At 45.7% G+C, this 576,716-nt stretch overlaps 8 protein-coding genes across 21 annotated transcripts; 4 read left to right on the top strand and 4 right to left on the bottom strand.

Annotated features, from left to right (window-relative positions):
* Window positions 1–28,687: 28,687 nt before the first annotated feature.
* On the top strand, window positions 28,688–31,346 carry LOC140901647 (uncharacterized). Its single transcript, XM_073320856.1, has one exon. The coding sequence runs from the start codon at window positions 28,688–28,690 to the stop codon at window positions 31,292–31,294; it is 2,607 nt and encodes an 868-aa protein (XP_073176957.1). The 3' UTR covers window positions 31,295–31,346.
* Window positions 31,347–260,298: 228,952 nt separating this feature from the next.
* B3GAT1 (beta-1,3-glucuronyltransferase 1) lies at window positions 260,299–340,311 on the top strand. 8 transcript variants are annotated; one of them, XR_012155944.1, is made up of 7 exons: window positions 316,725–317,057; window positions 320,193–320,315; window positions 320,451–320,597; window positions 323,961–324,469; window positions 330,134–330,430; window positions 331,806–335,290; window positions 337,377–337,460. XR_012155944.1 is itself a non-coding variant. In XM_073321100.1 (7 exons), the coding sequence occupies exons 1-6, from the start codon at window positions 317,033–317,035 to the stop codon at window positions 337,461–337,463; spliced, it is 1,188 nt and encodes a 395-aa protein (XP_073177201.1). In that variant the 5' UTR covers window positions 316,729–317,032; the 3' UTR covers window positions 337,464–337,492; window positions 338,064–338,151. The 8 variants fall into 8 exon arrangements, 7 of the variants coding, with proteins under 7 accessions (XP_073177196.1, XP_073177195.1, XP_073177200.1 ...); XM_073321100.1 differs by lacking the exon at window positions 331,806–335,290 and adding an exon at window positions 338,064–338,151 and having other exon boundaries at window positions 316,729–317,057; window positions 337,377–337,492; XM_073321095.1 differs by lacking the exons at window positions 316,725–317,057; window positions 331,806–335,290; window positions 337,377–337,460 and adding exons at window positions 260,299–260,372; window positions 338,064–340,311.
* Window positions 335,237–390,197, bottom strand: GLB1L2 (galactosidase beta 1 like 2). Of its 3 annotated transcripts, none has more exons than XM_073321090.1 (19): window positions 390,028–390,197; window positions 377,692–377,889; window positions 376,249–376,317; window positions 374,572–374,667; window positions 371,555–371,663; window positions 370,982–371,074; window positions 367,413–367,494; window positions 362,977–363,041; window positions 358,450–358,534; window positions 356,233–356,370; window positions 354,826–354,906; window positions 353,629–353,735; window positions 352,410–352,556; window positions 351,262–351,333; window positions 350,256–350,334; window positions 348,812–348,899; window positions 344,003–344,117; window positions 342,141–342,257; window positions 335,237–341,632 (listed from the first exon to the last, which is right to left on the bottom strand). In XM_073321090.1, exons 1-19 carry the CDS (start codon window positions 390,111–390,113, stop codon window positions 341,546–341,548), a joined length of 1,914 nt encoding a protein of 637 aa, XP_073177191.1. In that variant the 5' UTR covers window positions 390,114–390,197; the 3' UTR covers window positions 335,237–341,545. The 3 variants fall into 3 exon arrangements, with proteins under 3 accessions (XP_073177191.1, XP_073177192.1, XP_073177193.1); XM_073321091.1 differs by lacking the exon at window positions 390,028–390,197 and adding an exon at window positions 377,270–377,366 and having other exon boundaries at window positions 377,692–377,759; XM_073321092.1 differs by lacking the exons at window positions 335,237–341,632; window positions 342,141–342,257; window positions 344,003–344,117; window positions 350,256–350,334 and having other exon boundaries at window positions 348,823–348,899.
* A 2,382-nt stretch (window positions 390,198–392,579) lies between these two features.
* ACAD8 (acyl-CoA dehydrogenase family member 8) lies at window positions 392,580–404,236 on the bottom strand. The gene is made up of 11 exons (XM_073320855.1): window positions 404,042–404,236; window positions 402,180–402,280; window positions 401,561–401,730; window positions 399,637–399,746; window positions 398,774–398,850; window positions 397,904–398,041; window positions 396,812–396,947; window positions 396,598–396,695; window positions 395,745–395,897; window positions 394,668–394,770; window positions 392,580–393,576 (listed from the first exon to the last, which is right to left on the bottom strand). Exons 1-11 carry the CDS (start codon window positions 404,139–404,141, stop codon window positions 393,524–393,526), a joined length of 1,239 nt encoding a protein of 412 aa, XP_073176956.1. The 5' UTR covers window positions 404,142–404,236; the 3' UTR covers window positions 392,580–393,523.
* Window positions 404,237–404,384: 148 nt separating this feature from the next.
* THYN1 (thymocyte nuclear protein 1) lies at window positions 404,385–410,797 on the top strand. Of its 2 annotated transcripts, none has more exons than XM_073321173.1 (8): window positions 404,385–404,520; window positions 405,270–405,353; window positions 406,472–406,698; window positions 407,289–407,357; window positions 408,162–408,254; window positions 409,287–409,382; window positions 410,293–410,443; window positions 410,560–410,797. In XM_073321173.1, the coding sequence occupies exons 2-8, from the start codon at window positions 405,311–405,313 to the stop codon at window positions 410,601–410,603; spliced, it is 723 nt and encodes a 240-aa protein (XP_073177274.1). In that variant the 5' UTR covers window positions 404,385–404,520; window positions 405,270–405,310; the 3' UTR covers window positions 410,604–410,797. The 2 variants fall into 2 exon arrangements, with proteins under 2 accessions (XP_073177274.1, XP_073177276.1); XM_073321175.1 differs by having other exon boundaries at window positions 405,244–405,353.
* Window positions 410,798–411,403: 606 nt separating this feature from the next.
* Window positions 411,404–426,120, bottom strand: VPS26B (VPS26 retromer complex component B). The gene is made up of 6 exons (XM_073321172.1): window positions 424,741–426,120; window positions 419,761–419,917; window positions 417,457–417,621; window positions 415,910–416,085; window positions 415,019–415,161; window positions 411,404–414,463 (listed from the first exon to the last, which is right to left on the bottom strand). Exons 1-6 carry the CDS (start codon window positions 424,961–424,963, stop codon window positions 414,317–414,319), a joined length of 1,011 nt encoding a protein of 336 aa, XP_073177273.1. The 5' UTR covers window positions 424,964–426,120; the 3' UTR covers window positions 411,404–414,316.
* A 111-nt stretch (window positions 426,121–426,231) lies between these two features.
* NCAPD3 (non-SMC condensin II complex subunit D3) lies at window positions 426,232–473,969 on the top strand. Of its 4 annotated transcripts, none has more exons than XM_073321169.1 (35): window positions 426,232–426,392; window positions 434,224–434,378; window positions 434,994–435,156; window positions 435,946–436,130; window positions 437,076–437,246; window positions 437,333–437,394; window positions 437,666–437,753; window positions 438,985–439,118; window positions 440,124–440,196; window positions 440,966–441,091; window positions 441,286–441,538; window positions 442,057–442,119; window positions 442,308–442,391; window positions 447,851–447,924; window positions 448,795–448,929; window positions 449,681–449,901; window positions 451,603–451,794; window positions 452,149–452,246; window positions 452,371–452,486; window positions 453,878–453,985; window positions 455,869–455,983; window positions 456,076–456,183; window positions 457,236–457,474; window positions 458,207–458,286; window positions 464,405–464,542; window positions 464,901–465,034; window positions 465,204–465,403; window positions 466,064–466,174; window positions 467,147–467,314; window positions 468,313–468,479; window positions 468,808–468,941; window positions 469,098–469,175; window positions 472,820–472,894; window positions 472,999–473,059; window positions 473,156–473,969. In XM_073321169.1, the coding sequence occupies exons 1-35, from the start codon at window positions 426,329–426,331 to the stop codon at window positions 473,265–473,267; spliced, it is 4,485 nt and encodes a 1,494-aa protein (XP_073177270.1). In that variant the 5' UTR covers window positions 426,232–426,328; the 3' UTR covers window positions 473,268–473,969. The 4 variants fall into 4 exon arrangements, with proteins under 4 accessions (XP_073177270.1, XP_073177269.1, XP_073177272.1 ...); XM_073321168.1 differs by having other exon boundaries at window positions 468,310–468,479; XM_073321171.1 differs by having other exon boundaries at window positions 426,310–426,392; window positions 434,282–434,378; window positions 468,310–468,479.
* A 2,656-nt stretch (window positions 473,970–476,625) lies between these two features.
* Window positions 476,626–518,458, bottom strand: JAM3 (junctional adhesion molecule 3). Its single transcript, XM_073320833.1, has 9 exons — window positions 518,360–518,458; window positions 486,299–486,364; window positions 484,851–484,964; window positions 484,025–484,177; window positions 483,597–483,799; window positions 482,748–482,847; window positions 481,694–481,823; window positions 480,227–480,281; window positions 476,626–479,402 (listed from the first exon to the last, which is right to left on the bottom strand). Exons 1-9 carry the CDS (start codon window positions 518,409–518,411, stop codon window positions 479,367–479,369), a joined length of 909 nt encoding a protein of 302 aa, XP_073176934.1. The 5' UTR covers window positions 518,412–518,458; the 3' UTR covers window positions 476,626–479,366.
* Window positions 518,459–576,716: the final 58,258 nt, after the last annotated feature.

Genomic DNA, 576,716 nt, shown 5'->3' with positions numbered 1-576,716 from the left:
TCTAGTTATTTCCTGCTTCAGAGAGATCATAGTTCAACATCTCACAACATCTGTAGAGATTAAATGAAACAAATAATTGCCATAATTTGCAAACTGATTTGCACTATTGTTTCCTTGGGAACTGCCATGTGTACACCACCACATCCCAACATGGTAGGCACTGTTTGAACAGTAAGAAACACCCCCCTGCTGTAAAGATCTTACAGTCTAAGTAGACAAGACAAAGGGGAGAGGAAAGAGGCACAAGAGAAGCAGCAACTTGCTCGAGGCCGCACAGTTGGTCAATGGTAGAGCAGCATCATTTTAACTCAGGTCTCCTAGCTCCTACTCTAGAGCTTTAGCGAGTAGACCATGCTGCCTGCCAAGCCAGCTGCACAGTGATGTACCCAGTGTTCTGTTAGATGCCTTTAAACCTGTGTGGCTTGAGGGAATCACAAATTCTCAACACCCTCTTGAAGTCATAAATTGTATAGGAACCAACGGGGGGATAATTGCTCCAAGCCTTTGATTTAGCTTTCAGATGCTGAGCCATAAATAAATGGCTCAAGTCTTATTACTAACAAGGAACCAAACAATGTTCACAGTCAGATGCTGGGGAACAGCTTCAGAACAGCTGGGATTAAAGGAGTCAATCATAAGTGTTGACAGAATATGTTGCTTTCATTATTACTATTTAAAGGCTGTGAACATTTTTGTTACAAGTGCCTTACATACTTCCATTTCACTTATCTGCATGACATTCTCTCCTCTCCCCTTTCTTTTGCTGGCACATGGAACCCAATTAAATCACTTTCTAATTCATAATGTATTAAGATAATAATGGGAACTGAAGTTAATAGCGAGACTGGAATTTGCAGAAGGCATTTACGTGCTTGTTTAATTATGTACCTCAGGTTAGGATGCCTTTTCTCCAGCCCCCACGAGCAGTCATGAGAAGCATGCACTGAATCAGACTTGGATAGAAAGAGATACCCCCGGTGTGATCATTCAGAACCCTGTTACACACAGAGGTAGGCTGGATCTCTGAAAATATACATCAGAGGTATTTTTTTGCCTATTTGCCTCACTAATTAACTGCCAAAAGTTTCAAATCTGTCATAGAAAGCCAAGATCAAAAGTCTAATTGACATAAATGGGCTAGATCCTCAGCTGGCATAAACTGAAGTTAATTGGAATTACACTGATTCATACCAGTTGAGGATCTGGCCCATTCCATTTATTGGAAGTGTCCAAAAGGGAGAAAGAGAAAGAATGGAAGACTCGGTTATTGCAATGGGTGTTTCAGAGACACAGAGATAGAGATAAATGATAGAGCCACAGTATAGATAAAGTACTTCTAAAGGGCTACCATAGGTTACAATAATACTTTGAACTTCTATAATGCCTTGCTCCTGAGGGTCTCAAGATGCTTTCCAGGGGCTAAGGAATTATTCTGAGCCTCAGAACACCTCCGTGTGGAAGACCACTATTATTGTCCTCCCACTGGCCTCTTCAGAACATGATCTTTTAGGTGTAGTAGCTAAACAGGACAGATTAGTGGCCTAATCATGAAGGGTGAGATCCTGCGGTCCTTTCTCAAGCAGAACTTCCATTGTCTGAATAAGAACGTAGAATTAGGGCCTTGGCTTGGATTAGTTTGGAGGAGCTCTGTTAGACGGCACAAGTCTGTCAAGAGAAGTAGTGGAAGCAGCATTGATCCAGTGTTGAAACCTAAGCTGGGCAAAGCAGTGGTGAATGTATGGTGGGAAGAGCATTGTGAGTGCTCAAGGACAATATGGATGGACCTAAGAGGTTTTACAGTATCTCATTGCTACGAACACATGACATTATTTAAGTGCAAGAGCTCTCAGGATGGCTTTATACATGCTTATACATGGTCTTATCCACTGGAGCATGGAAAGCATTGGGAGCTCATTCACTGATCTGAAAGGAAGAGAATGAATTCCTCGCCAGGTGAATGTCTAGATAGTATTTCCCCCACTTTATGCCCACCAGCATAACTTTATAATTATATTGCAGAGCCTCTTGTAACAGCTCCTACATGGTGGAATTACAGCATATAACAAGTGTGTCAGCTTCCAAGTGAATGGCTTGCAGTGTTTTCTCTTTGCCAATTTCACCTTCTCCTTCTTTCCCCCCTTGCTCCTCCCTCTTATTTTAACGGAGTTATAGTAGATCCCCTGAACAAATGAGAAAACAGAACTTCTCTGCACAGTGTTACAGAGGCTTGGGGCAAACCTGTTTAGCATTTCCTGTATCACATTTTGTTATCCTTTATCATTAACCTGCACTAATCTCTGTAGACAGAGAGCCAAGGGGCAGAAGAGACACTAATACCCTTCCCATCTTGTCGATGCCAAAATAATTAAACTGGTCCCTCAGGGTTCTTAGTGCCTTCTTGTGCTCTTTTGCAAGGTTGTTCGCTTGGTGGTTGAGAGATTTTATTTGTTTTAATGGACTGACAATGTTACACAAGCCAAAGCTGCAGAATCTCTCCTTCTAGGTTACAAGATGCATCCACAAATAGCTCCTGATAAATTAATGCTAATTCTTTGTACTGCTATCGCTTCTCCCAAGGCAGGATTACAAGGACCTAAGAAAACAACAACTGGAAATATTCTCCTTTCATTTACCCAGGTGCAACCCCATTGACATTACTGAGGTTGCACCATTGTAAATGGAAGGAGAATTTGTCCGAGAGGAAAGAGCTATATTCTCAGAAACATTATGGATAAGTCCCACCTACACTATGACTGTGACTTTCAAAAGCACTCAGCTCTGATCAAACTTCTTCTATCAAAGTCAGTGGGAGTTTTACCTTTTACCTTTAATGGATGTGGAGTACGATCAACTCTGGCCCCTTTTGAAAATCTCCCCCGAAAACTACATTCAGGTCCCGAAAACTCTGAGCAAAATCGTTGTGCCCCAACCTGTGCATAGAGGATCTATCTGTGTCTCTGTAGCTAAATTTAAAGCCTGGGATGGAGACGGAGGTAAGTACTATTCTCCTCTGCACTTTACAGAAGGTTAATGAAGCACAGAGAGATTGATCTGTAACAGGACTGGGCACAGTACCCATATCTTCTGGGTACTCTGAGCCAAAGCCAGTGAGCTTTGGTTAAAGCCCCTGAATCCCAATCCCATGTCTCAAATGCAAGGGGCCTGATTCTCAGTTACACTCAGGCCACTTTGCCTGGACTTGTAAATATGAATCAGGCCCATGAATGTCCTTCCTTCCAGGGATTCTGCTGCTCCACCAAGAGAGGAAGTATCACTTCTCCGATCCCCAGGAATGAAACCTGGGACATTCCTTGTTCACACTGACCAAGGCACCCTTCAAACATCTCAGACACATCCTTTGGCTTGACAGCGCCTTTGGGGTGCAGAATTTTCCCAGCTATAAACCTTGATCACCTTGATCGACTGGCCCATCAGCCCCCACAGAGAGAGTGCTGATCACAACAGGTCAGTCATGTTGTTCTAGCCAGTCCTTCAGCCACATGCTGGCCAGGCCATCAGTGGCACCAACTATGCACAAGACAGGTTTCAGAGTAGCAGCCAGGACACTTTATTTTTGTTCACAGTTCACGACATGAAGAAATTCTTGAGAAGGGGAAGAGGAGAAAGACTCTCCTGAACCTTCTCTTTTAAAAGTTGCTCAAGCAGGCACCTGTCATTACTTCTGTTTTTTTACTTGTCAGGTGCATGATGCTGCATTCCAGCTATGGAAAACAGACCAGCAGTCTGAGGCCAAGGAATCCCATGGTTTGATTTCCTGCTGTTGTTCAGTAATAGAAATCAGCCAAGTCCAAACAGCCCCAGGCTTCAGGTTCCACCATAAGGCTGTTCTAAATTATGCTGAGGCTAACACAGTCCAAAGATGAACAAGGATCAAGGGAGCACAAAGATGGTTTAAAGTCACTGTGAAAACCTTCCTGTTCGGCACCCTCCTGGACTTCTATTAAGATGGAAGATCCTGGACCTAGGAGTCCAGTCTCCCAACCCCCTCAGATTTACCCAGCTATTATCCATGTTTGCATATGGGAACAGTACATATACATAAGTAATTTTAGAAAACAAGAGTACCAGATTGTTTCAAGTTCTACAAGGCTGTAATCTAATTAATGTGCCAAGATCACATTAACCCCTTCTCAAACATATCCCTCAACCCCTGACCTCCTCCCCTTGGCAGTCCTGAGACTTGAGAAACAGTTTGACTCAGACCCACGTCTAGTGAGCAGATTGATTATCCCTTAAGATGCTTCGGCTGGCTTCAACTTTCTCCGTTAGTTAACAAGTCACCGGTGAGCTTTTCATAGTGCCTAATAACTGTCCCTGTTGAACCGTTCCTCTCTGAACAGGGGCATTAAATGAAACTTTTCTACCAGAAATGTCTAGGTAGCAATAATGAAGGATCTTTTCTTTATTAATAAGCTAAATTTATCCCATCTCTATTATGCCTGTCATTGGATAACCCGTTTTCCTTCTATCACTCTTTCTTCCTAGCCACCTCTCCCCCACTCCTTTCTCCATCTTTTGTCCCCTGTGTAGTTGGTCCTAAAATAGGGTTAGTTAACAAATGCCAATTATTTTTCATGGGAAACTTTGGGGAAAAAATCTTTTTCCCTCCCCAAATTTCCTGCTATTTTTTTCATTGAAAATCAAACCCTCACCCCCTGAAAAATCTGTTTTTGAAAAGCAAAAAAAACAAAAATGTACTGAAAACTGAAAAACATTCATGCTTCTAAAACCATTTTTTTTTCAATTTTATTTTTGTCATTGAAAAACTGGTATAACTGGTATAACTCAACCAAAACAAAAAAAGTATTTTGCAAACTACTGTTTTGGTCAAAAAGCCATTTTTTAAATCAGAAATGTTTCCATGACAAAATTTTGACCAGCTCTATGTTTAACAAAAACTCTTGGGCCTATTCACCCCCACAGTATGATTCATTTAATTAGATGGGAATTGCTTGTATCCTGGATACAAACACCCCCACATGTTGCAATTTACAGAATGCATCAAGACAACGGACATTAGATTTCAGGAAGCCATACACCTTCCAAACAGACAATGAGAAACAGGATCTATCCAATCTTCTTCAGAAGAGAGGAGGGGAGGGTCAGGGGGCTGTGGAGGATCCGACGCAGGAATCTAAAAGTGGAAGAGGAGGTCCTCATCCTCCACCTGGTTTGGATAAGCAGTGCCCTCCTACCCCCGATCCCCATCCTCCTTCGTTGGTTCAGTGAAATCTCACTCTCCTGTCTTCATCCTACTTCACTCACAACCCACTGATCCCCTCTACAGCAGGTTCGTCCCTCCATGATGCATTTCTGGCCTTGCTCCCCATGACAACATGGAGGCTGTAGGGGCATTTGATAGTAACACATGTACAATATAGAACCATTTTTCACTGGCCAAAATGGAGTAGAGGACTTAATAGTTTTTTGCTCTTTAATTTCTATGTATATGTGTGTACACATATATTAGAAGGTAAATTGGCCGTCTACTCCATTATTTTGCCAGTGCAATCCATGCATGCACGCACACACACACACACACACGAGGGGGGGAAGGGAGTAACGATTTTATACACACAATAGTCTCTCTCTCTTTATATACATATATACCTACCAACCTTTACAAGATACTGAAGTCTTATTTAAACCACGAGCTATGCCTCCAATGTTCTATACTGTATGAAACCCATCACAGAATAACTGTGAATAAAGTAGCACACATATATCTCTGAGCTGGGTATCCTACTGTATAGTCAATATAATTGTCTCTGCATACAAGCATTTTGCATCTCAATGCCAAAGAATATGCTCATATGATACACCTTGAATTTAGAGTTCAGACCCAGGGAATATTGAATTTATAAACAGTTTTATGTCTGAAATCGTCTCTAAATGCCAGAGCATGAAGACTCAATTCTGTAATCAGCACATCACTGAGGAGATTTCACAATTCAATAACATGGGGTAGAAATGTGAATAGAAATTCAAGCCACAGCAATGCCGAGCAATCACATAGCTTTGCTGTGGAGTGAAACTGAAAGAGAATAAAACATGATTTGTTTGTGAATCTGTGGGAGTAGGGAGGAGGAGTTGCTCACTGGCAATCAGACTCTGATCTCCTTTACATCTGTGTAAATCTGGAGTAACTGACATCAGTGGAGATATTCCAGAGTTTCAACAGGCATAGGAGACAGCAGAATCTGTCCCTGGGTCTACTGCAGCATTTTACTGATCTGTGGGGATAAAAGAAGATAAGTATCTAACAGTATGCAATAATAATTATTGTATATTAAATTATTTGATGTATCTTATTATCTATTATTTGCTAACTACCATTTTTTCTTTATCTTGGGGTAGTGCCCAGAGGCTCCAGTCAGGACTGGGGCCTCATTCTGCTAAGCACTGTACAAACAGGAAGTAGACAAAGTCCCTTCCCAGAAGAGCTTACAATCTAAGACCCTCATCCTGCCATGAGCTGCACATGGGGAAATCTCTGTGGGGAGGTCATTGCCGGATCAGGGTCTAAGCAGGTAAAGAACTTATCAAGTTAGGAAGAAAATCAAATATATACATTTTGATAGATAGATAGATAGATAGATTAGATAGATAGATAGATAGATAATGGCATATGTAAATAAATATTGACTTTCCACAACTGCCCCTCAGCACAGCTATGTAAATGTCAGCTGATTTCTAATACGCATGACTGCAGAAATGGGTCTGGAAGGATGTGAAGTAAAAGAGGGGAGGGGCCTTGCAAATGAATTCAGGGAGGATGCTTAGTGCATAAGTAGTGGCATAGAAGAAAGCCTGAAGATATTTGTGAGAGAAGGGGATAGGCAAGCAGATGATGTTGACATAATCGGTGAAGCAGCTGGGATGAGGGGCAATGTGATGACAGATTAGAGCAGATAGGTGAGGGAGAGTAGAACTGTAAAAGGCTTTGGAGATTAGGACAAGAATCTTGTAACTGATAAAGTGGGAGATGGGGACTGAAAGATGGGAGTGATGTGCTCAGAGTGATGATCAAGGAAGAGCATCTCAGCAGCTGTGTTTTGCATGTGTTGGGTGGTGTCACTCTGCGTGTCAGGAAGCTGGAGGAGAACAGTTTGCAGTAATCAAGATGGGAGTTGATGAGGGCCTAGGTGAAGGTTTTGGCTGAGCGGACAGAGAGAAAAGATGGTGGAAGTATTTATGGAGGAAGGAGTGGCAAGATCTAATGACATCCCTGATATGTGACACACGGGAGAGGATCTCAGGCAAAGATGATTCCCAGGTTATGGAGCTGATCAACGGGAAGGATGCTGGTTTTGTCAAGAGTGTTAGACAAAAGGAGAGGTAAAGAGAGCTTGGAGAAAAGATCGGGAGTTCAGTCCTGGGCATGCTAAGTGTAAATTGATGGCAAGATGCTGTTGGTTATCATACACACTATACTCTTTCCTGTTTGTTCTTAGGATGCTAAATGAGCTACACATCTTTGTCTCCTATTCAGAGGGTAATAGAGAGCATTACACCATTAAAAATAAAATGATCAAGTCAGGTTATCCACAGATGTCCATGGAACTGAGCATCTTAAATCCTCTAGGTGACTTGAAAACCTCAGCCTAAAGTTTCAATAGCTCATTCATACCCAGCCACAGGTATTTCAGAGGCTGTGGTAAATGCAACATCCTGTGTTAAGCTAGAGACAGCAAAGAGGCAAAAATAGGAAGAAATACAAAATGTAATTTTTTGTGATATGTGTGAATCCTATACCCTTTTTTTATTCTCCTTGAATATTTTTCTGGAGAAGACACTCCATTAGCTTTATTGTTACCTTTGCCGCACAAAAATCTTAATTCTCTGCTTTTTATTTTATCTGAAATGTCCAATTAAAATCCTTCTTTTCACTGCATAATTCTTTATCGCTTGTCCTGAATGTACAATATTTCTAAGAAAGGGAGAGAAAGAGACTACATACTAGCAAATTGTCAGAATGAAACTGCAGAATTAAAGAAGAGATTCTTCTCTTTCATACGCTGGCTGATCCTCTGCCTTTTACTCCCCTGTTCCAAGTCTCAAAAGCAGAAGCAGGGAAAGAAAAGAGCTTTCAAATGCACTAAACTATTATGTATTTTAGAAGAGTGGTGTTCCAGATAAAACACTATGACAAGGACTCAATAGACAGGAAACACCTCTATGAGTAGGAGACCAGAAAACGTCAGCCCCAGTTCACTTCATCCAGCTACTCAGACAGGATACAAAAAATAAATGGAAGCAGTGTAAAGTTAAATGTTTGACAGTAACTTTCCTTCTTATGTAAATAATTTACAATATTTCTCATTTCCTCTTGGGCATCAGAATAGATGTGAAATCTAAAGGACCAATTCCCCCCACGGTAGTGCTAGGAACCAACCAAGAATGGAGCCCATTGTGCTGTACAAACACAGAGTAGTAGATAGTCCCAGGCCAGAAGATCTTTCAATCTAAAGACAAGACAGACACAGGTTAGGGGGAAGAGGGATAATGTACTAGCAAAGTGAGCTTGTGTGTATCTTACTTTGCAAGCAGCCATATTAGGTGAGATCCCATCTGACACTCCTGCACTACCTCCCCACTTCTCCATTGCAGATAATAGAGGGGATGGTAAATAGATACTTGGCACTCTTGGTCCCGGGAAGGAATAGATAGAGATGGCAGGGGGGAATAGATAGAGCCTAGTCTCCAGCCCTCCAACATACTAGCCTCCAACCACTGCTACTGGTAATCGTCAGTAGCAGATTTGTATTCCCTGGAAACAAGCAGGAGGCAGGGAAGGAATTATTTTTTTTGAGGCATGATGCCTTTCCTGGGATGCTCGTGGGGTGACACAGTCATGCACCATGCCTTGTGCACGGTAGGTTCTAAAAATACAACCTAACCCATGGAAATGAATGGGGCAGCTCACAGAGTCAGGTACTACTTTCCAGGAGTACAGGGCAGAATCTGACTCTAAAATATACTTGCTTATCCCTAGAATGTATATACTGTAGAAAGCTCTCCTGCACTGATGAGGGAAGGACTGGATGGGACATAATAGGACTTTTCCTTTTCTAATTACAATGATTCTGTTATGCTGAAATGTGATTTTTTTTTACAGATTTTTTTCTCTGAATGTTTTTTACTATCACTTTCAGAATTGCTTTTGATTTTTTCCCCCATTTACTGAGAACTGTTTTCACTGAGAACATGATTTTTAGTAAACAATCAAAAAACCTTAAATAACAATTATAGCAAATATTTCAGTTAAAACAACATGGACAATTTCACAACAATTTTGATAATGTTGACAAGTTTTTGCAAAAAGTTTCTTTTTTTGGAGAAAGACCATTTTTCAATTAATAAAATATTTAGTGCAAAAAAAATCCAAATCCAACAGAGAGTCCATCCCCCGCCCCCTCCCAAAGCTCAAGGATGTTCAGAACTAGCCCCAATTATAGAGACAAGGGACAAAAGCTAAGCTCATATCTGAATCCACATTTGAATCCCTCCAGGTTGCTTGGAACAGTATTATCATTAGGCGCACTGTCTGGGAATGTGGATCTTGGTCTGGATCAGAACTTTTCCAAACTGAGGGAAGTTCATCCCTATAGTTTCGATTCTGGCCCATTTCTGCTGAAGACAGATGGAAATTAGACACACAGTTACCTTTGGCAAAGCATCTCAACACAGATGGACACATGGTCACTGATATTAAATCACTTCAAGGCAGATGGGCACACAGTTGATGATACCCTTTTCACCCATTCTGTATTCTGTGCCACGAAGCATGGATGTGGGCAATAAAAAAAACAAAACTGGTCCTTTCTTTCTGGCCCTGGTAACTTTCCCTGATAAATTATTCTAAATTCAGAGGGAAAAGCATGTCTTGCTTCTCATGAGAGGTGTCAATTGAAAATAAATGTTTGCACAAAATTATAATGATTTGCAGCTGAGAGACATTTAGTGCCTGCCACATCCTAAAAATCGCATTTAAACTACCTTTTGCACCTTTTAAGCACTTCAAAAAATAACAAACACTACACCAAGACTAAAAAGCATGTTCTGCTTCCATCAAACCTTGTTACAATTGTTATTTCCTATAAAACATAAACCAATTAATAGTTATGGCAGCTGAGTGCAGTGGTATTCCTGAAAGTAATTTATGTCATACTCTTTCTCATCCGGTTTAAGACAGTAATTTTAGGAGTACATTCATTTGACACTGGCATTGCTGCTTCACCTAATGCCTTTTTGCTGTTGATGGTGTATGTGTGTTTTACATATTTACACAGTAATTGAAGATAAACACTGAGCAGGAAAATGCATTGAGAGGAACAGATAGATTGTTTCTAAGAATGCAGCGGGAGGAAGAGAGCTGACAGCAATGTGGGAGAATGTGATTTTTTTTTTGCTGTACATTTTTGGAAAAAAAGGAAAAGTTAGGTCAAAATTCCTGCAAAACAGCCCAGAGTGGAGGTTGGGAAGTGATGCTACCTCCACATTTTTGTACTAGTTTTGCAATGAGTGGAACAAAGGTCTTGTCGTTAAGGGTCCTGGACTAGGGTTTAGGAGATCTGGTTCAATTCCTGATTTTACCACTATTTGTCTGTGTGACCCTGGCAAATCACTTACGTCCAGATTTTCAAGTTTACTCAGCCCCCACCATAGGAATGGCATATTTTCAAAATCCAGTACTGGTATCTGTACCCAGCACTCTGGATACTACTGAGCTCTTGTGAATACCCAGCCATAGGTGTCACAGTTTAAGTAGGCTCCACTTAAGCCAAGCACTCACCAAACAATGGCAGGGGAGACAGGTTGAATCAGACCTCACCCAGTCAGTCTACCCTGCTAATATCTTAGGTTGTCCTTTATCCCTCATGAATGAAGTTCCTTGTTTAAAAGTTCCCACCAGGGTTCTCAGCTCCCCCCACCCCTTTGGAATCACTAGCCTGCCTCCAAACCAGAGTATGGTGAGGGTGAATTTACAAAAGAATCAACACCTATATTGGTCCACTATGCACTGGACCAGTCCCCAAGCACAGGAGATGCTGCCTATCTGAACCAAAATAAACATCTGAATGAGAACACATGCAAAATATTTTGAAACAAAATCTGACACTGCATAAATCTCACCTGGTTTTGTTACACACTTGAAACTCAGATTGTATTTATCAAAAGTTTTGAAGTGAACCCATGGACCTATTTTTGAGCTAAACCCTAGTTCAACATGAAAACCACAACGGTCGGTGGCTTCCCATAGCTTTGATGTGAAACCAGATGAAACTGAGGGTTTTTCACAGCATTTTGCTTTGAGATTTTGGGTTCATTCATACTCAGAATCTCAAAGCAAAACTCAAGGGAGCAAATGCCTCACAGATCAAACCCAGCAACAATGTTTGCAAGAAACCTTGTGAACCAACCTTGCTGAGTTTGACACAGCTCTACTCTGAAACATTTGAACTTTGCCCATCTATAGTAATTGACCATCATAAGACTTAAGGTGCACACAACTACACTGATCTCGCACAATGGAACTGTCCTTCTCAGGGTCAGGCTTGTCTGTGCAAGAGACAGAGCTTTCTCAGGGGTTGGTCCAAGACTGTGGAATGAACTCTCACAGGAACTAGGAAACATCACAATCCCCACCACTTTCCATTTCAAATGCTCTTTGATCTTTATTATTACCATTTTGCAGAGGAGCCCTACTCATTATTATTGCCATCAGTTATTTATATTGCAGTACGTTTATATTACAGTTGCTATTACAGCAGAAACTAGTAGCCTCAGCTGAGATCAGGTAACCATTGTGCTAGGTGCTGTACAAACACATAGTAAGAGACAGTCCTTGCTGCAATTTACGTAAACAATAGATAAAGTCTGGAGAAATATAAAATATAGTAACAGAAGCTTGGGAAATGAGACTTAGAAAGATAAAGTTAGTTGCCTATAGTGAGTCTGGTCTCCTGACTGCAACTCCACTGCTTTGATCACAATACCATCCTCCCCCAACATCACTAACTCAGCCCGCCCTCACCGACTTGGAGAATGGAAATCAGAAGAAGGCTTCCAGCTTTTCCCTCCTCTCTGGTGCCCTCATTCCAGCTGTGTTTCACAGCATTACTCATTCATATTCCCAAAATTCATTTAATCCATCAGGAGCTGCTGCCAAGATTGCTGATTCTGCATATTGATTTGGTATGAAAGGGGATGGGGGTAGGGAGGAAGCTGGTGAGTGTAACTCTCTCTGAAAATACAGCCTGGTTGAAACCTGTTAATCCTGTGCTCTGTTTATCTGTATATCAGCTTGTCCACACTACTCTGGAAATAGCAAATCTCACAGGCTTGTCTGGAGCTGTGACTGACTTCTTTGCCTGGAAAGCACTTCTATTCCAGGCCATCCTGGGGTTAGTGTGTTTATCTCAGGCACCTACAGGGTGCAGTCAGTCAGCGCAAATAGATAATTCAAACAGATTCAAACATTCAGGATGGGAGGCGCAGGATTCAGGGCTGGGCGAGAGGGGATCTGAAATTTCAGTAGTACAATGCTTCTTGGAGAGCAAATTCTTAAGGAAAGAAACAAGTGTGAAATGCTCATTTAGGCTGCAATTTAGCAAAGCACTTCGGTACATTCTTACAGTTAAACACATGCTTAAGTGCCCCTTGCTGGTTTGGGGTTTAAGGCCTAATTCTGCACAGTGCTGAGCCTGTCACTTAAACCAATTTTTTTCAAAATTTCCAGTGATTCTTGGTGTCCCCCAACTTGAGGCAATTAGTGTGGGCCTGATTATCACAGATAATGATTACCCGGAATTTCTATTAAAGTCCACTGGAGCTGCAGGCACTTAGCACCTATTAAAATGAGTCCCAGGAGGCCAGATTTTAAAGGTATTTAGGCACCTAAAGGTAAGGCAAACTGACTAAGCCCTTCAAGGTCCAATGAGCACATCAGCCAACTCCACTGAAAACTAAAGGTGTGCTAATGAGAGAGTGAGAGAAACTGGAACAGGAGGCTTTGTCCTGTCTATTATTAGCAATACTTCAGCAGAATGTAAAGAATGGAGGCTTGGGATGAGTGCACCTTTCTTCTAGGAAGCCGCTGTCCTGCTCACTGGACCATTAAATGCTGAGCAGAAGGAAGGACAGGTTTGTATGAATATTAATGAAGGCACAGCATCTGCAGATTTTCAGTTAGGTCTAGAACTACTTAAGGTCACTTGACCTAGCTAAAAAGAAGATCAGCATTTTCGTTCTTGTAAAATTGGGACAGGGCATGTTTCACGAGGCCCTTGGTGATGATAATTTTTGCTTTCACGGTGGCTAACAAACAGTTATTATTTAACAAATTCATTCATTCATTTTGATTCGCAAGTACCTATCTAAGGCTCTAGGTGCTTACACCATATACAAATTCTGTTGGATCTCCCCAAAATCACCTCCACCCAGGCAACTGCCTTTCATAAAACCTGCCATGTACCCCCTACCTTCAGCCAACTTACTGCAAAGAAAAATTCTTCCTCCTCAACCCAATTATGCCACTCTCAATCTACCACTCTAGGGAACGGCTGGGAGAGCAGATGAGCTTTGCCTTTTGCCATCCCAGCCAACAAATCTGGACTCCGTTGGACCAAGGAAAGGGACTAAATTCCTGAGTCATGGGCCCTCCACAGTGAATGTTTTATCGCCAGCTGTGCCACACTGTAAAGAAGGGCCTTGCTAGGTACTAGTACAGTTAAGAAGCCTTAGAACTAGAGGTGGGCTTGAGCCAGAACTCCAGCTCTGATCCTCCTCCCAGCCCCTTGAACTCAGGAGAGGTTCCGTTCTAGGCCTCTTTGTGGCTTGGGCATTGCCTACACTGTTTTGACTTCAACAGAGTCACTCCACATTTACACCAGTATAACTGAAAGCAGAATTTGCCCCAGCACATTAAGCCTCATGACAGCCTTGTGAAAGAAATAAGTATGATTGTCCACATTTTGCAGACAGATACGCTGAGGCATGGAGAAGTTAAGTGACTTGATACACAGGGCGTCTGTGGCAGAACTGGATTTTTGAACCCTTGACTCTCTGTCTCCCGATCTGACCATTGGACCTCATTAACTAGCACATCATATTGAACCTCAAATGGTCCAGTTGTTCAGATTAGACAATAACTAAGGCATTTGGCTGCTTTATCCAAAGGATCTGAACCACTTGAGTTCAGACTGTCGGACTGGAAAACTCATAAGAACAGATTTTCTTGTTAGATCTATGACTATCATGAATACTAATAATAAATATTTAGCACTTGTACGTATCACTCTGTGAACTGCTAAGTATATTATTTTTTGTCATTATTGTTAATTTCAACAAACATTAAATGGCTAATTAAGATTTCTGATGCTTCCACTCAGGCAATAACCAAGCCTTGAGATGGTGCCTTCCTGTGCTTTAGTACAACAGGACACTGCATACTAATTGATGCCTCTGGGCAGTACCTCAGTGCAAAATCATCATCATCCAGTGATGCCCTGATCCTGCAAATGCTTATGTGTGTGCTTAAAGTTATGCACCTATGTAAGTAGCTTGCTGAAGTAGCGTATAAGAGTCTGCTTCTCTTTTATCTTAAGGTCTTTTTAACCTACTCTGGCAATGCAAAGAGGTCTTAAAGTGGAGGCAAATATATTTAATTCCCACTTTAAGTCTCCTTTACTCTGCTACAGTGGTGTAAAGGGGCCTCAATGAAAATGAGAATCAGGCCATTGGCACAGAAGTATGACACAAGAATACAAGTAATGTTGATGAAAAGTTATCCACACATTTCTGAATCCTTGCAAAGCTTCAATTTCCAGTTTTGATTGAAGGATTGGAATGTTTATTTTCTCTGGCCCAGTTTCCCCATCTCTAGATAAGCTCCACATCAAATGGTCCCACAATAAGCATACCCACAGTAAGCATCTTCTGTACAACCTGCAGATAAAGAAACTCTCAACAGGTGGGGGCCGCTTTGCTCAGGCCCCTAATTGCATTCATTCCCACAAATGCTAATAGGATCTAGCCTTGCTAAGCAGAGAACCTTTTCTACCACCCTCGGGTGAGCCTGGCTCAAGAGCGTTAAAGTAACAAAAACCTTTCTCTTTTCAAACAAAAAAGCCCTAATTCTTTTCTTTTGTTGACCTTCCCCTGTCAGATGCAGCATGAAGATTAGTGCACAAATCTAAAGCTCCTGCATTGCTCACAGTAAAGTGCTACAGAATGCGTTATCTCCAGAGCAATGTACTTCAGAGGGCTTGAACCTGTAAATCAAGGATAATCAAACACTGGCTCTGGAGTGTGCTGTGGGCAAGACAAGTCCTCAGCAGAGAAAATGAGGCTGTGACGTGTGTAACTCTGCAGAGATAAAGATATTGGACCAGATTAATCCCTGGTGCAGATCTATTAGCTTTGGTGGAGTTACACTAGAAATGGATTTGACCCATAGCAAACAAGGAAGATGAGGCATGTGGGGTCTTGTAAGTGTAGGAGCTTATCTATAATGCCCCATGCAGTATCTTTTGAGGAGGTTAGCAAGCAAGGGAAAGCTGGCAACAGCTGGCCTCTCTGGGCATGGATGGCTTAGATCCTGGATAAGTCTTGTCATTGCTTTCACTGGCAGTTCCATTGTCACACCGTCAGTGCTTAGAGCTGGGTAAATGGTTTACAGAGAACAAATAATCTAACACCTTTTGTTCCATTGCCATTGTAATTTTATGAATTTGTCCACTATTCTGACTGATTCAACGAATATTTCGTATGCACCAATGCCAGCCTGTGAGCTGCTCACCAGCTGTGTTCAATACATTTATTACCTACTCTGTCATTGTTCGCTTTAGTCACATGTTACACCAGTGTAACCCATTGACTTCAATGGTGTTACTCCTGATTCACACCAGTGTCAGTCGGAAGAACCAGACCTTTTTGCTCAGGCTTCAATCATTACCCAAGTTCCATGGTGGTGGATATTTATGCCCATTTTCCTTTTCTTTATGAACTTTATGTAAAAAGAAAAGGATAGGCAATTGTTTTAAAAGTACAAACCACAGAATTAAATCTTGATGCCTAAACCCATTGCTGTTCTTGATGCCTAAACCCATGTGCGTTTTTAAGGATACACCTATACACTGCTGGCTGCTGCTTACTTCTTAATGTTGTTATGTTTAGAGACTGTTTACTCACTTGTAGCCTTAAGCAGAAATTAATTAAAAAACCCTCATGTGAACATCTCTTGTATGTGGCAGCAGCTTGTATTGCCTGATTTGACGGCGTGTTTTCACACATGGGTGTGATGTGATGTGGTTGACAGAGCAATGGCTGCAAGGAATACTCTTAGCTTTTAATAAGGCAGAATTAGCACATAAAGAAAATATCTGTGGGAGGCGGGCACATGTGTGCAGGTACACTGACATACGGAAGGCTCTGCTTGGAACAGAGAGGAGCAAAACTGCATGCAGTGGCTTATGGAAATTTGGTGGTCTCAACCTAGGTCCCTCTGGACTCTTGTTCACAGCACAAGACTGTCATCCTGGCTGGCAGTGATTGGTACTCTTGTCTCAGGGGAAAGGCCAAAGACTGAATGGACCTTGAATGACCCTCTCACGCTTTGAGCTTGTCTACACACAAAAGTTGCACTGGTTTAACTTAAATCTGTTTAAAAACCAAGTTAGTTAAACCAGCTCAACTGCTGTGTGGACACTCTTATGTCAGTTTCAAACTGGTTATATCAATGTATCTAGCAATTATACATTTACCAGTGCCAGCTAAACTGAAAAATTGCACAGGTTTAATTTGATTAGTTTAAAATCATACCAGTGTGGCTTTACATATAAACTAAACCCTAAAGGTTGTCCAGGCTGGTCCAATTGATGTGCGCACTATGGGAAGAACTAGTCCTGGCAATGCTTGTGCTGTACCTTACTTGTAGGTTAAGAGAAGATGTAGATCCTGATTGTCAGTTATGCTAAGGCTCCTTTACATCGTCCTGGCAGTGTAAAGGACCCTTTCGGTATATTTCTCCAGGGAGCTCCAGCTGGCCACCTCTCACCAGCTCTAAAGGCATATAGCATCTGATGCAGCACCCAATAAAGCCAATGGAAAGACTCCCAATGGACACCAGTGTGTGGTGGATGAAAATGAGAAATGAAAAAAGGAAAATAAGAAAAACGGCTTGGCTGAGCTTTTGCTTCTTTGTTGTTATATGTATTTTCAACCTATTGAAGTACTGAATGAAAGAGCATTTTAAGGGGAAAATTATTCTCATTTCAGCTTAAAAGGCATAAGTGAGCAATGGAAACTAAACGGAGTTGTTTGTTTACTTTTATTTTCACTGACAGTTACAGAAGTAAGGAAAGGGCTAATTTTCTAAAGCAGTGGGCACAACCAGGGTGTTTTGTTTTTGCTTTTGTGGTTGGTCATGCTTCAAGTTAATTAAAAAACCTACTATCCTCCCTGGCAGAGAGTCTATTTGGCCCATCTATAATTATGAAGTCTGAATTTGGCTGCAGCCTGAGCCCTAGCAATTACAGAAAAATTAGCCTGGCCTTCAAAATGGGTGCCCTAAATCTGCCATCAAAACCAGGATTCGTACAGAGGTAGCATCTGGATTGGCCCATGAACTCTTATAAGTTAAATGGCAAGGGCATCATTGATTTTCCTAGCACTGAGAGAAGATTTATCCATCCAATTCTTATTGATTAATGGGAGTCATGTGGCTAAAGCCCCACATAGCACTTAGGAAATATGGAAGTTAGTTTCACTGAGAGCAACTGTTTGTCTCTTCTCCAGCCCTCTAAATAATAAGGGCCTAATTCTACCCTGGTTTCACCCCGTGCGACTCATTACAGGTAAATTAAGTGGCATGGGCCTACGGCGGAACTGGAACCTACATTATCAAAGTGAATTACTTGGGGCGTCAAGAAAAGAAAGAAAAAGAAACAGAGGGAAAGAGAGAGAGAAGGTGAACAGTAAAATTGATCTCACAAGTTGCGGATGGAATGTTTATACAATCCAATTTATGAAGAACAGTAGGAAGGCAATTTGATGACACTGCTGTTGGCTGGGGGAGTGATTGGCTTGTTTAGGAAGCTGGTAGCTGGAGGAGATATTTCACCCTCGCCCCAAGACCATTGCAGGCATCAGCATTGTGCCAGCCTGATGCCAGAAACCCAATTCAGGTATTGGCTGCTCCAGCAGCAATAGATCTGGCAGCCCACTGTAAAGCAGGGCATAAATTCAGAGGGGGGAGGCAGCCATTCTGACAGAGTGGTGTGAGATGTGGCAGCTTGGCTTATTTATTTGTAAACAAAATCACCTCTTTGGACTTTGAAAGATTAACCTGAAATCATCCGGGATGCTCTTGGTTTGGTTTGGTTTTCCTCCCTAGTTATCTATAACTATATTTATAACTATAATCTATATACTACCAGCTATGGCAATGGCAGTTTACTGAGGATTATCTGCCCCTCCCAGGCTAAGGAAAGAGGGCACAGAGGCTGCTTCCAGAGGATACAGGAAGCATGGTAAAAGTCAGGAATGGCTGCAATGCAAGCTGCAATCTAACACTTCCTTGTGCATGGGAGACCTCACATTGATGCAGCAGGAAAAGGGGTTGGAGAGCATGGGGGAGTTGAGCCTCATCTCTGGAGGACAAGATGGGTGCAATACCCAAAAGAAATTCTCATTGCTCGTCTGGGGTGAGAGTCAAACAGTTCAGAATAGCAACGTCTGCACCAGCTCCCCAGGTATTCATATAGTCTATCCAGGGGCATGTCTATGTGGCAAATGGTAGACATATGGCGCAGATTGCTGCAAATCTCCAGGTATGCCCAATATATGTGTGGGACAGAGAGGAGCTTATGTGATAGATTCTCCCCTTGCATCTTCCAGGTTTCCGGGAGATACCAGTGGGGCTTGGAAGCACCACCCATTTCATCAGATGAGAATGGTTCCTGATTTGTCCAGTCCCATCAGTATCAAAGACCCAACACAGAGCCACTATTCCATACTACCCACTCCTATCTCCTCTGCAGCACAACACGCACAGGACTCAGAGAACCAACCCTGAATGGTCCGGCCATAGTAACCCTGCCCTTTCATCTTTTCCCCTGGGATTGTTTTGGGAACAAGGAGGTCTCCATGGCGGGGATCGTCTCTTTGTTATGTTTGTGTACGGTGCCTAGCACAATGGGGCCTGGATTCATGAGTGGGGCCCCTGGCACTATTGTGATGTTATTAATAATAGCAATAAACAGACCTGATTCCTCACTGCTTTGCACCTTGTGGAGACATGTAGTGAGATTAGAAGCATCCGGACTGTATTGTCAATTCTACTGTAGTGTTTGGCATGAATGTAGTAAGTACATCACTGCTGGGTCCTGTGTGTGTTTTTTAGCTTAATCCATATTAAAATGCTCTTTCTCTGGGATCCAGTTAAAGCCCTGAATTCCAGTGTCTCAGCAATTGCTAGCCAGAACCCTATCGACACGACTTACTGTTGGGGGCGCACAGCTGAAAGGTGGACCATACAGACTCCTTCTTGGATTCAGTGATTGCGACCTCATTCCATCACTTCCCCTGGCTGTGAGCCCACGGTGACCATGACAACTCAGATCAGAGATTAGCCAATGCACACTGCTTGTCTTGACCACTAACCCCCAGTAGTATGGCCGTCTCGGTGTCACAGAAGTTCGTAGCACAGCACCTGCAGGATGAGAGCAGAAACAACACAGCTGGCTGTGAAATCTGCACTAGAAATCACAGCAGGAAACTAGCACAGAGCCCAAAACACATGAGCGGCATTGCTGGGGACATGGAGGAGCAGAGTCCCCAGCAATTCTGTCAGGTTTCCAGGTGGCAGCTAGGCCAAGGATGTGACTTCCTATGACATACAAACAAGGTATCTTGCCCCCTTAGAGCAACTGCTGTTTCACTCCTCACCTTACATGTATCCTTATGGACATGATGCTTGATGCCAATTGCCTCTCCTAGGGCACACACCATTGGATAGTAGGCAATGGATTTGATTTGACTTTAGCTCATATGCTCAAGGACTTCAGGTTGAACACCCTGAACTTGGAAGGACTGGTGGGGAGGGGAAGCATTGAGAGAGAGAACTATTTTCTGATCTAATTCAGAGAATGGATGGGACGTGAAATGAGTTTCATGGAGGATAAAAGCCCCGGAGGTGCTTTACCATGTCACACTGTATCAGACTTCATTGAGCAGCCACTGCATTAACTCCATTGTACTGTGTGATTCATATTCCTGATACTTCCATTTCCAGTAACACTTAAAAGCAATCCACCACCAGCCCTGCCCCCACAAATATAGTGAAGGAAAAATCTACCGCTAAAATAAAAATAGCATTTGAGTCATATAAGGCTAAAAAAGCCCTTCCTGATGTATTAACTCAGAAAAGTAAATTATTCAAATGTCCCAGTAGCCTCAGTAAACTTTACTGCTAGAGAAGGAACACCCCATGGAAGAGATACAGTCCCATTTACAACTTCCTGCATGACTTTTGTCGTCTCAGGAGAGGGAAAAAGAAAAGGAGTACTTGTGGCACCTTAGAGACTAACCAATTTATTTGAGCATAAGCTTTTGTGAGCTACAGCTCAGTGAGTTGTAGCTCACAAAAGCTTATGCTCAAATAAATTGGTTAGTCTTTAAGGTGCCACAAGTACTCCTTTTCTTTTTGTGAATACAGACTAACACAGCTGTTACTCTGAAACCTGTCAGGAGAGGGAGTTTCCTCTATGTTCAGATCTTCTGGTAGAAGCCAGCATCCATTAAGGGGACAGAACCCCATCTTAATCTTATATTGGGCCTACACAGACCCAATCGCAGCCCATTCTGAGCTCTGTTGCATAAAGTAACAGCATCAGGGTATGGGTAGGATTACACACCCCAGTTGGTTGGACTTTCTATTGATGTAGTTATCCAGGTCTCCTTTCTCTTACCCCGATTTTATACTAATGCAATTCCATTGACTGCCATGGGGTCACACTTTCTGACTCTGGTGTAACTGAGAGGAGGTTCAAAACCTCTTTTGCTGGATTCCTATGGCAAAGTGGTGGGGTTTCTAGGATACTGCTACCAAGCATCACTGGAAATTTTTTGTTTTCATTTCAGCAGATACAACAATGCATATGAATAAACAAAATGCTTCCACTCCTCTCTCCCATGAAGTGGATCCCAAAAGCTTCTCACTCGATATGGGTCCTGCAAACTCCAAGCCGAAACTGAACATTCCCAAAATTTGTTGGATCAAGAGGGATAGTTAAATGGGGTCTGTGACTAGGAGAGCTAACCACCTCCTCCATCTTGAGACTCAAATCTATTGGGACTGACACTCCACTCCCCCACATCTTGTGTCGTCATTTAGACAAGCACAGAGTGGGTTTAAAGTGCTTCGAATAAGCATGGCAGCATTTTACACCCATTGAGTCCAGGTATAAATGATGCCACCAGGTGACAGGCAGCCTGAATGGAGCCCCATGAAGTATAGTTACAGTGTTGCATTGACAGTGCTGTTATCCATTCCTTGACAGGGAGTTCAGCAATATCGCACTCTGCCTTTTTCTCCCGCAGCCCTTCCATCTTCCTGCTTTCCTAGAAGACACTGTTTGCTGGCCTTTGGGGGTGATGAGAGAGGCATTAAGGAATGTTGTAGGATGTACAGGGACTGGTAACACAATTAGTGGCCTGGCTGGGTGTCAGAGCTGGCATCCAGCCATTAATATCATTCTAGCAGAGCACAAACTGCAGAATTACACTCCACAATCCTGTTAGCTTTGACCTCAGCATTGATTTCCGCAGCATGGTGACATCGAATTACACACACACCCTGCACCTTTCAGAGACAGAGAGACTAATGTGATCTGGAAGTACTTCAGCCCTGTGCAGCAGCGTGGTCTAGTTGACTTTGGTAGAAGACTAGGAGCCTGGTTCTCAGTTACACTAAGGTCTCTTTATGCCATTCTGGCACCCTTAAAGTGGATGGAAGCATCCTCAAGTGGCTGGGGTGGGTAGGGGTGGAAGCAGCAAGGTGCTCCCCAGCCAGTGTAGAGCTTGTGTAAGGCATCTATGCTGCCCCTGTGCCCAGCTCCTGGCAGAGGGACCTGACTGAGTTCAGTTGGTAGGAGCAGAGATGTGATCAAAGCACACTGCACTACAGTTATTCTCTGCATCCCATCAGGGACCCTGGGAAGAAGCGTGTAAGTCAGAGTGGCCTTGGGTGCTACTGTAACATACAGCAGGAGCTAGACAGAATATAGAAAGGGCAAAGGTGACTTAAAGCCACCATTTCCCCCACCCATTCCTGCCCCAAGCCCAGTAACAAAGGAACTGACAGTTGGGGCTAGAAGTCAGGACTTCCTGTATTCTAATCTCAACTTTGCTGCTGGTTCCCACTGCAGCTCTGGACCTCTGTGACTCAATTTCCCTATCTGTGTAATCAAGACCATGACACTGATCTCCCCCATGGGAGCAGCAGGGCTGTGAGGAGGAGTTAATTGCTGATAAATTGCTAAGAATTATTACTGTGTGTGTTATTCATCCCCCCCATCCCCCCTCCCCGCTGCCTCCCACAATGAATTCCAGCCTCATGAGAGCCAAGAATGTTGGCAAGGAGTGAGACCAAACCTGCGTCCTCTGTCTTGCCTATCACATGGAGAGCAACTGTGTCACGGCAGGCATTAAAAAGTAACTGCTTATTCTGAGCATTTGATCACAGGAATGTGAAATACAAATCAGTGTCATGGTTCTAATCCTGGCTGAAAAGAACCCAAGCACAGAGTCCTTCAGCAATTCATCTCTCACCAACCATGAGCCTCCAGCATGCCTAGGCCAGGCTTCCTTCTAAGAACAGGCCAGGACATGCCAGCCATTCCATCTGCAGCTTGGGACACTGCCCTGGGTACTGTGGGTTCATCAATCAACAGGGCTTGATTTTATCCAACTCCTGCTAAATAAACTGACCCACAGAAACCCAGCTGTGTTTTTCCTTGGGATTAATGACTGCTTGTGAGTCTTTGCTTTGGGCTGTTAACCCCAGCTAGTCATTAATGTTCCAGGAAATTCAGACTGATCTGAGCTTATTATAATGCGCAGCATTGTCTACTGTACAGGAAAGTACAGGAGGACTGGAAATCAGAACCCAAATCTGCCTCCCCCTGCAAGTAGCTCCTTGGGGAGAATTACACCCCTTCATCCTAATACCAAACTTGCAATAAAATGGCACCCTGCAGGTCACTGAGGGCCTGATATATTTAAGGTGCCTAAAGATGCAGATATGCACTTAGTGGGACACTGAAGAGCAAGTAGGTGTCTAACTCTTGTTGAAAGGAATGGGACTTAGGTACCAAGGTACTTTGGAAAATCCCACAGAGCGCTTATCTGTATCTTTAGGCACCTAAATACTTTTAAAAATCTGTCCCTTAGGCCAAACATTTCATAAGCACCCTAGCTTTTGGGTGTTCAATTTGAAGTGATTAGGGCCTGATTTTCAAAGGTGTTGAGCACCTCTAGCTTCTACTGACTTTAATCAGCTTTATTTCTGATTTACACCGGTGTATTCATCCAGGATGGGAGGTGATGTGCACCGATTCTTTAAAACCGTAGCAGGAAACTAGGCGGGAGTAGGGCTGGGGGAGAAGCTCTTCAGTGAAGCAGAGTCTGTATGTGTGAGAGAGAAGTTTTAAGAATAATAGTAGAGTTGGTCAAAACTCAAAATCAGGGGGTAGCCATGTTAACCTGCATCCACAAAAACAACAAGGAGTCTGATGGCACCTTTAAGACTAACAGATTGTCAGATCTGTTAATCTTTAAGGTGCCACTGGACTCCTTGTTGTTTCTGTCAAAACTCAAAATTTCCCTTCCACAGAATTCTGATTTTTGCTATTTTCTTTCCTCCCGGAATGAAAAGTAAAATTTTCAAAATTTCCTATGAAACAAAAACTCAAAAAACATTAATTTTGGAAACATCAAAAAGGAACTTATCAAAACACTTGATTTCAGTAAGATTGAAGCAATACATTTTGATGCTATTTTTTCAACTATTTATATTATATCATATTTACATTATAGTCTAAACAATATAAGTGAAACAAAGTGCTTCAACCTTATTGAAACAAAATATTTTCGATGAAATCAATATGTTACCGCAAAACATTTTGATTTTACTGAATAAGCATTTTCCTACAGGAAAACTGTCCCATCAGAATTTTTTTGACCAGCTCTAGATAATAACCTTTACTTAGTCCAAAAAAAGTCCTTGTTTGGTGTTAAAAGAAAGCTAACTCTCTATTCCATGACACAGGGGACCTCAGCCAAACTGGTGGATCAATTCCCCAGTGAACGGTTAAAGTGGAAGAAGAAATAGTCCAGTTTTTGTAGTGTCTCCTGCTATCAACAGCAGGCTTGGAAAGAGCCAATCTGTCCACTAGAGCTGGTCAATATTTTTTGTTGAAATATTTTTTACAAATAAATTAATTTTGGTCTCAATTTTCTTTCTTTCTTTCTTTTTCCCATTGAAAGCTGAGAACTAAAAATTAAAAATGTTTTTAGTAACATTTTTGGTTTTCAGGAAGTGTTTCTCTTACGTTACACATTTTCACATTACAAATACCAGATTTCAGTTTCAGACTGGGGGCAGGGGAGAGGGAGGAAAATATCAAGGAAAAAGAAAAACATTTAAAATTCCCCACAAAAATAACTGAGTTATTTTGGCCTTTTTTGGCCAGGTTTACATTCCACCCCACTGAGCGGAGGAGTTGGAGCTGTGCTTGAGGGGATGAGGGAAGCTAGAAAGGGGATAGAAGGGGTAAACTGGCATCTCCAGTATAGAAATGGTGGATGCAGTAGAGGATGGGGTGAGACATAAAATGCAAGATTCTGTGAAGGTTTTATGGATGCCATAGCATACTTTGCAATTGCAGGCTTCCCCCTGGACTGAGCTAAAATTTCTTCTCCTTTAATTGCCCTCCACTCTGCATACTATGCTAGTTAGCTGCCACCGTCCACCCCAGAACAGGCTGCATTTCATTGGTGGTGTAGGTATATATCTTGTAATAAAGCATTTTGGATTTATTCTAGGAGAAACCTGCTGTACATACATGAAATATCATTTGAATTCAAAGTGAGTAGTGACCCTAATTAAAGCTCATGTGCAGTTATCATACTGACACATACCATTGTAAACCTTTTCAACCAGCCATTTGCAAAGAGCCAGATGGCAATTCCTTTGTCTGTATTTATATTAATTTATTAGACTGACATCAACTTCTGATTACCAGCTAGTGAGAGAAGGAAATCATAATTCAAGGTTATGATGTAGTCAGAGTGACATATTTTACAACTATGATAATACAGTCATAAAAGAAAGTATTTTTAAAGTGTGAGAAAACTCTCAAATTACTTTATTTTCATATGGTATATCCCCATAGGACATACAAATTAACTACTACTAACTTATGATAACTATAATGATACTTTACCCTCAAACAGCAACTTTCAAACAACAATCTCAGGGTGCTTTACAAATATTCAAGACCTGATTTTCAAATATGCTCTGCACCCTGAGCTTGAAATGGAGTTTGGGGCATTCTAGAAATCAGGCACTAATTACCTAAGTCTTGCAATGTCCCTAAAAATAGCTAAATGTTATTATCCTCATCTGACAGTTGAGGAACTGAGGCAGAGAGAGGTTAAGTGACTTCCGCAGGTTCATACAGAAAGGAATAGGCAATATTGGGAAACAAACCCAGGTGACTTGATTCCCCATTCTTTACTCTAACAGCTATACCACATTTCTTCTCAGGGATTTCTTAGATTGCTGATTGGCTGAGTCACCTCTGAAGATTCCTACCACCCACTAATATCTTCCTTGAAATCCAGCTGCTCAGAGTAGAAAGAAAAGCAGAATTTTAAAAAGTTGTGATGGTGGACTTCAAACAAAACAGCATCTTAACAAATAAAATAAACATGCCAGAGGGCAGAAGGGTTTTAATAAAAACAAACATTTTTTGTGATGCACATACTTTTAAAACACAGGAAAGCTAAATAAGGCTGTAGATGCATCACAGTGGTCTGACAGTATCACAATACCCACGACCTTTACATTTATGGTTACCTGAACAACTGCTCCCTTTGAATGGGTGGGATATCCTGCCTGAGGGGCAATGGGGTTAGCCTTTGTGTTGGATCTTTTGGTTATAGTCTGCTATATACTTGGCTGACTGTTCCTTCAATCTGAGTTTACCGTTTCATCTTGATTGGCTGTACAATGCAGAGATGCCTCTGGAGTGGGGCCTTGTAAATATGTAAAGAAATAAATCTGTCTATGTGTGTGTGGAATAGGAATGTGCATTGAGGCTGAACTACTCCTATGGATAGATTTCCAAAAGATCTCAGTGCCCAACATCTAAGCACCTAAATAAGTACCTTCATTTTCAAGTGTTCAGCTCCCAAAAGCATCTCTTCTCAGGGGGATAGCTGGGTGCTGAGCAGTATTTTAAATCAGGCCATTTCTTTAGGTGTCTAAATGAGGAAGCTGATCTCTTATCATCTGGCTAGCAGGTTTGATCCATCCAACTCCAACAACCTCAACAGCCTCCAGTCTTTACCCAGTAAATAGCCATATTAGTGCGGGGCTTGCTCTATGCTGGTGTGTTCTAATCACCTGGACTCATTGGGACTTCAACCAGAAGACATCATGAGAATGATTCTCCCTTGCCATCTTGGGCCATCATTCACACTTGTGCAAGGTGAATGTAAAATGCTACCATATCAGATTGGCTCGATTTTAAAACTTACCTTCCAGAAAAGTGAATGACAACAAAAGGTGCAGTGCAGGAAAGGATCAAGCCCTGCTTATGGTAAATGAAACAATGGGGCTGAGAAAACAGTGATTAGGTGGAACTAAAGATTAGGGAAGTTGTGGGGAAGGAGTTTGGTGTGGCCACCAAGTCCTATTTAAGGGCAGCCTAGGTAGGTTGAGTTATTGATGTGTGAGCACAAGAAGCTTGAACTGCTTTAAACTATATTTTAGGTAGGTATGTATTTTTCTCCTAATGTATTAGAATTGAGGGTTATCCAAGTCTATGTTAAAATGGGACCAACTGGGTATTTTAATTTTCAGCTACTCTCTTGGGTATGGGCAAAGCATGAAGGTCCTTTGAAATAAGGGGAAGTATTTTAGTTAGGTTTCTCTTAGTAAGTGTGTATGTCTGTTTTGGGGGTTAGTGGAGTTAACTTATACTTGTTCTTCTTGATTTTTTGGGGGGGGAGGGGTTGTCCAGAATACACTCTTAAATTAGGGGACAGTCGGTTTAGCCATGATAGCAGCTAAACTACCCACTTCCATCTGGAGATGGGCTGAAAGTGTGTCTGGATGAAATAGTACCTGTACCGCTTTGATTTGAGAGTCAACTTTCTTCTGTTGATGCTATAAAGCTAATACTGCTATGGGAGTATTGACTGAATTCTCTTCTGTCTCCTGTGTTGTCAATAAGTGCTGTTTTATAGCTGCTTTGGGACAAACTTTCTGCTAGTATAAATGGATGAGAAATAGAATTATTCCTCAAGGTTCAATCCCTCTTACGCTGGCAGAGAACATGAGCATTTTTGCCAGCCTTTCTGAGAGAGAGAACTTAAGCTAGGGTGGTGGATGTCCACAGTTTTGTTTGTTTCTAGTACTATCTCTTGGATTGTTCTCCCTTAACTCAGTTCTCAATCCTGGAGCCTGTCGATTAATACTACATCTTGAATCCATTTTCTTACTCTATTAGCACTTTAAAAGGCTATAACTCATGAAGCCTCCCAGGGGGTTGCAGTAAATGGAGGCCATCCCTAAAGCTTGATTCTCTGCTGCCTTGTCTTTTGGCCATGATCACCTGTGTGAAGGAGTGTATGTTGCCACAGTGTGAGTAGAGCATGCCTGTCCTACTTGACTTGCAGTGTAAATGAATACATAAGGTGAAGGGCAGAAGAGAATAATGTTCTGAAGTCTTGTCTATATTAAACTTGTATCCCTGTAACTAAAATTGACTTAATTACATGCAGATACACCTGAAAGGGTCTAGCTCAGTGTAGTATGCTGGAAAAGAGCTGGATAACTACTTAGATGCAGGCATATGTGCTAGGACTCAAGCACTTGAGAAAGATCTATTGGCTTGTACATAATAGTAAAGTCTCAGACATGGTCCAAAATAATAGTTACCTGAGAACTTGGTTGCTGTACCTGTCCTTTAAACATAATGCAATAGGCACTAAAACTGGAAGAGACGCTTCCTGCCCTAAAGAGCTTAGATCCTTCAGATAAAAAGGGGAGAGAGAAGAGGGACAGGAACAGAAGCTCTCAGTAGAGAGACTGACCCTAGGGTTCCGCTGAGGCTGGCTGTCCCAGGAGAGAAGCTTATTGTACTAACTGGCTAGCATATGTGGGTGTTAATGAAAGTTTTTCTTATCTTGTAGGTGAGATGCTTGTCATTGGTTTCTAGGACACTTCAGACACATGACAGACGCTTGGAACTTTCTGTCTCCTTCCTAGCATCAAAGACCCTTTTGCCTCCACAGCTGGCACCTACAAAAGGGCGGGTTAGTCCTCTCCATCACACTGTGGTTGGTTCTTGTGGTTTACAGCAGAGTTGCCAACATGGGGAGCAGGCTTGGCAAAAGGAAGCGTCTTGGTGTGCCTGACAAATCTACAGACCAGAAGGCTGAGAGGGCAGCCATGGAGATGGAAGGGACCCCACAAGAGACACCTGAGACCCATCGTGCTGCAGAGACTGCACTAGATGCCACCCAAGTGATGGGCAAGGCTGACTGCTCTGAAGATCCTGCACCAAGGACCACAGAAGAGATTGCGAGTCAGACTGCCACAGAGCATGGTGAGGACCAGCCTAGTGCAGAGACCACTGAAGGGAATGAGTCACAGCCAGAAGCAAAGCTGCCACCAGCAGTCCCCCAAACCACTGAGACCCAGCTTGACACAGAGACCTCAGAGCACACTAGTGAGGCACAGCCTGTTGAGGGGAGCTCACTAGATCCCACAGATGAGACTGAAGCTGCCACAGAGCACTATGAGTCTTCTCCTATTGAAGAGACCACAGAGGTGACTGAAACACGACTTAATGTGCTACATGACCAAGGGACTGAGGCCCAGTTAGCTGGTGAGATTCAGCCCATCGATATTGGTGTATTGAAGACTGAGGATCAGCCTACTGCATGGAGCAGAGAAGAAACTGAGGTGCCAGTTGCAATGTCAACCAGGCAAGAGGCTCTCGGAGAGGCAGAGCCTGCTGCACAGATCCCCCAAATGATTGAGGCAGAGTCTATTGTAGAGACTACACTAGCCTCCACAGAATTGATAGCAGCTCAGCTTGCTGTGCAGGACACACAGCTAGGTGAGATGCAACTTGCTGAAATGGGTGAGTCCCAGAAAGTAACTGATCATGCTGAGAACTGTTCTACTGCAGAGCCAATGGAGGTGACTGAGGCACAACCTGCTTCCCCAAGTGCACACCAGATCCTCCAAGACACCAAGGGGTTCCAGCCTCTTGCAGAGAGGTCTCTAGAGCCCACCGAAGTGAGTGAGGTGCATAGTATTGCACAGACTACGGAGGAGACCAATGAGGGCCAGAAAATTGCACAGGCCACAGAGGCTGAAGTCTGCTCTATTGAAGAGACTTCTGAGAAGACCACAGAAATAATGATTGGGGCACACTCTGCTGCAGTGACCAAAGGAGAGTCTGGTGAGGCTCAACCCACTGAGCCTCCTAGCATTGCAGAAGTGACTGAGACACAGAACGCTGCTGAGAACAGTGAGGACCAACCTTGGTCAGAGACCACAGAGGTGACTAAAACCCAGCCTACCGCACTACACGCACAAAAGAGCAAAGCAGTGGCTGGTGAGGACCGGCCTGCCTTTGAGACCTTGGAGATAATGACGGACTCCCAGCCTAGAATGCTAGGCAAGCCAGACACTGAGGCCCACAAGACTGTACACAGCACAGAAGAAACTGGCAAGGGACAAACTGCTCTGCCAGCCATGCAAGGCATCCTGCAAGAGACACTGCCTACTGGTGAAGCCCAGCAAGCTGTAGAGATCCTAGAGAGCCTGCATGTGACTGGTGGAGCCCAACGTCTTGCAGAGACGGAGTCCCAGAATACCACAGAGAACGATGAGGCCTATCCTATTCCAGAGACTGAGGCAGCATCTGTCCCAAACCCGGAGACTCCTGAGGAGGCGGGTGTGTGGCCGACAGCAGAAGCAGCTAAGGGGAAATCTACTGAAGACATGGCACTAGACACTGCAAAAGTAAGTGAGGCTCTGCCTACTGGGGAAAACCAGGCCCATCCGAACACCGAGGTAAGAGAAGCGATGGTGGTACAGGCTGCTGGCACAGACACACAGAGTCCCCGAGAGACTGAGACCGTGAGGGAGACTGTGACCCAGTCTACTGAATGGAGCACGCCAGAGGGGGGTGGGACTCGGCCTACCATAGAAGCAGCTCAGGTGCAAACTGCTGCACCTATTGTACAAAAGTCTGAGCCTGCTACAGAGACTCCAGCAGGTAACAGTGAGTCCTGTCCTGTTGTGCAGGCCACAGAAGAGATGGCAGTGCCTCCTGTTGCAGAGACAGAGATACAAATTGCTGCCCCAGCCACACAAGAGCTACCCCGAGACTCGAGTGAGACAGTCTCTTGCACATGCAGCCCAATAGGCTGTGAGGTTCAGTCTGCTGCACAGACCGCTGAAGTGTACGCAACAGCACGAACCATTCTAAAGTTTATCCAAGAGACCAGTGAGGCTGCTGCTAAGACCACAGAAGAAACTGAAGCCTGTCCTATTCCAGGGACTGTGCTAGAGACCCCAAAAGAGGCTGAGTCTCTGCAATCATTGACAGAGACCACAGAACTAAAGTTTGAAAAGAGGGGTCAAGATCCTCAAATCCCAGCTAATATAACTGAAGACCAGGCAGGAGGGGAACATGCAGCAATAAGCAAGGAAGAAATTCTGAAAGCTTCTGAGCCCAAGATCTCTGTAGATGCTGAGTCAAAACTACAGCAGTACACTGAGCAAGAAGACCCAGTCGCTTCTCTTGGTGCCAGCTGTGAGCTCCCTCAGACACTGGAGCCCAGTAGTGAGACACATGCTTTCCAGCCCCTGGCATCCCTAGTGACTGCAGTAAATGAGAGAAGAGTCCAAGGGGAGCCTAAACCGATTGATTCAGCTTCTGAAACCCAAGGCACAAAGTGAAATGGCCCTTCATTCAGTCTATGGTCCTATTGGCAGTGAAGCTGTGCCTTCAAAGGAGATGTTTGCAAGAGAAGCACCTGACCTTATTCCTATGGTCTGAGAGCCTCTATCCCAAACAGAAGAGAAACTAGATCCCAGCAATGGTGCCAGCCTAAAACAAACTAACAGATTTCCTGTACCTGAGCTGTGCTGTATGTCTTGCCCAAAACATCCCATGAAACTGCAATTGTGTAGAATTCAGATATAGTAGAATGGGCATTCTGCCAATATTAGTCTCCGTTCTTACCATCTATAGAAAAGGAAAGTACAGCTCATCTGTGTCTAAACTGCTGTAAACATACTCTGCTACAGATAGCTGTCTACCTTTTTTAAGTAATGTGTATTAAGAATGCTTTGCAGAAGACAAAATAGACTTTTGAGATCAAGTTGGTATTTTGAACACCTTAATTACCATTCTCCCTATTTTCTACACCCTTTACAACACTGAACACTCAAGTTTTAATCCCTCACTATCTTGTTAACTAATATCTCACCTGAATTAGCCTACAGAGAGCTGTCAAGCTAATGCACATACCATTCACTTCTTATTAGCATTTGAGGGTCATTTTCTGACAGATACCTAAAGGCCACTTAGTATTGGAGAATAAGCTACTGAAATATGTAACTGTCTAACCATTGCAAATTAACATGCATCCATACTGCACCAAGTTGGGAAGAGGATACACTTGAGTTCAGAGATGAGAAAAGGAGACACGAGCCTGTGTATTGTACTGTCAAATGCTAGACTTGTTTTAATGTTTGTGTCAATAAACAGTATTTTATGCTCATCACTCAGTGTCTCTGCACATTGCTCATCTTGTCTGCCCTTCTGTTTTCTACATAACTATTGCCCTTTGCGTGAACAGGGAGGCTTTGCTGCATGTTAACCAGACTATTGAGAGTGCAACTTGTACTATTTCAGAATCCAAACTAGAAAGGGGCCTGGGTGCTCCTTGATAGCAAAGGCTGGGACTTTCAGAGCAGCCCAAGGGCATTGGACAGCCAGCTTCCATTAACAAATGCCCTCAGGCTACTCTGAAAATTCCTGCCTCAATCAAGACTGGAGTTTTGCCAGATGCTTCAGGGTTTATATTAAAAAACAAAGGTTGTACTGATTGATTATACCAGTGTAATTAAAAGTGTAATGGCCCACCTCTCCAGTGTGGTTGTGGTTATCCTAGTATAGCTTACACCTCCCTGGCAAGGACAAGGAGCTCTACTTGTAGAAAGCACACAATTGTTAGTAGTACAAAAACTGGAGAGCAGGCCTCCTTCATAGGGAGCTCAGTCAAAACAACTCTAACCTGTAGTGTCGGATTTACATTACTATTCTCCGCCTACAGCAACAATAATGTTGCTGCTGTAACTGAAGTAGCCCACTTAAGTACTTAAATTGACTAAGATGCTACTGAGTGTAGGGTTTGGTTTGGTGGGGGGGTTGGTTTTTGTTTTTTCTTTTTCCTGTGTCTATCGACTATTCAAGGCCCTAAAGAACCTTTCTGCCCAGAGGAGGCCGCTCCCATGCAGCTATGCCTGTCTGACCTAGGTCCAGTTTCTTGGACACTGAACTTCTGCCTCCTCATTCCTCTGGTAATTCTTTAAAATCCATCCTGTTATGTCTGTCTGACAAGTAGAACTAGGCAGGAAACCTTTCCTGGCCTGATCTGTGACAAACTGTTCTCCCCCTCCCCTGCTCTCAAAAGGGGAGGGAAGAGGCCTACCCTATCACAGCCAATACTCTGATGGGTAGGGCCCTCAGCAGGGATGTGGGAGCCTTATGTTCAAGTCCTAAAACAGGCACAGCAAGTATTTGAACCTGGGTTTCTCATATCCTAGCTAAGTGCTCTAATTATTGGGCTATTGGCTATCCTGGAATAGGAAAGTCTCTGGTTTTTACCAGGAAATGTCAGCTCGGAACTGGGAAACCTTTCTTCCCCAAAGCTTTTGTTGAAACTGGTCCTCTTCCAAATAAAGTGTCAGTGAAATGGCCTTTTTCAACCAACATGTTCTTGTCAAAATATTCCTGACCAGCTCTGCTCCCAAGCCCTTCTCTGCACCTTAGTAGTCAGCCCTGTAAGGTGATTTTACTCTCTAAATTGCTGTGGTAGGGTTGTTTTCCTGTTCTGCTAGTGCATACAACCTTTAATCTCCTATCTGGCTGTCTGCCTTTCTACAAAAACCTGAACAGATAGCATAAAGCATAGCATGGGGAAAATAACCTGAGGCAACGTACAAGTTCTCCACTTTACAGCTATGCACTACTAACAAACTTATAGGCATGATTATCTGGTCTGCTAACAATCCCAAGGAACCATCGGGGAGAAATCCAAAGAGAAGGTGTGGGGATGGTATAAGTTGCTTATCCTTCTGTCTGGATTTGTACAGACAACCCCTGTGCATCTGGACCTCCCATACCCAGCCACCCCTTCCAAGACTTTCTTGGTACATCCAGAACTAACCTCACACTCCATACCCAAACCCTACCCCACTGAACCTCAACCCCTGCATCTGGATCCCCCCTGCACCCAGACCCACTGCCTCTGGACCCCACCCCTGCACTCCAGACCACCCCCTCTGAGCTCCCAGCACTTAAACCCTGACCCTGACAAGCCCCACCCCTCTGAGCCCCCCACATCCAGACCACCGCCCCCTAATTAGCTGCACCCAGACCCACACTCCACCAAACCCCCCTCCCCAAGCACCCAGACCCCCCTGCCCCACACTTAGGCCCCTGTGCCCAGAGCCCTCCACTGAGCCCCAACCACCTTCACCTGGAAGCCCCTGCAGTGCCCTATTGCCCCTGCATGTGGAACCCATCCCCCTCCATAATGTGCCTCTGTGCATCCAAATCCCCCCACTGAGCTGCCTGCACCCAGACTGTCCTACACAGAATCCTCTCACCCCACACCTGGATCCCTCCACACTTGGATCCTGCCTGGATGAGCCTGCCTACCTGCCCTGCACCTGGCGCAGAGAGGCAGGGCCCCAGGGTGTTTCTGGGGCAGGCCCAGGTCTTGTGCTGAGTCAGGGTCAGAGTCCAGCTTCACCGCTGAGTCCTTGTCCTGGGGGTGGAGGGGCTGCCGGTTGATCTCCCACCTTTATGCAGCCAGTGGCCTGTACTCCCCACTGCCATGCTGGAGCCTCTGCCTTTATTGACAAAAAGTGCAGAATTTTAAAATGTTGTACACAGAATTTTTAATTTTTTGGTGCAGAATGCCCTCAGGAGTAATACATAGTGCCATCAAAAGCCCTTATAATTCTAGGCTGTATAGTCATGCTTATTTTATGTACTACGAAATTGGAGCCTAAAATGAGATGATCCTTACCATAGTCGGTATAGCAGAACTAAATGCTTTTAGCATCACGTGCAGAAGATAAAGAGGTAGTGTAAAGCCAGAGCATATAAAAATCTGGGGAACTGCCAGTTATGCATCTGTCCATTGTTAACAGTGTATTAACACAGGGGGCATGCTTATCTTGTGCTACCAAAAATCCCAGAGAAATCATTCTGTAACTGAATGTGGTCCAAAGGGAGGAGAAAAGGCTGGCAATGGGGTTTGGTGCTTGTCTATCGCTTCTCTCTGCAGGTGATAAATTGTATCCAAATAGAGGTAGACAGTATATAGTCTTTTCTCAGTTTAGCCAGTATTCATCAGCTTGTATTTATTTCCTAGAGCTTATTGAAATCACCAAATGTTGAGGGACTGACCTCCAATTCCCATTGTGGTACAATATTCATAAATGCAGCTAGGGAATAAAATAACTGAATCTAAGATTCCTGTGTTCTTAGCAATTGGGCTTACACCACGTTTGAGCTACCTCCATGTGACTGGTTCCTGCCTCTTCAAACATATGTTAGGGCAATCTTGATACATATTTGCAACTGCCCCTCCAGTGCATAGTTTCCCAAGTAATTAAGAACAGTCCTAGTCCTGCTAAATGACCATATGTGTGGTAAAATGTATGTAATCAAATCACTCATGCAGCACTTTACTGGGTGTCCAGATATTTAGTTCTAATGTGTATGTTTGTTGTGGCCCATATTCAGCACAAAAAAAAAAAGGTTATTTAAGAGCCTTAAGCAAATGCCAAGTCTCTCGCATTCAGCGTTCATTGTTCCGTGGCCGCAGGAGCAGTAATATATAAAATGAAGGTTACAGCCCATAAAAAAATAGGGTATCTCATCAGGAGTCACCTCATCTACTGAGCATCTCCCTCCCATATTTGTGACGATCAAATTCTTTCATTGCAAATAATGGTCAAAAGGGAAAGAGGGCAGGGGGGGTAGTCAGTTGTCGATTTCAGCTTGTAACCGACAGATCTCCTCTCTTCTCGTCAGTTTTAATTCTCTGTTCTTTACATTCTCCAGATGAATTGAAAAACACAAGAAATCCATAAAAGCCTTTGTGGGAGACTTGAAGAAGAAGCCTACTACCCTGTTGTGACTTAATATTAAAGGGGTCATTAAACTGCTGCTCATGAGCCACATGCAACTCTTTTACAGTTAAAGGGCAGCTTGCAGAGTCCCCCCTCTATCCCCCAATTCTCTGCCTACCAGACTGGGTGGGGAGCTAGGGGCTTCTGCCCTGTGATGGGGTGGTGGAGCTCGGAGCTTCTGCCCTGTGGGGCTGGGGATCTCCAGGTTTCAGTTGAAGCCCCACGCCCCTGAAGATGCTTCCTGTGGGGCTGAAGTCCCGAGACCCTCTTCCCTGCAGGGCAGAAGCGCTTAGCCCCACCACTCTGCTGCAGGGCTGAAGCCCCGAACCCCAGCAGGAACGCCCTACAGGACTGAAGCCCAGATCCCTGACAGGTGCTTCCAGCTCTCGAACTTCTGAAAATTATCATCTGTAGTTCGGAGGGTCAGTAAGTTTTGCCACCTCAGTAGTATTTAATGCAAGTGTAACATGCTTGCAAAAAGAATCAAGATATAGTATAACATCCTAGGATAGCTGCAAGCAAATGGAGTTATTGCATGAGCACACGAGGTAGATGTCTAGGCTTCGGTGCTGAAGAGCACCAATAAAGCTAATTCCCCAAATTCAAAAATCATGAGACTGTAAAAAGCCATAGGATTGGTTTAAAAACCACCATGAGATTTAAAAAAAATACATGCTGAGTTCTTTTTATTTGTCTTCTGGTTTCAGGGCTTTTCAGGTCAGGTGAACTTGGGGCATATTTTCCAAGTTTTTCTTCACAACCACATGGTGTACAAACACACACAAAATCTGACAATCTCATGTCATTATTTCACTTCAAGAGCTGGGACTTGAGAAAATTGGCAACACTGGGCTAGGATTCAAACCCTGCTGATGATCTGTGGTTGGGATTGTTACACAGGCACTAAAGGTACTGTAGGAGAGGATTAAGGTGCCTTCCCACACTAAAAATTGGGAATTGCCTTCATTTTAATGAAGACTAGCTGCTGCCTCTGAAAAGACGGCAGAGGCATGGCACAGGCAGATGAAGGCCAAAGCTGATCTAGATCAAATGATTATACAAGGAGGGTTGTAACGGAAATGTAAAGTCCCAAAGCCACTCATTTATTATGGGAATCACAAAATTTGGGAATCCCAAATCCGGAGAATAAAGATAGGGTGGAACAAACTGATCCATTTGATCCAACATGCGTTGGCCATTGGCTTTGGGACCTGATCAGAACCAGCCCTTCCACTCCTGCTTTTAGGTTCATTTGGAGGTTTTTGGTTCGGAGGAGGATTTCTCTTTGCACATTCCCGATATGTTCTCTTCCTTCTGTCTCACTGATCACCAATGAGTGATCTCAGCAAAAGTGCTGCAGCCACGGTGACTTTTGAGATGCCCAGTGGTGGATGATCTGCTAGTAACAGGGACATCTATTCGACTTGCAACCACAGTAAAACTTCTAGGCTGAGACATTTGCAGATGGCAGTGAGGAGAAATGAGAATGGGTTCTCACCCAAAACTTCTTTTTAAACAATAGTCCATGGTATTATCCAATAACAAACATCACCTTTAAGGCGCACATCTGCATGTGCCTAGCCTCCTGTACAAGAGTTTGACTGCACAGTACAATTTTAGACTCCAATCCTTCAAAGTACACAGTAGACCCATTGAGCAAAATGGAACTACTCATGTCCACTAAGTCATGCATATGCTTCAGTCTTTGCAAGTCTGGGGCCTTATTAAGTACACCTGAATCAATACTGTAAACTCAGATGCTGAGATATAAAATTATGTTGAAAGGGGCATGGAAATATATATGTGGCCATTCCTTATTTTTACTTTATTTTTTAACTCTGTAAAGCAAAATACAGCAAATCAAAACAAAGAGAGTTTGAGTAAAAAGATTTCAGCCACAGAATGTTTAAATAGCTGTATGTGCTATATTCAGTTCAGTTCTTCAGAGACTTAAATAAGCAATAGTAGTGTGAGGGGGGAATTAATTCAGTGGAACTCGTGTTCAGGGATTTGTGGGGAAGTAGTTCTGTGTGACCACCTAGCCCTATATAAGACCTATCTATTTGCTCAGAAGCTATCAGAGGGTGTGGTGGTACTGCCAGCTGCTAAGTTGTCTGAAGTGGATTTGAGTTTGGCTTGCAAGTAAGAGTTCCTCCCTGTTTTCTTGCTCTGTTAAAATGCTTTTCTGATCTTTTATTATGGGACTATATATAATAAGATTGTGTCTGTCTTGTCATTATCTTGGTTGCTACTGAAGTAAGATATGGTTTTGATGTAAACTGGATGATACTAATTCCTGGGAGGGGAATTGTGTGTATGTGGATCATACATCATTGATGGGTGGAGTTCTTAAAATCTATATATTTCCTGTACTAATTAATATGCAGACTTATACTATTGTAAACCTGTTGATTCAAACCAATGGTACTGTGCTCTGCTGTATGTCTAGTACTCACTTACTATAAATTGAACTGAATTGTTCATAACTCTCTTTCTTTAGCTAAACTAACTTTACCAGTCTCCTGATCACAGCCATGCCTTTTTTAACCAAAAAAACCTCCTGTTGCCACTGCATAGCCAATATATGGCTAGGCCACAAGAATTTTCTCATTGAGTCCTGATTGCCTGGCCTTTAGGAATTAGTCTGCTAAAAACTGTTCAGATACTGTGTTTAGTTAATATTATTGGCAAGGGAGTCCCCTCTCTGCTCTGTTTGTTTGTCTTTGGGTGCTATTTAAGTGGCTATATACCAAAACAGTGAAACTGTAAATTGACAAGGAGTTCTGGGAGGGGGAGAAACCAGAAAGGCATGTATTTCTTCTCCCTCTATTGTCCTTATTTGGAATGCTGTAATGCCATATACTGGGTGCCAACATTAACAGCCTTGTTATATTTCTTCTGAGCATTCAGCTCTTTGGCTGTCTTGTGTGTAATCCATGGCCTACCTCTTCTTGTCCTATGGTTAATGTTTCCATTATTTCCTGGTGGTGGAGCTTAAGGTAGTAATGTGAGATTGTAGCATGAGTCTCTTACGTTCCCCAGTGGACTGGGTAGGTTGGGTGTTTAGAGGAGTGTTCCTTCACTGCCAAGTGGTCATTGCAATGACCAAGTATCTAACACCTCCTACATCTCATTGCATCTTTTTCTTGCAGATCTTTCTCTGGTTGCTAACATTCCCTAGCATCAATTGTGCCCCTGCCCTGAAGTTACTGGTATTAGCAAGGCAAGTCCCTAACCGCTACTGTCTCAAGGCTGCTGCTGTACCCCTGCAAACATGGGAGGCAAACTGAGCAAGAAGGGGCTCAACATGGCTTATGAGAAACCAATAGCCCATGTGGTTGAAGCTACAGAGGCTGCTACAGGGAAACCAGAAGAGAGGGAGGAGGCCTGCCCTGCTGCAGAGTCAATGGGACCCACAACTGAGAAGAGGGACACAGATTCCCAGGTCCCTGCTGATGAGACAGAAGACCAGGAAGGAGGTGAAGTCCCTGCAGTGGGTGTGGAAGAGATCTGTAAACCTGAACCAAGGCAGCTAGATTTGGTGCCTAATGAAGAGCAGCTGGTGGCTCCTATCAGTGAGGAAACCACTAAATCTCCAGAGGCAGACCCTTCCCAGCTTCTGGAAGTCTCAACACCTGTAGATGGTGAGAGCAGACAGGAAGGGGATGGTGAATAGATAGAATCCCCCAGCATCTGAATACCAAATTTCCATTTCAAGACCCATCTCTACGAAGAGGCAACTTCTGCAGAATGAGCCTGGCAACGCTAATTCAACTCTCCGCTTCTCCAACCTCTGAGACTGTAGCTGTGGCAGAACACCTCCATCTTTCAGCGACTATCTGATCCCTGGCACCAGAGTGAAATGGACAGACTGAGTAATGCTAGTAAAATGACCTCTTTTGGGTGGTTCCATCAGCACTGGTGAGCTGTATCCCCAGCTCTTAGCCAAACTTTAGCCCTTTGTAGGGAAATAGGCAAGTAAGATGGCGTGCATCTGGTACAGGACTTGGTGCAACTGGTAGGGCACACTTCCTGTATCGTTAAGGCTGGACTGTCAGCCAGTCCAGCACATCTCAGTACCTGACCTGTCTCTCAAACTTCTGCTGTGCATAGCCATCTTTATCTGTTTAATGTAGATGCCTGAATGTAATTAAAACAGTATCTAAGGGTTTTAAGGTCTTGGTGTGATATCCCTTATATGCAATGAATGAGTGGCTCTTAAGAACAAACTTGATTCCCTGTTCTTATTGTTATGTTGCATGATGATGTGGCTATCAGTCCTGAATGCAGTGAAGATGTTGTGAGGTGTTGTCTAGCTCTACTGGAACATGTTAATTATAATTCCAGGTCCATTTTAAGGCCTCAGCTGCCACTTAAAAACCAGAAGAAACTAATCTAATTGTTCAGAAGAGAATAATTACTAAATTATAAAATAAGCAATCTATCCTGTATATGCAGTAACAGGACACTTGTGGTTTATGTAAGTCCTTGTATAGAATTACCTGCATTGACTGATCCGTTCAAATGTAGGATGTCAATAAATGTTTTATTCTTGCAACAAGCAAATATCTGAAATGTTTATGGCTGGTGTCTACCTTCACTGAACAAACTCTAATTATGGGCTGTGTGGGGAGCAGGGAGTTGCTACTAGATATGGGTATGAATAACTCACGTAATTAAAAGACCGTGTATCTTAACTTTCTCCACACTGTACAGCAGTGACCATTTTGAGGGAGTGTCTCTTCCCTCCACCCGCAGTGATTTAGTGCTTTTAAGAGTGGGTCTCAGTGAGTCTTACCCTTGAACACTAAGATACAAGGAAGCTCCGTCAGGGCTCAGTTCAGGACATGAATGTGGTGGAGACCTCCTAGGCTTGGCAGTTTGAGAGTCTTAAGCTTTGAGCCCACTTGAGTCGTATAGCTGTGACATTCCACAAGTTAATAATGGGCCTATGCTGGGTGGGGACCCAATGCACACAATCTTGCTTTATACTCATTCTATCTAGGTAAAGCTTTACCATAGTAACTTTCCCTATGTAAATAGTGAGCCCCCGCAGCTCTGCTGAAATAACTAGGCCTATAATCTACAGGATGTTAACAGCAGTGCTGTTAATGGTGCTTTTAGTAAAGAGTCCCTTCTCCAAATGTGAACCTCTAACTCTTAATGACAGCTCTGAGAAGGGCAGCTAGAAAGGAAAACAAAAGGGGGGTAATAGCGCCACATAACTTCTTGCTAGCTGTGTCAAAGGAGTGTTGACAAGCTCTCATCCCTTATCTCAAAATTTAATCCACTTACACACCCTTTCTCCTCTTCTTCCTCCTTAGCCTCAATCTCTGTTTTTGTTTTCCCCTCTGAAATCCTTGATCATGCTATCTGCTTTTCCCCCTTGCCTGGCTTTCACTCTGGGTGTGTGGTAAATGACAACCCCCTACCTCAGGACTAAGGTAAAAAGGTACATGCATCTTTCTATCTGACTTCAGGCTATTGACTTGCCTTCTCAATAAGACTTTCTCCTGGACTTCAACCAATAATTGCATTTTCAGGCTCTATAAAGAATATCAGCAGGATTCACTATTTTTCAGAGTTCGGTCATAGGTTCTCAGTGCTTTTGGAGGCATTCAGTGCAGCTCCAACTCTGAGGAAAAATCCTTACAAAGAGCATGCTTACTGGAATTACATTGAAGTAACTGAAAATATAGTAGAGGTATCCTTGTCTTCAGCTAGCCTTAAATTATCTACTACTATTCTGGCTACTTCTTCCCTTCCATTTTTATTTCATACATGTCTGAACTTCCTTGATTTTTTTTCCTGCTCAGTTCAAAGTCCTTCCTGGTATCTCTGCTTTCCTGTTTCCATCTCCACTGTCTAACTCCCTGACTTTGGTATGGTCTCTACATATTCTTCCTTGCTGGAGCTTCTTTCATTTCTTAAGGACATCTTTACTTCTGTCATCACTGATTAAATATGTGCTAATACTAAATTGTCAACTTCTTTTGCCATCCCTCCACTCTAAAATGTCTCAGCTGGATTTTGCCATTGAGCTGTAGCTGAGCTGGTAGGAAATGATTATAGAAAAAATCTGAACTTTTTTCCTTAACTCTTCAGTGGTGTTTTTGGTTTTTTTAAGTTGGTGCTTAGAGGAAACCCCAAATGCTTTGTGAAAGGGACCCTAGCTGCAAAAGTTTCCATTTGAACAACACCTCACTCATTTTTTCTTCCCAGTTTTGCTAAAGTTCTAAACAGCTCAGTTGTTGGTCTTGTCATGCATGGGGCTTGGAATGGCCACCTGCTTATATCCACCAAATTAAAGTTGCAGACTGACTAATATTCAACTTGTATAGATGGGGTAGGTGTACAAGCATATAGTAAATGACAGTCTCTGCCAGAAAAGAGATCATGATCTAAAAGAAAGACAGGGCAACAAAAATAAGTTAGTTTTGTTACTAGAGACTATGCTATGCATGATGTTTAGTAATCAATAGCTGTAATCGGAGTTGGTTACCTACCCTAAGCTGCTAGCTGAGAGTAGTTTCCAATCACCCTGTTTTCCAACTTTGGAATCCTTCCTACAGGGAGGTTTTTCAGATTTTTTTTTTTCTATAAGCATTTCCCTACCAGCTCAGCTACAGCTTAATGGCAGAATCCAGATGAGAGACACATTTTAGAGTGGAGGGATGGCAAAAGAAGTTTACAATTTAGTATGAGCACATACTCCATCAGTGATGATGGAGTAAGTAGAGATGTGTACTCTTTACATTATACTCTGCAGCAGAAATTTGAGTATGAGTGGTACAGGGATAGTATCTTCTGCAATCTATGCCAGGTGACAGATCCTGCTAGGGACATCCATCCAGTCAGCAGCTACAACAAAATCTCTACAAAGACAAGACACTTTCTGATAGCAGAGACGGAGAAATGTTGGTGGGTTTTCATATCACGCTGCTTGTTACTGGACAATGCAGGGGCAACTTGTTAAATAACATCAACCCTAAAACACATCTCTACTTCCACACTGTCAGCTTTGCAAGAGTTTGACTCTACAACACAAGTGTAGATCCTAATGGTGTACAGACATACACAGGTAGTTAATTTTACACCCTCTGAGTAACGTCATTAAAGGCAAGCTGCTCTGTGTCTGATGCCCTCCCTTGTTCCAAATGTAACAAGTTAACCCCACTGCTCACATCTTAATATTTTAACTAAAGAGACAAACTTGTGATCTGAAGAGTGGAAGTATTTGCCCCTGTCCACAAACCTTCCTTTTATAAGGCAACTAAACACAATCCACTTGTCACTGAAGGTATAACTCTAGCAGTGAGGCAACTTTCTGTCATTGAGTTCTGATTGCCTGGACTTTAGGAATTAGTTCTATTTTATCTAATCGGTCCAAACATCTTGCTGTTTACATCACCTGATGTTCAGTCAGTAATATTAGAAGCAAATAAAGTCCTCCCTTTACTATTTTGTCTTAATTGTCATCAGAATGGCAATAATGTGCAAGCTTATGGGGGGATGAACCTAAACTGACAGGGACTCATTGAAAGAAACAATTAGAGAAGTGCCTGTGGGCCTTCTAATTATTTGTTATCCGTTGAAAGGCTGTCATGTCTTAGTGGTTGCCAGTAATATCTGCCCTGCTGTGGGCAATCTTGGCATTCAGCTCATTGGCTGTCTCATGTGTAATCTATGGAACTTCTAATTCTTGTCCCATGGTGAATGTTTCAATCAGCTCCTGCAGGTGGAGAATAATATAGAAATACTCTGCTGGAGTGCTCTTCTAAGTTATACAGTCCTCTGAACACCCAATCCTTATTACTCAGTAGAGTTTCGCCTTTGCTACTAGATATTCACTTCCAATGATAAAATAGCTAAGGTATCACCTATCTCACTTCAGCTCTCTTACAGATATCTCACTGGTTACTAACCCGCAGCAAGATTCAAGTGTTCTCAGAAAGAGAAGCAAACCACTTACTGCACAGCAAACATGGGAGGCAAACTTGGCGAGAAAGGACTCAATGTGGCTCATGCGAAACCAACAGACCAGAGGACTGAAGAAGCTACAGAGGCGGCTACGGGGAAGCCAGCGGAGAGTGAGGAGGCCTGCCCTGATGCAGAGTCAACGGGAGCCACAAATGAGAAGAGGGACAAAGATTCCCATGTCTCTGCCGATGAGACGGAAGACAAGGAAGGAGGCAGAGTCCCTGCAGTGCACACAGAAGAGATCTGTAAACCTGAACTAAGGCAGCTAGATTTGGTGCCTAATGAAGAGTAGCTGGTGGCTGCTGCCAGTGAGGAAGCCACTAAATCTCCAAAGGCAGACCCCTCCCAGCTTCTGGAAGTCACAGCACCTACAGGTGTTGAGAGCAGACAGAAAGAGGATGCTTAAAATTTCTGTGCCCTGTAGGGGAATAGGCAAATAACATGTCATGAATCTATCTGTATGTATTCTACCAATTGCATGAAGTCCTGTATCTTTAGGATTGGACTGCCTGAATGTATGTAACACTTCAGGACTTGAACTAACCGAATTTCACTTCCCCAGTGCATAACCATGTTTCTCTGTTTAACATAGGCGATATTTCCTTTGGGTTTTTACATCCTTTTGCTTGATATCTTTTTATATATAAAAACAAATGGCTTTTTGAAGACCAGATTTGGTTTATTCCTCTTACCGTCCTAAGTTCTCAGGTGACCTCAAGTATTTGTCCTGCATATAGTCAAGATCTTGTGAGCTGATGCCTAGCTTTACTAGTGCCACGTCCTATCTGAGGCACCAACTGCCACTTCTCCAATTGAAGGATATGTAATGAAGTTAATATAATTGTTTGTAAATTAGTAGGCTCTTCATAATGAGTATCACAATTGGGTGACTGCTTTATTCTAATGTTTGCTGTCAATAAATGTTATTTTATAACTGTCAGTGTCTGAAACATATGGTGGTGTCTACCTTCAGTGAATGTACTTCAGCTGTGGACTGTCAAGTGAGGAAATGCTACTGGATGCAGCTATAAAAGCAAAACGCATTAAATATTGCATCTTAGCACTCAGTGCTGTACAGCAAGGATTAAGTCTACAGTAAAACTTTCAAAGTGACTACATCCTCTCTGAAAAACTGGGCCCAGGGCTCTATTGATACTCTTATCCCTCAGCTCTGAAGATATGTGAAAGCTACATTCAGATTCATTTCAGGAAATGGCCACAGGCCAAACACTCCTGTCCTCTGTGGGTGGAGAGCTGTATCTCAAGTTTTCTAAGTGCAATATAACACTGTAGGATTGAATAGTATAACTATTCTTCAAGGGGTCCCAGTTCACACAAAATTTGGTTTCTTTGGGCACATAGAACTTCTGATAAGAGTTTACTAGATACTCTCCATTTGTAAAGACAGGGCCCACACAGCTCTGCTGAAATTGATAGGCCTTTACTAAGTCTGCCATGACCAGATATTACTATAAGTTGTTGTACTAAGATGAAGAGAGGGCCCTTCTTCCATAAGTGAGTTTCTGGCTTCTACGCTGAGAATGGCAATTAAAAAGGAACACAAAGTGGGGTCGGGACATAACTTTTCAGACACGACCTTTTCACTTGCTATCTGTCTCGGATACTTCTGACTCAAGCTCTCTTGTCTTACTCTGAAACTTCATTTACTTACCAACCTGATTCCATCACGGAAATGCTTGACTGCACTGTCAATCTTCCTCTTCTCCAACCTGGCTTTCACTCTGTCTGTGCTGAAACTAACCATCCCTTAGATAATGTAAACAGCACTTGTCTCATTCTTTTTTAGTCTTATTGGATTTCAGTCCATTGATCAGTTTTCCCCCTTCTGTTACTGTTTTCTCCTGCACCTCAATCTGTAACTGCATCCTCCATGTCTCTATTAGTGAGAGAAGATGAGAAGGATACATTACTGTCCTGTGCTCTTGGTAGCTTGAGACGTGTTCTGATTGGTTACACTGCTCTGAAACAGAGAGGAATACACCCATAAAGTTAATGGATGCTTCCTGGAGTTACATGGGTGTAATTTGGAGTACAATGTGGGCTTCTCTGTCTTCAGGCAGACTCAGACTACCTGTGATTATTACAATGCCCCTCTGCCATGTACATTGGTCAAACTGGACAGTCTCTACATAAAAGAATAAATGGACACAAATCAGATGTCAAGAATTATAACATTCATAAACCAGTCGGAGAACACTTCAATCTCTCTGGTCACACGATTACAGACATGAAAGTTGCGATATTACAACAGAAAAACTTCAAAACCAGACTCCAGCGAGAGACTGCTGAATTGGAATTCATTTGCAAATTGGATACAATTAACTTAGGCTTGAATAGAGACTGAGAGTGGTTAAGTCATTATGCAAGGTAACCTATTTCCCCTTGTTTTTTTCTACCCCCTCTCCCGTTCCTCAGACGTTCTTGTTAAACCCTGGATTTGTGCTGGAAATGGCCCACCTTGATTATCACACACATTGTAAGGAGAGTGATCACTTTAGATAAGCTACTACCAACACGAGAGTGGGTTTGTTGGGGAGGGTGGGGAGAAAACCTGGATTTGTGCTGGAAATGGCCCACCTTGATTATCATACACATTGTAAGGAGAGTGATCACTTTAGATAAGCTATTACCAGCAGGAGAGTGGGGTGGGGGGAGAGAAAACCTTTTGTAGTGATAAACACCCATTTTTTCATGGTTTGTGTGTATAAAAAGATCTTCTGTATTTTCCACTTTATGCCTCCGATGAAGTGAGCTGTAGCTCACGAAAGCTTATGCTCAAATAAATTGGTTAGTCTCTAAGGTGCCACAAGTACTCCTTTTCTTTTTGCGAATACAGACTAACACGGCTGTTACTCTGAAACCTGTGATTATTCCAGCTCTTCAATTGCAATGCTCCCATTATCTGGATTTCCTACCTTGATTTTCTGCTGTCATTTCAAACTGTGTCCCCCAAACTGAACTTCCTCCTAATATCTCTCTGCTTCCTCACTTCCGTCAACACTATCTCTGCACTGTCCTCTGACTCCCTTGACTTCAGCATTGTCTTTGTCTGCTCAGTACTGCTCCTTCTTTCTCCAGCTTGTCTTGCATTTCTTAAATTCATTTCCCCTTTTTTACCTATCATCAGTTACAAATCTCCACTTCGGCATGCACCACTAAATTAATCTCTCTGTTTCTCTGAAGGGGTTACCAACTGTTGCCATTTGGCACTGCCTTTGAAAGCCATCACTGACTTCTTGTTTTCTCCTGTAGAAGAGTTAAGCCCTGCTGGTGAAATCCTGGGCCTTTTTAAGTTAGAAGCAAATCTCCAATTAACTTCAATGGGGCCAAGATTTGGCTTTGTGACCTTAAATTTATGGTCCTACAAAATAATCACACCCTCTTAACCTGATTTGGCAATTTTATCTCTGTAGTTCAGCTGGTAGGGAAATATTTGAGATTTTCTGGCAAACAGTGACATGTTTGGTGTTAATTTTACTTCAGTTTTTTTCAGATTTTCATCATAACAAAAATGTAGGTGTTTTGATGAAAATACAAAATTCTCTGTGAAGAAAAATTGTTGTAATAAATTTAGCCTTTAATAAAAGAAAATACATAAAGTCCCTTTTAAATTAAAACTTTGACAAGGTTTGAATCAGCTCCACCATCCGTATTTGGTTTTCTGTTTTCAGTCATGCTGACCTTTGTGCTTGAAGCAGCCATAGGCTTGTCCACCTGTTTATTCAGTAGCCAAGTGTAGTGTATACCAGCTAATCTACAACCACGGCTGAAGTAGGTACACAAACATCATAAATGGCCATCTCTGCCCCATGGGGATCATGGCCTAAAGCACAAGCTGCAACAAACAAGGGAGCATAACACAGTGGTGAGGACACCAAAAATAAGAGGGGATTCTAGCACAGACGAGGGCCATTTATAACTTTTAGCCCATCAGTAGCAGTAGTTGCAATTTGTCACTTACCCTAGCCATTATCAGACCGTAGTGTCCAAGCATCCTTTATTTTCCTACATAGAGATTCATCCTACACTGATGATTCCTCAGCCTCCTTTAAGCTCTTTGTTCTGTTGTGTTAAGTTTGAAGTTGTATTTATAAACCACTATGTACATTCATACTGCTATCTAAATGCTTAACCATCCTGACTTGTAGCTTCCAATTCACTTATTGGACCACAAGCCTAAAATTAGAGCATCCACTTAGCCACATATGCAAAATATGAATAGGTATACTCTAAGGCAAGAGCACAGAAAAACCATCTCACCCAACACAGCTATCAATTATATATCCGTATGTTCTTCACTGTACGTTAACATAGATGCCTCCTTATCTTGTTCTACAAAACATCCCAGGGAAACCACCTGCCAAATGAAAGTAGTCCAAAGGGAGGTAAAAAAAATAAACCTGGCAATGAGGTTGTTTGCTTGTCTGTACTCTCTGCATATGAAAAATGGTATCCAAGTTTAACTACATTTTATGCAGGAGTCTATTTTTGGACCAAGCAGTAGACCCAGTTTGCTATTCTCCTACAAAAAAATCACTAGACCACCAGATTTTGATGACTGCCATCCTCTTTCTACAGTGGTTAGATAGTTATAGTTGTAACCAGGAATGAAAGAACACCTCAAATGGATATTGCAGTTCCTTTACAGTCAGCAGTAAGATTTATACTCCCATAGATTAGGAACCCCCCAAGTAGGTAATGGTTCATATCACTGCAAATAGCCTTTCCATATGCTAGGACTATCTAGGTACATATGTGTAACTGTAAAAGTGGGGGCAAAAGACCTATCTGGCTTTAAGATTAAGCTCGATAAGTTTATGGAGGAGATGGTATGATGGGATAACATGATTTTCGCAATTAATTGATCTTTAAATATTCATGGTAAATAGGCCCAATGGCCTGTGATGGGATGTTAGTTGGGGTGGGATCTGAGTTACTACAGAGAAGTCTTTCTGGGTATCTGGCTGGTGAATATTGCTCATCTGCTCAGGGTTCAGCTGATCGCCATATTTGGGGTCAGGAAGGAATTTTCCTTCAGGGCAGATTGGAAGAGGCTCTGGAGGTTTTTTGCCTTCCTCTGTAGCATAGGGCACGGGTCACTTGCTGGAGGATTCTCTGCTTCTTGAAGTCTTTAAACCACAATTTGAGGACTTCAGTAGCTGAGACATAGGTGAGAGGTTTATCGCAGGAGTGGGTGAGTGAGATTCTGTGGCCTGCATTGTGCAGGAGGTCAAACTAGATGATCATAATGGTCCCTTCTGACCTTAAAATCTATAAATCTATGAAACTGTTCTCCAGAGGACAGATCCTCCTGCAATTATGTGACTATCCCAGCCCTGTTAAATGTGTAAACTATATACCATCTACTCACTTGTACATCACTGGGTCTCCATTTTGTGCATCCAATGTTTTGGTTTTGGCCCATATTCACTCCATCTGACTCTTCTAGAACCCCAGGTTAAATATCAACCCCTTGATAAATGCAATTCCATGATGTATTTGCAGTAACATATATGAAAGACAATCGCATTTCCACCATAATTCCCAAGGCCATTCCTTCCAGATTTACTAGTCACCTCACTCACACATTTTGACAAAAATCAACTTCTTTTATTGGAAAAAAGGATCAAAGGAGAAAGAGAGCACGGACCATTTTGTTGACAATTTCAGTTTTAAATTTCCAGCTCTATCTATTGGATGATTTTGGGTGTCTGCTGTTTATATTCTTTAAATGAACTCTCAGCTGTTCCTTTTGTAGTTTCATACTGGGCTCTAAAAATTAATAATAAAGTAAAAAATAAAAATCAGCGAGCCACACGTATATTCCCATGTCCCTTTGTATGTGACTTGACTTGGACTGTATTTTATGTGTTTTACATGGTTACAGTATTGGTATGTATATGTTAGCCATATATGCAAAATATGAACAGGTATCATTCTTATATGCAATTGGCACTGACGCATAGATCATTGCTTTTAGGTTCATGGGGAGGGGGCGGGGAGTAGCATTTCTCTTTCCATTTTGTAGATGTGCCCTCCCTACATTACACTGCCCACCAGAAATCTGAATATGAATGGTGCAGCAAGAGTCACTTCTGCAGTACTCCATAGCAGGTGCCCAGATCCTGCTATGGACATCCATCCAATCTGCAGTCACACTAAAACCTCTGCAAATCCAAGCCACTTTCAGATGGCAGAAAAGGAGAAATGGTGGTGGGTTTTCACATCAAACTGCTTGTTACTGGACAAAGCTAGTACAACTGGTTTAAATGACATCACCCCTAGGACACATCTCTCTGCTTGGACCTGGCCAGCTGTGCAAGAGTATGACTCAAGAAACATGCTTCATTTTGCACACTATGAGTAACCTCATTAAATTCAGTGGGACTATTCACAATGTATAAAGTTAAACAGGAGAGCAAGTCCTTGCAGGATTGGTTCCCCAGCCACCTCCAGTTTGTTTGAACAGACAAATACATAGCAACACGGTGAACTCAAAACCCAATCCAATTAAATTACATGGAAATGGAAATATATGTATGGGCCACTGATTTTAATTTTAATTTTATTATTAACTTTTAAAGCCCAGTACAATATTATAAACCATTAAAATGTGACTATAAAGACACAATCACATGATTCTAAAGATGTCAAAGGATCATCCACTTCTCTCCTTCATGCAATTTAGCAGGAATAATGGTGTCAGGGAACATTGGCTCAGTGGAACTAATGTTCAGGGACTTGTGGGGAAGTAGTTCTGTGTGACCACCTAGTGCTTTATAAGGCCAGCCTGCTGAGTAAGAAGAAACTGATAAGAACCTAATCAGCAGAACAGCTACAGTGACTTGGAGTTGGTAAGAGTGTTCCTTTTTTTGTTTGTTGTGTGCTAAAATAGTTCTTTGTTTTTTCTTTAAATGCAGGGAGATATGTTATGTTATTATTAGCTACCAATCTGGTAGTTTGGGGGATGTAGTTTTCTCACTATACCTTCTATGGATGAAGGTTCTGTGTACTTGGAGTAGAAGGGAATTCTTAGTAAGTTATGGCTTTAGAATATTTCTTTACTACTCCAGTGTATGGCACTGTAACCATTTGTAACTGACACACTGAGCTGAATCTTGTATTCCTCTTTAGTCTTTACTACAGAAGTAGCTTGAAGCTAAGTCACTGTGACTTTTTTTTGTTTTGATGTACTAGCTCATAATGTAGCTGTGATTAATGAACATACTTAGCTCCTTGGCTGTTTTATCTGTAATTCATGGGTCATCTTAGTCTCCTCCCATGATGAATAGTTTAATCATCTCTTGGTGGTGGTGGTGCTTCATATAACAATGCACTGTACAAGTTAAACCAATGCTCCCCCAGTCAACTGACTAACATTGGTTGGGTGTTCAGGGTAACCACTCCTTGACTATCTGGTAATCACTTGTAATGATTAAGTAACTTGGGTACCCTGTATCTCATTTTTTAGCTTTCTCTTCCAGATCTTTCACTGGTTGCTCAGTCCTCAGCCCAGATCTTGTCTCCTGAAGCAAGTCATTTACCACGCTTGGTTGGGCTACTACTGTAGCCCTTAAAACATGGGAGGCAAACTGAGTAAGAAGGGATTCAATGTGGCTTATGAGAAACCAACAGCCCAGAGTTCTGACGAAGAAGCTACAGAGGCGGCTACAGTGAAGCCAGAGGAAACCCATCCTGCGGCAGAGTCCGTGGGACTCACAACTGAGAAGAGGGACCAAGATTCCCAGGTCCCTGCTCATGAGACAGAAGACAAGGAAGGAAGTGGAGTCGCTGCAGTGGGTGTGGAAGAGATCTGTAAACCTGAACCAAAACAGCTAGATTTGGTGCCTAATGAAGAGCAGCAGGTGACTGCTATCAGTGAGGAAACCATTAAATCTCCAAAGGCAGACCCTTCCCAGCTTCTGGAAGTCACAGAACCTACAGGTGTTGAGAATAGACAGGAAGGGGATGGTGAATACATGGAATCCCCCAGCATCTGAATACCAAGTTTCCATTTCAAGACCCATCTCTACGAAGAGGCACCTTCTGCAGAGTGAGCCTGGCAACGCTAATTCAACTCTCCGCTTCTCCAACCTCTGAGACTGTAGCTGTGGCAGAACACCTCCATCTTTCAGCGACTATCTGATCCATGGCGCCAGAGTGAAATGGACAGACTGAGCAATGCTATTTAAACACCCTCTTTTGGGTGGTTCCATCAGCAGTGGTGAGCTGTATCCCCAGCTCTTAGCCAAATTTCTGTCCTCTGGAGAAGCATGGGGAATGAAGATGGCATGCATCTTTGATTTTTTTTTTCTACCAATTGCCCAAAGTCCTGTAACTTTATCTAGACTGTCTGAAAATACAGCACTCTCTCAAGACCTGAAGTGTCATAATTGCACTTTCCAGTGCATAGCCATCTTTATCTGTTTAATGCAGGTTCTGTTTGACTTAATATGCATGAAAATCACATTTATATGTGTGATGGGCAAGCAGCTTTAAGACCAAACTTGCTTCCTCTGTATTCCTTTTACTGTCTTAAGTTGCCTGACATGGGTTTGTGTCCTGTATGCTGTAAAGATCTTGTGATTTGACACCTAGCTTAATCAGTATCTGTTAACTATAATTCCAGCTCCGTTTGAGGACCAGCTGACCCTTTTCCAATAGAATAACATGCAATAGAAGAAAATTAATGTAGTGTCTTATTGTATAAACTAATAGTGGTTCTGAATTTACACTATTTCTTAGGTATAGTAATAGGACACTAAAAGCTTGTGAAAGTCTATATACAGTAGCCTGGTATAGTGACTGATGTATTCTAATATTTGCTAGTAATAAACTTCAATTTATAATTGCAGTATGCCAGTGTCTCTCATCTATGGCTTGTATCTACCTTAACTGAATGAACTTTTTGGCTATAAACTACCAGTTTGGGGTTTTTTAAACTCGAAACATGCATCAACATTCCATGTTACTCCTCTAGAAAGAGGTATGGAGTAAAAATGTAAAATACCCAGATAACTCAGTTGCTTTTGAAAACTGGGATTAAAGCAGTTAAGTCCCTCGGCTTTTTTGAGAGCTTTGCCCCTGAACTTGAAAGATACTTGAATTGGATGCAGCTTTCAATAGGCCCTCAACAACAACATCCTGAACTCTGGAGATTCTTACCTTTAGTTGCATGACTGAAGTGAGCTCAGAAAGATTAAACACAAATAATGAATACTCTCACTCTGCTTGCCACCACACAGAATATTTCTCTATACACATAGTATCTTGTTTTTTGAAAAAACAGCTCACTATAAAGTCAATGCCCACGCAGCTCTGCTTGAGTAATTGGGTACTTCAGGCTCCATAAATATAGGGGATATTTCCTGGACTCATGCTGGTTTAACTGAAAGTAGGTTGCCCACCTAGCTTCAGGAAACCTGCTACTACATAGTAGCTAGAATAGTTCTATCTCTAAGGGCTGTTCTCCACTTGCAGCTGCCCCTCCTAGCTCCTCTGTTGCCACTTCAGATTGCCTAGGGGTAAGGAACAACTCAGTTTTGTATGAAGTCGATCGTCACTTTGTCAGCTGACATCTGCACTGTCAGGAAGTATGCAGATAAAAGTAACAAGTCAGAGGACATCAATAGTCTTCCACTAGGGTTACTTAATTCCATCCCCCCTTCAGTCTCGGATCAGTGAGTCACTAATCCTATGGAAAAGGGTTTAAGTGTCTCACTATAAAGTTTTATCTTTCTTCGTGAAAAGAAAGAGAGCAACCATTTTTTGCCATTCTGCACCTCCTGGTCTGTAAGTCTAACATTTATTTCAATATGGGTAAGATGTTGTTGTTCCTTGTCATTAAGTCAGCTCCTACATTGGTGTGTGGTGGGAGTGAGGCAATGTGATTCTGCCCAGTTGAGCTATAAGAAAAATGGTTTGGGATTTTCCTGGAAGTAGAAACTTTTTTCTTTTAAAATTGTTCCAGTATTCACTTCCTTAAAAAAAAGCTTTGATGAAAACACAAAATTCTTTGACATGAATATTTTGGTCCAGAAATTTTCCTTTAACAAAAAGCCATTTTCCATCAAAACTTTGTGTGTGTGGTTTTTTGTTTTTTTTCAGGAGTTCCAGTGTCTTCCCTCCCCCTCACCTTCTTGTCATACTAACCTCCATTTTGGCAATTTATACTCTCAACAAGTGTGCTGTCCTGTGGCTAACCTTCAGATAGCATGACTGTGGTATGTGTAGACACGTATAGTAAATGTCAGTCCCTGGCCTGTGGAGATTATAGGTTAAAAAAAGTCAAGGCATGAAAACTGGAGTGGGGAGAAAAAGGACTGGGCAACAAAAATAAGAGGCTGTTTAGCAAAGACTAGCACTAGGCACAACTTTTAGCCAGTCTGTAGCAGTAACTGCAATTGCCTATGCCTTAATGGTTAGGCAATGGTAGTTTCCAACCACTTTGTATTTTCCTGTGTTAGCATCTTTCATAACTGATGTTTCCTTAGCTGCCTTATTTAAATACTCATCCCCACTGTTGGCTTTAAAGCTGTATATGAGAACCAACAAAATTGTTAAATTGCTACCTAAAAGCTTAATAGTTCTGGCCTATACCTTTACCTGCTCTTCATTCCACAATCTTAAAATTAGAGCATCCACTTAGTCACATATGCCAGATATGAACAGGTACTCTATGCTAAGGCAATGATATAGAAAGACCACTCATGCAACACGGTTGTCAATTCTACAATGGTGGGTGCTTGAGTGTATATTAATGTAGAAGTCTCCTTATCTTGTTCTACCAAATACCCCAGAGAAACTGCTGCCAATTAATAGTGTCCAGGGGTACGTGAAAATAAGGTTGGTTGTTCGTCTGAACGCTTTATGTGAGTTAAATGGTATCCAAGTTGAGTTACATGCAATGTCAGAGACTTCTTGAGCAACTAGTATCCTTTATTTTGCTTCACAAAACTCACTGGACCTACCAAACTTTGATAGACTGTCATCCACTTTCTACAGTAGTTTGATATAATTGTAGCTAGGGGAAAAAACAACCAAAAAGCCTTCACTGAATTGAGCAGTTCCTCTGTAGACAGCAGTAAGGTAATGATTCATATCACTACAAACAACATTCACTTTTGTTAGGACTATTGTGACACACATTTGCAATTGTTCTCCAAAGAACAGTCTTTCTAACAAATATGAGAACATTTCTGCTCTTCTAAATGATTAAACTATGTACCATCAGTTTCCTTGTATATTACTGGGTCTCCAAACATTTAGTGCATTAGAGATTATAGTTTTGGACTACATTAATCTCATCAGACTCTTCTAAGATCCTATGTTAAATGCCTACCCTTTGGTGCGTGCTTTCCCATGGTGTATTAGCAATGACATATAAAAGATAATTGCTTCTTCACCAGAAGTCCCAAGACCATTTCTTTCAAATTTACTGATCATCTTCTTTCAGTCAGAGTAGAAGCATGACAGGGGGATATTTTGTTAGAGCTTGCAATTAACAATTGAAACTGCAATCTATGACATAATTATAAGTGTCTGCTGCTTACACTGTTTAAATGAACTGAAACCCAGCAATAAAAACTTTAGCATATTTGCAGAAGAGAAGAGAACCTACACATCTGTGATAACTTTATATTTAGTGTGGGTTAATAGCCCTTGCAGGAGGTGATTTTGGAGATATGATCAAATTCTGTACAGATATTATAGGTTTATTTTCAATAAATCAAAGAATGTGTTAGATCAGAACATGAGACAGGCATATACCATATATTTTATACTGCCCATCAAGGTGTGTCTAAGTTTTGAAACCGTTGACTTTGCATTTAGTCTGGGATCAGCTGGTTCTGTAGGAGGGGGTGCTGGTGACATCAAGAGACTCCAGAATCAGTACAGATGTTAAACCTGAGTACGGCTTGGTTCTTCTTATGCAGAACGGTTGGGGAGATGCATGGAAGACAGACATAGGGCTAATGTGAAGACGAGGGCTAACACAGAATGGATGGATCAAATCGCAGGACTCCCAAGCCTGATTTCAAATGGCAGCCCTCAAGGTCCTCTTACCCTCTTTTCTGTTTATGTTATTGCATGTTCCCATGTTTTTAATTTCCACCTTTGTGATTATTGCGAACTTTAGCTCTCTAAGAATCCAATCTCTCTTATGCAGCTGTTTCTGAGGCTCCTCATAGATGTCCTGCCACCGTGAAGCTTAAGAATTTCTTATATACTTTCCTCCTGCTCACTTTCTTCTTTCTACCTTCCCTGTCATCCAGGGTGCAGAAATACTATGTTGGTGAGTATACCACAAATGCATTGGGTACCACTGAGAGACAAGGTGGGTGAGGTAATATTTTATTGGGCCATCTTCTGCTCATGAGAGAGACACACTTTCAAACTACACAGCACTTTTCTTCAGGTCTTGTCCCTTGTCTCTCTAATAGTCTGGGACTAACAGCTCTAACAACACTGCATACCACAGTGGATACTACTGACAGCTCTGTTAGTTCTGCAGCCTTGTAATCTCACTGGCATTGGGATTTTTTTTTTAAATCCCAATCTATTATGATAGTGTCTAGTAGGGCCCAAATTAAAATTCGGAACCATTGTACTGGGCACTGTAAAAACTGAATAAGGAACAGCTTCTGCCCTAAACAGTTTACAGTCTAAATAAAAATGACAAATACAAGAAAGGGACAGAAAATACAAGCAGAGTGAGCAATGCAATAGCGGCAAATGTCATGTTCATTCCACTCTTTTTTAATCCTTTCTGTAAGGTTAGGTTAACAGAGGACTAGCTAAGTGGAAAGGAGAGGAGTGAAGTAAACAACCAGTTAGCACAAGCAAGATAATATTTAGTGTGAAAAATTTCAGGGGGTCTGATGACATCATCAGTGGCCACTGGGCCTGGCTTCAGCTGCCAGATTCAGTCTCTGGCTGGCACCTCCCTGCAGTTCTTTTGCCCCACGTCCATATGGCTGGGGAGAGGAGGACTCCAGATGGCTCCCAGTGCCAGTAGTGGGGGGTGTCCCGCATGGAGAATTCTCGGTCCAGGAATGCTGTGGGAAATCATGTAGATCGGCTCTTTTCTTCTTGTACCTTCTGTTATGCTACCATCTACGCTGTGAACAGTCCCCACTTTTGTTATCTCCTCTCTCTACTTAAAAAGAATTAGTGTCCAGAGATACCATACTCAAGGATCTTTTTCTGATTAGCCAATATCCCCATGGTGAGCATTTCTCTTCCCAGGACTCATTGAAACCATACATTGGCAGGCAGGCCCCATACTTCTGCAGCACTGTACTAATTGATATTTATAGCTAATAAAACTAGTTTCACTCATATAGGTGCTATTTTACAGTCAGCAGGGAAGTTAACACTTCACCAATGGATTAAAAGACGGCTCCTAACTTCATACAACCGCACATGTCTTTCTTGAAGGAGCAACCAAGCTGCGGAACAATCTCATCATGTGTAAAATTGCCCTCCAGTGTACAAAAGCTCCCGCAGTCAGGTGTGTCTAGAGCAGTGGTTCTCAAACGCATTTGAGCAAGTCCCCCTTCTTTGTGTCCATAATCATTTACACCCCTTCCACACACAAGTACATATACCGCGACCCAGCTCTGAAGGCAGAGCGCAGCGCAGTGGCTGCTGGCCTGGCACCCAGCTCTGAAGGCAGAGCGCAGAGCAGTGACTGCTGGCCTGGCACCCAGCTCTGAAGGCAGAGCGCAGAGCAGTGACTGCTGGCCTGGCACCCAGCTCTGAAGGCAGCGCCACACTAGCTGCAGCGTAAGGGAGGCAATGGGAAAAGTGGTCTTTGTCAATATCACCTTTCACAACAGAGTTAGTGCCCCACTGACACCCTTACTTCTGCACTGCTTCTCCCACCCCGGGGCTGAGAGACGGAACCCCACTGCCTCCAGGTGAGGGATTTTGGGGGAGGGAGGAGAGCCCGAGCCTGGGCTGGCTTCTGGTGAGGGATTGGGGGGCCCAGGGGAAGGAGAGCTAAAGCCAAGGTGGCAGGGCTCTGGCTGTCAGCTATGGGGCAGCAGGGCTCTGGTTGCCTCCTTTATCCCCGCATCCTGGGTGTGCACTGCCCTTCTGAACGAGCCTCAGCCACCTCAGCTCTTAAAAAAAAAAGCACACAGCTTGCACCTCCCTTGTTACATTCCCGCGCCCACAGGTGCCAACTTTCCAATGTGCCAGGGGGTGCTCGACCCCCAGCTCTGCCCCAGACCTTGCCCCCACTCCACCCCTTCCCCCACGGCCCTGCCCCTACTCTGCCTCTTCCTACCCGATCCCATCCCTTCTTCCAAGCCCCTGCCCTGCCTTTTCCCACCCCATTCTGCCCCCCCGAGCATGCTGCCCCCTTGCTCCTCCCCCATTCCCCCCCAAAGCCTCCTGCATGCTGCGAAACAGCTGATCGCAGCAGGTAGGAGGCATGGGGAGCGAGAGGGAAGCAATGATCAGTGGGGCCTGCCGGCAGGCAGGAAGCACTGGGGGAAAGAGGGGAACTGATAGAGGGGTTGCCGGTGGGTGCTCTGCACCTACCACTTTTTCCCTATTGATGCTCTCGCCCCAGAGCACCCACGGCGTCGTTGCCTATGCCCGCACCTCCCTTAGGAGGCCCGCTCTGTAGTTTGAGAACCACTGGTTAGAGATACACCCATCCCCTGGTGGAGATATCCATGGCTTCACTTCTCAGGCTGCAGTAACAGTATCTTAGAGAGGGAAGTAAGCAAGATTTACTGGTGGTTTTTTGTTTGTTTGTTTGTTTGTTTGTCTGTTTCTCTTTTGATGTAGTGATAGATAGTGATTTTCTTTAAAGGTATGATCTGTGCCTGTCAGTTTTCCCTGCTGTTCAGGATGTAGGCTTATAATAAGGTGGAAGCCTAACAATCCTGTCATCAGGGAAACTGGATGTATTGAAACATGTGCTTAGCTTGCTGACCCAACAACACACTTTCATTTGTCTGCACTATAGAGGCAACTCTCTTATGGAAGACCCAGTTAGATTCCATCCCCTTGCCTGACAACATCCGATGAAGTGAGCTGTAGCTCACGAAAGCTTATGCTCAAATAAATTTGTTAGTCTCTAAGGTGCCACAAGTACTCCTGTTCTTTTTGCGGATACAGACTAACACGGCTGCTACTCTGAAACAAAAACTGACAATCTCTTGCTGCAGAATCTCCACTACCTAGTGTTCTGAAAGAGACAAATCCTAACTTGGTCTTCTGGCTGACTTTATAGTGCTGCCAGTAGCCATCAGCTTTATGAGTCATAAATCTAGCAAAGTCTCAGTGAGTCTGAGGGAGCATAAATAAGGAGCTTCATGATATTCTGAATTCCTTTTTCTTCCTATATCAGCATCGTAAAAGATTTACCACATGGAATCTGTGGGTGATCTGCTATAAATGAACTCAGTGAAACAACTGGTTCAGTGACTTGCGTAAAAGTAAATTCTATTTTATATTGACTAATGCAGTAGCAGAGAGGCAAGAGTATTGTTAGAGCACCAACACTTAAAACTGATATGTATGGGCACGTATCTGATGCATCCTTCCCCATGCACCAGGTAACTTCTTGCATTGATCAAGTGACTAAGGTGTGTGGGTGATAATAAAGTTTTCTCTCTATCTTTCAGGTCAGATGTTGCCAGCTGCCAGGATATTGATGATATACTTACCAGAAGCTCGGTGCTTTTCTCCTCCCCGCATTCCTTACCTCAACAAAGACCCTGTCTTGTAAGGCATTAATTGGTGAATCACAAAGCAAAGCAAAGCAAATGGCTCTCATTGGCCACTTCCCAGTAGGCTTCTATCCGCACAGAGCTCCAAACATGGGCAACAAACACAGCAAGAAGGAGAAGTTCACTGAAATGAATGAACTGACCTTGGCCACTACAAGCAAACTGTCTGAGAATCTGGCTTTTAAACATGTGATGGTCAAAAATTATATCAAACTTGGTGTGGGAACAGGGGAATTGAGTGGAATCTAGATAGCATGAACACCGTATGGAAACTTGGTCCCAATAGTTTGTTTATAAGATGGTGAAATCTGCAAGCCTCTTTGTATCTGAAATATTGCAACTGTACTAGCAAACACATAGCCACCTCTCCCTCTCAAACTAAACACCCAAACTCTCTAGGTGAGAGCTGTAACAGACTCGTGTCCTCTGTGGATCACATTCCGCAAAGGGGGACATGAGTAAGTTATATATGCACCTATCTTACTATGCAGCAGTCTGCCTGTTCACTAGTGGCTAAGTATTTCAGAGCCGCTAAGCATTTGCAGTGCTCATTGATTTCGCTGGGAGTTTTAGGAACTCATTACAACTGTAGATCAAGCCAAATATTTCCATGAACACATATAATACCATACAACATAGTATGCTGGAAACTCAGAAAGCTAGCCAGCCAAGAATACAGGAGAGGGCACAAGAATCTATATATGTATGGACTATCCATTTTTTAAGTTTGTTTTTATTAATTAATCAATTAATTAATTAATTAATTAAAAACAGAAGACAATAGGAATAAGCAAAAGAAGTCTGAAGTCTGTACATAAATGATACAACCCCACAAGTTTTAAAAAGTCATTCAGTGTAACAGACATCCTCATTCTTTAGATGATATAACAATGAACAATAGAGTAATGGAACAGAGATCTAGTGGAACTAACGTTCAGGGAATTGTGGGGAAGTATTCCTATGTGGCCACCTAGCTCTATATAAGGTTAGCCTTTTTATAAAGAGGACTATTCATGAGGACCTAGTGTAAGGCATACAGTTGCTGAAACTGGTGTTTTTGTAGTTGGTAAGAGATTTTTCTTTTTCTATTTATGTGTTTTAAATGTTTCCTGGCACTTTATTTAGTGTTGTGTTTAGTTTGATGGTATCTTAATACATACACACAAAATGCCCAATGGGACTGGACAGGGCTTTTGTTTTTGTTTTTTGTTAATAATCAGTATAATGGAAACAAAGCTTAAAAACAAAAATATAGTTTCTCCCTGAATGGTCTTGTAGATTAAAAGGAGAAGAAATTTAGATTACTGTAGGGTGTACTTTACAAAGATAAAATTTGGGTTAGTTTGTTTTTTCTAAGAATGTATGGCAAGTAGTTAGGATAAGGGGCTGAGTAATATATAATGACAGGATATGTTTCTATAACTCACATCTTTGGCTGTGATCAGTTGAGTAACTTTGTAATGTAACACATACTTTGTTTATGTGAACAAATCATTATTGTTTCTGGTGCCACAAGCTAAACTTTTCTATGGGAGAAAAGGCTAGATTCTCTCTATCTGCAGTCACAATATAATGCACAGTCCTTGACTTTAAAGCTCTCTCTCCTGTGACTAGTGAAATTATAAAACCTAGTTTGGTTTGTTGGTTGAGCTGTTGATGTCAACAACAGAGGGAAAACTACTTCTGAGTTAAAGTGGCTATGACTAAAAGTGCAACTCCATATTTGCCCTGTTAAAGGGCTAGAATGTGTGACACCTGTTGGTCAGTGGCAGTAAAGTTCTGTCTGCAATTTTAGTAACTTAAATGCTAACTGTAAAGATAATTAGCTGCTTCCTCTATCTGGTCCTGCTGAAATAAGGAAATGCAGAAGTAGCTGTCCAACCATCATTGGCAAGTGGGTTTCTATTAACTGGCCCAGTATAGTATTGGGTAATGTGTTTGCTTAGTCTCATATGGGTTACGTGGCTAAAATGCATGGCTGCTTATGTTGATCCTTCTGTCTTACAGCTGAGATACTTTTTGGTGATCGCTACAATATTCCTGAAACAGAAGCCAAGCAGCCTTTTCTGTACCTTTTGGCACTGCTGTGAAGAAGTGGAGCATTTTGTTCCTAACTATAGTGCTGCTCCAGCACCCCAACCATGGGAGGCAAACTTGGCAAGAAGGGGATCAGGGCAACTGAAGAGATGGCTGAAGATCGTAAGGATGAGGGAGAAGTTGCAGAAGTGACACCAAAAGATACAGGCGAGGCCCAGCCTGCAGCAGGGTTTACAGACCTAGAGAGTGGCAAAGAGTCTCAAATTGAAGACAAGGAAAGCAGGGGAGACTCTACAGAGTGCAAGGAATCGGAGGCAAGTATAGATGCAAAACCAGAGGTGCAGCAGCACACTGAAGAGGAACTGGTGGCTTCTGCTGCTTGCAGTGTGGCTGATCTACCCCTTCCTCAGGAAGTCACTTTTGCTAAAGTAGAGGAGAACAGAGATCAAATCAAGGCTGAAGAGAGAGCGACTTCTGAAGCCCAAGGAATCAAGTGTGGCGAGACTCCAGCTTCAGGCAAGATTTGTTAGAAATAACAGCTTTCCCCCCCACCCCCCATCACAGATCCTGTAACCAAAGTATTTGACTTCATTCCTGTAGCCTTGGGGCCTGCAATCCAGCAGAACTCGATCCATTTGAGAAACTTGCTGTAGCAGAACCAGAGTGAAATGCACAGCTGGAGTTCTAACACCAAAAAATCTGTTTGAGCTGTACTTTGTGCGTTCATAGTTTTGACCTCCAGCCACATGTCTTTCCACTGCACAGGACATTCTCCTTGGGGGGAAAGGCATTAAGGTAACTCATGGCATACAAGGCAGTCTGTTAACTGTATAAATGAAGTCCCAGCTTAACCTACAGCTTCCCTGGCGTCCAAGCTGCTGAGAATGTACTTCTGTTGTGATTGGGGGAAGGGGGGGTTGGAACAATGCACTTGAATCTACCCTTTGAGATGATCCCATTAATATTTATCAGAAGTCTGATGGGGATTGTAGCATTATGTTAAGACTAATGTAAACCAGTGGCTGACTGGGGAGGGGGTTTCTTTAGTGAACCTCACTTAAATAAGCTAAGGTTCCTTTTGTAAACCAACATCCTGCAAACTTTCTTTGCAGTGTTTCCATGAGTTAGCATGTAGCTGTGCTCGACTGAATCTACAGTCATTCTGTTAACAGGCCTGTTCATGACAATTTAGGCTCTAGTTTCTGGGACTTAAACGGTCTATCGCTGTGTCTAATGTACAATGGGTGTATTGAAGCTATGCAACTGTAAATAGTGCAACCAGACAACACTGTATTCCCTGCATGTGTGTGGAGTAATGGGGCATGGAATCATGTATTACAACCTGAAGTCATAAAATCTGATTACCTGTCTTAATTTAACTGCCAATAAAGACTGTTTTATGATTGCTGCAATGTATAAGGTCTCCAGATCTTCATAACACGTGTCTTCATCAAACAGACTTCATAGCCACATGGTGTGGGACATAGGGGCAGGAGCTGTTTCTAAACATAGATAGTAAGGGGGAACATGAGTAAGAGTTTTAGGCACCTAAAGAGACAATTGATTCAGGACCACATTTAGGCACCAGTCACGTTCTCAGAACAACTGCAAATGCTGAGCAGTGTATATATAAGTGCCTAGGTAGAAAAATAAGCAAAGACCCAAGTTCTGATGCCACCCCAAAGCTAACAAGCTGTAAGGAGCCATACGGCAAGCCAAATCCCTGGTGGCCTCCAAGTGGGATTCTCTAACTAGGTGTCTCCTTGCCATTGGGGCTTTAGTCTGTAGGTGCTCTAACAGCATTCCCCACAAGAGCCAGGATGCAAGAGGTTTCTGTACTGGAATATTCCAGTGCCCAGGACATTCTCCTGGGATGTGGGAGACCTGGTTTGACTCTTTAGTCTCCCTGATTTGGAGCACGGATGGAACATGAGTCTCCCTCTGGTCTAAGGAATACTTAAGTACTTCCACAAAGTAGAACAGCTCCAAGAGATTGCAAGTCCCACCCCAGAATACTCAATAGCCTTGCATTTAGAGCACTCCCTGGAGGGTGGGGATCTGGCCTCAAATCCCTGTTCGATATCTAGCAGATTAGGAATTCAAACCTGGGTGTCCCATATCCCAGCTGAGTGCTCTGGCTATGGGACAATCCAGGCTCTCTTTCCTTCAGGAAAATGGGCCAACCTGATTTATGTGCTTCCCTCCATGACAGAGTCCTGAGAGGAGGGAGGTGCCTATCTCTGACCTGTCTTTCTCGCACCTACGTGCCAAACTCCCATTGTTCTGGGCTCCGAGTCCTATCTTTTTCTGACTCTCATGGCTAGCTCATTTAGTTGCTTGGCTTGCTGGCTTCTTTCATGCCTGGGAGCCTAAATGGCACTGACTTTCACAAGGCAATGGGGTGTCCAGGGATTAGATACTTGAGTGTTGCAAAGTCTCTGTGAAACTGGCCCTAGGTAACCTAAGAGCACAAATCCAATTGGTCAGAAATAGGTCAAACATTCTATTCCTGATGAGTTTGGCTTTGGGGAATTCAATGTTTAGAATTCTGTGCCACCGTAGTACAACATCGTGTGCTTCACATCTCCTTGTACTTAAATTCAGAAGTAGGGAGGCTTCTTCTTACAGTTCATCTGTGCACAAACTGGCTTAATTTAGTGTCAACCAAACCCTTCCCTGCCATTGGCTGAATTGGCTCTGCAGAGCCAGTGCAAGAGGAAGCTGGACTATTCAGCTTCCTGCATCAGCAAAGCTGTCAGCTCACCTCAGCTGGGCAGTCTTTTATGTGGTGGTGTTAAAGGGGAAGGGAGCCCACCTTTTCGTTTAAGTTCCAATTGAGCAAATGATAGCTCAATGGTAGAGGAAAAACAATGTGCCCCTGTCTGTCACTCTTCATGCTACGTTAGCACTTCAAACCTTGATAACTGCTTCCCTGTTCTACCTGTATACTCCTTTGTTCCTGGGCTCAAGTTATGAGCCTTAGAAACAAGCCCAAGTGCTGTTCACCTTATAGTTTAAGTTCTTTCCTTCCCCGATAATTGTCATTTTAATGCCTACTGCCTAGACCTTCCTTTCTCAGGCAGTCCTGAGGGTCAATGTTGGCTCAAATTTTGCATGAGGACTATCACAAGGGTCCTGAATTCTAGTTCCAGCATTGCCACTGCCTACCTAGTTGGAAACAGGTCCTTATCTTCTCTCCAGCTAAAGATTTTTTTTTCCCCCTCTATCTGGGGAGAGGCTGTTCCGTAAGTCTTTTATACATTATGTTTCTCCAGTTTACTTTTCTTTGTGTCTTTTAGGTTGTGAACTCTCCCATGGAGAGACTCCCTGTACATCACTTACGATGATAGATTCCCCATTCCCAGTTGGGACCCTTTGCCTCATCTATAATTGATTATTACTATTTTGCAAATCACAATGTGTGCTTGATTAAACAATTTAGCTGTTTATACCAAACAATCTACAGCTGCCCTTGGAACTGTAGTTTGGGACAACAGATGAGGAGTTGCTTATACAGTTGTGCCCTGTTAATGGCACTTTAGTATGCTGATGGCCTGATCCTACCCTGCCAAAAATTCCAAAGAAATTCTCACTTGGGTGAGGGGTGCCTAAAGAGAGGAGACAAGTCTGGAAAGGAGATTAGTTGGTTATCTGTCTACTCTCTGCTTTTTGAGAATCTACCTCAAAGTCCCCACTGAATGAGTACAAGAATCCTTGTTCAGACTCCTAATACCTATCTCTGATCTATCACTTTTAATGTGTAAATCTCAGTGTGCTTTACAAAGGAGGGCACTATCATGATACCCATTTTACAGTTGGGGAAACTGAGGCACAGAGCAGTGAAGTGACTTGCCCACAGCCACCCAGCAGGCCAGTGGCAGAATGAGGACAAGAAACTAGGTCTCCTGAGTCCTAGTCTAGTGCTCTGGTTCATAGGCCACATTGCCAGAGGGTTTGCCAGTGACCTTTACTTTTTGGGGCCCTTTGATCTCTCAAAGGGATTGGCCAAAAAATTCTAATCGGTTGTACTTGTAGATGGTGCCAAAATGCCCACACGTAATGAGACTAAAGGTTCCATTGCAGGCAGTGGTGGGGTTATCACCACCTCCCCAGATTAAGAACTCCCTCAGCGAGAATGGCTTACCCAACTAGAGTGGAATACATTTTATGATACGCTTCTCATGTATTTACACTTGCTCTGCAGTGCACAGTTTCACATAAGTTATAGCCACTCCCAGCCCTGTTAAATGACCCTGCTGCTGTCAATGTAAAAGATGCACAGTGTAATCCCTTCGATTCATTACTCGCTTTACAGATAGTTTAGTAATGTATGTGTTTATCCCGGGTGTAGTTACACTCACTTCACTTACACTACCAGCTGAACTTGGCACCTACGTTTTGTGTCACATACTGACTTTGGTCATGCTCATGTAGGGTTACGCCTGTTTCCTGGTGCACAGAATCTCACCAATGGCTTAACTACAATGGTGCAGTCACATCCAGATCGAAGAAGTTATGGGTGCCCAACCAGAGAGACTAACAGGGAAGATCTGGTTCCAGGAGTTGGCAGCAAACCCACCCTGCGTTCATCCCACAGTGGTGGCTCTTGTGTCCCACGGGCCTGGGCACAGCTCCCTGCTCCAGACATTGTGTCCTGGCACACGGGGTCACATCACAGCTCAGGTTTGGCCCAGCTGCCCCTCCATCATGACAGAGTGCTAGTTGGGCCATATTTGAGTGAGTGGTGCTGTGACCCCTGGTCACAATGCCTGACTGAAGAGTGTCTGGGCCAAAATTTGAGTGGTATGGGGTGGGGGACACTGAATTCTTCTCTAGCATGGCAGATTGTCTTGAATGGCCTCTAGGAGCTAGGGTTGGGGGTGGGTGCGATGAATGAGGGTTGTTGGGGAACTGGAACAGGACTGGATTGGGAACTGCGGGGATCTAGACAGGAGTTGGGAGGTTGAAGGGTGCTGGACTGGAGCAGGGGGCAGATTTCAGAATTAGGAGGGGGTCCCTAATCTATTTTTGCACCAGGGCTTTCCGCGGCCTTGTTACGCCACTGCTCCTATCACATTGCCTGGGGGCAATCAGCACATCATATGGAAGGAGGTGAAATTTTGTTTCCTTCCTGAGTAAGTCCAAGTGAATTAAGGATCTCAGTGAAATATATGTGAAAAAGTGAAAGGCTTCTCTGTGAAGTAATGGGAGATGGGGTGCAGGGAATGGCCATTTCAGCTTTTCATTGCAGAGTGCATTCTGTGGTCAATTTCAATCATCTGCTGCTTACATTCTTTGCTTAAATTGAAGCCCAACAGCAAATACATAAAAGCATTTGAAGAAGAGTTATATAAAGGCTCTACAGAGCAACCTCTCTCCATTTAGTATGGGCATGTGATTTAGGTGAGCTCTTTAGAGACATCATAGATACTAGAGATAGGGAGGCTGATTTAGTACTTTCCTTGGCAGGCGTTAGATCTCATAGAAGGTGTGCAGATTAAAGCCAAATACCGGCTGAGCTGACTAAGAATGCAGAGTCCTAAACCTGATTTCATATTTTGGGGGGATAGAAATGGACAAGCCAGGCCTCATATCACATTGTGCATTTCTGGGATGAGGGGTAGTGGAGTCACAAAACTTGGAGGCTTTTTTGTGTTTGAAACTGTCAATAACTATTTTATGATCATTGCAATATATAATGTCTCTGGAAGTGCTTGCTTTATGAGCGGTTTAAAGAAGGGAGTGAAACAAACTTTAATGGTTCTGGTTGTCAATGGGCAGCAAAAAGACAGTGACCAACTTACAGAAACTTCTTCCTTACAAGCTGAATAGGCATATAGTTCAGTAGAACTTCGCCACTTCTGAATGCTGAGGACATTTTAAATTAAAGCGTAGATAGGAAGCTCTTAAAAGCCCCTATCTCATTGCTAAGCATGTTTATATTTCCAAGAAAAAAGTGTGTCCAAATGATAAACATGTGAGAGAGTCCATGCTGCACAATCAGATCTTAAAAGAGGGGAGGGGACACATCTCCAATATGCCACTTAGTAGTATCATGACAAATGGATCCCTACAGCATTTGTTCTCTGAAGTCTCCTACTTACACTACTTTGCTGTGGCAGGACTATTCCTTTGGGCTGCTGGGGTGTCATTCTACATCAAGAAACCTGTCTCAGTTCAAATGGCAGCATTTCCCTGAGCTCTAATAATGCTACCAAAATAGTAATTCTAACCTGTAGCTAAGCATTTGCTCTGCATATAGCCAAATTGAAGTCTAAAATTACAAAACATCCCTTAAAACAGTCTGTTAAGATACATTCACAAAATCAGAAGTAGTACCATGAAGGAGAGCTTAGAAACATCACATCAGAGGGCATACAAAATTTCAAAGATAAAGCATACACTGATAATAATACAACACTGGTAAGAAACTCTTGTCTTGCCAAAGAAACCACCCAGCAGCTGGAACTATTCCCAAGAGCAGTTTAAAAATGGATTTGACTACTTGGCCACATGTCTTGAGTCACCTGCTTTCATAAATAGTGCCCAGCCTTAGTGGAGTAACAGGAGTTACTTAAAGAGAGTTCTTTAAGCTAAATAGTATCCCCTAGGAGCTTGTTGTATTTGAAGCCTGAGACTTGATGAAATTGTAGAGTAATAGTCCTATCTTGCTGCTTTTTCATAACTAATAAACCAGTTCAGCTAGCTCAAGGGCTTCCTTTATCTGCTAGAATCTCAAATTAAGAATAGTTAGTTGAGATTCTTAAAAAGGACAGTGTGTGTCTCCCATCACTTCAACTTTCAGGGTCACAAAACATAAAGGTTTGTACAAAGTTGCCACATGTATAACATTGCCCTTTGGTACACAGAAAGGTAAATCTTCTGCTTGTGTAAATTTTCATTGCTCCATTGGAGTCAATGGAGCTCTTACAACTTACACCAGCTGATGATCTGCTTCAGTGCCCCCAGAAGGAGGAGACACTTCCACCCTGTTAAATGACCTCTGGGAGGTTAAATCACTCATAAAAAACTGGCTGGCCAAATGGCCTTGGGCTAGAGTTACATGGGGCTAAATGTGTCCCTGCTGTGTTTTTACTGAAGTTGAACGAGTTGGGGAATTATTCCTAGTTTTTGTTGAGTCCCATAGGAGGCTCATCTAAGGCTATGTGCAAGTGAAAGGCTTATTCCTTGGTGACAATATCCATTCTCCTACCACCCAGGCTTCTGTAAAAGTGCCCAACCTTATTCCTTTGTTCTGAAAATATAAATGGAGATTTTGGCACTGTATTTCTGGATAATCCAAGCCATTTTTGGCCTTCATCTAGCACCTACCTGCATGATAATACTAATTTTACCAGTGCAGTTGTATTGGAAAACATTAGCTAGCATGCACTTTGCATTTATCACATAATCAGCACAGTTACTAGAGACAGGAAAGCCTTCTGTTGTTGTTATTTGTATTATTGTGTAGATAGGTGCTAGATCTCTGCTGAAGGCAGGAAGTGAAAAGAGATGAAGGCCAAAAATGGCCTGAATATACCAAAAATACAGAGCCACTATCTTCTTTTATATTTTCAGGGCAAAAGAGTGAGGTTGGGAGCAGTAATACAAAAAGCTAAACCACTTTTTGGAATCAAAAAATTTGAGAGTCCAGTTAAAAATGTTGGGGTCCAGCTCAAGTGATCCATCTGATCATGCCTAAATGCACTACTGGGGCCAGGGCATGGTCAAGACCTGCCTTTGGGGTTCATTCATTTTTAGTGGGAATTTCCCTTTGTGTAATACACATGTGATCTGCTTATGTTTGACTTTCTGGTGGTGGACTGAGCGAGAGTGATGCTGCTCTCATGGCTCCTGTAATGTCTGATAGTGAATGGTCAGTTCCGGTTAGGGATATCAATGCATGTGCAATCTCAGTAAAACATCAAAGGCCATCAGCCTGCAAATACACATCTTAACTTTGAACACGTATGTTCGCTGGCGTCCAATGGGCCTGCTCACAAAATGTGCTTGAAGTAAGCACATGGGTAAAGCTTTGCAGGATCAGGGCCTAACTCTGCAAGACAGGACAATTGTAGACATCAGAAAACCTAACTGCTTGGTGCAGGATATTGTCACTGGCTTTTCCTTCAAAAATATCTTTTCTAAGTCATATCTCTGCATAGGACAATATTGCATGCAGGTGTCCTTGAATAGTTTTCAACCATCATTCAGTTTGTATGAATGTCAATACATGTTGCATTTTGTTCTTGCTTTATTTTTACCTTTTAAAGCTAAAAACAAAGTGACCAAAAATATTTAAGAACATAAGAACGGCCATAATGGGTCAGACAAATGGTCTATCTAGCCCAGTATCCTGTCTTCCTACAATTGCCAATGCCAGGTGCTTCAAAGGGAATGAACTGAACAGGTAATCATCAAGTGATCCATGTTTGTAGACTAGACATAGAGAAGCAGCCACACAAGGTTATAATATGTGACATTCATCTCCATTTTTAGACTATACACAAATAGGGACTGTGGAAGTATAACATTGTATAAGTATAGCATTGTACAAGGGGACATGCTGGATACATTGTATATGAGAGGGCATGCCAAAACATGTTACAAAGTATCTGAGGGAGCACATGTAGGGACAGTTAGCTTTTGAATGGAGAAGCAATTAAGATAGAGCCAGCATGTCGAAGAAGCAGGCATCAGAATGGAAGGTGTGAAGGGCAATTAGTTAAGTTAACTGGAAGCTGTTAAAGGAGATTGTTAAGGGTGGCAGGTAATTGAAGATACGTGACTGGTCTCAGGGATCTCGAAGGGTGGTGACTAAAATCTTTTTTCTTCTTTTGTCTGTAACTTCTCTGTAACTTGTTCTCCAAAAACTGTATAAATTAAGAGACACAAGCCCCACTCGTGGGGCTCACTTCTAAATGTATTAGCAGAGCAGCTTTGCTAATAAAACAGAGTGGTCTGATAAATTGTGAGTCTGAGTCAAACTTTGACAGGACCATAGTGTATGGGAACAGTCATTCAGAGGAACTAATGTTCAGGGAGCTGGGGGAAAGTGATTTTGGTGCCACACAGCCCTATTTAAGTCCAGTTTGAGGACAGAGAGGTAGGTGTTTAGGGATTATCTGAAACTGTAGTATTAGAGCCCATTGTTATTTTACAGGGGACTGGTAAGTGGGTATTTATGTGATTAATCAAATACTTATCTAGATCTTTCATTACAGTTTTAAAAAGGGGCAAGGTATATATTTTTGGATGTGGTTCTTCTCTTGTATGTTTCTGAAGCCTAATGGTCTATGTGTGGATATATGTGAAATTTTAGAGACCGTGAGGAAAGGATCTTGGTTGTGTGGCTGGTTCTCAGAAAAATGATTCCCCAAATATAATATTTGGGGGCATATGTATTTTCTGTAATGGGAGGGGTTGCAAAGCTAATTCCTACTCAGGTATATTCATGGTGCCCTACTTCTCTTGCCAAATGGTCAACTGATTTGTACAGGAGTTGTCTGAAGCACAACTTACTCCTGCTAGTGGAAGCTATTGAAAAGTTCCTCTTTTCCTGAACCAGTATTCAATTTCTCTGCCTCTCAGCTGGACTGACTTTGCAGAGGTGAAAAGCAATAACTTCCTTGTCACTAAAGTAAGCAGATAAGATTCTGAAAAAATACAGCTTTGTACATTTTAAATAAAAAGTTGCCTGCCTTAAACTTGCTTTGCTAGCCATAGTTGCCCTTACAGATGTCTTGAGCCTGAAAATGTTTTGCCTAATGTCAATGACATAGGCTTGCTCCTGTTTGAGATTAAGTAATGTATCCTATGCAATGACAGAACAACCCTGTATCTCAGTATGTCTGGCATTTGGGAAGTGGCCATGTGAAACAGTATCCCAACTTGCTTAATGCAAAACTACAATTGAGTTGGCTCTGCAGAGCCAATGCAGCTGTAGGAGAGTAACCTGAGTGCATCATAAGAGCTAATAACATAGGCTTTATTGTTTGTCTCGCTATGAGACAAGCCCAGGTTGGTCCTCAAGAAGAGTTGCATGTTTGAAGCTTAAACCTCTTAACATGTAAATCCATGAGACTATACCTAGATGCATTGTGGAGGGGCTATGCAGATTAATTTATTTTCAGGGGGGACTAAAGAGGTGAGGGAGGCAGTAAACACTCTTCTATTATATGTAATTGTCATGGTTGCAGGCCACAGTGCTTTAAACTCCTCTTAGGTCCTCTCAAGTACAGCCCTTTGGGGACAGGTTTTGCTACCTTCACCCCTCTCTGGGTGAAACTGATCCTACCCCTTTAGACTGGATCTCTGTGCTACAGCTCTAACCTACTAAACGTGTTAACCCAACAGTGATTGGCAGCTGTAAGCCCTTCCCCCGCTCCCATGATCGGGGACAATTAATGCTTTATTTTTGAAGAAGTTGTTTGAGTCACTTAATTTATTCACCCAAAGATACCTTCACCATGAGGTGCAACCAGATAAAACAAAAGGCCTAAATGAATATTTCTCCCTTGCCAAGACTTTAATCTTTCTTTGTAAGCCTAAGTAGCCAAGCTCCAGAGGTGTTAATGAATTTGTTACTGTCTTGCAGGTGGGATGTTTACTGGCTACTAGGATACTTCTGGCAGAGAAAGCAAGAGCCTTTCACAGCCTCCTTGATCCCGGGGAAAGCCCTGCTACCTGCACTGTACTGAGGGCATCAAGAAGAGTGAAGCCACTTCAGAATATTTCTAGCTGGGCTGCTGTTGTAGGCCTTCAGCATGGGGTGCAAACTCAGTAAGAAGAAGGGGTTCTGTAGGATTTGTAAGAAACATAAGGACCAGAAGGCTGAAGGAGCTGCTGAGATTAGTGAGACACATGCTATTGCACATACCTCGCAGGAGGATCCTGAAGGCACCAAGAGCCAGCCTCTCACAGGGACTAGGAAAGACACTGAGCAAGCCACTGTTGAAGCACAGCCTATGAGGTATCACAGAGTGCCTGCTGCACCCAGCTCACAAGAGACACCAGAAGACACTAAAGAAACCCTGTCTGTTCTGCAGACTGTACAAGGCTGTGAAGCCCAGACTACTGCACAGAGCACAGGAAAGCCCTCACAGGACACTGATGCCCAGCCTGCTACAGAGATGGAGCAAGAGATTGAAGAAGCTGAGCCTAATGCAAAGATAACACAGGACAGGCAGCCTGTTGCACAGACCCCAAAAGATAATGAGGCGTCCCAGCATGCTGCAGAGATACCAGAAGAGGATACAGAAGCAAGTAAAACTCTGCTGGATGCAGAGATCAAGCAAGATCCTGAGGTCCAAACTATTAAACAGGACTGGAAGCTGCTTTCAGGTATCACAAAAGACTACATAGAAGATGGGCCTGCACTTGAGGCAATGCAAGAAGCTGGTAAGATGGAGACTACCGTACAGACAACCGCAGAGATTGTTGAAGTCCAACCTACTGCAGAGAACATGCAAGAGACTCACCAATACACTGGTGAAACCCAGCCTATGCTACAGGCTGCTCAAGAAAGAAAGGTCCAGCCCATGTCTGAGACTGAGCAACAGGCTGCTGCCCAGATCACAGAGAGGGCACAGGCTGTAACACAGGATGCACTAAACATTGGTGAGGCTGAACCTACCACACAGAGCATGCAAGAGATTCCACAGCACCCTCCTGAAGCACAATCTGCTCTAAAAAGACTGCAAGGAGCAGAGATGCAGACTCCTGTACAGGCCATGGAAGACATTGGGGAGACCCAGCCTGCTTCAGAGACGGCGATATTACTACTTGTAGAGTCTGAACAAGAGACTGGTGAGACTGAGTCTAGGGCCCATTCTGTTACACAGGACAGAGAGCTTGCTGCCCAGTCCCTGCAAGGGATTGTTGCATCCCTGTCTGCTGCGTGCACCACAGAAGTGACTAAGCGGGCTGAACCTGCTTTGCAGACTGCACAAGTGGGGAAGTTCCAAACTACTGCATGTATGGCAAGAGAAAGTTGGACTGTACAAGGTGCAGCTGAGGCCTACCCTGCTGCAGAAATCAAAGAGGAGACTGGAGCCCAGCTTGTAGCACAAGGTCTACTTGAGACCCAGCCAAGTATACAGAGCATAGTACCCTGTGGAGCCTCTACTAAAAACATGCAGATTATGGAAGACCTGAGCATGGGCCCTGCAGAACCCAAGGCTTCTCAAGAGAGTCCACTGGAACCTGTGACAGTTCCTATTAAACTAACGATAGAAAAGACCCAGCGGACTGCACAGGTCACGCAAGAGATGGAGACTCTGCATCCTGCACAGACCACAGAATGGAAGGAGAACCTGGGTCAGCAGAATGACCTGGATTCCCAGTCCCCTAGTACTCATACAGGATGCAAGGAGAGATGGGGGAGCTCTGCAATTCCAAAGGAGAAAGATCAGGCCCCTGAACTAGAGGCCACTGAGGTAGCAAAACCAGAGCAGCAGCAGCAAGAACTGCCAGCTTCTGACATCCCTGAAAGTCAGGTAGAAAAGTGCCAGCGTTTAGACCGCTCACTGCTCCAAGCCTGCAAGAGCAAATGGGAAGAGGAGGCTGAAAATGCTGAGGCTCCCATGCCCTTGAAAACGCAAGGATCTGAGGATGAAATGGCCCTAGCATCCGACTCCACAGCTAACAGTGGAACTGCACCTGCTTCAGAGGAGCCCCGAGGAACAGAAGTAACTGACTCCATGTCTGAGCCCTACAGCCTATGCAGAAGGACCTGTTGCACCTGAAGCTCCAGCAACTAATTGTGCTTCAGCCGAATCACCGGAGTCGGAGTAAAATGGACAAATTGAACACTGATATTTAATGCCACATCTCAATTCAATTCCTGATCTTCAACCATAATTGCCCAAAATCACTGCCCCACCCAGTAAGGCTGGGAGGCCGCTACCAAGCAGGCCACAGGGGAAATGTCCATAATACAGTTTATCATAGTCCTGTAAATTACTACATGACTATCTGTATTTGCAGTGCATCTTCCTGTATTTTTCCACTTTTCTAACACGGGTTTGGGAGCCTGGTTTTCCATTTTGGGCTAAGCCAGTCAGATCCACATACACAACAGTGTTTGTTTTGTATTTTTTCTTTTTTAAATAGATCCACACTTTAGCATAGTCAAGGAATGTTTGTTTTTTGTTTTGGGGTTTTTTGTCCCCTGTTATTTCCCCCCCCCCATGCCATTCACTGTCTAATATCTAAATTAATCTGAACTCTGCTAACCAAGTTCTTGGGCTAAAACTCTGCATTTAACCCATTACTTACAGAAGGAGTCTCCTTTTCTCTTTATAGTTATCTTTTTATGGAAAGAATAAACTACCACTGTCAGATGCATTAAAATATTTAACTTTTTTAGATGGTACAAATGTATTGGGGTGTCAGCACCACTGCTATACGGTATTAGTGAATGGAGAAATCCTTTAGCAATCTGAAGTAACATTTTAATGTTTGACTCTCAATAAATGATGTCTTTACTGATCATTAATGCTTGTGCCTGGTTCTCGGTGTCACATTTAATGTCTCTTATCTCTTGTGACCTTTCTAATGTGATAGCTGGATATATAGAATTAACAAATACAAACATGTACTCCGTTACCAATAGAAGGGCCTTTTTTTACTCCTTTCTTTCTGGATTTTAGCTTCAGCTGCTAGCTCGTTTTTTGAGCAGAAAGTGAGGAATGGGGGGAGGAGGGTTGCTTTGCCACTGATCTCTCTGCAGTTGACAACATTCAACTCTGCCTCTACAAGGCATAGGTGTTCTCTACATTGTGGTTGCATGGAACACTGCTCAATGTATCTGGTTCCTAAGATGTATGAAACTACAAACCAAGTGTCCCACTCTGTCTCGGCTTCTATCAGGAATGGGGCCAGCATCACACCCAAACGCTTCATGTAGCTAGTGTTACTGAATTCTGAAGGCAACAAAAAGCATCTCTTATGGCTCACTGCTGCAAATTTCAGTGCCAGAATTGCTATTTTTTTAAGCAATTACTGTTTCATCAGTCTGATAGTAATGATTGGGGCTGGGGGAGAGAATTTCAATCCTTTGTGAAATTTGGACACTTCTTTTCTTCCTAAAGGGGATGAAAAGTCAAAATTCTTCCACAAACAAAATGTTCAGGAAACCTTGATTTGAGATGTTAAAATATTCTCTTCTCCCCCCATTTCCCCCAAACATCTGCATTCCTAAAGCAGAATGGTTTGTGTACAGATTAACATTAATCTCAAGGTTCCTCTGCCCTGCACTGCGAAGTACAAAGGTGTGAATTGCAGAGCACACCAAAATGTTGTGCGCAAATTGCCCCATGTCCACGTTGCTGGTGCAAATTAAGTACCTAGTTCACATTAACATCTTTTTTCTTTCAAAAGAGAACGAAGTTAATGCGAACTGGGTACATTTCACTTGGTGCTAGCAGTGTCCACATGGGGTAGTTGGAATGCACCATTTAACTGTACTCTCTAATTCACAAACCCGTGGGGCACAATATGTATGTAGCCTTAGTCTGTGGCTGACGCTGTCATAGTGCCTTGTGGAAACTGCATTTCCAGGTCCCTCATGCTTGCTCAATAGACCAGGCTTCTGAGGCAGACTACCTGGCCCAGAGAGAGTGGTGTCTCTCTCTCTTTTCCAGGAAATAGATCATTTACAATTTTTTTGAGCAACGCTACTTGTGACCCTGTCACCTTGTACTTCTAGGGCCCTACCAAATTCACCGCCATGAAAAATACATCACGGACCATGAAATCTGGTCTGCCCCCGTGACATCTGGTCTTTTGTGTGGTTTTACCCTACACTATACAGATTTCACAGGCATACCAATGTTTCGCAATGTATTCTGTCTATCTATAGTCAACCAATTAATTTAATCTAGCAGTTCTCAAACATTTTTACAGTGAGGACCAAATCTTAATAGAGTGTCTCATAAAAACAAGCTCTCATGGACAATGCTCCCCTCACTTTCACACTCTTCGGAAAGTATTTTGGCTTGGATCCCCAAAGGTATTTAGGCTCCTAACTACCACTGATTTTAGTAGAAGCTAGGATCCTAAATATCTTTGTGGATCTGGGCCTTAGTGATTTCTGACTGATCCATTGGTTTCTTTAGTCCTGAGGAGCATCTCCTGTTTCCACTTTTGTTGTTATTTAGCTGTGGCTAGTACTAGAGGCTGCGAAACTGGAGATTTTGCAACTTTTTTTTTACAGGTCTGTAGGCTTTCCTGAGAAGAGCATGCACTTCTGCAGTAGCAGCTGGAAAGAGGGAGGACATGCCAGAACCTTGCAATCAAACAGCTCTGTGCAGAGCACCAGTAAGTGCTGCTTGGGCCTGCAGTACACCAGAGACCACAGTTTGCAAACTGCTGATTTATTCCAGTTTCTGTGAATTCTCCACCAGTACCTTAGACTTAGCAAACTGTGAACTAACTTCAATTGTTAATTGCCAGATATTTTCCATATTAATCATCTGCTGTCTCTGTCCTTCTGTTACAGTGAAATCCAATTGCAAATATGCAAAAGCATTTGAGTAAGTGTCACAAATAATCTAGAAATCAGTGAGATTCTGAAAACAACCCTAGTCACAGATTAGAGTCAGGGTGACCTGTTTGCTCTTCTGCAAGATAGGTTCTAACCCACAATAGAAAGCAGGAAGTGTGTAGGGATGGATAAAGGCTAAAAATAGCTTGAAACCTGTTTCCAAAGCAAAGGATCATGAAAGGGAGTGATTGTGCAGGATCCTAAAATCAGTTTTGGCATCACACAATTTGGGAGCCTATTTGGGAAATGTTGGGAGCTAGATAATGTGATCCATTGGTCCCTGCCTAAACCCATCTCTGGTTTTAGTGGGGAGGGGGAGCAAGACTTGTCTTCCATTTTTCCATGTGTGGTTCGTTTGTTTTTTAATAAAGATTTGTCTTTGCATTTTTCACATATGATGTGCTTAATGCTTACATTTCATTTTCTACCAGTGAACAGAGTAAAGGCTTGTCTACACTTGAAAGCAAATGACATTAAGGTAGGATACATGTTTAAAGAATGATAGCTGTTCCTTAGCAACTTTCTGCATGGGGACACATACTCTGGAACAAGAGTGCCTTGTTCCTTTTCTGCTTAACCCATTTTCAGAGTGAATTAAGATATAAAAGCAATAAGAAGTCACTCTTGTTCCAGAATAAGAGTGTTCACACACGGAGTTGATCAGGATCAATGCTAGACAAGCCCTAAATTTGGTGCAATGTCTGTGATCCTGCCATATTCGATAGTGGGCAATCATCTGAGGCTGCGGATGTCAATCTATTCTACAACCACAGTAAAATATATAATTACATGACTCTGACGCTTTCAGACAGAAGAAAACAGGTGACAGGGTTTAATTTTCATACCTCACTCCTTAGGGTAGAATAAAACCATGGGCTATAGTTTCACAAACATCATCCCTTAATTATAAACCCACTTGCACATGGACTGTTGTACAGCTGCTAATCTGTTAATTTGCATCATGCATTGTTAAGTGATCATTGATTTGCATGGACAAATGTTGCACCAGGTTGCGTTTCAGTTTTTACTTTATTTGTAATATTTAAATACACAATGGCCATACACACAAATCTAAAATCTGAATTGAAGGGGATGAGCCACAGGATGTTTCAAAAGCCACAGAATTCTGCTCCTTCCCCATTTAGACAGGAAACATGGTGCAAAGGAATAGTAATTCAGTGGAACTAATGTTCATGGAGCTGGGGGAAGGGGTTCTGTGTGACTCCCCAACCCTATTTAAGACTAGTCTGACATTTTCAACACAGGTGTTGTGAAACTGGCATTGGCTGTAGTTTTAGAGCTATTACGATTGTGTGGAAGAAATTTCATATTCAGTTGGTAAGGAGATACTTGTTTATCTATATCATCTTTCCATTTAAGTTCTCATGCTTCTCTGGGTCACTTATTATAATTGGTCTTTTATATCCTCCTCAAGGTTTTGCAGAGCCAAACTTCGTCCTCAGGCAGTAGTAAGCTTATTGTTGTGATTTAATGGGAGTAAGTGTAACTTAATTGCAACTTAATAGCAATAATGGTATATGTCAGGAGAAACTTTCTTTACTTCTTGCAGTTTATGGACTATAATCACAAGGTTACTGCTTTTCACTTCTTAGTCCTGTAAAGCAATTAGGTGAGATCTTAGATGCAGCTGTTACTATTCTCAAATTAAAAGGGGTCTATCTTAAACATTAATGGGCCCATAGAAAGTATCCTACCTGAATACAAACTTCTCTGAATAACAAAGGTGCAAGGTAAATTTTTACAAGCTCCTAAGTATTACTGAAAATAATTGGATTTAAGGTATGAAGTCACTTAACTTAAATGTTCTTAAAATATTAGCCATCCTTAGAAACAAGAAAAGATCATTCCATAATGGCAGATTAGTGTTCTGTCTTAGTGTGGTATCGATTCCACAATGTAAACAATCTCCAAATTGCTTTATGAGCACCAAACTCTCTCTTCATTGTTGTCGCAGAGCCAATGCAATCATCTGAGAGTGAGTTAAATCCTATTTTGCCTCTTGACGGGTTGGATTTTTTGGGGGGTTTTGTTTGTTTGTGTGTTTTGTAGTGTCCTTTTTTTTTTCTTTTGAGGCAAGCTCTGATTAGAGAAAATATTAAAACTATAGCTTTGTGTTCAGTTTTATAGCTTTAAATAAACCATTTGACTTATTAATTAGGTAAATTATCAATGGATCATTGAAGACCAAGTGTTGCTAATTCACACAGTTATTTAAAGATGACCAAATAAGATGTACTGGTCACATTTAGAGCTGGTCAAATCAATATTTGCTACAAAAAACGTAATAAACTCTTTTTTTTTTTTTTTCAAACAAGAATGTTTGGCTTTAGATTTCATTCTTTCTATGTTTCAGGAGTGGGGGAACTAATGTTTAGGGGCTCCCCCTCACCTGGCTTTTTCCCATTACAAAGAGGAAGTAAAAATGAAAAAGATGCAACACCCTCACAAACAAAACTACACAACTTAATTTTCCCCAAAATCAAACAAAAATTCAAAATAAAATGTTTGGTTTGATTTTTTCCTGCTGAAAAGTTGTTTTTCACAAATTCTTTCAATCACCAAATTGCAACCAGCTCTGCTCATGTAATCTTTCAAATATTGTCAATATGGATGCAGTAGCAGTGTCCAAATCTCATAGTAACACTTACAAAAAGTAAAAAGGAGCTAGTGTCTGATGGGCTCTGGCCCACATACCAGGGAAGAGGTGTGGGTGTTCTAATGAATCTCCTACTATCTTGCAGGTGAGATGCTCATTGCTGATTACTTGGAAACTCCTGACACAAAGCAGAAATTCAGCTTCCTGCCCATCTGCCACTAACCCAAGACCTTGGATGTGCTATCCCTCAGTACAAAAGACTGAAGCTACTTGAGAGCGGTTCTAGCTCTGCTGCTGCTGTAGACTCTCAGCATGAGGAACCAACTGAGCAAGAAGAAGGGGTTCTGTGTGACTTGTGGGAAAGCGATGGACCAGAAGGCTAAGGAGGGAGCTGCTGTGACAAGGCAGCCACATCCTATTGTGTGGACCTTTGGCTCTCACCAGTCCAAGTTGAAGCATCGCGATTCTCCCATAGAGAACACCCAAGAGACTCTACACAACACTGGGGAGGTCCAGTCTGCTGCAGAGACTGGGCAAGACTCTGGGTGCTCCTCTTACACAGATGATGCTGGACAGAGAATCTGCTGCACAGACAACAGAAGAGAACTTAGGAGCCCAGCGTTCTCTGTGGAGTGTGCAAGAGACTGAGGCCCAGATGACGAGACAAACCCCACAGGCACTGCAAGACATGGGCGAGGCCCATCCTGATGCTAAGATGCCACAAGAGACTGAGACCAAGCCTAGTTCCCAGGTAACATGGGCCAAAGAGCTCGAGGCACAAACTGTGCATGAACAAGAAGCCCAACCTGCAGGAGAGTGCACAGAAGACACTGCTGAGGTTCAACCTGCTGTCCATCCAGCATATGGGGCTCAGGTGGAGGCGCAGGTCACACAAGAGATTTGTAAAGCTCCGCCTACTACTGTGCAGACAATGCAAGAGATTCTAGAGGGCCCCGCTGAAACCCAGCCTGCTCTGCATCATGTGCAAGAGGCTGAGACTCCGATGACTGAACAGAACCAAGAGGCCCGACCTGCTGTAGAGCCCACGAGTGTGGCTGGGGCTCTTCCTGCTCTCCAGGCTTATCAGGAGACTGAGGCCCCGGCTCTTGTAGGTAGTCCACGTGACGGAGATCGTGCTGCCCACACTGAGGCAATGCGAGATTGCTGATCCCCTTACCTGCTGCAGAAGTGACTGAGGAGGCTGAGCCTGCTTTTCAGACTGTACAAGAGATGACTGCTCAGATCACAGGAGAGATGCAGGCTGCACAAAGCAAAATGGAAGCCCAGCCTGCAGCAGAGACTGAGAGACAGTGGATTGCCCCTGCCACTCAAGGTGCTGCACCACGTATTCCTAAAACCCAGCCTGCTCTGCAGATGGTACGAGGAATTGTGGCCCATCACACTGGAGTGACAGACATCGGCTTTTGCTCAATCAGTTTACTACACAGACCACAGAGGAGGCTGATGCTTCTCTTCCTACACAGACTGTGCAAGAGACTCAACACTCCTCTGCTCAAGCTGAGCCTGCTCTGCAGATCTGTCAGGAGTTTGAGGCCCAGATGACTGTACTGGTCACTCAAGGCACAGGGGAGTCCCAGCCCATTACAGAGACCCCAGCAGAGAATACTAGAGAAACTGTGGGGAAAGTCTGATGCAGCAGCAATTGATCAAGGGATGAAGATGCAGCCCATGACACAGAGCAGTGACTTTTCTACCCTGATGCTGCAACAAGCCACCACCCAAAGGACTGGTGAGTGCCCTGGTGTTGCACATGCCATGGAAGAACCGGGGGAAGGTGATTCTGTTTTGCAGGCTGTACAGGAAACTGAGGCTGCACAAGAAACTAAGATGCAGCATTTTATACATACTGAACATGAGATCAAGACTCCGCCAACAGCAAGAGCCACAGAAGAAATGGAAGCTCAACTATCTCTACAGTTATCTCTTGAGGCCCATGCTGCCACCCAGGAATCTGAGGCTCCACCTGCAGTGTGGACCCTGCAAGAGACGCCCCCCCCCCAGGCCATTACAGGGTGCACATTGCATCAGCTGACTGTCCAAGACACTGATGTCCTCTCTGCAGTACCCAGGGCCTTCCAAGAGGATACAATGGAGGTTGTGATTCTCCCTAGTGAAGAGACCTAGCCTACTTTACAGGCTGCACAGGAGACAGAAACCCAATGTGTTGCAGAAACGCTAGAATTGAAGGCAAAGCAGGCTCGGCAGTGTCACCCAGATTCCCAGCCCCCTAGTGCCCTAGGTAGCAATGAGGCAGGAGAGCAAGACTTGGCAATTTCTCAGGATGCTCAGGCAGCTGAAAGGGAGGCTACTGCAGTAGCAAAGCCAGAGTCGCAGCAGCTAATGGAGCAACTGGCATCTGAACAACAAGAGGTGCTCACACTGGCTCCTGCTGCCACCAGTAGTGAGCCTCTGCCAGGCTGTGGAGTGTCAATGAAAATTCCCTGCCTCTAAAAGCCCCAGTGCATGAAGCAGCTGAGAGGAGAATACCAGGGGAGGCTGAAACTCCTGCAGCCCCTGAAACTTAAGGTAAAATGGCCCAAGTTTTAGACTCCAGACTGAAGTGTGAAGTACCATCTCCATCCAGGGACATGGCTGACTCTCTTCCTTTGGCAGTGGAGCACGCAGCTCCAGCAGAGGTACTCACTTTGTCTGATGTTCTAGTAAGTGGCTCTAATGCAAATATAGCAGAGCCAGAGTGAAATGGACAGACTGGGCTCTGCCACTCAAAAAGCAGCACGTCCCTCAGTTGACCAGATTCCTGATCTTCCATTGCATTTGTGCTCATGGCTGTTCCGTGAAGTAGGGATGTAATGCAGAGAGCATATCGGCTGAGTTGGGGAAATGCCTTCTACACTCAGTGTCCTGTTAACTATGGGCTTGGCTGAACGTGCATCTTTCTGCATCTGAAATTGCTGCAAATGTATCTACAGTGTAAAACATCCACATTTATAACATCTTTCTAGGGGTTTTTAGACTTGCTGGGAACTATTTTAATGCTATTGATTACTTTTCTACACAACTCACTGACCATTAAGCCCTTCACATCACTGGCCTAACCTGCAATTTTATTTCCTTCATCTTACTGAGTAACCAGCCTCATCTGACAAACCAGACCCGATGCAGGAAAGTTCTGTAACTTCTTAAAATTGTACAAGTGTCCTCACTCAACTGGAGTACAATAATGGTGAATGATATATTTGTGGGTATTGGGAGGAGTGGTAATGTGTGTTGCTGCCTGAATTGATCAACTGATCACTCTCAATAAATGATGTTTTCCATTCTTAAGCTGTTTGGCTATATCTGATCATTAGGGGGAGATTGACAAGGGGTGGGGGTGGAATACAACGTCACAGTGGCCTTTTCTGTTAAGTGGCAAATGCTACTAAGCATGTATGTAAATGCTGATCCAGGTGAAATCCTAGGCAACTGCTACAGCTCTTTTCTTAGCGTTGATGATGCTCTCTGAAAGGCTTAATCTTCTTCCTTAACCATCCACTTGCATCAAACTCAGGTCTAAAACAAAACTAAAATGTACATCTTCCCACAAACACTCGCATTAAATGCCCTTAACTATGTACCAGCTACGTAGGGGGGCGGAGGGGAGGGAAGCCTAGAACAGTCGATAGTAACTGCCCAAGGTACCAGTGCACCTGCATACCAATAAATAAGAGATGTCTTTCTGCCAAAGAAACCAGCCATCAGCTGAAATTATTCCAAAGACTCTGAATGGGTTGGCTGCTTGACCAGTTACTCAACAGTTGATAGCATCTATCCCCACCTCAACTGGGAAGCAGGAGTCACCCTGCAGTCTGAACGCAAGTATGAGGTTGTATACTGGTTTTTGGTGGGGTGGGATGGTGGGGTTTTGTTTGGTTTGGTTTCTTTTTGTATCCTGGCTCCATCAGGAACCACAAAGAAATTTGTCCCAGTTGGCCCCCTCTGCTGTAAAAAGAATTCATCTAGTTCTCATTTAGGCGTGGAAGGATTAGATTTGGATCAGTAAATGTTGATTTCAATGTAGGCGCCCATGCACACACAGATTGAAAAAAGATTTCTATCAATAGTTGACATAGATAAGCAGCATTTCTCTTACTTTGCCTAAGAAATTAGTTTTATTTAAGGATATCTTCTTTATATTGTGACATTGACATCTTATGTTTTAATGGTTATAAAGCTTGAACTCTTTCAACTGGTGTCTACTGTCATTAAATTTCCAGCAAGGAAAAATTTAAATCAATAAAAAATTGGCATCTGTTGCAATTACAAAAAATCAAATTCTAATAAACCTATTTTTATTTTATAATGTTAAAATAGTGATATCCTGGGCCTACTTTCCCATGAGGAGTGGGGTTAATATTAACTCAGTGGATTGTCACTTTTTCTCTTCGTCCCAATGACTGTTCCACTGTGGAGAATACTTAAATAATCACTGGCTGAGAGAGAGAGATGATGTTGTAATCCCAGTGATTAGGGACCCATTTGTAAGGTGGGAGACCCTGGGTCCAGGCCCCTACTCCAAGCACCTCTTCTATTATTTATTAAGAGTGCAATGGTTTGATCAGGAATGACTGAGGGGTTTCTCCCGCCCCCCCCCCCGCTCAATATCCCACAGCTCAGCAGTTAATGAACACTCCTGAGACATGGGAGAACCTTGTTTAAATCCTTTCTCCCCCTTTGGCAGGGCAGAGCAATTGATCCCACATCCGAGGTAAGTGCTCTAACCACTGAGCTAAAAGTTATAAGGGGAGCACCACCTCTTCTTCTTCTTCCAAGTGTTTTGTGTGGAGTGAGGCAGGTGTCTAATTCATTCCCTCAGAAAAGTAGCTTAGATGCCTAAGTCACCTGATTCCAGGCAACAGGTTTCCAGTGGTGGATCACTAAGCTGAGACAGTCACCACCCTAGAGCCCCCACCTAGGTGCCTACACCTAAAAGAGGGGTGGGGGCTTAGCACACACTCCTCTGTTCAGCATCTCCCAGTGGCTGGTTTTAGGCAGTGAGCTACCTCGCATGCTGGCTTTTGTGGATCATGTTCTTCGGTGCCATTCTCTCTCCATGTATTCTAGGCACCTATCTTGGTTTTGTGAACCTCACTGCTGTTCTAGTGATTTTTCTAGGTACCTAAAACTTAGACACCAGGATGCTCAGCGGTGCGATGCCTAAGTCCCTTGGTGATCCTACCCTCAGACATCACTAGAATTCAGAAAGACCTAGAGCAAAATGAAATAGACCATACTCGCTCCCATTTTAACTTCTTTGACTTCATTGAACTTCAACCACAGAAGAATGCTGCCCTCACCACGATTAGTGTCCCGAAATCAGCTCAAAGAATCTCATCTACCAGATGTCTACCTCAAATGCTATTATCCACATGCCTGTTAGCCTGGGTTCTGTAATAAAGCCTGGAGAAGGAGAGTGAAATGTGTTTTGTTTGAGATCCTGAGGTCACTCTCTCCAAGTTTTCTTAACGTTCTCAAATATGTGTTGTTCAGCTAACTCTTAATGAAACCTTCATGGGAGGAAATGGTCAAGGGAAAATCAGGGAATGGGAATTATTTTCATAACTTTTGATTTATTTAGAGGGTGACGTGTCATTTTAGGTAATATAGTGCCTAAATCTGTAGGAATTAGAGCCCATCACTAGTAAAGCATTTCAAATAGATATGAATAGGGAGAGCTACTATATTTAATTCCATTTCTGCTTGAAATGTCTGCACTGAACAAATGTGGGGGGAGCAGGGTTTGGCAGTAAACTCAGTCCTGCTCCACAGCTATTCTTCGAGTTGAGCTGGGAAACATGCTTAATAAGGGGTATTGGTCATGTCACAAGCTGGTGGCTTCTGTATAAAATAAATAAATAAAAATGCCAACATACATGGTCAAGTTTCTGACAAAATCAAAAACAGTGCTTGTTTTGGCTTGGTTTTCAAAACAAAAATTGTACTTTTCAGTTTTGGGGTTTTTTGTTATCCTTTTATTCCCCCCCCCACCCCGTCCTGGAAGAAGGGAGGGAGGGGAAAGATGGGTAGATGCAAAAATGCCTCCAAAAGCAAAACTAAGACAGAAAAAACTTTCTCTGAACATTTTCTGGTCAACTCTTTCGTGCAAATGCAATTTTCTTCGCCGTGAGAAAATTCTGAGCTGAAAAACTTTAGCCACCTCTAAGAGTGTCACGCCTGGCCTGTTGGTGTGTCTGCTGTAGCAGCTGTGTCCAAGTGGCACAGCTACGCTTCCAAGAGGATTGCTAGGAGCTAGGTTTCAGAGGAGCAGCCGTGTTAGTCTGTATTCGCAAAAAGAAAGGAGGACTTGTGGCCCCTTAGAGACTAATAGCCATTGGCCCATGCAAGCTAGCATTTTCTTGTAGGGTTGGAGTGTGGGTATTCCAATAAATCTCTTAATGTCTCACATGTGAGATGCTGGTTGCGGGGATACACCTGACAAAACAAAAATTCTTCTTCCTGAGCATTTCCCCCTCCACAAAGGCCTTGCTTGCTATCAGCACTGAGGTGATAGCAAATCCAAAAGAGTGAAGCCTTACAACCGTAGTTTCATCTCATGCCTACAGCGAGGCTCTAAACTACATTCTCTTCTTCCCAAAACAAACCTCATCCTTTCCCTTCTGCCCTCACTTGGTAATCCATCTTTAACTCAACTTAAATACTACATCCTCCATCCTTCTTTTCCACCCTTTTGTTTATCTACAGTGATGCAGATAAACTCATCTTTCTCTTCTGCTGTAACATCATCGCCCTTTCTCTGGCTTCCTTTCTCTTATGCCAAAGTCAAGCCCATGCCTTAAAACTTCTAAATAGTGTCTTCCTCACATTTTGTTTCTCCTCTTCTTTCCTTCTACCACTCCTGTATCATATTGCACTGCTATTGTGGTAGTAGCTTCCCTATTCATGTCTGCCTCCTTCAAATCCTTCCTTTAAGCAAAACAAATAAATGTTTCTGCATTAATGTCTTGAGCATTGATTTCTTCTACTTTCTGTGAACTGCTAGCCTATCTGCTGTATTATGTTTGGGAGAAGAACCATGCCTTATTCTGTCTTGTATGTCACCACAATGATGCTGCTATTTCAGGGCTTAACGCTTCTAGATGGTACCTTAAAAATTGGTCCTCACACAACAAAATTCAAACCTAAAACAAAGTTACAGAATATACCTTCATATGTTCCTTATCTTAATCAAAAGCACATAGCCACTTCTACAAAACATGGGCAAGTCTCATCAACCATCTGTTTTTCACCACATGTTTATAACCATCATGTGTCGTAGTCTTTCTAATGAATATCTAAAGGTATCATAAGAAATTACATTACAATGTTTGGAACGGACATTATACTTGGTGCTTCAGGTAGTAAGCCACTGTCTAACTATTAAAGACCAGGATGGGACCTAATGTGGGGCACAAATTATTACACGCTAGCTACTACAGTGTTCTCTGAAGCATTTGGTGCTGGCCACAGTTGGAGACAGGAACTGAACTAGAGGGATCATGGGTCTGATCCAGTATGGTAATTCCTTTGTGTTTTAATTCATCCTTGGTGTAACTTCATTGGTCTCAGTAGAATTAAATCAGGGATGGATTGAGCCCACAATCTTTCTTATTGGCCTTATTCACTGTAATCTGCATTAGCAAATACTGTGTCCAAATGAAATTTCAAACCCTTCACAGACATGCCATTCAGTGTCCAACTTCTCAAGATGGAGATGCAGTATCTGGTAAAGAGGCATAGAATGTTTTCTTCCCTGCATTCCTGAATCCATTCTTTCCAAGTCTGTTAAGTATTTCTGTCAAATATTTCTATGAAATGGAAAAGGATTCAATGGAAATAATAGTTAAAGGGGACACCGGGAATGGAAAGTGATGATGGGAAAATGTATCTGATGGCCAGTTATAATCATCTGTTGTCTGGACTCTTTAGTTAAATTGAAGCCCCTCTGCAAATACTTAAAAGCAATCGTGTGAGACTAGAAATCAGCAAACCAGTGGCCTCTTTAGCCTGGGCACCATGGGTCCTGCTGGAAGGGGCTTGGGTGACATCTCCAGAGGCTAGAATTCTCACAGATATTAAATATGGGGAAACTAGTTTGTTTATAGACAGGAAAGTAGCAGATTTTAATTCAGGGCAGGGTCTGAACAGAGCAATATTAAGGCCTGAGCAAGCCCAGATCAACAAAATATGTAGGCCCCCAAAAGCGGTATTTTTCAATATGCCTGAGATGGGTTTCCATTACCAAATTTGGGATTCTGTTTTGGGGTTGAATCTCCTGATCTCTTTTATCCTGTCTGACTCTGCCATTGGCTCGGGGGCATGATTGATACATCATACTTAGGGCCCTACCAAATTCACGGTCCATTGTGGTCAATTTCATGGTCATGGGATTTTATAATTGTAAATTTAATTATTTCAGCTATTTAAATCTGAAATTTCACAGTGTTGTAATTGTAGGGGTCCTGATCCAAAAAGGAGTTGAGGGGGAGGGGTTGCAAGGTTATTGTAGGGGGGGGTTGCGGTACTGCTACCCTTATTTCTGTGCTGCTGCTGGCGGCGGCTCTGCCTGCAGAGCTGGGCAGCGGGGGAGCGGCGGCTGCTGGCCAGGAGCCCAACGCTGACGGCAGAGCCACTGCCACCAGCAATGCAGAAGTAAGGATGACATGGTCTGGTGTTGCCACCCTTACTTCTGTGCTGCTGCTGGCAGGGGACTGCCTTCAGAGCTGGGCGCCCGGCCGACAACCACCGCTGTCCGGACGCCCAGCTCTGAAGGCAGTGCAGAAGTAAGGGTGGCAATACCCCGACCCCAAAAATAACTTGCTACCACCCTGCAGCTCCCTTTTGGGTCAGGACCCCCAATCTGAGAAACACTGGTATCCCCAGTGAAATCTGTATAGTATAGGGTAAAAACATACAAAAGACCAGATTTCGGGGGGGAAGGAAGGGGGAGACCAGATTTCATGGTCCGTGAGGCATTTTTTATGGCTGTGAATTTGGTAGGGCCCTAATCATACTGTGTCCCTGCTATTGGGGGTTCATTTGGAATTTGAGGGGGTCCTGCTTTCCACATTGCATATGCTCACCTCAGTGATGGACAGTGAGGCACAAGAATGGTACAGTAACAGCGTCTCTCGTGATGCCTCCTACTGGGTGACCAGCTCATGCTTTCAATGGGACTGTCAATAGGAGTTGGGTGCCTAAATACCACAGAGAATCTGTGCCTTTGTTTAACAGTCTTAGTACCACAGCTAACTTGGTAAGATGTGTGCCACTTGCAGGCAAGGAGAGTTTGGGATCAGGCTCCGTGCAGCTGTTTGTTAATGGATAATATCAGGAGCCATCATTTCAGAGCAATACCCCAGATGTTTGCATCTGCCTGAGCTGCTGTGCAATGTTTCCCTGGCACAATATCTTTGTAGCAGTCAGCAGCTTGTGTCAATAATGCATGTGTGTTGCATACTTGGAGGCTAATCCTGCAATGATTTACAGTATGTGAAACCTCCATGAGCAAATGCAGTGTGAACCTCAGAATCAGAACCAGCTAAAAGTGTATGGGGAGAGCATGGTGAAAGCCACCAAATATGTGTGGGTCTAGTGGATAGGTTGCTGCCCTGAAATATAGGAGAGCTGGGTTCTATTCCCAGCTCTAGCACTTATTTGCGCTATTACCTTGCGTAAATCACTTTGACCTATATCCACAAAGGTATTTAAACTCTTAACTTCCATTGAAATCAATGGTCATGGGATTTTATAATTGTAAATTTAATGATTGCAGTTATTTAAATCAATGCAAGATAGAAGTCTAAATACCTTCATTGGTCTTGTTCTGCACCTCTCTGGGCTTCTGTTTTCCCACCCATCATGCCTATTTTCATTGTAATCTCTTCAGGGTACAGATTATCTCTTTCCAGATATATATGCAGTGCCTAGCATAATGGAGCCCTGATCTCCGTAGGAAGCTATTGTAATGCAAATAATTTACTGTAACAGTGGCTCACTCTGTGTTGGAGATTACTAGTCCACTTAATGTAGCCATCATCTTCCCACATGTTTAGAAATATCTCAACAAATTGGAAAGCTTTGTAATCAATTAACCTCGTCACACAATTCAGTGCAGCTCAGCTACACAAATCAAGGGGCTGGGCCATCTAATTTAAGCCCAATGAGTCACATAGTATATGGAGCTATGAATATGTAATGGGGGTAGGGAACACTTATTAGGTGGAACTAATGTGCAGGAAGTTGGGGAAGAGTTAGAGGGTGGTCACCAAGCCCTATTTAAGAAGACCCTGGGTAGCATAAAGGTAGCTTGAGAAGGATTTGCACAAGTTGTTAAAGTATCTTTCCCTGTGGGCTGGTAAGAAAGTTATTTTCTTCTTCTCCTTCTCTTCCTCCTCTTAATTTATTAAAATTGGCGTTTCCTATTGCTTGAGCTTTATGTTACAATAGAGGTATTGGTTGTTTTAGTAAAAGTAAAGTTGCTTGAGGTGATTGTGTAGGGGTTAGGTGGGTCTCCATGGCTAAGTATTTTGTGCTTCCTATAGGAAGCAGTTGATACCTGCTATAAATAATGTCAGGGTGACTTTTCTCTTTGTTTGTCTAAATTCCTTGCTAGAGAGGAACAAAGCTAAGGGATGCTCTAGTTTTTGACTATTTCAAACTAAAATTGGAAGCTAGCTGGTTCTGGAACCAAGCTCACTAAAAATCTAAAACTTTTCAAGAGGCTCAGGTAAATGGTTCTTGTGGTAACTGAAAGCCAGCTAACTTGAGGTACTGTCTGTGTCTATAAAGGTTATGGTGGCCACTCTCCATACACTGGAACGAGGCTACAAACACTTTTCCCCCTCTATACTAGGCTTCCTTTACCCTAGGGCATTCCCACCTTTTATGTCTGGGGAGCCCCTACTGAGTTTATTACTTACTGTAAGTGGCTGTAACTCCAAACTGGGGGGGGTGGGAATCCATGTGACTTCTCCTGTCTCAGTCAAATATCACTTAATAAAACTGTCAGGTTAAAGGGTGATGGCCTGTTCAAATGTAGCCCAAAATATGTGAATAAATATATCTGGCTCTTCCAAAATAGATCAATGGAGGAGATGTCCATCAGAACTGTAAACAAATACCCTCCTGTCAATAGCAGTAGTAACCTATACCCAATCACAACTTATTGCTATTAGAGTATGTATTAAGAGATTATTAAACTTCTTAGGTGGCATATGAAGCCGTCAGCCAACATGTGCTGGAGTATTGGTTAACTACCTAATGATTCATGCCTTGTTATGGTATAGTGTTGTAACCCTTGCTGAACAAATGACTCTTAGTTGTATCTCTTGTGCTAATTACAAAACACATGTAGGAATAAATGCAGTCTCTCTCATATCCCTTGTTCTACTAACCCCTCTACTGTTTTGCTAGTTGTAAACTGTCCAGATCTGAGATGGCATCACCTAGAGACAACACACATCGCTGTTTGCAGAGATCTGTGCTTGAAAACAGCTGAAGCACGTGAACACTGCTTATACGGAGGGAGACTTTAACTTAGTATCTCAAAATCCTCATGCCATTTGAATGGCAACAGAGTTGTAGTCAAAGCTACTTTGACACTACAGTGGTTAACTGGACTTGCGTTAGTCCTACGGAATTTGGCTTTTTGCTGCACTAGAGAGCTGTACATTCCTTGGACAGGGAATGGAAGAAGACTGGAGTTCAATTCTAGCCTCTTCTGTCCAAGCTTGGCAGCAAGCTTAGCCAACATGTTACTCCAGAATGGGAAAGATGATTGTCTTGAAAAGCAAGTCATCCACTTTAAGATCCATGGATGACTTGCATGATAAGCTGGAATTATCTGAAGGAATATTGTAGCAATGACTAATGTTTCCTGGAAACATGATGCTTCAGGGTGATGGTTACGCTGAGGGATTACAGTGATGCCCATATCTTTCTCATTTGGTTAACTGTATGTTTGAATAGGAACTAATTTTAGTATTTCTTCTGTTTGCTAGCGTCATCTGACACTCACACCAGAAGCTTGGCACCCATACCTTGTCCCTCTTCTCTCCACCACACCAGACCCTGCTATCCAGATCCAAAGATGGGAGGCAAACTTGGCAAGAAGAAGGGATTCACTGTGGCTGATGATAAATCTGAAGACCACAAGACTGAAGAAGCAGCCACTGAGCTAGAAGATACTGCCAAAGAAAATGGGGAGCCTACGGCCGTGACCTCAGAAGTAAAGGTTGTGAAAAAGGACGAAAGTCTCCAGCTCCCTTCTGACGACCAGACAGGAGAGGGAGACTCTGCAGTAAGCCAGGGAGATGTCACAAAAGCTGAACCAGTGGTCAGCATGGGTGCGAAGGCAGAGCTGCCAGAAGGTCATGATGCTTTAGGGGTTTCACTACCGGCAGCTTCAAAGCCTGGAAGTGAAGCTCCAGCTTACCAGCCTCTGACATCCACAACTAAAGAAGATGCTGGGAAGGCAAGTGCTATAGCACCTGGTAACTAATGAGCCTGAAGCTGGAGCCAGTTTATAATCTAGCAGCAGTGAAGCTGCAACCTACACGGATATTTGTCAACACAACACTAATTCTATTAAGACCTCTGCCTCTGAACAACTGGAGTAGTTAACTGGATCAAACTAAAATACGAGTACCAGAGATTTAAAAAAAAAATGCATTATTTGAGGAATAAATGGCATCTTAATTGCAGTAACTCTTCTGGTCTAGAAAGGACAATATATTGGCCCAACAAAATGGGAATCCAGCTAGTATGTATACAATAGGGAAACACAGAAATGAACTGCTGTAAATGCTTTCAAGGACATTTCTTCATTAGCTGTACACTCTCCGTGCACAATCTCTCATTGTGTAAAGGGTCTGGGAGTAAAATATCTGGTTCTGCTCTCTGAACCCAATTGTTCTATGGGATATCTTATAGCCCTAACTTCAGACTTCTTATTCCAGTGGATGAAGTCTAACTTTTAGATAACCCTCTCCTGTCTACTTTCCTTCTCTAAAGATGGCTAGGGGAGTAAGCTAATAACAATCCTACCTAGACTTAAGTTACTGCATGTGTATGGTGCAACTTTGCATAGTTCACTCCATTGGTGAATAAAGTCTTTTGGGAACTGCTGCATTAGGTTGTACATTATAGTAAGTAATTGTATCATGAGAATTGTTAAATAGCTCACTGAAGCTGGTACTAGAAACTGAATGAATTCTGCAGGTCTCTATTGTAAGCTGATTGCATCAACTGTTTGGCATTTACACCTGTCAATAAACAACTTTTTATGACCACTGCAACATACCATTGTATTGATCTGCTTGACTCCTTGTAGAATTAAGGAAAATCCATATTTCAGGACTCCAGCCCTGTCTGGGGATTATTGAGGAGGTGGTGCTGTATACACAAACTTGAATTTCTCAAGCAAACTGAACACTTCTGTAAAAGAAATGCAGTTCATTACAGATTAAATTTAATTATTTGGAATAGTTATGGTCAGAAAAGTCTCTGGGGCTGGGGGAAATGGCCTAGACATTCAATCCTCTATCTGTTCGGAGTCATCCCTACTTCTCCTTTATATTAAGGTGGCTTTCTCTGCCACTAGTACTGTAGAGACAATACAGTATTGGGTGAGAGCTGGCTTCTGTTACGCCTCCAATGGGATCATCAAAACTCATGGAATTGAACTGCAGTATTTGTTACTGATGACCGCAAACAAAGCGGCCTAGACTAACTTAATGACTTAGAGTCAAGCAGTAACAATTGTTACAAAACAATCTCTTGTCCCTGAAACTTGATCAAACTCAGAATGAAAATAGGACCTAATCAAATCTTTCACTCTAGCCCTTGCACTAAAACCCCTGAGATTCTAGCTTAACACATACCACTTCCTGTAACACACATACAGCTATTGTATGCATGTAAAGGGGTGTGGTACTAAAGATATTTAGTGGTAATACTACTCATAAAACACAAACCAGCACCTGAGAGCCTCACCTAAACAGCAAGGGCATTGTCAATTACTATCCTATTAGCTGTATATAGCTTGTAACAGAGAAGCAGCCTTATCTAGTTCTGACCAAAAAACCCCAATGCAACCAGGCTATGCAGGGAGTAGGTTAGAAAAGCTATTGCTTGTTTGTAATAACTATGATCTGCAATGGCAGAATGGCACCGCTTCTGCCTATAAAATAGACAAGAGTCTAAAGAAAGCACTCTTTCCAAGGCTTGCTAAACTGATCAGGAACTAGCCTCCATAGTAGTAACTTCTGGGTTGCCAACTTTCACATTTCTCAAAACCAGACACTACAGGCCCCTTCCCCCCAACCCCTGTTGTTCACTTGCTCCTTCCTCCCCCAGGCATCACCTGCAGAGCTGGGTTGGGAGCTGATGCAGAGCCTGCCTGCCTAGAAGATCCTGGTAGGAGACAGCCCTAGCTGAGAGGGAGCTGAAGCAGGTTCAATACCTGGCAGCTTCTCCTTGCCCCCTGCTGTGGCCCCTCCTTGTCCCCATGCCCAGTGGAGTTATTCAGGCAGTGAATTCTGGAGCCTTTTCCCATGAATTATTTTCCCATTGTTTGGGATGGAAGTTCTAGATAGCTTTTGCACCTTTGACTTAAAGGTAGAGGAGTGTTGGAACTTTTTAAAATCCCTGAGCTCTTCAGTCCAGCTGACTTTATGATCTTAGTTGATGACAGGCCAATTTTCCAACTTGTCAAGGTAATTTTGAATTCTAATCATGTTCTCAAGAGCTTAAAACCTCTCATGGGTGTCATCTGCAAATTTTAACAGCATGTACTCTATTGCATTATCCAATTAATTAATGATAATATTGAATAGTGCAGAACCCCACTAGATATGGTCTCCCAGTTTGACAGCAAACAGAGTATGTGGTCTTTTGACCAGTTGTGTACTCATTTGTAGTAATTTTTATCTAAGTCAGTTGCCTACTTTGTTTGCATCAAAGTTTGTTCTAAAATTAAAATACATCTATAGCTCCCCACATTTCCCACCAATTGACTAAGCCAGTAACCCTGTCAAAGAAGGTTGGTGTGACATGATTTGTTCTTGACAAATCCATGCTGGTTATTCTTTATGCTATTATCCTCTAGGTGCTTACAAATAGTTTAATTTGTTCCAGTAGTAAATTTAGGCTGACTAGACTATCAGTTCCCAGGTACTTTGTTCCCCTCCTTAAAATAGGTTCTAGATTGGCCTTTCTCTGGTACTCCGGGATCTCACATATTCTCCAAAGTGAAAGCCTTTAGCAAATACCTTTGAAAACTCATGAATTGAAGCCTTAGCTGCCCCCTGAAAGTATCTGCAAAAGGAGAAAACTGCCAATTTCTTTCAAAAGACAGTGGGGTGTTTCCACCTACTCATCTCATAGGATCTTTCATCCAGACCTTTCTGGGATGGCCACTCCAAACCCAAATGGGAAAAGGGGTGAATCTCACCTCCCTTCATTTTTCCAGATGTTGTGGTATGCCATCATCCAGCCCCTTATTCCACCCAATTCTGGATGAATACAGTGAGAATGTATCAACATGCCATTCTATGGGCAACTTTTGATTACATCGTATATGGCAGTCAGAGTCTTTGCCCAGAATAAAGGATCTGTAAAAACAATACAATGACTTCATATCTACAGCTAAGTGTCTTCCTCTCCTCCTGCTACCCCTGCTAATGGCCAGTATATTTCCCCAGGGAGGCATGTGGGAATCGGGGCAGATGCAACTGTGATACACACAAACCAGAGTTCCCACCCCCACCCCACAGTGTGCATATGTACGTTGTTTGTGTTAACTCATCTTTGGATCAAGTGCTGCTTTTGCCTTCAGTCATTAATTGTTCTTTCTTTAGTGTAAGCATAAGTACTAGTTTAGACAAGCAAATCAGGGGCAGACTATTCTAGAAAAACTACACAAGGAGTTAAAGTAAAGACAGTGCCCCAACACGTGCATCTAGTCAAAGGAGATGAGGGGACAGTGCCTGAGTCATTTCCTGAAAAAATTCCTCTGCTCCGTTGGCAGCCAGGATGTTCTAGAACCAACATTGCATTACCAAGTGAACACATGAGATTACACACATTTTACCCCGGAGCTAACCCGAGAGTAGGAAAAATTATCCCCAGGGAGGTGTGCTGTCCTATATCAGGTACTGAAAGGGATTTTCTCTTCCAAGGTAGACCAAGTGATGGCAAAGGATAGTGGGTACCCTACTAGGAGCAATAGTGGTAGGTTTCAGATGTCCTATGTGTATGGGACATGCCAGACTCTGTGATGTAGAGGTACCTTTTGAATAATGGTAGGTATCAACATTGCCATGCTCATCAGTGGATATAGAGTTCAGTGTCTAAGGCAGTAGCAATGGGATGAAGCTCCCTCTCACGGGCACAAGTTCTCTGCTTCAGAAGTTCTAAGTGCTGGGCCCCATCAGCTTGAGAAGAGAGCCTCTATTCTCCTCTTCTCTTGTGGTTATGCCCCCTGCGGGCTCATATTTCAAGCAGAATGTGGGATGCTGGTATAATTTGCTGGTTTTAGCCCAGCAGAGACGTGCCTATCAGGTTTGCACAACCATTTCAATGATAGTAAAGAAGCCTAATTATGCTCTGTTATGAGCAGTGCAACTCTGCACACGTATACCACTTTATCTAAGGTTCCCTAAGAGTTTTTCTATTATTTATCTTATGGCGTGGCCTAGAAACGCCAATGGAGGTAGGGCCCGTTTGCTCTAAACACTGTAGAGACATAGTGAGAGGCAGTCCATGCCCTGAAGAGCTTCCCATATAAGTGGGAGATCTTCAGAAATGCATACAAAGATTTAGGAGCACAAGATTCACTAAAAGGTTCTGTTGAAAATGGCTCCCTAAACAAAAATAATACAGGAGATGGGAAACTGAGCCAACAGAGACTGCATGACTTGGTCACTGAGTGGGTCTGTTGCAGAATTGGGATTTGATCCCAGTTCTGATGAGTCTCAGTTCAGTATCTTAACTACACCACTAATTGTTTAAGCCTTACAGCCCCCTGGGAGGAGGAAAGTATTATCACCATTTAGAAATTGGGGGAGTGGAATCAAAGGCTTCCCCAAGATGTGACATGTTCTTGCACAACTAAGAAGGGAATCTAAATGTCCTGACTCCCAGGTCCCTGTAATAAACCCCCAGATAACACTTTCCCTGATATTTCCACCTCAGAGAGATTAGTAGTGACAGAAAATCCACAATGAGCAAAAGTACTTCTCAGAGAGATGGAACTAGCAATAAATCCTGACTGTCTGATCTCATGAGTGAGACAAATTTCATCTCCCATACCCACCCATTCAATTTATTATACTTCCAAATGCTTGGGTGTATTATGCTGTAGATCAGTTAAGTGCTGTCCTCTAGAACAGCGGTTCTCAAACTTTAGCAACCTGAGGACCCCCATTTTGATTTAAAATTTTTCATGGACCCCCAAACCCTCCACTGAGCCCCAAGCCCTGCCCCCACTCCATCCTTTCCCCCAAGAACCAACCCCCATCCCTCCTCTTCCCTGCCTCTTTCTGCCCCTTCCCCTGAGCACACCAGTCCTCGCTCCTCCCCACCCCCTCAGCCACTGAACAGCTGTTCCCCAGCATTCAGGAGGTGCTGGGAGGGAGTGGGAGGAGTTGATCAGTGGGGACCGTGGACCCCCTGGATTACCCTCGCTGACCCCAGTTTGCAAAATGTTGCTCTAGAAAAAAAAAGAGAATGTTCCCTGGAGAAATAGGCCTTCATTTCCCCCACAGAAGCACCTGGGTGTTATCAGCCCAAATTTACAGTGAAGGAAAAGGAGTTGATAAGGAAAATAGAAGCTGCAGATATGACTCTCACTTTGTATTTACCAGTTGTCTCAAGAAAATGTTCAAAAGTGCCCAAGACTCATTTTCAAAGGACTAAGGCTCCTCAGTTCCATTAACTTTCAAGAAGACTTAGGCACATAGGAGACTATAAGTAGCTTCTGAAAACAAGACTGCTGCTAGGTATCTATCTTTAAAAATCTAGCCCTTCAGAACCTAACTCTCATTTTCAGAAGTGACTTAGGCACTTAACTCCCATTGACTTCACTGGGAGTTTGGTGCCCAAAAATCTTTACAAAATCTGGCTCCAAGTTACTTGGGGTCTTTTGGGCTCCATCTGTCTGTCTAGCACTGGACTGCACTCCATCTCTTCACCCCACCCTCATTGTTGGTATAAGAATCTTCTCCCCCTGTATCTGGCACATCTGCCTCAAAGCCAAGACTTTCAAAAGCAGTCTCTTAAATCCGTATGCAGATTCCTAAGTAAGTGGCTTGACTTTTTAAAAATCCTGCACACCCACATCCTTGAACAAGAGCTGCTGGATACTTTAGTACTTTTGAAAGTCATGCTGCTAAATAAGTCACCTAATTTGAAGCTCCTATTTTTTAAAAATCTTGGCCCAAATCTCCTTTCCCATTTTTTCTCTCTCCCTCTGATTCATTGTTCAATTCTCTAATAGTATTTAACTCTTTCAGTCATTGTGTGGATACAACTTGTGTTGTGTAACATATATGACATGAGAGCACCCACAAGTCCTCTTGACTTTTATACACTAGAATCAATGAGCTTATTTGTGTGAGTAACTGCTCCCCAATCTGAGTAAAGCAGGGTGAGCTTGTTTCCCCCAGCCCACTTCTACCCATGATACACCTGATTTAGAGCCTCATCCTGCATGGTGCTGAGTACTGCTTGCTGGGAGCTAAGGGCTCTCACATCCCACTGAAGTGGATGGGAATGAAAAAAGAAAAGGAGTACTTGTGGCACCTTAGAGACTAACCAATTTATTTGAGCATGAGCTTTCGTGAGCTACAGCTCACTACTTTGTGAGATCAGGGCCTTGCACTGAAGTAACCCTATGCCCCTTCATGACTCCCAGCTCTTGCTCCAGGAAGCTGAATGCAGGGTTTTCTACTATGGAGCATAGCCAAAGGTCACCCTTACTCTCCTGCCCTGATCTGCAAGGAACCATGGTCACACACAGCACACTAGTGGAGTTAGCCCACTCCTCCCATATGGATTGGCAGTTGTCTCATTCCAGCACGGATCCTATTTCAAATTGGCTGCCTATTTATTCATTCCTGCTGAGCACTCCTGTGAGAAGTACAGCACTCCCTGACTTAAAAGAGAGAAACGGTTACCATCTGCTAATTAGCAGCATGTTCGTCAAATTTCCTTCTTCCTTTTCCCCTTTCTGCTAATAAATATGGAAGAGACAACCAGGGATGTGCCATGCTGATACTGAGAGGTAAGGGCAGGTCCATTACTCTATTCAATATAGGCAATGCAAAAATAACAGGAAAATAACTATTTTTCCCCCTCATCAGTTTAAGTTTACTCTACTCCCCACAGGAGCCACCTTAATTAAGTGTGCTGTGCTTTTGAATTGGATTTGATCTTATCGATGCTTCACTACCTCAATAAGTGTTGAAAGGTAAGTCCTTCATCTCATTCTATTCCCACCCTCTCTCACTCTTTCTAGTTCTGTTTTAAAAATTATCTTTCAAGTTCACTCAGAGCTGAGAAACATATTACGGAAAAGACCAAATCAATTTTTCTGTTGTGTTTTTGCAACTGTTTTCTTCCATCTTAAAAGGTTAATGTTTAAAATAAATAAGTGGGGGGTGGGGGAAGTGAAGACAGGGATAAAAAGTATTTTTTTCTTCTACTGTATGAATGCACTATCACCTCTCCCCTTTGTTACCACATTTTCAGCCTGAGAGTGGGAAAAGACCCATCCTGTCTAGGGGAAGCATGTTCCAAGCTAAGTTCAATCCTAGAGCATTGGGTTTGATTCCACTCTCTCTCTCACCTGCTGCCTCTGGATCACATGTGTCTGCTCTTGCTATCTCTAACACTTGCCATGCACTGCCAAATTAAGTCCCCAATGCAAACTAGAGCTGTGCAACCCACAGCAGTTTCACTCCCTAGGGATTCATGTAAATGTTTTATTTAGTTTTAATTCTTTTGTGTGATAAATAAATGTAACTAGAGCTGGTTGAAAAGAGCAGAAACTTCTGAAAAAAATTCATCCCTTTTTAAAAAAAGAAATTTAACATTTCAACCAATTTTGAAATTTTTTACTTGGCTTTAAATATAATACTTGAGCATTGAGAGGTGCATCTCAATCACTCAGAACTTCATGGCAGCAGCAGGAAAAGAACTCAGATGTTCCTGCTCCAAAAACTCAGTTCCTATCACTTGAGTTAAAGAAATTCTCAGCATTATAGGGGCTATGATACACAAATGAGCAGTTATTATTTCCTCCCAGTAGGGGGCAGTGATGACACACACATGTTAGTCAGTTCATTACAATGCAGAATGCATGCACTTCCAATATATCTGTGTTTGACAAAAATAATTCAGTTCTACTTCGAAAAAGCCAAGTGTATATAATAGAATGCATCCATATTGGAATATCCTATTGCTCCTCATTAAAATGAAACATGCTGGTTTGTAGAAAATACAGGTAGCAATTGTGAACTCCACTGGAGTCCTGAAAACAGTAAGAGACCTTGTGTTAGTGGAAAAAGTAGTAGAATACAATTCTTTGCAATATGGAAGAATGCAAAGAAATCTGCAAAATTGGTGGGGTGATATCACGGTTGATTTGGTCCAAGATTTCTCTGGACTTGAGATTTTGGGCCATACAATACACAATAATTAAGAGTTCATTGGGTTCTGACAGGACTGCTTAGGATGTGTCTCATTCTAACCAACTAATGAAAGAAGTGTCACAAAAGTAGAAGATTGTTAATACATCCTCTCTTAGAATGACCTAAAATCCAGTGAAGACGGCCAGAATTGATTTGATTTTAAGTGTATTTGTTCTTTGGGATGGTAGTCCATTAGAGAGTCCAGATGACTCGGACAAAAGAGGTTTATTGAGACCCTCTGTGATTAAAAGAAAATGATCCTTTTTCTCTGGAAAAGTAAGGGCTGTTCAATATAATTCATTTGTTTAATCTCCTTTGTAAGGTTGCAAAGTCTGAGTCACTCTTTTCATATTCATAGGGGTTCTTCTCTCTAAGTTTTACTTTGTCTTGGATTCAACACAAAAGCTTAAAATTAAGCTCATTCAGAACTACTGAGTTCCACTCTGGGAAGAACAAAAATCACAGGAGTATTTGAGGACTTCAGCTATTATGGGTTCTGTGTCCTATTAGTGAAACTCAAGGCAAAGATCTCTCAGAAATTCTTCTAGGAAGTGATGCTAAAGAGATTTAGGAGGTAGTGTGGTCTAGTGGATAGCAAACTGGACTGAGTGTCAGGAAATCTGGGTTCTACTTCACTATAACACTGAGCTACCATGTGATTTTTTTTTTTTAGCTTGGTTTCAGTTTATTAATAACTCAGCTCTGGGTTCATCTCATTGGTAGCTTTTTTTGCTATGAAACAAGATTTAGGGGCTAGCGCAGGCCCCGAGGCCTGACCCAGAAAGGGGGGTCACACTGAAGGCACCATGGGTTAACAGTCCGATTGAGCCGCAGCTACATCTTGGAGTACACGATGTCCTTGGAGCTCTTCTTCTCCATGGCAGCCTGAGCAGATTTCACTAGGTCCTCGGTCTGCAGCATGCTCATGTTCCAGGTGGCCATCTACCACAGGCCCTCAGGCACATAGTGGTCCCTGGAGTACAGTAGGTTGACCTTGGTGCCCTGCATGGCCACGGGGCTCTTGCCAGAGATTTTAGGCAGGTCACTTCACGTCTGTCGCTACTGACAAGCTTTGTCTCTCTAGTCTTGTCTATTTAGACTGTCAGCTCTTTGGGGCTGTCTCTCTCTGTTTGTCTATAGTGCTTGGCACAATGGAGGCCTGATACTAGTTGGGGGTTCTAGGCACTACTCTAATACCAACAATAAATCAAGCGAGGCTGTCAGACTACATCAGGTTTCAGAGTAGCAGCGGTGTTAGTCTGTATCCGCAAAAAGAACAAGAGTACTTGTGGCACCTTAGAGACTAACAAATTTATTAGAGCATAAGCTTTCGTGGGCTACAACCCACTTCATCGGATGCATAGAATGGAACATATAATAAGAAGATATATACATACATACAGAGAAGGTGGACGTTATCTTAATTAATTAGCCTCTTACAGTTTCTATGGCAACTTCCACCTTCTCTGTATGTATATATATATATCTATCTTCTTACTATATGTTCCATTCTATGCATCCAATGAAGTGGGCTATAGCCCATGAAAGCTTATGCTCTAATAAATTTGTTAGTCTCTAAGGTGCCACAAGTACTCCTGTTCTTTTTTCTGAGACTACATCCGCTTATAAAAGCACCATCAATAGTTATTGTATGTCATTGTGGGAAAGTAAACAGTAGAAAAAATTTACCTTTGTGGAAAGCATAGTTACATTGTACTTAGTTAAACATAATGTCATCAGGTCAGCTGTGATAAACTATCCACATCACTGGATAGTGTTTGCAAGGAAAATGCTAAGAATGCATTAAACTCTGGCTCTATGTATATGTTATACATGTGCAAGTCAGCAAATCTGTATTAATGGTAACTTTCCAAGTAAAAAATCTGCTCATAACGTTACTGCACATGCTTGAGCAAATTACTGCCTAGGGTTGTTTTGTGTTTTTGTGGGGTTTTTTGTTTGTTTTTGCTTATTAGTACACAATTTGCTGCACTTCATGCTATTTTATGCCCTGGAGTATGGTCCAAGGAGCAAAGCAGAGGGGAGTTATAAGGAAGATTGATAGAGATGAGCATTGCCTCTACAAAAAACATGTTGGTGAAGAAAGCTGGAGATGAGAAGATGAAAGAAGGGGATTTAAAAAAATGAATGCCTTCTCCCACCCATCCTTACAGTAAATCTTAAGGGAAAATCCATTGCACAATCTATGCAATAATATACACAGACAGCATTAGCAATTAAGTGGGAGGTTGGACCTCTTCAGGCCTTAGTGCCAGAAGGTGTTTAGACACCTTGATGACAAGGAGTGTGGCATAAATACCTAGACAGACAGCAAGGAAATCATCACTGATACTCCAGCCGTTTTCTTCCATTGACCAGAAAGCTGGTTGCTTATATGCTTGAAAGTTGGAAGGGGGGCATGGTGTGAGGAACTTCATGTGACTGCACTCAGCATATCACTTAGATCAGGGGTAGGCAACCTTTGGCACGTGTGCCAAAGGCGGCACGCGAGCTGATTTTCAGTGGCACTCACACTGCCCGGGTCCTGGCCACCAGTGCGGGGGGGCTCTGCATTTTAATTTAATTTTAAATGAAGCTTCTTAAACATTTTAAAAACCTTATTTACTTTACATACGACAATAGTTTAGTTATATATTATAGACTTATAAAAAGAGACCTTCTAAAAATGTTAAAATGTATTACTGGCACGCAAAACCTTAAATTAGAGTGAATAAATGAAGACTCAGCGGCACACCACTTCTGACAGGTTGTCGACCCCGACTTAGATAATTAGCAACTAATACACGCAACAGGGAAAAGCAGAGGGAATAGCAACCTGACAGATGTGGGGCAACACCACTCAAATACCGGAACAATTGGAGGGTATTTTTCTCAAATGCCCCCAAGTCTTGGCCCATCATGTGCTTTCCTCTTCCAGCTAACCAGTACCGTACTGGCTTCTATGTCAAACTAGGACCTAGAACCATGTCTGGTGCAACAATTGATGAAAAGGCAACATCCTTACCTCAGCCATCTGTTGAGAGTCCCTGTGCACCAAGAATCACCTTGTCTAGGCTCCTAGGGAAAGAAATAAAAACTTTAAGAATTGCTGTGATTGTTTTCATTGCAAATAAAGTTGTGAATGAATTTTCCCCCAGCAGAATAATCATAGCATTAAGATATGGAAAAAGACCTGATGGGCACCAGGGCAGCAGCAACAGAGACCCTTGATGAAGCCTGATCTGAAAACATTATTTTTAAGCTTGAAAGGGTTTGGTTAACTTTGTTTGTTTTAAATGTTCATTTCTCTGCATTAAACATCGTAGCCTTCATGAGAGGAGCAGAATAGAACTACTGATGTACAACAAGAAAAGACAGTAACCTCTTGAGGTAGGGGCCCACCTTGCTCCATGTCTGGGGCTCCCAGGTGCTACCTCAGCATAAATAAATATTAATAATGGCACTGAAACCTTGAGACCATGGTATTTATTTGACTGTTTTAAGCACCGAGACTACTAATTCATGCAAACATACTCATCTTAATGTTAATGATCCCCATTTGTCTGTTCCCTCATGCATCTTGCTATAAACTTTGACTCGGAGTTCTCTGTGGCATTTATTGTTTTTGTTTTACTTTGTTAGTACAACACCTACGAAAGGGCCCTGCTCCCTGACTGGTGTCCTAGCTGCTTGTGTAAGATAAATAATAATCCCGTCTTAACAATAAAGTACCATGGTGCTGTGTAAGTAATTCCTAACAATCACTAACACTGATTTTACTTTGCAGAATATAAAATTGAAACTGTGAGCAACATGAAAATCATAAGGTATAAGCACTGGACTTGCATGTGCTTTATAGAGCTTTTTGACTGAAAGGAGCTTTTCTCAGTCTGTACAGTGTGCTGTTATTCCTGTAAACCGTATGCATGTCAGTTTTTTGTGGTTAGTGGAATGCACTCCCTATAACCCATAAGTTGAAGCAGGACTATTAGGGCTTCTTGCAGTGAGTGGATAATAAGATGTTCGTTGGTTAACTGAAAGAAAGATGTGGGACAGAAGAGATTATAAGTGTGAGAAAAGCAAATGAGAGAGAACTTCATGACCAGGGGGAACTTTTTATGGCTTTCCAGCATCCAGGGCTCAGTTATCAGAGCCACAAACGATATTTATCTCTGACAGGGGAAAGCAGCTCTATTATAGGCCTTGGAAGGAGCAGGTTTTGATTATGAAGTTAAAGGAAAAGCAGAGCCTCCCAATTTGAAAGTAGCCTTTTCTGATCATGATGGCAGCATTGTGGCAGGTCAGGAGCAAATCAATAACGCAGCCATCTGAAAGGCTTCATTTATGAAAGGTTCTGTGAATTGAGGCTGGAGTGTTCCTGGCAAAGAATAATATTTCCTTAAGGGACTTGGCTCTCCAGAGATAAAGAGAGGTTGGAAGGAAGTCAAGGTGTATTTATACATCCACTCTGTGCTGCTGCACTTGTCACATTTAAAATGTGAAAGGGAAAGAGAAGTTTGGAGAAGGCAATTTTACAGCAGCCCCTCAGACACATACACCAGGCTTCTCCTAGAGCCAGACTGTGACCTGCCTGTGTTCAAGCGTGCAGTAGGGAAGGGTTCACAAGAAACACGTCTCCTACCTTTTGTGTGGCTCAGACAAGGGCAGAGCATGAGAGGACTGCCCAGCCTTTACTTCCTCTAAGGAGCAAATTAGCCAGAAAGTGGCAAGAAGGAGCTTGTGCCTTCCCCTGCCCACCAAGTAGATTTGTACCTCCTGATACTCTCCCTGACCTGGTACCCCCTCTCCAAGGCCATGTGGATCCAAACCACCTCTGCACAGGGCCATGGGCAAACTGTATAATCCAGTTCTTTCTCTTTCAAGTCAATGGGAGTTAGTGAATGAGGTGTAACGCAAAGAAAATCTCTAAAAGACTTGGATCCTGGGCCAGCAAATGCATCAGCATGTGAGTAACTCTCAGCACATGAGCAGTCCCTCTGAAGTCACTAGGCTTATGCTTTATGCTTATGCTTTAAGTTAAATATGTTTTAAGTGTTTTGTGGATCTGGTTCTTAAAAAGCAAGACTTCTCATTATCTGGCATCTTCTGGAGTGGCCTGGAAATGAATAAGAGACATGCAGCAGAGACAGGCTCTCTCAATAGGCCAAATGGCCAGCCATCTTTAAGGATTCTCCTTTTCATTTTTGTCTCCTGGGCTGTAAATCTTAGATGAGGTAAATCAAGCCCAGTTAATGTGTAGCATATTATTAAACTATCACCTGAGGGACCACTATCTCCATCTCCATAACTGCCTGCCTTTCAGGGCATTAATGATGAATTACCTGCCTTTGCCTCTCCCCTTGTGAGGTTGACGAAATGGTGAAATAGAGGTACATTTCAAAAAGCTCGTTAAAGGAACTAGAAGATTTTCCCCAGATGCTGACTTAATACACCTTTTCAGTTCATGGGCTAAAGGGAGTTTTCAAAGGCACAAGTTGTGAGTTCAGCACCCAAATCCTACTGATGTTCAGTAAGAGTTGAGCACATAATTGCCCTATGCCTCTGAAAATTTTCCCCACGCATTGTCTCCCTATGACATACTGGGGGATTTCAGCACACATCTGTGATGGAGGATGAACCTCTTTAGCTAATACTGTGCGTGTATGTGTGCCTATTTCCTACTAGTACATACGTTCCCTTCCTGGATATCCCGGTTTGCTTCTAATATACCCCAGCCTAAGTCAGAAAAATAATGCTGAAGATATACATCTATCAATCACATCTATGTAGTGCCTTTCATCTGATCTTCTCAAAGCACTTTACCCCTCACCCCAATAAGAAAGAAATCTACACTCAAGCATACATATATGGAACTAACAACATATAGGCCCATCATTACCGTGATCAAATACTTTCGTTCTGTGTTGTAAACCATTCATATGTTTTGTTTCTTTAGGCCTCAATTCTGCAAAGACTGAGACACTTGCAAAACTTTGAAGCCAACAAGTATGGCCTAAATCTTTGCAGGACTGTGGCCTTAGACTGTCAGCTCTTGGAGACATTGTGGCTTCCCATATACTTGCATAATGGTTAATATGGCACCCAGCACATTTACATAATAGCCTAAATAATAAGTGGTTAGAGATGGATGGATTTTTAAAATGATCTTTAAACTATTTTCCATAAAAATGTTTCCAAATCTTTCCTTTAAAATAAAAAAAACACAACTTTTCAACCTGTCACAGAGGCAGCTATTATTATCTCCATTTAACAAATGGACAAGCCAAATTACAGAGCTAGAATAATTGCATTACCCAAGGTCACAGAGGGAATAAGTAGCAGAGTTGGAAATGGAACCCAAGAATCCTGCCTTTCATTTCCCTGCTCTAATCATCAAAGCAAATGGGAGGGACAAAACCCTATCCCTCTGGAGTCTGGACAATCCACATAACTGGAAGTTTCTAATGTAAAAATGTCTCCACTTGCTAGTCCAGCAGGCAGGTTTAGAATTGCGATGAAATGGAAATGTTCTTGCCTTTGTTGAAACTAGTGTGGAAGATCCTGCCTTCTCCACATCAGATAAAGGATCCAGGAGCAAAGTGGCGTAAAACTTGAATATGTTTCCTTGACAAGGGGTCAAGACTCAAGATTGCTTGTTTGAAGATGCAGCTTTACCGTGTGCATTGCCCTTAGTCTTATGGCCTTTCCTTGTCATGACAGGGTATTGTTGTGGCTTTGCTGCACAGTTAGAATTAGAACAGAAATGTTTATGTGCTGCAGAACTTGGGACTCAAGTAGTTGTTTAGATGTCTCAATGGCGGTTCAGATCACCATCCAGAAAGGACCCTGGTGCATTGAGTTTTTGTCTTGAGCATGTTATCTCTGTGATGTGCCAGCTTGGTTGCCTAGATTGATATTTCAGCACACTAGCTACTGTGAAAACAATGTCGCCTGCAGCAGAAGATGAAAAATTACAACAATGTGTGTGCTGTGTGTATGTTAGTGCACAGGCTTTCATGGCTATATCATTTTTGTGTTAAGTGTGAATGCATGTGGGATTAAGTTTGTATAGGCGTGTTCTCAGGGAGTGCATGAGTCTATGGTGCGCATGCAAGCGTTTGTGTGTATATTTGTGCTCCCCTGAATGTGTTGTATGCATTCATGTGTGTGTCTGCTGCATAATCATGATTGTGTAAGCTATATCTACCAAGCGGTCCAACTCTTTCAGTGACTTTTGAGTGGAGAAAGGAGCAAAATTATGATCAAAATAGAAATGAAACTTGTTTGAAAGTACTAAATCTCACAGACACTTGCTCTAGATATATTTTTTTTTTTTTTTGCCGTATGGCTGTTGCTTGTAGGATTTTCTGATTGCGCCTTCACTGAATATTACAGCTGCTGGCTTGGCCGAGACCACACCATCACTCCCTTGGGTTCTCTCCTCCTCCTCCTTTCTTCACTGGGCTTGCACTTTCACTTTTCATTTTGTATTTCGTCATTCACAGCTGACTAGTGGTTCCACAGAGCTGGCAGCACTGTTAACCTCCTGAGGTGCTTTGTCCACTCAGTCTCTTCTCCTTAGCACACAGAATAGTAGTCCATATGGCTTGTGTGTTTTAGGAAAGTAGTTTTGTGGGTTTGGGAGCTATGCGTGAATCTGTATTTGGATGCAGAAGATCTGGACTCCACTCCTGTTCTGTTACAGACTCCCTTTGTGACCCCAGGCAAGTTACTTAGACCTGGATCCTCAAAGGTATTTACTGCCTAACACTCACTGAATTAGGTGCCTAGATACTTTTGAGGATCCAGGCCTTAATCTCTCTGTGTTTCAGCTCTCCATTTATAAAATTGAGTTAATGACATTTCCTTTCTCCTACAATAAGTTTGTTTAGTTGGCAAGCTCTTCAGGGCAAGGACTACCTCTTGTTTGTGTTTGTACAAGTGCCTGGTGCAAGGGGACCTACAGCATGGGTTCCAGCCTAATCTCGAACGTTTAAACAGCAATTAAAACACACAAGTCTGAGTCAGCTGATAGGGGCCAGCCACAGTTGTTTAACTGCAGTGTAGACGTACCTAATATGTTCCCATAACACAAATGATGATGATACATAGGAGCGTGTGCATGTTTATATGCACCCGTGCAGAAGTGTCCATATATATGTGAGTATATACATAAGAGTATGGGAGCACACGTAAGAGTATTTAGACCAAAGAAACTACTTTTCATGGTGAAATCATCGGCCATATTAATTGCCCAATTACATAACCTTAACCCAAAGTTAACCAGCATTTGTTTTAGTTTCCATGCTTGGGAGTTTGGATAAATGCAGTTTTGCTAGCTTTTATTTTTTCTTTATTTGTACTGTGCAATGGCACAATCCCTAATGTGATGCCAGCTGCTGAAAAGGAACAGGGTCTGGCAAGGAGGGTGGAGGACAATCTCATCAGGGTTCCAGTCTGATGTCTAGGCCACATCTGAATACATGGATCACACACCTGATTAATTTTGTACAACACTTTCACTTTCAACACCTTCCTGCCACGAGTACAGGGGACTGGACTAGATGACCTCTCGAGGTCCCTTCCAGTTCTATGATTCTATAAGATGTAGTATGCTACAGCACGTATGGGGAAGTGGTTGTTTGGTGGTCGTTGCTGCTATTACTGGCTTTAAGAGAGAATCCCTGCTCAGTGCTCTTAAGGAAAGCAAAAATCTTTCCACAAGTTCCCAGTTCTAGCCCCTGCCAATATGCACTGGGAGGAAATTCCTTCCTTAGTCCAGTGATCAATTTTACAATAAGTACCCGACCAATAATCACAGTCATTGAGCATCTAAATCCTATTTGTTAATTATTGTTACCCAAGTCATTGTCCTTGCTCAAGCAGCATTCTTATTGAAGCCAAAGGGAATTTTGCCAGAATAAGGACTTCAAGATTCAGCCCTTTATTTTTCAAAATAGAACAATGATCAGTGGTGCCATGTGAACAAAAATAAGGATGTAAAGAGTGAATGACACTTAGCGCCAGCCATTAAATTACATGGTAACCATAGAAACAGCCCATTATGAGTCTAGGTACCTGAAAACCCAGGTAATAGACTCTGCCTTCACATTTTTCTCCCTGAGAAGATGGGGGAGTTTAGCAATCAAAACAGCGTGACAGGTTCATTTACTGATACCTAGTGATTTGAGAATGGATGAATAATTAATGAGGCTTCCTGTGCCTTTAAAATGTCTCCGCTGGACTTGTTGCAGTCAGTGGGGTGGGGATGGAGGATGTATTGATCGATCATGCACTGGCCTGTCACCAAACTGTTCATTCCCATATTTGTTTGATATCAAGAAAGCAAGGCCCTGAAACTAACGGTCTAGCAAACTTATTTTATTTTATTTATTTTAACTTATTATTGGAAAAGAGAAAACTGAGAGGGGACGTGCTAACAGTTTTCAAGTACATAAAAGGTTGTTACAAGGAGGAAGGAGAAAAATTGTTCTTCTTAACCTCTGAGGATAGAACAAGAAGCAATGGGCTTAAATTGCAGCAAGGGAGGTTTAGATTGGACATTAGGAAAAACTTCCTAACTGTCAGGGTGGTTAAGCACTGGAATAAATTGCCCAGGGAGGTGGTGGAATCTCCATCATTGGAGATTTTTAAGAGCAGGTTACACAAACACCTGTCAGGGTTGTTCTAGATAATGCTTAGTCCTGCCATGAATGCAAAGGATTGTACTAGATGACCTCTCGAGGTCCCTTCCAGTCCTATGATTCTATGATTCCATAGAAAACGGGGCGAGGGAGAGCATGAGTCCAAGCACCCTTGTTTGGGTCTGGGAAGGCTGAGTTCTGGGGACCAGATTTTCTCCCCGGGTACCAGGCCTTTTGTGCTGCCTGAGCAGTACAAACGGACCAGAATATGGCTGCAGCCAGGTAATTCCCTCAGCAAGAAAGAACTCTTGGCTGGTATCCAGCTGGCAGAGCTAGTTCCTATGCCAGCCACTCCACTCCAGCATAGGTAACATGACAGCAATGTGGAGGGCAAGGGAGGAGCTGGGCACAGGGTCCCTTGGAGTACATTCACACAGCCTGCAGAAGCAAGCCCCCCAATCCAGGTCGACAGACTCGGGCTGGAATTTGGGCTGTAAAGCCAGAGCCACAACTTCAAAGCATGGTTGACAGGGCTATTTTTAGAGCGTTAGCGTGAGCCCTGCTGACCCAGGCCTGTCGACCTGGGCTGGAAGGCTTGCTTCCACCAGCTGTAGAGACATACAAAAGCTGTCTATGGTCCCTCCGGGTAAGTTAGAGTTGCCCTTAGGCTGTTCTAATTTAAGTTGAGACCAGAGCTGTTGCAGCTTAAGAATGAAGCTCTCCTCCTCATGTGCCAAATGGATCTTTGTGCAGAAAAGAAAGTGGCCTGATGTGCTCACCTTTCAGATAGTAAAGAATGGCAATTTCCCATAGATGCACAAAAAAACACTACGTGAGACATTTTCAAAAATAGCCTCTAAATTTGCACCTGCAGTTGTATGTGAGAGAAAACATATGGGTGCACAACAATCTAAGTATGGTGGTAGGTGTGCACACTATGCGTATTTAATTGCCCTGGATGATTGGGGAGATGGACTTATTAATAGAGTTGATTGGAAAACGTCAACTTTTCATCAAAAACCTGGAAAATGAGTATTTTTCACAGAATTCCATTTACAAATTACATTTTTTGGGTTTTCCAATGAGAAATTGAAAGATTTGAAAGGAAAGCAGGTTCTTTCTATGAACTTTTGTTTTATCTATTACCTCATTTTCCATCAAAAGAAAGTTTTGATGGAAATTTTTCTATGATCCCTACTTGCTAGGTCTATTCCATCTGCCTCGATCCCAGTTGGGAGGAGCCACTCCGCTGGCATTGTTGAGTGAGAAGAAACTTAGACCCTGGCAGTGAGGGTAGTCATTCTAGTTCCAATGTCCGGGTTAAGAGTAGAGAGGAAGGATTGTCCACTAGTTAGGGTGCTAGACTAGGATTTGGGAGCTTTGGGATCAGTTCTGCTCTACCACAGACTTCCTGTGTGACCCTGGGCAAGTCACTTAATCTCTCTGTGCCTGAGTTCCCTTATCTCTATAATGGAGATAATAGCACTTCCTCACAGGGGTGCTGAGAGAATGAATATATTTTTTAAAGGTGTGAATCACTCACACACTATGATAGTAAGGGCCATTTAGGAACCCTAGATAGATAGGAAAGTGCAAAAACTAACCAGAAAGCATGTGAAAAGTAAATTACAGTTGGCCATATATTATTATAAAATAATTGTAATTACAATGTAGTTTCCCAACAACTATAATACAATAGCCTACAGCAAAAACATAGTGCAATCTGAAATTACCACTAATTTACATAACCAAAAAGTTTACTAAAAGATGGAGAATAATTACAAAATAAATACAATTCAGTTTAAATACCTGGATTCTAATAGTGCATCTATTAAGAGTAACTTCAAAGGTGTCATAAATATAAAGGGAAGGGTAAACCCCTTTGAAATCCCTCCTGGCCAGGGGAAAGCTCCTCTCACCTGTAAAGGGTTAAGAAGCTAAAGGTAACCTCGCTGGCACCTGACCAAAATGACCAATGAGGAGACAAGATACTTTCAAAAGCTGGGAGGAGGGAGAGAAACAAGGGGTCTGTGTCTGTCTGTAGTCGTCTTGGCCGGGGACAGAACAGGAATGGAGTCTTAGAACTTTTAGTAAGTAATCTAGCTAGGTATGTGTTAGATTATGATTTCTTTAAATGGCTGAGAAAAGAATTGTGCTGAATAGAATAACTATTTCTGTCTGTGTATCTTTTTTGTAACTTAAGGTTTTGCCTAGAGGGGTTCTCTATGTTTTTGAATCTAATTACCCTGTAAGATATCTACCATCCTGATTTTACAGGGGGGATTTCTTTCTTTCTATTTACTTCTATTTTTTATTAAAAGTCTTCTTGTAAAACACGGAATGCTTTTTCATTGTTCTCAGATCCAAGGGTTTGGGTCTGTGGTCACCTATGCAAATTGGTGAGGCTTTTTATCCAACATTTCCCAGGAAAGGGGGGGTGCAAGTGTTGGGAGGATTGTTCATTGTTCTTAAGATCCAAGGGTCTGGGTCTGTAGTCACCTAGGCAAATTGGTGAGGCTTTTTACCAAACCTTGTCCAGGAAGTGGGGTGCAAGGTTTTGGGAAGTATTTTGGGGGGAAGGACGCGACCAAACAGCTCTTCCCCAGTAACCAGTATTAGTTTGGTGGTGGTAGCGGCCAGTCCAAGGATAACGGGGGTAATATATTGTACCTTGGGGAAGTTTTGACCTAAGCTGGTAAAGATAAGCTTAGGAGGTTTTTCATGCAGGTCCCCACATCTGTACCCTAGAGTTCAGAGTGGGGGAGGAACCTTGACATGGTGGCAGGGGTGGGATTAACCTGAAATCATTTTGAGATCCAGTTGAGATTTTTTGAACTAGAAATACAGATTTTAAAAAGGAATTTTTAGGAAGTCCAGAAAGCAGCTTTGAAACTGAAAGCAGCTTGGTTTCTCTCTGCTTTGTGGCCAAGCAGAGACAAAAGGGGATTATCTTGTGAATTGCAGGTTTTCTTTGCCTGGAGGCAGGGTACTTAACTCCTGCAGGGAAATTCACAGTCTTCCAACCCAGAGGTTTTTTTTTTCTTTTCTTCCTAAAAGTAAATAGGGGGGGTGTGCTCTACCCATTTGCCTGGAGACAAAAGTGGCAGGGTTTTTTTTAGGATTTTGATTTTTTTTTTGTTTTACAAGGAGCACAGGTTTGAAAAGAATTTTTTTTTTCTTTGGGCTGGGTAAGCAGGTTTCCAAGTAGTTGGAGGTTTTTTGCTTTAATTTGGGCCCAGAGCAGAGACAAGGGAATTGTCTTTTTCTGTAGGCTGACAATCACTATCAGAGAATAGGTATTCTATTCCAGCACAGCAAAATTTTACAGCCAAGTTTTGTTTGTTTATTTCTAAACCTCGGGTGTAAAGTTAGTTAAAAACAGAGAGGTTAGAATGGCCAAATCCTCGGCTCGACTACAGCTGGAATTAGCCAAATTTCAGGCTGAGGAAAAACAAAGGGAACATGAAAGACAGATAGAACTCATGCGGCTGGAGAAGGAGGTACAGGAGGCTGCCCACAAGAGGGAAATGGAGGCAAGGAAGCATGTGGAGGAGATGGAGAGGATAAAGGCCCAGCAGAATATACCAACAAACCCTAGCAATCCTTCTCCAGGTACCACTTCCCATCCCAGAAAGTTCCCCACCTACAAGGCAGGTGATGATACTGAGGCCTTCTTAGAAAACTTCGAAAGGGCCTGCCTTGGGTACAACATCTCTACTGACCAATACATGGTAGAGCTGAGGCCGCAGCTCAGTGGACCCTTAGCTGAGGTGGCAGCTGAAATGCCTAAAGAACATATGAACAAGTATGAACTGTTTAAATCCAAGGCGAGAGTCAGAATGGGGATCACACCCGAGCAGTCTCGTCGGAGGTTCCGAGCCCTAAGGTGGAAACCAGACATGTCATTTACCCGACATGCCTACCACATTGTGAAACATTGGGATGCCTGGATATCAGGAGCAAGTGTTGAATCTCCAGTAAATTTGCCCTTCCTAATGCAAATGGAACAATTCTTAGAGGGTGTTCCTGAGGAAATAGAAAGATACATCCTAGATGGGAAACCCAAAACTGTAATCGAGGCAGGAGAGATTGGAGCCAGATGGGTGGAGGTGGCAGAGAAGAAGAAAACTGGTCGCAGTTGGAGCGGAGACCAGAAGGGACCACCCCAGACCACACCCTATTACCGGGGGCCGCCCAAAGCCCCACCTACCTCCCAAAGAACCCTCCAGACCCCTTATCGTCCCACCACCCCGTTCTCCAGCAACCCACCTCGCCCCGGTGACCTGTCAGCTGGACGATGTTTTAAATGTAACGAGCTGGGGCATGTAAAGGCCAACTGCCCCAAGAACCCCAACAGATTACAGTTCATTGCACCGGAATCACACCAGAGGTCCACAGGCCCAGATACCTCCCAGATACCCTTGGAGCGGAGGGAAACTGTGAGTGTGGGCGGGAAGAAGGTCACCGCGTGGAGGGACACCGGAGCACAAGTGTCAGCTATCCATGCTTCCTTAGTGGACCCCAATTTAATCAACCCAGAGATCCAAGTGACGATTCAACCCTTCAAGTCCAACTCTTTCAATTTGCCTACAGCCAAGTTGCCTGTCCAGTACAAGGGCTGGTCAGGAATGTGGACTTTTGCAGTCTATGATGATTATCCCATCCCCATGCTGTTGGGGGAAGACTTGGCCAATCACGTGAAGCAGGCCAAGAGGGTGGGAACGGTCACCCGCAGCCAGGCTAAACAAGCCGTGGGGCCTAGCTCTGTTCCGGAAACTTCTATCAGGGCCCGGTCAGAGGTGATGGACCCGGACCCCAGGCCAATGTCTGCAACAGCAGTAGTGGATCCAGTCCCAGAGACCCAGACGGAACCAGTCCCAGAACCGGAACCAGCCAAACAACCAACACCAGACCCCGTGCCAGCACTGAATCCAGTACTTGCAACCTCAACACCAGAGGGCCCCACCGAACCTGAACTGGCAGCAGCCGATAACCCTACACAAGAGGCTCAGCCGGAGCCTGAATCCCAACATAGTGCACCAGCGGAGAGCGGTTCACAGTCAACAGAAACAGCTCCATCCCCTATATCGCTTCCAGAGGGACCAAGCCTATGTCCCCAATCCAATGAGGAACTGATGTCTCCAGCATCAAGGGAACAGTTCCAGACCGAACAGGAAGCAGATGAAAGCCTCCAGAGAGCGTGGACGGCGGCACGGAGCAACCCACCGCCTCTCAGCTCTTCTAATCGATCCAGGTTTGTTGTAGAAAGAGGACTTTTATACAAGGAAACTCTTTCTGGGGGACACCAGGAAGACTGGCATCCTCAGAGACAGTTGGTAGTTCCAACTAAATACCGGGCCAAGCTCTTGAGCTTAGCCCATGATCACCCTAGTGGCCATGCTGGGGTGAACAGGACCAAAGACCGTTGGGGGGGGGTCATTCCACTGGGAGGGAATGGGCAAGGATGTTTCTACCTATGTCCAGTCTTGTGAGGTGTGCCAAAGAGTGGGAAAACCCCAAGACCAGGTCAAAGCTCCTCTCCAGCCACTCCCCATCATTGAAGTTCCATTTCAGCGAGTAGCTGTGGATATTCTGGGTCCTTTTCCGAAAAAGACACCCAGAGGAAAGCAGTACATACTGACTTTCATGGATTTTGCCACCCGATGGCCGGAAGCAGTAGCTCTAAGCAACACCAGGGCTAAAAGTGTGTGCCAGGCACTAGCAGACATTTTTGCCAGGGTAGGTTGGCCCTCCGACATCCTCACAGATGCAGGGACTAATTTCCTGGCAGGAACTATGAAAAACCTTTGGGAAGCTCATGGGGTAAATCACTTGGTTGCCACTCCTTACCATCATCAAACAAATGGCATGGTGGAGAAGTTTAATGGAACTTTGGGGGCCATGATACATAAATTCGTAAATGAGCACTCCAATGATTGGGACCTAGTATTGCAGCAGTTGCTCTTTGCCTACAGAGCTGTACCACATCCCAGTTTAGGGTTTTCCCCATTTGAACTTGTATATGGTCGTGAGGTTAAGGGGCCATTGCAGTTGGTGAAGCAGCAATGGGAGGGATTTACACCTTCTCCAGGAACTAACATTCTGGACTTTGTAACCAACCTACAAAACACCCTCCGAACCTCTTTAGCCCTTGCTAGAGAAAACTTACAGGATGCTCAAAAAGAGCAAAAAGCCTGGTATGATAAACATGCCAGAGAGCGTTCCTTCAAAGTAGGAGACCAGGTCATGGTCTTAAAGGCGCTCCAGGCCCATAAAATGGAAGCATCGTGGGAAGGGCCATTCGTGGTCCAGGAGCGCCTGGGAGCTGTTAATTATCTCATAGCATTCCCCACCTCCAACCGAAAGCCTAAGGTGTATCATATTAATTCTCTAAAGCCCTTTTATTCCAGAGAATTAAAGGTTTGTCAGTTTACAGCCCAGGGAGGAGACGACGCTGAGTGGCCTGAAGGTGTCTATTACGAAGGGAAATGTGCTGGTGGTGTGGAAGAGGTGAACCTCTCCATGACCCTTGGGCGTATGCAGCGACAGCAGATCCAGGAGCTGTGCACTAGCTACGCACCAACGTTCTCAGCCACCCCAGGACTGACTGAACGGGCATACCACTCCATTGACACAGGTAATGCTCACCCAATTAGGGTCCACCCTTACCGGGTGTCTCCTCAAGCTAAAACTGCTATAGAACGGGAGATCCAGGATATGTTACAGATGGGTGTAATCCGCCCCTCTGAAAGTGCATGGGCATCTCCAGTGGTTCTAGTTCCCAAACCAGATGGGGAAATACGTTTTTGCGTGGACTACCGTAAGCTAAATGCTGTAACTCGCCCAGACAACTATCCAATGCCACGCACTGATGAACTATTAGAGAAACTGGGACGGGCCCAGTTCATCTCTACCTTGGACTTAACCAAGGGGTACTGGCAGGTACCGCTAGATGAATCTGCCAAGGAAAGGTCAGCCTTCATCACACATCTCGGGCTGTATGAATTTAATGTACTCCCTTTCGGGCTGCGAAATGCACCCGCCACTTTCCAAAGACTTGTAGATGGTCTCCTAGCGGGATTAGGAGAATATGCAGTTGCCTACCTTGACGATGTGGCCATATTTTCGGATTCCTGGGCAGACCACCTGGAACATCTACAAAAAGTCCTTGAGCGCATAAGGGAGGCAGGACTAACTGTTAAGGCTAAGAAGTGTCAAATAGGCCTAAACAGAGTGACTTACCTTGGACACCAGGTGGGTCAAGGAACTATCAGCCCCCTACAGGCCAAAGCGGAAGCTATCCAAAAGTGGCCTGTCCCAAAGTCAAAGAAACAGGTTCAATCCTTCTTAGGCTTGGCCGGTTATTACAGACGATTTGTACCGCACTACAGCCAAATTGCTGCCCCACTGACAGACCTAACCAAAAAGAAACAGCCAAATGCTGTTCAGTGGACAGGAAAGTGTCAGAAGGCCTTTAACAAGCTTAAAGCGACACTCATGTCTGACCCTGTACTAAGGGCCCCAGACTTTGACAAACCGTTCCTAGTAACCACAGATGCATCCGAGCGTGGTGTGGGAGCAGTTTTAATGCAGAAAGGACCTGATCAAGAATTCCACCCTGTAGTGTTTCTCAGCAAAAAACTGTCTGAGAGGGAAAGCAACTGGTCAGTCACTGAAAAAGAATGTTATGCCATTGTCTACGCTCTGGAAAAGCTACGCCCATATGTTTGGGGACGGCGTTTCCACCTGCAAACCGACCATGCTGCACTAAAGTGGCTTCACACTGTCAAAGAAACTAACAAAAAACTTCTTCGGTGGAGTTTAGCTCTCCAAGATTTTGATTTCGACATCCAACACATCTCAGGAGCTTCTAACAAAGTGGCTGATGCACTCTCCCGTGAAAGTTTCCCAGAATCAACTGGTTAAAATCGTCCTTGAGATGTGGAAAATATTGTTAGTCTTTATGTACTTGGTAGTATATTTAGAGATGCATGTGTCTTATTAACTCTGTTTTCCTAGAGCTCCAGGAAGGAATCCCAGCCAGTGTTTCACCCTAGCTGAGATTTGGGGGGTGTGTCATAAATATAAAGGGAAGGGTAAACCCCTTTGAAATCCCTCCTGGCCAGGGGAAAGCTCCTCTCACCTGTAAAGGGTTAAGAAGCTAAAGGGAACCTCGCTGGCACCTGACCAAAATGACCAATGAGGAGACAAGATACTTTCAAAAGCTGGGAGGAGGGAGAGAAACAAGGGGTCTGTGTCTGTCTGTAGTCGTCTTGGCCGGGGATAGACCAGGAATGGAGTCTTAGAACTTTTAGTAAGTAATCTAGCTAGGTATGTGTTAGATTATGATTTCTTTAAATGGCTGAGAAAAGAATTGTGCTGAATAGAATAACTATTTCTGTCTGTGTATCTTTTTTGTAACTTAAGGTTTTGCCTAGAGGGGTTCTCTATGTTTTTGAATCTAATTACCCTGTAAGATATCTACCATCCTGATTTTACAGGGGGGATTTCTTTCTTTCTATTTACTTCTATTTTTTATTAAAAGTCTTCTTGTAAAACACTGAATGCTTTTTCATTGTTCTCAGATCCAAGGGTTTGGGTCTGTGGTCACCTATGCAAATTGGTGAGGCTTTTTATCCAACATTTCCCAGGAAAGGGGGGGTGCAAGTGTTGGGAGGATTGTTCATTGTTCTTAAGATCCAAGGGTCTGGGTCTGTAGTCACCTAGGCAAATTGGTGAGGCTTTTTACCAAACCTTGTCCAGGAAGTGGGGTGCAAGGTTTTGGGAAGTATTTTGGGGGGAAGGACGCGTCCAAACAGCTCTTCCCCAGTAACCAGTATTAGTTTGGTGGTGGTAGCGGCCAGTCCAAGGATAACGGGGGTAATATAGTGTACCTTGGGGAAGTTTTGACCTAAGCTGGTAAAGATAAGCTTAGGAGGTTTTTCATGCAGGTCCCCACATCTGTACCCTAGAGTTCAGAGTGGGGGAGGAACCTTGACAAAAGGCATCTATATAATCATGAAGTTAACACTGAATTAGCATTAATTATGTGTTCAAAAACAAAACTAGTGTATAATTACACTCTAATTGCAAGGTAACTATAGTGTAATTAGTAATAGTGTTATAAAGAGTGATTGTTGATTTTTAAACCTCTTTCAATTTTAATAATCTAAAGATGAAATTTTTTTTAAATATATGGTAGAGCTTGTTGAAAAATAGGAATGTTTTTTGAGAAAATTGCCCTTTAACAAATTTTGATTTTTTTTCTGACCAGCTCTAATATATGGGTTTCATCCTGACAGAGCCCCTTGAAAATAAAACCAGAATCTCAACACTTTTAGTTTACTATAACTTGAATTTGTGAAGACGTGGTTCTTTTTAACAACCTATTCTCTTTTGAATGGTTTCTAATGAACAGAGATTTCTCAGCACTGACATTTTCCAGAGACAAATATCCCAAAGAACTGCACCAGGCACAACATTGTAGAAATAGTGATGAACTAACCACTGCACCTGAGGTAAACTAGCATGAGGGACATTATTTAGAACAGCTGCTGTTTGCAAACATTTCGGACTCTCATAGAGAGTAATTTGTGTTTGTCTGTTAGGTCCATTCAGCAAATGACTCCACACCTTATACTGCATATTAGATATTCACAAGCCAACACAGCTGGTGAAAACATCCAGATTTTGGTTTAAAGCTTGTTCATAGTGTTGATAGCTTTCCAATATGTAGGAGATAGTCAAGATTAAAATACAAATAATAGGGCAGATTAGCAGTAATATTAAGGCCCCTTTACACTGCTTTGGCATCACGCTCTGCCAGAGTAGTAGTGTAAAGGGGCCTTAGTGTAAATGAGAAACAGAGCTATAAATATATAGCTGTTGTTATATAGCTATAAATATATAGATGTTATCAGTAACCTAGGGATATATATATATATATCCCTAGGTTACTGATAACATCTTAGGTTTTCAAAACTAAAAAATGCATTGGGGTTCCAATGAAAATCCTAAATTAAAAGTTCACATCCATGCCCACAATTCAATTGTGGGTGCAAAATGTGTATTGTGCCTGCTAACTGAGCTTGAGCAAGGGAGGCCATACTTTTGCAAATTCACCCCGTTATATCCTGTTCCGTGACAAGTTTAGCATCAGTAGACTTATGCCAAGGATCCAGCCAACGTATTTTAATGAAGTCCATGGAAATATGTTAACTTACACCAGCTGAGGAACCAGCTCCAAATATCTTTACACTACATTTATATACAACATTGGCCAACAGCTACAACACCGTTATTTTCCATCCTAGATATAAGGAGACCCTCAAGTATCTCAGATACTTCTGTGTGATTATTGTTGGAAAAGAGTCTTTCCCACAACAGCTTGCTCTCTGGAAAATGTCAACATACTAAGGGTTAATATCGAAGGCACATAACCCCTTGCTCAGTAATGTTTAAATCCACTAAAATAAGCTCATATAAGAAACTTGTGAATGATTCTAGTTCTGTGATATTAGACTGACAAGGAGCCACCAACTCCTCTGAAGATACTGAAGCAGTAAGGCCCTTTCCAAAGTCAGGGCAAGATCCCTGCACTCTGCCCCATCCCTGCTACATTTTGCCCCTTGCAGCCGACCACAAAACAGCCAAAAGCAGTGTCACTTTCCAAGATCCTGTGTGAAATCCTGGCCCCATTAAAGTTAATGAAAGTTTTGCCACTGACTTCAGTAGTATCAGGATTTCACACACAGTGCTTCCTTCTACTCCCCTCCCTCCAGCTCCAAAAAAAAAAAAAAACTTGGTCAGCCAGAAGTTATCATTGTCTACGTGCTCAGGGGCAAATGAAGACAGCATACATGGTAGCCTATTAGCAAGGCACCTGTGTCTGATGGAACAGGAGATAACAAGCATCATTAGGGCAGCTGAGCTCAAACTGAAGAAGTAGCTGATGCAGGACCTTGTAATCACCGCCATGCTCTTCAACTCAATACAAAGGTGGTAATTCAATTTCAGAGTTCTGCCTCAGTGCATCTCTTATGATGTTAGCAGAAAATCTCTCAACTGAATTAAAGGATTATATCAATTGGGAGGCAGACGTTATTTATATATATATAAACATTATATATACATTATATATATATATAAAGAGAGAGACCGTTTGTGTGTGAATGCATGTGTCTGCACTATGTTCCAATCTAATTACTTATAATTGTAAGGTAGTGGGATGTGAAACGCTAATTGAAAATTTTTGGTGCTTACGTCTCAGTGTCTATGGAGAATTTGCGCGCCCATCTGGTTAATAGGAAAGGGATTGTATTTTCTAGATCATTGATTTATCATCATTAAGGGCCCAAATACAGACTTCTGTAAGTCAGCTTCAGGAATATGTTTTTTCCATTACGTTTACACTCTGTCTAAAATTGCCTCTAGCACTGTGAATGTTAAAATTGACTGGATTCAATTTAGTGTGATCACCTCCTTGCTCTGTCAGGGGTTATTCATCTCATTTAGCTTTTGTAATGGAAGATTTTTTTGAGAGAGAGACCCATGCAATTATTATTAAAAAACAAACCTGAAATGTATCGATTTGGAGTGATAAGAATGTCTTGATGGCAGCCCTTGTATAAAAATACTGAATCCCGCCAAGTGGAATCTCAGTAACAGGCAGAAAACAGTTTATTCCCTTACATATTGTATAGAGAAGGTTTCTTTATAGGTTCTTGAAAACTTTCTTTACCATCGTATGACAGGGTGCATGAGGTGCTACAGGGTACCCAGTGAAAAAGGGGTTAACTCCAGCACAGATTACCTTTCTCCATCCCCTTACCCAGGGGTTCATTGGAGGCCTGTACGAGTGACTGGTCATGAGACAAAACAGAGAGCATGCTTTGTGGAAAGTCAGGCTCCACAGATAGGGATTCTATGATCTGTGTGGACAACACAGATATCTGCTGGGAGAGCAATACAGCGGTGCACAGACAATCCAGGAAGTTTTTGGAAAGTGTAGGGGGTAATTTCCTGGTGCAAGTGCTAGAGGAACCAACTAGGGGCAGAGCTCTTCTTGACCTGCTGTTCACAGACCAGGAAGAATTAGTAGGGGGAAGCTAAAGTGGATGGGAACCTGGGAGGCAGTGACCATGAGATGGTCGAGTTCAAGATCCTGACTCAGGGAAGAAAGGAGAGCAGCAGAATACGGACCCTGGACATCAGAAAAGCAGACTTTGACTCCCTCCGGGAACTGATGGGCAGGATCCCCTGGGAGAATAACATGAGGGGGAAAGGAGTCCAGGAGAGCTGGCTGTATTTTAAAGAATTCTTATTGAGGTTACAGGGACAAACCATCTCGATGTGTAGAAAGAATAGTAAATATGACAGGCGACCAGCTTGGGTTCACAGTGAAATCCTTGTGGATCTTAAACACAAAAAAGAAGCTTACAAGAAGTGGAAGATTGGACAAATGACCAGGGAAGAGTATACAAATATTGCTCGGGCATGCAGCAGTGAAATCAGGAAGGCCAAATCACACCTGGAGTTGCAGCTAGCAAGAGATGTAAAGAGTAACAAGAAGGGTTTCTTCAGGTATGTTAGCAACAAGAAGAAAGTCAAGGAAAGTGGGGGCCCCTTACTGAATGAGGGAGGCAACCTAGTGACAGGGGATGTGGAAAAAGCTAATGTACTCAATGCTTTTTTTACCTCTGTCTTCACAAACAAGGTCAGCTCCCAGACTACTGCACTGGGCAGCACAGCGTGGGGAGGAGGTGACCAGCCCTCTGTGGAGAAGGAAGTGGTTCGGGACTATTTAGACAAGCTGGACGAGTACAAGTTCTTGGGGCCGGATGCACTGCATCCGAGAGTGCTAAAGGAGTTGGCGGATGTGATTGCAGAGCCATTGGCCATTATCTTTGAAAACTCATGGCGATCGGGGGAAGTCCCGGACGACTGGAAAAAGGCTAGTGTAGTGCCAATCTTTAAAAAAGGGAAGAAGGAGGATCCTGGGAACTACGGGCCAGTCAGCCTCACCTCAGTCCCTGGAAAAATCATGGAGCAGGTCCTCAAGGAATCAATTCTGAAGCACTTAGAGGAGAGGAAAGTGATCAGGAACAGCCAGCATGGATTCACCAACGGCAAGTCATGCCTGACTAATCTAATTGCTTTCTATGCCGAGATAACTGGCTCTTGGAGGAGGGGAAAGCAGTGGACGTGTTGTTCCTTGACGTTAGCAAAGCCTTTGACACGGTCTCCCACAGTATTCTTGCCAGCAAGTTAAAGAAGTATGGGCTGGATGAATGGATTATAAGGTGGATAGAAAGTTGGCTAGATTGTCGGGCTCAACAGGTAGTGATCAATGGCTCCATGTCTAGTTGGCAGCCGGTGTCAAGTGGAGTGCCCCAAGGGTCAGTCCTGGGGCCGGTTTTGTTCAATATCTTCATAAATGATCTGGAGGCTGGTGTGGATTGCACCCTCAGCAAGTCTGGAGATGACACTAAACTGGGAGGAGAGGTAGATATGCTGGAGGGTAGGGATAGGATACAGAGGGCCCTAGACAAATGAGAGGATTGGGCCAAAAGAAATCTGAAGAGGTGCAACAAGGACAAGTGCAGAGTCCTGCACTTAGGAAGGAAGAATCCCATGCATCGCTATAGACTAGGGACCGAATGGCTCGGCAGCAGTTCTGCGGAAAAGGATCTAGGGGTAACAGTGGACGAGAAGCTGGATATGAGTCAACAGTGTGCCTTTGTTGCCAAGAAGGCCAATGGCATTTTGGGATGTATACGTAGGGGCATTGCCAGCAGATCGAGGGATGTGATCGTTCCCCTCTATTCGACATTGGTGAGGCCTCATCTGGAGTACTGTGTCCAGTTTTGGGCCCCACACTACAAGAAGGATGTGGAAAAATTGGAAAGAGTCCAGTGGAGGGCAATAAAAATGATTAGGGGACTGGAACACATGACTTATGAGGAGAGGCTGAGGGAACTGGGATTGTTTAGTCTACAGAAGAGAAGAATGAGGGGGGATTTGATAGCGGCTTTCAATACCTGAAAGGGGGTTTCAAAGAGGATAGATCTAGACTGTTCTCAGTGGTAGTTGATGACAGAACAAGGAGTAATGGTCTGAAGTTGCAGTGGGGGAGATTTAGGTTGGATATTAGGAAAAACTTTTTCATTAGGAGGGTGGTGAAACACTGGAATGCATTGGCTAGGGAGGTGGTGGAATCTTCTTCCTTAGATATTTTTAAGGTCAGGCTTGACAAAGCCCTGGCTGGGATGATTTAGTTGGGGATTGGTCCTGCTTTGAGCAGGGGGTTGGACTAGATGACCTCCTGAGGTCCCTTCCAACCCTGATATTCTATGATTCTATGAACACTTCGGGGAGTGATTAACTTTTGGAGCCGGGAGAGGAGGGCTCATTTTCACTATTATACCCATTATTCCTTACAGGGGCAGCGAGTTATATGGGCCCAGGGTGCCAGGGCTCGAGCAATATTCAGGGCCCGGGGCCTGGCTCCACCAATGTTTGGGGTCGGGTCTCTCCCCCGACCCCGCCTGCCGCCCACGTGCGCCTCCCCTGAGTGTCTCCGAATCCCCACTTGCTGCTGCTTTGCGCCTCCCCAGGGCCCTGGAGCATCCCTGCCTCAAGCAGGTGGCTGCCCCTCTGATCTGGGGGCTCCCGGCATCAACTGCCGCCGCAGGGTCCTAGTCCCCCCCCCATCCGCTAGTGTCAGGCCAGGCTGACCCCGACCCTACCTTTCGCCTCGTACCCTTCCCTTTTCCAGCGAGACCCTCCCCCAGCACAGGGCCCCCACCCCACTCGCAGCCACCGCTCCTGCCCCATGCTGAGCAAGGGGCAGCCCCATCCCCCACTGCCAGTGAGGCTACAGTGAGGGGCAGCAGCAGGGGTGGAGGCGGACATGTGATGGCAGCCCCCCCACCCCCCGCCATCACCCACCACAAGGGAGGCGAGGGGGCTTCCTGGACCTGAGAGGGGCCCTAGGAGCACATGCAGTGACAGTGGGGCAAGGTCAGTGTGTGGCCGGGAGGGGAGAGGGGGGCCCAGGGGCAGCCTGCCTGCATCCCAAACTCCTCAGCCCCAGCCCTGCCCCACGCCAGAGCCCATACCCCCAGCCAGAGCCCTCACTCCCCTGCACCCCAACCCTCTGCCCTACCCCTGAGCCCCCCCCAAACCCCTCATCCCCAGCCCCAGACAGAACCGTCATCCCCCCACACCATAACCCTCTGCCCCAGCCCTGAGTCCCCTCCTGCATCGTGAACCCCTCATCACCAGCGCCACCTCAGAGCCCTCACATTTTTACATTATTTTACAAAACATATATCGGCTTACAAGGCTGGGAGAGGGGGGCTTGGACCTGGTCTGGGCACCACCACAAATTATACAAACCTGCTGCCCCTGATTCTTTAAGAAACAGACCTTTCTGACTGCTACTCCTTTTTTTTTTTTCTGCTGAGTCATCCTGCCTGCTTTCTCACCCACATACAAATAAATATTACAGTAACTGGTTAAAGGACTCTGACACCCTTGTGTAGTGCAGTGGTGTGGATCCGTGTTGGCGGAGCACTGAAATGATTTCTTCTTAACAGGGCACCTTTTCATCATCAGTAATTGCTGTGAAGCAAGATTTCCAAATGACCCTAAACACATGGAAATGTACTAAGACCTCACTTAATGAGCCTAAAGGCATAGTGAAATCCAATGGTTGGGAGCCAAAACTAGATAAACTCAGGCTAGAAATAAGATGTAAATTTTTAGCTGTGAGGTGAATTAACTATTGGAGCTACTTACTTAGGGATATGGTGGATTCTTCATAATTTGAAGACTTTAAATCAAAATGGGAATTTTTTTTAAAAAAGAGACCTTAGTTCCACCATAAGATATGGCCTGATGCAGGAGTTACTGGGTGAAATTCCATGAGCTGTGTTATGTACTCAGAGAGTACTTATGAATGGTTTCCTGCCAAACTGGAAGGGTGTATCTAATGGGGTCCTACAGGTTTCAGTCCTGGGTCCAATACGAGTCAACATGTTCATTAATGACTTGAATAATGGAGTGGAGAGTATGCTTATAAAATTTGCAGATGACACAATGCTGGGAGGGACTGCAGGCGCTTTGGAGGACAGGATTAGCATTCAAAAAAAACATGACAATCTTTCTAGTCTTAAAATCTATGAATAGTGTGAACATTTTTTTTTCTTCAGTTGGCTTGTACAAATTCTGTGCAGTTTGAGAGTTAGCAGTAGTTGTCACCATCTGATGGCTGATCATTGGCATGTACATAATGAGTTTGATGGGTCTCAGTCTCATTCTAAGTGGAGAGCTGTCCTCATCATTAAAAATATCACCACACTTAGCACTACTTGCCACCCTTGTCAGTACTCTTAGCAGAGCAGATAAGGTCTGAATGGGACATGGATCCCAGGACGTCAACTTCTCTCATTCCTAAAAATGCTCCCTTTGTGTCAGGTGTGATGCAGGGGAGCTTGCATTGCTGTTTCCTATGTTCTATCTGATCAGGGGATATAGAGAGGGATTCCCTCTTCAGCACTACAAGCCTAATCCAGAGCTCACTGAAGTTAGCGGAAGTGCTCTCACTGACTTCCCTGTGCTTTGAATTAGGGAACACATGCCCATGCGTGTACACAAATCCTTAGACAATGGCATTGATCTTTATCACATACCCATCAATTTCACTGCACGGGGACTCAAGTGAGAACTCCCTGCTTTGTACTGACAGCATGAAAAAGACTTTCATGAATCGTGGTTTTATCATTTTCAGGGCAACAGAGCAGCAAACCCACCAGATATAGAAGGGTAAGTGACCTTTGGATTTCTCTGATATCTGCTGAGGATGCTGTTGACAAATATTATGTATGGAAAGTGAAGGGACATCATATAGTGGGGGAGCAGAAAAGGAAGAAAGTCTATGTAACTCACATTGTCCCCAAAGAAATAAATGAATAATGTAGCAAGTAGAATATTAGTGTCAGAGATGTAGCTGAGGAAGAGAGAAGGGTGGTCTTGTGGTGAAGGCACTGGAGTGAGACTCCAAACACCTGGTAAATTCCTAGTTCTACCATTTCCAATAAGAAAAGGAGGACTTGTGGCACCTTAGAGATTAACCAATTTATTTGAGCATAAGCTTTCGTGAGCTACAGCTCAGCCACAAGTACCACAGATAAGGTGCCACAAGTACTCCTTTTCTTTTTGCGAATACAGACTAACACGGCTGTTACTCTGAAACCATTTCCAATGTAACTTTGGACAATTCATTTAGTCTCCTGCCTGAGTTCCACATCTATTTACTCTGTTTGTACTGCAACTAGCTCAACTGAGCCCCAGACCAGATGCCCTCTAGGTGCTGTCACAAAATAAAAGTAATTATTAATAATAATAATCTGTACAGTGAGGATAATACTTGCCTCCCTGACACGGGTGGTATGAGGATATCTAGTGTGGTACTCACATACTTTGGTATGGGGGAGCCATAAAAGCACCTACCTAGGTAGGTATGAAGATTTGAACCAAGTCAAACCTACTTTCTCTGAGATCTGAGAGACTCACTCTCAACACTTGTACTGAATTTTTCCCCAGACACTTGCCTGCACCCTTTTTGAGCATTGTTGTCTGTTTTATTAGTCACCTTGTGTATAGTTCACCTAGCATCTTCCCCTTTACAGTCTTTAAAACAGCAGAGATTATCAGCTCTTTGAGGGCACTAAACAAAATCATACCCATCTGAGTGCTGTCTAGTGGCCTAGGTTAAATGACCTAAATCCAGCTCAGACCTGGACAGGTGTCTACATCACACCTCAACGGCTTTCACTGATTGTCTCTTTTTTTCTGAGTCTCAAGAGAGAAGCCAAAGATGTAACAGGCACAGAGAAAGAATTTACTTCTCATCTGTTGATGTGGTTCCCCAACATCACGAGTTCTTAAATTGTAAACTAACAGAGGCCATTTTTTGTTGTTGTTCTGTGTTTGTACATGACCTAGAACAATGGGATCCTGGTCCATTACTGGGGCTCTTAGGTGCTACCCACAATACAAATAATAAGATTGAGGCACCTTGGTAGAGCCCCTCTGAAAGAAGCTCATCTTGTTAGTGCCAATGTTGTACCTGAGCAATAAATCAATAAAGGACTTTAGTCTCCAGTAGAGCTGATCAGGAACTGATTTTTCCCCCCGCACAAAAAAATCAAGTTTCTTTGGTTGAAATTTTTTGTCAACATTTCTGGGGGATTTGTTGAAAAAAATGAAGCTATTTTGGTTTTGACGTTTTCACTTTTCCAACAACAACAAAATCAATAAAAATAGAACTTTTGGGGGAACATTTGCATGCTGTCAAAAAAACAAACAAACCATTTTGACAGAACACTTTTGACCAGTTCTAGTCTCCTGTGCTGTTGCATCTTTCACTGGCATTAAATTCCTTTTTTTTTTTTTTTTTTTTACATAGAAGCATTCTAAGAGAGAATAAATAAACTCTCAGGTCACTGGGCATCTCCACCCTGCAGAAATGAAACCAGAATAAAAGGGATGAGTCTTAGTCCAAGGTAATGCATGCCTAGTGATAAGAGCACATCCCTCTGGTTTGGTATGAAAACTTCCATTTATTAATATTCCATCATCAGTTTGCAGGACTTGCAAAATTATTCTTAATTGAATAAATGCCTCTGGCCACATTCATGTTATGTTACTGGAAAATTCCCTACATCTATTAAACAAACCTCAAAAGAGTTTATGCATCATCCAGTCTTTGATAAGTGATCCCCTTGTATTGAGGACACTATCGGTCTTTGCACAGTCAAAGCTCCCACAGAAGTCAATGGAACTGTAGAAGCAGGTCTAACATGAGACAAGAAGTACAGGACTAGGTATGTGTGCTTTTGGTAAGATAGATTGTGGAATCCTCTCTGAGTAAGCACTTAAGCAATGCACCAGTATTGTGATGGGATTTCAGAAAGACAATGGAAAAGGTCCTGTTGATTTCTGTCGGGCCTTAGGGGGAGGCCACTGACCCCTATCTGTCAAATGAGGATAATGCTGCTGTGAGCTAGAGGCACGTCCTTTTTTTTAAAATATAAAAAATGGCTTTTCAACCAAAACAAATATTTTCAGTTTTCATTTTTTGGAGGGTTTTTTTTTTTTTTTGGTCTCTCCTTTTTTCCAGGTGGGGATAAGGGGAAGGGAGATAGGAGGAAAAAACTTCTATTGTAGTTGTTGTGTTTCATTGAAAAGCTGAAATTCAGTGAAAATTTTTAATTTTTGTGGTTAGAAATGATGTGCAGAAAATACCATTTTTTTAAATCAGCCCTACCCTTTCTCTCCTTCACTGGGTTGCTGAAAGGATATATCATTTAATGACTCCAAGGTCATACTTTGAGGTCAAGGGGAGTATTTCCAGTGACTTCAGTGGGCTAAAGGGCACCACCAGCCATCAAACAAAGGAAGCCCTGGCTTAGTCAAGATCAGTCAGAGGATAGGTCAGATTATTTTTCATGAGCTTTTACAGATGCACTGAGCCTCACAGCAATCCCTCCTGCTGACCCACACTCCCCAGTATCTCTTTCTCTTCTCACCTTCCCCTGGCACAATCAGCTACCTCCATACCTGCCCTTCCACCGCTGCAAACCTTGTATGAATTTCCCATGTGACTTCTTGCAGCAGGAGCCCTGTGGAGGAAGGAATGCCAGTATATAAACATTAGGCTGATAGGAATCAAATTTGCTGTTCAAGTTCTTGCAGAAAGCACCTTTTTCTGGAGCATTAGCTCTTGTACATCTTGGACTCCTCAACCGACCTGATAGTGCTGAATGCTGGTGATTGCTAAATACCTCTTGAAGAGTGCATGTTAGAAGTCAGACATTTACACTCATCCAAACAAATCTGTGGAAATCTAGTGACAAAACACTCTTACATTTACAGCAGAGCTATTAAATTTTCTCCCCCGTTGGCTGCAGCTAGCCTGCCCCAGGCGCATGTTCAGGCATTGACAGTGTTACAAGACAGAACAGAAGCTCAGAGAGGATGCTAAAATGTACTTGATTATTCCCACTCTGCAGCAGGCCCTCATGCTTTTGTGAGGCTTTTAAATTATTGTGTTTATTTAATTGGATTTATAACAGACTACCAATAAGAACCCATTCAAACTGTTCTAGGAGCCTTTACAATAACTAAAAACACAAGTATCAAAATAGCCCACATTTAATATCTATAATAACCCCCATCAGAACTCCATAAACAACGCCCAAGAATTACACAGAACCCCAAGACCATCCTTGGGGGTTGGTGGTTAAGGCAGTGGTCTGGGACTTGTCAGATCATAGTTCTTTTCCCAGCTCTGCTATAGACCTCTTTGTTGACCTTGGACAAGTCATTTCACCTCTCTGTGCCTCAATTCCCTCTTTCTAACATGAGGAAAACATCTACTTTAATGACGGGAAGCAGAGGGGGAAGAAAGTAAAGTTAAATCAACTGATGTTTGCGATGTACTCAAATGCTAAAGTAGCACATTGATAGGGAGATTACCTGCTCCATCCCCAAATGTCAGAAAAAACAATCGGCTATTACTAGTAATCCCCTATCATTTAAAATGGGAGGGCTTTACCCTGAGTGCTTCGGCTGATCTCTACTGTGGCAGTTATTGTAAGGAGACAGGCAGCTACTGTTTGGATTCTCTCCCAAATCCTTTAGGGCTTTCAAGATCCAAATGGATTTGATAGAGGCTTAATGCAAAGGCATACAGAATGTTTGCAGTTTTTATTGCTTTTCCCAGTGAGTTACAATTCTAATGGTCAATGCAGTTTGTATATTGACATGTGCTTAATCAATGCCTTACAAACTAAGAGCAAAAATTCCACTTCTCCTCCATAACTGCAAGGTTTTGTATGTATTTTGGCTGGCTCCAGCCTGGTGGCTCCAGCCTAGTGGCCGAACTGCCCGGCAAAAGACTTAGGGAAAGATTCTCTGCTATCTAGTTTCCAATGGGTGCAGCAGGAAGGAAGTGCTCCTAAGGAGCCAATTAAAGCTCACTGACTCTTTTTGGTCCCAGCCCCCGGCACAGCGCAGAGCAGCCTGGGGACTGATCTAAAATGTACCATGTGGGTGTGGCTCCATAGGGGCTATCTGCCTGCTGGGCGTTGCCGGAGTGCATTACTTTATGACAGGTACGCCTCTTGCCCAAACCGAAACACCTTCTGCACTTAGGGCTGCAGACAGGGAGGCCTTGGAGTTGGCTCCACATCCATTAGGGATTCCCCTACATCAGGGAATTTAGGGCAGGTTTCCATTCCCTTTGCGTGTCCTGAATGGCGCAAAGTGAGTGGAAGGAGGTTGTGAATCTGACCCTCTGGCTTGATGCTTGAACTCAGGCTCTTACTTCCCTGGCCGGCAGAGGCTCAGAGGGAGTGACTCATGTCAGCTGCGACCTATTCTCCATGGAGTTGAGTGGCCGGACATAATGTTCCCCATAACTGATGGCTGTTTCAGTGTCCATCCACAAATAGCACAGGCATGGAGGTGACTTGAAATAGAAGGGAAAGGGCAAGTTCACTGCTGGCAAAGACAGATGCAGCTCCAGTTAAGTCAGTGAACTGTAGCAAACACCTCTTCTGAGCTGAGCTGCCAAATGCTTGTATTGCGCTTGTCTCAGTTGGAGGCTGCTCTTTGCTTTTCATGTATGACCCTTCTGGGCCAATTATAATGCCCCTAGTTCCTGGGATATTTGAGAGACTGTCTTGTGGGGGAGGGCATGGAATACATAAAACGCACCAGAACATTTCCAGATGCCATTGGGGTGGGAGGATCCTGCAGCAGCAGCAGCCAGACAGCTACGATTTCTGCTGCCCACAGCTAGCAGTGGGAGGTGTGATAAATTGCACATATACATGACTTGTGGTAAAGGTGTCGCAGCAAATATAGCAACTGTAGTGGAGGAGTAGAAAATGCTACAGTGCAGCCTAATGAAGAGTGATGACAATGCGGACAGTTCTCTCTGTCCTGGAGGAAGCTAATTTCATGGTAATCAAACTATCATGAATTGAGGAGACAAAATACAAGTATTGTACAGCAGCAACAAACAGCACAGCCACTGCCCACCTTCCTGCAACCTGCAAACAACTTCCAGGCCAGTTCTCAGAGGCTGCCATAGTCCCGTTAGTTTCAGGAAAAGAGAGGGATGCTTCCCTTTTGTGTATGTGCATGTCTGTGTGAATGTATTTGAGTGCATGTCCATGTAAGTGTGTGAGGGTGTGCGCACATGCATGTCGATAGTCAGTGCATGGTTATATCAATGCATATGTTTATGCATAGGTGTGTATGTCTGCAGAATGTCAATGGGTGACGTCTGTCAGTTCATGTCTGGCAGGTATGTATGTTGGTCCATGGTATATCAGTGCTTCTCTGTATGGGCATGTGCGTGTGAATTTCTGTAGTATATCTTTGCTTATACTGTCTGTCAGTGTATGAGGGCATTGTGACACCCCATATTCTTCACAGAAATATTGTTATGATATGAATATGGCACAACTAAGATCTGTTTTATGCAAGATGGGTCATCTGAGGTATCATTGAAAAGGCTATGATCTACTCAATGTGTTTATCCAATTTCTATACATGTATCATTTCTGTATCTGAAGTTAGGAATATTGACTATGTAACAATTACAACTGCATATATACATGTCTGTCAGTGTGAGAGGTGAGGTGCCAGGCTTTCTCCCTTTTGAGATGGATGGTGAAGGGCTGCTGATGTAAGATATCTTTGAATTTAAAGTAATAAAACAATGGGTCTTCTTGATGATAAGCAGGAATGAGAGTTCTAATACCATTGCACCTGCATCTGGCAACAAGTGTATATCATCTCACCAAGGTCTACTGTACAGAGATTCCTGGTTGTGGTAATATCTGTGTAAGTTATATATTTTTAATAGTGAGGGTAATGAAACATTGGAGCAATTTACCAAGGGTTGTGGTGGATTCTCTATCACTGGCAACTTTTAAATCAATACTGGACATTTTTCTAAAAGATCTGCTCTCGTGATTATTTGGGGGAAGTTCTGTTGTATGTTTCATACAGGGGGCCAGACTACATGATCCCAATGGTCTATGAATCTGTAAATCTGGTAACATGATGTTCCTGCCATACAGACATGGTTTAGGATATATAACTCCATACGTTTAATATCAGAGACTGAATGTTCACAGGCAACGGCTACACAATGCAAAGCCACCAACAGGGCATGATGCAGTAAGATAGTATGGTACCACCTTAATTCAGGGTTTTTTTCCTTTTAATGGAATACAGCTACATGGCAGGGTGTTTGCAACTGGGGTAATGCTCATAGCCTGATGCAGTGTTAGTGTGATGCATTCATATTACTGTCTGGATTCACAGGAGCTGACCTAGGCTGTAGCCCTTCTCAATGCTACCATAGTGCAATTTACATCCAAATCCAGAAGGGCAGTTGTATTTTCAGAGGTACATTTAAGAGGTTCTGAGAAAAACCAAGCTCCTGACAGGAGTCAGGTAAATGGTGGATAATGCACAAACCCATTTGCTAAACACCACTTGAAAAATCACAGGCAGCATAATTGACTTTTGCAGCTCAGATAATGTAGGTCACTGATTTAGTGTACCAAGAAAATGAATGTACGTTGGAGTGAAAGACAGAAGGGAAGTAATTACGAAATATAGATTAAATAACCGTCAGATAACAAGCATAATAATAAGCATAAATACAGTGGAGATAGAGAAAAACAATTTGTTAAATGGATTGTAGCTGAGTTCTGAGAACCTGTCAGCCTCAGATAGTGTTTTTTCTCCATGAAGTTTGCAGTGAATAAAGTGTTCTCTGTCTTTTGGGGGATTTATATCCTATTTCTTGTGGTTTCAGCATAGAGCTTGTTCAGGCTAGAGAGTTATTAAGTTAGCATCTGGTTTCATAAGCAGGGATCTCTTTACTCTTCCAGAAATAGGAAGAAGCCAGGAACTTCCAGACAAATAAGAACAGTAATGCTCCCAACCTTGCACAGGGCTGAGTTCCTGCAAAGACTTAATGGGGCTTGAGATCAGGCCCAAAGAAGATTTTAAAAATCAAGGGACTTGGGGAGTTGGTAATGACACACCAAACCATTCACCTCCAGGTCATTGGTATCAGTACAGCCCAGATCAATAGTGCTCAAAAGTCATCACAATCACGTGGTTGTTCAGTGGCCTGTGTGAAATAAATATGGAGGGTTTTCTGTCCATTTCCTAGCAAACAGGAGTGGTCACATCACACAAAATCATTGTCACACCTAGCCACCTTGTTGGCAGTGAGTAGGGAGATCAAGTATCAAATGGGATGTGCAGACTGCCTTCAGTCCCCAATAGGAGGGTACCTTCAGGCCAGGGCTAGGTGACACCAGAGAGGATGGGTGGAGGAACTTTTGCAGCTGATGTCTGTGCTGAATCAGTTCTAGAGCTTTTATAACCCAGGGTTATCAAACCTGGTGTCTTTCACATAAAGCACTAAATCCCCTTTATTTATTTTTTTAAATGTGAAGTTAAAAAGAAAATATCACTACTAGTAATGAGATAGACAGAGCTGTGAATATGCATTGGAAGCCTTTTAAATGGAATCTCATGGAATTGCATTAATTGCGTCTCACATCTAGATTCACTGAGATTGCACCATAGTTTGTAGCACAGGGAAGAGCTGGACAAAATTTATCAGTGTCAATTTCTGATGGAATTTTTCATTGAAAAATCAAATTGCAACCAAAAAATTGTCATCAATGGTCTAAACACAGTTTTTGTACCAATAACTATGTCAAGGCTGAATCCCCACTCTGTCACTTTGAGTGCAGAAGGTGGGGGCCCTCAAGGATTCTAAAAATTAATACTTGCCACTTCAGGCTTGTATTAAACTCCCAAGGTTACAGCTTTTCTCTGACCTTGGCTTGGTAAACTCTGCCACCACCCAAATGCAAAATACCTTCTTGGCCCCAAGAAGGAGCACGTGGGAATTCCTTCCTGTGGGGTACCCTCAAGCCCTTTCACCCCCCATGTCATAAATATAAAGGGAAGGGTAAACCCCTTTGAAATCCCTCCTGGCCAGGGGAAAGCTCCTCTCACCTGTAAAGGGTTAAGAAGCTAAAGGGAACCTCGCTGGCACCTGACCAAAATGACCAATGAGGAGACAAGATACTTTCAAAAGCTGGGAGGAGGGAGAGAAACAAAGGGTCTGTGTCTGTCTGTAGTCGTCTTGGCCAGGGACAGACCAGGAATGGAGCCTTAGAACTTTTAGTAAGTAATCTAGCTAGGTATGTGTTAGATTATGATTTCTTTAAATGGCTGAGAAAAGAATTGTGCTGAATAGAATAACTATTTCTGTCTGTGTATCTTTTTTGTAACTTAAGGTTTTGCCTAGAGGGGTTCTCTATGTTTTTGAATCTAATTACCCTGTAAGATATCTACCATCCTGATTTTACAGGGGGGATTTCTTTCTTTCTATTTACTTCTATTTTTTATTAAAAGTCTTCTTGTAAAACACGGAATGCTTTTTCATTGTTCTCAGATCCAAGGGTTTGGGTCTGTGGTCACCTATGCAAATTGGTGAGGCTTTTTATCCAACATTTCCCAGGAAAGGGGGGGTGCAAGTGTTGGGAGGATTGTTCATTGTTCTTAAGATCCAAGGGTCTGGGTCTGTAGTCACCTAGGCAAATTGGTGAGGCTTTTTACCAAACCTTGTCCAGGAAGTGGGGTGCAAGGTTTTGGGAAGTATTTTGGGGGGAAGGATGCGTCCAAACAGCTCTTCCCCAGTAACCAGTATTAGTTTGGTGGTGGTAGTGGCCAGTCCAAGGATAACGGGTGTAATATTTTGTACCTTGGGGAAGTTTTGACCTAAGCTGGTAAAGATAAGCTTAGGAGGTTTTTCATGCAGGTCCCCACATCTGTACCCTAGAGTTCAGAGTGGGGGAGGAACCTTGACACCCCCTCTGGGGAAGAGCTGAGAAAGAAAACAAAAGAAATTAGCTGTTGTCACCAGCTAATCAAACAGCATATGCACAAACCTCTTAGGACACTAAAAATCTGATCCTGTTCTTAAAAAAGGTAAATTTTATTAAAAACAAAAAGGAAGAAAATACATGTGGAACTTAGGCTTTTGCTAGATTTTAAAAGAGCAATTCCAAAAAATTAAGCACCCAAAATAGCTTTCTTGGGGGTTCAGCTTAAAGGTTATAAGCAAACAAAAGCATCTGGGATTAGCACAGAGAAGTCCACAAGCCTTAAAAAATAAACAGAAATAAACCTAATAGTGTCTTTCAAAACATTCCTAATTTACTTACATATTTGGGTTGTTAAAAGTAGTTCTAGATATGATCTGATGATTTTCATATCTGGTTCAAACTTTACACAGCATTCCTGCTGCCCCGTCTCTTCAGCCCAGAGAAAACAACCACAGACAAACGGAAAGTTTCTTTCCCAATTTTAAAAATTCTAGCCTTCCCATTGGCTCTTTTGGTCAGGTGCCCACTTTCTTTTCTTTACCTGGGGGACTTTTTAACCCTTTACAGGTAAAGCAAGTAGAGAACAGCTACCAAGAGGGATTTTACAGCTAACTGGCTGGCTGAGTATCCATCAAAGGGAGCTACCCCCACACTCTTCATTTATCACAAACTATTTTTTATCCATATAATTATACCAGTAGAACGGCTATGGTAGACACAATATAACTTATTCACCTTCCCATACAGGAATAAACCAGCATAACTATATTAGTATAGTTAAAGCGGTACAACATTCTAATGTAGACAAAGTAGAAGAAAGTCATAGTGAGTTTAAGAAAATAGAGTGGAGTCTGAGTTACTGTAATTTACATGTTGAGGAGGTACAAATTCCATCAGTTTGCTCTCCCTTAGAGTCACCTCTGAATTTGGCTCTATGTGGTAAAATAGAATTTTACAAGGGGCATTCATTAAGAAGGAACCCCAGGAGAATCCTAGAAGTTGTGGGAATGCAGAATAAGGATATCACCAGCCTGCAATGCACTTACATGCCCCTTGAAAGCTCGTTACACACAATGATGTTGGAAGAGGCTGCCTACCCCGCTCTTTGGTTCACCACCAGGTGGGAATTGAGTGCAGCAATGGCACCTGGGGGTACACAGGATATTGGGTGAGGTGGTGCTGAGAGAATACGGAATCGGTCAACACTACGCTCGGCTGATGTAGCAACTCATGGTGTCGGATGCCATCAGATGGTTAAGGGACATCTACATAGAACACATCACTGGACATCGGCAATACCAGGAGTGATGAGCTGGAGTGCCAATGAGAAGCGCAATCAGGAAAGTGACTGAAATATTTTCCTCGTGGATTGTATTTTCTAAATGGACAACCTACCCTAATTCTCAATTACTGAGGGACAATCTCCACTCATTGATATATTTTGCTTTCCACAACCAAATCTCTGTCCAACTTTCCATGAATGGTGTACCTGAGTATTCGGACTCTAACATCTAAACTGTATTGTTAAATCTATACACCTAAATTTGGGGTATTGCTGATTATGTACTCTATGTATCATGACATTTCAAAACAAACTTTGTATTTGTGGATAATGTAAGCACTATACCTGGATGTACAGATACTCTTTTCTCAACCTATGGATCATATAATTTTTTTAACATTAGCTTTAACAAAATTTTTAAATCTATAAGCGGAGGCAAAGTTCAATCCATGCAGACACAACTTGTCCCACTGTTTAAAAGATGGCCAATATCATGCTTAAACCATGATCACGTGAGGTGCTAAGCATCTTCAGTGCCCATAAGAATTAAGGATATCTGAACACCTCTCAAGAACATTCCCTTAAGGGGATGGGAACTGTACTGCCGCTGGATTGATATCTTCCATTTTATCAGACAGAGGCAGCTAATCCACATGCACAACCCCCGGAGAGTCCAACAAACAGACCGTTATTGCCATTCATTCACAGCACATGTGGATGGAGTGAGAATGAAGCAGAATCCTGTCCTGGAAGAGCTCATTCTACCATATTGCTTTAACAAGGAAGGGCACTGACTCACTCCATGGTGCAGAACATAAGCTCTGACAGATGTCCTTCTTGAGCATCCCTCTCTCCACATGCAGCTCCTGGTTTATGGCTGGGATGGGATCATCCTTGTCCTTTGCTACTGCCTTCATTAACGAAAGCCTCCTTTGAATGACAATGAATTCAGAAGGGGCTCGGGCGAAGGGAATAGCAATTTGCTCACAGCTTGATAATTATGCACTTTTCAAAATAAATTAAAGCTGGGACTAATGGCACCACAGTGTTTTCAGGAGCCCTGGTTAAAGAGCCTTTGGAATTCATTTGCACACTGTTTCAAAGCAAGACCCAGACTGCTTACCAGACAGAATGTTTCACCTTAGCTCGAATATGGAGGGAGATGAAAGAAGAGATGAACAGTCTCTGCTAATTGGAAATGACATTTGGAAATGCCTGGTATATCCAGGCTTCCTTTCCTCAGAGAATAAAGATGTTTCAGAGGGAAATAGAAATCATTTTTGTTCGTTGTCCATTGCTTTGGGTTACCAAAAACAGGAAGTCTGCAAGACCAATTAAATGAACCAGGCATCTGCTGATCCATATACATGAATGGTTTCAGAAGAAGGATGGATATAAAAAAGAACCATCCAACTCGCTGTCTCGAAATTCTGGAGTTTAAATAAATAGGGGCCAGATCAGGACAATCCCCTAACCCCAGTCACTTTCCATAGTTCAAAGCACCCAATCATTTTAGAGAACTCAATGCCTCAGTCCCATCAGTCACCTGCAGTTGGAGAGGTGCCCAAACTTTAGAACATTGAAGTACATATTAGCAACTTGCCGCTTGATATAAGGAAAAAAGAACAGGAGTACTTGTGGCACTTTAGAGACTAACAAATTTATTAGCGCATAAGCTTTCATGGGTTACAGCCCACTTCATCGGATGCATAGAATGGAACATATAGTAAGAAGATATATATACATACAGATAAGTTGGAAATTAGATGAAGTGGGCTGTAGCTCACGAAAGCTTATGCTCTAATAAATTTGTTAGTCTCGAAGGTGCCACAAGTATTTCTGTTCTTTTTTGCGGATACAGACTAACACCGCTGCTACTCTGAAACTTGATATAAGGAGGGGAGAAGAGGGCACTTCACATATTTATGCCACTGAGGTCAGATTCCAAAGACCCTATCTTCTAAGGTGCTAACTTGCAATCAGACACTCTGTGTTACAATGAGACTACTGCAGTCTTTGGAATTGTTACTGTAGAATACTAGGTTTCAGCTAAGTGGGCTGTAGCTTATGCTCTAATAAATTTGTTAGTCTCTAAGGTGCCACAAGTACTCCTCTTCTTTTTATAGAATACTATAGCTTTTTACTGGGATCGTTAATCTCCCCTCTAGGACAAACATGATATTTCTATTATAATTCTACTGTTTTCACAGCTTGCATACATTTAAAAGGGCAGCTCTACATAATAAATTGCATTTGTGTAATCAAATATTTCAGTAGATCAGATTAGTTTTAATCTGTTTATTCCTGTGATTCCTTCCCCATCCTGCAAAAATCACATGAGAAGTAGTGTGAGTTTAAATAACTGGGGCTTTCCAGCTCTGCCGCTGACATGTGCAAGCAATTAATGCAGATAAGCGAAGATGGATTTCACAGGAGGATTGCAGCTCCCTGCATCCACTTTACAGTGTTTGCTTTTCCATGCACTGTGCAAAGAATGAGGTTGAAGGAGACAATTGCTGTTCTCTTCCTAACTGCTCAGAGTGGGGTACGGAGACTGCAGAGCAGAGCTAGAAATCCTGACTACTCAGATGCATTTAGATATATGATGCACTTAAACAGGGGGGAAATTGGCCACGCTGGTAAATCAGAAGCTCAGGTTTTATGTTGTAAATAATAAAGGATAGTCCAGCTCTACAGAGGGGGCTTCAGATCCTGATCTCATTTTGATGCTTCCCTGAGTTTGGGATGGTTCAGCTCTGGGGCTTTGTCTTGCCCCATTAGAGATGGGCAGGACCAGGGGCAATGTTCAGATATGTATTCCAATTCCCCCAAACTTCAAGTATGGTTCGATCTCGAGTTTGGTTCAGTCCCTGCTGTCTGTCTGTTTTATACTGCTGCCCATCACTGTAGTATGGGAGCACTTTCCATGTAAAAGCAATAGCAATAGCTAGGTCCCCTTCCCTTTATACAGCTTGGGGTTGAAATGAATGCAGCCTGCTCCAGTTGAAACAGTTTCCCTGGACAGGTTGAGAGGCATTTCTATGAATAATTCACGCAGGCCTCTGTGTTCCATGTTCAGAGGAGAGGGATAAGGATAGACTAGCTAGATAAACTGCCACTGCCTGGTCCATGCTTGTGGATTTCCAGGTGAGACATCATCATCATCATCATCATCAATTAAAAATAATAATAAATAATAAAAATCAAAGGCCAGGGGATCAACCAAAGAAAGAGCCAAACACTTAGAGTGAAAGTCAAGTGCACTGCCCCCACTGGCCTGCTTTCTCCTAAGGAGAGGAAGTAGAGAGTCGCTAAGGCAACATCTTGCAGTTGGCTGATGTAGGCATGGAGTTAGCTCATGCAGTTTCTAAGCAGGCTTCTGCACCAATCAGACGTGGCTACCTTGCCATTCTGCTCTGCTATGGGTGCTTTTACTGTATGTTCCATGCAAAAGAACTAGGGCCTCATCCAACAGGGATAGCAGAAGGTGAATTTCCAAGAGGTGTTCTCAAACTGTTAAGTCATTTGTAATTTTGCTAGTGCAAATTTTTAAACACACATTGCACAAACACAGCACTCACTATCAATATACTTTTCCATGTGCGGACCTTTACACACAGTGTTGCATACCACATACGAGAAATACATTTACACACACTCCCAGCCATACTGCATGGTGCACTCATGCTCACACACACACAACATACAAAGGCTCACGCACAAACAGTATGCACTTGTATCCAAACCACACGCATCACTCTGTGCAGAAGATCATTTTGCAGTTACACTCCCATCCAGGCATAATACACATATACACACACAAACCAGTGCATGTGTATACCGCTATGCACATATCAACCACATACCAGACACCATTAACATATTCTCTCACACATACTCTCTCTCTCACACACACACACACACACACACACACACCACAACAGGTTAAATCCTGGCCCCACTGAAATGTATGAGAGTTTTGCCAGTGACTTCAGTGGAGCCATGATTTCTCTCTCACACACACTAGTGCGTACATATAACAGTACATGCACATGCAAATACCATGAATGTTTTCACACATGTATATAATGCACATCTATAGCAGTACATAATGCACACCAAACACTATGAATATATTCACTCACACGCGCATTAGTGCACATATACAGCAATATGCAAACACATTTGAATCACCTTTCATAAATTCATCTGGTAACGAGGAGGGCTTTCTCAAGAGTGTTAGATCTGGCACTGTGTCCAGAAGCAGGGGACAAATCTGAAGGATCACGAAACTAAGCAGCCAGGGCCATAACAGACCTTGAACCCTTTTTTCAAGAATAGAAAAACAAAAAAATTTTCAAGGTAAAACACAAGATGCCCAAGAAGTGCTGAGAAAATCCAGCCAAGGTTTGATCATATGTTAGCTCAACCATGTGCTTTGCTGCATCTTAAAATCCAAAGCTGCATGGAGTAAATTGTCCCTCGGAGGCCATGGATAGTTGGACATGTGGTCACATTCCAAGATTTTTTTTGGTAAAGTTTCTCCTTTAGCCAGTTATGTTTGTTTTGTTATCATTTTTCAGGGATCGGCTGAGGACGCACAAACCATTCCTGCTTCTCTATTTTTCTCCGCTTGATATAGACAGTCTGTTTGAATTGGTATTCAGGGTGAGAGACGGTCTGTAGGGCACTCTATTCATTCCCAAATGAACCGGTTACAGTTGCGCTGAGGTGAACTGTTCAAGGACTCAGGGGAAGTTTTACTAGCTCTGCTGCTGGCTTGATATAGCAAAACATTTTAAGGGGACCTTGGGTTTGCAGAAGACAAGGCAAAGACCTGATTTTCCAAATCTTCCCTGCTAGACAAAATACCTTCATGAAACTTCTTAGCTGTGCCTGCTTGAGACTATAAATCTCCCGCTGCAGGGCACAAGCTCATCACCAAAGGAGTCGGGAAGGAATTTCTATCCTCTTTCTCTCCATCTACAATCCTGCACTTTCCAGGTACATTCCTTTTTGGAGGTGGGTTGGCTTTCTCTCAAGAATCTGGTATTGGCAACTGCAGGAGTAGTGGTATGTTCCAGTGATGGCATACCCTATGTTCCTCTGTATGTTTGAGTGTCTGTATGACTGCTGTCAAGATCTCTCACCCTTACATTGTTTGCATCTCTCCTTTTAAAGAAAATTACCACAATCAGGTCTAATACCATAGAGCCTCGTCTTGAAGTACTTACTCACAAGACATATAATCCTTTATGCAGGAAAAAACAATAAGGAGTAGGGAACTTTCCAAGTCTCTCTCCAGCTCATTCCATGTCTGGAAGAGGGGACTAGGTTTTCAACCCATGGAATGGGAAGGGAGTAAGACCCACCAAACCTGAGGCTGTGCTAATATCTGCAGATCTCAGTTCATATCTCATCTCAGTACCTCCATACTATTCCTTGGGTACTAACCTCCCCATTCTACATGACAGCACGGCTCCTGGATTTCATCTTTCAGGGCTGTCTACCTGGCAATTTTTACCAGAATAGTCTCTGAGAATATTTCAGCCCTTTAGGTTTGGGCTCCAGATGGGACCAAGAAGTGCAAGCTAGTAAGTACAGCTGCAGTCCTTGGGAGTTTATTGTAGATGTGAACTACTGCCAGTGCAAGGAAATTTCCTGTAAATCTCTTTAACAGTCAGCCCTTCCTTATCTCAACTTTTTCTCCTATATGACTAGAGAAGAGCCCAAGATGCAAAGTTCAGATCCCATCTCCCCCTCAGTGCAGGAGTGTCTGAATCAGGGCTATTGGTTCAGACCCGTCTATATTTGACCAAGTTCAAATAGCCTTTTCACAATCATACCTTCCGTTTTGATGACTAACTGACCTCAACAAGGACCCCTTTCGCAAGCATCTGTGTTCCAAAGACACTGATCTACCTTGTCCTGACCTTTATAAATAGCTAAGCTCCCTGCGTCCCTGCATCCTCATCTTTTTTACCCTCTTTTCCAACTCAATTCTATCCTTTTATAATAAGGTTACCAGACCTGCACATATTATTCCAAAGTTGCCCTCACTCCTAGTCTCTGGCATCGGGCTAGAATAATTTCCTCCTATTTATATTCAGTGTCTTTATTTATGCATCTCAGAATCTGGCTGCTTCTTTTACTGCTGTGCTGAAAGTTTCAAAATATTATAACAAGAAGACAAGGGAGCAGAAGGCAATTTTATTTTTATGGATCCAGGACAAAATCCAAGATCCAGACAGTCCTGACCTTTGGAGGAGTTTGGAATCTGATCCTGGATCAGAAGTTTTCACATGACACCTATCAAGTCACCCGAGGGAAGTAGAAGGAACCCCATGGCTTTGGACTCTTTAAATTAGGCGGGACAAAACCCTATTAAATGTTGGGTAAAATCCTGCACTGGCTTTAGGAAGTTGGTCTTAGTGCTCTCTAATAATAGGTCTTACATGGTGCCTTAGAATGGGCTGAACCAGAGTTCAAGCTCCAAACACCCCTGAACTTTGAGATGGTTCAGAATCTGGATCCCAGTGTTGCTGACTGGGCCCAGCTCTAATTTATGATTTTATAATGGACATTACAGCTCAAAAAGTCCTCTCTTTCTACACTAAAAGGATACAGGACAAGCAGGGAAAGAAAGCTTCTCCCACATCTGAAAGCAATTTCCCTGCGCTGTAGAGAGCACATCTATTGGTAAAAGGGCAGTTCAGTTCAGTCCTATCTTCATTCAGTTCTGGGCAGTATTGTCACCTGTCCTCTAGCAACTGGACCATTTTGCACAGATCATCTGATGTTCTACAGATTGTGTCTTTTTGGTTCCTACTAACATGAGACACATTTTTGTAGAGGTGAAAGGCCTTGTGTCTTGTTACCAAGCCTTGCAAGACATACAGTGTCCGTTCCAGACAAGGAATATAGTATACTCCTATGGGCTTCATTAGCAGCAGTTTGGGGCTATCCTGCCCAGGCTGGAGTTCCAGGAGTAATGCAGCCCCTGCACTATTCTTGAAGGAGATGCAGCATGTACCCCCAGACTTGCATAGATCGACATATATTTGCTAATGTGAGATAGGAGAATCCATGGCCATGTGCCTCCTCCCGCAACACACACCTCTTTTGAAGAGGAAGGTACCACTGTTGGGACTAGATGGAGAATTCCCTAAGTGCCATCCTGTTTGTGGGAATCATAAGGGAATGCAGGGGAAGGGGAGGTTCATAACACCCTCTCTCTGCCATGTGCACCTACACAAGGACTGGCCACAATCAGACCCTTTGGTTTCTGCCATGGCCCACTGGTGAGTTCAGGAGGGAGTGCCAGGCCTGAATGCTGAACTTCATGAGTTTTACCTGGTCATTCCCCCCATCAGTATTATTATTAGCATTGCTGTGAAGAGGATGCACACTCCAGTGGAATAGACACTCACCCAGAGAATAGGATACCCAGGTTCTATTCCGGACTCTGCCCCTGATCTGTTGTGTGACTGTGGGCAAATCACTTCCCCTCCCTGTGCCACCATTTCCTCTCCTACTTTTTGCCCATCTTGTCTAGACTGTAAGCTTTTTGCTTACATTGCATTCTACTGTGCGTATGTACAGCACTTAGTACAATGGGGCCCTGATCTCAGTTATACAAATAATTAATAATGATGCATTATTATGCTGTAAATTTTAAGTTGTTTTTTTATTGTTAATACTAAAACCTATACCAACTCTAAAAAGCACCTTCCTACCCATAGGATCTCCAAACTCTTTTAGAGTGCACACTAGAGGGATCAGTTCTGCTCTACGGAAATGAAGCCACCTCAGGGGTGGAAGAACGTGACAGCTCTTTAGCAGAAAGCAGCAATGTTAGACAACAGCTTGGGACAGGAAGCGAAGAGGGATGCTGTATCCAAATTGCAAACGCCTCTGTATAGCTAAAGTACTAGAAGCCGTGGGGCACAGAGTACCTCTATTGCTGGCCAGATCCAAAGCTTGTTGAAAACAACAGAATGATTCCTGTTAAATTCAGTGAATATTGCACCAAGCCTCTAAGTACATCCCCATCAAAAACCATTGATCATGTGAATTAATGCAGCTGCAGAGCAGTCCAGGAGCAAAGGGGTCAATGCATTTGAGCTGCTTCTCTGCAAACGGAATAAGAACTGCCAACTGATGTTTGTCCCTCAGCAGCTGGGATGGCTGCCCAGTCCAGTGTCAGAGAAGCACCCCAGAGAAGCACCCCCAGAGGCTTGCAGCTTTCTGTAAGACCTCTATGGTCCTCGCTTCGTTAACTCCTTTGGGCTGCTGCACTGCAGAGATAGGAAAGCCATCAATTATTTTTTTCTTTTTAAATAAGGGATCTGGGTGGGGGTGGGGAGGCAGCAGACAATTAGGGGCCTCTGAACTTCTCTTAAAAAAACCCAAATGAATAAAACAGTTCCCAATGACTCCCCTGCCTGCTGCAGACATGGTAATTGTGTCTAATTTCTTAATTTTCATGCCGTTGTTGCCTTTGCCTCCTGTTAATGCGATGTAAATATGTGTTGCCAGTTTGTGGATTTGTTTAATTACAGGGTAGCTAAACTGTGATTGGCCAGAAGGTTAGTTTTTAATTTATTTATTTAATACAGAGCAGGCATTGCAAAGTTTTGTATTAACCAGGCAGGATGGCAGAAGCATCTTCTTTTTATCTGATAGTCTCAGGGTTTTGTTGCAGGGAACCATCTTGGTTTGCAACTTGCTCTCTACTGGCCTTAAAAAATTCCTGTCACATTCCAAATGCAAGAGACCGATTTGACTAACTCCTGTTTGATTAAAGTCCCTGAGCTCAACCACTGGAGCTTAAGTAAGGTGAGCAATGCACTTGCAGGGTAAACTAGCAGCTTCTTATTCAACAGCTCTCTCTGGGCCAGATTGGGATCTTTTACTCCTACTGAATACATGCCTTACACCATGAGTGAAACCAATGGAGATACTTGTGGAGCAGGGTAATATTCAGTGGGAGTAAGGCTATCACAGTCTGGCCCTCTCCATGTGTAGCAAGAATGAGGAATACAGACTTTAAGGAACCAAAAAGTATTTTGTTTGAGTACTGTTTACTCCTGCTTCCCCTGCAGAGCCAATCCAGTTACAAGAGAGTGAGCAGGAGTCTACTGGATCTTAAGCAGTGTTAGAGTTGTTTACTAAGGCTTTGTCTACACTGCCATTTTAGAGTGCTGAAACTTTCTCACCCCGAGTGATGCAAGTTTCAGCACTCTAAAATGGCAGTGTAGGTAGTGCACCAGTGCTGGGAGCTACTCCTCTCATGGGGGTGGTTTTTTTACAGCGCTGGGAGAGACCAGCAAAGAGGTTACACAGGTTACTCTGAGGGTCTAATCTGAAGACAGTGGTGTTGCACAGGTGTAGCTAAAGGCCTCATTCATCCAGCAGAAACTTTATTATTGGGGATGAATGATGCACAATATGTAAAAGACCCCAGCTTGACTCTCAGATCCCAGGGTGATTTTTGCAGCACTGCCAGTTTATTTTTTTTCTTGTGAACATAAAACATGTGGTACAGAAGTAATTAACAAACACATTTCGGCTAAGAGTCAAAATTCAGAATAGAACCACACTTTAAAAGCAGAAGGACAAAGAGTTCAGCTTTGTTTCAGAAGTTGGAGGCCAACTCTTCTATTCAGCTTGTCCTCCACAGAGTTGAAACTTATCCCAATAAAAATCAAAGTACAGAAAGAGCCTTAAAAGTATAGCAGCCTAATAGTAGTGAAGTGTGAGAATGGCTAAATAAGTAAAAAGTATATGAATTTTCACAATTTTTTTTTTACATTTTGGCTTTAATCCATTTTATGGTACACAATGTAGATTTTACTAGTGTACATGTCTGTGTGCTTTTGAAGTGACTTAATGCAAAAAAACGTGTATTAGCTTGAGGTACAGTCCTTAGCACCATGAATCCTGATTCACTGCAAGTAGAGGCCCCACAGTATCCTTTAAAACAATTGAACTGAAATTTGAAATCTCAAAAATCCCTCCCACCCCCCCGCTCTCCTGCTGGTAATAGCTCATCTTAAGTGATCACTCTCCTTGCAGTGTGTATGATAACACCCATTTTCATGTTCTTTGTGTATATTAACCTCCTCACTGTATTTTCCACTGAATGCATCCGATGAAGTGAGCTGTAGCTCACGAAAGCTTATGCTCAAATAAATTGGTTAGTCTCTAAGGTGCCACTAGTCCTCCTTTTCTTTTTGAAAAATATAATAGTTTCCTCCTTTTTTTACACTGTGATTTCCTGTGGAAACATGTCCCAGCTACTTCACACTATCAGACTATTATTATTATAACGGTAGGATCTGGGAAGTCCCAGAGAGGATGAATGTGCAATAGAAGTATTTACATTTTAGGGGATTTGCATCTTATAGTCAACATTATGCATAGCCCTATGCTATATGTGAGACTTCCTTCAAACCATGAGGTGCTGATCACCAGAGAGAAATCTTACAGTTCATATATGATGAGTCTCTCTCTTGATGTGAATCATTTCTGCAAGTTTTGGAAGTAGGTGGTGGTGGGGAGGGTGATTTCGGCTCCATCCGCCTGTTATTTTGCCATAAACAGATAGATAAGAAAGTAATTGGTGTGTCCTAGGGCCAAGGGCAACACTTCTCTCGTCTGTTGTCACTAATGGCCAATAACACAACCCTACAAAGTAAAGGGAAGTGACAGCAGGGAAATAATTTAGCCTTTAACTGACAGATTATCCAGTTAAAAGCCATTTACCTTCTGCTGCTCGGTGTGTCATTGTTCATTTTAGTTTTGAAGTGACATCTCCCTGAGCGCCATTAACATGCCGTCACTGAAGGGGAATTTATAGAGAGTGCACCCTGGGAGAATTATAGCCTGGGTGACTATGGTAAAAGAAAGTGCTTTGTGGATTCTTTGTTCATCGTAACAGCCTCGGTCTTACCCGATTTTTGCATCTTGGCAGGGGGTTAGACGAGATGACTGTTCTTGTTCCTCCTAACGCTATACTTCTATGGTTCAGAGTTTCTAGGAGGAAAAGGATCAGCGACCTCTACCATAATCACCCTCTTCCTGTATAGCATGGTATGAATCAATAACGAATTACAGCAGTGATTTCATCCAGGGGAGCCCAAAGCCCTTTGCAAGAAACAGCCCTGGAGCTTTCAAATTCCACTTCCTGCAGGAAGGAAGGCTCTTTTCTAAATGCACCAGTAAAATGCAACCACCTCTGGGATAGGAGCATGGCAGCTGTTCAATAGCAAACACAGCAGTCCTGAGTAGGAAGTGAAGAACTGTAGTGTAAAACTCAGGGGAGTTTAATGCAATAGCGTGACCCAAAATTGAATTTGCCAGGACAAAAGCTCTGCTGTTGGGTATTCAATGACCATAAGCCTCTTGAGTGAAATCACCTAGCTTGCAGCTGCTTCTTCCCTTGGGCTACTTGAGATGGGAGAAGAGAAAGACGATACTACGGAACTGTCCACAGCAAAGGTAAAGCTTGTCTGTGCAGAAGGCAGAGTTTTCTCGTTTGCTGACCCAGGACTATAGAACAAACTCCCATAGGAACTAAGGATCATCACAAACATAGTCTTTCCTTCCAGATAAAAGGCATGCTTCTTCATTCTGCCTTTGCTAATACATTAACAATGTCCATATAACTTATAAAACATACACACTGCACAGTTCTACCTTAGGGAGAGGATCAGAGAGAATGAACCCCATGTGACAGATGTTAGCTATATTGCTTAATAAACTACTGGAAGGTGCTCAGATGCTTTTGTGACAAGAGTGGTATAAGAACCTGAAGTGGAAGTGAAGTGACATGAAGCTTAAAAAGTGGTGGATCTGGCCAACACGAGTCTCAACTTATATCAATGGGTCTACAAAAATGTGTATGTGGCAGCAACTTAAGAGAAAACCCCTCCCTTTATCACTACTTAGAGATGGCCACAGGCCGTGAAATTCTAGCTGTAGGTTGGGAAAGAAGAGGATTTTTAACACCATCTGTGTTATGATATGGGTAGGGTGAGGCCTGAACAAGGATTTTGCTGCAAAGGTAGTCGTATCCCTGCCCCATCCCTCTTACTAGCCAGTCTGAATTTCAAGCCACTGAACAAATCGTAATTCCACAAAAATACAGAATTAGGGTAGAGAGAAGCTGCCACTTATCACACACACAGAGAAGCTGTAGCAAGAACCTGGGTTGCCTTAGGGCTGGTCCGCACTGGGAACTCACCTCAGCATATCTACATCTCTCAGGACTGTGCAAAATCCACACCCCTCAAAGAAGTAGCTATGCTGCCCTTACCCTGCCCTGGTGTAGACAGTGCTAGGTCAACAGAAGAATTCTTCTGTGCACCTTATACAGATGTGTTTTCAGTTGCAGTCACCACCTCATATTTGATATGAAGCAGCAAATGGATACAGGTCTCCTCTCACGCCTGCAATAAGGCCACATGCAGCACTCGACCACACCCTGCCAAGAGATTCCCATATGGAGCTGCCTTATAGTCCTCATAGCTGGGAGAGGGGCAGATAGTTGGTTCATTGAATTCATAGTTGCCCTTTACCCAGGTCCATTCAAATGACAGAGGAATTTGCATTAGTTTAATGTGAATCACTGCGGATAATGGAAAACAATACCTGTGCTAATGAGGAAACAGAGCAAAAGCTTTCAAATTAGCCATTATTTGTTAACCAGCCCGGGTGTGGCTGATTAGAAATGGCATTCAGATTGATAGCTCCATCTATCTCCTAGAGCTCTTCCAGACCTAACACCTCTGGTTTGTCATCTAAATGGGAGCCCCTGAAGCTTTATTATCACTGAGCACTTTCTGAGCACTGCAAATGTACAATGGTACTTCAGGTAAAATGGGATAGAAAATACTCCATGCCCCAAAGAGATTGCAGTGAGGACATCAAGGATAGTTCAGGGGCAGCAGTTCAGGGAAGGGGTGTGTAGAGACAGCATTGGTGGTGTGAAGGGGCTTAGATACCATGGTGATGAGATGATATGAGGCAGGGGGTCTCAACCTTTTTCTTTCTGAGCCCCCGCCCCAACATGCTATAAAAACTCCACAGCCCACCTGTGCCACAATAACTGGTTTTCTGCATATAAAAGCCAGGGCCGGTGTTAGGGGGTAGCAAGCAGGGCTATTGCCTGGGACATCATGCCACAAGGGCCCCCATGAAATGACGATGCTCAGGCTTTGGATGGGTGATGGGACACAGGGCCCCGGGCTTCAGCACCATGCAGTGGGGCTTTGGCTTTCCGCCCTGGGCCCCAGCGAGTCTAACGCTGGCCATGCTTGGTGGGCTCCCTGTAACCTGCTGGCTGCCCCCCATGAGGCCCGGGACCCCTGCTTGAGAACCACTTGTATGATGGATGGAAGGATAGATAAGTGGGTAGATAAGTAGGGAGACAATAGACTGATGGGTAAGTACATGACAGATAGAAACATACCTGCCAGCATTGGAAACAAACAAAAACAAAACAAAAACAAAAACCCAGTAGTTATAACCAACATAAACGTACATAACTGTATGTTGATTTGCATAAATTGGTTGCCCCACTTACATCCACCCCATGCAATCAATACTTAAATTTCAGACCCAGTCATTCTCCAGCGACTACATCCAGGTGCTGCCTCTTTTCCCCCTAGCGCGCTCTGTGCCTGGGCCGTGATGTCCGGGTCTGAGGCAAAGCTCCCGGAACCTTCCACCCTCCCTGAGACAGTTGGGTGCTGCCGCCTCTGTGCCACGGCCCCCCCAGTTGTGCCACCTTTGCTTCCCAATTCCCTCTTTTATACCCGCCTCCATTTACTGCCCCAGGTGCTATTGCCCCCTGATTCATCCCCTCATATATTGCCTCTGGCCCCCATTTGCTACCTCCATCTTATTTACCCCTGCCCCCATTTGCTACCTCGTGTCCCCAGTGCACTCTGCCCTCCATGTGCCCCCATCTGCTGCCCCATCTCATTTACCCCACCCTCCTTGTCTCCCCTGTGCCCCCAAAGCACCTCCGCCCCATTTGCTGTCTCCTGCCCCACATAAGTTGCCCTCTCCTCAGAATGCTGCTGGCTTTCTCACCTCCACACCTAACCCCGAGCCCCAGCTCCCCCCTTACCACAAGGGTCTTTGTGCTTCTCCTGCTGCCTTCAGGGGAGCCCCCCTCACTTCCAGGCTATGGGTGGCCCCCAAGAGCGGCCACTGCCCCCCGTTCCCACAGAGAGCGCTGGGGTCTTCAGGAGAGGGAGGGGGACGCGTGCACTCAGCCCACCCCACAGACAGACTGAGCTCCACTGGCTTGCTCCCCTCCCCCCCCCCCACACCCCTGGGGAGGCTGTGGGGGGGTTGGGGGTTTCCTCCTTGAAGAACCCAGCACTCTCTGTGGGAATGGGAGGCAGTGACCTCTCTTGGGGGCACCCTGAAGACTGGCAGTGGGGGGCATTAAGGAGCACACAGACCCCTGTGGTAAGAGGAGAGCCTGCACCTGGGGTTAGGTATGGGGGTGAGAAAGAGCAGCGCTCTGAAGGTGGGGCATGGGGTAGCCGCACTACAGGGGAGGGGAGGGAGGCAGCACATGGATGGGCAGGAGCACATGAGGGGGGAAGAGAGGGGAGGCTAGGCAGCAGTAGGGTGACCAGATGTCCCAATTTTACAGGGACAGTCCCGATATTCAGGGCTTTGTCTTAAATAGGTGCCTATTACCCTGCCCCCCTTGTCCTGATTTTTCATACTTGCTATTTGGTCACCCAAGGCAGCAGCCACCTAAACAAGGGGAGACTGGGGATACCAGGGGTCTCCAGGCTCTCCCCTGGCCTGCGCCCCCTTGGCCAGAAGCAGAGCTGTGCAGAGTGGGAGAGACAGTGTCAGCATCTTCATAACCCCCCTTGGGAAAGGGGAAAGGAAGAGCCAGAGCAGGGGTGGGCAGGGCAGCTGTAGAGGGAGCGGAGGTATCGCAGGGCTTAAATTCAACCAGAGCAGAGCTCCAATAAACATTTTCAAACCTGCAGGACCCCCAGTGCCTCCTGTGGGGCTGAAAGCCCGAACCTCGGCATGCCCCACAGGGCTGAAGCCTTGAGCCCAGGTGTGCTCCACGGGGCTGAAGCCCCAAGTCCCGGTGCCCTCCCCCATTGGAGTAAAGCCCCAAGCCACAGTGGCCCCGCCCCAGGCCTAAAGCACCGAGACAGCCCCCCCACCATGCAGCTAGAGCCCAGTGTGGGGGAAGGGTCTGGGGGGCTCCGAGAAAAATCTCTGAGAATTTAAGCCTTTGGTTACATAACTGGGAGGCGAGGGGGGGGGGAGGTGGTCTGCCAGCTCTCTGGGCTGAGGGGTCAGGCTGGCCCTTATCCCAGGGAGCAGCTCTGAATGGCTGCTCTTCCCCATTTCCCTGCCTCCTAGGGAACACCAGTCAAACAGATGGGAATTTATTTCCTCATAGACCCTAGAAGGTCCTTAGTGTGGGCTGGCAGCAGGCAAGCAAGCAAGCCAGTGTCATATGGATTCACTGGGGAAATGGGGTTTGAGGAGGGATTCTAAAGAACAAGATGGTGGACAAGAAGCTGGAGTCACTTCCAGCATGAAAGGTGAGGAGCAGGAGAGGAGAGATACATGCACAACAAAAGGACCTTACCCTTCTCTCTTTCCACACATGGAAATCCATCAGTGCTGATGGGGGAGCATGTTGCAGACTGAGGGTAATAGTCGGACATTTGAAATAGCTCCCGCCAAAAAAACCCTGTCTCTCAAACTCAGCTCAAACCTTGCTGCTTTTTGGAGACTTTTTCCCCCTCTCTCATTATTTTTCTTTTTCATAAGCCTCTAACATATCTGTGTGATCCCCACTCTGCATCTCACTGCTGCTCTTGGAAAATATTACCAGCATCTTGGAGAGAAGGGAAAGGAATCCACCAGGCCAATGTGGTTTATACTATTCCAGGAAGAAAGTACAGTGCTCAACACAATGGGGTACTGGTCCATGACTAGAGCTCCTGCTTGCTGTGTTAATACAGATAATAATAATAATAAATTCCATAATTAACAATGCAATAAAAATAATAAACAACAATAATTAATAACGATGCTCAATAAGTAATAGAATATGAGTACCTCACAGTGGGTTGTTCTTTCTTTTCAGGGATAAAACTCTGGGGTCTGTAATATCCATGAAACAGTGAACTAGCTCTCAGAAGATCCAGGTAACATCTTTGAGTCTTTGGGGCAGTTTTAGTCAATGGGAATGTTTTGATAACGTAATGTTTCATCTTGTGTTTCTTTGGGCAAGTGTCTTGTCAGTCACTATCATGTGTGGGTGTTCTGGAAATATTATAATTAATTATATGATCACATATTACTATTGTTAACACATTCTTCTGGGCTCTGCCCAAATATATGGGAAGACACAGTCCCTGGCTTGAAGAACTTAACACAGAACACTTCTGCTTCAACTTGCTTATGCCATTTCCATTAAACATGTGGATTTAGCATTTAATAAAAATATTGTTATATTTCTCATTTGCTTACTAATTATGCTCTCAGTCCTACAGCCCTGGCTCATGTGAGAATTCCCATGGAATCCAAAGGGAGAGCTCATCTGAGCAAGGGCTTCTCAGGAGATTAACAAAAATTAGCCCTTGTTCAATGTAAACAAATGCAGTGATTGTCAAAACTGAGTGGGGTATTTTGATTATTAATTTTTAATTACCGGCAGCACATTAGGCGCATTGCAAGACAATAGAAACCCATAGTATCTGCACTGAAGAATCTAAATAGATAACACAAGAATATGCTGGGAGACTTGGGAATGGTGGGTGGGCATTCCAGGAATATGGGGAAGCATGGGAGAATCAGGAAGATAAGAGCGGCAGAGGGAAATAAAGGGTGTGGTGGGGTAGACTTAGTTACCAGGGTGTTTGGGGCATGATAAGAAACAAGAGCAGTGGTATAAGAGGAACTGTTCTAGTACTAAGGAGTGTGCTGCTCTGGCAGAGCCGTGAGAAGGCCTTGGAGCCAGCAGACCAATTACAGGAAAAAATTACAGTGTATGAACAAACCTTTGTTGGGTCCCAGGGCTGTAACAACCACATTGTTTCGGGACATGATTCAGAGACATGGGCATAGCTGTGTGGGGACTTGTAATATGTCATGCTTCTAATTTATCGTTGTACTGAATCAGGTGAAAGGACATTACCTCATTCCTGCCTGCACTAGCTTCAGAAACTTCTCTTAGTCCCTCATTTTCACCATCCCGAAAAAAGATTTCAGTTAATGATATTGTAAAGAGGGGGATATGGAAGAGAGGGTATGATTATTCCATCTGCTTGACTGATTGCACCCAGCACTCCATTTCCATCAGTATTAGCTCTGTTGTTATCACAAGTATTTACGTACTCTTGTATCAATATTCATCAAATTCAGCAGCACACAGACTCCAGAGCAGCACAACTCAGCATCTCCCAGAGGACCACTGCAGGCAGGATACCCCATTGTCTTAAGAACATAAAAACAGCCATCCTGGGTCAGACCAATGGTCCATCTAGCCCAGTAGCCTGTGTTCCAACAGTAACCAGTGCCAGGTGCTTCAGAGGGAGTGAACAGAAAAGGGCAGTTATCAAGTGATTCATTCCCATTCAGCCAGGTTCAGTATCTGGCATTCAGAGGTTTAGCGACACCCAGAGCCTAAGGTTGCATCCCTGACCATCTAGATTCATAGATATTTAGGTCAGAAGGGACCATTATGATCATCTAGTCTGACCTCCTGCACAATGCAGGCCACAGAATTTCACCCACCACTCCTAAAAAAGACCTCACACCTATATCTGTGCTATTGAAGTCCTCAAATTGTAGTTTGAAGACCTCAAGGAGCAGAGAATCCTCCAGCAAGTGACCCGTGCCCCATGCTACAGAGGAAGGCGAAAAACCTCCAGGGCCTTCCAATCTGCCCTGGAGGAAAATTCCCTCCCGACCCCAAATATGGCGATCAGCTAAACCCTGAGCATATGGGCAAGATTCATCAGCCAGATACTACAGAAAATTCTTTCCCGGGTAACTTGGATCTTACCCCATCTAAAAACCCATCACAGGCCATTAGGCCTATTTACCATGAATATTTAATTACCAAAACCATGTTATCCCATCATACCATCTCCTCCATAAACTTATCGAGTTTAATCTTAAAGCAAGATAGATCTTTTGCCCCCACTACTTCCCTCGGAAGGCTATTCCAAAACTTCACTCCTCTGATGGTTAGAAACCTTCGTCTAATTTCTAATCTAAATTTCCTAGTGGCCAGTTTATATCCATTTGTTCTTGTGTCCACATTGGTACTGAGTTTAAATAATTCCTCTCCCTCTCTGGTATTTATCCCTCTGATATATTTATAGAGAGCAATCATATCTCCCCTCAACCTTCTTTTAGTTAGGCTAAACAAGCCAAGCTCCCTGAGTCTCCTTTCATAAGACAAGTTTTCCATTCCTCGGATCATCCTAGTAGCCCTTCTCTGTACCTGTTCCAGTTTGAATTCATCCTTCTTAAACATGGGAGACCAGAACTGCACACAGTATTCCAGGTGAGGTCTCACCAGTGCCTTATATAACAGTACTAAAACCTCCTTATCCCTACTGGAAATACCTCTCCTGATGCATCCCAAGATGACATTAGCTTTTTTCACAGCCATATCACATTGGCAGCTCATAGTCATCCTATGATCGACCAATACTCCAAGGTCCTTTTCCTCCTCCGTTACTTCTAGTTGATGCGTCCCTAGCTTATAACTAAAATTCTTGTTATTAATCTTGTCTAACAGTCATTGATGGACCCACCCCCAATGAACTTATCTAATTCTTTTTTGAACCCAGTTATACTTTTGGCCTTCACAATATCCCCGGGCAATGGGTTCCACAGATTGACTGTGCATTGTGTGAAGAAGTACTTGAGTTTATTTTAAACCTGCTGCCCATTAATTTCATTGGGTGACCCCTGGTTCTTGTGTTATGTGATGGGGTAAATAACACTTTCCTATTCACTTTCTCCACACCGTTCATGATTTTATAGACCTCTATCATATCCCTCCCACTTAGTTGTCTCTTTTTTAAGCTGAAAAGTGCTAGTCTTTTAAATTTCTCCTCATATGGAAGCTGTTCCATATCCCCAATCATTTTTGTTGCCCTTCTCTGTACCTTTTCCAATTCTAATATATCTTTTTTTTTGAGATCAGATGACCACATCTGCATGCAGTATTCCAGGTGTGGGCACACCATGGATTTATCTAGTGGAATTGTAATATTTTCTGTCTAATTATCTATCCCTTTCCTAATAATTCCTAATATTCTGTTTGCTTTTTTGACTGCCACCCATACAGAGGGGATGTTTTCAGAGAACTATCAACAATGACTCCAAGATCTCTTTCTTGAGGGGTTACAGTTAATTTAGACTCCATCATTTTTATATGTATATTTGGGATTCCAATGTGTATTATTTTGCACTTATCAATGTTAAAATTTATCTATCATTTTGTTGCCCAGTCACTCAGTTTTGCAAAATCCCTTTGTAACTCTTTGCAGTCAGCTTTGGAATTAACTATCTTGAGTAATTTTGTACCATCTGCAGACTTTAGCACCTCACTGTTTACCCCTGTTTTCCAGATCATTTTTGAACATGTTGAAATGCACTGGTCCCAGTACAGATCCCTGAGGGACCCAGCTATTTACCTCTCTCCACTGTGAGAACTGACTATTTATTCCTACCCTTTGTTTCCTATCTTTTAACCAGTTACTGGTCCATGAGAGGACCTTCCCTCGGATCTGATTTTGAACCTTTGGTGTGGGACCTTGTCAAAGGCTTTATCAAAGTCCAAGTACACAGTATCAACTGGAAGAACCTTGTCCATATGCTTGTTGACAACCTCAACCAAGTCTAATAGATTGGTGAGGCAAGATTTCCCTTTACAAAAGCCATGTTGACTCTTCCCCAACATATCATGTTCGTCTATGTGTCTGATAATTCTGTTCTTTACTATAGTTTCAACCAATTTGCCTGGTACTGAAGGTAGGCTTACTAGCCTGTAATTGCCAGTATCGCCTCTGGAGCCTTTTTTAAAACTCACTGTCTCATTATCTACACTCCAGCATCTGATACAAAGGCTAATTTATTTGATAGTTTACACATCAGTTACTAGTTCTGGAATTTCATATTTGAGTGCCTTCAGAACTCTTGGGTGAATATTATCTGGTTCTGGTGACTTATTACTGTTTAATTTATCAGTTTGTTCCAAAACCAACTCTTTTGACACCTCGGTCTGGGACAGTTCCTCAGATTTGTCTCTTAAAAAGAATGGCTCGGGTGTGGAAATCTCCCTCATATCCTCTGCAGTGAAGATCAATGGAAAGCTTCTCCACAAGTCTTGTCTTCCTTGAGTGCTCCCTTTAGCATCTCGATCATCCAGTGGCCACACTAATTATTTGACAAGCTTCCTGCTTCTGGTGTACTTGAAAAAAAATTTGCTGTTCGTTTTTGTGTCTTTTGCTAGTTGCTCTTCAAATTCCTTTCTGGCCTGCCTAATTATATGTTTACACTTGACTTGTCAGAGTTTATGCTCCTTTTTATTTTCCTAAGTAGAGTTTTACTTCCAATTTTAAAAGACAGCTTTTTGCCTCTAACCTCCTCTTTTACTTTGTTGTTTAGCCATGGTGGCATTTTTTGTCCCTCTTACTTTATTTGGGGAGGAGGGGTATACATTTAGTTTGAGCCTCTATTATTGTGTTTTTAAATAGTTTCCACGCAGCTTGCAGGCATTTCACTCTAGTGACTGTTCCTTTTAATTTTCATGTAACTAGCTTCCTCATTTTTCTGTGATTCCCCTTTTTGAAGTTAAATGGTACTGTTGTGGGTTTCTCTGGTATTTTTCCCCCTCCAGGGATGTTAAATTTAATGACAATGTAGGTGGTATTACTGAATGACTCAGCTACATTCACCTCTTGGACCTCTTCCTGTGCTCCACTTAAGACTAAAACAAGAATTGCCTTTTCCCTTGTGGGTTCCAGGACTAGCTTCTCCAAGAAGCCGTCACCAGCGGTGTCTAGAAATTTTATCTTTACATCCGAGCCTGAGGTGACATGTACCCAGTCAATATGGAAATAATTGAAATCCCCATTATTACTGGGTTTTCTGTGTTTGTAACCTCTCTAATCTCCCTGAGCATTTCACAATCACCGTCACCATCCTGATCAGGTGGTCAGTAGTGTATTCCAACTTCTATAATCTTATTATTCAAACATGGAATTTCTATCCATAGTGATTGCATGGTACAAACATTGATTCATTTAAGATTTTTACTAAATTTGACTCTATGTTTTCTTTCACATATAGCGTCATCCCCCTTGCCCAAGTGCAACCTACTCTTTCATTCCTATATATTTTGTACATAGGATATTTTGTTTTAGGAGTCTCCATTGCCATTTCCTTAGGTGTTTAAATATCATCCCTGAGTGCTCCAAAAGCATCTGACCAACCCGAGGCTCATGGTGTTAAAGCAGCAGTCTCTTCCACGGCTAATTTTCATTCTGACAGGACAAACACCCAAGTGATTGAGCAGTCGAGAGGGCACTGAACTAAAGAATCTTCCCCACCAAGAGAGCATGACCTTGTTTCCATTAAGTGAACTGGCTTCCTCTTACCCAGGGCAGAACAGATCACTGCTCAGCAGGGGCACATGCTGCTGCTGGAAAAGTTTTTCTCATTTTATCCCTTTTCCTTTCTTTCAATAACGTGTCCTCTTGTGATCCATTATGCAGGGTTAGGCAGACACTTCATCATTAACAGAAGCAACCAGAGCAATTTTTCTAGCTGCCCCTGGGCCCTCCATGAACTTCCTGCCAGAGTAATGGAGTTAAACCGACAGAATGACTTTGTCATTGGTTTGTCATTGGTCTGCCTTACCTGAAGTGTTTTGGCAGGGGCAGTAGTTTGTGGGTGAACTTAGAGACCATGAAACTTATTTAATAGCATCTGGTTTAGTCTAGACAGGGAATGTACAAGCTCTGCGTATAAAGCTCTGCCAATGCACTGCAATCCATATGTGAAATACCAGCTGCTGCTCCAAGCCTGGGCCCCTACACAGCTGTGAAAACATTCTGCATTCCAGAACTACAGTGCTGTACACGTGCCAGCCCTGAATCTGCACAGAGCTCTGGCCAACGCAACACATTCCCAACTAGAAGTGGCAGCTGCATTTCTGAGCCCACTTGCCGCTCAGTTAATGCACCTCAGTCCTGACATGGTGCTCAACTCAGTGCAGCTGTGTCTGTGCATCTCAATCCTAACGTATAATACACCTAATATCCCAGTCCTGGGAGCCTGCATAGCCTTCCAGGTACACTTGAATTCTGATTTGCAGCATTTCTTGCTACTCTGCTAGGCCCACATCCTGCTCTGCCTACACACTGAAGTCAAAGGAAAGGGAATAACAGAGCAGTGGCAATGGGAAGATACAAAGCAGATGATGCAGGAGGGGTTACAAGAAGGGGGCCTTGGATATGGTGATGAGAAGACACAGAGTTTGAAAATGAAGCAGTTTACACTTGTGGCTTCCTTGCATTCAAATCCTGTTCCTGGCATTTTTTGTCAGAAGGATACAAGAAGTGCAGTTGGCTTTGCGGTATCTTTCTTGTCTCTGTAACATCCGCCACTTTTTTGCTCTTAGTGTATTAATGATTCACGAACATCCCTGGCAACTGTTGGTGTGTTTTGGACCCTGAAGTAGCAGAAAGGCCCACGGTGGTCAGAAGTGCAGTCTTACGTCACCTTTTGCAGCTTCAAGTCATTAAATCTAGAGACAGAGTAATGACAGGCTATGTGAGAATTAGCCTTGGCCTCCAAAGCCATCACACTGACAGAAACATGTTCCTTTAGAGCTTAATCAGACACTGCACATGACACAGAACCTTTCCCCCCAGTCCCGTAGGACACCCCTCACCCTTCTGTCTCCCAAGGATGAAGTTGTACTGCAGTGAAATTTGACACTAATGTGGATCTTCAAAGACTACAAAGGTCCCTTTGGGAAAACGTTAGGTGAGAGCTAGCTCTCTTGCATCTATCTCCATTTGCCTATCATGAAGACTGAAAGAAGTGCTATTGCTCTCTTTCCACATAGTCACCTATCTGGCTTTTTCTGTCTTACGTTACTATTATTTTGAAAGCATGGAGGAGGCAATAGGCATACGCTAGTGGTTAGAGAGCACAGTACTGCGTGTCAAAAATCTGGGTTCTGTGACTGACTTGCTGTGGGACCTTAGGCACGTCACTTAACTTCCCTGTGCCTTGGTAAAGCAAAACATTATTAGTGAGGGCTGGTGAAAGGCAAATTTCTCTCTCCTTTCTCCTCTGCTGAGCAATAATAGTCACTTTTGTGGAGCAGTTCCTATTCAAGGATCTGAAAACATTTTGCAACCATTTAATGAAACTTCCCAATCCTGCTATGAAACAGATAAATAATTATGGGGAAACTGAGCTACAAAGAGGTTAAATAACTTGCCCAAAGTCATGTAGTGGGGCATAGTTGGGAACTGAACCCAGAAGTCCTGATTCCCAGTCTTCCCTTGTTCAAGCCGCTCATCAACATTGCCTTTATTCAGCTCTCTTTTAAAATTTCACTGCAATGTTTAGCTGACCTCCTCTAATGGATCCTGAAATCCCCCATATCCCTCATGGAGAAGGCAATAGAAATCTGGGGAGTGGTGGAGTCATAGCACTGAAATCCATCTAGTTTTAAATAGCTGAAAGTCATCTCAGGAGGGAAGGACAACATTGGATTTCCGGAGACTTCATTCAATGAATTGTTGATTGGAAAAGTTCTTTCAGATCCCTGTGGAGGGGAGTCTGGAAGAAATGTGTTTTCCAAAAGGAGGACAGTGGGTAAGTTGTTAATGACTTCAACAAAGCAAGAGAAGGCACATTAGGAGGTTGGCCATAAGGGTAAAAATAGGAGACTGGTCTAGTGCTCATTAGTGGTTTGCTAAAATTAACTCCATTACCATGTTTGCTTTCATTACAAACCTTCCATTTAATTGCAATTATCACTGAACTGCAAAGAAGGGTTCCTGCTAGGTTCCACAGGTTGTAAGAATACCAAGAGAGTGCAATGCTGAGCTGTGTGAGTTACTAGTTTTAAGGATTGCCTAAATAGTTTAGTCTGTCGGAGCCTAGTGCTGGCTGAGATTTTGCTGTATACTTATCTCGGGAGGAGAGCATACACTTCCTGTTGTTTGCCTTCAGGGAGCTCACATGTAGAGTTCCACACAAGCAAATGCCTGTATAGATGAGGCAAGATGGATTCTGTGAAAGATGAGGGAAACAGAGAGGGCCTGATTCAGAGTTCATTGAAGTCAGACAGAGCTTTAGCATAGACTTCAGTGGGATTTGGATCAATCTCAGGAAAAGCAAGATTTTTTAAAAAAATCAAACCCCCTTCCAAATCTCTCTTGCCTTCCTTTTTATATTATATATATATACATATATGTGTGTGTGTGTGTGTATACATATAGCATTCTCTCCCTCGCTTTCTCTCCCCTTTCTACTTCATCCTTCATGTCCTGTATTTCTTTTGCTCCCTGGATAGCTTTCCATGGTGTGTGTAGTTTGGTGACTGAAAGCAGTGGATACCATTCTATTTTCTACATTTTTGTGCACTTTTAAAGGTAGAGGAGTCCTGTCTGTTCATTGTGGCGGTGGCTGCCATTTTGTGTTTCAGTTCAGACTCAGAATGTTACAAAGGGAGTCAAAGGACATGAAGCATTTTTTATCAAAATGAATGGCAAAGCATTTTGTACTCGACAGACACACCAGTGAAATGCAGCCAGCTAGCACCTAGCGTGACTATGGAGACAGGGACAATTATGCCAAGGACAGAATTACACTTACAGAAAGTCCCATGAGATTTTTAACGTCCTAGACGTTGCAGCTCTAGGCCTGATTTTCTCTTGTCTCAGTGAAGTCAAGGGAGGTTTCATGGTGTAAAGCAGCAGAGAGTCAGGCCCTTTCTTGTTAAGATCTTACCTGAAACCTCCCAGAAAGTTGACTACATCAAACTCATTGTAGTCCCTTAAGAAGAATGAAAGGCTAAATTGCACATGGCTGGATTGGAATCTGTTTCTGGTATGGAGTCATTAGAAATCTGATGCTTATAGCAATAAGCCAGTTGCTGTCGCTTCTGACTTTTCTTCCGTGCTCAGTCACAGATGATTATGAGTCCGAATGGCAACTGGTTTTGGGAAAAGAAGCATTTTGGACAGTAAAGATGTAAAAAAGAACGAATAAAAGAAAAGGGAACAGAAAAGGAGGAGATAAAATTCTTTTATGAAAGTAGGTCAGACTTGAGCTCTATGGACTGGCTGCTTGGACTTCTTAAGAACAGAAAAAGCTGCAGGTTGAGATGGAGATTGCACTGAGAAGTGAAAGCAGATGTTCTCTGAATGCAGTTAGCTACCAGCAATAAACTGCTAAATGTTTGGAAAATGCAGTAATCCAGTCCTCTGATTGCTCCTTCTGTACCTCCAACACTGACCCTGCAACAGCGCTGAGAAATAAGAGCAGCTTGATTTTAAAGAAAAGAAAAGAAAAGAAAAGAAAAGAAAAGAAAAGAAAAGAAAAGAAAAGAAAAGGGTAAATGGCTGTAAAGTTTTAAAGTGGCTAAACTCATTTTTATTCAAACTGCTGGGGAAAGAGTTGTCTCATTTTTGTAAATGATTCCCAAGCATTGCTTCCTGCTAAATCAGAGGTGGGCAAACTATGGCCCGCGGGCCACATCTGGCCTGCAGGACTGTCCTGCCCGGCCCCATAGCTCCCAGCTGTGGAGGCTCGCCCCCAGCCCCTCCCCCGCAGCTCAGGCGCTGCGCGGGCAGCGCTCTGGCCCACCGCTCCTACCGGGCAGCACAGGGAACGCAGCTGGCTCTGGCCGGGCGGCGCGCTCCTGCTGCTCTGAGCAGCATGGTAAGGGGGCGGGGGGTTCTGGGGGGCAGTCAGGAAGCAGAGGGTGGTTGGATGGGGTGGAGGTTCTGGGGAGGCAGTCAGGGGACGGGGAACAGGGAGGGTTGGGAGTGGGAGACCCGGGGGGCCTGTCAGGAGGCGGGGGTATGGATAGGGGTCGGGGCAATCAGGGGACAGGGAGCGGGGGGTTTGGATAAGGGGGTGGGATCCTGGGGGGCAGTTAGGGGTTGGGGGGCCCGGAAGAGGGCAATCAGGGGACGAGGAGCAGAGGGCAGTTGGATAGAGGGTGGGAGTCCTGGGGGGACTGTAAGGGCACAGGGGTGTGGCTAGGGGTTGGGTCAGTCCGGGGACAGGGAGCGGGGGGGGGTTGGATAGGGGGTGGGGTTCCAGGGGGCGGTTAGGGGCGGGGGTCCCAGGAGCGGACAGTCAGGGGACAAGGAGCAGGGGGGGTTGGATGGGTTGAGGATTTTGAGGGGGGCAATCATGTGGCCCTCGGGCCAAAAGGTTTGCCCATCCCTGTGCTAAATGCTGGTGTTTTGCTTCTGTGGATTGCATGTGAACGTAGCTAAGATGGGAGTGACATGAAAGTGACATCATCTTCTCTGTGGTAGTTTATCAGCAGAGCTGGCTGCTGGGACCTATGCTATTTTTGTCTTGGAGTAGCCCAGCCAATCTGTGGGACAGTCCTAAATATAATATGGGATTGTCGGTCTGTGGCTATCTGAGATTGTAGATAGGTGTTCAGATCCCTTGATGATGGGCAAAAAAGACATGGGAGAGCATTAGAAGTGTCTATGTAGGTAGGTACCACAGATTATGGAGGAAGGTAGATAAAGTGGAATAGCTTAGTAGGTAGAAAAGAATGGGTGGCAAATAGGGCCTCTGCTGTCTGCTTAGTCTTAGGCGGAGCTATCAGAGTGAAAAGCAGCTGCTCCCTGCTTGCCTGCTCTCTGTGAAGGAACCAGCCCTGCCAAACCTTAAACACTAAGCTAACGAAATTCCTCCAGGGAAGCCATTCTGATGTGACATATTGTCCCAACCACAGAATTTCAGCTGAAGGCAGGATGCATGGTCACTAGTGAAAAAGAAATGTCAGTGTGCAGATACTTCCCCAGACCTCTCAGCTCTGCCAGTCTCACAGTAACACGTTCTTCCCCTTCCTGCCCCAGCCAGAGCCAGGGGGCACAAAAGCTACCTCTAAAAAGAAAAACAATGGGCAGGAAAATTTTAGGGCCAAGGGTTGGGTCCATGCCACAGATGATAATTCAGATATGTTCTTTGACCCAATTTGTAAGTGCACCAAACCATAATGTATACAGCAGCAAAGAGAAATCTCAGCCCACGTGCATTCTTCACCTGAAAATAACTCCGCTACTCTGAGCTGGATGGATGCAGCTTCCAGAGCCCACCTAGGCTATGCACGTTATGTGGGAGGCACAGTTTGAGCTGCCATGCATGTGGGTCAAGCAGAGATCACATCAAAGTCCATATTCAAAGTTCTGAGGGAAGGGAGGCCAGGCCACAAGATTGGCATCATTTTGTGCCATTGGAGCCAACAAAGGCCAAGTGTAGGAAAAGAGACTACAAGGAATCCCACAGCTGATTTGTGGGACATGCAACCTTTGCTGGAGTAAGGGAGGGTGGTTTATTGGTTCGTACAGAAGTCTGGGAACCAGAATGCCTGGGTTCTATTCCCAGCTGAGCTGATGACTCCTTGGGTGACCTTGAACAAGTCACTTTGTTTTGCTAAAAGAAAAGGAGTACTTGTGGCACCTTAGAGACTAACCAATTTATTTGAGCATAAGCATTAAGCATTGTTTTGCTGTACCTCATTTTTCCCAGCTATAAAATCGGAATTATAACATTTAACTCCCAGGGGCAGTGTGATGGTTAATTAATTAATGTGTGTGTGTATGGAAGTGATGATATTCTGTGATCTGTTGCCTCAGAGCACTGAGATAGGCTCTGGCCTAAAAAAAGGAAATAAACAATATCTATCCCAATGAAAGGTTTCAGAGTAACAGCCGTGTTAGTCTGTATTCGCAAAAAGAAAAGGAGTACTTGTGGCACCTTAGAGACTAACCAATTTATTTGAGCATGAGCTTTCGTGAGCTACAGCTCACTTCATCGGATGCATACCATGGAAGCTGCAGAAGACATTATATACACACAGAGACCATGAAACAATACCTCCTCCCACCCCACTGTCCTGCTGGTAATAGCTTATCTAAAGTGATCATCAGGTTGGGCCATTTCCAGCACAAATCCAGGTTTTCTCACCCTCCATCCCCCCACACAAATTCGCTCTCCTGCTGGTGATAGCCCATCCAAAGTGACAACTCTTTACACAATGTGCATGATAATCAAGTTGGGCCATTTCCTGCACAAATCCAGGTTCTCTCACCCCCTAACCCCCCTCCCAAAAACCACACACACAAACTCACTATCCTGCTGGTAATAGCTCATCCAAAGTGACCATTCTCCCTACAATGTGCATGATAATCAAGATGGGCCATTTCCAGCACAAATCCAGGTTTTCTCACACACACCCCCCACCCCCATACACACACAAACTCACGCTCATGCTCAAATAAATTGGTTAGTCTCTAAGGTGCCACAAGTACTCCTTTTCTTTTTATCCCAATGAAGTTATCCCTGTGGTATCTCAGTGTGAGTATCATTATTAGTGCTGAAAGAAGGCTCCATTTTGTTGTGCTGTAGATTCAGATAACCTTTATTTTATTTTATTGTGCTTCCAGGGCAGCCTTTTGTAGCTCAGGAGAAGAAAGACTGGATCTGGTGACCTTTGCTAATTTCCCCTGTTGATCTCTGCACCTCCTCTGAGTGAATGGTGCATAATGGCAAGAAAAGCCCTGAGTAATTCTCTCAGCTGGCAAGGGATAAGTGAGGGGCACATGTATCAAGAGCATTATATTGCCTGAAAGATGCCATTGATTAGCTAAGACATTTGAGATCATTTTCAGCATCCGGGGGGAAAGTGGCAAGAAATCAGATGCTGAGTTTAAGCAGGGATCCAATGCAGCAAGCAAAACCTCAGGGCCCAGTGTGAAAAGCAAATAAATCAGTTAAGTCGTGTATTCAGTAAATAGAGGGGATGTTCAGTTTCCCCTGGAATAACTCGTGTGTGTGTGTGTGTGTGTGTGTGCGCGCACATGTGAGTGTGTGCACGCACACAAGTGCTTATTCACCTGGCTGAGGTATAAGTGAAAGGAGCTTGTGTGTGTATGTGGGGGAAGATTATAAACAGGAGTTAAGGGGCGTGTGTATGTGTGTTTGCAGGGATGGACAGGGAGGGAGGTGGGTGGATAGGATGTAGGTAGGAGATGTGTTCATGACAGGGGGCTAACTGGAGCCATGCCAGGCACAGTAAGCTTGAAGCCCAGCAAAAAGACTGCACATCTGCAAGGCCCATCCTGTGAAAGGCAGTGAAGGAGGACTGTAGGGCTTTGTTTATCATAAGCCTTTCTGCTGAGTGAGGTTGGCTAATCATTGGCCAGCAAGCCTAGCTGGTGGAGACTGCAGGATTGTTAGGGAAGGCCAGTAGTTTCTGGCCTGTTAATGGGGGGGACTCTGAGAGAAGAGAGAGGAGACATGAAGAGTTAGGAGAAGAGGGTCAGTTTGGGAAAAAGCCAAGGCTCTTCCAGCACTTAATTTGGAGCTCCCCACCTTCCCTGATCCGAAGGGAGATGGTGACATGACCTGCTTTAGGAAACAGATGTCACCATTAATGTCTGTAGGTGAAAAGGGTAGCAAATGCTGATCTAATGTACCCTAGTTCTTGCAACCCACATGAAACACTTGTCCCTCTCACTGCCAATTACCTGGGGGCTTCAGTGATCACAGCATTATCATCAGGAATAAAAGACTATGAGCCTGCAGTCCAGAGCGTAGAACACAAGGTAATACACTTCCAAAAAAGACATTATGCAATGGAGAGAGTAGAGAAATGAAGAGGAGAGAATAAGCCCCTGGCAAAGGGAATTAATCAGCTACCGGAATCAGGCTGGGCACCAGTGAGCTCTGAGCACAGTTTTATGTTGAGATGCAGATCGGGGGGTGGGGTGCTTGCAGATATGAAGGGGACAAGGTAACGAGGATGGGAGGGTACTGTACAGAGGGGGTTGAAGTGATTATGTGGATGCAGAGGATGGAGTGATATGAGAAGGGATGAATATGTAGGGTGAGGCAGAGACTAGTGATGTATGAGTGAACATACACAGGCATAATTTGTTAAGAGCTTCAGGATTAAGTAGGGCAGATACACTCATCTATATAGGTAATCCCGAAAGGGCAAGGTTGAGATAGAGGTGAGGTGAAGTGAAAAGATTCCATTGCTTTTATACTCAGTCTTGGCTAAAAGGAGGCTCCAAGCAACCCGTCTGGCACTTGAGATCTTCTTTTGTGGGGAAAAGCCCCCTTATGGAGGGTCTCTGAGGCTTGTTTGGGTGAGCCACCAGCTAGCTAGAAGGAACATGGTTCAGAGGAGAGGGAGAGGTGAGCTGTGCTGAAAGACAGTTGTCTCAACAGCAACAGAGGAGCTAGTCTAGCCCCTTTGGTACCAAGCAGCTTTGATGTGGTTCTGAAATCATGCCTCGCTGGGTCTCTCAAGCAAGTCATGGCATCAGCAATGCAAATTGCTGCTGCTCCCTGCAGAAAGATAATAAAGAGACTTTGGATTCCACCCTGTGTGTGACCTAACCAGCTAAATAGGTCACACTGAGTTTTGAAAAATGCTCCAGTTTTCATCTAATAGGCAATTTTTCTGCATAATTTGCAGAACAAGCAAAAAGCTATTATGTAAAATTTATCAGTCACAATTGGCTCTCATCGGAGATTGGGAGCAGACAGAATCCTCCTAGGAGAGGGGAAATTCTCTAAAATTTCATTCCCCAGCTTTGGTTGCCCAACGTTATACTGCATTCCTGTCCCAAGGGGATCCATAAACACTGCTCTCGTATCCCCCAAGTGCTGGTCTTGCAGTTAACATGGCAGTAGAAGTCCTTGCATGCCTAACAGTGAGTAACTGGTGGACCTGCCAACACATTGTCCAGGCTGAAGAAGATAGTTGCAAATTACATTATTATTACAGTTATTATGGAAAATGTGCAGTAAAGTTTGCTGCTTCTCTTAGGTAACAACCATAAAGCTCCAGTAGAGAGATATAGTTCAAGGGCATTGCAATGCGCCATGCAGAGCTTCTTCCATGGCCAGGAATCAGAACATTTGTATCTGTCTGTGCCTATACAGCATCTGCTAATTTCAGGGCCAGCAGTGCACTTTCCAGTTCCTAAATTGCCTGGCTAGGGGGACTGAGCCATGGGTTACCTCCCCTCTAAAGGTTTGAATATGTGCTGTGAGTTGTTTTACTCTTGAAGGAGAACATTTGGTAGCATAGTACCTGCCTGTCTAGTTTGAATGCCAGAAGGAAAGATCAAATTTGCCTGAGCTTTGATACTGTCTCACATGACCTTCTCATAAACAAATTAGGGAAATACAACCTAGATGGAGCTACTATAAGGTGGGTGCATAACTGGTTGGAAAATCGTTCCCAGAGAGTAGTTAACAGTGGTTCACAGTCATGCTGGAAGGGCACAACAAGTGGGGTCCCGCCGGGATCAGTACTGGGTCCGGTTCTGTTCAATATCTTCCTCAATGATTTAGATAATGGTATAGAGAGTACACTTATAAAGTTTGTGGACAATACCAAGCTGGGAGAGGTTGCAAGTGCTTTGGAAGATAGGATTAACATTCAAAATGATCTGGACAAACTGGAGAAATGGTCTGAAGTAAATAGGATGAAATTCAATAAGGACAAATGCAAAGTACTCCACTTAGGAAGGAACAATCAATTGCACACATATAAAATGGGAAATGACTGCCTAGCAAGGAGTACTGCGGAACGGGATCTGGGGGTCATAGTGGATCACAAGCTAAATATGAGTCAACAGTGTAACGCTGTTGCAAAAAAAGCAAACATCATTCTGGGATGTATTAGCAGGAGTGCTGTAAGCAAGACACGAGAAGTAATTCTTCCGCTCTACTCCGTGCTGATTAGGCCACAACTGGAGTATTGTGTTCAGTTCTGGGCACCACATTTCAGGAAAGATGTGGACAAACTGGAGAAAGTCCAGAGAAGAGCAAGAAAAATAATTAAAGGTCTAGAAAACATGACCTATGAGGGAAGATTGGGAAAAAATGGGTTTGTTTAGTCTGGAGAAGAGAAGATTGAGAGGGGACATGATAACAGTTTTCAAGTACATAAAAGGTTGTTACAAGGAGGAGGGGAAAAAATTGTTCTTCTTAACCTCTGAGGCTAGGACAAGAAGCAATGGGCTTAAATTGCAGCAAGAGCAGTTTAGGTTGGACATTAGGAAAAACTTCCTAACTGTCAGGGTGGTTACGCACTGGAATAAATTGCCTAGGGAGGTGGTGGAATCTCCATTATTGGGGATTTTTAAGAGCAGGTTAGACAAACACCTGTCAGGGATGGTCTAGATAATACTTAGTCCTGCCTTGAGTGCAGGGGACTAGACTAGACGACCTCTCAAAGTCCCTTCCAGTTCTATGATTCTATTAAAAGGCACAGGGCCCTTGGTTAGGGTTGGCCCTGACTGTGCCTGTAAGTTGCCTCCCGCACTGTATCAATTAATCATCAGGGACCTGTCCCATTCCCACTGAAACTCATGGCCATCTTTCCATTGGCTTTAATAGAAGCTGGGTGAGATTTCATCTGTTGGGCACATGAAGCCTTGAAGGAGCCCTGTCAGGATGAATCCTTCAAGTGCTTTTGTGTTGTCCATGCCAGAGAACAGATAGGACTCAACTGTGTTGAATATAATGGGGATTCTTCATTGAGGCTGCCAGATACAGGCAGACCCAACTGTCCTCCCTGGCTATCTAGCTCGGAGACTGACTGTGGCTATGCCTATACCATGAACTGTGGTAGCACGAGTGGCGGCAGCGGGTGGCATGGCTTAGCCATGCCAGGTACAAACCTGCCTGAAACTGGTGGCTAAGCCGTGCCTCCGCTGCCATGCTTCCGAGGCTACGCTGCTGTTTATGCTCACTGAGAGCTAGCTTGCGTACGTTGACATGAGAAGGGGGATCACACCCCGAGCTTGCAGTGCAGAGTACCATAATAAGTTGTGTTGCCTACTCTTACCACACAGGGTCTCCCTAAGTCCTGGCCTGGATGTAGCAGCCTTGGAAGAGACTGCTGACTACCTTACAGGTGCCGTATCCCAAAGAGACTAAAAACCACCCCATGATCTGAAATGATTCATGTTCTCTCTGGGCTACATAAGGGCCCAGGGCTGCAACTTAGGACAGCTGCAGCTAGTGGTGTGCAATAGGGAAGGTGTGCTGCAGTGTACTTTCCGATGGACAGTCAGTTCAAAAGGGTCTGTTGGGAAGCAGGAGTTATTACGGATGCTGAAATACTCCAGTGGGGATTTCTTTTTCCCTTTCTCTTCTCCTACAGCAAATGTTAATTATAGATGAAGGTTCACTACAGCAGAAGGGATTATAATTAATTTATATTTGAACTATAATAGATTTCACTACAGACTGCATTTCATTGCATCAAAGTGTATTATGACGGTTGTTTGCAGCCAATAATTTACATAAACAAGCCGCAAAGCATTGCACCCATTAATCCTGCAGTAAGGACAACAGACGGCAGATAAGAATATTAAAAAGGGTAAAAAAAAGAATAAAGGAAGTCTATTCAGCTGTAAACACTAAGGCCTCAGACGTGTGGTGGAGCAAGGTAACCGAACCTGAGAAATGCAGACTTGAAAGGGATGAGCTAAAATGGATTTGAGATCAGATGTAATGTCTAGATTGTGATCTATGTGTGAACTTTCCCAAGGTTCAAAAGTGTTTGATCTGGGTTTGCCCGCGGCTAACATTTAGGGAAAATATATAAGAACCAGCCTGAAAAATATCTGAATGATCTTTTGCTTTTTTCTTCAATCTGAAGTCTCCAAAGCACTGGAGTGGCAATAGGGTCTAATGAATAGGGTATTGATGCGAGAGCTAGGAAAACTGGGCTCTTTTCCTGATACTGGCCTGCTGTGTGGTCTCGGGCAAGTGATTAAACCTCTCTGTGCTTTCATTTCCCCTCCCACCCATAGTCTGTTTTGTTTATTTACATTGTAAGTTCTTCAATGCAAGGTCTGGTCTAGCACAATAGGGACCCAAATGCTTTGGGGGCAGTAGGAGTCATTGTAATACAAATAATATAGTCAAACAAAAATCTATGTTAAAGGATTAATCAGGTTGCAAAGTCAAGTACTCATAAATTAGAAAATGTTAGTATTAAGATTGCCCAGGCTTCCTTAACTCGGCCCTCTTGTGTGTATACATTATAATAGTCTTTAATCACATGATCACGTACTATTTTTTTCCAGAAGGCACCCTGCTTCACTCAGTGCATAGCACTCCTCGTCCCAGTGTACTACCTGCACGCCCCCAGACCTAGCTCTGCACCCCTCTGCATTTCAGTAAGGCTGCTTCCTCCTTCATGCTGCCTGAGCTCCTTCACAGGGAACATTGAAAGCACATGGGAGACCATCTCCGTGCTCTCAGCTCCTGTGTGTGGCACCACAGAGGCCCTGACTGCCAGGAACAACAGTTGCAGAGAAAGTCTAGCTCAGCCCTTGCCAGCCTGGGCTGGAGCATGCTCAGAGCAGTTGGAATCTTTAGCAAATTTAGTTGCCAAGTTCTAACAAATCTCTACTGAGTTTCTCCGTACTTTGATTTTTTTCAAAGGCCTATAACTTGGCCTTATTTGCATGAACTTTCATGGGGATGGTGAAAGGCCCTGACACCGGAGGGACCTGCCTGTCAAATTTCAAGCCCCTGCTCCAAAGCACATTTCAGATCAAATGGTTAAGGTTTGGCAAAGTTATAGGCAACTGAAAACAGGATCCTATAATGGGAAATGTTGGACAATCTAAAGTATAGGCATCACTACCACTCTGCCTATAATAATAATTAATAAACAACGTCGCAAACATTAATGAACTCAGCCACACGTCACCCTGGGTGGTGTATAATTCCTGCTACCTTTGTTTTACCAGTGGAAAAATTGAAGTGCAGAGAGATGAAGGTAAGTGACTTAGGTCCAGATTTTTACAAGTATTTCAATGGGAGTCAGGTCCCTAAATACCTTTAAAAATGTGTCCCTTAGGCTCATTAATCAATTTAAAAATATTATCCAAAGTGGCCATGTGCTCACTGTCACAAAAACTGTTTGTGGCAGCACTGGGAATAGAACACAGCAGTCCTGATTCCCAACCCTGCACAGGACAATTTTCCTCTTTCTCTGAAATCTCAAGCTAAACATTTTGTAGGTTTGGAAATGTTTTGTTTTCCTCTTCTAGTATCATTAACGTTCAGTGCAGCCTCTGAACTTTATTGCTTCACCAGGGATGAGGAGCAGAAGTGCCAAAAGAGCCACCAAAGAGGCAGGGTTTTTTTTAGCCTGACTAGAGATGCTGGGATTACTAGAAATCCCCCCCAAAAAAACTTTTCTGCTGAGATTTTCAGTTTATCCTACGTTCCCAAAATGCCCAGAGAAGTATAGGGACTTTGGGGTATTTATCTTGAACCAACTGAGTCTCCATCTATTTGAGGACTGTCAGATTCAGCTGTCTTCATGAGATTTTGATCAGAAGATTGGCCTCTAATTGATGTAACCCAGGACCAAAACTATAGGGGTGGTGTGGGTCTGGTGATTTGAACCCTAGCATATTCAACACCTGAAACTTGAAGGTACTTAGACACAGTTCCAGTTTTGTCTCCTCTCTGGCTTTGGGGCAGCTGTCACAAGCAGTAAGTCATTAATGTTCTACTCCCAGGTGAAGATGCAATGGGTGCTAACTCTCTTCTATCCCTTCTCTGTGATGTTGCCCCACAGAAAAAGCAAGAAAGCTGATGGTTTTGCTTTTCTTTAGTTCAAGGGACAGAGCCTTTTGTTTTTGGAACTAAAAGGACCCGGATTCTAGCTCCCTCTCTCCCCACCTCTGCTGTGGTGGGGGTGGATTTACCTGCTCATTGCTTGGATTCATCACCCAGGCAACGCCAGCAACTGATGAATCTTCACTGACGAACTTTCAGGAAAGTTCTGATGCTTCAGCTTCTGCCCTCCATTCCCACCCTGAACAAAGTACATCAGGCTTTTGGGCATAGCCAAGAACTCCATCCCCGCTGACCCCATCACAAATTGTGGAAAAGGGCAAAACCAGCTTGTCAAGGCCTTGAAAGAACAGCTCGACAACCGCTGTAAACAATGGAGACGAAAGGTCAGGCCCCACCCTCCTTTGCCAGTGATGACCATGCGTGTCCTGCATCGCAGAGCTTCTGCCAAGTAACATGATCTGGAGGAGATGGGACCGAGAGGAGAGAAGCGACAAGAATAGGCACCAGAAATAATCTGCTTTCCCAAAAGATGATTGTGAAACAGTGACCAAAGTTTCCAACAGGCTGAGGAAACTTCTTGAAAAAAAGAAAAAGCCTTTCCAAGCTAGTGATCAGTGGGCATTTAAATGGCTCATTAATTGTCCCTCTGCCATTTATCTTAAGATCTTTAATCATGATGAATCCATCAGGGATTTATTCCATTATCACAACCAGCCCCTCTGAGGGATTCACACTCCACTCCACGTGTGTTTGAGAGATGTTATGAAACAAGCATTGCTCAGAAAGCCCCCTGCCTAGGGAGCACTTTGCATGGAGTCTAGTTTCCTCCTACATCCTTGTGAGTGTGGCACTGGTTAGATAGCAAGCTGTCCCAAATATCCCTTGGTGAGAACTGCTGCCCCAGGCTGGGAGAGAGAAGAGGCAGCCCCAGAGATGCACGCTGGGAGGGAGAGCGGACATCTACCACTTAAGTCTGTTCTGACTCAGACTCAGAGCCAGGAGCCCATTCCAGAGTGAACCCAGGATAGAAATGTTTCAGCTTTGCAGTTTAGGTCTTGCTAATTTCCACTTGGCTGTCAGTAACAATGGCCCTATAAATAACACTTACAATGTTTGTACCACAAGCTGTGGCTAAGCTTGGGGCTGCCTCACTGGTTTGTGAGGGTCTTTATCCCTTTCAGTGACACTCTTCTTGCAGCTGAGGAGGTATTTCAAATGCAAAGCTGACAGCACAGCTGAGCTGGCTGGCCGCATGCAATGCTCCTCTCCCCTCAAAAAGTGGGGACTACAGCAAACTAAGCCATCCAGGGGGTTATTTTCGTTATTTACAATTTCGTTTAAAAAAGCAATAAGTCATGAGACCAAGCAAATCCGATAAAGAAGCCCCGGGGGGGAAGAACCAGGCTGCAAAGCCAGATGCAAATGCAGCCAACCAGAAACCAAAAAAAAAAAACCAACCCAAAACCCTGAGTAAAGCAGGCAATTAGTCTGTTATCACAGTCACAGGCTTTCAGTGCATACTGCTTCAGTACAGAGCAGCTTCCATTTTTGACCCTGTATGAGCTTGGGCTGGCTGTCTCAGGAGTCACTTATCTCCCTGCATGAAACCACACCAATTGCTATCCACTGAGTTTAAGTGATTAGACCCTGGTTTATACAGTAAAACTCTGGGACTTGGGCCGTGACTACATCAGCAATATTGCAAACCCCAAGCACGGCAAAATCATGAGTCATGCCCCCAAAATCATGAGATCAGCTTAAAAATAATGAGATTTATAAAAAAAAAATTTGGGAAGTCTTTTGATTTGCCTCCTGGTTTCTGGGTCACATCTTTCAAGTTTTTCTCTGCAAATACAAAGGCTAGAAACTTGTGGGGTTTTTTTATTAAAGCTGAGATTCTCTCACAGTCACATGACTGCAGGAGCCGGGGCTTAAAGAAAAACACCAAATATTGTGAGAGACTTGCAGTAAAATTGTTAGAGTTGGCAACATTGCATTAGAGAAATTTGTTCTGGCACAGCTATGTTGATGTAGGGATACAAACCCGCAATGTAGACGTGCTGCTTTAATGTAAAGCTCGACGTAAACTAGCATTGCTTGGTTATGTACTTTATTAGATTAAGCCACCCCAGTGCAAATCCCACGTTATGCTGGTACAATATCTGCATTAGGGGTCTGCACCCCTCCAAGGATGTTGTTACATCCCTGCAACTTTCCCTAATGTAGATAGTACCTTACTGTACTCCTTGAGGCCTGGGCTTACTAGCCCATAGGGCATTCTGCAAGGCCAGTCTGCCATCTCTGGCTTCTCTTGATGGCATGGGATTGACTGAGGTGCTTTCTTGCTGTATGGGGCGGGGGGACCTGGGAGAGTTTTGTGGCTATTGATCTGATGTATTTTTAATGGGTGTGTTTCTTTCATTAATAGCGTGCAGGTGCTTTAGCACAGGGGGCAGGGTTTTTAAATTAAATCTAAATTGTAATTCATTCATTCATTCACTAAAATGCTCTGAACTTTTCATGCTGTATCATTCTGACAACATGGTAGGTCACTAAAAGCAATCTGGAGTATGAGATAAGGACCAGTCCTGTCTCCCTTGCACACTTATATCTCCCAGTGGGCTGATGGGGGCATTCTGGGCACCCCAGGAATGTAGGATTCAGACTGTATTGAGGGTGCCACCCTCCAGAGTGCCAGCAAGAAATGGAACTTTGTTTCCTGGCCCCAGTCATATGACCTGGGTCAGGATCACTAGCTAGTGGCATACATTGTATCACCCCTGCATGATCCCTGCACACCAGCCGCAGCCACTACAGCCAGCCAAATGGAAGAAGGTAGGGAAAGGAGAGCTGTTCCTACCTGCTCCCCAGCAACTAGCCTGATCTCATGCACTGTGGCAGCCATTCAAGCCCCTCCTCCAGGTCTCATTCTCACCACTATGAGATATTGCAGGGCAGGGACTTACTGGCCCTTAGGGCATTCTGCAAGTCCAGTCTGCAATCTCTGGCTTCTCTTGATGGCATGGGATTGACTGAGGTGAACAACAAGGGTGAGCAACAATTGTGAGCAACAAAGGGTGATGTTGTGGTGGGAGTCTGCTATAGACCACCAGACCAGGGGAAAGAGGTGGATGAGGCTTTCTTCCGGCAACTCATGGAAGTTACTAGATCGTAGGCCCTGGTTCTCATGGGAGACTTCAGTCACCCTGATATCTGCTGGGAAAGCAATACAGCAGTGCACAGACAATCCAGGAAGTTTTTGGAAAGTGTAGGGGACAATTTCCTGGTGCAAGTGCTGGAGGAACCAACTAGGGGCAGAGCTCTTCTTGACCTGCTGCTCACAAACCGGGAAGAACTAGGAGGGGAAGCTAATGGATGGGAACCTGGGAGGCAGTGACCATGAGATGGTCGAGTTCAGGATCCTGACACAGGGAAGAAAGGAGAGCAGCAGAATACGGACCCTGGACGTCAGAAAAGCAGACTTTGACTCCCTCCGGGAACTGATGGGCAGGATCCCCTGGGAGAATAACATGAGGGGGAAAGGAGTCCAGGAGAGCTGGCTGTATTTTAAAGAATCCTTATTGAGGTTACAGGGACAAACCATCTTGATGCGTAGAAAGAATAGTAAACATGGCAGGCAACCAGCTTGGCTTCATAGTGAAATCCTTGCTGATCTTAAACACAAAAAAGAAGCTTATGAGAAGTGGAAGATTGGACAAATGACCAGGGAAGAGTATACAAATATTGCTCGGGCATGCAGGAGTGAAATCAGGAAGGCCAAATCACACCGGGAGTTGTAGCTAGCAAGAGATGTTAAGAGTAACAAGAAGGGTTTATTCAGGTATGTTAGCAACAAGAAGAAAGTCAAGGAAAGTGGGGGCCCCTTACTGAATGAGGGAGGCAACCTAGTGACAGAGGATTTGGAAAAAGCTAATGTACTCAATGCTTTTTTTGCCTCTGTCTTCACGAACAAGGTCAGCTCCCAGACTACTGCACTGGGCAGCACAGCATGGGGAGGAGGTGACCAGCCCTCTGTGAAGAAAGAAGTGGTTCGGGACTATTTAGAAAAGCTGGACGAGCACAAGTCCATGGGGCCAGATGCGTTGCATCCGAGAGTGCTAAAGGAGTTGGCGGATGTGATTGCAGAGTCATTGGCCATTATCTTTGAAAACTCATGGAGATCGGGGGAAGTCCCGGTGACGGGAAAAAGGCTAATGTAGTGCCCATCTTTAAAAAAGGGAAGAAGGAGGATCCTGGGAACTACAGGCCTGTCAGCCTCACCTCAGTCCCTGGAAAAATCGTGGAGCAGGTCCTCAAGGAATCAATTCTGAAGCACTTAGAGGAGAGGAAAGTGGTCAGGAACAGTCAGCATAGATTCACCAAGGGAAAATCATGCCTGACTAATCTAATTGCCTTCTATGACGAGATAACTGGCTCTGTGGATGAGGGGAAAGGGTTGGACGTGTTGTTCCTTGACTTTAGCAAAGCTTATGACACAGTCTCCCACAGTATTCTTGCCAGTAAGTTAAAGAAGTATGGGCTGGATGAATGGACTATAAGGTGGATAGAAAGTTGGCTAGATTGTCGGGCTCAACGGGTAGTGATCAATGGCTCCATGACTAGTTGGCAGCCGGTATCAAGTGGAGTGCCCCAAAGGTCAGTCCTGGGGCTGGTTTTGTTCAATATCTTCATAAATGATCTGGAGGATGGTGTGGATTGCTCAGCAAGTTTGCAGATGACACTAAACTGGGAGGAGAGGTAGATACCCTGGAGGGTAGGGATAGGATACAGAGGGCCCTAGACAAATGAGAGGATTGGGCCAAAAGAAATCTGATGGGGTTCAACAAGGACAAGTGCAGAGTCCTGCACTTAGAATGGAAGAATCCCATGCACCGCTACAGACTAGGGACCGAATGGCTCAACAGCAGTTCTGCAGAAAAGGACCTAGGGGTTACAGCGGACGAGAAGCTGGATATGAGTCAACAGTGTGCCCTTGTTGCCAAGAAGGCCAATGGCATTTTGGGATGTGTACGTAGGGGCATTGCCAGCAGATCGAGGGACGTGATCGTTCCCCTCTATTCGACATTGGTGAGGCCTCATCTGGAGTACTGTGTCCAGTTTTGGGCCCCACACTACAAGAAGAATGTGGAAAAATTGGAAAGAGTCCAGTGGAGGGCAACAAAAATCATTAGGGGAGTGGAACACGTGACTTATGAGGAAAGGCTGAGGGAACTGGGATTGTTTAGTCTGCGGAAGAGAAGAATGAGGGGGGATTTGATAGCTGCTTTCAACTACCTGAAAGGGGGTTCCAAAGAGGATGGAGCTAGACTGTTCTCAGTGGTAGCTGATGACAGAACAAGCAGTAATGGTCTGAAGTTGCAGTGGGGAAGGTTTAGGTTGGATATTAGGAAAAGCTTTTTCACAAGGAGGGTGGTGAAACACTGGAATGCGTTGCCTAGGGAGGTGGTGGAATCTCCTTCCTTAGATATTTTTAAGGTCAGGTTTGACAAAGCCCTGGCTGGGATGGTTTAGTTGGGGATTGGTCCTGCTTTGAGCAAGGGGTTGGACTAGACGACCTCCTGAGGTCCCTTCCAACCCTGATATTCTATGATTCTAGGGAGAAACTTACATCAGACACCCCAATATTTCCATTGCCCCCACTCTCCTGCCTGGTTCCGCTGCCCCTGACTAGGAGTCATGCTGTTGGAACGAACTGTTCCCCTGTCTGGGAGTCTGGGAAGAGAGGCCAAAACTGAGTAGATTATGGAGACCACTCCCATCTTTTCTATGCTTCTCTTCTTGGGTCTGCAAGTCTTGGGTCATCCTCATCACTGTGGTGTCTGAGTGTCTTCAAACAAAGAGTTGTATGATGTGATTAACATCTGACACATGTGATTCATTCTCCTTCTCTCTAGAAGAGGTTCTTTCATAATCCCAGACCCAACCATCCCTCCAACTTTGGTGGAGTTTTGAAATCTGAACCCAGATCCAGATTTGAATTTTACAAACGGCCCTATATGGGACCAAGCAAAACCCCAGATCTGAGCACTTGCAACCATTTGGGTGTCCAAATTCTGGCCCGACATCCAAATGTTAGGACTTGAGCCCATTCCTAGTATGAAGTGTGTTCTGTGTTCAGGGCACAGGAGGAGGACTGGTGCAGCAAATACACATATGCATACATTGAGAGAATGAACTCCTGCATCTTGAAGGCATCTATTAACCACATGTCCTGGATTCAATCCCCAGAAGATATTTTTATAGTGAACTTGTGCACTGTTCCTTATGCATTTCACATTCTTTTGCAATATTTCAGCTTGTAAGGAGCCACTCAATGTATTAATGATCAGAATATAATAATGTTCTCAACCTAGGGCCAAGCATCCTCCATCTCGCTGCCATCTGTAACAGCTGAGTGTTTAATGGATGTGTCTGAGATGGTCTTGCAAGAACCCTTGGGGGTGGGGGGAGAGTTTGCAGCCACACAGAGAACAGTCATCCAGCCTTTGCTGGAGTGTCTACGGGAGGTCATTGGTTTTGTTTTTGAAGAACCAGTTTGGTGAATGTGTTTAATTAAGTCATTCTCCAGTTACCTTGCAGCTGCTCCCTTGCCTTTTCCTCCTCCATCCTAAGGGCTGATTTCCCCATCTGCACAAAGACACACCTCACAGAGGTACCACTAACCTCACGATGCTGATCATAAGCAGCAGGGATCACAGATCACACAGTGCCATCCATGGTGTAGTGGAAGGCGGGAGAGCAGTATTAATCCTATTTTAAATCAAATACATATGGTGTTTACTCACTGCTGTAAATTGACACTGAGCTACAACTTTAAATGTGAATTTTGCTGGCTCACTCCCTGGTAGCCTTATCCTGCACTGCCTCTGTATCGCATTATCTGCGTTGCATATTGAAATACACACATAACATATGACATTGGAATACAGGCATCCCATCCCACCATGACAGAAATTCCACTCTGAGGAATACATCTCAGAATAGCCAGTCACCAAAAGTAGACCTGAAAACAACCTATTCCATCATCCAATTCATTCCTGGGTTTTTCAGATGTGCTTTAGTTCAAACACAAATTATTGGACTGGATGGAGACGTTACTGGATGAAATTCTCTGGCCTGTGTTATGCAGGAAATCAAGTTGAATGATCAGAATGGTCCCTGCTTGGCTCAACATCTATGCATGCAGGAGGCAGTGTCAGAGCTAAAAAGGACTTGGGTTCTTTTCCTAACTCTGCCACTGATGTGCTGTGTCCTTGGGCAAGTCACTTCACATTGCTCTGCCACAGCATCCCTCTCTATGTAATATTATTCACCTGCCTCTGAGGGCTGGTTAGTTGATGAATTAATGTGTGTCACTTTCTTTGAGATCCTTGGATGGAAGGTGCTATTTAAGTGCAAAGTATTATTGATTATCATCATGTGTTTGTAATATTCTTATTTATTATTTATTTCCTACTGCTTTAGATTTCTAGCATGTCCCTAATTAGGTACCTCAGGGGGAATGTTAATAAAACACTTTGTGTTTACGCAGTCAATAAAAGGAAATGATTTTCCTAATATATTCCCACCCACCCATTGCTCCAGAAAAAGCCATGAACCTGGCACCATACTCCAAGGAATTGATCCATGGGTCCCAATTCCTTATGGCACTCCAGGAGGTGCTTACCTTTCACTGCTGGAAGAAATAAAAATACCTGCTAATCTTGCCGTGGAGCTAACTACTTAGAGCCCCCCTTTTTTGTCTGGGCTTCCCCACAGTAGCATACTCATTCTCACAGATCCATTGAAACAAAGCCAATAAGCCTGCCTCTTGATGGCAGCTAAGAAATTTGGCGACATGTGACCTCCAGAAGAAGAAGGGGGAATGTCCATGTACCAGCAACGCAGATACAGGTAAGTAACCGTTTTCATGTTCTCTCCACAGGTACCATTGTGGGGAGTGGCCCAGATGATACGTCTGGGGGAAGGGAGCAGAAGGAGATGCACTGTCCTAAGGTTGGGGGTTTCACAACCACCACTCCCAAGAGAAGGAGGCGGGTGGTGGTGGTCGGGGACTCTCTCGTCAGGGGGACTGAGTCATCTATCTGCCGCCCTGACCGGGAAAACAGAGAAGTCTGCTGCTTGCCAGGGGCTAAGATTCATGATGTGACGGAGAGACTGCCGAGACTCATCAAGCCCTCGGACCACTACCCCTTCCTGCTTTTCCACGTGGGCACCAATGATACTGCCAAGAATGACCTTGAGCGGATCACTGCAGACTACGTGGCTCTGGGAAGGAGGATAAAGGAGTATGAGGCGCAAGTGGAGTTCTCGTCCATCCTCCCCGTGGAAGGAAAAGGCCGGGGTAGGGATCGTCAAATCGTGGAAGTCAATGAATGTCTACGCAGGTGGTGTCAGAGAGAAGGCTTTGGATTCTTTGACCATGGGATGGTGTTCCAAGAAGGAGGAGTGCTAGGCAGAGATGGGCTCCACCTAACGAAGAGAGGGAAGAGCATCTTCACGAGCAGGCTGGCTAACCTAGTGAGGAGGGCTTTAAACTAGGTTCACCAGGGGAAGGAGACCAAAGCCCTGAGTAGGTGGGGAAGCAGGAGGAAGCACGAGCAGGAGCGTGTGAGAGGGGAGGGCTCCTGCCTCATACTGAGAATGAGGGGCGATCAGCGGGTTATCTCAAGTGCCTATATACAAATGCACAAAGCCTGGGAAACAAGCAGAGAGAACTGGAGGTCCTGGCAAAGTCAAGGAATTATGATGTGATTGGAATAACAGAGACTTGGTGGGATAACTCGCATGACTGGAGTACTGTCATGGATGGGTATAAACTGTTCAGGAAGGACAGGGAGGCCAGAAAAGGTGGGGGAGTAGCACTGTATGTAAGGGAGCAGTATGACTGCTCAGAGCTCAAGTATGGAACTGCAGAAAAACCTGAGAGTCTCTGGGTTAAGTTTAGAAGCGTGAGCAACAAGGGTGATGTTGTGGTGGGAGTCTTCTATAGACCACCAGACCAGGGGGACGAGGTGGACGAGGCTTTATTCCGGCAACTCGCAGAAGCTACTAGATTGCACGCCCTGGTTCTCCTGGGCGACTTCAATCATCCTGATATCTGCTGGGAGAGCAATACAGCGGTGCACAGACAATCCAGGAAGTTTTTAGAAAGTGTAGGGGACAATTTCCTGGTGCAAGTGCTGGAGGAACCAACTAGGGGCAGAGCTCTTCTTGACCTGCTGCTCACAAATCGGGAAGAACTAGTAGGGGAAGCTAAAGTGGATGGGAACCTGGGAGGCAGTGACCATGAGATGGTCGAGTTCAGGATCCTGACACAGCGAAGAAAGGAAAGCAGCAGAATACGGACCCTGGACGTCAGAAAAGCAGACTTTGACTCCCTCCGGAAACTGATGGGCAGGATCCCCTGGGAGAATACATGAGGGGGAAAGGAGTCCAGGAGAGCTGGCTGTATTTTAAAGAACCCTTATCGAGGTTACAGGGACAAACCATCCCGATGCGTAGAAAGAATAGTAAATATGGCAGGCAACCAGCTTAGCTTAACAGTGAAATCCTTGCTGATCTTAAATACAAAAAAGAGGCTTACGAGAAGTGGAAGATTGGACAAATGACCAGGGAAGAGTATACAAATATTGCTCGGGCATGCAGGAGTGAAATCAGGAAGGCTAAATCACACCGGGAGTTGTAGTTAGCAAGAGACGTTAAGAGTAACAAGAAGGGTTTATTCAGGTATGTTAGCAACAAGAAGAAAGTCAAGGAAAGTGTGGGCCCCTTACTGAATGAGGGAGGCAACCTAGTGACAGAGGATGTGGAAAAAGCTAATGTACTCAATGCTTTTTTGGCCTCTGTCTTCACGAACACGGTCAGCTCCCAGACTACTGCACTGGGCAGCACAGCATGGGGAGGAGGTAACCAGCCCTCTGTGAAGAAAGAAGTGGTTCGGGACTATTTAGAAAAGCTGGACGAGCACAAGTCCTTGGGGACAGATGCACTGCATCCGACTAGGGACCGAATGGCTAGGCAGCAGTTCTGCAGAGAAGGACCTAGGGTTTACAGTGGACGAGAAGCTGGATATGAGTCAACAGTGTGCCCTTGTTGCCAAAAAGGCCAATGGCATTTTGGAATGTATAAGTAGGGGCACTGCCAGCGGATCGAGGGATGTGATCGTTCCCCTCTATTCGACACTGGTGAGGCCTCGTCTGGAGTACTGTGTCCAGTTTTGAGTCCCACACTACAAGAAGAATGTGGAAAAATTGGAGAGAGTCCAGCGAAGGGCAACAAAAATGATTAGGGGTCTGGAACACATGACTTATGAGGAGAGGCTGAGGGAACTGGGATTGTTTAGTCTACGGAAGAGAAGAATGAGGGGGATTTGATAGCTGCTTTCAACTACCTGAAAGGTGGATCTAAAGAGGATGGATCTAGACTATTGTCAGTGATAGCAGATGACAGGACAAGGAGTAATGGTCTGAAGTTGCAGCGGGGGAGATTTAGGTTGGATATTAGGAAAAACTTTTTCACTAGGAGGGTGGTGAAACACTGGAATGCGTTACCTAGGGAGGTGGTGGAATCCCCTTCCTTAGATATTTTTAAGGTCAGGCTTGACAAAGCCCTGGTTGGGATGATTTAGTTGGGGATTGGTCCTGCTCTGGGCAGGGGGTTGGACTAGATGACCTCCAGAGGTCCCTTCCAACTCTGATATTCTATGATTCTGTGGAAAGAGAGGGAGGACATCATTGTCATTTTTTAACTCAGTGGAGCAGCTTTAATACTACAGTGATGAGGGCCATATATGAACATAGGTAGATAGAAAATGGATGGTGGTGATAGCCCGATAAGATAGTGAGTAATATCAAGGGACTTAAATAGAGCTACTGGCTTGTTCAAAGTTAATCATGTGCTTTAATTTTTTGCTGGATCAGCACAAAAGTGCCTTGTCAAGTCTGATATTAAATGACCAGTGAGATGAGCCTTCCACTCACCATATACATGGAAGACCGTTCCACAGCCCAGCAGTGCCTTCAGCACTGGGTCATGTCTCCTGCTATTTTGCCTGCTGATTCTTTTGCTCAGTTTGATCCCCCTGCCTCCCAGTTCCTACCCCCTCTGGGTGTGAAGTTACCTGAGCTGGCAGGTCTCCCCTTCCCTTCCTGCTCCAGTGAGTCTCTGCACCCAAAATCCAGAGTGAAGCAGCAACAGCTGCAGTTTTGCCCATCTGCACTTGGGCTGTAAATACTGATTGTGATATACAAAGGCCTCATTAGACAACTTTTCTACCTTTCTGTTCCTAGAGAAGGAGAAGCATTCTCATTCATTATTAATCTCCCCTCCATGGATGCAAGCTGCCTCCAATGCCATATCAATTATTTAAAACTTGTTTAAATTTTTTCCTGGATTTGTTCTTGATTTTGATAATTTCTCCAGCTTTTGCATCTCCAAGCCTGTGAGTACAACACATACGCTGAATGCCAATTTGCTTAAACTTCACCCTGTCCAGGGGCAATCCAGGAATTTTATTTCTCTTTATAATTGCCAGGCCCTATCCATACTTTGAAGAAGCTCCAGCAAACCAGATGTTGACAAAGCACTGTAGGAACCTTTATTTCAGATTACGAGAGCAGAGGAACAAGCAAGAACAAGAGTAAAGCCTGCATAAGAGTGAGCACAGTGTGCATGACTCCTCTGTATCAGTCTTCACTTCTGTGTTGCACAAAACACTGCTGCTTGTCAGAGGGCAGCAGTTTCAAGTAATTTAAAGATGCTGTTTTAGTGGAATAAAATCATGTGACATGGCTGCATACACAAGAAAAGAGGAATAACAAAGAAACTGGTTTCGTTGCAATAAAAAATGAATTCCATGGAGATATTTCTATTGAACTCTAGTGGTTTGGGTGATTTTATAAAACTTAAGCATTGGGCTTAAAACAACCTAAGACTATTCCTTTAATCTTGAATTGCTAAAGGACATGACAATCCTGTCGCACATGGTCTTAGACCCCCTCTCTCTGCCATTGCAATTCCCCCAGGAAGCCTCTGGCAGAGGGTGATTCATAGCAAGGTTTGTTAAATAGCTTGAGTCCAAGAGGTGGTGGATGCAGTCACATGCAGAAATTTGGGGATTTCTTCGCTGTGTCAGGCATTTATGAGGATGATTCCTTCAGACAGTATGATTTTGTGATGGAGAAGCATCACTTTGGTGGTTAAGGGATACTTCTTCCATTGAGCGGCCTCCCTTTTGTGGGCACAGTTTATACCCACAAATTGGGTACTTGCCCCTGAGACTGCACAATTGTCAGCACTCCTGCTCGGTACAGGGGGAGAAGTGCAGACATGGTCCACTGCTCCCCCTCCTTCGTGGGGTTTGGGCCATGTGGATCTGTGTTCTGAGCAGTCCCGTTGTCTGTGCCCAGCTTGTGGACAGCTGCCTATTGCCTTACCCCCTTTTCCTACTTTGGGGTACAGCAGAGTCATGCATCATTGGTTTATCACTGCCTGGGTCCTCTGTACAATGGAAGTTCATCCTGTTCCTTCTTTAAGTTGTGCAAGACCCTAGAGCCACTGAAAGCATTTAAGGACTTGATGCAATGGGTCCTGTACAACCCCAGAGTAATGCCATTTTTATATCAGGGAATTTGCTTGGCCTAAGGTGCACAATCTCACATCTTACTGCTGCAGGTTTTAAGAACCTTGGAGAATATCTACAGTTCCCTGTGAATCTGAAGAAGCACGGTGCACCCTGGCCAGCCAAGGACAAACCGCTCACCTGATCCACCCTGAGAGTTAAAAGCAGGACTGCACCTGGAACTTAGAAATCACTACAAAAAAAAGGGGGGGGGAGTAATCAAAGAGCTTTAAGCATCAGAAAAGTAAACAGGACTATGAAATATACATGAAAACACACTAAAAACTCAGCCCCAGCATTATCTCTCTTCTGTGCAATCATTAATTCATGTTCTGTCTCTGCCATAGAAAGTAAATCACTGTAAACAAGTCCCTTCACCTGTCTTGTGATGCCTCCAACTGCTTCTTGCTTCTTTGCCACTGCTGGTGTACGGTCCTGCTTTTGGCAGATTTGTGGCATTGAGCGAACTCAGCACATGAGCTGTGGGAATCCCATATGCCTGCTGTCAGTGCACGAGGTCACAGAGCGGGAGGTCATTATGTTCAATCTTCACCACACCAAGCCCAGTTTGATTCCTTTGGGTAGGGGATGAACAGATCTTGTCTTAGTGGTAGGAGAATTTCAGATGGTTCAGAGGTTCACTGACTAAACACCCATAAGGTCAGAAACCTAATTAGCTGCTCTGGATTTTTGGGAGGGTCTGTAAATCTTGTGGAAACAGGCTTTTCAGACCCAAGAAGTTTGGATGAGCGTCTGAACTTTGCGGTGCTTATCTGAACTGAACCTCCAAACAAGAGATTTGGCCACTACTAAAGAATGTCCATCTATCCTCTCTAGGCAGTGAAAAAATAGACTTTGCAGGACTCGCTTTAAAAACAAAAGCTGCCAAGATAACAGCCCAGGAGAATGAAATCCTTGAAAGACCCATGGGATGCCACAGTGCAAACTTTCCCACCAGTATACGCATCTGCCCTGACCTGGAGACACTGTGTCAAGGCACGAGTGATAATCCTGGTGGAAGCTTTTGTGATGTGGACATTTGACCCACCAGGACCACTTAAACTGATCAATTCCATAGTGTCCACTGAGGAGCCATCAGATATGAAGAACTTTAAGCCACTATGAACCTGCACTAGCCTCATACTGGTAACATGAAGGTGAAATACTCCATAGCTCATTATCAATCCTCTGAGCAATCCACTCAGCATTTGTTATTTGTTCTACTTTACCTGTCAAATGTATTTGTCTTTGTTATGATATCTGGATTTTGGCCATGTAAGAGATAGAAAGAAATTAGCCAGGGCAGGAGCTGCAAAATTCATACCTGAATCCAAATCCAAACTTGCTCAAGGATTAAGTGTTTGGAAATTGGGTTTTAGTTGACCCCATTATTTTGGCTATAGGAGCCAGCTGCAAAGCATGGAAGCAGCTCTGAATCCAGATCCAAAGTCTGCAAAGTTTTAGATCCTGGAAGTTTTAGATCCTGGATTTTGGTTGAATTTCATCTCTAAAAGAAAATTACAGTAGATCAGAGCTGGAGCTTGGAATCTTTCTTTCTCAAGGCAGAATCAGATGGGAACTATACCTTATTCTGAGCTCCACTGAAAGTAATGCTGGGAGCAGCAAAGCAATCGGCAGGGTCAGAAGAGGGGAAAGAAGTGTCTCTCTTGTTATAAGAAAAGGAGTACTTGTGGCACCTTAGAGACTAACCAATTTATTTGAGCATGAGCTTTCGTGAGCTACAGCTCACTTCATCGGATGCATGCCGTGGAAACTGCAGCAGACTTTATTTATACACAGAGAATATGAAAAAATACCTCCTCCCACTCCACTGTCCTGCTGGTAATAGCTTATCTAAAGTGATCATCAGGTGGGCCATTTCCAGCACAAATCCAGGTTTTCTCACCCTCCACCCCCCCCACACAAATTCACTCTCTTGCTGGTGATAGCCCATCCAAAGTGACAACTCTTTACACAATGTGCATGATAATCAAGTTGGGCCATTTCCTGCACAAATCCAGGTTCTCTCACCCCCTCACCCCCCTCCCAAAAACCACACACACAAACTCACTATCCTGCTGGTAATAGCTCATCCAAAGTGACCATTCTGTGAATGAGCTATTACCAGCAGGAGAGTGAGTTTGTGTGTGTATGGGGGTGGGGGGGATGTGAGAAAACCTGGATTTGTGCTGGAAATGGCCCACCTTAATTATGCACATTGTAGGGAGAATGGTCACTTTGGATGAGCTATTACCAGCAGGATAGTGAGTTTGTGTGTGTGGTTTTTGGGAGGGGGGTGAGGGGGTGAGAGAACCTGGATTTGTGCAGGAAATGGCCCAACTTGATTATCATGCACATTGTGTAAAGAGTTGTCACTTTGGATGGGCTATCACCAGCAGGAGAGTGAATTTGTGTGTGGGGGGGTGGAGGGTGAGAAAACCTGGATTTGTGCTGGAAATGGCCCACCTGATGATCACTTTAGATAAGCTATTACCAGCAGGACAGTGGAGTGGGAGGAGGTATTTTTTCATATTCTCTGTGTATAAATAAAGTCTGCTGCAGTTTCCACGGCATGCATCCGATGAAGTGAGCTGTAGCTCACGAAAGCTCATGCTCAAATAAATTGGTTAGTCTCTAAGGTGCCACAAGTACTCCTTTTCTTTTTGCGAATACAGACTAACACGGCTGTTACTCTGAAACCTGTCTCTTGTTATAATCATCAGCTCTGAACCCAGCTCATCGCTCATCCCAAAATGAACATTCAGAAAGTCCACGCCAGCCCTAGGGGATTCCAGCAACTTACCTTCACCTCAGAGAACCAGTTCTGGAATCCTATTAAGCAAAGAGGCCCACACACTGGAGAAGTGAAGTGAACACACAGAGGTAGGTTTCTTTAATTACAAATTAAAGGAAAAAAATAAACAGTAAACTCATTCCCACCACAGATTCACTGCTAGGAGGAATCATACGGTCCATTATTTTTCTTTCCAACTGTTTCACGCTGCATGATAGACTTTATCAATCAGCCCCAGAAACCAATCTTCTCCCAGCCTCTAGCGCAGTCGTCATCAATCACATCTGTAAGCAATGGCACTGGAACCTCGTCGTAACCTTTTCCTTGCTAGTGAGCATCACAGCTGCGGGAGAGAGAAGGAAGGGGGTGCACATTCTGAATATCGATCATTCTCTCCTGCAGAGAAGAGAGAGGGAGAGAGACTGCAGTTAAATATGTTATTTTTCTTACCGATGTCTCAGGCTGGAAACAAGTAAGTTTCTGGAGCTGAGAGCAGGAAGAGGAAATGTCATGGCAGTGATGGGAGTAGTTCGAATAGAGGGAAACCCAAAAGGTCACATTGTCATTATTATTATTTATATTACAGTAATACCTAGAGGCTGTGTCTGAGATCAGGGCTTCATTGTGCAGGCCATTGAACAAGCACATAGTCAGAGGCTGTCCCTGCCCCAAAAGGCTTACAAACTAATTAGTCAAGAGAGACAAAACAGAGAAGGGGAAACTAAGACACAGAGTAGGAAAGTGATTTTCCCGAAGTCCCAAAGCAGGTCAACAGCCAGGAATAGAATCCAGGTCTCCTGAGCCCAAGTCCAGCACTCATCTCCTGGATCATACTGTCCATCTGTAGGTTGTGCTTGTATCAACTGTCATGTATATTTCCATATTTCCAGTTAGGGGACTTATGTTTTAGGCTTTCTCTGTGCATGAGAAAGGTGTACCAATTTAACTACTTCACTTTCTTTGATGGTTCAAATAAAACAGAAGCGAGATCTAATCCACTTCTGGGTTTTAGTTTTGCAAAACCCTGACACAGCCCATCTCTAGTTTTGTTATACCTTCTGGGTAAACTGAGTCACAAATAGGTTATATGATTTATCCAGAGTCAGCTGCTGAGTTGATAATCAAACCTGGCATTCCTCCTGACTCCTTAGCTCCCTGCTGTAAACACTAAATGTTGCTCTTTGGATTTCTGCCCTGTCATCAAAGCAGAAAAAATTTTCTCTGTAGCCAATGGAGAGCAGCAAGAAGAAAGCGGCCGGGAGGGGATGGATGGAGATGCAGCAGTAATTAAGTTGACAAAGAAAGTTATGTGAAATCAGATCACCTTAAGCCTCTGTGCTTTCCCAACCTCTTAACAAAAATGATTGCTCTGGGTGCCAGTCTGCACTATACCTCAGTCTAATTGGCTCTTCATTCTGGTGAACCAAGGAGAGATTGGACTCCATCCTCACTGCCTTTGTGTCCCTGCTTCCTGTTCTAACTTGGTTTAGTTTTCTGTGAAATTGTTTTCTCTGCAAAGGCAGAATTTTCCCATCTCTGGTAATTCCACTAGAATAATCCTTGGCGCTGTGTGAGAAAAGCTCTGAGTCTAGTCACCGGGGGGAACAGTGGTGAAGCTTAAGCATCCACACACACACACTCCTGTGACGGGGGAACTCAAACGAACTGGAAAACACAAAGGATTTGCAACTCTCCTTTTCTTTTCTTTCCTTTTCTTTTCTTAAGGATACACATGAGCCCTGCTGAAAAGACACAGAGGGGCTGGGAGTAGCCAGCACTTGGGGCATGCCTCCTAAGCAGCAACAATGGGGCACAGACACAGCATTCAGAGGGACAAATTTCCCTTACAGAACTTCACCACACATGGAATGGCAAGTGAACTCTAAGATCTGGAGCAACACACCATAGACACAGCCTGCTACTGAGAGGCGAAATTCCCTGCTAACATAACTCCATTGACTTAACTGGAGTTAAACCAGCAGAGACTTGGCCCAGAATGTCTAAAATCTAGGCCAGTACAGGCTACTGCCAACCCAAGCTATCGCCCTTGCTATCTGTGGTCACTCTCTCTGTCTGGCACACGGGCCAATGATCTACTTCAAATTAACTGATTACAATAATTGATGAGGCTCATTACATGAATGAGCCTCATCAAGTCCCCTGTTACTGAGGTGCTAACCTCATTTGATACAGAGAGAAACTGAGGCACGCACAGATTAAAACACGGTTAGAATAGAACCTAAAATTCCTAACTCAAAGTCTCAGACTCTAACCACTAGCAACAAACCAAAAGGTATTCTTGTTATTAAATTAATATAATTAAGGGCCAAAAGGGGCCACTATCATCTAGTCTGACATCCTGCATATCACAGGCCATAGAAATTCATACAGTAATTCCTACATTGGAGGCAACTCTTTTTTCCCCATTACATAAATACACATTATTGAGCCTAATAACTTCTGGTCAAACGAGAGAATATATCTTTTACAAAAACAACCATATTCAATCTACAGACTTCGTACTGAGTACCTGGAGCTATATTCTAGCCATATCATACCATAATCTTAGGAAAGGGGTTGTTGCTACTTGTAGATTGAATGGAATCCCCTTAAGAGACTAACGCCACCATATCATCATCATGTTTCTTGGCATCAGCCATTATCTAATTGACAGGAGTCAAGAAATTACTTATTTTGTGAACAAGTTATTCCATAATTCTCCCATTATGGGTTTTCTTGTAGCTTTCTTTGAACAATCTGATACTGGCCACTGTCAGCAGCAGGTTACTAAGCTAAATGGGACATGATCTGATCCTGTATGGCAATCCCTGTGTTCTGGATAAAGGGTTTCTGCTGGCACAACTGTGATGGACTTTAATGAAGCCTGGTAGATAAAGTTCGATCTAGTAAATAACTTGACAATTGTATAAGTCAGAATAGATCAGAAATCAATTTAAAGACATGGCTTTGATTTGGATTAGGACCGAAAGATACAGTGTAACAAACCAGAGGTAGATATGATTAGCAACTATCCTGCAATCATGCATTCTACCACTAGCTGTTTTACCATGCCCGGAGTCAGGCATCCTGTTCCAAACGACGAGAGAATATAATTTGCATCACAAGTGTGATAATTTCTCAAAGACTGTAGAGTCGTCACCATATATAGGCAATATAACTAATAAGACATGTTAGGTGAAGAATTAAACTTTTAGCCTTTGAAAATGCTTAATTGGGTTTAATACCCAGGTCTAAATGACCTTATGAAGAATGCAAAGCTTCAGGAAGCAATACTTAGAATAATATCACTGTTACACAGCAACTTTCATCCCATAGAATCTCAAAGCATTTTATCAAACATGCAGACAGGAGTTACTTACCCACAGTTGAAATATTACCCACTCTGGATGTCAGCTCATTTGATCCATGCTTGTTCGCTGGTCCAGTGGATTCAGTGCATGGGATTGGCTGATGTAGTGATTAACTCAGACTTATTTGTTAAGTGGCATTTGAGATACCAAGATGATAGGCATCTTAGACATACCCCTGACAGCTGGAGAGATGGACACAGACTGCAGATAGATAAGATTAAAAACTCCAATGGAAATCAAAGGGGCAAGGTTATTGGGGGAATTATGGCTATCAAGAAAAACTATTGACATTTCATGTGTACAATTTTTATTTTGCAAATACAAGGTCCAGAATTAAGTTAGTGGGAACTATACTATTCTGGTCCAGAAATCCAAGATATAATTTATCTGTTGATTTATCTGGTCTGTCTGTATCACACTCATCACCATGATATCTGATTAGCACACCTTGGTTACAGTGATGTGCCAGTGATGTTAGGGAAAGCCTTATTTACAACCCCCACTTTTTGACTCTTCTTGCAAATAACTCTTTGTTTCCAAGCAAGTGGAGTGTAGTGTATTTCATGTCCAGGAAAAAGGATCCAGTTGCTTGGAAGACTAAGCTCTCCAGATCCATTGAATAGAGTAATTCATTTTCTGTTCATCTTCTTCATAAAGATAGCTGTAAAGATCAGCCATAGTATATCATTTTATATGATCTCTTTTGCCTCAGAAATTGAGCCCTCCTTCCTCCTTTAGATAAAAGCCAATGATATTCAAATCCGAATTGCAGTCAACCAGGCCTGTGGGCATAAAGCTCCCTGACAATTTGCCTGTGCCCTGATCATGTATTTCTGCTACTTGAGTCAAGCAAGAGATGAGAAGGGGGTTGGGGATACAGTCTATAATTCCCTACAGCATGCAGCATCCTGGGGTTAACTCTATGCACATCATTGGAGTTATCCCAAGGAAAGGATCTGGCCCAGTGTATAGATCTTGGAGACACACCAACCCAGGAAATTCAATTCTGGATTTTTAACTAATCTCCATCCAGTGCTAGGGACGTTTTAGATTGTGGGGTGGATGTTAATCCCATGTTAAAATAGGGAGGCACTGTGAATTTGGGATTTGCATTTAGATCCCCCCAGTGTTCTGATTCTGAACTTACCTAAAATTCAGAGGGATTCAGAACTGGGTTTATAACTCAGGGCCAATTGAGCCTTACTTTAGTACCGAGAAAATGCATTGAAATAATAATAATAGAATGAAAATATATCTAGATAACCTTGATACGATTGGGACAAACCAGAACAGCTTCAGGAAAGATAAACCATGCCTCTCTAATCTATTAGCATTCCTTGAGCATATCAGCAAAATAGTGTGTAAAGGAGAACTCATTGAGATCAATTATTTGCACTTTCAAAAAGCCTTTGACAAATTCCCTCCCAAGAGGCAGTTAAGGACATGTGAAAATCATGAAGTCATGGATAAGAAACTAAGAGATAGAAAACAAAGAGTAGGAATAAGAGGTCAATTTTCAACCTGGTAAAAGGTTAACAGTAGCATGCAGCGAGATTTAGTACTAGGGCCCGAGTTTCTTAATCTATTTATCAATAATCTGGGCAAAGGAGTGCTCAAAACCAACAAAAAATTATTTAGGTGAGTCGAGACTAGAGACGACTGAGGACCTTCAGAGGAGCCTAACAAAATTAGATGTATGGACAGCACTGTGGCAGATTAACTTCGTTGTTGACAAATTCAAGGTAGCGCACACTAGAAGGAATAACTTGGACTATATATAAACTTTCATGGGTTCAAAATGAACTGTAACAACTCAGGGACAAGACCTGTCAACGGACAGCTCAGCAAAAACCTCTGTGCACACTGCAGGGGCAGTCAAAGAGCAAACAATGTTAAAGTGCGTAAGGAATGGGATAGAAACTGGTGCATAAGGAATAGGAACTGAGGAGAGGCTGAGGGAACTGGGATTATTTAGTCTGCAGAAGAGAAGAATGAGGGAGGATTTAATAGTTGCTTTCAACTACCTGAAAGGGGGTTCCAAAGAGGATGGATCTCGACTGTTCTCAGTGGTACCAGTTGACAGAACAAGGAGTAATGGTCTCAAGTTGCAGTGTGGGCGGGGCGTGGGGGGCGGGGGGCAGGGGGTGGGGGGTTCAGTTGGATATTAGGAAAAACTTTTTCACCAGGAGGGTGGTGAAGCATTGGAATGGGTTAACTAGGGAGGTGGTGGAATCTCCTTCCTTAGAGGTTTTTAAGATCAGGGTTGACAAAGCCCTGGCTGGGATGATTTAGTTGGGGATTAAGTCCTGCTTTGAGCAGGGGGTTGGACTAGATGACCTCCTGAGGTCCCTTCTAATCCGGATATTCTATGAAAATAATATTGACAATAATGTAATGACATTATATATATCAACTGAGTGCTCTCACATGAAATGCGCTGTTCAGTTCTGGACAAAAAGAAGATAGCAGAAATAGAGGGGGGGTCTGAATCCAAATTTTCCGACCGGTCAGAGAAGTTCAAAACCAAGTATTTGATCTGGGATCATCTCTCTTTTTGAGGCATTTTCTAACTTCTTCAGCTCTATGCTTGTTTTCTTCATTTTATTTGCATTCTATTTGTTCATAAAAGTCTTATGTACATATAAAAGTCAAGAAAAATACTTGATGTGTGTGTGTGCATGTGCAGTGTGTGTGTTTCTGTATATCCCTTCATCCACACGGGGGCTGTGGAAAGGGTTCCTAGTGAAACCCCAAACAGCATGAAATTTACCTTATTTGGATTTCATTCCAAATAAAATTGGTCCGTGTTTGAATAATTGAAGTTCACAAATTTTTCAGTTGAACCTGTGGCTGTTTTATTTATTTTTTAAATCGAAATCACATCAAATTTTCAGTTTCTCATAGCTTGGTCATGGGAACACTCAAAAAGCAGCAGTTTAGAGCCATTTGCACTTGAGTCAGGGTTTGTCTGAAACCAAAATTCGAAGATGGAGTCTGATAGGAGGGTTGCATAGGACAAGAAGAGATAGGAGAGTGACAACAAACCTATCTGTCTATCTAGGTACTTCTATGGCTCCCATGACTGTAACATCTGAGTCCCCTCTCCTGCATCTCTAACTGATTTTATCCTCACAACCCTCCTGTGAAGTAAAGAAACATAATCCCCATTTTACAGAAAAGGATCTGAGGCACAGAGATATTAAGGGTAAAATTTTCAAAAGCACCTACTGACTTAAGAGCCTAAATCCATTTTTTAAAAAGTGCCTAAGTCACTTTTGAAAGTGGGACATTGACTCCTAAATCTCCGAGGTTCTTTTGAAGATGTTGCCCTATGTGACTTGTCCAAGGTCACACAGGAAGTCTATGGTTTAGCTAGAAATCAAACCCAGCTCTCCTGAGTACCACACAGGGTCCCCTCCCCTGGGTCAGGCTTCCCACACAGGGTTAAAGGGGAAAAGAAGGCTAAATAAATCAGACTCATTTGACAAAAGTGGGTGAAAATTGAAAAAGAGAGAAAAAGAGCGAGCGAGGAAAGTGGCAAGTGAAAAATGAAAAACTACTATGATAAAAATGATACATTCTCCAGGCAGCACTGTCCCCAACCTTGAGAAACCTGTAAGTAGAACATTACTTGGCAAGGATGAAAACTGTTAGCTAAACTTGTTCACATCGATATATTTCCAGGTCAGAAAATTACTGTTCTCTCTTTTTTTTTGGCTCTCAAATGGGTTCCTGTGTAACTTCATATATCTGATTAGATTATATAAGATTAGATTAGATTAATTGGCAAAGAGATCCCTGAGTTTTATGTGTACAATACAATATCAGGTTTCAGAGTAACAGCCGAGTTAGTCTGTATTCCGAAAAAGAAAAGGAGTACTTGTGGCACCTTAGAGACTAACCAATTTATTTGAGCATAAGCTTTCATGAGCTACAGCTCACTTCATCGGATGCATACTGTGGAAAATACAGAAGATGTTTTTATACACACAGACCTTGAAAAAATGGGTTTTTATCACTACAAAAGGTTTTCTCTCCCTCCACCCCACTCTCCTGCTGGTAATAGCTTATCTAAAGTGATCACTCTCCTTACAATGTGTATGATAATCAAGGTGGGCCATTTCCAGCGCAAATCCAGGTTTTCTCCCCACCCCCCACCCCCACCCACAGTGAAAAAGCCCACAGAAATAAGCAGAAAGACCTCAGTCTGTTAAATGCTATGGGCCACGTTGTAGTTTTAAGCCACTGGCCATGCTGGAGAAGACATATTGCAGTAGAAGTGCCTGGAAAACTTCAGAGTGGCTCGGGCAGAACACTGCAGGGAAGGGGTTGTAGGCATAGTGCACTCTGGAGTGGGAACTCCATTCCCTTATGAAAGGGTCCAGCCAGTTCCTCTGTCCCCGGCCCTGCTCCGTTCTGCCACCAGCACTTGTATGGTGCCCTGTCTAACCCCACCATCCCACTCCGCTGCCACCATGCACAGGGGAAACCAACTGAGAGAGTATTCACCGCCTCTCCTCACTGTGCACTCATACACATGCATGTAAAGTGGCATGTTGAGATTCTCATTCAGGCAAAGCTCCTCAGTGAGAGGTTTTGGCCCATAGATACCACTCAGGAACACTTTGTGGGTTCAAGCCATTGAGACCACCAGCTGAGTTCCTAGAGGCCATTATTAGGCCATGAGATGGGAGCGACTTTCAGTCAATAACCCAACCTGGCTGAATTCAACCCAGTGACCTAGGTCTGGTCTGTACTAGGAGCCTTTGCAAGTATAGTATTATTGGTTAAGGATCTTCTTATTTTTTTACATTTTTATACCAACACAAGCCCTAGTGTAGACACAATTATACCATTATAAAAGTGCTTTTGCCAGTAAAGTTTATTTCATTCAGGGCTTGTCTACATTGCAAAGTTATCAACAAAACTTTTGTCTTTCATGGGTACTTAAAAAAGCCCCCCGCGAAAGATGAAAGTTTTGCCAACGCAAGTGGGAGTGTGAATGCGGCTTTGTTGGCAGGAGCACTCTCCTGCTGACAAAGCTAACGCTGCTTCAGGGCTGGAAGTATTTTGTCAGCAAAAGTGCTGACAAAGTACCGAAAAAGAGCGTTTACACACGCTGACTTTTAGCGACAAGTCTGTGTCAACACAGCCTTGTCGTTAAAAGCTGCATGGTGTAGACAAGCCCTCAGGGAACTGCTATAAACTATACCCTTTTGCCAGTATAAGCTACATTTACACTATGAGGATTTGCTGGTACAGTTAATCCGGTATAACTATACCAGGAAATCCTTTCTAGTGTAGACAAGTCTTACATGAAACAGGTTTTATGTCCTGACACCAATCCCCTGAGCCATCCTATCACCTCCCTGAAAAGTCGGTACGTTAGCCCCTAAGAGAACATTGTGCTGTCGGTTTCCACCATCCAACCCTTGCCCTGCCACAGTTCATGTCCCCAGGCCAAAGAGACATGGTAAATAATGGAGTGTCATGTTTGTCTAATGGATTTATCACTACTTACCAGTGCAGCTTCATCAACAAAAACAGGGGAAAATCAATGTAGAGACTGCTCAGTGAGCAGCACAACTCGGCATTTATTGATAGTCTTCATGTTTTTTATCTCCAGGAGAAGCTGGGAACTGAAATGTGCCTGGAGCACTGCTTTTGGACAGGTCTGCAGCCCGAGGTGAGGGGGTGAGGAAGCACAGACTCCCCTATTTCGGGCATTGTGTTCTTTCGTCATTGTTCATAGGCGTTATGAGCCTGAGCCATATTGAAATTATTGAAGACTCCCATTGATTTCAGCGGACTTGGGATCAGGCCCAAACAGGAAAAGCTTTCTTTGGGAGAGGAGAGTGTCTCTCTGCAATGGTGGGCCATTCTGGCCCCACAAGAACAAGAGAAGGGGCAGTTTGGGTCTGTTCCTGAGCACATTGCCACTGAAGTCAATGGGATCTGCATGTGCTCTAAGAATGAGACCCTATAAAAGGAGAGCATAGTGTTAGACTGTGAAATTGTCTACCTGAAGGATGTGATTGAAGCCCTCTTTCTTGAGTCATTTAAAACTAAACTGGGCAAAGAAATGGACAGTGTATGGAAGTGAAAAACTGTGCATTGCGAGAGGGACAAGAGGTGACCTAACAGATTTTTCTATTGCAAATAAGATTTCAACCTTGGGAAAAACTGACAAAACTGCCATCAAAGCAGCAATAGGAATCGCACCCACTTACACTAGGGCCAAATTTGGTCCTAGGATTGGTTATAAAATGTTTCCAAAAGTTCTTACAAATATCTTTTAAATAATTCATTTGACCCTTTGTTTATTTATTTATAGTTTTGATGACCTTATACAATAATAATCCTTCTATATCACCATCCATCCAAGGCTCTCAAAGGGCTTCTTTCAGCCTCACAACATGTCCCTGAGCTTTGATAGATATGGAAACTGAAGCACCATAGAGAAATGAAATAACTGTGTCCAAAGTTACACAGTGAGTCAGTGGCAGAACCAGAAATATACTGGTGATGGGCACATTAGAAATATGCTGAATGGACAGAACAGAACCCAGGAGTCCTGGCTTAAGCCACTGGATGAAGTTTCTTCTTATGAAGCTGTGACATATGCACACAGCAAAGCTGCACTGTGAATGTATGGCTGCACTTCCTAGATGATTTATAGGATTCCTTCCTAGATTCTTTCCCGGCTTTGACACTCTCTTCCTGGTCCATGTTGTGAATCTAACTTCTCAGCAGGAGAGGGGGTGCCCTCTAAGAAGCTTCTTCCCTAGCAGCACCAAAGTTCTAAGACTTTTCCAACCTCCCAGGATTCAAATGGTGGCAGTAGGAAGGGAGGATGTTTCAGATGATTGTTTGGCTTTGTTGTTCATGCAAAGATCTGTTCATGCAAAGAAGCATGCTGGCTAAAGGTTTATTTAGCAGGAGCCTCTGCATGATGAGATTTGTATCAGTTCATTAGGCACATGATAGGATTAACATCAACCCTTCCTAGGCAACCAGAGATCCTCTGCTTGTTATAGACACTTAGGAGCTCCTTCCTTATTTAGTTGGTATGTTCTCCACTCTGCTCCTCAGCCCTGATTTGCAGGGGAATAGCGAATCCATATTCTTCCAGGTGCTCCTCATACTCCTCCACCGATATACCTAGGCCAACCTTCTGCAGGGACTTGCCCATGGTGAGATTGAGAATTCAGATGGAGAGTTTCAAAACTGCTTAAGAGATGTGGATGCCCAAGGCAGCTTTGTATCGGGGGTAGCCGTGTTAGTCTGTATCCACAAAAACAACAAGGAGTCCGGTGGCACTTTAAAGACTAACAGATTATTTGGGCATAAGCTTTTGTGGGCTAGAACCCACTTCATCAGATCAAGGCAGCTTTGCAACTCTCAGCCTCCCTCCCTATATTCCTGTGCTCCTACAGTTCCCAAGACAATCCTCAACCCTGATCCTGGAGGAACTGCCCTCCTTCAGGGTGAGATGGGAATTAGTTTTAGGGCCAGATCATCAAATAGTGTCAATCATTCTAATTACACTGCAGTGAACATCCCTTCAGGTCAAGTGCTTCTTTTGTTTTCTCACATTGCTTGACCATTGGATCTTAATGCTGAGATAGTGATTACGGAGTCAGTCATGCCACCTGAATCTATGGGTCCATATCATCAGATTGGCACTGGAAGTGATGTAGTCCTGCTGTACCCTTACATGCCAAACAATCGTACACCTTGAAAGGTCCTTCTGTGCAACTGTGGCATCTAGATGGATTTGGGGCTGAGCATGGGCAGTGAATTCCCTGGCTGACCACCCTTCCCACCTCCTCCTGTCATGGGGGGTGTAGAATCTGCCAAAGCTAATGAAACTCTGCGGCTGCAGTAGCAGCTTCAGAAATGGACCTCAAGGGCTGGGGAGGAATTTGTACTGCCAACCAGCCTCACAGCCCGTTCACTCAAGCCATACATCTGGCCCAGTATCCAGTGGGAAATAATCATTCCCTAAGCCCAGGTTTGATGGTCAATGCAGCCCTGGCTCATGAGAATGAGAATCACCCTGATGCCTCCTGTAACCCCACGCATGCCCCCAGGATGCTCTCAGTGGCCAAGAAATCATCCATCAATGTCACATTTCCTCTTTGTCAGTCCTAGATCTTTCAGGCAACCAAGCTGAGAGTGGAAGGTCATTTTACCAGTCACCCCTATTTCTACCCCAGCAGGGCATGACAGCAGAATGGGGTCAACTGGAGCAGAGTAGGTCTGTTCAGGCTAATCCAAGAAGAAACAAGGCAGTTATATATTGTCGGCGCCATTGCCCAAAGACAGCTTGACAAAGCAACTGTGTTTTTTTCAGTCATTATCCCAGTAAAGATAGGAACAGACTTGTCCTCTTCTTGCATATTGAGAAATATTGTCTGTAGTTTGTCTTCATCACCATGCTTATCTTGAAGACCTCTTATAAAATGAATTACCAAGTAAACAAGCAGATGATGAATTAATGTAAATATGTATCTAGTTAATGTGGGATACAAGGAGGAAGCTATCAGGGAAATGGACGTATTGATTCGGAGAACACTGGGAACATCACAGAGGATGTGTAAAGTGGCTCTGGGAACCTCCCCCATCTCCTTAGCATCTGGAAAGGGTGGGAGGGTTGTATTTGTCATCTTGTACAGTGACTTCAAAGAGAGTTATGATGCTAGCCAGTTGTAAAGAAGCACATTGGACAGTTATAATGGCTAGGGATGGGTCTGTACCAGAGCCCCAGATCTGATCATTGATGGAGGATTCAGAATCCAAATAGCCCCAAGACTGCTTCTAAACACCCCTGAACTCTGGGATATTCAGAATCTGGACTCAGCTCCAAATTTGGCAGCATTGGCCCCTCTTTATTATTTGTCCTTGAAGGTGCCCCACTGACATATATGGGATGAGGTCGATGGTGATGGAAGCTCTACCCAAGCTTGACCCAGGGAGGGGGTTCAGAAACAGGAATGGTCCTAAACTTCAAAATTCAGGCCTGGAGGTTCAGGGGTATTTGGCTCTGGGGTTCTGGTTAGACTGATGACTGGGTAGAACTTCTGCAAATGCGTTTCACATCAGTTGACATTGGGACTTAATAAAGTAGTCTTCGGTCTCCTCTGCCTGTAATTCACCTTCTAATTAATTGCAAAACATGTGAATTCAATACCACCCTGACTTAGACACTGGTACAGTTTGGTGGTCCCACCTGTATTGAACTTGTGCTGCTAAGAAGGTTGTACCTCCAACAGCCATTAGACGCAGAAATCACCTAATCAAATTCTCTGGCCTGTGTTATCCAGGCGGTCAGACTGGATGGTCATAATGATCCTTCCTAGCCTGAAAAAATAGAAATCTAACAGGAACTTGCTTCTTCTTGCAGAGAGAACACTGTTTGTAACTGACAAAACTCTACCGAAATGAGAAAGTAAGTGATCTACACTCCTGCCATTTCATACCCAGATAATAATAATACTCTGATACAGTGTTTTTCATCAGTAGAGCTCAAAGTACTTTACAAAGGAATTTGCTATCAGTATCCCAGGTTTACTGATGGGGAAACTGAGGCATGTACAGATGAAGTGACTTGCCCAAGATCACCCAGCAGGCCAGTGTCACAGATCTAAGAACAGAACCCCGAAGTTCTCATTGCCAGTCCCATCAGTAAAATACAGAATCACTATTTTGTCACCATCTGATTTTCTTTATCTTGGTTGTGCATAGCTGAGGCTGGCTGGAATTGTCCCTGCCTGTACCAGTTCAAAACTGCAGCTTTGTGTCCTTGTCCTTCTGAGAGTTACTTGGCATCTCTTTGCCCAGTCTGGTATTATTATAGAGCAAACAAACAAAGAGACACAGGCACTGCTTACAATTCACTTTGGCTGCTTATTGAAGTCTGGCCATTCTCCATTATATCCCTCTTCATTATGGATACAGTTAACAGGCGATTGCAGGCCTAGTAGCTTTATCCTTAGGAGATAAAACTAATCTGTGTGCTTAGATCAGCAGCACTGTTTTTGCCTAATCAGACTTTGGAAGACACAGCTATTGCAGAATCAAAGAAATGAAGCAAAGAGGAGGGCGGGGGGGGGACCCACACTGAGCTGGGTTCCCTACTCCCAAGCTAGTACACCTGGTTCCCTGCAAGAGATTTCCAGACCACTGTTCATTCTATACCTTGCTTCAAAAGAAAGTGGTCTTTTTACAAGGTTGATTCAATTAAAATAAATAAATACATAAATAAATAAATAAATAATGCATATTTTATAACTAAGCTATAATCAAGGTCCTGGATTCAGGATAGAAGAGCCCTTCATGCCCAAATCTTGTCTGGGACAAGGGGGTATTTTGTGTAAAGTGTATTTCTTTTACACTTCTTTTCTTCTGTTTTCCCCAGGTTGCTCCATCTTTCAGTTTTTCCTCCCAGTAAGATGCAAACCTATGTGTACAGCACCAGGTGCAACAGAGACTCAGTCTCATCTGCAGCTGTTTGGCACTACCCTAACACAGATAATAAATACACTAAGGACAACAGTGTTCAAATTGGAGTCAAACTTCTAAACCCACCCTGTTGGAATGGGTTGAGAAGCATGCAAAAAGAGTTTGTGCATCCCCTACTTTCAGCTAGAGATAGGCTCAGACGAAACCCTCAAACTCAAATACACCTAAACTTGGTTGTATAAAGAGGAGGCTGAAGTCCAAATCCTGATCCAGATTTGAATTTCACAAACGTCTCCCTATTCTTAGAGTGGGATGACCTAAATCTAGTGATCCAGCCCCCTGCATTGATCTTTGTCTTGGTGTGGAATTGTCCCTAATATGAACCCTGCTCTAGATCCACATTTCGCCAATGGCTCCTATCTTTGTAACAGGGTAACCCAAACCCCCAGGGATCTGACCACCCCCAAATTCTAGGGTGAACAAAATCCAGATCTGACTGTCTTAGTAATCTTCCTCCGCTGCCTTTGGCTGAGGTTTATATCAATGCCTTTCCACACACAACCCGCCCCCCACCTCCTGCTCCTTCACCTCATGCCATTGCAGCCTCCTCTGAATCCAATCTGAGGCTGTAGAGTTATTTAAAAAAACAGCTTATAAATCTATGGCTTGACATTGATTTTGGACATCCAGTGAACTAAGATGAGCATTCTGCACTCAAGTCCCCAAAAGCTGCCATGTTCATCTCTCCTGTGGGCACTGCATAGTATTGATCCCCATGTTTGTGTCACATGAAGGATGAATTATCACATATCAAATCTTGCAGTATTCATTTAATGACCCTGAATAAAACATTACTCACAGATTAACTGAGCAGTTTTAAGTGAACAACCATTTTCATCTGTTTTAAATTTTCATGGGTACTTTTCTGGAGAACAAGTACATTGTTAATAATTGAAGGGAATAAGACCTTGCTAATCTCTTTGTATTTTAATAAGGTCCTACTGCACCCCAGTAATTTGTTTTTAAAATCTTGGCATTTACAAAAAATCACTAAATTTTCTTTCCCTCCCTTTGAAATTAATAATCCTGAGGTTATGTGAAAAGAAATAATTGTTTGTGAAACAGAAAACGGGGATTGCGTAGAATCCAAAGAGCTATAAATGTGGATCCATGATGCGCTGAAAGGGGTGGAGGAAGACGATCTTTCAGTGGGAGCAGACAGAGAAGTACTGGAATAGACTGTTTAGACACAGAGAAGGATGGAGAGATAAAAAAGGAGGCAAAGAGAGATGAGAATAGGGCAGCAATTTAGACAGAGGCAGATTGGGAGATAAAAACAGGACAGAAAGAGAAATAAATGGGAGAGAGAGATAGCCAGCTAGCTAGATGTGTGTGTGTATATATATATACACACACACAAACTCCTGTGTCTAAGCTAATCATATCCATCTTTTAATCTCATTCTGTCCTATTTTTATTCCTCCATTTTTTCTGTATCCCAGTATCCTATGCAATGGCTTCCCTAAAATATCTCTCTTTGTCTCCTGTTTCTCTCTCCATCCTTCTCTGTATCTCAATATGCTACTTAAGTCGTCTTCTCTCACTGTTGAGAGCGTCTCAAACTGTGACTCTACAAAATCCCAGTTCTCTGCTTCACAGACAATTATTTCTTTTCATACAACCTCAGGATTATTCATTTCAAAGGGAAAAACAATGTACATGATTTGTTTTATCAACATCAGCATATAAATGGCATAGGTGAAATACGACCTTAAAATACAAATACACAGATACATACATAACTGTACACACATACAGAGTCATACATACACTGACAAACACATTACACAAATATACACATACTTAGATACGCACATATACATGCTCATCCATACAGTGAGTTGGCAAATGTTGGCAAATGTTGACATTTTTAGGGTGAACTCTGTTTGCAAGTGTGTGCGTGTGCGCATGTGTATTTGCAGTGTGTGGTGTGTCACAGTGTCAGCATAACTGCACCTGTATTTCCCACTCAATGGTCCATTGAGGACACCCACTTCAAGGTTTCTGATCCACAGCTCACTCCCTTCTGCCCAGACGGTGTTTAGGCTGCATAGCTCTCTGCCTTACATTGTAATATCCCCAGCAAGCCAGTCTGCCAGTTAAGCCAGCCCCTCCGCTCTGTTTTTTTCTCCAAGGGCTCTGACAAGTGTAGTACCAGCAGTACTAGTTGCCACACAGCTCCTTCTAAACAAGCATATTTATTCTTAAGGTAAAACCATTACAGAGAAAGCATCTAATAACAATAAAAGAACCTACACACATGCTAAAAAGCTTTCCCGGGGTCACCCCCAGCTCCAGCATAGAGCTCTGGTAGGGGGTCAGTCCTTCAAAGCCCACAATGGGGGTTTTTCTGTGGTTACAGGTTCATATCAGTCTTAAAACTGGGAACCAGAATGAAGGCTGTGCAGATTAGTTGTTTCTTTATACAGCTTGGGCCTTTAATCTCCTGTCTCTGGGAACAGGTATTCACCAGTGAATGGCCTTCTTCTCTGGGTGTAGCTTCAAAAGGCTGGGTTGTTTTTTGTTTTGTTTTTTTTGCAAACCCAGAGTTGTAGCATTACCCACTCCCCAGAAATTCCCCAGGAAATCTATTTAACAAGTATTGTCCCAAAAATCCATGCTTGTCCAGCACATTTCTATATAGTCATTTGAAATCTTTCCCTGGGCTCACATCTATTACATAGTATCTAGTGGGCATGTTCGCTATTAACATTTGTATTTTTTTATTATTTATTTATAATAATAAATGCACCTGTTACTCTTCTCTCTCTCTTCTCTCACACACTCACACACACACACACAAAAGACCTGGGTGAAAACTTGGGCCTGGAAGGTTTGTCATTAACTTCAGTGGGGCCAGGATTTCATGCTTGTTGTCTCCCACAGTAAGCTTACAGACCAGTATGAACCAAATGAAAGCCAGCCCAACAGTTTGGAAGATCAAAGAGATGAGGAGAGATGAGTGGTGAACAGGAAATCTGCAATAGAAGATTTCTGGAAGACGTGGGCTTTAAAGAGAGATTTGAAAGAGGAGAGAGTGTCCAAGCACAGGCAGAAGCTGGGACAAGGAAGGGGACAGGGAAAACACAGGGCGCAAGAGCTGGAGAAGCAGGAATCTGAGCCAAGATGGAGAAGGGATGTCGTCACAGAGTCTGAAACAAAAATGATTAGAGGTCTGGAACACATGACTTATGAGGAGAGGCTGAGGGAACTGGGATTGTTTAGTCTATGGAAGAGAAGAATGAGGGGGGATTTGATAGCTGCTTTTAACTACCTGAAAGGTGGATCCAAAGAGGATGGATCTAGACTATTCTCAGTGATAGCAGATCAAAGGACAAGGAGTAATGGTCTGAAGTTGCAGTGGGGGAGATTTAGGTTGGATATTAGGAAAAACTTTTTCTCTAGGAGGTTGGTGAAACACTGGAATGCGTTACCTAGGGAGGTGGTGGAATCCTCTTTCTTAAAAGTTTTTAAGATCAGGCTTGACAAAGCCCTGGCTGGGATGATTTAGTTGGGATTGGTCCTGCTCTGGGCAGGGGGTTGGACTAGATGGCCTCCAGAGGTCCCTTCCAACTCTGTTATTCTGTGATTCTATGATTCTAAGTGTTCGAACAGACTCATGAGAGACAGAGAGATGCTCATGGACAGAGTGAGAGAGGGTTGGTTCCCTGGCCTCATTTTACAGCAGATTCTCCATTGAGTGACTGTTGCCACTTCTGGAGTCCCACTGTATTCGGCTACTCTCCTTTGTACTCCGGCTCTATCACTGTCAGTCCCATACTCACCAACTGCGACTTGGCTTGGATGGACTGTACTGAGTGGCTGGCAGCCAAACCCGAATGTCATAAACATGAATCTCTGCTCCTCCCAGGGACCCTCTTTGAAACAGGGTCTATTAAATGTTTGATGGTCATTGGACTGAGTGAGTGATTTCATGCAACAAGTTATGCAAACCTGCTGTGTGGGAGAGCTTAAAACAATTCCACACTAAAGTCTTACTCTAGTGGAAAAAATCAACTTTTTCTTATTTATAACCACAATGCTACTATTGACTGATTAGCTCACAACTGGGAGTAGGAAAAGGCAGAATGGGAACACAAACCAGATTTCTTACTTCTATATAGCTAAACTGAATTGCACTGGGTCAGTGTTTAGATTGGGCGCCTCGGAGAAAAACCCATTGTGTTGCTGGAAATGGTATTGGTGAGCCAGCACCTGAATGGGAGTGGAGTGTGCTTAACACCTCTTGTAATCAGGCACTCGGTAAGGGAGTACACCTGTTATGGGGCTCTATTGAAACAATACTTTGGCAGGGTGGTAAAAGGTGCTGTCTTTTGGATAAGATATCATATAGAGTACCTGACTATTTGTGGTCATTAGGGATCCCCAAAGTGCCAGGGTTGCCAAGTTCCAGTTTGGTTACTTACATTTTGCCAGCTATTGTCCCCCTGCATTTGAACCGGTTACAGCATCCTTCTTCACTTCCTGTCCCGAACTGTGGGTAGTGTTTCTGTTAAAGCACTGCCACATTCCATCCCAGAGGTGGCTGCATTTCAGTGGTGGGTGAAATGATGCCTGTTTTGATGTATAAAGAACACTGTGTATAAGCTGAGCCAGATTTTGGGCCCTGCTCCTGCAGCTTCATACTACTCCAGAGAGACACAGAAGCTGGAAAGCTAGATTAACCAGTTTGGAAAGCTAACCATCCTATTCATGGCTCCCAGGGACAAAAATTGTTCCTAGGGTGAAAGGAGCTGTGGCTGGGATGGCCCTGCATCTGTCCATCCCTGGCTGTCAGAATGGCCTTTAGGCTGCTCTAATTGATGCCCAGGACTGGTGCCCATTAGTGTTAATTATGACATTAAGTTTTGTGAAATGATCTGATTTTTATCTTGACTTGGGGCCAAATTCATCTCTGGTGTAAACTACACTGAAGTCAATGAAGTAACAGGGAAGAGTAATTCAATACTTGGTGAGTGGGATTTTCACAGGTGCTCATTGTTGGCCAACCTCTTCTCACATTGAAGTGAGCGCTAAAACTCCCATTGGCTGGAACAGTCAGGCATGTGCTGAGCACTTGTGAAAATCCTACCTGATATTTATATGCATTTATTCTTCTCATTATGTCTCCCCTTGAATGCCCTGGATCTGGCACCTATAGATAGCAGAGAACAAGGCTCTCCCACAAAGCGACGAGGAGCTGGCTTGTCCTCTTCCTGAAAGCAAGCTGGAGGCCTGCTTAGATCTCTCCATTATGCATTTGTTTAGAGTGGTTGCTTTTCTGCCAAATCACCAATCCCTCCCCACATACCTACTTGTCTCTAAAAGTTAGGGACTGCTGCTTTCCCAGAGTCCAGGCCCAGTTGACTGTGACTGATGGCTTTGCCTAGACCTTGAGAACTTCAATCCAGTGGCACATCTCAGAGGAAATAAGGATTTAGCTTTTTTTTAGAAAACAAATGACTAGTCTGGAACTTCTCTGCCTCTCTGGAATATAATGCAATCAGGGCTAACACAACCGCTACTCTTACTCCCTGTGACCACAGGAATAATTCAAGCCAGGGCTCAGCTGCAAACCCTTTGTGACTGCGTTACACAAGCTCATTTGGTTTGAACTGTAAAGTTTCAGTTGCTCTTCCCATTTGGAACCTAGACTTCTTGGAAATGTTATTTTTGTAACAGGCTTGTCCCAAATTGATCTTATTGTGCTGCTGCTCAGCAAATGCATCTATTGCAAACGCACACACTTGCACATGAGATCATAAGCACTCAAAGCCCTAATCACATATGCAAACACACACTTCCACTGTCTCTCACACACAATTTTATAATCACTCAAACACAATCACACATGCAGTCACAAGCACTTCCTCTCATCCACACATTCTCTCTCATATTTCCACAGTCACTCACGCAATCCCTCATACTAAGACTTACATATGCTCTCTCTCTCTCTCTCTCACACACACAACAACAACAACAACAACAACACCAACACATAGGTTCCAATTCAGCCCTGGGCTAATCAGATGCAACTCCATTGGAATCAGTGGATTTGTATGCCCTTATAACATCCTCTATGCATACCGAGTGAGACACACAGTTACACACAGAAGCCCCCTCCCACCACACACACTCTCTCAGTATGGAGAGCACATAAATGGGTTTATTTTATTTTTATTTTATTTAATCTGGACAAAAGTTATTAAGTGAACCTCACTCTGCGATCAATAAAGCAGCTCAGGGATGCTTAGAAACCATGTTACTTTCAGACCCTGTTAGTTTTTTAATATCCCCATTTCCCCAGGTGGATTTTCAGATATGATCTGTGGGTGAATGCCGCACCAGCTGTAACCCTGACAATAGTGACCCAGATGATAATCAACAAAATGAACTATTTGAATAACGTTGGGTTAGAAGCCAGCCCTTCGCAGAGCCCTGCTAGATCCTGCAGTAACTCAGCATTATTTAAAAACACCAAGTGAACATTGCATTCCCCATTCTGATCCCACGCCTGGGGATGCTAAGAGAGTCTTGGATGGGGACAGTGCAGACACTGTACTAGAGTGCTGGGGTCTAGGCTCAGAGGTGACAGGTGGGAAGGCTGAGCCATGTTGGAGTGCAGGCAGGGCTGGATCCAGCAGTGAGTGCAGGGGACTTGTTTTAGTGGAGAGTGGGGATAGCTGATCCCAGAGGCATATATAAGGAGGGCAGGTCCTAGTGGAGAGCGCAGAGAGCGGATCCCAGTGGTGAGTGTGGGGAGCAGCACCCAGCAGTGGGGAGCAGCACCCAGCAGTGGGTGTGCGGAGGGGCTGGGCTCAGTGGGGAAAGTGAGATGCTGTGAAGCTGCTAGACTAGTGCTTGGGCCTGTGCTTTCTTGAGCATTGAACAGGGCCCTCTGCAGTGCCAGGGCATCAGGGGAAGCAGAAGGGAAGGTTACTGGGAAAGGAGGAGAAGGCACCCATACTTTATGTCATTAATCTCTGGGACCTTCCCTGGCAGCACCAGCAAGGAGAGATGAACTCAGAAAGGAATAGTGAGCAATGGCTGGTGTTGTCACCAGACAGGAAAAGCTCCAGCTGGCTGATTTATGGGACGAGTGAATAATTCAGCCTGCCCCTGCGTCACTGTATTAATTCTGCCTCTGACACTGGGCTGAGATGTGTCAGGGCGGAGTGGCTCAGGACAGCTGCCTGACAAGTTCCTTCCCCTCGCATGCCCCAAGGGGATGTGAGCTGAGACCAGAGAAGTGGGTAGGGAAGGAACAGGCAGCTAAAGCAGCTGCCAGTGCTGATGAAAGGATTCTCAGACACAGAGATTTTGGGAGATGCAACCACATGGTGCCCCAACTCCAGTCATCCAGGTTGCCCCCATTCCAACCTTCGGTGCTAGGGAAGTGTTCACCACCCACATTCCAGTTCCACCATGTGTGGGAAACCATCACCAGGGAGTAATAATCTGAGCCACTGAGGAATCACTTTATGGGGCACGACTTTAACATCTCCCTTCTTCCTCTCCCATCTGCTTCTTATTGAACTGGAAAACCTCCCTTCTGTCCTTCCCTACGAAGTGAATCTTCCCCACTGTCACCAACCAGGAAGGGAGAGCAGGCTGGGGGAAGGAGGTTGGGCACTCTGTGCCTCATTCTTCATTGTCCTGCACCTCGTGTAGTCATTTACACCAGTGCAAGGCAGGTGTAGAACACCACTGTTCTCTTCTAGTAGCGCTTTGCACTCACTGTGCACTGATGTAAATGACTGCACATGGTGCAGGGCAATGTAGAAACAGGCCCTGAATCCTGGGCTCTGTAACTGGGGTCTTCACAGGCATCTTCAGCTTTGCTTGAGCTGGTGAATCAGAGGAAGCATTAGGATCAGTGGCATTTCAGTCTTGGCTCAATCTCGGCTGGCAGGCTCATGTACTGGTGCTGTACAAGTTGAGCCTTTAAAGCACAACTGTAGTTGAAAAAATGAAGCTGGAAGAAGAGCCCCATGGCATCTGTACTGATCCCCTCCCAGGATTTTCTGGATTGGATGAGCTCTGTTTACAAGTCAAAAGATTATTTGGTTTGTTGGTTTTGGTTTTTTCCCCTCTATCCTTCTGCCATGAGAACTCAGCCCTTGGGACAAGAAAACCCAGCTACTCTACTCACAGAGATCCTGCATTTAGGTTTTAGGTAGCAGTTTAGCTGATGATGGTGTATGAGGCAGAGCAGAAGGCTGCTTACTCTACCACAGCTGTGCCAGCTCTATGGGAGAAATGAGAGCAAAAGCTTGTTTTTATCAGGGAAGAAGGAATCATTATTACACGGGCATTTCTCTGACTGCCAAAACACTCTGTGAAGGTGAGGCTTCCTGTCGGTTACAGCAGAGGACTGAGTCAGGTCTCTGAGGTTCGACTCTGACACTGATTTACCTTGTGACCTTGGCCAAATCAATTCCCATCCCCCCCCCACACACACACACACACCCCTCAGATTTCCCCATCTGTACAGTGGGGACAATGTTCATTACCTATGGGATGGAAGGAGAAGAGTGTTATTATTCATTTACTTTCTTCTACAAGGTGATGCTGGCTTAAAATCAATTCTGACTTTTTTTTCCTATGCATTTTCTGCCTTCAGAAAATCCAGATGCTGTTCAGTGTGCCATAAAATTGGGGACCATTCCACATTTCATTACTCTATGCCCCTTGCTTGTCTCTTTATTTTTTTGACATCAGCTCACCACTAGTTGATTTTCAATTTGGGCAAAAGAAAATCCAAGCACCTTTTAGAGACGGAGCCAGTAGAGGTGTTGTAAGCTCTGGGTGGCTTTCACCATCCCATGCAAAGAATGGGTACTTGTCAGTATCTCACTTCACAGTTGCATCACTTCTGTCTGGCAGAGCAATAGGCCATTGGGCTATCCAGGATTTCAGGTTCTGCTGATCAGCGAGGAGGATCTAAAATTAGCTCAGCAGTATGAGTCAATTTGCAAACCAGGAAAATCCTTGCAGGGACTGATAATCATCCAGGAACCATAACTGAATAAACAAACAGCCCAGAGCAGTGCAAGGTAAATGCCAATGACAAGCCTAAGTCAGTTCAACCCTGAAGCATCCATCATTTCATCCATAATAATTCCCACAGATGCACAGCTTCAGCAGTGTCCCTTCCTGTTCAGTGACATAGACACTTGGAGTTTGAACCAAGGGACTGGTTAGCAGCTGAGACCTGAAGAGCTTGCAGTGTGGTTTGGGCCACAGGGCATGATTGTGAGCCACTGACAATGACAGGTTTCAGAGTAACAGCCGTGTTAGTCTGTATTTGCAAAAAGAAAAGGAGTACTTGTGGCACCTTAGAGAATAAATTGGTTAGTCTCTAAGGTGCCACAAGTCCTCCTTTTCTTTTCACTGAACAATGAGAGCACCCATCTTTCTAGTGCACTAGTTCTGTTAGCGCATTAGTCATAATTACCCCTTTTAGTGCACACACTTTGCTGGTGCAACAACAGTCCTTACCAGTCCTATTAGTGTGCAGGGATCTCACCAGTTTGAAAAGAAGTTTAGCTCAAAGCTGCATTCAAAGGTTCTTCTCCCAGTGTGTGTGTATGTGTGTGTGTGTGTGTGTGTGTGTGTGTGTGTGTGTGTGTATAGAAATGGGAGGGAGGTAATCTGGGTGGCATCTGACATTTCAAAAAACTGTAAAAAGCCAGAAAGTAAACAAGCTTCATTAACTCCAGCAAAGGGCAACACACGTAGCTGGCAGCTTCTCCTCTTTTCTCTAACTTGCTGCCTTTCCCCCTTATTGTCTAAGGGATTCATTATCATTAATGGCTTCACAAATTGCATCACAAGCAGAGCTCTGAAATATTCCAAGAATGGGTAATTGGTAACGCCCTCCCATTGGATGGACTGAGTCTTCCCCTCTTTCTTTCTTGTCCCCGGCTCCCCCTTTTCTTTGATCTGTGTATTCTCTCCCATGGCTTTCTTGCTTACTCTCTTCTTCTGCCTTCCCTTCTTCCTCCCTCATGTTCTCCCTCAGCTGCTCGCTCCGCCAGATGCCTCATCACTTCTACTGCCCACAGCATTTTGCACAGCTCTCCTGGCTGTTGGGATGTCAGAGATTTGGGGTGGAAAATTTAAATGAGGTGAACCATAAACCAGCTGTTTCCCATTTGCATCTGTTTCCTGCTGGCATGAGACGAATTAAAGGGACAAAATATCAATGCCATGCAGAACCCTCGATGGCACACAAGGCCCCTCATATGCTTCCTCCATGCACAACAAAGGGCTGCAGAATCTTAGCCCTGGGGCCCAGTTCAACCCAAGCTAAGCCCGTGCCCAGGGCATGGTCAGGGCAGGGCTGTCAGGAAGAATTATACAAACAGGGTGCCTTTCAGATGGAGTCCATCTCAGAGCAAAGCAGCTCATGAAGGCATCTGACAATGAAGGATATGAACAGCAGTGAAAGACATTATTTGCAAAGGTGCCAAAGAATTTCTCAGGGTATTTCAGAGCAGTACCATTGTAATGGTACAACATCCTGTCCTAATAACTAAATATTCCAAGGAGGACCTAGCTGGTACTGCAATTCCATAGGTAGCACTCATCCTCTGTTCTCAAGGCTGAGCCAATGGCCCAACATGGTGCTAGCAGGTGCTGTGCTGCTTGGCATGAGAAAAGAGCTGCACGCTCATACTCAAGCTGTGAATTATTTTCCAAAGTGAGGATTTACAGTTTAATGCTATCTATCAAATGGTCCTTTCTGTGTACTCTTGCCTACGAAGGTTCAGCCTCACCTGAAGAACTTGGAGACAATTCCTCAGACGGATCAGTTTCTGTCTCGCTACTAGATTCTGGGAAATTCAAAACTGATAAAGACAACACTTGTTCCTACAATGTGCAATTAAACTGTGGAACTCATTGCCACAAGAAACCACTGAAGCCAAGAACTTAATAGGTTTCCAAAAGGGATCAAATAATTATTGGGATATCAAGAATATTCAGTGTTATTGTAATTAGTGAGAACAGCAGTTTTGGAAGAGTTATTAAACCTTGTGCTTCAGGATTTAAGCCAATCTCTATTAGAGGCTAGGACGAGGCATAATGTGGGGGGCAGATTACCGCACATCAGCCTATTGTGGAGTTCTTGCCTCTGTAGCATCTGGCACTGGCCACCGTCACAGATGGGAAACTCGACTAGATGGACCTTAGGTCTGATCCAGTCAAGAAATTCTTATATTCCTGTTCTATGACTAATGGCGGCATAGAAACACCAAAACGGGGGCAAAGCATTGCCATTTTTATTTTATACCTACTTTGCGCAGATATAAGTAAGGTTCATGGCAGAGGGGACTCCTGCCCAAGAACTGAAGTTTTGTCATCTCCGCCTGCATAGACTTTCTGTTTCCCTCTACTCTATTCAGTGTCACTCTCGTGGTTGTGCCATCTATGGCCATGGTGCATGCGACACCCACAATCATGTCACCATGGCGAGCCCTGAGATTATGGAGGCCTGAGAAATTCTCCCATTGACCTAAAAAGAAAAGGAGTACTTGTGGCACCTTAGAGACTAACCAATTTATTTATCATCGGATGAAGTGAGCTGTAGCTCACGAAAGCTTATGCTCAAATAAATTGGTTAGTCTCTAAGGTGCCACAAGTCCTCCTTTTCTTTTTGTGAATACAGACTAACACGGCTGCTACTCTGAAACCTCCCATTGATCTGAGACTCAGTCCTAAAGATTGAGGTAATCGGGCCTCAGAACCTTTTGTGGTTCACCTGTCACTGCTTGACAAGTTCCCTGCTTCACAAGCTTCAGATGCACTCCCTTCCCCAGCCTCTTCAGGCCACTCTTCATGGTTAATAGCTTTGCTAACTTTATTGCCACTGGGATATTTCCCTCTGTGCTTGAGAATCACCATGGAGACCCCGATGTGTCTGTGTCCCCAGCACACCTCTTGGCCTGGTATTAAACCTTTTGCAATGTACCACAAAATCATCTTTAGCTTGGAGGACTGATTAAATAAATATGAAAACTGCTCCCAGAGGAGATAAATATTTGCCAGACATGCAGAAAGAAAAGCAATAATATACCATGTAAGCTACTGGCTTTTATTAGCTCTGCTCCTCTTTCTTCCCTTGAAAAGTATTGCTGCATTGTTATATTAATCTTTACTCCAAAGCAAATTAAAGCAGGGACAGTTGTCAGAGTATTATGAAGAACATCTGTTTAATTAGGGCTTCCTTTACATCAATTTGAGAGAGCAATGTAAGGACCCTGTTCATCCACTTTGCTTTCTCACTCCCCACTCCTGCCCCTCCCTCCCTAAACTATGTTAAATATGAGAGGAGGAATGTGTTGTGACTGCAGGTGCACCTGAAGCCTCTATCACTGCTTATTCCATTACAGCATCTCCTTTCACATATGATGTCAGCTCTTCCCATCAGTGCTAGTCCGAGGTGGGGGGAGGGTGGGTATAATGTGTATTGTGAGATTTTTTATGTTCTTCATCTCAAGAGCTCCTATCTCCTCCCTCCCTTCCCTCAGAAAAAAATCTTTAAAATTATAATGAACAACTATTAATTATCATTAGCAATTTGCCATTCCAGACGAGATTTACATCTGAGAATCTCTACTTGGTTTTACAAATGCTAATGAATCAAGTCTACCCTGTGAGGTAGAGTTAGACTCATTTTAAAGGGGTAAGTCCTTTAGCCATATGAGAAGGGCAGGGTGATTGCAGTCTTCTGACACCTGTTTGTGACCATCCATGGGGACGAAAAAGAAAAGCAAATTGAGAAATTAGGACCTCTCTCACACACACACACACATCTCTGCAGCATCTGAGTGCCTAGACACTATTCCCTCCGTATTTCTGTAGCCTCTTATCCAGGCAGACAGCAGTGAATTAATCATTATGTCTAGGATCTCCACTCCGAGAGATATTGACTCTGAGATTCCAAGCTTGTTTGTTACTTGATAAGACTAAACTTCATTGGGGCTGCCCAAGGTGTCACAACAAGCAGTTTAATGAACTAGCTTTCCAAGCTGTGAAGGCAGAGCTGAGATCTGCACCATCACAAGCAAAATGCAGCTTGTAGATTCGATTCAACCTAGTCAGTGGGCATCATGACCATCCTTAGGTCACACTACTCCCCAAAAGCACCGAGTGAGAAACAATTGTATGTTCTACTAGTGAGGTGTGAAACAATACTGAAAAAAGAAAAAGTCCTACTTCTTCTCAACTCTCCACCTGCCCCTGGACCGTCACCTGTCTTTGGAACCAAGCTTGAACCAAACCTTTCTGAGGGTCTGAAATGTTCAGATTACTCATTTTCCTCCTTGCACAGACTCTTCTAGGGTCAGATTTTTCAGTACACATCGGTGCTTTGTGCCTGTGCAGTCATGCAAAGCAGCTGCAAACCCAGGATATCTGGTCATTTAAGCAGGCTACACCAAGTCACCTGAGAGGTGCAAAGCAGTCAGAGCACACCAGTGAAGCTGGCCCTGTGAGTCCAGCCAGTGATTTCCAGACCAGTTTTGCAGACTCAGGTGGTTTTGATTATTTAGAAAACCTTCTGGATGTTTGGGATATTCTCATAAACTCAGACTCTGAGCCTTTGCCCTTTACCCATCATTAGAAGTATTTCCCTATAATTATATATTATCTATGTATTATTCATAAATGCCCAACCACATCATCACCATTTGCCATAGAAGGAACTCAAAGAATACCTTTGCCCTGAAAATTAAAGGGGCTAATTTCCAGTTACACAACAGCCCCTTTACATCACTTTACACCTTGAAGTTTAAGTAAATTACAGCTACACCAGTTCTCAAGTCCCTTCACACTGGTCTGGTCAGTGATCACTCGGAGTTCAAGGATGATTGTCTTCCATAAAACAATAGCCAGTTATTGCTGGTGGATCCGCAGATGGCTAATGAGACCGATCTGGGATCCACATATCTTGTCACAGTTGGGTCAGACATTTCCCAAGGAAAACAGTGGATCTAGATTGTTGAGTCAAGCTGCAGCACGTTCTTTCCTCCTTTCCCATTTCTCTGTTTCCTGTTGTCTCCATTGGATCTCAAAATACTGGGATCCTTGCCACAAAGTCCTTTTTGGTTGGTCAAACCCCTTCACACTGTCAGTGTGGTTAAAAGGGCACTTTAGTGTAAATGAGAATCAGGCCCAAAGTGGTGACAGGTGATCAGAAAACTCCATGGAAACTAGCACTCAGTGTCAAGTTTGAAATCTAGTCATCTGCCAGTTTGAGGCCCTGAGGTGCTCTCTGACATTTAATTACAGAGGAGTTACCTGTTCTGATACATCAGTCCCTTTATGATGGAAAGCCTCCGAACTGTGCTCACCAGCTGGCTCTCAGGTCCAATGTGCTTGGTGCTGTTCAGGAGCTGATCCTGTTGGACAGTTCCCCAGTAGCTGGACAAAGCCATAGGCAGACAGAAACATCGTCCCACGGTGGTGGTTTGATCATGTTATAGAACCACAACAGCACAAGCCGCAGGGCCTACTCACACATGCAGCATCAGCAGTCATCTGCCTCTCCCCCAGCCTATCCCAGTTTTTCATTCTGATTGAATCCCAACTCTCTAAGCTCAGATCAGCCTCAAAAATTCAGGGTCTTTCTTTTCTGCCCTTTCCCTGTCTCAGACTGCATGAAACAAAATGAAGCTCTGGGGGTGGATGTGATTTTTAAAGTGATAGGGCTACATTTTGCTTTGGTTCAACAGCTGTGTCAAGCTTTTCCTGGGGAGCTCAGTGGCATCTTGGTCATATCATCATAATCTGGGATTTTCAAAGAAATCCAAAGGAGCTAGGCACACACATCCCACTGAATTTCTTCTTTCCCTTGGTTTCCTTTGAAAATCCCAGGCATCAACACAATGGGGCCCCAATCAGGGTTAGGGCCTTGGAACACTTTGTTGATTATTATTGCTGTTGCTCCCAAAATGTGCTCAGGCCTGCACAGACAGTTAGGAAAAGATAGCTCCTGCTCCAAAGAGCTTCCAGTCAAAAAAGGACACACACACATACAAAACAGATAAAGGATAGGGGCATCCAAAGCAACACCCAAGAAGAACAATTGATGGGAAAATAGACCCATAGGTTGATGTTTCAAGTGATTTGGCTAAATATATACTATATGTATTAGATACAGGGCTGGTAGTGTTGCCTATTACTAACGTTCCCCAACACTTCCCATTGTAAGACCCTGTTTTCACTTGCTTATAACATCTCCTCACAGCTCCTACCTATGTCTGCAATGTGCATGTGCTGTCCCCACAGAGCGACTGAGTACGCTCCAGCTCAGGGCTACAGAGGCAAAGACAGACAGACTTTCCCTACAATTGCTGCTCTGGGCGGGGGTGGGGCCAGGCACGGAAACTGAGCGCAGGGAGCCTGGTTGAGCCAGGAGATTGGGACTGGGAGCCAGTGAGGGAAATGGTGTGGGGGACTGGGAACCAGTTTTTTTGCGGGGTACAGTGAGATTGGATTAGGAGCTGAAAGGTGCATTGAATGAGTCAGTGCCACTGTGGAAAATATAGCACTTGATCATGTAATAAAAGACTTTATCATAATGCTTACACACAAAGGGAGCTGAATTTAAGTTGCACAGGGAACCTTAATTCTGGCATCTTCTAACTTTTGAGTGCTTGATTTTGAAACCTTAATAATATTCCTTTAACCTAATTTTTGTGTGTGTAATATCTGTAATATGTATTATATCAACAAAATCTCCCAAGGAAATTAATGCATTTAAAAGCTAAAAGTTAGAGCTTTTCATTCTTTTCCTTCTCCTTCACACACACATTTCCAATCTTAGTCTCAGGGGATTTTTTGTGGACAAAAAAGCCCATTTCTAAAGTGCAGTCTGAACCCCAGGGTTCACTGAAAGAGCATTGGGCCCCTGTAGCCAGCTGAATCATAGCTCTGCAAAGAACAAAAGCGGACAACTGCTAGCAACAGCTGGCACACTCATGCCCTTCAGAATTGGGAAAAGCTTGAGTGTTTCAGAATTGGGAAAAGCTTGTGCCCCCACAAGCATTCCTCCTCCAGCTCCATGCATGATACAGCTTGCAGATCCCCCTCCACAGCATGTTACATTTCCTCTCACCTGCTGCTGAGCCTCTGGAGGGATTGCGTGGCACATGGTGTGGGTGGATCAATGAAATTTGCTGTCTCTTGGTTACCTGTAGAGAAAGCCTGAAAGTGAGGAACAAGTATCGCAGTAGATTACAATAACCACCGGCATCAGCCATCCACCACAGCAGCAGGCACTTGACTCTGTTTGCCTTGAATATGTTTTCCTGGAACAGCAACATATTTCCCATTCCTTGGAAGCTTAACACATCTCTCTCTCTTTCTCTTTCTCCCACACATTAACACACCAGTCTAGCCCCAAGCTTACATCACATTTATCCCCACAAGTCAAATCTAGAGTGAGATCTCAATGCACCAGCCTTCCTCTTGACCATTTGTTCCACATTTCTGAGCCATGCTTTCTATCAGGTCCCCGCGTGGGTGTTTGCTGGCTGCCAGAGAAGATTGCACTTACTGAGATGAGGTGCCTTCATACAATAATTTATTAATGGGGCTGTGCAGGTGGGGAAGAGCCAGGGAAATTCTCATCCTGCCCATTCTAAACTATCTCTTTTCTGTACTCCCACAGAAATTAGGTTGTATGTTTTATGACTGAAAAAACCTTTTGCACACACAACGATGTGGGAAATTGCGCCTATTGTGCCCATTTGTGTACATATAATACTTAGTCCTGCCACGAGTGCAGGGGACTGGACTAGATCACCTCTTGAGGTCCCTTCCAGTCCTCTGATTCTATGATGGTGATGATCCCATGGTGACTCACCCATTTGGTACGCCCAGTGAGTGTGTAATTGTGGGTATCTGTGAATGCATACATTTTTGCTGGCATACCCATTGTATGCATCTTCAAATGTTCAGTAACATTTGTTCAATGTTGCCGCATGTTCAATAACACCCTACCTAGGTAATGTATTTCCAACACCCCCCATCACTTCTCTGTCTTTTCATACACTCGCTATTCTTATTTGTTGATACTATTGTGATGTGCTATTTACCTCAGTCAGAAGGTTGAAGGCCTTCCCATACCTCCCCCCCCCTTTAAGAATTTAACAAATAAATCACTGCTTTGTAATGCAGTTCACTAGAGTTCACTGCTCTGGTAAATGGTTTGCTATAGCTCTAAGCGGAATGTAGTGGTAGGTTAAATGCTACAGTGCAGTGGTCTGAGGACAAAGTCACTGCCATTATATTGCTGAAGGGATGCTAATTGAGTAGCAATGAACAGAAGTGAGAGGTGCAGGAAACAGGGGCCCTGATTCATCAAAGTACTTAAGCATATTCCTGATGTTAAACATATGCGTAGCCTTGTTCAAATCAGATACTGCCTGCACGCTTAAAGTGATGTGCTTAAACACCTTGTTGAGCTAGAGCTTTGGCTGGAAGCAGGTGGGTGTTGTTGCTGAAGGGAGAATGTAAAATCTGAGCTGCTTAGTCAGAAATAATGACATGGTGAAGTATATTTTTCAGCACTGCTGCAGTCTTTGTTACACTGAGAGACACATTTTGCTGAAACAGTAGAATTCCACAGGCTCCTCAAACTAAATAGTTGACCCCTAGTTGCGCTTAATCCAGGATGCAGATTCCTCCTCAAAAGTTACGAATGAATGTTCTTGGGCCAGGAGAAGCCTGCCCTCTTTCCCATTAGGGAACAGTTTTATTTAGGTTGGAGGAACCTCCATTATTTTTAAAGGATTTTCCTTTATGTCCAGATAAACTCCAGTCATTCCTTCTGTGTGAGAAGTAGGGGCAGAGGAACTGGAGCGGATAAATTCCGAACCTGAGAGAACCTTTACCCAGAGCTCAAGCTGAACCAAACCTTCTTCAGAAAAATAATAATATGATCCTAAATCTAGTTAGATCCAGTTTTTCAGTTCAGCCTATTAGAAAAATAGGAGCAAGTTGCAAAATTCAGATTCAGATCTGAGTTCCCATTTTGAACACACTCTGAAAGTCTGGATCCGGAGTGTCAGTTCTGAACCAAGTTGTTTGCATTTTCTGGTGATCTCTGTGCATCCAGGTCATGGCTGGGACCAGAAGTGCCTAAATATCACCAGGGAGCTTGTTCTCATGAAGTCCAAAACCCAGGATCACCAATTTAAGATGATCATCTTGTTCTGATTCTTATCCAAAATGAACCTCCAGATCTTCTGAGTTTCCCCTGACCTCTAGCAAATAAATCACAGACAATGACCCAGGATGTATAGAGGAATCCCCCTAAACTGAGGGATCAGTAGGTGTTTCCTATCTCTGGAGTTGCCGCAAGGGGGCAGCTGCAAATCCACTTCAAGAGTCATACAAAGTATAAGGTGTTCCTGGCTGGTGGCAAGAAATAAAGTGTCTGTGAGTCCTGGCAAGTGGGTCTGTTATTATAATAATGCATTAAGTTGCTAGAGCTGCCTCTTTCCATTCAGTAATGAACAAGGAAAGATATGCTATGTGCTTACATAGCATTGAACCAACTGACAGGCTACGAGAACGGGAGATATGTGGCTTCTCATCCAATTTAGGAATATAATTTGGATAATGACTTTCTGTGGATGGGATCCAGATCTCATCTTGTTCCCCACTCATATGGCTTCATTCTCCTTATGGGAGAGACAACGGTTTCCAAGCAGGGGGGAAATGATGCAGCCACTGAATGGACACAGCATGAGCAAGCTCAGAGACTTGTCTGCTAGGATCAGGACTGAGAACTTTCAAACTCAATTCACACAAGCTATCTAACAGCTATCAGATGGTGGCACTTACCAGTGCTGTATTTGAACTGGTGACCTATGCACATGGACTGGAACAGTATGGGACTGATTCTTAATTTCTTCAAAGCGTTTTCCACCTTTTTTGCACAAGTGCAAATAACTACACAGGGCCTGATTCTCATTTAAATGAAGGCTTCTTTACACCTCTCTGGCAGTGTAAAGGGGCCTTAAAGTAGGGGTATGGTACACGTATGCCACATCAAGGCCCCTTTAAGATGCGGGAGTGGTGTAAAAGTGAAACTGAAAATTCAGGCTCCAGGCTGCAAGGCAGTGGTGAATCTGGGTTTGAGTCTAATCTCATTTACGCTGACTATAGCAGTGTAAATCCCATTGGCTCCTATAGAGCTAGGCTGGATTTACACAGATGTAAGAGAGATCAGAATCCGGCCATACTGCTTTTAGAAATAATGCAGACTAGGAGGGAGAATGGGATTTTCCAGCAATTTGTTTTAAAACATAAGTATAGGATATTGATTGTATTTAAATATGGGTGGAAGGTGCAGTATAAATATTAAGTATCATGAAATAGGCTATATCATTTGAGACCTCAAACAGTTTTTTAAATTGTTTCCATTAAAGCTTTGCAGTTCACCTTTCGGCCTTTTTATGGTAGGTTTTAAATTCTAATGTGCAGGGAGAGGAGTGGAGCAGGTAACTTAAAGCTGCTTTTGCATGGTGAAGTCTGGCTGCTGTTATGCAAAGAGTACTTTGTAGTAATTAGGTAGCCCTCTGGCGCATAAGGTTGTGAACCTGGTGTCATAAATGCAGCTGGGCTTCTGGTGTCAGGCTCATGAGGGATCTGTGCTGTGTTTACTTGTTCTATAGAGGTAAACTGTCTAAGGTTAGCATCACCCTGTTAACATAATTACTAGCATAAAATGCTTGCTGATTTGGCCAGGGATGTTCTGATTACAGCTGCTGTGACCACTATGATCCAGAAAACCGAATCCCAGAGCATGGGACACAACACAGACATCCCAACTTGGGCTGTTCAGAACTCAAGCCTGATTGGTGCTTAGGTGGGAGACTACAAGTTAAAACACAGGTGTTGCAGGAAGCTGTTAGTGTCTCTTTCCCTGGAATGAATGACCCAGAATAGTGCTAGATGAAACAGTGCTGCTAATGGGACCTTTATGACCAGGATCACAATCTCAAAGTTTAGGTTCCATCCATTCTTCCAAGGTCCTGATTTCTTGGGGTCATTAAAGATTTCATGGTACTTTTGGCAAGAGTAGCATGTGTTCTGATTTTATTCCACCTTAAATAACTTCCCCCCTTCTAGTTTCAAGTGGATGCAGGATTCTTCCCTCTGGTCTAAACTGTTTTCTAATGGCACTTTGTGATGTCAAACAGCACCTATGTGCCACCCCAGAAGTGGCTGCAATTTAGTGATGGGTTAAATGATACCTAGTTTTTAAAGCTCTTTCAAAAGCAGCTAACTTCAGCAGGAGACTGTCTCCTTCAGTTCCCTTCTCCTCATCCTTTCACACACTCTGGTCACTCAGGGCTGCTCCAGCACTGGAAGCATAAACGCTGCAGAAGGATTGTCAATCTGCCCCACAAATATGATAGCGGCACTGCTACTCTTACCCCATACCCGCTGGCCGTGTCCCCGTAATCTTACGGGACAGGAGTAACCCTAACTCCGTGCGGGTTTATTCCCCCATGCAATGTAAATCCTATTAAGGTGCCCAGATAATGGCAGAATCTTCCCCCCATACTTCTATGTCTGCCAATATTTTGATCGGCCCAATTATGTGCTGCTTAGCCGGTTATAAGCTTCCCTGACAGCTTTCCCAGGACCTTTGCCACAGACCCATTTCTCTTTTCCCTTCTCCTAAACTACTATGCTTTCTCTCTCCCCATCCCCTCCACTTCTTCTCCCTTTCTCCTTTCCGTCTTCTCCCTCGCTCCTCCTTCTCTGTCTCTATCCCACTCTTTCCCCATTCTCTCTCTTCTCCTGCTCCCATCTCCCACCTGCGCAGCATTGAAAGTCCAAGCTAAGTATAGTGTTTGCAATGCTCTAGCTATCTGGCATTTCTGCAAGGATCCCACCTCCCCACACTGAGCCAGCCCCTGGGCAGCATCCTTGGGAACTGTACCATTCATCACACCGCATCTCCTGACCATCGCAGCCCTGCGATGCAGGAGATTGCATTCTCCTGCTTAGCTCACAAATAGTGGATCACAGGCTGGGGAGTCAGGCAGTTCTGAGTCTCATATTATTACAGAATGAGATCCTATGGGACAGCAGCAAGTACTCAGCACCATCTGCCAATGTGCAAAGCTTTCTAGGGCTTTCAGTAGCTGGAGGAGATTTCTCTCCATTGCCACCTGTATGCCTCTTAAATTATGCATGTACCCCATCCCTTGCATCTTGATTTCCAAATGCACAGACAGAGATGAGGGGGCAGGAGCAGCAGCTACAGGAACATTGCCAACTTGCCTTTCTAAGCTGCTGTAAAATGCCTTGTACCCTTTTGGGCCAGACTGGGCTTGGTTCCTGCATGGGTGCTCAAGGGGGAGATAGTGCGTGCAGTCTTCCCTCCCACCCTCCCCATGCGCACCCCATTCCTAAACTCAGAGGCCAAGCACTATTGCAATCTCCCTGCCAACACCCATAACCCCTGCAGTGGCGTGCTGCAGCAGGTACATTCTCTGTGTGGTCAGGGAGCTCCTGGGGTTCGAGGCTTCCCTGAGACCAAAACCTCCTGGAGTGCCCTCTTAATGGGCCCTTTATCTAGGTGTGGAGAGGGCAAAGGAAGGGACATCTGCAGGCTCACCAAGGAACCCACAGGGCTCTAAGGGAGCACCTATCTCAGAGTTAGGATCCCTCAACACCATGCTTTGTGTCTTTGTTTAATCTGAGTGGTTTAGTCATGGAGACTGATCTCCTGTACAGCCTGGCCAGGAGCAGGGAGAGCTTCCCCCATCCAGCCTTACTCCTCTGTCTCCTCACTGATGTGCAAACAAAAGATCAGTTCATCCTCCATGGTCCTTGCCATCCTCTGCCAATTGTGAGATTCATCCACTAGGATCTGGGCTGAGGCCTCCAACCTCATCTCGTATAGTTATTATTGTGTGTTAAAGCAGTGCCTGGAGGTGCCATAGCGCCAGATGCTGTGCAAACACCTAATGAGAGACAGTCCCTGACCCAAAGAGCTCACAGTCTAAATCCACAAGACAGACAATGGGTATGTGGGAAAACAGAAGAAGGAAGTGACTCACCCAAGGTCACATAGCAGACAGTGGCAGAACAGGAAATAGAACGTGGATTTCTGGACTCCCAGCCCAGTGCCCTTTCCACTATAGAATGGTGCCTCTTAACCATATAAGCCAACACACCCAAATGAGGGGGATTTTCAGTTGCCATCAACATGGCCTAGATCAGAACCCATGAACGAGCCCATGGCTATACTGAACATGGCAATGAGCCTCACAGCATGGATAGACAGACTCACATTAGCATGGCTCAAGGTAGCACGCTAAAAATAGCACTGTAGATGTTGAAGCTCAGGCAGCTCATGCTCTCAAGCCCGTGGGTCCAAGCTCAGCTGGCTACTAGCCTGAGTCTCTGCCAGTACTGCAACATCCACACTGCTAATGTTAGCATGTTGGCTTGAGCCTGCTAACACAAGTCTGTCTACTCAGGTTGGGAGGCTCACCCTCAGCTGTAGTGTAGACATTCTCCAAGAGAGGAAGAGTCTCTGTGTCTCATTTTCAATCCCCAGAGCCATCCACTCCGCCAGCTCTTCTTCCCCACCCTTCCCTCCTGTTCTTTTTTCTTTTCTCAAAATCAGGGCATGGTACTGAGCACGGGAGCGCAAGTCCCAGGCAGATTATTAACACCAATAATAAAGAGCACAACTTTACAAGGACAAGGAGTTTGCTAAACTCATTAATTTTACTCATAATAGGGAATTAATGTGCAGAAAGGCAATACCGGGCCGGCAGTAATTGCTTTTTGGGTTTAGAACGCTAAGTGGGAAAGTTAAAAGTCATTTCCAGCCATTGCTTTCTTTCTCTTCTTTTGCTCTCTCTTGCTCGCTCTCTTATTTTTGCTTCACAAGAATTGATTTTTTGCCTATGCCTTTTTTTCATTACAAGTCATTATATTTCATCATTACAAGACTTTGGTCATATTTCACTGCTTTCTCATTATGTTTTTATAATTCTCTCTTCCCAATATTAACATACAAAGGCAGAGCCAGAGAGGAGAATTCAACAGGCTCGGGTCTATATTAATGATGTGACTCGTGCCAGAGTTAATTAGCAGCCATATTTCCAGCCACTTTTGACCTTTACGCAGACAGCAGCAATCTGTTTTCCCACTTCCTTCCCCGGATTGCACAGCCTCCTTCCAGTGTAACTCTTCAGGAGAACATCCCATGACTCAAGGTTAATGCCTTGTGAAAATGTAAGTCCCATTTCATGCCATCTTTGGACCGTGAATAGCTTTTTCTCCAATGGAATATCAGAACTGGGGAGCAGGCGGAATGGTTACTGAATAACAAGATGTGCTTTGATCTACACCAAAGCTGCATTAGCGTCAAGTGGCATAGTGGTGTTCTCCCCGTACTGGTTGGGAAATGGAGTCGATCGATGTAATGATGGGAAAGGATTTTCCAGTCAAGTTTGCTGCTGGTGTAACACTGCACTCCTGGGTGGGTCAGCTGGCACTAGAGATTGAATCTGTCAGCATTGGGCTAAACTCATGAGCCACTACTGCCCGAGTGAAGAGATTCCCCCTCTTTTAGTCAAGATTGTAACAGGCTCATCAGCTTCTGTGTATGGCTTTAGCCACCGCTAAAGAGGGACAGAGAGCCATGCTAAGTAGCAGTGGGTTACACTGGTACATTCAGTGGAGCAGCATGTCTAGGAGCACATTTTTCAAAAGTGATTAATTATTTTTCTGTGCCCCAGTTTTTTGGGGTGCCTAAACTGAGACTCTTAAAAGGGGCCTGATTTTGAGAAGGTGCCCAGTACACAACTTCTGAAAATCAGACTCTTCTAAGGAGTCTCAAGCCAGACATTGACAAAATAAAGCACCAAATATCACTAGTCACTTTGGAAACCTTGGGTTTATCTTTACAATAGGCTGAGTCAGAACACCATGGTTAAGCACGAGAATAAATTGCCTAAGGAGGTTGCGGAGCTCCATCACTGGAGATTTTTAAGAGCAGGTTAGACAAACACCGGTTGGGGATGGTCTAGACAATACTTATTCTTGCCATGAGTGCAGGGGACTGGACTAGATGACCTCTAGAGGTCCCTTCCAGTCTTATGATTCTATGTGGGAACAAGCCCCGGGATCTAATTCCAAATGCAAACCTCACTACTCATCTCATCTCTATCAACAACTATAAGACAATGCAGCTGTCGTCCTTTACCCCTCTCTCCCTCTGCTTCTCTGTTACATTTCCACTGCGTGTCTGGCTTGGTTTTAACTTCAGTAAAAGCAAAGAGTGTTTTAATTTGTACAGCATGATTGATTGTCATTTAGGCTTTAATTTACAAAAAAAATTAATTGGAAAAATATAAAGATCTAGCCCAGAAAGAACGGACTGGCATTGCAGATTGCTGTACACCAGCATCTGGGAGGAAGCTGCCTCCATTTCTGGAATTTGGCACTCACTGTACAGACCTGCACAGGGCAGGATTGCAGAAGGCTCTGTGGTAGAGTGAAGGCTGTAAACAGCATTCTCTCTCTTTCTCTCTCACACACACAGTAATTACAGAAGGCTGAGTTTCATATCTAGCACCTCCGCAAGTTCATCTGTGGGTTCCCTGATTCCCCACCTCTCCTGAAATCCTCACCTATTCCTGCTTCTCCTCTCACCTAGACTATTGCAACAACCTTGTCTATGGCTTCCCTCTAGTCCCATATATCCTAGGCTCTAGCATGGTTTGAATGCTACTCCTCACCTTTTCAGATATCTGAAGAAGTGTGACTGCATCACCCCTACCTCCTCTGGTTCCCCCATTCAATTCAAAATTGCCCATCTTGCCCTTAAAGCACTCAGTGGACTTGCTTTCTCCTTCTTCATGAATTATGTCTCTCTTTATTTCCCCACCTCACTCCCTTGAGGCATCTAGCACTGGCCTTATCTCTGCTTCTCTGCACAATCTGGCCCCCGCTGGTGCAAGAGCCTTCCCCTCTGCGTTTATAGGAAGGAAAAAACTTCTCTGTATTCGTCTACTGCATCACTTGACCTTTCCTTTGCAGATTGTACTGTTTACAGCTGGTCAACATATGTCCACAAAATGTTTTTGACAACAAATGGCCTTTGGCTAAACAAAACATTTTTTATAAAAAAAATTGTCAGTATTTTTCCATCTTCCACAAACTGTTTGCCAAAAAATTTATTGAAATCATTATCAAAATTTTTGCTTTCATGGAAAATTGAATTTTCTTACTGAGAACCAGGCAAGCAGAAAATATTTCAATATACATTTTGATAAAAAGTATCCCAGAAATTTTCACAAAAACGGGGTCCATTTTGAACTCTGCAAAACCAAAACAATTTCAAATACTGTGTGTTTAATCATTTTCCTGATTTTGATCAGCTCTTGTACTGCGTATTTGTCATAACTAAACCCACTCACATCTCAATACTGAGGAAAGCAGAGTCAAGTTTGTAGGAGAGTGACATTGGCTGGCCCTGACGCATCATGGGCCCTCTGTCCAAGGCTCTCTGGTCCAGTCTCCTCGTTCGATAGTCACTTCCTAACTAGTGCTGTCTGTTGGGGGTCAATCAGGTACCAGGGTTTCTCCCTCCCAGTTTCAGCCTGTCATAGTGCTGAGCAGCTAGGATCAGATGAGGAGTGATGGCTTAGACAAATTGGCAGTAATATATGTACAGACAGGACCTTAATTAATGAAATAAGGAACTTTACAGTCGTCCCCCCCGCACCCCCCCAGAGTGCACCTGTGGGCACCGCCAGTCTGATTTCTATCCCTACAACTAGACCAGGAACGTGTCTCATCTCCCTTGAGTTCCAACAGCTCTAGGCTACTGCTCAGACCTTTGCTAGGTAACCACACCCTGTAATTGTAGCTTCCTGGTAGCTGCAACTGATTGCCACCTGTGCTCCTTTCAGGTAGTTCCAGCTGGACTCGGTGTCTGTCTAATTGACCCAGCCAGCAGGAGGTGGCTGTCTGCTTTGTCCCCTCTGCAGCCCTTGGAGTGGGAGGAAGTTGCTGTCTCTTCCTCAGGCAAACCAGCTGCAGTCTTTTTAACATGAGGGGGAAAGAAACGGAGAAGGCCCCCAAATTCCTCCTGACCGAGCAGCACAGAGAACCCAGCCACTCAGAGAGCCCAAAGGGACCAAAAGAAAAAGACCGGGGGTCAATGGAAAGCAAAAGGCTGGGGTAAGGAATGGGGTCAAATGTGAGACAAAATAGTGTCACTGGGGAATCGCAGAGTGAACCAACTTGGGTCTGTGCTTGGAGAAGCAGCCCCCACCCAGGGAAAACTCAAGTAGAGAGGTAAGATGAAAAGGAAAACAGTGTCAAATGAGGGGACAACAGAAAAGCAGTGGGACAGTGCAGGGTCAAAGATGGAGCCTATGTTTCACCACGTCCAGCTACCATCTTCAAAGGTGCTAAAACCTGTCCTCAGAAGGTGCAAGCATGTTTTAAACCCCACTTTTCTCCCTGGTGTAGACAAGGCCTTGGAGACAGGAGGAAACTCCCCAGGTGCAGGTCAGCCAGCTGGCATCCTCTGCCATGTTCTGAGTCCACTCCTGAGGCAAAAGGGAGGTAAACCACATAAACTCTAGTCTCCCCTCTGCACTGGACTAAAGTGGGGACACCAGGACACTGCAGCCACTTGAGAGAGAGAAATTAAAGGAGAAGTGAGTCTGAGTCACAGTCACACTTCATCCTCATCACACTCCTACCCACAGGTTCTCAGAGCAACTGAGATGACCGTTTAAGTTAACCTCCCACTGGGCCTAGAGAAGGCGAAAGGATGGAGGCTTCACCTTATCCTTGCAGGAATTCCCTAATAACAGTGGGTCCCTGTTCTCAAAGTCCCCTGAGAGCCCTCCATCCTTCCAGGTCCCTGCGGAGAAAACGTGGGGAAATATAGATACACTTCCTCCCATCCTGACTGCATTTAAAATGTCCTCACCCACCTCTTGAAGACTGACTCAGGTCCCCCTCCAGGTGCAGCCCTTTCCCATTCTCCTTTTGCTTTCAGTCAATGATTACAGAGAGTGTAAGTGCTGCTCCTCAAGCGGAGGGGAGGGGAGCTTGTTGGTCTCTGTACATTTATTTTGAAATGTTAAACTTGGCTCTTTGTCACAGAGGATTTATCCCCACTATATTTTATAGCTGCCTTCGGAGAGCTCCCACACTCCCTTCTGCTGCCACCCCCCCCCTTAGATTGAACCACCATCCTTGGCTGGTGGCTGGCGAGCACTCTGGGGAAGTTTAATCTCTAATTGGATGCAAAGATCAAAGTCTCATCCAGATCTTAGACAGACGGTGGCTGTTTATATCCCATCATTAGGAGCTGTCTGCGTCTTTGCAGCTTGGCATCCAGCACAGAGGGATTCCCAAGCCCCTTTCCCAAGGAAGGGTAGGACTAAGTATCTGATCCTGTGAGCTGCCGACTACCCTCATCTCCCACACAGGGTGCTCACTGAGTCACAGGAGCCACTCAGCACCTGGCAGCATCAGATCCTGTTCCAAAGGACTGAAGTACAGTGTAGACAGGCACAGGTGCACTTCAGCTTCTTTTTCTTTCTGAGGAAAAGTGTTGGGTCAGCCAGTCACAATCTAAGGCCCTGCGATCTGCTGAGTGCAGGGACAGATCCCTCGGGCCTCCCAGGGCAACAAGCTACCCCTAAAGGAGTAAGAATAAGTTAAGGCTGTGGCCCCATGCTCTTCTGCCCAGGCCTGCTATGCTGTCTGCCAGTGAAGGGAGCACACCCTGCACATTTCTAAAGGGGTAGCCTAGCAGCCATGTTCCATCGGGGCTCCCAGGAGCTGCTGAGCACCACTGAAGCACAGTGCCGCTTGCACTGCCCACAACACGTGACTGTGTCTATTAGGTACAACCCACCTCTTAGAATTAAATTACCTCCTTGTTAATACTATGTAGCAACGAGGCTTGGTACTGAATGGGCATAATAACAAATAGGAGCATAAGAACTGCCTTAATGGATAAGATCAATGGGCCCCCATCTCATCTTTTACTCTATGTCTGCCAATGGCCAGTGCCAAGCACTCAGAGGAAGGTACAAGAATCCCCATAATGCACACTTATGGGATAGCCTGTCTTCTCACAGGAGAGATTCCTTTGTAACCAAGGTTGGCATGTGTCCTGATGCAGGAGGGTTTATTCCCCTAATGCATTTTTATCTTCTGAAATAACTGTATATGTTTTCATTATTCATGCCAGTCCTGTTTTGTAATTCTCTTGTTCTCAATTATATCTTGTGGCAGTGAGTTCCATAGGTTAATTATGCATTTAAAATCTATAATTTACTTATATTCATTTTAAATGTGTTTAATGTGTTGCCTTTCCAATTTCACCCAATGTCACCTTGTTTTAGTATTGTGATATAGACATACACACACATACTGAGGATTTATATTGTGCTTTATATATTTCAAGTGCTGTACAAAAGAGATTGAACTCCCCTTTCACCCAGTGAGAGCCCCTCTGGGTCAGAGTGACAGAGTGGTAGAGGATCCTGGCACTGCCACTGCTGTATGCATTCTGTAGATCAATAAGATTTTAGTCTCTGGGGCTCTCAGTCCAGATCGTTTCACCAGCTCTAAACTCACGTGAAGAAAAAATCGCTGAATTCATTGTCTAGCAAACTCCCCTGTTCTCTACAGGTTCCTATTCTTCGTCGTGTTCGACAACAATCTCCTTGGCACTTAAAACTTCCTCAGGTAAATGAGATAAACTAGTGGTGACAGGCTGAGCTGTCCCCCTCCTCCCTCCCTTTCTCTGCTGGGTCTATCTCCCAAGCCTGATGTGGGAGGAGATGAAGAATTTGGAATTCACTCTGCTCTCTGCCTGCCATCCAAGAAGGAGATTTTTCACCATTAAGTACAGTAGAGAGTCATAATGAACAGCCTTTGCTTAGCCAGGAAAAGTGTTATGTGAACACCAATGGGCAGCTGATGGATGCGTGCCAGAGTCCTAGGCAGGGTGCTGGAGGGAAACAGGGATTGCTTGGGAGAGGCAAGTTTGGAAAAACCTAACTGGCCCTGCAGTGACCTAATGAGAGATTTTCAGTGCACTCGGCCTCCGACATGGTGATCACCTCGGAGAATCTGTGGTTGCCCTGACAAATATGCTGGTTATTGTATGCTGGTTTGCAGTTAAATGGTACCTGAAACAGCAGCAAAGAACTGAAAGGTGTAGTCTTATGGCACTTAGTCTAGGAGGGTAACTCTTTGCACCATTGCTGCAGTGAGTAATCATGCAATGCTCAGAAGCCAGTTCTATACAGGGTCTTATCCTACCCTCATCACTGTGGTATCTGACAGGGTATGTCTACACTGCAGAAAAAGACCCACTGCAGTGAGTCTCAGAGCCTAGGTCAACTGGCTCTGGCTCACAGTACTCACACTATGGCACTAAAAGTAAGTGTAGACATTCGATCTCAGGCTGGAGCCCAGGCTCTGAAAGTGGTGAGGCAGTGGGTCTCAGAGTCCGAGCACCAGCCTGAGCCTGAACATTTACGCTGTCATTTTAACCCCATAGCATGAGTTCTGCGAGCCCTAGTCAGTTGACCCAGCCTCTGAGACTCACAACCGTGGGTCTTTTTTTGCACTGTAAACATACCTGGAATGTCTTCCAGTCGTACATTAAATGACATGACTAACATTTGTCATGTGTGGTGTGCGCTTTCACCCTCTCCCAGGGGGAAAGTTGTGGGGGGAGGAATGAAGGGGGTTTGTTTTGGTAGGGCTTTGGTTTGAGGTTGATTTTGGGTGGGGAGGGTGAAAGGTACATGCTGCTTTGTGCGTATGTTAGAGATGGTAGGTCAAAGAACTGTGCCTTGCACTTGGAGCAGAGGCGGTGAGATTTGGGATGCTCCTGAATTCCTGTGGGAGTTCATTCCACAGTCTTGGACTAGACCCTGAAAAAGCTCTGTTTCCTGCACGGACAAATGTTACCTAAGGTGATATGTTCAGTATTCACACTCCCAGCCTTGGAGAACTTTAGGGCCCGCCAAATAGCGCTTTATGAGCTGATGTGTGAATATTGGCAGTGATGCATTTTCCCTGGTGTTTGATGCTCCAGTCTGAGAGTCCTACAGTATTCAGATCCTGGGAGTGGGAATCTTTCAGTGAGTGTTCTCCAGCACCTATCGTGCTTCTGCACTGGGAGTACTCATCTTAGTCCTAGTGCCCTGATGTGTCTCCTGTTGCATTTAAATGCTCGTATTTATTTGTGTATGGAAGGAAGGAAGTGAAATGATAACCTGTATAAAAGGGTTGTAAAGTCTGGCTCCAGCTCTGGAATGTAATATCCTAGCGAATGGTAAAACCACCGTGCATTACACATGCTAGGGATTAGGTGATAAAACAGACATTTGGGTGGGCCTAAACTACTCCTTGAAATTAATTTTACATTGTGAGATGTAGCCACTAAAAAGCAGCCTGAAACTGAGTATGTTAATCCAAATAACAGATGGTACAGTCCTGGGAGATATAAAGCAAGGGGACTGATATCTTGTCAGTCGAGTATGTTTTCTGAGGAGAGATTCTGCTTCATAAAGAGCAGGTTTCCCTAATTCTGATTCCTCTCGGCTGTTTCTCTGTGATCTTTGGGCCCAGAAAGCCCTTAAATGCCACAGAAAACACAGACATTTGCAACAACTTTTGACATGCCTGAAATTTTCACCTTGTGTTGCAAATTAGAGATGAGTCTCATTTTTGTGACATTTCTTCACTCTAAAATGGACTCATCGTCAAATTAAAGTGGACTCGTTTTCTAGCAATATTGGCTTCACAGTGCAACGTGTCATATTTTGCCTCCAAATTCTCATAAAATTTCACAAAAATGTGAAATATCAGAGGCATGAAAATGGCAAAATGAAAATATGGAATTTTTTTCTTCACAAAATTAATGAAACATTGCCACCTATTTAATAAACCCTGTAGAGGATATGGGTGATATCTGCCATGTGTGTATTGTGTGTGAGAGAGAGAGAAAGAGAGCAAGTAGGGGTTTGTATGTATCTGATACATTGTTTGTGTGGATAAACAGCTCACAATCACACAGCAGAGCACCTTTTAGGCTGTGGTCTTGTGCAGTAAGTGTGGTCATGCTGGCTCAAGAAAATCTAGGTGCTTTTGACTCAGCAAGCAGACTCTTCCCTGAGTTAGCCCTGAAATGGCCCCCCAGTGTGCTTTTAGAGGAAGCTGCGCTGCTGAAAATGTGCTTTGCACAGAGATCATAAAACCAAGGTCTTAACAGTTTGTGTCCATTAGAGAGTCCACAGCACTATTTGCAGGAATACGGGTGTTAACCTTTAGGCCTGGGCTAAATTCTGGTTGCATTCATTCTACCCACTTTAAAATACCCCTGCAGTTTCAGATGGATGTGGTATGTTTCAGTGTCTCTCTTGAACTGTTGTGTAGTCTGGCTGTGTACTGTTTAAGGTGTTTAAGGCCTTCCACCCAGAGATGAAAAAAGAAAAGGAGTACTTGTGGCACCTTAGAGACTAATCAATTTATTTGAGCATGAGCTTTCGTGAGCTACAGCTCACTTCATCGGATGCATACCGTGGAAACTTTTGCTGTAGTTTCCACGGTATGCATCCGATGAAGTGAGCTGTAGCTCACGAAAGCTCATGCTCAAATAAATTGGTTAGTCTCTAAGGTGCCACAAGTCCTCCTTTTCTTTTTGCGAATACAGACTAACACGGCTGTTACTCTGCACCCAGAGATGGCTGCATTTAAAGTGACAGGTAGCTCTTTCCTGGCATACATAGTTTGTAATCAGCCTTTTATTTTTATTATTTTTTTTTTAAGTTTGCTGAGTCTTTTGGGATCTTTGGATGAAAGGAAAGATATCTAAATTAGTGAGGAGGGGACAGGAAGATGGGCATAAATACACCTGTCTGTGTGTGTACAGCCCTACACAGTGCACAGCACATACTATATCAAGTGTATGTGTACCTATATGTACACACCCACACCCCTGACAGAGTATGTGCCATGCACTGAGTATGACTGTTATTATTTATATACACATTTGGTGCATTTCTGGCTAATAGCTATGTAGTTTATTCTCCATATAGATTTCTGCCTTAACCAACCTTCCTTTCTTTCCACTGGATCGTTGTTTTAAGCTTTGCCTCTCTGTGTACCATGAAGGATGGGTAAATAGGGAGCTGGGGAATGGAGAGAGGCAGCTGAGAGATTATTAATACTGAAAATATCAGCATGGATCAGCCCTTTCATCACAAGGCATGTTTACAAAAAGGCCTATCCACCGCATGAGGATACTCACACATCCCGCCAGACTAGTTGGCATTCAGTGCATGCCTCAGCATTTGGTTCTATCTCCCACTCTGTGTCTGTCCTGAGAGAGATTGTAAAAGGAGCCGACAGGTAGATAAATAGAGAGAGAAAACTGGGCTATCGTCAGAGACAAATGCGGGTTTATGTAGATCCAGCTCGACAGGGGGCTGGGGAGGGATAAGTCACGTTTTCAGCCTATGTTCTTGGAAAGAGTTCTCATGCTGGCAGCTGACAGAGGGGTTGGCTCTATTATCTGAGCTCCTGAAGGATAAAAGCCCAGAGAGGGGCACTGGTTTGTTCTTCTCATTGCCAGGTCACTGTGTGCAGGTGCTCGTCTGGCAGGAACTGTGCCTTCCTGTGTGTTTGTACTGCTCTCAGCTCATTGGAGCTGTGGTGGTCATTGGCATCTCTGGTCATTACTGTAAAAGAAATAGTCCATGACCCATCCCCATACGAGAGCCTATTCTGAACCTCCACTGAAATAATATCTTAAGGGGAGAATTTGAATGATAGGAATTAGAGATGGAAAAAAGACCTGGCAGATCACAGCACCCTGTTCATTCTCCCCCGAAAGGGTCCAAGTACAGAATTGTTCCCTATCCAGTGTATTCTCCAGAGGATTGCCCAGTCCAGCCATAAATGCTGCAAGCAATAGGGCTTCCACTGAAAGCTTTGGGAGACTAACATAATAAAGCTGATGGCTCATTAGTGGGTACTGGCAACTCCTTGCAGTGTAGGGGATCAGGAATATCATTCCACAGTCTCATCGCCAGGAGGTTTTCTCTTGTCTTTCATTCTGTTGGGGGATTGAAAGCTCTTTGGGGCAGAAATTCTCTTTGTTACATGGATAAAGCACCAAGTACAATGGGATCCTTGACTGGGTCCTCTAAGCGCTACTGCAACACAAATAATTATTAATTATTATTTTATTTTATTAAAAGAAATCCACCTGCCCAGTTCCATCGCACATTGGCAGGCATTTTTAAGAGATGGCTGAGTAATGGAAAAATAGCCTTTGTGAACCTTTGTCCACATACAATACATATGTTCAGTTCAACCCTGTTGGCACCCCTTTTTAATCACTAACACTCAGAGGGGGGCTAGGTGGCATGTGTGATGCTCTCCGAGAGTACTCAGGGTTGGGAGAAACCTCACTACCACCTGTCCTTGGTGTGAGGGAGCCTTGTCTGTGCCTGCCGGGGGGTTAGCTCCTTGACTGCACCACTCACAGGCAACACAACCACAACCCTTTCAGCCCATTCAGGCTCTGCTGTCCCTCTGTAGGTAAGCAACAGACACACTCCAGCCCCCAAGAATCCCTCTGGAGTGCCCAGCCCCTGTTCTACTGGCTATTCACAAAAGTCAAAGATCCACTCCTCCCAAAGGAACTATAAACCTCTGTTTACCAGCTACACCTCAGGATCACCCTGTGCTCAACTCTCAGCACTTAGATATGTTTAGAATGAAAACACATATTAGTTTATTTAACAAATAATAGTGACTTGAGAAGAAGCAAATAGAAGGAATGGAAACAAATGGTTAAATAAAATCAGAACACACTTTCTAGGGCCTAAACAACTACCAAGGCATTTTCCTGTCTAATGAAGCTTAGCTTTCCTAAAGTCTCACTCCCAGCTTGGCTGTCACTTTCCGTTCATAAGGCAAGCACACTGACAGCCTGTCCACTAGGTGAAGGATATCTAGGTGTACCTCTGTACTCCCCAGATATAGTTCCAACAAACCACTGTTTTCACTTGTAAACAGGGTACCCTCTGCTGCTTGTTTTTGCCAGTAGAGAATCTCCTCTGGAGATTTTGCAATCTCTTGATTAGCATTTTACTCAGACTGTAAATAGGCATTCATTAGTGAAGAATATAATACTCAATCCACATATAGCCAGAGAAAAGTCTCCTGAATGAAAAAACCTTTTGGTGACCAGCCCCAACTCACTGACTTTAACCGTATAATTTTCAGAATATACACATAACTCCTTACATGTTATCTGAGAACTCATTTCACAATGATTAAGATAGTCAGTGTGACACAGGCTTTCGGCAGAGACCTTACATGAATCCTTTGATGAACTATTATGTAGGGATCAGACCCAGCAGATCCCTGTCACCCTATGCACCTCCGCCAGTTAGCACCAAGAGATCTCTGGGTCACAGCATGACAGAGGAAATGCTGTTCTTTGTGAATGGAATTCCGTCTGTGCAGAGGGGCCAGCCTAATGCATAATTTAGGTCCCACTTAAGCACTGCCTTGAAGGTTAAATGGAGAATTGCATGGTTTTAGGCCTTGTACAAGCACCCTGCACAGGGCTGCAAGTGGTTCCATTTACTTCAAAGGATAAGTGTTTGCAGCATTGGACTCTAAATCGGACACTTGCTGTGTCCCTTTAAATTATTCTGCTAAAGGTAAGATATTACCTTCTGTTAATGCACCCACCCATCAGACTAAAATTAAACTGTAAATGGAAATGAGAAATGAATAATTCCTGATGCCCCATGAGAAAATATCCTAAGGAGGAAAAATACTTTAGATTTCTTTCAAGATTTTTTTACAGACTGAAAGGAAAGAGAAAAATGACTGATTCACCTATCTCTAGACAGAGTATGCCTTCAGACCTCTCTTATCATGCACAGGAATAGGTTTCTATGTCTTTAGCTCATCTCTCTCTCTCACACACACACACACACGCACACACACACACAACACAGTTTTTGATAGATTTAGCTCCTATATCTCTCTCCCACAAAGATGAGCAGGTTCCTATTGCTTTAATTCTTGTATATATACAATCTCACGCACACAGTCACATAAGAGCAGTTTTCTATAGCTTTATCTCCTGTATCACATAGAAGCAGGTTTAATCCTGTAATCACAGTAAAGGAGCATTTTTATAGCTCTCCATTATTAAAAAATAAAAGGGTTCTAGGGCGCTCTTCCTGTGGCACACAAGAGTTTAGTCTCCCAAGCACCGAAATGCTTTAGTCTAACACAAGTTATTGAGCTCATTATAGGGGACTCTGGGTAAAAATTTAATGACCTGTGATATCCAGCAAGTTAGAATGGTCCCTTCTGGCCTTAAACTGTATGAAACTATTAAACTATTCTGAACAAATGGCCCACAGACCTGTAGTATCAGTGTAGAGTAGAGCTGGTTGACATTTTTTTGTCAAAACTTATTGTCAGTGAGAAATGGTTTTTCAAAGGAAGGGCAATTCTTCATGGGAAAATTTTGCTTCCTTTGAAATTTTATATTTGTTAATGAAAAAAACTGAAAAATGTTCTGTAGAAAGGTATGGATTTCAGTTTTCTAAAACTGAAAACTGTTTTTACTGAAATTGATAAATGTTCAGTTTTTGAAAAACTATTTTGTTTTTGTTTCAGTTTTACATTTAAAAAAAACTTTTCATAGAATATTTTTTAAGATTCTTTTTTCAAAATCTTTTATCTTTTTTTCAATATTCACCACTGAAACAAATTGGCATTTTTTACCGGTTCTAATAGAGAGTTTTGAGGCATTACTGTCTATTTATATATTTTTACCCTATTTTAATAAGAATCTAGAATAATGTTTAAACAATAACCTTCCATTGAACCCAGGACCTTCTGCACAATAGCACTGACCCATGTTAGCAGTAGTAGGCTGTTACCCACTAGTGAACCAGCCATTTGAGGGAAATGTGACACACATTTTCCAGAATCAAGGAAGGTGAGGTAATATCTTTGATTGAACCGACTTCTGTTGGTGAAAGAGACAAGCTTTCAAGCATATGTAGAGCTCTTTTTCAGGTCACTGCTCTGTGTAAGCTCAAAAACTTGTCTCTTTCACCAACAGAAGTTGGTCCAATCAAAGATATTACCTAACCCACCGTGTCTCTCTAATATCCTGGGACCAACACAGCTACAACAACATATTTTCCAGCATTACACTAGCAGTGACTCCTGCTGAGAGTGGATAGGCCTAAAGCAGCTGTGAACTCTCCGAAGGTGCATGTTACTCTCGTACCATCTATCCTTTCTTGGCAGTTGACTGGGAGCTGAGTAAGTGGTAATATTCCTACGTCAGTTGACAAATTATTAGCCACACTGTATATATAGTATATCAGTTCAAGGTCTGGATTACACACGTTATCATTACCACAAGATAAGGTACCATGAAATGATGTCTGTAGCTGTAAAGGGTATTTCTGTGTATCAAATTCTTTCATGCTATGAGGTTTTCAGATGGACTCTAATTAAATTAAACAGCTTTTTTTTAAATAACTACAGGCAGATCAAGACTATGTTGCAATTATGGGGAAAGATCTATATTTATAGTGTGAAAGGAATTTGTACAGAAGTGGCAGTCATCTTTCTGGCAGGCATGGCATCGACATTGCTTCCGAATGTTGTATAAGATCCTGGTAAGTAAAACAAGTATGTGACAACTACCAGGGTTGTAAAACTAAATCTATAGATCTGCCCCTCTTGTACTGCATGTAATACAGAAGCTGGAGCTAAAGAAAGAGCTTTGTACTGTGTAAATATTGGAGCTAAAGAAATAGCCACTCTATATAGTCAGGAGTTCAAAAGTCTTGAGTTGGCTCTTAAAATCATGAGATTGGCTTAAAATTCATGAGATTTTTGTAAAGAAAATACATTTTGGGCTTGTTTTATTTGTCTTCTAGTTTCTGAGCCTTTAGCTCACTTAGGTCACGGTCAAAAGCTTTTCTCCACAACCAGGAGGGATAGAAACTGAACACTGAGGTTGCCCCAAAGAACTGGCAATCAAAGTAGACAAGACAGAACAAGGGTGCACTGGCTCATTTAATATCTCTGCCGTGCAGCCTTCTGAGAAACAGACTTCTTGTGTGAAATCCTGTCCCCACTGAAGTCAATAGGAGTTTTGCAATTGACTTCAATGGAGCTAAAATTTCACTTCTGATGTACCGACTCTGATCCGTTGCAGCTAATGACAGTTGGGTCAGAAATGTATTTATTTGCCTCTGCTAATAAACAGGCAACCTCTGATTCCTGGACTCTTCTTTGTGATCAAGCCATTTGCAGACATGCTACAGAATTATTTACTAAACACAGTTTAACAGGCTCTTGGAATAAAAAACACCTAAAATGTCCAAGGGCTCATACTGGTGAGATGGCTCGCATGATCTGTTGTTCAGTAATGGATTATAATTCCAAACATGGCATTAGTTGTTCCACTGCGTGGCATCTAATTAACTATCAAAAACGCATGGTTGAGGGGATGGCAGATTATGCAGAGGAAGACATTACTTAAAATTCATTCCTATCTACCCATATATTGACCAGAGCTGAGTGACACTGACTACATGAAGAGTCCATTTCCTATTGGTTTCCACAGCCATGAGTGAGGGGAATCTCAACTACCTATCAATCACCTCCCCCCACACACACACAAATTAAAAGCCCATTAAACATCACCTTTTCTTCACTTGCACTAGTGGGGTAATTCTGTTTTTGTACATTTATACATTAGCATCATACGCTGAGGTTGTGGCACGTGCAAGTCAACTGGAGACATGGGTATGTTAAGAAGACAAGCTTCTCAACTCAGTTCTATTTTGGTTGTCCCAGATCTAACATTGCCATGTACCATTGTGCTGAGTATAGGAAGACCTACACTGGAGAAAACACTAATGTCCTTTGCCTGTTGCCTATCAAGTGTTATAGGTTCAGTTTAAAAAGAGATGTCAAATAGTTAGGCTCAATCAACTCTATTAATCAAAGATTATTAGCCAAAGATTAATACAGCATAATACAGAAAAGCCATTACATTGCCAACCCATCTGAAGGCAGCAGTGCAGCTGGTCAGCTGTTTTACAATCTGAGCTTCACTTTACCTCTTGATATACTAGGGTTGTTTACAACCATTTCATTGCATTATTTTAAACTTAACATATCATTCCTATCTATCTTCTTTGACATGTTTTTGGAATTTTCTTGGGAGGCTTGCAGAGACCCTGCAGTAAACAAAACAGAGATTGTAACTAGCTTGTTATCTTATTTTGATCAAGGCATTTTGAAAATCAGCAAAATTTTAGAGACATCCTGCATCAGCTATAGCTTGGTACAGGTAAGCATCAACAAAATTATTTGTCTTATCTCTGGAATGTCTCTATACCTACCACTGAGACTATAATACTTCACACCTCTGCTTGGTTAAACAGCTGTACCTAAGTGAAAAGCAATTTGAAAGCACTTAACATGAATAAAATTTATAGTTATGTAAAAATATACATGCTATTATATATAATATTGTATATGATACTGGCTAACACTAAACTGTACAGACCTTACCTCACCTGGCTCCACACAGATCTGCAAGATAGAAAGATCTGTAGTAGCCAAGCATAGCAGAATACCTAAAAGCTGGCAGGTTGAGTTATTTCCCAAGCCTTGTATTTTCCTGCAGTATACAGAGCAAGAGTCATGCAAAGGTTACAGCACCTAACTATAGTACAGTTTTAGAGTAATACAAATCAGCATGCATATAAAGCATTCTAAATATAACGTATTATACTTATTCCCCATAAGCTACTTTCTTATTTGGGTTACATAATAGCTCATTTTTTAATCACATTTACAGCTATGACAACAAACAAATCCCATGATTTGATTAATACATTTTACTTGTGAGCTGAATGCCATATATTTCCTGGTAGTTAGCTTTGATGCAATTTACCTTCCTGGTTAATAATTCTGTTTGTGAGAGTTGTTTTCCCAAGATATTTTGTTTACAAGAATCAGCTTCACAAACCCTTGACGAAGGCCATTCCTTATCCGACAACTGCCCCTACAGTATTTAGAAATGTAAAATCTGTGCAAACAGTGTTTATTCCAGTTTGCCTCTGGCCAGGCGGCAGAGCACCATGGGCCTTTGGCTTAATTTGGCCAACACAAGGTTCTACAGCAATCCACTGGCTCTTAAAGATGATCTCCTGGAGAACCCCCTTTCATGTGTTTATGTCTGGGCCTCATTTAGGAGATCTGCTCTTTGAACAGTAGATAGTAGGTTAATCCTCACACTGCAAAATGTAGCTTCCCTCTTAAGATGCATTTAATAAACCACACAGCAAAATCTGACTCTGAAATTCAGACCTCTTTGGACCCCTGTGACTTCACTTCCGGTTTCTGTCTGTGACTTGAAGCCAGGTGCCCCCAGCCTGGAAACATGAGACTAAAAGATCTATTAGACTGCTGATCATCCTTCAAAGCCATTGGAGTGGGAGTCAGCCAGCTGCCCTCATAAACTAGATGAAGGAGGACTGGCTGCCTGAAGAAACCAGAGAGGATAAGAAGTCAGAAGGACTTCCCCTTACCCTGTTCTGTTCCCTTCTCCCACCCAGGAGACCTGGAGCTTATTGTGGGAGAAGACAGCCTTATAGTCTACTGGAAAAGGGGGTTTACTGGGACCTGATGAGGGAAAGTGTAGGGGCCTCCAATATATGGACAAGCCCCATTTAGAGACTCAGGGCTCAATCCTGCCAGTCCTTCATGTGCAAGAATCATCCATGTGCAGAGAGCTTCCAGGTTCAGGCTTCTGCTATTGTCCCCAGCATACAGGGAAGCCATGGCAGAGGCTCCGGTACTGTCACTCATTACTTCTCTGCAGGAGTGGGGAGGCTGCTTGATTTGGGTTATTTATTTTTTTAAACACCTTCCCTGTAGTGAGAGCTTCCGTTTCCCAGCCAGCCAGCAATGGAAGAGCCTCCAGAGGGGGGCTGCTGGAAATGGGGCAGAGGACATCCATTCAACTCACACTGCCACTTATCGCCTGCTGGCTGAGGCCATACCATCTGCTGATCAGAAAGGAGCGCTCCTCTACAGCCAGTCACTAGCCTTCAGGTGTCAGTTGAAAGACAGCAGCAGTGAGTGTAACAGCATGTAATTAAGTGGCAGTGGATGCTCATGTGAACCTCGCAGAGAGGGGTGAACACAAGAAGCTGGCAGGAATCTTATCACCTCCTCCTGAACAGATGGCACCAGATTTGTCCATTTTAACCTTTTAAATAATGAATTTGCAACCTAGTTAAAATGACCTCAGCTGGAGCCTATACTCCCACTTGTTCCTAGGGCTCAGTTCAAACCACCCCACCATGGGATGAGGTGAGAGCTTGGGCACTCGCACACAAACCACACAGCTGGAAATGGAAGTGACATGGTTTCATCCCCCAGTGAATCTGGGATGAGAAACACTCCCTCCGAGCTGGAGCAGTCTGGTCTATAACTCGGAGGACATTCCACTGCTGGTGTGTTTAATGACAGGAGGACGCCTTCCATCACTCGCCTAAGGGGTATCCCGAAAATGGCCTGGGGGAGCATAACCACGTTCAGCTGATCCTACAAGATTTCAGGAGTGCTGGTGAACACTGAGGTGGGAGGAAGAGGCATTCAGAGTGATACAATAAAGTGTAAATCAGACCGATGGAATTAAATAAAGAAGAGGAGGTTTACGTTGATAGTCAGGAACTATATTCTATTAGACTGTGGAATAATCCCAAGAGAGGTGCTGGGATGTGGTGGAAGACATTTAAAACCAAATTGGAGAAAGCACTGGAGAACAATTCTGCACGCAGACTAGCCAGCCTAACCAGTCTTTTCCATCTCTAAATTCCTATGATTCTGTGATAGCCCAAATCATCCCTTTGGATCTCCCCTATAGCAAGTTCATGTTTGCCTAGGGTATATTCTTGCTAACCCACTCGCTGCTACTTACTAGTTCTAACTGCAGGATGTGCTGGATAACATACAAACACCTTATCATATAGTCTGACCAGACAGTGTTCCACAAAACAGACCTATTCTGCTATTCTTCTGTAGACATGGCGCATATGTCCCTACCCTAGAGTTTTTAATTAGAGTTGATTGACTGCCACTTAACTGGAGGTGGTTCACACATTAGTACATGGTAGCCTGACCACTCCACAAACATTTGTATTAGGACACACATTTGTGGTTTACCTTACGTCTCAGCAAACCAAAAATGTTTGTGTTCTGAAACAAACATTTATTGGTGTCCAAACCAATTAGTTAACCGGCAATCAGTTAACTATAGTTAAAAAAAACTGTGGTGAGATGTCACTTATTACCCCAAGAATCCATGGAGAGGGGGGACTATATGAAATGTACAGAGTTGCATGCAACCAAGGCTCTTAACCATCTGTTCCAGTGTCTGATTGAGTCAGCAGCAATTGGAGCCAAAGACTGTGCAATACAAAAAACATTTCAGCAAACAAAAGTCTTATCTGAACAGTTCATTTTTCACCTTTTTATGCCTGCATTTATCAAACAGTCTCTGAAATAAAGTTCACACTCACTTATATCCCATCATGAAAATGCAGTGTGTCACTGAAATGAAAGCAATTAATTGAGGTCTTTTACCGAGACCGGCATTAGTTTCTCTCATGCATCACTGAGTTAATTATTTAATGACATATAAATTCTAACGGTTCAAAAGGTCTGGGACTGTGTTGGAACCATCTAGCAAAGCTGCCTTTTGTTTATCTCTGCTCACAGAAAAGCAACTTTAACTTTCTTAAAAGAAGGAGCTTTTTCTTTGATATGATGTTGTGGCAGCCATCAAAAGAGGTGTGATATGAAATGTTTATTCACAACAGATCCTGGAAATTAAATGAATAAGAACATATGTGATTGTTTGTTTGTCTGTTAGTTCCCTGTTAAACCCTAAAGACATTTTCCTATCACTCTCTCTCTTATTAATATGTGTGTTTGATCCACTGTTCGTTAGCTTCATGAGAGACTATTTCTCAAACAGGAAATACAGCAAATTAATTAATTTGTATAAAGCACTGCATTTTGTTGTTAACAACACCACCACTTTGGATTTACTGTTATGTAAAAATTGCAAAGTGCTTTACAAAGATGAATTAATTAATGACTATTGCGGTGCCTTGTTCTCCCTCACCCCTGATTAGGGGCTTACAAATCTCTCATGGACCATGGCACTATTCCCTGCTCTGGGTGAGTCCTGTTTGGGCCCAGTCTTGCACTGTGCTGAGCACCCTCATCACTGAATTGAATGGGAGTTGAAGGCAGCTACCACCTCATGGGATTGGGTATCCAGTGTCTTGCTTCTTACCACAGCTGGGCTGACATTTGTTTTGCAGACTGTCTCATAGAACGTTTATGTCATGTCTTTCTGAGTTATTTCCCACGCCAGAAAATCTTTTTTGTGACTGGCCAGTCCACAGATAGGATAAGGGACCTATTCCCGCTGCCAGCTGAGGACCATCTCCTTTAGTTCAAGTGGTAGAAGACTGCTTCTGAAGTGGAAGGACGATCTAAATCCAGCTCCCTGTGGGTTTGGGTGTGTGATACACTGTAACACTAGGATGCATTGTATCACCCCTGCACTTTCGTTCCCAAAGCTGGTGGGCCAGTAATTCATTCCCCCATCCCAAGTACAAAAGGTTCTTCATCAACAGTTTGCTTCAGACCTGGAATGTACACATGACTGCTTTGTTACACTCAGCAGTGCTATAAAGACAAGAAGGCTACCAAGGGTAGGTCAGCTCAGGCACAGAAACTGATTTTCAGGATGACTTTCCTTCCAGTGACAAGGTGGACAAGGTAACATCTTTTATTGAACCAACTTCGGTTGGTGAGAGAGATAAGTTTTTGAGCCATTTTCCTTCCAGTAGCAGAAGAACATGATCCCATCTTGGGGCTGAATGTATCATATCATGTTGCCAAAAAAAAAAAGGGGGGGGGGAGGGCTAAAAATCACCATTGGCTGATCCAAACTGAATTAATTGTCTTCCATATGATCCTGGCTGCTTCTTAATTTGTGTGACACCTTCTGCTTCACGAAGAGAAATGGCTATTTCTCAAAGCCCTTGTCCACTAGATAGAAACAATTGTTCTTTACCCTAGGCTGGCTTTTCCAGTGTATTGACTGCTTTGCGCATTCATTGGCAATCAGTTGACTCAAGGCAACAACAAAAAAGTGTAGCATAGACATTCCCAGTGTAGCTGGGGAAATTTGGACTTATCTGTCTGTGGCTGAAACAATGGGCTGAGCAAAGCTGCTTGGAAAATGCTTGGCCACCATCTTGCTCTACAACTCTTCCTATGCCTGCATCTTCCAATGATGGGGTCAGTCAGGTACTGTAGTTGGGCATTTCTTTCACCCAGAAAGGTTTTATATAAGAAGAATGCCCTTTTTGATATGCTTGTGTGCAGAACAAATTGGTGATGGACAAACAGCCAAAACTTCAGTACGGAAAGTCATCCAGAAGTTCAGATGCTGCATAATCAAGCTGGAAGACTCACCAGAACAGGATTTCTTCCATTGCTTCCTGTTGATCCAGAAATATCTCAAGAGAAGTCTCTCTCATCACATTAGAGTTTCTGGTGTCCAGCTCAACCAGAAAATATAGTGTTTGCTAGGAAAGTGAAAAATACAATAATGGAAAGTTATCGGCACTTCTTTAAACCTAAATTCTGTTTGGGCAGAAACATCAATGGACAAAGGGGGCTTACTTTGTCTGAACTTTATTTTCCATTGCATGGTCAGGAGGAATGGGAACAGTGTGGTTAGGAGTCAGACAGCTTGGAGTTCCAATTACAGCTCTCCCACTGACATGCTGTCTGACCTTGAGTAAATCACATCACGTCTCTCTGTACTTTGGTTTCCCCATCTGTACAATGGGTATAACAATGCTCATCCATTTTTGCATAGCACTGGAATATTTATTGATAAACAGCACAAAAACAAATAAACAAACCAAAATAGGATTTTCATATGCATTCTTAGTGCCTCTCAAAAGCTACTTTATTTCCAATCAACGTTTTAAACATGGGTCAGGAGAAATGAAGTAGACAGTGTTGGAAAACATAGATTTATCCCACTAGCTGAGGCATAGAAATTTCATAACATGTGTCAGTTCTGTTTTGTGCTCCTGTGTAACGGTTCTTGCCTGTTCTTGTAGGAATAATAATCCATTATCCTACTACAGCTACTTTTGTCTAGGCTTACATTTAAAACTATATGTGTTTTCTTACTCTCTTTATCCCTGCCCCCACCTCGCTCCCATCTTTGGGTCAGTAACCTGAATGAACCACATCATCCGGCATCTTATCCACAGCTCATCTTGGGGAAGGGGTAGGATTTTTCCAGCAAGTCACATCTGTTACTCTAACATCTTAAACTATTGTCAAAATGATGTTCTTCCATCAGGGATAACACAGCTGAGACAAATGGGGCTTGAAAGAGGCTGGGCCTGATTCTCCTCTGACTCACACTGGTTTTTACGCTGGTGTAAGGCCATTGCTTTGAGCGGTGCTACTCCCGAGTGACACTTCTGCAACTAAGCAGGGAATCAAACCCACTGTTTCTATCGGAAGCGGTCTCCTCAGTTCACCAACATTAGTTCGGTGCCTTTTATTAAAGAACTGACACAGTCTAGGGGAAAACTTTGAAAAACATTCTATTTAGAGACCATTCTGTTTGTGTTTGTTGGCATTTCTGTTCTCTATTTCTTGCCATGCTGCTAACCTCTGCATGAGAATATGATCTCTATTCCTAGGGAGTTCATCCACTCCTGCTACTGCTGCCTCCCCGTCTGAAGATGGGGCTTCTGCAACTGCTGGTATCACAAGTGGCTTTTGTGGGAAGGCTCCATGGCAACAGAATGGGAGGGTCAGAGCTCACAGGTGGGCATGAGGCAGCAAGAGGCCAGAAAGAAATTTTAAGTTTGCTTCTATGTCAATTCTCCTGAGTAGGAAAGAGCCAAATCCTCTCCCACCCCATCCCAATACACACACACACACATATATGCACCAAGTCTTGAGTTGCAAGCATCCTCAGGCATTGCAGGATGAATACCCCTTCCCAAAATGCCACAGAATGGCTGAGCAGCCACTGTTGCTGGTGCAGCTCTTGTGGGCCATCAGAATCGTACAGTGCAGCTCCACTAACTTGCCCCCTGACTTCTTCCATCTCATCCCTGTCCCCCAAATCCATTGCAAAAGGAGCTCCTACAGTGTGCACAGGCCCGGGACTGCCTCCATGCCCCCCCGCCAGATCTTACTCCCCACAACTCCATACAATGGGGCCACACTACAGATAGGGTCCTCCAGAGCCACAGAAGAAGGAATAGGCTTTCCCCAAGCAGAGTAAATAAAACAGGAGTGGGAAATATAGATACTAGACAGTCGTTTCATGATGGTTACAAGGCCTGTTAGAGCATTACGCCCAGCTCCCTTCAGATCAGGACTTAGTCCCACAAATAGAGGGTCTAACTTACTATAAACTGAACTCTGCTCCTATTAACACTGATAGCAAATCTCCCATTGACTTCAACAAAAGAGGCATCATGCCTTTGATCCTAGCCCAAAAGACCAAGACATGCTACATCAGCAAGACTGATTCTAGAATGGAATGTTTTCCACCGAGTGGCTTTTAATAAAAATAATTGTCGATGGTCAGTGATGCCTGGTGGATCAAAGTTGAGCTGATAAAAACTAGCAAGAGAAATACATGTCAAAAAGAATCGAGGCAGAAATTGGCAGGGAGAAAGAGAATTGTTCCTAAGATATTTCATACACATAACGTAACAAGTGCTGAATGTTTTTAGCGATTGATTCCAGAGCTGTTTTAAGAAAATGCACATTTTCATCTACTTTCTCTCTGATCCCTTGTTTTAACCATGATTAATAGATTCTCCTTAGTTTTCCTACCTGAGGGAAGTGGATGTAACTGAAAGAAAGAAGACAGTGAATTAACCAGATCCACTTTCAAGGTGGGTGTTAGCTTCTGTAGTTACCCAAAGTCACATGAGACACACACACAATAAATGAAAAGGAGGACTTGTGACACCTTAGAGACTAACACATTTATTTATTTAAGGTGCCACAAGTCCTCCTTTTCTTTTTGCGGACACAGATTAACACGGCTGCTACTCTGAAACCACACAATAAATGGGAGCCCTTCATGCTGGTAGACGAGAAATGACTGATGACCCAAGCTGTGAGAACCACTCCCCATACATTTCAGTCACACTTTTTTAATTAAGTGTCTCAAATAAAGATTCAGTTTAGATTCCGTCAGACAGCTACTGGGTGCTAACGAGATGCCTGCTGATTATGAAAAACATATTTATGGTGACTCTGATATTGCTGGTGCCTCTTTAGAAAACTTTGGAAAACATCTTACTTAGAAATAAATTCTGCCTCATTCATTTTTCCCCTTAATTTTGTTTCTCTGTTTCTAAGACGATCACTTGAAAAGGAGGATCTGTCCGTCTTCAGCGTTTTTTCTGTCCCAACTTCCAAATCCTCTCTTTGAAGTTGGGAAAAACACACAATGGTCACTGGAGCAAGTCACATGAAACAAATCATGATCTCGAGTGAGGAAGATTAAGACTGTGGAAAATGTGTCATCTTTGCTTTACAGGTCATTATATAAATATTTACTTCACTTTTGATCCGTGGAGAAAGGCCAGCGCTTCATTTGAAGTTTCAGCAAGGGAATAGTTAAAAGCTGACATTGAGGATTAGATTTTCATAGAGATCCAAGACATGAGTTCCTTTTCGAAGCCTGTTTGTAGCAACTCTGGTGTGGGGAAAGCAGGCACATAAATGCATAAGTATATGTGAAAGGGGGGCTCACAGTGTAAAAATCTGGGCCAGGGAAATGTCATTATAATGTTTCAGAGTCACCATACAGTCAAGATGGCTCGGGCATCTCCTAGAGCTGCTGTTTTGTTCCTGTCTCTCTGCAGACTCAGAGGGAGTCTTTTCATGATCACAGCACCTCTTGCAAGCATCTGCATGCTGTACAGAATTAAATGCTGTACATATTTGAGGTCAATTCCTGAGGTCCTTGGTCAACTTTTACTCAATCCTTGGACATTTGGCTAAGTAAGATGAGGTAAAACCCAAGTAAGGACTTCATGATTTGGGCCATACCTAAGGAATACTTCACATGGCACCAAAAATTTAAGTGGGACATGGCAACTGTTAAGCTGCAGATAACAACACTGTAAAACAGGTTTAGGACAGGAAGCGTAGAAAAATCCTGTTGAAGTTTAAGCAATTTTAAATAGACAAAATACAACTCACCCAAATTGGAATTGGGCAAGGAAAGCTGGGCTAACAACTCTACTTTTTTAAAAAGTAGAGGAGATATTTAGTGAGCAGGGCTCTGGTTTGACTTTGCATTCAAAAGAGAGACCTCTCCATCAGGACAGCATCCTCTAACATCATATTGCATGCATTGGTCCAGTACTGATTCGAACTGAAATATACATCCAACTGAATCACTTTAACAAGTTGAAAAATACTTCCAGTGGCTTTTATTTAATACACAATAACAATAATACTAAACTTAAATTAATTGCGTAGTAATATATGAGTCACTTAATCTTAATTGTTATAAACTCAATTTCTAGAATTATAGCAGTAAAAAAACTTACTTCAGTTTCTAAGAAATGTGATTATAGAGTGTTTCTTTCTGCCTAGTAAATCTCTATCTGTAATAATAAAAGTAACAAAGTATGTGTCCTCCACCTCAGAATACTCCAAAGCACTTTACATACGATGTTCAGGCAACCACAACTGAAATGCAGCCACATATGGGGTGGAACATAGCAACTGTTTAAAACACACAGCAACACTACCCCATAACTCAGGCTAGCAATTGAAGAACATGTCCAGTAGCTAACCCTATGTGGCTTGTTATCCCTCTCTAGTGGCTAACTCACATAAACTGTTTTATGAGTCTACTGCTGCTGACAAGCTAATAGCTTGATTGCATGTTGGTCCTAGTAGCTCATACTTTTAGATTCAAATGCCTTGAGTTCAATCACAGCAGTTAACTATGTCTACACTACGAAATTAGGTTGAATTTATAGAAGTCGGTTTTGTAGAAAGCATTTTTATATAGTCGATTGTGTGTGTCCCCACACAAATATTCTAAGTGCATGTAGTCAGCAGAGTGTGTCCACAGTACCGAGGCAACCGTTGACTTCTGGAGCGTTGCACTGTGGGTAGCTATCCCACAGTTCCCGCAGTCTCCGCCGCCCATTTGAATTCTGGGTAGAAATCCCAATGCGTGATGGGGCTAAAACATTGTTGCAGGTGGTTCTGGGTACATATCGTCAGGCCCCCCTTCCCTCCCTCCTTCCGTGAAAGCAAGGGCAGACAATCGTTTTGTACCTTTTTTCTTGAGTTACCTGTGCAGACGCCATACCACGGCAAGCATGGAGCCCACTCAGCTAACCACCACCGAATGTCTCCTGGGTGCTGGCAGATGCGGTACTGCATTGCTACACAGCAGCAGTTTATTGCCTTTTGGCATCAGACAGTGCAGTATGACTGGTAGCCGTCGTCAACGTAGTCCTGGGTGCTCTTTTAACTGACCTCGATGAGGTCGGGGCGCCTGGGCAAACATGGGAGTGACTCAGCCAGGTCATTTCCCTTTTAAGTGTCGTCTCAGGGCGATTGAGTCCTACCGGCAGTGCACTGTCTTTTAATCAGCAGCCAGCAGAAGATGATGGCCAGCAGTCATACTGCACCGTCTTCTGCCGAGCACCCAGGAGATGACGATGGCTAGCGGTCGTACTGCACAGTCTGCTGCCAGCAAGATGTATAAAGATAGATGAAGTGGATCAAAACAAGAAATAGACCAGATTTGTTTTGTATTCATTTTCTCCTCCCTCCCTCCGTGAAATCAACGGCCTGCTAAACCCAGTTTTGAGTTCTATCCTTGAGGGGGCCATTCAGTTTCTCGCAAAGCCACCCCCTTTGTTGATTTTAATTCCCTGTAAGCCAACCCTGTAAGCCATGTCGTCAGTCGCCCCTCCCTCCGTCAGAGCAAAGGCAGACAATTGTTCCGCGCCTTTTTTCTGTGCAGACGCTATACCATGGCAAGAATGGAGCCCGCTCAGATCACTTTGGCAATTAGGAGCACATTAAACACCACACGCATTATCCAGCAGTATATGCAGCACCAGAACCTGGCAAAGCGAAACCAGGCAAATAGGCGATGTCAGCGCGGTGACGAGAGTGATGAGGACATGGACACAGACTTCTCTCAAAGCACGGATCCTGGCAATGTGGGCATCATGGTGCTAATGGGGCAGGTTCATGTGGTGGAATGCCAATTCTGGGCTCAGGAAACAAGCACAGACTGGTGGGACCGCATAGTGTTGCAGGTCTGGGACGATTCCCAGTGGCTGCAAAACTTTCACATGCGTAAGGGCACTTTCATGGAACTTTGTGACTTGCTTTCCCCTGCCCTGAGGCACAAGAATACCAAGATGAGAGCAGCCCTCACCGTTGAGAAGCGAGTGGCAATAGCCCTGTGGAAGCTTGCAACGCCAGACAGCTACTGGTCAGTCGGGAATCAATTTGGAGGGGCAAATCTACTGTGGGGGCTGCTGTGATGCAAGTAGCCAACGCAATCAAAGATCTGCTGATATCAGGGGTAGTGACCCTGGGAAATGTGCAGGTCATAGTGGATGGCTTTGCTGCAATGGGATTCCCTAACTGTGGTGGGGCCATAGACAGAACCTATATCCCTATCTTGGCACCGGAGCACCAAGCCGCCGAGTACATAAACCGCAAGGGGTACTTTTCAATAGTGCTGCAAGCTCTGGTGGATCACAAGGGACGTTTCACCAACATCAACGTGGGATGGCCGGGAAAGGTCCATGATGCTCGCATCTTCAGGAACTCTGGTCTGTTTCAAAAGCTGCAGGAAGGGACTTTATTCCCAGACCAGAAAATAACCATTGGGGATGTTGAAATGCCTATATGTATCCTTGGGGACCCAGCCTACCCCTTAATGCCATGGCTCATGAAGCCGTACACAGGCAGCCTGGACAGTAGTCAGGAGCTGTTCAACTACAGGCTGAGCAAGTGCAGAATGGTGGTAGAATGTGCATTTGGACGTTTAAAGGCGCGCTGGCGCAGTTTACTGACTCGGTTAGACCTCAGCGAAACCAATATTCCCACTGTTATTACTGTTTGCTGTGCGTGCCACAATATCTGTGAGAGTAAGGGGGAGACGTTTATGGCGGGGTGGGAGGTTGAGGCAAATCGCCTGGCTGCTGGTTACGCGCAGCCAGACACCAGGGCGGTTAGAAGAGCACAGGAGGGCGCGGTGCGCATCAGAGAAGCTTTGAAAACCAGTTTCATGACTGGCCAGGCTACGGTGTGAAAGTTCTGTTTGTTTCTCCTTGATTAAACCCCCCGCCCCTTGGTTCACTCTACTTCCCTGTAAGCTAACCACCCTCCCCTCCTCCCTTTGATCACCGCTTGCAGAAGCAATAAAGTCATTGTTGCTTCACATTCATGCATTCTTTATTCATTCATCACACAAATAGGGGGATAATTACCAAGGTAGCCCAGGAGGGGTGGTGGAGGAGAGAAGCACCAGGAGGGGTGGTGGAGGAGGGAAGGACAAGGCCACACAGCACTTTAAAAGTTTAAAACTTTAAAACTTATTGAATGCCAGCCTTCTGTTGCTTGGGCAATCCTCTGGAGTGGAGTGGCTGGGTGGCCGGAGGCCCCGCTACCACGTTCTTGGGCGTCTGGGTGAGGAGGCTATGGAACTTGGGGAGGAGGGCGGTTGGTTACACAGGGGCTGTAGCGGCGGTCTGTGCTCCTGCTGCCTTTCCTGCAGCTCAACCACACGCTGGAGCATATTAGTTTGATCCTCCAGCAGCCTCAGCATTGAATCCTGCCTCCTCTCATCACACTGCCGCCACCTTTCAGCTTCAGCCCTCTCTTCAGCCCGCCACCTCTCCTCCCGGTCATTTTGTGCTTTCCTGCACTCTGACATTGTCTGCCTCCACCCATTCATCTGTGCTCTGTCAGTGTGGGAGGACAGCATGAGCTCAGAGAACATTTCATCGCGAGTGCGTTTTTTTTGCCTTCTAATCTTCGCTAGCCTCTGGGAAGGAGAAGATCCTGTGATCCTTGAAAGACATGCAGCTGGTGGAGAAAAAAAAAGGGACAGTGGTATTTTAAAAGACACATTTTATAGAACAATGGGTACACTCTTTCATGGTAAACCTTGCTGTTAACATTACATACATAGGACATGTGCTTTTGTTCCAAGGTCGCATTTTGCCTCTCCCTAGCGCGTGGAAAGCCCCTCCACCCTTAAGAAAAGCACCCTATTTCAACCAGGTGACCATGAATGATGTCATTCTCCTGAGGATAACACAGAGAGATAAAGAACGGATGTTGTTTGAACACCAGCAAACATACACTGCAATGCTTTGTTCTACAATGATTCCCGAGTACGTGCTACTGGCCTGGAGTGGTAAAGTGTCCTACCATGGTGGATGGAATAAGGCTGCCCTCCCCAGAAACTTTTTGCAAAGGCTTTGGGAGTACATCCAGGAGAGCCGCGAATGCCAGGGCAAATTAATCATTAAACATGCTTGCTTTTAAACCATGTATAGTATTTTAAAAGGTACACTCACCAGAGGTCCCTTTTCTGCCTGGCGGGTCTGGGAGGCAGCCTTGGGTGGGTTCGGGGGGTACTGGCTCCAGGTCCAGGGTGAGAAACGGTTCCTAGCTGTCGGGAAAACTGGTTTCTCCGCTTGCTTGCTGTGCGCTATCTACAACCTCATCATCATCATCTTCCTCATCCCCAAAACCTGCTTCCGTGTTGCCTCCATCTCCACTGAAGGAGTCAAACAACATGGCTGGGGTAGTGGTGGCTGAACCCCTTAAAATGGCATGCAGCTCATCATAGAAGCAGCATGTTTTGGGCTCTGACACGGAGCGGCCATTCGCCTCTTTGGTTTTCTGGTAGGCTTGCCTCAGCTTCTTAAGTTTCACACAGCACTGCTTCGGGTCCCTGTTATGGCCTCTGTCCTTCATGCCCTGGGAGATTTTGACAAATGTTTTGGCATTTCAAAAACTGGAACGTAGTTCTGATAGCACGGATTCCTCTCCCCATGCAGCGATCAGATCCCGTACCTCCCATTCGGTCCATGCTGGAGCTCTTTTGCAATTCTGGGACTCCATCATGGTCACCTCTGCTGATGAGCTCTGCATGGTCACCTCTGCTGATGAGCTCTGCATGGTCACCTGCAGCTTGCCATGCTGGCCAAACAGGAAATTGAAATTCAAAAGTTCGCGGGCCTTTTCCTGTCTACCTGGCCAGTGCATCTGAGTTGAGAGTGCTATCCAGAGCGGTCACAATGTAGCACTCTGGGATAGCTCCTGGAGGCCAATATCGTTTAATTGTGTCCACAGTACCCCAACTTCGACCCAGCAAGGCCGATTTCAGCGCTAATCCTCTTGTCGGGGGTGGAGTAAGGAAATCGATTTTAAGAACCCTTTAAGTCGAAAAAAAGGGCTTCGTCGTGTGGACGGGTGCAGGATAAAATCGATTTAACGCTGCTAAATTCGACCTCAACTCCTAGTGTAGACCAAGCTAGTCTGGTTAGGTGTTTCGTTGGATCTGAATGAGATGTGACCTTTCCAGCAACAGAGCTTTGTAGATAGACTATGGCTACTCAGCACATGCAAATCCATAAGAGGGGAGTCCTGTGAGGCTATGACTTTAATTCTCGTATTCCCCATTTGTGTGGCAGTCTCTTTAATTACAAGTATGTAATGTTATTCAGCAGCTCTTACTTCTTGTTAAATAGTTTTGCTAATAGTGGATGTATTGATGGGCCCATCTACCAGAGCAGAGAAAGAACCAAAGCTCATAGATTAAAAATGAATGGAGTGTTTACCTGTACATCATTTTAATGGATGGTGAAATTCATTCTCATGATAGACCCATAAATGTCACTTTCTGTCTGCCACAGCAAAATACTTGTGTAATGGATGGCATGCTGCATTAATACCCAATGAGAGAACTTTCAGAGCAGCTTGGCTCACATCGCATATACTAATAATGACTCAATCTGGGATTTTTATTCATTTCATTGGTGGGGAGAGAAGTAGACACACAGCTGATATCCTTGTATGTCGGGGATGGAATGGGTGGAAGTATTGCAGCAGGATAGGTGGAGGATATGAAGACAAATAATGCAATGTGGCTTCCCGTCTGTAAGGAAATCCCCTTGTTGAGCTTGGGCATGTTCCATATGCTCTCCTGCAAACAGTAGAACTTCTGCTCCTCTAAATCTCCACAGTCTCCCCCTTACTTTTTCCACTTCCCACTGTCATTTGGCTCACCTGGCCAATGCTCAGAGAAGCCGATGGGCCTTGTAATTGTCTCATGTTCACCAGTGTAAATAGGGAGTAATTCCATTGATGTCCCACGGAGCTTAGAGACAATGAAGTTGAAGCCAATGATTATTACACTTGTGTGAGTGCACGGAGAATCTGGCCACTCATCTCTTCATGTCCTGAGCTGCTCCAGTCTCTAACTAACTGGGGGCAGGGGCTGTGTCTTTCTGCATGTCTTCAAAATGCTTTGCACACTCTAGGCACTATACACATGATAAATAACAAACCTCATTCCATCTCCCTGTCCAGTTTGTCCATTTCTGTCCACCCTGCTCATCTGACTCCATTGATTTGAGTACATGGAATTCTAGAACCAGGCAGACTAGAGAAACAGAAGCTCTAGAGCTTCAACCCCCACAATGCTCAGGGGCTGTATTTATTATTTATGTGGAGTGATATTTCTCTCTCTCTCACGTCCATCATTGTTGCATGTTACAGACAGGGACATAGTGATAATGCCAATGCCCTGATTAGACACTGTTACTCTCATGCTTTATCTAGGCCTTCAAAAATACTGCATCCCTCCCTAGTGAATAGCTTATTAACTAAGCCATCTATCCCTTCCTTATAGGTAAATCTTATAGACTTTATTAGAGAATAATGTCTCTTGCACATGCAGTGTTGTTGTAGCTGTGTCGGTCCCAGGATGTTAGAGGGACAAGGCAGATAAGGCAATAGGTGTCATTGGATCAGTTTCTGCTGGTGAGTGAGACAAGCTTTCGAGCTTACACAGAGCTGAAGAAGAGCCCCATGTAAGCTCGAAAGCTCGTCTCTCTCACCAGCAGAAGTTGGTCCAATAAAATATATTACCTCACCCTAATCTCTAGGGTCTCTCTAATCTCTAGTATGTAGAATTCTAGAGGTTGTCTTAAAATATATAGAGAAAGCTTCTCTATTCAATTTTACATGCACATCTGTTACCTTGGCATTTCTAATGCACCCATCATTGTGATTCTGTGTTACTAGTGATGGATATGTATCAGTGTCTCAAGATCATTAAACTGTTACTTTTAGCAAGGGAGTACCCTGTGCTCTGCATTAGGGGCTAGTCCTAGAGAAAGGAGCCATTTGGGACATTTCTTGAATCACCTCTTTATATCTGAAGTAAGTTTGGTTAAGGATGCCTGTGCAAAGTTGATAAACATACAGTTAACTTTCCATGCAGTCCTGTCTCCTCCGACAAGGCAGGTGGTAGGATGAAAATTTGGACGGAGTAAGAAAAGCCCCTAATTATAGGTGCTAAAACTAATCAAGGAGGAATGCTCATCGGTCACTCAATAAATAGCATTAGAGCCCTGAAGAGGTTTAACAAGACTGCAGTTATTAACCTGACTCATTTAACTAATTACAAAAAAAAAATTTCCCTCCCCATCAGTTTTCACCTTTATGTCCTATTTTCCTCACCTTGGCTGCTAAGTTTCGGCTGCACTTCAGTGAAATATTGAAAGGACAGGCTTTCACTATTAAAAACTGCCATGGCTTAGATTCCAGGACCCCATCAACTCTGCTAACCGATCTAAATGGTTAACGGAGCCCAGACAGACAGGTTGCTAATCAGACATTTCTGTGTTAGAGACATGCTCTTTTATCTACACCTTCCAACGTAAATGTCTTCTGGCTGCCAATGCTCAGAGTCACAGACTCTTTCATATGATGAAGCTGCTGGGGAGAAAGAGTGTGTAATGCAGAACTGTTCTCCACTGCTTGCCAATTCCAATGAATCAATGGCCATTTTCCTTAGCCTTGGCTACCTCTCAAATGGCCCCAAAGAATGCTCAAATGGCTCCAGTGCTGCTCAGCATTTGGATTGGCTTATAGCTTGGGCTTTCCAGCTGAAAGCTGAGAACATCTGTTGCTCTCAGGAGCAATGCAATTGGGTCAGAGCATATGGCAACTGACAGAGCCTCAATGGAGATACTATCTGAAGGGCTCATCTGTTGCTGCTATTTTCTTTCACTGCACTGTTGTGAGAATGTGTTAAAGGCAAATACCTCTGCTCCACTCTGATGGCCTCTCTACTTTTGGTATGGGGAGAGAGATAAATCTGTAGCACTATTTCAAGAAAGCTTGTTCTGTGTATTTAAACGGTTTGAGTCATGAAGGGAAATAGAAAAAAAATAATCTTCTTACATTATCATTAAAAGCATCAACTAATCCTGCTGCAAAGGGGTGCAATTTACTAATCGTCAGGAAAAAAATTCTGCTGCATGGATATACATAGCACCAGCTAATGAACGCTTCTTCTCCACCTCCTACATTAGTTAGCTGCGTCTGATAAGCTCTGCACCCCTGCTTGGTTAATTCAGCAGCCTTTCTTGGCAAATACCATATTCCTCTCTGTATAATACTTTATTTTCTCTTTTAATTGCTGTGTGAATTTGGTACATGAGAAAACACTGGAGCTGAAATGTGGCATGGCACAGGCAAGTTGCAGAGTGACCCAGCGATAAGGACTCTGGCTCACATCCTCAGAGGTACTAAGACACCGAACTCCTAAATAGGCCCCTAAATATCTTGGAAGATCTGTGCCTCTGTTCCTGGCTCTGTCACTGATTTCCTTTGCTACCTTGGGCAAGTTACTTCACTTCTTTCTGCCTCTGTTTTTCCCCATCTGTAAAATGAGCATCACAATACCCAATCCCCTTTGAAAAACACTTTGAGATCAATGGGTAAGAAGTGCTTCAAGATTATGGTTATGTGAAGGAGAATTTTATCTATCCTCCTGCCCCAGGCATGGTGGGAAAGGGTTAAATCCCTATCCCTGTGTTCAGGCAGGATTGCAGAGACATTCCACAACAGGTAGCTAATGAGTCTGGTACCAGCTGGGGCCAATACCCTAATCAGGAAGGAGAAGCTGCATGAGAAGGTTCAGGCTCTGAGACAGTGGAGTGTTGGGTAAAGGCTTCCTGAGACAACAGAGCCTTGGCTAGCTTTGGCCACAGACAGCTTCACTGGGGTTAGTTTTTATTTTATGTACACTCTCTGATGGCAAGAAGCCTTTTGTTTTGCGTTGGGCTATAGGCACAAACAGGCTAGAGTCCTCCTGCAGCAGCATAGTAATTGCAGGGTAATCGGTTACAGCTGCAGACCCAGGGCAAACTGGACACTCTGTATTAACAAACTATATCCCCTCACATGTTTTTCGCTGCTGTTTCCACACAGAACTCAAACATTCTCTTCTAGTTCTGGGCCCCTCTTGAGCAGGGACTGCTAATCTTTGGGGTGTATCAAAATGTCCCCTGGGTTTAGGTAAATGGAGAGCCTTTGTCCCCTGAGTCTCTGCTGTCAAACATTGTGATTTTTAGGTTCAAAGTAGCTCAGTTAATTTTGATCACTGCTTTGCATTTTCACATTCCGGGGGGTTCTGCTCAAAAGCAGAAGAGTCAAAATACTGCAAAGAGGGTTGTTCTGGCTGGTTGGAAATACCAGAAAACTTATGAGGGATAGCTACATTCTTCTTCACTTCCCAGCCTGGTTTTACAGACTGAAAAGGCAGAGAGCCCTTTGAAGCGAACACCACAGGCTGCCTGGCTTTTGGTTTTATTCTCGGTGGGGGCTGGGCTGCTAGTAGTTGCAATGGTTCCACAACTGCTGCAATTCTTAGAGAATTGCCAGCCCTATCATTTCTCTACCAAGCCAAACCCTGTGGGAACAGAGGAGCTAAAGCTTGGACTAGATTCTGAGGGAAGAGGAATGGTGGAGCCACAGGACTACTGCAGTGTTGAGGCTGGGAGTGGAGCTTCCATTTGGGAAGTCCATTTGGGGAGAGCTAGTGTCAAGAGCACAAACAACCAGGGGCCAGAGGATTTAACTACAGAAGAGGAAGTTCCAAGAACAAGCCACAGAGACAACGTTAGAAGCTAAAGGGGTAGGGGCAGTGGTCTCCCCTAGGAGGCTGGAGGGGAGTGTGGTAAGGTGGGGGGAAGTGTATGGCATTCAAGGGGCTGGGAAGGAGACTTAATTTTAGAGACCCCAAACAAAGAGAGATCTCCACTAGGGGATTGAACAGAATTTTCTCCCAACACAGGGCCTGCCCCCTTACCCTCAGTGTAGACATGACCAGTACCTATCATCACTGTTGGATGCATCCGGGTTTGGAGTCAGCTGGCAGCAAAGAGTAAGTATTTTCTTTTAACATTTATTTTGTGCTACTGTTTTCTAGTGCATTTAAGTAATTGCAACGCTGTTTTAAAAAATGACCAAAATGACGTTTGGGCTTCTCAGCTCTACTTATATATTTGTTTGATGAGATGCTTTTTGTTAATGAAATGCCCTGCTTCTTAAGAAAGAAAACAACACCCCCTGATTTGTCAATTGAATGTGAGAGGGTATAACGAATCCTAGGTTCTTGTGTAGCATATTGAAGTTCAGTGTAGGTGCAAGGATCCACCTCCTTGGATCTGATTGCAGGATTAGTACTGTAGGCTCTGATCTTGCCAATGCTTACTCATGAGTAACATTTCTTGAGTTCAGTGGGGCTACTTGTTTGTACATTAAGCACATGCATAAATGTTGGTGTGATGGCCTACGTCTTGGCTGATGCACCAAGGGACTGAACCAGGGAACTCCGCTGTTGAAACAATGAGCCTTGATAGCTTGAGCTAAATAACGACAAACTGTTACTAATATTGCAATAGCCCCAGATCCTCTGTGGATCAGTTCAGGGGGGAAATGTGTAATGCATACTGACAAGCGAGTTACATTTGCAAGGCTCACATTTTGGGGAAGGGAGATTGGAAAGATTGCATTTAAACAGAACTTTTGTTTCTTTAAAATATTTTAAAAATAAATTGTGGTCCCCCATCTGTTCCCTCCCCCCCCCCCCGAACATGAGTTACATGAAAAATATATAGCTATGGTGTTTTGTGAGGGGGGAACCTTTTAAATGCAAACGTTGCTTTCATGAAATGGATAAGTTGGTATATTTAAAAATCTTCTTTAAGGGTTAAAAAAAAGGGCACTGCCTTTTTGACAATTGCTGTGCTTTGCTTTGTGTTTGAATTGAGTTCTCCCTTTGGAAGGTGGAGCAGGTTCTTATCCTTGGATATTGTTGTTTGTTTGGAAAGATGAGGTGTTTTATCCGTCTCTTCCCGGCATGATAGGGTGAGTGGCAGGATGTACAGGAAAAGTGAGGCGCTCTTTTGGCTTTCGGATGAATGTTGACTTCATGAAAACCTGTGAAGAGCAGGGAGTCATTTGTGCATATTGTGATTGCTTCCTTCTATGTAGTGAGGGGAGAATGTTGCCTTTTATGGTGAGCTTCGGGGTCGGGGAGGAGTGGTGTCTGAAATGCCAGATCTCCCCGAGAAAACTTCAGGGTGCTCCTCTCCACATGAACCATGCTGGGCTCCCCTGTCCTTAGAGAATAGACTGTGACTTGGGTTCTGGTCCTGCAATGACCTCTGCATAAGCAGAGTCCTCAGATTCATGGACTTCTATTTTCAATGGGGGTATCCCACCAGAGGGATTGGGACCTAATATATGCGAAATAGGCCCAAGCTGTGATGTTTAGCTCCTGAATTGGAGTTGGATCCTGATATTCCCAAAGCCTGTGTAGTGCTCTTATTTCATATTTCCCCTTATTTGTGCATCTCTGCTTTGCTCTGTTTCTCTCCAGTGCCAGGGTGAACAGCCGCCTCTAGTACCAGCCCCCCTCCCCCAATTCCTCCATCTGGGCAGACTGGTTTTCAGAGAAAATAACTCTTGAACATCCCCTGCACTCTATGTGCCCCTTAGTAGGTTGTAGAAGCAGTCTGGAAATGGACAACTGGTCAAGATCCATTGCTAGCTTTGTAGTACAGCCCCCTTGCATGCAGGTCTGCCACTGAAGTACAGCCAAAGGCCAACGTCCTCCGTGATGCCACAAATCCATGTGCGGTGAGTGGCAGAAAGTGGGTGAGAGGGGCTGGGCGGCGTATAATTCCCTTCCCCTCCAACCTCACAAGAAATGAGGCAGAAAAGGGGGAACTAGTGCAGCCTAAAGCAGGATTGTTGCTTCCATAGTCCTTCCATTGTGCCACGCAATCTCCTGTTGAGCAGAGAGGCAGGTTCTGTCACAGATGTCACAGCGCAGTTTCATTTGAGCCATGTTGCCCTGGAGTTGGGGAAGCAAAGTCCCTGAGAGCCAGGGTAGAGTCAGGGGCTCTGCATGGATGTCCCTGTCCATGACGATAGGCTCTCGTGGTAGATCCTTATCCATTTTCCATGGTGGAGTCTTCCCTTCCCACCTTAATTAATTGGTCTTGTTAATTGTTACAGTTGGTATGGCAACACCCATTTTTTCATGTTCTCTCTGTGTGTATATGTGTGTGTGTGTGTATATATATATATTCCTACTGTATTTTCCTCTGCATGCATCCAATGAAGTGGGTTTTAGCCCACAAAAGCTTATGCCCAAATAAATTTGTTAGTCTCTAAGGTGCCACAAGTACTCCTTGTTTTTTTGGTTTTTTTTGTTTGTTTGTTTTTACTCCTCATGGAGTTTTCCACCATCTTCCACCAGAAGACCTGGCCTGGATCCTTCTAATTTAGCCTTATTAATCCCTGCTTTGCTGATGGCACAGATTGGTGAAGAGATACAGCAGGCCCATGGCAGAGCTCTAAACAGAGCTCAAGAGTCCTGACTCCTGGTCTTGTGGTTTAACCACAAATCCATCCTTCCAGGAAAAGACTCATCGCTTCCAAGCAGAAGCAGCCGCAGCTTGGTACGCCTGCCGGTATGCTTCCGTGAGAGCACTGGGAAGATAAACACGGTGTAATTCAGTTAAGAGGGAAGGGAAGGCAAACTCATCATAATAGTTTTAAAAAAAACAACAAATAACAGCTGCTTTTGCAGAAACAGCAATGGCCAATTTTATCTCTCATAAAAGAGAGCGATGATGTGTGTCTCTGAAAGAGCAAACTGCAGCTGTCACTGAGTGCAGCTTTAACCAAGTTTCTGGAACAATATGATAGATTGTATCTGCATAATCAAAAGAATGCAGAATCATAACTGAGCCTAACTACTAATGGGCCATAAAGCCAGGGCACTAACACGCACACCCCATAAAGCACCTAATCAATTACCTTTATATTTATACAAGTGCACAGTGCCTATGGATAAATTTTGGTTGAATGCGATGAATTTCTGTGATCTTGTAAATGAGAGGCTATGGCTACATTAGCACATTTGAGGGCAGGCATTTAGAACACTCTCCTCCTATTCCACCTTTGAAGCTTTGCTAGAATATCCCTGACAACCTCTGGTGTTCCAAGTCACTACTGCCCCATGTCCTTACCCTGACATGGCAAACCTTAATCTCAGTCCTGACGCACAATTCTGTTGCTGGAGACTGCTAGTCCTCCAGATGCACAACCATCCTATTCCACTGCTGGATTCCTTATGTAGCATGCTAATAGTTATCCTATTCCTACATAAGTATGTTGGCAACTCTTGTGATATCCTGCGTTTTCTTCTTAAAGCCCCGGCTCCTGGAGTCATGTTATGTCCTGAGAATCTCAGCTTGCTGTGTATTTGTCTAAATGACAGTTTCCAGTCCTCATGGCAGAGGAAAAAAGCTTAAAATTGTCACTCCCCACGCCCAAAGGGTCAAAGAAGGCAAATAAATATTCAAAAATATTATTTTTAATATCTCATGATTGTTATGCTAATCCTGTGACCTTTTTTCAGGGGGTGCTGAGTCATGATTTGTGCCTACCCCAAACAGACAATGTGTTAATGGCTATCACAGTGGTATCTATGCACCAGTAGTTCCGATCTGTGTGGTGTGGTGTGGTTCCATGTTCAGTGAGGACTAGCTGAACACCAGCTCAGACTCCCGTGTGACTGAAGACACATTTAAATTTGGGCTTTCAGAGGCAAAAGACCACTCTGCTAGCGCGTTACCCAGACCCCCCTTCTCTGCATGATAATGGCTTAGTATGTATTATACAGAGACACTGCCCAAGAGGTAGCCCTATACAAGACAGGAGAGTGACCTCAGAGGATATTACTTTTGTTCTCTTATTCATAAAAAGAAACTCATTTGCTTTATTGAGCAAAGGATGTAATAATAAAAAATTACTGTCCTATCTTGATATAACAAAGCGAACGTGTATCTGAGCTGAACCAGCACACTCTTAATGTCCCAATGAATTTTACATCTTTTAGAAAGTCACTTTCTAGCAGCCAGCCAGCTGCAACCACCATGTGACTGGGGTACTGGGCCAACAGAATGGGCTATGGCCATGACTACCCCAGCACAATCTGTACTGGCAGCATGCACCCATCCCATCAATACTTTGCATATGGGGCTATAGCAGCACAATAATCTGTCTCTCATCCTTCCTAAAAAGTCACTCCTAACTGCTTGCCTACAAGGAGCTCGGGAGGCAAAGTTCACATATGGTCACAAAGAAATACAGCCCCTGAATGTGCACATGCTGTAATGACTAGAGCAAACTGTGTGATATGGTCTATGCTTCCTCGACCCTAGCAAGTGTCGCCAACTCTCACAACTTTATCGGGAGGGTCTTGTGATTTTTGATTTCATACCTCCCGCCTTAAAGCTGCAGTACCTGGAGTCATGTGATTATGTTAGGATCTCAGCTTTCACTTCAAATAAAAAAGAAGTTCTAGCCCCCATGGTTGCAGAGACAAATTTGAAGCCATCAAGCAGAAACCCAAGGCAAAGAGAGAGAAATCAAATGTATTATTTTTTTAAAAAAATCTAAGAACATAAGAATGTTCATACTGGGTCAGACCAGTTGTCCATCTAGCCCAGCATCGTGTCTCCCAACAGTGGCTGGTGCCAGATACTTCACAAGTAATGAACAGAACAGGGCAATTATCGAGTGATCCATTCCCTATCATCCAGTGTCAGCATCTGGCAGTCAGAGAGTTAAGGACACCCAGAGCACGGGGTTGCATCCCTGACCATCTTGGCTAATAGCCATTCATGGACCTATTCTCTATAAACTTATCTAATTCTTTTTTTGAACCCAGTTATACTTTTGGCCTTCACAACATCCCCTGGCAATGAGTTCCACAAGTTGAGTGTGTATTGTTTGAAGAAGTACTTCCTTATATTTCTTTCAAACTTGCTGCCTATTAATTTCATTGGGTGACCTCTGATTCTTGTGTTATTGAAAGAGGTAAATAACACTTCCTTATTAACTTTCTCCGCATCATTCATGATTTCATAAACTCTATCATATCCCCCTTTAGTCATCTCTTTTCCAAGATACAGTCCCAGTCTTTTTAATCTCGTCTCATACGGAATCTGTTCCATATCCCTAATAATTTTTGTTACCCTTCTCTGAACCATTTCCAATTCTAATATATCTTTTTTGAGATGGGGTGACCAAGATTGCACACAGTATTCAAGGTGTGGCTGTACCATTGCTTTATATAGTGGCATTATGATATTTACTGTTTTATTATCTACCCCTTTCCTATCATTCTGTTAGCTTTTTTTTTGGTTATTATTACCACTGCACATTGAGCGGATGATTTCAAAGAACTATCCACAATTACTCCAAATTTTTTTTTGAGTGGTAACAGTTAATTAAAACCCCATCATTTTCTATGTATGGTTGGGATTTTGTTTTCCAGTGTGCATCACTTTGCATTTATCAACATTGATTTTCAGCTGCCATTTTGTTCCCCGATCACCCAGTTTTGTGAGGTCTTTTGTAACTCTTCACAGTTGGTTTTGGACTTAACTATCTTGAGTAATTTTGTATAATCTGCAAACTTTGCCAACTCACTGTTTACCCCTTTTTCCAGATCATTTATGAATATCTCATGATTTAAGATCTCATGACTGCTTTTCAGGCCTGCCTCATGATTTTTGGCTGCTTGAGACTGGAAATATGGCTTTCCCTACTTCACCCCCCTATTTGTCTATGACCCTCCCCTGTTGTGTTGTGTCTAGTTTATATTGGGAGCGTTTTCTGGGCTGGGGCTGCATCCGAACATGTTCCTGTGGGGTGCTTGGAACACTTGGGCAATCAAAAATAATAAATATTCATAATGTTGACAGAATAGTCATAAGATTCATATTTAATCCTCAAAATTGACAAGTAATTTTGAATGCCTCAATGTGGGGAGGCTTAACTTTTGAGACCTCAAAGGGGGCTGATGCTCAGAAAGTGCTGAGTACTTACCTTCTGGAAGTCAGGACCCTTTGAGATGTCTTAACTTAGGCCCCTTCTAAAAATCTAGTTGGTTGCCAACAGGACAATGCAGCACACCCAGTCTCTGGGATTAGAGCAAATCAACCTCATGTCTTGAGACCTGGACTTGAAGACCAATGAATCCTGGGGCACCTTATAGCTTTGGTGACCCCAGGCCCCATTTATTCAGCTGTATTGTTTCTCCTACATTCCTTAGTGCCTTCCCACATTCACTGGGAAGGACAGACAAGTTCTCCCACTGTTCACTGGGAAAGACTCATAGAGCAGCTCAATTTAGTTCATCAATACTCACCTTAATTGATCACTCTCATTATGCTCAAATAAATCTGTTAGTCTTTAAGGTGCCACAAGTACTCCTTTTCTTTTTATAAAGAACCATGCCTCCAGAATTCCTAGTGATGCACATGAGTGAGCGCACCAGAGAGGATCCAGTAACACAGGCCTGGCTTTGTAGTGTGACTGCGCACGCCCAGGGGAGGCTAACCCAGTTGCCAGTCACCCATGCTAATAGCTCAGTGAAGACGTACCCTCCCTGTAGAAGGCCACCAAATCACAGAAGGATATGCAGGCAGACAAAAGGAACCTTGTCTGGAGTATGAATCAGAGTGGACTCTGCTCCCCTCCCCCACTGGCCATGCAGCACATCGGGAATCATTGCTCTTCTCCACCAAGAGCTCTAATTTCTAATTTAGAAGGTAATTCTAGCTCAAATTAGTGCCTCTTGTGGATAGAATTAGAGTCTGTGTGATGATTTGGAAAATACAATCAATTTGCTCCAATTGTTCTTACATGTCAGATCTCTCCAATAATGAAGAATTTACTCCTCCAGTACAGATACAAACAATGAGCCATTAGTCATGGGAGACGAGACCGTCTGTCATAAGTAAACAGCCCAGGATGCTAAATGCTGCATTTAACGGCAATAAGAAAATGCCCTGGGGTGTTGGGTTGTGGTGTGCGGGGATCCTGCCATGTTTGGGCCCTGCTGTGTGGGCAATCCTGCTGTGTACTTGCAGTTTTGTTCAAAGCCCCAAGGATGGGGATCGTATGGTACTTGGAGGCTGGAAGTGAAAATCCTGCCACAAAGGCCCTTATACGCTTGAAGGCTGGGGGTTCGAATCCTTTCATGAATATTCTGTGGTGCGGAGCCTTTCTAATTTGCGGCTCAGGACCCTTCTTCTGGCCAATGCTGGGAATCTGAATCCTGCCACCAACCCAGAGGAAGGGCTGCTGTATTCTCTCTGCTCTTTAGCAGCGCTGCACCCACATGGGAAGCTGCCACCTTGCCCCCCCCTGCGGGCAGAGGGAATAGCCCTGCAGAGCATCCCTCACGGAAGGGAAGGGACAAAGCGGGGTGCTTTGAACAATCCATGGATTCTTTATTGAGGATCCTGGATGCAGACAGACCTGGCGGTTCTCTCTGGCTGATCAGCACAGACTGTGCTGCCTAGCATCCTCACTCAAGGTCTTCCCAAATCCTGGCCTGAATTGTTCAGGTACAGAAGGGGCTGCTGATTACACCACAATGGTAACATCGTTAACACTGCGGCTATGATTTGTTTTCAGTAGTGCCCATTATGGACAAGGGGGTTTCCAAACATGAAAAGAGATATGGGGACAGATCCTCAGCTTGTGTGAAGTGTCATTGACTTCAACAGAGCTATGCTGATTTACACCACTTGGGAATAAGTCCACTGCTCCCCGAGAGCTCTAAGAAGTGCGGAGATCTCACTGGACCCATCCTCTTTTTCTGTACTCGTCTGGGACGCATTAGAAGGGAAATTGAGAGTGACTGTTATTCTAAGCATTAATTTCTGGTCTTTTCATGGTCTGATTTAACCAGCTCTTTAGGAGGCAAACAATATACATATTTCATGAAATGCATTTCCATGTCTGTTTAATTGTGAGCGCACTCCGTGAGGCTCAGAGACGCTAACTGCTCCTTGTTAAGTCATTTGAGCTGACTTAACAGGGAGGCTGTGAGACTGATAATGAATTACCCAGCTTTAAGCCGCTGCCAGCCACCTCCCTGTCTTGCTCCCTGTCCCTTCAGGAGCTGGTTCTCACATCTGACACTGGAGAGGAACCCTGAACCCAAAGTGGCCCAGAGCACAGGCCAGGATGTGAAAGCTCCTCACTCCCCCATACCCAGAGTCGAGAAAGGGTGATCTTGTGGCTGAGGCCCAGGTCTGGGGAGTGAGGAGACCTGAATTCTGTTCCCAGCCCTACCACAGAATTGCTGTTTGACCTTGGATGAGTCACTAACCCTCTCTGTTCCATAGCTTCTCCACTACAGAATGAGGAGGAGGAGGATTACCCCCTTCCTGGCTTGATGTTGGATCCATCCATGTATGTAAAGCACGTTGATGTACGGTCCCTGCCACCAAAGGATAAAGGCTAAATATTGTAATGAATTGGCTAGTGTGTGTATATGCTGCTGGATGGAATCCAGATGATTCAGTTCTGGGTCATAGACCCTATATTTCACTAGTGGATGGAGATTCTCCATTAGCTCAAGTGGCAGGGACTTGTGTTTTTTGGAGTAGGAAGATCCCAAGTTCTAGCCCTGCTGTCTCCAGGGAGTTCCAAGTGGCCAGTGTGCGCAGCATAATAAAGGCTGTGAAGTCCTAGGTGTCTGTGGACTTTTTAACAGTGAAATTACTGTCGTTTTTGGGATGCACCTAGTTTTCTTTACCTTCAGAGAGCTTACCCATGCGGTAGAGAGGCTGCCCCACAGGAAGGAAATTGCATTGTGCTAACAATATCTGTTGTAGAGTGATGGAGAAGACCTCCCATCATTCACATGCTTGACCCTCCTGTCCCCATCCTAATGGAGATCGCCAGGGGAATACAGAAGAATTCTAACTTGAACCCAACAATCATGTATTAGTGGTTTGGCTCAGCTGATGGTATAATCCACTGGACAAGATGACCTGCTCTGAGAGAGGCCACTTCTGGCTTCTGAGGCAGGAGGCAAGGCTGTCAAGTTCACCTCTGTGCAAAATGCAGGTAATTGCTTCCTGCTGCCATAAATTACTTAGGCATTCAAATGTTTAAGCATATGTATCCTATCGCTGGGGCCAGCCTTAATGCTCTGGGATATATATGAGATGGTAAAACCTACATTATCTGGGATTTAGGATGTTTGCTTTGCAGAGCGAGGGATTAGAGAATAGAAAGCCTGAAAGGACCATCTGTCTGCAAAGAGGGATCCTGTGAACTAGTCATTTTTGTTTTCTAACCTCCTTGACTTTTTTTTATTTGGTATCTTCCATCATAGTTGATCCTCTCAGTGCCCCAGATGGTTCTATATCTTAATTGCCACAGCCTCTGGCTTTCTGCTTACTTAGCTGCCATTTACATTAAGATGTATCAGTAACTAAGAATTCACCTTTCTATCACTTGGAGTTTTCTATGACCATAATATCTAGACACTTTCAGCACCTTCCATCCCCTTTTGATCGCAAACTTAGCCACTCTTAATATGCATCCTGCTGTATGTGGCTTCTTAGTCTGCCGTTGAAATACAGCTGACCCTGGGGTGGAACAATGGTGACTATTGAACAGTAATGCTACACACTAGGGTTTAGGACAATCAGTGAATAATCTTACTCTACACCTACACAGCAGTATTGCCAACTCTTGCAACTTGATTGTGGGTGTCTGTCTGACTTAGTCTCAGCTCCTGAAGTCATGGGACTCTCTGCTTTTTCGTTTTGTTTTTAATAAAAGTTTCTAACCTTCATGGCTGCAGAGAAAAGTTTGAAAATGTGGCTCGTGTAACCTAAAGGTTCCCAAACCATAAAGCAAGTAAAAAGAACTGAAAACATATTTATTTTTAAATCTCATGATTTTTATATGGTTGGCGTTAGCAATACTGGGTATCTTTCATCTTAAGGGGTCCCTAACTGCTTCACAATTATAGACACGCAGCACAAATGGAATGACCCCACATCCTGGATGGAAGGCTCAGCACTGGGCTGGGGAATTTTTACGTAGGGCATTGGGACAAACTGTGCTCCTTATAAATAAAATATCAAAAGAGCATGTGAGCACCACAATGTTCAGAAAAACAGGCCCTTGATTCTTAGGAGTGCATCTGGAAGACCCACATAAAGTGAAATGCATGGCCTCAGCTTGTCTAACTTTGGAAGAGTGAGAGGCTTGTGTTTAAAGTCTTAATATGCCACCTGAAATGAGGGAAGGTGTTCTCCTCCCATCCACCCACCCACCCTTTTCAAACAGGAGCTCAATACTTTTCAATGGAATTAATTCTGCAGGATACTGATGCACACAGTCACTGGCATCCTCTGCAATGCAAAGAGGGTTCGATGAGTATTAATGGTACAGTACTGGCAAAATAGTTTGCATTTGCCCTAGTTAGCATCGGCTCTCAACAGACCTGTGCAAGCCCTAGAGAGCAGAAGTCCCTCGGCACATAAATAAGCAAACTAGATAAATATTCATAACCACACTGGAGATGGCTTTTGTTTTTAAACATCTCAGCACAAACAAACATTTCCATTTACCATTCCCTTGTTCACAGCAAGGTGAATTGTATTTACAGTGCTGGGGAATTTATCAGTGGCAGCATTCTGCTCATCAGCTGTCTCTCCTGTTTCAGAAAGCAATTAGCAAGCGGCAGGCAGAGCATGTGAATAAGAGAACACACTGGAAGGGGCTGCTCACCAAACTGTGCTGAGCGGCATCACTGCCTGTCAGGTGGTCCCCCATCTTCACTCGTCCCGATAACTCTATTATACCATGGTACAGCCCAAGCCCTGTGCGCAGGGACGCTATACAACAGGTTAGGTCAGGAAGGGAGTCAAAAATAACAGATCTACCTGGAACTGCTGCTGGAATTTAGGGAGGCTGAATGGAACCACTTTATTTTTTTGAAGGAAGTGCAATGGGGCCTCTATCAAACGCAGGGGCTGGAGCTTGGTTCTGGCCTCTCTCTTTCCATATGCCCTGCAGATCCTGTATGTGGGCGGTGAACAAGTTCTTGTTGTGAAACTGTTCCAGGGTGATGACCCTCCTGAACTGCTCTAACACTACGAAGGGGAAAAGGAATCTTGGAGAGCTCTGTCAGGGCATCAGGCAGGCTTCCTAGACTGGCAGGAGAAAAAAGCTGCAGTCTTGTGTGCCTAAGGTTTAGGATCTGTATCCGCAAAAAGAAAAGGAGGACTTGTGGCACCTTAGAGACTAACAAATTTATTTGAGCATAAGCTTTCATTAGCTTCATCGGATGCAGTGAGCTGTAGCTCACGAAAGCTTATGCTCAAATAAATTTGTTAGTCTTTAAGGTGCCACAAGTCCTCCTTTTCTTTATTCATGATACAGCCATCCTGGCTACTGAGTGTGCATGGGGGGGCAGGGGGGTGTGAAGAATAGAGGGTCCGTGTGAATGCATGCACATACTATACATCTGTCCTGCGTATGTCAATACTCTAATCCCTACCCTGTGTATAATCCTGGGGAGTGTGTGTGTGTGGGGGATAAATAAACAACCTTGACCCAAAGCTAAGAGTCTGGTTTGTTACACCAACATAAGCCAGGGCAATCTGGGAGAGGTGAGGTGAGTGATCAGGGATTTGTGTGGTGTGGGGACCGGGGCTGCGGGTGGGAGCCCTTGTCTCTGCACCAGGATACTGGTGTACGATGGACTTCTGTGGCACTGCTGTCTCTGCTCCCCGGAGCACCCAGGCCTCGGAGTCAGGGAAACCTCCAAGTGCATGGGCAACGAGGCTCCTCCACTTGACCGCTACACATGTGCAGACTCCACCTGTATCCTGAGGGCTCTCGACACACCGCCTGCAAACTCATCTGTTTCCTGAAAGCCCCACGTGTGCTCCCCCATATCCCCTCCAACCCAGCCTGCTACCTTTGGCTCACAAGAGTCTTTGTGAGGAACACAGCTGTAGAGGTAGTGTTGGAAAATCAAAGTTGGGGAGGGTTCAGAGCAGTTCCGTCAGCTATGCTTGGTATTGATCAAATCCATTATGCAAAATGAGGGGAATGACTCCCTGTGAGCTTCTCTGACTACTCCAAAAGCTGTGTGTGTAGTATGCAGTTTATGGGGATTGTTCTGTGGACGTTTTTAGCTAGAGGAGAGCCCAAAAAGACGACAAAAAACAGGACAACGCTACAGAAAGGATCGTTTTGAAATGTTTCTTCCGCAAAAAGTTAGTAACTATTTTACTTGTTATGTGGAAAGTGCAATTGTCCTTTGAGTTACTGTGTCAAGTTTGGAAGCCCAGTTCAATCAGTGAAGTGTGAAAGAGAGGGATTTTTAGTCCTGCTTTAAGCGCAAATGTCAGTGCAAAATTAAACATGGAGTTGCCAATGATGACTCCATTATTTATATATTAGATGTGTCTTGCTCTAAATATAGACTTGCATTCTGAAAGTTCAGCCACTGCATGAGGCTGGGAATGTGTGTCTCTCTTTTTTTAAAACAGGAGCTTGTTGAAATTCACCCTACAGGACAAGGTGGCATTCTAAAGCTGCAGGACTTTGTGTGTGTGTGTGCGCGCATTTATATCTGTGTATATGCTGCCTGTACGACTGTAAATATTACTCTGGAGAGTAGCTCACGAAAGCTCATGCTCAGATAAATTGGTTAGTCTCTAAGGTGCCACAAGTACTCCTGTTCTTTTTGCGGATACAGACTAACACGGCTGCTACTCTGAACTCTGGAGAGTGTTAGCTAATCGACAGTAGAGGACTGGAGACTTGGGTTCTATTACTTACTTGCTGTGAGAACTTGGGTAAATGATATATCCCCACTGTACCCAGTTTACAAATGCATCAAACATTGCTTTCCTGCTTTACACAGGGTGGTCTTGGGGCCTTAATTAATGTTTTGCAACTCATAACAGTTGCTTGGATGGGCTATTTTAAGGAATTATGAAACAAGCAACCTCCTCTTTTAGACTGTGGGCGCAGAAGAGAGAAAATGGGGTGGAGCCTGTTGCATTCCAACTCCCCAAGATCCTTCAAAATCATCTCCCTCCCTTTCTGGTTCATCATGGAGTCCTTCAAGAAGATACGCTGTCTGACAAGCAGCTTTTCAAGGTTCTGAATCGGGCCACCTTAATGTAAAATAATAAATCTACCATTTAGAAGAAACCCATCCTTACTGCCTGGGGGGAGATGCTCCCTTGAAAGCCAGCATTAAGCGTGTTTGCTCAGAGCAGAAACGTAGCTTGGAGAACAGAGCTGATTGCAAGTGACAGCTCTCATGCTAGATGAGTTCTGACAGACAACGGTTTCCCCATCAATAAGTGCCTGAGGGAATCCATCAGTCTTCCTAACTGAGGTAGTTGCTTGGAGGTGTGGGAAGGGTTAGTTGTCGGGATGGGTGAATATGGCTGAGTAATCTGGTAACAATCCATCTTGTGACCTGGAACTGTGTCGGGGGAGAGCCAGCTTCAGCATCAGAGGAGGGTGGGACCCACCACAGCACACTCAGCTATGCTGTAAAGTGGACTTTCTCCAAGGCTTACCCTGTGCGCAGCTAATCTGTGTAAATCTGTTTGTTCCATAAGATATTACAGCATATTGGCTCTAGTGATAACTCAGCTACAACATATGTATTAAAAATGACTTTCCAGAAGCCATGCTCCACTGATGTGATGCATTTGTTCCTCTCACCAGGATGAGAGCACCATGATTTCTTGAAGCTAGGAAAGAATTTCACTCCTGACCCCCCTCTCAGATGCAAGTAGGAAATATTCATTTGTGGAAGGGCTCATGAGGGCAGGTTCTAGTTTGCCTGAACAGACATGCCACTAACACGCCTCATAGAACTCATTCCCATCCTCGCATGATAGTTCCCTTCAATTCATGTGTTTGATTTGGGAAGCTCACTGTTTTATTGATTTGCATTTAGGGATAGAGCTAGAAGCCCCTTACTCGGGCATTAACTTTGAAGGGCGCTTAGGCAGCTTTAGGATTTGGATCATAGTAATTACCCAGATAATACTGACCAATAGGAGGGGTACATAAGGGAGCCCTTGTCATGGGCTATCTGTGTCTACTGATCTGGCTAACTTATATCCCTTGGACATTTTTAGTTTGTTAGTTACCAAAATCCACAACAAGAAACTAATTTAAGAACAATCAAAAAATTGCCATAGCTTATCAGACCACTAATCCCATCAAATCCTGCTTCCTGACATTTTAGAGGAGGGTGTAAACTCTCCCAGCCAATATCTTTTTGGCAAACGTATGTCTGTAGTTCCTTCTTTGCTTAACGTCTCTGGGATGCAGTGACTTCGCTACTGGCGATGTGGGAGTGAAATTACATCAGAGCACAGGATGCCCAGATGCCACCATGCAGCTTTCAGATGTTGCCAAATGTCTCTCCCTTACATTATTAAATGAACAGAAACTAAGTACATTACTCTGTATCAATAGCAATGCAGGGGAAATGTGTTTAGACCAAGCTGTGAAGCAAATGGCTAGAGAACAATACCTTGTTCATCTGGAGTGGAAAGACTTGGTATTTTATTGTTAGAATGGGATTGACAATGTGTTCAAAACACAAAAATGAAGACAGTCCCTGCCCCGATGAGTTTACAATCTGAGAGAGAAGAGCTAGGAGATAGGAAGCCATGGGAAATATAGAACATGGAATATCTTCAAGGTGGTGGTATAAAACATGTATTTTACTAAACTCCCTTCTTGGAAGAACTGTAGAAGAAGTGAGTTTATTTGGAATCTGAACCTGTGACTTGGATGTGAAATGACTGTGAACTTAATTTGGTTCCTATACAGCCTGATCCCATTTCACTGGAAGTGAATGAGAAATTTTACAATTAATTTCAGTCAGAGCAGTACTGAGCCTAGGCTAGACTCTCTCTTTGTCACAGCACTTCTCCTATCCGGTAAATCCTGGTTCTGCTGAAGTCTGTAGGACTAGGATATGCTGATATATACATATACGTGAAGGGCAGCGTGGCTCTGAGGAATATGAATGGGACTGGGACCCAGAAGGCCTGGGTTATACTTCCAACTTTGCAACCAACAGTCTGTGTGACCTTGGGCAAGCCACATAACCCCAGTTGCCATGTCTGTGAAACGGGAGATGATAATCTATCCCAGGGGGCTCTAAACTTTTTAAATCGCGCACCCCCAGGGCCAACTCTGGGGAAGCAACCAAAAAAAAAAGAGAGAGAGAGCTGCCACCGGGGTCCCGCCCAAGGCGGAGCGGGGGAGGGCCGGGGTGCCGCCCAAGACGGCGCGGGGAGATGGTCTTGTGCACCCCACTTTGGAGACTACTGATCTATCCCACAGGGGCACGCAGCAAGGATTAATTAGCTACCGCATGTTAATGTAGTATATTAACGTGCGTGTGTGTATGTCCAGTTGCCAAGAAATCTGTGTCCACAGTGCAAAACCACCCCAACAGCTTCCACTAAATCATCCCCTTGCTGGCAGTCTGAGCAGAAGCCTAATGCTGACTGGGCCATGCAGTCTGAACGCCTCTCCCATCCTCGGGGTGCTCCCTCCAGCCCAGATCTGAGCCATGTTGGTGAGGCGAGCTTGCCCTGCCGCTTGGCCAGGCTGTACCTGCTCAGCAGAGAAGCAAGACTTCAGCCTTCAGGATCCTCAGTCCCCCAGCACCAAAGCCATTATGTAAAAATGCTGATTTGCTGTCTGTGCTGGTTTTTCCCCCGCTCCACTCAGTCTGGAGGTCAGTGGGTTTTACTTTCTGGTTCTAGTCAGTTTTATGCCCTCTCTAATGTACACGCAGCAGGTGGCTGTGCTGGAGGTTCCCGCGCTGCACCGAGGACCAGACCTGTGCTCCATCTAGCTCAGCAGCCAGTGGAAGGTTCACTTACATATGCTTTCTCAGCTTACTCAACTCTGAGTTTTGACCCTTAAAACACTCGCAACTGTCTGCCTTTCGTTATGTGCCTGTGACTGTCAGTTCATGTTTTCTTCTCCCTGGGTCATTTCTGTGGGGTTGAGAAGCTTGGCCCTTAACAGCCCATTCCCGAATACTGCAATTGCCACCTATACTAGTGTCTGGCCGAGGACCCAGCTGAACGGTCAGTATGTGACAAATGCTGCCTTAGCTCCTGTTGAGTCCTAAGGGAGAATGACCCACTGAGAAAAGCAAAATAAATGTTCCTTTCTCATGTTTTCCCCGGGCTGAGCTGCTCTTCACCCTGCAAGATCTTCCCAGAGGAAGCAGCTCTTTGCCGCCAAAGAAATGCTGGGATGGCGTCAGTAGCAGGCAAATAATAACCTGTATGATTCCTGCTCCAACTCTGGGGGAGCTCACTACAGCTGGCTCTAGATGACAGCCCGTATGCAAACTCCTACCCACCGCAGGCAGGGAAGGGCAGAGGGAGAGAAGTCTGAGAGAATGCTACTTTTAGAACATTATCCCTGCACAGATCTAAAGGGCTTCACGAAGGTAGGTCAGTGTCGTCATCTCTCCATTGTACTGATGAGGGAAACCGAGACACATGGGGGTGAAGGCCTAAAGGGGAGGGTTTTCAAAGGCACGTTAAGAGCAGTTGGGTGCTTAACTGCCATTTGTGTCTTTGAACATCTTGCCCACAATGTTAAAGCCCGTTTTTGTTTTTTGTTTTTTTAGCGGGTGGGGGGGCTGTCTAAAGTTAAGCATAATTAGGCATCTGAACGTTGTTTGAGTTTTTTTTGTCTGGAGTGTGGAGCAACTGCACCTCCTAATGCCATCAGAGCAGTGGTGTACCTTCTGCTGGTCTGCATGTCACATGCAAGCTTTGGATCAATGCATACTCCAAGTAAGGTAGCCTGAAGTCAACGCACTACTGTGCTGCATGCCTAGAAAGCATCATGCTCACTCAGCTTTAGATCCAGGGCTGTAGTTGTTCTCCTTCTGGAATTATTTAGGCAGCTTTCCCCCCCCCCCCGCCCCCCCCCCCCCGAGGGCATGCACTTCAGCCACAGAGAGGTGCAGGGATTCCTCAAAGCTGACAAGGTCCAGAGGCTGGGAAGAGGAGGGGTCTTTGCCAAGACTCTGTGTTTGTGGGGTTTGAATCCAGACTGAGCCTGTGATCTTTGGCTTGACTGATAAGGTGAGGATGCTGGATGAGGAAAATCCCTAAAGTAGGCATAGGAGAGAGGAGGGGAAATAAATAAAACCCCAAGCAGGGCAGAACTGGATGGGGGCAGTTTATACAAGCTGCTCAGCCCAATAATTACTGCTTGATTTGTTTTGGTGGAGGTGTAGGGGATATGTTAGCTGATCCTGCCCGCCCGTTTAATGATTATACTTTGTCATATATTTGTCACACAACTCCTTCCAAAGGATTGCAAAGCAAACTTAAACAAGAATCACTTCGCTCATGCCACCCAGCCCTGGGATGTGCCAGCTGTGACGCTAGCCTTTGGAGGCAATGGGCACTGACCCCTGCGTGCCCCCACAGGAGTATATAGCAGATTTCCGATGCCTCTGGGCCTCAGCAGCTACAGAACAGCGCACAGCCGTGTTGTGTGACAGGATGGGACAGGAAGCGAAGCAGCACCCTGAATCCAGTTGCAACGACACAGGGGAAATTTAGAAGAGGCAGAATAAGATTGCTCACCAGGATATTAGAGCTAATTTCCCTTCTGTCGCGGGATCTCTAATTGCCAGTTGTGGTCAGGCTTTGGTTTTATGACTCATCTAAATGACAGCATGGCGGCTTCCTGCCCTAACTCTTATGACTTGGCCATTATATAGTCTCCCAATAGAAATGAGTATTGTAAAGATACTTCTATGTGGACTTTCAACTATGGATTCGATTTGGATTGTTTTTGCCTTTTTAATGGAATTAGCTAAAATAGCAACGTATTCTGCTGTTCTAAGAACTGACACTTCCTGCTGGGCTTATCCTTGTGCACTGCAGCTTGAACTTCTCATTCAATATTTTGCTCCCGTTATTCAAGTGAATGACATTTGGCCTCCTTTTATCATAATTCTTCTATTTCCCACGGCTCGCTGAGAAGAGGAAAGAGGAAAAAAAGGACTCGTTGACAAAGTAATAGGTCATTTACCAAGTTGTGAGGGTTCCAGAGTAAGGGCCCAGCCAGGTCACTTTTCCTCTGAGCGGGCGGCCCCACCGATGCCAACATGAGAGAAGCACGACAGGGCTTGTGGTCCCATCTGATGTGGGAAGCACGGAGTAATTGATTTTTTTAATCGTGCCTGTGATTCAGCAATAATGCTTTGGTGAGAAGTGCACAGAGAGAGAGAGAGAGAGTGGGAGGGATGTGATAGCAATTAAAGGAGAATAATAAAAGCAATTAAATGTGGAGGGATGAGATGCAGAATTGCTGGGCAGGGCAGCGGTGGTTGTGCTGCTGAGAGGACATGATTGTGGGGAAAGGTGATCGAGCCCACGATTGCTTTGTTTAAATTCCTTACCTAAATGCTTCTGTACCAGTCTGTTACACCAAAGCATCTCATTTAGAGCTGAGCCTCTAGAGAATTTAGTGCTAGGAGTCAGCCGGACTCCTACCGCATCTTCAAGAGAGCTCACAGACCCAGAACACGTGTCCAAATTCACCTCTTCTCTCCCTGGCATGTGGTTGGACTACACCCAGCAGTGTTCCGTGAACCGCAGCCCAAGCTTCCTCCTGGAACTTGTGATGCCCCTGCTAGGATCTCCTCTGTCCTAGCTCCCTGTAAGGACCTGCCCAGCCTCCCTTTTATATGAGGGCTGGAGTTAATGAGCTGCACCTGCCAAAATCATTGGTGGGTCTGTGGAAGCGTCTCCTTGTTATTTGGGAGACTGTAAGACTCCAGAAGCTGATTTCCTTTTCAGCTGCAGTAATCCAGGCTATATTAGTGTGCACACCTGCCCTGCCAATGGGACTCGGCTCTAGGACCGAGAGGTAACTTCGGTCTCCATGACTTGGTCACTCTTTGGCCATCCTGCTGAGGCTGCCCATTATGCAGCCTGTCCTGTCAATAGCAATAATAATTAGAGACTTCAAATGAGGTGCAAAGGTGAACAAAAGCCCAAACAAGCAGGATGCAACATTCAGACCTGAGGTTTGAGATCTATAGGGAATGGAGATAAGCCTGAGCAAAAACCTTGGATCCAGCACATGTACCCTGCAATGGTGCACTGTAATGGAGTATGGGTCTAGAATGGGTCAAACCGAAACCCAGAACCTGCCAAACTGAGATGGGAATCTCTATCCGGGGCTTTCTTGTGGTACGTCGGGCCTTTTGGGATGTCTGTAAACTGTAGTGTAATGGAGGAAGTTTTGAGCTTGTACGAAACTCAGTGGAGGCTTAGATCCCAGTCCTCATGCAGCCCAATTACAAACAGTCTCCCTAAGGCAGGGGTTTTCAAACTGGGGGTCGGGACCCCTCAGGGGGTTGTGAGGTTATGTGGGGGTCATGAGCTGTCAGCCTCCACCCCCAAACCCCGCTTCACCTCCCGCAGTTATAATAGTGTTAAATATCGTTTGAATTGATAAGGGGAGGGGGTCCCATAAAGAGGCTTGCTGTGTGAAAGGAATCACCAATTCAAAAGTTTGAGAACCACTGCTCTAAGGGTTCACGGTGTGTGAAGATGGGTGCACAGGGGAGATGTTTTTGTGCTTGTTTGCTGCAGTCTGGAGCCAGTAGCAAGAGACCAGGCCATCCCATGCGTTGTCAGGCAATAAAATGAGCAGCAAGGATGTAATTCCAGGCCTCTGTTTGAAACAGAAGTATCAGATGTTTTTTCTGAGGCTGGCAGACGAGAGGCTGCTGGAGTCTCAGGTGGTTCTGAGGGGAAGACTGTGTGTACAGAGTATTGTAACTGATGTGCAGCCGCATGCGCCAGACCCCTGCTGGGGAGCCTCTCTTCCAGGGGACAGCTAGCCATGGCTGCCTCAGATTGCCTTTCACAATCCTTAGTATGACCATACACGTCCCCTCTAAATTCCACGTCGAATTCTGCTGTTGCAATTCCTCCTTTCCTGGCTTAAATCCTGTGGGCTGGAAATATTCTTAACAGCGAAGGTTTTATCCGCCACTCTGCAGACGCACTCCTTCAGCTCTGCAAATGGAGTTGGTAGACAGTATTCTCAGCTGTGTGAAGGCTCTGTTACACTGCTAGAGCACAGCAGTGTGCCAGGTGCCTTAATGTTACTGAGAATTAGACCCCGTGCATGCAAAACCCTGAAGTGTTTGAACTGGAAGTGGGAATGCTTCCATCCAGGTATCCTCCATTTGTAAAGGGTTTTCTTTCTGCCTGGTTTGGGAGAGGACTTCTGGACCTTTAAAGGAAGTGGCATGTCTACATCTCTAGTAGTAACCCTGCTCTCATAATACCTTCATCAAAGGATCCCAAAGCACTGTACAAATACAGTGAATTTTGCCTCATTACTCTTCCTGAGGCAGGTAAATAGTATCCCTGTTCGACAGATGGGGAAAGTGAGGTACAGAGTAGTAAAGTGACTTGCCCAAGGTCATAGACATTCAGTGGCAGAGCTGGGAATAGAACCCAGGAATCCTGGTTCTCTCTTCTATGTGCTAATCACAAAACCAGACATGAACAGCTTTCTGATGGGCTACCACTAAGGCCCAGGCCTAGAAGGAAGTTCTGCCTCTCTGAACAGCTGGAGCGGAAGTGCAAAAGGGACTCTCCTAGCCCCACCCAAAGATGATAAAGCTCATCCAGCGGTACATCCAGGAATGCATCAGTTGCTCTGGCAGGTTTGGAGGGACTAGAGTTGAGCAATGCTCCCTAGCGTTAACCGCGAGTTGCTTTTGTTTATTCCTCCGATCCCATCAAATAGAGAGAGGCTCCTCTGTTTTGTTGAACAGTGACTTTGCCTTTGTTGTCAAAGCAGCAAGCCAGGCTGGTCTGAAGAGGAAAGTGTAATTAAAGTTTGCACAGACAAAGGCATTTGGTGGCGAGATACAGTGTTGCTGAATCCACAAGGGGCACAATTAACTGATAAGAGTAAACTAATTGTTATTCATATTAAATTAGGGCACGGGTGATTTGGAAAATCTATAGACACTCCCATATGCTTTGCAATTTTGAATTGCAGATTATGGTTTTATGGGGCCCTTCTGGGATTTGGATTATAGAACCAGAGTGTGGAGTTGTAGCTAAACTGAACGTTCCCTGCCCTGATTAACTACATGATAAAAACATAAATGTGCACATCAGAGGATTTATCTCCATGTTTGCATATTAATTTTTTCAGGTATTAGCACTGGAGGCTTTTATAGACCCGAATGACTCCAGTTAGCAGCAGTTGTGTGAATACAGTTGAGGCAACATGATTCCAGCGTTTGCCATATATGATGGGGCCATGTACCTATGTGTATGCTTGGGAGGGAGATAAGGCCTTGCATACACTAGGGACCCGGACATTGCTTGAGTGACATGGGGCCGTGCACACAAAGGGGGGGGCGGTGTGTGTGTGTGTGTGTGTGTGTGAGTGAGTGAGGTTGAGAGGTGTTTGCAGTCCTTTCTACTGTGCGCAAGGTGGATTGTGCTGTCTGTGGTTGTGGTGCAGTTGCGCCAAACTCAGCACTGGCTTCCAACCTGTGCAATCTCACTGCTGTCAACAGGATTGAGTAGGGACATAAATGAGAGTCAGGTTTGGCACCGTGGTGTGTGTTGTTTGCTGTGCAATAACAGCAGGCTGCTTGGGCTTTCACGGAGCTTCTCAATCACTAAGTTCCATTTCCACGTTATTGGTTTAAGATGGCCCTAAAACTTAGTATTTATAAATGAGACATGAAAGTCTTTCTCTAAATTGCACTTGGGACATGTGGAACATTATTTTGTGCCTGTGGTTTTTTTTGCTGTTCAACTTCACTGTTGCAGTCCCACAAGGTGGGAAGGATAATTGTCCTACCTTGTCACAAGCGTGTGCCTGCAGGAAGATTCTCCACTGGCCAAGCCCACAGGTGGCTGGGGAACAGCTGGAGAAGAGTGTGACCAATAATAGCACAGGGAGGGTATGTCAGCAAAGCAATTAAAGCACTTGTGCCGAGAGAGAAAAGTATGCAACTTTCTGGAACTTCCTCACAAGGTTTCTTGGCCATGAAATCGGGGAGAGGGGGAGGTTATGAACTTCAGGGGTGAATTTGGCCTGGGATGTCTCCTGGAGAGGCTAAGACTCCCAGAGTTAGCTTCAGCAGCATGCATGCTCTTTCTGTCTCCCTCCCTTAGGTTCTCAAACTGCACTATCCAAAGCAAAGGCAAGAGCAGCTGACCTGCCTGCTGCCTGTTCAGTGAGCTGTTGGTTTGGAAACATGGAGCTTAATTACAGAGCAAAGCACAGAGAGCTGGAACGCTGACTCTGTTTGTTTTTAGGTGGGGAGCTTTCCACTGAATTAAAATCCCACTGAGAACAGTTTAAAGGCTTGTGATTTAGCACCAAGCAGGTTGCACTAGTCTCTGAACAATCTCTGCCTTGGACTCTGGCCAAAGTAATGATCAGAGAATGGCTGTAGCAGGACAAAGAGTCCAGGGGTTATTGAATCACTCCTTCCAGCTCCCAGCGACTCACTAAACCATTTGCTTTTAGACATTTTCCTGATTTAACTCTACCCACAATGGATCTTTAGCCCAGCAGGGATAGAGACTAATAGCAACTGGTTTCCTGCAATCCTTGAAGAAGCACTGCTGTGAGATGGGAGCTGTGTGTGACTTATTCCATTGCTTTCCTTGCTACTGTGTTAATATAGACTGAGTCCTTCTCCCGGGGAAAGGCGACTTTCTTGCTGGCTCAGTGTGGAGGTTCTACCACTGGAAGAGAGAATCCAGTAGTGAAATGCCAGGCTAGGGCTTGCTGGGATTTCTTCCTCCATCTTCCATTGTTCATGCAAGGCGTACGGGGCTTAACTTTGTTGCTGACTCAAAGAGGAGTCTGATGTCCCAACTCCACTTCTTGCAGCAGCACCCTGGGTTTCCCTCGAAGGCCTCACATCCGCACCGTAATCCACCTGCTTGGCTTATGAGAGCCCCTGGGATGGCAGCCACCTGCAGACTTCTAGCAATGTTCAAATGCAGGTGTCCTTGTTAGCTGGGCTAGTTAGATGGACTCGTGAGGATTCTCTGCCCTTCCATGCTGGGAGTCTTTCCCTTCCCTCCCCTCAACCACCATTGATTCTCTCTCTCTCTCTCTCCTTGCTGGAAATGTCAGTGTCATTGCCCATCTTCCTAGGCACAGTAAAGGAGGGCCACAGCTAGCATTGAAGGCAATGGCACGTTATGAAGTACTGGCTAGTTCATATGCCCTCTGACAGCTGGTAGCTGAAGAAGCTTGCCCATTAGCTCAAGTGGAAGAGGTATTTTTAAGTGGAAACCTGGACTTTCTGTCCCCTGCACTACAGGATTTGTCTTTGTCTCCTCTGTTCCAGTCAATGTTGCTTCCAGAGTCATGGCAGTGAAAGGCTGGGTATTATGTAGGCAAGCCTGATAAATGCCACAAAAACCTGAGAGTAGATGGTTACAATGATGGGGCTACCCAGGACCCAAACAGGAGGAATGGCTGCTAATGAGGATGGAGGTGCATTGGCAGAGCTGTGGCTGGCATAGCAGGTGAGGTCTGCAAGTCAGGGAAGAGATGCATTGTCCAGGAGAAATATACGCAACTCTAGCTCCTTGCAGTACTCCTGCTTCTTTATAATTGTGCATGTGCACACACACAGCTGAAACATATCCCATTGTTTTCTAAATATTTGCCATCATTATCTCCCCCATTGCACCTCTGCTAATGAGGTTATTGTTTAGCAATGGAGAGAAGCATCTTCTCCTGTTTTTTGTCTCTAGCCACAGCCAAATTTTGAACAGAGATTCTCCTGACAATGCCAGATGGCGAGCTGTGTGCAATGGGGAAAGGGAGGAAAAGGAGTCAAGCTTCAGCTTTGCCCCCTCCTGGGGAAAAGCCAGTCAAGATTCAGTCTACTCTAGCCCTGCCTCAAGTGGGTATTGGGGCTGGGAGGTGACTATAAAGAGCACTGCAAAGGAATTCGGCCACCTGACCACTCTTGTGAGTAGGCAGTTTGTCAGGCTGGGAGCCTGATTACTCCAGCGATTGTGTTTAGTTGCGGGTTTCTTGTGCCTCCAGTCCTGTGGTAATAAACCTTATATAATCCTAGTCAGAAGTACAGCATTAATATTTTTAAAAATGACATTTAAGATATTGAATTTACATTGCATCCACCCAAAGTATATTTTTGGTGCATATTTTGTTGTGCGGCAATAAGAACAGGGTTTGGGAGGGGGGATGGAAATAATGCTGCTCAGTTTAAATACTCTGTTGTCAACTGCTACGCTGCCTGTTTTAGATTTGTGTCCAGTGTAGAATGCTCTCACTCCTCCTATAGGTAAACAATGTCTACTGCCCCTGCCACATTACACCATAGTCTCTTGGGAGGTTGTTTGAGTTCCTCTTCACGCCCATCTCCATCTTGCCCAGGCTTGCCCTGACCCTGGGAGGTGGCACCGGCGAATATATGGCATGCACAATACCATGCATGTGAACAAGTCAATGTGCAGCCAGCGCAAGGTTCACGGAGACACCCTTGCTGAATGGCTCAGCAGCAGCCCTGCGCCATTGTTGTGCTGCTTGATCATGGAACAAGCTCAAACTGTTTCTGAGTCTGTAATTTTCAGTTTTTCTTGTTCTCCCACACACACCCCACCTATTTTCTTTGCTGTTAGCAATAGGCTGGGGCTAGAATGCCATTTCCCAAGACCCTGCACTTTTATGGGGCTTCTGAGACTCCAGTTCAGAGCTGAGCCTGAATTTGCAGCTCCCTGCTATTTCTATTATGACCAGATCCAAGGAGCGTTGGAGTTTTGAGTGTTCAAAATATACAGCTGGATTTTGTGGCATGAGTCCATTTTTAATTTCCTTCCCCCATAGAAAGTCTAATCTCCCCCCACACACACACACACACCCACCCACACACCTACCTAAAGCCTGCACCATGCATAGTGTGGAATTTCCCCCAGATCCCTGTCTTAATAAGGGTGACCCCCTCCCCCACCAATTGCTTTTTAAACATGCCCCTGGCTCCCAGGGCAGCATCCGCCCTTTCGATGTAATTGGACATCATGAATTTTTAATAGATGTAGAGCTCAGCAAAACCCTTATTACTAGCTGAATTGGCACAAAATTGCCAAACGAGTAGAGTATTTGGAGCTGAGCTCTCCCTAGGTACCTTGCTGAAAATGATAACGCCCAGTGACAAAAGGGCCATGTTCTCTTCCCATACCGGAACTGGACCATTTGTAGGAAAACAGCAGGGCAAAGGCTGACCTGACTGGATTTTCTTTTGTGTGTAACACTTCAGAAGTCTCTCCAGCTCTGGTGAAAGATGCTGGATTGACAGCCCTGGAGACTGAAGTTGTCTTCTACTTACCCTTGGAGCAGGTACCGCATGTGGGGCAGCTACTGGGCAAAATTCCCTGACACACCACCCTCCTGCCATTATACTTCTACCAGATCTGGTGACATTGCCTCTACAGAGAAAGGACACATCACGCTTGGTGGTTTATTGAATCCAGGCTTCTTTGCTGAGACTGGCAACAAGGAGCCCTGATTTGTGACTGTGGTGGACACCAGTCCGCTGAAGACTGAATGGAGACCATCAATTCACCTCATGTAGCCCACAGAAGTGACTTTCAGCCACAACTGGGCTGGGTACAAGCTGAACCAGTGATCTAGATGTAGAATACTCTGTATTCCATTATCGAGTCCAGAACCATCTGGGTCCCCCATGTCTTGTCTGGAACGGAGTTTGCAATGCTCATGTCTGCCCTTCATTGGCACTTCAACATAGTCTCTGTTCTTCCCCAATACAAACACCCCAGAGGATTCAGGCAAGACTCACACTGACTTCCTTGAGAGTTTTGCCTCAGTAAGTGCCTCAGAATTTGGCCCACAGAGAGGAAGGTGAAAGCTAACATGTTTATTAATCTGCCTGAACTGTTAGCAGGCTGCTGAGTCCATGACACCTTCTTAGTTAGGGATCCAATTCATGGAGGTGTCAGAAACCTGCATCTGAACTCCAGAGAGATGAAAGGGGGGAAGAGAAGCAGAGGAAGGTGACTTGCCAAAAGTTCTAGTCTTGCTATAGTGCAGAGAGCTTGGAGATGTGTGCCTGTTACCTTTTCCTGTGCATGGGTCCTTGATATTTTGTAGAGAAGACCTAGAACTCTCTGAACTCCATTGGAAACAGGGTGGCTTACATATGAGTCTGAATACTGGGGCACTCATATTGCTGCCTTAAAGGCAAAGTCCTGAGAATGCAGCTGTCAGTGGGGCTGTGCAAATGGCCTGGGTCTCAATTCTTCCATGGCTGATGCTTCTTACAGTAACTGGCAGGTAGCTATTGTTTTTCACTGGTCCTTTTTGTGAACCTGTAGCTAGATCTTTCTCACTTCGCTGGCAGCATTAGTGATGACATTGTGATCTGCCTTGAGGGTGGAGGGCATAGCTGCAGCTACAGGAGGGTGTATGTTGCAGGTGGGAGATAAGGGACATTTCTATCAGGACTAGAGGTGGCAAAAATGAGGTTGCTTACGCTGGCAGTGGGAGTGGGAGGTGGCAGGTAAAGCACAAATTAGCCCAAATTTGACTTGGAATCCACATTGATTGGCGTGTGAAAGGAATTCATTGCCCTGGGCATCCTTGTGCTACTTCAACTAATGGGCAACCAAGGCCGGGACCTAGGGAAGGCCCTTGGCTCCCAAGTAACGTGTTAGTGTCCCAGTTACTTAGGTGCAGGCTCCCCTGGTGTATATGACATCCAGGGTACCTAATCCTCCCCATTATTGAAAGACAGTGGGGTCAAGTGTGTAGGGCACTAGACTGGGCATCAGGTCCTGGGTTCTATTCGCAACTCTGCCACAATGACCTTCTTTTTGACTGTTAGCAAATCATTCCTCTCTGACTGCCTTTTCCCCCAACGTTTGTCTTGACTATTTAGGCATAAGCTATAAAGGGCAGCAACTGTCTCTTTCCATGTGTTTGTGCAGCAGCCAGCACAATGCGGGCCTGTAGATGCTATTATTACAATCACAGGGATATTCTGAATTTTCCTTGCCAGATGGTTTTTATAGAGACCAGGGAGGGTGAGGTAATACATTTTATTGGACCAACATCTGTTGATGAAAGAGACAAGCTTCTGAGCCACACAGAGATCTTCTTCAGGTCTTGGAAAGGTATTACATGTTAGGGTTTTTTAATCTCTATTTATGATGGATGCCTTTTCCTTGCTGGCACTTTTCCCCTCTCCCAGTGGCTGGAACAGTGCCCTGGGATGTTGTCCTGTCCCTGAGGTGCTGGTTACCAAGTAGATCTTTTCACTGAGGCATGGCTAGCTGGTTAAGAAGGTGGAGGTGGGCTTTCCAGAAAGAGAGAGGCTAGGACCCTTCTGGTGGTGCTGCTAGGATGCTGCCCATTGAAGACTGGTCTCCTCCATGAAGCCTGGTGGCCCTGCTGGTTTATGGGTGAGGGGATAAGTTCCCAGCCTGCCCATTGGGTCTGGAGCTCCCCCAGCCTGCCCCTCCGAGCTGGCGTGGGTCAGTGTGTCTCTGTACAAAATGAGGGCAGTCTTGTATCCATGCAGTCACCTGGGGCAGCTCTCCGCTCTCCCAGGCAAAGCATGGTCCCTCCATTCCCTCTCCATGGTCCTGTGACTCCGGCTGCAGCAGAACATCCATTCCCGAACTTCTGTCCTGTGCTCCCCACTTGGAGAATTACGCTTCAGCTCCACCTTCTGGCTTCCTGGCCCATGTACGAGGGAGGGGGTGAGCGGCTGCTGGGGTCCGTGCAGAGGGGGGTTGTGGTGGTGCATCCCGAGAAGATCAGGGAGAGGGAGGAAATGGTGTGGAGAACGGGTACTAGATAGAAAGGGAGTCAGGGGACGAGGTTTGGCCAGAGTGACCCATCCCCTGCAAAACTTAGGGGCTGACCCTACTTAGGATCCAGCAACAGCAGGCGTGGGGAAGATGCGGGGGAGGGGTGCTGAAAAGTTGACATGTGGAGAGGCGCGCTGGACCCAGCCCAGGCCTTTGGATCCCAACATCCTGGAAGCAGGGATGCTAGAACAATTTGTATAGTGGGGGGTGCTGAGAGCCATTGAACCAAATTGCAAACCTGGTATGTGATGGAAACCACTTCAAGCCGGGCGGTTTCTGCTTCCCAGCCCCCCTGGTTGGATCTGAATTGTGCTCATGGTCCCCTGTGTCTCTGAATGGCTGAGCCCCCACCTGGGAATCCCAGGAGAGGGAGGGGGCCCAGATGCTGCTGCTGCAGCCCATCTGCAAGGGACAGCTGTCCCGGAGTGTCATCCCTCCCTCATTCCCTCTGTATTTGGTTGCACGCTGAGCTGAAACTCTGTGGGAGAGGCTGAGCCAGGAGGGAGCTGAAACCAATTCCTCGAGGGAACATCTCCAAGCATTCCCAGGCTCTGTCCCCGCCTTGCAGGGAGAAGTGCCCCCTGCCTAAGTGGAATAAATTGGTACCGACCATTAGCAGTGCGGGCCCTCCTCTCTGAGGTGGAGGGGGGCTGTCAGTGCTGCTTTAGACACAAACCCTTCCTCTCCCCACCCACCCACCTTCTCCCCCTCTCTCCCACCGCCGCGCTGCAGAGAGCCAGACCTGGGGAAGCGGCGCGCACAGCAGCCAGCAGCTGGAGGAGGAGGGTCGCTCTGCTGTCTCTGGCTTGGGTGAAGGGGGAGGCAGGGGGGCTCTCGGTTTGTGCTTGGATTAAAACACAACCCCAGACAAAGAAGGCAGAGGAGAGGAGTTGGGCGGGGGGAGGCATATGCCAGGGAGAGGCGTCGCTCTCAATCGTGCCTCTGTTCCCAAGGATTAAGGAATGAATGGGAGCCGCTTCCCAGCTCGCCATGGAGAGAGGAGGCAATTCAGGCTGCCAGGATAAGGTAACTCCCTCTGCTCGGGCTTGCATGGCTGAGCTGGACAGAGTTCCTTTGTGCGCCGCGGTCAGCGTCCGGGGAGGGGGCGAAGCCCGAGGTTCGCCAGCCGCCTTCGGATGGTGCAACATGGGCGTAGGGCTGCCCGCTTGTGCAGGGCTGCTGCGGGACTCGACCCCGGTGCGGGGAGCCAGTGCCTCGGAAGTAGCAAGGGGCATTGCTGGGAAGCAGAGAATCTGTCCCTGGCGTACCCAGGCTGCGTCTCCATTGGCACACCTGCTCCCGGGTCTCCTGTAGCGCTGTGCCTGGATGGCTGGGAAGGTGCGAGGGGAGAGCAGTGGGCTAAGCCTCTGCCCCCCACCGCCCCCGCCATGCACAGTGACTGTGTGCGCTAGATATAGCTGGGAGAAGGAAGCCAGGGCAGTGGCTGCATCCTTTGGCTCTTTTCTTAGTCGTCCTCCTCCTGTTAAATGTGGGGAGGGGGGGAATCTCTTTCATACTTACCGGCTCTGGTGCGAGCCAACTTCTGGACTGGCTTAAAGGAAAAGCTTTCAGAGCTCTCTTCCTTGGAGGAAGACATGGGGAAAAGGGATGAGCCCTCCTCTGTTGAGGAATCTGCAGGGCAAGTTATGTTTGGGGGCAAGGAAGAAGGGTGTTTGGGATGGTGCGTGGGGGGGGAAGCCTGGTAATGGATAACTAGATCTCTCTTTTTTTCCTTCGGGCCCCTCTCTCTGTGTGACTCATTTCCTGGGTCTGTGCTCCTGGAAGTCATATATCATCTCAGGCAGAGCAGAAAGTGCAAGTTGAAACAGCAGTGGGGGGGGAGGTCACTCAGTCCAGCCATTTCTAGGCGAAGCATTGAAATAATGTTTATGGGTATGAAATCCGACTGGACAAAAGCCCAGGAACTCCCCATTTTGTTGGGAGTCCCTAATTCGATTTTCCGTGCAGAGATTATTGCAGCAGCAAGGGGTATGTCATGTTGTATGCTACCCCCAAGGGCAGTTCAATAGGACTCCAGTTTGGGGGACGCTTGCAGTTAGTTTCTCGCACATGACTTGATACTAAGGGCCCAGCACAGTGGGTGTAATGTTTCACCAACTCGGAAGTGGTGTTGAGTGTGATAATTGCTTCAAGACAAATGTAGGGAGCTTAGTTCAACACTCTTTAGACTCAAAGGGGGGGAGGGATAGCTCAGTGGTTTGAGCATTGGCCTGCTAAACCCAGGGTTGTGAGTTCAATCCTTGAGGGGGCCATTTAGGGATCTGGGGCAAAAATTGGGGATTGGTCCTGCTTTGAGCAGGGGGTTGGACTAGATGACCTCCTGAGGTCCCTTCCAACCCTGATATTCTATGATTCTATGAAAGGGACCATACCAGTCTATTGTATAAATCCGTAATCACTTGTGTCTGTGCAGTGAGCATCACCAGCTTGTGTAAATGCAGGAGGAGTGCTGTCTAAATTCGAGGCTAGGATGGGATAAATGCACACTGACTAATCTTTGCTCACACAAGTAGGTTCTTTTAAGTCAGTGGGTCAAATCTTGTCTGCTTTGCTCATGCAAGTACTCCCATTTACTCACTGGCATGAGTGAGGTGGGTAAGATTTGGCTCAGGGGTTATATGAGTAAAGATTACTTATGTGAGTAAGCATAGGCAGGATTGGGCCCAAAGTGAGAAAGGGGGTGGGGGAAATCCTCAGCGAAAAAAGTTCTTGAACTTTCCATAGCAACCAGTTTTCAAACATGGATGAGTTAAAACTACTTTGCCCAGTGGCTCTGCTTCATCCAGCATAATGCCCAGGTCAGGATCATCCTTCAAACAGATGCCAGTTAAACCCAATGGAAGCTCCATTTTCACTGAGCAGTGCTGAAGCATCAGGGAGGAGGGGGGTCTGGCAGTGAAGGGGTTAAATAATTGAGCTGTGCAAATGGGACAATTATATCACAAGGGTCCAGTCCTTGATATGGACTGAGGGCCCGGGAAGCAGTCTTTAGAGTGCCAAAGGGGGACTTGAGTTAGAGGGTAAAGGCAGTTGACCCGTCATTTTATTTTCCTCTTTTATACTTCTTGAACTCTGAGTATTGGTTGAACACACGTGTGTGAGGGGGTGTGTGTCTGTGCAGGCATATGTGTAAATTCATCCTGTGGCTGGTGGCTCAGAGCAGGTTTTCTTTTTTCCACCCAGTTGAGTTACAAATCCCTCTAAAAATAGGAGCTCCTAATGAAATGCTGTCAGACCTTCCAAGGTAGCGGTGTGAACTGGAGTCATTAGCAACCCAGCAGCCATCCTAATGAGAGCCAGCTTCCTCAATACCAGGATATGGGGGCAAGGCTGATGTGAGCTGGGCTGTGGGTGCACCGACTCCCACACTCACGTTTTGTCCGCGCATCCATTCCTTTCCGTGTGATGTTTCCAGGCAAGCACTTAACTGCCAGCAGGGGAACTGCAGGGTTTATTAGGATCTGAGAATAGCTTTTCAAGGGCCTGATCCAAAGGTCTCAGAAGTCAATGGAAGGCTTGCCACTGATTTTTTGGATCAGGCCCCATGTGTAGGGAAGGACATGGGAAAGGAAGGTGCCTTCAATTCATAATTAAAACAAAGAGAAGCCCCCCACCAACATGAAGGAGGGAGCAAGGAAGCTAGTTCCCATGCAGGAACATTTGGGGTGGGGGCAGCATTTCTCAAAACCTCCCAAGGCGACAGTGAAGATCCCCTCCCTGGACCACCGACTGTTTGGGTTCTGCATGCTGGGGGTCTGGGAGGGTATGTTTGATATCGCTCTGTGCTTAAGCATTCCGAAGGCAAAAAAATTGCAGCTCCCTCTGTTAGAGTTGGTCTTGCACTGTTCCACGATCATGCAGGCGACCAATACCAGGATGGGAAGGGGCATTCCTGTCCCCAAAAGTGCAGGAGCATTCGTAACACTTGGAATAGCCTCCCACTTCTTGTGCGCCCCAGGTCTGATCCGGTGGTTCAGTTCTGTTCTTGTCCAGCCCTCATCGCTGTAGTAGCAAGTAAGACTCCCATTGGCTACCATGAGTTCTGGGTCAGGTGTCAAACACTCTCTCCTTTAGCAAAAAATCCTCCGTATTCTCCTGTGTCCTCCTGTCTCCACACCCCGACTTTACCTCAGTGTTGTTCCCGTCTTGTCTTTGTCTTTTTTGTTTGATCCGAGGCAACAAGCTCTTTGGAGCAAAGAGCGTACCTCACGTGCTCTATGCAAAGGGCCGTTTATGGCGCAGTACAAGGAACGATTATTTGTGACAAATAGTAGCAATAACTGGGAAGAGCTGCAGTTACCATAATGATGGATGCAACTCCTCCTTTGTGGGGAGAGGAGAGAGAATGCCAATGTGACAGAGAGAGAGATCAACGGGGGGTTTCAGGCACATTTGCATTGTGGAGAGCTCACTGTTAAACAGAGAGGGGGATGGTTTTTAAGGGGAAAGTGGATTTTTCTCAGCTGTCCTTTGAATCCTCATTTTAAGTGCACTAAATAAGCAACAGCAGAAGCCTGGGGAAGTGGAAGGAACTGGCATCAAAGGGACACTAGGGCAAATATTGCATTCTGAGGAGCTCTTGGTATTTTTTATTTGTGCTGGACCTTTTGCAAGGCCCTTGTGCTCTGTAACTCCTGTCCCTTCACTGCCAGCTCCAGAGAAGTTGGACAAAAGCCAATTTCTCTCCCAAAGCCTCCTTCAGTGAGGTTAAAATCGGAGCGAAGAGAAGGTGCAATATAGTAGCTCGCACAGTGTCACTGCCCATTTGTCCTGTGGTGATGAATCAAGTCCCAGAGCCTGGCTGAGTTCCAGGGTTTCTTTTTCCTGTGGACTTGCCAGAGGTCTTTTTTTTTTTCTTCCCCACCCCCCTTTTGGACACTTCATCCCTCTGTCTGCATCCCCTTCTTTCAGGGTAAAGACCTCTGAGGCATTCTTTCCCCACCCCTTCATCCAGAGTCCTCCTTCACAGAGAATCAGGCATTTGCTCTGGGAGCCAGGAGGGGCTAAAGCTATAGGAGCCTTGCGTTTGAAGGGGGTATTTAAAAGCATAGAAAAAGTCCATTATCCAGGGCAGGCAAATGGCTGGTGAGGTAGCCTGGTTATCTTGTAACTGCAGGATCTTCCTGTTAAACGTCTGGTGCTGGCTGCTGTTGGAGACAGGCTACTGGACTAGACGGGGCATTGGTCTGATCCCCAGAGATGCAGGAACATTTGGCAGGGTTTCCTTCTAGATCTGTTTCAGAATAACAGCCGTGTTAGTCTGTATTTGCAAAAAGAAAAGGAGTACTTGTGGCACCTTAGAGACTAACCAATTTATTTGAGCATAAGCTTTCGTGAGCTACAGCTCACTTCATCGGATGCATACAAGGTGCCACAAGTACTCCTTTTCTAGATCTGTGTGTCTGCTGGGAGCAACGTTCTCTCAGCAGAAAGGTTACCAGCGTGGGAGCTTCCTTGGTCCCCTTTCTCTGTAATGTGCAATTTGTCTTTCTGCATAGACCCTGAATCAGTTAGTTGTCTTGGATCTCCATTCTCTCCCCACTCCCAGGGATCAGGCTTCCAGAATATACATCTGGGACAGAGAAGGGGGATGATCTTTGCCAAGGGAAGGCTGCAAATGAAACATCCCAAAGCATCTAGGTCAAATTCATCCTCTCAACCCAATAGGAATTTTGCTTGAGCTAAGATTGGTGGGTGGGATTTATAATATCTGCATCCCAGTCTAGTTACCCACTCTGTCTCCATCGCTGTAGCATCATAGCGCTTCGCCATAGCTAATGACTATATCTCCCCACATCCCTTAGTGGGAGCTACACACCCCAGGGGTATTGAGGCACAGAGAGATGGAGTGACTTGCACCAGGTCACGCAGGTAGTGACAGAGCTGGGAATTGAACCCAATTCTCCTGAGTCCTTGTCCTGTGCCATCCTTGCTCTCCCTGTTAATTCATAAGCAATAATGTCGTGCTTCACTCCCTCCTTTGACAGTTAATATTAATTCTGCATCCTGGCCAATGCAGGATTATTCCCTGTGCATTCTATCCAATCTAAGTTTGAAAAGTGCCAATCAAGGGAGATTTCACCTCTTCCCCATGGGTGACTCTTCTGCAAGCTCCTAGACCTCATTTGCGGGAAATATTTTTCCAACAGTCAGCCTAAATCAGATCCATTTCTTAAAAGCAAACACTGCTTTACACAGTGTATAGTCAGCTGTCTGTGGAATTTGCGAACTCAAACACAAGCAGCTGGGATTTTTAAAGGGGCTGCCTAATTTACAAGCAGTGATATAGTAGGATAGATTCTAATCTCATGCTTCAAAGCATCATCTGAATATGGGAAGTAATTTCCTTGCATTGTACAACCGGACAGGGGAAGGGGCATCCAAGAAGCATCAGATATTGGACACTGCTGGAGGCAGGATACCAGATGAGCTAGCCCAGTGGTCTGATTCAGAAGAGCAAATCCGGTGTCCTTAATAACTCTTGAGATTCTTGCTCTTCCCAGTAAGGTTCTAACTGGCTGTCCTCATGTCCTCTTCTTGACTGAGCCTATCCTGGCCATTTGGGCTCTCAATAAAAGGTTCTGTAATAAGGAATTCAGCAAAGATGACTTCCTGTGGGCACAATGAACCTGCTGCTCTGCGTTAGTCTGGTACAGAACTTGGGAGTGAGCTGCTCATTCTCTGCAATCCCTCCCCCGAGTTTCTCCACACTCCACCTCCAGAGCAGGATGTGATACCCAACATCCCAAGGCTCTGAGCCCCAGAACCTTTGCTGACCAGGACTCTGCGACATGTTGATGTGCTTCACTGTGTCCAACATCCTCTCTGGAGTGCCTCCGCGCTTTCCGCACAGCTTGCAGTGTCACTGCCTGGAGTGGGTAGGGGATAGACCTGTTCTTAGCCTAGAATGGCAGGCCAGGGCTCTAAACTGCAGCAGAGGGAGTGTGTGTGTACAGCACTCTGCTTAGTGTCCAGTCTAGTGCCTCCTTAATGCTCTAATATGTTCACCAGGGTGTGAATCACATACACACAATAGATTTTCAATTAAACTTCCTTGGGGCCACAACAGCTCTCTGCTGCCACCCAGATGAGCCTCTGTGCCCACTAGTTAGGTGTCACTCCCCCAAATCCCTGGTCAGACAAGCTGCTTATTGCTCTGTTTTTCTCTAGTTTATATGCTGATGTTAAGTGGGGTTGTTTTTTTCCCTCCCACTGGTTCTAACTTGCTGCTAAACGGTTGCACAAAAGTCCTCAGGCACATCGCTGTGCCATCGCTGCACCCCTTCTAAAGATCCTCAGAAACCAGGGCCCCTGATAACCATAAGTGTGAGAGCTGCATTATCCACTCACTGCAGGCAAGGTTTTCAAATCCGTTTTGAAAGGGAGCGGAAGAAACGTGAGGTGGTGGAGGAAGCAATTATCTAGTGGCTAGAGAAACACACACACACGGCTCCTGGATTCTACTGCCAGCTGTGGCACTGATTTACTGTGTGATCTTGGGCAAGTAACTTTTCTCTCCCTGACTCAGTTTCCCTATATGTGAAACGACGATACTGTTTCCCTACCTCCAAAGGGCGGGGGGAGGGGGTGGAAGAATTAATTTAATGTCTGTAAATCATTTGAGAGCCTCAGATGAAAGATGCCATAGAAGGACAATGTATGTATGAATTGGTGTAGGAAAATCCCCCTTGTAAAGAAGTTTTATCTAATCTGGACGAAACCTACCATGGAGAGATCTGGAGTAAAACCCTGGCAGGGCTAAGACTGCTCCATCATCCTGTTGGTTCCTTAAGTATATGGACAGCGATTTCCAGAAGCCATTAATATAGTGTCTTCTGAGCAGTATGGTTAATTTAATAATTCATTCAGTATGTCTATGGAAGATCAGCAATTCTGACAGGTTGTCATTAGATAGCAGGCTTTTCTGTATCTCTGATGTCTTTGGCCCATAACCTCAGCAAATTTAGTTTTTCTTGGTTCTTCCTTCCCTCCATCAGGAGAAATTAAAGAATTGCACTAGATGCCGCTAGTCAGAGTTGTTCACCCAAAGGTTTATAGACAGACAAACATAAGCCCATGTGTGATCACAAGCACACATAGTGACAAGCACCTCCCACACACATCCACATACATATACACATTGACACATGCCCTTGCAACATGCATCCCCTCAGATACGTTTAGATGTGCACCCTGTGACATATATATGTATGTGTACTAGCGGTTCTACACGCATGCACACACTGCAGTGCACCCCATGCATGTGTTTGCACATACACTCGATATATAGACACACACATGCACATTGTAGCCTGCATGTCCAGTCTGTGATCTGCAGCTTTCTCACCGAGAAATGCAGACACAGAATCCACCCGCCTCCTCTCCAGATGCCTCATCCTGCCTCTCTGCTAATGGAGGCTTTTCTAGACTCTGAAAATTCCACCACTGGGTGTTGGGAACCATCATGTCTTTCAGCAATTTGCCAGCTGCTGCACCCGAGGCCCTTGTTCGCAGCCAGGCTAATGCAGAGATCGTGAACGCACATCAATGCAGTTTCAGCCTTCCCAAAGGGATGAACAGGAGGTATTTAAGGTCTCCAACTGCTATGGGGAAACAAGGCTTTATAGCTGTCTGGTCAGCGGTCCTTTTTAGTGAGCTGGTGATGAGAGAGTCTGCCCTGTGCTCTGGAGACCCTGATTACAAAGGCAGGGGGAAGCTCCCAGTCCCAAAACCCGCTCTGGGCATCTCTCCTGGGTGATGCGCCATGCTCTGCAGGCACAGACTGTGGGTGGCAGTTCATGGTAATGAGGGTGGAAGCAATGCTCAACCCAGGTGGGAAAGAACTGGAAATCCACCAGCACGTGCCAACTCAGCCAAAGGAGAAGAAACAATCCGATTCTAGGATGGAAGGGCAGTTGTGCTGTTCATGTAGAACACCCCAGCTAGCAGGAGCTATGCTCAGGGCAGACTAACCCTAGAAGAACTAGTTACCCTTTCCCCTCAGGTACTGATGCCCACCAAAGGCAGGATTCAGGGTTTTTGGTGGGGCAATCAAATCTGGTTTGGTGTTTGTTAGAAGGAAAATGAGTCCCCTTTCCTACAAATCTAGCTGGCTGAGGCAGCCTGGTCCACTCGCTCTGCCACCTTACAACTTTGGAAATCTTGGGGAATATACGTCTAGTGGGTCTTAGACTGGAATAAAGGGTGAAACTGCAGCTCAGGTGAAGTTGGACAAAGCTGTTTGAACCCTATGCTAGGGTGTTCGCGTTGGGTTTCATATTAAATCCTCTGCTCAGGCAGGCCTGCTACTTTGCTATGGACAGTTCCCCTGCAGGCAGGTGAGACCAAAGCTTTTGTAGGAAGAATCCTGAGCTGCTATGAGTATTTTAAGAACAGCTGATGTTTGTTCTCAACAGGAAAGGGTTAATTGGTCACTGCTGACCCACTGCAAGCTCTTACTCATGATAGTTATTGTTTGTTTTACAGCAGTGTATCAAGGCCCCAACAGAGATGTGGGTGCTAGGTGTTGTACATACACACGGTTCCTGCATCAGCGAGCTTAATGTTCATAGACAAGACAGACAAAGGAAGCATCATTGCGCCATTTTACAGATGGGTAACTGAGGCCTAGAGAGGAGGTGACTTGCTTGACGTCACACTGGGAGTCTATAACAGAGCCAGGAATTGACCCAGGCCTCCTCAATCCCAGCCAAGTGCTTTACTCACAAGACCATCCTTCGTCTCAACGTGCAGAGCAGGGTTTCTTATAGCTGAGTGGAGCCGCTGGTCCTCTGGCATGACTTGAGGATGAGATCAGAGAAAGGGAAGGTTCATTTCTAGGAATTTTCTCCTAGCTCCAGGCTGTAGTTTCTCAAAAGGCAACGAGAGCACAATTGCAGCTGGATTGACTGGAGCAGTGTTGATACATGTTTAAAAGTCTGTGCACTCGTCATCTTCCGCCACTGGAATGTACTGCTTCAAATTATAATTGGGAATAATCCCTATTTAACCCTGGGCTGTTACAGGGCAGTGAGCTACAGGGCCCAGGGAGGCAAAGTTCTCACTAAATCCCTTATTAAAAATCCTCTCCACTTATTACCCCTTAAGCTCTGTCATCCCCTCTGAAATACCAGCAACCAGTTCTCTATTTCATGGAATGCGGAAACTTGAGTTTAAAGTCCTGCTCCCAGTACCCGGCCCATGCAGTCTCATGTACAGAGCTGGGTTGCAATAATCCTTTGCTGTCGTAAAGCGCCCCTCACCAGCGGAACATGGATGGCTTTGCAATCATGTTAATTACTATTATTATCCCCATTTTAAAGATAGGAAACTGAGGCACAGAGAACAATGTGACGAGTCAGAAATAGAACCTAGGCATCCTGGCCCCTAACTCCCTGCTCCAACCATGTCATTACTGTACAATTGTATAATACGTTGCATTACCTCTACCTTTAGTTACAGGAGTTTGATACTCCTCTCCTTATCTCAGTTGTTCTGCAAGATGTTGGTTCTTAAGCATCTCTGCAAGCAACGCAGTCTTTTCCCCTCCTCCCTGGACTCACACCAGAAAGAGCTAAGGGTGCTAGTCCAGGGAAGGAAAAGGCTTGACTCAGCTGGTTTTCCTTACCTTCCGTCAACTTGGAAAGAGACCAATGATGAAAGGCTGGACTCTGGTCTGGATTTCATGAATGGATGGATGCAAAGAGCCAAGTGGGATTCTGGGGGGATTTGGATGCCTGCTCCAGGATTTGTCCCCCGCGCAAAGGGTTTATAACTTTTGCAGCATTATGGTAACCTAAAACCAGCACAATTCAGTGCTCAATCCAGCTCTCAGGAAAGTCAAAGGCAAAACTCCTATTGCCTTCAATGGGAACCATGATCCCATCTAATCAATGTAGTTCTTGATTTCCCACACTTTCTCTCTGACTGTACAAGTGCATCTGAGCTAGCCAGGGAAAAAGAATTTTTATGCACAACTGTGAGTGTGTAATCACGTGCGTGTGGATGTGGAGGGGCTGAGCAAGCCGTAATAGTTACTCTGGCTCTGAGCAGCCCTTTGCAGCCTATTGTATGGAAACACAAAGTGACAGTGGACTGAGTGCCTGGGGTATCTCGCCCTGGGCTTGTCTATAAATATCAGCATGGCTCTGAGATGGTCCAGCTAAACTCTTAGCTTTCTCATTTGCTCTCTCCTTCCCCATCCGCTTCTCTCTTAAGCCTCCAACGTGCAAAAGAAACACACGCATATATTTATCCGAACAACAGTGACCCTGTTAGAGACCAGGCTATAAATACCGGCGGTGACCCTGCACGTGCAGATACAGGGAGAATCCAGTTGCTGTGCGAATGGAAGGGGGAGAAATGGATGCAGAGCCCTGGAGAATAGACTGTGGGGAATGCTCCTGCTTTGGCCAGTGGGGGACAGACAAGGATTTTTTGATCTTAACGTCTGTCGAAGGTGGTGCATCAAGAAATAGGGAGCAAGACCAGCTATGCTGAACCACCGACATCCCCATTCCCCGGTGCTGCTATTGGCAGGAGGGATCCAGTGGATTTTCCCCCAACTTGAGCCTTGTCTCATGCAACAGCAGGAACTAGGCCCATCCTGTGCTGACTGCATTGCAGAACTGGCCTAGAGGAGAGGAGTTGACACTACTGGAGACACTGCTCTTCCAATGAGGACTTCAGCCAAAGTCCCTTTTGCCCATCTCTGCAGTCTGTGCAAGGGGAGGACATTACATATTGTCATGTGTAACATTCTGGGCCGGACTTTCCCTTGTGTCCCCCCGCCTCCACACACTAGTGCAAATCACTTCCCTGTGTCAGCCGGGGCTGCTGTGGCCCAAGGGGAAGGGGTCCACCCCCAGGGGCATGATAGACAGTGGTGCTTTCAGTGCTAGATAAGGGCTGCTTTAGATGCTGCCATTGCTGCAGCAGGGGGGATTCACTGAATCAGCATATTTCCACCCCCTCCGGGTTCCTTTGCCAAAACCTTCCCAGCCAGCATTGCTCACATTAACCCCAGGGAGGTTGAGCCTACTGGTAGATTTTCTGCAGGTGTAAACAGGAAGCAACTGTAACCCTCCCTCTCTCAATAAATCTGTTGATCTACCAGGAGGCATAGGAGGCATTGCCCAACATAGGACAGCTGCTACACTGCCCTGAACAGTCAGCTAGGGCACACTCAGACCTGGTGAAAGCAGGTGCAACTCCACTGATGGGGATTTGCAGCATACCTGAGCTTGTGACTCCGTATCAGATTCCTTCTTAGCCTGTGACTCTGTGCGTGCTTGGGGCAAAGGGCCGAGTAACACCCAGTTCTCTTCTTTTCTTTCCTCCTCATCATTCTCTCATTCTGCAGGGAGCTGCTTCGCTTCCCTCCTGTTTTCCCCAGTCCATGATCCCTCCACCACAGAGTGCAGGGAGCTGTAATTGAAAACCCACAGGAAGGGTTGGAGTTTGTGGAGTGTATGGGAAGTGAGTGATGCTGTACTGTAGCTGTTAGTGAGGTACATTAACCAGACGATAAGGAGGAGCTTTGCTAGATTATTAATGCTCATCCTTCACCTTAATGAAGCCATAAAACCCACTAGTGGGATTAAACCAGGAGAGAAATGCTGTAAAGTTCCCCTTCCAGACCAGGCAGAGGAAGAGGTGTCTGCACAACAGGAACTTTGTTACAGGCTGGATTTAAAGCCAGGAAACTATGTTGGCCCATCAAGAGAGATTTGAACATTCTTAGGGGTGGAAGTCCTGGAGGGCTGAGCTTCTGTGGATGGGAAAGGATTCCTTCACAGAATAACCCTGCAGTCCTGTTAAACTGAGCTTTGGTCTTGTCACATCTTGGAAGCTAAGCAAGGTTGGACTGGGTCAGTATGTGGAAGAAAACAGAACCGAAAACGAAGCAATGCAGGTAGGGTTGCCAGGCGTCCAATTTTCAACCAGAACACCTGGTGGAAAAGGGACCCTAGTGGCACCAGTCAGGCTGCTAAAAGTCCGGTCAGCGGTACAGCGGGGCTAAGGTAGGCTCCCTGCCCGCTGTGGCTCCACACGGCTCCCAGAAGCGTCTGGCTCCTCGGTGCAGGGACACAGTGGGAACCACAGCCAATTGGAGCTGCTGGGCAGTGCCTGCAGGCGCGGGCAGTATGCAGAGCCCCCTGGCCCCTCTGCCTAGGAGCTGGACATGCCAGCCGCTTCTGGGAGTTGTGCGAGGTAAGCGCCGCGTAGCCGGAGCCCTGACCCCCTCCTGCACCCCAACTTCCTGCCCCAGGTCAGAACTCCCTCGCAGAGCCCTGCCCCAGCCCAGAGCCCCCTCTTGCACCCTGAACCCCTCGGCCCCAACTCCAGCCAGAGCTCTCACCCCCTCCTGCACCTCAACCCCCTGCCCCAGCCTGGTGAAAGTGAGTGAGGGTGGGGGGGAGATGGAATGAGTGGGAGGCGGGGCCTCAGAGAAGGGGCAGAGCCTTGGGGCAGCGGCTGGGGCAACGGTGTTCGGTTTTGTGTGACTAGAAAGTTGACTAGCTAAATACCAGGGGTGAATTGGTGATTTCAGATGGCCCTCTCCTCCTGAAGTCTGTATTGAGACTATACCCCAGCATGACGTCAGGGGTTGATGAAGGCACAGGTTTTTTTGGATGAGAGGTAAAATCAAAGTACTGACCACTTCTTTGTCTGAGACTTTGCACGAGTGTGTGGAGGTACTGGTAAGAACCCTAAGGCTAAATTCCAGGGAAATGTACTGCATTCTGTCTTTCTATATTCCTCCTGTGGTTTCAACGGAATACAGGATTCTTCTTCCCTGGTTGTCCTAAACTGGTGTATAGTGCTGTTGTGTCTCCCTACCCGGAAGTGGCTGTGCTTCAGTGATGTGATACCAATATCAAGAGGCTTCGATGTATACATGTTGGGTTCCATTTCCTAGCAGGGGGTTGTAGAAATCAGAGCTAAGGAAGTAAACTGCAAAGCTTAATTCTTTCAACTTTTTTCCTCTTCTGGTGGAATAGCCAGTCATGATTTTCTCTGAATTATTTGAGTTTATTGGACACTTCTCTGAATTTTTTATTCTTGTGGATTGGATGATTTTGTTTCTTTTCCCATGTTTAGCTGAGCATGCAGAATATTTCATTAGACTCATTAGATGAAGGCCAGAAGGGACCATCATGATCATCTAGTCTGACCTCCTGCACATCACAGGCCACAGCACATCAAACACCCACTCTTGCAATAGGCCTGTAACCTCTGGCTGAGTTACTGAAGTCCTCAAATCTTGACTGAAAGATTTTTCAAGTGACCGAGAATCCACCATTTTAGCAGATTCTTGCATGGAAAAATTGAGAGCTAAAGACCTAGGTTTTTGACATAGCACCACAAGACATTCTCAAAAGCAAATTAGGGAAATGCAGTTTAAATGAAATTAGTATAAGATGGGTGTGAGTGCAATTTGTTGAAAGTCTGTACTCAGAGTAGTTATCAATCGTTCGCTGTCAAACAGGGAGGATGTGTGTAGTGGGCTCCTGCAGGAGTCAGTCCTGGGTCCACTGCTATTCAATATGTTCATTAATGACTTGGATAATGGAGTGGAAAGTATGCTTATCAAATTTGCGGATGACACCAAGCTGGGAGGGGTTGCAAGTGCTTTGGAGGACAGGATTGGAATTCAAAATGATAGTCTTCAAATATGTTAAGGACTGTTATTAAGAAGAAGGTGATCAATTGTTCTTTATGTCCACTGAAGATAGGACAAAAAGTAATGCGCATAATCTGCCATGAGGGAGATTTAGCTTAGATATTAGGAAAAACCTTTTAACTCTCAGGGTAGTTAGGCTCTGGAATAGGCTTCCAGAAGCCCCATCATTGGAGGTTGTTAAGAACAGGTTGGACAAACATCTGTCAGGGATGGTCTAAGTTTACTTGGTCCTGCCTCAGTGTCGGGGGATGGACTGGATAACTTCTCCAGGTCCCCGCCAACCCTACATTTCTATGGTTCTGTGCTCGGTACTGGAGACCCACTCTTCAGTGCATCTCAGGGGTGATTCTGATGGGAATGCCAATTCCATTCCTTTCCAGTTACTTTTCTTGAGCAGCTTTGAGATGCAACTGATTCCTACATGACTAACCCTTGGGGTTCTCACTGCTGATCCAAGTCCTTCAAGCACAAGCAGCAAGTATCTAGCCGAGAAGGGGTGGGATGGGGATGGTTTTGTGGGGTGTCAGGCAGAAATATCTGAGTATAATGATACATCAGGGAAGAATGTTGGCTCCTCAGCACTGGGAAGGAGCTTTCTGGGGCCCAGTAGATGCAGCTCCTTCTTCTGCCACCAGCCTGGCAGGGAGAAGGAAAACCATAATAAAAGGTGCCTTTCTACAAATAAAATGAAAGCAAAAAGTCAGTGGGATGGGTGTCAGCAGGCTCAGTTCGTACCACTTGCTGCTCGAGCAGTTGCCTGTGGTGCCCATAAGTTGTTGTGGCTACTACCGCAAAAGAACCGTAACGAGCTGCTGTGTGCATGCCATTGCCCTCTGCCAGATGCAATAGGCTCTGCACTGTTAGCAGCTGATGGGGATTCTCATGGTGCTCAAATGTTTGGGGGTGCTGTAGCTCTGGCAGTAGGAGGATCAGGGTTTGCTGTTGCCCTGTTCACAGCATGCAGCATACTGACAGTTGTGAAGCTCTAGGTGACAACAGATTTGTTACAATAGTTTAATGCCTTCAGCTCCTCTTCCCCCTCCAATTTATCTTTTAATAACACTGCCAATATTATTTTTCATCTCTGCCTCACATGCCCCGCTCACTCCACGCTTCACCCAGCAGTCCTTTCTGTCTCACCCGGACCGCTCACACAGCAACGCTCTAATGGGAAGAGACACCGTCGGCTGCAGTTAATAACTAATGTTACAGACTGAGTCATTCCTGCTATGTGGGAGTTGCAAACTGTTCAGCAAGCCAGAGCTGGGACCCCATTCTGAGGGTTAAGAGGATTGGTTCTGATTTGGGTCTGGGTCATGGGCACTCCCATAATGCCAGTATTTAATCTATAGTGCTTTCACCTGTGGATTTCAGAGCATTTCCTAAAGCTGCCAGTGTTGTTTAGAGGTGGAGAAACTGAGGCATAGAGAGGGGAAGCCACTTGCTCAAATAGGAGTCAGTGGTAGGGCTGTGATGAAACCCAGGCCTTCCAACTCCTATCCTGGTGCCCTCTCCACTGAAAAGGCAGCATGTCTAGAACAGGTGAAAGGAAATGCTTTTTTTATACAATACGTAAGTGACTTGAGAGAATTTGCTTTTGCAGAATATTGAAATAAATCTGTGGGCATGGAGGGATTTTATGGCTCTCTCTCTGTTGCACATGATGGTCACTGGGGGTCTTCATCACGGCAACAAGGCTGGCACTCGGATCCTCCTTTTCAAAAAACTCCTACCCCTACCCCTTGAGCTAAAAGAAAATCTCCATTTGCAGCCTGAGGCCGGCGAGCACTTCTGGATCCACCAGTAGAGGACAATGGTTCTCCCTCTATTCCCAGCTGCCTCCTGTGCACTGGCTTATTATAAATTGAGACAAATAGCTTAGTATGTTTCATTTTGCTTTTAAAGTTTAGTCACTTACAGGAATAATATCTGCAGTGTTGAAGGGTAAGTGCTTTCAACTCTCATGCTTTAGGACATTTGCTGAGGTAAAAAGAAATTGCCCACCCAGGGTTAGTGTTGCACATGAAGGGGCATTATGCAGGAGTGTACGCTTTCCAGCATTAGCCACTCTGAGAGTCTACTGACTACTATAGGAGGCAATGTTGCTTAGTGAATAGAACACTAGACTGGGACTCAGGAGACCTGGGTTCTATTCCTGGCTGTGGCAATGGTTTGCTGGGTGACTTTGCAAGTCACTGCCCTTCCTTCTGCCTCAGTTTCCCCATCTGGGAAATGGGGATGAGGTGTCAGCAAAGCACTTTGATATCCATAGATAAAAAGCACTTTGCAATATATTTTATTATTATTGCCTAGCTGGTCTCTTCTGGTAATTGAACTTGCTATGTGAGGACCTGCACTTCTCCCTCTTCAAGCCATGCTGAGTGGGAACTCGTCTAGCCTGGTTCATCTACTCTAGAGCTTCCCAGCATTTCCTGTTTTGGGACTGTTACAAGAAAAAAAGATGTGGGACCCTCCCTACCACTGAGCCATAAAGAAAGGGAGAGCGGTTGTGACCCCCTGGAACCCGCACCGAGGGGGATCGCAACCTCTCAGCTGAGAGCCCATGCCCTACTCCATTTAACTTCTGGCTGGTGCAGTCAGAGAGGTCCGTATGGGGCTGCTCAGCCTGTCTCCTCTCTCCCCTTCAGCAGCTGCCTCCTATATTTATATCTGAGGCTGGTTCTGACCAAAGGTCTGGCTTCTCTCTGGTTTCTCTATTCAAGGAGGGTCAGGTCTGCATGTGGGGAAACCTGTGGTGGCTCCAACCTGTGAAGTGAGCAGTGCTGGGTTTGTTCTGTCTCCTACCCTGAAGTGATGGATGTGGCAGTGATGGAGAAACACCTTTAGTGGTGGGAGGAGAAGGGGAATCTTCCCTTTCCAGGTCATTGTCCTCTCCCAGCAGTGCCCGCCCTTGGGTGAGTAATGGCCCGTTGCCTGCTTGGCACAGCCGTGGTAGGATGGTGACAGCCATAATAATAGTGATGTAATTTGCCTGTTGATCTGAGATGTGCCATAATTACTGCACGATTACAATATTCTTACACCACACCTTGCAGTCCCTTACACTCCCCAAGGGCTCCTCTTGCTCCTACCTACCTCACATGACCCACAGAATTTGATCTGCTCAGTTAGCATTTGTCACATGCTCTGCCTGTCTGTCTCTCACTGATGTGATTTAGTGATGCTCCTGCCTGGCATGTCCATGGCTCCTCAAATGTCCACCCAGAACTGTGCGACCATCTCCCATCATTCTATCTGCCTCTAAACTTAATCACAGGGTGGGCTCTGCACACGACTTGTAAAAAGGATGTTGTTGGAGGTGGGAGCTGTGGTTGGGTACAATGAATGGGGTTGTATAGCCATGAGCAGGGATAGGCGAGTTGTCATGCTCCTGGTTAGAGCTCACGTTGCTTCTGGGTTGGGGTGCTGGATGGTGCATGTGCTCACTGGCTTTCGCAGCTCAGACAGTGGAAATGTTGGCTTAACTCTGTCTCCCGCCTTCTCTCGGGCTTACCTTTCCTTGTCCTCCTGGACAGAATCCTAGAGAGAACCCTGGACCCAAAGGACAGAGCTGCACTTTGTGCATCAGGGCTGAGGCTGGTTCTCAGTCAGTATCAGTTTGGAGTAAATTACCCTCATCGTGCGTCTTTGTTGCAAAAACCAGCTTGGTATAAGTCTTATTGCTCTGTCACTGACATCCGTTTCAGGACCAGTTTGCATTAGTATCTGTACAACTGCTGAATCGGGCTCACTAACTATTTGAGCCTCACAATCCTGGTCCCCAAGGTAGCTAATTAGTCTCTTCATTTTGCAGATTCATAGATTTCAAGGTCAGAAGGGAACATCAGATTATTCTAGTCTGACCTCCTGTACATCACAGGCCATAGAATTTCATCCAGTTACCCCTGCATTGAACCCAATAATTTGTATTTGGCTAAAGCATACCTTCCAGAAGTATGTTCTTGTTCTGAAGATATCAATAGATGGAGAATCTCCCACTTCCCTTGGTAGTTTGTTCCAATAGTTAACCACCTTCACTGTTAAAAATGTGTGCCCTATTTCTAACCTGAATTCGTCTGGCTTTAACTTCCAGCCTTTGGTTCTTTGTTATGCCTTTTCCCTCTCAATTAAAAAGCCACTTAGGACCCAGTATTTTGTCCCTGAGAAGGTACTTGTATACCATAATCAAGATAAAAGAAGCTGAGGTACAGGGAATCAAAGTGATTTGTCCAGGGCCATGTAGGGACCTACCAAATTCACAGCCATGAAAAACATGTCATGGACTGTGAAATCTGGTCTTTTGTGTGCTTTTACCTGATACTATACAGATTTCACGGGGGAGACCAGAGTTTCTCAAATTGGGAGTCCTGGCCCAAACGGGAGTTGCGGGGTGGGGGTGGGGGTCACATGGTTATTTTAGAGGGGTCGCGGTATTGCCACCCTTACTTCTGTGTTGCCTTCAGAGCTGGGCGGCCGGAGAGCGGCGGCTGTTGGTCAGGCACCCAGCTTTGAAGGCAGCACCCTGCCAACAGCAGTGCAGAAGTCAGGGTGGCCAGGCCAGGCCATACCATACCAGGCCATCCTGACTTCTGTGCTGCTGCTGGCAGCAGATCTGCCTTCAGAGTTGGTTCCCGGCCAGCAGCCACCGCTCTCCAGGCGCCCAGCTCTGAAGGCAGAGCCGTCACCAGGGGCAGCGCAGAAGTAAGGGTAGCAGTACCACAACCCTGCCTACAATAACCTCTTGCAACCTCCCTCCAACCCCCCATCCAACTCCTTTTTGGGTCAGGACCCCTACAATTACAACACCGTGAAACTTCAGATTTAAATCGCTGAAACAATGAAATTTATGATTTTTAAATTCCTATGACTGTGAAATTGACCAAAATGGACCGTGAATTTGGTAGGGCCTAGGGCCGTGGAAGGAAGCAGTGTGACAGCCAGGTGTAGGACTGGGGTAGACGCTTCAGTTGAAAATGGTCAGTCTCTCTCTGAAAGCTGGTTGAGCTGCACAGCTAGTACATCCAGTGCCAGGCACTCCGACCTAGAGTTTGACTAGGACCCAGATTTTCTCTCCCTGAACCAAGCCTGAATAGCTGGGCACAAGGTGGTTCATGTGGGGTGGGGGAGAAGGAGTCCCCTTTTTTTCAGGCCCCAGAATGGCAAAGGAGCCACTCTGCTTGGGACTGTAATAATAGCTGCTGGTGTAGCCCTGTCAGGTGGGGTGGGGGAAACAGCCTGGCCTGGTCCCCCTTGCTGCCAAGGTTGAAGGGGGCCATTCTGTGGAGCATGGCTTCTTGGTGTGCAGGGGGCATGGACTTCCTGTGTATTGGAACCCCACTGGCTCCTAGGGAGGTGGGGTCCGTCACAACCACCATGGAGAAAGAGGGGTGAGGAGAGACAAGGCAGGCAATTTAAAATGACACCACGACCCCTTGTTTCCAAGCGGATGGGTGGGTGGGTTTATGGCTGCACGAATGGATATGGGACTGTGAGCAGGGATTGATCGCACTGTAAGTTGCTGAGTTATTGTTGGATGTTGCGCTTTTTTTTAACCCCCTCCCTTCACTGTGCCGTTTAAAAAAATCAATGCTAATCCCTTGGTCCCATTAGTGACTTGTACAGAGGTCACCTCCTGGCTCCCTCTAGCCCTCCTCTACCCCCGGACTAAACTGGGCTTGGAAGCTGAGCCATACCTTTAAAGAAACCATCCAACAGGAGTATGAGCCAGGGATCTCCTCTGGCCATAAGCTCTGGTTGGCATTGCCTGGTGCCCACCTGCCAGCTGGGTATTCTGCTGTTCTCCTGACTTCAGCCTGTTCCTCAATCCCAGCCAGACTGCAGGAATTGGTGTTTGTGACTCAGGGGGCAGCGCTGGTTCCTCTGAAGTGGTGCTGATACTATATGCCCCCAGCATGGTAGCAGGAGGCGCTTTGATGCGGGAACTGGTCTTGCTCAGACATGGGGGTGGGCATTCAAGTCCCTGTGGCTCTCTCTGCATGGTAGGATGCAGTAGTTTTAACCCAAGGGTTCTAGTTGTTAAGGATTGACAATATGCTCATTTTGGAGATATCCTGCCTCCCAGAATTCCAACGCATTTTCCGTTGGATATGGCCTTCCTCTTTGTTTCCCGCCTTGATCTGTTGAGTGTGGTGTTAACAACGCTCCCATTGTCCCCAGATGCAGCCACATTTCAGTGGTACCGGCATAAAAAGCCCAACACTTTCAGAAGTGACTTGATTTTGGGTGCCTCAGTTTTTCAGTGACCAACCTGACACCCCTCAAAAGGGTCTGAGTTTTCAGAGTGCTGAGTCGCCTGCCTTTTGAAAATCAGGCCTATTCTAAGGGGTCCCAGGTTGGCCACCCACAATCACTAGTCTCTTTTGGAAAATGCTTGGCCAAGGTCTGTAACGCAGCTCTGGGATCCTTCAGGATGAAGGCACCAGATAAATGCAAAGTGCTGTTAACCCACTCCTCTGCTCACAATAGGAGAGAAGCAGGTTTCTTACTATTCTCACGTTACAGCCAAAGAGCTGCAAGGTTTCATGCTTTTTCCTTTTAAATATTATATTAGAATCGGGTTATTAATGATTTTTAAAATAGAGGAGGACTCCTTTTCTGTCTGGTTTCAATAATTAAAAATAAGTACTGACCCCTCAGATGCAGGAGCTCGCACACGGAGTTAGCAGGATGTTTTCCAGCTGACATGCACAGTAGGGAAAGGCGTGTGTGGGAGAGATGTTCAAATGGCTCTGATTGATTGCTGAGCAGGGAAACAGGCCCTGCAGAGGTCCCTCTGCCTCTCCCAGCCACTGAGTCAAATGGCAAGGCTGTGTGGGAAGTGAGGAATTTCATCTCCATGTCTATAACTGAGAACATAATGCAGATCCATCTGGGAGATAAAACTGAGGAATGTGGAGCTCTGGGTGCAGCTCCCATCTCCTGCTGATTGGCTCATAGTCCCCAGTGTCTTTAGGTGGGCAGTGGCTCCTGGGATTGTCTGCTATCCATGAAACTGCTGAGGAGTCTGGAACCCAACACCATGGAAGGAAGGATTCTCTGGTCTCGTTTGCCCACTGGTGGGGGAGGCAGAGAACTCAGTGCCGCTTCTTAACGTGGGGAGGTTGGGGAAAGGCTGTTGCCCCCCTGTTTCCTCCATGGATCTCTCCTGCTCCCCACTGGTGACTTGCAGAGGCCCTGGCATCGTGACAGAGTGAGAGGCCCAAGCACCACTGGCAGAGCCATGCCAGCAGCACACATTCAGCCAGCAGCGGGTTGTTGGCTCAGCAGGAACTATTTGGTTTAGTCTCTATACGTCTCCTGCTCTCTTGGGTCTGTGCAAGACTTGTCTCACAAGGAAAGGCACAGCAAGTTTTCAGGGGCTGGATATTAGCTGGAGGTCAGTCTCAATAATTCAATGCAAGATATCAGCAGTGACCCTGGCATGGGTAAATCTGTATAATGACAATTGCACTTTTCATCCACAGATCTCAGTGCGCTCTACAAAGGAGGTCCCATTTTACAGATGGGAAAACTGAGGCACAGAGATGAAGAGGTCATCTTGCCCAAGGTCATCTGTGGGCTAGTGGCAAAGCTAGGAATAGAATCTAGGTCTCCTGAGTCCCAGTTCACTGCTCTATCCGCTTCCCCCACCCCAAAGTGAATAAAATGGTTGTGAGAACCAAAGGCTAATTAGGGGGAGCTAGTCAAGCTTTTAGCTTGTCTGGCTGGTATCCACCCAGGTCCTTAAAGACTCTTGACCCACTTGCTTATTGCAAGAAATGTTTTTTGGTATCAATTTATAAATTTAATTAAAACTCATTAAATTAAAATCAAGAAAACATTTCATCAGAGCTAAAATGTTGTTGTTAGTTACTTTGAACCAAGAATAAAGGCCAACAGCCATCAAATCAAGGTCAAATCAATGAGTTACTCTCATCAGGAAATAAGTTAAACCATCACATTAATACTCAAAATAACCAACCCTTATAGATTTTTAAAGAGGATTCGAAGAAAATGGCTGTCAGTTTGGTTATAAATCCCAGCAAAAGAATTTGATCAATGTCAATCAAATCCTATAACTTGGAGCTGATTAAATGTCTTAATACTGAAACCAAATTATTCTCTCATGTCTGAACCACCGTCTCAGAGCCAGTTATAGAGCTGCCTTCTTGGAGTTCTATTCCTGTGCTGTGGCTAACCCTTTCCTCCCACCAAGAGAGCTATTAGCAATACAGACCTGAACAGAATAGCATCACTTTGACAACTCTTGTTTACCAGAAATTCCAGGTGACAATATCAAATCCCTGAGGACTTTTAAACATAGAACACAGAACAGACTGAAACTAATAGTTCTTATATCTAGGGCCATTTTGGCCAGGGAACTTCTCCTGGGGCCTTCCCTGTGTGGACTTCAGGAGTGCTCACACACCCATGCATGTGCATTGCTACACTTCCACACCATAACCTTAGAGAATCTAAACCAGAGGTTCTCCAACTGGGGGTCATGTCCCCTTAGCGGGTCGCAAGGTTTTATGTGGGGGGTTGCGAGCTGTCAGGCTCCACCCCTAAGCCCGCTTCACCTCCAGCATTTATAATAGTGTTAAATATCTATAAAAAAAAAAGTGTTTTTTAATTTATAAGGGGGGGGGTGTCACACTTAGAGGCTTGCTATGTGAAAGGGGTCACCAATACAAAAGTTTGAGAACCACTGATCTAAACAGACTGGGGCGACTCCCAGCTAATAAAAACAAAGGACAGCAGTGGAAAAAAGGAAAGATACTGAAGATAAATGGGGATTTGCGAATTCTTCAGCTAGAAGTCTTCTGGACTCTCATGGGGTAGGAGCTGGAACTATAGGCAAGGAGCCAGACAGTACTATTGTGCTAGAACAGCAGTCCTTGCTAACAAACCTTCAGGTGCTGGGAGGTTGGTGAGAGGCTGGCAAAACCTGTTGGTTCCCGTCTTGACTTCTCTTCCCCAAGATGTCCAGGTCTTGGAGATTCAGAAGCACTGTCATCAGTTTCAGAAAGTCTGACATAAAAAAATCTCATAAATATAGCTGATTGCTAAGGTTTTTACCAGCAACCAGTACTCAACATTCACCCATCAGCAACATTAAAAATAAGTTGAACAACTTATGATTAAAGTCATTGTTCTTTTCCCAAACAAGACAATTTACAGTAATCTTTCTATTTGGAAGTGGGCTATAAATCAAACAACGTATCTTCTGGAATTTTCATCTTGATAGAGAAAAGTTACTTTAAACCCCATCAAAATGAAACTCATTTAAAACACAAAATATTTTAACATTTATCTAAAGTCTGTATTCCTGTATATGTTATTTCTTACTCTCAGTAAAATTATAGGAACAGGTAGAGTGGTCCATCTCATGTCAAAATATACCAAGTAAATATCCTTAAATCAAACTCTGATAAGTTTGATTTAAGGATATGGGGGGGAGGGATAGCTCAGTGGTTTGATCGTTGGCCTGCTATACCCAGGGTTGTGAGTTCAATCCTTGAGGGGGCCATTTAGGGATCTGGGGCAAAAACTGGGGATTGGTCCTGCTTTGAGCAGGGGGTTGGACTAAATGACCTCCTGACGTCCCTTCCAACCCTGATATTCTATGATTCTATGTTCCCATGTAGACTTCTGACTTTGCCTATCTATATGTTTTGATTACTATTGATGGAAATCTTTTTTGTTGGTTTGCGTGTGTACAGTGAAATCAAAATTTATTGACATTTACAGAGAAAAATCGAGATCTTCCAAGCCTAAACATAAGTGAGAGGAGGGGTCTATATAGTCTAGCATCCTGTCTCCAACAGTGGCCAGTACCAGCTGCTTCTGAGATGGTGCAAGAAACCCTGCAGTGCCAATTTATGGGATAGCTGGCCCCTGGGAAAGTTCCTTCCTGATCCCTGTAAATTAGAGGTTGGCTTAAGCCCTGAAGCTTAAGGGTTGATATCCCTCCTAAAATTCTTCTTTTTAAAAAAATATTTTATAAATCTGGATAGTCGTCTTATCCATATACACAACTAATCCTTTTTGAATCCTGCTAAATTCTTGGTCTCAGTGGTGTCCTGTGGCAATGAGATTGCATTGTGCAATGTATGAACAGGTGTTTCCATAGATCAATTTTGAATTTGTCACCTTTACATTTAATTGAATATCCCCTTTTTCTTATAATAAAAGAATTGGGTGAATTGAAGTTGCCAATCCACCTTGTCTATCCTAGTCATCACAGCACAGGGCTGGGAGTTGGGGCCCCACATACCCAATGCATCGCGGTCGCTGCCTGCAGCACCCCTTAATATTTTACTTCTGGGCTCCCAATACAGCTCTGGGGCTGCTCCTCAACCTCCAGCCTCTCTGCTATTCGAGCCTGGGTCCCTCTCCCCAGTTCAGACATAGTATCTCAGTTCTGTCCTGCAATCCACCCTACTTCTCCAGTCCTGGTCTCCCAGCACAGATCTGATCCACTTCATCCCTGGCCAACAGCCTCTCCTGCTATTCCAGTCTTGGGCTCCTTTCCACAACTCAGCTGGTGTTTCTCAGTCTTGCCCTACAGAAAACTCTGCTAATCCAGCATGGGACCCCTCCTGAGCCACGTCTACACATTCATGGCCAGCTCTGTGTGTTTTGTGATGTGGACAATACGAGAGCAAGCAGGTAGAGATCCCCACAGCGGTTTTATTTGGGATGCGAGAGAGGTTGTGCACCTGGTTTTCCAATGGCAAAGGGCAAAGAATTACGACAACTCTTTATACAGTGCCCAGGCCACCTTTGGGCAAGATGGTAGACGTGATCCCTGCCCTGAGGAGCATCAAATCGAAATAGGCAGCATAGATAGTTGAGGGGCTATAACAGAAAGCCAAGGACAGAGTAGTGGTGATTAGCATCGTCACAGTATTATCCTGTTAGTTAAATGTGTCGGTGCCATGTCTTACCATTTTGCTCAGGGCCAGGGTTCCCTTCTTCATGCTGCGTGGTAAAATTACTCTGGAAGCAGTTTCAGTGAAATCAGTGGGCTTACGCGTGGCTTAAGGTACTACTTGCTAGGCCCCATATCAGCACAGCACTTACTTTAAACATTGGCTTAAGTGCTTTGGTGAATATGTGTAGACTCAAGCATGTGCTTCGCTGAATCAGGGCCATTATAAGTAAGTGTGTGTGCCTTGTTGTGCTACCAGTTGTCTGAGGTGAGTGTTCAGGTTTATAGAGATGATGATGGAAAACCTCACCATTGATCTTGGGCCGCTGGTTCAACATCATAGACTTCTGGCCCATTGGAATAAGTTGTAGCTGTTTAGCTATTGTGGTTGAATTTGTTTTTCTGCTGGACAGCAGAGCAGCAAGCTGTGAGTAATAGATCATTTGAATCGCTTGACCTGCTTCTAATTCTTGAGTTGATTTGAGCTTTGCTTCCTGCATTGTGGTACATTAGCTCAAGCCTGGGTGCTCCATTACACGCCCTCCTGGGATCATTGTAGTACTGAGTTCCCCATCCCCTATCCCACACTCAGGAGAGTCTGAGGTTAAAACTGGCAGCTCTGATTAACCCCCCCATGTGCTTATTTTTATGCACTGGCTCTGAGTCCTTTAAAAGAAAGCATGCCCATTCTGTTCTGCTTAATAACTGCACAGTAATTAGATTCACAATTCTGTTACTGTACTTATAATCACCACCATTAATGTTATGGGGGTTTAGGCAGTAATGGCTTACAGAGTAATTAATGAGCAAGAGGTTTTATTGCTACCTTTATTTTTAGATTGTGTTTTACGGGCCATCTCTGCCAAATGCAAAAATCTCAAATGAAACATCTTCCAGCGACGTTCCCTGCTCCCCTTTTCCCAGTTCTCCCCAATAACCAAACCTGGACTCATCAGGAACTACCTGTTTGATAGCCAATTATCTATATTTCCTGTGTGTTGTCTAGTAGTTAAAGCAATGAGCTGGGCATCGGAGCTGTTTGCAGCTCTGTTACTGACTTGCTGTGTGACCTTGGGCAAATCTCTTAACTGCTATGTGCCTCGGTTATTCCATTTATAAAATGGGAATAATAGTGCTTCTCTAGAGCAGCAGGTGTTGTGAAGCTTAGTTTGCTAATGTCTATGTAGCATTTTTGAGATCCTTGGATAAATGATACTATTGAAAGGGAAGAATTTATTCTCATGTCATCTTCTGGACTAAAGCTGGATCTTTGGGCTTAAAGTTTATATCTTTGGGCTCCGTCCAGTCCTGCTGAGTTGCAGCATTTTAGTGCCAAATGTGTGATGTAGTGTGATGTTCAACTCCATTGAAGTTTGTGGGTCAGTTCCTATTGTGCAGCTCCCATTGAAACCATGGGGAGTTTTATCAGTGAAACTGGTCCATTTGCAGTTACACCAATCAGTGAATGTGGTCCATGGAAATTAGAACTGGGAATTACCTTCTAATTTGCCTAATTCATCCCCCAAAGTCATTTTCCATACAAGACAGGAGACTCAAAAAACGTCAATGTAACTTAAAATGTTATTTGGTGGCAGGGAATTCAGCTCACCTTTGGCCCCAAATGCAAGTTTTGTAAGAAAAGTTATCTTTCAAACTATCCTGTGAATAGAAGTGGTTTGGGTGGAATATAGTGCCTAGCACTGTACAGTGCACCTTCTGGGCCAGCATCCTGTCTGTAACGGTGGCCAGAACCCTACAATGTCAGTTATGGGATAACCTGACCCCAGGGCAAGTTCCTTTCTGATTCCTAGTTGTTAGATGTTTTGGTTCATGCCCTGAAGGATGAGGGTTTGTATTACTTCCCAAGCTTTTTGTTTTTGTTTTTAAAAATATATATTATTGTAATTCTGGCTCATCATCTTATTCAGATAAATATCCAGTCAGTTTTTCAGTCCTGCCAACCTCTTGGCTTCAGTGATGTCTTGCAGCAATAAATGATTTGAATATTTACATAAATTCAATTAAAATGTTTTTATATTAATTTCCTATAAATGTTCCCCCATGCAAACCAGGAAACCCAAACACCACAGCATTAGGGCTGTGCATGAAAAACAGATGATGAAACTGACTATAAGCCAAATTGCAAATCAAAGCAGCCTTGTTTCAAAAGATAAATGACAAAGCTGATGTCAGGTAAACTCAATATTTTAAAAAAAAAATTCTTTCAGTGTTTGTTCATCCTTCAGTATTGTAATGTACTGACTGTGCACTGCTGCTCCCTACTGAATGGAATAAGAACTACTTCACTGTGTGTCATAGTCATGCTTGCAGTGAATCAAAATGCATTTCTGGGAAAGAAAGGCTTTTCAGCCTGAAAGAAACACTTGTGTTTTGTTTGAAATTTTTTGCCCCAAAAAGCTAATTTTTTGTTTTGTTCTGAGTTGAAAATTTGTTTCATTTTAGTTTTCAAAAACCCAAAGAGCAATATTTTATCTTCATTTTTCACAGTGAGGGTGGAAAACCCACTTTCTCTTCTCCCCTCCCCTCTTTAGTAGAAGGATGTAAAAGGGAAAGGGTGGGGGGGAACCCAAACCTAAAACTGAAAACCAAAAGGAAACAAATTTCTATTTTGAACTTTCATTGAAAAATAAAACTATTCCATGGAAAAATTTCAGCTGACATGAAAAATGGTCATTTCTTTTGAAAACTAATGTTGTGGTTTTGACGAGCCTGCTGCCAACTAATAATGGAGAGCATCCTTCAGCTCAAGTAGCCTGGGCCTCTTTGGGGGTGCCGAAGCCTCGTGCTTTAGGAGCAGCAGATTCTGAATCACTTCCAGCTGTTTCCATGAGGTGCCATGTGGCCCTAGCGTACAGCACGACAACCACTGCGCAGCATTGGAAGGCACTGGATTGGTTAAAACGTGTGGATCACAGTTGATACATGCAGCAGAGTGAATTTCACCTTGTGTTTTTCCAGAGTCCAGTGGGCAATATGGCAGTGTCACGTCCTGGTGGCCATGAGGAGCCTTGTTTAAATCCAATGCTCACGCCATTTCCAACTGTCCCAGATGAATTCATATAATGTCCTTCTCTCAGACTTCACAAGGTAGTCTATAAAATCAAATTACTTGAATAGTACTGAGCAAATGTCTTCCCTGTAGAATGAAAGACAGGGAGTGTTTTGAATGTTGGCAGGCAGCTGAGCCCACAGAAATGTGGCATAAAGGCTACAAGTTGGTAGCCCAAAGGGACCTGTCCAGAAGTGGGTACCCAGCCATCACTGCTCTTCAGTGGGGGAGTAGTGAATATTGTCTGACTGCGCCCCTCCGACTTGGTTTTCTGAATCTGAATGATAAACATTAGCTGGGGAATTCCTCCAGCAGGTGGATTCTTTCATTCCTGTGTCAACCCATTGGCTAAAGGGAAGGAAGCAGAAGCAGGCTGGCCCAGAGGCTCATCCTTCCCTAAACCTAGTGAGGCTTGGGGTACCCAACCAGAGCAGTGGTGCATTCTTCTTGCTCTGCTCTGCCCTGCACGTGGCTATCCCATTCTAGGATGACCATTTCTTCACTATCCTCTGGTCCTGTTATGCCCTTTCCAGCCTGCAGTCCTATTATTATTTTGGTGATGCCTAGGAATCTCAACCAAGGATCAGGGCCCCATTGTGGCAGGTACTGTCCTGACAAGAGACCTGCTCCCATGTGGATGCACCTTCTAAGGCTAGAGCACTGAATTCTGAGGCGCCTGCCTTTTGCCAACTGCTGTCCATTGGCTCTCAGAAGCTCCTTAGTGTGTCCGTTTCTCCTTCAGCTTTCCAGTGGTACCAGCTGTTGCTCAGTGCATTCACAACATAGGTACTCTACTAAGCAAGGAGTTCAGTCCCTTGAGAGCCGCACACCACAGGAGCTGTCCATTGGATATGTCCCGTGGAGAGACTTTAAGGTTGTATTCCGAAGAGCAGATGCTTTGGCTATGTAAGTGGGTGCAGGTCTTAGGGTTAATGACCCCGGAGCTCTCTTCCCTGTGTTCAGGAAACCACCAGGGCAAGAGGATGAGGCCAGTTGGGATAAGACTTGATCTCCCCAAGGTGCTGTCTGCGCGGGGAGACTGCCAGGACCCTGTCTGGCTTAGGAGCCAGCCTCTGCTTGTGTGAAAGGGAGATCCTTGCTGGCAAGAAGCCTCCCTTTGTCCCTGGTGTATGTTGTCTGGGCAAAGCTGCTCTCTCTGGTGCTGAGAAATCTAAGCTGAAGGAGGCACTCACTCTCTGAGCAACTAGGAACGTGTTTGGCCACAAAAGCGCCTCCTGGACTCCACCTTGGAACCGGTTGTGAAAGCCTTTTCCTGTTGGTTTATGATGATGGGGCAATGGGAAGCTTGATTCCAATAGATGAGATCCTCCACCACTGGCTGCAGCTTTCCTGATCCTTCACAGGCCCCCTGAGTGTTATTGGGCTCTGTCCTTTTCCTAATATATCTACTACCGGGCTAGGTGATGACTTTGATTATACAGAATGCGTCCTGTGATAAGATGCTTGAATGAGGCCTAGTGTGTGTGCCATAAGCCCTCAGAAGGGCATGGTACTTTGACAGAATGGACCTGCAGATCAGACCAAATTGTTCAGGACACTGCAACATCTTTGGAATGTACAATAGCACATGTCCCACCAATGAGAAATCTTTGGATGTGCAGTTTATAGCGTGTATACAAGCATCTGTAGATATCCTAATGTCCCAGCACAGTGTGTGTGTTTGCGGGGGGGACGGGACAGATGACTCCCCTTCAACCTAAGAAGTGAGCAAAGTGAGGGCTCCAGAGTACAACAATGAAGGAGAAAAAGACAAATCAGAGGTTTTGCTATGTAGGCAACTATTTTCCTGAACCCAGGGCAACTCACCCTGTATCAGATCCTCCCCTGCCTTTGGCTAGGATATTCCCTGGGTGCCCCCTTGTCACCTGCAATGCAGGGGTTTGTGTGGCTGGCTAAGCCATTCCCCCCAGGGAGCAAGTGCACTAAACCGCTTTCTGTGTTTGCAAACTGTCCACCCTGCATGTGCCGGCTAAGTGCTGTACACTGCTTGCCAAGATAACACCCAGATAAAATACAGTCTGCTTAAAACTTGTGTGTGCTTCTATTGAATCAGACTAAGCCAGTGTGGCAGCTTAATATACTTCAGTCCTGGCAGTTCAGAGAGGGAAGAAATGAATGCAGAGCAAGTCTGCAGGAGACCGGAGGCTGTGGGAATAGGTTCCTCCAGGTGGCCGAAATGGGAGTTGGAGGGGTTAGGCGATTTGCACTGGGGTTGTTCTAGGGACATGTGCAGAGTAACCCATGGCATTGCAGCAACCTTCCCAATAGCATTTGAATGAAGATCTCCCATCAGATGGGGGTAGCACTGGATTCTTTGCCAAGCCCTCCACCTGGCAGAGAGCAGTGCAGTTCAGTGGTCAGAGCACAGGACTGGGAACCAGCTCCTGCATTCTAAGCTTGCCTCTACCGCTGGTTTATATGTTGGGAAAGTCACTTAATCACTCTGGGTCTCTGCTTCCCTGCCTGTACAATGGGAGCAGCACCTCAGAGGCGGCTCCTGAGGCTTGCTTAGTGACAAGAGATGCTCTGAAGATGTAAAGGTCTAGTTATTGTCCCCTCCAAACTGGCTAGTGCCTCCCACTGGCTAGGGTACTCCCGCATTTCTCCTTTCTTCTGTGTAAAGCTGGGAACAGTTACCATACAGGGGAGCAGAATGTTGGCCTTTTTCTCACTGGCCAGGCCCTGCTGCTTGGGCCTTTTAGAGTTTGCTAGTAGCAAAGCAGATTGCAAATCTGCAGAGGTCAGAACGTGATGTGGCTGTTTACAGCTCATGGAGGCTGATGTATTGCTGCAGGGCTCCTGTGGGAGAGCAAGAGGCTAATGCAGGCCACAAAGGCAGGTGCCATATGCTGGATATGCTCTGGGATCCATACACACAGCTATTTGCCTAAAGCTCATGCCCAGGTGCCCATTTCTCACCTGGGGGAGGGCTCAGAGGCACTACACTTCTTGGAAACCGGAGCTTGCTTGGCTGTTCTGGGGCATGGGAAATGCAAAGCCCTGAACACCCAGACAACTCTTTTCCTGCCTCCCTGGCAGCTCCTCAGGCTCCTTCCTCCCAGGGAGGACTTGTTAGCACCAGGGTGGTGTCCCTGAAGGGCAGCTGTTCCCAGAGCTTCTCTCTGCCTATTCTCCTTTACTTTGTGTTTCAGGCTTCCTTCCTGATGGGTTCCTGAAGCTCCCACCAGTGGCTCAGGCTACGCCCCGTGAAAGCACTCCCTGCGTGGCCTCCAGCCCGTGCAGCCGTTGCGTCTCCGAACCTGCTTCTGCAATGGGTGGGTTGTGAGCACTGGTAAGACCTGCGAGCCGTGTTGCCTTTGCTGCTCTCTCTCTGTCCTTGTTCCTTCTTGCCCATTTATTTCTGTTCTCCATGTGCTCTGCTGTTCTGTCTCTGGGGTTTTCGCTGTCAGGTAATGAGGAGCTGTGGGTCCAGTCAGTCTTGGAGATGCCGAAGAGAAGAGACATCCTGGCTATCGTGCTGATAGTTCTGCCCTGGACGCTGTTAATCACCGTCTGGCACCAGAGCACCATTGCTCCGCTGCTTGCAGTGCACAAGGGTGAGAGAAACTGACCAGCCCATGCCACATCCCCATGTCTCATTCCATCCCTTTCATGACAGCCATGCTCATCTCCACCTGTGGCCCATGCTCAGGCAGCAGCCTCCCCTGCTCTGTTACAGGGAAAGCCCAGAGCTTGGGGGGTTCTTGCTAAGCGTCAGATCCTGTGGCTTGGAAGCTGGGCAGTTTACTGTTGGGAACTGGAGAGCTCCCGTGGTCATAAATATACAGTTTGTAAGACAGAGCCTTAAAAGAAGATGTGGACCAATGCCCAATGGCTGTGTTTCCTACTCATCACTGTGTCTCCTGTTGGAGAGTGGAAAGAGGAAATCCCTTCTGATGGTCCCTGCAGAAGTTCATCCTGTAGAAGCTAATGACACATTTTGCAATAAAAACAGTAGCCGAAGCAATGCTGATAAATGCAACAGAAAATATCCTCCAGGGCGTCCAAACAAGCTGGGTAAAGAGCAGTGGACTAGAAGGGGGACGCTGGGTAGTGCATTCCTGAGTCAAGGGCCTTTGGCTGAGAGGCATAGGTCTGGGGAGAGGGAGCTCAGGACTTCCTGCTTGTCTCCCCATCTGGATTAGAACTTCAGGAGAGAGGCAGCCTCTAAATTACTGAGCACCCAAGCCATACAGTGGAATTCTGGTCTGGAGTAGCTGAGATCAGATGTGGGTGGATGGTTCTGAGGTGGTGAATTTTTGCTCTGTTGTCAGAGTGGCACCAATGTCCAAGGAGCACAAGCAGCGTCGGGAAGATGCCGCCTTGCCCAGCACATTTGCCAGTATCCCCTCTCTGCCTTTTCCTTGGGCCCTGCTGTCTCCTGGGTTCTATCTTGGAGAGGAGCACCGGTGTATTTGTAGGGAGGGAGCTAAGCTCTGTTTCCCCATCTCTTGCCAATGTTCTAAACTCTCTTCCCCTTACCTCTCACTGTCCACCAGGTCCCCTTCTCCCCTCTCAATTTGGTGTGGCTTTGCCTTACTCTCTACCTGTAGTCTGATGTGCTATTTAAATCTGGCAGCAGCTCTAAGACCTTTTGAGTGGCTTCACCTCCTCCCCTCTATGAACTGTAGGAGAAGGGCTCCTCTGTATTACTCTGCCACAGAACTGGCTCAGGACAGCTCTGAGAGAAGTTATAGTTCTGCCCCCATCCCGAGAGGTCCCCCTCACCCCGAGAGGTTCAGGTGGGTGAGAGCTCTCCCCACGAACCTGGAGGAGTGCATTGCAACAAAGAGGAGCATACTGGAATTGAAAGGCGAGTGTGTTGATGCTATTAAAGGAAAATGGAGTTCCGTCTCCTCACCCCTCCAGGCTCAGCTCAGTGCCCTGGAAGGTAGGAGACACTTCTATAAATGAACAGTGACCTGCAAGGTAGAAGGGCAGCCTTGAGTGTATGATACAAAACTGGGAATGGGTCCTGTTTCCCAGCCCAACTTCTGACTCACTGGCACACCCTGGGCAAAACGCTTCCATGCTCTGTACCTCAGTTTCCTCATCTGTACAATGGGGATGAAGACATTGGTGTGCCTGAGAAGGGTGTGCAGGATAAATCCATTCATATTTGTAAAGTAGCTTTGAGAGACTTGAGTGGGAGGTGCCAGAGATGAGAAGAGCAAATTAGTGTTGGCCAGCATGGTATGTGAGGAGTGGAAGTGCCAGAGGATTTAAAGCTAAGGTCTTGACCAACGAACCCATGCGTCCTGGCCAAGTTCCACTCTGTCTAATTATGTTCTGCCTCTGTGCTATCAAATACAGTTCACAGTTTATTCAGGGTGCGAATTGCTTCCCGTGTTTCAGATTTCTAGACTGCTAGGCTGTGCACAGTGGAGGCAATTTATCTTAGAAAGGGCCTGATCCTGGCAGGTACTGAACTGTCCGTCAGTTTTCAGTGGCGCTGGGGATGATCAGCTACTTGACATATTGGGTCTTAAGTCACTTGTGGTGTTTACCCCCAATATCCAGGTTGATGGGTGATGCAGAATAACATAGAAGAGTATGCCAAGAATGTAGGAATTGTTCTAGTGGGTCAGACTTATGGTCCATCTACTCCTGTATCCTTTTGTCCTCTGGTACTTGCCACTGTTGGGAAGTGTCAAAACCCCATATTACACTATTATCACATGCCCTGCAGACAATGCTTGGCTTATGTCCTGGACCATAAGTGTTGATATCTCTCATTAAGTTTGATCATCCCTAGTGTAATTATAGATTATGCTCTTAATGGTACTGATGAGAGGGCTGCAGTGCCCTGGAAATGGCAAACATGGGTAGGCTTGGAAGGATTTTATTTTTATTGGTAAACGTCAGTTTTGTTGTGTGCATGCAAGCAGACAAAAGGTTTCCATCCGTAATAATCAAAATGTACAGGGAGGCAAAGTAAGAAAAATGCTGCTTAAAAAATTGTTTGAGGTTGAGTTAAGGATATTTACTTTGTGTATTAAGACGTGATGCCAACAATATACCAACAAATCTGTCAAAATTTATTAAAAAAGTACAAATCGAAATCAGCAAAGCCTACATGTGAAGGTTTATCTCGTCTTAGCCAATATAGAGGGAAACTCTTGGCAAGGGATTCTGAAGTCCTGGTCGTTTGTACTCGTTGCAAGAGTTGTGGTGTTTGTATCTGTAACATCCTGCATATATCCCTGCAAGATTCCTGACCAGGACTTTGGAACAGCCAAATAAGAGAGTGCCTCAAAAGACCCTAGGCCCCACCTGGAAGGTTAGTCAGAGCTGTGTGAACACTTGTGATGTGACTAGGTGACATATTTCAAGATCTCAACTCAGTGCCTGGATTTAAGGAGCACCTCCTAAATGGGATACAATGTTACCCTGGCCAAATCCCAACGGAAGCCAATTCCATTGTGCTGACCCATATTGTCTCTGGAGCTCCCACTGGTTATGGTATTCTTCACTTGCTGTCCTGAGCTGTTGCTATGCATTTGTGCACAGCTGCAGAGTCCTGCCCCGGGGCATGGAATACAAAGTACTTTGGAATCCTCTGGGGTTGGAAGGTGCTGTATTAGTGTCAGAGTACCTGTTATTCTACACCCGTATGTCGCACTTGATTGTTGTATCTTTGGGCCTTCAAAGCTTGCTGTTCTGAGCAGTTCCCTCCCGCTAGCCTGGAGCTGTCAGAACTTTGCCCATGTGGCTAGTTCACCAGCTGCCATCTCTGTCTTGTGGGTTCTTTGTTTCTTGCAAAAGGCCTCAGTTTTCCAGCTTGTCTCCTTTGCTCTCAGACCAAGAGGGTGACCTCCCCTGCTACCAAGCTGCCTGCTGGCTTTGCCGAGGGAGTGGTGTAGAGGAAACTGTTAGAGGACTGACTGTATGTGTTTTCTTTCTCTCATGCCCTTGTGCAGATGAGGGTGGCGACTCCAGGCGTGATCTGGCCCAAGGCTCGGACTCCAAGGAGTACTGCCTGTCAGACCGCGACATTGTGGAGGTGGTGAGGACAGAGTACGTTTACACCCGCCCGCCCCCATGGTCGGACACCCTCCCTACCATCCACATCATCACCCCCACCTACAGTCGGCCGGTGCAAAAGGCGGAACTGACGCGTCTGGCCAACACCCTCTTGCATGTGCCCAACCTGCACTGGATCCTGGTGGAGGACTCTCAGAGGCGCACCCCCCTCGTCACCCGGCTGCTGCGGGACACGGGGCTGAACTACACCCACCTCAATGTGGAGACGCCCCGCAACTACAAGCTGCGGGGAGACATGAGGGACCCCAGGATCCCCCGCGGGACCATGCAGAGGAACCTGGCCCTGCGGTGGCTGAGAGAGACCTTTAACAAAAACAGCAGCCAACCTGGGATTGTTTACTTCGCTGACGACGATAACACCTACAGCCTGGAGCTCTTCGAGGAGGTAAGATGCAAGCAGGGCCTGCTCAGCTGGTTACGCTCCCCTCCATCCCCATTCCCTGAGCTTGCAGGCCTCCGCACAGGTCCCCGGAGGCCAAGCACAGGAGCATCCATAACAACATTACTGCTTGCAGCACAGAGTAACAAGGCACTTGGTGTCAGTGACGTACTCCAGCCAGCAGGTAACACGGTTACACACTCTCCTGAGCCCAAGGCCTGTCATCGCCACTTAGTTTAAGTAAAATACACCCCTAAAGCAATGTCATTTAAACCACCTCTCAGCATGCTCTGGCGCCCGGGCACCAGGCAGTGAAAATGGGGCACATTTCCTAATGTCAAAGGGACCACGGGAAAAGTAGTGCAGACCCCACATTAGGGTGAGGGGTCTATGGATGGGGGAGGGGGTATGGGCATTGCTGTTTGTGCCAGTTGCAGAGCCCATCATTTTGGATTCATTGTGACCCTCAGTTACCACTTCCTTCCAATGAGCCCCAGGTCTATGCTGCCCCCTTGTATGAACTCCCTGCTCCCATCATTCCCCTTTAGCCGGTCTGCTTCATTGATTTCTGTGGGAATGGTGGGCAGCACCACATGGCAGCATTGATCCTCTGGCAGGATCAGGCCCTTAATTGTCTTAAATGGAAAGCTCTCTGGCATCATCTAAGCTGTTCAGGGTAGAGCCATCTGGCTGGCTCCTCCAGTCCTCTCTTTCTCCACTTTGTAAAGCTGTAGAAGTATGAGTTATGGTTGCTTCTCGCTTAATTAGTACTGTCTGGAAATGCATCCACTGTGAAACCTTCATTGGGTCTCTCTGGGCCTAAGCATAGGTGAGTGTGCATGTGAGAGACAGGTCTGGATGGCGGTAATATACCCTCTAATGTCCTTAAAACAGTGACTGTGTTAGAGATGGCTCACAGGGCTGGAAGGTAGCTATTGCAAGTTAAGGGCAGCTGTGGAATGAATAGGTTCAGCAAAGGAATAAGGAGCAATGGGTTTACTGCAGTGTGATCCAAGGCGATAGGCTCAAGGGATGATGGTGACATCTTAAACTATGGCACAAGACAGGAGTTCCAAGAATGCACCTAGGGCTTGACCCTGCAACCTTTACTCATGCGAGTAATTGAGCTGAAGCTAACGGGACTATTCTCATGAGTAAGGGCTGGAGGATGGGCTTGTGGTTCAAGTCCAGGACTGGGACACGAGATATGTTGAAGCAGGTTTCAAATAACTGGGACTTGCATGACCCAGGTCTAGTCTGAATGGTCTCTACATTCCCATTCAGTTTGGGAACAGCTTTCACTGCCTGCGACCAGCCTATAAATATCCCTTCCTAGATAGCTGTGTAGGAGTCCTTGCACCTCACCCAGTCAGCATGTATTGGACAATGCTTTCACTTGTTGGGCTGCAGCATGCTCTCTTGGTCAGTGGGGGCGAAGTTCCCCCCTGTACAGAGCACCAGCACAACTGCCACTTGCATCCCACCAAAGTCCTGGCAATAGGACTTACATGGCTTTGTGCTTCCGTATGCTTTACGGGGGAATTTAGCCCTGACCCTGTACCTAGGGCATCTTCCCCAGATCACACTCCATTTGGCTTGTACCATCCTACTTCAGGCATCATTGGGCTTTCCCTTGTTTCCTCACTGTTTGCTTGCCCCCACCTCAGTGCCTTTATTACTTAAATTCTGTCTCTGGCAAGAGCCTGCTCTGCATAGATCCCTCTGGGTAAATAGAGCCCTTTCAACGTTCTCTGAACAAAGTCAGGCAGTACAATGGTTGCCCTTGCAGGACATCTTGTTCAGAGACGCACTGTGCGATTGTCTCCCCAGGCTGCCGCACATGCATGGAAAGCAGGCGTTTGTCAATACTTGTTTGTTCTGAAGAGCGTAACCCTTCAGATTCTGCCACTGAGTTGACTAAACCTAGGCTGTAAACATGCAAGCAGTGCTCGCCTCTGGGGCTGCTGATTTGCAGCATCCAGAGACAAATGGGCTCCCAGGTTTTTCTAATTCAGCTCAGGGAGACAGCTAAAATCTCATCCTTGATGTCTTCCACTGTTTCCTTCCAGAAGTGGCTTTGAGAGGGGACTGAATTTATCTGAGTCCTTTCGTAATTTCTCTTCCCATCATGTCTGTTCTGCGTGTTTGTGTGTGTACATGTGCAATCATGCTCATCTAGATGTTACAGAAGATAAGCATCAAACCTGGTCTGATCTGTAGTGCACCTCCCTCTGGGCCTTGCCTGTAGATGTGCGAACCTAATCTCAACTGGGAGGCATCACTCTCTTTTTCAAGAGATGCTGCTGAATTGAACCTCAAAAGGTTCTATTCACAGTGTATTATACCACCCAACAATGATGCTACTTTAATTGAAGTGAAGGCTCGTGAGAGTCCAGAGGAGAGCAACAAAAATGATAAAAGGTTTAGAAAACCAGACCTGTGAGGAAAGGTTTAAAAAAAAAACCAAAACCCTGGCCATGTTTAGTCTTGAGCAAAGAAGACTGAAGGGGGGACGTAAGTCTTCCAATACGTTAAGGGTTGTTATAAAGAGGACAGTGATTGCTGATCTTCATGTCCACTAAAAGTATGACAAGAAGTAATGGGGTTATTTTGCAGCCAGGGAGATTTAGGTTAGATATTAGGAAAAACTTGCTAACTATACCAGTAGTTAAGGGCTGGAATAGGTTTCCAAGGGAGGTTGTGGAATCCCCGTCATTGGAGGTTTCTGCTAAGAACAGGCTGGCCAAACACCTGTCGGGGTGGTCTAGGTTTACTTGGTCCTGCCTCAGTGTGGGGAGCTGGACCTGACTTCTCGAGGTCCCTTTGAGCCCTACATTTCTGTGAGTTTGGGGTGGGTGATAATGGCTGAAGATAGGGAGCTTAGTATGAAGTCTGCATGGAGTGTATTTGACGGTCCCTGCTCCAGCACAAACATGTTCCAAAGGGAAGGATTCTATTTGTTTGGAGGTTGTGTCTGTTCGTTCAGAACAGGTTTCCTGTCTCTACCTTGCATCTGGCCTACAGCTCGGGGTTTAGTGTCCCCATGAGACTGTCAGTGCTCTTTGGAGAGGCAGGATTATGTTCCCAACAATGCAGCTTTTCATCAGCCCCAGAAAAGACAGATTCTTTAGGTTCCATCATTGACAAGGGCACAGGAATAACTTCACAGGGAACCAGAGACTTTAAGGGCAGGAAAGATCATGCCTCCATCCTTCTAAACAGCAAGGGCTTCTTCTCTGCACTATGTTTCAGTCCATTTTTAATATCCCCGGCAATGAGGCTCCCTCCATGTCCCTTGGAGGCTCTTAAATTCACTATTGTTTTAAATGTCCTTTGCGAGATAGTGTCTCAAGTGGTTAGAGCTGCAAGCCAGGACTCCTGGCATTTAGTTTTATCTATGCCACAGATCCTCTGGAAGAAGGCAAGTCACTGCTTTCTGCGCAGGTGCCTAGCTGTTCCCCATCACTGCAATCCCTATGCACGTCTCGTACATTAACAAAATTATCCTCGTGGGGGTAGGGGGAAGGGTCATTATCCCTATTGTGTGTATATATAGGGAAACTGAGGCACAGATGAAGAGACTTGCCAATGGTCACATAGGGAGACTGTGGCACAAGCAAGAATTGAACCTGCATCTTGAGTCTCAAATCAGTGCTTTCCTCACAGGACCCTCCTTCCTTCCTTTACGCCTGTCTCCTCCACTATTAAATGGGTATCGTAACACCACCTTTACCGCCATGACATGAGGCCTGCTTAACATTTGCAAAGGGCTTTGGAAACCTGAGCAGAAGTGTTTTTTTAGTTTCACCCCTTCACTGCTAGTTCTACACCCCCTATGAACCTACCCCCCCCACCTCCTTGGAACTCACTTGCAGACATGTAGTTACTGTTCTGAGATGATTTGTTGCCTTGCGCTCCTGGAAGCTCTTGTGGTACAAGACATGATGATCCCCTTCCTCCTCATTCACTAGTTGCCGTGCCAGAGGGTCCCTTGTTCAGCCTCTCTTTTGAGGTACATATACTGCACCCATCACCATGGTATAGGGGCACCTATTCTCTCCCCCCACCTGTTTCGTAAGGTCTTCTGTTTTATCTTGCATTCATTTGCACAGACTGGTGTATTGAGGTCAAGGGGGCAGGTTGTCATCTTGGCCATTTGGCACAGACCTAAATCCCATAGCAAAGAACCCAGCAAATGAGGTTTGTACATAAGACTGCAGGCAGACCAGGCTGAATGCTGTTTCAATCCAGCTGCTTCATTACTTCCTTCTCTGTGGCAGGTTCTAGCTACAGCACCAAGCGCTACCCTGAAATGAACACTACCTTTTAAGAAGGCATGAGGGCCCGTTTGTTAACCGACATGATGTTGTCTCTGGATTCCTCTCCTCTAAGGTTGTCAATTTTGATTGGACGTATTCCTGGAGGTGTCATCACATGATGTAATCTTTAACTAAAGATTAATCTTTCATTCCTGGAGACTCCAGAACAATCCTGGAGGGTTGACAACTCTCTCCTCCTCCCCCTGAAACCTACCTGCATTAAGAGGCACCAAGCAGCCAGTGAAAGGGGCTGCACAATAAACATGGGGGACTAGTTCCTGTGGATAAGGGCTGCCATTAGCATGTGTGTAATGCAAAAGGGCAAGTGCCTTCAGCTCTTCAGGTCTCTCACTGTAATTAACATTCATGAGATTAGCACTGGGAAATCCCCAGTCTGAGGGTCTGGATGAAAAGCAGAAGGTGCAGCAGAGAGGGAGCATGCTCCTGCCAGCAGAGCGGAGACAAGACAAGGGATAAATTGCTGCAAAACCTCATCCTATTTGTTCGGAGTTTACTAGGTAGCCAGACTTCTAAACTGCCCCTCATCTGAGAACCACGTTTGTAGTACCTCATTCCAAATGTTATTCCATTTCCCATCAATGGTGACTCACAAAATGGAGGCTACCCTGAATATCACTGGATGCTAATTCTCCTCTACAGTTTAGTTTCCAGAAATCTAGTCTTCCTAGCTCTGTTGCTAACACACCATGTGACACTGCACAAGCTCTGCCCCCATGCCTCAGTTTTCCCATCTGTAAATGGGGATGATGATGCTGACCCATCTTTGTGAAGCGCTTTGAGACCTGTGGATGAAAAGCAGATTTTAAAACCTTGGCTGTAACCCTTATTTGCTACTTTGTTCCTTGCATGAAGCCTTTGCCACAATGAGGTCTCAGCAGGAATAATTAGTATAACTGCGCATATGCATATTTGCTAGCATCTTTACCTGAGACTCTCCAAAGCACTTTGCTAGCCACCCTGCAATGCAAGGCTTATCCCCTTGTACAGTTGGGCAAATGGAGGCATACAGAGGTTAAAGTATGTGGCCAAGGTCACAAAGGGAGCCTGAAGTGGAGCTGGGAACAGAACCCAGCCTTCCTGGCTTTCATTTATAGTGCCTTGCTTCTCTGTGTCCACTGGCCTTTACCTGCTTCAGAACACCCAGGTCTGGTGCTGCAGTGCACGCAGAGGTCTTGCTGGGGACTGTCCAGAGTCCCTGCACGTTGCATATGTGGTTTAAGTAGTTGGGACTGAACACTGTGTGTGAGTTAGCAACTGTCAGAGCGGGTGTCCTCTCCCCTCCCACACCACTCCACGCACTCACTGTGCCCTTCTCTCTCCTTGCCCCCAGATGCGCACCACCAGGAAGGTGTCGGTGTGGCCGGTGGCCTTTGTGGGTGGCTTGCGCTACGAGTCACCCAAAGTGAATGCAGCGGGGAAGGTGTATGGCTGGAAGACTGTTTTTGACCCCCACCGCCCGTTTGCCATCGACATGGCGGGCTTTGCTGTGAACCTCAGGCTGATACTCCAGCGATCTCAGGCTTACTTCAAACTGCGAGGAGTGAAGGGTGGCTACCAAGAGAGCAGCCTTCTCCGGGAATTAGTGACCTTGAATGACCTTGAGCCGAAAGCTGCCAATTGCACTAAGGTATGGACTCTTTCTGGTACATGGACCCACTCTTCTGCATCTATCACTAATCACAATTGCAAGGAAATGCAGAAACTTGAAAAGGGAGCATAGGAACTGCCATATAGGATTAGATCTGTTGTCTAACCAGGCCAGTATCCCATCTCCCATCCCTCAGGGTTAGCCCAATGCCCATCCAGTCCAATATCCTGTCTCATGCAGTTGCTGGTACCAGATGCTTCAAGGAAAGACACAACCTGCTCTCCCTCCACTTCCCCCCATAAATGGGTTATGAAGTAAAATACATAGTGGGGAAGTTTCATCTTAAGCTCAGGGCCTTAGTGCCTCGCTTCTGCCCTGAGTGTGAGGGTTTATCCCCTTTATAAATGTCTCTGCTAGTTATGGTTACTCTACATGACATCCTTACTGTTTACATGAATATCTAATTTTTTTTGGTCTCAATGTCCTGTGACAGTGAGTTCTACAGATGAATTATGCATTGTGTGGAAGAGCATTTCCTATATGAAATGTGCTGCCTTGCAGTTTCATTTTCATGTATAGTAGAGAACACCAAAGTGAATTTGCAGCTATGCTCCCGCTTCTCAAAAGATGTTGCAGGAAAGCATTGGTTTTAGAGAGGTGAGGAGGAAAAGAATAATGTCCTGCATTATGCTGGGAAGCAAACAGGCATCCATGTGGGGTGTAGTGGTACAGATGGGATCCAGGGCAGAGCTAAAGAGGCATGAAGCAGAGTTGACTGGGACGTTTGCATCAGACAGTCCATCTGCTCTGCTCACCCTCTCTGCTGCTCTGCCTAACAAGAACATGACAGTGACAATGTGTCCTAAGAGCAGAGGGAGGTCAGAAGTGAGATCTAATGCTAGGGTGAATGGGGGGAGAAGGCATGTTGTGTAGAACGCACTCCAGATTGATTCCCTCTTAGAACGGTAAACGGACAGGGTGTAGCAGGCAAGGGAATCCAATGTCAGGCCAAAGTTTCCTTGCAAATGCTTCGAGCCTGAAGCTGGCGCAGCAATGGCTATGCTGCCTCTAGAAATACACACAGAAGAGCAGCTTTTGATGTGACGGTAGCTGTCAGAGTAAGGCATCGTGCTGGAAAGCTGGGGCGAGAGCAAGGCCAGCTGCGGTGGGACATGCTGTCAGGACTTTGTTTCCAGACAAGGGGGAGGTCGTGTTCCTTGAGTCAGACAGGAGACAACTTCTGTGCTATGGGCCAGGAACTGAAGAGGTTACAGCAGCTGAGATTAGGAGCGGGCTGTTTTCTCTGTGACAAGGCAGTGGAGATATCACAGGGACTCGGTTTTGAGCCGGATGCACTGTGATCCTGACCAACTCTTGGCACTTCGGGTGTCCTGCTTTGTGTCTCTGCTTCCAGCTGCCACCAGCCTCCCTTCAGCAATTATCACATAACTCATCGGCCCAGCATGAGGTAGACAGAGACCAAATTCAGCAGAGGCAGAGCTCAGAGAATTCTACACAACAAGCGAGGGCACGACAGCAGAGATGCCTCCCCTTCTAAACACAGGAGCTGAGCAGTCTGTATGCCTGGAGAGTGGTGATAGCAGGGTTTAGGGTAGCTAAGAAGGGGCAATGCATGCTTGGAAACTTGACCTTGTTAATGGGAACGGCTCTGCGGTGACCTCTTGCGGGGGTGGGTGGAAGGAGAGTAATTTAAGCTGTGCTGAGACCCTCAGCATCACCACTGGTGGGTGTAGGCTTGTTCAGAATCCAGCCCTGAGAGGAATGATGGTTCAGGGGTTAGGGCACCAGCCTGTGATCCCAGAGATCTGGGCTCCATTGCCTGCTCTGCCACAGACTTCCTGTCTGACCTTGGAAAGTGAAGGGGATAAAATGAGTGGCAGTTGGGCACCTAAAGGCCTTTGAGGATTGTGGCCTTAGCGTGTGTGCCTCAGTTTCCCATCTGTAAAATAGTACTTTTCTCAGCTTCACAGAGGTGTTGAGGATTAATACACTAAGGATTGTGAATCTCTCCGATATGATGGTTAATGAGGGCTAGACAGGCACACAGGTAGACAGCCCTTTACCTGATGCCTCCTTAGATGTCCCGTGTGCTGTGCTGGTATTCATTTTTAACGCTCTCAACTCAAATACACAAACTGAAGCGCCTGCAAAAAGCATATTTACTGGCCAATAAATAAGTCCTGTGTTGCTCTCCTTGGCTTAATACCTGCCTGAAAGAGTGGGAACGAAAAGATGATGATCTTAACTGTGGGCACTGCAGGAATTTCTAGACAAAAGGAGGCAGCCAGCCCTGAAATCCCTGCCAGGAGCTGCAAATGCGGAGAGGAAAAAATGAAAAGAGAGCTTTCTCCATGGAGATGGGGGGAGATGTGCTTCTCTGGGAGAGGCAGACTTTTGTTTTGAATGATTTGGGTAGCAATTTATCAGTCACATTTAATTAAACGCCCACGTTCTGCCCCTTCTCCTGTCTCTCAGCTGCATTATGCACCGGGCTCCAACCTCAGGCTAAATCTGTGTGTTTGAGACTGTTTGGGTGATGCGGGTGAAGGAAGCCAGCCAGCCAGCTGCCTAGTGTTGGACAGGGATGTTTTGCTGCTGCTGCTTCTGAGAGGATTAGAGAGAGGCCGAGTATTTCTGGACAGAGAGAGCTAGTATTAGATGCCACAGTAAGTGTGACCAGCTACCACCAAGGCTACAGACTAGGAAGGATGGGGTTGATGGGCAAGAGCGGAGCTTCCTCACCAGCATCTGTGGAAGAACAACACTGCAGCTGTTGCAGGATTTGTGCTGGCTCTTTGAAGAGAAATAAATCCCTTCCCTTCGTAAGATGGAGAATCTGGGTGAACCCTGGTTCTCGCCATGTATTTTCCAAGATGCAGAAAGGAACTGGCTCTTTTTGGTCACAGATCTGATGTAGCTCAAACTGGCCCTAGGACAGAGCGACTCCAGCAGGATTCCACTGATGAAAGCAGGAGGCGAGAGGGGCTCCTGGGGAATAACTTCCTTCCTTCCTTCCTTGTCAGATTTCCTGTGATAAAGTGTGTGCACTGAATGCAGTGCAGATGGAGGGGGAGATCAGATGGGCAAACTCCATTTGTATTTATTCTCTCTCTCTCTGTGAGCTGAGCAAGTATCTGCTAGGACAGGTTTACTCTCCCTTTCTGCTTGAGTTATTCCCCAGTGTTTGGGACGCCAGTCTTACAGGGCTGCACTTGTTTGGATTGATTGCAGATGTTCCTAGGGCAGGGGCTGTTCGATACTCTAGCTGCCATTGGTCACACAAGGTCACATGCTCTTGCTTCTGGTGCCAGACTGGCTAAGCCTGACTTAATAATCAGGAGGAAAAGGCCTGAGGAAGCCCCTGAGGCTGTGACTCTAAGGCAGTGGTTGCAGATAAGCAGAATTTAGAGGAATTTAGGCTTTGTATGGGGGACATGTTCAGATTTCAGCCATCAGCACCAGTGCAGTCTCCGAGTTCACATAGGGTTAAACTGCTGTCACCTGCACCAGGGCAGCTTATCCCAGTTATGAGCAGGGCAAAACTCTGGTGCAACTAGTGCCTTTGCTTAACTGCACTAGGGGGTTTGTGCTGGTGCAGTTACACCAGTGGCTGGGCTGGTATTAACGCCCTAGCATAGACAAAGCCTTATTTTAACCCTTTTTCTTTTCTGGGCCACACATGCTTTGTTTGAAGCTTCAACCCTTGGTCCCATTAGGGCTTCTCTGAGCCTTACTGGATGGGGAAGGGCATAAATCTTGATGGTAAAGTAACTATGGTCATAGCTATAGTAGCTACTGTTTGAGCTTTGCCTGGTTTATTTGCCTCTGGTCAGGGTTTAGAGAATCCCCCTGCTATGTCAAGCAACATCCCAACCACTAAACTATCCCCCTTTCAATGCAGCTAGGTCCTCTGATTCTTAAACTCAGTTACTGCCTCGGTTTAAATGCTGCAGCCATGTGTAACAGGAGATATAGCTGCAAGTTATCATGAGTGAATCCCATGAGAGGTATTAAAGGGGGGACACCTGTGATTTGTAAAGTACTGTTCAAAGCGCTCATTGTGCCGTTACAGACAAGTCTTTTTGCTGTGAGCACGGTAATAATACAAATGTGAAAATAAGTTTTGAGACATGAGGGCAGACTTTAAAAGGCCTGTAGAACTACTGTATTAATAACACAGGTTGTATTTTTATGTATGATCCAAACCTTGTATATAGCAATGGAAATGCATTGTCCTCAAAGTTACAGACAGTTGGCTGAGAAATGAAAAGCTGTTTCTGTATTTGATGGTTGCTCTGTACTAGGTGATAATTCCAGTGACCTTACTGAAGAGCATGGTGTAAAGACTTAAGTAAGAGTTGTACAAAGCACTGTATATTATTTTTAGAAGCCCCTTGCAATCAGAGACAGGGAGCTCAATTTCAGTATTTACCTTGATGAAAAAGTATTATAGAAATGACCCCAAGCTCTGTGCTGTTGCGATTGCAGGGGGCTGGCGTAAAAGGCAAAGTTTTACAAAAAGGTTCCATTCTCTGGGTGGGGAAAGCAGCCCAGTCCAGGTTCTTTCCAGTTGTTGGAGGCAAACAGCTCTATTAATGTTGCAGAGAGAGATTCATCTCTGCTGCAAGTGTTGTGCCTGCTTAAACCAGAACTGAATTTAGCCTGCAGGCTTAACTGGAAGGCTGTGAGTAACAGAGAGCTGAGTATTTAACCACAGGCAAGAGGAACGTGCTGAGTTCATCCTTGGGAAGCAATACCATGCTCTTGCAGGTCTAAGGAAAAGCAAGCCAGCACCTTTGAGTACAAAAGATGGATCATGGAAGCTTGGATTAAACATGCAGTGTATTGTCATAGCAACAAGAGGGGAGCCCTTTCAAGGTAAGAAATATCAATGCAAACTGGGTTAGAAAAGCGGGAAGCTGTAGCTCTGAAGGGACCCAACTGCTACCATAATGCAGGTGCTAGGAGCAGAGGGATAAGCAGTAACCTTTATTTTAGTGTGGGTACAGACTGTAAACCAGCTTCCAGCTCTGTCTGCTTAGACATTTTAATAGAGTGACTAGAAATCTTGTGTGAGACAAATTCCCCAAATTAAAAATGTTTCTTGAATACATTTCTCCTTTGTGAAAGTTTTGATTTAAAGATTTTTCCTTCCCCTGCCACTTTTACAGAGGAAAGCCCCAACAACTATCATTTTCATTAATACAGTCAGAATCTGACAATTTTGAAATTGTTCCCTTAACTATATTTTATCCAGTTCTACATTGTATACCACACTGAGATCAGTGCAGAACTGTTTCCCAGTACTGTTTAGCTGGCCACTATGAATTGGCTCAAATTGGGTTAGAGGCTTTAACAGCAGCAGACTAATATGCTTTGTCTGGCTAGTGAAAGTAGGGCTAAACAATATTAAACTGGATTAATAGGTCTTTAAACACCCCCCCCAAATGCAAGTAATGGCCCACTGCCTAAGACAGTGTAGAGAAGTGGAGGAACAGCATTCTCTGGCTTGGTCACTGCGCAGTAGCAACACCTCAGTGTCTGTCTACACTGCAGTCACATGGTATGACTGCAGCTCCGGCCCTTGAGCAGCAGCAGCGTGCACTAATGCCCCTTGAGCACTTAAGGTGGACTTGTACCTCACCCCACTGAAGCATGTGCAGCTGCAGCTTGACCTCTATGAGCTGTACCTGAATTAGCTCACTAAAAATAGTGAGTATGCACAGTGTGGGCTTCAACAGTGCCTATATAGCTGGTGCTGAAGCCCATGCTGTGGCATACTCACTTCCAGAGCAGGCAGGTATACCCGAGCTGTGATTTTGATGGCCAAATGAACAGCGCAGAACATGAGGGGCTGATCGGTGTGAAATTTAACCCATTGGTCCCTAGTGTTTCCAGAGGATTTGATTTTCAGCAGGGTTACTCAGTGCATGCACCCCAAAATGTGCAAAGCAGACATCGGGCACTGAGGGCTATCTCTCTCTGTGAGCCAGTGTGAGAATCAGAAAAGAAAGGGAAGAGATCCCTAAGCAACAGTCACCCAGTCTCTTGGGGATGCTTTAGAAGAATAAATGGATAGTAGACTCCAGCTGTTGCTGACAGAAAAGCTCCCACTAGGAAGTGAGAGCCCCTCCAGTTCTGCTTTTTCAAAGGTACAGATGGCTTCAGTCCATGTAGATGGTGGCCTGAACTGATGACTCAATGTTTCCTTCCTGTTATACCTAGTAGTTACAAGGAGTGTACAGAGCAACAAGGTGCCTTTCTATTTTCAGCCCAGCTATCTGTTGTACAGGGAGTGGATGATGCTGTTGCAGTGGCTTGATATGCAGCCACCACGGATATGCCTATGGTGCAGCAGGAGTATAATAATTACTAGCTCAGATAGATATACATGCAGTAGATTTGATTAAGTGACCATGATAAAAATGGGGCAGTAGCCACAGGCTGCGGCTTCAGCGAGCTGCCCAAATGCACACCTAGGGTCTTGAGACAGGATTAGGCCCTGGTGCTAGCCTCTGCATAGTGACTACACTTCTGTTTTTAGCCTGCTAGCTCAAAGTCACCACCTACACACCTACCTGAGCTGGAAATTACATCTCTAGCTGCAGCCTTGACACTTTGAGTTGGGGTGGGGGAGCGTTTGTCTCTGTAAACACAAACAAGAATTTTGATTCCATAGTGATGAAACAGCCCAAAATCAGTGCAAAGGATGATAAGTCTTTAGTGGAGGTTGGTTGATAAATAGATAGAAGGAGCAGGTTAATGGCCTGAGACAGTATCCTGTCAAATGGGTAATTTTTGCACATGGTGCATTTCAGAGGCCACAGGCAAATCTGCCTAAGGCTGTGAATGCACCATTACACTCTAGGGTATGTGGTTAAATAGCACTATTGGTTTAATGTGCAAGAATATTTGTTAGCATAATGCAGAGATGCAGCTAATGACTTCTGTGGGCTTGGTTCAGATTCTAGTCTGGCACACAAGGACGGAAAAACCCGTGCTGGTGAATGAGGGAAAGAAAGGCTTCACAGATCCCAACGTGGAAATCTGATGCTGCATGGCTGAGCGGAGATCAAACAGGTACACCCTCCCGTAGCTACCCAGAGGGAGGAGAGGACTGAGAGAAAAGAATGAGCACTGGAGAAATTTTTCAAGGAACGTGCTCTCTGAAAGCCAAGTTTGAGAGAGTAGAAAGTATGGGGTGGTGAAAGTAAAAAAACCCTGAAGCTAGAAGGAAATGGAGAGTATAGTGCTGAAACAGGGAAAGGTTTAGAAGAAAACTTTACAATGAGGGTTTGTACACAAGGCAACTTACTGCATGGCAAGCCATGTTAATGTATAGCACACCACCTTGCCATGCAGTAAAAGATCCTGTGGCCCCTGCTACAGTACAGTGAAGTCCCACTAAGCTGCACTCTGGGCATTTCAAAGACTGCATGCTCCATTGGGACACCGTGGCAGCCTGCACTGTTACTGCAGTTGCTATATACAGCTGCTTTTTGTAGAGAGGACATCACTTTCTGGGCCTGTCACATACTCCTTTTGCCAACACCCAAAAAACCATGTTCTCAGACAGGCTTGGGTCAGCTCCAAAGGACAGCTGCAGGGAGGCCAAGGGCTAACCTACCCACTGGTTGTCTTTCCTTTGCAGAAGATTCTCTCATCCTGCAGGCTCCTCTCTACAGCAGCCAGCCAGACACACAAGCAGCTGCCAGGACGGCTCCTGACTTCCAAGTGTAAGAAAAACAAGCAAGTTCGAACAACAAACCATACCTGCACTGCTCAGACTCTCCCTATCTTCCTCCTGGACTCTGAACAGAACCGGGCCCTCTGGAGACAGAGGAACAGCACAGACCTCACCTTCAGTACAAGGTGCAAAGCCTGCAGGATGCTTGAACTGGAAGGAGCATGTGCAGGGCACAATGCACTTGGGAAGAGGCCCACCTGGAGCTGGTTTCACAGGGTGTCATAGCAAGGATGAGAAGCACCACAAGGAGTGACACCTTCTTCTGGAGACACATATACCCTGTGTCTGTGTGCAACAGCCTCAGCAGCTCTCTGGCTGTGGAGAGGACACCTTTGCCCTTAATTTTGAACCTAGGTTATTCAGTATTTATTACACTGCACAAGACTGGGTTTTGGGGAGGGAGAAAAGCAAGGCAGGTAAGAGCTAACCACCAAGTATCTCTGCTCTTTCCAACTTGTCCCCCTTTCATCAGCTCTATGGCTTGGAGGGTGGTCTGACATACCTCTGTGTATTGATTTGTTTACAGCACCTGTGACCATGTTCACTGTCCATGCTAAACTAATTGGAGATGGGTCCTAATCCTCCATCTCAGGCCTATCTCTAGTGCTAACCTGACTGAGCCAAGCTTTAGGTGTCGGGCTCCCTGAAGTGCGCACCTACCTCCAAGAAGCGTTTTTTTAACAATATGGGAGGGAACCACTCAGCATTTCACTGAATGCTGCTGTTGTCTCCAACTCCTACCCTAGGTCTAATTTCCACTGATTCCTTCTTTACAGTGATCAAACAGACCCACTTCCCACCTTCTTGAGTACATTTAGTGTCGATATATCCCATTTCAAGGCCACATCATGCTACCAATAAAAAGCCACTGAAGCAGTTCCATACCTGCTATTACTGGTGTGCTCTATAGCTCCCCTGACAGTGTCTCACTGTTACACCAACACCTGACTCCACAAAGGGTGGAGTGAAAAGAAATAATCTGAACAAAATAACCCAAACAACTTCAAATACCTGAAACCATTGTGGTGCAAAGCTTCTTCCTGCAGGAGAAAGGTACTTGGGTGGGGTTTTTTGACTGTTCTGTGTAAGGTTGTGAAGCACAGTCTCTATGGTGATGCTTCTGTGTCTGAGATGCTGACACACAAAAGGAAGTTAAATCAGTTCCTGTCCACCCCCTTTTAAAAATGGTTTTCCTAGATTGCTGCTTAGGTCTGGTAAGACTAAAAAAATCTAATCAATCTCCCATTCTTTTGGAAAAGTCTGAAGCACAATTTTACATGTGAATTAAGGGAAAAATGTAATTCTGTAAAGAGACTCACTTATTTTTTTAACCCTTAACAGTATAAAAAAATACATGTAGAATATTTCTTGCAGAGTATTAGCTTCAGTGGGCAGAAATCACTCATTGGACTAATGCCAAATCTATATTTCCTAATATTTAAAAAAAAATTGTTTGTTGTATTTATCAAAACAATCACTGGGGAAAAAAGTTACCTTCTTTAGCTGATAAGGTTCTTTAGTTTCCAATCATGGAAGCCTTGCTACATAGCTTCTGTGAAAACCTTCCTTTGTATTCAATGGCTGAAATCCAAACTGGATAGCAATGATTTTATGCAACTGGTATCCACTTGCATTTTGGGAACAGCCATTGTTAGCTCATGTTAAACAGTGGTGCTCTGCATCAAAGCAGGTTTATTCCACTATTATTCAAGCCTCCCAAGTGCAGCCCTCAGGCTGTGAACAAAGAGGTATTTTCAAAAGGGATACAAAGTTTTCATGATATTCAAGTTGTTTTCAACTGATGTCCTAGCTGCATGTCTGTTTGTTTATTCTAATAACCCTGCTGGATTGCAGCCTTCCATTCTCTGTAGGGGAAAAACTCCTGGTGAAATGCAAAGGACTAAGTCCTACAGACAACCCTGCAAATGCAAATATGCTCCACTCTCCTCAAAAAGTCAGCTACAGGAGCCAGGCCTTTCCAGGTGGTGTGGCGGTTATTGCCAGGAAAGCTGAGCTACAGATGCTGCAGCGAGACAGGCACTGATTGGGACGGAGGATGGAGTGTATTACAGCTGCACTGTCTGTTCTCAGTTTTAATTGAACTGTATTTAATTTGTTAAATAAAATTAAATATGGTTTTTAATGGTTAAAATTCCCTTGAAATTGATTGTTACTGCCATTGCCAGGTGGTTATGGTAGTGAGGTCTTACTGCTCTATCTAAATGGGGTTAAACTGCTCCCATAAGTACTGACCTGACTCCTCTAGGTCAGAGGACATGTTGGTTGCAGGAGAGATGAGCAGCTCTTGGACACAGCCAATTCTACACTGACAGCTACAGCATGGGAGTTTGAGGGTATTTAAACCATCTTCCTGTACCTTAAGTAGGAAAAAGAAGGTGAGCAGGTTTTCAGAGTTAGCAATGGCTCTTTTCAATATCTGAAATATTGCATTGAACATTTCTGCAACATATGACCTATCAAACAGGGAACCCATCTGGAGATTGTCAGGGTGGGGAGTTATAACAATCCCCACCCTGCTTCTTTCCCAGGATCCCTTATTCCGTTTATATCAGTTTTAAAACATCTGGGTCCTGTTCACACATAGGAGGACATTTTTCTCCTTTCAAGGCTAAATAATGCTAACCTTACTTATGCACCTTTCCCCCTGAGGTCAATGGGGAGCTGTGGGCATGTGGCTAAGTAATACACAGACTGTAAAGCAGTGGGCTCCTTATCCATTCCCCCTTCTGAACCTGCTCTTTGGAAGGTTCATAATTTGCCTGAACTGGAACCTTAGGTTGACACAACAGTCCTGCTCTGGCGGAGCTGACAGAGGAGAAACACAGGTAACATTAGAAATTGTTTGGGTCTTTTTTCCACAGAAGAGAACCTTAGAATATTAAAAATTAACTGTTAACATCCAATCAGGATTCCAAAAACTGAACAAACAAAGCCCCTTCTCTACACAAAAAGGCTGTTTCAATTGTGCCTGAAAGCTCAGCACAGCATTCCTATGTATCCCAGAAATTCTCTCCCCTTTTAATCAAACAAGAGATGCCCCCATAGAGTGCGTTAATCTCGGGCAGGGGCTGGGCTCAGCTCAGATAGTTCCCTTCCCCACAACACCCTATTTTACTCCTTATCCCTGGATTGTCCATTACATCACAGCCACTGATCCAATTTGGAGAGCTCGATGTCCTGGGAGAAATTGATGGACTCACCTCTCAGGGTGCTCCAAGTCTATCTCCTAAACTTGTTGCCAGGGAGCAAATCCTTTACACTGGTCTAACAGAAATTAACAAACCAGTCTGTACTTGGACTGATGCGTCCCCACACATACACCAAGGAATATCCAAGATGAACCCAACGGGAGGCAGTTCTCCTGCTCAGTCCATATAGTGGGTCCTTCCTAGATAAGGCATATCTACAGACTGTATGATCCGGCCTGCAGTGCGCTCTTCAAAAACGATAATCTAGGGAATAAAGAGATTAGGGGTGGGAGGTGGGAAATCCCTTTAAAATGACAATCACTGCTCTTTCCAATGGGGAAATATTTTGGGACTTGAAGATCAAGCCTGAGTTTTGGGGGAGGATGCTCCCATTGAAGGGAATGTCATCAATATACCGTCCCAGTACGTACCCAAACTCCCATCACTTGACATCCTGGGCTGTATTAAGACTTCACAGCAGTGAAGAGTAAACACCAATCCCAAGTCAGGTGGTCTTGCTTTTTATTTAAGTTATGCTGCCCTTCAAATTCTATATACAATACTGATCCAAAGTCAGTGTTCACCACAGTGCCTTTCTTTTACTGATAGCCAAGGAATGGTGCTGCTCTAACTTGAACCTCAACCTCAGAAAGAGCTACCCCCGCATGCTTTGCAGAGTCAGATTAAGGTGAGTTTTTAAGGCACTGAGCGTTCCTAGCTAGCCTTAGACAGACGTGAGTCAGATAAGCATGTTTAATAGAGAGCCTCTCACCTCATTGTTCCCAGGCTGCAGCCAAGTTGCAGGGAGGTAGAGTGTTTCCTGGGGTCCGATTTTCCAGTAGCGTCCTAGGTTCTCTCCATTGACAAACACAACTCCTTTTTCCCAACCCTACAAGAAAGATAGCAGAGCAGGGTTACTGAAGCAATTGCTCTCGGACACTAAGACCCTAGTGTTCTTTCAGGCCACCTGCTGCTAGACATCCCTCTTCTGCTCTTAAAGCAAGTTGTTCACACAGATTTTAAACCCCTCATATTCCACTCCAATCCTGCCACTAATGTACCTTCTTACCTGAGGAGGTCTGTCCCCAAGCCGGATCTGCCAAGGGCAGTGGCCAAAAACCAAATGGCTTGCTTTGCAGTAGTAGCTAGAGGCCCTCGTCAGGAATCGGGACCCCATGTGCTAGGTGGTGTTCGTAGCCTCCATTACTACAGTAACTCTCAATCTTTGGGATATTTATTCTCAAGACTCCTGGGAGTTCGTTCCCCGTCTACAAAACTGTGACGAGACACAGTGAGAGTAAATGATTTGCCCACAGTAATATAGGAATGCTGTGAGACAGCAGGGAAATGAACCTGCTCTTTCCAAATCCGAGGTTAGTGTAATAATTACCGGACCATTCTCCCTCTTACAATTTGAGCAGTTTTACGAATAAGTCAATACTGCTGCCCTCATCGGTGTCGCATCTGAGGGCCTTCCAAGAGAACATGAAAGCACTGAGACTAACCTCTATCATGTCTGGTTCACTCTCTCATCCTCCCCAGGGGTTTTGTACTCCTGTTGGTACTGGAGTGCCAACACCGCTGAGGGAGAGTAAGCTGGTGCATCAACAAGAGAATCGCTACTTGGGTCCATTGGCAGTGGAACTTTTGCCCTCAGTTACCCCTGTGCAACCGCACGAATGATAATGTGGCTGGAGATGTACAACTTTGGTAATGAGGTGCTGGGGGCCACCATCTAAGTGCAAAGGGAGTTAGGGCAATTCCCCTGCCTCTGCTAGTCACCTGCTCTCTGGCTCCTGTCAAGTCATTTCTGCTGGAGATGAGTTAGCCCTGAGGCTCAAAGTAATACTTCTAAAGGCAAATGCTAAACTCTTCTAGCTTTGCTCTTCTGAATGGGCCAGATTACAACAACAAATAGCAGGTTTATTAAAAAAACCGAACAAACCAATCGCCCTTCCCAAGGAAAAATATCATCTCCTTCAGAGCCTCTTTGAGGTCTTCCCCTACCATTACACCTGCACCCTTTTCACGCAATGCCTGTTCATCATCATGCTATAACTATCTATATATTTTGTCTTGTAAACTACACTGAGACCTGAAGAACAGAGATTGCACTGGGGGACTGATATAAAATCCAAGAGGAAGGAGTTCAAGATTTTAATAATACACACAGCACTTCCTCTTCAGTGCTGTACACAGATAGCGCCACTCTCAGACCCCATGTCTGAAGGTTCCACAGCACTGTCCCTTTTACAGATAGCACAGAGAAGGGAAATGACTTGACTCAGGTACTCAGAGGTTTGTGCTCACAGCCACTAACCCTTTGCTACCTGAAGAGGAACAGCACCTAATTTATGTAAAGCTGGGCTCATTACTAGCTCTGCCAGGATGCCGTTAGAGGGGCAGGCCAGAATCACCCACGTTTGTCTCAGCAGGGCCTGTGATGGTGGAGGCTGTGTTTAACTGAACATGCCAGCTGGCAGTTTTAGGAGCAGACTTCTATGCAGCCTGCATGGGTGGCCTGCTTTACCACAGACCCATGAAGAGTGCTATGTGGTGCTGCCACTGGAGTGGTTATGCCAGGGTCTCTCTTCAGCCATATGAAAAAAACCAGACAATAACTGAGCGACTCACCTCGAGTTTCAGGAAAGTGTCCTGAGGCAGATACTGCACTTGCAGGTTTCCTCGGAAGAATGCAGGACCCACGGCGTAATCCGGGATAGTGCTCCAAGCGGTTAGACCTCGCAAGCTGTGAGAGAAAGACAAACACAGTTAACAAAAGGAAAGCAACTTCCGGAGAGGAGCTATTCATGGGCCCAGGGCAGGCCTTAGGATCACTTCAAACAGGAGGCCACTCTAGGGGACCATTTGTTTTGTTACAGTGAAGTAGCTATTCACTTTCCTGCCTGAAATGCGCAGCAGTTGCTGCCCACTGGCACTGGTTTAGGGACAAATACTCAGCATGGGGACATGGTTGTTCATTCAAGGCAGGCACCTCCTTACTTCCAAGTTAATCCCCTGGTGAGAGAGATCTTGGCCTTCACCTTTCTCCGTCAGCAAGGTGAAGGTCTCCACTGTGAATGCAGTGAGACGTGCTGCTACTGCTCTCTCTCTGCTTTGCTAGAAGTGAAAATCCCTGCTTCAAACTCACTCATTTCTCATCTCACCAACCACACTGGCTACCAACCTGTCTCCTGGTGCATCCAAGGTGCTAATCTTAAACTACGGAGATCTATCTCGGGTATTGCTGGAGTGCCCGCCACACACCCAAGGTGTTGTCGTAGCAGCAGAAAACAGATGGGATACTGACAGACCCCTGATTTGTACTCTGCATAGGCAAGTAGTTAGGGACAGTGCATTCTTAGTGTATGTCTACACTGCCCCCCGCAAAAGTGTTTTGAACTCAGGTTACAATGGTAGTGAAGGCATGGCAACTCAGCTTTTAACCTGGTTCAAGAGCCTGGGGCAGAACTTGAGTGGCTAATGTGACTAAGAAGCTGTGTTAGCATGTCTTCAGTTCTCTTTGAATCCATTAGCTAATGATGGTTAGTTAACTCAAGGGAAGAACACACACTATGCTGATGGGCTCATGGCTCTAGAAACTCTTCCTCCATTGGTCTGACCAAGCTAGAGCCACTTTCAGGGTATGCTCAGAGGCTCGTACCTGCACCCTGAGTAAGTGGCATGAGAGGCCATGAGTTTCTTCTGAGGCTTAGGAGTTTAAGTTGACTTTGATCTGGTTCTGCTCTCTATTTTGTAGCATGTTTTTAAAAAGACTATAAACATGCCCGGAGGCTAGTGATATGAAGCAAAACACGAGGCCCTGTGATCTAACAGACACTTCCCTGGGAAAAGCTGTTCAGGCTTCACTGCTTAAAAAAAAAAAGAAAAAAGAATATGCTGGAGGTGAGGCTGCACACTCAAGACTTGTCTATACCCAGAAAATACTGGTTTTACTAGACTGCTCCTCTTAGTGGCACCTGCCCCTAGTGCAGATGCACTCAAAGGTACTTTCTAGCAGTGTAACTTATTTCCCCTTCCTGTACAAGTAGAGATGCCAGTATAAAAAGCACCTTTTATACAGATATAAACTCCACACCTGGGGTTGTACCAGTATAACTACTGGTAAGAGAGTCATACCCTTAATCAAAATAGTTTACCAGTACAAAACCAGTGTATAGACCAGACCTCACTTCAGCCTTCACTCTGCTCCCTTGTGCACAGGCATCACGAGACTGGCTTTAATGTCTCCAGCACAATCTAGCCTGATGCTGAACACTTTACCAGCTAGCCTCAGGTACTGAGACAAAGTGTCATATGGAAACTCTGCCCCCCCCACAGTTTATTGAGTCTGCTGGAGTCCTTCCTCAATCCCTTCCCTTTTTGGGCAAACCTTCCCAGTTGTTTATCTAGACTTCTCTCAACAGAACTCCAGTTCAGAAAAGCACTTCAGCATGCTAGATTAGCCACATAATCTTGTGCTGCCCAGGTACGTGTTACAAGCCTAGGTTTTATAACACAACAAAGCAAAAACCACCACGCACCTACAGTACTGCACAATTTTCAAAGGCTCGTCACTCAGTGAAATCAAAAACAACTTCTGGACCAAGGAAGGGCACTTCAGAGAGGGCTAGCTGCAGGCTAAATTTCACCTTTTGGACCCCATTATTTGCATGACAGAGCTGTTTAAAAGTTTTCTCCAGGTTTCTTTTTAAGTGTACACATACTCAAAACTGCTAAACCATTTCAGTTCTTCCTGCTTCATACTTTACCTGACCTTGATTATTTTGGGGGGACACTCAAATACTGGGAAAATTCTGCCAAATCGATAGTTTCAAAAAAGAAATAAACTTATGAGCAACTGAAAACAGGGATTAGAGCAGCAGCTGTGTTAGTCTGTATTTGCAAAAAGAAAAGGAGTACTTGTGGCACCTTAGAGACTAACCAATTTATTTGAGCATAAGCTTTCGTGAGCTACAGCTCATTTCATCGGATGCATTTGAACGCATCCGATGAAGTGAGCTGTAGCTCACGAAAGCTTATGCTCAAATAAATTTGTTAGTCTCTAAGGTGCCACAAGTACTCCTTTTCTTTTTGAAAATGGAGTGAGCATAGACAGAGCCAGGCAACCTTAACTATAATGGTGGCTGCAATTCCTCTGACTAATATTTTATATCTGTACAGCACCCTTCAACTCAACAATTTCTGAAGTGCTTGACCAGTTGTTAATTTAAAAAACCCTGCATCACCTGTCACCATAATGAAGCCATCTCTGGGGAGAAACACAGCAAGTGTAACAATAATTTGCAGCACACAAGGTCCTTCCCTCCAGTTCTTGAACCAAAACTCATTTGCCTGGAGAGCACACTACAAACCTATTTGCTACAGTCTTCCTGTCATCACCATCATCACCACCACCACGGAACTACTCGTACACAGAAGGCAAGTCAAGGTTCCTAGACCTTAGAAGAGGTGGCATGAAAATTCCACCATGCCATATTCTGTGGAGAATGCTATGGAAACCTAGGTCACTCTATTTAGCACTTAGATGTTATAGCGATGGATGCTCTAGAAGTACCTTAAAAAGCCCCCAAGATGGACTGCAACGTTATGATGGCCAACTGTAATTACTTGGGGGGGAAACTCTGGTCAGGACACTCCGGTGAATGCTCTGCTCTCATGAGAAATATTGCAGGATCTTTATTGCCTTCAGGTAGATTGGGCCTCAATTTTAAAGACTTACCCCAAACAGCTCCTTCATAAGCCCAATGCCCCCTTAAACTACGCTGGAACATTGGGTCAGGTGTTAGCAAATGCCACCTACCGAATCAAACCCATCACTTCTATTGGCATTGGGTTTTTGGTGGATGTCTCCCATCCAAGTATTAACGAAGTCCAATTCTGTTTAGCTCATGGGATCGGATATCACTATCTGAGCCAATATAGATGCATCAAGTCTGTTTTGGAATATATAATGCAAGGGCACCCTTCATCACATCAGGGGGTATTAGCAAGGTATTGGGTATGCTCAAAGTCTGCATCATTTCTTGCCTTCTTGTACCACAGGTGTGATTGTGAGTGGTGATGAAGCAGAGAGAAAGTGAGGAGCTTAGAAATTCCACAAGAGACTCAAAACCTTATCAGAACATGTTCTCTCCAATGCTGATCAGCAGCATCCCCAGATTCAAGCAAATTATTGACCTAGTGCAATGTGAATTCCACTGTATTGCTGAGCTAAGCCTGGCACAATCCCATTTTCAGTACAGTGTACTCTGGCTTCCTGCTTAGAGATTTCTACCTTATGATGTTTCATTGCTAATGGCCAGTTGCTAGTAACTGGTCAGACTGCTGGCTAATCTTGCTTTTATGCCTGCATGGCAGCTCACTAGCTTTCATACCTTTGATTGGGAATATCCTTCTCTAATGACCCTACAGCACAAAGCTGACAGCTCACCCTGCCAAAGAGAATACCTTGCAAAACCTTCACTTAGAATATTTAATACTACCTGTTAGCACTGTCCTTAAAGGATCACTGTAATAAACTGACTAGAGAGAGTATACACATGGCTGACATCTACTGGACAGAATAAGAACACAACTGCGTGTGTCACAGGCCCTGCAGTGTCCAGAACTAACAGAGATTCTCTCTCCTTTGGCTCAAGCAGTAGGGGTTTGCAACTTTGTAGCAGAAGTATTGGAGTTCTAGACTTTCTACACTATTAAACTCCAGGTGACCACAGCAGGCAGCAGAATGACAGCTGTGAAGTCCTCAGGCCTCACAAATGTGTTACATTATTTGTACAACACTAGCACTGCAATAGCAAACCCTCTTGAGATTTTTGGCAGGAGTCCATAAAGTGACCTATGCTCTGTTGCTCTAATGACAGCAGCCTGGCTAGTTATCCCTCCGAGATTATTTTGCTTTAGCATTTAATACTGAAGAACACAATTTTAAAACATGAAATGGGGGAAGCCATCTGGACTAGTAAATACACTGTTAGGAGCTTCCTGAAATCACTTCCCCTCTCTATCCAGGGAGGAGGGAGTGTCCTTCACTGAAGTGTTTCCTAATCCCAAATTTCTGATCCCAGACAAGCCCCAAACTTTTACAAAATTCAAAAGGGTTTGGATTGGCCACATCTCTACAGGCCCGATCCAATGCCTATTAAAGTCAGTGGGAGTCTTTCCATCCCCTTCAATGGGGGGTTGTATTGGGTCCTAAATAAAGGTGCAAAAATAAGTGCTGAAACCTTCTGTACAATTTTAGTTGGCGTTATCAGGAAGAGATTCAAAAGCGTGAAGATTCACCAGGTGCTGCCTTTCCGGGCACTGCTAAGTAGGTTTTGCACCTATGCCAAATTGTCTGTGCAAACGAAGGAGATATATATATGCCCTCCTCCTCTGCACAAACAATTTAGATATATGTACATATATCTCCCAAACCTTTCCATGAAGCCAGGTTTCATCTCCAGACTGTAAATCTTGAAGTTCCTCAAGGGGGTTTTATTCAGGAAGACGTCACCAATTAAGCCTGCAAGAGCAATAGAGGTAATAAAGAGCTGAGAAGCAACTAAGCTGACGGATCTTCCTATTTCAATAGGAGGAACAGCGGGATACGGAAAGTAGTCATGCTCTGCAATGGCATTAAAGCCCATATGGTCCCACTGCTCATCCAGATTGAGCAGGGAATGTTGCCACATTTTGCCCTCTCCTCTCCATCCTTTGCTTTAACTCACTAAGCTGAGAAACCCACTCCTGGCAGAATGTACTGTTGGTGCACATAGCAGATTCACTTTTTATTTGGCTGTCCATACATGGATTTTTTTTTTTTTTTTTTTTTTAAAGCAGCAGATCAGTTACTTCCCCAATACTCAGAAGAAAATGTGGACATCCTGGTATCCCTTGTACTGATCCACTGCTTTTTTTCCCAAGGATTTCAAAGCACCCAACAAACAAATTTAGACTCACCAGCCTCCTGTGAGGCAGTTGAAATTATCCTCATTTGCGGGTGGAGGAAACTGGCACACAAGAAGTCCAGGGCAGAGCTGGGAATAGAACCCATCTCTCCTGGCTCTCAGTCCAGGTCATTAACTACAAGCCGATGGTTGAGATTGTCAAAGCAGTCCAGGGGCTTTAGGCACACCTCTTCCGTTAAAGCTAATGAAATATGTCTCTACATTCACTAGGCTGCTCTGAACATTTCAGCCTACATTCCCCCCTATAAAACAGAACACAAGGAATCTTGACTCCCAGTCCCCAGCTCTACCGGCATAAATATTTTACTGAGCTGGACATAGTCCGTAGTCCCAGGACCCTGTGTACACTGAGATTATCTTGCTCTCCAAATCACAGAGCAGAAACAGGGATCAGGAAGGAGTTCCTTTCCCCCCCCTCCCCATGTATGATGTTACACAAGTGGATATGGACATCATGGAGTGAGAAGAGGGGCACCCCATCTATCTTGACAACCACTATAGGGAGGGACTTGGGAAGGTCTTTAAGATAGGTCCATCCCCCATGAAGTGGGCTATTTTCACCAACTATCACATGTCAGTTACCACCACCCTGGACATGTTTGAATTTATGGTCAAGAAGTGACCTATATTCTTTTATCAGTCTCCCGCCTTGGCTGCCTTCTACTGCCTGACTGCAAAGCTACACAGCATTATCCAGGCACAGTGAAATTCTTGCATGCCTTTATATGACTCAATCCAACACACAGGATTTTAACATTCGATCTGGAGTGTTTGTTTCTGGAGCGTGGGAGCCATTTTAAAAATGTCCTCCGTGTTGGAGGTCCTTGCTAAACACAGACTAAAAAAGAGGCATTTATCTGAGTTCTCAGCCCCATGCACCAGCTTGGAAGGGAAGAGACAACTTAACCTACCTTTCCGCTGCTCATTCAGCATAAGTCCGTAATTGACACGCCCGCAGTTCTCTACCAAAAGCCTGAGCTGCCTGAAGCCCTGTAAAGAATGGATCAGCCTCTGCTGAATTAGTGCACAGCCAAGTGCCAGGTCAGCCATGTTGAGCAAAGAGAGAAATCAATGGTATCGCTCCAGGGGGGAGTTTGCACCAGTAGCTTTGGTAGCTGTTTACAGGACTATAAATTACAGGCATATGCCACAGCTGCAAGTAACTGCAATCACTGAGGAAAACTCAACCTTCTCATGAAACCATAATATTTTGCTGTTACATTTTAAATGGTTGAAATGGTACGTAGAGCTAGAAACAACATGTGTCCAACACCACACAGGCTTCCATCACACAGCTCTACCCAGGAGTCACATTCCTGACCTCCAATGTTCCCTCCCACTCACCCAATTCTCGTCTTTGGAGCCATGCACAGCTCTGCCAGTGCACATTTAGTAGACGTGCTACTCATACGGCCGCTTTGTGCCGAACTGTTGGATGGTTTTGTAATGCGGGAGAGCGTGAGCTCTGAACACACATGAGACCATCCAACTCACTTCACTTTGACCTAAGAGAAGTAAAAAGACTGAAGCATGTTTTGTGCCTATGAGCGAACAGCCTACATGTCCTCAGTCAGCACAGGCAGGGTCCCTAGAGCCCACTGTTCCATCTCATGGGTGTCTGCAGTGTGTGGGTGTGGCAGGAAGTGCACCAGCTGCTACTCTGGAGTGAACCTGCTGACTGGAGTTTTGTCCAAATATTTCCCCTTCTCTGAAGGGGACTCTTGGCATTTTAAGCCACTCTGCTCCAACTGTGGAGTCATTTCAGGTTTGCGTGTAACAACTGCTCTGTGTCTCAGCTGCTGCATCACTGGTTTGCACGAAGCTGGCATTAGACACACTTCTGGGCTCTGCATTCTTGGGGGTGAGCTGGGATTCTGTTACCCACATACTTCTCGTGAGTGGTCTCAGATTACTTACCTGTCCTTCAGGAATTGACAGCTCCACCGTGTTGTAATCAAGGAATCCAACGAACACAGTGTTAACAAACACCTGCAGGAGAGGGCAAAGGAGACCAGCAGAATTCGAAACAGGTGTACTAGACAAGAGATTAGAGCCATAACAGGGGAGGAAGCATCGTCTAACACAGGGGTGGGCACGCTTTTTGGCCCGAGGGCCACATCGGGGTTGCAAAACTGTACGGAGGGCTGGGTCAGAAGGCCGTGCCTCCCCAAACAACCTGGCCCCTGCCCCCTATCCGCCCACTCCCACTTCCTGCTCCCGATTGCCCCCCTCAGAACCTCCGACCCATCCAACCTCCCCCTGCTCCTTGTCCCCTAACTGCTCCCCACAGGACTCCACCCCCTATCCAACCCCCCCGTCCCCTGACTGCCCTGAACCCTATCCACACCCCCGCCCCCTGACAGACCCCCCGTTCCCCATCTCCTGATCGTTGTCCCCCCCCTGAACCTCTGCCCCATCCAACAACTCCCTGTCCCCTGGGATCCTCTGCCCCTTATCCAACCCCCCTGCTCCCCGCCCCCTTACCATGCCACTCAGAGCAGCAGGAGCTCACAGCCCCACCACCCAGCTAGAGGCAGCCAAAATGCTGCACTGCCCAGCAGGAGCAGAGGGCCAGAGTGTTGGCAGCGTGGCGAGGCTGCAGGGGAGGAGGGACAGTGGGGGAGGGGTCGGGGGCTAGCCCCCCCCGGCCGGGAGCTCAGGGGCCGGCAAGGACAGTCCCGTGGGCTGGATGTGGCCTGCGGGCAGTACTTTGCCCACCTCTGGTCTAACAGGAGTCAAGACTCCTGGGGTTTATTCCCAGCTCTGCCATTGACTCATTCTGCAATGTTGGGCAAATCAAGGCATTTCTAAAAATGCACCATGATTTCCTACCATTACCTTCTGTGGATAGATTTGAGCTGATGTTATTGGAGTTTAAACAGACTTGGACCTTGAGCCTGGGATTTAGGCTGGGGCTTCGTTATGAATAGCACAAGGGAATCACAATTCTACTCAGGGAAAGCCTGCCACCTTGGTTCACGGCTGGCCTATTTCACGCCAACTACCGCAGCCAAGCTATTTGCCTTTCTGTAGAGTCAGAACAACAACTGCTCTGTACTCTTTACCTGTGCTCGGTCCCGGACGTTGTCCCTGGAATGCAGCTGTCCTCCGCCGGATATGACCGTCTCGTAGAGCGTATACCCATAGGCCTGCCCGTTGCCATCATTCACTGGCAGGTTCTCCATGTTAACCGGGAACTCTGACTTAATGGGCTGCAAAGGAAGAACAAGTAACCTTTCTAAGGGGACAGGCTACACAGGGGCGGCATCATCAGCCAAGTAGCTGCTATGTCTCACAAACCGACATTTACTCAAATCCTATGCAAAAGCTGCCTCTCTTAAAGGGCTCCCGGGGTGCAAAGAACTGCAACTAAGTGATGAGTTTCAATCCTGCCAACACCATCTCTGCTAGCTGGATGTCTAAGCCTTCATCAGACACAGATGTTCAATTATGGCTATTTCATCACTTCCTTGACAACCTGCTCCATTGCCTATGGTTCTGAAAGCTTCTTCCATGCTGCAACTTAAACCCATTGCTTCTTGTTCAATTCTGGGTGAATAATTAGAGTAGTTGATCCCTGCTTTCTTCACGTAGGAGGTAGTTTTGGCGTAATGGCTAGGGCCAGGGACTAGGAATCAGTACTCCTGCATGCTATTCCTGTCTCTCTTGCTGTGTGACCTCATGCTAATCTATTGACCCGTCCTGTGAATAGGAAAGCATCATTAACCCATTTTACACCCTGGGGGACTAAGGCCCAGAGGGATGGCTGAGGGTTTTGTAAAGCTCTGAAGTTCCCAGATGGAAGGTGCTCCAATGAGCGTGAAGTATTAGTAAATGGAACAGGTGACAAAATGGGTGAAGCCTCATATTTGCAAAACCAAGCATCCCTGAAGCCAAATCCGAGCAGTCCCACATCTTCCTTCTCAGTAAATAAATGGGAGTTCCATACAACGTACTAGGCTCAGGTCTTTCTGATAAGACCTTAAAACACAGGTCCTCTCCCCGTGACATTAAAGATCATGTAGCACTTTAGAGACAAATGGCTCTAGTATCCTTGGCCAAAATGTGCCCTCTCTTCCCCATTCTTGTGGAGCACGTGGTATACAAATGGGTTGACTTCCTCCACCCCAGAGGTGGCTACCTTTCATTGCAGCTATAGATACAAAGTTTGTGAAGCACCTTGAAGTCCTTCAGAATAAGATTATATTATTTCATAGTGCAACGTGTTTCTTTGCATCATCCCATCCTCTTGGCACATTCTCCAGCTCAAAGGACTGTACCCACCTCTACAATAGATAGCAGCACCTCCCACAGAGAGACATACTGCGGCAGCAGGACTGCGCCATATGATGCTTTGTCTGTGATCATAGGAGGGAGGGGCAGAGGCTGCCCTGCAATGCAGAAACAAGACAGGTGTTATATTTCAGTTCTGCTAGATAGATGCTGCAGAAGGCGACAGGGGGGCTTATGGGCACTATCTGGTTCTATCTCTAGACCACAGCTCTGCCTCTGGAAACGTCTTTGATCAATCTCCCTATGGGATCAAACAGAGCACTGTATCCACCTCAAAGAGAGCTCAAGCAAAACTGAAAGCTGGGCCAGGGCTGGTGTATTTATCCAGTGGTGAGAACCACCTGTCCAACTCCAGAGAGAACAGAATGCAAACGGGATCTGTACAACAAAAGCACTTCCCCAGATTTGCATTGATTTTAAGTTTGCTGGCATGACATTTCCCCTGCATGCGGAGACTGTTAAATGCATGCATCCTTCCCGTTGCTGGGAAGTCAGCTGAAAAACCATTTCTGTAACAACCTGCTCTACAACCCCACATTACAAGAAGGATGTGGAAAAATTGGAAAGAGTCCAGTGGAGGGAGACAAAAACGATTAGGGGCTGGAACACATGACTTATGAGGAGAGGCTGAGGGAACTGGGATTGTTTAGTCTACAGAAGAGAAGAATGAGGGGGGATTTGATAGCTGCTTTCAACTACCTGAAAGGGGGTTCCAAAGAGGATGGATCTAGACTGTTCTCAGTGGTAGCTGATGACAGAACAAGCAGTAATGGTCTCAAGTTGCAGTGGGGGAGGTTTAGGTTGGATATTAGGAAAAACTTTTTCACTAGGAGGGTGGTGAAGCACTGGAATGCGTTACCTAGGGAGGTGGTGGAATCTCCTTCCTTAGAGGTTTTTAAGGTCAGGCTTGACAAAGCCCTGGCTGGGATGATGTAGTTGGGGATTGGTCCTGCTTTGAGCAGGGGGTTGGACTAGATGACCTCCTGAGGCCCCTTCCAACCCTGATATTCTATGATCCCTGGGCCTCCTACTCTTCAGGAAATGCTTCCAACTAATCTGCGGGACATATCCGTGTGGGGAGTAGCAGGGATCCAGCAGAGACCCTTGGTGGTCCATTTTAAAGCTTCTCTGGTATAGCACAGGCCAGCATTTAAGGGGTAGAGAAGCTGCTCTGAGGTTTATCATCACCTATGATCTTGGTGAAGAGTTGACGGAGTCTGAAGAACTTGGATGTGTAGTCTCCAGCCTCTGTCAGCACAGCGTCATAGTCTGGAAAACAAGCATGCACCTGTCACAGAGCATCGTCAGCTTTAGGAAAGCAGTCATTCAAGAGGTCAGAGCCAAAGGGGTAATATGTTTATCTCAGGCCTTGTTGACATTAAGGAAGTCTGCACTGGTATAGCTACATTGATTAACTACACAAGCACAAAGTTCCCTAATGCAGACAGGGCCTGAGACATTGTCTCATTGTGTAGACAGACAGCTACTTAATAGCAAAGTAATTCTGAAGATGGGCGTAAAATAAAAGTAAAGAGAAACAGCTTGAACCCACACCTATTGCTGGTATAATAAAGTGTATGGTCAAATTCTGCCCCCCACGTTCACTTCTACAATGCCTGACTGAAGTCAAGGGTAACAGGGCTCTTAACCGATACCCTTCCTCTCCCATGTACACCAGTGCCATCCATTTTCCCATTATGCTTAATGGGTTTTCCCCTGCCTCATACAACTGACTGACAAATAAAATATTTTCTTAACTGTTATTGCAAGCCAAAGAGGAGGGGAAGAAATATGGATGCATGTTAAAGGCCTATGTTTCAGGTAAGAAATCTCTCCACTTCTTGCAATCAGAGGTTCAAATCACAGCAAGCTCAAGTCAGCCCTTCTTCCACGCAACACAAATACGTTGAGGATAGTGCCATGCAGTAAATGGATAGGGGTCCTATCTGCCTTGCATGGTCCCAGACACCTTTCCATAAGAACACAGATTTGCCTTAGCATTCTCTGCTAACATTTCCTCTTTTCCCTCACTGCTGCTCTCCTCCCCAGTGTTGGCTGCACATACTGTGAGGGTCCCAATCTGCATCTGCCCTTAACTCCATGTAGGATAAAGTCAATAGTTTTGGTGAGGACTTTTGGGATGAAAATTGCTATAATATACTCTTCAAATTGTTAAAAGTCAAAGCCAAACAACCAACTATTTTGGTGTCAGAAGTCTCAGATGGTCTTTCCTTAATCATTAATTGAAAGAGAGGAGAGACGCTATAGAGAAAACAGCACCACTTGATGATAACTATATGTCTTTATCTACCCAGTGGTTTCTGACTCAATTCATAGTAAAGGACTCCCCCAAATACTGGAATAGGGCAAGAAATCTGGAGTGTTAAAGGAAACCCTCTGTCACAGTCACACCATCTTCCCAGATGAGCCAAGATCAGGGTCTTTCTTCTCTCCTGTCTGGGTGATGGTGATGCAGAGACAGCACCTAGATCCTTCAAGAAAGTGATGGGCATAGAGCTTTCCATCAGCTGCAGCTGGCTCAAAGGCTGCAGGCTTGCAATGGGCACGCAAGCGAGGCAGTGAAAGAAAACTCACCATAACTTGTGACATCTGGCTTGTACTCATCAAAATCCAAAGCACCATTCATGAAGCCAAAGTTGGTGCCCCCATGGAACATGTAGAGGTTGATGGATGCTCCTGTTTTAAGGACTTCTGCTACAGAATTCACCATATCTGTAAAGGAAGGAAAACCCCCAACAATGGTTCCGAACATCACAAATCAAGAAGGTAGTATAACATAGTACGGACTGAACACGCCAACAATTCAAGAATTTCAAACTGAGCATTTTGTTTACAATCACCCCCCTCTCCCAATGCTTCATGAGCCCAATTCATGCCTGGGGTAACTCCAGTCACTTACAGCTACCTTATATAGTATCAGAGGGGTAGCCGTGTTAGTCTGGATCAGTAAAAGCGACAAAGAGTCCTGTGGCACCTTATAGACTAACAGACATATTGGAGCACAAGCTTTCATGCGTGAAAACCCACTTCTTCAGATGCAACTGAAGAAGTGGGTATTCACCCATGAAAGCTTATGCTCCAATATGTCTGTTAGTCTATAAGGAGCCACAGGACTCTTTGTCTCTTTTACTTTATATAGGGCAACCTTTCCACTTGAAATGTTCTGCAGGAATAATTCATACACAACCCATCCGAGAGAGCCTACATTCCCAAAGCAGGCAAAGTTTTCATTGACTTCAGTGGGAATTCTGCCTAGGCAAGGACCTTGATCTACTATACTGATGACACAGTTACACAGAGAATTGCACAGGTAGGAGACAGGTTATTTTAAGTGCATTATGTTATGACCAAATTATTTAAGTTTCCTTTATTTTTTTAAGATATATTTATTTACCTTGTTTCTTAAGATATGAACTGAAATGGGACACGACCCTTTTGGAAGTACTAAGTTTGAATGAGGTTTATGTTGACCATATCACCCACAAAAGGTAAAATAATCTTGTTGGAGTGAAAACAAATCTATTTACTATGCATATAATGTAATGACAGAGCTATCACAAAATTCTCATGTCATTTTTACTACTGCTGTAGCATACATATGCAGAATAGAGTCCCTTAGAAATTTGCACAAGATAGGGACGAAGTAGCTGAGGCAGTGGGCTAGGAGTCAGGAGATCTGGATTCTATTCCCAAATCTGCCACAGAGTCCCTCTGTGACATCAGCTAAGTCATTTCGTCTCTCTATGCCTCAGTTCCCCATCTGTAAAATGGGGCTAATACTATTTCCCTCTCCACATGGGTGTTGGAAAAATATATTCATTAATGATAGTGAGGTACTCAGATTCTGTGGTGATAGGAGCCACATAAAAATGTAGATCACTAGAACAAAGCTTTACGGGCCTGCTCCAATGCACACTGAAGTCATTGGAGAATCTGCCAGTGACTTCAGTGGGCAATGACGTGTCCCTACGATGACCCATACCCCTGAAGAGGTAGGGAGATAGGAAACAGTGGAGGAGGTGAAACAGTGGAGGAGGTGAAATAAAACCCAGAAGTCCTTTCTAAGCTCCTCACAGTGACTATCCTTATTTCCTTTCCCTTCCACCTTATCTCTAACCCCAATTACAAAAGTTTTCTACAATCCACATAACTATCAGTTCTTCACCAATTTCATTAGCTTGTATGTTGTATCCACATCGCCTACTCTTTGTTTGTCTCTTCAGACTGTGAATTCTTTAGGGCAGAGATTGTCTCTTTTCTGTGTTTGTACAGCCTCTAGCACAATGGGGGTTCGTGACCCAGTTGAGGCCTTTTGGACACTGCCATAATATAAAGATTGACGGCTAATGTCAATGTTTAAATCCAGATTGATTGTTTTTCTGAAAGATCTGCTCTAGGAATTATTTTGGGGCAGTTCTCTGGCCTGTGATATACAGGAGGTCAGACTAGATGATCACAATGGTCCTTTCTGGCCTTGGAATCTACGCAACTACTCCTTGCACTAGCTTGTTGATATGCTTACTCCTAGAGCAGTGAAAACAAACTTATTTGAAAAATGCCACATAAAAATCATTACTTGACATTGACAGGGATAAAGACAGACAAAAAAAAAAAAACCACAGCAGTGTGTGAATCCACTAAAGAGGTTATAAATTTACAGGCACTTGCTCAGAGCTAGGGGCATCGCTAGATAGGAAACTTGATGGAGACAGCATTACTGTACCACGTTTGTTGACAGCAGTTTATACCGCAATAAATCCTAAGTGTGCGATGATAATATATGGTGCTCACCATCTGCATCAAAGACATTATGAGGGCCGCCCCAGCTATCAAACCATCCAGTCCAATACTCCATCACCATCTTCGGCTTATTTTGCTGTTATAAAAACAAAAGACAGAATTACATAGATGGGGTGGTATGGTGATCCAGTGCTCACCCTTGTTTTCCAGAGGCCCATCGTCTGAGTGCTGTTGGAGGAAAAGGCCCTTAAAAGGGTTTCTTCTCAAGCAGACAGAAAAGATCTAGAGACAAAACCCTGGACAAGCAAGACATAGAAACACCTAGGACAGATGGGCAAAGCAGAGCCTGCAGCATATACAGTCTCCTACGATCACACCACCAGAAGGGAAACACAAAGCAACGCAAAAGAACAGGTGACACCAAATGGTTCCACATATCAAGGCTTTGAGCAACTGGAGCAAAAAAACAAGCCAACTGCGATGGTTTAGTTTCTGCTAGAAATTCACATTTATAAATGTCTACTTATCAGCCACACCACTGCAGTTTATGAGTTTGCAGGTGTGCTGTAGCCAATGCTTGCCAAGGTGGGAACAGCAGACCTTAGCGACTTAATGCCTTTTTAATGCTGCATATGGTGATGGCAGGAAAGCATTAGCCTTTGCAGGAATTAGGTCTTCATTAAAAAGCAATTTCTTCCCATTTGTCACGGCTTGCCAGCTCCTTTACCTCCTGTGGAATTCCGCTTGACCCCATCACACCAGACAGTACCATGTGCGATCAGACTTGTCAGCACTCCGCACTCAGGAGGTTTACTCCTAGTCAAGGCAATTTCACCTTGTGTTTGATGGGTGGGGGTTATCTGATGCTATGTGAAAGGGATAAGGTAAGCAGAATTAAAGAAAATCATGTTCTATTAGGAGAATACAACTGCTGGTGCCCGTAACGTTCTAATTGCTCCAGGTTCAAATCAGCTCTTGATAAAATACAGTATCAGTCAAATCAGTCTCAGACAAAACAGTCAAGCAGAGCATTTAATCAGCGCCTTGAATAGAGACCACATCAAGGACAAACAAACCTATGATTCAGACTCCCTAAGAACACGCACGGTCAGCCCTCCAACCCCTATTTAAACTAGTGTTGCAGAGGGAGTGCTGTTCTCCAAGGGTCACGCTGTACCTGGTGATCAGCAATGACTATGAGGTTGGTGGAGAACATGCTACTTCTTGCTCCAGTGCCAGCTCAATATGGCAAGGCCAATTACAGCAGAACCTCTCTAGCCTGTGGGTCACAAAGTCAGGTTAAAATGGCTGGATTTGCACCGCAAACTTTCCAAGAATGTGAAATCCCAATTAGGTTCCAAGCTGGAAAATGGGGAGATGAGAGAACAGACAGGCCACAGCCCAGGGACACAAAGCATTTCTGCAAATCTTCCAGGCTGGCATTTAGGGGAGGAAAGGAAGGTGTTGGTGGTAGAGGAGGAGGAGGAAAGAGTGTGCAATCAAAGAGGAAATTGTTATCATTTAAAAAATAAAACCTGGTCCCATTTTGCTGCTGTGGCATCTCACAACCAGGCTGCAATCTGAGCGAAGTGCTCATTCACCAATTCCCCACCTCTATACATCTTACATCTCTGACAGTGCAAGGAATCTGGGGCACTCAGGTGAAACACTAGACTGGAGTGCTCCTCCACAAATGAACAGTGTTAAATAAAACACCATGCAGGCAGTGTTGAGGGGGTGCCCTGGGACAGGATCCTGCATGAAGCGCTGTCATGAAGCCAATATGTAGGCATATCTGCAACAAGACAGAATGCCATTGAGTCAAACTGCCTCCTGATCAGTTTTGGACCAGGATACCCAAGTCATTAGAGAGAAAAGACTGTTAGAGTGGTGAATCACCCCAGGTGAGGGTAGGAATGACGCTACTACTGTTTTCTTGACACAGACTTAAGACATCACCTCCACCGCCCCACTGTATCAGTTACAAAAGGACAAAGTACAGTACACAATGGGTTAATCCAGTGCTTGGTGTCCTTTGCTTAAATTTGATTTGGGTCTGAAATCGAATATAGTTCACCACCTTAGCTTATCCATACCATCTGGCATTACACACTTAGGAGAGGCTCAGGCTTGGAGTGGAGGTGTGAAGGCTGTAGATCAGGATTGAGGTGCATTGGCAGAGTTGAGTGGGACCCTGGACTGGAACAGCACGCGGTGGGGGCATTGCAGGTGAAGACTGGAACTTGCTGGCAAAGCTGTAGAGCAGCTAAGATTGAGATAGCAGGGGAGGAGCGAGGTAGGATGGCAAAGCTAGAATAATAGAGGAGAGAGCAAACAGCGGCGACACATACCAGGCTCCGACAGTTCATGGAGTCTGTTCCATGAACTCTATAATCCAGACCGCCTTTTTCAATTGCCAGAACCTGCTGTTCAAAGGCACCAAAATAGAGAACCCCGTTTCCAAGCCTGAGTGGCTAAATTAGGGAGTCCAGTTCTCAGACTGATAAGCAGGAACATTTAGGGACGTGCCTAAATGGCTGGTGGAGCCCTTCAAATATGGAATCATACACCCAAACTTCCCACTGAAGCTGCTGTAATGAGCTGCCGTGTTGAATTTGCTTTATCAGGGGAGACTGAAACCTCTATTACTGTGCACTGGCCCCTCGCAAGGGCTGCAGCGCAGCCTGATTGGCAGCTCACTGGCCCCTCGATGATTAAAATGCTTCTGAAACCACGATGTTGCTCAGCCTGACCCTGACTTGGCTGGCTGTGTCATAGGCACGATACTTTTATTTTTATCCTGATCTCGACATGGCTGTGACTGTGCGTGAACCAAGCAGCTTGGCAAACAGAAGGAGCCTTCACTCTGCTTTGTGAGTTCACTTGATTTAAGAAACACTTAGTCCACCCCACAAAAAATTTTGATACACGGGGGATTTAAACTTTAAATTACCCTTAATCCCTCGGATAGTTAGTATGAGTCTAAAGAATCTTCCCATCACCTCCCCAGTAACAAACACTTCAGGAGATAAGATTTCTGGCTTTCAGAGATATCTGGCTACAATTAACCTTTATAGCACAGTAGGGAAAGTATTTCAAGCCAGGAACAGACCAATGCCCAGGCTCCTGTTGGTCAGGCAGAACAGCACAATCCTCTTTAAATGAAAGACACAAGCGTCAGGCTATCTCCACTTGTGTAGAGAGCCCTCAAGCTGCAGGAAAGGAGGTCTCCAGTTCCAAGATCCAGTGGTACCTGCAGATTAATACTCCAAAGCAAAGAGAACATGGAGAATCAGAATGCTGCCAAAGTGAAATTATTCTGGCCTCTCTTCAGTGGATCAATAGCTGCATATGTCATGGAACAATGGAAACCCAGGTGAGGGGAGTCAGATCAGGACCTGCAAATAGGAAATCTGCTCACAGATTCCCAAGGGCTCCACCAGCAGAACACTTCAGAATGCCATCCCCTCTCCCCACCAGCATGCACGAGGCACTCGGTTACGGCTATGAAGGACACACTTGCCAGAAAGGCTGCTGTGGAGTCCTGCCTTCTCCTGCCAAAACTTGTTCACTTTAATTGTTTAATTGATCACTCAATATTAGAAAAAGGAATTACCAGACATTCAAATCTGTTAAGCACTAAAAAGGACAGACAAACATAGACCTCATGCTGCAAATTCAATCCGGGCGAGGGGGATAATTTAATCACATGTTGCTGGTGGCTTTGTGACGTAGCAACAGCATCTTGCTTTTCCACCACACTCATTCCCACCATACCATTCCCTCGAGATGCAGCTGGACTAGTGCCCTGCTATCCAAACATGGGGGGGGGTAGGAGGAGGAGGAGGCTGGCTGGCTGTTGAATACCCAACCCATATCTAAATCTGCATTTTGCAAACAGCCTGTAGCTTTATACAGTGCTACCCATGTTTTCCATATTCTCAGTAACCTGGAGGTTGGCTGTGTCCCCTCAGGGCTGCAATGACTGCAGCTGTGCTCTTGAAAAGCTGTAGGCTTCTGTCCTGAATATCTAATCCCTGTGAGGCTGAAACGAAGCTCTTAAGAGTTCTGAAGCTCCCAGATGCCCAAACCCCCAATTTCATGAGTATCCATGAATATTATGAAATTAGGATTCACCCATAATGGGCTGAACCAGAACCCTAGATCCAAACATCCCTCATCTTTGAAGCATTCAGAAATTCAGAGCTTGATCTACAGCCTCTCTCTCTCTCTCTCTGCTTTATACCAGAGCCGGGCCTCAGCTGTAGAAATTCTGATGCAATGGCACACACTCTATCCCCCCGCTTTCCAAAGAGAGATCCCAGATTGCGAACACTAGCCAAGCTCCACAACCATACGGGAAAACAAGCAGTAAGTGAGCATTGGGGTGCAGCCTCATTAAGGTCCCATCCAACTTCCACTGAAATCAATGGGAAACTTTCCATGGACTTCAAAGGGATTTGGCCCTAAGGGAAGAGGAGTCTGGAGCTTCCACCACAAAAATAAGGTATCAGTGCTTGGATGCCACTGTTTCAACGATAAGAATAGGCTGAACAAAGACAAATCTTTTCATCTTACCTGTACTGTGTCAAGATAGACCAGGAAGCTGGAATCCACCTTCTGAAAGTTAACAGTGGCCAAAGCTGTTGAGAAACAAGAGTCTTCACTAGTGCTGATAAATCAATCCCCTCAACTGATGGAAGGTTTCCATATACCAGGATGGGGCATCAACCTGTCACCAACTCAGAGGGAAAATAAGCCAATTACTGAATCATTAACACAACATCCTGCAGCACGCCTGGGTGCTCCTTGGAGGTCTCCGATCCAAATCCTGACCTACCATGAAGCTTCTCAGCTTGTGGACTTCGACAAACAGTGGAATAGCTGCAGGCCACATTCCTAGCTCTGAATGTTCACACAAAGATACAAGCAAGAAATAACAGCAGCCCACCTCATGGGGTATCCCAAGGCTTAATTAGCATCCGTAAAGCACTTGGAGATCCTTGGATGAAAGGCACCATAAAGGAGAACTGTTATTATTAAAAATCATATCTGGAGGCAATTCTGACCTCCAGGCTTTAGCTGCAGGATACTCTATCCCTGGCAGAGGCTTACAGCTTAACGGTTCTGTGGGGGTAGGTGAACAAGAGAGGGATTGAGAAACCACAATACAAATGAGCCAGATAGATCTCCCAATTAAAGTCTACATCTCAGCAGGGAGACACACAGTGTTTCACCGGAAACAAGCCAACAGCTAGATTATGCTCTTTGCGTGCTGGGTGAAAGGCACTGACTGCACAGTCCAGGAGAACTAGTGCACAAGGCACTTTGACAACATACATGGCTACCCAGTAACCAATATTCCTCAACCCAACAGGGGCTGTGGTGTGAAGAACCCTTAACTCTTCTCTTGCCCTTGCCTGACATTTAAGACACTCCAGTGCAAGAGCTCTGCGATGTAAGGTGCAGTGGTACAAGTATTGTTAATACAGAAGTACATTATTCCACAATAATCTAAAAGAGCTGGCATCAGCTCCAGCCCCTGTTTTGTCAAGCACAATGATTCAAACAGAATATTTACAAGAGCCAGAGCCAGCATTTCACCATTTTTACCTGGATTTTCACAGATTTCTGTGACCAATGTGCAAACCCTGAGACTTTGGTACAGACAAGCAAGTCATTTCTTTTGCAAGAACAAAACGTGAGTTTACTGCTGGTGGAAGGCACTGGTTGAAAGCCCTGGAGACAAGGTGCCCAGTATTGCTCTTAGTGCAAATCAAGAACTCCACTGAAACTGGTGGGAGAACAAAATCGAGCCCAAATACTCAGATCTGATAAAGGATGGGCAGCAGCAGGGTAAGCTTTACACACATCCCACCCCAGTGCACTTCAGTCCTGACCTGGAGGGACCAGGAGTTTGGATTCTGTGGCACATTTAGCCCTTACGTTCACTGTCAAGACTGCCAACGAGATTGCCAATTAGTGCAGAGTGTGATGGTAGTTTAATGGGATGAGGCCACCTGTCCACTCGGAATTAGCAATACATTGCTAAGCAGCTATCAAAGACACTGGGGAGCGACAGAGCAAACCCAGATATAATGGTGAACTAGCTAACTAGGTTCTCTGGAAGCTCTCCTTCCCTGTCTGAAGCACCTCCCATCTTCACGGAGTACAAGAGGCAGCTTTTGATAGGATGCCCCAATAACAGCCGCCCACAGCCCCACACCCACAGTGTCTACCCCCTTGGTTGAAATTGTAATCTGCACAGCGATGCAAGGCCTGCTCCCAGGGCCCTGCCTGATGAACTGGGTTGGACGCTGGGGATTGCTGTGCGGGAGATACTTTACCCTACTCCAGCCTGTGGAGAAGTATTGAAGCTTCTTGGCATTGCCACGCCAGCCTCAGGGTTCAAAAAGCCTCTGCAGCTCTTGCACCTCCTTCCTCAGCCCAGGTTGATGGCTGATGGATCCATACAGACTGCAAGCTACAGACTTCATACAGACTTCATCCATACAGACTTCAATGCTACCCCCAGAGAGCTGCGCCATGTGGCATATGCTGTGTCCATGGGTGTGGAGGGGATGCACACCATCAGAAGCCTTGCTCCCGCCACTGCACTGATTCTGAGGCCAGTAGGGTCCTTTACAGCCACAGAGCAGGGGCTAGGAGAGAACTACCAGACTGGCTACGACACCCTGGAGCAGATGCCCTTCCATAATGGATATTCTTCTCTGCAAGGCACCTGTCAGCCACCAGCATCAATGGGAATCACGCACACTTTTAAAAGGAAACCAAGCCTCCACTGACGAGAAGAATGAACCAGGCCTCAGGATCATGGCTTTATATTCCTCTCCAGCCTCATGGCAGCAGTTTCTCCTCTCTCATCTTTCTGCCTATTTCTACAGCAGATTCTATTACCTTCCCTTTTGTGTTTTCAGCCACCTTGCTGCTGCTGCAGCATCACTGGAAGCCCTAGTTATTCCGCATTCCTGATTACTTGACATGTTGACTCTAATGAGCAGATTGTTATGACATCTAAAATGCGAATTGGTATCAAAGCCCTCTCATCATACAGCCCTCTGGAAAAGACAACTCCGCACGAGAGAGAGCTCCAAGGCGGTAAACATTCCCAGGAAAGGCAACGAGTGCTAAAAAAGGGGATTTCCACCCCCACCCCCTTCCAAATGCTGAGCTCACTGGCAGGGAGAGAGTGACCCTGTGTGGACAAGGCTGGAAACTGCTGTAGCTGAAAGAAAAACTGGAACAGGCTACACTAAGTCGGGGTGCAACTCCACAAGCTTCAGAGTTACACCAAGAATGCATTCCCCCCGCTTTATTTATTTCAAATGTAAGAGCAAAGAAGAGTGGGGAACATCTCTTATTTTGTGATCTCCATGCAGTTCTCTCTGGACCGAACATCAGCAGCACTTGTGACCAAGGCTACGATTTAGCCATGGGTATTTTTAATAAAAGTTATGGACAGGTCACGGGCAATAAACAAAAAGTCACAGCCCATGACCTGGCCATGACTTGTACAATAAATACCCCTGACTAAATCGTAGTTGCTGGGTGAGGGTGGGGGCGCTCTGGCAATGCTACTGCTGCTCTGGGAGTGGGTCAGGCAGGCTCCAGCATGCCACTGCTGCTGGGGGGGAGTGGTCTGGGACCCCGCCGCCGTGGCTCTGGAAGTGGGAGGGGCGGCCCAGGGCCCTGCCACTGCTCCTAGCGCCAGGGCCAGCTGCCTGGGGCTGCCTAAGCAGCAGCCAGTGTGGCTGGCCCAGCTGCTAGGCCGGCCCTGGGGTCAGCCACTCCTGCCGCTGCAGAAGTCACAGAGGGAATCCGTGACCTCCGTGAAAGACTCGCTGCCTTACTTATGACTAACATAGCCCTGGGACCTGCAAACCGTTACACAGGAAAGTAATCATTACTCAGATGGGTAGCCCCACTGAAGTCAATGGGAATAGTGAAGTGATTAAGGGCTAGTTGCAGGATCAGGCACAGAAAAAGGAACATCTCAATATGGTGCTGTATACAACACCATCAAATGCAGAACACAGACACTGGAGCTCATGTACCTGGGTTTCTGTATGGCTAGGTGCTAAACTGGGTTTCTAGGAGTTATTTTCAGGGAGATCATAGCTCATTAGGAGGATTGATTTTTTATGAGATTTATATCACAAAAGTCAACTTGTCTCTCCCGACTCCTCTTCGCACCCGAAAAGCTCCACGCTCTAGGGACAAGTGCGCAAATGCCACAGTAACCCACGGCAAGCCAGCCTGCCCCTCTACAAACTATTTTCAACCCTTTCAGAGCGGTAAATTTCAGTCTCCCATTTCGGCTTTTCATGAGGCCTTCTGACTTTTAATGTAAAATCCAAAATCCTAACAAAAGGTGATTGCACTTTTAATAATTGTTAGGGTACCAAGTGCTTACATGTAGGCATTTTTAATATGTTAAATTGAAATAAATAGCTAGGGCAGTATCTTTAGCATCAACAGCAATTTCAACCTCTTTGCTCAACACCTCTTGGTATCTGATCTCTTACATCTTCCAAAGAACGCTAATGGAAGTTGCAGGTGCTCATCACCAAACAGGACGAGGTAGCTATATATGGTTAAACCTTATTATATCCAAGCTGTTCATCCCTATCAGCCCTTGACTCCTCCACATGGTCTGAAAAGTGATATATAGCTCCTCGGTGCTCCAACATGCTGTATATCCATGGTGCAACTCTGCTGCCATCCATATCCCAGTCATTACATTGAAAAGGAGTGTGCACTAAGCTCTTTGGGACTCTTTTTTAGTTCTGTGCTTGTACAGCATCTAGCACTATGGGATCCCAGTCCTTGACTTGTGCTCCTATGTGCTAACACAACACAAAAAATAATAAATAATAGAGATGTACCTAAGGAAATGCACCTCCCGTCATTTAAGGCATCAGTCTTTTCCACCATTCCAGACTAGAAGAGTAGCTTTAACTTTTCCCCTTGAAAAGCACTGCAATGCCACATACCTCCTTCTACGTAGCCAGAGGAGAGTCCATCCTTGTTGTCAGAAGTCATTAACAGTTCCACAATCCCTCTGTCTAACAGGGCCTAAATGGGGGGGAGGGGGGGAGAGGGAGAAAAAAAATCGTGTTGGGTGGGACCCGAATTTAACATTTCACCGGCACACGAAGGAGGTACAGTTCAGTACCATCTTTCTTTGCAGTGGAGGAAGGAGGATAGGGGACAGACCTTTTGGCCAGATACTTCCAAACTATTTTTTGTCCATCCACTGAAAGAAATGGAAGAAGTTTCATCTGGGGCCACAGCTGTGGACTTCACAATAAACCACTGTGCTACTTTCTGGCCAAAATGGGCTATGTAAATATCAAACCACATCTTATTCCTGTTTTCATTGAAGTTAATGGCAAAATCCCCATTCATTTCAATGGAAGCTGGCTCCTTCCCTTTGACGTGCTGTCACACTTTACTATAAGAAGAGAAGTGGTTGAAGTATATATATTTTGAAGCTATCACAGCCTCCTATTCTGCCTCCCTTCATTTTTGTCCCAGTGAGATTCTTTATTTGACTGGATTGGCCCTCCCAAATTTCAGGATTATGTATCCCTGTTGGGCAATATTTTGAACATATCTGGTAATTCCGCTGCTTCCAACTGCAAGGGGAATATAGGGGAAGCAGGCAAAGAAGAACAGTCTGCCTTCCTACCACTTAATATAGAAGATCAGGGTAGGTTAACAGAATCACGAAGTAACGGACACATCTCTCATTCATTTCTGGGCAAAAGGTCATAGGTAACTATGCCAAGAGAATCCCTGAATGGTAAGTTCTGGATGGTGACTTCTCTTAGTTCTCCATTCTACTTTTACCACGTAGTAAACGGGGATAAATACATCTCAGTCTGAACCAGCTACCTGCAAGGATTCATTAGCTAATGTCTGTAAAGCACTTACATGACGAACATTTACATATTGCACAAAGGAAAGTTACATTAAATCAATATTATGACTGAGAACTTAAAGAGACATTTCAGAGATACATTGGCCTGGTTCCAGTTTCTCTGCCAATCTCTGTTCATCATTATATTGATTCGCGATCACGGTTATATCTTAACAGACACTTGTAGTGGGGCAGAATTCTACTGTGGGAATTTTGGAATTTCTCTCACTTGCACTTATTTAATATTCCTAGAGTGCTGCATTAATGTTAGCTTTGTATTTATTTATTTATTTTACTTGGAAGTAAGTAAAAAAACAGTTTTCAGAGTAACAGCTGTGTTAGTCTGTATTCACAAAAAGAAAAGGAGTACTTGTGGCACCTTAGAGACTAACCAATTTATTTGAGCATGAGCTTTCGTGAGCTACAGCTCACTTCATTGGATGAAGTGAGCTGTAGCTCACGAAAGCTCATGCTCAAATAAATTGGTTAGTCTCTAAGGTGCCACAAGTACTCCTTTTCTTTTTAAAAAACAGTGAGTCGCTGCACATTGAAATGCATTACAGGATTTCAGGGTACAACAGGAAAACCAGAATTAGAAACAGAGTCAAAGGCAGGCACAGGTGTGTGTATTCAGATAATCACAGCAGCAGTATGCTCATGTACCTTGAGGAAGGTGGCGGCTGGTACAGGCAGTCATGACAAGGACACAGAAGGGTAAAGGCAGCACCTGACAGGGTGTGATGGGGAGTGGGACCTTAAGGGGCTTTTTTTGTTTTTGTTTTGTTTTTTAATTTAAATGTGAATTTTAAGATGATTGCACCATGTTAACAACAAACACAAGTCAGTCTACAGTCACAGATGGGCAAAGGGAGGTGAAATAACCAGCCCATCATACTCAAAACCCAGGGGCCAAGCCAGGAACAGAACCCAGGAGTCTCTCTGCACCAACACTATACCACACTCTCATCCAAAGCCAAGAGCAGAACCCGGGAGTCCTGATTTCCTAGTCCCTCCTTTCTAACCACTAGACAACACAACCTCAGACAGGAGGTATCACACACAATATCAGAACAGAACGAAAGAGCCTTGCAAAATTCTATTCACCCGCTCATCTGGGGCATGTAATTTGTTCTGACAGGTGAGTAAAATATCACTAGCTCTTTCATCGTCATCACTGTCATCGTAAAAGTGAGCAAGCGGGCTGGTAAATTGTAAAGTCTGATCTCAGAGCAATGCAATTAGTGCCATCTCCATGCCAGAGTGGTACAGGACCCAAACAGCCATTTACTTACATGCTCATCACTTGATATAAGAAGTGGGAGTGTGAACTCGACAGACTTTTTTAAATGGCTCTCACAATCTTTGTTCAGGCTAGAAATCAACCTTCTAACCTGTTAACCGGGACATGTCACATTTAACCCTCCAAGGAGGTGAAGATTGAGTTAGCGCAGGAGGGGAATCATTCAAAAAGGATTAGGAACCTCGCCATGTGACTCCTTCAGTTGAATACTTGCAGGCTAGTTGTGAGGAATAAGATGACCTGAGCCAGAACTAATCCAGTTAACTCTCCAACTGGCTTCTAGCACAAGGGGGCTGAAATACCTGCAAGGTTAATGCAGGAGCTGTCAATGCCACGGCAGAAAAGCAGGGGACACACTGAGTTTATGGTGAAAACCTGGGCCTGTAAACACAATACTCTAGGGAGTGGAGTCTTAGGGGGCAAAAAGAGGACTGGGCCACCTGTTTGAAGCCAAGGAATGTGTGAGAGGAGGTCAGTCTTCGTTCACCCAACCCAAGGTCTTAATAGTTACTCTGAATCTTAAATATTTGCAGCACAAGCATTTGAAAACAGAACACCTCCCCCATAACACACACACACAGCAGGATGCTGAGCAAATAACTTCCCTCTCATACATAACAGGATCTTTAGATTCTCACGGAAAGATGACCCTCTGAGCTATAAAGTGGCCCCAGTTAATTGTTTGCACTGGCATGGGTACTGTGCCAGCAGCAGGTAAGCAAGTCAGCATGGCTCATATCTGATTCACCAGGATAACACAGCCTCCTTGAGTCCACACCAGCTCTTTGTGCCCAGCTCAGAAGCGCAGACTGGGTCACGGTCTCTGCTTGATGAGGATGAGGGAGGCCTTAATCAAATTAGCCTGCCTGGCCAATATTGAACTCCAGATTACAGAGGTTTATGAGGAGGCTTGTTTCTAGCTCACAGAAACTTCCCTCCCAGGGAAGGCATTGGATCAGGCATGCCTCAGAATGACCACAAAACTGCTTCTGATCTGGAGAATAGGAATGAGCACAGCCAGGGGACAGCCTTGCCCAGGGCCAGGTGGGTATCCTTGTGTTTCTGGGAAGAGCTCATGGAGTGCAAACAGTCAGCATACACGGGCTCTTGTCTGCAGTGAAGGGGTTAAACAGGACCTCTTTCCCCACTCCCAACCCCCATCGAGATACAGGGTAGATCACTTCACCTGCTACAGGGGCATGGGTATTGGAGGTTAGCTGGATCAGACACTGACCCTGCTGATGTTCTCCAGGTGTGGTCAGGTGTCAGCAGAGGTCTGTAGGAGTGCAGGAAAGGAGGAAGCTAAAGAGCAGGCTCAAGAGTGGGAATGCCAACGTTACCGTTTTAATGTAGGTCAGGTACTGAGGGTCTTTGGCGTAGGAACCATATTCATTCTCCACCTGCACCGCGATGATGGGGCCCCCTTTCTTGTACTGTAGGGAGAGACGGGAGAAGCTGATCACCAGGTTCAGGGTTTCTAACCCAGCTGAACCTGGGGTTATACCGGCCCTGGGCTCAAGAAACGAATGCCTATGAGGAGGAGAGGGGAAATCACACTTCAACAGTTAAGGTGGAAAAGCCTGTGCCTTCCAAGCTAGGAAAAACCTGCACTGTCACTGCTGTGGGGAGAAGGAGGGTGGGGAGGAAGAGAGTAATCTAATGGAAGCTTCATCCTTCTGCACACCTTCTTCCTCCATAGAACTCAGTAAAAGATGAGCTAGGATTGCCCCCCAAGAGCCCTCTTAAAAGCAACTCACTAGATCTGTGAGACTACCATGGCCAGCTGCAGTCTAGGCTGGTTCATAAGGTGGAATAAGCACGTTTGCCAGTTTATCCTGTTGCCGCTGGATGAGTGGACTCTAATGCTTACAGCAGCCAAGTCCTGGAAAGAGACAGTGAGGCATCTTACTTGCCTGAAGAGGGACCACTCTGGCCATCAAGTGATCAAAATAAGCATCCACGGCCTCCGTGAAGCCCTTGTAGGTTGTTCTCAGTTGCATGTCAGGATCTTGGAGTAGCCAGCTAGGAGAGAATAGAAGGAGATTCCTAGAATAACCAGAAACTGTTCAGCAGAAGCAGCAGCAGAGAAAATAGACTGGGGACCCACTTCTGCTCCAGCCCGCATGCATTACTCCACTCGCTTACACATCACAGAGTTCAGGCAGAAAGAATTGCCAAATTGCAATTTGCTTTATTCTCTCTTTAACCTACTCCCAGATCAAAACACACACAGTTTCCAAGTCAAAAGGGCTTTTTCCTAGCAATAGTTCTGCAAAAGCATTTGGGACCTCAATGTCAAGCTGGATTATCTCTATTTCAAACATCAGTCCCAATAATAAAGATCCTGCACCAGAAGTTTAGACACTAGTGTGGATAATAAAAGAGGCAGAAGAGAAGCCAGTTTGCTCTCCCTGTGCTCTCTGCAGCGCTAACAGGAAAATGCTTGTTTGTGCCATCAGTTCAGCAGCAATGACTCAAAGACATAGAAGGAGCAGATGTACTGAATAATGACAGTCACTTTACATGTATATAGCATCTTTTATGACAGAAGGGGCATGTGAGTTAAAATCCCTTCACCCATGACTGCAGGGTGGAGGAGACACGGGAGGTGAACACAGCAGCTATTTAGCAGCAGAGAGCAACATTACACAGACATTTATGCCACGAATGGCAAAGGAATCCCATGGGGCATTTGAGCATGTTCCATGTAAGAAAGGAACACTATTACAGAATCACTTTCCTGAAAATAATCCCATTAAGTACATTTACAATGCAAACCTCCACTTACATTTGTTAACGAATCCAAATCAAGATTCTGGATTCTAACCACACGTCACCCCCTCTGTCATCCCAGTACTTTGGAATATGAACTTGGGAGACTCAGTCCCATTCCAATTCACATTCATGATACCTCATGGGCTAAGCCTTATATCTCAGAAGATAAAGAGGTCCTTTGTTTTGGAGCTGGATCATTCTTGAGCCATTAGTGGTGGAAAAAAATATGCTCTTGACAAAAGGAGGTGGCGGTGAATTGTGAGAGCAGCCTATGACCTCCATAGTCTATAGGGACAGGGAAGAAGAGGAGTATTCTTGAGTTTTCTGCATTCTTACAACCAATGCTCCTTCATAAAAATACATCCTAAACCAAGCTTCCAACACCTCCAAATCACCACCCCAACACACAGCATCCTTTCAGATGATCTGTCCCTTCACTTCTAGTGCAGGTTTACAGGATGTAATTGGTTTGTTTGGGATAACAAAGGAACAATCAACGTTTATCCAAGTGCAGTATACTGCAGAGCTATTACAATCTAATCTCAGTAACTCTGCTCATTGCCTGTCCCTACAGAAAAAAGCCTGGGCTAATGGTAAGAGCAAGGATCCGAGAGTCAGAACTTCTGGGTTCTACATCCCACTCTGCAACTGTGTGGCTCTGGCTTAGTCACAACCATGCTTTGCCTCAGTTTCCTGAACTGTAAAATGGGGATACTATTACTTTATCAGGCAAAAGGGGCTCTATGAGTGCAAAATATGTTACAACAGTGACCTGGGATCAGCTAATAATGCAGTCATTTTCGACTAATATTATTTCTAACCGACTGCTTCCTGTTATCACAAGCAGCGATGCCATCATGAGTGATGGTGATAGGATGAGACAAGAGAGAATCTCTAAGACCTTCACAATCTCAAAACTCTACTTTAATTTTGATTCCCAGGTGGCAGCACATCCTGCTACCACCTGGGCCCCCAGGCTTGCACAAAACAGTTTGTTGCATGTTGTGGCGAAGTGTCTATGCAAAAGCCTCACATCCCTGCAGGAGGATACCCCAGGGGCCTTAATCAAACTCAGTCTCCTGATAAGATTACTCTAATTGCATTAAATAGCCAAAACACTCTGAACTCATTTTGTCTGAGAGCAAGGAGAGCGTGAGTTGCAGCAAAAGTGAGACAGAGAGACAGTGGGGAGAGATCATCCCAAAATTTCAACTGAGCCAAGCTCCTCCACTGAGGTTAAAGCTCTGGTGAGCAAGACAAGGAAAGATAAACAAGTGGGACTGAATGTTGGCAGCTGTCCCATTGGGATCTGGTAACCAGGAGAGATTCTCAGTGCTTACGGGTTAGATTTGACTCTCACGGGCTCTTACCATTACCAGGCTGCTGTAAACATGAGACTCCACTTATGCAGTGGCAGTGGGATAACTGGTAAATGTGCTGACTCCAGCCTTATAAACCAGCCTGAGCTGCCGCTGGCTGTGACAGCCTCACAGATCTAGTGAGTTGCTTGTAAGTGGAGGTTTTGTGGGGGGTGAAAAGGTACTCAGGAGATCAGAGCTTTAAAAGAAGTTCTAATAGAGGGATGAGGGAATCATGGGACATTATTGCTCCCATCCACATCGTATGTGTGTCCCTATAGGGCTATTAAAATGAGCCCTGGGGTGAATTAATCCTTATATCAAGTTGCAAATATCATTATCTGTATTTTGTAGATGGTGAAACTGAAGCATAAGGAAGGTAAATCTAAGTCACACAGTGAGTCAGTGATAGAACATGGATCTCCTAATGCCAATTTTCTGCTCTAACCATTACACACCACAGCCTTAAAAAAACACCAAAAAACTGTTCACAGCAGAACTCTAATCTCAGGTCTACGTTTGTAATGCTCTGAAAGGACCAATGACTGAGTGGGAATATTTCTGCTATGAGAAATGACCATCTCCTCGAAATACACAGGCTGTAACATTTAATCATTTCCTAACATTATTTCTGAATCTCTGCAGGAGGCCGGGCTGCATGACCCAGAGAGCTTGTGTGTCCTATGGTCTTACAAACGCAAAATAGACACAGTCTGTCTCAAGTTAAGGGCTGAATGCCTGAGCATTTGAGTCAAACAAAGAACCCAAATCCATGTGACTACCATGCATACGCTTACCTGGGAAGACCACCAAGTTCCCATTCAGAGCAGATATAGGGTCCCGGACGCAGAATCACCCACAGTCCAACTTCAGCTGCCAAGGTAAGGAAGGCCCTAGGAGATCCAGACAACATTAATTATTGTCTCGCTAAAAAACCACCTGGTTTCTGTGCATTCCTAATGCACCCATGACAACGTTGTCTAGGCAGCAAAGTCAAAGAAAATAGTCTGATGTAGCAACAATAGGAGGTGAATCCAAATCAGTGGGTCTCAAAGGCCTCAAAAAATTAGAGGGGTAGTGGGCACAGAGGCTTAATGCAGCCACATGATCAATAGCAATACCATTATTCCATTTAACTGGCACTGCCCACCACCTGACTCCACAGAACAGAGTGGTTCTGACCTAACCATGAAGGCAGGCTGCCCAAAGAGCGAACTGAGCGGCCTCTACCCAGAGGAGAGAGACGATTCATCACTGGACAGATGGCACCAAGCACAATCACCACTCTCCCCCGACTTTCCACTCAAGGACAAGTCAGTGGGGGTGATGCCGAGAGTCAATGGATGACCCTCACTGTTGCTGAGGATGGAAGGGGAAGGGCAAGAGCATATGGGGTGAGGGGCCTTTTGGAAGGAGAACAGAGATGTATAATGGGCCTGTTACATATTAACAAGCATGCAAATAAACCCCCAACACAAATGCAGACTAACTACAAACTTTTTGTGGATTTTTGCATACCTGCTCCAACCTAGAAGTGTCTAGTAAGATACTATTACTTGGCACTTCTCTTCCGTTCCTATTTTACAGATGAGAAAGATAAGGCACAAAACAGACTGAGTGCTTTACTTTGCTCAAGGTCACACAGAGTCAGTGGCAGAATCAAGCCAGTTCTCCCAACTCCCAGTCACCTGTTCTAAACCACTAGGCTACACTGATGGGGTTACCCAAGAGGATATCTGGGTAGGGAACAGCTCCATGCTCAACAAAACAGTCGCTGAACATGGTTGCTGTGAGCAGGGTCTCAATAGAGTTTGCCTCAATGATATGGTCAGGGAATGTGTCAGAACCCTGTTATAGATGTGATCTAGAGCAAACCTTAGAACCAACCCTGCATCTTTCTCCATGCTTGACAAGCAAACCAGCCTTGAAACTTGCTGAAATCAACTGTGAAAGGAGTTCCTGACCCTATCCTTGAAACCAAAACCAAGGAGTGTGTCAAACCACAGTCTTCTAGCATAGTCTTCATTGGAGGCCTAGGAAGGAGGCACTAAACAAACCAGGACTGCCTGATGTGGTGGTTATTTGGTGAGGAGAGGGAAGGGGATAACGATCTGAACATTTTTCTACATGTCCCTATAAGAGCATCTATGCAGCACACACTTACTATGGAAACACTTCTCTAGCAGTCAACTTTATCCTTCCTTAACAGGAATTGCATCCTAAAAAGTTATTACTCGGGGAGAGGCAGCGAACCTACAACTAGACAGGATCAGGGATGTATTTTTATTCTAAGTACAATCACATTCAAATCCAAAAAGCCACCTGGGGTGCAAACAAAAATGCAAACACACAAAGCTAATTGTCCTTACTCTTGTCTCCCACACCCCCCGCCCTGCCCCCTACACTCTAACCAGTGACAGCAGTAGAGGAAAAAAAAAACAAAACATCTCCCCACAACTTATTGTACCACGTACTCTAGATCCAGGTTTCCGCTGAAATCAAACTTCCCACTCGCTGCTTCGTGAAGGTTCCACGGCACATACCTGAAAACACAGAGAGTCGGAGCAAGGGACTGGGAATTCACACACTGAACAGTGAGGCTAGGACTGTGGGCCCTTTTCCCCTTCCTCAATACACTGCCCTCTTGTGCACACCCACTTCTAGCCAGGCACAGAGTCAGGCAAGCTTACAACTATTTTTGCACCTGTGTAAAGGGGTATATGTTGATGTTACTTCACTCTGAGGAGCCAGCAGTTAGAGTAGGGTGGGGCTGTCTTTATACCCCACTTCTTACACTCTCCTGTTAGATGCTTTTCTTCCTACATTTCTTTCTTCCAGCCCTTTAGTATGTGACTTACACCAGCTCAGACGCCCTTAGGCTCGCTGGATCAAGTTCAGAGGATCAGTACGGAGGGAGGCCAGAGTGGGAGTCTAAGTAATGAAGTGAAAAGGAGTCTAAGTTGCTGTGACTTTCACACTGAAGGGACAGGTTTAGATTCACCTTGGAATTTAGTCTTTGGTGTCCAGATATCTCTTCACTGGCAAGGCTGAAGCATGTTTCCAAACCATTATCATGTTAACTAGCAACTGCAGAGCCTGGACCTGCCTTGCCACTGTGTCAGTGCTGAGTGACCAGACACATCAGACTCCCTCAGACATACCTGGAAAGCCAGAACTAATTGTGCAGGTTTTTGAGGTATATTGTAAATCTTAGATAAGGTCAGAGTCAGATTTACGGACTGGCAGAACTGAAGGTAGTTAACAGAGTAGAGGTCACAAGTCAAGCAGGGCCTTGTTTGCTCCTTGTGGACAGAACACAAAGGGCACACTGCACAATACCCCCCAGACTCCCAAAGACAACAGCTCAATCTGTCTGCTCCATGCAGGACTGAGGGTATCAGTTTAAGAGCAAGATTAAACAGGCCCAAATCCAGCATCAGCTCAAGACCCCACATGATATTGGTTGAGATCAGTAGTTCTCAAACATGTGCTTACTGGTTCTCCATGGACAGCTCTTGCATCATTTAAGTACTAGCTCTTCTGGTTTCCAGATATTCCTACAGACGTCCAAGCCTGGAGCCTGCAGAAGCAGCTAACAACAAGGAAGAGACATCTGGTTGGTAGGGGCTGCTGCTGCACAGCAGAAAGATTGGAACAAACAGGAGGTGCCCTTGGGACTCAGAGCCACCAGCAGGACTGGATCTGGTAGCCATCAGTTGGAGAACGTTCAGGGGAGCAAGGAATTAGCTAGCTGGATAGCATATTCAGGGGAAGGCCGATAACCTGCTGGCAGGAAAACGTGTGCAGGGCAGCAGGGAAAGAAACCAACCTTTTAGGACTTGCTCTAGTCAATGGCAAAATCCCCACTTATTTAAATAGCCACTCTGCAGGACCCAGTTAATGAAGGTAGCACTTACGTGGTGAGGGTGTTCAAGCCACATGTCTTCATCTTAACCATGCGATCTCTCCAGTATTCCTTGGGGACTCGGAAATAGTGCATGGAGCCCCCGAAGATGCGGAAGGGCATGCCTTCAAGGCGGAACTCAGAATCCTCCGCCTGCAGGCCCAGTGTTCTGCCCCACAGCTGCAGGGGGACCAGACTGCTCCAGTTAAACCTAGAATAGGAAGGAAAGCACGTCAACGCCTGAACTCCAGCAGAGGATCTCCCAGGCGATGCAGCTCATTTCACCCCACCTAGCAGGGTCGACTCAGTCCTTAATCCTTCCAAAGTAAATTGTGCACCATGCAGTTGTTTGCATGTGCGTGTTTCATATGAGCCCTTAAAAACCTCTTTGTCCTCTGTGGACATACAAAGAGCCCAGGACCTCTTTGTGTAAGAGTCTGGGATTTCCCCTGGAGTCCTGGGTTAAGATTTCCCTTCTTGTATTAGCATTTTATGTGCAGGTTGATTTATTGTGCTCCATTCCACAGGTGGCTGCATTTCAACCATGCTCTGTGTGTGTATAATGTGCAGAGTGCTTTGAGGTCATTTGGGATAGAAGCCATGATGCAAACCTAAGTTATTATTAGCTCTGAAGAAGAACTGAGCTGTCTAAGCATACTTAGAAGAATTAGCATCCCCTGATGCTGTGTATTTCAAGTCATGGAAGAGTGGCTGGGTCCCTTTCCTACTCACTTTGGTCAGAAAAGACGGGAGAGGAAAGATGGGAGCATTTCCGAGGTTTTTTTAAAAAAGTCAATACATCACTAGCATAATTCCACTAAAGGGATAAATTGAGCCCATAATCCCTATAAACTCACTCCAACATGATCACTGCTCTCATTTCCCCCTCATCCCAATCCTCTCATTGTCTACCACAATGCTGTCTATCAAGCCACCTCCAATGCCTGGGAGTCTCCCACTAGCAGTCCTTCAAGTTCTTCTTGTTCCAGGAAACCTTCTTTGCTCCCTGTAAATTATTTTAATAGGTCCAATCACTTTACAAAAATAAATCTGTCACTTTACACTAGTTCTTCTCTGATATTATCCTAGGTGCAGAAATACCTCTGAATCGAATGCTTAAGAGTTAAAGGCAGTTTCCACCTGGCTAACATGATGCAAGAACAGGTCATCACAGCGTATAGGGCAGCACTGAAGCAGGGAACCTTTCCTTTTCAAATCGTGATTTTCCAACAATGTATCAGTGGGAAATTGGACTTTGTGAGCTCCATTTTCCTCAGATATGGGTACTTTAATAGGTTATCCACATTTGGACGCATACTGACATCTAGATGCCAAAAAGAAGCATTTATTTGCCTAGACACTTGCTTAATCTTCCAAAGATAAGGAGATACTGAGACAGATGAGCTTGTGCCCTGTTCTTCTACCTCAGGCAGCTTCAAGTCAGGAAAATCTCGCTCATTTTTCTGCATTAATATCTAAAAAACCTGACATTTCAGCAGGTGGCCAAGAAGACTCAGACAATGATGTTCTTCTCTGTTCTAATCCTGCCATACATCATCAGAAACACCCAATGCAGAAAACAGAAGACATCACATTCACAAGCCTTTTAAATAAATTATCTGCTTAGATGGTCACAATTATATCTGACTTCCCTTCAAGTTGATTCGTTCATAGAAGCAGCCATATTGTACTCATTAGCACGGCTTTCTAATCTACCAGGCCTCAATCCAGTAACCCTCAAGCAAGACCAGACACCACCCAGAAGTGCTTCTCCAACCTCAGCCACTTCTTCTAGGAGTTCCAGTGCAATTGCCTACTGCAGGATTCAAATGAGTAGTTCTCAAAGGTCACTATAAAGAATTTATATCCATTGACTTTCTAATGAGAGGTGGGCATGTTGCCTTTTTCAGCCCATCCGAATTCCATAACTTCAAACCCAGCCCAGAAGCACAATGGCAGTTTGTTTCTGTGAAACAAGGTCACAGTCAGATGCAAGACATAGCTCCCATTCTGAGCTGAGTAAGAACCCACGCCTTAGAAAGAAAGGTCACATTTAGAGGTCATACTAGCTAAGCCTCTAGTAGTCTTCTACAGTAAGAGTCAAGTTTTAACTAGAGGATGCTGGCAGAAGTTAAAGAGGACATTTCAGAACACATGGCTTACATGGGATTGCACATAGGGGATCTGCAGTGATTAGTTCTCCTGGAACACAAGACAAGGCCACTACAAGGGAGCTAAATCTAAGACTTCCAATGCATTGCAAGGGTTGGCTGGCAAACACAGACAGTACCTCTGTAGCACAGCATTCTCACAGGCCTCTGGAACGAACAGCAAGCCTGCGTAATACCTGGAAAAGGAAGCCTGAATTAGACACTGCTGTCTTTAGCTATTGAACACCAAGTGGATTTATTGTTGAATCATTAAAAAAAAAAAAGTAATAAAACTGAACAACAGAGAATGTGACAGGCCATGGGTCAGAAACCACTGTTATCCATAGAATCCGTACGTTTGTGAATAATAATGGATCTACACTCTAGTAAAGGAACAATAGCCCATATAACAGTAAAAGAGGAGCAAGCATGAAGTATCTGAGATGGTCACATCAAAAGACAGCCCACATGCAGGCAAACAGGATCAGAGATACAGATCCAATCCATATATGCAAGTGAACAGAGCCAGAGACCAAAGTGTGAAGAATTAATCACCTTCACATCTACTGTTCACTGAAGATCTAAAGCTGGACCAGTATGCCAAAAGGATCAGACAGCTCAGTAGTCATACCCAGCATTCCCCAGATTTGCTTCTGTTCCACAATGCAACTGTATATGAAAGAAATCATTTTCAAAGGGAGGTAGACTGGGTTCATCCTCAAGGCTGATAAACTGGCAGCTTGAGAAAGGATTTCACTAGCATTGGCTGCACTCAGGACTTAGGCTCATGTTTCTCAGAGTAGCCATTGACTTGCGGGTGCCTAACATGAGACATCTTTGGTCTGAATTTCAGAAACAGTGGCCACCCATCACTCCATTTTAAAAGCAATGGAGGCTGTAGGCACTCAGCGCCTCTGAAAGTCAGGGCCTAAAGTGCCACAAGCTTGGCATTCAAAATCAGTGACCTCTCTTGAAAATGTAGATCTAGATAACTACAATACTGCTCTTGTGGCTTTCCTATAACCCTTGTTACTGCAGTATCTATGTATCTTCCTACAGTGCCGGCCATCCAAATGCTTTGTAATCATACAAAGCCACTGTGTTTGGCAGACTTGCCTACATAAATAAATAAATAAATAAATAAATAGAGCCATTCACAATGATCTGTAAAACAAAACACGTTTCCAGGGTTCAGCTCACTGGGAAGCGATTCTAGGTAGAATCATTTCTCTCCACACAGCTACATTAATTTGGGCTCTCCTTTCCCATGCAGAAAAGTGACCACTCCCCTCCCTAAAAATGTGAATTGTCAAAGAACTTATTTCCATATTCAAAGAAAACTAACAAAGATGATCAGGGGAATAGAAAACCGATCTTATGAGAGGAGATTAAAAGAGCTTGGCTTGTTTAGCCAAACCAAAAGAAGGCTGACACGTGATATGATTGCTCTTCACAAATATATCCGGTGTGTAAACACTGGGGATGGAGAAGAGCTATTTAAGTTAAAGGAGAAAGTTGACACTAGAAGAAATGAGTAAAATCTGCCTGTGAATACATGGAAAAGAATGTGAACCAGTCACTCCCTGATCTGCACAAGCCAGCAACTGACAAGAATGACCCTCATTTGTGTGACTTCATTGAAACCCACTACCTGGATGAGCAGGCGAAGGCCATCAAAGAACTGGGTGAGCATGTGACCAACCTGCGCAAGATGGGGGCACCCAAATATGGGATGGCAGAGTACCTCTTTGACAAACACACCCTGGGGGACAGTGACAGTGAGAACTAAAGCCTCAGCATAGGCCACAGATGGGTTTCAGTAGGTCTCCTAGCTTGCTGCCCAGCAGTGCATGCATCTACTGTTGGATAATGTCATTCTGTACCAAAAAATTACACCTTTGTTTCTTTGTGTTTGTAACACCTTACATCCAATAAAGTGACTTGTTTAAAAAAAAAACAAAAAAAAACATGTAGGTTGGAAATTAGAAGAAGTTTTCTAACCACCAGAGGAATAAGGTTCTAGAACAGCCTCCCAAAAGTAGTGCCTGCAAAAAACCTACTTAGTTTTAAGATAGAAGTAAGTTTATGAGTGGTATGGTATGATGTGGTTTACTGTGACAGCAGGAATTTGGGTTCAGTGGCCCAAGGGCTCTCTTCCGGTCCTCTCTTATGTCCTGCATCTCATGCTTTTTAGTTCTTCAGCTGGACACCTGCAAGGGTCAGAAACAGTGCTTGATTTGTGCCAGGGCTTGCCAGCGCTGAGCCACAGCACCTCTTGGCTTGACAGTTCATAGCGCCGGCACTTCTGGGCTTGCCATGTCAGTTATGAAAGTAAAAAAAATTGCTTGATCCCTGACACCTCTTTCTTTACAAATTAAGCACTGGTCACGAAGGAAATTTTTCCTCACTGACATATTCTGGGTCTTTTTTTTTTTTTAAATCCTTCTTCTGAAGCATCAGACATGGCTACAGGTGGAGATCGGACACCAGGAAGGGTGGCCTGTACACTGAGGAAGTACAGGGAATTCTCTCTCTTATGCTTGGCTGGTGGGTTTTGCTCACATGCTCAGGGCCAAAAAATAATTTTCCCCCAGATTGGCAGAGGCGATGGGAGGGGTTTTGTTTTGTGCCTCCCCCACTCCCCCCCCCCCCCCCACACCCATTTTCCTCTGCAGCATGGGGTGTGGGTTGCTTGCCAGGTTCATCTGGGTCTCTCAGAATCAATCCCTGCCATTGCAGGTGCTTTGGACACTTGTGAACCCCAGTCCCTCGTATTCTCTACCTGTGGCACAGAACAGTTTAGTTTCCAGAGTGCTGTAATACTTTGGTCTAATCGAGGTTACTGGGCTCAATGCAGGGGTAGCTGGGTCGTGATGTGCAGAGGTCAGACCAGATGATCTGGTAGTTCCTTCTGGCCTTAATGTCTATAATTAACTTATCTGTATGTGGCCAATTGGATGGTGGTGTTCCCAAAAAATCAAAATAGATGCATAATAAAAGGCTCCAGAGCTGTCTGCAGAACAGGACACTGGCTGATTGAATGACAGTTTTGTTAGGAATTAAAGCAACCTCTTGTAGCTTTCAATTTTTTTAAAAAAAAGTGAACACTGAAATAGCAACATCCAATTCTACAGCTTGGTGGTAGTGGTTGGGGAGAAGCTTAGAAGGGGCCTGGGGCACAAAGTTCTGATCCTCAGCTAGTATTCTGATACATTAGGATAAGGAATTTGGGTTTGGACTCCATTTCTGGGCTAGAGTTGCTCCTGGCTTACACCTGCATACATCAGCATGCAGGACCCTCCCATGGCGATGGGAAGCACAAAGTAGACCAGAATACAGGAAGCCAGCCTGGCCAGAGCAGCCAGATGGAAAGAAATGAGTCAGATAAGCTCATCCACTGGCCATACTCTGCCAACTAGGTTTCTGTTGAGCACCTATCCTGACTTAAAGCTATCCCCTCCAGTGCATCTCCCCAGGAAGGGTTGGTGGAAACCCCCTCTGCCCCACAGGAGGCCTCACATGCAGAAGTAGGTGCAATGATTTCCTATGGGACAGATACACCTGGAGATAGCAGCCTTTGAAATCCACACCCAACCCTAAGCACGCAGGGTGTATTTCAGTCCTACGGAACAAGCTTCTATCTATCTGATTCTGTGGAGCCTGCCACATCCTGTTACCTTCAGCTGAAATTCCATAGCTTTCCTTTGGCGGTTGATGAGAGATCTCTCTGGTTTTAAAGGTTGGTTTCTTTCCTCTACTGAGCTGAAAGCTCTGGCTTCTCTTTGGAAACTTTCTTTTCCTTCTCCCCTCAGATCACTCTCCTGCTCCTGTCTCCCTTTAACCACTTCCTCTCTGCTGTGTTGGGATCAGCTTCTTGGCTAGGCTTCACCCCACACCCCCTCTCCAAAGCAGTTAAGTGGCTTATGAATATTGCAGCAGACTGCACTGGAAGTTAAGACAAATTAATCTGCAGCTAGTCTCTCCTTAGTCAAGTTTACAAGCATTGAAGCTACGATTTTCACCTTTCTGCACCTTTGGATGGAAGTATTCATCGCCTTTCCTTTCTGGGATCACTTGCAGGCCATGTAGGAGAATTCCAGTAGCTTGAAAAGTGTCAAGTGAATTCACTGGTCACAGCTCTTTTAGCAACCAGAACAAAAAATAAACAGTTGTTTTAAAGCAAGGGCAACAATCAGAGATAAGCCTGCACTCTGAAGACTGGGAAACCAGATCCAGGTTCCTCAGAATTTAGATCTGAGGATGAGAGACTGGCTTGGGCAAATTGGTCTTTATTGCTCTTGCTTTATAAGGTTTAAGGTGAAATTCAAACAACTACAGGGGACAGGGAGGTGATTGTACAACAGAACCTCGAGTTACAAACACCAAAATTACAAACTCACCAGTCAACCACACACCTCAGTTGGAACCAGAAGTACACAATCAGGCAGCAGCAGAGACAACAACAACAAAAGCAAATACAGTACAAAACTGTGTTAAATGTAAACTACTCAAAAAATAAAGGAAAAGCAGCATTTTTCAAAGCTGTATTGAGTCAATGTTCAGTTGTACACTTTCGAAAGAACACCCATCACCAATTCTGTGGCCTTGAAAAAAATGCAGGAAAATAGCTGTTTTATTCAAATTCATTCAAAATTTTATACCAAATTCATTCCAAATTGAGAAATCGTTTGGGACCTGAAAAAGCAGGAAAGCTTGTTTTTCTTTTCCACGTTATGAACAAACAGGAAAATGAAGGTGAAGACAACTGAGTTAGCTGCAGAAGCCAGTATTTTAAGTTGACCTGGCTGACATTGTCGATTTAATTTTTGTTTTGTTTTTTAAAAATATTTCATTTAACTATTTTAGTTAAAAACAATTTTAACAAAAACAAACTTGATTTTAAAAAACTTGAATGTTTAACTAAATTAAAAAATTCATATGCTTGTTTTGTTAAAATATTATAGGTTTGCTGTTGAAGAAAAAAACCCAGAATACACACCATTGTTGTTTTAGTTAAATAAAACAATTTAAATGTCTGTCTGGTGATGTTATCCTCCAAATACAGCATGACAAGAAAATCCTCCAAATATTAATGATTAACCTATTGAATTGGAGATCGTTCACCTCCCAATGACTTCATAAATATCTGCTTCAATTGCCTTTGGTAAATGAAATAACCAAACAATCATTCATTTTCTGCTACAGCTGTAAAACTAATCTGAAAAGTTTTCAAAATAAATCACTTAAAAAATGTATAGTGTGTACCTTCTTAAAATGAAACCGACATCTATTGCTGTGTTGTGAAGAATACGTATTAAGGTTATAACAACCAACAAGAATGCACTTTTATGTAGAAATCCATGATTAAATAGAGTCTTCCTGACTAGAGATTTAAATCATGATTTAAATCAAATCCACCCTGCCCATAACGTTTGTTATGAGTTACGAACGTTTCAGAATTATGAACAACCTCCATTCCCAAGTTGTTCATAACTCTGAGGCTCTACTGTAGTTGGTTTATGTTAAGAATTGTCAAAAACAAATCCAGAACAGCGAAAAACTGGCTAAATGTCCCCATTGTGCCTCAATTAAGGGCATGAAATATAGCTCAGGTTTCAGTCTACTGCATTATTGTGATCCCTGTCCAGCTCTCTACCTCCCGGCAAGAACAGGGAAATCAAGATCTGATATTTCTAATATGAAAAAAACAAAGTAGTGTGGGGGGCTGTAGTTGAGGCTATTTGCACAAGGCAGCACTGAAGGGCACACTTGGGGGGGAGGGGAGGGGGGATTTTTTGGAACAACTTTAAATCCTGCTCATTCCTGCTACAGAGGACTCCACAAAATCCAAGTTCTATTCATTCTGGGCTTCCCCCCATAGAGGATGGCCAAAGCTAGCAACCGCAACTTCAACATGCTGCTTATCATCTCTCGTTGTGACAGAGATCTTGCCCCACTGGGAAGAGTTCTATTTTCTGATCCAGCATCTCAAGTTTTATAACAGCTTATTTTCAACTGAATAGTGGAGGGACAATCATGAAACACACTGGACTCCTAAGACACGTTCAAAAAAAAAAAAAAAAAAAAAAACAACACTGCTCAAGGAAGAGACCTGGATGCTTTCACCAGGTATTACAGTTCATGAGGTTTCTGCTCAGAATACAAACCACGGCATAAAAACAGGAGTGGCTATGGAACAATCCTGCTCCCAATGAAGTGAATGGAAGATAAAGGTTCTCACCAGCTTTGAAAATCAGGCCACATTCAATTTAACTCCTAATATGGATTTAGGAGCACAAAACAGCCCTTGAAAAATCTGGCCATTAAAAACCTGAAATGTTTATATGTTCTAAGAGCATCCTCCTAAGCCTGAGTATATTCACCAGTGCTTTGTACAGCCTACGTTCTAATAACCTCAGTAAAGAGCCTCCCATGAATTTCCCTTGGGACACTATTTCACAGTTATGTTGTAGCTCTCAATGAAATACAAAATCCACTCACCCAGTACAGGGCTTTAATATCAGAAAGGACATGATCTGAAAAACACAGTGTCGAATTAATCTGTAGTGTAACTTCTTTGGCTTTAGTGGGAGTGACATAAGGGATAAAGTTTGGCCCATGACAGACGAGTGCGGGGAAGAAAGGGCCTAATACTTGGCTAAATGGAAAGTTAGATAAAGCCCAACTCTTATTCATGCTGAGCAGTATGTTACTCCACCTGTAATTCCATTGGTCTCAAGGTACTACTCAAAGCAGGGTTGGTATAATCAATCCCAGAATAAGCAGGATATGCCCAAAATCACAAATAACAAGACAGAGCCCTGATATGAAAAAGCAAGAGATACCCCTGGCAGTTTCAAAGATGTGTTAGGTCCAGGACAGAGAGTGATTGATTCGTAAATGCATGTCATCCATCAAAGAGCTTCAGCGATTTTAGTAAACCCTCCAAGAGCCAAGGTCGATGGGGATAACGTAAGCTTAACACAGAAACTGATTTATAGTGCTGGCAACTGGTCTTTCCTTATCCATTACTTTTTATGATAGACAAGGAATTGCTATATATTACGTGTAACATTTATTTAAAGCTTTTAAATCATTTCTGTCTGGTTGGGGCATTACTCTCTCATGCTTCCCGCACCAGATGAATGCTCAGTGTCAGTGATGGATTCCGAGTGGTGCCATTTCTCTCTATGCATTCTGATAAAAGAAGATGTTGCTTCAGTTTTATCAGGTCTGAGCTCTTATGAATCAGGAGAAGATTTTTTTTTTTAAAGCAGTCAGGAGGGAGCATGAAGTTTGGAAATGTTTCCACATTAAAGGAATCCTATTCTTCATCTGAATGCAATCGTTCACTAAGGTTAATGGGAGTCATGTTAACACAGAGGAGAGGTAGACCTTTAAGCAGAAACATTACTCAACTATGATAACAGAAGATGATTGCCTTTTAAGTGCGGTGCTGCATTACACCTGCAAGCTTACCCAGTGGCAAGCAGCAGCTGGCATACCCGGAGTATTAGTGCTAATTAGAGGAGGCTGGAATGACAGTCCTAGAATCATCTATTCATTCAACAGACAGGTAAAAAACCAGCACTGATAGGGCAAGCTGCCCCACTAACATAAATACACTCTGAATGAACAGACCACTTGTAGGGGGAAAGAGGAGTTCTGCCCAAATGGTCCCATTCAGTCCTTGGTCGCTCTGTTGAGATTGGAGGGCAAGGAATTGTCGGGTAATTAGTATCAACTGCAACAATATTCTGAGATAGGGACATTTGTGCAGTGAAAAATTAACTGAGACCAGTCAAACTCACTGCACACAGGTAGACGGTGGTAACTTTCAGGCTCTGCTAACCCAAACCAGGTGAAAAGGTCCAAGAGTTCCAGTCCCTCCCAACTGCACAGCACCCTATAGCCTCCCATCTTGAAATATTCAGATGTGTCTTTTTGTAACTTAATTATCAGTACTTCACTTGAATTCATTGCTACATCTAATGTACAGCTTTGTGCCTCCGTTCACACGCATATGAATTGTTTAAAACTGAATGCTGCTGCTGAGCTATAGTAATCATGAATGGGTTAAGGATTAAATGGACATGTGAAGTCAGTTTTGGCTCCAAATTGAGAATATTTAAACAGCTACACAGTGCAATATATTTGTTATTAAACTTTCCATTGAAAGTTTACTTTTGGAGGAATAGCATCCCCCCTACAGTGTTTGAAACCTAAGGACACTGCCCAAGCTTAGAGAAATGCAGTAAATGAACAGGTTCAAAGCTGACATACCTACAGATTTAATGATTTCCAGTGCTATTAGTAACCCAGCTAAAGAAGCCTATTACATGAATTTAACCTGACAGCATTCCTTTCAGTATTCCTTAAAGGTATCCCTTAGGGACAAACCAGTACAGATCAATTTCACTTAAAGTGCAATGAATCTTGACCCAATACAGTAAGCGAAAAGGAGTCATAAAACAAACGACCTCAGTGACCTCAGGGCCCTATTGCTCAGCAGAGAAGGACTATCCTGATAAGGCTAAGAACAGCTGTTTAAATCCTTCCCAGAAGAGAATAAATCCAGCAGCAAGCGAACCTGAAGGAGCAGAAACAGCATAGTTGACAAAGAGTAGCAGGAAGAAAAGAAGTGGACCAACAGTGATGAGACGCACGCAAAATAACAATCCTGATTCTCTTCACTGGCAAACTCACATTAGACCAATGCATCAGCATGCTTGGTTATCAAGCAGAGGGGCATGTTTAAAGGCTGCACAGAAACATAGTGGGAATCCCAAGAAGATACTTGAAAAACACTCTCTCTCTTCTGGCTGAAAACTTTTTTTAGGAGCAACAATTCCAGGCAGGGAGCAGGGGGAGTGCATTTTTGTCTGTTGCATCTGTTCTGTAGATCCCCCAGCACTTTGTATAGTCAGTTTCGCTCTCCCCATGTAGTCAGCCAGACAGTTCCCCATATTGTTCCAGGGGTCTTTCAGGGGGAAGAGAACAACTTAGACGTTGAAGAAAGCGTTGGGGGAAAAGGGGGCGGGTGCAGGCCCTAGAGCCACTTCCAACACAAGCGCAAGTAGATTGTGACTTGACTGGGAACCCCTGTGGGTCTGCACAGGGGGAGGGTCCCAGGGGATAGGGCCCTGCGGATGGGCAAGGCACTAGAGGTGGGGTGGGCTGAGGGCAGGCAGGTGCCCTGGGGCATGGATCCCAGGGGCAGGACAGGCTGAGAGGAACAGGGGAGTCAGGACCCTGCAGGGAGAGAGTCGTGGGGGTGCCCCAAGGGAAAATCCTGGGGGACAGGGCTCTGGGGTGGGAGAAATGGTCCGGGGGCAGGCTCGGGCCTGGGCCCTCGGGGGACGGGGAGCGCGCGTCTGTCCAGAAGGGATGTCCCCGGCTGGGCAGGCTCGGAGGGGATGAGGCCCGGGAGGAGTGTCCCCGGGGAGAAAGGGGCAGGCCGGAGGGGGCGTGTGCCCCGGGAGAGAGGGTGTCCCCTGGGGGCCGGGCCAGAGGTGGGGCCGGGCCGACGGCCCCCAGAAGAGCAGGCTGGAGAAAAAGGAGTCGGGGGGGGGGCAGGGTCAGAGGGGCTTGTCCCCCGGGGGGGGGGGGACCAGGCCGAGGGAGAGGAGCCCCCAGGGGGGGGACCAGGCCAAGGGGGAGAGGCCCCCAGGGGGCAGACTGGAGAAAAAGGAGTCCCGGGGCGGTGTGGGGGGGAGTGCAGGGTCGTAGGGGGCGTGTCCCCCGGGGGGGGGACCAGGCCGAGGGGGAGGGACCCCCGGGGGAGCAGGCTGGAGAAAAAGGAGTCCCGGGGGGGTGTGGGGGGGAGAGCAGGGTCGTAGGGGGCGTGTCCCCCGGGGGGGGGACCAGGCCGAGGAGGAGGAGCCCCAGAGAAGGAGGAGGGGCCCCCGGGGGAGCAGACTGGAGAAAAAGGAGTCCCGGGGGGGTGTGGGGGGGAGAGCAGGGTCGTAGGGGGCGTGTCCCCCGGGGGGGGACCAGGCCGAGGGGGAGGGGCCCCCGGGGGAGCAGGCTGGAGAAAAAGGAGTCCGGGGGGGCCGGGTCGGAGGAGGCGTGTCCCCCGGGGGCCCCTCCCCCTCGGCCTGGTCCTCCCCCGGGGTGGCCGGGCTGGAGGAGAAGTCCCGGGGGGAGAGGGTCGGAAGGGGCGTGTCCCGTGGGGGGGGAGGGGCCCCGGCCGGTCTCACCTGCGGAGCAGCAGCCCCCCGAGCAGCAGCAGCAGGAGCAGTAACGCGCCCAGCCGGCGCCGCCTCCGCCCGCAGCAGCCCCCCATGGCGGCCGCAGGGTCTCCTCAGCCAGCCAGCCCCGGGCCCGCGCGCCGCCGCCGCCGCCGCTCCGAGGGTCTCTGGGGCGCGCGGCGCCTCGGCCCCCAGCCCGGCTCCGCCCACTCGGGCCCCGTCGCCTCAGCCCCCGCCCTCGCGGCGCCCCCATTGGCCGCGGCCTGCCGCCCAGCGGGCGGGCTCACCTCTGGATTGGGTAGGAGGGGCCGAGGCCAAGCCCGCTCCTGATTGGCCACAGCTGTGCCGCTGCCCGGCTCCCCTCCCGCCGCAGGTGCTCGCGGGGCACGTGCCTGCTGCACGGGGGGGGGGGAGGGGGGGAGCAAAGGTTCGAGCCAGCCCCTTCCCCTCGGCCGCTGGGGGACGCAGAGCCCCCGTCCCGCGCCCGGGGGAGGCAGCGGGACAGCAGCCCTGGAGCCTCGGGGGGCAAAGACCCACTTATTAAGCAACCATGAGTCAGGCCCCAGGAAAGCCCTTGGCCCCCTGGGTGCTTGAGTGGGGACAAGCTCCTCTCCTCGCCCCACGTGCGGGGGTGCAGCAAAAGCTACAAGTTTCTGCTAAAAACCTCACGCCCAACCCCTGCATCCAGGGAGATCCTTAGATTATAGGGGGCCCTACGCAGTAGAATTAAACTGGTGCCCTTATGCCCGACTTGGGGCACAGCCGGCACCCCCCCCCCCACCCACAGAACCCCAGAAGAACTCACCCCCCCCTTGCTGACATACACAGAGCTTTGTATGCAGACAAAGTGGCGGCTGGGGGGGCAGGGAAGAGGCAGCAAAGGATACCAGGGCCCCCAGCCCGCCTCATGGCAGTGGAGAGTCACAGTTCCACGGAGACCAGCCCCCCGTGCCCTCTCCCTCAGGCAGAATGGACCGTGCTGGGACGTTCGGCTCTGTGAATACGGCCCTTGCATAACGCGATTACAGCATATGCTGGGTGTGCAGGAGCCGACCTGCTCTTATCTGCTGTCCCCGTGGTGCCCCAAATTTTCAGGTGCCCTACCCCGCCGTGTGTGCTGCATATGCCTAAAGACGGCCTTGCTTTCATATTTGCAAACACACCTACTCTGCAGCTGTAGGGATTCACAGCATTGTGAAGAGCCCCCAGCAATAGGCCCATTCCTCCACCTTAACACAGCCAGGTGTATAGGCATCTCCTTTAAATTTCCCCCTGTATGCAGTTAAATTAGGCACTGGTCAGCAGCTCTGCAAACCAAAGCTCTTGGTTTGTCTCCCAGCACAGACAACCACAGTATAGTCTTTTTTCACACTGGTGGGGGTGGGCAGTGTCTCCCACCCTGGCCCTCGAGAGCACTTCCAGGAGGAAAAGTAGAGTTCACACTAATGGCTCATTCCATCCTCATTCTGCCTTTTTTACCAACATTATCAATTGTGATGGTAGATTTGCAGATAAATACACCTGCCTCCACACCTAGACAGAGACCAATTCAGTTCACAGCGTATGAAGCCTGCGCAGATATCAACATTCTGTCTCTACCCAGCTAAGCTAGATTCAAGCCATTTATGCCTGAACCATTCACAGCACCATTTTTAGGCAATTACATAAACCTGAGTTTACAGAGCATCTTGGCCCAAGCAACCCAGCGAATGGGAGATAGATAAGGCTTCACTGGCTCTCTGGTTGGACTCTGCAATACTAGTCAAATATTTAGAGAAGCCCAAACAAGGGTTACTTACAGGGCAGTAGCCTTCTGTTTACCCAAGTATTAAATACAGTCAGTTTGGATTTTAGCTTTTACCAAGCCAGTCTGTACTACAGAGATCTGTAGCATCTGGGGAGCTGGTTACAACGAAGTTGAAATATATAGCGGTTACCCACTTAAGTCCCATCTACGCTGTTAAGCAACACTGTCAAAACGATCACATTTTGACAATCATGTTGTAAGTAAGCACAGACAAGTTCTGAACAGTTAAGAGTTTCTATGGAGCCACAGTGTGTCTCACAATGTCAAAAATACTTTGGTATGACAATCCATTCCCTTCCCATCCTCTACCTGGAAGGGTCAGATACACGTGTGTTCATCCTGAAGAAGGAAAGGTCAAGTTACTTCAGTTCCTTGATATTATGGCTGGGGGGGGAAATCTCCCTGTGTCATTTTTTGTGGCAGATTCTGAAAAAGGAATGTTGCCCAATAATTAAAGCCGGGAATAGGAAGTCAGCTATCTCTGCCCTTGACTGCTTACCTTGTCACTTCCCCTCTCTCCACCTCAATTTCCCCATCTGTCAAATGAGTATGTCAACACTTACCCACCGGAAAGGGATGTTAGTTGGTAAAGCACTTTAAGGCACTAAAGATATGCAAGTTATTAGTAATTAGGATTTTCCATTAAACAAGCTGATTTAAAAAAAAATGCTATCAACTAAAGGGAATATGTTCAAATTAAAGAACTAGAATGTTGCAGAAAGAGTGAATTACCAGAACTGATGAAACCCCCTAGTGATTTTACTGTCATAGCTTTATTGATTCCGACATTGAGGGGGCAGGAAAAGTAAACCTGATCAAAGCTCTGACTCCGCTCGTATTGTACGTTTCTGGGTAGAGTTAATTTGAGAATAAGGAGCCCAGGTTTTCTCGTGCAAGATTCTCTCATCTATCCCCCTGATCCCATTACCCAGGATTCATAATGTTAATGAAAGCATTAACTGGGATGGGGTAGATCAAGAGCCAGTTGCACTAGGTAAGAGAACTCTAGGAAATGAGAAGCAGTGATGCTTCCCGATTAGCACCAGGCACGCCCCATTCCTTTCAATGGGTTTAAAATGCTCACTGCACTGTGTAACAACTCACGGAGACACACTCTTTATGGATGACTTGCCCCAATGCTGCAGCGCAGCACCTTGGAAAGACAAGGGTTTAAACAAGGCAACAGATTCTCCCTGTGATTCAAAGGAGTTGCCTTATCCGTAAGAGAGCACACGTGCACAATCCTGCCTGAAATTAATCAGTAGGCTATGCCTCCACATCTGCCTTAGAAATGCCCCAGGGAAGGAGAGAGGCTGACTGGATTCCCTCTGTTTTGATCCTGTCCTGGCACAAAAGTGGACTGGATGACCCCAAAGGGCTAATGTTTCTGTCCGAGGAGGGGCAGGGCAGCAGCAATGGCCCATGGTCAGGACACAGGGACAAAGGCTTTCATTCATGTCTGATTTTTATCTTTGGCGTCCTTGATACCAGACTAGTACCAGCAGCTCTGCCAGGCACCGCATACAGCTGGGACCCCACATGGGCTGCATACAGCTGTGCTTGGGATCAGAAAAAGTCAAGAGAGTTTCCACTGGTACATTCCCACTCCCAGGGAAGGAGTCTATGGAAACAGGAGCAATAGACAATGTTCTAACTAGCAAGTGGAGTGCATTAACACTAGTTTATACACTCCTGGTTTCACTCCTGTAACAGATTCTTGGCCACAATCATCCTCATCACCTCGTTGGTACCTGCAGCAGGACAAAGAACACAGAGATAGAGACAGCCATCAGTTAAGTGAAGGTCCAATCCTGCTTCCATTGAAGTCAAATGCAAAAAACCTGCTCTGTTAAACCCATAACAGAGCAGTATGCAATCTGCAGAGCAGTTATTCCATGTCTCCATCCAGCCTGTGATCAGGGCAAAACCTGGTGGGATCTGTAGCCTACTCTACAGAAGAGATTCCTTTCAAACATGAAAGGGGTTCTGGGTATTAGTGGGTGTAGAGGAGAAAGTAAGACATAGATGCCTGGAAAAAAAAGAGCTCATTAAGGGGGCACTGAGCGCTTCTTGCTCCCATTGATATTAAAAGGATTTTAGGGCACGGAGCACCTAGCAGAACTTGGCCCCTATTGAAGGCCAGTCTCTCTGCTTTACCTACTGCTACATATGCATCATATCAGAGAGTAGAAAGGAGCATAGCAGGGGATGGCCAGGACCACACCCCTTCCCGATAGTCTAATTCTAGGTGAATGGAGTTCGAAGAATAGCAGTAATAACGATTAAGAGGGTAGATTAAAAATAAAAATCTTGGCTCTGCTAAGGGGGATATTACCACAATTCTCTCTACAAGGATCCGAAGGTGGAACAGCACACAGAGCGAGAGGAATTGTTCAGGGTTCAACAATGGGTGTTAATAGGAGTAACAGGATTAAATTAAACAAAGACACCTTTAGTGTGAACATCAGGAGACCTTTTCCTCTGGTGAGACCCATTAAACTATCAATAATTTTCCCAGGGAGGTGGTGAGAGCTCCTTCAACTGAGTCATGTGGAGCAAGAGTGGGCAAGACACTAAAAAATAGACTGTAGGGAGCAATCCTGCACATGGAGTCTCTTCTGTCTTCTACTGGGTTGGAAATACTTACAGGGCTACACAAATCTGCTATAGCCCAATGAACTCAGATCCCCATATGGGTTTTGCTGTCAGATGAGAGACCTAAAGCACAAAATGAAAGAAGTGGAATTTGCAACTATAATCCAAGTCCCTGTTCTCCACTGGAACATACGTATGGCCAAGGCCACAGCCAGTTGTCAGTTTTGTTAGCAATACCCCAGGTTACCTTCCAAGATCTGGTGGACTCTGATGTCTCTCATGAACTGCTGCACAGCATAGTCCTTCAGGTAGCCATAGCCCCCATGCATCTGTAGGGCCTGGTTGCAGATCTGAGGAGAAGAGAACGTTGGTGGGTCAGGCACAGAGTGATGAAGTGATTTGCCCAGGGTCACACAGCAAGTCAGTGGCAGAGCTAGGACTAGAGCCCAGGAATCTGGACTAAGTCTGTGCTCTAACCACCAAACCACATTCCCAAGCAGAAACGGAACCCAGGAGTCCTAAATTCCAGTCTCTTCTGCTCTAACCACTATATGCCATGGTGCTTGTTGCCATATTTCCCAGACGGTGCCATTTAAAACCAATGGTATCATCTTAAAAGGAATGCTGCAGTGCACAAGCATTTTAATTCCCCTCAACCAAGGCAGTTTCTGCTGCATTTCTAACTGAGTCTAGGTCCAAAATTAAAATGCAAGACCACCATCTAGTGACCAGCTAGGATAATTCCAGGATAAAAGCCCTCTATTTAAAGATGGTACCAAGCCTAACCATAATTAATCCTGTGTGTGAGATACACCACACTAGCAGTATACATCCAGGGAGCTAATGACAGGATGTAGCGGTAATTCCAAAATATAACTAATCCAAGACAATTCATAGCTCAGAAGTTCTTCTTTTAATTAAATGGTATTCTGTAATTGCACTAGAGTACCCCCCTCGCTCCCAATGACACATGCTAACCAGGAATTAAGACCAAGTAATGGACACCCTGGTAATGCTCTACTCACAAGTCTGCCTGAGCCCCTGGGCTCCTAGAAGTAGCAGAAGGCATTATAGCATATGAAGAACACCCAGGGAGAAGGATCGTGCCCTGCAGAGGGGCTGAGATCCCTGCCTACACACAGGCCAGGATTCTAGACCACGAAAGGGGCCCCAAGACTAGGTTTATGGCCCACCAAACGTGTTCAGGGCTGGAACCCTGCAGACGGAAGAGACTTCCTGAAATCCCAAGCAGCATCAGCCACCACAAGGAGACTCTGAACGTCTCTGATTACGACACCCCCTGGCAGAGACTTGGAAAACCTACTGTGAAGCACTCATCAGTGGCAAAGAGTTTGGCCATGGCGCACAGGGCGATGGCGTCCTCCCGCTCCTCCTGCAGCGCCTGCGCTGCATTCCGTACCATGAGCCTTGCCGCCACCAGGCGCGTTGCCATCTCAGCCAGTCTGAACCGGAGGTACTGCCGGGAAGGAAATAGACAGTGCATGAGGGGCCAGGTTAAGCCAGAGGCTCAGTGGGTCCTTGCCCTGAAACACCTCCCCCTACCCATCCTCCTCAGGTGCGGCCCTGCCCTAGTACCACCCCCCTGCCCCCTCAACTGGGGCCCTGTTCTGAATCCCACACCCCACCCTTTTCCCCCCCTCAGGCACTGTCCCCCAAACATCCCTCAGTCCCCTCAGGTGCTTCCCCATGCTGCCCCCACCACCCCCATCCCGCTCAGGCAGGGCCCCCATCTTTGTATTTCCTCTTTAGGGAAACTTTCTAGAAAGGACTTCCCTTCACATGAAGCTCAGGCCTCTCTGATTCTCTGTGCCAGGGCCCCTGGCTCCCCCAACTCCCCAGTTTCTCTCTCTCAGCCTCTATATTTTTCTCCAGCTCCTTCCAAGCGTCTGTCTCTCTTCTATCATAAGGCCAACAAATAATTATCATGAACTATTTCCTGCATGAGGAGAGAAAACCCCCATCACCTACTGCCACCCAAACCTCTCCCAGTGGGAGATGCTATAAAAGAGGGTGCAAGTACATTAGCACTGGGACAAGCTACTGCAGTTCCAGCAGAACGCGTGTAAGGCAGGATGTGTGAGCTCTGGCTGCTTGTTTATGCAATAGCCAGAAGGGTGCAGTGGAGGAAGAGCAGAGCTTGTCAACAGAAAAGTCACCTGGTTACTGGCCAAGGGTTCCCCAAACTGCTTGCGGATGGTGAGATGGTCCTGGGTCAGGAGGACAGAGGCATGAGCAGCTCCTAGAGAACAAGAAGCTGGCGGGGGAAGCCAAGGGCACAGAGTGAATATTACATGACAGCCACCACACTAGACTAACAGTGAGGAGACCACAGCCCCTTCCCTTCCCCTTGCTCTTAGCTGCCAGGCTTACCAATATTGATCCTCCCTCCATTCAGGCCCTTCATGGCGATGCCGAAGCCCTGCCCCTCTGCGCCAAGCCGGTTGGCCACAGGAACAGCACAGTCCTCGAAGATCACGGCCCGAGTCGGCTGGGAGTTCCAGCCCACCTGGGAAAGACAGGAGTATCTCACAGACTGTCTGGAGGGCTGGGCACATCCAGCTCTCTGCTGGAGAAATAATGGGTCTATCACTTCTCTCCCCCTCCATTGCCAGGCTTGTGAAGGAGAGCACCTCTGTAATGCACACTCTGTGACACAGAGTGTGGTTTCCCTCAGATTCTGCAGTGAAGAGGAGTCTATTCAGATACTCCTCCAGCCTTTCTGAACTAAAGGTTTACACATGCACTGCCCCTTTCAGCTGGATTTTGACAGTAACTTTCAGGACAGTTTAGGTGGCTCAGTTTTAGTTCACTGGATTTGTACCTCCTGACACCTGGATCATGAGTTTAGTGATCTCCAAAGCTCTGTAGTCCACAAGCAAAGCACCATGCAGTCTGGGAGTCTCTGCTCAGGAGACACCCCATTACTAGCTTAGCCAAGGGGTCAGGAGTGAGCTTCAGCAAAGTTGATGGTGAGGGTTGAGGGTCAGGTGAACGTGAAGCTTACACAGGGGCTGTCTGCACCATACATAACCCCGATTGGTTTGAGGAGCCCTTAAACTTCACAAGCAATTCCATCCACTAGAAATTGAAATGCAAATGCCTACAGGAAAAGTGCAGATCCAGTGAATCTGCATCTGATGCTGGCTTGACAGACCTGGAGATTAAAGCCCTTCACCTATCCACACAGCAGATACAGCATGAGCAGTGGCAGGGCAAGGTTTCCCCACACTGTGCACCTCAATACTGCCCCGAGTCAGGACACTGGATTATCTGGGGCTATGGTGCAGTGAGGAAGCAGGACAGCAGACTAGAATGGTCCAGCTGTCTCACCCAGTACAGGGCTGGATAGGCCTGCTATCTGATCAGACATGGGATCGCCAGTGGTCTACTCCAGTTTGGCCTGCCTCTGCCGTGTTCCACCCACCCACCCACAACAACCTTGATGATGTGTGGGTCTCTCACCTTCCTCTCTTTTTTGCCAAAGCTGAGCCCTGGAGTTCCTTTCTCCAGCACCAGGCAGGAGATGCCCTTGGGGCCAGACCCTCCTGTGCGACACATGACCACGTACACATCAGTGTCGCCACCGCCACTGATGAAGGCCTGGCAAGGGGCACAGGAAATGAGACAGAATTAGCACGCAGGGAGCCCACACCCAGAGCCTGGGAAGCAGGAAAGAATTTCCACTGGACATCATGTGCTGAAAGGGAGTTAGGTGTCTTGTGTGGTGATCCAAGGGCAAAGAGAAGCCGAGAGGCGGGCGAAGGGATCGGAGAGCTGGGGGAGGGCAGAGGGGAGGAGAGACAAGGAGACAGAGAAGCAAGGGAGGACTGGAGGGATTGGTTTATGGGGTGAAATCACAAGTTGAACAGGTGTAGCCTGGCAAATTGGGGTTGGAAGGACAGAAGGAGGCAGGATAACCACCCCCAATTACTGGTTGTTAGGGTGCAGAAATTCCAGGGAGAGGAGTCATTCAGGATGCTCTGAGGGGGTAGAGCTAGGAGTAGCGGGAAGAAGTTCAGCATCAGGCAGGGCTTCCCAACAGTGTGTTTTACTGGGCTGGGAACAGCGTCTCCAAGGGAAGAGGCAGATGCCCCAGCACCAAGGGACATGTAAGAACAGAACTGAACAAAGCCCGAGAGAATACACTGCGGGAAACGATCCTGCCCTGGGAGAAGCAACTGGAGATGTGACATAATGGGATATTTCCAGTTCCACAAGCCAAGAGGAAGAGGCGGAGATGAGAGGGTGAGTGGGGGAGACAGAGAGATATGGCAACGACCCTCTCACACATGCAGGGTGCTCAGCGGGTTTTAAGGCGAGAAAAGCTGGTACCTTGGAACCATTAAGGACGTAGGTGTCGCCTTTCCTCTTGGCTGAGGTTATCAGGGAAGCTGCATCACTACCACTTCCTGTTAGTGGGGAAGGAAAGGAGCCAATGAGATGGCAAGGCTTCCTCTCTCCTCCAGAGATTGTGTGTTTACTCGGTTTGATGAGGAGTCAGACTCAGGGCCAAATGCATCCCTGGAACCAGAGAGTATAACTCCTACTAACCTCAATGGGGGCTGTACCCCTTTGCCCCCAAGCTATATTTATCCTCTAGAGCAAAGCAATCCAGAGCAGGACGGTCAACCACATCATCATGGGCTGAGGAACAGGTCTCTTCCAATTCATGTGGGATCCTGACTGCCCATGGCTTTAAACTAGAGATATCAGATCTGCATGTATTTATTAAAGTGCCCTGGACAGAGATTCACCCTCTTACCACAGTATTTATCCATTTTGATTAACCAGCCTTGAAAACAAGAGCTGCAGGTCAGTCAAAGTGGGTCTAGTTTTGTTGCATATTCTGCAAATCCGTGTGTATCCCGCCACACCTGACCAAGGCACCCCTTCGTACCTTCAGCTCCTCACATCTCTCAGTGAATCACAGCACTTCTCCCAGTCCTTCCCACCACTGCTGTATGCTAAAGGGAGAAGACTGTCAGCATCACGAGATGTGCCCCATTGAGGTACCTGCCCTTGCTTCACTGATACCCTAAAGCACAAGCCACATGGAGGTCTGCATAGCTCAGAGCAACAGGAGATGGGAGTTTCACTTCCAGTTCCTTGGAACATTTGAGAATGAGAGTGACTGTTACAACATTGCTGGGACTCAGGACCGGAAGGGGATGGAATTATTTGTACATGAAGCTCACCCGGCTCGGTCAGGCAGTAAGAGGCTAACTTCTCCATGCTACAGAGGGATGGGCAAAACTTGTGTCTCTGTTCCTCATTTCCAAAGGTGTCAATCATCCAAGCACACATGCTGCACCAGGAGAGAAGGGATGGGGTTATAATGCATGCATACAAGCACAAGCCTAGGAAGAAGGATGATCACAGAATGCTCATGCCACTGGTTTGGAGGTTTTCAGCCTCTTCCAGAGCTAATCTAACCTAGCCTAGGAGACAGATGCTGTCCCCCCCTGAAACTGAACTGAGCAACTGCATGCCACAGGGACTGGCTCAGGGTCTTAAACTTCATAAAGCTTCTTGGAATCAGCGTACAGGGCTGAGAGTCAGGAGAGCTGCATTCTATTCTCAACTCTGCCACTGACTCAGTGTGAGACCCTGGACAAGTCACTGCCTCTTTGTGTGCCTTAGCATCTGTAAAAAGGGTCTGGAGATAATTATATTACTATTAATATTGCAGTAGTGCCTAGGAGTCCCAATCATGGACCAGAACTCCACTGTGCTAGGCACTATACATATGGAACAAAAAATGGTCTTTGCTCCGAAGAGTTTACAATTCATTTTCCTTTCTAAAGCATTTAGAGTTCTTCAAAATTGTTAAAATAATACTACCGAGAGGGAGGTGTAAATATTATTTCCGTGCCCTACAAGGAAAAGGCTGACTCTTACTATGTATCGGTACATCGTCTAGTGCAATGGGACCCTGATCTTGACTGGGATATTGCCACACTAAATAAATCAGATTAGAGCTGGGGTAACCGAGGCACGGAGCATTTAAGGGATTTGACCATGGCTATATAGTAAGTCAATGACAGAGCTAGGAACAGAACCCAAAAGTTTCCAGCTCCAGCCCTCTGCTCAAATCACTAGGCTAAAATTATTTCCTTGTGAATAGGAATGATTCCTTCCAGTGTCCGAGGGACTGCAGCCTGATTGCTAAGAGTAACCAGCCATGACCCATATGCCCACTAATGGTCCCTACATTACATCCTTACACAATGAAATTCAATACAGACAAGTGAAAAGTACTACACGTAGGAAGGAAAAATCAAATTCACAATTACAAAATGAGGACTAACTGCCTCGTTGGTAGTTCTGCTGAAAAGGATCTGGGGGTTACAGTGTATCACAAATCGAATATGAGTAACCATGTGATACAGTTTGCAAAAAAGGGCTAATAATATCATTCTGGGCTATATTAACAGGAATACTGTATGTAGGACATGGGAAGTAACTGTCCAACACTGGTGAGGCTGGAGCTGGAGTACTGTGTCCAGTTCTGATGCCACACTTTAGGAAAGATGTGGACAAACTGGAAAGAATCCAGAGGAGAGCAACAAAAATGATAAAAGGTTTAGAAAATCTGATCTATGAGTAAAGGCTAAAAAATCTGAGCAAGTTTAGTCTTGAGAAAAGAAGGCTGAGGGGGAAGCTGATAGGAGTTTTCAAATATGTTAAGGGCTGTTACAAAGAGGACTGTGATTAATTGTTCTCCATATCCATTGAAGGTAGGTCAAGAAGTCTGGGCCTATTCTGTAGCAAGGGAGACTTAGGTTAGATATTAGGGAAAAAGTTCCAACCGTAAGGGTAGTTAAGCTTTGGAATAGGTTTCCAAAGGAGGTCATGGAATCCCCATCATTGGAGGTTTTTAAGAACAGGTTAAATGAACACCTGTCAGGGATGGACTAGGTTTCCTTGATCCTGCCCCAGCACAGGGAGCTGGACTTGATGACCTCTTGAGGTCCATTCTAGCCCTATGTTTCAATGATTCTGTAATGAATGGCACCCCCGAAAGCTGAAAGATGACAGGATTCAGAGTCCCAGTGTTCATAGTAAGAGTGTTATTCAGCCAGACTGACCACAGATGCTTAGCCAGTTGCTCCCACTCACTTATGGATGCTCAAGTAGGCAGTGGTGCTGGTACATCCTGTCGACAAAGCCTCAAAGATGATGGAGGTATCAAGCCGTGACAGTCCCGAGCCACCTACATCTGGTTTCACATAGATCCCGCCGAACCCCAGCTGGGCTGCCTTCCGCATTGTCTCCACGGGGAATGTTTCCTATCGGAGGCACACAAGGAAAAAAGACATTGCAAGAGATCAAGATCAAGACCAGCTTCAGGTGAAGATGAGCCATGAAGTCCAGTTCTGAACTTCCACAAAGTTTAAGTGGGCAGGTAGGCAGCTAGATAGATCAGGGAGCAAGTGCAGGTTTTCTGACTTCTCCCTCCTGCCTGCTGGGGTCACTGATGGCAGCAGGGTGCCATTGCATCAGCATCCCTAAAGGAAATCTTTCCACTGTCACAATCACAGCACTGAACAAGCGGGGAGGAGCTACTGAGGACACCACTACCTGCAGGGCTGGGGCAAGGGGGATGCTGCGGGGGGAAAAAAAAGAGAAGAAAAGAAATGACTAGCCCTTTAATGCAGGCAAGAGGAGCTCCTGAGGGAGGAGAGGGCGTTGGGTGAAGTATCCCTTTTGTGGGCTGGCAGCTGGCCTGTGCTCTCACCTTTTCATCCCATTCTGCCATATGAGGGGCCATCTCCTTGGCAGCAAAGTCAAAGGCGACCTTTTGGAACTCCTTCTGCTCCTCAGTCAGGCCTGTGGATGCTGGAAGAAGAGTGGATACTTTCAGAGGATGGGGAAGGAGGCTGCAAACCTCCTCACTTCTTTAATACCCAAGATCAATTTGAAACGTTGTAGTAATTATTGTTCACAGTCCAATATCGCTTAGCCCTATTATCTACACTGACCCACTGTGGCATTACAAGCATCGGCCGTGCCTCCCAATGAATCAGTGCAGAATGAATGCCGCTGCATGCTGCTACGAGGCAGTGGTCTAGCAGAGGGGCTGCCTTCTGGTGAAACAAAACCAAGGTCCTGATCTCTTGTGGTCACTGAACATGAACTGCAATACACAACTAAAATGTGGGGGGGGGGGGCTTTATTGGTGTTTTTTTATGCATAAAGGTACCCTTGATATTCTACAGGGTTGTTTTTGTTGTTGTTGTTGTTTGCCTGGATATTTCCTCTCCCTCTCCATTAGAATGATCACTTTTTGATTTCTTTGCTTTTCTGGAGAACTCACTGGAGAGCTGGATTGAGGCTTCACAACAGGGCAAAACTTACTGCAACCAACTCCAGCTTCCATGTAAAAACCTTGTCTGCAAAGGAGAGGTGGGGGGATGAACCCATGTAGTTACACTAGTATGAGCCCTAAGCATAAATGTGTTTCATCATTGCAATTTACACCAGTAATTTACTAGGGAAAGTCACACATATGCAAGCCTGTGACCTTAGATCCTGTACTGGTGTAACTGTGACATAAGTACACCCCTGGGGAGAAGGCAATATGGAGTCACACGCAGGTTAGAGCTCTTTGTTTTTGTCAGAGTTAAACAAAACCCAATCACGCAAAGCAAACCCAAAAAATTTCAAATACAGTCAGACCCATTCCCCCTTCCCACTCAGTTACAACTAGGAAAGCTACAGCCCAGGTTTCAAAATCCTGCAATGGAACTATTAACTCCCCAGGTCCTTCAGAGGATCCTCTAGCAAAAATTGGGAAGACAGGAACTGATATTCCTCATTTTAAAATATTCTATTGTAACCACATTCAGAGACACACACACACCCCCGCTGTGCTAGGTGCTGTACAAACACGCAGAAAGAGTCTGTGCCCTGAAGAGCTTACACTCTAAGATAAAATACAAGCAGAAAAAAATTAAAATAAACTTTAGACCATCCTCACACATCATAAAGAATCAGTAAAGGCTATAGGCAAAATATATTCCCCCTTTTATAGTCCACATTTAGAGATCCTATAGCACTTCTTGTAAAAGTAGAGACAGGAATCCTCATGCCTTGGCTAAAGGCTAACGTGCATAATTATGTTCTGCTTCATGAAATTCCCACTTCTTAGAATCATAGGGTTAGAAGGGACTGCCAAGATCTAGTCTAACCCCCACCTACAATTAGATTTGAGATTCTTTTTTGATGCAGGCCCTACAATGTGTCAAGGCGCTGTGCAAGTTGTTTGAACAGCACCAACACATGGGACTTTCACCACTTCCCCAGTAAAACCATTCTCCAGCTGGAAAGATCTCACTGCTCGAAAGCTTTTCCTGACGTACAGCCTAAGTGTGCCCTTTCTTAAATGCATTACCCGCTTTGGACCACACTCAGCAACGCCTGCTGTTCCCGAATGGACAGAGGAAGGCGGCTCAGACGCAGCGCTGGTTTTCTGGGCCCCAGCCCCTTCACCACCTCCCTTCTATGTCAGATGCGCCCATCCTCATCGCCTCTGGGCGCCCCCGCCCCGCCTGGCCCCGCGCACTGGGGAGAGCTCGGCCCCTCTGCCCTGAACCTTACGGTCAATGCAGGAGACGATCCTCCTGCGCCCCAACCCCTGAAGCCAGCCGGGGCTCCTCCGCAGCTGGGCCCCTAACCTGCTGCAGCCTCTCCAAGCCATGCCCGCAGCCGTCCTGTGCCGGGGCGCCTGCCCTGCGCCGCACCGCGGGAGTCGTAGTCCGCCGCGGAGGGCAGCCCGCAAAGGATCCCCGGCTCAGGACGGGGCGCGGGACTACAGCACCCAGAAAGCACCGCGCGGGGAGGCTGAGGAATTGTGGGAGCTGTAGTCCCCCCCACCATTGCGGGATCGAGGCTCTCGCATTGGCGGCTGAGCAGGGGGCAGGTCTTAAAGGCATTGCACGTTTGCATAACTTTTATTGCCCGCCGACCTTCAGTAGGCGGAGAGGCAGGCGGTGTCCACCCCCTCACCCCCACCCGCTGTGCAGCCAGGAGGAGTATCCTTCCCTCCGCAGAGAGAGGGGCTGCTGCCCCCGCAGCTGGTGAGGGGAGCCCTGGGAGGGAGGGGGCAAGCCCAGGACATGGGGAGGGAGCGAGGCATGGGCTGGGGCGGGGGAGGAGAAACAAGCGCTGGGCATGGGGGCAGGGTAGAGGGGGGGAGGGGAGGGAGCAAACCCTGGGCATAGGGGAAGAGGGGGTGGGGTGAGCCCTGGGCATGGGGATTTGGTGGGGGTAGTGGGAGGAAGCCTGGGGAGCAATGACTGTTCTGCTGTGGTTACCAGCAAAGTTGCCCATTAGCTCACTAAGCAGACATCAGGTTGGTCCAACACCTACCACTGGAGGATTCAAACTTGCCACCTAAAGCTGCAAGGCTCTGTCCCAAGAACCATCCAGTGCTCCCAGGATAGGACACCGGGGCTTGCACCTAGAAGGGGGAATGTTTATACCCTTTCTGCAGCAGCATAGCTGGCGCCCCCTCCACTGCAGGGGTGGGAGGGAGGAGAAGGTGGATGGGAACAAAGGGGACATTTGTCCATCCCCCCCCCCCCCCAAAAATCCTCAAAAGGGTCCCAGATTATTGTCAGAAAGGCCAAAATATGTACAAATTTCCCCTGTTTAGCAGTGGAAGAGCAGCTGATTGGAGAGTCTTCATCCCTGATATATATATATATATATTATAAATCACAACAAAATACTAACACAATAGCCAATTTTTACTTCTTTAAACGAATTGAATGGTTTCTTTCTCTTTTTGCTTGAATAAGTGGTAACAGCAAGTGCCCCCCCACAGGTGCTTCTACTTGCAGAAAAACTAGTTCACGGAAGCCAGAGATGTCTCCGCAAGGCAAAAAGAGAAGCAGAGCAACATTGGCAGGTCTGTGCAGAAGTCTTACCGCGCTCAACAGCTGTAGCTTTTTGGCTGTTGGGTTCTCATATTTGGGTGTGGGTTCCAGTTTACAGTGAAAACATGGACAGATACTCCCTGTACTTGCCTGTAAGCTGCCCACCTTCTCATAGGCAAGGATTTTGCAGATTGTATGTCTCTCTTCTACAGATGGTCTGGGGGACCCATATGGACCTGACAGGAGTTTTCTCCTCTCTATAATAAGGGATAGTGATGTTTCCTTACAGTGCAAGGCTGTTGGGAGATTTAATTTGTTAATATTTGTAAAGCATTCTTAGATTGTCCACTGTAAAGGTACTCTAAGTCAAAATACTGTGTAGCATTGTTGTTATACTACTTACTAGAACAGAGGAGTATTATCAAATAACTAACCAACTGTGTTAGAGGCAATGTGACTTAGTGGTTAGGGCACTGGACATTGTATTCCCACCTCTGCTACTGATCTGCTGTGCGAACTTGGGCAAGTCACTTTTTTTCTCTGTGCCTCTGTTAGCCGCTCTCTTGGCTGTATGCTATTTACGATTTTAACCATTTTCAGGCAGGGACTGTCTCTTAGCATCAAGCACAGTGAGGCCTGTACCTCTGAGGCTTTTAGGTGCAGGAGATTATAAATAAAAGTACAGGAGATTATAAATAAAGTACACTGATGTACAATTTTTGTATGTTCACTTATGGGCTAATTCACAGAGTTTGGCTCCCTGCACCTAGTTTCTCATCTGTTAGTACAAAGTAGTCTGGTTGTTGCACCTCATTAGGGCCAGTTTTTTGAATCAAGCTAATAGACTGTGGCTTGCCTATATTTAAATGACAGTACGAGCAAAACCTTGGCAATAGCTAGACCACAGCTGTCCAACCAACAGTAAAAACTCCTGTTTTTTTTATCTTGGAACACATTTCAGATGTGCTGGAAATCTTTGTAAGTGATGTCAACTGCCTAAGCTAGAGGCAGGGATCCACCAAAACTTCTTTTCTAGCCAAATGTTGTCCCGTATCAAGCCCGCTGGGATATAAATCAGGTGTTTACAGCAATTGTCAAATTAGGAAACAATGCGTTCTGATTTCTCCACTCATGTTGTGTTTTTTTAAAGGTAAAGAGAGGCCTGCTGCTAAATTTGCCAAAAGTAAGATTCAGGAGGAGGAAGAACTCATGATGCCTGCTCCTAAGGAGAGGAGTTCAAAGCCCGTGGGGAGCAGTACAGGAAAGGCTACCAAGAAGGCGGCCTGCCCTAGTGCACAGGGAAGCAAGCAAGTGTACAGCCACTGGCTGATGAAATCAGAGCCGGAGAGCAGGTTTGAGAAGGGAGTGGATGTGAAAGTAAGCACTGGATCTTCCTTACTGTCACCAGCCCAGCATGTGCGCTCAGGAATGAAGAGGAATGGAAGCTGTTTTATTTCTAGCTAGAGGGCTAGTGTCTAAACTTTATGGATTGTGGGGTCATAGGATTCAGGTTTAATATCAAAATTACCTTATTTCTTTCTTTCACAATAAAGAGTCACCTTCTTCTCAAATACCCTTCTCTTTCTGGGTGTGCGCACACACAGATTTCATTCTCTTCCAGGCCCAGAGAGATCCTGTAAAAAAGCCACACCAGGCAGTGTGTGTGGAACTCAATGTATGTACCTTGTGACCACGAATGGTTGAAGGCCCTGCTAGGATTTTTAATCCGGGTCAGCAGGAAGTCTTTCTGTTTCAGATCTGGTCCTTAGACTGCCAAAACATTGCCTCTGCAGCTTAACTTTCTTTACTTTAAACCAAGCAGGGACCAAAAGCTTTGTAACCCAGACAGTATGAGGAGAGATGCCCTAGAAACACATCAATGTACATAGACAATAAGAAAGGCTTCTGTTCACTAAATCCAAATGACAATCCAAGTCTAACCTCCTGTTTTTACTTTGATTGGGCAGTTCGGCATTGAAGACTTAAAGGCTCAACCCAATCAGACAGCATGCTGGGATGGAGTCAGGAATTACCAAGTAAGGAGCAGTGATTGAAGGCCTGGATTGCAAATACAGCATCATTGAAATATCACTATTGCAAACAAGAAAACAAAAATTAGCTCTTTATAAATGCTAGACTGCAGGCAAAATAGATGACTTGTTCACCCTGTGTCCAAATTCTTCCCCTGCGTACACTAAACCAATTGTTCCTACTTTCTGCAGTTTGGCTAATTATCTATGGCTTAAAAAAAAAATCTCCCCAGACATGTTCAGGCAGGCCAGTCCTCTGGAAAGTAGTCTGATTTTTCTGTCTGGTTTCAGAAAGAAATATGCAGGTTCAAAGCAAACATCAACCCTCATTTCTTTCCTCTTCAGTTTTTTCCTGCAAAGCCCCAGCTAACAGGACTCCAGCTTCTTGTCTATATAGTTTTCTGTTTCGGCACACTAGTACAGTGGGAAATTTAAGCACAATTTTGTCTCTTTATAAACAAAACCAGCTTTGCTGCTTGTTCTGTAACCGGGAACTTTAGACTCCTGCAGTTGCTGAATGAGGATGGCAGAGCTGCTGAATTCCAATAGACATTATAGCTACTACGACCCTAGGTCTTACTTCTTTTTCTTACTTGAACTTAGAGAATAAAATATCTTGACATTTTGTAGGAATGTTTGTATGAGCGGGTCTGAAGCACCAGTGTTCTCCACACTTCCATTCTTCCTTCTTGTTTCATTAAGCAGCTAATGGGCACAGCCTTTTGAAACTTTCCTATAGGGGACACTGCTTAGGCCCTCCTCATGGCTTAATTACAAAGTTCAGTGGTCTCTTATCTAATCATCTGACAGGCACGGAATTTCATGAGAGACATGAAAGTTGGGCAAGAAGCATTTTTCTATCACAGTAACTGCAAAGAGCCTGGGATTGCTGGAATTATCAAGGTGAGAGCCTTTTTCTAATCCTTGCAACAGTGAAATATTTCACTGCTGGTCTATTGGAAACAGCAGCACATTAGCCCTGCTCCTACCTCAACCCCAGAGAAATGCAAGAGTAGCCTAATCATTAGTTGTGAAGAGCCTACAATCACTGGTTCACAGACCAGCAGAGCTGACTCCCACTTCACCCTTTCCCAATTGAAACAGAGCCAATTTATGCGATCTCACTGGTTTCATGCTGGAGTGTTTCCAGACAAGGCAATGGAGTTATGCCAGATTTACACCAGTGTCCAAATAGAATCTGCCCCACTGGGTTCCACACAGTTGTGTATGAAGATGGTCTTTTGGATTAGACTTTAAGCATCTGACCTCTGTGGGTCTACAAGATTAAGAGTACATGGGTATCCCAGTGACATGGCCCTGGCCCACCCTCTCTCCTCCACTGTGGCGCACTGGTGCGTTGTTGGTCTCAGTGTTGTTTAAAATGCTTTGGGCAGAGAACATAAAGAAGAATGTCATCCCCTTAGAATGGAGCTCCTATGGTCAGATCCAGGGAGAAACTGGCAACTCTGCAGCAGTATTGCCCCATTACTCCTCATCAGGATCTTTTGATGGACACCTCATATCTTATGCTGCTAGGAATACTTAGCTGGCTGATCATGAGAGGTATAGGCAGAGTGCAGGAACCCCAGTCCCTGATCGTTCCATCAGATGCCCTGCTTCAACACTCAGTGACTTGATCCCCTGAGATGTGTACTTTTGACTGCTATTAGTAAGGTCCTTGAATTCTATGCCCAGTTCTGACTGCAACCTTAGGCAAGTCCCTTAAACCCCTGACTCAGTGTACCCATATGGAAACTGCATATACCTCACCAAACTCAGAGGGTGCCTAGATAGTATTTGTAAAGCATAGTAGTGAAGGGTGTGCTAAAGGTGTTGCTTTTGATATGCCCTTCCTCTCATTTATGGTGGGTCAGGAGGTGTCAACAACTCAAGTCTTACTCATGAGTCTCTACTCTGCTTCCCTTTTAATTTTAGATTGTGAAGGAGGCTTACCCAGACCACACTCAATTTGACAAGAAGGACCCTCACTACGATTCCTCCAGTACCAAGGAGAACCCTAAGTGGTCCATGGTAATGTATTAAGTTACACACACAGCCAGTTCTGAACACTACTGATGTGGGCAGAGGAAGGGAGAGAATCGGATGGCCTCCCTGGTCTATCAAAGCCCCTGTTTGAACCTACACCACCTCTGTCATGAGAGGGAATTCATTCCAGTTGTTTCCCTGCTCCTTTGCTCTACCTTGGGCCCCCCATCCTGGAGGATGCGGAGATCCATATACCCTAAAATTCTTACCACCTCACTTGGAAACCCTGCTGCCAGAAAACAGAACCTCTAGCCTCTCTCTAGTGCAGAGCTCAGTGGCTGGGGATGGAAGATTACTCTGCACACCTTTAAGTCCCAAGCTGAGTCTACACTAGGCAGCGTTTATTCTTAAAGCACAAGAACACAACTGTAGGGCAGTATTAGACATCAGCCCTACGTCCCTAATAAACGTCTTGTCCCCCAACAAGATATGGACTCCTTCCTCTGATGCAGCGGCTCTCAACCTTTCCAGAATACTGTACCCCTTTTGGGAGTCTAATTTGTCTTTCTTACCCTCAAGTTTCACCTAACTTAACTACTTGCTTACAAAAATCAGACCTAAAAAGCGTCACAGCACATCGACTGAAATTGCTGACTCTCATTTTCACCATAGTAAAAAATAAATCAACTGGAATATAAATATTATACTTACAGTTCAGTGTATAGCATAGAGAGCAGTATAAGCAAGTCAGTGTATGACATTTTAGTTTGTACTGACTTCACTAGTGCATTTTATGTTGCCTGTTGTAAAACTAGGCAAATATCTAGATGAGTTGCTGTACCCCCTGGAAGACCTCTGCCTATCCCTGGTGGAGAACCACTGCTCTAACATCAATAGTTCTTGTCCATTTCTAGCAACTGCGTTCCCTCATTGCCCATGTCTCCCCACTCACCAGGTGGACGTCCAATTTGTGCGGATGACTGAGCGCTTCATCCCCCTGTCCGAGCTGAAGGCTCATTACCAGGTGCACAGAGCTTCGGGAGGCCCGCTGAAGGACATGACACTGTTCACCAGGCAGAGGCTCTCTGTCCAACCCCTGACAGATGGTAAGAACCTTTCCCCTACTAGGGGTGTCTTGACAAGATTCCTGCTAAGGAGAAACCCTTGCTTAGGACACTAGTGTGTTCCTCTTCTTACTCCCTTTTCCTGCCCCTTCACCCAGAGGAATTTGAATTCGTCTTGAGCCTTGAAGAGAAACCAAGTTAGACAGACTGCAGCAACCGGGCCCATCGAGGCTGAAAATGCCCCCCGGTCCAGCCAGAACCCTCCCTTCCAAATTTATACTCTTCAACCCAACCCCAGGGAAGACTCTGCGAGCGGACCAAAAGGAGGTGTATATATTCACTGTTATTTTGGTGCACCGTGCTTATGTTTAAATAAAGCTTTTTTAAAGTCAGTGAGACAGACTTGATTTTTCAGGGATGGAGAAGGGTTTGCAGCTCCCCTTTACCTCAGAGAGGACCAAAAAAAAGAGCTTGCCTTCCTGATTCCCTTTACGACAAGCGGTGCCGAGACGCATAAGGCTCCTTCCACTCCTCGGTGCAAACCCTGCCATGGAGCAGAAAGACAGATCTCTCAAGAGCAAGGATACCACATTCAAAGCAGGCTGCAGGGAGAGCGCAAGACCTGATGTCAGGTTTTTAATACTGTCGCCTGTGGGACCGAATGATGTGGGCTGTGGTTGAATCCTTGTGCTGGGCTAGTGTTCACAGCCAAGTTCGCTTCCTGAGCTTGCTCTAGGTCCTGGTAAAAGGAGAAAAAAACCCACCCACTGGAATGGAGTAGCCATAGAAGTCACCCATCAGCACGACTCTGGGTGCACGTTACATGGCTTAAAGGGGAGCTAGTTAGCTTTCCCCAGTCAGAAGCACGGCTGCGCCACGCCCTTGGAGGCAGCACAGTGAGGAAAAAGGCTGCATTCTCCCTTCCTCAGGTGCCTGCTGAGCGCCCAGCCGGGCAGGACAGTTTGGACCTGCAACGTAAAACAAGCCAGACAAACGAACGCATGGCATCTGAAAGCCTAGAATGGCCCCTTTTAATCCAAGAGGCAAACAAACAGATTTTAAAATACAGCCACTGAAAAGACGAATTAAGAAACATGTAAACACTGCAGGGGCTAAATTACAAGTCGCACTGCTTGGTTCAGTGCCGATGCACCCCTCCACCCGGTAAGAAGCTGCTTGGAGGGGAGGGGACACCCACAGCACAAGATAAAACAACCCAGCAGGGGGTGCACTGCAAAAGCCACAATAGCTCCCCGCTCCTCTTAGTAAACAGTTGGCTTTTTCTTTTCTGTCAGGGCTTGGCATTGAAGGTTCATGTCTCTCCTCTCAAGAGCCAATCAGTATAGATCACCCCCAAACACAGGGCATAATAGAAAGCAGGTTGAATCATCTAATCAGAGAAGGTAAAAAGGTGGGGAGGGGTGACTCTCAAGCCTAGTCCTATGATGGGGGACACAGAGGTGCAGAAAAGTTAACAAAAGGAAATATTTTGGCTCATGCACCATTTCTGACTAATCCCTCTCAGAGTGACAAGCAAATGCTGTCTGAGAATCTTGGGGAGAGGGGGATTTCCATCTTTTGGCAATCTCCTCAGGTCCATCACTGATCCTGTTTCACCACTCACCTAATGCAGAGATGTGTTCACCCCCTGGGCTTCTTAACACCAACATACTACAACCAAGAGAAGTATTCAAGCACAAAGGGATTTCAGGATGGCTGTTTTGAGATGAGGCGAAGGAGAGAGTGGGTCAGGGTGCAGCTGGGCTAGGATCAGCCCCGCAGATACCATCTGTTACCTGGACTGTCTCCTAAAGGGAGCCTCACCTGCAGAACATGGTGTGACACTAGTGTTCACAGCAGAGAAGAGGCAATTAACATCCCCTGGGATGAAGCAGGACTCTCCATCTAGGTTAAGAACCATAGCCCTACATGTGACTGAGTGAAAATAAAACTTAGTTTGGCAAGCAGAAAACACATTTATCACTGAACTACAGCAGCTTTCTTACTACGCAAACACCACCCTCCTCCCACCCAGACCCCACCGTCACTACAGGCACCAGGGCACTGTCTCTCACAGAGACAAACGTTGCAGAAGATGCTTTAACTTCCCAGCAGCCAGAGAACAGCCCTACATCCAACCAGAGGAAATTCCAGAATCAGAAGCAAGCCTGGCCGAACATCAGGAAAACCATCAGTACCACTCCCGTTAGAGGGAGTGATGTCTTGGTTTAGTTCAGGTTTCTGTCTCCATATGCTGGTTGGAGGTTTTATTACCTGCTTCCTAGAAAGGGATCTAAAAAGGATGACGAACATCCAAATCCCATCAATCAGTTAAGTCTAAAAGACCATCTCTGAACTTTAAAGGAAGACTGAATCCCTTCCGGGTACATTCTCATGATCCAACTTAACTCAAAAGATTAAATGGAGTTTATTTTGAGTGAAAGACATCCCACGCTCAGGTCCTGATAGCTTCATGCCCAAAGACACCACCACTACTGTTCTCATCAGGCCCAACTGACCAAGAGCTGACTGTATGGAAGCAGAAAGTTTTGCCAGCCACCCTGCCATTTTGCTTCACTTCACTTAGCAGCACATACAGGCCAGTAGCTCCTTAAACAAAGGTGTCCCATTTGCCAGGACTATTAATTGCTTATCCCAGGTGCCCAGGGGGTAACCTTCAAGCCTTTTACATACAGGTGCTTTTAAAGAACACCCCCATGTCCCCTCCTGTCCCACCCTGCTGCTCTTTCAGATAATTTTCAGCCAATCAGGGAAGTCCCCATGAAGTTTAACCACAGCACCATTGGGGTGAATCCTAGGGCCAGATGAAGCAGAGTTTCATTCAGATAAATTGGAAACAAGGAGAAAGCCAGAAGGGAAACAGTCCATCACTTACAGCAGCACTTCAGAGGCTGCACAGGCCACCGCAAGGCTTTTCCTTGTACAACTCCTAGAAAGACCTGACTGCAACTGCTTCCCACCACAGCATGTGGAGTCTGTACAACTGCTGTGCTATTACACTCTCTTCTATCTCCAGCATACACAAGCTTCCCAGGGCCCAGCGTGGCGATGTCTTACAGCATGGATTACAAACTACAGCCTGACCTCCCGGAGGCGAGACTATCAAGGCTCTGTGTGCTCTCTTTCACTGGACGGTTTCCTCCCAGACTCTCTGCCTAGCAGCTCCGCTAGCTCACCCATACCTCATCTGCCCTATACAGTATCCATATGCCTGTCAATTCCACAGACAGCTGCATCCATGAGCTCCCAAGGCAAGGACACGAAGGCAGCATCATCTGCTACGCTGCACAACCTGGCTCTGCTATTCACAGGGCTGATTCAACTAGTTATATAACGATTTGCAGCAGAGACTCCAGGAACAGCATGGGGGGGTGGGGGGGAGAACCCATCAGGCAGGCTACACTTCAAGCCTAAACTCCGCACATGCGCACTCCCGCCTTCCAGCTGAAATGCTTCATCGGGCTCCCTCCTCCCACTCACCTCACAAGGGCTTCTTGATGGCAGCAAAATGCCTTCCTACATGCCCAAAGGGACATACCTACCGCCGAGGAGGAGCATCAAAATTTCCCCTCCCGCTTCCCCACTGCCATGCTGAAGGGGTCTCATGGCAACGGGAAAGCCAGGCAGCCCAATGGCCCCTGCATGTATAAAAGCAGCCGACCCCAGAGGAACGTAGGAGGTTGGGGAGCACTGAGGTACGTTCAACTTTGTGCCGTGGTTGCTGTAGCTTACATTGCCCCCACCCCACCCGACTGGTCCTTCGAAGATCAGAATTAAGTCAAAAAACTGGTACTGATTTTCATAAGTCTCTGGTGAAATGTTTTCTTTTCCCCTCGTTGCTGCTGCCGGCCCTGGACACGTGGGTTCTGCAGCAGCCTCGCTCCACAGGGCCCTTCACTGCCGGCTGTTGTTTTCTGCAGGCTGGGTGGGGGTCGTGGCCTCAGCATGGGAGGATGTCCCCTCAAACCGCTGAGAGGCAATGGCTGCCTGGTGGGACATGCTCTTCCTCACAATGTCTCCTTTCCGCCATAGCACCACTTCCTGTCAGAACGCAGACAGCAGGACCTGTTAGGACATGCAGCAGCTACGCTGGCCCCACCCAGGATGTACTCATAGGTCTGAACGTCTGCCTAAGCTGCCGGAGCAGTAACTTGCATCCATCCCCATATGCTGACCTATTCCACTCTCCATCCTTCAGCTGGGAAAGGCCATTCCAGCTTCAAGAGAGGGGCCCAGGCAGTGCAGACCTCTCGAAGGCTGGATGGTAGCACTCCTCAGAGGATGGGCCAGAGGCAGCCACTAGCTGCCAGGTCTGTCCCAATATGTGGGGCGACATTTGCCATGGTTAATGCAGCGCAGAGAATTGATAGGGGGATTACGGTAGATAAGCCCTCTCCGAGGAGCATCCCTAACAGACCCAGATAGACAGGTGCATCCTCTATCCACCCCCCAAATGATTTGGCTCCAGTGGGTACCCAGGGAGGAGCATCTTCCCCCACATCACCAGCCAGGCTGCCCCACATTCTTCTCTTGCGAGTTATAATGGAGTGCCTGAAGCAGCACTCCACCGCACGGCGAAGTCCCACCCTTTCTCACCTGCTGTTTGAAATAGCGCCTTTCTTCTTCATCGATCAGCACCAGGTTGAGGTAATAACGCACCGAGAACTTCTTATTGATGTCCCTCATAGTGGGCGTCAGCTCATAGCCCGCCAGGAAGAGTCGGATAGGAATGGACTCCCCTGCAAAAGGCATGAGCGTAGGCACAACATACTGATTCAAATCTTACAAGGACAGCACCGGCTCAATAAGGTAAAACCAGAGCAAGCTAACGCCTGCAACTCTGCGCCTGAGTCTGGCGTACCTTACCACTGCTGGATGGGGTTTGGGCCGAATGCCCTCAGCTCCTACAGAATAGCAGTGAGCATGCTTACTCCTTAGCAGGGTCGTGCCCTTTGTGGCAAGCGTCCTTCCTCCACTTCAATACCACAGGGTTCCCTTCATTGCCCACAGCATTGGAGGAGAAAGAGAATGGAACGACATTCCTTCTAGCGACTGACATGGGAGCTCTAGAACAGAACTGCAGGTCCCCACTGCTGAACACTATCATCCAGAGAGACCAGATATCTCGGGGGATTGGCAATGAGATAAGATACCACCTTTCAGTGCTATGTTCTGAGACCAGGCCCAGGTCAGCAGTGGAAGTCTATTCCTAACTGTACCACTGACTTGCTAGGAGACTTAAAGACACCAGCAACGTGCCTCAATTTCCCCCACGTTTGTAAGCTGACATGAGATTCACCAGTGAAGAGGGATGCACGAGCCAGCTATTACCACACAAGAAAACAGGCACTCAGTTGAAGATAGACGACAACTTTATGGGACTCACAGTAGGTCCCACATTCCAGCAAAAATTAATGGTGCAAAACAAGCTCTGGACCTCCAAAGATTATAGGAGAGGAATGTAAATGGTTCCCCACCCCTTCTCACCTCTAACAGGTGCCCCATCCATGATCTCATATTTAGCTATTGTGTCATTCTCGTGGTAAACATTGGGGCCGGTCCCTGTTGTCTCTCTCTTGATGATATCTATCTCCATGTGTTTGATCTTGATCCGCACCAACAGGAAGTAGATTTTTCCAACAATCACATCTTTTAAGTGGTACCTTGAGAGGATAGGTAAGACAGCCAAGATCAGTTTTGGTCTCTGCACAACAGAGCAGGAAACAAGTTGACAAGCTGGAATGTGCCTGTCAGACACTTCCCCATTCTCCTCAGGGCACACTTCAGAGTCCATGGGCACCCCAGCCATGCGTTCTGGGCTGCTCCAAGCAGTAACTTTGCATTCATGCTCAATTCTCTGGGCATCAGCAAGTCTGAGTGGGATTATTGGATGAAATGACATCTTAGGCTGGACATTCATAAGAACTTCCCAGCAACAAGATCCAAGTCTCCCAGTGGCAACTGCTTAGGTAATTTAAAACAACACCCTGCTGGAGGATGCTCCAAGACTGGGTGGGAAGGATGGACTAGATCAGGGGTGGCCCACCTGTGGCTCTGGAGCTGCATGCGGCTTCTTGCAGAGATGCTGACTCTGGGGCTGGAGTTACAGGTGCCGACTTTCCAATGTTCAACCTCAGGCCCCGCCCTCACTCCACCCCTTACCCCAAGGCTCCGGCTCTTTCCCGCCCCCCCCACCCCCCCCAAGCCTGCTGCACCCTTGCTCCTCCCCCCTCCCTCCCAGAGCCTCCTGTACACTGCGAAACAGCTGATTGCGGTGAGCAGGAGGCACGGGGAGGGAGGGGGAGGTGCTGATCGGCAGGGCTGCCGGCGGACAGGAAGTACTGGGGGAGGTGCTGATGGATTACTGTGGCTCTTTGGCAATGTATATTGGTAAATTCTGGCTCCTTCTCAGGCTCAGATTGGCCACCCCTGGACTAGATGTAGCCTAAACTGGTAATTTCCAACTTCTGTGCCTGAGTTAACAGCCACATAGTCCCACATTTAATCACACCATTCTGGCAAACAGCAGAAGCTGTGCCATTGGGCCACCTGGGACTCAGAACAATGGGAGTTCTCAATCTGAGTAAAATAAACCCACTTTCATCCTAATTCTATGCACCTCCCTCAGTATGTGGGTGCAGATGCCTCCGTCTGGATAAAGCACATTCCAGGGTGGTGGTGAGAGGGGAAAGATCTAAAGCAGGAACAGTCCCAGCACGTCAATCAACAGCCTGCCATCCACAGTAGGGAACAGGGAAAGCTAAGATAAATTACAGGGCCCCACCTAAAGTTTACAACAGGAGCTGCCTCTGCATATCTAGTCAAGTTAAGGGTCCCAGAGCTGCAGCCTGAGCCCGGAAGTCTGCACTGCAATGAGACAGCCCCACGACCTTGAGTCAGCTGGCATGAGCCAGCTGTGGGGTATTTTTTTTTTTTTTTTGGTGCAGTGGAGACATGCCCTAAGAGTCCCACCCAGCCGGCTGCATCCTCTCATGCAGGGAGTTCTACTCAGCAGCCGTTCTCAGGATACTTACTTGGATTTGTTATACTCAAACTCGATGTGCAGGCAATCCTCAATTCCCACCTCCATCTTGATAGAGGAATTGAGCTCCGGGTAGGTGCTGAGTGTGTGCACGACAATGTCCATCTCCTTCACCACATCATTTAATCTGCGGCTGACGGTCGCTCGGAGGAAATACCTGCAAGGGGAACACCTCATCCATTAGAACCCTTGCAGACTACCTCAAAGGGTGCAAAAGCCATGGAGGGAGGTGTTAGAGTGGAGGAGAGAGGAACATGGGCTTTGATGGAGCCACTCAGACCACCTTGTCCATCTAGTCCAGTAATCTGCCTCCTGTAGTGGACAATACCTGATGGTTTAGCAGAAGGGTGAAAGTCCTTTGTAGTGCACCTGAGCAATTGTACGCTGCTGTACACAGGGGAGACGTTCCAGCCTGAACCCTATGGCTTATTGCCCGAAAGCATGAGATGTGAGTACACTAATCACCACCTAGGTAACTAAACATTGATCTTAAAATTATCCAGCCCTCTTAAATGCAGCCCCAGCATTTGACTCGTTGACTAGATTTCAAGGTGACAGCATATCTTGACAGCCCAAATCTGAAATAGGATTTACAATTTGTGAAACACAGCAAGTCAGCAAGGCATTTCTTTGCATCTAAGCCACGATTAAAATAAGCAGGCCCGATTACAGGACTATTGAAACACATTTAACTGACTCTGCTGGAGACTGAAGCAAATGACCAGACATTACTGTTAGATTGCCAAATAAATTGGAAGCATCTGGGAATCAGAAGAGACTTTGCTTTCCCTTATTTTTTAACAAGAAGAAAAAAGAAAAAAAAAAAGGAGCAATTCAAGCATGATCCACATGCACAAGAGAAGCCACGACAGGCTGCATTTTACTACTGAGCTCGCTGCACAGCTGCTGGAACTGCACTCAGCGCTTGACGTGCTGTCCCAAGACAGCGCTGCTTTCCATCGTCACAGGCGCTGAGAACCGAACATTCCATTTCAGCCAGGGATCAGAGGCGCAGAGCCTTTGGCCGGCGGGCGCAACTGCAGTTGCAACACAGACGAGAGCTACCAAGAAGTAGCTGCAGACTGGAGGAACAGAGGGGAAGCCAGGGAGAGAAGCGTGGATTTCTGAAGAGGGGGGAGAAAGAGGAACGACAAAAAGGGTCGAGACCTCCCTTTTCAAACATGTGGCGTTCACAGGAGTTGGTAGATTTTCCACAGATTTTCTAGGCATCCCACACACAGTATCTGAACTGTCAATCCACCCCCATGGCCTAATATTTAAACATGAAATGGGACTATACTGTGACCCCCACACAAACAGCAGCTTGAGGGGCTCAAGACACATGCACACACATGAAGGGCCACAATTCAGTTTAAAAGGGAGAGTCCAGTCACACAGGCATAAGATAACTGTATTTACTAGCACGATACAGATTAGAAATTAATTTCTTCAACAATCTTTAGAAATTATCATCATTGCTCTGTTCCCTCTGCAAGGTTAACTGGGAGTGTGGTGCCCCTCTCAGCTGGGAATAGCATTTTATCAGTACTTCCTCCCTGCTGGGGGGAAACAGCTCAGGCTGGATTGCCTGGGAAATCAGATTTTAGAAGTTACTGTCAGCTTGTTTTGAAATGATAGAAAATGGTTAGTTTAACAGCAGTTCAATCACTTTTCAATGACATGCCCCTTTTAAACAATTAACACGCCTCAGCTCTGATTTCCCACGGATTTCAAAGGCAAGACCCATATCCCATGGCCCTAGTCTATGGGCTTATCTACACTGGCCCTTTACAACGCTGCAACTTGCTCGCTCAGGGGTGTGGGAAAAAAAAAAACCCTGAGGGCAGCAAGTTTCGGCGCTGTAAAGCACCAGTGTAGACAGCACACCAGCGCTGGGAGCTACGCCCCTCATGGAGGTGGGTTTTTGTTTTTGTTTGTTTTTTTTAAGAGCACTGGGAGATCTCTGCCGAGACTACACACGCCACGTTAAAGCTTTAAGGCTGCCAGTGTAGACTAGCCCTATGTTATCATACTGTCAAAGTTGACAGTTCCCTACTGGATTTTCAGTTGTTCCTTATTATATTTAAGATAGATTGTAGTTCTATCTATTCTTCCCAATTCGACTCTTAGACACAGGCATTAGACCCTTGTGTTGCTGTACTATCTGTTGGTGTGTGTTCATTTGGGGTACCTGGTACTGTCTCTCTTACTAGAAAGACACTGCATGAAAATGAATGCACAGGGAGAAGGCTGAACCTTGGGACCGGGAGAAACCCGACAGCGGGAGGAGACTCACCGTAACTTCACATTCTGCCCCGTGTAGGACTCGTACGGTTTTTCCACATGCGTGAATTCAAAGTCGAATGTCTGTGACTGGGTGAACTCACCAGGACGGGCCAGGTCCTTCACTAGAGAGACAAATTCATGGTGGTTTCCCCGGTCATAGTAGAGCTCTAGGAAGAGAATACTCGGTTAAGCAGTGCTGCTCGCTCTTCTGTGAGTAGGTCAGCTTTGGGAGAAGAACTGCAAGAAATGGGCATGGCAGAAAGGAACCAGTCCCCTACAAAGCCTCTTCCCTATTCTATCCCTTCTCCTCCACTTCCCAGAGAGAGAAGGCCTCCCTGGAAATCCTGAGGTTCAAACACAAAGGGCCATGCTTCATCCAGCCCCAACTGGGCCAGATACACAATGAGAGGAGTGAGCCAGGGTCTAAAGAGTAGAGCTGCACAGTTAGGTCCTTGACCCATAACGGGCCCAAGCTCATTTTGAAGTGCCAGTAAAAACAAGAACCCGATTTTGCAGATTGGTTTGTTCACCCTAGAAATCAGCAGTGCTGTTCCCCTCACTGGACAGCCCATGTTCGCACAGTGGCTTACATTCTCCTCTGTCAAGCGCATGACAGAGTCCAATACAACGAAAGGAGTGCTCTCTTAATGGTTCGATTTAGCAAACCTAGACTCCTGGGTTCCATTCTTAGTTTTGCCACTAATTTATTGTGACACCCTCAATACTTCCCTCTTCCGTATGCTGCTTCCCCCCCACCCCCATCAGTAAAATGGGGTCAGCTATGCATCCCCTGGAGGGTTGCTTTGCTACATTAGTATCTGTAAATTGCTTGAGGATCCTCCTAAATTACTTGAGTCATCCTCCATTGTACAAGTAGAGAAGAAATAAGATATCCCATGAGCTCATACAAAATATCCAACCCACGGGTAAGGGAACAGGATAGACTGGTGTCAAAAATAGCTGAGTAGGTCAGTAAATATTCCACTCCCATGAAAGCAGGTAAAGAGAGAGGAGACAAAGAAAGCAGGAGCGGAGATTCTCATGATGTCTCTTCAGCTTTACTCACTTACTCCTACCTATAAAAACAAACCAGAACATCTACGTGGGTCAGTGTAATCAAGGTTAATATATCCAGATTACCTGCAAAGACAAGGAACCATCACAGAGCAAATCAGCAGCTACTGCCATCCCTTCTTTCATCACTTCCTGCAGATCCGCACCTTCAAGGTCGAGGCACTGGACTTGTAACCAGTAAAAAAACAAAGCCCCAAAACTTCCCCAAAATGGGGAAGCAGAGACAAAGCAGAAGTGTGGGGCTAGGAGGCTTCAATCTATCATTGCTCATGTCTCTCAAAGAAAGTTTAAGCAGCAGTGAGCGCAGAGGTAGCCCCGTTAGCTCCAGGGAACAAAAAAAGGTTAAGAAGTCCATTGAGTTCCACACTATGCCAGCACACAGCATATGACCACACAGAGAACACATCTTCAAGGGGTAAAGCTGAGCTGGTGGTTCTATGATGGCTACATGGCTGGCCAGGGAAATGTTAGGGAACAAGGGTCTGTGTGGAAGAGTTGCTCAAACCAGCTGCAGATGAAAAGGCAGACATTTTCCTGTGCCCTCCCAATTGTTCCAGCAGTTCTCCAAGCATAGCTGTGACCAAGTGACCATCTTTAATATAAAGTGGCCCATAGGAACTACAGCCCCTCAAACATAATTTTCCATCTTGATCCAAGATAACAGAAAGTGACACACCAGGGGACCTGTATTCAGTTTGCTATTATACATAAGGGTAAAGGCACTCTACTCCAGTTTCCTGTATGGTGTGCTCCCAGAAAGTTGCCAATACAGCCCTTTGGTTAGGAAAAATTTGGGCAACCCTAATTCTTACAATCTGGAGCTGAGGTCACAGCTAAGACAAGGTCAAACATTATCACATGTCCACTGAACCCTGCTGCAGAGGCTTTCTGAAGGGCGGTCTTGTCGTTAGAACACTAGCCTGGGACTCAGGAGATCTGGGTTCAGCTCCCATCTCTGTCACAGATTCAACGCGTGACCTTGGACAAGTCACTTACTTGTGCCTAATCTCCCCAGCTGTAAAATATGCAATAACGCTTTGTCTTGTCCACCCTTTTGTCCACCTTACCTCTTTAGACTGGAAGCTCTTTAGGGCTGGAATGATCTTTACTGTGTTTGTATAACACCTAGCATAACAAAGCCCTGATCTTGGTTGGATCCTCTGCACACTAATGTAATACAATCATATAATAAACCATCCCTCCATTCAATACACCTCCACAAAGAGAGAGAAGGGATGCTCCTTTATGTGATGGGGAAGGAATGCAGGAGTGACATACAAAGAGACACGGACTCATCTCACAGCACAAGGCCAAAAGCAATGACTGAGTTTAAACTGGGAAAAAACAGACTGCCAGCGTACTAGGCTCCCAGCAACTACTGCCCAGGGGCTGAGATTAGCACTTTGACCTTCAGAGGAGGAATTGAGGATTCTTCATATTTAAAAAGACATCAGCATGTCGAACGTTAGAAAAAAGCCCCAGTTTGAGTTCAACAAAGCCATAGTTTTCCATTCTGACTTTTTTTTAAATCTACCATTTTTAGGATGATCTCAGAGAACAGTCACTGCAGACAGACTGATGTCCTGAAAGGAATCTGCACTATCCATCCATCCAGAGGGGAAACTGTCCTGGACGTTAACCAGAGAATCAGACACAGGACTCCTGGATTCTATTCCCAGCTCCATCACAGACCCTATGATCTTAAACAAATCACACCACTTCTCGGTGCTTCAGTATCCCCATCTGTAAAATGGGGGTAATGCCTATCTCCTCACCTCTGAGAGTCTAAATCCCTAATATGAGGCATTTGGAGATGGAAGGTGCTATAAAAGCACAATCAGTTATACCATCTTTCAGACTACTGGGGCTGTTTTTTGTTTTGTTTAAGGTAGTATAACCAAGTACAAGTCTGACCTCAAGTCTGGTTATGAAAACTCTCTTTGTAGCTGTAATAGACACATACTACTTATGTAGTGCTTCATGAAGTCAAAGCACTGAGCAAATCAATCAGTCTTCAAAACTCCTCGGTAAATATTATTTTTGGAGTATCATAACATCTAGAAGCCCTAGTTATGGACCGAGATTCTAGTGCGCTAGATGCTATACAAACACAGAGCAAAAAAACAGTCCACCTTCCCCCAAGAGCTTACAACCTAAGCACCCATTTTACAAATAGGGAAATGAGACTGGTGGAGTGCCTGTCCAAGGATGCACAGCGAGTCAGTGGCGGAGCAGAGAGTAAAGCTCATGCTGAGTTTACTCTGGAGATTTTAAACCCAGAGGCAGGTTATAATCCAGTTTTCTGATAATGGGGCCTGTTTATATATAATTAGCTATGTGCTTTCTCTGACCCCAGAAGTGTAACATGTGGTGCAAGTGGAGAAAATCAGAAGAGAAATGAAGTGAAGGTGGTGGGGCTGGGTGAGGAAAAACATCAATTTAATCTTCTGTGCCAAGGGATTTGCAAGGAAATGTTATCCATCTCAAGTTGAAAATGTTGATCACATTGATGTGCAGATGAACAGCTTCTACCGAGATTTTTAGAGCAGACAGGGCCCTGGATTTAAGGTTTTGTCTGAAAAGTCCCACACATGCATGGTACAGAGTTAATAAACGAATAAAAACTGTGCAAGTTACTCTAGGGTTTATCACTTCTTTTCACTCAAACTCAGATGAGTCCACAAAACGTTTAGTTCTTTATACCAATGGCATAGTGGGTAAGGCAAGCACCTTCCCTCCTATTATGGGGGGAGGGAATCACTTATCTAAATTTGGTTTGCACAGTATAAGATTGCCAAATTCAAACTGCAATCACAGGAATAACAGCTCAGATATCAGATGACTTCAAGTGGATAAGGGGGTTAGGCCACCCCAACAGGGTGAGCAGAATCAATGGAGCTGGGGACAGCAAGCTTTGAAAGGAAAGGAAGCTGACCCACAAGGGTAGTTCACTTCTGGGGCATAGCTCATTAACTGAAATGTGCACATACACCAGCTGGTCTGTTGCCTCATGCCCTCAATATAACCATTACCTCCCACAGCAGCCCTTCCCATCACACACAATGTACTCAATAGCACAGTAAATGCAGCTAGAGACGTAGCAACATGTTAATAAAAAGGATGGAGCATGATAAAGAACCCATCTTATACACTATAAGGGATGCTGCTGCCAAGATATTAAAACTTAACAACAACCCTGAAGGTTTGAATCTGAATTAAAAAACTCTCTCTATATATTTCAGAGCTCAGGTCACTGAATGAGCAGAAACAGGAAATCAGGATGAGAAAGAACAATGACCTGAAAAAGGAGTGGAACTACCTCCCTTCTGCACAGATTCAAGGGTACAGAACACATGGCTTGTCCAAACCTAAGAGGGGATTTAAAATAATTTCTGATAATCAAGGGACTTTTCAGCGTAATTACAAGACGCTGGGGATCATAACCCAATTTCCAAGAACAGGATGCACTGTAACTACCCATTTCCTAGGCAAATGGGAGACCGAACCTTGCCAGTGTTATCATTTAAGTATATTCCACCTGGAGGATTCAGAGTAACAGACTAATAAATTGGTTAGTCTCAAAGGTGCCACCAGTACTCCTTTTCTTTTTGCAACCTGGAGGAATTAGCCATGCAAAACAAATAAATAAAACTCCATTCAGTACACTGCTATGTATTGCTGCCCTCACTGAAAGGGTTTCATTTTTAATTTCAGAAGGGAAAGAGCAATCAGACTCCAATCAGAGGAATCACTACAGGATGGCAGGCGGATGAATGTGTTGCAAGCAAGCTTTAGGAAGCTGTGAGCCCAACCCACTCCGCCATGCTGGTACAAAGTACCACTCCCCTCACCCCTCCCAATTAAAGTCCTTGGCAATACACCATGCAATACTCTCACCCCCACATTCCCCGCTCACCAATTTGTCCAATGAACTCCACCTTGATGCCTTGGTGCTCCAGCCGCTTGTTTGGGTGCTTGAGGGTGAGGGTGACCCGACCTGATACTGTCTCCCCATCGTAGAAAAGGAAATATTTCTCCTTCTTGCCCTCTTCAGTCTTGTGCTCAGCCCTACGCCTACTCTCTGCATCGCTCAGCACCAGCTCCAACTCTGCACTCTGCCCAAACCCAAAGAAGCTCATCTCGCTGCTGGGGAGGAAGGCACAATCCCAGAGGGGGCTAATGGGGTTGCTGTGGGGAATGGCGTGTACTACTCCAGGGAGCACTGGAAGAGTGGCAATGTTTGAGAATTTTGTTTTCTTCAAGGGGCTCAAATACGATGGCAATGGATGCAGTACAGAAACCCAGATAAGGAAAGTGGATGTAATCCAATTTTAGGGATGAAGACTGTAATGCTAAAGGATCTTGGTGAGGTTCAATCCTAGCAAGCTGAGTGACTTCAGGATGGAAGAGAGTTCAATACAGCTCAAAAGCACTAGAAAGATCTATATTTCTGGAGGACGGGGATAGAGTAACCTCAGAGTGCTAGAGGGCTCCTGTTGCTTAGGAAGGGGAGTTAGAGAAGGGTGGTCCAATGCAACCAAGAGAGGGCCTAGAAAGCTGCTTAAAAGGGCGATGTAACAGCCTAAGGAACTGCTGCTGTTTTGGAAAGGGCTGCAGCATAAAGGTCGCCCATGGAGTCTGCAGCCGCTGCTCGGAGATGAATTACAAGGAAGGGCCCTTGGCAGCTGGAGACCGAGGGATTCAGTGCACCCCGTGGGGGGGTCTTCTGCCTCTTACCTTCACTACTCAGGAAGGGGTGTGGGGTGCTGGGTAACGAAAAGGGAGCACTTACCGCTTGGGGTGTGTGTGGGGGGGGGTGCAATGCAGCAGGGGGCACCACTGCTAGGGGAAGGAGGTGCAACTGGGAGGGTCCCCCCCAGCGAGAAGATATCGAGAGTACTCCGGCTGTGGGGGCAAGGGGGTGCAAATGGGGAGGGGCCCCGGCTGTGGGGGCAAGGGGGTGCAAATGGGGAGGGGCCCCGGCTGTGGGGGAAAGGGGGTGCAAATGGGGAGGGGCCCCGGCTGTGGGGGCAAGGGGGTGCTCTGGGAGGCCCTGCTGGCAAGCGCTCAGCCCCCGTGGTCTCCGCAGGGCGAACGGAGCGCAGCGGTCACCCCGCGGCGCAGGAGCCGGGCTCGGAGCTCGCACGATGCGGACCCCGCTCCGGGCTGGGTGCGAGGGGCTCCGCAGCCCAGATGCGCTCGCGCTCTGCCCCGGCTGGCTGGCACTAGCTGCGCTCGAGCTGTCCTCCAGGGCCGGGCCTCGCACTGCGCAAGCGCCGCCCGGCCCGGCCTCGCTTCCTCCCATTGCGCAGGCGCCATCTCCCCGTTTCGGGGCTCACTCCGCGCGCCGCCGCATTGGCTCCGCTGTGGGCGCCCCGCGCAGGCGCAGCCGGCCAGCCAGGCCTTGGCCCCCGCCGACAGCGGACGGTGATTGGTCGCTGCCAGGCCGGAGCGCGGATTGGCGGGTTCGAAGGCACCGGCGGCGCCGAAGCGAGGAAGGCAGGATGGTGGCGGCCGAGGGGCCGCTGCGGGGCTTGGCGAGCTGGGGGCTGCGGGCGGTCAGTGCGGGTAAGCGGCGGGAGCCCTGAGCCCGGCCACGGGGCTGCCGGGGAGACCTTCAGGGGAGGGGGACTGAAGGAAGAGGGGAGCCTACGGGGAGGGGTTGGGGGGAGAACTGGACGAGGCGGGGGGCTGGGAGAGGCGGGGGGGAGGAGAACTGGACGAGGCGGGGGGCTGGGAGAGGCGGGGGGGAGGAGAACTGGACGAGGCGGGGGGGCTGGGAGAGGCGGGGGGGCTGGAGAAATGGACGAGGCGGGGGGAGGAGAAATGGACGAGGCGGGGGGGCTGGGAGAGGCGGGGGGGCTGGAGAAATGGACGAGGCGGGGGGAGGAGAAATGGACGAGGCGGGGGGGCTGGGAGAGGCGGGGGGGAGGAGAAATGGACGAGGCGGGGGGCTGGGAGAGGCGGGGGGGAGGAGAACTGGAGGAGGCGGGGGGCTGGGAGAGGCGGGGGGGGAGGAGAAATGGACGAGGCGGGGGGGGAGGAGGGCTGGGAGAGGCGGGGTGGGGAGGAGAACTGGACGAGGCGGGGGGGAGGAGGGCTAGGAGAGGCGGGGGGGGCGTTCTGAGGTTCCAGGGGCTGAAGGATGAAGGGGCTTTTGGGGGCTCGGGTAGTCACTGCTTCCTCCGTCCGCAATGCCTGGGGCTTAGGGTGAGGGAGGGTTCCTGAGTTGTCCTCTGTATCTACCTCCTACCCAACAAGAGCTCCACCTCCAAAGAGAGTGGACTGAGGGGCTGGCCTGGGAAGTTGTGTGGTGTTCGGGCCTGGGGAGTGTCTGTGGGATCCTGGAACAGGTTGGTGTGGGAGCCAGGACTCCTGGATTCTACTCCCCAAGCTGCCCTGAACATCGCTGCTCGTCTCCGTGCCCCTCTGTGGAATAGCTCCAGTGCTATTGGCCTGCTTCATGGGGAGCTCAGGGTTTAAAACCAGAGCCGCCCCCACCTGGATTATCTGTCACTGCCTGTTTCTCAAATCTGGGATCTCTCCCTTTGTCAGTTGCACTGAGCATTTTCTCCATTGTTGGAAATCACTGTATTCAGCAGCCCCCTGTTATCCAGTTTGCCACCGTTCTGCTGTAGTTTGCTAGTTATTAATAATGCCGTGGATATTAAAACTGGGCTGCATCTCTTCTGTGGATAATAAAAAGCTGCTCTGATTCATAGATCAGTTGAGCTGTCTGATTTAACTTTTCTTTGTTTCCAGTTTCATTGTTTTCTATTTCAGAAGCTTGCAGAATGTGTAGTTTTCAAAAACAGTAGGGGGATGTTTATTTCTTTTAGCAGCTGCTTCTATTTATAGGTTTCAGAGTAGCAGCCCTGTTATTCTGTATTTGCAAAAAGAAAAGGAGGACTTGTGGCACCTTAGAGACTAACAGATTTATTGGAGCATAAGCTTTCGTGAGCTTCAGCTCACTTCATCCGATGCATTCAGTGGAAAATAGAGTGGGGAGATTTATATACCTAGAGAACATGAAACAATGGGTGTTACCATACAGACTGTAAGGAGAGGGATCACTTAAGATGAGCTATTACCAGCAGGAGGAGGGGGGGACCTTTTGTAGTGATAATCAAGGTGGGCCATTTCCAGCAGTTAACAAGAGCGTCTGAGGAACAGTGAGGGAGGGGGAATAAACATGGGGAAATAGTTTTACTTTGTGTAATGACCTATCCACTCCCAGTCTCTCTTCAAGCCAAAGTTAATTGTATCCAGTTTGCAAATTAATTCCAATTCAGCAGTTTCTCCTTGGAGTGTGGTTTTGAAGTTTTTTTGTTGAATAATTGCCACTTTTAGGTCTGTAATTGCATGACCAGAGATTGAAGGGTTCTCCGACTGGTTTATGAATGTTATAATTCTTGACGTCTGATTTGTGTCCATTTACTCTTTTACGTAGAGACTGTCCAGTTTGACCAATGTACATGGCAGAGGGGCATTGCTGGCACATGATGGCATATATCACATTGGTAGATGTGCATGTGAACGAGCCTCTGATAGTGTGGCTGATGTGATTAGGCCCTATGATGGTGTCCCCTGAATAGATATGTGGACACAGTTGGCAACGGGCTTTGTTGCAAGGATAGGTTCCTGGGTTAGTGGTTCTGTTGTGTGGTTGCTGGTGAGTATTTGCTTCAGGTTGGGGGGCTGTCTGTAAGCAAGGACTGGCCTGTCTCCCAAGATCTGTGAGAGTGATGGGTCGTCCTTCAGGTTGTAGATCCTTGATGATGCGCTGGAGAGGTTTTAGTTGGGGGCTGAAGGTGACGGCTAGTGGCATTCTGATATTTTCTTTGTTAGGCCTGTCCTGTAGTAGGTGACTTCTGGGTAGTCTTCTGGCTCTGTCAATCTGTTTCTTCACTTCAGCAGGTGGGTATTGTAGTTGTAAGAATGCTTGATAGAGATCTTGTAGGTGTTTGTCTCTGTCTGAGGGGTTGGAGCAAATGCGGTTGTATCGCAGAGCTTGGCTGTAGACAATGGATCGTGTGGTGTGGTCTGGATGAAAGCTGGAGGCATATAGGTAGGAATAGCGGTCAGTAGGTTTCCGGTATAGGGTGGTGTTTATGTGACAATCGCTTATTAGCACCCTAGTGTCCAGGAAGTGGATCTCTTGTGTGGACTGGTCCAGGCTGAGGTTGATGGTGGGATGGAAATTGTTGAAATGATGGTGGAATTCCTCAAGGGCTTCTTTTCCATGGGTCCAGATGATGAAGATGTCATCAGTGTAGCACAAGTACAGTAGGGGCATTGAGGGACGAGAGCTGAGGAAGCGTTGTTCTAAGTCAGCCATAAAAATGTTGGCATACTGTGGGGACATAGAATCATAGAATATCAGGGTTGGAAGGGACCTCAGGAGGTCATCTAGTCCAACCCCCTGCTCAAAGCAGGGCCAATCCCCAATTAAATCATCCCAGCCAGGGCTTTCTCAAGCCTGACCTTAAAAACCTCTAAGGAAGGAGATTCTACCACCTCCCTAGGTAACGCATTCCAGTGCTTCACCACCCTCCTAGTGAAAAAGTTTTTCCTAATATCCAACCTAAACCTCCCCCACTGCAACTTGAGACCATTACTGCTTGTTCTGTCATCAGCTACCATTGAGAACAGTCTAGCTCCATCCTCTTTGGAACCCCCTTTCAAGGTAGTTGACAGCAGCTATCAAATCCCCCCTCATTCTTCTCTTCTGCAGACTAAACAATCCCAGTTCCCTCAGCCTCTCCTCATAAGTCATGTGTTCCAGACCCCTAATCATTTTTGTTGCCCTTCGCTGGACTCTCTCCAATTTATCCACATCCTTCTTGTAGTGTGGGGCCCAAAACTGGACACAGTACTCCAGATGAGGCCTCACCAATGTTGAATAGGGGGGACGATCACATCCCTCGATCTGCTCGCTATGCCCCTACTTATACATCCCAAAATGCCATTGGCCTTCTTGGCAACAAGGGCACACTGCTGGCTCATATCCAGCTTCTCGTCCACTGTCACCCCTAGGTCCTTTTCCGCAGAACTGCTGCCTAGCCATTCGGTCCCTAGTCTGTAGCTGTGCATTGGGTTCTTCCGTCCTAAGTGCAGGACCCTGCACTTATCCTTATTGAACCTCATCAGATTTCTTTTGGCCCAATCCTCCAATTTGTCTAGGTCCCTCTGTATCCTATCCCTGCCCTCCAGCGTATCTACCACTCCTCCTAGTTTAGTATCATCCGCAAATTTGCTGAGACTGCAATCCACACCATCCTCCAGATCATTTATGAAGATATTGAACATGTGGGTACCCATAGCAGTGCCGCTGATTTGAAGGTATACGTTGTCCCCAGATGTGAAATAGTTATGGGTGAGGACAAAGTCACAAAGTTCAGCCACCAGGTTTGCTGTGACATTAACGGGGATACTGTTCCTGACGGCTTGTAGTCCATCTTTGTGTGGAATGTTGGTGTAGAGGGCTTCTACATCCATAGTGGCCAGGATGGTGTTTTCAGGAAGATCACCGATGGATTGTAGTTTCCTCAGGAAGTCAGTGGTATCTCGAAGATAGCTCAGACGTTCTTGTCAACTGCTGGAAATGGCCCACCTTGATTATCACTGCAAAAGGTTTCCCCCTGCCCCCTGCTGGTAATAGCTCACCTTAAGTGATCACTCTTGTTACAGTGTGTATGGTAACACCCATTGTTTCATGTTCTCTAGGTATATAAATCTCCCCACTGTATTTTCCACTGAATGCATCGGATGAAGTGAGCTGTAGATCCCGAAAGCTTACGCTCAAATAAATTTGTTAGTCTCTAAGGTGCCACAAGTACTCCTTTTCTATTTATAGACATTTTTGTTTGGAAAACTCTGTTAGAGTTTAGAAGATGCTACTTGAGAATAGGTTTCAGAGTAACAGCTGTGTTAGTCTGTATTCACAAAAAGAAAAGGAGGACTTGTGGCACCTTAGAGACTAACAAATGTATTTGAGCATAAACTTTCAGGAGCTGCAGCTCACTTCATTGGATGCAACTTGAGAATAGTTTCTTTTTGACATAATTGTCAGTAGTAGACAGCAGAAGAAGTTGCATATCTGTCCAATACGCTATGTCAGGGATAGGCAAACTTTTTGGCCTGAGGGCCACATCTGGGTATGGAAATTGTATGGAAGGCCATGAATGCTGACAAAATTGGGGTTGGGGTGCAGGAGGGGGTGTGGGCTCTGGGGTGGGGCTGGGGATGAGGGCGGGAGGGGGCTCTGGGCTGGGGCAGGAGGGGCTCAGGGGTGCAGGCTGTGGGCGCTACGTACCTCAAGCAGCTCCAGGAAGCAGCAGCATGTCTCCACTCCAGCTCCTACGTGGAGGCCCGGCCAAGGGGTTCTGCACGCTGCCCCTGGAGCTCCCATTGGCCACAGTTCCCAGCCAATGGGAGTTGTGGGGGCGGTGCTTGGGGTGGTGGCAGCACACAGAGCCCCCTGGCTGCCCTTAAACATAGGAGCCATAGGGAGAACTTGTCACTGCTTCTAGGAGCTGCCCAGATCTGTGGCATGCTCACGCAGAGCGGCCCCCGAGCCCACTTCCTGGCTGGAGCGTGGGAGCTGGGCAAGTCCCAGACCCTGCTCCCCAGCAGGAGATGGAGGGCTGGATGTGGCTTGTGGGCCGTAGTTTGCCCACCCCTGGGCTGTGTGATTCTAATTTGCATTTGCTGAAAATTTCCATAAGAATGCTAGAGCAAAACTGAGGGGTGGGGGTGGGAGTGTAAAAATAATTTTGTTGATTTTGGGCTTTGTGCTTAAATAAATAAGACAAATGCAAAAATTGAGCCAAATTTTGAACTGACATTCTTGCTGAAATGTTCAGCAACAGTAATTCAGATATGTGTGTATATATATATATACACATATATCTATCTCAGAGTTGTATGTAACTTCCACACGCTATTGCTATTAATTCTTTGTCAATAAGAAACTAATATGAAATGTAATTCTCAAATTTATGGTTTGAAATGTACAATAATCTCAATTTCTGCATTCAATTTTAATAAATAATTATTAACGTCTGTGGTTTTTCTCTTGGTTTCTTGCTAGTACAATAATTTAAGTAAATAAAAATGTCAAATGGTACTTGGGGATAAGCAGCATTTTTATCTGTCAAAAATCATATAAATAGCAACATCTAAGTTTGTATTTTGACATATATACAGGTATTACTTTTCCCAGCATTGAAACACAGCCAGCTACAGCCTGTGGTATGGCAGCTGTTTAACAGTGCTCGGTGACACTGCACAATAATTTAGTGCAGGAAATGCATAATACTGCACCTAATTGAGAGTACTCTGGCATTCTTATTTTTTAAAGAGAAAAAAATAAATTAGCCTTTGCAAACTATTGTAAAGGCAGAGGAGAGATCAGATTTTCATCCTGCCAGTCTGAATTATATTGTCTTTATTTTACTGTCTTTAAAAGTCTATTTGGACTGTCACTTGTAGTTGGAAAAGCCACACTCCCAAGAATGTCAGGAACATGGAGAACATTTTGAGTGTGAAGATGATACCTAGGTGAAATAATTACCCAGTAACTGAAAAGCACAACTACAAACTATCTGAATGCGAAACAAAGATAGGAGGAATAATAAGAGAACAATATGGCTCTCTCAGGAACTCTTTAATGACCTGGAAATCAAAAGGGAATCCCTACAAAAAGTGGAAACATGGCATAATTGCTAAAGAGGAGTACCAAAAAATAGCACAAGCATGTAGGGACAAAATCAGAAAGCCTAAAGCATAAAATGAGTTACATCTAGCAAGGGAGATAAAAGGCAATAAAAAGAGGTTCTTTCAATACATTAGGAGCAAGAGAAAGACGAACCATCCAGAGAAGAGCAACAAAATGATTAAAAACGTTTAGGAAACCTGGGATATGAGAAAAGGTTAAAAAATTGGACATGTTTAGGCTTGCAAAAAGAAGACCAAGGAGAACTCGATAACAGTCTTCAAGTATGTTAAGGCCTGTTATGAAGAGGACTGTGATCAGTTTTCCTCCATGTCCACTGAAGATAGGACAAGAAATAATGGGTTTAATCTGCAGCAAGGACGATTTAGATTAGATATTAGGGAAAACTTTCTAACTGACTAAAGGGTAGTTAAACTCTAGAATAGGCTTCCAAAGGAGGTTGTGGAACCCCCATCTTTGGAGGTTTTAAAGAACAATTTGGACAGGCACCTGTCAGGTGTGGTCTGTGTATACTTGGTCCTTCCTCTGTGCTGGGAAATGGACTTGATGACTTCTTAGGGTCCCTTCCAGCCCTACATTTCAGTGATCTAAGGCATTGTCCTTTTTTTACCCCTACTATCTGATTTCTTTCCTGATGAATAGTTAACGGAGGATTACTGTTACTTCCTATTGTGGTAATTATAAATTGTTTGTTTTCATGTTTGTCCAGGTGCCAGAAATATGGGTACCCTTAATAAGCTATTATAAAGGAATAACATGTACATCCTTATGTCCTCTTGTAATTACTGTGAGCCTCTAAAAAGAAAAACAGGGAATGGAATCTCATAGCAGAAAGAACCTTCACAAGCACCGGCCTGGGACAAATTCCACCTCTTTCTGAGTTCCCCACAGTTTATGATCTTTGATGGTGAATTGTGTTTCCTTTCACCTCAGTAATGGAGAATACCACAGCATTTTACCTTTTTATAACCTGCATAGGGACAAGAAAAAATAGCTTCTAAGTTTTAGACCTATAGAGCTCCAAATGGTTTAAGATACAGAATCACATATTGAAAGAGACTGACACATCTACGGTCATCTGAGGCTCCTGAGTTAACAGACCCTCAAGGAGAGGCCTGTGGCAGGATGTTTTGGGGAAAGGGTCCTTTGCTCTGAAAGTGTCCTTTGCCAGTTCGCTAACAAAACATTGAATTGTTGAACTTCATTGCACAGTGCAAGGCTTGTACAATTTCTGAGGTTTTCCTGAAGGGATTGGGCGTGGGGAAGACTTTATTCTTGATTAGCTGAAGGGAGTCACCTTGTGAATATTGACCTAACTCATAAAAAATCACATTAAAAAAAAAAGTTGTATTTGTGATTGAAGTTTAAATAGGTACATTTAATAAGTCAAAGTGAGAGATTTATCTTTAAAGGATTGTTGTTCTAAAGGTTTTGTTAATGCCAGCCCAAATGCAGGTATTAGTACTCCTATCCTAAACTGTTTTATACTCATAAAAAACTGTCACATTCCTTCTCAGAAGTGGCCACACTTCAGTGGTAAGTGAAGTGATCCCTGTTTATATTTTTAGATCAAACTTATAAAGTGCTTTGGAATAAAAAGTTCTATATAAGTCTCTTATATTTTTTGAATAAGTGTGTGTGTGTTGCATCTTTTTCCCCCAGCCTGGGTTGACACAGTCTGGGAACTAGATTTCACTGAGACAGAGCCTCTGGATTCCAGAATAGAAGAGGGGATCACAGAGGATGGACTTGATGCCTTCAGCGAACTTTACAAGACTCTCTACTCTTTTGTTGATGAGGACCATGGGAGCACTGAAGTAAGTTGGAAATTATCCATCTCTCTACTTGGTAGCAAAGATGTACCCACTGAATTTTCCTACTATGCATGCTCTCCCCATCTTTCTGTAGTAGTTTAGTAATTAAATATTTTGACCTCTGAATGAGTAACTGATATTTTATACAGTTGTATTCAAAGAATACATATCTGAGATGCAGGCTGTTTCACAGAAAGGATATTAAAATAAAAAACCTACGTATGTGGGGAGTGGACAGAAGGACAATTTTTCAAAGTGTTAATGGTAGCTGACAGGGAACTGTATTGCCCTGGTGTGGTTCACAAAAGAGTTCTATGGTTAAGTCGTGGCTAGGCGTCTTCTGAATGTAAGTGTTGTTCTAACCATCTCTTCTCCATCCATTTACTTAAAATCATGAAAGAAAATCTCTAATTTAAACAAGTTTGGTTATCCCAAATGGTGTGGTTCAGTGAATTAAAAAAAAAAAAAAATCTAGCTTGTGAATGACCTGTTTTTCCTTCAAACCGGCATCATAGCCCTTTGTGTTCTTTTTGATCTGAGTGGCCATGGTAGCAAGTGGGGGGAAATTGATGTGAGATTTACCATAGTTCTTACGATCAGTTTTCTGCTTTGTCTCAGAGTATCTGGACCCTCTTTGCTGAGAACAATCTCTCCCCCAGTGCTCTTGTGGCTGTGTTGTATCACTTTGTCCAAGTGGCCCAGAATAAAAAGGCTATTGTACAGCAGCGGTTATGTGCTCTCCATGCTGCTGGGCTGTACTTCTTACTGCTTGAAATACCAGGTAAGTAGATAGACCTTCCTTTCTAGTGCTAGTGTGGCTAATTTGGCTCAAGCTGTCTGGACAGCGCTTTTACATGTCCCTTGTTCATAAGAACATGAAGTTGGATAGGTAATGGCTGTTGAGCCATTCTCCTCTAGAGTTGTGTGGATGTGCAGTGCTGGAAAGTTGCTATAGTCTTAGTGCTTTGGTGTTGTATGTGAAATAGTTTGATGATCTCAGTCCAGGTCCTAATTGCCAGACATCTTAATCAGTCTCTCCCCCTGACTGGCAGTTTTAGCAGAGGGGCCTGAATGTGACATGGAGATTGAACTTCACCGGGGAAAGATTGTACTGCCAATGCTTGTGCTGTACTTGCTTTGCAGATAGAGAGGATTCAGCTCACTATTGCTATCAGGCTGATCATGAAAGCAAAATTCTCTGATTAAAATAAAAGGTAATCAGAGTTTTCTAGCAGGCTGAATCTGTGGCTGCATCTTTTTGTGTTTTAAGGCTGATGTACGTTCTAGTTAAAAGTTTTGTGTTAAATAATACAGCAAATTCCAGTTTGGCTCGTTGTCCTGTTCTATCAGCACCAACTGAGAACGTTTTTGCTGATTTTACTCCTTCCTGCAATTTAATTTTGTTAACTTAAATACTGATTTTTCACTTTCTGAACCTCAAGTCACCAGAATGGCACTCGTGTTCTAGCCATCTGATTGTGCAAACAAGTGGAGCAGATGGCTGAATAATTTTATGCTTTTCATGTATTTGTAGTTTTGTTCTGAAAATGGCTGTTTTGTTTCTGGGCAGGCAGCGTGGCTCATCAGGTGTTCCATCAAGTGATGTTTGACAAATGTCTTCACACCCTGAGAAAGAGCTGGCCTCAAGGGTGTGAATTGACGAGGAAAAGGAAAAAGGATCATGCTAAAAGCTCTCAGGCTGAAGCAAGAAGAAATAAAAAGAAAGGAAGGCCAACCAGGAAAGAGAACTTTGATGTAAGATAATGTTCATACAGTATCTTCAAATACAGTATCCTTATGCTCTCTATTAATTCATAACTCAATAGGAAACTTATTTAATTTCCAAGTCAAAATGAGACTTCTCTTATCTTCCAGCACTTTACTCTCTCAACCTTGCATTCTGAAATCAAACTGTGTTCTTTTTACTTTGCACATCATTACAAACTTCTGAAAAGCCAGGCATGCAAAGTTAGCTGGCAGTTTCTTTGATGATGAGTGAGTTGCGACAGAAGAAAGCGTACTGTTCTTCAGCATATTGTTAACATGTTCAGCAGCGTATAGACACGTTGATGTTAATCATGAGTGCAGCCTGTAGCTGTTTTGTATATTTAAGAGATCTGCATGTTAGCAGAACTAGAGGACTAAGGGTAATCAGATCTCCATACTAATCTAATGATGGGAGACTAAGGACTAAATACTTGCAGCCTCCTATGAAGTGCACATGACTGCACCTCTTGAAAAGTTCTAACTTTTCTAAAACCTTCTTTGTTATATTTGTTAACATTAATTGAGTCCTGAACTGGATATCAGAAATCTGAACATGAGGGCAGGGTCATGATGAAAGAGGGTGGAAGAGAGTAGGCAGAGCTAGGAATTTGGCTTTGTGTACATCAATATCAGAATTCAGATGCCCAACCCTAGTTCTGCAGGCGTTTTTGTTTGTAAAATCTCAGATGGGAACAAGCTGTGTGAGATTTTTCTGGGAGCCCCCTTCTCTCTTTTCCCAGCTAATACTAAATGCCTTTAAATAGTTTGAAATAAAATATTTGGTACGTTGGATGCAAATTCCATCCTGCTTTACTATTAATTAAATAAATTCCAGCCTCAGTTTCTGCATAGTACAAATAAGAGTTCCTGCTTTCTAAGAAAAAAAGCGGTTGTATCAATGATAAATGATACTTCTGCCTTCTACCAATCTAGATGGATGAGATTTTTGAAGAGGATGAGGATCAAGAAGAAGAGATTTATTTTTCAGGACATGATCTGCTTCAAATTCGGGAAGCCATCCTCCTCCTCCTGAAAAACTTCTTAAGACTTCTGCCCAAGTTCTCTCTGAAAGAGAAACCTCATTGTGTGCAGAACTGCATGCAGGTAACTAAGACTACTAAGGACTCAGGCACACAGACAGATCCTGATCACTGCCCCTCACATAACATCACCCCTTTGCTTTCTTGCAGACCTTTGTTGAGTTGACAAGTTTTGAGCCTGCAGTGCATGAATTCGAGTTTTCAGGAACAATGTGAGCTATTATTTCTTAATGTTAATACATTGTTTTGAAGAGGTAAATATGGTGAATATGTTAAGTATTATTATTCTGTGGATGTTAAAATGAAAACAGTGATTTTTCTCTAGATAATATTGAATTAGTTCTTCCTAATTTACATAGAAATGATATTCAGTGAATTTTAAACATGTCTTTCCAGTTAATACAGAGTATGTTTGGTCACTTTAATAAAGTAAATAAATATCCGGCAGTAGGTGAAGCCATCTCAACGTATTCTTTTGTTCAGGAACATAAACCAAGCAAAATATGTCCCAGAGTTGGCCTATCACGGGCTGCGATTGCTGTGCTCCCCGCTTCATGGTGTAGAAAATAAGGTAAAAGTCTTGACAAAATCTTTCAGGTCTTTCTTTATACATCAAAAAGAAACTATTATTCCCCCCTTTAACAAGCCACTTTCATTATATACGTTGTTTCCCAGTTGGAGATAGGCTTAGGTACCTCTTTTTCCTCATCCCTATATCCTGTGACTTCTGTGATGATTTGTTGTGTATCTATATAGCATAGTTTAATGAAAACATTTTAGGGATTGTGTTTCAAAAGCTAAGTAAAGTTGCATCTCTTTAATATCTTAGAGCAGAGAATCTGAACAGTTACTGTCTTGAACTGCCAGTTCTCTTGCTTCCTGCTAGGTGGTGCTCTAATTCTGTCTGTTGGTATTCTCTGTTGTGGCACAGTTTGGTGATAGGGGCAGTGGGGATTGTGGGAATATTACGCACAGTGGTAAACAGGATTAATGCAAATGGGCAGAAAATTCTTTCTCATAGGAACATCTCATTATACCAAAGTCTGCAGCTTGACCTTTTTTATTATTTTGTTAAATCAAGCACCGTGCATAAATGCTTAATTATTTACATATTGTATCTGTTTCCATAGGGCATGTGAACTTAGAAAGTATCCATGTTTTTCTGGATTGTAATCTAATGTCAAGAGGGCACTAGTCTCATTTTTTCAGAGTTTGAACCCTCCTTTCTATCTCTTTGTTGCTCAGGCCCCTCAGTCAAACGATATGAATAATAGGAACAGTGTGACAGCTAAAGTGTGGCAAGCAATGGAATGCCAAAAATGTACCTTCTGAACCATCAGTGCATAAGGAAGCATAGGCGTTTAATTTAAGGTGTTTTCTGTGAGGAAAATAATGAATTTCCCCAAGTTCTGTGGATTTCTGTTGTAACTGATTCATAGAGATTAAGGCCAGAAGTCTGACGGCCTGTACACCACAGGCTGTTAAATTTCAATTAGTTGCTCTTATATTGTGTTCCACTTGAAATTATGCACCCTTTTAACTTGATTGTCCTGCTGGAAAGTAACTTTTTAGGTCTTTTCAGGTTTGTATGACATCAGTTAGGGTAAGTATAACCCCAGTATAAGAAAGATGCTCTCTGTGTATGTAGCTTCCCTTTTAAAGTATTCTGTTTGGATTTTGTAAGGGAAAAATAGTTTCGTATGAACCTGCTTGAATTATTTTATTAACCAAGACACAGTGGTATTCTAGCTCCTGTACTTGTTGCTGAAGATCAGCTGATTCTGGGTGTCTTTTTCTTCCAGACTCTGCACCGTATCTTCCATCGTCTCCTCAATGTCATCCTCATGCTGGAAGGGGAAGAAGGATCCAGGCATACAGCCCTTTCTGTCACATCACAAGTTATTAGTGCTAGGAATCAGGGAATAAAATTCATCAGGTGAAGTACAAAGTTGTTTGGTTAGCATAATCTTACTCCCCATTGCTAGTTAATAGAGGGATTAGAAGAACTAAGGCTTATTCTGAAGCTGTTGTGTATAGGTGAGGATTAATTTCAATTTCTGTCAGAAGAGCTAACATAGGACTTGTCTTCTGAGGGGAAAAAACACTGAATGTTGAAAACTGGGATGGGAGGGCAAAGATCTCCTGTTTTAGACTTGCAGCAAATTGTGAGGATTTTAGTTCATAACTGAGTGTGATGAAGGAGACCTTTAGTTAGGAATTTATCCCTTAATTCTCAATTCTCATCTTTCTATTTCTTAGCTTTTTGCTTTCATTTATGCTGTCCCTTATACTTGGAACAATATTCTACTTTCATCTGCCAAGGGCCTGTTATTTCCTCCAACCCTATTCATAAAACCTGCTCCTTCCAGGAATCTTTCTTGTATAGGCGCTCCATCTTTCTGTGACATCCCCTACCTTTACTGCTGTCCTTTGTCTTGTCTACTGGAGAACACAGGTGTTTTGGACAGACGGGACACATCTAATTCTGTTTTGCCAAGTGCTGCTCAAGTTTTTGGCTCTAGCTAAATGATTGAAGTCCTCACCAGTTAGATGCAATTAAACAAACACTTGGGTACTGGTGGGCTTAGTAACAGAACTGACCCAGGTATGGAGCTTTACAACGTTATGCTATGCAGCAGTCACAAGAGGGTGGGGGCTGGCTAACTGTTGCACGGAGTTTGTTTTTAGTACCCTACTTCTAATGTGTTGCTTTTGGGAGCAGCTGCTATTTCTGACTTCCTCTTCCTGCATTTAGAAACAAGAATATTTTAAAAGCACAGTTTATACAGAGACCAGTGAACAATATTTAACTGTCAGAGTAGGAATAAGGAAGCTCTGTGTACAGCTGCCTGTCTGAATGTAGGAGATGACCTTGTGCTAATTTTTTGCTCCCTATTACAATAGCAACCTGTTATAAGTTGCTTGTTTCTGTTTTGTACAGCTCTATAGTAGATGAACTAAAGGAAGTCGCCTTTCCTGTGCTCCGAATCTTACTGCAGCATATCTGTGCCAAGGTATGTTAGCTCCTTTTTATGTCTCGGATCTAAAGACAGTGGCACTATTCTTGGATAAAATGTGATGCCTATGAATGAACGTGGAGAATCTATTTCCTTAACTTTCACCACTTAAACTTTATCACCATGGGTCTTCTGTTGGGTATTTTAGTATGTCTGAGATTCTTGTGACAAAGTGACTCTCTTTAGATCCATGTAAGTGTTTTCAAACTGTCAAAGTATGGCACGCATCTTAGCAGAGAGATTCTCATGGACATTTCTCCACTGTTCACAATTGCTTGTACCTTCTACTGACATCTTAAACGAAAAAATTCAATCTTGTGACAAACCAATTACTTATGTGGCCAAGTAAAAATAGAGAAACATTTAACATATGTGTAGTTACTGTCAGGGTGACTTTAGTACCTGAAAATGAAGATTACAAGAGCCCTGTGACCAGCCAGCTGTCCATGGATCACCCTTTAAATCAAGATCACGTTTTTCCAGTCTTCACAGTTGCCTTGGGAAGCTAGCATTATCCCCATTTTATAAAGGGGGAATCTTTGCTTTTGAGGGTTTGTGCGTTGCCCAAGGCCATATGTTGACCCATTGGCAAAGACAAGCTTAGAATGCTGGAATTCCTGGTTAACAGTCCTGTGCTTGCACTGCTAGGCCGTATTACCCTCTTGAATAAACTGGTATTTATTCTGAGGACTGAAATGTGTTTTAGCTATCATAACAGACCATCCGAATATTGGTCTTGGCAAATTCCCTTGTCCTTGTATTTCAGGTCCCAGATAAAGCTGACTATCGTACCTATGCCGCACAAGCCCTGATGCAATTGCTGAATAAGCTCCCTTGTGCAGAGTATGCTGATTTTATAGCTTGGCTTTATAGATACTCACATAATACCAAGGTAAGTGTATATCCTATTTAATACACCAGACCTTTGGACATAGGTGTATTCTGAGCAGGTAAAACGCCGTATAAGTACTAAATAGTATTTTTCTTATAGCTGACGGCTGGTAGCAACTAGATTACAGCTGTGATAGATGTCTCAGTGCTTTAACACTGCCGTAGTAGAGAATCTGGTGTTCTTCACTTCCATAGATTCCCTACAGGGTGTTTGCCCTTGATGTAGCCTTAGCTTTGTTGGATATGCCGGAGAGGAAACTGGACAGCTCCTTGTCTGTGGATCATCAGAAGCTTCTAAAGCACAAGTTTCTGGTGCAGGATATGGTGTTCGGCCGCTGTTCAGACAAGGCACCTACGGTCCGCAGCAAAGCACTATCCAGTTTTGCTTACTGTCTGGAAATGAAAGCTGCCACTACGTTGGAGAGTATACAGGAGCTATTACAAGGCAGTAAGTATGGCAGCTGAATTCAGTATTGCTAAATGTCTCTTGAATTTTTGGGGGAACAGTTATTGGGAGATCAAAGATCTAATTGTCAAGGAATTAGAAATCTGGGCAGAGGTCCCTTAGGTGTTATGACAAAGTGAAAAGGTAGTCGTCTTGTTACTCATTACAACTTATATTTAGAAAGGCTTTATTGACAGTATGACTGGTTTAAATAGACTCTGCTGTGTGATGACTTTGAAAGACATTTACAAACTACTTAATGACTCATTTAAAAAATAAATTCCTCATTCCTGACACACAGTTATATCTTCAGAAACCTTTAGTGTCTGGGAAGTTTAAATCTGTCATGTTTAGCATGCTAAACTTCCCATAGTGTGATTAAAAAGCCAGATGGCATGCTCCAGTAATGCATATGCAGTCTCCTATTCTTAGATTACCTGCCTGATTATTTTTGGAAAGAAGAAGAATCCTGAATGGAATTATCTTGTTTGATTTTTTTTTTTTTCTTCTTCTTTCTGCAGCTTCTGGTCATATACTTTTAGACACAAACAACTACCCTGAGAGTTTGGTAACCCACACAGAAGGTAAAGTCTTCTCTTAAAAATGTTTGTTTTTCCTCCACATGCCTTATGTTTTCTACAGAGAAATAATTTTGATATATGAAATCTCGGGGTGGGTACATCACATTCTCCATTTAGTGATGCGCCACCCTGTGCAGAGAACATATCCTTTTTGTCGTCTTAATCCTTTGATTTACTTTTTTTTCTCTTAGCTCACTCCGACCATCCACTGAAGACTCTTCCGACTTTCAAGACCATTGAATTGACCAGGGATGGTGATACCACTGTGTTCGATGGTACGTCAAAATCACATTTGTCTTTTCAGCTGATATTAGGTTTTGGCAGTGTCTAACAGCAATCAGAGCCTCTTATGTGTATTCAGCATTTAGTTTTCTATATAAGTAAACAGATCTTTCCGTAGCGATTTTAGGTTCCGCTTATATGTAATGAGGGGAGGGTTAGAATTTTCAGTTTTAAAGAAATTCCATTTCCATTTAAGTCTGGAAGAACCACTCTGGAAAGTGTATTTAATCTTGACCTATTGATGTTCATTTCTACTGATGTGGCAGAAGCACTTGTCAAAAAGCACATTAATTACCATCTCTTTTGGAAGGAGTAAATTATGTGGATGATAACACTTGTAGCTCCATTGCTTGTAATAATATTAATAAAATCTCTTGCTTCAGAGCACAAGGAACAAATATATTTTCCCCACATAAATATTGCACCACTTACTAGGTGCATTATGTGGGATTAGAATTCACTTTTCTGCAGCATCAGGTATTGGCATCTTGTCCTGAGCTTTTGGGAACTGCACAGCTGTACCTACATCTTTGCTCTTCTATTTACTACTCCCACTACCACCACTCCCTTTGTACTGCTGCTAATCCCACTTCACTATTCCCCTTGTGTCCCTCATGTATGTCTTCGTTACTTGTCGCATGCTGCTCCCTACACAGGAACTCCCTCCGTATCTCAGTGTGACAGGCTCCTATCTTCTGTATTAAAATCCTTCCTTAAAACCAATAAGAATCCACTCAGTAAGACATATGATATTCTTATAAGATCTACTCTCTCAGATAGAAATGCCTTCTAGGCCACTCAGTGTATGATGTGTTCTCTATTTAGGTTGTAGGCTCCATGGAGTAAGGAGTGTGGCACTTAATAAAACAAATTAATAACAATAACTCAGTGCAATGGGCTGGCTGTGCTTGATAGGATAGTTGGAACACCAGGGACATGTGAGCCAGAGTTGAGGTGCATTAGCAGAGTTGTCTGGCTGCATTATACTTGACTCAAGCCTATGCTAATTTCTTACTTACATGAGGACCAAACAGTTTAAATATTTTAGAAAGAAAAGAAATGGTAAACAATGTATTCAAAATGTGATCAACCCCATGTTTAGAAGAGACAAAAGAATGGCAGTGTTGGCCCAGTGGGGCTACTCCTGGGGGAATTCTGCATCACTACATGTGTGCAAAATTCATGTCCCCTGCAAATTTCTTGGCTTCTCTGCAGAAAAATGACTTCTGAAGGGGAAGCAAAGGGAAGCCGCAAGAGTGGTCATGCGCCCCTCCCCAGCAGCGCAGGCAGGTTGATTCGGGCGCCTGGAGCAGCTGGTTGAGACGTAAATCACCGCCAGGGGTTAGGAAGGGTTGGGCAGTCATGCGTGAGAGAGAGAGAAACTGTCCCTTTCGCTCGCTATTACAGCACACTTGGCATGGAGGGGCAGAGCTTTGGGGTGTTTCTGAGGAGCTAGGCGTGGGGCAGGCTCTGTTCTCTCAGGCAGAGCAGAATGTAGCATCCTGCCTGCTTAGTGAATTGTTTCCATTGTTCTAGTAAACTCCCCCAGGAGTATAAAACAGGTGTAAAAGTCTTAAGGCTCCTTTACATTGCCAGAGTGGTGTAAAGGACAGTATGGCCTCATAAATGCTTATGGTGCTTTAGTAATTAAAACTGGTCTAAATTTTTGGACTGAAAAAATTTCCTATCGGAATGTGCTCCATGAACTGTTTGCTACTGACCTTTCTGGAGATGGTCAGTAGCCAATACAAATTGTGTGTTTGATTCCCCAGCGCCTACTTGTTCTTCAGTTGTCTATGATGTAACCTTGAGCATATGGCTACATATATTTGTTGACTAATAACTAGAAATAAAGGGTCAAACCTTGCTACATTACTATTAGGAAAGGGAGTTTGGCGATTTCCTCCAGTGCTCCCCACTCCAAATCTTCATCCATTGTATTGTAGTTTAACTAAATTACCAAAATAATTGAAACCATATGACCAACAAAATATGCAGAATTTTGCAGAATTTTAAAATACTGTGCACAGATTTTTTAATTTTTTGGTGCAGAATTTTCCGGTGCAGAATTCCCCCAGGAATACAATAGGGTTAATGCACATTACAGAGCCTGTCGTACCTATTGTGTACTACATTATGTTCATTCCCTTTATAGTCCTTCTCCGCCTGCTGAAGGTCACCTTGGTATTGTTCCTGTCCATTATGCTGAAATGCTCAGTCAGTGCCAGTTGGCAAGAGCATGATTATCTTAGCCAGTTGGTTCCCCCTGCAATAGTTTAGTTTGTCATGGACTGACCTCCCCAGAAAACTTGTTGCTACTAATTAAGGCAGTATATCTCTGTTCCTGTAAAAGGATCTGACACTATCAAGCCATCTAGCAGCTGAAGTCAAGTGGAGAGAATAGCTGCCCATTAAAAAGGCATTTAGGTCCCAAGCCAAAGTCCATTAAAGACAGTGTAATGATTCCCATTGACTTCAGAGGTCTTTGGATCAGGGTTTTACTGACCAGAACACAGAAGCGCAGTGCTCCAAGCTGGACATGTATTATAGAAACAGTGTTTTATTGGGGAATCGTTTTACGCTGAGACTTTGCAAAGTATACTTGGAAGAAGATGAACATGTAGGAAATTCCACTATAGGAGCTCTGAAAGATAACAGCAGGATTGAAACTAGTTCACCAGAACAACCAGTTTTAGTGCTAGAATGCTGATTATTCTGGGTGTCAAGGGTGATAACTGACAATATAAGAGCCTAGTTACATCTACCGGTTAATAAACTCGCTGGTAGACTATATAATTTCCCCTAATCATGTATAAAAGTTTGTTTCAGTATTTGCAAGGAAAATAAAGCTTTAGGCCTAATTTCCATGTATAGGGAACGGAAGTGGTGTTCTGCTTCCATCAGGACTCTCGGATTCTATTTTTGCTCTGCCACTGACTTTGTGACTTCATGAAAGTCACTTGACCCCTCTATGCCATAAGTTCCCCATCTGCAAAATAGATGTATTAATACTTCCTTCATCACAAGGGGTTGTGAGGTTTAATTCACTCATGTTTGTAAAGCATACTGAAATTCTAGTGTGTGAGGCTTGTAACCCATCTTAGATTATTTCCGAGTAGTTTTCTCATGTGCCACTACCCAAATCTCTATCCCACAAACAGCAGAGTTACCATCATACAGACTTTCTTGAGAGTTTTGCACAGTGTTAATTTGATAAGACTTTTAAGGTTAAAAATGATCCGAGGCCCCTTTATAAAGAAAAACAATTGGTCAAAAATTACACATTCCCTTTATTTTTATTTTATTTTCTAAAACATTTAGTACGTTTTAGAGACGCTACAGAAGCAGAAAAGGCAATAATAATGCGGGATTTCAACGACGCCCATCTTGCCTGGGGATGTGTTGCCTCAGGGAAGGATGCAGAGATAAAATTTCTAGACCTATTAAATGACTGCTTCTTGGCTCAACTTGTCCTGGAACCCACAAGGAAAAGACCATTCTTGCTTTAGTCCTAAGTGGAATGCAGGATCTGGTCCAAGAGATGACTATAGCTGAACCACTTGGTAATAGAAATGTAGTATACTTGTACAGGGGGAAAATACCAAGGAAATCCACCACAGTAGCATTTAGCTTAAAAAAGGGGAACTATGCAGACATGAGAGAGCTAGTTAAAAGGAACAGTCACCAGGGTAAAATGCCTGCCAGCTGCAAGGAGGCTATTTAAAAACACCATAATAGAGGCTCAAACTAACTGTACGCCCCAAATAAGAAAAAGAACAATAGGACTAAAAAAATGCCAGCATGGCTAATTAGCAGAGTGAAAGAGGTGGTTAGAGGCAAAAAGGTTCCTTTAAAAATTGTTGGTGTAGCCATGTTGGTCCCAGGATATTAGAGGGGATGGAGGGGAGATTCCCCACATCTGAGTCATTCTTTTTAGGTGACAGATCTGAGGAACTGTCCCAGACCGAGGTGTCAATAAAAGAGGTTTTGGAACAAATTGATAAATTAAACAGCAGTAAGTCACTAGGACCAGATGGTATCCCCCAAATGTTCTAAAGGAACTCAAATATGAAATTGCAGAACTACCAATTGTGGTATGTAACCTGTCGCTTAAGTCAGCCTTTGTACTGGTTGATTGTAGGATAGCTTATGTAACACCTATTTTTTAAAAAGGTTTCAGAGGTGATGCTGGCAATTACAGTCCAGTAAGCCTAACTTCAGTTCCAGGAAAATCGGTTGAAACTAATAATGAAGAACAGAATTGTCAGGCACGCAGATTAACATGATATGTTGGGGAAGAGTCAAGACAGCTTTTTAAAAAGGAAATCATGCCTCACCAATCTATTAGACTTCTTTAAGGGAGTCAACAAGTGTGTGGACAAGAGGTGATCCAGTCAATATAGTATACTTGCATTTTCAGAAAGCCTTTGACAAGGTCTCTCACCAAAGGCTCTTAAGTAAAGTAAGTAATCAAGGGATATGAGGGAAAGTCCTCTCATGGATTAGTAACTGGTTGAAAGATAGGAAACAACGATAAGAATATGTGGTCAATTTTCACAATGGAGAGAGGTAAATAGCAGCATGCCCAAGGGATCTGTCCTGGGACCAGTGCTGTTCAAAGTGTTCATAAATACTGTAATCTGGGGAAAGTGGTAAAGAGTGAGATGGCAAAGTTTGTAAATGGTGCGATAGTTAAGTTCAAAGCTGACTGCGAAGAGTTACGAAGGGATCTCACAAAATTGGGTGGCTGGGTAACAAAATGGCAGATGAAATTCAGTGTTTGGTAAGTGCAAAGTAATGGACGTTGGAAAAAATAATCCCAACTATACAGACAAAATGATAGTTTCTAAATTAGCCTTTAGCACACAAGAAAGAGACCTTGGAGTAATCATGGATAAGTATAACTTGGTTCAAAAAAGAATTAGATAAGTTCATGGAGGATAGGCCCGTCAATGGCAATTAGCCAAGATGGTCATGGATGCAACCCATGCGCCGGATGTCCCTAAACTTCCAACTGCCAGAAGCTGGGACTGGACGTGGCAGGGGATGGATCTCTTGAAATTGTCCTGCTCTATTCATTGGCACTATTCATCTGGCATTGACCACTGTCAGACACAGAATATTGGGCTAGATGGACCATTGATCTGACCCAGTATAGCCATTCTTATGTACATAACTCTCCTTTCAGGATTTTACCTAAAATATAAAAGCAATACAAATATACTTAAAATTACAAATAAAATATTTGAAAATCAGGTGTTTTTTTTTTCGTTTACCTGCCAGATACTGTGTGGTTTTTCTTTTCCTGTCAACAATTGATGATCAACAGAGTGCGGAGCTGTGCTCTACCTTGTCATGATGTGCTGCTTGCCCTATCAGTATCTCCTGGTGGTGCTGCAGTCTCTACCTGTGTTGGATCTCATGATTCTTTTTCCATGCTTTCCCTGGACAGGGAAGGAGATTATGGGTATGCTGAGACTGAGAGCAGGGGATGAGAAGACAAATGTCAGGAAGTCTGCACTCCAGGTATATTCTCTACTGAGCACTGTGTGCTATTAATATAAACATGTAGGCTAACATTCTGCAATGAATTCATGGAGTGATCTGCCCACATGGAGCTCACTGAAGAATCATGGCCTCATTTTGCTGCTCCTGCAGCATATAGGCAGGTCTTTCAAAATGCCTTCTCCACTTGTTCCTGTTAATTGATGAGTGAATAATGCAAGCACAACGAATTCTACCAGTACTCTCGTTGAAGTTCACTTTAGAAATAGGGCTTCTTTTCAAATGTCAGTAAGCAACTTCCGTATATAAATTGAGGCATGTTCATTGGGTAGTTACTCAAGAATTCAGGAACTCATTTACAAAGGAACTGGATTTTATCCAGCCTCGATTTTGGAGTGTGCTGCTTTAGTTTTAAAAAAAAAAAAATCATAGAATAAGAGGCAGTTGGTCTTGGAAAAAAGAGACTGTCCTCTTGAAATCTAGTCAGTTTAAAAAAAAAAAAAAAAAAAAGTTAAAATAGGCATATAATCCTTGCCCTACAGTTCTCCTCCTGGTTGATTTATGTTTGTACAAATATACCGTTTTGGGTCTATAGAATGTTTGTTTTCCTTTTCCTTGTTACTGTGTGATGACCCACACAAATGCAAAGGGAAACTGACTGTAACTGTACAGAGGGAAAGGTGAAGCTAACTTTACCTAAGTGCTGTTACAAAGCCTGTTCACTTTCAGTTTTTGTGTCCCCCAGTGTATCTCTAAGTCTTGAGATTTACCGTCGTTGGGACCAGTTCTTCTCCCATTGAAATCAATAGGAAGTGGATTGGATTTTTCATTGGCAGCCAAATGTGCACCCATTGTATTCCTATCAGTGTTGTCACGGTGTTTGATTTCTAGGTCTTCACGAGTATCTTGAAGCACAACGTGATCCCATGTACCCCAGAAGACTTGTCCACTCTTCAAGATCGCTGCCGGGACCCTGCCGTCTCCGTACGGAAGCAGGCACTACAGTCTATTACAGAGCTCCTTATGGTGAGGGGAAAGAGCGCACAATATTTACCAAGACTGGCAGAGTATAATTTTATTTAAAGGGGGGGAAAAAAGAGGGAAAAGACCACATAAATTACTATCCACTTATTTCTCCACTGAATTTCTTTATATTGATTTAACTTTGTTGCCTTTGACATGAAAGACCTATCTTACTCTTACACATAGTTGTGAATAACATTGACATTTCCTATTGTTATACACATCTCTTTCTGGCTCTCATACAGCTCTCCGGTAGCAAATTGGTACATTTGTTGTTCACCTGGTCAGAAAAAAAAAACTCTGAATCATTGTACTGAGATTGCAGTATGCAGATTGTGTCATTGAAAGATTTTTCCTGCTTTGATGTTTATTTACAAAAGGTTAGCAAAGGAGGATAAGAGCACAAGTGTTTTTAGGCACAGCTCACTACCGTTCGTTTTAAGTGACCTGTTGTAGTGCTTTCCTGGGACACTGTGTGAGACTGATTTTAGTTTTAGAAAATAAATATTACAAACCTCAGATCAGTAGGAATAACTGATATCTTGAGCATGAATATAATATTCAGCAATTGCATGGTGATTTAGAAATTTAAGGCTACTGGTCCCAAACACTGTAAGACTTCAATACTGCTTCATCAGTACCTTGGAAACTAAAATTGTCCAGGCTCTCATTAATCCCACCATAGCATCTGAATGCGTAGAATCTGAATTACTGGCTTCAAAGTATTTCTAGTATGGAATTTTTTTCTCTTTAGACTCAACACAATAATGTTATGATACAGAAGGCCTGGTTAACAGGTGTGGTCCCTGTTGTGATGGACAGTGAGAACTCTGTGCAGGAAAAGGCCTTGGATTGCCTGGATCTGCTTTTGTTGCAGCACATTAAACACTATAATAAGTTCATGCATGAAGACCGAAACCAGACACTGGCCTGGGATCTCCTTGCCCTCATCACTGCAGAAAATCAGGAGTTGAGGTAGGTCAGTTGTACTGCCAATTCCAGTCAATAAAGAGGAGTTTGGACTCGTATGTTGGCCCCTTCCAACTCAGTGTTTCTCTAGGCATGTATTGCTGTTATAATGCTTGTACTCCTATAAAAATACGTGAAATGTGTCCAGCTAATCCTGTGTCAGGAGATTATTGACTACACTGTAGAACAATAGCAGCGTGTCTGTTGGTTAGAGTAGAGGACTGGGACACAAGTTCAGTGTTCTGTTCCCGTCTCTGCCACTCACTTTCTGTATGACTCCAACCTTTGTGTATCTCTGTTTACTTACAGTTAAAATGTATTTAATGCCTACTGCACAGGGATGTTGTGAGGCTTAATTAATTTTTGATACATCTTTCACCTGGGGGATCTCAAAGTGATTTAAACAAGGACATGTTACTATTAAGTGATCCCGTCCGTGCTAATGTGGGTATTGTTATCTCCTGAGCTGCTTGTGTCGCTCTACCAGTTTAATGGGCAGGGTGCGGCAGGCCTGAGAATCAGCAGCCAATTATTTCCATGCTGGCAATTGGTGAGCACAGCACAGTTCTCCTGTGTATTGGATGTTTTAACTTTGATTCCTTTTCTCCGAACTCCAGTGTCCGAATGGGAGAATGACACATGTGGTGTGTCTTTTGGTGTATTGCTAGGAACTTGGGCTGTTAAAGTTAATTGAGGGTGTGGTGATGAGAAAAATAACCATCTATATATTTATAGAGATCACTGTACATGGGATTTTTTTTTCCCCTCTCTTCATTCTGGTGTACAATATGTTACTTGTCTTATGACTAATAGTATCTTACTGCCTTTTGCAGAACGCTGTGGGAAGTAGCAAAAGAGATGAGGTGACACACAAAATGACAGGGACAAAACACTGATTAAAAGCAGCCTTATGTTTATTAGTCAACAGCATGTAATAGATCTTAAATAGAAAACTGATCTGTCGGTCGTGCTGCCTTTCTGGCTTGTAAAATCATTTTACCAGTCTAATTTTGGCTCTTGTATATCATACTTTGCACATCCATAACACTTTCCAACTGAGAATTTCAAAGCACTTGATGAACTTTGAGTTTCAGAATTCCCCCAGCATGAGGAAGGCAAGTATCATGGTCCTTGTTTGACAAAAGAGGATACTTTGACCCAGAGAGGTAAAGTGAATTGCCTAATGACACAGAGGGAGCTTCCTCAGAGATGGGGGTAAATCCAGACCCATAAATCCCAGTCCTGTGCCTTAATAACAAATTTATCTTCTTCTGGCTTGTGGATGTTGGCGAGAAACTGCCAACAAAAAATCTTCCCCTGCTGGATTCTTCTAGTTAAGTTTTCTTGGCTATAAGCATACCAGACATTGGGCCCAATTTAGCAGTGACCTGATATCTATAGTGATACATCCATATCTACGTGGCAGAAGCTTTGTGTGCACCTGAATTATGAACTGGAATATGGAAGAGAGGATGTAAATATTTGGGGATTAAATGTAGAATGGAAATCCTGATTTGTTCAGAACAATGAGAAGTAAAAGTTTTTTACATAAATAACCACCAGACGGCAATGTCACCAGCTTCATTGTGTTGCCTGCTGCATGAAGGGTGGCCTGGCTAAAACTGCTGGCCCTTAGTATAGATTCAGAGATGAGCTGTTTTGTCTGTGGCATGCTTAGCTCTTTTCTCCTTTCTGTCTTCCTTGCAGCCGTTATTTAAACAAAGCTTTTTACGTATGGTCCCAGAAGGAGAAATTCTCCTCCGCTTTCATAAATAATGTAATGTCATATGTGGAAACAGAGCATGCTGCATCAGCCTGGATGCTGCTCGCAAAGGTAGCAGGTTCCTCACCCAAGCTGGATTACTCCAAGATAATCGAATCCTGGGACAGTGTCAGCAGGTGTGTGCCTTTATCTTAATCATTCGGCAATTAAAAGACATGCAGGGCAGGCCAAGAAAACGATCTCCTCTTCCTGTCTCTCCACAGGTAGAGTGTTGTTTGGTGACTGCTTAGATCAAAGTGCTTAATTTAAACTAACAGTGCTTCCGTCTAGGAGAGAAGCAGTGGCCTGCAGCCTTGAGCTAGAGCCCGATCATCCAGTACCTTAAAGTTGCCTTCAAGCTCTATTATGTTTTCATTCACCCTGACAGTTCTGCCTTCAGCATGCATAATCCAAATGAAAGGATTTTCTGACTCTAGTCAGTTTTTCTTCTTGGATTAATGTTTCTATTTGTCCCTTTTATGGCCTTTCAGACAGCAAAATACCAGCACTAATACCGCAGGTCACATCCTGTGTGTAATTGGACACGTTGCGAAGCATCTCCCCAGAAACACCCAGGGCAGGCTGATTGGTGAGTGCCTTGGTGTGGGTCAGTGTTCAGCTTTGCCTCCCAGCTCCACTGTATTTTTGTCTTTCTATTCATAGTCAGCTAGCATGAGCACTCACCTCAGCTAGGTGTTTGACCTTCTTTTCAGATGATATCAAGTGCTGGCTGAAGGAGTTTAAGTGTCCCCTGGAGGTGATCAGCCCAGCTGTTGAAGCTCTGCAGAAGCTCTGCCATGCATACACAGATGCCCCTGGGGAGGCACAGGTGGGGCTTCGAATAGACTGTTTTAAAAGTGTATTTCACACATCTCGAGAAGGTCGTCTCTCGAAGACGGAGACATTTTCCTCTCCTGAAAATGCTGGTTTCTTCAGCGCACAAAGGAAAGAGACTTCTGACTCTAGAAAATTGCACCTCTCTTCTGTTGAGCCATCTTGATTGGTATATCATGCTAGCACTGGCATGCACCTAGTGTTAGGGATGGGTTTGAGAGAGCTGCTGCTTCTTTTTTTTTCCCCTAAGAGAATGTTTTGCAGTTGAAATCCGCTGAATTCACTTCCTTAAGGGACCTACAGTAGTGCCTATTTTGATACAGGGTTTTGTGTTTTGGATGCTTTTCCACTAGTTTATATTGAGGCTACAGACACGTTCTATGTATGCCACCATAGATTAAGTTGGTCACTACCAACCTGCTATGGACTCAAACAAGTGCAAGTAGGTGACCGTGTTTCTCAGGCTATGTTAATGGAAGAGCTTGTGACAAAGCCAAGGCAAACTGGGAAGGGGAGCAGGTTTGTGTGAAGATCTTTCCCCATTCTGCAGACCTCATTATAAAAGAAAGCTAGGGAGATTCTAACTTACTGGTGGAGAATTCTGCATCCCTTTTAATTTTGCCACCTGGTTTCCCTTCCTTTTATGCCCCATCTGTCTGCTCTGTCTCAGTAGCTGGGAAGTTGGCTATCTTCAGTAGCTAAGCTCTGGAGCTCACCCTAAGCAGTGTTGTTTTTAAAAAAAAAAAAAAAAAAGGGGGGGGGGGGCTAAATTGGCATGAGTTTTTCCCTCAATATTAGACTCTTCCTACATATGGATTAATTTTCTTTCCCAACATTAATCGCATCTACCTCATAATGGTGTCTTAGATACCTACCATGGGTAGCTATGTAAATAGCTTAAAAAAATGCAGTAACCACACTAGCTGCTGTAGGAACCACTGTGCTTTGCTGAGATGCTGTTTAGTAAATTCCTATACCAATGTGCTAAAGCGGGTTCTTCTGTTTCTATCATTGGGAGAGTGTAAGGTTCATAAAGCAGTGCCAAATGAAGACAATTGGCCCTTTCTACTTAGATACCAACAACTCCTGCATTTAAAGTTAAAACCTAAAGAGGAAAATAACTGTTCAGATCAGATGTTCTTTTGTAGATTTTACCCATATTTTGTTTGCAGCTGATTCCTGCAGCTAGATTGCTAAACAAAGACTGGGACAAGTTTTTAGCCGTAGAGAAACTGCTTAGTGTGAGGGCGCTGAGAGAGAGTATTCATTTCAGATTCGAGAAAAAGGTTTTCATTTACCACTTCAGGACTAATGCATGGAGGATGCTTTACCCATGATGCATTTCTTTAACGAGCACTGCATTGACTTGCCTTCATCTTGAAACAGAAGCTGCTCAACCAGGTATGTGGAGATCTAGTATCTGTCTGTGAGTGCTACATCTCCAGTATAGTCCTCAAAGAGGATGGAGCAGAGCAGCTGCAAGAAGACCTCTTGGTAAGCTTGGTATCCTTTCTGTACTGATTGATCAAAGAATTCATTTGTTCCCTCTTTAAAATGATGATTCCATGGTTGTCCAGCTGAGCAGTATTCTCTGGAGTACTCTGCCTTGTACATTGATACAGGATTTTTTTGTTGTGGGGGTTGTTTTTTGGCCTTTAGCTTGCTTTTCTGATATTTATTATGGACATAAACATAAATTAGAATTATATATTTGTTTTTAAAATATTCACTGGAATAGTTCATGAGATGCAATACTTTGTTCTCCTGTGAGTCCTAGAGAACAACAGGCCCAGGCTAGTCACCACAAATTTGACACGGTGTTACACACAATAAGAAGTAGGGCTTGGAAAGTAGACTGCAAGTGGAAAGCTTTCCTTGATGAGTGGGACAGCCCAGGCTATCAACTTCTACAGAATCTAGCCTTTCCTTAAACTACAAAAATAAATAAATAAATAAACCTCTTTCCAGCCCTTATGGTAATGAAGACAACACTCCAAATGTGATCAGTGCGATGACCTTTTCTTTAATCTCAGTGGCTCTACATCAGATGTGCTGCTTTTATGGGAATTTGTCAGCAAATTTCAAGTCCATGGATTGAACGTAAAAATAGGTTCCTTCTGATTCACATATTGCCACCACAGTAAAGCATTCTGTAGACAAAAGGTTGCCCTCGTTTAGACCCTGTGCAACCCCATTCTCTTAAAATTATAACGTCCGTTAGATCTGTGCAGCTTTATTACTTTCACTTGGGATACAGAAATGTAGCTGAGCTCTTAATTTGAAGGCAAAGTGGGGTCGCACGGATGATCCTTTCAACTGGAATATGATTGAGTATCCTGTTGATGCACAATCCAGAACAGAATCCACTTCATTCTCCCAGTGTTGTGCTGGTTTGGCAGGAGTGGCAGTAGTTAGAAGTAGTAAAAGCTCTTTCAACTCAAGTCAGCAGATCTGACTTTAATACACAGAGAGCTGCTTTGAGTAAAAAATTCTCATTTTCACATATTCTCTTGTAGAGCAGCCCATTCTGAAAGGGATCTAGTCATTATTTGCATCCATTGGAGGCTGAAGAAGCATAGCTCCTTGCCACTCTTACTTTCTCAAATCTTGAGGTTTCTAGAGAGGGGAAAACATCATTAGTTTACAGTTGTAGGGGAAAATACTAAATCCCTGTGATATTTCTCCGAGTACATGTCTATAGACTTTTGTGTGTGAGTGACTGGATATCATTCCTAATGGAAATTTTGAGTGATGTGCCAGAAAGCTACAGAATAGACTTGATTTCAAGAGTTCTGGGGGAGCTGCAGTGATTGTACTAATGCAAAATGCATCATGTTATTGCCTTCATTTTTGTTTTTTTGGGAAAAATAGTAATTTAATTTCCCGTTTGCAACTTGTCAATAGTACATGTCACCACTGAAATTCACCATGTAGTAAGGACAGATCTAAAGGAACTTGGCTCTCTGTAGTTAGACAGGTTTCAGAGTAGCAGCCATGTTAGTCTGTATTTGCAAAAAGAAAAGGAGTACTTGTGGCACCTTAGAAACTAACAAATTTATTTGAGCATAAGCTTTTGTGAGCTACAGCATCAGATGCAGTGAACTGTAGCTCACGAAAGCTTATGCTCAAATAAATTTGTTAGTTTCTAAGGTGCCACAAGTACTCCTTTTCTTTTTGCAGTTAGACAATAACGAATTAGATCTAACTGAGCCTCATACACAGGTGATGCCTTCCCTTTTAAAGGGCAGAGGGAATTTTAAGCTCTTTTGGAAGCTGTAGCACCGTTGAAACGCTGGCTGACTTGGGTAACGTGGAAGCTTGTTGATTTAATTGTCAGCCCTGCTGTTCTCTTTTGACAGTGTTGCTTTTCTCTTTAGGTGAGACATCTCTTCACCTTGGGTGAGACTGCACAGTTATGTCCAGCCAAAGTGGAGAAACGCATCTTTCTTTTGATTCAGTCTATTCTGGCTTGTCCTGTCAATGTAGATCAATGTGAGGCCCTCCCTTTACTCTTAAATTTGCATTTAGGAACTAAAACTCTCTGGTTTTGAGGGTATTTTAATTTTTGGTCTGTTGTTTCCCAGTGTCTAGTCCTCCAGATGGTGAGGAACTCCCAGTTTCTCAGCCACTGTCCCAAATCAGAGGATCTGCTATGCCCTCAGTGGTCAGAGCCCATGCGTTCATTACACTAGGTAAGAGCTGCCCTGTCATGGGAATAGATGCTATGTACCACTGATTCCTACCCTTTTCTCTCTTCCCTGGTTACAATTGCTACAGCTGTTCTGCATGAGCTTAGACACAGAGATGAACTGTATTCAGTGTTTATAGTGATACAGCTCCAAGCTTTCAGATAACTCCCTGCAGTGACTATGTGCACACACCAATAAAAATATGTAGCTTTACCATATCTAACCAGTGAGTAGCACAGTTAGCGGGACCTGAAGAACCCTGCAGACTTGCACCAGCTTGGTGGCATCTGATTATGGAACTATGTGATGCACAAGAGGCTCAACAGGGGGATGGAGGGAATTCAATGCTTTCCAGAGCAGGCTGTGTTAGAAAAGCTGTCTGACAACAGTTTATATGTTTGACTTATACGAATGATGAGCCAGAGCCTTTGTGTTAAAGGCCGGGTAGAATATTTGTCTCCTATATGAGGAATATTTGTCTCCTATATAAGCTCTGCTTTATACTTCCTGTGTGATTGTGGACATATCACTTCTCTAGTGTGGGAGTACTATTGCTTCCTCACTTATGCGCCTCATGACGCTTAATCCTTTGTTCTTAAAGAGCTTAGAAACATTTAGAGGTGCAAAATATTAGTGTTATTTTTAAAGGCTTCCTAGTAATGTTATTGGGGTGGCTCTTTTCTTGTTATGCATAGGACATTAGGCTGCACTCTGAGCTCCCTATGGCCCTTTGGAAAAGAGGAAATGGGGTTACTAGATCCATGATATAGGCCTCATGTTTTCTCAGAAGAGGGATGTGACAATCCTCCTCCTTGATTACATTTCCCTTGAGGTGGGTTGTGGGTTTCTTATACAGTCTCCGCTAAGACTTCCTTGCTTTTATTCCCTTGTTTACTTCTTGCTCTCGCTATTTTCTGCTTTCATTTCTCCTTGGTCTTATTTTTCTGTCCATGTGTTTTGACTTGTATGCCACCAAGAGGAGGTGGAAAGATAGCCCTGAGGAGGTGAGGAACTGTAACATTCATAGCCCCAATTCTTTCCTCTCTATGTGACAGGTAAGCTGTGTCTGCAGCATGAGGATCTAGCAAAGAAATGTGTCGCAGCCCTAGCTCGTGAGCTAGAGGTATCTGAGGATGTGGCCATTCGCAATAACGTTGTCATAGTTATGTGTGACCTGTGTATCCGCTACACCACCATGGTGGACAGGTACATTCCCAACATCTCCATGTGCCTGAAGGACCCGAAGCCCTTCATCCGCAAGCAGACACTGATCTTGCTTACCAACCTTCTTCAGGTGACTAGCGGGCTTAGGCTAGTTCTCACTACTCCATTCCAACAGCCTCCATCATACAGAATGTTAGCAACCTGCACAATGGATACGCTGCTTTCAGATTGACCCTAAAATACCCTTTCAATCTCCTCACACTTTAAGATGCCCTTAACAGTAAACTGTTACTGCCATAGTTCGTTAACTAGGGTGAATAAATAGACTTCCAGCATGGTAGTTCAGCAGGCTATCCAAATGATTTTAGTTCAAGGTTTGTCTATCATGTTTTTTCTTGAATCTGCAATTTCACCCCCAGTAGATGGGTGTAACAGGTGTCCACCAAGCGGAAGCAGGACACTAACCTTCTCTGGTGATCTATCAGTTATGGTGTGGACATCAATATGTGAGAGGCAGAAGATATTGATACCCCCGGTTTAATAATGTATCCTAGGTAGGCAGACTACCAATGTGTTAATTCATGAGAACAATGTAAAGGAATGCCTTTTTGGCACCTCAGCATTGGAGTTCAGATTTTCTCTCTCTTCCCTTGTTCTGCGAACATTTAATGGTAAATCAGGACACTTGCTGCTATGGCATTTAAATAAATGTACTATTTTCAGAATTAAGGAATCTTGAGCTTTATTTTGTGTGCCTTATGATATGACCCAGAGGGTGTATCTGGGTGCAAGCTGAAAAATCAAATAGGGTCATTCATTCCTGGTTCATGCTGATGGTTCACTGTCTACTTCTTTCCTGTAGGAGGAGTTTGTGAAGTGGAAGGAGTCCCTGTTCTTCAGATTTGTCAGTTCTCTGGTGGATCCCAACCCAGATATTGCAAGGTAGGATACCAGTTCCATAAACTATCCGGATAGCAAAGCAAACTGAATCTCACATCCCAGCTGTTAATTCTGAATGTAACAGAGAAATCTCCATGAGAAAGATCATGTGCTCTCTAATCCCTGCCCACTTTCTCCCTAGTTATGCCCTAATAAAATTTTGAAAGCGGGAATGGAGGAGTGGGAAACTTCACTCCGAGCCTGACCTGATCTGAAAGTACAAGAGTGGCAGGAGGGAGAACAGTGAGCGATACGATCTGTTCCCTCTTTCATGTGTGCATGGAACTGGGTACTGGCCTCTAGGTCAGAGGGCATGACTGGAGAGGCCAGTTACTCTTTCCATGTGTCCAGGGAAAGCAGATGCGGGCCATGAAAATAATGGAAGTAGTCATTGGGAGCAAGGAAGAGGGTTTAGGGAAGCAGTTAGTGTCTAGGAGAGGGAGGATGTAGGGCCATTCCAGATCATTGTTCATTTAAAGCCCCAAGTCTGCTTTATAGAATAGGCAGGGCAAGACTCCCCTCTTTCCCAAGTCAGTGTTGCCTGGTGTTTGGAGTTATTAGGCCCACTTGGGGTGGATCAATAGACTGAGTTGACTGAGTGGGTGACTCAAAAGTAGGTTCCAGGCCCGGTCAAGGAGGAGCTGCTGGAAGGAGCTGCTGAGAGGAAGAATTCAGCCAGCACACAGGCCCCAAGAAGGAGGGCTGTGCAACCCCTGAACTTGAGGGGAGAAGAGTTCACAGGCCATAGAGGCCAGGATTTAAAACACAGTCCCCCTGGATGTAGAGCTGTGAAACCTGGAAACTAAGGGGAGGCCAAAAGGGCTCTTTAGGGAACCAGATGATATTTAATATTCCTTCTCTCCTGGACTTGAATTTATTAAAGATTCTGGGTGTAAACTGGAAGGAAACTGAGGTAGGGTGCCAGAAAGGACACATCAGGCCACAAGGGAGTACCCTAGGGTGGCACTGACTACAGGGCAGCTCTGCCCTTTCTATCTTGCCTTGATTTACATACATGTGGGAATGGGAACTTTGAAACAGGTGTTCTAAAAACTGCCCTCCCACTTTACATAGTAGACTTAGGTTACAGTTCAATACTCTAACTTGTTTTTGCATGTTGTTATTCATTTTCCTTTTAAACATCATACCATGGCTTGAAGATCTCCTGCGATACAGATACCAGGGATCCTGCAGAATTAGTCTGAAATCTGAATTGCTTGGGTTCTGTGGGCTTAAAGATCTTGATTTTACCCAAATGTAGTTCAAAAGATACCATAAGTTATTACTGTCTGACACCCGTTTTGGCCTTGGTGCAGTAATTTGGTGGTTCTGGTCTAGTTCTTACTGTATAGGTGTTAATATAGAGCTCCACCGTATTTGGTACTGACAAGGACCCTTGTCTGTCTCAATAGGAAGGGCAGTGACTGAGTGGGACGTGGAGAGATGAACTCCCTTGCAGGTTACTCCTCTAGGGAATGGATGGGTAGATGATGCGTGCAGCGGAAGCTTGCCCAACCGCTGCCAGTGTTCCTGCTTACTCCAAATAAGGATTACAGTCAGGGCCATCAGTCTGGGCCTGTTCATGAGCACTTTTATAATCAATCCTGGCTCTTCCCAGTAGGTGGCGGCATTGCTGCATCGTATTCACAGTGCTTTAGGTATGGAACAATAACAGTTTCTGTTGGGAGCCTGTTTCTGGGCATTTATATTCAGCAGGTGCACACAGACAAAAACCCTTTATTCCAGGCTGGGATTGACATACAGCTCTTGGTCTTGCAACGACTAACATTGCAAAATATATAAAATTGGATTTTTGTTTAGTTTTCTTCCCTTTCTGAGTTCTGGGAAGTAGAACATTATACGTGCTTTGATTTTCAGCTGCTGCTTTGTACTCTCTTGGCAATTAAGTTAATTTGTCAGGTGCTTATTCTGTTGCACATAACTGGTGACTTTTGATATGGGGAGAAGCGACGGGGATGACTTTAGACACACCCCAGTCATAGGCATGTCAGAAGGTAACTACTGCTTCTCTACATTAACTGCTTTTCCTGTTGTTCTATTGTACAGTAGATTGAATTCAATTTGAATCCTTGAAACAAAATACCACTTGAATCAGCACAGTTACCGATTCTCTCAGATCAATACTAATTATTAACTTTCTGGGAGGGAAAACAACCCTACTGACCTGATAATTGCTCCTTTTTAAGGCAGTTAACATTTTCTTTTCCAATGACCCATTTAAAGTACTTGAATGAAAAGGTTTTGCTTGGGCAATGATCAGCGTTGTTTCAGTGCCCACACAGCTATTTACATCTGGAATAGCGAACTTCAGCCCAGGTTCAAATAGGGTTAATGGCCTGACTTCCAGTAGTCTCCCAAAGCACAGTGATTCATAGCAAAGCGTCAAGCTTTCTTCTTACCTCACCATAACGTTCTTGGGTTTCGCCTGCGTGGTGTCAGTGCAGGGTCTCACTGACTACATAAGCTGCAATTGCTAGGCACGGCCTGCTGAGCTGCTGACTGAATGATTCGGCCTTCATTTTAGCTCTCGAATTCTTACCTTAAATCACATCTGTAACAATTGCACATCAAACTTATTAATATGGGCAGCCTGCTCAAATGGGGATGAACTGTATGAGGCCCTTAGGACTCGCTTAGGGAATGTATTTAAAGGTGAGCTGCCAGGGAATTTTTTTTTTTTAATGGCTTCTGCCCTTTTTCCCATTTCTGATTTAATAAGGCATGGGAAAATGTGGCGGGGGGAGTTGAGAAGTTTCTCCTTGCTTTCTAACTGAGAAACAGCAAGCCTGGTCTACCCTGGTAGTGCAGGTGTATCTCCTGGATGTCAGAGAGCATGTCTGTGAGTTCTCCCTCTTTCATATGTGGAATGGGGGTAGCTGAATCTTTAACAAATGTCTAAAATGTTAATAACTAGAGTTAGAGAGCTGATGATAAAAATCCCTCCCCTTAAATAGCTCAGGTTTCACTCTCTAACTCTTGCAATGCTAGAGACAAGGTAGGTGAGGTAATATATATTATTGCATTTTTTAATTGGTAATATCTTTTCTTCCAGTCCTGGCATTTTGCTAGTTCTCAAGACAACACTGTTCTAAGGCAGACAAAACCTGAAATTCATATATAAAAAAGCAAGGAGAAACCCTCTCCGTTTTCCCCTTCCGAAAAAGACAGGCCTTATGGCTGTATCATAAATAAAGCCAAAGTGCCCCATGGCCCTTTTTAAAAATCCTTTGTAGATCCCTTTTTAAACATAGGTCGAGACAAAATGAGTGTCTAACAATTTTTGTTGTTAGGATCCCCCCCCATCCCACCCCACACACACTCTTATGAACCATGTTTAAAAATCATGTTCCGTCTAGATGCTTTTTAGCTTTATTTCTGTCCCTCCCTTATCTCCTCCCTGGGCTTACCTTCATGCAAGCGTTTTTCACTAAAGCAACCTGTAGTTCAGACCACTGGATTGGTGTAGGGATAGATCTCAAACCCTTTGCATTTCACACTACACACATACATAGCAAATACCATCTTCCTTTCCGTAGAATTCAGAGAACTCAGGTGATACCTAAAGCCAGGTATATATGGGTAAAGGACTTTAAACTTTCTGCAGTGAATGTGTTTCTGATCTCCCAGAATAGCAAAGGGCAGAATGTAAACTACTATAAAATGCCAGATTATATGGTGAAGGCATGACGTCGGAGAGTAAGTGATGCGTAAGAGCTCCCTGCACCAAAACCTTTTCCAGGCCAGAGGTTTTTTTCCAATCTATTCCCCTTGTGAATGCTTTACTACTGTGCAAACATGCCTAGCCTCCACCTGTTGGTGTCCCTTGTGCCTCAGGCCAGGCCTCAGCTGCTGTCCATTGGTCAGATCACTGATGATAACTCAGTCCAGGAAACTCCCTGAATATTTTCCCAGTACACAGGTGTTTCCTGAGTGAGCATCATCCTTTGTATTTCTTGATAGGAAGTAAAAGCAGTTAAGTGTTGTTTATGACTTTTCCATGCACAACCCATTCAGCAGCTCCTGAAAATTCTGCCCAGACCTCTAGTGTAAAAACCAAAAAGTGGACCTGCAAAGTTAATTGAATTCATAAGTTAAAGTCTGTTTCAAGGACATGGGACAGCTTGTTGCAAAAGTCTAATGTCTCATGGAATGTACTGTTTTGCCCCTCAACTTGGCTTGCTGTGGACAGCCAGCAGCATTGGCAAGAGCCAGATCTAATGTGAGTAAGAACTATGCAAGCTTTCATATACAGCTGTGCCTGTGCGTTTCGCTGTAGCCGAAACCCTCCAGTTCAGTACTTTAGCTTTCCTGGTCCTCTGATCTTGTGTCCCCACAATGCTCTGCTAAAATAGCTTTATCTGAGCAGGCTTTCATATCTTTTCCAGCATTTGAGTCCTGTTGTTCCAATTTAGCATCCTGTCCCTAGCAGCAGCTGCCATTTGGGTGGTAGCTTTGAAATGAGATTGTAGTTACACATTCTCATAGTGCTCATCACAGTCATGTCTGAGCATGACACAGACATGACTGTGTTTGTCCTCACAATCCCCTTGTGAAGTAGGAGAAACTTCTCTTTCCATTTTATAGATGGGAAACCTAAGCGCAGAGCAACTAAGTGATTTGCACAAAGTCACACAAGAAGTTTATGGCAAAACCGGGTATTAAATCTAGTTGTTCTGAGTTCTAGTTGAGTGCCTTAACCACAAGGCAATTTTCTTCCTCCTTTTGTGTGTGGCCAAACTCCCACTCCCACTCCCAGTCAAACCTGAATCTCATCAGTCAACATAATCCAAGGTCACTGAGCTTGCAAAACCTTTGTCATTGTTTGTTTAAACTACTGTCTTGATCCACAACAGCGTGTACCAGGCTGAGAGGGATGAAAAAGCCTTCTGTTTGTAACAGAATCTTGTATTATCAACTCAACTGACCATTGTCCAGGCTAAAGCTGTAATTACTCTAAGTGCCTAAATCCCTTTTGAAAATATGTAGGCTCCTAAATCAGCTAGGTGTGATGCTGGGTGCAGCAGTGCCTTGATACCTTTAAAAATCTGGGCCTTAGTCTCCTAAGTGTCTGTCACTTTTTAAAACAGGACTTAGGCTTGGAAGTCACTATAGGGCTTGTCTACACTTACCGGGGATCAACGCACGGCGATCGATGTCAAACGCAGCTTGCTCTCCCGTTGACTCCTGTAGTCCACCTGAACAAGAAGTGCAAGGGGAGTTGACGGGAGAGCGTCTGCAGTCGACATCACGTAGTGTGGACCCCGCGGTAAGTAAATCTAAGTATGTCGACTTCAGCTCCGTTATTCACGTAGCTGAAGTTGCGTAACTTAGATCCATCTCCCCCCATAGTGTAGACAAGGCCAAGAGTTATTGAAAATGTTATGCCTGGTTTATTGTTCATCAAAGTTACTTCTCTCTCTCTCTCTCTCTCTCTCTCTTAACTGTGTTGAATTATAAAGAGAAATAAATGTGCACCATAGATGCTGAAAGCTTTTCAGCACAATTCTGGATGGGGGAAAACGGGGCTTAAAGTAAATAGTTCAGCATCTTTCTCAAAGCCCTGATGTGGGAGAGAAAGTTACTACAGAGAATTCTTTCCTGGGTATCTGGCTGGTGAATCTTGCCCACGTGCTCAGGGTTCAGCTGATCGCCATATTTGGGTCCGGGAAGGAATTTTCCTCCAGGGCAGATTGGAAGAGGCCCTGGGGGTTTTTCGCCTTCCTCTGCAGCATGGGGCATGGGTCACTTGCTGGAGGATTCTCTGCACCTTGAAGTCTTTAAACCATGATTTGAGGACTTCAATAGCTCAGACATAGGTGAGAAGTTTATCGCAGGAGTGGGTGGGTGAGATTCTGTGGCCTGCATTGTGCAGGAGGTCAGACTAGATGATCATAATGGTCTCTTCTGACCTTAATGTCTATGAAAGGGTTAAATGTTGTATTGAGGAAGATTTAATTCTCCAGAGTCTGTTTCTGTCATGCCCTTTGAGTACAACCTGTGGGGTTGCTGAATTAGCAGGACACCTCGCTATAATTCAGGAGGTGGCCCCCAGAATGAAAGAGGTTTTCTAGTGGTTCTAATTTTTCAACTCTGTATCCAGGTTTGGGGAGTTCTGCCTGGTGCACTTGTTACTGAAGAGGAATCCAGTCATGTTCTCCCAACACTTCATCGAGTGCATTTTCCACTTCAACAGCTATGAGAAACACGAGAAGTACAACAAATTCCCCCAGAGTGAGCGGTCAGTGAATATTTGGCCACCTCTCTTTTAATGTTAATGGGAGTTGCATGTGAATATCAGTGTGGTGCTGGGCATGCAGTCTTTGGGCCTGGAGCAAAGCTTTCTTGGTCACTTTTTATAGTGCGCAGCAATGAAAGATAAAATCCTAAGAATAATTCATATTAAGGTAACAACGCTCTGCCTTCCCCCGGCACCTTCCATGAGAGACTTCTGAATAGTATGTGTGGGTATGTGTTATGGAGTAGGTTTCTAGACCTTTAAGGTGGCATTCAAATGTTTCTTGCTAGATTTAGTCTAGTTACTTCTGTAATTCCATGTACATGTGTTAGCCCGAGGTAAAATGTCTTTATCTATACAGGGAGAAGAATCTCTTTTCTCTGAAGGGGAAAGATAACAAAGGAAAAAGAATGCAGATCTACAGGTTCCTGCTAGAGCATTTTACAGATGAGCAAAGGTTCAACATCACTTCTAAAATCAGCCTGAACATCCTGGGTAGGGACATCATTTTTGGCACAGAATGAGTACTGTAAAAATAAATCCTATGATGAGCCAGTTGCATCGGTTTAGCCTCTGGGTGCAGCACAGGGACCGTTCTGCCCTGGCTTATGTTTAGCAGCATGGTTCTGGGAATAAAAATCTTCCTCCTCCTGATCTCTTACAGCATGCTTTGTGGATGGCATCCTCCCACTGGACATGGAAGCCAATGAGTTGCTCTCAGATACATTTGAAGTCCTTAGCTGCAAAGAGATCAAACTGTCTGCTATGAGATCTAAACCAGATGAAGATATCCAGCCAGTTGAGGATGAAATGGCCATGGCCAATGCTGTCATGCAGGCAGCACAAAAGAAACTCATCTCACAAGTGAGTACCACTTGGCATGCAGTGGGAAGAGTGGGCACAGCACTGAATGAAATCTAAACCTGCAGGTAGGGACAATCTTGAGTAAAGTCATTGATCTATAGTAGGGACTGCCACCCATCTCCCCAGATTATATGCCCATACATTCCTTGTGATCTGGGGACAGCTAGTGAATCTGTGCAAGCAGCATGTGTTGCAAAATGAAAATGTCCTATAAAGGAGTGATGATTTCTGGAGGTTACCTACACTTGAACAGACAATTTGAATTAGAATGTGCTAGCAGTTTGGCGACTAACATGTGTAAAATGATTTCTCCCTAGTTCAAGAGCCCAATTCAGACTTGGTGTAAACAGACAGGACTCCACTAAAATCAGTGGAATTACACTGTGGCTCAGTTTGGCTCTAAGAGACACTGACGGGTGAAGCGTTGGAAGTTAATGATAGGTTTTGATGCAGCTGTCAGCAGCTTGCCATTAGAATGACTGACGTGGACCATCGTAAAAGGCAGATCATGGATTGGGATAAAGTGAAACCATCACTACACGTGTGTTTATATTAAGCTGTTACTCATTTATTGTTCAGGGGCCATTTATCTACATAAGAATGAAATGAACCATCCCTTGTTCTGTCATGTTAAGTGTTTGTGTGTTATTTAAACTACAGGTTCAGAAGAAGATCTTCATAGAAAACATCATCCCAATAATCACTTCTTTGAAGTCTTTGTTGGAACAGACTAGGATTCCAGCTCTGAGAGACCTCATGAACTATCTCCGGGTAAGGAAAGACTTGTGATTTTCTCTCAGGTTGCGAATTTGGAAGTGTGGCCAGAAGTAGAACCCAAGGTAGAGCCCTGCGTAGGCTGTTTTTTAATCCCGCTCCTGTCCTGCCCCACAGTATCCACTCCCACCCGCTCCTGCATTGTTTCTTGCATTTTTATTCTGTTCCCCCGGCAAAAACCTTAGATCTTACAAATGCCACAAGAGAGACAGATTGCCATGTGCTACTAAAAAAATAAACAAAAAATTGTCAGTTTCTAAAATATTTTTATACACACACATGCACACGGAATTCAGATACAATTTTTACCACTAAAAAAATAAAACAAATCTTGCTTAAACCATGTGTAAAATACTTTAACTCCTGTTATAATAGACATCGAGTCTCTCTTTTTATCCCTTGCTTAAATTTAAGTATTAAAACCTTTATTTTTAAAAAAACCAAACTTACTTCACAGTGCTGAAATTCTGTTTATGACAAACTGGTGATTGATTTAGTGCAAGTTACCACCCACCCAATCCTGCCCACAACAGAGTATATTTTTCCTGTTCCCGCTGTTATTTCCAGTCCCACTGCATGGCTTTAACACCATATGAGGAGGTTTTGAAACCCAGTAAAACGTATTGTACAGCTTTGTAGGGTAAACCATTCCTTTCCGATAGCCAGGTTGCTCTGGTGGTGATGGGAGTACAGAAGAGGGCTGCGTACATTAAGTAAAAGGCTTCCCTCTGTGGAGTGGGCAGAAACCTTCAATGTTCATAACAATGAGTAGCATTATAAAGTCATGAATCAGCGGTAGACCTCCTTGATAGACTCTCTCTCTTTCATTTAAACAGAAACAGTTCTGCTGTCCCAACTAGCGTTTTCTTTTGGACTTTCAGAGCTATGATGTGAACATGGGCAGTAAGTGCTGGTCAGCTGAGATTTTAAGATGGGGAAGTAAAATAAATTGACTGTTGTGTCTTCCAGGAAGTGATGCAAGATTATCGAAATGAAATCAAAGACTTCTTTGCGGTAGACAAGCAGCTGGCAGCTGAGCTGGAGTATGACATGAAGAAATATGAAGAGCAACTGGCCAGGGAGAGAGAGATGGGAGAAGGTCAGACAGAGGTCATCAATGTCATGAACACAATACAGGTATTGGCTTCCACCAGAGTAAGGTGTATGCTGCAATAGCACCCAGTGGTCATACAGCTTGTAGCTATAGATCATGCTACAGAACCAGTGGATACCACCTGCCTGGTTTTCCTCTATCTTTCTTACCACAATAGTTCCTGCTGACCAGGGCTTTATTTTTTTAGAGGCATTGATAACAGTTTTAAAAACCCCATCCAGACAAAAACCCGTACCTCTCACACATCCATAAATTCAAACAGATCTTCCAATCTAATATACTATGTGCATTGCTCTGTACTTCCACAGTCAAAATATCACTCGTCAGTTTCAACTTCACTTTCTAGGCAATTTCAGTTCCTGGTTCTCTTTGTACTAGAACAATCCTGCAATGTTTGTTTGCAAGATATTCTCAGAAACCTTTGTCTACACAGCCTGAAAAGTTAGGGAGAACAAAACCCAAAACTGCAGGTCTAACTTGAGAGGATCCATTTGAACTTGCTGGCTGTGTCCAGTCCTTTGCTAACTGGCAAAGTTCTTTCTCTCAATGGGTGTTGAGGAACTGGCAGCTGTATTTCTCACAGCTCCTTCTGTGATAGGGACCTCTCTCCCTGCATTACACCTTGTGAAGGAAACTGTGTCACTACTGAAGTAACTCACCCTTGACTAGAAATAGCTAAATTATACGTCTCGTCAGATTTTGTAGGACAAGACTTTCAAAAGTGATGAGTGATCCTTAGCGCCTCAATTTTTGACTACATAACATGACATTTTAAAGGCACTTGACTTTCAACTCCTGCCATTGAAATTGAGACCTCTTCTAAGATGTGTCAGGTTGAGCATCCAGATTCACAAGTGATTTTTTGAAAATCTTGGCCTGTAGATACTGCTCCTTGGCACGTCTTAACCAGACACATCGTATACATAACATGATATGGTATGTGTGTGTGACAGTCATGTAAATTACATGCATTAAACAATGGAATTATGGCAAACCCATTTCCCCTTCTCTTCCCTAGCAGTCCCCAAGTTCAGACACAGCGGTACCTCCTAGCTGCCACAACAACAAAGCCCAGTCACCTGTTGCTGAGAGACGGTCTTCGTCGTCTGGATCTCCTGCTTCCCCTTCTCCATTTGGGTTTACTACACCCAGAGCTGGCATTTTGAAACAGCAGCCATTTAGACCCAGGTATGGATTGCAAATTTACAGTAGGTTAGAATGATGCTGTGCAGACGGGCATTAGGTAGTGTGTCAAGGCTCCAGAGCCATTGCATTGCCTGTCATCTTCTCTTTGCTCAGCTCAACAATGTGAATACCAGCAGTAGTTAGACCCTGCTGTTTCACCATAGCCTTATCTTTTGTGTTCTCTGTGAGTGTGTGTATGTGAGAGAGAGAGAGGTTGCTGGGGATTTGAAAGTGAGTTGGGAGTGAGCAAGATCTTCCCTACATCTTCTCTTCTGGAGTGACTTGTAGAAGGAAACTCCTTAGAGCATTTGTGGCTTCTTTTGCCCAATAGGCAGATGTCCCTGAGCACGCTTGCCATCCTGAACTCTGCCAAGAAAGCCATGGAAGCCAGTAACAAGCAGCGCAGCAAAAGTGTAGGAGGAAGGCGGCCTTCTTCTCCAGCAAGCACAAGCGACAGCAAGCAAGGTAAGCAGCCAGCAGCAGGCTTTTGCCCATTATAGAGCACGTTTAATGTGGAAGCCACTTGGTCGTTTAGACCTCTGAGCAGGTGGTGTGGTTGTAGAACTGTCTTGGGGAGCAGCTTTCTGTCCTTAACTTTTTTTTTTTTCTTGTTACTTTTAGTATCTTTGTGTAGCCTAAACCAACAGTCTACTGGAGCGAACGTTTCCCTGGTGGGCCGAGCAATCAGTACTCCTGACCGTAAGTAACCCAACTGCATATGTTCCACGCTGCCCAAGAACTCCCTTGTTTGTACAGATGCACCAACGTAGCCCCCACTGTAGTGCAGCGGTAGTCAACCTTTCATTACTGGAGAGCCACTTATCTCTGGATTATTATATAGCTATATTGCCGTGGTGGCCAAATGAAAGTCTTCGAGAGCCAAAGCATGACGTCCTAGTGTGGAGTCAGAGTATAATAGGGTCTGTGCTCCTGGCTGATGAATGGAGGGAATGGTGGCTCCTTTTTTCTCCCAACTTCTGGGCTGCTGAGGAGGGGAGTTTGCCCTAGTTTTTCCTGGCTCATCATCTGATTGGAGTGTTCCCTAGACTGACCTACATCTCCCAGGCTGCCTGTGCTGTGCTGTTGCTCAGTGCTGCTTCCTGTGATCATCTGAAGCATGAACCGAGTACCACCACACTAGAAAGGATACCTGTTTGGCATTTGCCTTCGGTTCGATGAAGAGTCCAGTTCAGGGCCCAGCCGAGACCTATTCTATCACCGAAGGTGCTGACGAGCTGCAATAGCAGAAAGATCTTTGTACAATTGGCTTGGATCTGATAAAGTGGTATTAATAACCTATGAAGTGTTCTCAGAGAGTGAGCTCTTCTCTAAATAAGAGCTGAAGTGAGTGTTGGGGAAGCAGTAATCGTTTTGTTCTCAGCTGTGGAAACAAGCTATGTAAACTGCAGCAGTAATGAATTGGGAGAACTCTGATACACGGGTCACTCATAAGTATCTCTCTGCCCATTATGTCTGTGGCAGCTAAATTACAGCCTCACAAAACCTGACCTTGAAAAATTTCCATTTATGGGAGCCATCTCTGATCTAGTTCCTGTGGGTTACACAATATCCCTTTTGTGATAATAAAAGACGGTTGATTATTCATTTCTTAGGACTTTAGAGTATCCGAATGACATATGGCAATACAAACGCTCCCCGGGTTACGCAAGACCCAACTTACACAAATTCGCACTTACGGAAAAAGTTCCATAAGCCAGAAATAGGATTTTCGAATTGTGGAAATTTTTGCATAACGTACGGGTATACGTTTCTGACTTACGCAAAATTCGAGTTACACAAGGCTTTCTGGAACGGAATGATTGCATAAATCAGGGGGGCGTCTGTAATCCAGATCCCTCTGATCATCTAAATGAGGCAAGCATGTGCAGAGATAGTGGGAAATGTGGCAGTCCACTTCCTGTTATCCTTTTGGAGGAGACCGCTGGGGTAGTTCCTGGGTGGGCAGTACAGTGCCAGAGCCCCACTTTTGTACAGTTCATATGTACTGGAGCATGGATGCAGAAGGGACTATGAAATGTTACTGTGCTGAGCTGCCTTATCAATCCATTTAGTCTGCTCTCCTTTTCCTTTCCCACTTCTGAATTTCTTTAGGGCACATACTATACCAGTCGCTCTGCGTGTGGGATCAACTTCCTCACCCTCCCCCACAAAAATAAAGGAAACTCCATCTTAACTGTAGCAATGAGAGGTCGGCTGTCATTAAACAGTTTTGGCTTGATATTTGAAGTTAGGTGTGAACAATTGCCTGTACCTCAGTTGTGTAGAAATACCTCGTGTGCACACAAAGTGGGTATTCACATATCTGCATGGCCATTTAGGCAGCAGACTGGCTGCTTACATGTGCAAATATCTGATCTCCATGTGCAAAGAGAAGCCAAGCACAGACAACTGGTTACATTTAATGGACAATCTGACCCTTACCCATTGTGTATTCTCCACTCTTGTATGCTTGTTCCGTCTGTCTAGTTATCTACATCACACCAGTCCACTGGGCTACCTGACCACTTAATGCTTTTTGCAGATAAGATGTTGTCTACTGGGATGCTATACAGAGCCAAAATCTTTCCTTCATCGACTGCATGTCTGTCTCGGGGGCTTGTGCTGCTGTTCCACTTAAGAGCCGTATGCTGTAAAATGGGGAGAATGTTAATCCCCAGTGGCACCAGGCCTAAAATCCTTCTTTGTTTCCTGGCAGCCTGTGTTCTCAGCAGTGACAAGCTGTACAGTGCATTATCGCTGCTTCAGTTAATCTGTACTGAGGTGTCTGCACGATGGCACCAGGCCTTGTTGGTTGTTAGAGGATCAGAGGAGAACATATTTCTTTCTCTGGTCTGTCATTTGTAAAACTCTGCAGATGCAGTTCTTTATAAATCACTTCTGACTTCACATGTTGAGAGGCTGGCTAGCAGATCAGTCTCTGCCACCCTTGGGTCTTTTTCTCATCTATTGCTTGCTCTCGACAGTGAAAATGGGTAAGAGGGCCTGGGAGAGAATAGACTACTTCACTATGGAATGTAAATGCAAACACTGGTGGTAACACTACATAATCTATGGAGGGCTTCAATAAAAACAGGGGGTGTGGAAAGAGTAGTTGTTAATTCTGTTTGCCATTTCGCTCTCTCCCTCTTACGCTAAAAAGCTGTAGCATCCAGTAAAATGAGGCAGGTGTAGTCGTTTGCCATATGTGAAAACCACATTACCTTAAGGTAAGGCTTTCACTGCATAAAGTCAGGAAATTCAGAGGCCAGTTTCATGAGTCAAAAACCAATCCAGGCAAGACAGATAAAGCTGGACAGCAATGGCATGCCTTGGTGATTCCCTGATTATGGCCAAAGGCAGCTGGATTGTGGAGTCCTAAGGGTACCAGACAGCAAGTCAGTACCCTGAGAATGAGCCTGAGAGGCCAGAGACAGTGTCTGTATGCTCGATGCAGTAGGATTAGGAAGTATACAGGATCCTGTCTTTGGATTCAAACACAGCAGTCTGGTGAGTGTCCCGCAGGGGGAGCTCGATCAGGTGTGAATGAGATGGTGTGGACAAGCAGTTGTAGATTTAAGGAAAAGAGAACTCTCTGGTAGCCCCCAAAGCATGTAGGTTCCTTCAAGTCTAATAGTGAAAAACAGATTATCATGAACACGTGTATTTATGTTACCTTGAAGACTGAGGCACAGGCTTGCGCTCTATGCTTCCAAAACAAGAGGGCAGCTGGTGCTTTTAGAATGGCCTTGAATGACCAGTTCTTTGGCTTCCGGCTATATAGACTTCTAAGGATTAGTGTAGAGATCTACTGTAGGAAATGGAGGTATTTTGCTAATGCTGCTAGCTTCCTCTAGTAACCACTATTCACACCGACTTGAACTTCAGGTTTTTTTTCCTAAATATTAAAGAACAAGTTGTACGGGGTAGTTAGGCTTTTAGCTAAACATCTACAGAGTTTTATTAATTCACTTGGCAATATGTGCCTCTATCTTCCTCCTGAAGCACATGCAAACCTAAAAATACTAACACAGGCTATGACTTTACTACCCGGAAGGGATAGGGATTTGTCTTGTTTAGGGTCATTGATGCAGTTCCTACTCCTAGACACACAGTGTGAAGGAAATTTTTGCAGAAGTTCTATCAGTATTTGGTATAAACTTGACTGTGGGCAGTGAGGATGATCAATCTCATTGCATTGCCTTTATTCTATGCAAAAGATGAGCTGATACCTGGTTCAGTGGGCCAAAAAGAAGCATGCATGCTTGTTTGAGTTGGGTATGAAGGGATTGTCTTGCCCTATGGCTGCATTACAAGCTGACTGCTGATCTGTGTGTTTTTTTCAGAGACCGTTGATAACTTGACCTTTGGGGCTGGGGTCAGTTTCATCAGCCTGACGCGCACACCTGCTTCAGCTCAAGGCAAGTTATTTTCATGCTCCTAACTTTTAAAAGAAAACCAAACCAAAAAAAAAAAAAGAGAGAGGATAAAATGTGCATGTTTAACTTGTAAATGTCGCTTGCAGAAAAAAAAGGATCCCAAGATCAACAAAAAGATGTTCTCTGTCTGACATCACCTGATAAGCCGTAAGTTCAACCCAGGTCTTGGCGACCAGTGGCTATAGTTAATACCAGTGTCTTTTTTTTAAAAATAAACCAACAGTCATTGTTTCCTTTCTGTAGAGGGCCCCTGCCTCGTCAGTGGAAAGTAGAATCTCCGTCCAGGAGAAAAAGCAGCTCAACTGCAAGTCTAAGGAGATCCCTTCGGAAAGCTCCCCTGAAACCAGCCAACTGATCCTTCCCCATCCACGCAGTGTGTAGTTCCGAAACGCTCTTGTATAGAACCTTCATCACGTTGACCATGAACTACTCCTCTTCCCTTTACAGTTATAATTATGGATCATTGTGTGTACAAGTGTCCCTCCTTATCCCCCTCTATTTTATTTGTTTATATTCACACACGCATACAAAAGTTTGCTTTGATTTATAAACTGGCGCAGTTAATGACATGCTTTGCTGTAGGACAACTGGGAGTGCCAGGAAGCTGCAGTATCTAGTGATGGCTGACTATTCACTGCACAGGACTTATGACTTGTCCATTTTGAAACGTAAATCTGTCTTGGCCATAAGCTCTCGCCCATTGTAAGTGCAGCCATTAGGAATGCTGGCTTGGTTGAACCTGGTATGTTTATCACAGCTTGTTACCTTACATGACTGGAATGGCTATTGGCTTAAATCATTCCCTTGGTGTCATGCTGTCCCCTGTTCATAATATTACTAGTTTCTATATTTTCTACAAATCTAGAATAGCTTGACACTGTCATACCTGCAAATCTGATATAAATGCAAGTGATTAAGGATTTATGTGTAGTGAAAGGTCCATTCTATGTATATATAGCCTTCCTTTTCTTTCCTAAATGGAATATTTCCACTCTTGGACAAAGTTCTTATTTCCAGCTGTTACAATTTTACGAAAAATAAATGTTTAGAGAACAAATTCCACCCACCTCTCCGCTTTTCTTGCTTTGATAAAACCAAATTATTTTCTTCTGTTAATCTCTAGCCTTACTGCATTCACCTTATTTCTTGCCCACTGCTTTTGTCTCTCCCATGCCTACCTTGAAGCTCTACTGGTCTGACAGTCACCCCAACAGCCGTTGTGCTCATCCATATAAATACCTGAATTCCTGTGGGATCCCCACCCATTAGAGCAGCTGCTTGCTCCCAATCCTTATGATCACCCATTCTCGGGGCTGGTGTATATGACAGCCAAATAAAGCCTCTACCGCCAGCCGGCTGGCGTGACTTACACAAACATTCAATGCAGCTGTTGGAACAGCAGATTTTGAACATGATCTTGATTCATTTCACCGAAAGCAGGTTCTGAGTATTTTACTGAGGATGGTAAGTAGTGTTGAATTTTAATGCTCAGTACAAAAACCCTATTTTGCTCGATGCAAAACACAAGTGTGAATGCTGGAACTGCATTTAAGGTTGAAAGCCCAGCCTTCTTGTTGCCCAGGCATATGTGATTGAGATCTTCCAATGCTCAGCTTCAAAACTACTGCACTACCCTTGCATTACATAACTTGTTCTGTAGATCTCAAACTCTAAAACTTACATGACAATGCATTTCACTACAACCCTCTGTAAGCATTTATTTCTGTGCTAATAAGGCAAGGGCTGCTCCAGCACAAAAGGAAATAGAAAGACTGAAAAGGGAGAGGGGCAAAATTCAACTTCCATTTTTAACCTTACTAATACAGTGTTCAGAGTAACAGCCGTGTTAGTCTGTATTCGCAAAAAGAAAAGGAGTACTTGTGGCACCTTAGAGACTAACCAATTTATTTGAGCATAAGCTTTCGTGAGCTACAGCTCACTTTGTCGGATGCATACTGTAGAAACTGCAGAAGACATTATATACACAGAGACCATGAAACAATACCTCCTCCCACCCCACCCTCCTGCTGGTAATAGCTTATCTAAAGTGATCACTCTCCTTACAATGTGCATGATAATCAAGGTGGGCCATTTCCAGCACAAATCCAGGTTTTCTCACCCCACCCCCATACACACACAAACTCACTCTCCTGCTGGTAACAGCCCATCCAAAGCGACCACTCTCCCCACAATGACAGGTTTCAGAGTAACAGCCGTGTTAGTCTGTATTCGCAAAAAGAAAAGGAGGACTTGTGGCACCTTAGAGACTAACCAATTTATTAGAGCATAAGCTTTCGTGAGCTACAGCTCACTTCTTCAGATGCATATCGTGGAAGCAGTTTCCACGATATGCATCTGAAGAAGTGAGCTGTAGCTCACGAAAGCTTATGCTCTAATAAATTGGTTAGTCTCTCCCACGATATGCATCTGAAGAAGTGAGCTGTAGCTCACGAAAGCTTATGCTCTAATAAATTGGTTAGTCTCTAAGGTGCCACAAGTCCTCCTTTTCTTTTCTCCCCACAATGTGCAGGATAATCAAGGTGGGCCATTTCCAGCACAAATGGCCCACCTTGATTATCGTGCACATTGTGGGGAGAGTGGTCGCTTTGGATGGGCTGTTACCAGCAGGAGAGTGAGTTTGGGGGGGGGGGGGGGGGCGGAGGGTGAGAAAACCTGGATTTGTGCTGGAAATGGCCCAACTTGATTATCATACACATTGTAAGGAGAGTGATCACTTTAGATAAGCTATTACCAGCAGGAGAGTGAGTTTGTGTGTGTGTGTTTTGGGGGGGTGTGAGAGAAAACCTGGATTTGTGTTGGAAATGGTCCACCTTGATTTTCATACACATTGTAAGGATAATGGTCACTTTGGATAAGCTATTACCAGCAGGAGAGTGAGTTTGTGTGTGTGGTTTTTGGAAAAAAGGGGGGGGGGTGAGAAAACCTGGATTTGTGCTGGAAATGGGCCCAACTTGATTATCATACACATTGTAAGGAGAGTGATCACTATAGATAAGCTATTACCAGCAGGAGAGTGGGGTGGGAGGAGGTATTGTTTCATGGTCTCTGTGTATATAATGTCTTCTGCAGTTTCCACAGTATGCATCCGATGAAGTGAGCTGTAGCTCATGAAAGCTTATGCTCAAATAAATTGGTTAGTCTCTAAGGTGCCACAAGTCCTCCTTTTCTTTTTACTAATACCGTAGTCACTCCTAGGATTCTTCTTAAAGAACTTCAAGTGGGGTCAAATCTTAATCTCAGAATTAATGTAGCAAGATGTACAGGGTTAGTTCAAGTGGTTTTGAATGGAGGAATGGCTAACTATGACCACCTCCTTTTTCATTCCATCTTACTTACATCCCTCCACCCCAATTAACTAGGCATATTAAACAGAAAGACATCAGTGAATTGGTCATTATACTAAGTCTAGTTCAAATATAAAGCTATTGAGAGGTTTTCTTGAATTGTCTTGTCCATGAACAGAAACAGGTATAGCCCATCAGGCAAGGATCCATCTCTTCTCGAGAAGAAATGGGGGTTGAAGAACTGCCCACAATAAACCAATTTGATGTAAGTATTTACATGTGTTTTGTAACACCAGTTTAGTTCTTTGTAAGTCACCAACTGAAGTAAACAAACAATCTGTCAGAAAACTGAAGAAATCTTTCACCCATTACATTGAATTCAAAGCAAACACAGATTAGGAATAAATATGAATTTAAAAAAAAACAACACAAGGATGCTTTAATACCTTGATATGTATGTAAAACATTCTTGGCAAAGTTAAATGTAATACATTAGTACAAACCTATAGATTAAACTATTTACAGCAAGTTCTGTAAATCAAATCTGACGAGTTAAGTCTTGGGGGTGGGGGAAAGGGGGCCCTTCATCCCGGTAGAGATGCCACTGTCACATTTTTAGATCTGAAAAATAAATCTCTATTCTTCACCATGCAAAAATATGCAAGCTGAGAAATCCTGACTTCAGCAGAAGGTCAAGTGTCAGACAGTGCTCCCCACAGTGCCAGAAGCTAGCTTGACTCTGTAAGCTTTTTCCTTTCTCCCCATCTTAATGTTCTATAAGCAGCATAGAAAAGGAGTAGTGGATAAAACTGGAGGGTAAAGGAGCGTCTTAAAGTATGCTATTGTCATGCTGACTACAGGACAACATGCAACCAGTGTACAGGAATACCTAGTTGTGGGTGAAGAGCACATCTTAAAGGTAACCATAAGTCAATTGCAAGGTGTCAGTACCCTCTGGATAGCACACCCCATCTTTACCTCCATCTATGATAGCAAAAGGAGAAAGTGGACTATGTTTAAATAAAGGAAGCAATGGCATGTCCAACAAGGCCCCAAAATCACTTAATAGGTGGTGAAAAGTCCAAGGCAGATTAATACAGAACATGGAAAAAAATAACACTGACAGTCCAAATTGTCAAGTATTCAAAATACTGTATGCATCAAAAGTTAAGACAACTCAATTTGTTTGAAATACAAGAACACTAAATTATGCTACATTAAAAACCATTCTTCAACCACAGCACAGAACTGCTCTACTGTTGCATTTAAGTATTTCATATTTAACATTTGCCCAATGCCGCAAGTGTACATTTCTGAAGAACAGGGAACCCTAAATGATCCCTTAAAGCCAAGAAAGTGGTAGCATCTACCAGCTGAAGAAAGGTAGCAGCTTGAAAGCACTTTTGTGTCCAGCTCGTTGCTTTCACAGAGCTGGTTTCCCCGCTTCCGATGCAATCTCAAAATTCTGAAGAGACGGTGTAGCTGCCACAGAGTTAGAATGAATTTAGAGAACTAGCAGAGAGATTTATCATCTTCAGCAACCATTAGTCACTCTGTCACCTGGTCAGAACTTAGTTCAAAAACCGTCACAGGATATTTCTTGCAAATAAGCATTGGTCTTTTGCAAGAAAATAGTCGTTTGAAATATAAAATTGAATAGCTCCTGCCTTGAACTTACAAAAAGGATCCCTGAGTGACTATGTTCCATGTCCTATTAGACCTCTCTTGGGAAGGAAAATGTTGAAGCTAGCTTGGGAGAAAGAGGCTGCTTCTCTGTCCGCAGTTCATAAAGTTGTTTGTGCTGCACTCTGCAATAATACTGATATGCTCTGACAGTGCTATGCTGTAGCAGCATTTGAGCTCCTGGCTGCAGTTTAAAAAGGACTTGTTTTTTAAAAAAATAGCTACGTTAAAATAACACTGTTGGCATAACATATTTACACTTTAAATAGAAATGTTACCTTCGCTGAAGTAATCAAAATACATCTTTGCAAAAATTTAGAATGCAGAATTCTACAAAATCAATGGGGTCTGTAGAAAAGCTTGAATTCATCTCAGTACCATTGTGGCAGTCAGCCCCCGAGAGTGGTTTTGGCTTTAAATTTCATAAAAGGGATATCTTAATGCTAAGGGTCTCGGCCTCCGGTTTTAGAATCTTAAAAATAACTCCAGAACAGGTAAGCCTGCTTTGTGCAAATTAGAGTTGAAAGCTGCCTGCATACAGTGAGTATTTTATGTAAAACTGAACAAAAGCAATCCTTTTGGAGTGAAGCTGTACATGTGGAGAAAAGAAAATTCACCACTGCTGGCAGAAGGGCTGCGACATTTAAACCACTTAGTTGCTTGTACTATATCTCCACCCACCACTGTGGGTTTGACTCAGATTTTGGCTCTGCACCTGCAGAACCAAATCCTGATGGGGGTTCCTAAAGTCCACAGAAATGAAACATTTGAGGCCAATGCGACATGCTCAACAGGGGCCAGCTAGTGAGATCAGTAGCCTGCATGGCTCATGCTCAGGTGGGGCTCTGCAGGATTGACATGATAGCAGTTCTGGCAGCTCAGCCTAGCAGGCCATTAAAAATAAAATGATACAAAGAAGGGCACGAAACCCTCACTTGCAAAGTTGGCAAGAGCCCAGTACAGTTACAACTATAAAGGTTGCTAGCCAGGCTCAGGCATTGTGAAGCTAAGCAGAAGGTTCTCCCCTTTTGTGGATATATCTTATTTAGAATCTATTGCCACATCAGCACCATTTCTCTATCAGGTCAAGATGCCCATTTACCTAAAGCTTCTCCCCTGTTTGGCTTGGACATTCTGGCTGTGTATCTGCACCACAGGGAGAAGGCAGTTCCATGAGCATCTGCAGCTCAGAAGGCTATGGCTGTGGAGGGGAATGCTCAGTCTTGGAAAGGGTAACAGCTCTTCCTTAGTATGAGGAGAGATGTAAGTGGTCCAGGTGATATCTCTGGGGGAGGAAAAACACTGGTTTGGAGTGAGCGTTGTTAACTTTGGCAAAAGAAAGTCAAGTTTGTGTGTTTCTAAACTCTTCCGAGTGCACTTTGTTCATCTTTTTGCTCTTGCTTTGAGTTCCTGGAGGAGGTATTTCCATACTTGGTCTGGCTGCTTTGCAATATCCTTTTGGCATTTCAGATAACAAATGACGATTTGTGTCTGAAGTCACCCTGCAATGAAAGAGTGATGTGTGTCGCCACGTTCCCCGATGGTGTCCAGGCACGTCGTCCTGCCCACTCTCCCCAACCCAAATATACCCTTGCAAAACAGGTGCTATTTGTGTAATCTTTTTTTTCCCCACAGTCCTGCCTGGGCCCCACTATCTCATTCCATCCCCTAGAAGCTGGTAAGGACAAGCGTCCACCAGTAATACCTAGCTCTTAACATCTCATAGATGATCCCCATACAACGGAATGAAGAAGATTTCCCCCACTGCTTCTTCACAGTCTCTCTGCGGATAAGTTTAGGAGACGCCTCTCCCTGATGGGTGAGCAGTTCAAATCCTGAGATGTAAATACGCTAGTCTTGTACATCATCAGTATAGACTGTCTACTTAATCCAGGAAAGCCAATCCCAAAGGAGCAGCCAATCAGCTGCTTAAGGTAGAGCAGAGCTTTATTTGATACACTGGGGGTCAGTGCCCAAAGACAGGCAGTTGCCTAGTAAGGGTGTCCTCTTGGACAGACTTGACTAATAGAATATAAGTGATTAATAAAGCCATAACCCATTCTCAGGAGGGGGCCTAACTCTCTAGAGAGTGTAAAAGAACAAAGCCTTTCTCAAGGACCTGACTCAGCTGTTGTCCTTCCTCTTAGTCCTAGGTCCTCACTTCGTGAGTTGTGTCCAACCCATGCTTGAAGAAATTCTGCTCTGGAGAGTCATTATGGGCCCCAGGTAGTGTGTGATTCCTGAGCTTGGCGGCCCTGCACCAGCCCCTTCAGAGACCTAAAAGGAAAGATGTAATGTGCTAATTGTTTCCCTTCCCTTAGCTTACCTCGTCCTCTGTCTGGATGTAGTTAACACCATCTGGTTTTGCTGGAGTCTTGTAGCTACGAAATAAGGGGAAACACATCGGATTCCTGTGATAATGGGACTTCAGGTGGCAAAGCAGAACTGTTCATTATTATTTTATGTTTATTTTATTTTATTATATTAATTATGTATTAATATTTGGGGAGGAGGACAACTAAAGGTATTTTTTGTCAAAATGAGAGCTGAACTGGGAGCAGCTAGCTCTGCTTAAAGCCAGGCCTGGACCTTTCCCCCACTCAAAGCAGCTGGGCTTTCCCCATCAACTACTAACCCGTACAGGAGCCCTTCTTCCGGGAGGGGAAGGTCCCAAATGTATCCACCCACGCTACGCTTCTGACCACAGTAACTGTGAAAAGAGTTAAATAGTTTTCCAGCCTCCCTCCCTCCTTCTGGTCACTGTAACATCATTTCCTTTTATAATTATTATGCAGTTAATTTTAAACCCTTCATTGCCTGCTGGCAGGTTTACTGATAATCCTTTATGATTGCACAGGGTTATAAGAAAGCTCCACTTGTTTTGTCCAGCAGAGGAATCTAAACATTCATATTTAAAGTCCTGCTTCCCCAGCATGCATCCACTTAGAATCATATTTAAATGAAGGGATTGGGGCCTCCAGCAGACGGGGAGGAGGGTCTTGCTGAAATGTGGCACTGAACTAGGCCAATCCAGCTTCCATCCGAGGTTACACAATCCCCAAAAGAAGCTCAATATTTAACTAAAATGTCATTCTGTTTCTGATCATGGAAGCTATTTATAGTTTGACCCTTTGGCTCCCATAATGCTGCAGTCTTAAATGTGCCGCACTATTCAGGAACACAAGCCCTCATTGATGGGATCAATTCAGAAATGGCAGTTTTAATCCAAAGTGTAAGTGCTGGGATGTACCCATTAAGACGTGCTTTCCAGCCTGGGACTGTTCTCCCTCACACATTTTCTGAATATGTCCTGATGCTTGTACTGATTACACAATGAGCTGTGCTCAGTAAATCCCTGACTTCTAAATGCCAGCAGCATATGACCACAGGAAGCATCTGCTAAGCTACTACATAAATACAACTGTGGGATGGTTGGGAATTAGCAGGGCTAAGCCCCTGTCTCTGTGCAAAGCACCAGAATGTTAGAGCAAGGCTTCTTCCTCTAGCCGTTCTTGTCACAGGAGACCCCTGTGTTGCAAATATGAGTGGAGACTTGCCACGGTTAGCCCGTGAGCACACCAACTTCTTTGTGCCAATTGGCGTTCAAAATGCCCCTGTGGAGCTGGGTGGAATTGGGCAGGTCTAGAGAGTTAATTGGGGAAATAGGAAGTAGTATTTAAAAGTCAGGCAAGTGACCCACGCTCTAGCCAGCAGGTGCCAAGCCCTGTTATGAGAGCTGCATGCCAGGAAAGGCAGAGGACTGTGGGAAAGAAGGTTGCAAACCTAGCCTTACCTTTTCCCAGTCTGTTTGGTGTTCACAAAGTAACCCCTTCTGTAGGCACAACAGATACCAAGCGTTATCAGCACCAGAACCACCACGACCACTAGGACTCCACCAACAATCCCACCAATATTAAGATCATCTGGAGAGGAGAGCAGGCATCAGTCACTGATCCCCACAGATATCCCAGCCTTCCACCTACACACAGACTAGCTGGCATGAAACCTTCACCCCTGAGATTCCACCCACCCAGTAGCATGATCCCTAGGTATGTACCTACTCGAGCAACTCACCCTGCAGCTGCACTTCTATTTTTAGCACGCTAGCTCAGCCAGAGCTAATATGGGTATGTCTCCTCAAGCTGGAAATGACACCTTCCAGCTCCCACATCAACATATCCAAAGACTCTTCATCTCAGCTTCACACCACCTTGGCCCCTCTTCTGCCCTGCCCTGTCCATCTCATCACTGTTCTCTTCCCTCTTCTTTCCATTTAGCTTGTCCTGTCCTAACTAAACCCACCCCCCTCAATAAAACCATGGCACTAACATGCCTTTTGCTGCCATCACTCTACTTGTTATCTCTCTTCCCCCAGCACCGTGTCTGATGTGTCTATTTACACAGCATGCTCTTCAGAGCAGGGACTGCCTGCCATTCTGGGTCTGGGCAGTGCCTAGCACCAGGTGGCCCTTAGGCACTACTGTAGGAAAATTAATTATAATTAATATAATCAAATATATAAATCAGCTAAGTAACCTCAGGAATCATGAAGCTAATTGACCCAAACAGTTCTACCCTGTTTTCATTTAGCTATTCTTTTTTCCTTGCCCACATTTTGTTATTGTGTTTTTCTATGTTGTAATTTAGACTTTCACATGCCAGGAGCCAAGGCTCTGACTCATCCGCCTGTACAGCACCGTGCTACATCTCCAGAAATTATCAGGGATTTTGGAAGAGCCAAGAACATACTTGACGCTGTATGAGACACCAAGAAAAAACAGCCCCCAACACTGCAGACCTTCTGATATATAAACCACCACTTTCAAGAGGTAGGCAGAGCCACTCACAGATTTCCATCTCCTGCTCCTCACACTTGGCGGAGCCAGCGTCGTTTGTTGCTATGCAGTAGTAACGGCCAGTGTCACCCTTGTGCACGGCAGCGAAGACCTGTTTCGGAGGAAGCATAACGTGTCAGACACAGGAGTCGGAATCACAACCTTTCCACAAACAGCAAACAAACAAGTTAGACGCTACATCCAGAGATCTAGGCCTTATGGACCTGCAGGAGGATGAAATAAATATACACAGGCATTTCTTTGTTTGCCTTTTGATCACACCAAAGACCTGCAGGGAGTCCCCACACCTGCAGCCTGGAGATATTCTCATTGCACAGACTCCAGAGAGGCCCAGAAATTAACTAGAGGTTCACTGCTTTTAGATCATAGCGCAGGAGCTCACTACAAAAGACTTCCCTCAGTAACACAGGCTGCAAACTGGACCCATGACATTTCCCCCAGGGAAATACAGCAATCAAGAGAGAGACCTTTCAGGGCCAGAAAGGTTGCTTCTCTTCCTTTTCTACAGCACTGAGTTTTTATGGTGATACGTTGATTAGAAACAGAGAGAGAGAAGTGTGCGGGGGAGCTATGCCATTCCTCCCCCCTCACAACAGCTTGCTCTGCCCACTCTCTTCCAAAGGCAAAGACTGCAACATGGGGGTCATCTCTTCTGGTCCCATGGAGTTCTTCTTCCCCCACATCCTCCTGTTGGACTCTGCAGGCCCTCAGGGGGCTAGAACCCCAACCTGTTCCAATTGTTCCCTCCTCTTCAGTCCACTCATAATCTGGGTGCAGGCAAAAAGCAACCCTAACAGAGCCCAGCAACAGCATTCTCAGTCATTTCCATAAAAGCATTACCAAAGTGCCCGTTCCAGGGTTCAAGACGAAGGAGGAATTACGGAATTTGGGGTTAGATTTGGAGTCGGTCGGTAAGGGTTCACTGTTGTGGTACCAGCTGTAGGTGGACTCTGGGTAGCCTTCGTTCTCGTGGCAGTGAAGGGTCGCTGTTTTGCCCACCGGAACAGCTTTAGGGACTCTGCACTTGGGAGTGACTGGCTTCACTGGGAGAAGAGACACAAAACATGTGAATCGCCTGGCCCAGCACCCTGCTGCACCCCAGCTATTCCAGTGCTATTCCCCTTGGAGCACAGAACAGCGATTCAGCTGGACCCTAGCCCAGCATAACCAGGGCTGCTTCCCCCTCCAGAGGTGATGGCCACCACCAAAATCAGATTGTCTTGGGAAACCAACAAGGCACGCTGTGGGGCCCCGAGCTGAAGCAATACCTTGCACTGTAAGCCGGATGTTTATCTCATCTACTATGTTCGCATCGTCGGGTGCTGCCACTTCACAGCGGTAGGTGGCAGTATCCATGCGGGTGGTGTTTTTGATCACCAGCGATGTCCGGCTAAGAATCTCTGCACGAGTTACGAAGTCTCCTGGAGAAGGGAGGAGAGAGAAGGAACTCATGAAGAACAGGCGAGACCATATTTCCAGCTGTGTCCTCCACCAATGCATGTTGAAGGCTACAGCTCTGTAGTTCTGAGGGAGGGGAAGAATCTGACTTGGAAAGTGTAACACCTGCTGCAAATCATAAAGCCCGAAAATGAATTTCCAAAATCCCAGAGCTGGCAGTGCTGGAGTGGGCAGCCTGCTCCACCTTAACCCCCTCCAAATAAGTGGGAAGTGGCACAGCAGTGACTACCCCGGAGAGCAGCTCTTATCTAGAAAGATGGTAGATCTTCAAAGTTTCCTATGGAACCGTCAGAGACTGCATGCAAGGACCATGGGTCCAGGCTTACGGGGCCTGCACCAATTGCATCTCTGCTTCACCCAATAAATGGTCCCACATAAAGGATGCAAAGTTCCCCTTCTGTTCTCACTACAGCTCTTTGTGACACCTCATTGCTGACCATTCAGTTGAGGTCTGACAGCAGGGAAAGAGGATCCAGGCCTCACTCAGTTCTGAACCTTGGCTGACCAACATAGGTTTCGAAAGTAATTAGTAGGAGAACCAAAATTCCTGAATTTCACAGACACATTTGTTCCCTGCCTTTATTGTTTCTGTGGTTATAAAGAGGAGAGGGGCAAAAGGGCAACAGATCTTCATACCTTGCATTTTATTGTCAAAAAACACATAGGAGGTGTCACCGTTTCTGATTTTCTTCCACTCAATCCTGGGATTGGATGTTGTGGTGGACTTAATGATGCAGGACAGCTCCACACCTAACAGCAGAAATAAAACAAATACAGATTAACAGGGAGCAGCCGTGTTTTCGCTCTGCTCCGAGCTGCCTCGCACACTGTTATCCTGGGAGATGTCGCCCATAAAGCAAAGGCCCCGTCTTTCATCTGCCTCACAAACATGAATGCCGCTGGGTTCCAGGAACCTTTGGGGAAGATGGACCTTGGCCAGCGAAAATAATAGCAATGCAGATAGTGACCTCTGAGAGAAAGGAATACAGTCGGCATGACGGTGTCTGATTTATAGCAAACAATCCCTCACGGTGCAGGCAGCCGACATCGGCTTCGTTGCTAACAAGCATGCAAGATGGAGCAAGAGTCATTATTGTCTCCCAGAGCAATGACTGAATTATAGCTGTCACTCTGGCATTTACGAGAGAATGCTTCAATCTCATCCACCATCTCCCACCTCAGTGAATTCAGTAGCCCAGTCCCCTCTGCAGGAGGCATTTTCATCTCCATCTTATAGAAGAGCAACCTGACGCTCAGAGAGGGGGCAACTCCGCAGTGTTACCCTGGGCGTCTGCACCAGGGCCAGAAAGAAGATTTACATCTCCCAAATCCCAGTCCTCTGCCTTACTCACAACACAACTCTCTCCTGCATGCTTAAGTCCAGTGCTTCGGTCCTGCCGGTGTGCTCCTAGACACTGTCCCAGCACTCTTTAGGTAACCAGAACAACCTCTTACAGCATTATCGGTACTTGTGTTCCGGCACATCTCAAATGCAGCACTCACCTGCTGGTTAGGCCCCACTTCAGTTAATAACTTAGGTCTGATCCACACCTAAAACTTAGGTCCATCTAGTTATGGTGCTCAGGAGTGCGAAAAATTCACACCCCTGAGAGACTTAATTAAGCCCATCTAAGCCCCAATACAGACACCGCTAGATTGCCAGAAGAATTCTTCCAACGACCTAGCTGCTGCCTGGCCAGGGGGTGGATTTACTACAGGGATGGAAAATCCCCTTCTGCGGCCGTAGCAAGTGTCAGCACTGTCACTGTAGCGCTTGTAGGGTAAACTTATCCTTGGGCACACGCTTAAGCGCCAATGAGTTCACTTAGCGAGACTTCAGTAAAACATTTTAAGCACGTGCTTAAGTGCCAATGGCACTTCAGCAGAGCCCTTCAGTTTAACTACTTTGCTAAACAGGGAGAGATATAAGAACACGCGTAAGCACTTTGCTGAAACTCAGGGCCTTAGTTCTGCCTTGCCCTACACAGCATAAAACCTGAGACGTGCCAAGTCTTCCCGACTGATGCAAATCTACAGCTGCAAGGAAGCGTCATGATCACATTACAGAACCGGCAAGCACTTACGCTGGAATTCCTGCACCACGGGCTTGGTGTTGCTAGATGTCAGCTCCACAGCTAAGATTCGATAGCCTATAAAAACAAACAAAAGGGAATAAGAACAGCCCAGCTCATCAATCCTACAGTTACAAACTTACTCCCTGGTGAGAAATCCTCCAAGCCAGCTTTAATAAGGACCAGCTTCCCTACAACAAAAGCTCTCCCTGGCCTCAACTGCTGGGCCAGCCAGCCATTAGCCTCGTGTTTATTTAGAAATCAATCTCAGTGCAAATACCAAAGGTTAAAAGCAACAATTAAAGAGGCATTGACAAACTGGCACAATACCAGCAAAAGACTCTTCCTCCAGCCATGCGCTCCTGTTTAGAGGGTGGACAAACTCACTCAAAAAACGGCCAAAATGTTGCAAAATAAGGACTCTGGCATTCAAATTAATTTGACAGATGAGATAAAGGGAAGGAAACACATCTCAAGAATTTCATTCACTTTCTAAACTCTGGAATTTGTTAGCTATACTTTGGGGATCCCTCAGATTAAGAGGCGCGATAGAAATGTACAATGTGTTGTTAATACGCCATAGAAGGCTGTTCCAAGAGAAAGCTGGACAAAAAGGGAAAGGGCAGCTTTAGGGCTCAAACTGGGCAAAGTTAGGGGATTGGAATTAAGCAGGTTCGGTGAATTCCTGGCCTGACCGAGGTCAATGACAAATTTCCTAATCGCTTCAGTTTGGCCAGGATTTCACAGTTTTGAGTGGAATGTTCAAAAGTTCTCAGCAGCAGCTTGATTCTGCTCCCATCATCAAAAGCCACCTTTTCCACTGGCTTCTCGGGGAGCAGGGATAAGCCAATGCAGAGTGCTCTAGAAAATACCACCCACCATAGGCAGCAAGCCCTCCGTCCGCCATGGGCTGTTTTCATTCTCAGTTGGCCCTGGTTTCCCCTTCTTGCCGCTGCTATTCCAGCCTCTTGAATGTTCCCAATTAGTGCTGCAAGCTTTACCTCTTTACAGTGTTCTCCTGCTTGAGACCCAGCCAGCCTTTTACGGCTTTCCAAGCATAATAACGCCTTTCATCAGGGCAGGGCTCAAAGGGGTGCACAAACCATGTACATGCACCACCACGCAACTCTCCAGAGAGTTCTTCTGGGGCAGAGGGAGGCATCCAGATAGCATCCGCACTGCCCATCAGGAAAACGTGACCACCTGAGCAAACCTTCTCTCTCACATGGAGAAATTTTTACAGCTGAGTAGTCTAGTACCAGCGGGGTCCAGCACCTCCCATTTAAACATACCCTCCCACAGAGTATATTCCATAGTCCTGTCTCCCAGTGATGGGGTAAGGCACACAAAATAGTTTACAGCAATAGTGCACCAGGGCCCAGCATGGAGACTCATTATTAAAGACCTGATCTAAAGCCCACTGAAGTCAATAGAAAGATGACCCCCACCCCCATGGACGACAGTGGCCTTTGGATTAGGTCCAAAGTCAGGAAGATGAAAATTAAACCATCAGTGATCTGATATGGACAGAAATCAGGACCCTGCTTTATCCAGGATGAAACGGACAAGACAAACCAGGAAAGGGACTCAAAATGAGACATGAAGAGGAGGAAAAGGGCCTACATCATTAAGACAAACCCCTGGAAATTCCCACGTGCTTGGTATTTTGGGTGGAAACATTTCAGATCAACAACCAGCTATAAAAGGAAGTTAAAATTCCTACAGTTGGGTGGATCAGGAGGATACAGTGAAGAAACTTTGCCCTTTGCTGCAGGACTGGGGGGTTTTTAAAAACCACGTAAGAGAGATGAGACCAACTGAAAGTTGATGGGCCTGATGCTCCTACACCCTTTAGCCACTTTTGGAATTCTCCCCGCTAGTTATCATGACTCGTTATTTGTTAAGTGTTGACAGTTTGCTCAATGCCATGTTGGGCATAGTTCCTGCCCCAAGCAGCTTTCTCAAAAAAGACCAAGATGCTCTGGGAGGCTGGGGAAGTTTAAAGACCATGACTCCAGGAGAATCATTGCACAGATGAGGGCCACAAGACATTGCAAACTAGCAAAGGCCCCAGCCAAACTACTGTCTTACGAAGGCAAATTACTCCTTGCCTCTGCACTCCTCTCCCTCTCAGCATTTGGAGACATGTGTAGAGCACTTTGGAGAAGCCTACTATTGACTCAAGAAGGTGACCATTCTGATCCTGTAAGGTGGTCAGTCAGGGTTAGAATGAATCACAGTGCAGTATGGTGGGCACTTAGCCCTCGGGGGCCTGGATTTGAGTCTGAAAACACTTCTCCTTTGGGAGCACAGAAGAATGCCACCTTCCTTGCTAGATCTCGGCAGGTAGAAGAGGAGGCTCCAGTCTTGGTTTAGTATCATAGGAAGGCAATGGAGTAGTTATGCAAAGCCCAGGTACAGGCCAGCAGTGAGGGAGAGCGGAGCATATTTATACCAGTTCTGCGATTTCCAGGCTTAGCTCTGCTGAATGGTAACCAGGCCACACAGAAGCTGTAACATGTTCCTTTCCCTTCACTCTCGCGTTGATCCTTCTTGTTCCATCTAAGATCCCACACGGCGAATCTAGTTTTGATCCTTACTTTCCTTCCTGGGGAGCATAAGCAGATCCCAGTAATCCCAACAAAAGCCCAGAGCATTAAAGTAACCAGCCATATGAAGACAAGCAACAAGCTCAGGAAAATCCCTCTGAAGTCCCCTGACACACTTTTAAGCAGGCTCCCTGCTGACGGTGGGCCCATTTTGTTTTGGAATTGAGGTTTCCTACCCGCAGGCTGCAAAGCACACATTCCCTCAACTCCATCCCCCACTGCTCAGGAGCTTGGATGTACATGCCCTTTCCTCACGGTCACCACTTTGCCGATGCTTCTGCTGCAGAAAGGCATTTGCCTTTCAAAAACACACACTGACTAATGACTCATATTCTCCTACAAGAGAAAAGTCTTTTCTGGACAGCACTAATTAGCCAAAACGCCCAAGGAACAGAACACACTGATGAGGATGCAACTGGTGAAGATGCTTTTTCCACTCGTGAGCCTACACCAGGAGTCGGCAACCTTTCAGAAGCGGTGTGCTGACTCTTCATTTATTCACTCTAATTTAAGGTTTCGCATGCCAGTGATACATTTTAACGGGTTTAGAAGGTCTCTTTTTATAAGTCTATAATATATAACTAAACTGTTGTCGTATGTAAAGTAAATAAGGTTTTTAAAATGTTTAAGAAGCTTCATTTAAAATTAAATGAAAATGCAGAGCCCCCCCGGACCGGTGGCCAGGACCCGGGCAGCGTGAGTGCCATTGAAAATCTGTTTGCGTGCCGCCTTTGGCACACAGGCCCTAGGTTGAATACCCCTGGCCTACACAACGGGGCGATAACATTCTGAGAGGCAGGAGGAGCCAAAGCTTGGAGAGGAAGAGTAATGTTTGTCCCAGCTCCTGATCTCTTCCCTTGTGAAGAACACCCTCCTCCAGGGCTCTGTTGTGTACCAGGACTCCATTTGTCTTATCTTTGGAGACTTGGATTGATCTTGCATAGTAGAGAGGGTTTGGTGAACAAAGCCCCGAGCCTGATTTGCAGAAGGGCTGGGATGAAGCGAATGGGAGCAGCGGGTGCTCATCACATCTGAGACAGGCCCCTACTCCCTAAAGGAGTAATGCACAACAACAACCACAAGTAGCAGCATCTCCTGGGGCCAGGAATAGTAGGAGGGCTCTGGGCGAGAGCTAGGATGTGTTGGAGTGCTAGAGAAGACAGTCTGCCCAGCAACTGTGCTCCAGTCTGTCCTAGTCTATCTCATCAGCTTTGCTTTCCTGACTGCACAGATGCACCCAAATGATATCAAAAGGGGGTGCAAACATTGCCTTCATTAGTTAAGAGAAAACATCCACGGCTGCAGAAAAAATGAACCTTTCATCTTTTGTACTATGTGCCCTTTTTTAAAAGAAGGAAGTTTTCCCAGAGCCAGAACGTCCCATCAAACAGATAATGGTGACAACTGCTATAGAAATACATCTAATATAATACCTGTTACCGTATGCTCCCGATTATCCCAATAGCATAGGGGACATAGATGTTATTCAGACAATCGAGAGGGCAGGAGTCATTCAGCACCAGGGTAGCTTCCCCTGCTGCCTTTGGCTTGTCCTCTTCCTCCTCCTCATCACGGTCCTGGCCTGGGGTCTCTGCTCTATTATTCAAACCTCTGCATAACCTGAATTCCTTCCTTGTCGCCCAGTGTGAGATACATAGGGGACAAGGAAGGGATTCAGGTAATGCAGAGGTTCAGATAATCGGGTTTGGGACAAAATATACTGTATATCGTTTCATACGAAGGTGGAGGTAATACCCCACTAACTAAGGGTGGTATGCTCTTCAAAGTGAGTGGAGATCCTACTGGCATTACTTCCCAGGCAATAGGATTACATCATGACGCTGACCCTTTCTCAGCTCTTGGAAACATTACTCACCCTTTCCTACTGATTAAAAACAAGAGATTTATGTTGCCCCATCAGGCACAAAGCAGGCCAACAACAGGTTTAAAATACAGAAGCTGGCTGCAGTTCCCAGATTATGATGTTTATGGATTGTAGGCACGGTGTAGCTGTGCCGCCTTAAATCAACCCGAGGGCAGATTTATTGTTCACAGTGCAGCAGAAGAGGGCTGCAGCCAGGGAGCTCTAACCCACAGCATGGAAGGGAAAGCCAGGCAGGGAGCAACAAACTGAGCAGAGAGGCTGCAAATGAGCCCCACCAGCATCAGTCTTACTGGGACAGGAGAAGCCATTAAAAATCAAAGATCTGAGCTGTTCGCACACGCTGCTGTTTAAGTAGTGGGGAACGCTGTGGTATGTCAGATACCACGGCTGCTGGAAAATGCTGACTATTTTAATGGCAACCACGGAATGTGCATTGTTTGGTGTATTCCATGATCATGCGTTACAACCCTCTCTTTAGAGGAGCCTGTGTATGCTCAGAAACTCCCCCCAGCACAGTGAGGGTGCGTTATTGAAATCTCTCCGGAGCCTTCAATCCACGAGGTGAGTGGCGTAACAAGGCTTGTGCCCCCGGGACTCTTATCTGCACTGGCATGCATCCCGCCCCCAGAGCCCTCTGCACGCCTCATGCGGACAAGCTGCAACAATGCCAGCAGGTGCAGCGCTGGCTGGGCACATCGTGAACTGGGGGGGGCCCAGAGAGACCCACGGTTGAAGCCCAGATGCCACCAGAACTCTATACAGGTCAGCGCCTGCAGCGTATTTCTGCTCTTATTTTGGCTAAGGAGATCCAGCCCGTATAAACACAGCCCTGCGCGAATACAAAATTTGTATCCCACAACCGCTCTGTGAGTTTTCATTTGAGATCTCACATGACATTTTTTGATGAACCAGAACGTACCTACCAGACTCAGGAGATACCTGGACTCCCTTCTCAGCTGGCATTAAGAGGTTCTTGGGTCACAGGCATTGTAAGCTAACTTCTCTCGGAATTAAACAACAGGGCTGGTAAAGATTCCCAATCAAGTTGTTGCCTCAAACCGAGCTTTGATGTGTGATGGCTGAAGCCGGGGGGAGGGAGGAGCGGGGTGTCCAACAGAGTGATTGATTGTTACCAAATTTATAGTTAGTTGATACATTCATTTATCTTTTTTATAAAATACACTGTGATGGAATATGTACCCCATGCCGGCAACAAAAGGGTTAATGAGGGCCTGAGAGGCCAATTAGCACACCTGGAGGGCCAGGCCAGGCCTCATTAAAGATGAGTCCCAGCTGGGGAAGGAGTTCTATAAAGAGAGGAAGCCCAGAGCAGTAGGTGTAGGTAGGGAGAAGCAGTCTCTCTCTGAGTAGCAGGGAGTTGATACCCTTGTCCCAAATGGGAGAAGGTAGCAGGGGTGAAGGAGACTCCTACAGTGTGCCTGAGAGAAGGCAACCCACAGGCTGACAGACCTGGGGGCACACGGGAGATGAGGGTCTAGACTAGGGACACAACTCTGCGGTGATAGCCCCTGAGAGTCAGCGTACTGCAGCAGCATAGACCTGGGGAGGCCCCAGCATGGATAAAAAGTTTAAGCCCAAGGTAGGGGACAGAAGCTGCTTTTGTTGTGGTTTGTGTTTCACTTTGGTGTCTGGCTGAAAGACAGCAGAGAGAAGCCCTGAGTCCAGAACAGTGGGACAGGGGAGGAGCCTTGGAGGGGTGCAAGATGGCAGACTGATGACCAGTGTTGCATGCAACACTGTCCATTTGGGACACGGACACCCTGGCAGGGGAGAAACTTTAGAGAGACCTGGCTGGTGGGCCAAGTCATGAGAGGAGGGGCCAAGTCATGAGAGGAAAGACCACTAAAGGCAACACAGCGGTCAGGAGGGGCATTAGACAAGGAAAGAGCTCCTACACCATGCCCAGCCATTTGGGGACACACCAGCGGTGAGTTAACTCTTTCTTATACATACGCCCCCGCCCCCCAAAAAGCAAGAGGGAGGTCCATTGTCCATTACCCTGGGCTCTCCCCATCACCACAAAGTCTTTGGTTGTGCAATTCAGCATGCATCTAAGGCGTGTGAGAATCCTATTACAAACCACACACTTATTATGCATTGTTACTCTCCTGGCTATTACTTCATGTAGCAAGAGTGCTGCTGAGTGAGAGTGAATGGTATGCTTTTAGGCCCTAGATGCATGGCAGCTGAATGCTGTGTGTGTCAACATGCTGGACTGCCAATTTTGAGAAACACCCTACAGTAAAGATGGTGCACTGGAGAAAGCAAACACCTATGTCAACCTACTGCAAAGGGCAACAGCTAGGGCAGCCCAGCTGAACCCCGTGCTGATCCCTGTCGCACCAAAAACATGCTAACTGTGTGCCTGCAAGAAGTGTAACAGTTCCCATTTTTGTCGGTCAACTTGTCTGGTGGGGGAGAGCTAGCAGAGTAGGGAAAGCAGCAATGACTAGTGGACAGGGGAAGGGAACAAGACTTTGGAGAGCTGCTTTCTGTTCCTAACTGATCCTGAGTGAATTGAGGGCCTAATTTTCAAAGGAATTTGACTTTCTGCACCTCAAAAAATCAGGTGCTTACTTACTCTGTGCTTCAGTTTTTCCATCTGAAAAACAGGGATAATGATACTCAGTCACCTTTGTAAAAGGCTTGGGGATCCATAGATAGGAAGTGCTAAATAAGTACAAAGTAATCAAAAGGCCAGGACATAATTAGATGGATCCAAAGATCTTTGATACTTTTGCCTTTCCCAGAAGTTCAAAGGAACTCAAGCATGGATAGAGCTGGGTTTATTAAAGGAAGTCAAAGCATCCCATTGCAATCTTATCCTTGCGCTACACCCAGAATACCCATTAGCCAATTCTCCCACATGGTGTCAGTTGTGCAGTTCTCAAGAGCCCTGCTTTTCACAACCTGATTGTGGCTTTCAGTTACACCTGCATCATCACCAATGCACTAGGAAAGTGGGGTGCTCTGTCTCCTTCTCCCGGCTGGTCCACATCAGAGGTTTGTGAGCCGGCTACTGCTTCCAACTAATGGCCTTTGGCTGGAATTCTGAATGAGCCCAAGAGAGTTAAGTGCTAGCTCCCATTCAGAGTTAGAGACAGGGACCAAATTTACAAAGGTGCAGACTGGTGCCTACTGGGTTTACAAGGGACTTAGGCACCTAGCACCTAATGTCTTTAATTGGATTTATGTGCCTAACTCACTTAGGCACCAATGGGATTTTTTTTTTTTAAAGCTCCTATCAGCATCTTTAGGTGCTTACAGGCCTTCATCAATTAGGCCTTTGGTGCCTAACTCCTGTAGGCTCATCTGAAAATCCCATCCTCGATCCATTAGCTCTTTTGTGCTTTTAGCACTGAAGGTCTAAGGGCCAAATCCTGCTCCAGGCCCAAGTAGGTCAGTGATACATTCACTGTGGCATCCACGTGGCAGGCGCACAGCTGATCCGAGGGTTAGCTGGAAAAGGAGGTTGTCAAAGGGCCAAGCAGAGCCACATGTGTACTGCCAGGTCCAGGGATCTGTGTCGGCTCTTGGCCGAGGACACAGTCAAGACTGGCTCCGGGGCAGGCTGGGGAACAATGAAGATGCGTAGCCAAAGACTGACAAACAAAAGCCTCTCAGCATTCATGTCCAAATTAAGCAACAGTCTGGACCCGGGGCCTGGTCTGTGTGGGAGCCGATAACAGTTATAAAAGGCTCTCCTCCCACGGGCATCCAAGTGGCACTGGAAAACACTCCAACCAGCCATAAATCCTCTGTGCTGTCATAGATGCCTACGCTGGGAGGCTTTTATTTTTACCAGCTACATAAAACACCACCACTTATTTTAGATACACATTTGTGCTGCTACTTTAAAAAGGAAACCAAGTCCCCGACAGACTCCTACGAACAAAAGAGACATGTTGGCACAGGCAGGAAACATGAAGAGTAATTAACAAGAGGGATTGCAAATGGAATGATGCAGGGAGGTCTAACGGGCTTTCCCCACATGCGTTGATGTTTTTTTTTCCCCCTTCCTTCTCCCTACCCTTCTGCTGCCTTTCTTCTCATTCTCCACGTGATTTGTGCTATTCTACAAGCATTGTCTCTTTATTGGCTTATGATTCGTGCTCTCCTTCTGTATCCAGTGATCAGATGTCACCAGTTTATTATTACTGACCATTTGTATTACAGTAGCGCATAGACACGGGGCCCATTGTGTGACACTGTACAAACATAATGTAAATGGTGGTACCTGTCCCAAAGAGTTTACACTCCAGAATTGTCACAGGATTGCCTACTAAAAACAGGGAAAGACTGCCTGGTCCAAGAGGGTTCTACCCTGAGCTCAGCTGCAGAGCTTGGGGCAAGTCACTTCACCTACTTGTACCTCCACTTACCCATCTGTAAAATGGTGATGATGATACTGGTCCACCTTTGGGATCCTTAAACGACAAGTGCTATACGAGCACTAAAGATAATTACTAGTAACGAGCAAATGATCAAAGCGAGGAGCCAGCACTCCTATGACAGTGCTCTATTCCAATTACCTACATTTCATTATCTCGAAAATAGTACAAATTTTAATACAGTAGCTGGAGTTTCCTGTAGCATGAAAGTGTTCTGCAGCAGTCCGACAGCCTTAAAGAGCAGAATGAATGCATTCACCAATCAATAAGAAACCGGATACACTTTTTTAAAGAAGCCAATTTCTGGCAGGCTACTTTATTTATTTAAATTTAGATCACCTGATAAGCTTGCCAGCAATCCAAGTGGCCAGCACAAACTATTTGGTACACATATAAAGCAATGAAGTTAACCAGTGCAGAGGACACCAAAAGCACCCCTGTTCCATGGGCACAAAACCTCCTTACTATGACAAGTCCATAGCATCCTCTGACTTCCTGGATGCCTCTAACCTATATGCCACAGCCAGGAAGAATTTCACGCAGACAGCTGGGAAAGAACGCAGATCCGCCTCCTTCAGAAGGGCAGGCCCCTGCCGCTGAGCTAGCTGTTTGGGGCCTATAACACCAAGGGGCGCAGCAATTACTCCATCTAGTAGAGAGCAGTGGTGCATATATACAGTAGTCATGTCACAACATTATTCTAAGAGGTGTTATGGAGACAACAATCAGGGCAGCCTGTTACACCAGAATCTCAGAAAGAAAGGAAGTGTTTGGGGGCAGGGGTTAAATTAACACCCTCAACCCCCATCACAAATACTTGTCCCTGTAAGTCGCATATACTTGCCTGATCAGGGCTTCTCCCCTGCCTGTCTTTTTCTGGTATTATGAAGTGGTCTCCCTTACTCCCTAAGCCAGGCTGGTGCTTGGGCTTGTCCAAATGCAGTGTGACTGAAAACAGCCACTGTTCTCAGCTCTGCACAGTGCGCAGCAGGGCCTGAGAGAGCTTTACGAGACCAGGAACAGACAGACATCAAACAAGGGAAAATTCCTTGATTCTTTTTTTAAAAAGAGCAGCCCCCCGCCCCCCACTCCCCAGCCAATACAATGCCCTCCCATGTTAATGGAACATTAGATTGATAGGTTGTTCAGAGATGGACCCACTTCATCTTTATTACATGTACAGCAACAGGCTTGTTGTCAGGGTTAAACGAATAAGGACCTTGCTCATGCAACCAACTCTGGGCAGTGGCCCCATGTGGCGCTCACTGCAGAATCGGGGCCTTACATTTGCAATTAAAAAAACAAAAAAACAAATACAAGAGTTCAGGTTCTCATTCATCAATAATGCAACAAGTGCTCGTTGCTTAAGCAGGCCCCAGAAATGAACGTTAATCTATAAAGTATGTGAAACCTAACCGTGCTACAAACACCTTAAACCTGTGAGTTTCCTGGTTTAAATCTGCACCTTGAAGACCTTTCATGTACTTTGCAGAGAGAAAGCCCATTAACAAACAATCCACGCACCCAGCCTGCTGACAGGGAGATTTACTGTTCTACCTCCATCAGACAGCAAAGCTGTTCGTATACAGGCAGCCTACACACCCGCACAACAGAGAAACAGCTCACTGGAGGGGTGTAGCGGGTCACGTACCCATCTGCCGCAGGCTCCTGTCTGAGCACCTCGCCAACTTTTAACATGTTTATGCTCACAACAGAGCACTGCCATTATCCCCATTTTACAGATGGGGATTTGAGACACAGAGACTTGCCCAAGGTCTCCCCGGGAGTCTGTGGGAGAGCAGGGAATTGAATGTGGACCTGCTGAGTCCTACCACAGGCAGGACAAGCACCCAGAGGAATCAGGCCTTTCCTCAATGGATTGCAAGCTCTGCAGGGTAGGCACCGGCTTCTCGTTGTGCGTGCGCACAGCCCTCGGCACCATAGGGCTCAGAGTGGGACTGCTAGGTGCTGCCGCAGTACCTACGATAAACCACCACCATCTCCGAGGAAAGACTGAGTGAGTCAGTTGCCCATGGACATGAGGGATGACGTGTGGCTGGGGAGAACGTTCAAGCCACGCAGGAGGTACCCTAGGACCAACTTTTAGGGAACTTTTGGGTTCCAAAATTCCTGTTCTCTTCCTGCAAAGGGCACATCGCTCAGGATGTGTTTACTTCCCAAGCGACTGGCGGGGACGAGGGAGCACAGAATACGTTGAATGGTGGATGTGTCTCATTGGGTGACTGCCCGGATGAGTTAGGGGTTCTCTCTCATCATTGACCTCAAGGATCAACCCCCCCTCCCCTCTGCAACAGGTCTAGGTTTGAAACATCACAGCAGCTCCTGGGAAGTCAGACACTGGGCCTGTTGCACCACTGCGTGACTCAGAAGAGAGGCAGACAGATGAGCAAGCTTCCATTTATGTGCACACTGAGTCTTTGGCAATGACCAGAAAGGAAAGAAGGAAACGAACACAGGTCACTTGTCTGGGAATTTGATAAGACAGTCCTATTCTGTTGACAGCTGTTCTTAATGCTCTAATTAGCAAACAAACAGACACAGAGCTATCAGATCTTAGAAATGATCTGGCTCCCAACCAATACTGTTTGAGATTTTTAAAGCTATCTAAAGGATTTCAACAACTATCTTCCGTTATTAAAATTAGTAGCGGGAGGTGTTCAAGTCCCCTAGACCACTCTGCGACTCTCAACTACCGTGTTCTTCTACAGCAATGTTCCCTGGACAGTCACAGCACTTTGCAATCACTAGTTAAGCCTCAAATACACATGATGCAGTACGTAGGTACGACACCCATTTTACCAATGAGGAAACCGAGGCACAGAGAACTACAGGGACTCAATGAAGGTGACAGAACAATTCAGTGGCAGAGCTGGAAATCTATGTTTGAGAGTCCTGTGCTCTAATTACTTGGCAAGCTGCCTCGAGCAGCACGGGAAGAGGAAGGGTGAAAGGGGACAGAAATGGGAATATTGAAAAGTGAGGATTTGAAGCAAGTGCCTCAGAATGAGGAGTCAATACACGTTTTTGCTTCCGCTGGCGTTCCACTTTCCAGCCCTGGGGAAGCTGCCATCATCACATTGGGCTCTGTCTGTAACTTGCATAAATAAAGCCGCTGCCCTTCTCCTCCCAACAGCGATGTGATATCAGTACCGGGTTAGTGGAAGGGAACAGGCAGATAGCAGTGATAAGAGGCCGGCAGGATGCCCTGATATCATTTCTGACAATGGCCTTTCCCCAGTCCAAGCCCTTCCTCCCAGACCGCCCCTCGGCAGCGGCCCTGTTGCATTCTCCCTCTGGACGTGCCAAGCAGCTGCACACATGGCAGAGAAAGCTGCAGATTACAGCCAGAGGACAGCCCTGCAGTTCAGTGACACCTGGCAGGGATTCAGGGTGAGGAGGGGAAGGGGACAATGAACCTTATTTTGGTTTATGTTGGTGGGAGTTTTGCTTTGAGTTTGGGGAGAACCCAACACGCCAGGGCAAACGAAGTCCTCACCACCCCGTCGCCCAGTATAGGTCAAGTTTCAGGTTAGGATCAGATCCTAAATCAAGGCAAAGATATTACCCAAGGAGGGCCATGCTGCTCTGGGCCACACTTCGCACCCATAGCAGGATCCTGCGAGTTGGGCGTTTTTCTGCACAAGGTGTGGCGAAAAAACACTTAAACCCCCAAACTCGATCTTGCGAGGTGCTCATCTCCCACCGGAGTCAGGATGCTCAGTGCCTCCCTGAACCAGGCCCTGGACGAGGAAGAATATCACCAGCTGCCTGTAATTCCAAGAATAGAAAGAAGTGGATACGCTCCCACCGCTGGCCTTTGCAATATTCATGGATGTTGGGCTGAGAGCCAAGCTACAATACAGTGACTGTGGGACCTTTAGCCTATAATCTCCTACTCCTTTCTCTGTCTCTCATCTCTTGAGTTCTTAGTTCTTCTCCATCATGTAGCTTGACCAACACAATGTAAGCAGCGCTTCAGAACGGGCCTATGAGTGAGTCAGTACATCATCTTCAGGTGGGAAAAACAGGAGTTGGGAAAAGACCAACAGTCAGCAAAGCCAAGAGCCCAAAGCGGGTGGGGGAGAGAGGGCTGGAAACGGCTTCCCTTTTAGGACCGCCTCTCCAGACTTTACAGTATCATTTCTTTATCTTTCTGTATGCTTTTAGCCGAAGGTATCCGAGGCAAGTGCACAGGAACATTTACAAATGAACTTTGCAAGTGACAGATTGCAGGTATTGAGGGAGTGTTAACATCTGCCTACAAGCTCACCGCTAAGAGCCTGCGAAGTGTTACTGGGATCGTTTCACACCCGCGAGCTCCAGCTGCCTTCCCTACTGCAACTTTGAGGCTGCGCTGTGTGTCTGCCAGAGGAAAGGGGGCAGATCCAAGAAAAGGGTAGGAAGCTGCATGGAAAAATGCAAGTTAGCAGAAATTCTCCTGGAGGGAGTCCTAATTCACCGTAACAATCTGACCAAATTTACCCGACTAAAACCAGCCCTGGCGCAAGCCTCAGACCCAGGAGCTACCTCCCTCTATGCCAGGGCTGAATTTAGCCTCTTGACTCAGGAACAGAATCAGGAACGAGGGAGGTAGAAGGAGCCTGTGAGTAAGACATGAAGGATGCAAAGAACAACACTGGGGCGAGGCTGGTTTAATTATCCTTGGGGAAGGAAAGTATTTTGAACTTTCCTGCATTTATACCTAAGACAGTGCCTAGCCCTGCGGAGTTCCAACCTGTGCCTAGAGCCCCATAGCGCTCTGGTAAGACAAAAAATAATTCTGGTCCTTCCCAGCCTGGATTTCTGCACACTGTCATCAAACAGAATATATACATCACATGTGACTCTTGGCATGAAAAAGTTACAAGATTCTATGCCATGGAGGAGTCAAACTTGCCATGTGGCTGGAAATTAAACTTCTCCTAAGTGCCTGGTTTTGTTTTGTTTTTTAATTTCTCTTATTGCTATTTTTAGCCAAAATATTTCTTAGCCATTTGCTACCATGTGTGTCCTGGTCAGAGTCACTTTTCCCACGGAGACTCCAGCTGCAGCAGTAAGAGGCTTGCTGTGTGCGTGGAGGAATTTTATCAGACGTGCAGCTCTTGTGTATCTCAGTACAGTTTTATTCTATTGCCCTGCCAGATTCATGGGTCTAAATATCAAGGCACCAGCATGTCTATGCAGGGAGGGTATTTGGGATCATCCATGCCAGCGCTCAGCAGTTACACCTGGGCCCCCTCGTCTAATTGATGTTGACAAGCCCCCAAAAGCCAAGGGAGAAAATAAAACCAAAACAAGAAAGTCTGCAATTTCAAGGCTAAGGGGGCTGGCCGCATGGGACTCAATAACCATCTACAAGAGTTTAAAGGGTGTGAACGCTAAAGGAGGGGAGACGGTGATGAAAGGGACCATCCTCACCAAGTTGCCTGCCCCCGATCCTGATGGCAGTTATCTCTGATGGTTTTCCACTGAACCCTTGCAGGTCGAGAGGGCTGGCACCTCCCTTCCCCACCCCCATGACATGCAGCACAACTCCACAGGGACTTCCTGTACCTCACTGGGAAGGGAGACCGGCCATTGCACAGCTGCATGACACTAGAGTGTTCAGCAGAACCACTCAGGCTAGGGTGACCAGATCGCAAGAGTGAAATATCAGGACACATTGGGCAAGCGGGGGGGAGCCACAGGTGCACAGCCCCGATTGGAGCCATGAGAGGAGGCGCACAGCCCAAGGAAGCTTCAAGAGGGGTGTACGGCCCCTGCTGCAGCTCGCACCACAAGCCATGGAGCAAGGACTCATGGCCACAGCTCCAGCCCCCAGCAGAAGCCAAGGGGCCAGGGACACAGGTTTCTCCTCCCTCCCAGTGCCCTTCCCCACAGCCCCACCACCACCACTAAACAATGCCCCACACAGACCCCCAGTGCCCTGACACACAAACCTCCCGCACTGCCCAGCGCCCTCCACACCCTCACAGCCCAGCACCCCACCCACACCTCCCAGACACTCACTCCATCACACCCTGCCCCCTTCCCTGGCCGCACTCACCAGCCCTGCTGGGAAGTCTCTGGCTCCTAGGGTCAGAGCGGCGAGGGGGTAGGGGGGTCTCCAGACTGTCCGCGTGCTGTGCCCGCCGCAAGCGCGAGCTCCGTGGCTCCCGTTGGCCGGGACAAGCACCAATGGGAGCTGCCGGAGCCGCGGAGCGGGGCTTGCAGGTGCCAGCAGAGCGCAGAGAGCCCCCTGCCCCCCTGCCACGACCCTAAGAGCCAGAGGACCTGCCGGGGGCGAGGTGGGGAGTCCTGGCGGTGCTTACCTGGGGTGCCTCCCAGGAAGCATCCGGCAGGTCCCCCTGGCTCCTAGGGCTGGGTCAGTTGGGGGGGGGGGAGGGCTCTCTGCCCGCTGCCGGTGCCTGCAAGCCCCGCCCCCGCAGCTCTGATTGGGCAGGAGGGAGCCGGTGCAGCACGCGGAGACCCCCTCCGCCTCTGTGCCCAGGGGCCGCCCGCACTGCCGGCTCGTGGGCGCCGGGAACTGCCCCAGGAAGCATCGCCACACCAGCCCCGGGACTTCGGCGGCGGTGGTGAGCGGTCCGTCCCCGATACTGGGACAAAGGGCGTCCCCACCGATGTGCTGTCGGGACGCAGGACAAATGGGTTAAAATCGGGACTGTCCCGATAACATCAGGACGTCTGGTCAGCCTAACTCAGGCAGGGCCCTGGGGACGGAGCTTAGCTGGACTGTAATAGAGCAAAGCCCAGAGCATGACCCATGCTGCAATTCCAACTTACAGCAAAACTCCACTAAAAGCAAAGTTGTTCCATCAGGCAGGCAGGCAGGCAGGGCCCAGAGAGGCGCCGTTGCCCCAGCAAGCAGCTTCCGGAACCCCAGGACGCAGGGAGAGCTTCCTGGGACAGTCCTCACTCACTGTGAGAACCCACCGCCCTTCTTTCTAAAAATAACTCAACCCCTCACGTCTCAGAACTGCCCGTCCCACATGGCAGGGCTTCTGTAACCGAGACAGCAGAGAGAGCCGCGGCTGAACTCAGCCTACCTTGGGCAGAATCCCACGTCCACATTAAAGCGTTGCTTCAGCCATCACTGCAGACTAGCCGAGGAATAATTCATGACCCCGCCTGTCCCCACTGGTCAGTGGCAGTCAGGCCCACCCTGCCTCGCTTCCGAGCTCTCCTCTGATCAGAGCTCCCTCAAGAAGAGGAGGAGATTTGAGACGAGAAATCTCATTACAGGGATATCAAGCGAAACAACCCAGCCTCAAAATACATGGCACGGTGCACTGAGTTCGCCGCCGGCAAAGCATCCACGAGTGCTGAGATACAGCCAAGGCACTGGATTTTCAATTGCAGGATGCTCATGTCCAGGTGCAACTGAGAGTTTCTGAAATGCAACCGAACAACAGGATTTGGTCCTGCTCTCATCAGAGATGTAAACTCCTCAGCTCCCCTACTCGGGCATGAGCATCTCTTCTTGGGCTGCACAAACGCTCTTTTCTCAGTACTGCAAGTCACATGGCACATGCCTTGCCAGCATCCAGAATCCACCTGAAATCTGCCAGTGCAGAGTGTGCCACTGCAGAAACCCCACTAAAGGACAATCCAATTACACAGTCACAGAGCGACCAGGGCATGGTTCCGATGCAGTTCTGTGGTGAAAAAGGACTGCAAAATGAGACAGCAGGATTTATTATTTACTGTTTGCATTGTGGTAGCGTCTAGAAGCCACAATCAGGACACAGGGTCCCACTGGGTTCGGCGCTGTATGTGCCCTTCTTGAAAAGACGGTCCCTGCCCCAAAGCTTGGCTCCATGGATAGTGTTGCCAGCTCCAGGCAGCTCAGCTCACAAGGTGTGAGACGAATGTTCGCAAGCTGGATCCTTTCTACTTCAGGCAGCGACAGCAGGAAGACCAGTTCTGCAACCCGAAAGCAGCTGACATTGTCAGCAAGGTGCAAGGCACTTGCAATCCCTTAGCTTGTTTAGCCTGACCCAAAGCCTGCTGACTTCAATGGGGTTCTGGATCAAACCCTGGGTACGTAAGTCAGCAATTATAAAGATTCTGAACAACTTTTCCTTTCCAAAGCAACATACACAACACCCTGGTTGAAAGGCAATATTCTCCCATGATTGATGGGAAACTGAGGCAACAAAGAGGCAAAGGGACTTGCCCAAGATCACACAGCAAGTCAGTGGCTGGGCAGGAGGGCAGGTCCCAGAAGTTCCTAGCTCCCAGCTGCAACACAACATTAGGCCACATAGAAACAGGGAGAGCAGAAATGTAGAATAAAAAGAAGCCATTTTTCCATCTAGCTGGTACAACTCAATTGGAGTCCCTGGCATTCATGCACCCGCCTCAGTTGAGTCAGTCCGCTGCTGAGCCCAGAATCCAGCATTCGCCCTATGCAGTCACTGCAGCAGCAACATCTAACTCCTTACTTTTAATAAAGCCTCTTTAAATTCCTTAAGCAGGGGAGGCAGCAAGTGAAACCCAATTCTGCTTTATTCTCTCGAGGGCAGAAGCTCCCTTTATTTAGCGGACCACTGCTAATAGCTCTGTCTCATCAGCCAGTATTGAGGGAGCAAGGCTGCAATGGTTTGGAAGTCTGACACTGCAGAATGAGCTGGGATAATAAGGTCTAAAGGAGAAGATTCCTCCTGACAGGCCCACAATAATCTAGTAATCCTAGTTAAGTCCCTGACAATGAGAAGTGCTGAACAACAGTAAGGCAATGAGGCACCAGGGTCCCATTCGACATGGAGGCTCCTGCTGCAGTTCATGCTTCAGGCAGTGATGGGGGAGCCCTGGCTAACCGAGCTGGCTCTGCTCAGCCACAGAACAGCTCCCTAGATAACGCAAATGGGGAACCTGCTGGGCAGGTAAAGCGGGAATTTATATTGGAATATTGATGGCCTAATTTTTCCATGACTCACTACCGCATAGACAGCCTGCGTTACTCACTAGGCTCAGTATGGAACTATTAGCAGGCTCGGGCCTTAGAGAGCAACCCAGTAGGTATCCCTTTCTCATGCACCCATCAATGTGGCATCTGGACATGGCTCTCCACGTTAAGGTGGGATTGCCTGCTTGGGATCCCCACCGCTCACAAACTGAGTCTTCGAGGCTGCAGGGCACTCGGGGCCTGTTCCCCGCAGGTAGCCCCATGAGCGCACGGCTTTATGTGATGGCCTCCTCCTTGTCCAATGCTCCAGGGACTGACTGAGGGGCCTCCAGAGCTGCTACAGCTTGAGCTAAAGGTCTCTAGCTGGGGCTGTACCAGACTCCTGTCCCCCATGGATCCGGCACGGACGGCACTACGTAACACACTGGCCAGATACACGGATTCTCCAGCCGCAGCGCTGTTTAAAGTCCAGCTCAAAACCAAGGACCTTGTGCTGCTCTCCATCAGCCCTGGGCAGCCTAAACGCCGCTCATTCTTTGTTCACGTCACACACCCAAATAGCATGGCAGCACATACATCACAGTCACTAATGGAAAGAGAGCCTAGGCCAAGATTGGTTAAAGTGACTGGTGATTTTGGGAGCCTCCGTTCTCGGGGGGGGGGGGGCAGCTAGAGACACCTGAAAGGGGCCTGTCAGAAAGCGCTGAGCCCCACCCTCTGAAAAGGCCCTTTGAGGTGTCTCAAACTGGGCATCCAACATTACGACTCGCTTCTGAAAACCATGGCCCCAGTTTCTCTCTGCAGATTCCCGATCAATTTGCTCCGTTTACGCTTGAAAAGATTATTTTCCAACTGCCGACGCCACACTACAGCCCAGGACCTGAAAACCCAGGGGGGTCCTTCCACCTCCGGCATCAGCACCTGCAATAAAAACTCTGCAACCTCATTGTTGCTGCTGAGCCACAAGGAAAACAAGCACTCAGCTTGCTCTTCCGTCACCGCACTGGCTCTATGCTGGTAAAGACAGTAGATCTGATGCAGAAACACAAAGGACACAGGCATTTTGAGTCAGAAAAGGCCTTTTCTGAACAAGTTTAATTTCACACCACAGCTGCATTTTAAAGATTGGTTTACATACTAAGTGGCAATGAAATCTTGATGTACCTTTGGCCCCCTGCTGCCACCATCCTCCGTCCTTTATCTCCTTTGAGCCAGTACCACGCCAGGAGATGAAGGGACCATTGCATCACTTAGCATCCCAGTTAAGAGCATGCTGAACAGCTAGCTGTTAAAGGAGATTCAAGCGCAGAGCAGCAGCTGTGAATTCTGCCACAGGTACTCTGGCTTTTATTTTTATTATTGATGTGTATTGTGGAAGTTCCAAAGAGCCCTAGTCACGGGCCAGCTCCCCGTCATGTGAGGTGCTGCACAAACAGAACAAAAAGATGGTCCCTGCCCCAATGCTATTGCGGGATATACAGGGGACCTGAACTCCGGACTGAGAGGAAGAAAACAGGGGAGGGAAGAGGGAAAGGCGAAGGGGTATTGCAATAGGAGGATTAAGCAACAAAAGATATTGCATCGCATCAGGAGCACAAGGCTGATTGACAGACGTGAGAAGCAGGAAACCTCTCTCTCCGAAGTGACTGAGGATGAGCCAGGAATTGAAAAGCTCTTGGTAGACTTTCAAGCAGCCGCAGTCATTACATTTTTGTCACTCGATTGCAAGGAAGAACTCCAAGCAATTTCCCAGCATGACAGCCAGATAGCCCTTCAATTGCATTAGCATAGCCCTTTACAGAGATACGTGATGCAGGCGGAGCCATCGCGCTGAGTGGGACTCAATCCAGCTTGTAACATTTTGGTACAACGCATTGCGTACGTGCTCCAAAGAGCCATCCACGTGGATCAATTCGCCTCACCAGGATTCCCCAGCTGGTTTCAGAGGGGAGGTACAAGTGGGCATAAAGGAGACAAAGTCTTTGGCCGCATCTGCACTAGAGGTCTGAACCACTGGTAACTCGCCAAGCTGGTGCAATCAGCAATGGAATGGTCATTCTGCCCCTGGTGCAAATACTGCCCCCATTCATTCCAGTCAACCTTCAACCCACACACTCCAATCTATACCTGTTCCAGGTATGTATGTTATGTCCAGTTAATATCGTGCCACTCACAACACCATCATCCACATCACTTCTGGCGTTGGCTCTATGTCATCTGTACCTAGTAGAGTTATTTATCATCAAGGTAAACCCTAATTAACTGAATTGGTGCAAATGCCCTTGTCTGAACTTAGCCATCAGCCCCAGCTCGCTATCCTGGCCACTAGCTGCAAAAATGAGGCTATTCCTGAGCACAAACAAGGCCTGAGAGAAAAAAGGAGTGTTGAAAAGGAAACCTGGGCCACCAGCTGGATTGCTGGGAACCGCCGTAATTCATATGAACAATAACTCCCGCTGATGAGTGGGCAGGACCTCCCGTTCACTGCTGGCTAACAGTCAGTAATAGCCGCATGGTATTTCCGGGAGCGGGCCACAGGGCCATGCCATGTACGCAACCCCATAAATGCACACTGGAACGTGAAGGGAGCTCCCTGTGCCCAGTAAAATGCCCACGTCCTCCCACGCCCCGGAGATGCCAGCTCAAATCCCAGAACAGCTGTCAGGGCTGGGCCACAGAGCACAGTCAGTTCTGCACTGGAGGCCGGGGCGGGGGGGCGGTGGAGTGGTTTAGAAGCCATTCCCAGTGAAAAGAAACAAGACTTCAAAGGACGTATCCTCCCCAGAGCGGGAGGGAAGTTTATTAAATCATGCAGTGCAGCGGGGCAAGGACAGCTGTCCCCTGGCCAGGCTGAGCAGAGATTCGCTATGGAGAAACTCAGTAGCTGATTTCACTCCGACGCAGGCCCACACACTGCTACCTCAGTGGGCAGAGCTACAACACCCCCTTATTCCTGGGCTCCTCGCAGTCGGTCAATGGGAAGTGGAAGCTCCTTCCCGGACACAAGCAACAGACAGTGCTGAGCTCTGATTGCCATGGAGGGGGCTGGCATGGTAAGGAGACACACTGGCCCTCACCTCCAGACCAGGAGTTCAAAGGCAACTCAGGCCAGCAGTGACTGATTTGTAGCCATCTAGTGGCCGTTTTGCTGGCCTGTGTGATGTAAGCCGTGGGTTCCTTCCTGGTTCCTTCCTTTAGCGCCTTCCTTTGCAGCAGACAAGCAAAGGAACGAAGGAGGCAGAGACCGTAACCTTCTCCCTTTTAGCAGGTCCCAGTTCAGAAAGACACTTAAGCACATGCTTTACTTTAAGCACATTTAGCCCCACTGACTTCAGTGGGACCATCATGTGCTTTGAAGGAGGCATATGCCCTCGCACCCTGCTGAACCGGGCACATTGTGGCAGCATGTGGGAGAAGTATTTTCTGGCACACTTGGCCTGTGCTGTCCTTGTTCTGTGGCTAAACAGAGCAACCAGCATTCAGGGCTGTCAAGAAAAGACCTTTCACCAGCAACAAGGGGCAGGCTTGCAAAAACTCAGAGGACAGTTACGCACCCAGCCCCCATCCAGATTGGGGGCTCATTACCATCTAGGGCTTGGGAAGTCTCCCCTCTAAAATAATCTGATTGCTGGTTCAGATGACATGCTCGCCCCTGGCCGTTTGACCTGTGGGTACCCTGGGCAGGCATGCTACTTCGCTTTTAGAAAGCTGCGGGTTCATTTTGGCTTCCCTAGGACAACAAGTCGAGTTGGAGCAGCCTTCTCCAGGTCTGCGTGGGCTACCTTTTTGAGCTGTGCTTGTGAAGAACTGTCAGCCTTCGGGTCTTGCTTCAAACTCTGGTCTCTGTCCAGATTTTTTTTTTTATTTGGTCAATTGGGTTCGGAGAAAGTTGGACCGATTTCATTAAACAATATGGGTGCAATTTCCTTTGACATGACACCATCCCAGCTGCCATCCTTTATTGGCTGGCCCATAGAAGAGTGTGAAGTTGCAATGTTTGCTCTGCAGCAACCACAAACAACAGGATGAACCCTGCTCTCTGTTTACACTACTCTAAATCCGGAGTGACTCCACTACCTTCAACGGAGTTACTCCAGATTTAGGCCAGTGTCACCTGAGAATAGAGCCTAGCCTACTATTCCTCGGCACAGGCTGTGATTCATACCAAGAGGTCTCAAGCCCAGGGTCGCCAACAGGTGTCAGAGGGTCACAGAAGCCCTCCTGTTCTACTTCTCAGCAGAAAGGATGTCCCATCTATGTCCAAGTTAGATAGGGTAGGGGGCAGGCAAGGGTCCTGATATGGGAAAAATTGAGAACTCCTGATTGATATTGATGGTGCATTAGGGTCAGGCGGGGTTGTTTAGTGGTTAGCAAAGGGAGATTGGAGAATCCGGATCCATAGCTCCCATCCCCTCTTGCTTTGGCTAAGTCACTTGTACTTTCCTAGAGCTGTGTATTACACCCTTCCTTCACTGTGGTTGTGAGTGCTTAATGTTAGGCACCTCAAAAAACATGACCTGATTTTGAAAAGTGCTGGGTACCCAGAAGACCCAGTGAAGTCAATGAGAGCTGCAGGTGCTCGGTGTAATGCACTGGTGTGTATGTGTCACAGGTCCCCCTCTGTGCCAATCTGCAGACTGACAGCACCCTGCTACATAGCATTGGCTCCTTAGCTCAAGCACTTGCAACTTACGCTTTTAGCTCTGGAGGTCAATTCCGGGTGGCTCCGCCGTCACTCAGCGCCTCTGAAAAATCAGCCCACTCATTGAGATGCCCAAACACAGATGTAGGGGCCCAACTTTAGGCAGCCAAGTTTGAATATTCTGACCTTCACCTCTCTCCCTTTGTGCAAGTGGGAATACTACCCACCCCACTGGGATTCAGTCATTTATTTACGTTTGCAGTGTTTTGATTTCCTCACCTACAGGGATGCTATCAAGGCAAAGTGTGGCTATTGTTACAACAAAAAGGGAGCAAACCCAAGAACTGTGTGTTTGGCACAAAATAAACAATATCACAGGGCTGCTGCAAACAGAGACCCGCTGAAAAAAAATAAACAACAACAATAAAGGAATACCACTGGGAGGAAGAAATGTTTATCTTAGAGCTTTTGCAGGGCTTAGTGTGAAAAAAGAAATGGAGGTTAACACAACGATTGGAAACTTTACAAAAAAGAGCAACTGACAAGCTCCTTCGAAGGGATAAAATAAATCTCAGAGGAGCGGCGTGTGCTATGGGGCTTCGCAGCCTCACTCGAGGCGTCAACTGTGTAAACTCTGAAACGGTTCCTCTGCCGTAAGCAGCCAAAGCCCCTCTGGAAAAGGCCATTCGCTGTATGCCACACAAGCAGGGTGCAGTGTCGTTAACGGATGCCAGGGGCATGAGGGCAAAGACTTGGCAGTTGGCTCATGGAGACCTCCCCTTCCACTACCGTTACTTGGCTGCTGCAAAGGCTACCATATTGACCTACCTTAAGGATCCCTCTGAGTCTCTGTGGCAGCCCATTTTGCAGCCCAATCCTGCAAAAATTTAGACGCAGGTGTAGCTTTCATTACATGATGTGTTCCAATGGGGTTTGGACTGTAAGATCCTCAGGACAGGGACTGGCTCTGTGTTTGTACAGCCTCAAGCGTCCTGAGGTCCTGCTCCACGACTAAGGCCTCTATATACTACTGTAATACAACAACAGGGTTAGGGCCTTTATTTTCCAGGGATTGATAACTTGGCTATGATATTCTCCACTCCACCCCACCCTCCCACCAATGCTAATCTTGGTCTAAAAGAACAGAGCCTTGTACAGTTTAGCTGTCTGTTTGCCCAAGGGATCTGTTTGCATTTCTGTTGCAGACAAGTAAAAATTTATCATCATTGTGCTAAAGATGGATGAGCAAACTGTGTGCATCGGTTTTAACCATGCCTTTGAAAAACTGGTCTAGTATTTTAAAACCTGCTCAGCCAATTCTAAATTACAGGTTTGCAGAAAGGAAAAAAAAGTGCAAAGAATGCACTATATTATATACACGCATGTATGACTATACGTTGTTTGGAAGAGCAGTCCGTGGTGTGTGTATACATGTGTGCAAACGTCACTTGGAATTGGCTGAATATTTGGACATTATATCTTTTTAAAAGTTAGCATTATGTTATTCCAAAATACAGACTAGACTACCGTTGCCCTGGAAAGTGGAGGGGTTTGTTTCTTTATTTTTAAATGCACACACACACAAATGATTATGGCCCCGATTCTGCAACTGGCTATGCTTGAGAGCACCCCAGAGACGGCACAGAGTCTCACTGAAGTCAAATCCGCGTGGCTGAGGGGATCTGCCCACATGGAGCAGATAGCAGGATCGGGGCCGAAATACAAAAGTGTAGCCACTTTTGTAAAACATTTTTAAATATGCGTGGCTGTAGTAATGTCACAATTGGAACAGGACGGCTGGAACAGGGGAAAGAGGGTTAGGTTTCAGGAGGGACCTAATTCAGTCTGACCCCTGGAGCTCAGCAACGCAAGCTGGTGCCCACGTTGCTAGCAGACATGCAAAGGCCTCTTGGCATGTAACCCTGGCCTCTCTACAAATCTCTTTCCTACAACTCTGCCTGCCTCTCTGCCCCATCACTTATTACTAATGAAACAACAATCGTGTCATATTTTGGAGATCTAGCATACAATGTGCTATCTATTTAGCAAACTCTGAGTATTTTCAGATCAAACTCCTCTAGTTTACTTCATTAGACCCCTGTAGACACACTGGCCAAGACTGGCAAAAGTGACTGGTGGTTTTGAGTGCCTCCATTTTTGAAGGCCCAAACTAAGACACTTTTAAGGGAGCTGATTTTCACAGAGTGCTGAAATTCGGCCCTCTGAAAACCAGGTCTCTTTCACAGTGTATAAAAGTGGGCATCTAAGAACTGAAGCCCACAAAATCACTAGCCACTTTTAAACACTGGCTGTTTATGCAATGGCTTTGAATTGTTCCAAACATTTATTAGGGCTAGGATTTTCCAAGGAGGCTATGGGAATTAGGAACAAAAGTCCCATTAGATTTCAATGGGAGTTAGGTGCCCAACTTTCTCAGGCTCCTTTGAAAATCTCACCCTAGGTGAATAATAGACATTTTAAAATGTGTCATTGCAGATCTACTTGAAATAAGGCTGAATCAACTGTTCTGAACAGTTACCCTTTCACATATACACACCTGAGAGACAACAAATCCCTGAAGGAGCACAGAACTCAGCTTTAAAGCTGGAAGTGTCTTTAAATGGGCCAGCTGTACCTAAATAATTTATGAAGTCTCTCTGTGCCTGGTGATCTTACATTTGTGTTCTAATAATCAGGCATACTGATAGGATAAGGCTAGAGAAAGAGAATTCCCTTCACTCTGCAATCCCTGGGATTTATGAGTTTAAAAAAAAAACAACCCACGGTGCGACCCTGAACATTATCTGAATGCAATTTAATTTTATCTACCACATCCATTATTGCTTCAAAACCTTTATTTTCTCTTCAACTTGTAACCTGCTGTCTAAAGCACTTTGTAATATCCTGCAGGAAGGAAACTACACAACACAATCATTCTATTTTCGTCACCTATGAAGCAACTTACGCGTCACAAGGTAATTCAGATTAATATTTCAAATTTACGCTGAGGACCTGTAAGTCAAGTCTGACAGTTAGATTTCAGCTGTAGGGAACTGTGTAGACCCTGGTTTGCTCTTATAAAACCTGCACCTATATCTGTTGCTGGCAAAATTCAGGAGATTTTGTTCCAGTCAGTTGTCAAGTTTGGATCTGGACTCCTCCTGTTTCAATCCTAATGAAATTTACCTTGAAGGCCCAACAGCTGTGGGAAAGCAACTTAGACCAGGTGCTTTAGAAGCTGGAAGAGCAACCTCTCCAGAGCTCGCACTCACCACACTGCCAGGCTGTTTCTAAAGATTTCAGGCTCTATTATGCAGCTGTCTTAATGTTTTTGCACTACCAAGCTATGTGCTAGACAGCTGTACTTTATCAGTAGAGCTATACAAAGCTTCCTTACAGCATGAAAATCAAAGGAAGAGACTGCAAAAGAAGAGGATAACAGAACTTCAGCAGACGATTCTCTTGCAGGAAACATCTTTAATACTACCTCCCCCATAGTTTATCTCTGGAGGACGCCTGCTTGACCTCCATTTATCTAAAATGAGAAAGAGAACTTTGTCAGGATCCGACTATCCTAAAGGCCAACACAGCAACAGCTCAGAGAGCTACTAGCTGCCCCATGCCAAATGGACACAGACAAACAATAATCTTTCATTGTTAAGTCACTGGAAAAGAATGCATTGTTCAATAATTGAACTCCAAGACAGCCCTTCTCACTCCAACTAACTGGAGGGGGGAAGCATCATGTGCATATGGGGGTTTAACTAGGTCAAAGGGTGTGAAGGAAACAAAGACCTTGGAGGTTTGCAAAGCCAGACGCCCAATATCCAGTCAGAGAGTCTGGATCGTGTAGTCCAACAGGCATTTCTTGTCCTGTAGAGCGATAGTTAGAACTACAACTAGAGGGCAGGCAAAACACTGCGGGTGAAATTCAGCCATGCATACTGCTTAAATACAATTTAAACCATCAAATGGTGCGTAGGTCCTGGGCAGACTCTGCAAAGGAGTGCCCTTCACCAGATGAAGTGGGCCCATATTGACACGTTACTGATGTTTACGCGTTTGCTTTTGTCTTTGAGCAAAACCCAATACCCACAACAAAGTGCACATGGGGCAGCAAACAGCCTTTATCAACAGGGAAGTAGATGGCAGCGTTTATCTGCCTGTTGACAGAGGAAACAGACTGGAAACGTAATTACACTCATTAATTTTATATCTTTAATTCATCTGTTTTTATATGCTGCAATTTCAAAACAAGCCTCCAGGCACTAGTAAAACGATGATGCAAAGAAAGCAGTTATTTTATCCTGTCGAGAGGAGGGTTTGCACTAAATGCTCATGTTTTGCACACAGGGAATTAGGCCTCCTGGGATCCTGAACACAGCACATAGTGCTCTCTGGAAATTCTCCCCCTGCCTCGACTCTGCTTTATAAAAAGTTCGCACACTTTCCTGGAATCATCAGGGTTTGATGCAATCAGCTGTGAAGCATTAGCTCTAAATATACAACGGGGAGGCCAGTTCTGTCTCAGTGCACACACCAATCCCGCCACCCCCATTCTAACTGTCAAGAATGCTGAAGCAGAGAACACAACGTGCAAGAGTAAAACTCTCCCCCGCCAACCACCACCATCCCCCCCAAAATAAACCACCTCTCTACCAATCCAAATGAGTTTCAGGGGGAAAAAAGAGCTAGCTATCAGGGCTGACCATTCTACCTTTTGGCGCAAGCAAAGAGAAAGGGCACATTGGCAGGAAATTAAGGAATCCTAGCTACCCACCGACATCTTGTAAAGCAGCTACTGTTCTTGTTTGCTAAACTGGGGCTGCAAAAGAACATTCTGCTCTGTAAACTTGCTTAAGCGATTGCTGCCCATTCAAGCCATATACATGGTTCAAATCCCAAGCACACCAAGGGATAACTAAAAAAAAAAAGTGATGTTCGGTCCAAGAGACACAAAATTCAACCTCCACAAGGGAAGTAAACTGGTCTGTAAAGACAGCCCAAGTTCACAGCTAGGTCATTATCGCTTAGCAGCTTTCTCTCTTTGCACAAAACACATTTTCCTCCTTCAGCCCACTTGTGCTTAAGGAACAAAATAATCATCAGAAGCATTTAGCGCAAGAGGGAATTTGCTGGTATCACATTCTCTGTCAACAGCTGTAAAGTGGATGTGCATGAAACTTGCAGCCCCTTCTGTTACACTTTGGTGGCGATGCCAACATATTCCTTGCTCAACTGGAAGCACCAAACCCTTCCTAAGATTTTTTTTTCTAACCTGTCATCAAGCATCCACTTTTGGTCCAGCTCAATGAGCTGTTTCTCCTGTTTTTTAATTGCCTGTTGAAAATAGAGCAACACTGCGACTACTTGCAGTCAGAAAATCCGTACATGCAACTCACACCCCAGTTTAGCACTAGAGCTAAAAACACTGCCTTGAAGAAGCCATTTTTGGCACCAACAGTTGACTCTGAGCACTTGTTTGCTTCTGGGACAGGTGGACTGTATATTAAACAAACATCAGGAGACTTTTACCACACAGTTTAAAAATATAAATGATTGTAGAATCAAACATATCAGTGAACCAACAAACTTAACCCAAGTCAAAATAAGTCGAGTCAAATACCAATGGATTACAATAAAGCATCCAGACAGATATTTTCATGCAAGATGGGTCCAAATCCAACCTCTGGGTCCAAATGCCTCAGAATTTTCAGAGAGTTGAGGGGGGTCATTCAAAATCCAAACTTGGATCTGAATTCCAGAAAGCGTTGCTATAAACCATGGAATGTTCAAACTCCAGCGAGAGGCCTGTCTATATTAGCTGTTTGCAGCGTTGTAGTCCCAGGATATGAGCGAGCAGATCTGACGAAGAACACTGTGCAGCTCGAAAGCTTGTCTCTTCCACTAACAGCAGTTGGTCCATTAAGTTATGACCTTACCCACCTTGTCTCTATATTAGAGAAGTTTATACCAGTGTAGCAAATCTGATGTAGCTGTATTGCACTGATGTAAAATGGGGCTTGCATCAACACAACTTATTCCACTGGTGTAGCTGCATTAGTGCACATTTCGCTAATGTAGACAGGCTCTTCAGATTTTCTACAGTGCCCATAACTGTATTGTTACTGTTTAATCAGATTATGGTAGCACTTCAAGGCCACAATTGAAATCAAGGCCCCTCTGTGCTAAGTGCTACATGTATACAGAGTAAGAGGCAGTCACTGCCCCAAAAAGCTTACAGAGTAAGGCCGAGTCTACACTTAAAAATTAGATCGACCGACCTATGTTGCTCAGAGCTGTGACAAATTTCATGCCCTGAGCACCAAAGTTAAGTCGACCTAGCCTCCAGTGTAGATGCGGCTAGGTCTACAAAGGAATTCTTCTGGCAACCTAGCTACTGCCTCTCGGAAAGGTGGATTAACTACATCCAAGGAAAAACCCTTTCCATTGACGTACGAAACGGCTACACTACGGCACTCCAGGGCACAGCTGCCATTGCGTAGCTGTGCCACTGTGGTGTGGCCATCATCTAAACCTGGCTGCGAGTACCCAAATGCTCCAAACCTGAGTTTTGCAGCCTGAGGCCTCGGCATGTTTGTAGAAGGGCATTTTAGCAACCAGCTAGGTGTCCAAGCCACTGCCAATTACTGGGGTGGACTATCAATTATTCTGGTTGTTGCATTTACCAGGCCTTTGCAGAAGCTTAGCAAGCAGGGGCGGCGCTTTAGTACCACCAGAAATGGGCTTGACATGACAGCTGCCCTGATATGCTGGGGTAAGCATCTGTGAAAAACAGGAAGTCTGGATATATTTCTGAACTGCTGTTCTAGGGAAATATAACTCCCAGACTGACTGCTTGCTTGCTTAACAATTATTTTTTTTAATAATATATTTTTGTAACACCTGCTTTTTGCTGACTGACTGATTCTGTTTGGTCAGCCATGTAACATTTTCTTGATTGACATGTCTCATAACTGTTCAGGTATCAGAGGGGAACTGTGGGTTGGGTCAAGCAGATCGCCTCGTGGACTCATCAAGACCTCCAGCCACAGACAAAAGGTTTGCGACCAGAAACCGCAGGTTGAGTCCCCTGAATACTGCTCCCAAACTCCTGAGGGGTAAGTATCTGCTTAGGGTGCTCTATAACCTATGTGTTTGTATGCGCTTGAGACTAAACGAAGCAGTGACTTTGAGTTAAGGTATTCCAATGGGAATACTGGAGACCAAAAAGCGTCTGGCTTTAAAGTGAAAACACATGGTTTAGGTTTGTCTGTGTCAGCCATACAGCCGACGGAAGCGCTGCATCTCCCTTGGTTTGTCCTGATACCACCTCGCACAGATTAAAGTTACCAAGAGCTTTGGGCTCAGGGGAACCTTGGGTAACATATTGACAAGTTTTAAGAGTAGAATTAGATGGGGTGAGATCAGAGTTACCCAGGAAAGAATTTTCTGTAGTATCTGGATGATGAATCTTGCCCATATGCTCAGGGTTTAGCTGATCACCATATTTGGGGTCGGGAAGGAATTTTCCTCCAGTGCAGATTAGAAGAGGCCCTGGAGGTTTTTCGCCTTCCTCTGTAGCATGGGGCACGGGTCACTTGCTGGAGGATTCTCTGCTCCTTGAAGTCTTTAAACTACGATTTGAGGACTTCAATAGCACAGATATAGGTGTGAGGTTTTTTTTGTAGGAGTGGTGGGTGACATTCTGTGGCCTGCATTGTGCAGGAGATCAGACTAGATGGTCCCTTCTGACCTAAATATCTATGAATCTATGAATTTTCCATCTAAATCTCCTCTTCTGTTATGTTTTCAAATACTCAACTGGCATCAAACATGTCCTGAAAGTCTCAGAATCAGCTGCCCCCCTTTCTCTGGGGGCATCAAGGCCACAGCCATGCCACGACTTACGTGCTTCCTTAACTTTATGCCTCGTGAGGAAGTCCGTTGACTTTGACAGGGCTGCAGGCAGCACATAAAGTTAAGCGTGTGTATGCGTACGTCTGTTCGGGCTCAGGGCCGATGTGATAGTACCATAGTAAGCATTCCGCACCCACCCACGTCCACAAATACTGATTTCTCCTTCAGTGTGCTGTCTGCAGAGAGCAGCGGGGCAGTGGGGTGGGGTGTGGGGAAGGGCAAGGCACACTGGCTGCCACCCCACCCTGTCCTGCCTTTATTCATAGCCAGACAAGTGAGCCCAAACTCATTCCTGAACTGCATTAGCAAATGTTTCTGAAATCAAAGCTGCCAACATTCATGTGGGGCCCCTTAAACAATAGGGGCCTGTGCCCTGGATTGAATAGGCTCTACTGTCCTGCCTGCCTGCCTGCCTGCCGAGGCTGTGCATTCCTGACACCCTCTGGGGTGAGGGCCAACTGAGATATCAATATTCTTAAAACCATCTTGATTCCAAGGCCACAGACACCGACACTCCCCATTGCCCTGCCCCAGTCCCGGCAGGCCGGGGCATCTCTCAACCCAGCCCTCCTGAACAGCAAACCCTGAGGGTGCCTGCAAGCCACGCCCTGGCCCCCAAGCCGGAGTGGCATATACTGTGGTGGGGAGTCCCTGGCCCCTCTGAGCCTAGAAAGGGGGTGCACAGGGAGCGCTACACACAGGCAGCCCCTGGAGAGAGCACTCTGCCCCAGGGGGCTGCTCAATTGGTTCCCAGCCCAGCCAGGAATCTGAGCCCAGAGTAGCCGGGATGTTCCTCCCGCTCTCCAGGCTGGACCCGCAGCCCGAGGACCCCTCCCCTGCTACCCCATGCTCTGGGGGGCAGCTGGTCCCCCCCCTCCTCTGCTACCCAGTGCACATGGGCACAGCAAACCCCACCCCGCTTCCCTGCCCTCCTTGTGCACCGGGGCGCAGCAGGTCCCCCCTTCTCTGCAGCCTGTGCGGCAGGTCCCCCTTCCCTGTTAGCCTGTGCACCTGGGCATGGTAAGTCTCCCCCTTCCCTGCCCTCCGCATGCACCGGGGCGCAGCGGGTCCCCCCTCCTCTGCTACCCCGTGCAGCGGGGGGCAGCCAATCCCCCCTTCCCTGCCCTCCGCACGCACCGGGGTGCAGGGGGTCCCCCCTTCTCTGCTACCCCATGCAGCGGGGGGCAGCCAATCCCCCCTTCCCTGCCCTCCGCACGCACCGGGGCGCAGGGGGTCCCCCCTTCTCTGCTCCCCCATGCAGCGGGGGGCAGCCAATCCCCCCTTCCCTGCCCTCCGCATGCACCGGGGCACGGGGGGTCCCCCCTCCTCTGCTCCCCCGTGCAGCGGGGGGCAGCCAATCCCCCCTTCCCTGCCCTCCGCATGCACCGGGGCACGGGGGGTCCCCCCTCCTCTGCTCCCCCGTGCAGCGGGGGGCAGCCAATCCCCCCTTCCCTGCCCTCCGCATGCACTGGGGCACGGGGGGTCCCCCCTCCTCTGCTCCCCCATGCAGCGGGGGGCAGCCAATCCCCCCTTCCCTGCCCTCCGCATGCACCGGGGCACGGCGGGTCCCCCCTCCTCTGCTCCCCCCTCCAGCGGCGCGCGGCCGCTCCCCCAGCCCGGGGCATGAGCATCTCCCAGACTCGGCGCCTCTCTGCCTCGCCCCGGCCGGGACTCACCGAGCACCGGCAGCAGCAGCAGCAGCAGCCGCGCCCGCCGCCCGAGCGCCATGATGGGATGTGCCGAGCCCCTGCTGGCTGCCGGGGCCGGAGGCTGCGCACTCCCGGTCTGGACGGGTCCCAGCGCAGGAGGCGGGGAGGGGGGGAGGATGCTGCTCAGGCCTCGGCTGCCAGGGCAACAGTATCTAGGAGACACGGGATGCCGGAGCTTCGTTGTCAGGGCAACAGTATCCATGACACGAGTGGGTTGGAGCCTGGGTAGCCGGGGAACTCCATCTAGCTTACAAGAGAGGCTGTAACTTGCTTACCATGGTAAGAAAATAATAGAACATGAGACCGTAACAGCCATACTGGTCAGACCAAAGGTCTGTCTAGTCCCGTGTCCGTCTAGTCCAGTGCCCTGTCCTCCGACAGTGGCCACGGCAAGGTGCCCTAGAGGGAATGAACGGACCAGGTCATCAGCAAGTGAGCCCTCCCCTGTAGCCAGGGGTGAAAGTAACTTACCGGACTTACTGGTACAGGGGAGTCCTGAGCAGGGGACGTGGCCTCAACGGGGAGAGGCGGGGCCTTTAAATACCCAGGCCCTTAAAATCAAGATTTAAAGGCCCCGGGGGCTCTGGCGGCGGTACCAGTGGCTGGGAGCCCCGGGCCCTTTAAATCACCCCCGGAGCTACCAGTTGCAGAGGCGGCTGGGAGCCCCGGGGCTCAGGGGCGATTTAAAGGGCCCAGGGCTCCGGCCGCCGCTACCACGCTGATGGAGCCCCAGGGGCTCCCAGCTGCCGTGGCTATCCCGGGGCTCGGGCAGAAATTTAAAGGGCCTGGGGCTCCACTGGGGCGCAGGGCCATCGGTGATGGAGTGGTGGAGTGAACAGTGGCACAATGAACAACAGCGGCCAGAGCGAGTGGCCGGAGTAAGAGGCAAACAGCTGGAGGAACCAGTAAAGTGCCTTTTCCCCTGCCCCTCAATCTCCCAGCATGGCCAGTTAAATCACACCAAAGCACCTCTGAACTGGTGACCAAGGACAAGAACTGTGAGTTGGGTGTGGTGGAGGGAGAAGGGAGGGGCATGTTAAAGGAACATTTGTTTGTTGGATTATTTTAGTGACTTTGCTCCAGAATGTTAGATTTGTGACTGGGAAAGGCATATAAATATGTTTCCTAGTAGGCCAAGAGGTTTAAAATGCATCTTTTGCCAAGGATATTATCTCACATCCTATCTCGAGAGGTCGTTACCTTGGGGAGTTCCTGTACTAAACATTTTTATTATTATAATTAATTTTTACATAAGAACGACCATACACTCAGACAAGTGGTCCATCTAGTCCAGTGTCCTGTCTTCTGACAGTGGCCACTGCCAGGTGCCCCAGAGGGAATGAACAGAACAAGTAATAATCAAGTGATCCATCCCCTGTGGTCCACTCCCAGCTTCTGGTAAACAGAGGCTAGGAACACTCAGAGCATGGTGTTGCATCCCTGCCCATCCTGGCTAATAGCCATTGATGGAGCTCTCCTCCATGAACTTATCTAGTTCTTTTTTGAACCCTGCTATAGTCTTGGCCTCACAGCATCCCCTGGGAAAAAGTTCCGCAGGTTGACTGTGCACTATGTGAAGTACTTCCTTTTGTTTGTTTTAAACTTGCTTCCTATTAATTTCATAGGGTGATCCCTGGTTCTTGTGTTAAGGGAAGGGGTAAATAACATTTCCTTATTAATTTTCGCCACATCAGTCAAGACTTAATCGACTGCTGTCATATCCCCTCTTAGTCATCTCTTTTCCAAGCTGAAAAGTCCCAGTCTTCTTCATCTCTCCTCAGATGGAATCTGTTCCGTACCCTTAATCATTTTAGTTTCCCTTCTCTGTACCTTTTCCAATTTTACTATATCTTTTTTGAGATTGTGCCACCAGAACTGCATGCAGTATTCAAGATGTGGCCATATCATGGATTTGTATAGTAAAAGAGGAGGAGCTTGGTTTGCCATACCAAACAGCAAAACCTATACCAACAACCTACATGAAAAGGCTGCAAAGCACCTTGCCTCTAGATTGCATGGACATGCAGAAAGTCTTACAAGCCAGTGACTGTCAAAGCCAATTTTAGAAGTACATAATGAGGCTGTTAAGAATGCTGGAAACACAACACAGTATATGCAAACAAACATGTCTGTCTCATCATACTTTCTATTTAAGCAAGAGATACCATACTCTACAAACTGGAGGCCAATGTTAAGGGCATTTTCTCTTGTAAATCCTGAAGTTGGACACTGGTTCCAAACAAAACAGGCAAAGAAATGCTCCCTATCTTTCTGCAAAGTATCAGAGGGGTAGCCATGTTAGTGTGTATCCACAAAAACAACGAGAAGTCTGGTGGCACCTTAAAGACTAACAGATGCATTTGGGCATAAGCTTTCATGGGTAAAAAAGCCCACTTCTTCAGGTGCATGGAGTGAAAATTACAGATACAGGCATAAATATACTGTCACATGAAGAGAAGGGAGTTACCTTACAAGTGGAGAACCAGTGTTGATGGCCAATTTAGTCAGGGTGGATGTGGGCCACTCCCAATAATTGATGAGGAGCTGTCAATACCAAGTGAGGGAAAATTGCTTTTGTAGTGAGCCAGCCACTCCCAGTCCCTATTCAAGCCCAAATTAATGGTGTGAAGTTTGCAAATGAATTGTAGCTCTGCAGTTTCTCTTTGAAGTCTGTTTTTGAAGTTTTTTCGTTGAAGGCTGGCCACTTTTAAATCTGTTATAGAGTGTCCAGGGAGATTGAAGTGTTCTCCTACTGGTTTTTGTATGTTACCGTTCCTGATGCCTGATTTGTGTCCATTTATCCTTTTACGTAGAGACTGTCCGATTTGGCCAATGTACCTGGCAAAAGGCATTGCTGGCACATGACGGCATATTAGATGATGTGCATTAGTAGATGTGCAGGTGAATGAGTCCCTGTGGCGGATGTGGCTGGGTCCTCTGATGTTGTCACTAGAGTAGATATGGGGACAGAGTAGGCAACAGGGTTTGTTACAGGGATTGGTTTCTGGGTTCGTGTTTCTGTGGTGTGGTGTGTAGTTGCTGGTGAGTATTTTCTTCAGGTTGGGGGGCTGTCTGTAAGCGAGGACTGGCCTGTCTCCCAAGGTCTGTGAGAGTGAGGGATCGTTTTTCAGGATAGGTTGTAGATCGTTGATGATGTGCTGGAGAGGTTTCAGCCGAGGCTGTACGTGATGGCTAGTGGTGTCCTGTTATTTTCCTTGTTGGGCCTGTCCTGTAGTAGGTGACTTCTGGGTACCCGTCTCGCTCTGTCAATCTGTTTCCTCACTTCCGCAGGTGGATATTGTAGTTTTAAGAATGCTTGATAAAGATCTTGTAGGTGTTTGTCTCTGTTTGAGGAGTTGGAGCAAATGCGGTTGTATCTTAGGGCTTGGCTGTAGACAATGGATCGTGTGATTTGTCTTGGATGGAAACTGGAGGCATGTAGGTATGTATAGTGGTCAGTAGGTTTCCACTATAGGGTGGTGTTTATCTGACCATCACTTATTTGCGCTGTAGTGTCCAGGAAGTGGATCTCTTGTGTGGACTGGTCCAGGCTGAGGTTGATGGTGGGATGGAAATTGTTGAAATCCAGGTGGAATTCTTCAAGGGCCTCCTTCCTGTGTGTCCATATGATGAAGATCTCATCAATGTCTTTGAAAGTCTGGTCTCTACTTCCCGTGATGTAAAGTCTTGTTCCAGGTCCCCTGCATAGTCAACCCTGAGTAGAGGATGAAGGCACTCTGGATGCTGTGTGTCGTTCTGAGCTACATGGTCAAACACTCCCTTGAAGTACAATAGTCATCTCTCGGACGGGATTGCACAGTAGGGTGAGGACTGGTGAGGTTGTGTGTCATAGCCTTCAGGTGATTTGAACGGTGGGTTCCCCCTCCCATGCTCCCCTGTGCAGCAGGGCATGGCCGCTCCCCCGCACCAGGGCATTATAGTCTCCCAGACTCAGCATCTCTCTGCCTCTCCCTGGCTGGAACTCACCAAGCATCGGCAGCAGCAGTGCCCACCGCCTGAGTGCCATGATGGGATGTGCAGAGACCCTGGCTCCCAGGGCCGGAGATTTCACATTCCCGGTCTGGACGGGTCCCAGCACGGGGGGCGGGAAGAGGCTTCAGGAGAAAGGAGGGAAGGATGCTGCTCAGGCCTTGACTACCAGGGCAACAGTATCTAGGAGACACGGGATGCCGGAGCTTTGTTGTCAGGGCAACAGTATCCATGACACAAGTGGGTTGGAGCCTAGGTGTCTGGGGAACTCCATCTAGGTTATAAGAGATACTGTAACTTGCTTACCATGGTAACAAAATAATAGAACATAAGACCATAACAGCCATACTGGTCAGACCGAAGGTCTGTCTAGTCCAGTGTCCTGTCCTCTGACAATGGCCAATGCCAGGTGATTCAGAGGGAATGAACAGAACAGGTAGTTCCAGGTGCTTCAGAGGGATTGACCACACCAGGTAATCATCAAGTTATGAGTCCTCTGTTGGCCACTCCCAGCTTCTGGCAAACAGAGGCTAGGGACACCATCCCTGCCCATCCTGGCTAATAGCCATTGATGGACCTACCTTCCTTAAATTTACTTCTTTTTTTAAACCTGTTAGAGTCTTGGCCTTCAAAGCATCCTCTGGCAAGGAAAGATAGGCTTCCAAAAGGTTCCCCAAGTCTTAATAAATCTAAACCCCTCCTCTGTACACCATTGTCTCATCCACGCTTTGAGACCCTGCAGTTCTGCCTGTCTAACTGGCCCTGCATGTGGAACTGGGAGCATTTCAGAGAATGCTACCATGGAGGTCGTGGACTTCAGTCTCTTACCTAGTAGCCTAAATTTGGCCTCCAGGACCTCTCTCCTACCCTTCCCTAGGTCATTGGTACTTACATGTACTACGGCCACTGGCTCCTCCCCCTCACTACACATACGTCTGTCTAGATGACTCGAGAGATCCTCAACTTTCGCAGTGCTGAGACCTGCTGTGGGACAGTGTTTCTGTGGAAGATACTGCCCAGCCTTGCACGAGTAGTGAGGCTTCCCCACGGAGAGCTGAAATCACTGAGAGCTGGGTGGAACCTCAAGAAGGGCCAGCCTTCGGGAAAATGGCACCCTGGGCAAACTTGTATTTTGGCACCCCTGGACCCGTGGGCACAGTGCTCTTGCTCCTGTGGGTGCCCCCCATTCTCCCTGGCCCCTGTGGGCTCCCCACTCTCCCACTGCCCCTAACCCCTACACTGTTCCCCTTTATCCCGACCCCTGCACTCTCCTCCTGTGCTCCTAACCCCTGCATCTCCCTCCTGAACCCCAAAGTCCTGTTCCCCTCTTGCACCCCAAGTCCCTGCACTGTACCCCCTTCACCCCGAACCCTTGAACCCCCCTCCTGCACCCACATATGGAAACTCACCTGGATGCATGGAGCAGCTGGCATTAATGCTCACTCCATCCCTCAAATGCTGCTCCTCCACAGACCCTTAGGGGAGGGCAGGTACAGGGATAAATCTGGGCACACACACCCCGCACACACAGCGCTCCCCTGCCAGCCGGGAGCAGTTTCTGACTCTACACTGGAGGAGCTTGGTTTACCAGACCATTCAGCAAAACCTATACCGACAACCTACATGAAAGAATTGCAAAACACCGTCCCTCTGGATTGCATGGACATGCAGAAAGCCTTATAAGCCAGTGACGGTCAAAGCCAATTTTAGAAGTACTTAATGAGGCTGTTAAGAATACTGGAGACACACAGAATATGCAAATAAACATGGCTGTCGCATCATACATTCTATTTAAGCAAGAGATACCGCACCTACAAACTGGAGGCCAGTGTTAAGTGCATTGTCACTTGTAAGTCCTAAAGTTGGACACTGGTTCCGAACGAGACAGGCAAATGCTCCCTATCTTTATGCAAGAAACTCAACTGACTGGTTAGAAGCATGTGATACAACAGTGAAAGACTCAGGAGTTGAAAAAACAAATAACTATCTCACCCCACATTCAAAAAATGAGCACACGTGGCTGAGGAATACACCGATGCAGATGGGCATGCAGTATTAAGTCATTGTGAAAGTTATCTTGGTGTCAGGGGTAGGCCAATAGATTCATTTCTAGATGGTCATTTCTAGATGGTCAGGTTATAGAAGACACATCGGCTGCATCAGTGACAACACACATCTCAGAAGAGTTAAATGCCTGTAAATTGAACCCCAAAGAAAGGGCTGCTTGTGACTCGGCTCTGTCCCCCAGACCGCACCACTCTGCGAGGGATGGCGGCTGTAGTGACTTGACTGTTTCCCCCAATCAGTGCCACTCTGCGAGGGAGGGCTGCTGCTGTGACTGGACTCTGTGACCTGGGACGCGCCACCCTACGAGAGAGGCTGGCCACAGTGACTGGACTCTGTGACGTGGGCCATGCCAGCCTTCGAAGGAGGGCAGCCGCAGTGACTTGAGTATGTACCCCAGACCACACCACCCTGTGAGGGAGGGTGGCCACAGTGACTTGACTGTTTACCCCGGACCATGCCACCCTGCAACGGATTTCGGCCGCAGTGACTGGACTTTGTGACCCAGGACATGCCACCCTGGTAGGGAGGGCGGCCGCAGTGACTTGACCGTGCCACCCTGAGAGGGAGGGCGGTCGCAGTGACTTGACAATGTGACACCAGAGCACGCCACTCTGCGAGGGAGTGTGGCTGCAGTGAGTTGACTGTGTACGCTGGACCACACCACCATGCGAAGTAGGATGGCCTCAGTGATTTGACTCTGTCACCCGGGCCAGACTGCCCTGTGAGGGAGGGCGACTGTAGTGACTTGACTATGTCCCCTGGGCTGCACCACCCTGCAAGGGAGGGTGGTCACAGTGACTTGTCTGTGTCCCCTGGACTACGCTGCACTGCGAGAGTGGATGGCCTCAATGACTTGACTGTGTACCCCGGAGCACGCCACACTGCAAGGGAGTGCAGCCGCAGTGACTTGACTGTGTACCCCTGGCTTGCGGCTCTGTGAGAGAGGCTGGCCACAGTGTCTGGACCCAGTTCCCTGGGCCATGCTGCCCTGAGAGGGTGGGTGGCTGCAGTGAGTTGACTGTGTCCCCCGTGCCACGCTGCCCTGAGAGGGAGGGTTGCCTCCGTGAGTTGACTGTTTTCCCTGGGCTGCTCCGCCCCGGGAGTGAGGGCAGCTGCAGTGACTTAAATGTGTCCCCTGGACTGCGCTACTCTGCAATGGAGGGTGGCTGCAGTGACTTGACTCTGTCTCCCGGGCTACTCCTCCCTAAGGTTAAGGGTTGTCAGGTAAACCCAGCCATGGGGCTATAACGCCCCTTCCCCGCCCCAGAGGAGAACAGGTTGTACTTGCGACACTGTCCAATAGACAGGTTTCAAGAAAGGTGTAAGGGGTTAGGGTCTTAGCTGGAGTCTTTGTTTCAATTCCCTGCTCTGAAACATGCTTTCTGTGTGACCATGGGCAAATCACTTCACCTCTCTGGGCCCCGTGTGCCAATGATTAAAATGGTGATTGTAGCCGCTGCTTACCTCAGAGGGCTTGTTGTCAGGATCAATACATGAAAGACTGTGAGGTGTTCAGATACTATCATTTTGAGTACCTGTATATAAAGATAAATAGGCTTTTAAAGATCCACATGAGAGTTGGTTGGGTTTTTTCTGCATGAAAAATGTCAATGAAAACATTTATTTTTCATTTTCCTGAAAATTCTTCTTTTAACATGTTCAGGATTTGATCAAATCAAAATCTTGAGAAACAAAACAAAATATTTTTCAGCAAACAAAACTGACAATTTTCATCTGTAGCTGAATTTTTCAGTTTTCAGTTGCAACAATTTTTTTCTGTTTTCAGTCTTTTGACAAAAACCCAAACTTTTCAATGAAAATTCTTTGTTGTGGAAATTCCCATTTGATTTAAGAGCTGTTTTCTCTTGAAGAAATGTTTTGACGTAAAATTTTCAACCTAGTCAAAACTAACTCCTTAAATTCTATCCGTAAAGCAACAGGCAGCCACTAAAGATCCCAGAGCACTGTTGGAATGTCTTCGGGTTAGAGGGTCTGTTCAACAGACATGCTGCATCAGCTTGTTTCTGCGAGGACACAAAGCTCAGTTTATTAATTTAAAAAAAAAAGTTCCTTGAAAAGTGATTCTGTGCAAGAGCATCACAAGCTTCCATGTCGATCCTCTTTCAGTGACCCCAGAACCAATCTCCTCAGTTCACAAGTCGAAAGATCTTTATTTTTCCTGACTGCCAGCCCTGCAAACTCACTGTGGGTTCTGAGAGTCAAGCTGGGTTGATTTTAGCTCTTGCATCACCACCCTTTCAATCTTCTGTGATTGGAACTTAGTTAATGATCCGTTGGCAATGCACCGGCTGAACTAAACTCCAGCTCCCTCTCCTTTCATTCGATTGGTTCTGCAGAGCTACCAGGAGTGAAAAGTAGTAACAACTTGTTTTAATTGGTAAAGTGAGTAGTTCTGCCCAAAGGGTTAGGGACATGAATGGATGGAAAAATTCCCATTGACTTCAATGGACTTTGGATCAGGCCCAAGTTGAGTAAGGAGCCATTTGGACATCGTCACTTTTCATGTATCACTGCAACTTTGATAAAAGAGCTAATAGTGTTTCATTGTGCGCTGGCTCAGGTGCTCTCCAAAGGACCCTACTCCTGTTTCTAGTAGCAGTGAGAGAAGAGAGGAGAAGAGAAGGAAGGAAAGAAGAGAGTAGGAGAGACAGGACGAAAGAAGAATAAGAGGGCAAAGGGATCATCACTTATGCCTATGAACAGCCTGGTGCCTGTTAGAGGAGAACATCAATGCCTGACACCTTAAACATGCCCTTTAATGTTGCATCCTTGCACTAGAAATGAGGCACATGAGATAACTGCAGATCTCTAGAATTCTCACTAATCCTGGCCTCCTGTTTTACCTTGCCTCCACTGTGTTTCCATTTGAGCAATGTTCTGCCTTTTAATCTGCCATTGCCACTACGGAGTCATTTGAAATGTGAAACCAGACAAGCAAACTTAGTCACCATAAATATTATACAAGGGCCACAGTTCCCATCAAGCCGGGATGGCAAAGCGCTGCGGTGTAAAACATTGATTTTTCACACACAAATGGAGCTCACATTTTATTATTTAATGCTGAAACAAGTGAGGAGAATAAAATATGGGCTAAGAATTGGTCTTTGCAGGATAGAGCTGCATTCCACTGTGATGGGGGGCAGCATAAACCTGTCTCTGTGATTTCATTGCTCTCTGAAGAGCTCGCCGACCATGATTGGAATGAAAAGAGAGGTATCTGCAGGAGGTGTCAGAAGAGAAAGGGTATGTGATGGGGAGGAGCTAGGCTGAGTCTGCAGCTAACATCTGCAATGAGGAGTGATGGAGGTGAAGCAAGTGAATGAACAATTTGCTCTAATACAAACAGCCTTGTTGTCAGGGGTGCTGGGAAAAGAAACGCAGAATAAGACAGTATGGCCTAAATCCTGACTCGAGTGCCTGTTGCCTGGGTCAGAACTGAGTAAAGATGACAAGAGAATGAAGGAGAGGAGAAACCTGTGGGGATTTATGGAGGTTTGTGGGGAAAGGCGTGTGGCAGGGTTGGGATTTGAATACTGCCTAAGGAAACAGGAAGACAATTAGGATTATATTGTTATTTGCGGTGCCTAGTGGCCTAGTGGATACCACCCTATGTGAACAACAATCTGTATTTAGACAAGGGAGATCGTTCACAAACGCTATTTTCACCCTGAAATGGATTATTGAGAACACCATTGAATTCCAAGGAAGTCTTGCCATCAATTTCATGGACTTTCAAAAGGCATTCGATAGAGTAAACAGAGAAACAACATGGAAAATTGTGGAACGATATGGAATGCCAATAAAATTAATTAACATTATGAAGGCATTCTACACCAACTCAAAATGCTGCATTAGAGTGGAAAATGGATTGAGTAAGCCCTTCAGCATCAAGACAGGTGTAAGACAGGGATGCCTCCTGTCTCCTTTTTTCTTTATGCTAGTCATTGACTATGGATTAAAACAATGCAACGGTGATACATATGGCCTAAAATGGAACAATTCAAGGCTATTTGATCTAGACTTTGCTGATGACATCGCTCTTATCAGTGAAGATGCCAACAGACTACAAAAATGCCCAAACTAAGTAAAAGAAGTAATGGAGAAGATAGGTTTGAGATACAATGCAAAGAAATGTAAACTCATGTTAATGGGGACTATAGGAACAGAAATCAAAACTGAAGAACAGAAACTGGAGAAGGTGGACAATTTTACATATCTGGGAAGTACCATCAGTCAGGATGGTACTAGTTCCGAGGAAATAAGAAGAATCAGGAAGGCAAACACTGCATTTGGAAGACTTAAAACCATCTGACAACTCAAAAACATCTCCCGCAAGACAAAACTGAATGTGCACAAAGCAATTGTTATCGCCATCACAACATATAGCAGTGAGACATGGCAACTTACCAAGAAAGAGAGGCAAAAGTTGGATGCATTTCATCACAAATATATTCAGAAGAATATTGGGAATAACATATAGAGGTAGGAAGATGAATGAAGAAGTCATAAAAATTGCTGGACAAGGTACCCTCTCACAAATAATCTACAAAAGAAGACATCAGTGGCTGGGACATGTGCTGAGAATGGAAAAAGAATGCTTATCAAATACCGCCCTTGAATGGAAGCCAGAAAACGCAAGAAGAAAGAGAGGAAGACTATGAATAACATGGAAATGAACAGTTCTGAATGACATCAAGCACCTCAACATGAAATGGGAAGATTTGGAGAGAAAGGCAGTTGTCAGGCAAGGATGGCAAATGTGGGTAGCCCAATGTGCAGCAATGCACAGGATGGACTAAGGTCTAAGTGGCCCAAAAGGAGATCAAAGCCCCATTGTGCAGACACACAGTGGGAGACAGTCCCTGCCCTGAGGCCGGAGCTTGCGCTTCAAGACAGGCACAGTAAGTGTTATGATCCCCCTTTTGCAGGTGGGAAACCAAGACACAGACGGGTGAAGTGACTTGTCCAAAGTGACATAGGAAGCCTGTGCCAGATCTGGGAACTGAACCTAGATTTACTGAGCACCAGTCTAATGTGGCCACAAGACCAATCTTCCTCTCAACTTGTGTTTTAAAAAAGACCCAGCCCCTTTGAGCTGTCTCTTCTTAGGGCGGTGAATGGCTCAGGGGATCGAACAGTTCCTTAGCTTTTCTCCCCTAGCTTCCCAGTTCAGTTCTAGCCCAGGGGATCAGTTCTACAACCCTGCACAGAGAGCTATTACCAGCAGGAGAGTGAGTTTGTGTGTGTATGGGGGTGGGGGGGATGTGAGAAAACCTTGATCTATGCAGGAAATAGCCCGACAGCCCACCTGTTGATCACTTTAGATAAGCTATTACCAGCAGGACAGTGGGGTGGGAGGAGGTATTGTTTCATGATTTCTGTGTGTATATAAAGTCTGCTGCAGTTTCCACGGTAAACATCTGATGAAGTGAGCTGTAGCTCACGAAAGCTCATGCTCAAATAAATTGGTTAGTCTCTAAGGTGCCACAAGTCCTCCTTTTCTTTTTGCGAATACAGACTAACACGGCTGTTCCTCTGAAACCTTTGAAATCAGTGTCCCACAGGCAGAGAGCTTGCAGGAAGTGGTCCGAGGTTGGTAGCACCTGGAAGGTGTGACCACGCAGTGGGTAATGAATTGGAGTCCTAGGCCAGTTCTGAATGGACACGAATGTTAACAGCCCAAATGGCCCCTCGTTGGAAGCCCCTCAAAGAAGCCAGGGAGTGAATGGGCTATGGGATTAATTAGAGACGGAGATGGGGCAAGTGGGCACTGCCATGGCCCATACGCAGCTGCAAGGGGGGTGTACAAAACTCCAGTCTGGCCAGGGGTAAAGGGGAGAGCCTGTGGGCTCAATTAGCACTGCCCTCTATACATGCTGTAGGTCTTAGGCCTGGAGGGAGGAACTAAAAGGGAAGAACCCAGTCTGGTCGTGGGGCTGGCTGGCAAAAGGAGTAGGTCTCTCTAGCGCTTACTTGGTGAAAGAAATCTGGCTCGACCTAGGAAGCAGTGTTGGCTTGCTGCCTGTCAGAACCTCCCTGAGGGAAGATAGGGCTGAATCAGGGAGTTCAGAGAAGTGTTAACTAGAAAAGACAGATGGAGAGGAAGGGCTGGGCTCAGTCAGGGATACCACAATGGATGTCCCTCCTGTTTGATTTTGTTATATTTTGGAACCCTTGAGGGCTGAGGACCCTGTTGGAGGTGACTGCTAACCATTGACGACCCGCAGGGAAGTTGAGGCAGGGTGAGCAGTGCCATGGTGCGCTGCCATGGGGTGCAGTGGAAGACTGCCACATCAGGGTCCCTCATTCTGCAGTCAGGCAAGCTGCACTTTGCTGTGGAAGTGTGCCACAAGAATTTGTTAACTATTTCACTACTGATTGTTTAGGAGAAACACCCAGCAGATGTGTTTATCCCACAATCCCAAACTGCCTTTCAGACCTTTTCAGGTGCCAACGACTTTAGATACCCAAACCACCAGCCGCCTCCTCCCACAACTGTGTCTGTGATGCAGTTATGTGTAATCAATAGAGAAACCCAAAACTTCTGCCACGTTTGCTTAGACTGTGAGCTCTTGGGACCTGGGATCATCCATTTGTTCTGTGCTTCCACAATGGGGCCCTGGTGCTGTTGCTATTCAAATAATAGCCATGGTGCAGTGCTAGTTGCCCTACGCATTTCCATATTTATCTCCTCTTGAAAAGAAAACAAAAACCTTTTATAAAAAAATGAAATGAAGATACTGCCAGATGTCCAGCCTGACACGCCAGGGACCCAGCCCCAGAGCCATGCTGCACCTGTTGTGTGTGTCACCAAACATCTCCATCTCCAGGGCTGTCCACTTGGCACCTTTTGCCGGCATTAGAGTCATTACAGATTGTTTTTAAAGATCTTCTAGTTGTGACAAGTTTCTATTCTGCAGCCCATTTCTAGGGCTGAGGTCCTGTCAGGAGATCACTCAGAAGCTGGGAGGCTCTGTGTAGGCTGATCACATTGCCCTGTGGCTAGAACACCAGCCCTGAGGTTAGACCATTTCATTTGAGACCATGGGAAATTCCTCTTAAAACAACAGGAGGCTTGTGGCAATGCTGTTCAGTCAAGGGACAAATTCCAACAGCCAGAGTGGTGTTGGAAGGTCTGGATCCTTTCCCGGGCTCATCCACTCTTGCGTGCCTAATTGGTGACACAGTCAAATCATCAGGGAGTGATGGTATCTCGCTCAGCTGTATTAGGAATAGACCATGAGCAGCACTCTGCACTGCCAAGTGAGAGGGAACCCACTGCACTTGGGCACGGCTTTTACCCACATTGGGCCAAACCACATGGCTCTTCCTACTCGATTCTTCATCACTGAAACCGATGGCAGATTTGCCTGAGTAAGGACTGTACCTGAACTTCTGGATTGCACCCACTAAGAGGCTATTTGAAAGCAAAATCCTGCCTTACATTGGTGAGCTTCCCAGACAACTTTTGGCCTCTGCACCTTTTATAGCACCTTTCACCTGAGCATCTCAGAGAACTTCACTGTTGTTGGTTGGTCATCCATCGCTGACGACGATGATGATAATATCGCGGTTCCCACCTATGGCTACGCATATGTCTCTGAAGTCCGAACCCTGATGCACGGAGTCAGCAGCGCTGAGCACATGGGAAGTCCATATCTATGATGTTTGATGATGCCTGGAGATGATATTGTTGATCCTGCTCAAACCTGTTACATGCTGATCTTGTCAGAGACCACCAGTGAGTCCTGTTCTGAGCCATTTGCTCACGTTCTTTGAGATTGATATCAGCCCGCTGGAGACTGCTCTTCAGGTTATCTTTGAAGCTCTTATGTGGATGACCCTTCTTCCTTTTGCCTTGCCTCAGCAGCCCAGACAAGATCTGTTTTGGGAGACAGTGGTCTGCCATTCTGATGACATGTCCGCTCCACGTAAGTTGTACTCTCAGTAGTGTTTCCTCAAAGCTGGTTGCATTTGCCCTCTCAAGGACCTTCATGTCAGTCACTCTGTCCTGCCAGCTGATGCTCGTGACTGACCGAAGGGAGGGCATGTGAAATTGCTCAAGCTGTGTAACGTGACGTCTGTAAAGAGTCCATGTCTCAGATCCATACAGGAGAGATGTTAGAACCACTGCACTCTAGATCTTCAGTTTGGTGGGGAGACAAATTGGTTAAGGACTTTTGTTTGGAGTTGGCCAAGGGCTTGGCTGGCTTTACTAATTTTGGAGGAAATTTCCTTATCAAGGGAACCATCACTCGAGACAGTGCTGTCCAAACACTAGGACGGATCCACATTTTTCAGCTGTGTGCCTTGGATGAAGATGTCTGGCTTGGGGCATTGGAATGAGGTGCTGCTTGGAACAAGACCTCTGTCTTCCTGAAACTGATGGTGAGGCCAAGGAGCTGGGATGCAGTCATTAATTAAGCCTTGCACCCCTGTATGAGTCAACCAACGGAGGGAAAACTGAGGCACACCAGTACAAATGATTTTGCCTAAGGTCACACAGCAAGTCATTAGCAGAGCCAGGAATAGATCCAGGAGGGCTTCTCCCTCCCCTCTCTGTATCTGTCTCTGCTATACCCCCTCCCTCTTGCACAGCTTCATACAGATGCAGTTGAATTTACAAATGTATCCCACATATGTCAGGAAAATAAGGGTTAAAGGAACACAGTAAGTTTCTCTGAGGTAAAACAGCCTCAGAAATCAATGTTAAGGTTATACCTAAAATACCCAATGGCCGCAGGCATTAAGAAGGATGAGAAATCCCAGTTAGTTAAGGGTTTCAGAGTGGTAGCCGTGTTAGTCTGTCTCAGCAAAAACAATGAGGAGTCCTTGTGGCACCATAGAGTCTAACAAATTTATTTGGGCATAAGCTTTTGTAGGCTAGAACCCACTTCATCAGATGCATGGAGTGGAAAATACAGGAGCAGGTATAAATACATGAAAAGATGTGAATTGCCTTACCAAGTATGAGGGTAGTTAAGGCCACTCCTTGTATCCCATGTGCTTTCTGGATCAGACTGTCTGAATGTCTTGCTGTCTGGTAAACTACCCACAGCCATTAGCATAATTCCTGGCCCTTTCTCTTTGACTCTCCATAGCTCTGAAATTCCTGCTATCCCTGAGTACCCCACCTCTGCTATCCCAGAGTCAACTTGGGTCTCCACTCCCGCCCCAATCCAGCACAACTTACTTCTCAGGAATATTCAGATCGTTTAAAATATACCTGTACCTGCCAAGCTGCTCTGTTCCTAAGCCTGGCTACCCGCCTTTGTTTATGGATGTTGGGTATTTTTAACCCAGCCCTCCAATTCGAAATTGTTTCTCTGTTCATACTGCTCCCTACCCATCTCCTGTCCGAGATCAGCGGGAGTGGCAGAGGGCCGCAATCCTTGCCCAGTCGGGGTTCATTGGGCATTGAAACCTAACCTCAGGATAAACGCCATTCCATTCTCTCCACTGGTGCAGTCCCTGGAAGCCTGGATGTGGTAAGCCACCCCAGAGGTGAGTCCACACTCCCTGAGTGTCCAGACACACCAGCTTGCAGCAGCGTGGCTGGTGGAATCGCGACTACCTGGGGTCACCAGCTAACTCCCCCATGGAGAAGGGACACAGCTGCTTTAGAGCTCCAATAGCCCAGTGGCCATTGCAGCCCAGAGGAGGAAGCAGCTGTCACTCCTAGCATGCCACAGCCTGAAGGGGTCTGACCCCCGTGGGGCATCCCTGAGTGAAAACTCATTAACGCAGGCTTGGTGCTGTGGGGGAGGATTCAGCCCTTGGGGGTCACACTTAGAGATGGCCTCAGAACAGGTGATCTGAACTGGACTCCCTGAACTTTGGATTCCCTTCTGGCAACAGCATAAGCGAGCTGATACAGTTTGCAAAAGCACAACCAGCATCATCCTTTGGTTTGCCTGCTTGGCCCATAATGACCCCACTGAGTCTCTCGCCAGCCCCAGAAAAGCCCAGATGAGGTGAGGAAGCTGCAGCTTGCACATGGTGTATGCAATGGATGCTCCCCCCACCCCCGAATAAACAGCATCTGTTTTGAGAGAGCATGCCCCACAGGCTGGCAGCATAGTTCTGCAGCTTTCCTTTGGCTTAGTTCACAGCCAGCTCCTCTCTCACCCACCCCTTTCCCTAGCAAACTACAGAGTTGCAAATTACAAGGCCAGCTGGTCATTATCACATTAGGCTTCTCAGTTCCCAGGGCCATGAAGTGCCTGGGAGAGGGCACTGATTCTCTAAAGCCATATCCTGAGTACCAGGCTTCCAGGCTAGCCAGCAAGCAGTGGCTCACAGTCCATCTGGGTTCCAGAGGCCCCCAAGGTTCCTTTTCCTCTCTCAGGGGTGTGGAATCAGGCAAGAAAGGGTTAAGTGTTTGGGGAGCAGCTGCACCTGGGGCTCCTTGCCCTGCTGGGTAAACAGGTACAAAAGGAGGAGGAAACTAACCTGAGGGAGAAGGTGTGTGTGGGGAAGGGTATTGGCTATTCTGGTAGTATGGCAAAATAACAATCAATGCCAAAATATGAATAAAATTGGGGCTGTTTGTTCTAAGGCCCCAAACCTGCTGTTTTTTTTCCAGGCAAATTAAACTCTGCTTCCTGACTCTGAGTCCTGTGCTTGGAGTGCACATGCTGCATCAGTGAGCTGGCAACCCTGATTCTACAGCATAACTTCGAGCAGGACCCTGTGTCTTGGCTTCTTCTGTGGGTAAGTCAATAGCTGCTGTGTTGTCTGCTCATTGACCCCCATTGTATCAGTGCCTGATTCTCTCCTTGTCTCCCACGCCCCACTGTTTTCACTCCTTCCCTGGGTAGGTGCTGTTTATTCTGGTACAAGATGAGGCAGAGTCGTTTTGGTTTTCCAAAAATAACTATGTAACTTTCCAAGCTGTCTGTTGCAATTATTTAAATATGCTTGAATAGTAATATACCATGTCAGCCAAGGGCCTTTCTCCCACCCCACCCCCCACAATGCTTCAATAGCCAGCTAACACACACCCTGGTATGGTTTATCGCTTAACCACCCTTCCCTGCCCAAGGGTGGTGATTTACCGCTCAACCACCATCTTGCGGTTTACGCACTGTAGCTCTCCTTTGAGTTCCCTGCTAGTGAACAAGTCCATGCCCTGTCCCACAGCGAGCTGCCCTGTAAGCTCTCCGTGTGCCAAACTTCCCATAGGTGTCAATGGGAGCAACACCCAGGCATAGTCAATCCCAGGCTGGTTGCTGCTCTAATAAGCAGTAGGCTGGAGTCCCCTTCCTTAGACATGGGCATGCAGGCTGTGAAGAACAGCCTCTCTGGGGGCAGTGTGTTCTAGTGGGTAAGGCACTCCGCTGGGAGGCAGGAGTCCTGGGTTCTGTTCCTGGCTCTGCCAGTGACATCTCTTTCCTCACCTGCATGAGGATCCATACCTAGCTGTATAAAGTGCCTTGAGAGCTAGATATGGAGTGCTCTGTGTGTGCATTGTTACATTAAGGGAAATACCCATCCCATACCTGGAGCCCCTGGAAGGGCCAAGCTCCCATGTGGGCTAGTGGGACTGAGTATGGACTTTGCTATCAGTCCCTGGATGAACATGGGAACTGTAGTTCCTTTGTGCCCTGTATGAGTGGGGCAGGTGCATTCACCATAGGTAGCTCTAGAAGGATTTGAACTTCAAGCCATTGTGCCGGTTGGGGGTGTTAAACTAATGGGGGTATATTTGCCCCTTGCTTTTGCGCAGTGTTTTCAGACTAGTTTGGAGGAGAAATCCCTCTGAAAAAAACAGCTGCATCTGGGTCTGAGGCCCTGTCCCACAGGCATACATTTGTAACAGTGGGAGCAATTAGCCATTGGAACAATTTACCAAGTGTCCTGGTGGGTTCTCCATCACTGACCAGTTTGCCATCAGGATGGGATCCTTTTCTAAAAGCTCTGTCCTAGGAATGGTTTCTGGGGCAGGTCTCTGGCCTGTGTGATACAGGAGAGCAGACCAGATGCTCACAGTGGTCCCTTCTGGCTTTGGAATCTATGAAACTTAAAGGTATCTAGGCTCCTAAATCCCATTGATTTCAGTGAAAGTAAAGATCCCCAATACCTTTTGAGGCTCTGGGCCTTGATGCCTTAATCTCAGCCAGTCCAGTCACTGTTGCAAAGGCTATTAGACATATACTGCCTAATTCACGGTAATTGGGAAGGAGAGGGAATTTGCCACTTATAAATGGTAGATGAGCAACCACATTGATCCTGTCATGCTCGGCTAATGTGCAAAGACACAAACCTGGTTTAGCTGCAAATTTCTCATTGCTAATCCCACCTGTCAGTAGCTCTCCTTTCCTCCATATTCTTCCCTTTTTTTTTCTCCTCCTTTCTCTTTCCTTTTCTCCTTCATTCTTTCTCCTGGTACTTGCAACCCTGTGGCCTCTTCCAGCATTAAAGTCCCACAGCACCCCTGTCTCCTTCACAGTCACTACTGTTATCCTGGTTTTCCACGTTGTCAGTGACTAGGAAAGTGAAGACTCCCGGGTCTCCTGTGTATCTCTGTCGAAGACAAAGGATGCTTTGGAAATCTCGGCAGCATCTTGTGATGCAGGAATATTACACCCCCTCTCTGTTATGCTGTGGGTCTCAGTACTAAATGATCAGGGTCTCTGTTACACTATCTGCCCTTCCAGCTGCTGCTAGAGTGCACCCTCTTTCAGAATGTACATTGCTATATCCTGAAAATTCTCTCGCTCCACGGGACATCCTTCTAGAGGGGCAAGCAGAACTGTCAGTATTAACAGCTCTGGCCTTTGAAACATCCTCTAAGCTTCCAAGGGATTTCCTGCTGTCTGGGGTGAAGTTTACTGAACAATGCGGAGTTCCTGTAAAATAGGCCATGCATATCCTTGCAAGAAAGGTGGGATTTTAAGGGGTCAGGACCAAAGCATCTTAACCCTTGCAGCTCTCCGGTGGGGTGCATAAGTGACCTTATCTCTAGTTTACGTAGGGGGGAAATAGAGGTACATAGGCAAATTGACTTGAATTGGCTACACTGGAAATCTCTGTCAGCGCTGGGATTAGCGCTCAACAACTCCTGGCTCTTTGCTCTGTGCTCACACCATTAGGCCAGGCTGCCTCCCTATGAGTGGATCAGTAATTGTTTTGTGGCTTTGGATGTATGTTAGTAGGAGAGATGGGAAGGAACAACAGCTTGGTCTAGGGGCATTTATCCTTTGCAATTCCCAGATTCCCCCCCCCGCCCCCAGGTTGGAGGGGGGGTGGCCATGGAGGGGTCTCTATCTTCCTTTGTGCTACCACCCACCCCAACAACACCCCTTGTGCACTGCCTCTGCTCTCAGCATGTGTGTGCTGCCTTGGTGACTCTGCTAAAGAGTTGTCCAGAGATTAGCACTGTGAGGGATTAAACAAGCCAACAGGGAACGCTGAGCTCTTTGCAGCAGGCCCTGCTCTGCATTTCCTTATGTCCATGCAACTCCACTAGCACCTGGATCATATTGAGGGTAGGTGCTGGCAGAATTTGGCCCAGTGGTTTTGTGGTAATCTGTTCCCAGCAGCAAATCTGGGACCTCTTGCTCTGCTAGTCAGGAAGCAGCCCTGCTAGATCGTCCCTTACTTGGGGGACAGAGGTGTACTCTAACTCTGCTGTCAGCAGAGTTAAAGAGCAAAATCCCCCCTGTGGGCCTGGGAAGAGGGGTGGGTGTGGGACTGCGGTGTAGAAGGATGCAGAGATGTGCTCTAAAGCCAGATCCCAATGTCAGGTAGTTACAGGGCAAAATTCCAGACCACCTGGCCTGGGTAACCTGCATCCAGCACGGACCAATGCCTGACACTGTTGCCGAGCATGGAAAACGTTCCAAGATGCTTGGCCAATGGCAAAGCTGCCCCTCACCGGGTGGGAGTCCTTCCTGGGTACTCCCAGCCCAACCTCCAGCTCCACATGTGAACTAGCCCTTGTCAGCAGAGCACAGCAGACAGCATTGTCCAGTGATCAGAGTAAGGAGCCCTGGGGTCTATGCCCCACTCCCTCTGGGCTGCAGCAAGGTACCATTTCTCCAAAACCGTGTCGGACACCCAGAGCTTGGCAGAGCTTGGATTCTTCCATTCCCCAGGATATTCCGTTATTTAAAAAAAAAAATCCAAAATGGAACAAAAACCAGTTGAAACTTCCTGCAAAACAAAACTCAGAAGAAAGTTTTGTTTCAGGTCAAACAAAACATTTGTCTTTTGACAATCAAAATATTTTGTTCCAATGTCAACCTTCCTTAACCTTTCTTTAAAAAAAGAGGTAGAGACCAATGAATTTCACTTAGAAATGAAAAATCAACACTTTTCATTCAAAAAATGTTGAAATTGGAGGTCTCTACATAATTGGAACGCTTCATTTGGGGCTTTTTATATGACATGTTTTCAAGATGGACACATCTCTGCAACGTTTCAATGCAGACATAAATTGCATTTTTTGTTTTTCAAAAAAATACTTGTTTTAGGTACCAGGTGGGTGAGGAAACCTCTTTTATTGGCTCAACTTCTGTGGGTGAAAGACAAGTGTTTGAGCTACACAGAGCTCTTCTTCAGCTCTGAGAAAGGTACTGCATGTCCTTTTCTAGTCTCTTTTTGACAAGTTTCCAACTAGGTCTACTTTCACATCCTCAGGTGAAAGGCAAAGTATTAGTTTCATGAACATCTAGGGAGCTGGGCAATCAGTTGCCCTTTGAAACAGGTCTGTGCCTGACATAAGCCAGGGTATATACAGAGGAGAATGCAGCCAAAGCTCCTTCTGGTTTTGACTTTCCAGAAGGACGTGGGAGCCATGAGGACTGTGTGTTTAGAGAGAGAAATTCTGACCCTGACTGCGTCCAGCCTGCAAACTCCCAGCTATCCCCTTTCAAAGGTCTGGCACGGTATGTTGTGTATCAGCATTCCCCAAAATGAAGGGAGAGCTCTAAAGGTGAGGGCTGAAATGGAAAAATAAAACACACAGCAAGGTGTTTTGGTTGGCCGTGCTGCTCCCCAAACAACGTGAGGCTAAGCTAAGACTCTCCATGGCTTTGTTAATAAACAGGCACTCCTTAATTCCTCTGATCCAAAGGCGTTCCACACATGGGAACATGTACTGAATCGTAAATAGCCCCCTCAGGGTCATGAGCAAGCTCAGGACTGTGTTTTAATAGCCTCTGTGCCCATCAATTAGGGGAGGTGAAGGGGCCAGGGTGAGACTCGACCCCCTTCTGCAGCAATAGCCAAATGTAGCTGGGGACCCCTGCAGCCAGCATCATGTGTCCACGTGGCGCTGGCCATGCCTGTACGGACCAGCCCAGCACCCTCATTGCCTGATGATGAAAGTGACTTGCAGGATAAGTGCAAGAGGCACCCAGTGCCCTGCAGGATCAGCCCCTGAAATAGGAACCATCCCATCTTCAACAGGATCCTAGTAGATGGAGACTGTCCCCCTGCAAGAGCAGGATCTTCTCGTCCCTCTAATAAAGAGTGCATTGGATATGGGACACGGGGCTTTGGCTTGAGGCATTGTGTCCGGCTGGTGAGGAGCTAGGCTGGCTTTGCTGCAGGGGCTTTAGCACCGGGCTGTCTAGTTGCCTCAGGAAGAATTTCTTCCAGCTCAGGGGCTCCCTCTTGTGTCAATAACAAGTTGTTATAATTGGCTCCCCCAGCTGGCATTTCCCAGTAAAACCGAACTGTTGCATGTATTTCCAATGATGTAGGGGGGCGGAAGGGGATTCCAGGATAGCCAACGCCAGCCGGTTAGGGGTGGAAATAGTGTTGCCTTCTAAATGAGCCCAGAGGGCTGTTTAAGATGCCAGCATCTCCAACTCCGCTGCACTGGAAATGCATGCATAGCAGTACTGCAGAAAAAAGAACAGGAGGGCTTGTGGCACCTTAGAGACTAACCAATTTGTCTGAGCATAAAAGCTTTCGGGAGCTACAGCTCCCTGCATCGGATGCATGAAACCGGTATTGGAGTAGTGTCCAGAGGCCCCAGCTGAGATCTGAGCCCTGCTGTGCTAGTAGGTGCTGTGTACACACGTGGTAAGGGCCAGTCTCTTCTCTGAAGAACTTACAAGACCCTCGGTAGGAAGGGAAACCAGCACTGAGGGGAGGTGACTTGCTCAAGACAGCAGTTGAGCAGGGAACAGATTGCAGGTGTCCTGATGCCCTGATCATGGGATGACATTTCCTCTGCACAGTGCTGTACAGTAATGTCCCCTGCCTTGTCATTTCCACCCCCGTGCCCCGGTTTGCAATACACTATGCAGGGTACTGTGGGCCATTTCTCCAGAACACCATGCTAGTGGTCTGAAGGTCACCCGCCTTAGGCATGTATGTTATAGGGTTAGTGTGTAAAGAGCATTGAATGTCTACAGGCTAGATAGTGGTCAAGTACTGATGATTGATTATCTGAATGGCAACACCTGCTTCCAAGGGGAGGTCACAGAGTTCAGTAGGGTGCTTGGCTAAAATCACCCCCGTTGCTCCCTGGGTTTGGCGTAGTCGGGGAGAGTGCTAGGTCAGACCGGGCTCCAGGCAGTGGCTAACTCCAAGCCGGGGTCTGTGATTCTGTGCCACTGGCACCTGGCCCACAGCGGGTCTTCCGCTTTCCCTGCGGCAGCAGGGAACTCGAGTGCAGCTGAGGGCCAGGAGACACAGTGGTGAGGAGAGCCTGTGTCCTGCCTGTAGAGGGGCTGGGCCCTTTCGTGCCCCTCTTGGGCAGGGGCACCCTAAGAGATCTGCTCCACCGGGGCTGTAAGCCTCTCCCTACTCAGGTCCATCTGCTGAGACTCTGGCTTTGCTCACCTACGGCTCTCTCTGCTTCTGGATTTCTCTAGCCTCTTGTCTGTGCTGGGTGCCTCCGCCCCACACTTGGCGTGGGATGTTGGGGCAGGATGTGGGCTCTCCCTGGGGGCCCCCAGGATGGGTGGGGCCGAGCATGCTATCCTTGGGGAGGGCAGTGATTTCTCAGGCAGGGTGCCCAGGAAGCCGGCCCTGGGCTGGCTCCCCTGATTAGCACTGCTCTGGCAGGCGTGGCCCCTGTGTGCCCACTCTTGGCCTCTCAGAACCTCCACTCTTCTCAGGTGGTGGGGGGGGGGGCAGTGCCATAAACAGGAAAGTGCAAGTTCCCTGCACCCTTTGATGTGTCAGCAGATTTCCCCCATAATCATGAAGACCATCTCCAAGCTGCAGGTGGGCAAGTCATGGCCCCTCGTCCTGGGATCAGGGTTTATTAATGACTACATGGGGGATGATGTTAGTCACTGCTCCCACGGAGCCTAAACAGCAGCCTCTTCTCTTCCCATAGGGACAGAAGGATCCTTCGAGCTTGTGAAGTGTCCTCAAAATACTTCAGAGACGTTGAGGCAGCAGCTCCCTGTTAGTCACACTTGGCATGAGGGCTGTTTTCCAGAGCCCACTGCAGGACCTGATGTTCCACAGAGCCGTGTGACAGGAGCTGCAAGGGCTGCCAGAGCACAGTGCCCACTGCTGGGCGAGGACTGTGGGATTGAAACTCCTCCAGCTGGCTCTACTCCTTTAGCTGTCTGCCTTGCCTAAAACTAAACAAACTTACAGCCTGTGGAGGTGGTAGATTAGCATCATTATCCGCAGGTGGAGGAAACTGAGGCAGAGGGAGACTGGGTTTGTGGTAGGACAGGGAACACAACCCCTCTCTGCTGACATCTAGGTGTTAAGGCAGCGCAGTGCATATGTCTACACAGCCCATGGCAGCGAGCCCCCAAGTCTAGGTCGACAGACTAGGGCTCGTGCTAGCGTACCGGGAAAATAGCCATGCAGACTTTGTGGCTTGGGTGCTGGTGTCCCTACCTTGGCTTCAAACTGTCAGCCCCAGCCTACACGGCCACCATGAGCCTGAGTCTGCCAATCTGGGCGTGGAGGCTCTGCCTGCCATGTAGACGTACCCTTCCAGAGTAGGTTGTTCCCAGAGCTGCACGTCATGGGGCTGGAAGAACTCTTTAGTAAGACGAGGCTGGGCAGCATTAGATTTTTATCAGGGAAGGTAAATTTCACCATACACAGACAAACTGCTGGACAACAAACATACAGCAAGGCTAAGTAAGAAAAATGCAACTTGACAACTTAGGGTTGGCTTGAGGGATATTTACTTTGTCTGCTTTGATGTGATGTTGACAGCTTGTGCTTTAATGGTTATGAAGCTTTACCTTTTTGAATCTCTTTCCTCCACCCATAACTTCCCACAGCTGTGGAAAATTTAAATAAAAATGGGGGGTGTGGGGAAAAGCTTAATACAGTGATTATTATTTGTAAAAATTATTTAAAAAAAAAATCAAAGCTGCTCCAGTCTATATATGATCACGCTGGAGATTAAACTAGGATGAATGGGATGCAGTTGAATTTCATCTGGGCAGCAGGGAAGGCTCCCCTACCGTGCGATCTACTAGGCTGGGGTTTCCCAAGGGGAGGGAATGCCACCCCCCCACCCCATCCTTTGATAATATGTAAACTGGACCAGACAAAGCATTGCAGAGCCTGCTGTAGGCAACAGCCCTGACTCTTTTGAGAGCGTGAGAGGGAGCTGGTCTGAGGATTGTGGATGGATTGTGCATAGGGGTCAGGGGCTGTCCTGCCTGACAACGGGCCACCTGTGCACTGGGGATTATATTTACACACCTTCAAGGTGCAAAGGCCCATTTCAGTGCCAAATGCTAATGGCAGTCCCTCTAATGGGACTTCTCCAGGTCCAACATCTGCAAATCCATGAGATTTAAGATTAGATGTTTTAAAGGACTTTTTTTAGCATCAAATTTTAAACAATACAGAAAACCTGACAGTCTGTGTCTGAAGGGGGCTGCCAAGCTGCAGCAGCACTGGGGCCAAACAAGTGGGGTGCCGGTGCCCCCTTCAGGTTTGACCGCTGAAGGGCTCATCAGGTTTGGGGGGTACTATGCAGCTTAGAGTCTGTGAGCCTGAGTTCCTCCCCCAATGGCCTAGTTTCAGGGACAACTGAGGGCCCCCGGGGGAGTCGATAGGAACTGTATTTACTCATCACCCCTGAAAACCTGCACTACATGGACCCTCTGGTCCTTGTTTGAAGGAACGCGGGGAATGATTGATCACATTTTTGTCCCCAGTTTCCCATCCCTGCCCTTGTCCTGAACCCCACTTGGTTGCCATGCTCCAGCCCATTTTTTGGGGTGCTGTGTGAGTTTGTCTAAGGGTATGGAAGAGTCATCACCGCCTACGGCTTTGTAGCTGTCACTGTGCTGTGTACCCTGGCTATGCTTTACTTCATGATGACCGCAGCTCTGCTCCTCTTACTCCAAAAGCTCAGGCTGCTGCAGAGGGAACTCCCCATTCAGTGTTAACATTATAGGGCATCTGACACACACACACACACACACACACACACACACACACAAGCAAGGTTACTGCAATATTGAGTCCTATTTATAGTCTCTCTGGGAGAGAACATCCTATCTTCTCTACCTGCTGGCATTTCCCAAGGGTGCTTTGTATCTCTTCACCCCTTTTCCTGGCCCTGGATTTGGTGCCGGTAGCACTACCTGTGAGCAGCATTTCAGATGCCTCAGAGCAGGACCCCACCAAGACTGTGCAGTGGAAGCTGGCTATCTAGTAGGATGCGGGAGGGCTTAACAGGAATGGAGAAGAGGAATGAGGTGGTGCGGTCTCTGCCTATTTAAACACATGGGGCTTTCTCTGGGTCCACTGGTGATGTTCCTGAGCATTTCACCAGGGGCCGAAAATCCCACTTGCGGGACTTGCCTTCTAAGTTTGGAAGCTGCAATATGCAAAACTAGAATTCAGCATCTCTTTGGTGCTTTGAAATGGGATTTTCCTGGGAGGGGGAAGGGGACTGATCTTTTCCTGAAACAAAAAGATGTTGCAAAGTCTCCGGCCGTGCGGAGAGCCCCCTGCCCCCCGTGGATAAAGCGCTGCCAAGGCCCCAGTGGGGGCAGTGGAAGGGGCTCGCCCCAGTGTCCTGGCCCCCCATTCAGAGGCGGTGGAGCAGCAGGAGGCAAATGCTGCAATGGCAGGTACTCTGCAATCCAAGTATGCTCGGCTCCAGAATATCCGGCTTCCTAGCTGTCGTGAGGGCTTGAGCCCTTTCCTTGCCTCATAGGGTCAGTAGGGCTATAGGAACTAGGGAACAGATCCAAACCCTGTCCCAGCCCTGCTGGGGAATGTGCCTCCACCAGATCTGTAGCCAAGTGATGGGAGGTAACTAGCCCTGGCCCAGCCTAAGCCCCCCAAGCCAGCGCCCATTGCCTCCTATTCACACGTCACCCCCGTGTCCCTGGCTGCTTGGGCCACTCTGGCTCCTCTGCCTTCTCCAGCTCACCTGGTGCGTGAGCTGCTGGAGCCAGCATAAGCCGGTGGAGGCTGAGCTGGACAGCCCCGATTTCTACGCAGGCTGAGTGTTGCCAGCTCCAAAGGTGTGGTGGGTGCTTGGTGCCACAGAACAGGCCCTGGGGGCGTTGGCGTGAGTGGCGCTGGGGAGGGTTGCGGGGGAGCAACATCCTGGCCTCAGTGCAGGGGCAGAGATGGGGAAGCCTAGGGTAATAAGCACCCCCCTGTGGGAGCCCAGTTAGCCGGTGTAGGCAGCCCCTGTCCAGCAGGGTGGGGTCTGGGGCGAGCCCCAGTTTCACTCCCTGCTTTGTTTGTTTCTGAAGGGGGTGTGTGCATTCTCCCCCTGAAAACCAGCCCCTTGGCGGGCTCAGGGGCACAGCAGTGGCCCTTCCAGCTCCTCTGCCTGGCTCTGGGTTCATTGGAGCCTGGTTCTGAGAAGTGCTGTCGGAAAAGGTTCCCTATTTTCGCTCTGTAGAACCAGGGGCCCACCGCAGCAACTGCCGAGGGGGAGTACGGTGCTCTCCCCGCAGCATGCCTCCTTTCCCCTGGAATCCGTTTTCTGGCCTCACCCCCCTTCTGCATAGGGTTGCCAACCTGCCAGGATTGACCTGGAGTCTCCAATCAAAATTGGCAACCCTACTTCCATAGCTTCCCCCTGCCTGACTCACGGCACAGAGTGACGGCCACTCAACCGGCCTCCCTTTCTGGTGCCTGGCAGAGTGGGCCTGTCCATGGGTTAACTCTCAGTCTGCCTGGGTGGGGCTGGCCTGCACGGGCCCTCAGCTGGGGAAAGCAGAGCTGCCTTCGTGGATGGCTTGGAAACCGCTTGCACTTGAAAACGTGACCTGAAACTCCCCCCCCCGATGTGCGGCTGCCACCGGTCACAAGTGAGACCCCCCTGCAAGGGAAAGTCCTCCCGTTCCAGGTGTCCCCTGCAGGGCTTGCTGCCGCTAAACCACAATCCCAGCATCGCCACCTATGTGTGTGCTGCAGGCTCAGCCCCACTGCAGAATAGGCCCCTTCTTTCCTGCAGGGGCAGCTGGGCGTATCGGGAACGGTCTGTGGGAGCAGGGCATTGCTTCTGGGGAGGCCATATCCGAGCAGGGGGCTGGAAGAGGGGGCCCAAAGGGCTGTGTTAGCAGCTTGCCGGGAGGCAGAGGCTACCAAATAATGCACACTCCATAAGCCATAATGAATGACTGCCTGCAGCCCTGTCTCCCATTGGCCCTATCTGCTGTGAGCTTGGGCATCTTGCTGTACCTCAGTTTCCCTGTCTGTGAAAAGGGAGGGTAATGATACTTATCCTCTTTTGCAAAGCGCTTTGGGATCTACGGAGGAGAAGGGCTAGTGAAGAGCCAAGTGGAGTTATTAACTGACCTTAAAGCTGTGGCTTGCACCTTCCCAGCTAGTAACACCCCACGTGCAAGGGAGAATAGCATCTATCCTCTCTGCCCAAAGCTCTTCGCAGACTGCCGTAGCTACACATGGTGCAGCCACCTTTGGGGTGATGGGAAGCAGCCAGCCAACAAATGGCAAGGGACCGTTCTCGGCAAAGACACCTGATCGAATCCCTGCTCTGGGTGGATCTTTAATGTCCATGCTTAGCGGACAGGAGGTTGGTATGCAAGGCCTCATCTGAATAAACCTCATAGTAAACTGCTTGGTACTCGGTTTATCTGATCTACCTTGGAGGGCTCCTTGTACCCTGCTGGGGTTTGAACCTCTGACTCTGAGGCACAGAGGAGATAATCAGTGAGAGGTCAGACTGGCCCAGTTCCATGGGCTTCTCAGGAGTTAGGGCTGAAGCTGGCCCCTTGGTGTATCATACCTGCTGCTGAGCCCAGGCTATCCGCTCCTTCCCAGCAGCGCTCCCAATGGCCCTGCTACAGCACACCACCGCTGAGAAAGGGCCATCTCCTCTCTGGTTCCCATAGCAATCGGGCAGCAGCTGCCTCTGCTCTTTAATTAGATTTTTCTGTCCGAGGCGCTTGTCAGGGAAGGCGCTGAAATCTTGAATCGGCCTGAGCCACAAGAGGGAGCCCTGGCTCATTGCGTAGAAATGCGGCTAAGGAGACGGGCGCCCCAGAGTAAGGGTTAGCTAGTAATAATCGCTCAGCAGCAGGGGCGTTGGAACAATGTGTATAGCAGGGGTGCTGAGGGCCATTGAACCAAACTGTAAACCCTGTATGTGATGGAAACCACTTCAAGCCAGCAGCACCCCTAGTTCCAGCACCCCAATCAGCAGGGTAGAGGATTGGCCAGGGATGGGAGCCAGTAGAGGCTGGGTGGGCCCGGGGAGGTGGGGCACAGGTGTCAAGGTGAAATTTCCTCCCCGGGGAACATGGGGGCAAGTCACAATATCTCGATTTGCACATGGGGTTGGATAAGACAGAGCTGGGGGTGAGGACGTGGGTCTGGTGTTCGGGATTAGCCATTTGTAGCCCCGGGGTGGGGGCCACAGATGTGATACTCAGCTGCAGGTTGGAGATGAGATCCTGATAGCCACCTGCCTGGCTGCCTCCTGGATTGTAGGTATAGCACATGTCAATGACAACCCATTAAGTTAATGGGGGAGTGGGAGCAGGGGCTGAGTGCCAGTCCAGTCTCTTCACCTGCTGCACTTGTCTCGCTTCAGGAGTGCTCATTAGGGAAGATGAAGTGGCCTCGAATGCCTAAGTTCTCTCCCCGGGTCTGCCATTGCCTTGCTATGTGACCTTGGGCAAGTCACTGGTCTGTCTCTGTTTCTCCCTTGATTTCAATGGAAATGAGGAGCCTAAATACCTTTGGAGTATTCCTTGCCTGAAAGATGCTGTCAAAGAACCAGGCGCTACCAGGCGGGGACAAGTTCTCCTGCCCTGGCATTTCTGGATGTTTCTCTCCAGTAATGATGAGATTACTGGTTCTGTGGATGAAGGGAAAGCAGTGGATGTATTGTATCTTGACTTTAGCAAAGCTTTTGACACGGTCTCCCACAGTATTCTTGTCAGCAAGTTAAGGAAGTATGGGCTGGATGAATGCACTACAAGGTGGGTAGAAAGCTGGCTAGATTGTCGGGCTCAATGGGTAGTGATCAATGGCTCCATATCTAGTTGGCAGCCAGTATCAAGTGGAGTACCCCAAGGGTTGGTCCTGGGGCCGGTTTTGTTCAATATCTTCATAAATGATCTGGAGGATGGTGTGGATTGCACTCTCAGCAAATTTGCGGATGATACTAAACTGGGAGGAGTGGTAGATACGCTGGAGGGGAGGGGAGGGATAGGATACAGAGGGATCTAGACAAATTGGAGGATTGGGCCAAAAGAAATCTGATGAGGTTCAATAAGGATAAGTGCAGGGTCCTGCACTTAGGACGGAAGAACCCAATGCACAGCTACAGACTAGGGACCGAATGGCTAGGCAGCAGTTCTGCGGAAAAGGACCTAGGGGTGACAGTGGACGAGAAGCTGCATATGAGTCAGCAGTGTGCCCTTGTTGCCAAGAAGGCCAATGGCATTTTGGGATGTATAAGTAGGGGCATAGCGAGCAGATCGAGGGACGTGATCGTTCCCCTCTATTCGACATTGGTGAGGCCTCATCTGGAGTACTGTGTCCAGTTTTGGGCCCCACACTTCAAGAAGGATGTAGATAAATTGGAGAGAGTCCAGCGAAGGGCAACAAAAATGATTAGGGGACTGGAACACATGAGTTATGAGGAGAGGCTGAGGGAGCTGGGATTGTTTAGCCTGCAGAAGAGAAGAATGAGGGGGGATTTGATAGCTGCTTTCAACTACCTGAAAGGGGGTTCCAAAGAGGATGGCTCTAGACTGTTCTCAATGGTAGCAGATGACAGAACGAGGAGTAATGGTCTCAAGTTGCAGTGGGGGAGGTTTAGATTGGATATTAGGAAAAACATTTTCACTAAGAGGGTGGTGAAACACTGGAATGCGTTACCTAGGGAGGTGGTAGAATCTCCTTCCTTAGAGGTTTTTAAGGTCAGGCTTGACAAAGCCCTGGCTGGGATGATTTAACTGGGAATTGGTCCTGCTTTGAGCAGGGGGTTGGACTAGATGACCTTCTGGGGTCCCTTCCAACCCTGAGATTCTATGATTCTCTCTCTTCGTTGTCTCTGCAGTGGCTGGACTGACCCACCCCAACCGGTCCCTTTGGCAATCGGAAAGGCAGTCGCCTGGGGCCGTCCCCGGGACCCCTGTAGCATTGCAGTGGGAGTGCCTGCCAGACAGGTGCAGCAGGGCCTGCTCTGCTTTTGGCAGTGTTGGAAGATTTGATTGCAGAGACTGCTCTGCAGGCCTGGGTCCCGGCAGCTACCGTTGCCTGAGCCTGGAGACCCCCTTACCCCCTCTGCCTCTGACTCATCCCTTCGCCAGCTGGAACCACAGCCAGACATCGCCCTATAGAGAGAGGGCTGAACACTGTGCAGGACTGTGTCTTTGGGCGGTAACTGATCACAAGGAAAGTATCTGGGCAAGGATCTGCTTTCATTTGAAGTCCCTTCCCTCCCGACTTTGTCTCTCTTTTGATCAGGGCCCAAATCTCCAGTGGGTGAAGGGGAACATGTTGGCTTCACACCTGGCAGTTGGCCTGATCTCTCCCTCCTTGCCAGCTGACTCTGTGCAAGAGTCCAGATCAGCCAGCGAGGTGAGAGGCTGCTCCTTCCCTGAGCCATTCGGTAAGGCTGCCCCTGGATGCCAGGTGAGATGAGAGTAGACCCTCTTTTTCCCTTGAGGTTTCTTATAGCGATGTGGCCCAGATCATTATCCCATGCCCAAATCAGAGAAGCAGGAATCTGGTTCAGCTGTAGAGCTGAGTTCCACCCACCCTACTGCCCTGGCTGATATAGCTATGGGACAGGGAGCAGGATTCGGTTCTGTCTCATGCCTTGCCAGCCTGGTTCCCTTGGCACGATCCTCATGCCTGGCGATGCTGTCGGAAGCACTGAAAGCCCAACTGGGTTCTCATTCCTGAATTTGAATCTGTAACACCCATGTTAGAGCAACTGACCGACTGCGTCTGGAACCGCCCAGAGAAGGATGGGCTAGTGAATTAAGCTGAGGTCTGGGAGTCAGGACTCCTGGGTTCTATTCCCAGCTTTTCCCTTGACTTGCTATGTGACTTTGGGCAAGTTTCCGTACCTCAGTTTCCCCACATGTGACATAGGGATAATGTTCCTGACCTACTTCACAGGGGAGTTGAGAGTTGGTTCAGGTTTCCAAACTGCTTACCGATCCTCCCAAAGAGTTGGTTAAAGATGTGCAGGGAATTATCCCGGGTGTAACTGAGCTCCCACCATGCCGTATCACTCGGTTTTCTGACCAGACCTGCCCTGGGCTCTGCTCAGCCCCTTTCTGAAGGACACAGCAAGGTTTAGACTCTGTTAAATAGCTTGAGCTCTCTGCCTTTTCTTTTCTCCTACGTGAAAAAAGCTCACAATCCCCTGAGGGGCTGTGGTAACTTTGCTGCAGATGGGAGGCTGCTGAGGAGTTTGCACTGCTAAGGTCTAACCTGATGGGAACAGAAGAGGAGAGAGCAGTGTGTGAGTGAACGAGTGAGCGTGCAGCGAGGTGTCCCTGTGTGTGCATGTACATGGCCCTCCGTAGGGGTGCAGGTCTCTGTGCATTTGCCGGCTTGCCTGCCTGCGTGCGTGTAGGTATGCACGCCTGTGTATGTGGCTCTGTGTACCCGTGTGTGCGAAGGCGTGTGCATGCGTGCTACGTACCTGTCTGCGTGAGCACAGTCGTGCGCTGGGAGGTTGCGGGGCATGTCATTTCTCTCTCGGGTCCTCTCCTGGGGGAGGGAATAGCAGGGTGGCCATCCCTCCGCATCCAGGCGGGTGGGGACACTTTCCCAGCCTGATCTGCAGGCAGCCACGGCTGTGTGTCTCCCACCCACCCTTGTACTGGAGAGAAGTGAAGGAACACGACTGCGGGAGCGCCTGCCCCCTCTTCTCTCTCTCAGCTGGTGCTCTGCAGGCAGGCAAACAGCCTGTCCACAACCCCCTCTCATCAGCCTCACATTCCTTGCGGGAGGCTGGGCTACAGGCCAGCATTGCCGCAGTTCACGGCAGGAGCAGGACCTCGGCGACCTACAGCACTCTACTGCCACCGCTGCTGGTACGGAGCCCCCCCAAGCACTTTCTCCCCAAGGCCAGGCTGCACAGAGGAGGGGTCATTTGTCTCATGATCTGAGTGCCCTTTATGAACAGGAATAATAGTAATAACACCACCTGGCTCTTCTATAGAGCTGTTCCACCATAGCTCTCAAAGCACTTCACAAAGGTCAATAGCATTATCCCCATTTTACAGAGGGGGAACTGAGGCACAGCGTGGTGCAGGGACTTGCCCAAGGACACTCAGCAAATCAGCTGTGGAACAGTAGTCCTGACTCCCAGTTCATCCCACTCTAATCACTACCCTGCGCCCCTTCCCTGTACTGAGATTAGAGCCCAGTACTCTAACCAGTACCCTGTACAACCTCAGTGCTAGGACCAGAACCCAGGACTCCTAACACCTGGTGTGCTGCGCTAACCACTAGACCACATGGAGCACAAGAAAAGCTCTACATATATAGTATGTCTGACAGGACGTCCCAGAAAACTTGAGAGATTTCCAGGCCAAAGAGTTCTGAAAGCATCGGAGCGTTGGAACTTAACCTTCTGCCATGGGCACATCTCTGCTGTTCACTTTCTCTCCCATTACTTCAGCATGTGGATAGGTTTTTTTTGTAGTCCAAGTTTCTTTTTCCTTTTTAAATCCTTTTTAAAGCTCAGCTCCCATCCCAAGTGAGTGCTGCATGCCATCCTAATCCCTTAGCAGCGTTTATAACAAGGCACGTTACAAATCAGCATCTGAAATACAGCCAGGTCTGGGGTGTATGGTGATAACGAGCAGGCCCATCGTACACCAGTGCTGGCAGGAGAGTAATTTTGGTCAAGGGTGCTGGAGCAAATCCCTGCACTTGTGGTCCTGTTCATTCTGTAATGCCCACAATCCCCCCCTCCCCTTTATAAAAATTGTTTTATCTGCTGAGGAGTTGGTTCACTGCTTTGCATGGATGAAGGGCTCATCTAATACTACTAGGAATAATAACATTCAGCGCTTACCAGCAGCCATGGCTTGCATGGGCTCTACAAAGGAGGATAAGTATAATTTTACAGCTGGGGAAACTGAGGCACGGTGAGATCAAGTGACTTGCCTCAGGGCACACAGGAGGTCAGTGGCAGAGCCAGGATTAGAACACAGCTCTCCCATGTCCTAGGGGACTGTCCTACTCACCCTCCCCCCTCACACTAGGTATTTGAACCCCCATGCTTAGCCTGCCAAGCTGCTGCCTCCGCTCAACGTCTGTGTTTGTGCCGGAGAGGAGCATGTTGGCAGCTCTCCTCATGTGGCCCGTGCATCCATGTCGCTCCCTCTCTGCCTCCCTTGGCCCCTCTGTCAGCTGCAATCCCACGGCGAGCAACAGTGCTGAAAGGGTGCCTTCAGGGCCATGGGGTCGGTCTGACACCGGCAAGGCGATTGCTGGCAGTGGCTGACTCTTGGGTGCCTGAAGCCTTGCGAGCAGCTGTCTGGGGACCCGTTATTCACTGCCGAGTGGCTGAGGGAAGCCCAGGCTGGGGGATGGAGGGGAGAGAGCGTGGGAGCAGAGGAACAGGGGCATACAGCTATTCCAGGAGAGGCAGGCCCAGGGACTGGCATGTGGCCAGCTCCCTGTCATTGGCTGAGTCCTCAGGCTCAGACCTCATTGCATCACCCACAAATTACCTGCCTGCGCTGGGCCCCGCTCCCAAAGCCACAGCTGCTCCCACTCACTTGAGACGAGCCAGCCCAGATGAACTTCAAAGCACACCTTTACTTTCTCCAGCTTGGTTCCTCTGAGTCCTCTGCCCCTGCTGCTTTGCCGGGGGGCTTTGCCTTCTGGCCAGCCAGTGTAAACAGGGAGCCAGGCTTAGCACCGAGAGCAATGCACTGGCATCCTGAATGCCTGGATTCTGTTCCCAGCTCTAGCCAGGAGGTGTGGGTCTAAGCGGTTAAAATACGCCACTGGGTCTCAGGACCCTGGGATTCTGTAGCCAGCCCTGGGAAGATGGGTTGGGGTTAGAGCACAGCACTGGGCCTCAGCCCTCCCCGCTTCTAGGAAGGAGAAGGGTGGGCTAGTGTTTCGAACTCGGCAGTGGAGCTCTGGGGTTTGTAGTGAGCAGCTGTCAGGCAGGCAAATGACTGATAGGGAAGGTGGTTTAGAGCAAGGGGGAAATTAGGACTCATGTTCCCCCACTCCGCCACTGACGTATGGTGTCACTTTGGGCAAATCTCTTAACTCTTGCATGCTACAATAATCTACCCTGCGTTCAAAGCAGCCCCTCCCTGCCAGGGCTGCCTTTTGCCCATGGGTTCTTCTGGCTAGATATAGACTCACAGAAAGGACTGGGAGGGACCTCGAGAAGTCATTAAGTCCCCCTGCTGTGTTGAGGCAGGACCAAGTAAATCTAGCCCATCCCTGACAGCTGTTTGGCCACCCTGTTCTTATAAGAAACCTCCAATGATGGGGTTTCCACAGCCTCCCTTGGAAGCCTATTCCAGAGCCTAACTACATCTCCCTTAGTGCAGATTGAGCCCTTTGCTTTTTGCTTTACCTTCAGTGGACATGGAGAATCTGAATGTCGGCAATTCCCCCTCCCCACACGTGCTATGCCGAGGTCTGAGAGTCATCTCATCAGCACATTAAAAACTCATCTCACACCGGCCTTAACTCGGGTCGCCGAATTCTTGTCAGACACTGGAATTATTCCACTCCCCCCGTTGAGGAGGGAAGTGGATAAAGGCGCTCACAGAAATCGCCTCCTTGCAGAGATGATAAGGCCAAGGAGACCGAGAGGAGGGAATCTGGCAGCCATTCAGGGAATTTATTAACAAAAGTCACAGCCCCGGGAAAGAAGGCACGGATTCAATTAACTCAGCAGCGCGGTTCGGATCCCGCTGTCAGTGCCACGGCTGTGAGTCGTGCGTGTGTCTGATGTACGAGGAGTTTGACTGCAGAATCTGGCCCAGAGATTTCACCGCACACAGGGGCAGGGTCTTCAAGCACAGGCCATCACCATGCTTTGCTTCTTGTCCCTTGGATCCCCAGTCCACCGGCCTGTACCGCTCAGGGTTTGACGCTGAGGAAGCTGTCCCCAAGTGGCCAGTGTTGAGGACCAGGATGACCTGCTGGGATGAGAGTGGGTATGAAATGTCACCCGGTGGTTTTAAAACACAACAGTGATTAATGTGAAATAGGAACCAGCCCCATGTCCTACAGATGGAGCAGAAAGGACTCCAGGGAGCCGTTGTAGTGGCAGGGTGAATTCTTGGCTTGTGCAGATCTGATAACCCTCCATAGGAATCTGTCTCCCTCTCATGGTGACCCCAGTAGCTGTGATTCTCTGGCAGCAGGGCTGATCCCCACTGATGACCTCCTCTACGTATGGGGCCATGGTTCATTAGCACCATGGAAACACGCGACGGGCTGGGGGATGAAAACTACCCCTTGCTCTGCAGTTCCTGGGCTTGAATAGTCCATGCTCATCCCCTGAGCTGGAGTTTGTGGCTAGTGGATCAGTGAAAACACAGCCCGGAAGTGCCCTATGCTGAGGGTCCGCTGCACCTTCCCCGAATGAATGTCACCTCCTGTGAACCTGGCCACACCAAAACTCATTACGCTGCAGCAGCATGAAAGCCCCTACTCATCTCGTGGCATTTCTGGGTGCAAGGTGCAACCTCCACTCCACAGCTGTCCCGGGGGGGGGGGGGGGGGGGGGGATGGAGACCACTCTGCAGGTCTGCAGTATGTTTCCATTCTTCCTTTGCCTTTTTTACCTTTCCCCACTGAACTGTCTGGGCCCCAGATGTGGCCTCATTCAGGGAGGAGAAGCCCCAGGGTGGGGTCTTGCTCAACAGCTTTCAGATTTGGAGGAAGAGGAGTTGTGATGGGGCACGGCCCTGCCCCAATCAGGAAGAGGCTAATGAGCTCTAGGCCCAGCCAAGACAGAATAGACACTGTGGTGCCTGCCCCACTTAGGGGAAGTAAGCTGAAAAGGGGATTTGTCAGCACAAGCAGGTGATAACCAGGAGAGGGACTGCTGTGCTTCAGAGTTAGTGACCCTCTCAAAAGAGCTGCAGGGAGCAACACAGCTTGTGAGTCTCCACCAGCCAGCAGGACCTATCAGGCCAGCTACAAGCCAATTGCAGCAGAGCAGGGTTGAAGATGAGCCCTGACCTGGTATCTAGCTGTACTTATCTTTCATAAACAAGCCAGCTCTCAATATACCTTTGAGCCCCTTGGTGACTGAGTGTGCCCATAATTGGAAGGGATTTTGAGGGGGAAAGGTCTCTGAAAATAGCCAAATGTAACCTTAAAAAGTCTAGCCAATTCCTGGGGTGGAAACTTAAGTATCTACCTGTCTTTGGGTTTTGCTTTGCTGCCCTCCCCTGTAGTAGCTGGGTCAATTCTATGTGAATTAGATTGCCAATAGCCCAATCCCTAAGGGAGTTCATGGAGCCTCTGGCTCTTCCCTTGCAGCATGGTGCAGAGAGGTCTGCTGGTGTCTCCTTTTTGGGGGAAGGAGAGCAATAGAGGTGATGAATCTCATTCTTGGGGGGAGGGAGGGACCTTTAGCAGAGAGTGAATGGGAGGCCACTTCCCTTCCTATCTAAACCTCATCCACATCCCTCTGAACACTTGCAGGGATAATAAATAGTAGCAGGCCTGGTGCCTTTTGTTTTGAGCAAATCCCATTTGATTCTTGTAAACAATTTCTTTTCTTTGCCAAGTCTCTGCTCAAAGTGATGTTTTAGAGCTGGTGCCAAAAATCTCTCCCCAGAAGCTTCAGTGATTAGTCCTGAGTGGGGATCTCTCACCAGCGGTGCAGAAGATGCCTTTCCCCAACCCCGCCTCTCTTAGGAATTGTCTGGCATTTGCATATTTGCCCCCTTTGCACTTGGTGGTGTGCATGCACACACTCTAACTTGTTTTGCAGTCACCCCCAGAGGTCCCAGCCCCATTGTGCTAGGTGCTGTACATACATATAGTGAGGGACAGAACGTGCCACCAAGTGCAAACTATTAAATTAGTCAAGACACACGAAGGATTATTCCATTTTACAGATTAAGTGATTTACCCCAGGGCATCCAGAATGTCAATGGCAGAGCTGGGAATTGAATGCAGGTCTCCTGGGTTTTTAATCACAAGGTCATCCTTCCTCTTGTGCTCAGATGTGTACACATGGTCATGGGCCCAGCAGGGATTAATGCAATGAAACCGCAGTCTCCTGCTCTGCTGCCTGCCCACAGTTATGCCAGGTACACATGGAAAAACCTCATTTAAAAAAATTAGCCTATAGTAGGGAGGTTAGCATCGGAGAGTGGGTACCAGGACTCCTGGGTTCTATTTCTAGCTCTCTGGTCACTCGATTTCTGATCTCAGAGTGACTATCCTTCAACGAAAAAACTTCGAAAACAAACTCCAACGAGAGACTGCTGAACTGGAATTAATTTGCAAATTGGGTACAATTAACTTAGGCTTGAATAGAGACTGGGAATGGTTGATTCATTATAAAAAGTAACCTATTGCCCCTTGCTTATTCCTTCCCCCCCCCCCCACTGTTTCTCAGATGTTCTTGTTAAACCCTGGATTTGTGCTGGAAATGGCCCACCTTGATTATCATACACATTGTAAGGAGAGGTTTCAGAGTAACAGCCGTGTTAGTCTGTATTCGCAAAAAGAAAAGGAGTACTTGTGGCACCTTAGAGACTAACCAATTTATTTGAGCATAAGCTTTCGTGAGCTACAGCTCACTTCATCGGATGCATACTGTGGAAAATACAGAAGATGTTTTTATACACACAAACCATGAAAAAATGGGTGTTTATCACTACAAAAGGTTTTCTCTCCCCCCACCCCACTCTCCTGCTGGTAATAGCTTATCTAAAGTGATCACTCTCCTTACAATGTGTATGATAATCAAGGTGGGCCATTTCCAGCACAAATCCAGGTTTTCTCCCCACCCCCAAACCCACTCTCTTGTCGGTAATAGCTTATCCAAAGCTATTGTGTGTGGTTTGTGTGTATAAAAACATCTTCTGCAGTTTCCACAGTATGCATCCGATGAAGTGAGCTGTAGCTCACGAAAGCTTATGCTCAAATAAATTGGTTAGTCGCTAAGGTGCCACAAGTCCTCCTTTTCTTTTTGCGAATACAGACTAACACGGCTGTTACTCTGAAACCATTTCTAGCTCTGTCACTTATGGCCTTAGGCAAGTCAGTTCTCTCTGTGCCTCAATTTCCCCCATGGGTAACATGAGGACAATGAGAGTTTGCTGAGCTCCTTGGGTGAAAAGCACTGTTAAAAAGAGGGAAGTAAAATTGGCCTCAAAGCGGGTGGAATCACTGAGCTGACAGGGGCTGGAACACAGCAGGGGAGCATGGGGGCGAGGGATGGAGGAGGGTGAGTTATCTATGGAGGTGACTTAAGCACAAGCAAAGGGAACGGAGGCCAATCCAGCAGTGCTGGAATCCTCGGCGAGGGAGCCAAGCAGCTGTGCGTCTGAGAGAGCATGCCTGGCTTTCCGATCATGGCGCCAGACCAAGAGCCTGTGCTCAGCACCCGCCGTGTCTTTCTCCAAACCAAAACCCACCAGCCAAAATAGAAAGAGAAGCGAATGCACAGCAGCAGTAGAGGGGATAAAAATATCCCAGCTCCGCCTCTCTGCATCGACTGGGTTCCTGGTGAGTCAGTGCTTTTGTGGGCGCGTTCACACACACGCACCCCAGCAGCTGGGCCGTGAGTAATGGGGGAGCCAGCAAGGCGGCGTGTAGGCCCGAAGGACGTGCAGCTGCCTTGCCCTCCACCTTCCGCGCTCTCCTTTTCCCTCAGATCTGCCTCATTATCTCCTGACACATCGCCTTCCACCTCTGCTCGGGTGCGGGCAGCTGCAGCCGTGGAGTGTTCCTGCCCTGCGGGGGGCAATTACCTGGCATTGTTGCACAAGGCCAGCCCCCCTGTGAGGATGGGGAGCAGGGTATGGCCCTAGCAAGTGCCTGTGAGTGTTGGTGGGCTGAGCCCTGCACAGGGTTGTGCCCATCCCCACCCTGCCCTCACCCTGCTGTCAGGCAGAGCCCAGGCATGCTGAGCCCGGCAGGTGGCCCGTGGAACCCTCTGTGGGGCAGGGCCCTGAGCCCAGTGCACAGAGCAAAAGCCCAGCCTCTGGGGAAGCCCATGCAAGATTTGGGAGTGTGCTCTGTTACTAGCATTAGGCTAGGGCAGAGGTGAGCAAACTACGGCTCGCGGGCCACATCCGGCCCGGGGGTCCACCCTGCCTGGCCCCTGAGCTCCTGGCCGAGAAGGCTAGCCCCCAGCCCCTCCCCAGCTGTCCCCCCTTCCCCCGCTGCCATGCCGGGCCACCAGCGCTCTGGCCCACCGCTCCTGCTGGGCAGTGCGGGTGGCATAGCTGGCTCCAGCGGGGCTGCGAGCTCCTGCTATTCTGAGCAACATGGTGAGGGGGCAGGGAGTGGCGGGGGAGGGGTTGGATAAGGGGGCAGGGGGTCCCGGGGGGAAGTCAGGGGACAGGGAGCAGGGGGCGGTTGGATGGGTTGGAGGTTCTGGAGGATGGGGAGCAGGGGGAGCAGGGGGCGGTTGGATAGGCATTGGCGTCCCGGGGGGGGGGGGGGGCTGTCAGGGGGTGGGGGTGTGGACACGTATTGGGGGCAGTCGGGACAGGGAGCAGGGGGAGTTGTATGTGGAGGGTCCCAGGGGGCCTGTCAGGGGGCAGGGGTGTGGATAGGGGTTGGGGCAGTCAGGGGACAGGGAGCAGGGGGAGTTGGATAGGGGGTGGGGTCCTGGGAGGTGGTTAGGGGCAGGGGTCCCAGGAGGGGGCAGTCAGGGGACAAGGATCAGGGGGTCTTGGATGGGTTGGGGGTTCTGGAGGGGAGGGGGCAGTCAAGGGATGGGGAGTAGGGGGCAGTTGGATAGGCATGGGAGTCCTGGGGGGGCTGTCAGGGGGTGGGGGTGTGGACAGGTATTGGGGTAGTCAGGTTACAGGGAGCAGGGGGAGTTAGATAGGGGTGGGGTCCTGGGAAATGGTTAGGGGCGGGGGTCCCAGGAGTGGGCAGTCGGGAGACAAGGAGCAGGAGGGGTTGGATGGGTCGGGGGTTCTGAGGGGGGCAGTCAGGGGGCGTGAAGTGGGAGGGGGTGGGTAGGGGGCAGGGGCTAGTCTGTTTGGGGAGGCACAGCCTTCCCTACCTGGCCCTCCAAACAGTTTCACTACCCTGATGTGGCCTTCGGGCCAAAAAGTTTGCCCACCCTTGGGCTAGGGGCTTCGCAGAGGCGTGGGCTAGGCATGGGCTTGAAACCAGCCCTGGCTGAGGAGTAGGGAGGTGGCTGCACTGTGCTCTGGCATCTGCCTCAGCTCGCTCCCTCCTTTTTGCTCTCCCTGTTCATCTCCATCTCTCGCTGAGCTCCTTCTTTCTCTCGCTTTTCTTCTCTTGCCTTTCCCCTCTGTCCCTGCAGACAGTCCTTCCCTTCCTCCCAGTTCCCCACTCTGCTGGCTCTCTCTCAGGCCAGGGTCTAGGTTCGGCATGCTTTGCTGGTGTAGCGATCCCAGCACACTATACTGTCCAAGTGCTCCAAGGATGGATGTAGCTTGTACCCCTATAACTTAGTTCAGCCCCAACCAGCCCAACCAAACAAACTTAGCTGGTATAATTGCATCTGCCCTGCGGGCTATTACTGGCATAGCTACGGTGGTCAAGGATCACACCCCTTCCCAGCCCTGAATGAGAGAGCTGGGCTGACAGATATCTGTAGACCTGGCTCCAGGTCTTTCCGCCCTAGATCCACCTATAGAAGGTTTTACTTTGTTTTACCGAGAGCTGGGAGAAGCCAAACAGATCCGGCTGTGTTCACCTGCTGGCTTTTTTTTTTCCACCACAGATGAATCTGAAGTCTCTCGACTGATGAAGTGACAAAAAGAGTATGTGAAAACAGCCAGCAGACTGGGGCTGGACTTGCCAGGGAGCTTAGCAGACTGGGAACCGAGTTCTCTGCAAAAACTGGCCCTGTTTGCAGCATTGCTGACTCGTACCATGTTAGCCTGAGTCTCGTGATATTTGGTATCTGTGTTTTTAAAGCCCCAGCTCCTGGAGTCAGGTGATTAAGTATGTGGAAAATCTTGGCTTGCATTAAAAGAAAAGATCATTGTTAGCTTGGTGGCTGCAGAGAGAGGCTGGGAAATGTGACCCTTAAAGACTCAGACCCCCAGAAGGCAAAGAAACAAAACCCAGCCTTGATATGTACTTTTTAAAATCTCATCATAATTTTGGGGGTGGGAGGGCTGGCTCATGATGTCTGAGAGTTGGGCTGGCAATGCTGCATTTGTGAATGCTAGGAACTTTGAAAATCTGCCAAATATCTTGCAGCAGGGAGGCGATTGTTCCAGGGTGCTCTGGGCAGTGGGCATAATACAGGTAAGGGTGGAGAAAATGAAGGAATGGGACATCTAGGCTGAGTGTCAGGGAGAGCTTCCTACCAGACAGAGTTACTGAGTTGTGGTACAGTGTCCCCAAGGGAAGGGATGGGGGCTGCGTTGCTTGGACTCGGAGCATCAGAAACCCAACTGGACAAAATGCTAGAAAACATATGATGGGGAGGTGCTGTGAACTGGCTGAAAGGGCTGGGCTAGAGGGGCCCTAATTCACAGATCTGAAGGCCAGAAAGGACCATTAGATCATCTAGTCTGACCTTCTATAGAACACAGGCTGGAGAACATTATCCAGTTACCCCTGCACTGAGCCCAGTAACTTGTGTTGGTCTAAAGCCTGTCTTCCAGAAAGGTGTCTGATCTTGATTTGAGTTTCTGACCTACTAGCTGTCGGTTCTTTTCCCACACTCTTCAGCCTAGAGACTCCTCCAGTTCCCTGGGGAGTCTGTTTCAATGGCTAATCACCCTCACTGATAACCAATTTGTGGCTCATTTAATTCTAATTTGCATTTGTCTGGCTTCAGCTTCCGACCTTTGCTTCTTGTTCTGCCTTTCTCTGCTCGATTCAAGAATCCTTTAGTGCCTGGGGATCTTCTCCTCAGGAAGATCCTTATCCACTATAATCAAGCCACCTTGATCGTTTTGATAACACTGATTGGGGTCCTTAACTCTCTCACTGTAAAGGGGGTTCTCCAGCCCTCGGATCATTTGTGTGGCTCTTCTCTGCACCATCTCCAATTTTTCAATATCCTAATGGGTCTCTCTTTGAAATAGCTCTGGCTTCAGGTTGTATGAGGAGCCTCTCCCCCGGTGTCTAAGCACCAGGTTTCCCCTTCTGGGAACCTGTGATCTTTCTGAGGTTAAAAAAGGTTGAGTAAACTTACCCTCCCCCTCCCGCTGCACATTATTCTGGATCTTGACACTTCTCCCTATGCCTGCTTTGTACCCACCCTTCTTTGGCTTTTTAAACAGTCCAGCTCATGAGTGCTGGGTAAGGAGCCCAGGCAGTGCCTGCCCGGTCACCTGGAATGGAGTCTTCTCCCGCCTGCTCTGTCTCAGTTTCTCTTCCTTTCTGTAGGGCTCTCAGATCAGAGCACAGAGACCCAGCTGGGTCCACTAGGGTTCTTGAAATCTCCCTGCCTCATTCTCTCTCAGGGGTGTGGGGAAAACTTGTGCTGACGAAGCAATGAAATCCCACCATGTAGTGGTCTTATGTCATGGCCTGTATGCTCAATCTCTCCTCTGCCCATCTCCTCCCCTCCCATCCCTGCTGCTGCCCCATCCCCAGCTCCAGAGCCTCTGACTTGAGCTGCTCCTGGCAGATGTAAGGGCTGTGATGGATGCTCAGTGTGAGAAGTGATAAAAGGGTGAAACCCTGGCACTAACCAATCAGATTAGTGTGACAAACAATTTGTCAGAATCATTTGGAGGAGCAGTGGTGGCTGATAGCACCTGTCCAGTTCATCTTGCTGTGCGTCTATCTCTTTTATGCCAAGCTGATGCTGAAATGGAGGCGCTGCTAGCAGTTCAAACCACGCATTTCTACGTGCGCACACGTCATCTGCCACAGCTGCTGCGTCCTCGTAATCTCTCATGGCCAAATGGCAATTTACAGTATGATCGGTGCTAAATGGGTGCTTCATCCATTGGCTTATTTTCATCCAGTAACTAGAGGGTTTACCCTGCCCCTGTCCTCGGTTCATTACATATGGATTAGCTAGAGAAACAGATGCCCTCTCTGTTCCTATTGGCTCCAGGGGCTTCTGGGCGACAGTGTTGCAAGGGATGTTCTGGCTTGCACCTGTGACAAAATAATTGGTTTTTGTCTTAGCTGGTATAGAAAGTGCTCTGCTTTGGATCTTGAGCTGAGATCCTCAGTTATTTAGGAGCCTAACTGACGTTGAAATCAAGGGGAGTTAGATGCCTACATACTTCTGAGGATATGGGAGACCCTTTGGAACGTCTTTGAGGGCCAAAATGGAAGAGGTGTTGATCGCCTGCTGCTCAGTGCTTCTCACAGCTTGGCCCTCGGTCTATAATCTGATTATTATCATTTATTATTTGTATTATAGTATGTGACGTTGCACTCCGTATGATTTTATAGAAATATGCTAATGTGTGAATATAATGTAACTGGAATATGCTTCAATGAAAAGGTCTCTTGAAAGCTATCATTACAAAGCTTATAATCTACTGAGTGTGTTCATACATTAATACAAATAGGATCATTCTTGTATCTGAAACTAGGAATATGAAACATCTCTGAGGTCCTATTGTAATTATGCAAAGTTTGGGCCATTAATGGTGGTTTAGAATCTTGATGGCTCCCATTGACTAGGACAATTGACTGTAGATGGCTCTGTTTACCTGCAAGCCTCTGCTGCATACATGCAGGCCAGTCCTGGAAAAATGGAGCGGGGCTCACAGGACATGTGAACAAGTCACATGATACTGGAATCCATCTTTAACCTGGTACTTTTCCATTTAGAAGGAGGGGTGGGAACCCAGAGAGAGACAAAAGATTCCCGCCTTGTGCCAAAGCTATAAAAGGGGGTGGAACTGAACAAAGGAGGACGGCAAGTTATGAGAGATCCCCTAGTTACCATCTGAGCTGGAACTGACAAGAACTGTACTGGGGAAAGGATTGGGCCCAGACTAGGAAGGAGTCTAGTCTGTGAAAGAAGGATATTGGAACATCTCGAAGGCGGAGATTTACCTGTATTCAGTTTCTTAATGTATTAGGCTTAGACTTGTGTGTTTTGTTTTATTTTGCTTGGTAACTTACTTTGTTCAGTCTGTTATTACTTGGAACCATTTAAATTCTACTTTTTCTACTTAATAAAATCATTTTTGTTTATTAATTAACCCAGAGTAAGTGATTAATATCCGGGGGAGCAAACAGCTGTGCATATCTCTTTATTAGTGTTATAGGGGGTGGACAATTCATGAGTTTATCCTGTATAAGCTTTATACAGAGTAAAACGGATTTATTTGGGGTTTGGATCCCATTGGGAGCTGGGTGTCTGGGCACTGGAGATAGGTGACCTGCTGTGCAGTTTTTGGTTAAAGTCTGCAGCTTTGGTGATGTGGACCAGACCTGGGTCTGTGTTGCAGCAGGCTGGCGTGTCTGGGTCAACAAGGCAGGGTTCTGGAGTCCCAAGCTGGCAGGGAGAATGGGCTTAAAGGTAAATTCAGCATGTCAGGTGACAGTCCCAAGGAGGTCTCTGTGACCAAACCCATCACACAGTAGATTTAGCAGCTGAGATCAGAGCCCCACTGCAGTCGAGACTGTACATACACATAGCAAGAGACAATCCTTGCCCTGAAGAAGGTAGTCAAAACAGATGGGGCCAAGGGCAAGAGGAGACACAGGCAGAGAGAGGGGAAGTGACTTGCACAAGGTCACCCATTTTTTAAGGAAATCCAGGTGGGTGCCATGTGATTCCTCAGTGCACCAAGAAACATGGTTACAGCAGTTGCAGTTACTGAGATCTAGCAGGTTGTTAATGAAAGCCCCCCTGAATAGAAATGGATCACTCCCACCCCCGGGGCATAGCTTGTGCCTTAATGTTAACTTAGCTCCTCCAATGGGAGAAAGGGTCCTTGAGTTCTCCTCCCAACTCTGCTATTAACTCCTTGCATGACCTTGGGCCAGTCACATCCCCACACGGTGCCTCAGTTTCCCCATCTGGAGATTGGAATAATGGGATGCTCACCAGCTGCCCAAGGTAGGTTTTGAAGCTTAACATATGTAAAGTGCTTTGAGATCCCCAGATGGGAGGCACTGTGCAACTACTTGATTAGTGTGAAATGGGGCAGGGCTATAATTCAGATTTGTGGTTTATAATTAATGTCACCCATGCAGGAGCAGCACAGCTCTTGGAATGATTATAATATGTGAGGAAGCCTTCCAAGGGGGTAACGAGCAATTTGAAATGTGTATGGGCACCAGCTGTGCCATAGCCCTCTACAATATCCCCATAATCTCCCAGAGCAGACATACTATTGCGCACAACCTGATCGCAAACCCAGCGGGGGCCCCGAGAAAGAGAGATCTAGCCGTGTGTGTTAATCAAAGCGCGAGCAAGAAAAACAAGAAGCTGCCGGTTGCCATAAGAAATGCTGCCTCCAGGAAATGAAGAAGCAGATGCTGGGAAGTGATGTGTCCCTCTGCGTAAGGCTCCTAGAATATTGTGTTCAGTTCTCCGGCCTCCCTCCCCAAAAGATATTAACACATGGGAAGGAGCTCAGAATAAAAGCATGGAAATGACAAGAGGGGAAAATTAAATGAGAGAGAGAGAGAGAGTTTGGCTGAGTGACAGCTTCCTGAAGGCATGAGGGTAATCTACACATATGTGAAGGGTTCAAAAAGCAAAGGGAGGGAGGAATATTAGATGACTTATGGTACTGAGAGGAAGGCCTTGTGGTCAAGACACTAGACTGGGACTCAGGAAATCTGTCTTCAGTTCCCATCTCTGACGCAGACTTTCCTGTGTGACTTTGGGCAAGCCACGTGCCCCCCAGCCTCAGTTTCCCCATCTGTAAAATGGGGATGATAATGCTTCATTTCCTCCCCCCTTCCCCCGCAGTTTGTACATTTAAATTTCAAGCTCTCCAGGGAAGTGGCTGTCTTACGAAATGTGTGTACAGCGCCTAGCGCAGTGGCGCCCCAAACTCAGCTGAGGCATGTAGGTGCTAATGGAGACCAATAATTAGTAATAGTCATAGTGCCAGGGAGCAGAACTACAAGTAATGGGATGGAATTAGGAAAGAGAACAATGCAGGCTGCACTTCAGGAAGAAAGTCCTGACAGACATTTTTAGGGCTGATAACACTTGGCATGTGTGAAGAGCCATCTATCTGAGACTCTCAACGTATTAGTCATAACCATATGGCTAAAGGTAGCCTAGAATTCCTCCTTACCTGTAAGGGGTTAAGAAGCTCAAATAACCTGGTTGGCATCTGACCAAAAGGACCAATGGGGAAAGAAGATACTTTCAAATCTAGGGGGGAGGGTGGAGGGAAGTCTTTGTGTGTTCTCTGGGGAAGCAGAGAAGCATCAGGTCGGAAAACTCCTTCTCCTAAAATCATCCTAAAACGAGTCTCAATATTGCAAAAACAGTAAGTAAATAAGGCAAGACGTGTTAGATGCTTTTGTTTTTAGCTTGTGAATTTTCCCTGTGCTAAGAGGGAGGTTTATCCCTGTTTTTTGTAACTTTAAGTTTTGCCTACAGGGGAATCCTCTGTGTTTTGAATCTGATTACCCTGTAAAGTTATCTTCCATCCTGATTTTACAGAGATGCTTCCTTTACTTTTTTTTCTTTCTTAAAAACAGAACTTTATTATAATCTGGTTTACCTATTTGGTTGGTATGTTATTCTCAAGCCTTCCCAGGAAGGGGGTGTAGGGCTTGGGGGGATATTTTGGGGAAACAGGAATTCCAAGTGGTCCTTTCCCTGATTCTTTGTCTAAATCACTTGGTGGTGGCAGCATACCATCCAAGGACAAAGGATTTGTGCCTTGGGGAAGTTTTTAACCTAAGATGGTAGAAATAAGCTGAGGGGGCTTTCATGTGGGTCCCCACATCTGTGCCCTAGAGTTCAGAGTGGGGAGGGATCCCTGAGAGTATTCATGAGACTATTGTATCTATTTTTCAGATGGGGAAACTGAGGCATCAAGCGGGGAAGGGACTTGCCGGAGATCACAGACTTTCAAAAGAGCCCAGCTGCCCTTTAGGTACCAAAATAAGTGGTTGGTATTTCAGAAGTGGGTGTGAGCTGCTGCGGGCTGGGCACTTGAAAACCTCCCCTTATACAGGTGCCTAAAAGGGAGCTGAGCTCTTGAAAATCTGACTCTGCATGACCAGGAACAGATCTATGCCCTATCCGTGACCTGTAGATCGTGCTTTCAATCAGGCAGTGCAACAATCTCCCAGGGAATTGGTGCAAGCCCCCCTCATCTTGTGGCAGGGTTTTAGAGCCCGGGCTCTGGCCTGAGCAAAACATCCACACAGCTATTATTAGCCCCACAGCGTAAGCCCGAATCTGTTGAGCTGGGCTCTGAAACTCGCTGTTGTGGGTTGTGTTTTTTGCTGGGTAGACGTGCCCATTGATGCCTAGGATCCACGAAACAGGCAGGACTGATCCTGCTCCAACCCATGGGAGGGATCATTGCACAGGATCTTAGAGGTTTGGGATGGAAATCATAGAATATCAGAGTTGGAAGGGACCTCTGGAGGTCATCCAGTCCAATCCCCTGCCCAGAGCAGGACCAATCCCCAACTAAATCATCCCAGCCAGGGCTTTATCAAGCCTGACCTTAAAAATATCTAAGGAAGGGGATTCCACCACCTCCCTAGGTAACACATTCCAGTGTTTCACCACCCTCCTAGTGAAAAAGTTTTTCCTCATATCCAACCTAAATCTTCCCCGCTGCAACTTCAGACCATTACTCCTTGTCCTGTCATCTGCTATCACTGAGAACAGTCTAGATCCATCCTCTTTGGATCCACCTTTCAGGTAGTTAAAAGCAGCTATCAAATCCCCCCTCATTCTTCTCTTCTGTAGACTAAACAATTCCAGTTCCCTCAGCCTCTCCTCATAAGTCATGTGTTCCAGACCCCTAATCATTTTTGTTGCCCTTCGCAGGACTCTCTCCAATTTTTCCACATTCTTCTTGTAGTGTGGGGCTCAAAACTGGACACAGTACTCCAGACGAGGCCTCACCAGTGTCGAATAGAGGGGAATGATCACGTCCCTCAATCTGCTGGGGGCAATGCCCCTACTTATACATCCCAAAATGCCATTGGCCTTCTTGGCAACAAGGGCACACTGCTGACTCATATCCAGCTTCTCGTCCACTGTCACCCCGGGTCCTTTTCCGCAGAACTGCTGCCTAGCCATTCGGTCCCTAGTCTGTAGCGGTGCATTGGATTCTTCCATCCTAAATGAAGGACTCTGCACTTGTCCTTGTTGAACCTCATCAGATTTCTTTTGGCCCAATCCTCCAATTTGTCTAGGTCCCTCTGTATCCTGTCCCTACCTTCCAGTGTATCTACCACTCCTCTCAGTTTAGTGTCATCTGCAAACTTGCTGAGGGTGCAATCCACACCATCCTCCAGATCATTAATGAAGATATTGAACAAAACCGGCCCCAGGACCGACCCTTGGAGCACTCCGCTAGATACCGGCTGCCAACTAGACATGGAGCCATTGATCACTACCCTTTGAGCCCGACAATCTAGCCAACTTTCTATCCACCTTGTAGTGCATCCATCCAGCCCATACTTCTTTAACTTGCTGACAAGAATACTGTGGGAGACCATGTCAAAAGCTTTGCTAAAGTCAAGGAATATCACGTCCACTGCTTTCCCTTCATCCACAGAACCAGTTACCTCATCATAGAAGGCAATCAGATTAGTCAGGCATGACTTTCCCTTGGTGAATCCATGCTGACTCTTCCTGATCACTTTCCTCTAGTCTAAGTGCTTCAGAATTGATTCCTTGAGGACCTGCTCCATGATTTTTCTGGGGAGTAAGGTGAGGCTGACTGGCCTGTAGTTCCCAGGATCCTCCTTCTTCCCTTTTTTAAAGATTGGCACTACATTAGCCTTTTTCCAGTCTTCTGGGACTTTCCCTGATCGCCATGAGTTTTCAAAGATAATGGCCAATGGCTCTGCAATTACATCCGCCAACTCCTTTAGCACTCTCGGATGCAACGCATCTGGCCCCATGGATTTGTGCTCGTCCAGCTTTTCTAAATAGTCCCGAACCACTTCTTTCTCCACAGAGGGCTGGCCACCTCCTCCCCATGCTGTGATGCCCAGTGCAGTAGTCTGGGAGCTGACCTTGTTCGTGAAGACAGAGGCCAAAAAAGCATTGAGTACATTAGCTTTTTCCACATCCTCTGTCACTAGGTTGCCTCCCTCATTCAGTAAGGGGCCCACACTTTCCTTGGCTTTCTTCTTGTTGCCAACATACCTGAAGAAACCCTTCTTGTTACTCTTAACATCTCTCGCTAGCTGCAACTGCAGGTGTGATTTAGCCTTCCTGATTTCACTCCTACATGCCCGAGCAATATTTTTATACTCATCCCTGGTCATTTGTCCAATCTTCCACTTCTTGTAAGCCTCTTTTTTGTGTTTAAGATCAGCAAGGATTTCACTGTTAAGCCAAGCTGGTCGCCTGCCATATTTACAATTCTTTCTACACATCGGGATGGTTTGTCCCTGTTACCACAATAAGGATTCTTTAAAATGGTCGATCCCAAACCTGTAGGATTTCATGCAATGGTGCACCCAGTGCTGCATATGCCCACCTGTGTCCATGCAGCCTGGCAGCGTGCGGGGTGTTTATTTTTAGAAAGACACGTCCTGCTGTTCACCTCTCTCTCCGCCCCAGGGAACAGCACTGTGTAACTCATGGTTTCCATAACAGGGAACCAAAGGAACAGAAAATGCTGCGGTGGGTCTACGCTGCAAATGGAGATGTGATCGTAGCGTGGGCAGACATGCCTGTGCTGGCTTTCATCTAGCTAGCACTGGTAACAACAGTAGCAAAGATGTGGAAGCACCGACTTTGCCCGGGTTAGGTGCCCAGTGGAAACCTGACCAGAATCCTGGGTACATACGTGGGGTTGCCAGCCCTGCCAGTGTCCAGGCTGACCTGTCTTTGCTAGCATTAAAGCTATGCCTACTTTGCTATAGTCCCACCTTCATTTGCTGTGTAGACGCACCCTCAATAACCTTCTTTTTCCCGTGGCCCCCAAATGCTGCATCAGCTCTGTGCTGCCAACACCGTGACAGAAAGCTGGATGGCACCAATGCCTCCTCCGAGACCCTCCCTTGTCCCAGCGTCACTTTTAAGGTGATGGTGGTGGGGAGAGTCAGCCTGTGCTCCCTGTGGGGCTGTGAACAGGAAGATGAAGCGCTGCTGGCTCTGATGGCTAATGATCACACAGCTCTGCCAGCGCTTTTCACGCCTGACCCACACTGCCTGTGCAGGGACCACACTCATCACTGGCTCGACCAGTGCACCTTAGTCCAGACTTGGGCTGCGCCCCGTCACCCTGCTCTTTGCCAGAGCCTCTTGCAAATATGCCATGCCTGTTTCTGGGGGGAGGCGACTAGCCTGAGTGTATTTCTGGCTGTGCTGTAGCAGCCTTGCTTCCCTAGCCTTTATTAATCTCCAGGGTGCACTCACACTCTCCTGGACAAGCTGCACAGCATGGAAAATGGGCTCTTTACACACAGAAACAAATCACTCTCTGCAGACAGCTGTTCTCTGAGGAGCAGAGCCTGGCTGGTTTAGGAAGTCTTTTCTGGAGCCCTCAAAGTCTGTGACAACTTCAGGCTCTGGGTGGCTTTGGCAGAGGGGAAGCAGCTCTCTGGGGGGCAGCTGGACCACCTTGATTCAGGTGGAGCTGGAAGGAGTACGCTTCTGAAAGTCAATCCCAGGAGAAAGCAACTGAGAGCAATACCCCCTCCGTCCTGATATTAGCAGGTTTTTTCTTGGGGATTCTCTTTCGTCTGTGTTCTGAGGGTCTCCAAGCATTTTACACACATGAGGCTTCACACCATGCTTGGCAGGTAAGCGAGTATTCTCTCCATCTTACGGCTGGGGAAAAGGGATAAGAGGTTCAGTTGTTGTATTATTTATTGGTATTGTCATAGGGCTTAGGAGCCCCCGCCATGGACTGGGACCCCACTGTGTGCGGTGCTGAACAGACAGAACAAAAAGATGGTCCCCGCCCCGAAGAGCTTATGAGTTGACAGACGACAGGTGGCTTCAGGCAGCTGAGGCAGCACAAGGAAACAAGTGGGTGACTGGTTAAGGAGAGATAGTGTGGTGCAGTAGTCAGGGACCCAGAAGACTTGGTTTCTCTCACTGACTCACTATGTGGCCTCCTGTGCCTCAGTTTCCCCATCTGAATAATGATATATACCTGCATGTGGAGCTCTGTGTTTGACTTAACGTCACAGGGTGAGTCAGTGGCAGAGCTGGCAATAGAACCCGGCAGTCCCTGATCCTCAGCATTGCCCCTTGTTGGGCCAAACTTTGCTTGCAGCTGTGGCCCTCTTCATGTCAACGGGGCTGCGGTCAGGTGAGTGAAAGCCTAATGATATTCTGCCCCTTTCAGAAGGGAAAAAGGAAGGGTTGGCAGATTTGATGGGCATCAGTAACACCTATAGCTAGCTGGCAGACTGAGGTGAGTGATCAGAGGCCATGTATCCATGTTTTAGCTGATCAGCTGCTATAGGCATCAGGAAGGATTCTTGCACCCCATATCCTACCTCCCGCCACTCCTAGAAAAGCCTTGCACTATGGGCTTGGTGCATTGCTGGCTATTTCCTTTAAAACATCAGGTATTGATGGCTCTGGAAAGCAGGATACAGGGCTTGATGGACCAACAGTCTGATCCGATCTGACAAATCCTGCATTCCTCCATCCGTGGCCACATCTCAGGGTAATGGAAACGGTCGGGGGCGGGGGAGACGACAAACAACCCAACCTCCAGCCCTAATCCGTCTATCAGCTTCCTGAGGAACCAAGAGAGAGACAACAACCTGCTGGCAGAGAGAGGGGAAGCTGTCAAAGTGGAGAGGCTGCCAGGGTGGGGATCCATTAAACAGTGAGCTGCTCTCTTCCTAAGAATAACTTGCTGCCCTGGCTTCCTCTTGCTCACTGGACCGTCTCCTTGGCTGTGCTTTCGCCCTGTAACCAAGTCATTAAGTGTCATGTTTCTGGCCTGCCTCAGCCACCACGGCAACCCAACAGGCCACTCTGGGGCTTTGGGGCAAACCCGTCCCGTTTCTGTGCCCGGGGTAGCTGAGCAGGAGCCAGTGCTCCAGGGATCTGATAAAGCACTGGGGAGGAGGGGCCCTAAATAAACATAGGCTCCCAAGCCATATGCCAGGGGCCACACGCCTCCTCGGGGGCCCCATGCCAAGGGGGATCTGCTGGGCTCTGAGCCCATGGGAGTTCTCCTAGCGGTGTGCCAGGGGGGTTGATCTGAGGAGAATCTCTTAGTCTCTGTGTGAAGGGGGCTCACCTGGGCCAGGTGCCAAGAGGAATCTCCTGGGCTGTTTGCCGAGCTGAGTCCCTTGGAATGTGTGCTCAGCGGGGTCTCAAGGTAACGGGGGCCAGTCTCAGCCATATCACCATAGCCCCATGAGCGGGAGGGGATCTCTCTCAGGCTATTTGCCTACCCACGTTCTCCTGGGTTGTGTGCCAGGAGGAATCTCATGAGCGGTGTGCAAAGGGGTGGGAGCAGAGGTTGGGTCGCTCAGGCTAGAAGCTAAGGCTGCCCTGGTTTGGGTGGGAATGGGGGGAATGCTCTGCCTGTCTGTCCCAACCTCTGTGTTCCTCACTCATGTCAGTCATTGGCCATCCACAGTCCACACACTCTACCCTCATGGACACAGGATCCACCCCACGGTCCTCTCCAGCCTTCCCAGCCAGAACACGCTTCCTCCTGCCTGCCTTCGCCCTGGGTAAGTGCTGCTCCAAACCTCAGACAGGCCTTGGAATTAGAGACCAGCTGACCTGCTTGGAGCCGACAGAAGCCCCAGCCCCACCAGAACTGTGAGTGAACCCTTGCCCTGAGCCCCACGCCTCCCACTGGGGCTGGAAAACGCCTTGAGGAAATCTGGCTGCTAGTTTTGGTGCTTAAAGGGGGGCTGATCCCTTTTGAAAACTTGGCCCATTATACTTCGCTTCCAGCCTGGGGATGCGGGGGAGGGGGGAGTTGTGATGCTAAATTCATTCATGGCTTTAAAGAGCTGTGAGAGCATCTGATGGAAGGTTCAATAGACATACAAAGTGTTTTGTGTGCGCTGTGCCAGACTCTTATGCAGTAGAAGGCAAAAACATGAATACACTGGCTTTTATGAATAATAATCGCCAGAAGAAGTGTGTCGGGGAGGAAAGTAGGGCATGAAATGCAGGGGAGTGAGACCAATGCCTGCAGTGACACCATTGAGGATACACACTATGGTGGCTTTCCGTCCTCAGGCTTCAGGGCATGAACTGAATCCCAGCTGGGGTCAGGAAAAAACTCTCCCGTCGCCTGGATTGAACTGCACAGTGAGCTGCATTATTAGGTGGTTAATGCCTTCTTTCGATGCATCCTGCACTGGCCGCTCTGAGATGGGGTCTGGGTCTAGACCCACCAGGGGATTCCTACGTCCGTAGACACTTGGGCCAGGCTGAGTTCTGTATACAGCAATACCTCCTGCAGGAGGAAAGGAAGCAAGGCTGGTGCTTGGATGTAGAGGAGAGAGACGCTCTCTGCTGTCCTAGCTGGGGTCCCGTTAAGAATTAGTTGGGTTAATTTAGTTTGCTAGCAGAGCATTGGATGGCCTTGGCCCTAGAGAAGGGGAGCTCTCTCAGCTCTGCACAGAACTGGGCCAGGGAGCTGATGGAAGTGCTAGGTGCTTGGCCTTTTCTCCAGCCCGGGGGCTTCCTGACAGCCTTTCCCCAGATTTACCACCCTTTGGGATGAGTTAATCTGAAGTCGTCGTCATTCGTTACATATGTTATAGCTGCATAAACCAGGCTAGCCTCTGCGGATGCATGCATGGCTCTCTGGTGGGCGAAGCTCTGGAGCGCTAACCGCAGGGACAAAATGGGGAGCTCTGGGTACGTGCATGCTGTGTGTGCATTCAGGTTGGTGTATGTACACTTCCATAGGGAGGCTTGACACTCTACTCCCAAGACCGACTCTTCTTCCTGACCCCCTCACCTCCCAGGATGGGCTCCTGTCCTGAGTCCTTCAAGGTCCTCCCTGCCCTCTCTTCCTCCTTGCTTGTTGCTTTGTCTCGTTGCTAAGGACCCGGCCGCCGCTCACGCTTCACATGTGCGGTGTCTGGCATGTAGGCGTGATCAGGCCGGGAGGTGTGGGGACCACGTGCCAGGATCACTGGCCCCGCACGCATGTAGCTGGATAGGGGATAACAGCATGGGTGTGTCAGAGGACAAGGCTCTGGTGGTGCCTTTATACCCCACCCCGATTCTTCGCAATCCGCTCCACTTTTTCCATCCTCTTTCTCCCCAGCGCTGCCAGTTCCCCGGATATTAATGTTGTTAGCTGTAATTGATCATCTCCTATGCTATAGCTACATGTGGACTGGCAATGCTGTGGTCCCACTCTGCCAGCTGCAGAATGGGGCGCAAAGGGCAGCGTGAGACCTGGCTTTTCAGACGGTTGTTTCTGTGTCTGTGCTGGCAGGTAGCGTCCTTGCATCGCTGTTCCTGGAAAGGCAAGCACAGTCTCCCCTTTGAGGGGCAGCTGGTATTTGAGGCAGGGGGCAGCTACCATGCTAAGTTACTCCTTGATTAAAGATCCTAATCTCCAGGTCTCCCAACATAAAGGCAACCTGGCCCTGCCCAACCCCAGCTCCCAACCAGCTTTTCCCTTTCCTATCCCTTGGGTGCCACCAGCTCACAGACCCATGACGGTGGAATGAGCAGCGGGTTAATGAGCTGCTGCTTCTTGAGAACTAGGTTGAAACCCTGATAGGTCACACATGACATGAGTCTGGCCCAGTCTCAGCCTTGCTCGTGTTTTTGCACATCTCAAAAAGCACCCATGACTGGCAGTTTCTGCTCAGGAGCGGCCCAGGAATGGAGGCAGGAGGGGAGGCTGCAGGGCAGGAGCGTGATGCATTCATCGAGCTGGGGGGGTGCAGATCGGAACTGGGCTATGCCGACAGGGCTGCAGGTGGGAGCCCAGAACTGCAATCTCTGGGGGCGCTGCGGGCTAGCATTGAAATGCATTGGCAGAGCTGTGTGCGGGTGCCCTGGAAGGGGATAGCAGGAGGCGCTGTGGGTCAGGGGGATTAAGCAGCCTTGGCACAACCATGTACGCCAAGTGGCTGTAAGCCTCTGCAATGCTCTGCTGAGGAGCTGGTAGCATCTCAATAGGTGTCAATAGACACACACCCGCTCTATTTATAACTCTGACAACAGGCCAGAGCTACTTGGCTGGGGGAGCTAATCCCTTACACTGCTCCTCTTTGTCTCCTGCTCCCCGGCTGCTTCCTCCTGGCGGATGCACACGCTTCCCATTCTAGTGCAGCAACTGGAGGCAGTACCCCAGCACAGAGGGCACTTGCGGGGCAATAGCTGGGTTTGTCAGCCGAATGGTTACTACTGGGCCATGCACAGTGCAAGCTCTCCCCTTTCCCTAGACTCCTACCCCGGACATCGTGATCTGTGGGGCTGCCTAGACAGTAAAACCCTTTGGCACTAAAGGGGCAGGAGAAGGATGGCCTGGTGGTTGGAGTGCACGCTGGGGATGTGGGAGACCAGGGCTCTACCACAGCCGCCTTGTGTGACTTGGGGCAAATTACTTAACCTCTCTCTGCCCCTGTTCCTTATCTGTACGATGGGGATAATAGCACTACCCTGCTTCTTAGGGGTGTTGTGAGGCTACAGACATTAGACTGGAAGGGGCTCAGATACTGCAACGATGGAGGCTAGATAAGTACCATAGATGGACGTGTTGCACGTACATACAAGGAGGTATGTGGACAGGCGTTTGCGTGGCTAGTCTAGGGTTCAAGAGCCAGCATGCCCCCCCTCCCCTCAGTGGGTCTGAGAGCCAACCCGCTCCCCTCTGCTTCAGTGCTTAATTTGTAATGAAAGAGGTGCCGGGGCTCAAGCAAGTGTTTTACATTCATAACTGGTGCAGCAAGCCCAGAGAGACTGGGGCTATGAACTGCCAAGCTAAGAACTGCCAGGGCTCAGCCCTGGCACAAAGTAAGCACTGCTGTGCTCCCTGGAGACTGTGGATAAATCTGAACCCTGACACGAGGCTGGTGATTTGGAAGGAGTGAATGGAAGCCCATGGGAAGTGTCCATGCTCTGCTCCCCGGGACAGGATTGGGCCTGCGTCTGTCTGTCTCCCCCCGGGAGCCGTCCCGCCTGTGCAGAAACACAGGTTGTTCCTGGCAACCGTTAGGAATGTGTTCGCATCTGGCCGGAGAGAGATGCTGCCATTGAAGAGGCATGTACTTGTGAAATGGGGCAGCTGTCTGCCCTGCCCAGAGCTGGGGAACAAGGAGAGGAGTGTGAGGTCCCCGCTGCCTCTGGAAGGCATCCAGGGATCAGGAATACATGCTTCTGGGGCAGGGTGGGTCTTCCAGGGGTGCGCTAGGTGACTTTGCTGATTTAACAGCCTCCGGGAAATTAATCTGGGTCATGACATTCGGCGAGCAAATGGGAGAGCCGGGGTCTCGTTAGAACCAGGGCTAACGCCGCCAGGGAAATTCACAGTGCAGCTCCCTGCTTCCCGCCTACTTATTATTCCGGGCAAGTAGAGCACAGAGCACAAGTTATGAACACTGCGGCACTGGAAAGTTCCCCTTTGAACACAGCCCTCTCAACGGCCCCACGACCAGCAGCTCTGCTGGCTTGGGGCGCATTCGTGGGTGTGGGGGCTGGGAGGGTGTGTGGGGAGACACCAGAAGGCTTGTGGGATGGATATAAGGGTGGCCAGGCAAGCTAAGGTTAGGTACGCAGGTGGGAGTGCAGTTGAACTATGGTGGGCTCGCAGCCTAGCTGGTTGGTATTGGGGGTGTGGGGTGGGGGGAGACCCTGTGGGCTCCATGCCCAGCTGGTGGGGAGTTTAGGGCTGATGTGTGGGGGGGGGGCGGGGGATGAGAGGACCTGGAGGTAGGGGAGGGGACCTGGTGGCCTCAGAACCCTTGGCTAAGGTTCAAGGTAGCTGGTGGCCAAGTGCCCAGCTGGCAGAGCAGTGAGTGGCTGCTCGTGTCCCACCCCACTGGAGCAGAATAGCTCTGATTTAAACACCATATTCAAAAGAGTTTCCCTCCCCCCCACACAACGCACACCCTGGCGTGATTTGGAAACAGTACCCAGTTCCTGTGCTCTTATTTGGTTCCAAGCCCGCGTCAGAGGCACCAGCTGGCTGGGGAACAGGCCTGGAGAGGCAAGGCAGGTGTGAAATCAAGAAAGGATGGTGTCAGCACTTGCATCCCATCCACCAGCTAATCTCTGTCCCCCCCGTCCCCCCCGCATCAGCCAGTCTTAGGGATGACATCACAACTAAAAGGGGCTTGGAACTGGATTTTTCTAATTAGCAGGGAAGCGCTGCATTGCATGATTCAAGGACTTTTGAGGGTCTCAGCCACTCTTGATTTTTTTTTTCTCTTCCCTTTTGCATCAGCTGCCTGAGTCCTGGGTGATGACCTATATCTGTAGCCAGCCCTGTCACACAAGGCACCTGGGTAATAACTTTTCCCTTCTATTCAAGGATTTACAAACACTCTTAACACATGCTAATTACTAAGCCTTGAATCTCCACACCAGGCAATAACTAACTGAGGCACAGGGAGGTGAAGTGACTTGCCCAAGGTAGCACAGTGAGCCAGC

The sequence above is a fragment of the Lepidochelys kempii genome, chromosome 22 (genome assembly GCF_965140265.1).
Source record: "Lepidochelys kempii isolate rLepKem1 chromosome 22, rLepKem1.hap2, whole genome shotgun sequence".
NCBI lineage: Eukaryota > Metazoa > Chordata > Testudines > Cheloniidae > Lepidochelys > Lepidochelys kempii.
The sequence above is the reverse complement of the archived record's forward strand: the minus strand, read 5'-3'. Positions and strand labels throughout refer to the sequence as shown.

What these genes read in the sequence shown, in the direction of transcription:
- LOC140901647 (XM_073320856.1), top strand. Translation starts at nt 28,688, where the DNA reads ATGGGGAGCAGGCTTGGCAAAAGGAAGCGTCTTGGTGTGCCTGACAAA.
- B3GAT1 (XM_073321093.1), top strand. Translation starts at nt 317,033, where the DNA reads ATGTCCTTCTCTCAGACTTCACAAG. An exon ending in GCTGCTTGCAGTGCACAAGG is followed by an intron (nt 320,598 to 323,960) that starts GTGAGAGAAACT and finishes GCCCTTGTGCAG; the next exon opens with ATGAGGGTGGCGACTCCAGG. An exon ending in AAGCTGCCAATTGCACTAAG is followed by an intron (nt 330,431 to 338,063) that starts GTATGGACTCTT and finishes TTTCCTTTGCAG; the next exon opens with AAGATTCTCTCATCCTGCAG.
- GLB1L2 (XM_073321090.1), bottom strand. Translation starts at nt 390,113, where the DNA reads ATGGGGGGCTGCTGCGGGCGGAGGCGGCGCCGGCTGGGCGCGTTACTG. An exon ending in ACGTCCGGGACCGAGCACAG is followed by an intron (nt 351,334 to 352,409) that starts GTAAAGAGTACA and finishes CCTCTCCTGCAG; the next exon opens with GTGTTTGTTAACACTGTGTT. An exon ending in TGTCAATTCCTGAAGGACAG is followed by an intron (nt 350,335 to 351,261) that starts GTAAGTAATCTG and finishes CATTCTTTACAG; the next exon opens with GGCTTCAGGCAGCTCAGGCT.
- ACAD8 (XM_073320855.1), bottom strand. Translation starts at nt 404,141, where the DNA reads ATGGCTTGGAGAGGCTGCAGCAGGTTAGGGGCCCAGCTGCGGAGGAGC. An exon ending in AACCCTTGGCCAGTAACCAG is followed by an intron (nt 395,898 to 396,597) that starts GTGACTTTTCTG and finishes CCTTCCCGGCAG; the next exon opens with TACCTCCGGTTCAGACTGGC. An exon ending in CCACTGATGAGTGCTTCACA is followed by an intron (nt 394,771 to 395,744) that starts GTAGGTTTTCCA and finishes TCTTCTCCTCAG; the next exon opens with ATCTGCAACCAGGCCCTACA.
- THYN1 (XM_073321173.1), top strand. Translation starts at nt 405,311, where the DNA reads ATGTCTCCGCAAGGCAAAAAGAGAAGCAGAGCAACATTGGCAG. An exon ending in ATGGAGTCAGGAATTACCAA is followed by an intron (nt 407,358 to 408,161) that starts GTAAGGAGCAGT and finishes ATCATCTGACAG; the next exon opens with GCACGGAATTTCATGAGAGA. An exon ending in GGATTGCTGGAATTATCAAG is followed by an intron (nt 408,255 to 409,286) that starts GTGAGAGCCTTT and finishes TTTTAATTTTAG; the next exon opens with ATTGTGAAGGAGGCTTACCC.
- VPS26B (XM_073321172.1), bottom strand. Translation starts at nt 424,963, where the DNA reads ATGAGCTTCTTTGGGTTTGGGCAGAGTGCAGAGTTGGAGCTGGTGCTG. An exon ending in GGGCAGAATGTGAAGTTACG is followed by an intron (nt 417,622 to 419,760) that starts GTGAGTCTCCTC and finishes TTCCCCTTGCAG; the next exon opens with GTATTTCCTCCGAGCGACCG. An exon ending in GGATGGGGCACCTGTTAGAG is followed by an intron (nt 415,162 to 415,909) that starts GTGAGAAGGGGT and finishes TGCCTTTTGCAG; the next exon opens with GGGAGTCCATTCCTATCCGA.
- NCAPD3 (XM_073321168.1), top strand. Translation starts at nt 426,329, where the DNA reads ATGGTGGCGGCCGAGGGGCCGCTGCGGGGCTTGGCGAGCTGGGGGCTG. An exon ending in CCAGGAAAGAGAACTTTGAT is followed by an intron (nt 436,131 to 437,075) that starts GTAAGATAATGT and finishes CTACCAATCTAG; the next exon opens with ATGGATGAGATTTTTGAAGA. An exon ending in CAGGGAATAAAATTCATCAG is followed by an intron (nt 439,119 to 440,123) that starts GTGAAGTACAAA and finishes TGTTTTGTACAG; the next exon opens with CTCTATAGTAGATGAACTAA.
- JAM3 (XM_073320833.1), bottom strand. Translation starts at nt 518,411, where the DNA reads ATGGCGCTCGGGCGGCGGGCGCGGCTGCTGCTGCTGCTGCTGCCGGTG. An exon ending in CGTGGTGCAGGAATTCCAGC is followed by an intron (nt 484,965 to 486,298) that starts GTAAGTGCTTGC and finishes TTCTGCTGTTAG; the next exon opens with GTGTGGAGCTGTCCTGCATC. An exon ending in ACCAAACAGACTGGGAAAAG is followed by an intron (nt 480,282 to 481,693) that starts GTAAGGCTAGGT and finishes CTTATTTCGTAG; the next exon opens with CTACAAGACTCCAGCAAAAC.